Raw genomic sequence first — 576,716 nt, 5'->3', positions numbered from 1 at the left:
GGTGGAGGACTGGAAATACTTATTAAAAATGCTTATTTTTGGTGTTAAATCCATTTTCAGCTGTATTAATAAAACTGCACCGGATTACCACTCTTAAATACATCAAGGTATACTTCTTAATGGAAAGAAAAAAAGAAGCAATTACGTTCTATTACGCTGTCAGATTGCGCTGGTTCATGGAAGATTTTACGTTTGTGATTATGCAAATTAATTTTGGCAGAAACTTGAACTGTGACCTAACCAGTGCAATTTCAAGCGCCTTTTCTGAAATTCTAAGCCAATTTATCTGTTTGCACATTTTCTGTCAATAATTCATAAATAACAACTGATCTAGAAGAGCAATAGGAATAAAGTTACAGGGCCTCCCCCCCCCCCACCCCACCCCCGTAACTAGTCTTGTCAAGAAATGTCCTAGATTTTGTTATTCAGCCTACTACATCCCAAGCCAAAATATGGAACTGCTTTCTCTAAGCATTCAACATCTGCAGTGGTAATACCTGTTATATATTGGCGCTAAAATTGTAGTCTTCGTGACAACGTACTTTCAGAGAACACCGTCTTAATCCATTTGAAAGGCGCTGGAAGTTCCGAATATCCGCAAGTGCTTGCTCATGTGCAAAATGTGGAATTTGCAATCTGTCAAGGCCATCTGAACCACCTGAAAAGTGAGTATTGCTGGCTATTTGACCAACTGCCCAGCAATTGCCCGCGCAACTCTTACAGCTGGTAAAAGCAGGCATAGGGCATGCTTTCATCAGCGTAAGGGTATATGTAAGGCTTAAAGAAAATATTTAAAAATCCAAAATTTTGCACAAACACTTTAAAGGGGTTTAGGCAAATATTGGCTCAGATTAAGATGTTTAAAATTATCAAAAAATTTAATTTTTGTGGAGGTTGGTGTAATGAAGAGACTTATAAATTAAATTGCAATTCAGTACATTTATAATTATTAGAATTCTGTACATTGTATAATTATTGTGGATTCCATTGCATATTATTAGGGGATTCCTTTCATAAATAATTGCATTGGAACCCTCCTTTGTCATTGAAGGACTGGGCGCACATGATCCGAGGGACGCCTCCAAATCACATGTGTCCTTGGGTATCCGTGGACCTTTATGCTGCCGTCCGTCTAGAGGCCCAAGACTGCAACTCTTTGCAGACTGGACAACTTTTGGATTTGTTTCGTGGTCGGAGGCGTATTCCAGAGGTATGCCTCCGATGGCAATTTCTACCCCATTAAAAGTGGTGAGTGGTCTGAAGGTTCCAAAGTTAACTGCACCTATAGGTGACACTCTGAATGTAACTTTACGTGATGGGTTGAATATAACGAGATAGCTACTAACATTACGCGACAACTCCTTACTTATCCCCCAGAAATGTCATTGTATTCTGTTCAGGAAATAAAACGCGATTCCAGGCACGCACGATACATGCGAGCATAAACAACAGTTTAAAAATAGCGAAACAATCAGGAAGCATTTACAAACACATAATTCTAAAACCAAGCTTAGGAAAGCATATCTTGGAAGTTAAAAGAACAAAAGCTCATTAATCAGAATCTATTCACATGTTTTAAAACTGGTGGAAGTGGAAGAAAAACAACTGATGGCAACTTATATCGCTAGAAAAAGCCAAATTTAAGTAAAAGGGATATACTCAATGGCAGTCAATTAGTAAGGAAGGTAAGAGTTGAAAACAGTACAACTTTGCTCGTGTTAAAACCCCACACCAGTAGAAATGAAACATCAATGAAAGAGCATAAACATCAAAGCAAGGACTATTGAAAGTTCCACCTATTCCACAGCGAAACAAAAAACATTAAAAAAGACCACTAAGTTAGCACAAAAAGAGGTGGAGAATGATTGCATAGTCCTATGTAGTAACAAAACTGAGAAGCTGACCGGGCGGTGCTAGTGTCAAAGGGGACACCAGTTGGAGAATTGTGTTACAGCATTATAGCCCTCTGACCCACATTCCCTTTGAAAATGTTTCCTCACTGGGATTGACAAATTTACTCTTTTATTCCTCTGATGTAAAAGCAGTTCTTTTGAAAGAAATAAAGCAAGCAGAATATTAACAGATTTACCATTTTAGTAAACAATGGGATAATGCCTTGTCACATTCTCAGCCCCCACTTGCGTTTTTCACACATAGACGTGACAATAACCTGAAAATACATTTCAATCTGTCATTATACGTGGATGAATTCATATAAATTATTTCTTGCCTTATGGAATAACAATGAGAAGGTCGACATACATTAGGATAGATAATATAATTACTGCTGTTCTTGTATGAAGTCTTAACATGCTCATACCCAATTCATCTCAATGTTATTTTAACTCGAGCATTACAATAGCACAGATGAACTTGAAATAAGCACATTAAGTGCTTTAATGCGAACAATTCCAATCATAACGTTTACCACATTGATTGCAATCCAAGCACCACACACCGGCTGATAAACTTCTTGACCTAGTTCAAGGGTTAAAGCAGTACAATCCAAGACACACACAGAAAAAATTAGTTTTATGGTTGGAAGCCAGACATGGGCCCTGAAAATATTGGCCTTGATAATCTGTAGTCCTTCCAGTGCACTCCTGCCATAACTTGGGTGTGAGTGTAATGGAAGGCCTGCATGTTTGGGGTGGAACCCCTGTTGCTAGCTCCTTTGAATTGTTGAACATGAGTGGCTAGCCTCTGCTGCTCCTCCTGCACTCGCTGTACATATTTAAATATCCCAGATTGTAACGTCAATCGGCATGCATCGCCTGAACTGATGCACGATTTGTGATTTTGGACATCACCGCTCTTAGTAACGTGCTTTCCACACCATGCACGAAAGAACGTGCTGCGTGCAGCAGTACAACAGAGTCACTGCCAGCACTTCTTAAAGAGACACACACAACTTTCAGGTAATTTAGATTTTTGGTTTTCGACTGGTTTCTTTACATTTTATTAATGTAGTGGCTTGGTGCAATACATTTAAAAAGCTGTTAAGATGTGCAGGGAGTGCTGCTTGACATTTGCGAGTCTTGGGTAAAAAGATGGGCCTCTGCGAACACCAATTTCTCCCAGTCTTGGTGGCTCTAGTTACTGTCCCCCTTGAGCTGCAGCATCACATGGAGATGTAGCAGAGGCAGCAAAGGGGACAAGCTGCTTGCAGAGGGAGGAGGAAGAAGGCATAAGAGTGAAGGATGCAAAATTCATGCCCCCCCCCCCCGAGTGTTTGGACTCATTGGAAAGGAAATTTAATTTGGAACTATCTACCAGAAAGTTTGAAATCCTAAAGTACACATGGAAGAAATTACGAACTTTAATCGAATTTGGGATTTTACGAGACAAATTTAGTCTGTGTGGGCAGGGCTAGAGAACTAAAGGATGACTATCCTACAAAGAAACCAGTTTGAGTATTGAAGCTGTCTGGGGTATTGAAACTAAAGTAAATTGTCTGGAGAATTGTGGATATTTGAAAATTCTTCTCCACAGGAGATGTTAACATAGCAACAATTAACCCAGAGATAGCTAACCATCAACCTGAATCTGGAAAGCCATTTCAGCATATGCATAACAACAAAAGGCCCATCCAGCCCATATGAAAAAAACCAAGCACAGATAGACATGGCAAATACCAAGCTAATATTTCCATCAAGAAACAGATTTAGAAGATAGACACACCTGAGACAAGTTAACATTTTAATAAGCCCGCCAAAATATGACAAAGAATTATCAGGCCCACCAAAATTAAACAAAGAATTCTGGACTGATTTGGTGTGAAGATTAGGACAGCTCCAACAGTATAACTGGGCCCTGTTTTAACAAAGGGTATGCTATGCAGTTGCTACTGCCTCAGAAGACACTGCTAGGGATGCTTAGAATCAAGAAGTGAGAGAGACCACCGCAGCAGTTGTAACTAACTTCTCCAGCCTCGATGTCCTGAAATCGGAAAAGGAAGGAAGAACATCACCATCGCGGCAGCAACCGACCACAGCCAACATGGTACCACCAAAACCACCGCGATCGACCAACTTCGAAACAAAACCCCACAAGGAAGAAACCGAAGAATCGAAAGTTTGCACTCTACAATCTAAGTCCTGACTACCAACAGGTGAAAACATTACCTAAAGAGACTTTAAACCTATTTCTAACAAAAGAAAATGGGTACTTACCCCATAAGTCCAAAACACGCCCTACTGCATCAGTGGACACCACCCAACTGAAGATTGCGCAGTAAGAAGTCTTCTCCGACGTTTGGGGTACGGCAAGCAGAATCTACAGAACCCAGCGAACCCTGAAATCGTGAACTATCGCCAACTGACCATAAAGGATTGGTAAGCATAGTCCTTATTTGCCCTGGAGTCTAATCTAGTCAGTGTTAGGTATTGGGAGGTGGGAGGTGTATTATTCACTGTAATCCCTTTGACTGTGCGATGTACTGTTTTTTATTAGAGTAATTATAAGTTTGACATTGCATCTTCTTGTCTTTAATAAAATCAAAGTTCTTTTGCACCAAACCAGTTGTCTCTTGCACTTTATTACATTCCCCAAATAAATCCAGAGTCGAGAACCCAAGGGAATGGGAGCGATTCGAACCGCTCAGAAGGTCAGAGGTGAACCTGACCCACGAGACCACCCCCTTACAAGATGAAAAAATAGAAGGGGAAAAAGCAGAAGAGGACGAAGTAGAAGAGGAGGAAGTGGAAGAAAGGATGGAGCCCAGACAGCCCCTTTGTGGTCAAGATATCCAGGATGGAATCATCCGGCTGCGGTACAACTAACCTCAATCCTAATTCCCTTTTCAACATTTGTACCACGAGTTAGCTTCTCTCTGTTACTGACCAACACAGCATCCTCTTGGCCAATGCTGAAATAAAAGCCACCACAAAGCAAACTTTCCAATCATAATTTAAACAACTATCCATTCAATATGACATCAAGAAATCAACTAATCACCCATGTGCATTCCCTTAGTGACTGTACTGTATGTGCCTTTGCCTATCCGAGTGATGTCACGCAGTGCTACCCCTGTGGCTGCAGCGTGGCTGGCGGAAGGCTGCTGACTGTCAGTGGGGGACACTGCAAATGGCCTTGGGCCAAAACAACCTCAAGGAGCTGGTGGCTGGGAGTGTGAAATCGAGCGACTGTGTTGTTTCTTCTTCTTCTACTTCTTCTTCTTGCATTTTGTGGGTGCCTGAAATGAGGAAGGCACAAGGGTGGAGTTGAGGTGAGGGGAGGACGGGAAAGCAAGAGATGGATCCGAGAAGGAGGATAACGTATGAGGATACCAGCATCTTGTGTCCTTTCAGCCCCGCCGCTGGCCAAGGGCTCAGCCATGCCCCTGCTAAGAAAGGCCAGCACCATTGTCTACAAGGGAGAAAAATGAAGTTCGGAATTGAAGCTGTGCCTTGCGTTTGGTATAGATTGTTGATAGATGAGTGATAGGTGGGGGCATCAAGCAATAAGCAGTGTGCGAGGCTATTGGTGCAGTTGGTAGGAGATGGCTTTTAAAGATTCATTCACTGACTATGACCATTGCACTGAGGTCATGAAGCTTCTTTGGGCACTGGAGCCAGGTCATGGGGGTGACACTGCTGACAGTGATGGCCTCAGCGACGTGGTCCCACATTGTTCTTTCTGGAGGACCTTCTGTGGGTAGAGGACATCCCTTGCAGTGTTGACCTGCTGCACAAAGCTAGAGTGCATTTCCCTCGCATATTGAGTCATTTGTATTAGTGCTGAAGCACTTTAATCATTTTTTTAGGTGTGGAAGGTAATTAGCTTTAAGAGCTGAAGATTGCCATTTGGGAATCAGTTTTAATGTTTTTTTTCCACCAAGCAGTTGAGTTGTAAGGGCTTAAAACTGCCTATTTTTAAACAATTTTAGTGTTTTCATTTTACTGCTTTCTAAAATGACAGGCTAGCTTTAAGAGAACGCTGTTCTTGCTGCAGGGATACTATGGTCACGCTACACTGGGACTCCTGCTGTGAGTAAAACTAGCGTTACACCAAAATACCAGCGTTGCCTGCGTGATTAATTTGGGCGGTCGTTAACTGCGGCCTGCAGTGGCATCAGCAGCCGTTTATTTTAGAATTTTTTGTCCATGGACTTTCAATTTGATAAAGTGCCACTTAATAGATTTGTTAACAAAATTGAAGGCCATGCGATTAAAGGGGCAGTGGTAGTGTGGATACATAATTGGTTATAGGAGGCACAGTTTGCAGATGACACAAGACTTGGAAATGTAATAAAAATTGAGGAGGATAGTAGCAGACTTCAGGAGGACATAGACAGACTGATGGACATGGTAGATGAAATTTAATGCAGAGAAATGTGAAGTGATACATTTTGGAAGGAAGAATGAGGAGAGGCAATATAAATTAAATAGTATAATTTTAAAGATGGTGCAAAAACAGAGAGACCTGGGGGTTCACATGCAGATATTTATGAAGGTAGCAAGGAAATTATGCTAAACCTTTATAAATCATTGGTTAGGCCTCAGCTGGAGTATTGTGTCCAATTCTGGGCACCGCACTTTAGGAATGATATGAAGGCCTTGGAGAAATATCAAAGGAGATTTGCTATAATGGCACCAGGGATGAGGGACTTCAGTTATATGAAGTGACTCGAGAAACTGGGATTGTTCTCCTTAGAGCAAAGATGGTTAAAAGGAGATTTGATAGAGGTATACAAATGCTCCAGAGAAGATCAATTGAAATTAGCAGTAATGGGTTTCACCCAAATTTCCCCCTAATTTTTTGGGGACGCGCAACCACTTTAACAGGCTGTGCAGCCCATTCACAGTTTCGCACATGCGCGCAATTTAACATTAGAAAAACCAGTCCTGGGCTACGACTGGCTGAGAGCTGCGCGGTCTTATAGTCACGAGGGAATGTTGATTCCACCAACATCCATCAAACACAAGTACCCCCACTGGACGTCAACCCAGTTTTTAGAACCGGCGCTCCAGTCTCGGCTCACTGTCTGAAGTGGGGCCCGAACCAAAGGGTAGGTTCCTTGAGTCAGTGGTAACTCCACCCGATGCAACCCAGTATTCGGAGCCATATTCTAGTCCTCACTAGCTGGGGCTTGAACTTTTCACCCGACTCAGAAGTGGGAATGCTACCACTAAGTGAAAGGCTCAGTCCTGCTAATAGTGTAGGCACCATAAACATTGCAAAGTTAAATAATTAATAATAGTTTTATATATGTGACAAAAAATGACTGGTTTTAAATTTAATTTTATAGGGAACATGAGGACCTCCTGGAAATGGTGGCCCACAGGTAAACATTACCATATGTATTGTTTTGATCTCTTAATTTTTATATTGAGTAATAGAACGTATTATTTAACAAATATTTGTCCATCATGGGATTTAGGCAGTGGATGGAGAAGCTGGCACTCTTGGGAATTATGGATTCAAAGGAATACAAAGTCGCAGGGTAGGATTTTAATTTAAATTATTCTCAACTTGTTTGTTTCAATTCTTCAAAGGTATCGGACCATATCTTTGAAGAATTGAAACAAACAAGTTGAGAATAATTTGCTTTATATTTTTATTTGCTCTATTAGCATATGGTGGAAAAACATTTCAGTTTTTTTTTAAGCCTCTAGTTAGTCCAACCAACAGCTAGTATGTGTCAGCTGTGGCTCAGTGGGTAGCGCACTTGCCTCTGAGGTCGAAGATTGTGGGTTCAAGTCCCACTCCAGAAACTTGAGCACATAAATCTAAGCTGACACTCCAGTGGAGTGCTGTGCTGTCTTTTGGATGAAATGTTAAACCGAGACCCCGTCTTCCCTCTCGAGTAGATGTAAAAGATCCCATGGCATTGTTTTGAAGAAGAACAGGTGAGTTATCCCCAGTGTCCTGCCCAATATTTATTCCTCAATCAACATAACAGGAACATATTATCTGGTCATTATCACATTGCTGTTTGTGGAAGTTTGCTGTGTGCAAATTGGCTGCTGCTTTTCCCACATTACGACAGTGACTACATTTCAAAAATACTTCATTGATTGTAACATGCTTTAAGAAGTCTTTCTTTTTACTACTTCTCAATTTTGATAGATCTACTCTTAGTACAGCTTTATCTGTATCAGCTGTGGCTCATTTGGTAGCACTCTCATTTCTGTCAACCAAAGTTTGTGGGTACAAGTCCTTTCTGTAAAGAGCTCTGTTTTCTATTTGTCCCAATCACTTTGCTTCCTATAAAGACACTTAACTCTCTATAAAGCCCAAACAGTCCAGGGTTCGAATATTGTTCTCACATCTGGGAAGCTCATTTAGGACTTCTTTCATACTCCTGTACAACATACAAGAAGAATTGTTGTCCAATTGCTAATCCAGCTCTTATTTCTAGCCCCCAACCTGTCACCATTGCAATCTTCACATTTCTACTTTACTAATACCCCTATAGCCTTTAGTCCTCTGAACTTTACCCTTGTGTTCCTTCGAAGCTACAAATGTGCAATACATTATCCTCCTTAAAAGCTCAGTGTGTTGAAATGAAAATTCATCACATTGCTGCTCTATTTCATTGAGTCATAGGACTTCAAAATTCAATATTCCCTTCTTACAGTGTTCACGCTTTTAAAAACCAAGCTTTCCGTCACCTAATTACCATTACTTAATTTACCTCATCTTCTCCCTTATTCTTTTTAACATTGCTGGTATCTTGTATTATGGGCCTGGCCCATCAGCTAGGTTTCTGAATAATAAAAAAGAAAGCCACAGAGCTTGCCTTCGTTTAGCTATTCCTGTGCTATTGGGACTTACCATCCTCTGTCAAAATTGGCCACTAATCCAGGATCTTCCTACAGACCAAGGATAACCCTCAGCATCTTTTCTCCACCAACAACTGTCTCCTTAAACCCCCTCTCCCCTGTCCCACCTTCAACAAGGACTTCTTTGTCATTCAGATTGAGACAATCCATTCAACTGCCTCACTTCTCTTGCCTGCCAAGCCAAACCTTGCCCAGGCTCCTCACTGCCCTTGCGCTGAACTCATATCATTCTCTAGTTTCTCTCCTCTCTCACCTCATGACCTTTCCAAGCTCACCTTGTCCATGAGACCCACTTCCTGACCCCTTGATCCTACTCCGCGTAAACTGTTGAGCACCCAACTTCCCTTCATGGCTCCATGCTTGCTGACATTGTAAATGGTTCCATTTCCTCAGACACTTTCAAAACTGTTGTCATCACCCCTCCCTCCTCAAAAAACCCATCCTCAAACCTTCTGTTTTTGAAAACTACCTAATATCACTAACTTCTCTTTCCTCTCCCAAGTTTTTGAATGTGTTGCCACTTCCCTAATCTGTGGCCATTTTTCCTGTAGCTCCATGTTTGAATGCCTACAATCAGGTTTTCGTCCCCGCAACAGCTTCAAAAGTGCCCTAATCAAAGTCACAAAAGACCGTGACCGTAATGCATTATCCCTCCTCATCCTCCTCAGCCCTGCTGCAGCCTAGGGAATAGTTGACCACACCATTCTCCTCCAGCGCCTTTCCTCCATTGTCCAGCTCAGTGCAATTGCCCTTGCTTGGCTTCATTCTTAACTATCCGTGCATAGCCAGAGAATCTCCAGCAATATCTTCTCTTCCCACCCTTGCATCTTTATCTCAGAAGTCTTCTGACGATATGTCCTTGGCTCCTTTCTGTTCTTCAACTATATGCTGCCCCTTGATTACATCATCCGCAGTCATGGGGTCAGCTTCCACATGCATGCGGACGATACACAGTTCTACCACCTAATTGCCTATCTTGACACTTCCACTGCCTCGGTGTTGTCAGACTGCTTGTCCTATATCCAGGCTGATCCCAGTCTCAGCATCTTATTCAACCCTGAGCTGAGCTTCCAACCTCATCACAAAAATTGCCTAATTTCATCTACATACATCCCGCTTGTGCCCCTGTCTCACCTCAACTGCTTCTGAAACTCTCATCCTTGTCTTTGTCACATCCAGACTTAACTATTCTAATGCTGTCCTGGCCAGCCATCTATCCTCCACCCTCTGTAAACTTCAGCTCTCTCAAAACTCTTCTGCCTGTATCCTATCTTGCACCGTGTCCCATTCTCCTGTCCCACGAATCCCTGCTGACATACATTGGCTCCTGGTATTCCGATGCCTCTAATTTAAAATTCCCATCCTCATGTTTAAATTCCTTCAGAGCCTTGTCCCTCCCTATTTCTGTAACCTCCTCCAGCTGTACAATCCCCCACTAAGCTCATCAATCCTTTGACTCTGGACTTTTGCGCATCCCCTCCCATTGCCCTACCATTAGCAGCTGTGTCTTCAGCTATCTACGCCCCATGCCCTGGAATTCTTTCTCTAAATCCCTCCGCCTCTCCACCATTCCCAACAAGGGAAAATCATTCTTCCCTAATCGCCCCAATGAATTCCTTCATAATTTAGGTAACCTATATTATGTCTCCTCTTGCCTTCTCTGCTTCATTGGAAATAGTTTTAGTATCTCAATTCATAAGAACATAAGAAATAAGAGCAGGAGTAAGTCATTTGACCCCTCAAGCCTGCTCTGCCATTCAATAAGATCATGGCTGATTTGATCTTGGCCTCAATTCCACTTCCCTGCCCGTTCCCCTTAACCCTTGACACACTTATCATTCAAAAATCTGTCTATCTCCACCTTAAATATATTCAATGACCCAGCCTCCACAGCTCTCTAGGGTAGAAAATTCCACAAATTCCTAACTCTTTGAGAGAAGAAATTCCTCCTCATCTCCATTTTAAATGGGCCACCCCTTATCCTGAAACTATGTCCCCTAGTTCGAGATTCCCTCATGAGGGCAAACATCCTCTCTGCATCTACCCTGTCAAGCCCCCTCATAATCTTACATGTTTCAATTTGATCACCTCTCAATCTTCTAAACTCCAATGCGTATAGGCCCATCCTGCTCAACCTTACTTCTAATGACAACCCCTTCTCAGGAATCAACCTCGTGAACCTTCTCTGAACTGCCTCCAAAGCAAATATATTCCACCTTAAATAAGGAGACCAAAACTGTACGTAGTATTCCAGGTGTGATCTCACTAATGCCCTGTACAGTTGTAGCAGGACTTTCCTTTTATACTCCATCTCACTTGCAATAAAGGCCAACATTCCATTGCCTTCCTAATTACTTGCTGTACCTGCATGCTAACTTTTTGTGTTTCATGCGCAAGGACCCCCAGATCCCTCTGGATAACCTCACATTTTTCCATATTATACTCCATCTGCCAAATTTTTTCCCACTCACTTAGCTTATCTATATTCCTTTGCAGATTCTTTGTGTCCTCACAACTTGCTTTCCCACCTATCTTTGTATCATCAGCAACTTTGGCTACATTACACTCGGTCCCTTCATCTAAGTCATTAATATAGATTGTAAATAGTTGAGGCTCCAGCACTGATCCTTGTGGCACGCCAATAGTTACAATTTGCCAACCTGAAAATTACCCATTTATCCCGACTCTCTGTTTTCTGATAGTTAGCCAATCCTCTATCCATACTAATATATTACCCCCAATCCCGTGAGTTCTTATCTTCTGCAGTAACCTTTTATGTCGCACCTTATTGAATGGAAATCCAAATACATTACATCTACTGGTTCCACTTTATCTACCCTGCTCATTAGATCCTCAAAGAACTCCAGCAAATTTGTCAAACGTGATTCCCCTTTCATAAAATCTACTGACTCTGCTTTACTATATTAGGATTTTCTAAATGTCCTGCTACTACTTCCTTAATAATAGACTTAAGCATTTTCATAATGACAGATGTTAGGCTAACTGGTTTATAGTTTCCAGCTTTCTGTCTCCCTTCTTTCTTAAATAGGGGCATTACATTTGCGGTTTTCCAATCAGCTGGGACCTCTCCACAGTCCAGGGAATTTTGGTAGATTATAACCAATGCATCCACTATCTCTGCAGCCATTTTGTTTACGACCCGAGGATGGAGGCCATCAGGTCCAGGGGACTTGTCCACCTTTAGTTCCATTAGTTAGCCTCATACTTTTTCTCTAGTGATGGTGATTGTTTTAAGTTCTCCCCTCCCTGTAGCCCCTTGATTATCTAATATTGGGATGCTTTTAGTGTCTTTGACCGTGAAGACCAATATAAAATATTTGTTGAAAGTGCCATTTCCCTGTTTCCCATTATTCATTCTTCAATCTCATCTTCTATCGGACCAACATTTACTTTAGCTACTCACTTCCTTTTTATATACCTGTAGAAGCTCATACTGTCTGTTTTTATATTTCTTGCTAATTTACTCTCATAATCTACCTTCGCCTTCTTTATTATTTTTTTAGTCATCCTTTGCTGGTTTCTAAAAATCCTCTGACCTACTACTAAGCTTCACAACATTGTATGCCTTTATTTTCAATTTGATACAGTTGCAGTGTCCAGAATCCGTAACCCTCAGGACTGAGGCCATTCCGAATTCCGCGTTTTTCCAGACTTTGGATAATCTTTCTGACTTCACGAATCCGGAAACACACGAGCTCGGTTCAGATATTTCCGGATTTCAGAACTTCAGAAAGGGGGGTCACCGCCGAGGAGCTGTTCAGGCCACCGGCCCCGTTGAGGTGAAGCTATTTGGGCAGGGCCCCGCCAAGGAGGGGCTGTTTGGGCAGGCCCCACCATGGAGGAGCTGTTCAGGCTGGCCCCGCATGGAGGAGTTGGTCAGGCAACCCCGCCATGGAGGAGCTGTTTGGGCAGGCCCCACCATGAAGGAGCTGTTCGGGCGGGGCCCTGCTGACGTAGAGCTGTTCGGGCGGGGCCCCGCTGTGGTGGAGCTGTTCAGGCGGGCCCCGCCATGGAGGAGCTGTTTGGGAGGGGGCCCGGCCGAGGAGAAGGTGTTTGGGCGGGCCCTGCCATCGAGGAGCTGTTTGGGCAGGCCCCGCCATGGAGGAGGTGTTCGGCCAGGGCCCTGTCACAGAGGAGGTGTTCGGGCGGGCTGGCGAAGAGGCCTCAAGGTAAGGGCAGTGGCGGCGAGCGGGGCGAGGCGAGCAGTGGCGGGATAAGGGCAGTGATGGCAAGGCGAAGCCCGAGGTCGGGCAGCGGTGGGGCCCTGAGGTCGGCAGGGTCGGCGGGTCTGGATTCCAGAACATTTTCCGGATTCCGGACAACCTTGCCACCGATCAATCCGGATTCCGGAACTCCGGATTTTGGATGCTGCACCTGTACCATCATTTACTTCCTTAGTTAGCCACGATGGTTCATCCTTCTCTTATAGTCTTTCCTTCTCACTGGAATATATTTATGTTGAGAATTATGAAATATCTCCTTCAATGTCTACCACTGATTATCTACCGTCTTACTTTTTAATCCATTTTTCCAGTCCACTTTAGCCAACTCTGCCTTCATAGCTTTGTAATTGCCTTTATTTAAGTTGAGGACACAGTTTGGGACTCAACTTCCTAGCCCTCACACTGAATTTGAAATTCTAACATACTATGATCGCTCTTCCCTGGAGGATCCTTTACTGTGAGATCATTAATTAATCCTGTCTCATTACACGTTACCAGATTTAAAATAGCCTGCTCCCTGGTTGGTTCCACAATGTATTGCTCTAAGAAAACATCCCGAATACACGCTATGAATTCTTCCTCAAGGATACCTTTGCCGATTTGATTTGTCCAATCAGTGTGAAGAAGAATCAAGAGAGAAGCACAGGCACATTGGTGAGAGAAGCACAAACGCAAAATGAGAGGAAAAGGCAAAGAAAGGTATTGAGAGACTTTCAGCCATAGTGATTGTCACAAATCCACAGATACATACAGAGAGAGAGATTAAAAAAACACATGCAGCTTTAGAGCGAAGAGAACCACAAATACACACACTGGTGTATTACAGAGAGAAGAGCACCATAGCAACACAACTGGTCTAGTAACTTATGGCCACAGGTAAACTTGTCACATGAGTGTAACTGCTCATGATAAGGTACTTACAAAACAAAAAAAAACAATTTATTTTGCCCCAGAGTTTCAAGATTCTGCTCCTACAAAGCTAATGTGTGCCCAACCCTGACTTAAGTAGTGGATTGCATAAACCTGCTTGATTACAATAGCATTGTACATAAGTTTAAACATCAGCTATTTTTAAACCTTCAATGCTAACATCTTGTATCAAAGAATTAGTGAAGAATTTGGAAATATTAATATATTTTGATAATTATAAAATATTAATAAGGTACAGTCACGATTTGTATATAGTTAACAAACTGCTTATAATTATTCACTATACTTATGGCAGATTATAAAATGAAATAATGCAATATCAGCATTTTTAGGGTTCCTCAAGCCCCGCTGGTCATCCTGGTGAAGCAGGAGAGTTTGGATATCCCGGACAGAAGATAAGCAGTGTAGATATTGGACACTCCAGAATTCACTCCACAAAGTGAACAAGTTGGCCAAAATAATGATCATGATAGGTGCCACAAAACATCACATGGGATGTGCTTTACTCTGCAATACGAATGCTTGGTACTGGCACTATAATGATTCAAGATTGTGGTTCTACTCTGATTGGTTTCATGCTTCACCTCCATAAAGAAATAAAATATAATAGCAATGACACTGACACAATTACTTCTCCACCTGGAATTTCCGCAGCAGTCCTTCCAATCTAATGCTGTAGTTCCTTGAAGAAATGACATAACATGCTAAAAACAGCCGTTTCCATCAACGTTACAAAAGAAAATAAGGAGAAGACTGCAGAAATTATCCTTCCAGATGTTTATTGCAAAATTAAATAATATCAGTTGAATTGCTGATACTGGCCCTATTTTCTGCTTTGGTCAATTAGGTTCAGTACTGGCTATATTGGCTATAATGCTACTTTTTAAAACCCATGCTAGCACTTTGTGCGTTGTGCCCAGATTTGCAGTTGAACCTCATTTTAACATACAGTTCTTGTTCCATAAGTATTTTTCAATATCTACCAAGTGTCAGGTCACAGACTCTGTCAAGAATAATGTATGTATTAAGTTCAATAGCCCAGGATGAGGAATGGATGGGAGAAGAGAAAGGAATGTTGAAAAGAAAACGTGTTAAACGTGTTATGTTGGAGTAGGGTGCTCCAGGGATCAGTGTTGAGAGCACTATTGTTTCTAATTTACATCAATGTCTTGGATTTATAAATTCAATGCAAATTTGTCAAATTTTCAAATGCTTCCAAAATAGGAGGGTCATTGAAATCAGGGGTGGCAGATCAGAAGTTACAGGATAAGTTGACAAAATATGTAAGTGAGCAGAATAAAGACAGGCAAAATTTAAAGCAGCCAAATGTAAAGTACCGCACATAGGAAGGAAACATGGGCAACACGCGTACTCCATAAATAGTGTTGAAATAACTAAAGATGAAGTTGAAAGAGACCTAGGAATTTTAGTAAACTAACAGCTGAACATCTCAAAATGTCCACCCAATGCAGGGCATCAATCAAGAAAGTGAACTGAATGTTGAACTACATAACTAAAACAGTAATATACAAGTCTTAGGAAATTGTGATCAAACTGCAACATTAGACAACACTTGTGGATACTGTGTTCAGTTCTGGCTGCCAAGAAATAAGTGCAGTGCAGAGAAGAAGCACAAGGATGATCCCTAATTCCAAAAGTTTCAGTTATGAGGAACAACTGGAGACATTTTCAGCCTGGAAAGGCAGGGTCTGATAGATGATCTTATTGAGTGTTTCAAGATAATTACCAGAATGGAGAAGGTAAATTCATCCCAATAGTGAATAATCAAGGGGCTATAGGGAGGAAGAAACTTAATACAATCACTAAAGAAGTAGTACTTAATAAAATAATGGGACTAAAGGCAGACAAGTCCCCTGGACCTGATGGTTTACATGAAGTGGGCAGGTCAGAAGGAGTGCTCCTGGGCATGGCCAAGGTGGCCATCAAGATGGAGAGTGACAGTTAATTCAGAGACTAGGATCCTGAACTCAAAGAAAGGTACCTTTGATGGTATGAGACGTGAATTGGCTAGGATAGACTGGCGAATGATACTTAAAGGGTTGACGGTGGATAAGCAATGGCAGACATTTAAACATCAACAATTGTATATCCCTGTCTGGAGTAAAAATAAAACGGCTCAACCGTGGCTAACAAGGGAAATTGGGGAGAGTGTTAAATCCAAGGAAGAGGCATATAAATTGGCCAGAAAAAGCAACAAGCCTGAGGATTGGGAGAAATTTAGAAATCAGCAGAGGAGGACAAAGGGTTTAATTAGGAGGGGGGAAATAGAGTATGAGAGTAAGCTTGCAGGGAACATAAAAACTGACTGCAAAAGCTTCTATAGATATGTGAAGAGAAAAAGATTAGTGAAGACAAATGTAGGTCCCTTGCAATCAGAATCAGGTGAATTTATAATGGGGAACAAAGAAATGGCAGACCAATTGAACAAATACTTTGGTTCTATCTTCACTTTCGAAGACACAAATAATCTTTCGGAAATACTAGGGGATCGAGGGTCTAGCAAGAAGGAGGAACTGAAGGAAATCCTTATTAGTCAGGAAATTGTGTTAGGGAAATTGAAGGGATTAAAGGCCTATAACTCCCAAGGGCCTGATAGTCTGCATCCCAGAATACTTAAGGAAGTGGTCCGAGAAATAGTGCATGCATTGGTGGTCATTTTCCAACATTCTATAGATTGGAGGGTAGCTCATGTAACCCCACTTTTTAAAAAAGGAGGGAGAGAGAAAACAGGTAATTATAGACCGGTTAGCCTGACATCAGTAGTGGGTAAAATGTTGGAATCAATTATTAAAGATGTAATAGCAGCGCATTTGGAAAGCAGTGACAGGATCGGTCCAAGTCAGTATGGATTTATGAAAGGGAAATCATGCTTGACAAATCTTCTAGAATTTTTTGAGGATGTAACTAATAGAGTGGACAAGGGAGAACCAGTGGATGTGGTGTATTTGGACTTTCAAAAGGCTTTTGAAAGGTCCCCTACAAGAGATTAGTGTGTAAAATTAAAGCACATGGTATTGGGGGTAACGTATTGATGTGGATAGAGAACTGGTTGACAGACAGGAAGCAAAGAGTAGGAATAAATGGGTCCTTTTCAGAATGGCAAGCAGTGACTAGTGGGGTACTGCAAGGTTCAGTGCTGGGATCCCAGCTATTTACAATCTACATTAATGATTTGGACGAAGGAATTGAATGTAATATTTCCAAGTTTGCAGATGACACTTAGCTGGGTGGCAGTGTGAGCTGTGAGGAAGATACTAACTAAGAGGCTGCAGGGTGACTCGGACAAGTTAGATGAGTGAGCAAATGCATGGCAGATGCAGTATAATGTAGATAAATGTGAGGTTATCCACTTTGGTGGCAAAAACAGGAAGGCAGAATATTATCGGAATGGTGACAGATTAGGAAAAGGGGAGGTGCAACGAGACCTGGGTGTCATGGTTCATCAGTCATTGAAAGTTGGCATACAGGTGCAGCAGGCGGTGAAGAAGGCAAATGGCATGTTGGCCTTCATAGCGAGAGGATTTGAGTATAGGAGCAGGGAGGTCTTACTGCAGTTATACAGGCCCTTAGTGAGGCCACACCTTAAATATTGTGTACAGTTTTGGTCTCCTAATCTGAGGAAAAACATTCTTGCTATTGAGGGAGAGCAGCAAAGGTTCACCAGACTGATTGCAGGACTGACATATGAAGAAAGACTGGATCGACTAGGCTTATATTCATTGGAATTTAGAAGAATGAGAGGGGATCTCATAGAAACATATAAAATTCTGACGGGACTGGATAGGTTAGATGCAGGAAGAATGTTCCCGATGTTGGGGAAGTCCAGAACCAGTCTAAGGATAAGGGGTAAGCCATTTAGGACCGAGATGAGGAGAAACTTCTTCACTCAGAGAAATGTGAACCTGTGGAATTCTCTACCACAGAAAATTATCGAGGCCAGTTCATTAGATATATTCAAAAGGGAGTTAGATGTGGCCCTTACAGCTAAAGGGATCAAGGGGTATGGAGAGAAAGCAGGAATAGGGTACTGAAGTTGCATGATCAGCCATGATCATTTTGAATGGTGGTGCAGGCTCGAAGCGCCGAATGGCCTACTCCTGCACCTATTTTCTATGTTTCTATGTTTCTAACTGGTCCAGGAAGCGGGCAGTCAAGGGGGTCGTTCAGCTCGACTACGTGCCTCTCTTCCACGGTTACATCTGAGCCAGGGTGTCCCTGGAGATGGAGCACATGGGTGTTCACCGGTACGCTCGCAGCCTTCTGCGAGAGGTGGGCACCGGAGGGACTGGAGTGCATCATCATCCCCGCCAACTAAATTTTAATTTGATTTAAGATTACCGTCAAAAGTTTAATTTGTTCAATGTGTCGGTTTTAGTGCCCCCCTTTAATCAGGGGGCACTTGATTTGCAGGTGCAACTTAAAATAGTTGGAGAGCTATTGAATTGGGAGTGGCTTAGCCAGTCACATGATGTTCACAAGACTCAATAAAACCCCAGCCAGTTGCGTTCGGGGCATCCACGATGAGGCAAGTGGTTGTGAGCCTGGTGAATGAACTGGTAATGTGTAGTGTGATTGTTAAAACTTTTGCTAATAAACCAACTAGTTCTTAATGGCAATGTGTAGCTATGAATTCTTAAACAAAGAACCATGAAGCAAATACATTACAGCTGGACCTATCACAATCCCTCCAAATTTTGTCCTTGGGGTTAGTCTTGCTGACAACTCCCTACTGAAATTCCCAGAGTGCTCTATAAGAAAGTTTCATAAAGTATATAAGGGTTCTAGTAATGTAATAGAGGACTTCTGGCATGTTAAAGCATTCCCTTTATGTGTATAAACTAATCACCCTTTATGTATATAAACTAATCATCTGGATGGGAAGATTTCTTCTGCATGCTATTTGAAGTCAAAATGTAAATGCATTTATAAAGAATGAGTACAATTTCACAGTGAAAATCATCACTTCACAAAATCTACCCAACCTTTGCAGCATTTTGTGTTCCCCTTAATGTTACTGGTTACTAGAGGAGATACTAAACTTCTTCCATAGTATAGTGCTGAACTTAGCATTTTGGTTGATGCTGCTTTTGATAGAACACATCCTTTAAGCGGTGTTTTTATTCAGTAATATTTTGCACAGGGTGCTTTGACGACTTTAGAGGAGAAATTGGCTAAAATCGCCCTCCCCCCCCTCCCCCCAAAAATACAGATTATTTTTCTAAAGACTAGCCTTTTCATTCGTTACCTGCCAAGGGCAAGTTCAATTTTAGTGCACTTGGTTCAACAGCTACAAAACATAAGGGGAGAAATTGGTCCTTCTTGCACCTGTTTTCTAGGCAGAAAATGGGAGCAAAAAGGACCAATTTCATGGAGCAATGTCCCATGCCCCAAGGAGCATGAAGTACCTCTAACGGCATATTATTGAAATCGCCCAGGTTACTTACCTACCAGGTACTCACCATTCAGAATTTTAACCTGGTGTACTGAGCAAGCGACAAGGACACTCAGCCAAAACCGCCAAGGTTTCTTTATATATGCATGTCGGGTCCTGATGATGCCATCAGGATCCAACTGCAATTTTAACTAGATGGTCCGAGCTGCTGTGGCTGTCTCGCCAGGTAAAGAGAGCGGAAAGAGGAGTTGGACCCAGAAGAGGCCCAAATAGGTATGGTTTATTTCATCCCTTGTGGAGCTAGAAGGAGCACCTTCGGATTGCCACGGGCACTCTCACCCTTCCCGAACACAAGGTCTGTTCCAGGCGGGAAATCAACCAGCAAGATTTAAATGAGGCATGGGAGTTAAAATAGCCCAGGCCTCATTTTTGGAGCAGTGGTTAAGTTTCAAATTTACCTCACTACCTATTGATTGAAAACCCACCCGGAGTTAACGTCAAGGCCTAACTCTCATTCAATAGGGCTGGCAATGGCTCAGTAAGTTTACCCAGCGAGTAATCGAGTCATACATCCTGGGAAGGTCCAGAATCAATAATTGGTCTTTGCTGATTTAGTTAATCTCAATTGGGATAGCAGTCAGAGTGCTACAATTGATTTTTATTCTAGTGCCATAAGGAAGGAAAAATCACCCAGGTTTCTGCTCCTGTTCACTATCCAGTGACTCCTACTGAACTGTGGACATTGGGTAAAGATAGGACCAGGCTCAGCTCTAATGATCAATTAGCCTGCTAATAATTACTGTTAGGTTCACATATGAATAATAACTACTTGGAAGAGACAGTGGAGGGTATCCATGGAAATATACCCAACAGAAAGTCAATACCTTCGGGGAGAGGGGGAGAAAAAAATTAATGGAATGACAAAATAGATGCATTCATTAAACAAGCGTTATCTCTCTTTCATTTCAGGGTTCCAAAGGACCACCAGGCTAAACACTGGAGATGGTATGTAACTTACTGTAGATGTATAAAGTCCACTGATATAGTTGCTAATTGTACTTTTTATCTAAAGTTGGTATGTTAATTTTAATTTTCTCATTTTCATTACAGTCTTTTTGCCTTGTAGCATATATACACAGGATAACTGCCGTAACAGCCCTTTCACAGCTTTATTTCCAGTGATTTTCAAGTCTCTCAGTAAAGTTATAAAATTTTAGAAATATATCATAATTTGTTGGTTATCGTAGAAAAGTGAATCCATAGTTTGTTCCAATTTCTTTAGATAACGATGAATATACTGACATTTTTAAACTCAACAACCAAGTTTTCCAATTATTGTGTCTATTTCTGGAAAATTACTTTTAGGCAAAAACATAAGAATGACATTGGGGAATGGGTAGTGCAGTGATCCAATATTGTTCTTTCTCCTTAGATTGAATCTAGATTAAATTAATAGAATGATAGTTGCCTCAGGCTCCTGCTTTAAGGCATCTGTGTAATATGAATTTAGTCATCTCAATTCAGCTCCTGATGGGCATGGGTCCACAGCACACACAGACCTAATCCGCCACTAAATTGGCCTTGGCCAAATTGTCTGGCATGGGAAATGCAAAATATCACATTGTCGCTATAGTGGTTGCTTGATGCTGACACTGGGTATTCAAAACACAGATTGTTTTATTCCCTAGTGCTAACATCCATCACCATGTTTGATGAGTACAAAATCCACCAATAAAAGTAATTAAAAAAGAAATAGGCTCAGTTATTAAAGCTGATGTGTAACTGAGCTACATATACCAGAAGAGCTAAGCTTCAATTCCTGACTTGTGCTGAGCTATCGGATCTCAACTAGGATGTCAGTAGGGATGCTACAAATTAATGAAGTTTTGTTGATGCAGGGATTTCCATGCATCTCAATTAGAGAGATTAACATCTTATTGTATGGTGCATAATTTATAAGTAGAACCTCTATTATCCATCATACTGAAAGGGACTCCCTGATGGATAACGGAAATTGATAGATAATCAAGATTCCAGTGGTTCCAAAGGTATTTAGATGTCCTTGACTCAGTTTTGAGCTCCTTGTAACTTAATAATTGAGAATGCAGATAATGGGAGCATAGATCATTAAGAATCCCTTGTGCCATCAAAATGCAATATGATGCTATTGCCCTATGCAGAGTTTTGGATGAGTTGAAGTTTACAGAGGTGGTAAATGGGACCTGCCAGGCGAGCAATGAAATAGTGGAATCTGGAGGAAACAAAGGCATATTTGCAGGTTTCATCGGCAGATGGGCTGAGATGGGATGGAGACAGGTAACGTTATAGAAATCAAAATAGACAATTGTTGTGATGGAGAGGACTTGGGTTGAACAGGATTCCCAGATTTTGAACATTCTTAAAACAGTCAGAGATAACCACAACTTGCAACTTACTCCCCCAATCAGTGCTGGTTTCTATCTGAGTTTTGTGGACTGATTTATGCTTAATGGACAGATTAAGATGGTGAATAATACAAATCATTCAGTAAGTAGAAATATTCAGCTTTCTGTTTTGTACTTTTTATAGTTTTATGGTGTCAGCCTTGGCTCAGTGGTAGTACGCTCGTTTCTGAGCCATAAGGTTGATGGTTCATGTCCCACTTCAGGGACTTGAGCACATAATCTGAACTAGCACTTCAGTGCACTACTGAGTAAGTGCTGCATTATTGAAGGTGCCATCTTTTGGATGAGATGTTAAATTGAGGCTCCGTCTTCCCTCTCAGGTGAGCGTAAAAGATCACATGGCAGTATTCGAAGAACAGGGAAGTTCTCCGGGTGTTGTAAGGGGGTATAGTATTGTAAGGGGATAAAATACTGTCACCAAAAGTGGAAGTAAACATTTGCTTATATGCATGTAAAGCTCGCTTATAAAGCTCACTTAAAAATGGGTTTTAAAATGGAGAACAGCTAAAAAGCAAAGCTTGCTGGTAAATGAACCATCACAAGTAACCAACAATGCGTTGAACCCTAGCACAGACTGTTAGAAGATGGAAACAACACATTCACTACAGAACACTTACCAAGGACAGTAGAGAGTAAGCTCTTTGGGAACATAGATTACAGCAGCATGGAAACGGGATAGTATTGACTGGTAGTTTTGACTAGAGTTCTTGGGAGAGGGATAAGGAGGCGCTACCCTGGGAAACAAGGTTAATCAACACGTCATGAGGAACTGAGGCAAAGTTGACACCACTGAAAAACACATTCCATAAGACTGACAGGTGATGGAAGATGGAAAGGTTGGGAGAACCATTCAGAGCCAGTCTGATAAGGTTCAACAAATCAGTGTAACTTTGCTGATGAGCAGTAGACCAATCAATGGTTTTGTAGGATGGTCGCACACCTCAGAAAATGTATAACTGTCGATGTAGAAACCTCTGTTCTTAGAAGGTTCATCAGTAAAATCTTCCCCCGCATGCTTGAATAAAGACCGGTTGAACCGAGGTTTCGTAAAAGTATTCTTTTTACCCCAATACTGTCAACATTTATCCTTCAACCAATACCTAAACAGATGATCTGAACATTTAGGGTGAGAAATTAGTTTTCCCCATAAAATGTGTGGGGGATCAAGATGTGCGATCAAAACGCACCCGCTCAAAGAATTGCAGGCAGCATGCTAACTTCGTGCTGCCTGCTGATTAATATGATTGTGGCATTCAGTCCAATGCTGAACGCACTGCTGAGTGGCTGATTGCTCAACAGAGGGCCTAATTTCATATGAAGCTAGCACCAATTAAAGCTAGTCTGCACCTCTTAAAGGGGAGGTGCCTTCTGTCTGCTGCAGGTCAATCACCTGACTGGAAGAGAGTCATAGCAGCAAAAAACCCAATAATGTCATAACATGGGAGAAAGCATGATCTAAGATTCTCTGATGCAGCACTGGAGGCCCTGGTACAAGAGCTAATACGAGGAGAGAGGTCCTGTTTCCACAGAGGGTCAAGAGCCCCTCCAGGCAAATGCGTAAAATACAATGGTAACAGATAAACATCATGGTGAATTCCAGCAGTGTAGCCCCAAGGCCGTGGACGCAGTGCAGGAAGAAGTTCAATTACCTCACACGTTTAGTCAAGATCATTGAATTCATCTTCAAATGTCATATTCCACCATTTGCACCACTAGCCTCAGACACTGTTAAAATGCATCACACCTCTATCACTCACCTACCAACAATCTCGATAAAACATGACATATATCTCACATTCATAGCTTTTTCTCCCCCTCACACACTTACCATCACACCCAGCTTGCACGCACTGTCAGCCATTCAACCTTGACAGGCATGTCACCCAAACACATTGCACCACACTCACTGACACACATCTCTTTCTCTTGCAGGATAAGATGGCTCGCAACTGGTGTCAGTAGGACCTAACTAATGGAGGACAGGCGCGCCTGCACAACCTGACCGCAAAGGAGAAGACAGTGCTAGCCATTATTGGAAGGGCCATCACTGAGCAGGTGGCCAGTAGCGAGGCTGAAAGAATACAAGATGCCGGTATCCTCAATATGCAATTCACCTTCTCACATCCCACTTCAGCCACATCCCACAATGTCTTCTGATTTACAAGCTGCGCATGGTGTAAGGATGGGCCTCTTGCTTCTCCCTTATCCTTAAAACAACCTTACCCTTGTGCCTTTCTCCTTTCAGATAGCCAAGAACTGCCACCTGACCAGGCACCGGTGGAGGAGCACGAAACACAAGAGCACCAAGGCACTGATGCTGAAGACACAGCAACGTCACTCAATTTTACACTCATTGCCACCAGCTCAGATATTGACACTCCTCATAGTTTAAAGGATCGGTTAGAGGTGGAATCTGCATGGGTGAGGCACTGCCAGGGCAGGGGGAAAGGGTAGTGCAGGTACAAGTCCCCAGAGGGTGAGGTCGCACACGTGTTCTGCTGCACAAGTTTCAGATGAAGACCTCAATGGAGCGGCCAACAGAAGAATGCTGAAGGTAAGCACAATTAAATGCTTGGTGCATTGGCAGGTCTCCCAGAAAGCCTGAGTGCAATGTCAAGGAGCGTGGAGCAGTCTGGCAACAACATTGCACAGGACTTTATTTAGAGCTTGGAATCCATGATTTCCAGCTTGGAAGTGATGAGCAACTCCATCAGCGGACTTGTGGACCCAACCATGATTCAGCGTCCGATGGCCGATGTCTCAGCTTCCATTGCAGCACAAGCAGAACCACCCAACATCTGAGTGCTGCAGTGGAAGCTCAGACTTCTGCTCTCATGCAGGCTCAGCTTGCTACCACACAAGCTCAGATTGCTGCCATTGTGGCTGTGTTTACCAGTGTAGAAAGAGGCTTGCAGGGTGTTACAGCAGTCCAGCAATCTGCGCTCCAACAGATTATTAGGAATACTGAGGCACCGCCCCGGGGGAGTGACAGTGGCTCTGTGGAGCACAAACCTGCTCTCCTCTCTTAAGATAACAGCATTCGTGCTCCCACCACTGGCATTCCATAAGCGCCCTTGCTGTTGTCTGTCAGACAGCCAGCCCAGAATGCTGCCACCTATGATCCCACCTATGCCAATGTGGTGCAGCCTAAAGCTGAGCCTTCTAGGTCCAGAATCGCTAGGCCATCTGCAGTCTCCCCCACTGAAACTCAGCAGCCTTCTACAGCCATTCAGCGGTCACTGGGGGAGCACTTTGTAGGAGCACTATGACAAGTAAAGGCACATGGAAGACAGGCACAGGAGTGATTAGTTGACTTTGTTATGTAATATTGGATGGATTGATGTTTAAAGTCGGATTGGAATGTTTCCTTTGTGGTGGCTTTTATTTCAGTATTGTGGCCACAAGGACGCTGTGATGGTCAGTAACAGAAGGTATGGGACTATTGTTGAATGGGGAATTGGGGTTGCGTCCACTGGTACTGCAGTTGGATGAGTCGATCACAGACAGCCCGGCTAAAAATGGCCTGTCTGGGTTACCTCATCTTCCACTTCCTCCTCCTCCTCCTCCTCTTGCTCCTTCACAGCTGGTCTCCACATGCCTGGTGGCAAGGGCTGTGTCCTCATGATGGTGAGGTTGTGGAGCATGCAGCCGACCATGACAAGTCTTGAAATGTGTTCTGCTGAGTACTGCAGGGGTGCTCCAGTGCGGTCCAGGCATCGAAAGTGTTGTTTCAGGATGCCAATGGTCTTTATCAGATTCCGTACGGCAGCATGGCTTTCATTACATGCATGGTGCCCACGTGTGCGTCAGTTGGGCAGCGGTTTCATGAGCCATGTGGTCCGCAGATAGCCCTTGTCAACCAGCAGCCACCCTCTGGGTTGTCATGGTGGCTCAAAGAACGAGGGAACAGTGGACTGGCGCAGAATAAAAGCATCATGACTACGGCCAGGATGCTGGGCATTCATCATTATGATATGCTGAGCATGGTCGCGCAGCATCTGCACATTCAGCGAGTGGTAACCTTTGTGGATGGGGTACAATTCAGCATTTAGATGCAGTGCCCACGAAGCCACGTGCGTGCACTTGATGGCGTCCTGCATCACAGGGAAGCCCGCTATCTTGGCAAAGTCCCGTGCATGCTCTACCAGCTTCTCACTGCTCAGAGAGATGTCAATGAACTCCCCTCTCCTGGCATAAAGAGCATTTGTCATCTTTCTTATGCATCAGTGGACAGCGAACTGTGAGATGTTACAGATGTCGCCTGCTCCAACCTGGAAGGATCCCGACGCAAGGAAATTCAGAGCAAAGGTCACCTTCACAGCCACTGGCAGTGCTGTCCTTGCCCTAGTGTGAGGCTGCAGATTTGGTTGCACGAGGTGGCAGAGTTCTGTGAGCATCTCCTTCATAAAGTGCATCCACCTCACACACTGCTCCTGCCTCGCTCTTGGAAGACCCTAGGTGGTTAAGGCCCCCTGCTGTGAACCCTTCTCCCCTTCCTCATCCTCCCTTTGCGAGCAACTTGTCCTCTTCTTCGCTGACTTTGCTGCATCTCTCTGTCATGCTGCAGACCAACGGGATGACAACTAGAGCACCCATGACTGGGAGCAAGTGGTCTGACCAGAACCCCTTGAAGCCAGAAGCAAGGTCATCTCGACTTGCACCACTCCCTGTCACCTCATCAACATTAAACAATTTTAGAAAGCTTCAAACACTTCCAAATAACTAATAGCAATTAAATAGCAACTAACCTCATAGAATTTGCTGACCAGATTAAATATCACTGGTGGTGGTGTGGGGTGGGTCCTTGCTGCTGCTGAAAGCATGTTCAGCTATGCGAGGATAAGAGAGGGCATTGAGGACGAAAATGGCAGTGCTGGCACACAACAAGGGGATTTTGCCCCCAAAGTGTTAATGAGCTTTGTCATGGCTTCCCGGAGATCATGAGATATTGATTCAGCCGCCTCGTATTTTTTTCTAACCATTTTTTTCTTTTTGCCCTCTTTCCGGATGCAATGACATCTTTCAAGTGTATGATGCCACATGTGGAAATAGTCTGTGTCTGTCAGCAAGCTCCAGCCTCTCCTTATCTGAAGTTGACACCCACACACTTTCAGCAGGGCTTTCTGGATAGTGATCAGGAGTGAGAACCCTATCGGATATTTATCTTCCTAATCCCAGGATAGACATTGAGGCCAATTGTTGCATCTGTGCTTCTACAGCTGTAACCATCTAAATTAGCACAGACGGGATTCAATGAGTGACCTTCTTGTCTGCATGGCTCTGCTACTCAATGCTTTAACCAGCTGAGCTATCGAGGAAGCCAACAGGATGCTTGTATGCTGAGGAATCAGGGGAGAGAGAAACTCTTAAAATCCAAGCAAGCGAAAAACCAAGGCCAATCACTGCACTCCTAACTCCCCTGGTTGAAATTAACTAACTGAGCACAGATGGGAATTCAACCTGTGACCTCCTTATGAGGCTATTGAGGGAGCCTCCAGAATGCCTGTCTCAGCTATATACTTAGGAATCAGTGAAGAGAAGAACTCGCTAACTAAAATTACAAGGAAGTGAAAAAAGCTTCTGTACCCTGTCTTTTAACCAAACTCAGTGCTTGTTATCACATTCACCTTAAGTCAGCTAGGGTGTGTGGGCTACTATCATTCCTCTTCCATATTTGGCAGTGATATATTATTTACGACATCACTAAGCATACTACACGCAATATGGCTCTGCAGAAAATTATCATGTGACATTGTCACATGATCCTTTTATTATTTACATCATTACATCATTCGTTACCACAGTAGTCCACTAGGTGGCGCAGTAGTCCAATAGGGGGCACGCTATATTACACGTCTCCCTCCTTAATGAAGAAGTAATCATAACAAAATAATCATCATACATAACTTACATGGTATACACAACAAAAGATATGGACATTTGCCATATTTACAAATCAACCTTAACCACTGGTTTTCTGTTTCGAAGAGGATACCTTAGGGCTGAAATTTCCCCTTTCCTTAAGCCCTGTTACCACCGCAAATTGACAGCCATGCTGTGGAGTGGAGTTGCCTGCCGACCTTTGGTGGAATGGCCGCTGCTCACCCAATTGCCCTTCCGAGTTTTCCTGGTGGTGCTCCTCTGCTGCTGATCGGTGTTAAGCTGGTCATCACTGTGCGCACCGCTGGTCTAATCCCCAATGGTGACATTCCCCTCGGAAAATCTCCAGCCCACCCAGTGGTGCTAAAACAACCTTTCACCCGGTGATCCAGTGAGGCTGTGGCCTTTTGCAGCGGCTGTGCGGCTTCTCTTAAAAGGGAGGGCTCACTTCCGCTTCTGCCATTTATTTTTGTCAGCCCGACAATTATGTCCCCAGGTTTGGCCGGGCCGCCAACAGGCAGCATGGCACCCCCTCTTGGGTTCCAGGCCGCTGGCCTGGCTGAAACCCTCCCTGGGGTCCCAGTGGACCGAAGTTTAAAAAGTGCAGAGGCTCTCCCCTTTAATTGAAGGGAGGGCTGTGGTGACGCGGCGTTGCGATGATGTCATCGCGGCAGTGCATACGCACTGCCCACAACTTCCACCCCTCAGTTGTTGTCACCGCCGCATTTTAGCCCCTCAGGTGTAGTCACCACCCCCAACTATGGCCGACTTCCGGATGAAAACAAAAAAAATAAAGAGCGGAATTTCCCGAAAGAGTCAACCTGAACTGCAGCTACTGTTAAAAACATTGAAATGGGGTGCATGCGACCTGTTTCAGGCAGGAGGCAATTTGAACCCCCTTTGCTCTTGAACATAACTTTCTAAACTTGATTTTGAACTTAGACTCATTCTAGGCTGAGCCTGAGGAGAGTTTTTCTCCAAGGGCAACCCTTCATCTACATTTGAACTCACTACAACTTCAGACTGTTTGTCTGCCTGACTCGAACTCAGATTTAAATTCTGACTTTCTCTTGGACTTGTTTCTAGTACATCTGATGTAGGATTTGCTACTGGTACTCTACTTGTAACAAGACTCCCTGACTCATCAAAAATAATCAAATCATTCTAACTTCCAACTTCTTCCACAATGTAGGTAGTATATGATCAATGTGAATAAACCTAACCTGACCACAATCAAACATCTTGTCCAAATATGTGCAAGGACTACATATCTTCACTATTCTTCCTGGTAACCACTTTAACCATTTATGGTGATGGTTCTTCACTCTAACCTTCTGATTCAATTTCACACCTCTCTTTTACTCAACCTCTATAATAATTCTCTTGCTGTCTTAATTGTTTCTCTTCTACTGACTGTGCCAAGTTTGGCTTTAACACCGAGAACCTGGTTCATGGCTGTTGTTTGAGAAACAACTCTGCTGGTGTTCTACCAGCAGTTGTAAGAGGAGTATTACGACAAGTAATTAGAAAATGTGCTAATTTGTGGTCCAATGACAACTGCCGTTTCTTTGGATTTTGATCCAACATTTGCTTGATGAGAACACGATGGTATGATGGAACCTTGGTATCTTTCATCCCACTTCTGCTCATGAACTGTGCAAATTCTTCAGAACAAAATTGCGGCCCATTATCAGTCACAATTTCTTCTAGGAGGCCATATAAAGAAAACAATCTTCGCAAATTGTCTTGTGTTTTACTTGTTATTTTCCACATTGGAAACACTTCTACCCACTTAGACTGGCTATCCAGGTGTGGCCTCACCAGTACCCTGTATAGCTGTAGCAAGACTTCCCAGCTTTTATACTCCATCCCCTTTGCAATAAAGGCCAAGATTCCATTGGCCTTCCTGATCACTTGCTGTACCTGCATACTATCCTTTTGTGTTTCATGCACAAGTACCCCCAGGTCCCACTGTACTGCAGCACTTTGCAATCTTTCTCCATTTAAATAATAACTTGCTCTTTGATTTTTTTCTGCCAAAGTGCATGACCTCGCACTTTCCAACATTATACTCCATCTGCCAAATTTTTTCCCACTCCCTTAGCCTGTCTATGTCCTTTTGCAGATTTTTTGTGTCCTCCTCACACATTGCTTTTCCTCCCATCTTTGTATCATCAGCAAACTTGGCTACGTTACACTCGGTCCCTTCTTCCAAGTCGTTAATATAGATTGTAAATAGTGATGATGATAAGTTCCTATAGAGCTATCTTATGTATGTGTGTGTGATGTTGTGGACTTTGACAATATTATTTGCAGTGAAAAACATATCTAGCCGCTCCGCATACGCTCCGAAAGTCTATCAGACACGATGGAACTCACTCAAGCGTCCTATTATTCCCACAGGCGGGCCATCTGGACTCTTCAGTTCAGCCAAGGTACTTGAAATTTACCTTGGATTTTTAGCTGTCCTGCAAAATGAAGAACCTCTCAAAGTCTCTCTGTTGTTTGGCTGGATGATCCACCAGCAAAAATTTCAGCTAGGGAATCCGATTTTCCTATCTTCATCGCCAAAGTGATATATTATTTACGACATCACTAAGCATACTACAAGATGACTCTACAGAAACCTATCATGTGACCTTGTCACGTGACCCTTTTTATTATTTACTTCATTAGTTGTATTACCACAGTAATCCACTAGGGGAGCTCTCTATTACAGGGGCAAAATCAAAATTCAGGCACAACTGTTTGGTCCTTTTTTTATTTTTCAATCCTTAGGAGAATCATGCCTCAGCATCAGGCTTTCACAAGTATTTTGGCCACGTAGTTATGAAACACACCTAAATAATGCAAACAAAACAAAATGACAGACAGCCCTGAGATTACACTCAGCTGGTCTTCCTGCTTCTACCACTGACCCCACCAATCACCCTTCATCAGTTTAAATGCTATTGTTTTAAATTTGTATGTTCCCATCAACTTGTTTTTAAGTATTGACTAAAATACAGCATTCAACACTATGGACTGTAGGATTTTGTGAACTCCCTCATTCTAATGTAACTGCTAGTCCCTTGAGGCTCTGCAACCTCAGGTGTTCAAAGTACTTGAGGTTAAAATGTATTCATAGAATGTGCCTTGTAGAATTGCAACCGCTACATCATTGATTTTCTTCATGTTTCAAATGAATAGATATAAATAAGATATTATACAAATATTATAACTTCAATGAGTAATTTGTCTTTCTCTTTTTTTTTTAGCTTGTTCGCAAAGTAAGTAATCATTAAAGAGTTTTGCAAAATAAAACACTTGCTATTCCTTTTAAATTTTGTCTCTTCCTTACTTGAATAAATTATATCTTTAAATATTAAGCTTCTTTGGATTGATGCAAGAAGAGGAGAGTGCCCTGCATACCCCACGGAGCTGGCGTTCGCTCTGGATATGTCTGCAGATGTCACACTATCTATATTTGAAAGGATGAAGGGAATTGTAATTAATTTTCTGCAGGATATTAACATCGCTGAAAGCAACTGTCCCTCCGGTGCTCGTGTGGCGGTTCTGACATACAATACAGGCCTTTCATTTGATTTTCAGTCTTTAAGAAAAAACAGTTACTTCTGAAACATAGAAACATAGAAACATAGAAAATAGGTGCAGGAGTAGGCCATTCAGCCCTTCTAGCCTGCACCGCCATTCAATGAGTTCATGGCTGAACATTCAACTTCAGTACCCCATTCCTGCTTTCTCGCCATACCCCTTGATCCCCCTAGTAGTAAGGACCTCATCTAACTCCTTTTTGAATATATTTAGTGAATTGGCCTCAACAACTTTCTGTGGTAGAGAATTCCACAGGTTCACCACTCTCTGGGTGAAGAAGTTCCTCCGCATCTCGGTCCTAAATGGCTTACCCCTTATCCTTAGACTGTGACCTCTGGTTCTGGACTTCCCCAACATTGGGAACATTCTTCCTGCATCTAACCTGTCTAACCCCGTCAGAATTTTAAATGTTTCTATGAGGTCCCCTCTCATTCTTCTGAACTCCAGTGAATACAAGCCCAGTTGATCCAGTCTTTCTTGATAGGTCAGTCCCGCCATCCCGGGAATCAGTCTGGTGAACCTTCGCTGCACTCCCTCAATAGCAAGAATGTCCTTCCTCAGGTTAGGAGACCAAAACTGTACACAATACTCCAGGTGTGGCCTCACCAATGCCCTGTACAACTGTAGCAACACCTCCCTGCCCCTGTACTCAAATCCCCTTGCTATGAAGGCCAACATGCCATTTGCTTTCTTAACCGCCTGCTGCACCTGCATGCCAACCTTCAATGACTGATGTACCATGACACCCAGGTCTCTTTGCACCTCCCCTTTTCCTAATCTGTCACCATTCAGATAATAGTCTGTCTCTCTGTTTTCACCACCAAAGTGGAGAATCTCACATTTATCCACATTATACTTCATCTGCCATGCATTTGCCCACTCACCTAACCTATCCAAGTCACTCTGCAGCCTCACAGCATCCTCCTCGCAGCTCACACTGCCACCCAACTTAGTGTCATCCGCAAATTTGGAGATACTACATTTAATCCCCTCATCTAAATCATTAATGTACAGTGTAAACAGCTGGGGCCCCAGCACAGAACCTTGTGGTACCCCACTAGTCACTGCCTGCCATTCTGAAAAGTACCCATTTACTCCTACTCTTTGCTTCCTGTCTGACAACCAGTTCTCAATCCATGTCAGTACACTACCCCCAATCCCATGTGCTCTAACTTTGCACATCAATCTCTTGTGTGGGACCTTGTCGAACGCCTTCTGAAAGTCCAAATATACCACATCAACTGGTTCTCCCTTATCCACTCTACTGGAAACATCCTCAAAAAATTCCAGAAGATTTGTCAAGCATGATTTCCCTTTCACAAATCCATGCTGACTTGGACCTATCATGTCACCTCTTTCCAAATGCACTGCTATGACATCCTTAATAATTGATTCCATCATTTTACCCACTACCGATGTCAGGCTGACCGGTCTATAATTCCCTGTTTTCTCTCTCCCTCCTTTTTTAAAAAGTGGGGTTACATTGGCTACCCTCCACTCCATAGGAACTGATCCAGAGTCAATGGAATGTTGGAAAATGACTGTCAACGCATCCACTATTTCCAAGGCCACCTCCTTAAGTACTCTGGGATGCAGTCCATCAGGCCCTGGGGATTTATCGGCCTTCAATCCCATCAATTTCCCCAACACAATTTCCCGGCTAATAAGGATTTCCCTCAGTTCCTCCTCCTTACTAGACCCCCCGACCCCTTTTATAACCGGAAGGTTGTTCGTGTCCTCCTTCGTGAATACCGAACCAAAGTACTTGTTCAATTGGTCCGCCATTTCTTTGTTCCCCGTTATGACTTCCCCTGATTCTGACTGCAGGGGACCTACGTTTGTCTTTACTAACCTTTTTCTCTTTACATATCTAAAGAAATAGAGGCACTAGCAGACAGAATATCGGCATTGGTATGCAGTTGGTTACAAGAAAAACTTTAAAACGAATTCACAATGGTGTCCTTGGGAGGAAAATAGCGGTGTTTATCATTAATGGTGTATCCAAAGACAGGTCGGGAGGATAAAAGAGCGAGCGCGGGCCTTACAACATTGTGGGCATACCACTACAGCTTCCAGCGCGAGTCGTCCCAAGTGTGCGACGACTTCGAGCTGGCCAACTGGGTGACATCATCAAGGCCCAAGTCGCCAGTTAGAGTGTGGCCAGGAACTTCGGCGGGGCCCAGGCACAGCAGAGGAGCGGGAACGTCGGGGTAGATGAGCGGAAAGAGATCATGGCGGAGGTGCGGCGAATGATTGAGATGGAGGAGCGGTTAGAGATCGTGGCTGAGATGTGACAAGAGATGAGCGGTGAGAGATCGTGACGGAGGTGCGGCAAATGTTTGGTGCGGAGGTGTGGTGAGAGGTCATGGCAGAAGTGCTGCGAATGTTTTGTGGTGGAGGAGCGGCGAGAGATTAACGATGAGAGATTGTGGCGGAGGAACGGTGAGAGATCGTGGCGGAGGTGACTCGAATGTTTGTGACGGAGGAGCGGCAAGTGATCGTGGCAGACGTGCGGCAAACGAGGGTGCGGGGTCCTGAAGAGCCGAGGGCCCTGGGGCAGCACGGGCCAGCCCACGCGGCGATGTGTGTGCGCGCTAGGTCCATGCAGCAGAGCAGGTCTCTAGTTGTCCTGGTTTACCCTTGCCACTGGATAAAGGCATGGCTCTGTCAAGCCCGTGTGGTGGGTGATGTGCAACGGTCACCACACATTAAAAAAATCCACGCACAGGCGTCTTCCACCCCTGGAGTTCAGGACTGGAATATCGGATCCTCCATTGAAACATTTATGAACTCATCCTTTTTGGTGTAGAAGCAAGTCATCCTCATTTGAGGGACCGCTTATGATGATGATGATGATAATGATGATCCAAAGACACCAACGCTATAGCTACAGCTGCCGCGCAGTTAAAAGGGGGACTTCAATCTACATATAGACCGGGCAAACTAAATTTGCAGTAATAATATGGAGGATGAACTCATGGAATGTATACAAGATAGTTTTCTAGATCAATATGTTGAGGAACCAAGTTGGGAGCAAGCTATTTTAGATTTAGTATTGTGCAATTATTTTATAGTTAGGGGATTTGAATATAGAAGCAGGGAGGTCTTACTGCAGTTGTACAGGGCCTTAGTGAGGCCTCACCTGGAATATTGTGTTCAGTTTTGGTCTCCTAGTCTGAGGAAGGACGTTCTTGCTATTGAGGGAGTGCAGCGAAGGTTCACCAGACTGATTCCAGGGATGGCTGGGCTGTCATATGAGGAGAGACTGGATCAACTGGGCCTTTATTCACTGGAGTTTAGAAGGATGAGAGGGGATCTCATAGAAACATATAAGATTCTGACGGGACTGGACAGGTTAGATGCGGGAAGAATGTTCCCGATGTTAGGGAAGTCCAGAACCAGGGGACATAGTCTTAGGATAAGGGGTAGGCCATTTATGACTGAGATGAGGAGAAACTTCTTCACTCAGAGTTGTTAACCTGTGGAATTCCCTGCCGCAGAGAGTTGTTGATGCCAGTTCACTGGATATATTCAAGAGGGAGTTAGATATGGCTCTTACGGTTAAGGGGATCAAGGGGTATGGAGAGAAAGCAGGAAAGGGGTACTGAAGGAATGATCAGCCATGATCTTATTGAATGGCGGTGCAGGCTCGAAGGGCCAAATGGCCTACTCCTGCACCTATTTTTCTATGTTTCTATGTTTCTATGTTCAGTGCTTCAGGTATCACTCCAGTCATCATCTCCTTTAAAGATGTCCCAGAAGTAGAACAAGCTTTTAAGGTGAGGAAAATTCTACATTTCTATTTTAACATTCTTTATAGCTGCTTTTAAAATGTTGTTTATGGGAGTTAATTTTAACATAACCTGCCCAGTACCCCTTTCCTGCCTTCTCTCCATACCCCTTGATACCTTTAGTCGTAAGGGCCATATCTAACTCCCTCTTGAATATATCCAATGAACTGGCTTCAACAACTCTCTGCGGTAGGGAATTCCACAGGTTAGCAACTCTCTGAGTGAAGAAATTTCTCCTCATCCCAGTCCTAAATGGCCTACCCCTTATCCTAAGACTGTGTCCCCTGGTTCTGGACTTCCCCATCGGGAACATTCTTCCCGCATCTAACCTGTCCAGTCCCGTCAGAATCTTATACGTTTCGATGAGATCCCCTCTCATCCTTCTAAACTCCAGTGTATAAAGGCCCAGTTGATCCAGTCTCTCCTCATATGTCAGTCCCGTCATCCCGGGAATCAGTCTCGTGAAACTTTGCTGCACTCCCTCAATAGCAAGAATGTCCTTCCTCAGATTAGGAGACCAAAACTGAACACAATATTCCAGGTGAGGCCTCACCAATGCCCTGTACAACTGCAGTAAGACCTCCCTGCTCCTATACTTAAATCCCCTAGCTATGAAGGCCAACATACCATTTGCCTTTTTCACCGCCTGCTGTACCTGCATGCCAACTTTCAATGACTGATGAACCATGACACCCAGGTCTCGTTGCACCTCCCCCTTTCCTAATCTGCCAACATTCAGATAATATTCTGCCTTTGTATTTTTGCCCGCAAAGTGGATAACCTAACATTTATCCATATTATACTGCATTTGCCATGCATTTGACCAATCACCTAACCTGTCCAAGTCACCCTGCAGCCTTTTAGCATCCTCCTCACAGCTCACACCCTGCTCGACTAGGGATTTTATGGTGTCTCGGATGTAAGGGTGACTCTCCCTTGGGATGGGGTACTGTTTAGTGAATGAGTGGGAGGGTCCCTCACTAGATTCCTCGCCTGCCATTTTTCCACAGTCATGCTTGCACGTGGCAAACACCACTAGGTGTTCCTGAATTAGTTTTGCCACAGCTTCATTTTCGCTTACCGGAGCATCATACTCAGATGGCTTTTTAATAGCAAAAACCGAGTGAGCATCTGAAATTTCTATCACTCCTGCCTTACCTCCCAATCCCATCCAAACACAGTCCTGATTATAATCTATCACCGCGCCATACTGATCCAACACATCAGTCCCTAAAATTCCCCTTCCGTCGGGGGTGGTCATCAGCATAGGTGCTGGGACCTTACAGGTGAGGCCTCCCTACTGAAGTTCAGTAGCCTTCGTGTCATCTGCATACTTGGAGATATCACACTCAATTCCTTCATCTAAATCATTAATGTATATTGTAAAGAGCTGGAATCCCAGCACTGAGCCCCGTGGCACTCCACTAGTCACTATCTGCCATTCTGAAAAGGACGCGTTTATCCCGACTCTCTGCTTCCTGTCTGTCAAACAGTTTTCTATCCACATCAGTACATTACCCCCAATACTATGTGCTTTAATTTTGCACACCAATCTCTAGTGTGGAAGCTTGTCAAAAGTCTTTTGAAAGTCCAAATACACCACGTCCACTGGTTCTCCCTTGTCCACTCTACTAGTTACATCCTCAAAATATTCTAGAAGTTTGTCAAGCATGATTTCCCTTTCATAAATCCATGTGAACTTGGACCGATCCTGTCACTGCTTTCCAAATGCGCTGCTATTTCATCTTTAATAATTTATTCCAACATTTTCCCCACTACTGATGTCAAGCTAACCTGTCTATAATTACCTGTTTTCTCTCTCCCTCCCTTTTTTAAAAAGTGGTATTACATTAGCTCCCCTCCAGTCCATAGGAACTGACCCAGAGTCGATAGACTGTTGGAAAATGATCACCAAAGCATCGACTATTTGTATGGCCACTTCCTTAAGTACTTTGGGATGCAGAATATCAGGCCCTGGGGATTTATAGGCCTTCAATCCCATCAATTTCCCAAACACAATTTCCTGCTTTATAAGGATATTCTTCAGTTCCTCCTTCTCACTAGACCCTCGGTTCCCTAGTATTTCCAGAACGTTATTTGTGTCCTCCTTCGTGAAAACAGAACCAAAGTATTTGTTTAACTGGTCCGCCATTTCTTTGTTCCCCATTATAAATTCACCTGAATCTGACTGCAAGTGACCTACGTTTGTTTTCACTAATCTTTTTCTCTTCACATATCTATAGAAGCTTTTGCAGTCAGTTTTTATGCTCCCAGCAAGCTTCCTCTCAGACTATATTTTCCCCCTCCAAATTAAACCCTTTGACCTCCTCTGCTATATTGCAAAATTCTCCCAGTCCTCAGGTTTGCTGCTTTTTCTGGCCAATTTATATGTCTCTTCCTTGGATTTAACACTATCCTTAATTTCCCTTGTTAGCCACGGTTGAGCCACTTTCCCCGTTTTATTTTTACTCCAGACAGGAATGTACAATTGCTGAAGTTCATCCATGTGATCTTAAAATGTTTGCCATTGCCTATCCACCATCAACCCTTTAAATATCACTCGCCAGTCTATTCTAGCCAATTCATGTCTCATACCATCGAAGTTACCTTTCCCCAAGTTCAGGACCCTAGTCTCTGAATTAACTGTGTCGCTCTTCATCTTAATAAAGAATTTTACTATTTTATGGTCACTCTTCCCCAAGGGGCCTCGCACAACAAGATTGTTAATTAGTCTTTTCTCATTACACAACACTCAGTCTAGGATGGCCAGCCCTCTAGTTGGTTCCTCGACATATTGGTTAGAAAACCATCCCTAATACACTCCAGGAAATCCTCCTCCACCGCAGTTGGTTAGCCCAGTCAATATGTAGATTAAAGTCATCCATGATAACTGCTGTACCTTTATTGCACACATCCCTAATTTCTTGTTTGATGCTGTCACCATCCTTATTGCTACTGTTTGGTGGTCTGTACACAACTCCCACTGGCGTTTTGTGCCCTTTGGTATTCTGTAGCTCCACCCATACAGATTCCACATCATCCAAGCTAATGTCCTTCCTTACTATTGCATTAATTTTCTCTTTAACCAGCAACGCCACCCCACCTCCTTTTCCTTTTTGTCTATCCTTCCTAAATGTTGAATACCCCTGGATGTTGAGTTCCCAGCCTTAGTCACCCTGGAGCCATGTCTCCGTGATACCAATTACATCCATATCCGTTAACTGCTATCTGCGCAGTTAATTTGTCCACCTTATTCCGAATACTCCTCGCATTGAGGCATAGATCCTTCAGGCTTGTCTTTTTAACACCCTTTGCCGCTTTAGGATTTTGCTGTAATGTGGCCCTTTTTGCTTTTTGCAATGGGTTTCACTGCCCTCCACTTTTACTTTTCGTTTTTCTATCTTTTGCATCTGCCCCCATTCTACTTCCCTTTGTTTCCCTGCATAGGTTCCCACCCCCCTGCCATATTAGTTTAACCCTTCCCCAACAGCACCAGCAAACACTTCCCCTAGGACATTGGTTCCGGTCCTGCCCAGGTGCAGACCGCCCGGTTTGTACTGGTCCCACCTCCTCCAGAACCGGCTCCAATGTCCCAGGAATTCGAATCCCTCCCTTCTGCACCACTCCTGAAGCCACGTATTCATCTGAGCTATCCTGCGATTCCTACTCTGACTAGCATGTGGCACTGGTAGCAATCCTGAGATTACTACTTTTGAGGTCCTACTTTTTAATTTAACTCCTAGCTCCCTAAATTCATTTTGTAGGACCTCAGCCCGTTTTTTTACCTATATCGTTGGTACCTATATGCACCACGACAACTGGCTGTTTACCCTCCCCCCTTCAAAATATCCTGCACCCGCTCTGAGACATCTTTGATCCTTGCACCAGGGAGGCAACATACCATCCTGGAGTCTCGGTTGCAGCCGCAGAAACATCTATCTATTCCCCTTACAATAGAATCCCCTATCACTATAGCTCTCCCACTCTTTTTCCTGCCCTCCTGTGCAGCAGAGCCACCCACAGTGCCATGGACTTGGCTGCTGCTGCCCTCTCCTGATGAGTCATCCCCCTCAACAGTACCCAAAGTGGTGTATCTGTTTTGCAGGGGGATGACCGCAGGGGATTCCTGCACTACCTTCCTTCCACTGCTCTTCCTGTTGGTCACGCATCCCTTACCTGGCTGTGTAACCTTTACCTGCAGTAAGACCAACTCACTAAACGTGCTATTCACGTCATTCTCAGCATCGTGGATGCTCCAGAGTGAATCCATCCGCAGCTCCAGTGCTGCAATGCAGTTTGCCAGGAGCTGCAGCCGGATACACTTCCCGCATATGTAGTCGTCAGGGACATTGGAAGCGTCCCTAACTTCCCACATAGTACAGGAGGAGCATAACACGTGTCCGAGCTCTCCTGCCATGACTTAACCCCTAGATTAACTTAATTTGGCAACAATAATGCTAAAGGTTACTTACTGATAAAGAAAAGAAAAAGAAAAAACTACTCGCCAATCACTTACCCCCTTGGCTGTGTCGTCACCTTTCGATTTCTTTCTACTTCTTTTTTGCCTTCTCTCCCTGTTGCAGCTGCACCGGCTGGCCTTTATAGGCCGATCCGACGTCCCCGAACTTCCGCCTCTCCGACTGCCGCTGCCTCTCGACTGCTGCTAGGCCTTTATAGGCCGCTCCAACGTCCCTGAACCTCTTGCTGTGACATCACACTTCGTTTTCTTTTCCTCTCAGTTTCCCGCAGGGCGGGTTCAGTTAAAATGACCCCATAAAATTTTAAACTTGTACTGAGCACCTGGGTAATTTATACATGTTCCAAAACCTTTAAGTTTCTAAACTAAGCCTAAATCTGAATTTCCTCCTGTTTTAATTCCAGCAGTCATCCACTGCAGGCAGAGGAGAGTCTGTTAAAAAAAATTACAAAGATCATCATCAAATATTGCTGTGAAAAATTCCAAGTTTATTATCTGGCTGTTCAACAGTTTTTTTTTGACTTTTCAAGTTCATTGAAACAAGCTGCATATCTCCAATGATACTCGGTCAAATCTGAGTCAATTGGAGAAAATATTGTTAATATGTAGCAGGTGGAGGTGAGTTTCCAGCTCTTGATAATTTGGACACCAGTCAGTAGGCTAGGCATGAGCTCACAGCTGGCATGTGGATTCTGGTCACCATTTTCCATCAAGAGAGTCAAATGGCAAACAGGAAATACAAATATTGTTTGGTGGTTGTTCCAATTAACTGTACATATGCTGTATGTAAGCGTGAATGTTTTCTGGAAGAATCACTCATCACTCTGGGTCAGTTTCATACATCAAAACAGTTTTTATTACGCCGGCGGGGAGGAAGTCTCTGGTCCAACTCCAGGCACTCCACTCCACCGAACAAAGGATTTCATGGATATTTATGTGTTTTACAACAGTTTACTACAGCTACTTCAACCCATTTCGGCTGGACATATCCAATCACATTGATTATAGATTACATATAGGTTTACCTAGGCCAATCAAATTGCCCCCCTAGTGAGTATGTGTCTGCGTGATCACTTCGTGCTCAGCTCGGGGTTGCTCAGGGACTTGTGATGTTTTCCAGGCCCCTTTCTTACCTACTATCTTTGGATGCTATGGAGCGCGGCCTCCTTATCTTAATCCTGTTTATAGGAGTACCATGGTACAACCTTCCACCACTACATCTTGCCTGGGGCCTGGAGGTTGCTGATAGAAGACATCTGTTGAACAAGCTCTTTCTGTGTGTTCCTGTGTAAGGAGAAGCAACTATCAGTGAGCTAGGAATGTGGCCATGTCTGTTAGCTAAGTTCCCCTGATGCATTGCAGTTTTTTCTAGCAGCCATTATGTACATACATATTATACGTTTCGCAGGTGCCTTTGCCTTAGGAAATGCCCCCGTCAACAATCCCCCCTTTCGGTAAGAAGACTAGTCCTAGTCTTCCTTTAAACAACACCGCTTGTCATTGTCCATTTTTAAAATATATATATATATATATCTATATATCCGGTACTCCCTGCCTCAACGTGCTGGCCAGTCACGTGGTTTCGGGAGTCCTGGTTATTTAGATCAAATTGATGTAATTCAAATTACTCTGCCCTTCAGATAGGTTGATCTCTTTGTCAATTTGAGCCCTGGCCCTAATTCTCCTGTGTCGTGCATATTTTTTGCATGATCGGCAGGCCATAACACCCCATGTTACTGTCAGTATCAGCTGTATTCCTACCAGTACGTGTGATATTATTCAGATCCAGGGATGTATGTTACATTCATTCCCCAGTCCCAGATCCTCCTCCACCAGCTCTGATCCTGTAACTCTGTTTCGGTATCCTTTTTCAATATTTCGACCCTTGTCTGAAGTTGGTGGTAGAGTTTGACAGACTGGCCTACTCTGAGTCTTAGTTCCTTTAGCACTTCAGCTAAATGTGGGATAGGGGACTGCTCGGGCTTGTCATAGTCCTGCAGGTGATCATGGAGCTGATTGGTCATGTTAATAATCTCGGTACCTCGACGTCTAACCTGGTGATGTGGACTTGTCCTATGGCTACGGGTCGTAGAGGTGTAAAGCAAAAGTTTGGCTGTGGGATCTGGCATTGCAGGCCATTGTCCTGATAAGAGCGCTCCGTGGTAGAAACGCAGTTCTTCTCCTTTCCTCCGTATCCTGCCCTGGCAAAATGTGTGTGAGCAGGTACTATTTCTAATACGCACCCATCGGTCCGGTTGAACCCACACTCATCTAGTTCTCCTTGTCCCACCGGGTGCGGGCACACCGTAATGTCACCCTTCAGCTTGCATCCCGTTAGGGAGATTCCATAAAATGTATTGTCCCTGCGGATAGCAGAGACTGCGGTCAGATAGTAACGGAGGCAGGTGTCCTCCCGCACGATCCCGATATTCTCCAGCTGATAAAGGGGAAATGCTCCTGAGTCTGGTGTGGCTATCGGTATTATCAGGACTATTCCTAACCCGGTGGCCTTGCCCATCGGGCAACTTGGGATTACCGGGTATACTCTGGTCAATCCTTTCAGAGTGCAGTTATCCAGTGCCCCGCTTTGTCTGGCCAGCTGGGCTAGCTGTGAACTTTCAATCCAGTCCAGCACCTCCCCCCTTTGGATCTGGTGGAGGTTGTGCCAATATTGTCCCACCATCCACAAGCCATAAGCATGGCAGAGCTGTCCCTGCCTTAGTTTCCTGACATCTTCGTTTTCTCTGGCAATAAGGCGATTAATTGTTTTGGCATGTGTCTCGATTATCGAAATTCCATCTAGCTGTATTTCCATGCCTTCCCTTCTTAGGTCGGCTTGGTCTTTCTGATTCTGCTCTGCCCGCTCTAATAGTTCTTTCATCACCCCTTTAAGCTGTTCCACTTTTTCATTCAGCCCTTGTATATCCAGTGAGTTTACTATGGAGGTTCCGGTATTAAAACCAGTAGCAGCATCACTAACTATTCCCCTCTTATTCCTATGCACCTGCTCTTGTCCTCGGAACCTACTGGCGCCCATGGCATTGGCAACCTGCTGCATTACAACCTTACTTAATACACTACACATATTTCTTGCCTGCTCCGTACAGTATTCCGGCATTTGTATGCCTGAGATATTGATCAGAACCGGCACAATTTCATGCTTAACATTATGCGTTAAAATAAGTTCTGTCCTTGCTCCAGTCTTTGGCTGCTGGGATGCATATTCCATCAGTTAAATTAAACAAAGCCCCATAGTTCATGTAGTTGTGTTTTTCCTGCGTGTGCTGTATCTCACATAGTCCGTCTGTATTATCCAGTGCTTGCGTGGGCCTTAAGGTTCCCAGTATCATGAGTCCCCAGAGTGGAAGGAGCTACTGCTGTCCCATCTCGGTGAGTGTCTTATCTGCAAGTTTTAAACAGATAGCCTGGTCGTCACCAGGTGTTAGGTTCTACTTGTGTTGCGGTCACGCTGTGGAATCAGAGGTAAGGGTTAGGTTATCCATATTCTTTATAGTCGTACCATCTCTATCACCTCATATCCCTGCCTGGGTTGCCGTCGGTTTTGCATTTGAGCCTGCTGTGCTCGAGCCTGCACGATGACACATCTAAATATTATCCAAACTCCAATCAACACCAATGCCACCACTATTCCTCCAAACAACCCAGTCTGCTTTACTGTTAGGTTGGGTTTGTGGACTACACCTACCCACCGTGGGGTACATTGGCTCTATTGCCATAGGTGATGATGCTATGGCTGTGCACTGCACTATCCGTCTGGTCCCGTTTAAAAAAAATCTCTTCCAGCCTGTTTATCTTAGCTTTTAACGCTTGACCAGCTAGTTCTGTTTTATTTTTATTCTCACTATCCCATCATTTCCTCTGTCTGTCAGGTGAGTCTTCTTTATTTTATTAAGAAATTCAAATTAGTAAGGTCCAGTGTAAAACAGCTGTCAATGGAAAGGGTTAACTCCTTTACAGGTTTATAAGCAGGCCTGATGTCATTACGTGACTTTGCGTAATCATTCAAATCTTTGTGCCTTCAAAACTTGCTTAGAAATTAGGAATCCGTTAAAACAGCAGAAATCATTGGTAAAGTGGTCATAATAAAAATCTTCTCATCGGGAAAGACAGCATTTTAGATTAAACTCCAAATTTTCCAAACTTCTAATTCAAGTACTTGCCAAAGATTTTTTTTTAAATTGATTTAAAACGAGACCACACATTTTTAATAGCTATTTTGTTTACTGAAATCCAATTTTCACACAAGCTGTATACATGCCAACATTTTTTTTTTATGGTCCCGTTCACTGGGCAAATCTTGTGTTTTATTTCTCTCTCGGCAAAAAATCTATACTCCCATGCCAGTTCCATTTTCTATAAGAATTTTAAAATTCAGTAAGATTTTCTAATTCCCAGTTTTATCTTTCTGTGCTGAGTTCGCATAGCTTAGAACTTTTCTCCTTGTTATTTTCAAAACGCTCCTGCTCGTTTAGACTGTTCGGGACTTTTCTTGATAGGATTTACGAAATGGACATTGTTTTTCAAACTACAGTGAAAATTTCTCGTAATTTAAAATCATTATCAATGTAGAGTGTCTTTTACCTCCTCCAATGTTTTTTTTCCTTCCTTTTCTCAATTAAACCAATATCTTTTTCACCGCCAATATCAACTAGTATTTAGTAAGTTATGTATTTTTCCATCGCAAATACTCTTTTTTTTCAGCACTTATTTAGTACATTACGTCTTTTTTTCCAAACCTTTTAGTTTTATTTCTTTTTTTAAAAAAAAGATCAGATTTGGCTTTTTATTTTAAATATATTGCATTTTGTTGTGCCTTTTCTTAACCAGTGGTACTTGAAACCTTCACAACAAAATTAACTCTTCACTGTTCCCATCCTAATTTCTGCTCCCCTTTTGTAGAATTTGTATTTATTGTTGAATTACAAAATGTCAAATATGGTAATACTGTTTTTTTTTTTTTGCCTAACTTCTGTTTTAGAAGCTGATCAAAAACTTTAATCTTTTGCTCTGTAACTTCAATTTTGTGATACAGTATCTCATAAATTACATCTTTTTTAAGCTTCAGCTTCTGACGCAGTATGTGTACTTTTATTAAAAAGGCTTCCAAACCCAAGATTTTCCAATACAACCAAAATATTTATCAATGAGAATCACCTGAAATATCTCAAAATCCCAATTCAAATATTGTACTGCCAATATTTTATTTAAAAATCTCTTTACTGAGCTAGAAGCTTTCGTGTCAAGGTTTTACACAAAGGAAAATGGGAGTGTACTTCCCCAGCCTGCAGCCTCGAGAGACCCACACAGGCTTTTTAAAAAAAAAGGCATTACAGCTTCCCTTCTCTGTTCTTTATCTCATTTCTAGACTAAATTTATTGTCTTTCAACCCAATGTAATCAATGATTGCGTGTTTTCTTTTGACAAGAAAGTGAGCGTGTCGAATTTGTTTTTAAAGAAAAACCAACGGGACCATGCATTTTTTTATCTTTTGCTCAACAAACCTATCCTTTGTGCATTTCCTAGCTCCGTAACTTATCATTTGAATAAATCCACACCTGCGTTTCTAACTTAAAATGTAATTCAATTCTAGGTTCACACTTTCTTAAAACTTCTCTGTCTGAGAAAGTGGGTGGAGCAAAAACGAACAGACAGCTCCACCACTTTAGCAAACAGGCTTTCAGACACATGAAAAATTCATTAATTCCCACCTCAAATATTCCACAGTCAAAAATCACACAAGCATTCTTCAAGCATTCTTCATTCAAAGACAGACATTCACAAAAGTCTCTTTTCATTCAACAAAGTTTATTGTTTGGCCGGCTCTATTCTTGGATCCATACTTCACTTAAGATAGTCACTATCAGTTTTTTAAAAATTTCTTACATATTGATTTACTTCCTCTGTTAATTTTACGTGGGCTCGAAGAATCAGAACCCAGGCCTTTTCTATTACTTTCTTTTGTTTCTCTGCCAAGTGGTGGGTAAGGGACCCTTCGGGCACCCACTCGAGTTTTGTTGTTACATTGGCCATATTGGTATGATTAGCTCGTTAGGAATCTTACTCTCAGAGGTCCACTTTTGCCCAGCGCAACTTGTAGTAGACCGTCTCTAGCTACTGTCAGGTCACAAGTCTGTTATTACACAAACTTATACAATTCTTAAAGCACCTTTAAGCAATTTCCGCAGTGCCTTACGCCTCCTTAATGACTACCTACCACCGTTTTGCCTATTGGTCCGACCCTGCTCGCAGGTTGGATATTGTGTCGGCCTCTGGACACCACCTGGTCCCTTCCCCCCCGGGATCTGCTGCCAATTACCTTACTGGGTCCAGGAGGTGTCGCTCGGTCTCATGATCTTATGATCTCAGGGGGTTCTCTAAGCCTACTTGATCCTGGTCGTCATGTGGGACTAAGTCCTCTTAATTCAGGCTCAGGCTAGGTGTGTGAGATACTGGGCCATCCATCTGTGTCGATCAATCTGTGCGTTCACCTCCAGCACCCCGATATTTTACTCAGACTTATACTCACCCGGACTCTCCAGGGGTGTCCCCAACGGCCTCCGCAATATCCTGTTCGTGATATGCCACTGTAAGCGTGAATGTTTTCTGGAAGAATCACTCATCACTCTGGGTCATCAAAATGGTTTTTATTACGCCGGCGGGGAGGAAGTCTCTGGTCCAATTCCAGGCACTCCACTCCACCGAACAAAGGATTTCATGGATATTTATATGTTTTACAACAGTTCACTACAGCTACTTCAGCTCATTTCGGCTGGACATATCCAATAACATTGATTATAGATTACATATAGGTTTACCTAGGCCAATCAAATTGCCCCCCTAGTGAGTATGTGTCTGCGTGATCACTTCGTGCTCAGCTCGGGGTTGCTCAGGGTCTTGTGATGTTTTCCAGGCCCCTTTCTTATCTACTATCTTTGGATTCTATGGAGCGCGGCCTCTTTATCTTAAACTTGTTTATAGGAGTACCATGGTACACCCTTCCACCACGACATCTTGCCTGGGGCCTGGAGATTGCTGATAGAAGACATCTGTTGAACAAGCTCTTTCTGTGTGTTCCTGTGTAAGGCGAAGCAACTATCAGTGAGCTAGGAATGTAGCTAAGTTCCCCTGATGCATTGCAGTTTTCTCTAGCAGCCATTTTATACGTTTCGCAGGTGCCTTTGCCTTAGGAAATGCCCGTCAACACTGTACTTTGCTGATAATTATATCTGATGTACACACATAGAGGTTGAAAAAACACACTCAGCAAAATCCAAAAGAGCACAAAGTGATGCACAGAGGAAGGGTAAGGAAGAACACATGATGTGACAATCTCAGTAAGGGATATTATAATACAATTAGTACCTATCTTGATGACCATCATCCTTTTAGAGGAGGAACAGGAAGAATGAGAGAAATGGATCCTATTTTAACTATACCAGTGGTAATGTAGAAACAGACCGTTTCATCCCTGCTATAGGGTTTATCTCCTGTTGTTGTTTTTCGCCACTTTTCTGTCCTTAGGCACAGTTAGAGTATCGTTAATCATTGCTATAGAGGCCTTGGGATTCATTTTACAAGAGGCTCTCTTGTCTGCCTTCAACACTGTGAGTGATCAGATTGAGAGAATATTTAGGCAGGGAATGTAAGCATCAGCGCAGGCCCCAGGAAGATATTAAAGGATATTGGACAAAGTGCTTACACCAAAAGATTGTTATTAAAGAACATGCTGGACATTGTATTGTTTCCCAAAGATTGGGAGTGTTGGACATGTTGTGTTTCATTGTTTGCTGAAAATGTCTGGAGCAGACCGAGGTCTCTGGGCAACAATGGCCAGGAGAGAAAACTCATCCCAGACAATTGGCAGGATTGTTCAGTAATGGGAAACCACTTAGCCAAAGATCGGGTGTGAAGCAGAAACCCATCAACAATTTATGCCATTACCTGGCTGAGATAGCCCCGAAAGGCGGGAAACCAAACAAAGAACAGCCATTAAGTCCCAGACCCAGTGGAAGCAGAAGCCATCAGGAGCCATCACAGAATACACGAACATAAGATCTGGGATGATGGGCCATTCAGACACTCACCCCAGATAAAGGAAATACACTATTTTGACAGGACGAAGCATGGTCTGTAACGTATAAGAGAAGGCAGTTTGCTGCCATTTCTCTCTCTTCTCTTTTCGCTTCAAGAACTGTGCGCTCCATCCAGGAGGGAGAGGAAGCCCATCAACGAGGGACCAAGAGCCTCGCTACTCTACCTTCGGAAGGCCCCTCGAGACCAGGACCTGAATGCTGCAATGGCGGCACGGAATCGGAAGAGAAAGCTTTCCCCAAGGAGGAAGCATTGAGTAAGCCAACGGATAATCTGGGTCAGCATTATCCAAGCCCATGCACCATTAAGGCCACCAAGTCGAGAGTGAGAGGGTGTTGTGTGTCCCAAACCAAGCCTTAGGGGTTTAGTGGGGAGGTGCTGCATGTGATAATAGTGTGTGTAAGGTGGGATTTGTTGGTCGAATCCAGTTATACCCTGAACGGTACCGTAGTGTGTTGTTTTCTTAGTCGTCTTAATTTGCGACAGGGGCCTGTTGGGACGGACAGTTTTTTGTACTGTTGTACTGTTTTGTTTATGCCACCAGGTGTTACTTTTACTGGTGTGTGTGTGTGTGTGTGTGTGTGTGTGTGTGTGTGTGGAACCGAATAAAGTACTGTACGGTTGAGGCCGAAAGACCTGTCTCGGGTTCAGTTTTCTGTTCCCCAAATAATTCCCATGTCTAGAACCGTAGGCTGGGGTGATTCAAACCACCAAGGCAAACCACCTACAGGATTCACTGATGCCCTGATGAGGGAGTGCCCAGTAGTGGTATGGCTGGCTGGTCCTGCCTTTCTGTCACATTTATTGGCTGGAGTAGGCAACCTGCAGCACATTAATTGCAACTGGCATTCAATCATCAATTCTGCAATCACTTTTAAATTGAAATAGTTCTCTTTTAATTCCCAACATGTGAGAACCTGCCTCAACTCTATTGCCAAATTCACAAGGGGGAAATCAGCATGTCACATAAACAATGTTCAAGATTGGAATTTTGGGGATCTCTTCTTAGCCGATAATGATTTTTGGAATTAATGAGTCCATTGCAAGCTCAAAAGTGCCAAAGCCATTTCAGGACAGGAAGAATGGAAGAAAAATTCCAGAAACCCCATATTGTTGGCTAGTAACGCTGAATAGTTGCAGGTGTAAATTTTTACTCCAACAGCAATTTCTACACTATTATTTCTTAAATCGGTTGTAGCAAATCAAATATTTATAATTACATTACTTCTGCTTATCTGTGTATATTTCATATTTGCTTTATTCTGTGTGAACCCATCTTTATTTTAATTCCTCTATTAAAATAGCAGATAAATTAAAGACAAACATATTTGTCCACGCATATCACCTAAAATAATTTATCAGCTGTTTGGGCCCTAAGCTCTGGAATTCCCTCCCTAAACCTCTCCGTCTCGCTCTCCTCTTTTAAGATGCTCCTTTAAACCTAACTCTCCAACCAAGCTTTCAGTCATCTGCACCAATATCTCCTTATATGGCACGCTGTCAAAAATATGTTTTGATAACACTCCTGTGAAGTGCCTTGGGTCATTTAATTATGTTAAATTATGTTATGAATGCATGACCACCAATGGTGGAACATTTAAAATCGGGGATGTTCAAAAGGCGGAGCACATAGGTCTAGGGGGATTATAGGGCTGGGGGAGATTACAGGGATAGGGAGCGGTGAGGCCATGGAGGGATTTGAAAACCAAGGTGAGCCTTTTAAAATCGAAGCGTTGCTGAACTGGGAGCTAATGTGGGTCAGCAAGCACAGGGGTGCTGGGTGAGCTCCGCAAGTTGGACTATAAAAGAGTTGGAGCAGCGGGCCTGGGACATCGTGGCCCCCCGACCTGCGAGAGAATACCTCCGCAGGTCAGGCTGTAAAAGAGCTGGAGCGGCATACCACTTCAACCTCCAGCGAGAGCTGCTCCAAGTGTGCGACGTTTTTGAGATGGGCGACTGGGTGATGTCATCACAACCCTGATCGCCATTTTGGAGCGTGGGCAGGAACATCGGCAGGGCCCAGGGATAGAGGAATGGGAAGGTCGGGGCGGATGAGCGACGAGTGTTGCAAGATGCGGTGAATGTTTATGGTGGAGGAACGGCGAGAGATTGTGGCGGAGGTGCGACAGATGAGGGTACGGGGCCCAGAAGAGCCGAGGGCCCAGGGACAGCACTGAGATATGTGTGCGCGATAGGTCCATGCAGCAGAGCAGGTCTCCAGTCGTCCTGGTTAACCCTTGCCACTGGACCAAGACCTAGCTCTGTCAAGCCCGGAAGGTGGCTGGTGTGCAACGGTCACCACGCGTTAAAAAAATTCATGCACAGGCATCTTCTACCCCCTCAAGGAGTTCCGGACTGGAGCATCGGATCCTTCATTGAAACACCTGTGAACTCGTGGAAGTAAGTCATCCTCGTTCGAGTGCCTGCCTATCATGATGAATAATTTATATAGTAACATTTTAAAATGTTACTGGATTACATTTTCACATTTACAAATCTTGGACATTTTTTCTGTTGTTCATAAATTTACATTTTCTTTCTATTCTTTTGCACAAGGATACAGTGGTAGTGTTGCCAAGACAGCAGCAACGCTCTCAAGAACTGTTACGCCAAGTCCTGTTTATGCCCACTGTGCTTTGGTATGATTTCAGATTTATCACATCCATAATATAATAAAATTCTTACACTTCCTGTTGACTTTTTGCATTATAACTTCCCATGGTCCACATTCATAATGGAAACTGTTTATGTAGGCTTGTCACACAATTTCACCAGTGCAGGTGCTGCTCCGGCGAGGTCAAAGACTAGGAGCGGCAGGGTCGTGGCTCAGCAGTGACGAGGCTGGAGTCAAGGAGCGGCAAGGTTGGAGGCGAGGTCAGAGTCGAGGTGCGGCGGGGTCGTGGCCCAGGAGCAGTGAGGTCGGGATCAAGCAGCGGTGGGGTTGGAGTCGTGGAGCCCAGCAGCGAGGCAGAGGCCCAGGAGTGCACAGCGTATAACAACAGGCGGGTCGGGGCTCAGGGCCAGCCCACACTGCGACCTATGAATTCCAAGCATAGTAGGAGTATGTGTGCGTACTAGGGCCGTACAGTTTGGTTTCCAGGCATCTTGGTTAACCCTTGCCACTGGAAGAATTCACGCACAGGCATCTTCCAGCTTTCAAGATGTAGTTCGGGACCTGGAATGTCAGGTCCTTCTTGAAACACCTGTGAACTCAACCTTTTTTGGTATGGAAGTAGATCATCCTCGACACGAGGGATTGCCTAATACTAATACTATGGATATAGGGCCCGAATTTGATCTTGGCTATCGCCCGCCCATTACTCGGCAGCCCCCGGTCGGGAGGTCCGTTTTTGCCGCCTGCTGCCGCCAGGTCCCATCGGGAGCCATTTTCAGCTCCGTTGTGTGGGCGGCAGTGGGAGCGGCAGTCGGCAGCAGGCAGGAGCGGGGATCGGCGGCCGACGTCACTACTGTGCGTCAGTTGGAGGCCTCTCCACTCGAGAATCTTCGGAGGGCCTCTACTGCGCATGTGCGAGATTTCGGTTTTTTTTTGTAGTTTTCTTGACCTGACATGTAGTCCTTTCGTGGCCTTTGGAGGCTGATTGGGGAATGCACATGCACATAAAATGAGGGCACTTTATTCCACCTGTGAGTGTGAGAGGGGAGAGGAGAGAGTGGGAGGTTAGAGAACAGAGAGGTGGCATTACAGATTTGGAGGTTAGAGATCAGAGAGGTGGCATTGGAGAGGGGACAGTCTGAGTTGCAGAGGGGGCAATGTGAGAAATTTAAACCCACAAACTCTTCAGCAGCCATTCCTTTCATCATTGAGGATGAGTGGCCAGAAATCTTCAATGAAGACTGCCAAAACCAGGCCCAGAGCTCCGTGGTTCCAGGAACAAGAATTGGAGGAGCAAGTGATGGAGGTGGAGTGCAGGTACAACAAACTCACCCAGGATGGTCATGGCAAGCCTCCACCAGTCCAATACCGATGTCTTTGGATGGACATCGGTAAGATGTTGACTGCAATGGGCAACGTCGAGCGGGATGGGGACCAATGCCGCAAACATTGGAATAATTTGCTGGCGTCAGCTAGAGTGAGTACAAATTTATTCACCACCCCCTCCTCTCTGTAATATATTCACAGAACACAGCACACACAGCTTCTAACATGACAGACAGCTCTGTCGTAAGCCATTGAAACATGCCTGGTTCTGTTTATTATTAACTCTGTAGTTGCAATACACAATACGTCCACATCCACAGTGTGGAGCTACAAACATTACAAGCTTACAGACATTACACTTCTCCCTCCTTAATGAAGACGTTATTATAACAATATCATATATAACTTGCATGTTTATACATAACACAGAATATAGGCTTATTTTTTTCCATATTTACAAATTTAACTTAACCACTTGTTTTCTGTTTCGAAGAGGATACCTTCGCTCTCGAACAGAACCTTCCAAACATGGTGTCAAATCTAAACTCCTTCGAGGCTCATACTGAGGAACGTTTTCCTCCACGGAATTTCCTTGATTTTCATTTGAACTCACTTTAACTTCGGGCTCTTTGTTTTCCTGACTCAGACTCAGACTTACACTCTGATTTTCTCTTGGATTTGTTTCTAGTACACTAGATGTAGGATTTGCTACTGGTATATCAAAACTATCTGATGAGTCAGAAATAATTAAATCATTCCCACCTTCAACTCCTTCCATGTCTGTAGGTAAAATATGATCAATGTGAACAAACCTAACCTGTCCATTATCAAACATCTTGACCAAATATGTGCGAGGACCACATATCTTCACCACTCTTCCTGGTAACCACTTTAACCATTTATGGTGATGGTTCTTCACTCTCACCTTCTGGTTTAATTTCACACTTCTCTCTTCCTCTACCTTTATCATGATTCTCTTTCTGTCTCAATTGTGTCTCTTCTACGGACTGTACCAAATTTGGTTTTAACAACGACAATCTGGTTCATGGCTGTCATTTGAGAAACAACTCTGCTGGTGTTCTACCAGTAGTTGTGTGAGGAGTATTACGATATGTAATTAGAAAATTAGCCAATTTGTGATCCAATGACAACTGTTGTTTCTTTGGATTTGGATCTAACATTTGTTTTATGAGGGCACGTTTTACAATTTGTACAGTGCGCTCTGCTGCACCATTCGAAGCAGGGTAATATGGTGGAACCTTGGTATGTTTCACCCCATTTTTGCTCGTGAACTGTGCAATTTCTTTGGAACGAAATTGTGGTCCATTTTCCAAACCAATTTCTTCTGGGAGCCCAAATGAAGAAAATAGTCTTTGCAAAATGTCCAATGTTTTACTTGTTATTTTCCACATTGGGAACACCTCAACCCACTTCGAATGGCTATCAATCACAATGAACAATTGTTGTCCTTCTAACTCAGCAAAATTGATATGTAGCCTTTGCCACACCCTGGGAGGCCATTTCCAAGGCTGTAATGGTACTGGTGGTGGTTGCTTGCTTACCGATTGACATGTCGTACACTGACTCACGATGTACTCTATATCTTTATCAAGACCTGGCCACCATAAATAATTGCGTGCAAAATTCTTGGTCAAGCACATTCCCAGGTGCTGGTCATGGAGGTCTCCTAATAATTTGGACCTAAATTTATTTGGTATAACCACTCTTGCACACCACATGATACAATCTTTATCGACTGATAATTCATTCCTACGAATGAAGAATGGATGAATATCCTTGTCTGATACCTGGTTTGGCCATCCATTTGCAATATAATCATACACCTTTGACATTACTGGGTCACGTTTGGCAGTTTATCAATGTATGAAAAGTAGAACACTTCTTCCCTATCCAGTGTAACTTGTGATGGGAAAGGCAATCTAGACGTTGCATCAGCATTACTGTGATCAGCTGATCGTCCGTATTCAATATCATATGTATATGCTGACAAAATCAAAGCCCATCTCTGCATTCGGGCTGCAGCTAATGTTGGAACTGGGGTCTTTGGATTGAGGATTGCTGTTCGGGGCTTATGGTCTGTAACAATGGTAAACTTACAACCATACAAGTATTTGTGGAACTTCTTTACCCCAAAAATTAATGCCAAAGCTGCCCTTTCGATTTGCGCATAACTACGCTCACTGGCACTGAGAGTGCATGAAGCAAAAGCAATTGGTCTCTCCTCCCCACTATGTGATACATGAGAGATCACTGCCCCAACTCCATACGGAGAGGCATCATATGCTAGCTTAATCTCATTAGATACATGATAGTGAACTAACATGGTGCTCTCTACCAATTTGCTTTTACATTCCTTGAATGCTGTATCGCATTCTTTTGACCACTTCCAATGGACCTGTTTTTTCAAAAGTTCATTCAGTGGATGTAATACTGTAGCCAAATTTGGTAGGAACTTCCCATAATAGTTCAAAAGATCCAAGAATGAACGAAGTTCAGTGACATTCCTGGGAGTGGGTGCATTTCTGATTGTATCCAGTTTTCCCATGGTTGGATGTAAACCATCTTTGTTTACTCTGTACACTAAGTACTCCACTGAGTTTTTAAATAACTCACATTTACAAGCAGACACTCGTACTCTGTGCTTCTCTAGCCATTTGAGCTTTTAAATAACTCACACATACAAGAAGACACTCGTACTCTGTGCTTCTCTAGCCGTTTGAGGACTTCATTCAATATGTTATTATGAATTTTCCTATTTGGTGCTGAAATTAATATGTCATCCAAATAACATACTACCCCTTCAATACCTTGCAAAATCTGGTTCATTACCCCTTGGAATATGGCAGGGGTGGAAGACACTCCAAACTGTAGCCTATTAAATTGATATAGGCCCAGATGAGTATTTATAGTCAAGCATGACTTGGACTCCTCATCTAGTTGACGCTGTAAGACATTCGTAAGATCCAGTTTTGAGAAAATCTGACCACCTGTCAATTTTGTGAATAAATCTTCTATATTCGGCGACGTATTAGGAAGATTACACTCTAGAACCTGGTTTACGGTTACTTTATAATCGCCACACAATCTTACCTTACCATCGGACTTAGGTACAACAACAATGGGTGTAGCCCAATTACATTGATCTATCTTAGAAATAATGTTCCCAGTCTCTAGTCTATTGAGTTCTTGCTCAACTTTCTCCTTGAGTGCATATGGTACAGAGTGGCTTGTAGTAAACCGATCTAGCGTCCTTTTGTATTCTGACACTCGCCTTGCAGCCTTGGATTGGACTGCCCGTTTCACAGGACACCTTCAGATACTTCTTGATAACATCATCCGTTGATGAAAATCTCGCATCCACACGGAAAATCTCACTTCAATCCAGCTTCAGTGAGCTCAACCAATTTCTTCCTAGTAAGGCAGGCTTGTCGCCTTTTACTACTATTAGAGGCAAGTTCTGAAATGTATATTTCACCGGTACAGTGATACGACCTACCACAGGAATTTTCTCTCCCGAGTAGCCTCGCAGCTCCATCTTGGATTTCTCCAGTGGGAAATCATGCAATTGGTCGAGGTATAGTGACTCCGGTATTACACTCTCGGATGCAACCATGTCAATTTCCATTGGCATCTTGAATCCCGCGACATCTATGTGGATTTTGATACTTTCCGAATCGCTGTCCGTTAACCTCATGCTCCTGATGACATGTAACTCTAATATCTCCACTTCCTGTTGTTGTTCTTCCATGCTATGTAGAGTCTGGGGATTTCTACTCATAGCTTTGAAAACTGGACTCATAGCTTTAAAAGCTGGTTTACCCTTCAGTCGGCATGTCTTCACAAGATGAAACACTCTGCCTTCACATATGGACAACTTTGAGCAACGTTTTATCCCAGGCACCTATCTCACGACTTCAATGCTTTGTTAGAATTTCCAGTTTCTGATACTTTGGGCCCCGACTGCCTTTTACTTTGATTCTGCAGGCAGTTCACCTCGGTTAGCTGATAACCGTAAGTATTATGCAATTCTCGGGAATATTGATCGACCATACCCATCGACCTCGCTGTCTGATAAGCAATCTCAAAAGTCAAGTCATCCGTCGTCAATAACTTTCTTCTAATTGCATCATTTTTCACCCCACAAACAAAACGATCCCGCAATAGTCGGTTTTGAAAGTTTCCAAAATTACAGTGACTAGATAGCTTTTTAATGCTACAATGTAATCACTGATACTTACATCAGTCTTTTGATTTTGTATACCGAAACGATAGCTTTCAGCAATTTCTAACGGTTTGGGGTTATAGTGCTGCTCCAGCTTTGTTAAAATCTCTTTAAGCATTGTGTCCTTTGGCTCGTCAGGCACAAGCAGATTTACAAGGGTTTCGTACAAAGCCGGACCCGCCTCCGATAAGAAGATAGCTCGCTTCCGTTCCAATATTGCCTGATTCTGGACTGCATTGTCTGGAACTTCGATTATGTTATTTGCAGTGAAATACATTTCTAGCCAATCCACATACGGTCATGTATATATTCACCCAAATGTCCCATTACACCTGCGGATGCTGCCATTTTAATTTCTATCTGCTCACATAGTGTGCTGTATTTTACCTCGGATTTTGTAGTTTTTTCCAAAGACAGAAGCTTCTAAAGTCTCTCTGTCGGCTTGCTGAATCCTTCACCAACAAAATTTCAGCTTTAAATCATCCGAAAAATCCCATCTCGCCACCAAATGTAATATATTTACAGAGCACAGCACACACAGCATGTAACATGGCAGGCAGCTCTGTCGGAAGCCACCGGAACATGCCTGGCTCTGTTTCGTATTAACTCTGTAGTTGCAGTACACAACACGTCCACAGTGTGGAGCTACAAACATTACAAGCTTACAGACATTACACTCTCCAAGGCCAAAAACGTTGTGCGCCAGATATGTGTGTTTGCTGGAGTGTGTGTGAGGGGCATCAGCATAGGGGCTAAAGGCTGCAACATTTCTTTGTGCAAAAAAAGCAACCAACCAACCAAGCAAGCCTGAGTGTGACCGGAGGGGGCCCAGAAGAGGTGATCCAATTAACCAGGCTGGAGGAGTGTGCGTTGGCATTGGTGGGTGACTGCCGCCGTGCAACCACAGACGTTGATGCAGATCCAGTGCTACCGCATGGTAAGGTTATACTCATCTCTGGTGTCAGCGATGCTCATGGCATGAAAGTACATGCAACGTTAAGACACTCATGGTTGAACGCACACTTTATCGCCCATTATCGGTGTGGACATGTACAGATGGAACTCCTTGCTGGCATAACGTGAGATGGAACAGCTGACTTATGAAGAAAGACTGGATCGACTAGGCTTATATCCACTTGAATTTAGAATAATGAGAGGGGATCTCATAGAAACATATAAAATTATGACCAGTTTGGACAGGTTAGAGGCAGGAAGAATGTTCCCAAAGTTGGGGAAGTCCAGAACCAGGGATCACAGTCTAAGGATAAGGGGTAAGCCATTTAGGACCGAGATGAGGAGAAACTTCTTCACTCAGAGAATTGTGAATCTGTGGAATTCTCTACCACAGAAAGTTGTTGAGGCCAGTTTGTTAGATATATTTAAAAGGGAGTTAGATGTGTCCCTTGGGCTATAGGAATCAAGGGGTATGGAGAAAAAGTAGGAATAGGGTACTAAAGTTGCATGATCAGCCATGATCATATTGAATGGTGGTGCAGGCTTGAAGAGCCGAATGGCCTACTACTGCATCTATGTTTATTTATTTCTATGTTGACTACCACCCCTGCCCTCCCACCCCACCCCCTACAGACTGAAATGTTGTCCTCTACTTGCAGATAAGTCGGACAGCATGGATCTAGAGAGACCATCAAAAAAATGGGCTTTGTTCCAGCGATGTGGGATGCCTCAGCCTTGCTGATCGCTGGTACAAGGCCTATTTTTTTTTGCAATTTTCCACTCGGCCTTAGGCCGGTGATGTGGAATGGGCGATCTCATTTTTGGCAAAGTCGCATTTGCCCACCGAAAGAGAAAGTCAAACAGCTCCTCTAGCAACGCCCTTGTGCGCATGTGTGAGTTTTTTTTCCGCCCAACTGGTTTTACCGCGATTCGGGAGGTCAGGGGTCATCACACATGCTCAGAAGGTACAGAGTGGTATTAGAGAGAGAGAGAGAGGAGAGAATCTGGAAGGTTTGATTGGACATAATTTGGAGTGATTCTTATTGAAAACATAATTTGGAGTGATTCTTAGTGAAAACATAAAGTTAAATCTAATTAAAAATGAGTATGAAGAATGAAAATGAGAGGAAAAGGGTCAAACTCTTTAGTGGAAGGCAAACGAGGCCCTGGTCAATGAGGTTCAGGCAAGGTGGGCCGAATTGACATGAAGTGTGCATGGCAAACCGCCACACCGTGTCTACCATAAAATCTGGGCGCAGATTGCTGCTGTGGTGTCTTCTGCATCCTTTGAGGCGAGGGGGGGAGATGTAGGGGGTGGTGTGGGGGTCAGGTTCACTTCTGATCTTCTGAGTGGTTCAAATTGCTCCCACTCCCTCGATTCTATACTTTGGATTTATTTAGGGATGTGACAAAGTGCAGCAGACAACTGGTTTTGATGCAAGAAATTTTGATTTTATTCAAGAAAGAGAATTACAATATTAATGTATTGTCAAATCTTACAATCTCTAAAATAGGGAACACTTTAATATACACACAAGAATAAATACAGCAGAAGAACACCTCCCACCTCCCAATCACTATCTCTAGCTAAGCTAGACTCTAGGCAGCAGGGATAATGCTCACCAATCCTTCCTTTGACAGTTGACGGTAGTTCGCGATTTCGAGGTTCGCTGGGTTTTGTAGGTTCTGCTTGCTGTACCCCAAACATAGTAGAGGACTTCTTGCTGCGTTTCCTTCAGTTGGGGTGTGTCTGCTGATGCGGTAGGGCACGTTTTGGATGTATGGGGTAAGTACCCACTTTTCTCTTGCAGAGGTAGGGTTTTGGATTACTTTAGGTAAAGTTTTACCCAATTTGCAGGTCAGGAACAGATTGTAGTTTGGAAAACATTCGAATCTCCGTTTTTTCCCCCGAGTTGGTTCTTGTCGAAATCTGTCGGTCGCAGTGGCTCAATATTACCAAGTTGGTTGTTGGTAATGGTTCGTTGATAGTTTCGTGAGGCTCTTATTACCACGATGTGTCCGATGATGTCCGGGGTCATTGAAGACTGACTTTTCTGCCTTGGCTGTGATGATCTGTGATGACCTACTGACTGTAAAACAGGACCTGAATTATACTTTCAGAGGACTCCTAATCTACACGCCAAATCAAGCCTGATTCTTTGTTTAATTTTGGCAGGCTCGTTAATGGTAACTCGATTAAAAATATGTCAACTGTTGAAATTATCCTTTGGTTTCGAGTCGCAATTGTTAAAGTTAGTTTCTGGTTTCAAGTTGCCTGTCTGGGTTCGGGATTTCTATGCAGGCTGGAAAGGTGATTAGAATTATGCATGTGTTGGATGGGTCCTGTGCTTGGACTGAAACTGTACTTCCTTGGGTCGATTGTTGAATGTTAATATCTTCTAGGGGGTAGGTCTGAGGCTAAACAGTTCCCCAGACAATTTGATTAGCTCCAATATCCCCAGACAGTTTGATTAGCTCCAATATCCAAACTGGTTTTACAGAGGTTGATCCCACCCCTGGTCTTGCAGCCCTTTTCCTCACAGACCCAACACATGCCTTTTAAAATCCGACACTTGGTTAAAACTCGTAGATTTCTTCCATATGCATTTTAGGATTCCAAACTTTCTGTTTAATAGACACAAATCGAATTTCCTTTTCAGTGAGTCCAAACACTGGGGGGTTTCCACGAATTTTGGAATCTTACAGTCCCCCATTTGGCACTCTTCGCCGCAGAGTGTCATCCTAAGTGAACAAAATTCCTGATTCCCGAGAGCCAACCTTCCCCTGCAATTTACCTATCTAAAACCCGAAGCAAACAATCCTCTTTAAATGTAGTGTTCAGATAAATTAAGTCATTCCAATTACATTACAGCATAGAGGGGCTCCAACAGCCCTCCATTGCTACAGCTTCACAAAAAATACACAGCAAAACACATCGTACAAACTTTTTACAACACTTGACCTCTGCGTTTTTATAGCAGGTGGAATCTAAACTGGACCTCACCAGGTGACTGCAAGTTTTCCGCAGTGTTTTATCATATTTTATGTTTCCCTCCCTGATACAATCCTTAAGTTCAGCTCAGGCTCATCCAGCACCCTCTGGTGCCGGGATTGATGACCTCTGCCCCTCACCCTGCAGGTAGTACACCACAGACAACGAATAATCATGAGCTGGCAGATAACTAAAACGTGGGACGCTATTCTGACCCAGCCGGGACCTGCATATTCCTGAAAATATCCCACCAGGGTGGAACTGTGATCTTCAAAATTTCGCCCCCTATCTCAACTGTTTTTTGCTCCAGAGTATAGAAATGTTTCTGTGATTCTTCTACAGCTTTCAGTAGGGCGGTAAGATTTTGGGTAGAGGGGGAATTTCGTAACCAAAATGTGCGACATAGTCTTGCAGGTTTGTTATGTTGTCATTTACAGTGAGGTGAACAGTGGAGGGTTCAGGAATGGGGACAGTCAGTTCCTGGGCCACTTGAACTTCTGCCTTGGGTTTAAAACAGAAACTGCTGTGCTGTCCATGCTGGTAGTGGGGCGCACTGGTGGTGACACAATATGTCCCACCCCCTATGATTGCTACCTGTGGAGGAACATGGTCTTGTGCGATCACCTCTATGGTACAGTTGATAGGTTGTGTGACACCAGCTTTAAACCCGCACTGTGGTTTGGAATAGGCATTCAAGTGCTGGGGGCACAGTATTATGTGTGCACCCCGGCTCAGGTACCCGGAGATGTCAGTACCCGTCATAGCGTGCTCCCACTTTATGACATAAGGTGGGACCGCTGTGAAACGAACATGTGCACCGCCTTGAATGACCCCAATGTTCTCCACCCTGTATACCGGTGCAGGCCGGGCTGTCCCACCCATGTCTGGCATCCTCACTACTATTCCCATGATAGTGTGATTGGAACGCCCGCAATCCACAGGGACAGGGTAGGCTTCAGAAGCTAGACGGAGCTGACACGAGCTTAGTGAATTACTAAATGGGTGGAGGGCTGCGAGGTGCTTATTGCTGATCCAGGAGGGGACTAAACCTTGCTTTAAATCCTCCAGGATGTTACGGCCCTCGCCCAACAACCATGCCCCGTACAGCACACACACCTCATTCCTCGCAGCTTTATCCGAGGCATTCCTATCCTCCCGTATAAGTGCATTTCCTGTTTTTGCGCGTCTTTCCAGCTCAACAATAATCTCCTTTAAATGAACCATCATAGCCTGGTCCTCGTGCAGCTCTGAGCCTACCACTGTGTTCCCTTCCCTTAGGATCTTCCGTAGTTGGTTTTTCACACCATTTATTTGCGTTTGCAGTTCTATATCGTCCATGCTATTTATCACAGAGGATCCTGTATTATATGCAGTGAAAATGTCGTTCCAGGTTCCCCTCCTTTGTCTCCCCATGCCCATAGTGTTCCCAGCGTATAGTGTGTATAAATCTGCTTTGTCTACGTTGCCAAAATCGAAATTGTAAAATTTCTTGAACATTTCTCTGAGTAGGGCCTGGTATTGCTGTTCTGTCTCCTTCAGGCACCATACAGGTAAGTGTACTTCTGTAAAGTTTAAGATGACTGAAGCTACTGCATAGTGTACCTCCTGGTATAGTACCTTTTCGGTCGGTACTAACAGTAACCCATTCCCTGGTCCCTTGGTGGTGGTAGAACACCTCTCTAGCACTGTCCGTACTGTTGGGGTCGTGGGCAGGGGTTTTCTGGTACGTGCTACGAGTTTGATGGCGTTGACTGGAAGTGGGGAATGTGGGACCGAATATGCATGTAGGCTAGAATTCCACCCCATCCCCTTCCCGACATCTTGCCATTGCCTGGCGAAGGCAATCGATATGCCTGTGGGACAGACTCTCTCTGATCCCCACATGCATACGTAAATCCCCTGTTCAGACTTCCACCACTTATCCCAACACACACTCACTCCCCCTTGTATCCCCGTGGTGGTCCGGTAAGTATCGTTACTGAGTCGTTCCCAGTCGGCTCTCTGGTCCCCCGTCTCCTTGCTCAGCTTCCTGAGCCACCACCACCTATCCAGGGGAATCTGTCCTTTACATGTGAGACACACTCGTTTCCCCTCAGTGACACTGGCCCGTGCAGCAATGACCTGTAGCTTGGGGCATGGGATGGAGGCCTCCCCGCAGGTGAACCCGGCCTGGCTGGAGTACGGAGTGGAGTTAGACCCCAGCAACCCTGGCCACCTTCCTTTATGGAAATAAACAGCAAGCTCCTCCACACCCGGTGTGCCACCCCCAGCAGTAACGATCGGTGCTCTCTCTCCCGAGCAACCATAAATGAGGGATTCATCAACGTCACCTCGGTCACCGAGGCTCACCCCCATCAGGGCGAGCAAGAGCAGGACCCTTCTCATGTCAATCTCCTTTCTGTAGGGACACACAAAACAGTCAGCCCAGCCCTGAGAAGGTTCTCCGGCTTGACAAAAAGGGTGATCGAGTTCCAAACTTAAACTTACTTAAATCCTAAACTTAAACTCCCCCAAATTTTAAAACACCCTTAAAATCATACAGTAACGCCATGTACATCCGCCACCCGTCTCCGGGTAGCCAGGCTAATTCCTGTTCTGCTCCTTCCTTTTGTGGCCTCTGGACAGCTTGTATGCCTGGATGTAAGGTGGTCTGTACCGCAGGATCCGGAGAGTTCTTCTTAATGTAACTGGGAGTCACAGATGATCGGGGGAATGGCCCCTCCTGTACTGCAGCACACTACCCCCTTCTGTGTAGCTGTTGAGTCTATGTCCTGCTCTGTGGGTTCCGCACAGCTGGAAGCTGCCGGCTGGGGACCCCCATTTGGTGGTTGGTCCAACACTACCTCTCCTGTGAGCCCCTCACCGTTGAAGGATGCAGGCTGGGGATCCCCATCCCGAGAATGACCCTTGACCTTGGGCATTCTTTTACGGGTTGCAACCCTCCTGGGGCTGAACCACTGAAACTGGGGTGCTGGTGACCACGGTGTCTTTGGCCCTGGTGTACGGGGTGTCCTTCTTCGGGCTCCGGTTACTGGGGGTGCGTCCGAGTCCCAAACAATTGGTGGGATAGCCCCTCCAGTATTACAATTCACTGCGCCCGTCGTACGGTCTGTGAGTCTGCAATGTCCCCTGTGGGCCTTCCACAGTCGGAGGCTGCTGGCTGAGGATCCCTGTCCTGAGGACGGTTCACTGCCCCCAATGGTAGCGGGATGGAGAACGACCCAGTCTGTTCGTTTCCTGTGAAACCCACTAGACTGTACAGGACCCCATTAGATAGAGGTCAGGGTTATCTGTGTATACAATGGTGCTTGAAGCTCCAGTATCTTGCAGATAGGTCCCTGTCACCTATTCCACCCCCATCTTAATGCACGGTCTCTGGTGTGCATCGTATTCTAGGGGACACAGGTACACAGGTGGTGCCGGTTCTAGTCATGGGTTAGGATTTGGCGGGGTGGATGGAATCTCCCTGCCGGCTGCAGTAGCTACCTTCCCCTGCCCATTTAAAACAGTCCGGGGCACTGCCATGAACCCCTGAAAGGTGTTGGGGGAGCTCTGCGCTATGGGTTCAGGTCTTTGGACAGGCGCTGGGGGATCCCTTTTCCCACTGTCCTTCTTGGGGTTTCGGCAATCTTTCCTCCAGTGCCCATTCTTCCTGCACCCAAAGCAGCTGCGCTCTTTATCGGAAGGGTTACCCCTTTCCTGGTGCCACTCCTTATCCTGACTAGGCCTGATTTTGTGGACCTTTCCTTTAGGTGGGTGCTCTTCCGTCCCTCTGCCGTCCAGTAAGCCAGGATCAGCTGTCTGACCACTGTCTCCTCGGTGGCATGGGGATCCTTCGGGTCAAACCAGGCCTCAGCCCTTGCTTCGGAGCTAGTGGGTCCTCTCGTCCGGGGTCAGGTTATCCTGGTTGACAGCCTCACTACAGGCACACTGGTACACAGGCCACAGTCTGTCTGTGAGAGCCTGTGGGGTTTCCCTTGTGAGTTGCACTGTCTACTCCATCCGGGAGAAGGGACTTCCGTCATTCCAGCCCATGGCCTCCAAAATCTCCTCCCGGATAGCATCGTACATACCCTGCCCTTTCGTGCTCTCCGCAGAGAGGGATTGGTACAGTCTGCTATCCAGTGAGAGAAGGAGCATTTTTGCCATTTCGGAATCATCGCACCCGTTAATGCCCCCCTCCTGTTCCACCTCCGTGAAGTGGACCGAGGGATCACTCAGGTGGCTTATCATAGCCTAAGCTGTTGGGTGGTGTGGGGAACCACGAAGTGACTTTCGAGGGCCCCCTGACTCCCCACCACCGGTGGGTGGGCCAAACATTTATTGCCGGAGAGGGCATATCGGCCCCGGTTCTGACCCTTCTCATTTTGGCTCGCCCACCTCTCCCTGCTGCCAAACCGAGCTAAAACCCGGCACCACAGGTGGTGGTGGTCCGCAATCCCTGCCCGCCTCACAACTCGTTCATCCCTCCTGCTGCCAAACCGGGCCCAACCCTGGCGCCACAGGTAGTGGTTGAACAGTTTTTCTCTGCTCTTCCAAGTCCACCCGGGCCGCACCCGGGCTTATTAGGCATACCATGCCTTTGGCCTTGGACAGAGCAAGGTTCAAACTTTTGATTTGTTGCTGGCAGGGGCTGTGGTCTCCTGACTCAAACTGGCTACTTTGTAAGCTGCCTGGACATCTCTTAACCTCTCCTCCTGTTCTTTTACTTGCTCGGTAAGGCGGGCGTTCTCTTCCCGCAATACCAGTTCGTTATTCTTAGCTTCAGTGACCTGGCACTCAGTTCTGCTTGCAGTGCCTCGACACTTCTAACTAAAAGCTGGACCTGTCGCTGCAAGCAGACCAACCAGATTGCCTTCTCCACAGATTCCTTATGGTCTTTGTTCGCAGTCCACTGAGCTACATAGTCTCCCGGACGCTCAGCATGCAACAGACCGAGCACCCATTTCTTAGTGATGTTTATTTTCTTGTACACATAAGAGGAAATCCTCTCTTCCATCTTAGTTTTTTCCTCCAAAACAGTATCCTCTGCATCACATCCTTTATACCAAAGTCCTGCCGCGGTCGCCATTATGTGGGGGATGGTGTGGGGGACAGGTTCACTTCTGACTTTCTGAGCAGTTCAAATTGCTCCCACTCCTTTGATTCTAGACTTTGGATTTATTTAGGGATGTGACAAAGTGCAACAGACAATTGATTTTGGCACAAGAAACTTTGATTTTATTCAAGAAAGAGAATTACAATATTAATGTATTGTCAAATCTTACAATCTCTAAAATAGGGAACACTTTAATACACACACAAGAATAAATACAGCAGAAGAACACCTCCCACCTCCCAATCACTATCTCTAGCTAAGCTAGACTCTAGGCAGCAGGGATAATGCTCACCAATCCTTCCTTTGACAGTTGACGGTAGTTCGCGATTTCGGGGTTCGCTGGGTTTTGTAGGTTCTGCTTGCTGTACCCCAAACATAGTAGAGGACTTCTTGCTGCGTTTCCTTCAGTTGGGGTGTGTCTGCTGATGTGGTAGGGCGCGTTTTGGATGTATGGGGTAAGTATCCACTTTTCTCTTGCAGAGGTAGGGTTTTGGATTACTTTAGGTAAAGTTTTACCCATTTGCAGGTCAGGAACAGATTATAGATTGGAAAACATTCGAATCTCCATTTTTTCCCCCCGAGTTGATTTTTGTCGAAATCTGTCGGTTGCGGTGGCTCAATATTACCAAGTTGGTTGTTGGTAATGGTTCGTTTATAGTTTTGTGAGGCTCTTGTTGCTGCGATGTGTTCAATGATGTCCGGGGTCACTGAAGACTGACTTTTCTGCCTTGGCTGTGATGATCCGTGATAACCTGTGATGACCTACTGACTGTAAAACAGGGCCTGAATTATACTTTGAGAGGTCTCCTAATCTACACGCCAAAACAAGCCCGGTTCTTTGTTTAATATTGGCGGGCTCGTTAATGGTAACTCGATTAAAAATGTGTCAACTGTTGAAATTATCCTTTGGTTTCGAGTCGCAATTGTTAAAGTTAGTTTCTGGTTTCGAGTTGCCTGTCTGAGTTCGGGATTTCTATGCAGGCCGGAAAGGTGATTAGCACTATGCATGTGTTGGATGGGTCCTGTGCTTGGACTGAAACTGTACTTCCTTGGGTCGATTGTTGAAATGTTAATATCTTCAAGGGGGTTGGTCTGAGGGTAAACAGTTCCCCAGATAATTTGATTAGCTCCAATATCCCCAGACAGTTTGATTAGCTCCAATATCCAAACTGGTTTTACAGAGGTTGATCCCACCCCTGGTCTTGTAGCCCTTTTCCTCACAGACTCAACACATGCCTTTTAAAATCCGACACTTGGTTAAAACTCGTAGATTTCTTCCATGTGCATTTTAGGATCCCAAACTTTCTGTTTAATAGGCCCAAATCGAATTTCATTTTCAGTGCGTCCAAACACTGGGGGGGCTTTCCACAAATTTTGGAATCTTACAGAGACCAGTGCGGGAAACACTAATAGCTTGGTGGCTGCAGCAAGAGTAAGTCGCAAATTATATTTAATATTTTACTGATGCATGCAAATTTTTACTAGAGCAATGAATCTCTTGCATTGAATCAAATTCTTGAATGTCTTAGTTAAACCATGTTAACAGTAAGTTGCATTTTCTATTTCAAATTATACATGTAATCTGTTACTGATGCATGCATGCATGAAAATTCTTAATATTACAATGAATCTACTTCATTGAATTTAATAAGTTTGTCTTTTGTAAATGTGCTACGTGAACCAGCAATAACATTTTAAACATTTTAAACTGTTGTGAACTCAAGATACTGCCGAGTTCAGTATGCCATGCCATGCCATGCCATGCTTTTTTCTCATTTGCAGAAGAAGATATCAATCAACCACGCCGAGCAACGACGGACGGGGGGGCGGCATTGCTCAGCTCCAACCGTTAACCGCAATTGAGGCGCGTGCAGCCGCACTGGTTGGCCGTGAAAGCCGTTCGACCACCACCCGTGGTCTGGCTGAACCCAGCCAAGCATCTCGTGAGTAATTTGTAGTTTGTTGAACTATATTAAAAACAGTATTAAAAAACTTAAGTATGTAACTGATCTAATGTCCTGTAATTATAATGCAAAATGTAATGTACTTGTAATGTGCTTATGATGTACTAATAATGTAATGTCATTTCATGCATGCATAAGAAGCAGGGCATATGAAGCAGGGCTTGCAGCAGCTACAGCTTTCTGGGGCAGTGAAAACTATTGATTTGTAACGTCTCTTGGTAATGTACACCGTTATGTTCTAATAAATGTCATCATTTCTGTTTTTTAGGTAAACCTGATACACTGGTACAGGTGCAGTCAGCACCAGCACTGTCAACATCTCCATCGGTGGAGCAGGAGGAACCTGAGTAAATTGAGGAGCTGGAGGAACTATTTCCTCACCTAGAGGATGAAGAGGAACAGCAGGAGGATGAGGCGGGGCTGGAGCTCCTGCATGAGGTGCCTGTTGATGTGGGGTGGGAGGTGAACCTGCGGTCATCTCTATTGAGAGCGATGAGGCACCGGGACCAAGCGGTGTGCAGCTGGCACACTCCGACGCCAATGCGCAACATATTACACACACCGACCCCACGGAGGCCAAGTCAGCGAGGTGAGCAATCGCCTACCTCAGAAGGGTAGACGGAGTGCTGGATCTCCAAGTGCAGGGAGACGGTCGCGATAGGTCGCGAGCTAATCCAAGGGTTCCACCAGTTCTCCACGAAGTTCTCCAACTGGTCTGTCATGCAAACTGAGTTAGCACGACAGACCTTGGAGGGGATCAGAGAGCAGACCGTCGCAACCAGTGCCACTGGACATGGCGCTGCACCCCAAGGTGTCGTCTCGGGTCGAAGTGCCACCCTAAGCACACAAGCGAATACAAAGGATACAGTTCCTCCTGACTCGGAAGATGAACATCGTCAGGCTTCATCTTTCACTCCCACACCACCACCACGGCAGGAAGTCTTGTCATTGCCCACTGCACATCAGACTCGTCACGGTCTGCGGGGACCAAAATGGGCGGGAGGTGCTAAAACACGGGGTGGGAAAGGATCTGGAGGCAAACATGGCCGCAGGTAGGGAGGGGGTTGTTTTCTAATTGTTTTCTATATCAATGTTAAAGTTTTTAAAGTTCAATTGTTCATTGCTGTTTGGAGGATGTGGGGGGAGCTGAACAATGTAAGTTCAGGAAAAGCGTTCATAGATGAACTGCTAACGCAGCAGCTTAGCAGCCACGTAACTGCCACTGAGTACTGGTATTGGGCGGGGGGGTGGGGGACCATGGCCGGGTCACCAGGCTCATTGGCCTGCCCGAGGTCCGCACCAGCCTCCTCTTCTGCCACTTCCTCCTCTTCATCCTCGCCAGCTGGCTCTTCCATCTCCCCTCCTTCTGAAGGTGGGCCTGCAGCCCGATCTGGCATTACTTGTCCTCTCCTTGCAGCTAGGTTATGCAACATGCAACACACCACAATAAACTCAGTAACCTGGTCAGGGTGGTACGGTAGGCTGCCACCAGAATGATCCAGGCATCTGAAGCATGGCTTTAGGACTCCAATTGTCTTTTTGATGATGTTGCGTGTCGCTATGTGGCTTTCATTGTAAAGTTTCTCCACTTCAGTGACGGGATTACGCAGTGGGGTCATCAACCAACTGGCAAGTCCATATCCCTTATCCCCCAGCATCCAACCGTGACCTTCTGGCTGATTGACAAACAGGTCAGGGATAGCACTCTCACATAGGATGTACATATCATGGATGCTGCCAGGAAATGTAGCATTTACTGTCATGATTATTTGGTTGTGGTTGACAACAAGCTGCACATTTAGGGAGTGGAATCCCTTTCTGTTACGAAACACCTCCGCGTTCTTTAAGGGGGCTTTCAGGGCAACGTGCGTGCAGTCTATTGCTCCCTGCACCTTGGGGAAGTCTGCTATTCTGGAGAAACCCAAAGCTCTCCCGGTCTGTGCCTCCCTGGTCATAGAGAAGCTTATAAAGTCCATCCTACGAGCATAAAGGGCTTCAGTCACCTGCCGAATACAGCAGCATGTGGTGTGCTGAGAGATATGACAGATGTCGCCAGTTGAAGCCTGAAAAGATCCCGATGTGTAGAAGACTAGGGCTGCAGTAACCTTCACCTCAACGGACAGTGCGGTTCTGATGATGCTGGAAGGCTGAAGATCCCCCTTGATGAGCTGGCAAATCTCATCAATGACCTCCTTCCGGAAGCGCAGCCTCCTTCGACATGCATTTTCAGACAAGTTGAGGTAAGATTGCGTTTCTTTGTACCTCCGTTGGCTGTACGCTCGCCTCCCCTGTTTTCTCTGTCTCTGTCTACGCATTTCACTGCCACATCTTCGATTGATCCTTTCAGAAACCAGCGTGTGAGCAGTTACAAATAATGGCGCAGAAAGCATAGGCCCCATCACTATCAATAATTATTTTCAATTTCTATAAATGAACTTTTCACTAAAGAATGTGAATCTATTAAACTACTCTCTCTATACAAGCCCCAGTCTAACACTAGGCCCCCTTCAATATAAATAATTATTTTCAATAGATATAAATGAACTTTTCACTAAAAAATGCCAAATCCACTTGGCTACTATTAGTAAAATTAAATATAATTAAAAATCTGAGTAGATCTATCAATACAGGATCCATAAATCACTCACAACCATCTAAGCACGATTTTTGGGCTGTCTCCCCCCTTTCCTCCAATCTTCAAAATGGCGTCCATAGTGCCCATTCCCTTCTGTAAGGCCTGGGAAAAGCAACTATTTCTCAGTGATGTTGTCAGCCTTCCATCAGCCCGGCCTTGTGCCGGCGATGTGCTAAAAGTTGGGATGGGCCTTGTGTGGGCAATCAGTTTGCCGATCAGTTCGGCTAAGTGAGCCGAAACTTGGGGGCCTATTTTTCCGGTGATATTTCTAGCCTAATTTCCACTTTTTCCTCAAAATGGGTGATAGAGGTCCATTTTGGGTGATAGATGGGCCTTAGATGGGTGAAGTGGAAAGTCTAGCCCAATTGATCTTAATGCACAAAGATTTTATGCAGAACAAAGTTAATTAAAAACTTATTTAATCTTTTGTTACAGATGAGTGTAAACCAGATGACCAGTGTCCAAGAGCCATCTCCCCACTTCCTATTCGAATAAACTTGGACCTGGGGCTAGAACCTCCACTTTTTTTGCATGCTTAACGCCCACTTAATTGCCATTTTACCGCTAAATGGACGTATAACGCCCATATATCGGCCATTTTGGCACAAAATGGAAACTGACGGGCTTTTTTAGGAAACTTATCGGCGAGCGTTACTTTCCCCATGGGCTTAACGGCGGGAAAAAATATTACCGCTCGCCCACTTTTTTGGGTGGAATCAGCAGAATGGGCGAAATCAACGCCCATAATATCGCCCGGCGTTACTTTCCACATGGAATTAATGCCGAGATTCAATATTAATGCCCGCCCACTGTTTTTTGTCTTAAAGAGCATATTTACCCAAACTAACAGCCATGGAGATCACTCATTGTCAATTTCACCAGAATCGCACACAATATCGTTCGCTCAAAAAAACGCCCACAAAAAGTGGAACTAACTGGAACGAACGCCAGCGGTGTGGCTGGCATTTGTTAAATCCCACTCTTACATGAGGAGCTGATATCTGAAAGATTTGGCTGAAAGAGCGCTGATGTGAGTGACAACGCTGAAACACTGCTGTGAGTGTGCAGCTCAGACATCAATGGTGCCCATCATCTTGGTGCCAGTTAAAGTTTACATTGATTGATGTTAAGTTGCATTTAACCATTTAACCCTTTCATGGTAAGGAATCACCAGTGTGTAACGGTCCAGCTATCTGAGACAATGAGCAACAAGGTTATATTCAATAACAAAAATTTAATACCAACATTAGTCTGAAATCATAAGTATCACAGCCAATAACACCCAACCCCTGCCCACACCCCACTTTTTTTTACCATTGACATAAATCACATAAGGACATAAGAAATAGGAATAGGAGTAGGCCATGTGGCCCCTCGAGCCTGCTCCACCATTCAATAAAATCATGGCTGATCTGACCAGGGACTCAGCTCCACTTCCCCGCCCGCTCCTCATAACCCCTTATCCCCTTATCGTTTAAGAAATTGTCTATTTCTGTCTTAAGTTTATTCAATGTCTCAGCTTCCACAGTTCTCTGAGGCAGAGAATTCCACAAATTTACAACCCTCTGAGAGAAGAAATTCCTCCTTATCTCTATTTTAAACGGGCGGCCCCTTATTCTAAGATCATGCCCTCTAGTTCTCATCTCCCCCATCAGTGGAAACATCTTCTCTGCATCCACCTTGTCAAGCCCCCTCATAATCTTATACGTTACGATAAGATCACCTCTCAATCTTCTGAATTCCAATGAGTAGAGGCCCAACCTACTCAACCTTTCCTCATAAGTCAACCCCCTCATTTCCGGAATCAACCTAGTGAACCTTTTCTGAACTACCTCCAAAGCAAGTATATCCTTTCGTAAATATGGAAACCAAAACTGCACGCAGTATTCTAGGTGTGGCCTCACCAATACCTTGAATAGCTGTTGCAAGACTTCCCTACTTTTTTGTTATACTCCATCCCCTTTGCAATAAAGGCCAAGCTACCATTGGCCTTCCTGATCAATTGCTCTACCTGCAGACCATCCTGTTGTGTTTCATGCACAAGTACCCCCAGGTCCCGCTGTACTGCGGCACTTAGCAATCTTAATCCATTTAAATAATAACTCACTCTTAGATTTTTTTCTGCCAAAGTGTATGACCTCACACTTTCCAACATTATACTCCATCTGCAAAAGTTTTGCCCACTCACTTAGCCTGTCTATGCCTGGACATGTTCAACATGTCCAGCAACACAGAATATAAAGGCAAAGCAGGAGCGTGGTCCCCAGCCCCCATACATTGCAACAAATTGCATCCACCCAGATGGAGATATAACACAGCCATCACCTGCGGACATGCACCTCACTTTCCTTCCCCCCCTCTCTTTCTTCTCCCCACCTCTACCCCTTCCCCTCCTCGCTCCCTGGCGCCTGGCTGAGGAACTCCTCAGGTAGTGCCTCATTGGGGGGGATGAAGGCAGATGCGGTCGTTGTACGGTTACGGGAGTGGAGGGTGCCGAGGGAGTAACATTCTCTGATGCAGAAGCAGGATCTTTGCTCTCATCTGTCATTCGCAGTGGTGGTGCAGAACCTAGGGGTGGAGTGCCGCGCTCGGGGACCACTGGGAGGTCTGTGGCAGCAGTGTTCCTCGCTATCGCATCCAGGGACTCCGCCATGTGCGGAATGTACTCGGTCATGGTGGCCAGCTGTCAGGATATGCCCTCCATTGCTTCGATGAGCTGGTCACCAATGTCTACAGTCCTCCTGGACAACTGTACCATCTCTCCGCTGTCATGTCGCGCTAGCTGAACAGACCTGCTGCGTCCACGAGGCATCTGCGGGATCGGCGCCATCCTGGGGACAAATGGGGTGCCCTGTGGAGAGGTGCTTGGGGCCAGAGTGGAGGTGGGAATGCCTGGCGGACCACTAGATGGCCTTGGGGTGGAATGGCTTCTGGAGTGTGGCGATGCAGGTTCTTCGAAGTCCCTGCTCTCATCTGTGGAGAACAGACCCAGCGGATTGACGGGCGAGAATCGGAGCTCCTCAGCACCAGATGTAGGAGGATCATCTGCCGACTCCTGCCCCACGCCCCCACCTTCAGGCCTCTGTGGTCTTGCCTGGGGCCATGCTGCTTACTGAGCTGCAAAACACAAATTAGAGGAGAAGGGGGTGCTAGGGTCACAAGGTCAGTCCAGCGCTACACATAGCATATGCACGACAAAAGCACCACTGCTATCAAAACCACCGCAGACATCACATTTCATGACCATCAACACATTGTGCGTTGCAATGATTTTCATTGGGCCAGCATTATTTCTATGACACTTTTAGAAATCATCTATCATATATGATTGTTTGGATATGAGTGGGTGTGGCAATCTATAGACTTTACATGACGCAATGGTGTAAGCTTTACTCATGTGGCATCACTTCAGGATCTGCAGATGTGTCTGTGGCTGTCCGGGGGTGCTTCCCCATGAGTGCAAGCACACGCTCCTCCATCTCTGTGATGTCGCTGGGGACTGGTGGCCCCCCACCCGTTCGCCTCTGCACGGACCTCATCATCGATAGCTTCTTCTGTAAAAGGTGACAGGACGATATGGCATGAGATCATTGCGTGATATCATTGCTAGGTACTGTCACAGAGACTGTTACAACACATAACCGACAGATGTAATCATGATTATTATGATTATTATCATTCTTTCCCTAAAGACGTACACCGTGACCGCAGGCTTTGAGTACAACATTCTCGGTAAAAGTGCAAGACCTCACATCTATTGATAGTCACTCATGACTGTTACAAATCAAATTATATAAATACATAAGTACATGTAAATTAATGTAATACTTACTCTTGTGGATCCCACAAGGTCAATCCATCGTTTGCGGTATTGGTTGCCCTCACGTAACCTCGTTGGTCCCGACGAGACCACCTCTGCTGTCTCGGTCCATATCCTCTGGTAGGCCTTTGGGGTAGGCTTCCCACGCCCTCCCTATTTCAAATCACCCCAGCGTAACTCGACCTCCTGCAGGAGGGAGGCATTTGCCTCATCTGAGAACCTCCTGGCTCTTTTACGGCCTCCAATATGCTCCTCTCCCACCTCACTGCTCTCTCCAGCGTCAGTCTCCACAACATGCTGTGATGCCTCCTCCTATATCTCCATTATAGGCCAAATTCAGTCAAATATTTGGCTGGTAACAGCTAATTTTTGTTTGCCTACTTGCTGTGAAGCTCTAAAGTCTCCCTCCTTCCTCCCAAAGCAGCCACACCACACCCAGCCATGCCTTCAGTCCCTCTGAGCTCCCTTGCTCTCTGTCTCCTCTTCTGCGCATGTCATGGTGACCCTTGACCTCCAGAATCGCGGAAATCGAGCTTTGCCACGCCGTTGCTAAGGACGGCCACACTTTACGGTAGAAGGTCAAAAAAAGTTAACGCTACCGCCCATTTTATATCGCTCGCGGTAATGCCCATTTTTAAAAGTGGAGACTAGGTGGTTTGAGAATGGGCGAGAAGCTGCCGATCTGAAAACCCTTTTTTACTGCCAACGCTGCAAATATCGATAACTACAAAAGTGGAGGTTCTAGCCCATAGCTTTTGTTGTTGATGACTTACAGCAAATGGAAACTACGCAATCAGAAACAATTCAGCACTTCTTAAACTCAATGCTTAACCAGTTTGTAAGTTCCACAGAACCAAAAGCCTCTGGTCTTCATCCCAGGGTGGCTCTTGTACAACACACACCAAGTTACACACCAAGATATGGGAAAAATCCATTTAATTTGGAGCTTGGAATTTTGGATTACACTGCAAAAACACTGAAGAAGAGACACATACAAGATTCGTTCAGTCAGCCAGAGGGCTCCTCTGGCATTGGCAGTACCATTGAATGGAGTTTGAAGAATTTCTTCTTAAATGCTACGAAGCAGAAGACTTACAAGATTTCAGGAAAACAAGTATTGATGAGAAAAAATTACAGGAAATATCACAAGAAACCAAATGTAAAGGTTTCACAATTTTTGCATTGGTCCTTAGAGAGGTAACTAATGTCACAGTCCTGGAGGAGTTTGTCAATTTTCCTTTTGATCAACATTTAGTTCATCTGGACAGAGCTCTAGAGGCTGAAATGGAATATGCACAAAAGTTTGCAGTGGCTTTTCTGAAAAACCTGACGAGTTAAGTGCAGCAACAACTTAATGAAAAATTTACAGATAAAACTATGGGCTCAATTTTTCCCAAAGTTTTTTTTGGCATACTTGAAGAGTTACACCCATTTTTGGGGGCCAAAGTATGCCAAAAAAAAGTTTTAATTTTCGCCATTTGATTTCTTCATTTTGGCGCAGCCTAGCCTGCATTTTAGTTTTGGGGGGTGGAGCCTTGATCTGCGCCAAAAGGATTGGGTTGCCACGGTAATCAGGCACAAATTGCGGGCTGAGGATGGAAAGTTACACTTACAATTTTTGCATTGGTCCTTAGAGAGGTAACTAATGTCACAGTCCTGGAGGAGTTTGTCAATTTTCCTTTTGATCAACATTTAGTTCATCTGGACAGAGCTCTAGAGGCTGAAATGGAATATGCACAAAAGTTTGCAGTGGCTTTTCTGAAAAACCTGACGAGTTAAGTGCAGCAACAACTTAATGAAAAATTTACAGATAAAACTATGGGCTCAATTTTTCCCAAAGTTTTTTTTGGCATACTTGAAGAGTTACACCCAGCTCTGCAACCTGCACAAGCACCTTAAAATACACTGCAGCAATGTCCCAAACACATTAAAATACAGTGCATCAACTTAAAAACACCTTAAAATACATTGCAGCAACTTCACAAACACATTAAAATACATTGCAGCAACTTACCTCCATTAAATTATTAAAGTCCCCCCATCCACCACCTCTCTTCCAATGCCGGTCCGCTCTCCCACTCCTATCCCAGGCCGAAGGGCCTCCTGGTCTGCTCCCCTTCCCCTATCCCAGGCCGAGTAGTCTGCCGGTCTGTTCCCCCACTCCTATCCCAGGCCGAAGGGCCTCCCGGTCTGCTCCCCCGCCCCTAGTCCTGGCTGAGTGGCCTGCCGGTCCGCTCCCCTGCCCCTAGCCTTGACGAGTGGTTTGCCAGTCCACTCCCCACCCCAACCCTGGCCGAATGATCTCCCGGTCTGCTCCCCCGCACCTATCCCAGGCTGAACGACTTCCCGGTCCACTCCCCCACCTCTATCCCAGGCCAAATGGCCTCCTCCCCCCTGGTCCCTTCACCTAACTATACCCGAAAGGCTTTCCACCCTCTCTCCCCCTCTCTTTTACCTGTCCTGCTGCTGCACTTACCTGCACTGATTTTCTTACCTGCGCGATTTCCTGAACTCTCCAGAAAGTTTTTCTACAGAAGCCACATACACTGGCCTAAGAAGAACTGGAGTAACTCTCAGCTGGTCAAACTTGCCTAAATGGGCAGAATTGGCGCGGGTGGCAGGTTACGCCCCCTTTGGCTGAAAAAAAAACTTACCTAAAAAATCGTAATTAACTGAGTTAAGCGGGTGCAAATTGATCAGGGAAACTTTGTTTTTTAAATTTAGGCCAAAAAAAGCGGACTGCGCCAAAAAAATGGCGCAAATCACTGGAGAAAATTGAACCCTATAATTGGACACCGTGGAGTGTTTATACTTCATGAGAGACACAGAAATGCATTAGCTCATCTGTTTTCTTCTGACAAATGTGTATCTATTTATCCCTCTATTTATCTATCTGTCCAGCTATATCTATTGGACAAAAAATAGAGTTGGTATCAAGATTATAAAATATTAGCCCTTGTAGGTGGCATTGTAAATGTAATATCACATGATCATTGGAGCTGCACCTAATTAAACAAGACAGCCCCTCATGGAACACACAGGAATGTAAAACACCATACTTTCAGGTAAACATTGCACTACTGTTCCCTTCTGCTGAGCAAGATTTCAGTCCCCGACCCACCTCCACTTAGAAACAGATGCCTGATGGAAAAGTACAGAAGGATAAAAGCAGTGGATTTCTAATAGTGAATAGAACTGCTGAGGTCAAGCAAACAGCACCCATTGTTGAACGGTAAAGCTGCTCCCGGTCACATTGAGGAAGATTGCTGCCCTCCCATCAAATGAGCTAGATTTCAGAACAGGATTTTAGCCCCCTCCTTCACCCCATGATCAAGATTTAAATCCATTTTCTCCCCTCCTCACCTTCCTGCGAGTAAAGTTTCAGCTCCAGCCTGGAATAAGATTTTGGAACCCCTCCATTTGAGCAAGATTTTGGTTGCTTGCTCTTGAACATGATTTCAGACCCGTTTGCACAACAAGTAATGTTTTGGCCCCTTCCACTATATTTGTTGGCTACGTTTCATTATTGCCCATCCATTGGCTGCCATTTCCCTCCCTCCCAACCCTCACTGGCTGCAATTGCTCCTCATAGGCTACTCTTAGTATGCTTTGTATCCCCTTTTACAATGACACTTGATTGTATTTCCCATCCACAGCACCCACCCACCACCGGCTGTACGTCTCCTCCCCGATGGCTGCCTGTTCTATGCCTCAATATCTCTACCCTCGCTGATCTAAATTCCCCTTCCTTTCCCCTACCTTCCTTCCTTCTCTCTCCCTTTTTTTCCCCTTCACTTCCCTTGTTCCCATCTCTGACATTTTCTCATCCCCCCACTGTTTTCTTCCTCCATTACTCTCAGCTCCCTCCTCCCTCCACCTCATCAACTCTTCTTCCCTCCCCACTCCCTGCCCCTGCTTCCTCCTCTTTTTCTCGTTCCTATTTATCCCCTCTTCCTCCCATTACCCCTTGCCGATTATCCATATTGGTCCCATTATCCCCACTCTCTCGCCCTCCTCACGTAAATTGAGCAATACCATGAGAGATCTGCTAATAGTGTAATAAAAATGTGCCTTTCCTGTCTGCCATATCGCACTTCCTGTGCCACACTTTGAGCTACATAATTTACTATAGGCAAACGTATTCTTGGAAAACTTCTTCCTGATAGACTCAAATTAAAATTCCTTACTTTTCATGAAACTTTGTTCTACCCACATACATATTTTGTTGAAGTCATTCTGTAATTGCTGAGATGCCCCTCCAGTTACATTGGCCCCCTAGTTTGGTTTCAGGGAATTCTACACACCTCAGGTGATTAATATATGGAATGGACTTCCAGCTATGGTAATGGAGGTGAAAACCATAGATATTTAAGAAAAAAATGGGTGCTGCAGTATGGGCACTTTAGAATTTTTCTGAATAGATGATTTAAGATGGGCCAAATGGCCTTCCATATCCATTATTATCTTATGATCTGACTTATTGTGTAGATTCTCAGGAATTGTATTGTATACTTAAAAGCTTTGCACAGGCTCACATCTGTAGTGTGTTAAATCTTAATATTCACTCAAATGTCCCTGTTACAATTTTGGCTTTTCCCAAAAATACTTTCATATTTCTTGCCAGACCACTGTTTCTTATTAACAGAAGCCTGCCTTTTTATTTTATAGCAGGTCCTGATTCGCATAGCCAATGTTTAACAACTAACATTGAATCATGTTAATTTTTTTATTGGAGGCTATACGGGTGGCCATCACATTTTCCCTTCATCCCAAAGTGGAAAAGTAACACAGTACGAGACCAATATGTACAGGCTAAATCTATTCAGTCAGATTATTTACAGGTAAAAGAATATATCAAAGCAAAAAGCAAGATTCTAACATGATGATCAAGCTTACATGATATAAAAACTGGGTTTATTGCTTACACAATAAAATACAGTCTGAATTTCTTGCAGCTTATCTTGGTAAGTCTCTGATGGTAATATGCATGAGATGGTTGCTTATGTGGTTTCTATCTACAGTACTCATGAAAACTAGATGAATGGAAGATTATAAACTATGAGAGGGTCCCTGGATTAAAACATTTCCCTTGATGCAAAAACAGTCCGTTTGAAGGTGCAGGTTCCCATCCCACAATTATTAACAATGTGTTAATAATCAAGAAGACTTGTCTCTTCTCAGTGATGCTGAAACCTTAATTGAACCACACTGGTTCTTGACATCCAATACTCGAGGACATTGCAATTTTAAATAGCTACCACCAAGAGACACCTACAGTACGACAGATGAGGAATCCCATAGATGTAAACAATTGACTGTCTTTTTGGATAGCCCAACGTGGTTTGAAACACAAAGAAAAACCATTCAGGATAAACGACTTCTACTGAATATGATGAATACGTCTGATTCCATGTAGCCAGTTACATGTAGGGGTTGCCTACAGACTAACCTGGCTACAGAACAAAGCAATCATTACACAGATATACCAGAGATATAGCCATCCAAAACAATTTTTTTAATTTGGATTTACTCCTTTCTAAAACCACACAAGATAAAGATAGAATGGTGCATTCCCATCACTGTTTTATTGACAAATTAAAGACTCGAATTTAACCTAACTGCTCCATTCTCAGCAGCTCAGTCTTGTCATCTAAGCCCTTACATTAGCTTGGATATTCAGTTGAGCCTTGTTTCTCCATAATTTTAGGGTTTTTGTATATGTACAGCCTAACTTGGATTTGTTACCTGCCTTTGCCCCGAGTCAATCTGATCCTAATTATCTGGCCTCTTTCATTTGGAAGAAACAAAGCCTTCAATGGGGGATCACTCTTATCCTAAATACACTATCTGATCCCAGTCATATTGTCCCACTTGAGTCCCAACTCTGGTTTGGTTTGACTCATTCCCATTCCTTCATTTCTTCCTCTGGCGACAGCTCCATTTCTTCCACTAGTTCACATATGGTTGAAACCTCATGATCTCAGTCTTCAGCAAGTTTGGGAGAGCCCTTTTTTCTTAGATTCTGCAGTCTTATGCCATCCTGCTTGACTTCGCTGTCCTGTGGTGTCCAGATCTGTTTGGTTTATTCAGCCTTGCAGAATTTGCACAATCTGTGTTGTCTGGCTCCTCTGGTCTCTGAGTGCTATTTCCCTCTTTGGTTCAGTGTCACTGATCGCACTGTAACTGCAGCTTTGCAACACTTGACTCCTTTCTCGCTCTCCTGCCGAGTAGCGCTTCGCACATTGGGAGCTATGTCCTGCATGATCAGCCTCTCAGTTTCTGTGTAGCTGCACTTTCCCAGCTAGCAATTCCCTATGAAGAATGAAATGAGGCTGGACTGCCTGCCAACAATTCTCAATGCGTCTCAGATTGTGATCCTCTGCCTGGCACCAAACTCCACACTTTGCTGCTGTCAACTTTACAGTTGGCAACCTCACCGATTGCTTCTCTGTGTCCTGTCAGACAAGCACTACAAATTACCTCACTTCTGGCAAAGCATGTCAAACTCCACAAGTAACAACAGAGACACTCTTTTCCTGCTCCAACACTTCTATTCTTTTATCTCTCCTTCCTCAATTCAATCTGGCACTGTTCTTCTCCCCCCCAATTCAACCTGGCAATCTTTTTCCAAACCCCATTCTAGTTGACACTCTTCTCCCTCTCCCTTTCAATTCAACTTGGCACTCTTCTGCCACTGCAACATAGTTCAAACTGATACTCATTGTCCACTCCTCCATTCAAAATAATACTCTTTTCTTCTTGTGGAATGGACAAGAGTTCTCAAATAAAGTGATAGTGCTATTCATAAACATAGTCTGAAGATTGCCTTCAACATTAAGTGCTCATTTTATATTTCCAATATTTAGAGGTGCAAACAGTCGAGCCTCTTATTTTCTTTTTAACAGAAGAAATGGCCCCCAAGTATCAATAAGGACTACAACTAATCAAGGCATTGGAGTTAGATCTTTGCCATGGATAATTAAAGCCAAGGAAGTGGCATACAAATTGGCCAGAAATATCAGGGAACCCGGAGACTGGGAGAAATTTAGAACTCAGCAGAGGAGGACGAAGGGTTTGATTAGGGCAGGGAAAATAGAGTACGAGAGGAAGCTTGCAGGGAACATTAAGATGGATTGCAAAAGTTTCTATAGATATGTAAAGAGAAAAAGGTTAGTAAAGTCAAATGTAGGTCCCCTGCAGTAAGAATCAGGGGAAGTCATAACGGGGAACAAAGAAATGGCGGACCAATTGAACAAGTACTTTGGTTCGGTATTCACAAAGGAGGACACTAACAACATTCCGGATATAAGAACAGTCAGAGGGTCTAGTAAAAAGGAGGAACTGAGGGAAATCCTTATTAGTCGGGAAATTGTGTTGGGGAAATTGATGGGATTGAAGGCCGATAAATCTCCAGGGCCTGATGGACTGCATCCCAGAGTACTTAAGGAGGTGGCCTTGGAAATAGCAGATGCATTGACAGTCATTTTCCAAAATTCCATTGACTCTGGATCAGTTCCTATCGAGTGGAGGGTAGCCAATGTAACCCCACTTTAAAAAAAAGTAGGGAGAGAGAAAACAGGGAATTATAGACCGGTCAGCCTGACATCGGTAGTGGGTAAGATGATGGAATCAATTATTAAGGATGTCATAGCAGCGCATTTGGAAAGAGGTGACATGATAGGTCCAAATCAGCATGGATTTGTGAAAGGGAAATCATGCTTGACAAATCTTCTGGAATTTTTTGAGGATGTTTCCAGTAGAGTGGACAAGGGAGAACCATTTGATGTGGTATATTTGGACTTTCAGAAGGCTTTCGACAAGGTTCCACACAAGAGATTAATGTGCAAAGTTGAAGCACATGGGATTGGGGGTAGTGTGCTGACATGGATTGAGGAATGGTTGTCAGACAGGAAGCAAAGAGTAGGAGTAAATGGGTACTTTTCAGAATGGCAGGCAGTGACGAGTGGGGTACCGCAAGGTTCTCTGCTGGGGCCCCAGCTGCTTACACTGTATATTAATGATTTAGACGAGGGGATTAAATGTAGTATCTCCAAATTTGCGGATGACACTAAGTTAGGTGGCAGTGTGAGCTGCGAGGAGGATGCTATGAGGCTGTAGAGCGACTTGGATAGGTTAGGTGAGTGGGCAAATGCATGGCAGATGAAATATAATATGGATAAATGTGAGGTTGTCCACTTTGGTGGTAAAAACAGAGAGACAAACTATTATCTGAATGGTGACAGATTAAGAAAAGGGGAGGTGCAACGAGACCTGGATGTAATGGTACATCAGTCATTGAAGGTTGGCATGCAGGTACAGCAGGCGGTTAAGAAAGCAAATGGCATGTTGGCCTTCATAGCGAGAGGATTTGAGTACAGGGGCAGGGAGGTGTTGCTACAATTGTACAGGGCCTTGGTGAGGCCACACCTGGAGTATTGTGTACAGTTTTGGTCTCCTAACCTGAGGAAGGACATTCTTGTTATTGAGGGAGTGCAGCGAAGGTTCACCAGACTGATTCCCGGGATGGCGGAACTGACCTATCAAGAAAGACTGAATCAACTGGGCTTGTATTCACTGGAGTTCAGAAGAATGAGAGGGGACCTTATGGAAACGTTTAAAATTATGATGGGTTTAGACAGGTTCGATGCAGGAAGAATGTTCACAATGTTGGGGAAGTCCAGAACCAGGGGTCACAGTCTAAGGATAAGGGGTAAGCCATTTAAGACCGAGATGAGGAGAAACTTCTTCATCCAGAGAGTGGTGAACCTGTGGAATTCTCTACCACAAAAAGTTGTTGAGGCCAATTCACTAAATATATTCAAAAAGGAGTTAGATGTAGTCCTTACTACTAAGGGGATCAAGGGGTATGGCAAGAAAGCAGGAATGGGGTACTGAAGTTGCATGTTCAGCCATGAACTCATTGAATGGCGGTGCAGGCTAGAAGGGCCGAATGGCCTACTCCTGCACCTATTTTCTATGTTTCTATGTTTCTATCCACATCTTCACACAACATTGGGTAGATATTGTCATCGGAGGCTACGCAGGGGCGGATGCCTCCGACCTGCAAAAAATCTACACATTTACCTGGTGGTCCAGGATATTCATAGATTCGCGCTCCTGGGCCTCTACGCGTAGGCTTGCGTAGACCCCGATGTATCCCAGGGGCGCATGCAATTCGCAAGCGCCCCTGGGATCACTTGGACTTGCCCAATCAATAAAAGAAGAGAATGTCCGTTCATACTTATGGAGAATTCGGTTTGTACGGAAACCTCATGAGTAAATGGGAATCACTTACAAAATATACGAACAAATGAAATAAATTTAAAAAAAATTACATATTTAAAATGAATTAAAATGCCATTTAATTAAATATTTTGAACAAAAATTATTATTTAAAACTTCTTTTAATGTTTTAACGGGGCTAAAAATAAACTTACCTTATTGGACAGATTTTTTAATGTATAAATGAGTGATAACATTTTATTTTTCTAATTTTTATAACTCCTACACTGGTAAAAGCAAGCCTTATGCCTGCTTTTACCAGGCATTAGAATTTCAAGGGCTTTCGCTGGGCAGCAGTTAGGTAAATAGCCCAACTCTCCGCCCTTGAATGCCCTTTTCTTTTGGATTCATACGGTTTGTCAAGAGATTGCAAGTTCCGTGTCTCAGCGCATGCGCAGTGCATGGAAGATTAGGCACAGAGTTTTGCAGTCAGTGCTATACTATTCTTTACTACCTTCTAAAAATGATTACTTTGCTCTCTTTCCAATCTTTTAAAGTATCAATGAATTAGAGAAGAATGATTGAAATAAGACTTTGCGCATCTCTGTAAAATTGTTGTTTTCATGCCCCTCTCCACTAAAGTACTTTGTTTGCTTGAGTTTGCTATCTCTCTGTGCAGATGGAAGATTGTAGAGGTTGACCCAGGTAGCTCGGAAATAGCAGGTGAAATATATACTACTTTTATTAATTGAAAAACTCCTTTATAAAAATGACACGTAACTCTAATCGTATTACATTTTACATTTGGTGTGGGTGTCTTACTGTCACTCTGAAAAAGGCTAAAATATGTCATTTATTTTATAGCTGGGATCAACAACTATCCACCATTAGCTCTAAAGAGAGAATGTGGAGGAATAAGGTCTCAGAACACAAAAGAAACAGAAGCAACTCCTGATGTTTTGTATGTTTTGTAGATATCTTTTACCAAATTTTGAACACAAATTGTAGTTTGCTTTTATTGATTAATGTATTACTTCTTCATTACAGGGTGGATATTACGGAAGAACAGGGAGATGACACAAATAATTATGGTAGGTACAGACAAAAATTTGTCTTTTGTAAGTTTTTTAAATCATATGTGAAAATGATAAGGTGATGATTTTCTTGACTTTGTCCATGGGAAATCCTCATTAACCAGGTTCTAAGATCAGGAAAAAGGGGTGGAGACCCATTTTGCTCTGTCTGTGCTCCCTTTTTGTTGCCTGGGATTTCTGACACTTCTTTTGGAGGGTGGAGCTGCACCTGCATCTGCAACAGATGCATGGCCATCATAGAGAGGTAAATGGAGCAGATGGGAGCATTCCTGGTCTCCCACCTCACTTTCTTTCACATTGATCTGCTGTGCAAGCCCAGTCAGAGAGGTGCCCAAAGAACCCAGGCTTTAGGGACAGTGCAGGGAACCCTACTGATCAGAAGGTTGGCAGGAGTTATGGGCAGCCCACAAATGTACTCAGGCAAGTGTTTCTCTTCATTTCCCGCCCCCCCCCCCGCGTCCATCTCCCTCCCCCGTCCCTCTCCCCAGAAAATCTTCAGATCTCAGGACATTCTGTAGCTAAATGTAAATTTCTTCCCACTTTTGCTAGCCTTGGGGCGTGCCAGAGAGTTAGGCAATGTGGAGACATTCGTTTCTGTTATGTATGTAAACTTGTATATACCTTGTACAGCCACCAGAGGGCTCATCCCCTGGAGTCCCAAGGGATCCCACAAGCCCTTGGGAGCACAGGTACTTAAGGAGGCCTCACAGGCTGGAGAGGCACTCTGGAGCCCTGCAATAAAAGACTAAGGTCACACTTTACTTTGCGCTCACAGTATCCGGTCAGACTGATTATTCATATAGAACAACTGGCGATGAGATACAGATGACGAACCCAACGATGCAGAGAACAGTGGGCATCCTGGTGAAATTCTTGGAGGGAGATGATTGGGAAACCTTCATGGAGCAACTCGACCAATACTTGGTGACCAATGATCTGGAAGGAGAAGAGAAACGAATGCTGCCAAACGAAGGGCGATTCTCCTCACTGTCTGTGGGGCACCAACGTATGGCCTCATGAAAAATCTGCTTACTCCAGCGAAACCCACAGAGAAATCATATGATAATTTGTACACACTGCTCCGAGACCATCTGAACCCGAAGGAAAGCGTTCTGATGGCGAGGTTCTGGTTCTACACCTACAAAAGATCTGAAGGCCAGCAAGTGGCAAGTTATGTCGCCGAGCTAAGAGCCTTGCAGGACATTGCGAATTTGAAAGACATTTGGAGCACATGCTCGGAGACTGTTTTGTACTTGGCATTGGCCATGAAGTGATACTTCGCAAACTTTTGACAGTAGAGACCCCAATCTTGAGTAAAGCCATAGCGATAGCCCAGGCATTCATTGCCACCAGTGACAATACTAAGCAAATCTCTCAGCACACGAGTGCTGCTACAAGTACTGTGAACAAAGTGATGTTGTTTTCAAATTGCAACGTACAGAGCAGGCGCAATATGCCTGCAGCTGCAATATGCCTGCAGCTGCACGTCTGCAGATGTCTCAGAGTCCACCATCAAGGATGATGAATGCAAGGCCATTAACACCTTGTTGGCCGTGCGGGGCAGTCATCATTTCCATTCATGCTGCTTCAAAGGGTTCGTTTGCAAGGGCTGTGGAACAATGGGACACCTCCAATGTATGTGCACGCGAGCTGCAAACATTGTTAATCCTGCAAACCACTATGTTGCAGAGGAGGACAGATTCACGGAGGATCATGACGAACCAAAGCCTCAGACCGAGGAGACAGAGGTATATGGGGTGCACACATTTACCACAAAGTGTCCCCCAATAATGCTGAAGGTTGAGTTAAGGACTCCCGATGTCAAAGGAGCTGGACACAGGCGCGAGCCAGTCCATTATGAGCAAAAAGACTTTGGAAAATTGTGGTGCAGCATGGCCTTAAGGCCAGTCTTGACTCCCATTCACACAAAAGGATCAGATTCCCATAATCAGCAGTGCTACCACTCTGGGTGGTACCGGGCAATGGTCCCATGCTGCTCGGCAGGAGCTGGCTGGGAAAGATACGCTGGAACTGGGACGACGTCCGAACGCGCTCGTCCGCTAACGACACTTCGTGTGCCCAGGTCTTAAACAAGTTCCCTTCGCTGTTCGAACCATGCATCGAAAAGTTCGAAGGAGCAAAAGGGCAGTTCCACCTAATTCCAGGGGCACGATCCATCCATCATAAGGCAAGAGCAGTACATAGAAACATAGAAACATAGAAAATAGGTGCAGGAGTAGGCCATTCTGCCCTTCAAGCCTGCACCGCCATTCAATAAGATCATGGCTGATCATTGCTTCAGTACCCCTTTCCTGCTTTCTCTCCATACCCCTTTATCCCCTTAACCGTAAGGGCCATATCTAACTCCCTCTTGAATATATCCAATGAACTGGCATCAACAACTCTCTGTGGCAGGGACTTCCACAGGTCAACAACTCTCTGAGTGAAGAAGTTTCTCCTCATCTCAGTCCTAAATGGCCTACCCCTTATCCTAAGACTAATTCCCTGGTTCTGGACTTTCCCAACATCGAGAATATTCTTCCTGCATCTAACCTATCCAGTCCCGTCAGAATCTTATATGTTTCGATGAGATCCCCTCTCATCCTTCTAAACGCCAGTGAATAAAGACCCAATTGATCCAGTCTCTCCTCATATGACAGCCCAGCCATCCCTGGAATCAGTCTGGTGAACCTTCACTGCACTCCCTCAATAGCAAGAATGTCCTTCCTCTGACTAGGAGACCAAAACTGAACACAATATTCCAGGTGAGGCCTCACTAAGGCCCTGTACAACTGCAGCAAGACCTCCCTGCTCCTATATTCAAATCACCTAGCTATGAAGGCCAACATACCATTTGCCTTCTTTACCGCCTGCTGTACCTGCGTGCCCACTTTCAGTGACTGATGAACCATGACACCCAGGTCTCGTTGCACCTCCCCTTTTTCTAGTCTGCCGCCATTCAGATAATATTCTGCCTTCGTGTTTTTACCCCCAAAATGGATAACCTCACATTTATCTACATTATACTGCATCTGCCATGTATTTGCCCACTCACCTAATCTGTCCAAGTCACCCTGCAGCCTCTTAGCTTTCTCCTCACAGCTCACAACGCCACCCAGTTTAGTGTCATACGCAAACTCGGAGATATTACACTCTATTCCTTCATCCAAATTGTTAATGTATATTGTAAAGAGCTGGGGTCCCAGCATTGAGCCCTGCGACACCCCACTAGTAACTGCCTGCCATTCTGAAAAGGACGCATTTATCCCGACTCTCTGCTTCCTGTCTGCAAACCAGTTCTCTATCCATGTCAGTACATTAACCCCAATACCATGCACTTTGATTTTGTACACACCAATCTCTTTTGCGGGACCTCGTCAAAAGCCTTTTGAAAGTCCAACTACACCACATTCACTGGTTCTCCCTTGTCTACTCTACTAGTTACATCCTCAAAAAATTGCAGAAGATTCGTCAAGCATATGATTTCCCTTTCATCAATCCATGCTGACTCGGTCCGATCCTGTCACTGCTTTCCAAATGGGCTGCTATTTCATCCTTAATGATTGATTCCAACATTTTCCCCACTACTGATGTCAGGCTAACCGATCTATAATTACCCGCTTTCTCGCTCCCTCCTTTTTTAAAAAGTGGCATTACATTAGCTACCCTCCAATCCATAGGAACTGATCCAGAGTCGATAGATAGTTGCAAAATGATCACCAATGCATCCACTATTTCTAGGGCCACACCCTTAAGTACTCTGGGATGCAGACTATCAGGACCCGGGGATTTATTGGCCTTTAATCCCATCAATTTCCCTAGCACAATTTTCTGCTAATAAGGATTCCCTTCAGTTCCTCATTATCACTAGACCCACTGTCCCCTAATACATTCGGAAGGTTATTTGTATCTTCCTTTGTGAAGACAGAACCGAAGTATTGGTTCAATTGGTCTGCCATTTCTTTGTTCCCCATTACAAATTCACCTGAATCCGACTGAAAGGGACCTACGTTTGTCTTTACTAATCTTTTTCTTTTCACATATTTATAGAAGCTTTTGCAGTCAGTTTTTATGTTCCCTGCAAGCTTCCTCTCGTACTCTATTTTCCCCTTCTTAATTAAACCCTTAGTCCTCCTCTGTTGAATTCTAAATTTATATCAGTCCTCAGGTTTGTTGCTTTTTATAGCCAATTTATATGCCTCTTCCTTGATTTTAACACTATAGAAACATAGAAACATAGAAAATAGGTGCAGGAGTAGGCCATTCGGCCCTTCTAGCCTGCACCGCCATTCAATGAGTTCATGGCTGAACATGCAACTTCAGTACCCCATTCCTGCTTTCTTGCCATACCCCTTGATCCCCTTAGTAGTAAGGACTACATCTAACTCCTTTTTGAATATATTTAGTGAATTGGCCTCAACAACTTTTTGTGGTAGAGAATTCCACAGGTTCACCACTCTCTGGGTGAAGACGTTTCTCCTCATCTCAGTTCTAAATGGCTTACCCCTTATCCTTAGACTGTGACCCCTGGTTCTGGACTTCCCCAACATTGGGGACATTCTTCCTGCATCTAACCTGTCTAAACCCGTCAGAATTTTAAACGTTTCTATGAGGTCACCTCTCATTCTTCTGAAATCCAGTGAATACAAGCCCAGTTGATCCAGTCTTTCTTGATAAGTCAGTCCCGCCATCCCGGGAATCAGTCTGGTGAACCTTAGCTGCACTCCCTCAATAGCAAGAATGTCCTTCCTCAAGTTAGGAGACCAAGACTGTACACAATACTCCAGGTGTGGCCTCACCAAGGCCCTGTACAACTGTAGCAACACTTCCCTGCCCCTGGACTCAAATCCCCTCGCTATGAAGGCCAACATGCCATTTGCTTTCTTAACCGCCTGCTGTACCTGCATGCCAAACTTCAATGACTGATGTACCATGACACCCATGTCTTGTTGCACCTCCCCTTTTCCTAATCTGTCACCATTCAGATAATAGTCTGTCTCTCTGTTTTTACCACCAAAGTGGATATCCTCACATTTATCCACATTATACTTCATCTGCCATGCATTTGCCCACTCACCTAACCTATCCAAGTCACTCTGCAGCCTTATAGCATCATCCTCGCAGCTCACACTGCCACCCAACTTAGTGTCATCCGCAAATTTGGAGATACTACATTTAATCCCCTCGTCTAAATCATTAATTTACAGTGTAAACAGCTGGGGCCCCAGCACAGAACCTTGCGGTACCCCACTAGTCACTGCCTGCCATTCTGAAAAGTACCCATTTACTCCTACTCTTTGCTTCCTGTCTGACAACCATTCCTCAATCCATGTCAGCACACTACCCCCAATCCCATGTGCTTTAACTTTGCACATTAATCTCTTGTGTGGAACCTTGTCGAAAGCCTTCTGAAAGTCCAAATATACCACATCAACTGGTTCTCCATTGTCCACTCTACTGGAAGCATCCTCAAAAAATTCCAGAAGATTTGTCAAGCATGATTTCCCTTTCACAAATCCATGCTGACTTGGACCTATCATGTCACCTCTTTCCAAATGCGCTGCTATGACATCCTTAATAATTGATTCCATCATTTTACCCATTACTGAGGTCATGCTGACCGGTCTATAATTCCCTGTTTTTTCTCTCCCTACTTTTTTTAAAAAGTGGGGTTAAATTGGCTACCCTCCACTCGATAGGAACTGATCCAGAGTCAATGGAATGTTGGAAAATGACTGTCAATGCATCCGCTATTTCCAAGGCCACCTCCGTAAGTACTCTGGGATGCAGTCCATCAGGCCCTGGGGATTTATCGGCCTTCAATCCCATCAATTTCCCCAACACAATTTCCCGACTAATAAGGATTTCCCTCAGTTCCTCCTCCTTACTAGACCCTCTGACCCCTTTTATATGCGGAAGGTTGTTTGTGTCTTCCTTAGTGAATACCGAACCAAAGTACTTCACAGATGCAATCAACACAGAATCAGAGCTTTGACCTGAACTTTATCTTTTTGCGCACTATTCTCGCTGTAAAAACCATTGAAAATGTTAAGCCTTGTTAAATGAGGCATAACCGAGTTTTTAAATGTCATACTGAGTCATAATTATCACCGAATAACCTCTCTGGTCCTGAAAAATTAATTTTACAAATGTCAAGTGTCATTCCCTCAGATTAACATTTAAAAATTCCATGGGCTGTAAACTCAGTTCCGGACAATTTGCGACGTTATTCATGGTGAGACGGCAAGTATAGCGCCTTATAAAAGTTTGCACCTTCGACTGGAAAATTTGTTGCCATCGCAGCGAGACTGATAGGGGGCACTAAATCAGACGTTTCACACTTGTGCTCAGCCGCTCTAAGCGAAAACCTCAGCGCAAAAATTCAAGGTTTTATGCGCATGCGCAATTGCATCTGTGCACTTTGAGCAGAGCAGGAGAATGGAGGAGCAGGAAGGTCACCAGAGAGCACGCCGCTTCTCAGCCATGGCAAGTGAAGCATTGATAGAGGCTGGAGAGGGGACACCTGGAGGAAGGACACTCGTTCCAAGAGTTTTTCGGAGGCTTTTAAGGAATGAAGCACAAGACGTCTCAGCAAGAGACTAGATGTGGCAAGCTGTGACACAATGTCGCAAGAAGTTTAACAACCTCACAAAGATCATCAAGGTGAGTACCCTTTACATGAATGCACCAATGCCATGAGTTCAAAATCACTGTCTCACACAATATAAAGTCTTTGCCGAACATGCCCCTTCTCTGTGCTCTAGCCCAAGGTGTGGGTTGGTGAAGCCACATGAAAAGTGCAGGCTCAGTTCACCAGCCATGCCCTGCGCATGCAAGCGTCATGCACCCTCTTGTTCCCTAATTAGTCTCACCCCTCCTCGCACTACCATTTGACTCTTCATATGCATTTGCCAAACGTCACCCCGAACCGCAATCTTAGGTGGTTCTCACCTCATCCCACCCTTCCCACATGCTCAGTGCGCAGACATGCAGATTGTAATGGATATCTTTACACTTCCAGACAATAGCAGATACTCTACAATGGAAGGTATTGTGTTCCTAACACAGATGAGGCTGCACACACAGAGGTTAAAGTAACAGTGACCTCAGTCTTTAATAAGACACTCCAGCGTGAGGAACAGGCCTTGGGGCCGGCTTATATACAGTGCTCCCAAGGGATGCTGGGATCCCTTGGGACTTCAGGGGATGAGCTCCCTGGTGGCGGAACATGGGAGTGCATGCTTTTTGATACACAACATCACTCCCCCCGAAAGTCAAAGTGAAAACTACTTACAAGGTGAGGCAGTCGGGAGCCTTTCTTTTCCTGGTGAATCGCCTCGGTACAAATGTCTGTTCTGGTGTGTTGGCTGTGCCCTCGCTGGGCTGGCGTGTTGTTGGCCCTGCAGGGCTGCTAGGTGAGCCTGGCCTTGCTGGGCTGTTGGGCGTGATGGGTTCGATTTCCTGGTCCGGGGTGGTGTCGTTGATCCTTTGGGTGTGTGTTGTGGGCTCGAAAAAGGTGGTGTCTAGTTTGGGTTGTTCAGGGCAGTCTGTGAACTGCAGCCTCGTTTGGTCCAGGTGCTTTTTGCAAATTTGTCCATTGTCTTGTTTGACTACAAACAACCTATTCTCTTCTTTAGCTATCACCGTGCCTGCGATCCACTTGGGACCATGTCCATAGTTTAGTACATACACAGGGTCATTCAGATCAATTTCCCGTGACACAATGGCGCGACCATCGTTTACATTTTGTTGCTGCCGCCTGCTCTCTACCTGATCATGCAGGTTGGGTTGAACCAGCGAGAGTCTGGTTTTAAGTATCCTTTTCATGCTTAGCTCAGCCGGGGGCCCCCCTGTGAGTGAGTGGGGTCTCGTACGGTAGCTGAGCAGTACTCGGGACAGGCGGCTTTGGAGTGAGCCTTCTGTGACTCGTTTAAGGCTCTGTTTGATGGTTTGTACTGCCCGCTCTGCCTGCTCATTGGCGGCTGGTTTAAACGGGGCCAAGGTGAAATGTTTGATCCCATTGTGGGTCATGAATTCTTTAAATTCGGCACTGGTGAAACATGGTCTGTTGTCACTGACCAGTATGTCGGGCAGGCTGTGGGTGGAAAACATGACCCTCAGGCTTTCAATGGTGGCAGTGGCGGTGCTTCCCGACATTATTTTACATTCAATCCATTTTGAAAAAGCATCCACCACCACCAGGAACATTTTACCGAGAAACGGGCCCGCATAGTCGACATGGATCCTCAACTATGGTCTGGAGGGCCAGGACCACAAACTTAGTGGTGCCTCTCTGGGCGCGTTGCTCAACTGAGCACATATGCTGCATTGCCGTACACAGGACTCGAAGTCAGAGTCGATATCAGGCCACCACACGTGGGATCTGGTTATTGCTTTCATCATTACTATACCCAGATGTGTGCTGTGGACATCCGAGATGAACGTCTCCCTTCCCTTTTTTGGTAGCACTACGCAGTTATCCTACAGCAGGCAGTCTGCCTGAATGGACAGCTCGTCCTTTCGCCGCTGGAACGGCTTGATTGGCTCTTGCATTTCAACGGGGATGCTGGCCCAGCTCCCATGCAGTACACAGTTTTTTACTAGGGACAGCAGAGGATCTTGGCTAGTCCAAGTCTTAATCTGGCGGGCTGTGACAGGTGATTTATCATTTTCAAATGCCTCCATGACCATCAACAAGTCTGCGGGCTGCGCCACCGTCAACAAGTTTGCAGGCTGCTCTATTTCCACCCCCGTGGTGGGCAATGGTAGCCGACTGAGAGCATCCGCACAGTTCTCGGTGCCTACCCTGTGACGGATGGTATAGTTATACGCTGATAGCGCGAGTGCCCACCTTTGTATGCGGGCTGAGGCATTTATTCCCTTGCTTTCAGCGAACAGAGATGTGAGGGGCTTGTGATCGGTTTCCAGCTCAAATTTGAGGCCAAACAGGTACTGATGCAGTTTCTTTACCCCGAACACACACACTAATGCCTCTTTCTCAATCATGCTGTCGGCCCACTCGGCCTTAGACAAGCTCCTGGAAGCATAGGTGACAGGTTGCAACTTCCCTGCAACGTTAGCTTGTTGTAATACACACCGACTCCATACGACGTCGTTTTACATGCTACCACAAGTCGTTTACATGGGTTATACAATACAAGCAGCTTGTTGGAGCATAAAATGTTTCTGGCTTTCTCAAAAGCAATTACTTGGTTTTTTCCCCATTCCCAGTTCTTACCTTTGCGCAATAACACGTGGAGGGGCTCTAAAAGGGTGCTTAACCCCGGTAGGAAGTTACCAAAATAGTTGATGAGTCCCAGGAACGATGGCAGCACCGTGACGTTCTGTGGCCTGGGCACGTTCCTGATAGCCTCTGTCTTGGCATCTGTGGGCCGAATGCCATCCGCCGCGATCTTTCTCCCCAAAAACTCCACTTCTGTTGCCATGAAGATGCATTTTGACCTCTTCAGCCACAGCCCTACGCAATCCAGTCGCTGGAGGACCTCCTCCAGGTTTTGTCGGTGCTCGGCGGTGTCCCGACCCGTGACCAATATTTCGTCCTGAAAGACCACTATGTGTGGTACCGACTTGAAAAGGCTCTCCATGTTTCTCTGGAAGATCGCTGCAGCCGACCAAATTCCAAACGGTCATCTGTTGTAGATGAACAGTCCCTTGTGCGTGTTCATGCAGGTGAGGCCCTTCGAAGACTCCTCCAGCTCCTGCATCATGTAGGCCGAGGTCAGGTCAAGCTTGGTGAACGTCTTGCCTCCTGCCAGCGTCGCAAATAGGTTGTCTGCCTTAGGTAGCGGGTATTGGTCCTATAGCGAGAAACGATTAATAGTTACTTTATAATCGCTGCAAATCCTGATCGTGCTGTCACTTTTGAGTACTGGAACAATCGGGCTGGCCCACTCACTGAATTCCACTGGGGAGATGATGCCCTCGTGTTGCAGCCAGTCCAGCTCGATGGTTACTCCCCTGTCAGGTCAGTTACGCATGATCTTATCCAAAAGGCCGAGAAGCGATGCCTTGTTGCACCACAGTCTCTCAAACATCTTTTTACTCATGATGGATTGGCTAGCGCGAGTGTCTAGTTCCATGGCTACTGGTAAGCCATTCAATTTTACGTTTAGCATTATAGGTGGACATTTCGTCGAAAATGTGTGCACCCCGTGTACTTCAGCATCTGCCTCCTCTCTGAGACTCAAAATTGCTTTGATCCACCATGGACCAATCTTCCTCTGCCACGTGGTGGTTAGCAGGTTTTGCAGAGTTTGCAGCTTGTTTGCTCGTTGGAGGTGCTCCATTGTTCCACAGCTCTTGCAAACATACCCTTTGAAGCGGCATGAATAGGCTGAATGGAAGCCTCCACAACGCCAACAAGGTGTGAATTGCCTTGCATTCATCCTTTGTTGGGGACTCTGAGTCATTTGGGTCACCTGAGGCCTGCTGGCAGTTGCAGACTCGTGGGTTCTGCCCTGTACATTTCTGCTCGCAAACATAGTTCCAGTTAATTTATGAACATTGCTAGCACTTGTGTGCTGAGAGATTTGTTTGGTGTTATCACTGGTGGACATAAACGCCTGTGCTATTGCAATGGCCTTACTTAGGGTCGGTGTCTCTACAGTCAAAAGTTTTCGTAGGATGATCTCGTGGCCAATGCCCAGTACAAAAAAGTCTCTGAGCATTTGCTCCAGGTAGCCATCAAACTCACATTGTCCTGCAAGTCGCCTTAGCTCGGCGATGTAGCTCGCCACTTCCTGACCTTCAGATCGCTGGCATGTGTAGAACCAATACCTCGCCATCAGCACGCTCTCCCTCGGGTTAAGATGCTTCCGAACGAGTGTACACAGCTCCTCATACGACTTATCCGTGGGTTTCACCGGAGCCAGAAGATTCTTCATGAGGCTGTAGGTCGGTGCCCCGCAGACTGTGAGGAGGACCACTCTCCTTTTTGCAGCGCTTCCTTCTCCGTCCAGCTCATTGGCTACAAAGTACTAGCCGTTCGACATCGGCATCCCAGTCCTCACCCTCCGAGAACTTCTCCAGGATGCCCACAGTTTGCTGCATCTTTGCGTTGGATTCGTATTCTCATCACCAGTTATTGTGTTCCTAACACAGATGAGGCTGCACACAGAAAGGTTAAAGTGACAGTGACCTCAGTCTTTAATAAGACACTCCAGAGTGAGGAACAGGCCTTAGAAGCCGGCTTATATACAGTGCTCCCAAGGGATGTTGGGATCGCTTGGGACTTCAAGGGATGAGCTTCCTGATGGCGGAACATGGGTGTGCATGCTTTACAGATACACAACAGAAGGCACATGTGCTACATGATGAGCTGCAGACTCACTCACACCTTCTTCTTTTTCTTATTGTAATCGCCGGGAGCAGCAGCACACCGGAGGTGCGGAGCTGACTTTAGGACCTCACTGAGGTCGAGCAGCGAGTGTCGGCCCTCGTGGGCGCCCCAGTTGGTGTGGTGGTGGGCGGCGAGGAAGAGCCCCCTATGGATAGTGATGGTATGTGATTGGCCTTGGCGACTTATGTGAGTTCCCTGACCCATGATATCAAGTGGCCTACCCCCTTTACATATATATGTCCAATGCCATCTTCCTATTATCACCTTGCTCCCTCCTCTGCTGCTAACCTCATGTCTTTGCTTTGTGTTGACACTTGATCAGTCAGAAGCGTGCCATCCTGCCCCTGAACCATCAACATCAGGCGATGGGGGAGATGACAATGGAGGGGACAACATTGTGAAAACTGAATGGGACATTCCATTAGTCCCACCGAGTGGGGTCACCACATGTGGAGGAGCCTGAATTCGCGGGGTTTGAAGAGCCTGAGGCTCCGGGCCCCAGTGGCCTACAGCAACACCGAGTGGGAGGGGAAGCTCGGAGGCCAGCTCCCCGAAGTATGAGTCAGCCCAGGAGTCCCGCTGAAACACAGTCAGTGGTGGACCTGGATTTGGTGGCTATGGCCAGGGAGACAAGGCAAATGCACCGCGACCTCATGAGTGCATTGGAGAAGGTCCCACAGAGCATAGATGCACTTGCTGTGACTGTGGCTGAGGCCACCTCAAGCATTGCCCCTGACTTGCAAGAGTCCAATGAGCCCTTTCTTGCCCACTTACAGAGGGAGATGGGCCCAACGAATGACAGCGGAGTTGCAGAGGGGATGGAGCGTGCCATGGTTGAAGTGGCAGCAGCTATCACATCACTGGCCGAAGCCACGCAAGGAGTTGTGATGTGATGCTGTCAGTGATTGCTGGCATGAACTCACAGACTGCTGCGTTTCATGCTCAGTGTGCTGTAAGTCTGTCGCAGAGTGATGCCATGCACACATTGACTGTTGCCATCCTCTCTGTGTTCCCACAGTCCAATGGGGAACTGACGATGCCGAAGCAGACCAGCAATCTGTGCTCCCACAAATTTCTCTGGATGCTGAGGCTTTGTCCCAGGGGAGCGGCAGTGGGCTGCTGGAAATGGAAGGTGCTGTCCTTCCTCAAGATGACAGCATTCCGGCTCCCATCACTGATACTCCGCCTTGGCACCTGCCGTGGTCTACGCCCGAGCCATCCCAGACCGGTGCAGTCCTCAACCGGGCCTTCCAGGCTCAGAGCTGGTCCAGATTGTCCTGCTAGACCGTCTGTACTGTTTTCCCCACACAGATAGCAGCCCTCAAGCAGCCTTGCTGTAGACACTGAGGCCACATTGAGGAGGAGCGCTAGGCGTGAAAGTGGGGTAAAGGTGAAGGGTGGGATATGTCAGTCAAAGTCTGAGAGAGGATTTTGCACACCATGGACAAATGTACTCATCATGTAATTAATGGCTGTAAATTGAACACGTACTTTGGTTCTGTCTTCACAAAGGAAGACACAAATAGCCTTCCGGATGTACAAGGGGACCAAGGGTCTAGTGAGAAGGAGGAACTGAAGGATATCCTTATTAGGCGGGAAATTGACAGGATTGAAGGCCGATAAATCCCCAGGGTCTGATAGTCTATATCCCAGAGTACTTAAGGAAGTGGCCCTAGAAATAGTGGATGCATTGGTGATAATTTTCCAACAGTCTATCAACTCTGGATCAGTTCCTATGGACTGTAGGGTTGCTAATGTAACACCACTTTTTAAAAAAGGAGGGAGAGAGAAAATGGGTAATTATAGACCGGTTAGCCTGACATCGGTGGTGGGGAAAATGTTGGAATCAATCATTAAGGGTGAAATAGCAGTGCATTTGGAGAGCGGTGATAGGATTGGTCCAAGTCAGAATGGATTTATGAAAGGAAAATCATGCTTGACAAATTTTCTGGAATTTTTTGAGGATGTAGTTAATAGAGTGGACAAGGGAGAACCAGTGGATGTGGTGTATTTGAACTTTCAAAAGGCTTTTGACAAGGTCGCACACAGGAGATTGGTGTGCAAAATCAAAGCACATGGTTTTGGGAGTAATGTACTAACGTGGATAGAGAACTGGTTGGCAGACAGGAAGCATAGAGTCGGGATTAACGGGTCCTTTTCAGAATGGCAGGCAGTGACTAGTGGAGTGCTGCAGGGCTCAGTGCTGGGACCCCAGCTCTTTACAATATATATTAATGATTTAGATGATGGAATTGAGTGTAATATCTCCAAGTTTGCAGATGACATTAAACTTGGTGGCGGTGTGAGCTGTGAGGAGGACACTAAGAGGCTGCAGGGTGACTTGGACAGGTTCGGCGAGTGGGCAAATACATGGCAGATGCAGTATAATGTGGATAAATGTGAGGTTATCCACGTTGGGGGCAAAAACATGAAGGTAAAATATTATCTGAATGGCGGCAGATTAGGAAAAGGGGATGTGCAGGGAGACCTGGGTGTCATGGTTCATCAGTCATTGAAAGTTGGCATGCAGGTACAGCAGGTGGTGAAGAAGGCAAATGGTATGTTGGCCATAGCAAGGGGATTTGAGTATAGGAGCAGGGAAGTCTTGCTGCAGTTATACAGGGCCTTGGTGAGGCCCCACCTGGAATATTGTGTTCAGTTTTGGTCTCCTAATCTGAGGAAGGATGTTCTTGCTATTGAGGGAGTGCAGCGGAGGTTCACTAGACTGATTCCAGGGATGGCTGGACTGACATAAGAGGAGAGACTGGATCAACTGGGCCTTTATATACTGGAGTTTAGAAGGCTGAGCGGGGATCTCATAGAAACATATACGATTCTGACGGGACAGAACAGGCTAGATGTGGGAAGAATGTTCCCGATGTTCGGTAAGTCCAGAACCAGGGGACACAGTCTTAGGATAAGGGGAAGGCCGCTTAGGACTGAGATGAGGAGAAACTTCTCACTCAGAGAGTTGTTACCCTGTGGAATTCCCTGCCACAGAGAGTTGTTGATGCCAGTTCACTGGATATATTCAAGAGGGAGTTAGATATGGCATTTACGGCTAAAGGGATCAAGGGGTATGGAGAGAAAGCAGGAAAGGGGTACTGAAGGAATGATCAGCCATGATCTTATTGAATGGTGGTGCAGGCCCGAAGGGCCGAATGGCCTACTCCTGCACCTATTTTCTATGTTTCTATATTCATATGTTGATACATTGTTTAACTTCATTGTGCTTGATGGTTTCTCAATGGGATATTTTATTACTTGCTGGGGAGGACTTTGGTTGTGGACTTGAGGTGACCACGTTGGTGTCGTCAATAAAATGTTACTTTGACCATTTTGCATTGGCATCTTGAGTATGATTGTAGACTTTAACAGAGATGTGCCATTATGTCAGTATTAGTTACATCTCTCAGCTCCCTCCATTCAAGAGACCCATAAATTATAAGCTGCTGATGTGCGGCTCTTGCACTGGCAGCATTGCCACGCTGCCTCCACCGTGGATGTTGCTCATCCTGGTGAGGCTGGTCATTCGGGGCCTCGCCAGGTTCCTCATCCTCGTTCTCTTCCTCCCAATGTGAGGCTACAGGTCTGTCTGTGGGAGATGGCATCTCTCTCTCAGCACTTCCTCTTGGAAGCATATCCTTCGCACACCACTCCTCAGAGGTGGAGGTATGAGCGTTGCTTCCTGTAACCTCGTGGGGGTAAGGCCTCCTGTCCAAAAGTCTGCAGCCTCTCCTCATTTGTGACCTTGGATGGCCAACAGCCCATGAATCTTCACGCTGCCTAACCAGAGCATGGAGCAGGTGATGCTGGCGAACTAGTAATACATCCATTAAATTATTTCACTCAACCTGTAAGGGCCCTGTCATAGCAGATCATTCTTTAGATTTAAAATCAGGGGTTAACGCAGTGACCTGAGCGAAAACATTGCGATCAATGCGCCCTCCGCTTTAGAATCCTCCTCCCTCACTTTCAATATGCTGCAGATAGCGCCAACAGAATGTGGAATCGTTTGTGATTAGGGGCCGACGCTAAATGAGGCGTAGCCACCGAATGTTTCGACCGGGACGTTGCATGATGACTAACGTCATGATCTGAATGAAATTACAGAGCGAGGCGGTAGCATTTTGTGCTGCCGCACAACCGTCACCAAATTTCCCGGTGGGGCGCCTGGGCGGTAAGCAATTCGAGCCTCATTACTGCCCTCCAAGATTTTAAAGTAATAAAAATTAATTGATATTTCAGCTTCTACCTTAATCTCATGCCTATGTCCCAATCTTCTGACCATAATTTTACAATCCTCTCTGGTTACAGGCATGATGCTGGAGGACTGCTAAAATTGTACCATTGTTCAAGAGGGGAGAATGGAATAAACCACGTAAATACAAGACAGTCATCCTAACTTCGGTGGTGGAAAAATTCTGAGCAACCGTATTAATGGCCATTTAGAATGGCACGGGTTAATCAATGAAAGTCAGCATGGATTTGTTAAGGGAAGGTTGTTTCTGACTAACTTGATTGAATTTTTTGATTGAGGAGATAACAAGGAGGGTCGATGATGGTATTGCATTTGATGTAGTCTACATGGATTTTAGCGAGGTTTTTGACAAGGTCCCACATGGCTGACTGGTCAGAAATGTAAAAGTCCATGGGATCCAAGGGAAAATGGCAAGTTGGATCCAAAATTGGCTCAGTGGCAGGAAAAAAAGGGTAATGGTCGACGGGTGTTTTTGTGACTGGAAAGCTGTTACCAGTGGGCTTCTGCAGGGCTCAGTACTAAGTCGCTTGTTTTTTGTGGTTTATGATTTAGACATCAATGTAAAGGGCATGATTAAGAAGTTTGCAGATAATGCAAAAATTGGCCGTCTGGTTGATAATGAGAAAGAAAGCTGTAGATTGCAGGAAGATATCGATGGACTGGCTAGCTGGGCAGAAATGTGGCAAATGGAATTCAATCTGGAGAAGTATGAGGTGATGCATTTGGGGAGGTCTAACAAGGCAAGGGAATACACAATAGATGATAGGATACTGAGAAGTGTAAAAGAACAGAGGGATCTTAGAGTGCATGTCTACACTCTGAAGGTGGCATGACACGTAGATAACATGGTTAAGAAGGTATACGGGATGCATTCCTTTACTAGCCGAAGCATAGAATGTAAGAGCAGGGAGGATATATTAGAACCATATAAAACACTAATTAAGCCACAGCTGGAGTACTGCATACAGTTCTGGTCACCATACTATAGGAAATATGTGATTGCACTAGAGAGGGTACAGAAGAGATTTATGACGCTGTTCCCAGGACTGGAGAATTTTAGCTGTGAGGAAAGATTGGCTAGTTTGGGTTTATTTTCTTTGGAACAGAGGGGGCTGAGGGGAAATTTAATTGACGTGAATAAAATTATGAGGATCCTAGGTAGAGTACATAGAAAGGACCAACATCCTTAGCAGAGAGGTCAATAAGCAGGGGGAATACATTTAAACTAATTGGTGGAGCATTAGAGGGGAGTTGTGGAGAACTGTTTTCACCCAGAAGATGGTGGGGGTCTGGAACTCTCTGCCTGAAAGCATGGTAGAGGCAGAAACACTCATCACATTTAAAAAGTACTTGGATATGTACTTGAAGTGTTGTAATCTACAAGGTTACAGACCAAGAGCTAGAAAGTGGGATTAGGCTGGATTAATCTTTTTCAGTCAGCACAGAAATGATGTGCCAAATGGCCTCTTTTATGATTATATAATTCTTTATTTTGCTTTCTGTAAAATGAATAAAAAGGTAACTATAAATCGTGCTTTTTACTTCCTGGTTTGCTGACTGAGAATTCTTCAATTTGATTGGCTTATCTGCCTACCTGATGACCTCATTGTTACTGGATGCCACAGATCCCCTATAGATGGCACCAGATTTGAAGTCACATCGGAATAGATAAAATCGACACTCGAGAGCCCACTAGGCCGTGCTGAGCGGCTGTTTACAAGGTCAACAGTGAGTGCTGACTCTTCGCCGATGACTGCAAAATCCGAGCCAATAGAAAGTATTTGATTTTGACTGTACAGACCCCAACCTTAAGTAAAACCATAGCGATAGCGCAGGCATTCATTGCCACCAGTGACAATACTAAGCAAATCTCTCAGCACACAAGTACTGCTACAAGTATTGTGAACAAAGTGATGTTTTCAAATCGTAACGTACAGGGCAAGCCCCACATGCCTGCAGCTGCACGTCCGCAGATGTCTCAGAGTCCACCATCAAGGGTGATGAATGCAAAGCCATTAACCTTGTTGATACTGCGGGGGTGATCATCGTTTCCATTCATGCCGCTTCTAAGGGTAAGTTTGCAAGGGCTGTGGAACAATGGGATACCTCCAACATATGTGCAGGCGAGCTGTAAACCATGTTAATCCTGCAAACCAACATGTTGCAGAGGAGGACAGATCCACGGTGGATCACGACGATCCAGAGCCTCATACCGAGGAGGCAGACATATATAGGGTGCACACATTTGCCACAAAGTGTCCCCCGATAATGCTGAAGGTTGAATTAAATGGACTCCCGGTGTCCATGGAGCTGGACACGGGCACGAGCCAGTCCATTATGAGCAAAAAGACTTTCGCTAAATTGTGGTGCAGCAAGGCCTGAAGGCCAGTCTTGACTCCCATTCGCATGAAACTGAGAACTTACACAAAGGAACTGATTCCCGTAATCAGCAGTGCTGCTGTAAAGGTCTCCTACAATGGAGCGGTGCACAAGCTACCACTCAGGGTGGTACCGGGCGATGGTCCCACGCTGCTGGCAGGAACTGGCTGGGAAAGACACGCTGGAACTGGGACGATGTCCGAGTGTTCTCGTCCGCTGACGACACTTCATGTGCCCAGGTCTTAAACAAGTTCTCTTCGCTGTTCGAACCAGATATTGGGAAGTTCCAAGGAGCAAAAGTGCAGATCCACCTAATTCCAGGGGCACGACCCATCCATCACAAGGCAAGAGCAGTACCGTACATGATGCATGGCAGATGAAGTATAATGTGGATAAATGTGAGGTTATCCACTTTGGTGGTAAAAACAGAGAGACAGACTATTATCTGAATGGTGACAGATTAGGAAAAGGGGAGGTGCAAAGAGACCTGGGTGTCATGGTACATCAGTCATTGAAGGTTGGCATGCAGGTGCAGCAGGCGGTTAAGAAAGCAAATGGCATGTTGGCCTTCATAGCAAGGGGATTTGAGTACAGGGGCAGGGAGGTGTTGCTACAGTTGTACAGGGCATTGGTGAGGCCACACCTGGAGTATTGTGTACAGTTTTGGTCTCCTAACCTGAGGAAGGACATTCTTGCTATTGAGGGAGTGCAGCGAAGGTTCACCAGACTGATTCCCGGGACGGCGGGACTGACCTATCAAGAAAGACTGGATCAACTGGGCTTGTATTCACTGGAGTTCAGAAGAATGAGAGGGGACCTCATAGAAACATTTAAAATTCTGACGGGGTTAGACAGGTTAGATGCAGGAAGAATGTTCCCAATGTTGGGGAAGTCCAGAACCAGAGGTCACAGTCTAAGGATAAGGGGTAAGCCATTTAGGACCGAGATGCGGAGGAACGTCTTCACCCAGAGAGTGGTGAACCTGTGGAATTCTCTACCACAGAAAGTTGTTGAGGCCAATTCACTAAATATATTCAAAAAGGAGTTAGATGAGGTCCTTACTACTAGGGGGATCAAGGGGTATGGCGAGAAAGCAGGAATGGGGTACTGAAGTTGAATGTTCAGCCATGAACTCATTGAATGGCGGTGCAGGCTAGAAGGGCCGAATGGCCTACTCCTGCACCTATTTTCTATGTTTCTATGTTTCTATGAGAGAAAGGGTAGAGATTGAGCTAGACTGGCTGCAACGAGAGGGCATCATTTTGCTAATCGAATTCAACGAGTGGGCCAGTCCAATTGTTCCAGTCCTCAAGGGAGATGGCATCGTCAGAATCTGTGGTGATTACAAAGTAACTATCAATCGTTTCTCCCTGCAGGATCAATACCCACTACCAAAGGTTGATGACCTTTTTGCTACGCTGGCGAGAGGAAAGACGTTCACCAAGCTGAACTTGAGCTCGGCCTACATGACGCAGAAGCTGGAGGAATCATCTGAGGGCCTCACTTGCATCAACACGCGCACAAAGGTCTCTTCATCTACAACAGATGCCCGTTTAGAATTCGATCAGCCACAGCGATATTCCAGAGAAACATGGAAAGCTTACTGAAGTTGGTCCTGCGCACGGTGGTCTTCCAGGATGACATCTTGGTCACACGTCGGGACACAGTTGAGCATCTGCAGAACCTGGAGGATGTTCTGCGTCAACTCAACTGTGTGGGGTGAAAACGCTCAAAGTCTGTTTTCCTGGCGCCTGAAGTGTTGCTCCTGGGGAGAAGGATCACGGCTGACGGCATCAGGCCACTGATTCGAAGACGGAGGCAATCAAGAACGCACCGAGGCAACAGAATGTGACGGAGCTGCGGTCGTTTCTAGGACTCCTGAACTACTTTGGTAACTTCTTCCCGGGTCTCAGCACACTGTTAGAACCACTGCATGTCTTACTGCGTAAAGGAGACAAATGGGAATGGGGCAAAAGCCAAGAAAATGCCTTTGTAAAAGCTAGAAAATTGCTATGCTCAAACAAATTGCTTGAATTGTATAATCCATGTAAGCGTTTGGTACTAGCATGTGATGCGTCGCCATACAGTATCGGGTGTGTTTTGCAATGAGCTAATGAATCTGGGAAATTGCTACCAGTTGCTTATGCATCCAGAAGCCTGTCTGAGGCTGAGAGGGCCAACAGCATGATTGAAAAAGAAGCACTAGTGTGTGTTTATGAGGTAAAGAAAATGCATCAATATCTGTTTGGGCTCAAATTTGAATTGGAAACTGATCATAAGCCACTAATATCCCTTTTTTTTGAAAGTGTGGGGATAAATACGAATGCATCGGCCCACATCCAGAGATGGGCGTTCAAGTTTTCCGCATACAACTATGCCATCCGCCACAGGCCAGGCACAGAAAACTGCACCGATGCTCTCAGTAGGCTGCCATTGCCCACCATGGGGGTGGAAATGGCACAGCCCGCAGATTTAGTTATGGTTATGGAAGCATTCGAAAGTGAGCAATCACCCATCACAGCCCGACAGATTAGAACCTGGATGAGCCAGGACCCCTTACTATCCCTAGTAAAAAATTGTGTGCTTCACGGGAGCTGGTCTAGTGTGCCAGTGGAAATGCAGGAAGATATAAAACCGTACCTGCGGCGCAAAGATGAAATGTCTATACAGGCAGACTGCCTTCTGTGGGGCAATCGAGTAGTGGTCCCCAAGAAGGGTTGGGACACTTTCATCAGTGAACTTCACAGTGCTCACCCAGGCATCATAATGATGAAAGTGATAGCCAGATCATACGTGTGGTGGCCCGGTATCGATGCGGACTTAGAGTCCTGCATGCACAAATGTAACACATGCTCGCAGTTAATCAATGCGCCCAGGGAGGCGCCACTAAGTTTATGGTCGTGGCCCTCCAAACCATGGTCTGGGGTCCATGTCGACTATGCAGGCCCCTTTTGGGTAAAATGTTCCTTGTTGTTGTAGATGCGTACTCCAAATGGATTGAATGTGAGATAATATCGGCTAGCACATCCGCTGGCACCACTGAAAGCCTGCGGGCCATGTTTGCCAAGCACGGACTGCCTGATGTCCTTGTGAATGACAACGGGCCATGTTTCACCAGTGCCGAGTTCAAAGAGTTCATGACCCGTAATGGGATCAAACATGTTACATCTGTCCCGTTTAAGCCAGCGTCCAACGGTCAGGCAGAACGAGCAGTTCAAACAATCAAGCAGGGCTTGAAGAGGGTAACTGAGGGTTCACAGCAAACTCGTCTATCCCGAGTCCTGCTTAGCTACCGCATGAGACCCCACTCGCTCACTGGGATTCCACCTGCTGAAATGCTCATGAAAAGGGCATTTAAGACAAGGCTCTCATTAGTTCACCCTGATCTACATGAACAAGTAGAGAGTAGACGGCTTCAACAAAGTACATATCATGATAACGCAAATGTGTCACGCGAAATTGAAATCCATGATCCTGTATTTGTGTTGAACTATGGACAAGGTCCCAAGTGGCTTCCCGGCACTATTGTGGCCAAAGAGGGGAGCAGGGTGTTTCGGGTCAAACTTTCAAATGGACTCATTCACCGGAAACACTTGGACCAAATCAAACTCAGATTCACGGACTATCCTGAGCAACCCACTTTGGACCCTACCTTCTTTGACCCCCCAACATACACACCAGTGGCAACCGACAGCGCGGTTGGCCACAAAGCAGAACCCATCACCCGCAGCAGCCCAGCAAGACTCACCATACCAGGCAGCCCAGCAAGGCCAGCTGCACAGCAGCCCAGCGAGGGCCCAACAAACAACTCATCAAAACCAGCATTTGCACCGAGACGATCAAACAGGGAAAGAAATGCCCCAGATCGACTCACCTTGTAAATAGTTACACTATTGACTTTTAGTGGGGTGGGGGGGGAGGGGGGAGTGTTATATATGTAAACCTTTATATATCTTGTGTAGCCACCAGAGGGCTCATCCCCTGGAGTCCCAAGGGATCCCACAATCCCTTGGGAGCACCTGTACTTAAGGAGGCCTCACAGGCTGGAGAGGCACTCTGGAGACCTGCAATAAAAGACTAAGGTCACACTTTACTTTGAGCTCACAGTATCCAGTCAGACTCTTTATTCAGACAGGTAGATGCTCGGAAGGGGCAGAGAGCATGGTACCAAAGCTGGGCCAGCAGTGGTCTGCAGTATTTGTGAGGTAGGAGATGCACTCCTGCTTTTTCCAGTTCCACAAGGAATCAATGTTTTTAATTGTTCTGGCTGTTTCCTGATTGTAACGCCAGTATAAATGAAAAGAGAGTTTGCATCGCAAACTTTGCCCATATGTACATTAAAATTGCAATCGGCATTCTAATTACGTGATTAGGACCCTGATTTACATGGGAAAGCGGCTTACTGTTTGTTTCAGGCAGGCACTTCGTCTCCTCAGTGGTAGGCCTTTGTCAAAGATACAGGGGGACGATTATTGTGGTTAATAGGGTCGTAAGGCTACTGAACCATTTTCAGGCCCCAAGTGAAAATCAGCCCCAAAAGAGATTATTTATCCAACTGTACTGTGTCTAATTTGAAAGTGTTTGATGCTGACACTTGGGGGAATTTTAACCTGGGAGAGTGTGTGGATTTGCATACAGGTGGGGGGTTAAAATTTCAGCTGTCAGGAAGCTGGCTCCAATCCCCCAAATTCTGCATTTGAATGGAGTGCGTTAGGCTGCCAGCGTGCAACCCACTTGGGAGAGGAGGGTTGCCAATCAACATATGTAAATCACTCAATTAGAGCGATATTGACCTACATTTTTGTGCTTAACATTAGATTAAGCCTACTGGTCATAGACCTGCAGCACCACAGGAGAGAGGGGAGCAGCAGAGAGGAGAGCAGCAGAGAGAAGCGCACTTCACCTGGCATACATGGTGTACAGACAGAAGATAAGCTTCCTCGACACATCTGAAAAGCAGTGTGTCAGGAAGCTCAGGGTGTTGCATCAGGTCGTGACAGGCATTTGCACCCAGCTGGAACAAGTCCTGCTGCCAGTTGGACCTGGTGGCAATGGTTTACCAGCAGCTGTCAAAGTCAATGCTTTCATCCTGCCGCAGTCCAACCTTCCTGACGTCTTCGCACCTGGAAGCAAAGTTACCAGCCGGCTGCTAGGAGACAAGACATACCCACTTAAAACGTGGCTGATGACACCTCTCAGAAACTCGAGGAATAAAGCTCAAGAGCGCTATAATCACCACATCATCACCACATGTGTCATCGAACAAGCCATCGACATGCTGAAGATGCACTACAAGTGCCTAGGCAGATTTGGAGGCACCCTTCAGTATGCACCAGCCAGGGTCTTCAGAATGGTCGTGGTGTGCTGCACTCTGCACTACATTACACAGCAGCGAGGATTGAACCGGCAGGAGGCCCAAAGCACAGAGCGCATGATCATATTGAATGGTGGTGCAGGCTCGAAGGGCCGAATGGCCTACTCCTGCACCTATTTTCTATATTTCTATGTTTCTTCAGAGGAGTCCGAGGAGGAGGAACACTAGGAGGAGAAAGGTGACAAGGGCAATGCACCATCAGCTGCATACATTGCTGCCCAGGATGCCCAGGTTGATATGATTATTACAAGGTTCACTTAGGTTCCACCAGTGCATCCATCTACCAACCACATGCAAAAGCGACTTTTCACCCCTCTGCCCTTCCCAATGCCATTAACACAAAGCAGTCCTGCAAACAACCAAGCATCCCTTTCACATTCTCCCATTGGTCATCGTCAATTCATGTCTTCCCATTCATCAAATAATTGAAAAGGACACATGCCAGCCAGCAACCAAGAATGGGCAAGACGGGAAAGTGGTGCAAAAAATTATATTTATGTGCTTCAAGTAAAGAACAGAAACTTAACAATATAGCAATGTCAAAGACATCCATGTGCATATCCACGTGCAGCTAAAACTCTTTAGTCGTCCTTTTCTTAGTCCTTCAACATGGTGCAACCCCTGTGGTTTAAGCAGAGGTACAGACAGGCTGCTCAGATTCCTGATCTGACTGATGAGCTGCTCTTCTGGGTTTTGGAGCCTGTGAGGGCCCCGCCAAAGACTGCTCCACCTGCATCTGTGCAGGGGCAGACTTTGGCCATCGGGACATGAGGCAGCATGTTGGGTACTGACTGTGGAGGGGACAATGGGTGAGAAATGGGAACGCTTTGAGTGGAGTCCCCATTTCCATGTCCCTTTTCACCATCATCCCTCTCATGGCCCAGCCACACTTCACTGCTACCATTGTGCTGGATAACACTTTGTTGCAGATCAGTGGGGTGCTACAGGGCCAAGGCTAGGGTATCGGTCATCCTATTTAAGGTAGTATCCGGAGTCAGCAAGCTCTTGTTCAAAGCCTGCATTGACTCGTTTGATTGTTGTATTTGATGCTCCATGCAGTTGGCCACTTTCTCCATGGAAGAAGACAGAAACCCACTCATGATTGAGGCAGACTCCTCCAGTCTCTCTGCAATCGCAGGCAGTTTGCTTGGAATGTCTGTCAGTACTTTGCACATTCTTTGCTGTTATCCAATGATTATCTTCTTCATCGATAGCCCCTGAGATACAGCATCCATGTCCAGCTCAGCAGAGCTTGGAGAGGCCTGTGCCCTCTGACCTGTATACTCCACAGCTGTCCCTGACTCCATCATCTGCTCTTGCTCACTTGTGAAGTGTGAGTCACCAGATGAAAACCTAACTCTCTTAACTAGTGCGAGTAGCTGAGCTGATGCATGGTCTGCATAAGACCTGTGACAGTGCACCCTCAGAGATATTGAGCTCCTCTGAGGAATCATTGTTGTCAACCTTGTAAGGGGGTGGTCTCTATGAGGGGGTCAGGTTCCCTTCTGACCAACTTGAGCGGTTCAAATTGCTCCCTCTCCCTTGGGTTCTGTACTCTGGATTTATTTGGAGGGGGGGCGGGTGACAAAAGTGCAAAGGATACTGGTTTGATGCAAAAGAAACTTTGGTTTTATTACAGTCAAGGTAATACAAGCTTATTACTCTAGTAAAAAAATACAAGGCCAAACTTACAATCATTCTAATAAAGGACGATACAAGGAAAGTACAAGGTTAAACTCATAACCACTCTAATAAAGGACTGTACAAGGAAAGGTACAAGGTCAAACTTATAATTACTCTAATAAAGTACCATACACTACACATTCAAAAGGGGTTGCTGTAAAATTATACCTCCCACCTCCCAATACCTAATCCTAGCCAGGACAGGCAGGGACTATGCTTACCAATCCTTTTGACAATTAACGATAGATCGCGGTTTTTCCGTTGCTACCACATTGACTGTGGTCGGTCGCTGCCGCGATGGTGATGTTCTTCCTTCCTTCAGGACTTCAGGACTTCGAAGCTGAAGAAGTTAGTTTACAACTGTCGTGTTGGTTTCTCTCCTTGTCTTGATGACACAGCATAGTGTGATACTAGTCTGTTGGTCAAAGTGTCATCTGAGGTAGTAGCAGCCTTGCAGCTACCTAGAAACCACCTAACCTCTGTTGAAAACAGGGGCCAGTTATTCGATTTCAGTGGTTCTAATCTTAGCGCCAAATCAGTTCAAAATCCTTTGTATAATTTTGGCGGGCTTGGTTCTTCTTTGTAATATTTTGGTGGGCTCGTTAAAAGTTGATATGTTTTGGGTGAGTTGATGTTCGAAAACTGTTTCTTGTTGGAAATATTAGTTTGGTAATTGCAATGTCATTTTGTGCTTAGTCTTTCGCATACAGGCTGGATTGGGCCTCTTTGTGATGTATATGCTGAAATGGTTGTCCAGACCCATGTTGATGGGTAGCTACCTCTGGGTGATTTTGTGATGTTAATGTCTTTTGTGGGGGAAGGATTTTCGAATACTCATCCCTCCAGACAGGTTAACTTAGTCCTCATACCCAGGTAGCTTCACTTAATTAGACTGTCTCCTGCTAGTTCCGTAGGTCCGCCCACAGCCTTGAGTTTGTCTTTTAAAATCCGAAATTCTATTAAAGTTAGTAGTTTCTTCCATAAGCACTTTAGAGTTCCAAACTTTTCGGTAGATAGTCCCAAATTAAATTTCCTTTCGATTGAGCCCAAAAAGAGGGGAGGTTTCTTGTAAATTTTGCATTCCTTCATTCCCCCCTGTTGACACTCCACAGTCTTGAGTGTCAATCAAGGTAAGCAAAATTCCTGCTCCCGAGAGTCAACCTTCCCTACATTTATACTAGCTAAACATTACCCTGCATCCCCCGTTGAAATGCAATGCAATTTACAGGCGAATACAGTCGTTACAATTCAGTTATAGCATAGAGGGGGTATGATGTCCCTCTTTTACTCAATTTTCACAGTAAAATAATGGTATACGGTCAAACACAACTTTAAGTAAAGTAAAACAAAGCACATCGTCAAAATACATTCTCAAATAACATTAAAGGTCCATAGTCAAACACATTTTAAGTTCAGTACATAGTCAAAACATTTCAAGTAACACTCTCACAATACTCGAGATTTTGTGGTTTACAACTGGTAAAATCAAACACAAATTAAACATGGCAGTATGGTGTCACCCCTCCCTGCGCAATTCCCAAGTTCGGCCAAGGAGCGTACAGCACCCTTTGGTGCCTGACCTGACGTCCTTTGCGTTTCACTCGGCAAGTGAGATACCATAAGTAAAGTATAATCGCGAGTTGACAAATAACTAAAGTATGGGAAGCGATTCTGATTTAGACTGGGACTTCTATATTTCTGAAAAGGTCCCACCAAGGCAGAATGGTGATCTCGAGAATCTTTTTTCCTATCTCAATGGTTTTTTGTTCTAGAGTGTAGAACTGTTTTTGTGAGATAATTACAGATTTTAGCAGAGCGGTAAGATGTTCGGGTAGAGGGGGAATTGCATAACCAAAATGTACAACATAATCCTGCAGGTTTGTAATGTTTTCCTTCACAGTGAGGTGGACAGTGGAGGGTTCAGGAATGGGGACAATCCATTCCTGGGCCACTTGAAATGATGCCTCAGGTTTGAAGCAAAAACTGCTGTCACTTACTGGACACCAGAAGTGTCCATGTTGGTAGTGGGGCGCACTGGTGGTGACACAATATGTCCCACCCTCTATGTATGTTACCTGTGGAGGGATGTTGTCTTGTGCCATTACCTCCATGGTGCAGTTAATAGACTGTGCGCCAGCAGCTTTAAACCCACACTGTGACCTTGAATGGGCACTCAAGTACTTGGGACACAGTATTACGTGTGCACCCCCGCTCCAGCACCCGGAGAGGTCAGTACCCGTTACAGCGTGTTCCCACTTTATGACATAGGATGGAACTGCTGCGAAATGAATGTGTGCACCTCCCTGAATAACTGCAATGTTTTCCACCCGGTATACCGGTGCGGGTTGGGCTGTCCCACCCATGACCGGCATCCTTAATACTATTCCCATAATGGTGTAGTTAGATTGCCCACAATCTACTGGGACAGGGTAGGCTTCAGAGGCTAGGCAGAACTGGCAAGGGCTTAGTGAATTGCTATATGGGTGGAGGGCTGCGAGGTGCTTGTTCCTGATCCAAGAGGGGACTACACCTTGTTTTAAATCCTCTAGGTTGTTGCGGCCTTCGCCCAACAACCATGCCCCATACAGTACGCACACCTTGTTCTGTGCAGCCTGGTCAGAAGCGTTTCTATCCTCCTGTATGACTGCATTCACTGTCTGTGCATGTTTTTCCAGCTTGGCCACTATTTCTTTTGAATGGACAGTCATAGCCTGGTCCTCGTGTAGTTCTGAACCTACTATGGTGTTCTCCTGTTTTAGGATTTTCCTCAATTGTGTCTTTAAACTGTTTATCTGTGTTTGCAGTTCTATGACATCTAGGCTATCTGTTACAGAGGATGCTGTATTGTAGGTAGGTAGGTCGTTTATGGTGTCCCTAGCATTTAAGGTGTATAGGTCTGCTTTTACATTTCCAAAGTCTAACTCATAAAATTTCTTAAAATGTCTCTAAGTAGGGCCTGGTATAGCAGCTCTGTTTCCTTTGGGCACCATGCAGGTAGGTGTACCTCGGTAAGGTTTAATATTACTGAAGCTACTGCATAATGTACTCCCTGATATAACACCTTTTCGGTTGGTACCAATATTAATCCGTTCCCAGGTCTCTTGGTGGTGGTAGGACACTTTTCTATTACTGTGCGGATTGGCGGGGTTGTGGGCAGGGGTTTCTTAATGTGTGCTCTTAGTTCGGTGGTGTTAATTAGGAGTGGGGAGTGTGGGACCGCACACCTGTGTAGGCTAGAATCCCACCCCATCCCTTCCCCTTCATCTTGCCATTGCCTGGCGAAGGCGATCGATATGCCTGCGGGACCAATATTCTCTGATCCCCACATGCAAACATAAATTCCTTGTTCGGATTCCTACCATTTGTCTCAACACACTTTTACTCCTCCCCGTGTCCCCGTGATGGTCATTACCGAGTCGTTCCCAGTCCGATTCCAGATCCCATGCATCTTTGCTGAGTTTTCTGAGCCACCACCATCTTCCCAGGGGAATGTTCCCTTTGCAAGTCAAACACACACGCTTTCCCTCTGTGACACTGACTCGGGCAGCGATGATCCGCATCCGGGGGCGTGGAAGTGAGGCCTCCCCGTAGGTAAAACCTTCCTGGTTGGAGTAGCGGGTAGAATTAGATCCCAGCCACCCTGGCCATCTTCCCTCGTGGGCGTAAACGGCGAGTTCTTCCACGTCTCGGGGGCCACCCCCGGCTGTTACAACCGGTGCTCCTCCTCCTGAACACCCGTAGATGAGGGATTCTTCCACGTCTCCTTGGTCGCTGCTGCTCATCCCTATCAGGGCGAGCAGGAACAGGATCCTTCTCATGCTGTCCTCTTTCCTGTAGGGGCACATGAAACAGATTGTCTCGCCCTGAGAAAGCTCTCTGACTTGACAAAGGTGACCGAGTTCCAAGTTGAGTTCATAGTCTTTAATTGACTGGCTGTCTTATTCAGTTCCTTGTGGACTGATTGCTTTTAACTTTATCTCACAGTCGTTTTGCTTGTTATCTTACCGGTGCTTCCTTAATAGCTATACCGGTAGATTCTTCTTACTCCTGGGTATTACCAGGCCTGTGCCTCTTTTAACAGCTGCACAGGTAGATTCTTTTCCTTACCCCAGTTAACTAATACATTTCTACTTATCATTAAACAGATAATCTTACACTATTATAAATTACTACTAAACATTCTTAAATCCATATTACTATATATGTACATCTGCCACTTGTCTCCGGGTGGCCAGGTTAATTCCTGCCTTCTCTTTTTCTTCTTCTCCCGCTGGGTGTCCAGCGAGGTAAATGATAGGTCGGTCTGCACTGCCTAACCCTGAGTACCCTGACCGGACGTGGGTTCGAGTCCCACACTATCGGGGTAATATCCCCTTCGGTGCAGCACACCGCTCCTTTGGGGGGTGGCTGCCTGGTTCCTTTCTTCCCCTGGGGATTGTTCTGCCTGGTCGAGGGCTATGGGCTGGGCACTCCCACTTGATGGCTGGTCCACTGCTATATTTTCTGGGGGTCCCTTGCTTCCCGAGGCTACCGGCTGGGTGTCCCTGCTCGCGGGCTGGTCTCTGATCTTAGATGCCCTTTGGCCACTGGTCCCTTTCCCGGGGCTGAACCATTCCAATTGGATCGCTGGTGACCACGGTGTCTTTGGCCGTGGTGTGCGGGAAGTCCTTCTTAAGGCTCCGGCTGCTGGGGGTGAGTCCGAGTCCCAAATGATTGGGGGGACAGCTCCTCCAGTAACACAATCCACCGCTCCTCTTGGTGCAGTTTGTGCGTCTGCCACATCCCCTGTGGGAATTCCACAGTCGGGGGCTGTTGGCTGGGGGTCCCTGTCTTTAGCATGGTTTACAATTTTAGGCTGTCCCTTACCTTTAGCTGCTGCCCCTGGGTTGAAAAGTTTGCACTGATTTATGTGGAACCACTTTGTTCGGCGGGGCAATTTTATGGCATAGACCATGGGGCTTGCCTTGTCGACAATGTGGTACGGTCCCATGTACAGTGCCTCAAAGACCCCTACTCTAGCATAGTTCCTTACCATGACCTGGTCCCCTATCTCCCACTCATGGTGCTTGCGGGGTTCTGGCAGCAGTCGGTTGCTCCGATGCTGTTTTCCCATGTTATTAACAACCTACCAGTGAATTTATTTAAGGTCTTCAAACAGATTCCTGACAAAGCTATCCCGGTTCGCTTCCTTAAGCTGACCTTCCGTGAGAACCGGGGCTAACACATGGGTGGGGGTTCGCATGGCTCTGCCGGTCATGAGCTCGTACGGAGAGTACCTCGTGCTCTTTGGCTGGCTGGCCCAGATCCCCATGAGGACAAGTGGTAGGATCTCTATCCAACCTTTGGGTGAGTCCCCTGTCAATTTGCACAGCCTTTCTTTGATGGTATGATTTAAACGCTCCACGGGCCCGGATGACTGCGGGTTGTGGGCGACATGCCATTTTCCTTTGATGCCGAGTACCTTAAGGGTCTCCTGCATCACCTGCCCGGTGAAGTGACTCCCTTGGTCGGACTCCACGTATTGTGGTAGTCCCCATCAAGAGAACACTTCTCTGACCAGGGATCCTAGCTGTTCCCAAGGCAGTGGCTGTTCGGCATGGGAAGGCTTCCACCCATTTGGTGAATACATCCACTAATACTAGGCAGTACTTGTAGCCTCCCTGGGCAGTGGGTAGGGGCCCGATGTAATCGATTTGGATCGACTGCCAGGGTCCCTCTACCCTCCTGATATGTCCCATAGACACCTTTCTTTTCTGGGGTTTGGGGTTGTTGGCCGCGCACACTAGACAGCTAGCACAGAACTCGCGGACATCTTCCCTGAGTCCCGGCCACCACCCTGCCTGTTCCACTCGTTCCAAGTGGTCTCAGGTCTGGGGTGTCCTGCTCCTGGACCCACATGGGCCAGCTGGAGGAATTCTCTCCGGTGTTGTTGCGGTACCACCCATTGTTCTCCCCTGAACAGCATGCCTTCTTTAATGGCAATTGCTGTGGTGCCGTCTACCTTTTTCCCTTTAGCTAGCGTGTTCAGATCAGTTTTTAGGACGGGGTCTTGGGTCTGAACCGTCTTTAGGTCTGGGGGCAAAGCTATCCCTGCCTTCCCTGCCATCCCTATCCTGCCCCTGACTGCTGCGATGGGTCCTGGGTTGTACAGATCCCAACATGTCAGCCTGCTGGTTTCCCTCGCTGCGGGGTTCAGTTGTGGAATGGGACTTCAACTTATGTATGTAGATATTCCCTTCCTCCCCTACGGCTTTCATGATCTTTTCCAGTAGGGGCTTAATTGCCAGTGGTCTCCTGTCTGCGGATGTGTATGGCGGGACCAGATAGCCAGGTACTCCGTATATGAATTGCATGTGCACATACTGTCCGAGCAAATCGTGTATGGGGTAGGGAATTCTTCGGGGTGTGTGACTACATACATCACTGCAGACAGTTCAGTGTGCTGGATGCTCATAGTACTGAGGAGTTTAATCGCCAGGGCTATGCCTGCCTCGGGGTCATAAACTCCACAGCCTGTGAGTCGTTCACCCGCAGATACCATGCTTGAACCGTCCACATAGATCTCTCGGCCTGTGGAGTGTAACCCAGCCCGAAAGTCTATGTTAATTTCCCATAGCCCTTCTATGGAACACTGGTGGGCTGTCCTTGGATAAATCATGTTGGCTGCGAGTCTTGGCTCGCAGAGATCCTTTACCCGTAGGTCCATTTGGGAGAGGAGCAGGGTCCAGCGAGCAATGTGTCCCGTCCTTAATTCTCCCGTCCAGGAGCATTTGGGTGGGTGTATGGTGGGTTAGGAGTGTGATAGGGGACCCCCCTGTGAAAATCAGTGATCTTTTCACAGCCCAGTGAGTGGCTAGGAGGTGCCACTCACAGTTGGAGTATCCCTTCTCTACATCCGTGAGTATCCTGGAGAAGTAGACCACTGGCCTCAGCTGGCCGTGCCACTTTTGGAGCAGTACTTCACTCACGCTGTCCCCACTGGCTGCTACCTCCAGGAAAAACTCTTTACCCCCATCTATGGCCCCTAGAGCTGGCGCAGTCTGCAGGTCTTTCTTGAGTTGGATAAATGCTGCCTCGCAACCTTTGTCCCATTCCCACTCCACTCCCTTGTGTAGGAGTCGGAACAGAGGGGCTGCTGGGGCTGCATAATCCTCAATGACATCTGTGCAGTACCCGGTCAGTCCTAGAAATGATCTTACTCCTGTTACTGTGTTGGGGGCGGATAACTTCTGCACTGCTTCCCTTCTAGCTTTGTCAATGGCTCTTTCCCCAGCGCACACAGCCAGTCCCAGGAATTTTACTTCCTTCAGGCCAATCTGTGCCTCCTTGGGGTTTACTTTAAATCCCTCTTCTTTCAGCAGCTCCAGCAGTTCAGCCAACAATGGGCCATGCTCCTCCCCCTCATCGGTGAACAGGAGCAGGTCATCTACACACTGTACTAACTGCTGGGGTCTGCTGAAACTCTTTAAACAGTTGGCCATACACTGATGGAAAATACTGGGGCTGTTGTGGAAGCCCTGAGGGAGACAGTTCCAAGTATATTGCTGCCTTTAAAGGTAAAAGCAAACTTGTACTGGTCTTCCCTTCTTAAAGGTATGGACCAGAACCCGTTGGAAATATCCAGCACCGTGAAGGTGGTCGCGGAGGCTGGGATACTTCCAATGAGGTTGGCGACAGCAGCAACAGTGGGTGCACAGGCGGGGATGTTACGGTTGAGTACTCGATAGTCCACCATGGCTCTCCAGGAGTTGTCCGGTTTCTTAACCGGCCACAATGGAGAGTTCACATGGGTAGCTATTGGTCTCAATATCCCCTGTTTGACCAGCGAACCCAAGGCTGTTTCCATGTCTGCCTCCGCCTCCCTGGGGAAGTTGTACTGGTTCTGTGGTCGGGTCATGGGGTCCCCATCTATGCTAACTCGACCCCGTTTATTCTATCGCAGTCGTGTTTGTGAGTGGCAAAAGCTGCAAGGTTTTTCCTCACATATTCTTGGTACTCTACAGGGGTGTTACTGACCAGTGATTCAAGGTCGTAACTCTCCTTTGGCTTCATGGTGCACACCGTCCCTTTTCCCTGTTTTCTCGGGATAACCATCACCTCACTCTCCTGTCCCGTGCAGACTGACCCTCAAAGACAGTGGTTGCTTAAATCCACTAGGATCCTGTGGCCTAGGATGAAGTCAGCCCCCAGGGTTCCTCTCCCTTCCTGCTCCCACTTCATCAGGACACGGGTCCACTTAGTGTGGAGTGTACCTAAATGAATGGAGAGCGGAACGGAGAATGAGCCAGTCTGTTCGGTGCCTGTGAAACCCACCAAGCTGTAGGGAACCCCGTTAAATGGAGGTGAGGCAGCGGGGTTAGCTGCATAGACAAGGGTGTTTGAGGCACTGGTATCCAGCAGGTAAGTCCCTTTCACCTTTTCCACTTCCGGCTGTACGGTCAGTCTCCCCCACGCATCATACTTGAGGGTGGACAGGCTGTGTCTGTCCTAGTCACGGTCTTGTTTGGGAGAGGGCAGATGGGATCTCGGTACCGGTGGTGGTGGCTACCTTGCCAGGGCCATCTAACATGGCTCGGAGTGCAGTTAAAAAGGTATCAAACGAGTGGGGAGGGACTGGCTTCTCGGTCTCGGTCTTTTGGGCAGGAGCTGGAGTATTCTCTCCTGCGCTATGCTTCCAAGGATTTTTACAATCCTTTCTCCAGTACCCGAAGCAGGTACATTTTGTATCGGAGGGGTTGTCCCCCTCGTGATGCCATTCCCTCTTATCTCGGATTTCATGAAGCCTTCCCTTTTGTGGGTGCTCTTCTGTCCCTCTGCCGTTTCTGTAAGCTAGGGTCAGTTGCCTAAGCACTGTGGCTTGGGGATCTCTTGGGTCGAACCAGGCCTCAGCCTTGGTTCTTATTCTGGGTAAACTGTTAGCTACTAGGCTTCGGAGCCAGTGTGCTAATTCTTCCGGGCTTAAGTTATCTCTGTCTATGTCCCCACTACAGGCGCTTTTGTACACAGGCCACAGTCGGTTTGCAAAAGCATGTGGGGTTTCTCCTGTGAGCTGCACCATTTTCTCTACTCTAGAGAAGGGACTCCCATCATGTAGCCCATAGCTTCTAAAATGTCCTTTTGGATGTCAGTAACTGTTTTCTGTCCTCTTTTGCTTTCAGTAGCGAGGGACTGGTACAGTTTGCTGTCTAGGGATCGGAGAAGCATCTTTGCCATTTCTGCATCATTGCACGCATTAATATCACGTGCCTGTTCCACTTCCACAAAGTGAATCGAGGAGTCTCCCTTTGGAGTTAGCTTTCCCAGGTTGCTTATCATAGCCCTAAGCTGTTGGGGAATGTGGGCGACCGCAAACTGACTTTCCAGGGGCCCTGGACCCCAGGCAAGGGTGAGCGGGCCAAACTTCTGTGCCGGATGGGGCACATTGGCCCTGGTTCTGGCTCTCCCTGTTCTGACTTGCGGCCTTGCTGCACCACAATTTATCGAAAGTCGTTTTGCTCATTATGGACTGGCTCGCGCCCGTGTCCAGCTCCATTGACACCGGGAGTCCATTTAATTCAACCTTCAGCATTATCGGGGGCCACTTTGTGATGAATGTGTGCACCCCATATACCTCTGCCTCCTCAGTCTGAGGCTCTGGTTCGTCGTGATCCACCTGTCTTCCTCTGCAACATGGTGGTTTGCAGGGTCAGCAGGGTTTTCAGCTCGCCTGCACATATGTTAGAGGTGTCCCATTGTTCCACAGTCCTTGCAAACGTATTCTTTGAAGCGGCATGAATGGAAACGATGATCACTCCCACAACGCCAACAAGGTGTTAATGGCCTTGCATTCACCACCCTTGATGGTGGGCTCTGAGTCACCTGCGGACGTGCAGTTGCAGGCATGTAGGTACTGCCCTGTACATTACGATTCTAAAGAACATTACTTTGTTCACAGTACTTGCAGCAGCACACGTGGCTGAGAGATTTGTTTGGTATTGTCACTGGTGTTGATAAATGCCTGGGAAATTGCCATGGCTTTACTCAAGGTTGGGGTCTCTACAGTCAAAAGTTTGCGAAGTATTACTTCATGACCAATGCCAAGCACAAAGAAGTCCCTGAGTATGTGCTCCATGTGTCCTTCAAATTCGCAATGTCCTGCAAGGTGCCTTAGCTCGGCGATGTAGCTCGCCACTCCCTGGCCTTCAGACCTCTTGTACGTGTAGAACTGATATTTCGCCATCAGAATGCTTTCCTTCGGGTTTAGATGCTCCCGAACCAGTGTGCACAAATCATCGTATGACTTCTCTGTGGATTTCGCTGAAGCGAGCAGATTTTTCATCAGTCCATACGTTGGTGCCCCGCAAACGGTGAGGAGGATCGCCCTTCATTTGACAGCGTTCGCTTCTCCTTCCAACTCGTTGGACACGAAGTATTGGTCGAGTCGCTCCACGAAGGTTTACCAATCATCTCCCTCCGAAAATTTCTCCAGGATGCCCATGGTTCTCTGCATTGTTGCAGTGGGGTTAGTCATCTGTATCTCGTCGCCAGTTGTTAAGTCTTGAATAAAGAGTCAGACCAGATACTGCAAGCTCAAAGTAAGGTGTGACCATAGTCCTTTATTACAGGTCTCAGAGTATCTCTAGAGCCTGTGAGGCCTCCTTATGTACAGGTGCTCCCAAGGGATTGTGGGATCCCTTGGGACTCCAGGGGATGAGCCCTCTGGTGATTAAACATGGTATTTACAGGTTTACATATATAACAATATGGATCAGACAAAGCTGCGGCACACAGACGAACTGGAGCAGTCGGAGGAAGAGACAATCGACGACCAACCAACCTACACCAGTCATCAGAGGACTCAGTGGTCATCAGTGAATTGGGACTTTCAATCATTGCCATGTTCAATGAAAATGGACTTTCAATCCCTGACATGGCCATTGACACTCCCACCAGGTCAGCCACCCAGCCACCAGTCACAACAGACTCTGAACACTCACCCAAGTTGACCTGAGACGGTCAACCCGGGAGCGTAAAACACCACACCGTCTCAATTTGTAAAAGACTGTGTTAATATTTCAAAGGGGAGTTTTGTCATGTATGTACTTTTGGGATCACTAGCCACTAGATGGCGTCACTGTTGGAGGCCATTGGGCTGCATGCACGTGTGTGCAGCCCAAGTATAAAAGGCCAGTCATTTTTATATTAGTCATTTTGGGCCTTAATAATGAAGAGCCAAGGTCATACCTCTTGGAGTTAAACAGTACTCAGTCTAACAGTTATTGAATACACAACAGTAACTTTCATCTCAAGGTAGCTGCTGTTCTAGAGGGACCTATTTCCAGCAGCCTGATGCTCACAGCAGCAAGGGGTGCCAATTCCATGTCTGGTGCTCCCTCATATGAAGGCACTGGAGGGGGCCTTAAGGAAGCGGGCTCACTGCCACTCACCGGATAGACAAAACAAAAACATTCGTGCCACTCCCTGCAACCCGGGCACAGGTTCAGAGGTACTACTGGCCAGTGTCATCACAGATTTAATAGTCCCAATGAGGTCTTGGATGCCCTTTGAAAGTGTTGTGTTCGAAGCATCTATTGAAGCATTAGTAACTGCCATTATAGAAGTTACCAATGGCCTTAGAAGCCCTTCTTGACATCTTGATGCTGCAGCAATTTCCTGGGTTGTCAGGCTCCTGGATTTTCTGTAGGTCTTGTTGCAAATGCACTTATCCATTATCTCAACCATATATGTGAAAACTGTCTCCACTTGAGAACTATACTCCCAAATCATAGCTCTTTTAGAGGTTAAGTCGTGAGATCTGGATCACAAGGCTCCTCTGTGGCGGGAACACTCTCCCTCTCCTCCACTCCCAGGTTCTCATTCTCACTAGTTCTCAGTCACTCACCTGGTGACAACCATTTCTAACTGTCTAACTAATTGCTCACAAGTGGATGTGCCTGTGCTGGCACGATATCAGGAGAGAGTTGGTGACAAAATGTAACTCCACAGCGTGTGACTTTTGTCCCTGACAGGTTCTCCACCCCGAAGTCAGCCTGGTTGACAGTCTTGGCTTCCAGTTCACCAGAGAGGACTCCGGATGAGGTCACAGGACCAAGTAGGTTTAATCCCCGACCCCAGGGGGGGGGGGACGGGACCAATCCCTCATCCTGGGAAGAGGTCTGATCCGAAGTGGTGACGGATTCTTGACCGGTGAGCGGGAAGGTTGATCCCAAGGGGATTCCAATCCCTGACTCTGTGGGGGGGTCCAATCCCACGGGGGGTGGTCTGATCCCCGACCCCGGGGATCCGATCCCTAATGCTGAGGGAGGGGTTACGATCCTGGGGGGTGAGGTTTGTATGGGGGTTCTGATTGTGGGAGAACTTGGGGGCTGGGAGGAAGCAGACCTGCAAGAGGTACAAATTCCCATCTGAAGCTGGTTAGACCTTCAATAACATATTAAAAGGAGGGCATGGATGTTCCCCATTCTCTTTCTTGACCGGTGGACACCCTGGATGCTGTAATATAGAGCTCCCCCTAGTGGATGACTGCTCCACCTGGTGGACTACTGTGGTAATGCAATTCCTGATGTATATAATAAAAAGGATCATGTGACAAGTTCACATGAAAAGTTCCTGTAGTGCCATCTTGTGTGTATGTGTGTGTTTGGATGTCATTAAGAAAATATCACATTGGCGATGAAGTTGGATAATCGGATTCCCTAGCTGAAATTTTTGTTGATGCATCATCCAGCCAACAACAGAGAGACTTCAACAGGTTCTTTGTTTTGCAGCACAGCTAAAAATCCAAGGTAAATTTCAAGCACACTGCTGACATTGCCAGAGTTCAGATGGCTGCACCTGTGGGCATAATAGGGTGCTTGGGTGAGTTCCATCGCAACCGAGAGACTAGAAATTTTTTTCACCGTAAATAGTATCGTTGAAGTCCCCGATGATGAAAACCATAACCAGGTGATTTAAGAAAGAAAACAAGTTATGTTCCTGTATAAGCAAGCCCTGAGGTGTATGAAACCCTGAAAAATGTGCTGGTTCTCGTCAAGCTAAAGGATATGCCACCGACGGAGATTCTAACCACGTTAGAATAGCACTAGTCATGAGCCCCTGGAAATTGCTGAAAGTTATCGTTTTGGAATACGGGATCAATTCATTGACGAAAGTATCAGTGAGTACATTGTAGCATTAAAAAAGCTATCTATTCCCTGTCATTTCGGAAACTTTCAGGACCGAGCATTGCGTGACCGCTTTGTTTGCGCGATGCAAAAGCAAGCAATCAGAAGAAAGTTGTTGACAACTCCTTCCTTTGACTTTTGATTTAGTTTGTCAGACAGCTATGTCAATGGATATGGCCGATCAATACTCCCGAGAATTTCGCACCATTTCCAGTCATCGAACAACCAAGGTGAATTGCCTGCAGGTTAAAAGTAAAAGGCAGTTGGGCCCCAAAGCCTCAGCAACTGGCCAAGGTAACAGCACATTGAAGTTGTGCTATCAGTGCCTGGGACAACACATTGCTCAAAGCTGTCCATATGTGAACGCAGAGTATTTCTTCTGCAAGAAAACAGGGCATCTTGCAAAGGCATACTGACTGAAGAGTAAACCGATGTTCAATGCTAGAGGTAGAAATCGTCAGACACTACATAGCATTGAAGGGAAGCAACAGGACTAGGAGGTTCTGGAGATACAAGTCATCAGGAGCACAAGAGTATCTAACAATGATTCATGATGTATCGTCATCCAAGTAGACGTTGCAGGAACCAGGGTACCCATGGAAATTGACACTGATGCATCTGTGAGCGCAGTATCGGAATCGCTATATCTCGACAAGTTTAGTGATTTTCCACTGGACAAGTCGAAGATAGAGCTGCGAGGCTACTCAGCAGAACAATACCGGTGAAATACAAGGATCAGTTTCAGAGCTAGCGTCTCATAGTAATGGCAGGAAACAAGCCTGCCTTGATAGGTAGAAATTGGTTGGGATCACTGAAGCTGGATTGGAATGAGATTTTTCGTGTTAAAACGAGATTTGCATCGACGGATGATGTCATCAAGCAGTATCCAAAGGTGTTCCACGAAATGGGCAGTCCGATCCAAGGTTTCAAGGTGATTGTCAGGGTACAGAAGGACGCAAGACCATCATCATCATCATAGGCAGTCCCTCGAAATCGAGGAAGACTTGCTTCCACTCTAAAAGTGAGTTCTTAGGTGACTGAATAGTCCAATACGGGAATTACAATCTCTGTCACAGGTGGGACAGACACTCGGTGAAGGAAATGGTGGGTGGGGAGTCTGGTTTGCCATATGCTCCTTCCGCTGCCTGCACTTGCTTTCTGCATGCTCTCGGCGACGAGACTCGAGGTGCTCAGTGCCCTCCCGGATGCTCTTCCTCCACTTAGGGCGGTCTTTGGCCAGGGACTCCCAGATGTCGGTGGGGATGTTGCATTTTATCAAAGAGGCTTTGAGAGTGTCCTTGAAGCATTTCCTCTGCCCATCTGGGGCTCGCTTGCCATGTAGGAGTTCTGAGTAGAACGCAATGTGGCCCGCCCAATGGAGCTAGTTGAGTATGGTCAGTACTTCAGTGCTGTGGATATAGGCTTGATCGAGGACACTAACGTTGGTGTGTCTGTCCTCCCAGGGGATTTGCAAGATCTTGCGAGACCAGTTTACTGCAAGCCACGTCCCGTATCATACACACTCAAGAAGAAAGTTGAGCAAGAACTCAAAAGACTAGAAACTGAGAACATTATCTCTAAGATAGATCTAATTAATTGGGCTACACCCATTGTTGTTGTACCTAAGTCAGATGTTAAGGTAAGATTGTGTGGTGATTATAAAGTCATCATCATCATAGGCAGTCCTTCGAAGCGAGGATGACTTGCTTCCATGCCAAAAAGGAATGAGTTCACAGGTGTTTCAATGAAGGACCTAATATTCCAGATCCCGAACAACATCTTGGAGGGTGGAAGATGCCTATGCTTGGATTTTTTTTTAACGTGTGGTGGCCGTTGCACACCAGCCACCACACGGGCTTGACAGAGCTAGGTCTTGGTCCAGTGGCAAGGATTACCGAAGACAACTGGAGACCAGCTCTGCTGCACTGACCGAGCGCGCACAGATATAGCAGTGTGGGCTGGCCCATGCTGCCCCTGAGCCCTCGCCTCTTCTGGGCCCCAGACTCACGCCTCTCCTGGGCCCCAGTCACTTCCTCCTACAAACTCTTGCCGCTCCTTCGCCCCTCCTGCCCGCACTGAAATCAGTGACCTGACTTTGCAGCCGTCGCCCTCCTGCAGTGGTATGACGCCGCATGCTGCTCCCTCTGATGGCCCCGGCCTGCTGATGGTCTTGTATGTCGGGACCGTGCCGATTTCTGGACTGGGCCGGGCCGGGCCGCCGCACGCTGCTCCCTCTAATACAGCCTTTCAATCACAGTAAATCCTCTTCAATTCATTAACGTGGCCTTTCGAATTCTAGAAAGTAATCTGCTCAATACATTGCCAAATGTAGATTTATTCACAACACTGATGGGTGGCCAGATTTTCTCAAAGTTACATCTGACAAATGCTTACTTACAACTTGAGCTAGATGAGGAGTCCAAGTCATGCTTGACTATAAATACTCATCTAGGCCTATATCAATTAAATAGGCTACCATTTGGTGTGTCTTCCGCCCCACCATATTCCAAGGGGTGATGAGCCAGATTTTGAAAGGCATTGAAGGGGTAGTATGTTACTTAGATGACATACACACTTCAGCACCAAACAGGAAATCCATAATAATGTATTGAATGAAATGCTCAAATGGCTAGAGAAGCACAGAATATGAGTAACTGCTCATAAGTGTGAGTTATTTGAAAACTCAGTGGAGTACCTAGGGCACAGAGTCGACAAAGATGGTTTACATCCAAACAAGGGAAAGCTGGATGCAATTAGAAATGCATCCATTCCCAAGAATGTAACTGAACTTCGATCATTTTTGGGTCTTTTGAACTACTATGGAAGTTCCTACCAAATGTGGCTACAGTGTTACAACCACTGAATGCGCTGTTGAAAAAACAGGTCCAGTGGAAGTGGTCAGAAGAATGGGACACAACATTCAAAGAGTGTAAAAGCCGGTTGATAGAGAGTACCATGTTAGTTCACTATGATGTATCTAAGGAGATCAAGCTAGCATGGGACACCTCTCCATATGGAGTTGGGGCAGTGATCTCTCATGTACTATATAGTGGGGAGGAGAGACCAATTGCTTTTGCTACACGCACTCTCAGTGCTAGTGAGCGCAATTTTGCGCAGATCGAAAGGGAAGCTTTGTCATTGATTTTTGGGGTCAAAAAGTTGCACACATTCTTGTATGGTTGTAAGTTTACCATCGATGTATGAAATTGGATCAGAAAGTTAAAGTGAAGAACCTTCGCCAAAGCGGTTACCAGGAAGAGTAGTGAAGATATGTGGTCCTTGCACATATTTGGTCAAGATGTTTGATCATGGAAAGATTAGGTTTGTTCACATTGATCATATTTTACCTACAGATGTGGAAGGAGTTGAAAGTTGGAATGATTCAATTATTTCTGATGAGTCACATAGTCTTGTTACAAGTAGAGTACCAGTAGCAAATCGTACATCAAATGTACTAGAGAAAGTCCAAGAGAAAGTCAGAATTTAAGTCTACGTTCGAGTCAGGCTGATAAATCGTCTGAAGTTCTCGAGAGTCAAATGTAGATCAAGGGCTACCCTTTGAGAAAAATTCTCCTCAGGCTCAGCCTAGAATGAGTCTAAGTTTGACACCATGTTTGGAAAGTTCTGATCGAGAGCGAAGGTATCCTCTTCAAAACAGAAAACCAGCGGTTAAGTTTGATTTGTAAATATGGAAAAATAAATCCATATCTTTTGTTGTGGATAACCATGCAAGTTATGTACAATGATTATTTTGTTATGATAACTTTTTCATTAAGGAGGGGGAAGTGTAATATAGAGCTCCCACTAGTGGATTGCTGCGCCACCTAGTGGACAACTGTGGCAATGCAGCTCCTGATGTATATAATAAAAAGGATCATGTGACAAGGCCGCATGACAAATTGCTGTTGAGCCATCTGATGTGTATGTGTGTGTTTGTGATGTCGTAAAGAATACATCATAGATGCCAAGGCCCTGAAATTTCAATCAGAATCAAGACATAAATGGGGTAGATCTCCAGTTGGAGAATCAAAAAATGGGCAGAACTTAGTTCCACTGTATTCTGCTTTTTTGCACCCTCACAAAAAAATTCTGATAGGCAGACATGGGCAAAATTTTTGCCGGAGAGGAATCAATTACTTTGAAGAGGTGACGCAATAGCTTCTTTGGGAAATGAAATATTAAGAGCTTACATTTCTGTTGGGTACTTCCCGACATGCCTTGGAAATGCCATAATTTGGGAGGGGGTCTAAATATCTCCACTCTGCTCTTCTTCCACTGGTGGAACAATCTGAATTTTGGGGATCAAGTCTCCAGCATTGCTTGGAAGCCTAGTTTACTACATTGTAAGGGAGCCCTTCAAACCAGATGCCATTTAGAGGGCACTCAATTTTTACATTTAAGTGTTTATGGCATTCCTCACCAGTTTTGGATAATTCTTTTAGTCTTTATCTTGCTAACACTTAGACCTGAATTTTCCAGGGTGGTTACGGGAGCAATCAGTGGCGGGTCGAGTGAGAAAGTTGTTATCCTTTCCCCCAGGCACATCTGTCTTCGCGGAGCCGACCCGGCCAGTGGCAACGGGGGACCCAACTGAAATCATTATCAGGTCGTTTACAGGCACTTAAAAGTCTTTCTTCATTATGTTTTAAACTTTCCTGCATGGCCATGGGATTCACATCTGTCAACCTGAGGTGGGAGTTCCGTGGTCATTGCTCCAGCTGATTGCTTGACAGCATCAAATGTACAGTAAAAGCTGCCACCTGACAGATGATCACTTTCCTCAGGGAGAAGCTGTTGCTCAGATTCTGCAGGCTGCAAGAGTTTCCAGCAAAGTCTCCATCCAGTGTCACTTCATTGGAAGAACTCTCGCACCATTGACAGAAGGTTTCTGTCATCTGTACTTTACCTGCCATCTATTCCATCAACATGGGTGCTATTTATACTGTCCACCTTGGTCCTCAGAATTGGACCACGATGAGCCCAAACACCAGCAGCACCAGACACACCATTAGCACCAACAACACCACCAACCTCTGCCGAATAACCTAGAGGGCATCAGCACCCGAGCAAATTTCTGCTCAGGAGGTTTGGGATGGTATTATTGCCAGATTTAGTTAACTTTATGCTGTACACTCATATGGCTGCCACATGATGCACCAGGTTGGTACCACCCCACACCAACACAATAATGCATCCCTACAATGACCAAGCTATTCCTTTTACACACCATTCACTGCCATTCTCTAGCCACTTCCAAAGGTGCTCACAAATCTGTCCAAGACCAGAAAGTGTTGAAAATAAAGATTTTTATGTTTGACAACACATTAACAGGAACTTTACATAAACATTGGATAAAACACCCAAGTGGTTACCCTTGTATGTTGTTAGTTGGTATGATTGCACTAGGATGAGGGTGAATGTGAGGGGTGGCTAGTGAGATGGGGATATAATAAAGAGAGAGAGGGATGTGTGGAGTTGCAAGGTAAGTTGGTGTGTGTAAGAATGTGCAGGAGTAGGGTAGGGAAGGCAGAGTGATGGGGATGTGATGAGAGGCACAGCAGAATGCAGTTGAGTTTGGCTTTGTACTAACATTTTCTGATCTAATGAGATCATTGAAAAGTTTTGGCACTCCACCCAGATCCTCCTGACCACATCCCTGCTTGTGACCTCCTCTGCAATCTGCAACCTGGCTGTGTTGGTCTCCCGGGGAGGTCTCTTCCGCCAATTGGAAGGGAAGATGACCTCCCTTCGTGCTCTGACCCCCTGCATAAGCATATGGAGGGAGACATCAGAGAATCTGGGTGCAGCCTTTGCCTCTGTGCAGTCACTGGCAGTGTTTGCAGCATTCCAATGCTGTAGTGCACTGACTGCACTATGTTCGATTAAACTTCAAATATAATGTGGCCATGATCCCTTTAAAGATCCCAGCTGAAAACGCATCATGAATGATGTCACCAGACCCGCTCCATCTCATTGGGCTGGGTAATGTGCTGAGGCAGGCTGAAGAGGCCCGATAGCGGAATGGAGCCAGCAGCGGGGTTGTGATCTGCCACGGACACCGCCCGCACTGGGCCCGCCCAGGTAGGCAAAATTGCAGTCATAGTGTTAGTGGAAACTCCTCGTCTCAAAAGAAGCTGTGCCAGCACAACCCTGATAGCATAGAAATGTGATTGCCTGGTTAACTATTAGACTGGTTGGTTTGTCAAGAGCACCCCAATCACAGAATGTCATGTTTTACATGACATTGCAGAAAAGAAGGCATGCCAGGATGATCAAGAGCCAAGGATGCTGATTGACCACAGCCACCTAGATGTCACCAACTACAGACCCTGGTACCGGGCATTGAGCACAGGATCCCGTCTTCTCAGGTTTGGAGCTGTGTCATGTGCTGCACAAGACACCTGCAATTGCCATGTAGAATTAGGCTGAGACTTCCTGGGAGAGAAATGGTCAACTATGGCCTGTAACTTGCAGGCATACTGCAATACAAAAGCAAAATACTGCAGATGCTGGAATCTGAAATAAAAACAGAAAATGCTGGAAATCTCGGCAGGTCAGACAGCATCTGTGTGGAGAGAAACAGAGTTAACGTTACGGGTCTGTGAACCTTCGTCAGAACCCATGCTGCATGCTCCAATGTTGGCCTATGACGATGGTACTTTTGAGTGGCACAGAGGGTCATCTGCCTTGCAAGCACCCTTTGTAGTATCACCTCGATTTCAGTACTTATCAAATAGGGTCGTGCTGGCTGCTCTGTCATTTGTTTGCAGACTCATGCCTTTTTATTATTTTTGACTGGCTCTTCCTAATCCCCTGTCACTTCAGCTTTAAAAGAAGCTGTAATAGGATGAGTTGCCTATTGAGGCTCTCCAAGAGCTTTCTGAAGTTTTTGACCTCCTATTGAGGCACTCCCCTTCAATTGTTGCTTTTCTTTTAAATTTGACATACATGTAATTTTGCTCTAGACCATCCTTGGCTTGCTGTTGGCAATCTTGCCTCTGATCCAGAAAGTTGTGGGTTCAAGACCCACTCCAGAGACTTGAGCACATAATCTAGACTGACACTTCAGTGTAGTAGTAGAGTAGTGGTGCACTAGAATGCTGTCTTTTGGGTGTGTTGCTAAACTGAGGCTTCGGCTGTCCTCTTAGATGGGCGTAAGAGACCCCATGGTACTATTCAAAGAAGAGTACGGGAGTTCACCCTGGTTTCCTGGTGAAGATTCATCCCTCAACCACTATCAGAAAAAAATATATATATTATCTGATCATTATCTCATTGTTGGCTGGATGGATGCAGGAAGAATGTTCCCGATGTTGGGGAAGTCCAGAACCAGTGGTCACAGTCTAAGGGTAAGGGGTAAGCCATTTAGGACCGAAATGAGGAGAAACTTCTTCACTCAGATAATTGTGAACCTGTGGAATTCTCTACCACAGAAAGTTGTTGAGGCCAGTTCATTAGATATATTCAAAAGGGAGTTAGATGTGGCCCTTATGGCTCAAGGGACCAAGGGGTATGGAGAAAAAGCAGGAATGGGGAACTAAATTTGCAAAAATGATCAGCCATGATCATATTGAATGGTAATGCAGGATCGAAGGGCCAAATAGTCTACTCCTGCATCTATTTTCTATGTTCCTATGTTTCTATGTTGCTTGTGGGACCTTGCTGTATACAAATTAGTTCCTCTGGTTCCCAAATTTGCAACAGTGACTGCATTTCAAAAGTACTTATTTGGCTGTAAAAAGCTATGGATCGGTCCAAGCCAGCATGGATTTATAAAAGGAAAATCATGCTTGACAAATCTTCTAGAATTTTTTGAGGATGTAACTAGTACAGTGGACAAGGGAAAACCAGTGGATGTGATGTATTTGGATTTTCAAAAGGCTTTTGACAAGGTCCCACACAAGAGATTAGTGTGCAAAACTAAAGCACATGGTATTGGGGGTAATGTATTGACGTGGATAGAGAACTGATTGGCAGACAGGAAGCAAAGAGTAGGAATAAATGGGTCCTTTTCAGAATGGCAAGCAGAGACTAGTGGGGTATCGCAAGGTTCAGTGCTGGGACCCCAGCTAGTTACAATATACATTAATGATTTATACAAAGGAATTAAGGAATTGAGTGTAATATCTGCAAGTTTGCAGATGACACTAAGCTGGGTGGCAGTGTGAGCTGTGAGGAGGATGCTGTGAGGCTGCAGGGTGACTTGGACAGGTTAGGTGAGTGGGCAAATGCATGGCAGATGCAGTACAATGTAGATAAATGTGAGGTTATCCACTTTGGTAGCAAAAACAGGAAGGCAGAATATTATTTGAATGGTGACAGATTAGGAAAAGGGGAGGTGCAATGAGACATGGGTGTCATGGTACATCAGTCATTTGAAAGATGGCATACAGGTACAGCAGGCGATGAAGAAGGCAAATGGCATGTTGGCCTCCATTGCGAGAGGATTTGAGTATCGGAGCAGGGGAGTCTTACTACAGTTGTACAGGGCCTTGGTGAGGTCACACCTTGAATATTGTGTACAGTTTTGGTCTCCTAATCTGAGGAAGGACATTCTTGCTATTGAGGGAGTGCAACGAAGGTTCACCAGACTGATTCCTGAGATGGCAGGACTGACATATGAAGAAAGACTGGATCGACTCGGCTTATATTCACTGGAATTTAGAAGAATGAGAGGGGATCTCATAGAAACATATAAAATTCTGACAGTATTGGACAGGTTAGATGCAGGAAGAATGTTCCCAATGTTGGGGAAGTCCAGAACCAGGGGTCACAGTCTAAGGATAAGGGGTAAGCCATTTAGGACTGAGAAGAGGAGAAACTTCTTCACTCAGAGAGTTGTTAACCTCTGGAATTCTCTACCACAGAAAGTTGTTGAGGCCATTTTGTTTGATATATTCAAAAGGGAGTTAGATGTGGCCCTTACAGCTAAAGGGATCAAGGGGTATGGAGAGAAAGCAGGAATGGGGTACTGAAGTTGCATGATCAGCCATGATCATATTGAATGGTGGTGCAGGCTCAAAGGTTGGAATGGTGTACTCCTGCACCTATTTTCTATGTTTCTATGTTTCTATGGAACGATCTGAGATTGTGATAGGTGCTATATAAATGTAAATTCTTTAATTCTAGACCCTTTTCAATCTGCTTTGAATAATAATGCAAATGAGCATACACCAAGGAATTGAGTGCTATTTCCACCAGTTCTTAACCATTTACAACTAATTTAGACCTACAGACAAAATCACCCACAAAGTAATTACAATTTTATTTAAAATTGTTTTTAGATTCTTATTTTTTTGGTGTAGAATTTTAATATTACATTAGTATTACTCATTGCTTTGCAGTAGTTTTATAATCTGAAATAGGAACAGGAGTAGGCCATCTAACCCCTCTAGCTTGTTCCACCATTCAATTAGATCATGGCTGCTATGTACCTCAACTCCATTTACCCGGCTTTACTCCATATTCATTGATACCCTTACCTAATAAAAAGCTATTGATATCAGTCATGAACATTTCAATTGACCCAGCATCCACAGCCTTTTACGACACTGTGTAAAGAAGTGCTTTGTCATTTCGCTCCGGAATCACGTGGCTTTAATTTTAAGTTCTGGATTCCCCCACCCGAGGAAATTGTTTATCTGGATCTATCCTATAGAAATCTTTTATCATTTTAAACACCTCGATTCGCTCACCGCCCAATCTTCTATACTCAAGGGAATACAGTAAGTAAGGTTATGCAACCTACCCTCATAATTTAACCCTTTAAGCCTCAGTATAATTCTGGTGAATCTGTGCTATAACCCCTCCAAGGCCAAACACCAATATCTTATATTATATTGGTGTTTGCTTCAGTGTCAAGTATGTGAGCTAAAAACAATTTTTTTAAATGGTAGTCCCAGATAGCCTGAAATGACTCAGGCTTGCCTGTGTATAATGTTGTGTTTGGAATTGGATGAAAACTGAACCTAAAAGATTACTACACAACATCTGTGATTATGGGTTCAAAGGGGAGCATTCCAATGGTGCCGTGAGTTCAGAGTTATTCCAGAAATGTGGCATGGTTTATATCTTTAGTAGACAAAGTTTTGACATTCTAGGCAAACATTATCACTATAGACAGTCAGTCTAAAAACACAAAGCAAATGAATTTAAACACAATGGCGTAGAAATTCATCTCGGGCGGCGGCATAAAATGGACGGTATCGGACCAGCCGCCCGTTCTATGCAGCACCTGATATTCGGTTCCGCTGCAATCAATGGAACATGAATATCAGACACTATGTATAACAAGCGGCCGATCCGATAACACCCGTTTTGCGCAACCACCTGAGACGAATTTCAACTTGGCTCTAGTGAAAATATCAATCATGTAGACCATGATGAGTTGAGGCCCGTTTTTTGCTTTCTGATTTGTTTGTATAAGTAGAATTTTCCCTGGTCTTCTTTAAGTCTTCCCTACATCACAGACCTGTCCCAGTAAAGATGATAGGTAGATAGACTACTCCCTCGCCCTGGCGTATGCTGTTCATTTAACCAAACCAACATTTATACATTTTCAATGTTAATGCAGATATACCAAATTAAACTAGTTTTAGGAAACTAAAGTAAATAGTTCTGACAACTGATTGTAAGTGCTGAAATTTTAAAATGTGTAATTTTCCAACTTTTCTGCTGTCTACCATTTTCTGACCATTGAACATAATGGCTGAAAAACTACAACCTGTCCCACACTTTGATTTCTCCTATCCTTTTGGAATCCTATCTCCCCTTTAAACGCAACCTCAGACCACACCAAACACTCAATTGTATTTCAGAGAACTTAATATATATAAATCTTCCATTGCAACTTTTGCCAGCAATTCCAACATTTTGGGGTTAAATCCAATAAGACCCAAAAACGGGTGCAGGAATTGCGATGCATGATCTGTAACGCCCGTTGAAGGTAACACATGAAATTCGTGCTGGCTGCTAATTAACATTATTGAAGCGCTGAGCCCAGCGCTGAATGCACTGCAGGTTGACACTGCGCTCAGGAGGGGCCCATTTGCGGGGAAGTGTGATCTCTATTTAAATGTTGCCTGCTAAGTGATCGCTGTCTGCATTTCTCAAAGGGGTGGTGCTTTCTGAAAGAAGCACATAATGGTTAGTGCAGCATCTCATTCCAATCTTGCACAGGGCTTTGTGCAAAGCTTGGAGACTTTGATTACCAGAATGGAAGTGATGGGCAACTCCATTAGAGACCCAACCATGATGCGAGTGTGATGGGCGATGTCTCAGCTTCCATTGTAGCACAAGCGGAAATCATCCAACATTTGAGTGCTGCAGGTTCAGCTTGCTGCCACGCCAGTTCAGACTGCTGCCACCATGGCTGCATTTACAAGTGTGGATAAGGGCTTGCAGGATGTTTAGGATTGTTGAAGCGCCAACCCAGGGGAGTGGCAGTGGCTCCATGAAGTTCAAACCTGCTGTCTGCTCTCAGAATGACAGCATTCATACTTCCATACTGCCACCCTGCTAGTGCCTTTTGTTATGTATGTAACTCGATAGACTGTATACTGTAAACTAACTCAGGTACAAACCTGGCTCTGCTACATTAGGGCCCAAAGTGATTACATTACATGATGGCTTGCCTATTATACCTGAGTCGCAAACACGTGCGTACAGCCCAATGACCTCCGACAGTGGCGTCACCTGGTGGCTAGTAACCCCAAGCATACATACAGACATTATCCCCCTTTAAGATATTAGTAACAGTCTTTTTACAAATTGAGACGGTCTGGGGCTTTCCGCTCCCGAGTTGATCATCTCAGTTCAACTCCAGCCTTGGGTGAGCGTTCTGAGTCTGTTATGACTGGGGGCTGGGTAGCCGATCTGATGGGAGTGGCAATGACAATGTCATGGATTGAGTGTCCAGATTCATTGATGACAGTGGAATCCTCGAATGACTGAGGGTAGGTTGGTTGGTCACTGATTGTGTCTTCCTCAGACTCTTCCGGTTCATCCGTGTGCAGCAGTTTTATCTGACCAACATGTTTCCTGCATGTTTGCCCATGCTTGAGCTTGATGACAAACATTCTGTTACCTTCCTTGGTCATAACAGTACCGGCGATCCACTTGGGACCGTGACCATAATTTAATACATACACAGGATCCCTAACAGAAATGTTGCGTGACACAGCAGCGCGATCATGATACCACTGCTGACTTTGACGTCTGTATTCAACATGATCGTTCAAGTCAGGGTGGACAAGAGAGAGCTTGGTCTTGAGACCTCTGTGCATCAACAGTTCAGCAGGGGGGACCCCGGTAAGCGTGTGGGGTCTTGTCCTGTAACTAAGCAATATGCGTGACAAGCGAGTTTGCAGTGAACCTTGAGTTGCACATTTCATACTTGCTTGACGGTTTGGTCAGCTTGCTCTGCTTGACCATTAGATGCGGGTTTGAATGCTGCTGACCTCACATGTTTGATATCACTGAGTTTCATGAACGCTTGAAACTTCAGACTAGTAAAGCAAGGTCCATTGTCATTTATAACGATGTCGGGCAGGCCATGAGTGGCAAACATGACACAAAGGCACTCAATGGCAGCTGTGGATGTACTGGATGACATGATTATACACTCTATCCACTTGGAATAAGCATCCATCACAACTAATAACATCTTTCCCAGGAAGGGACCTGCAAAGTTGATGTGGATCCTGGACCATGGTTTAGATGGCCACGACCACAGACTCAGCGGCGATTCCGCTGTTGCTTTATTTAGCTGCATGCAAGTGTTGCACTGATGCACATATGATTCCAGATCAGAGTCAATTCCAGGCCACCATACATGAGACCTGGCAATGGCTTTCATCATGACAATACCGGGATGGGTGCTATGTGGATCATGCACAAATTACTCTCTGCCTTTCTTAGGCATAACAACACGATTACCCCACAGTAAACAATCTGACTGAATGGATAGTTCGTCTTTGCGATGGTTGTAAGGTTTGGTCTCATCACCCATTTGCTTGGGTATGGCAGACCAATCCCCACTATGGACACAACATTTCACAACCGATACTATCAGGTCCTGGCTGATCCAGGTCTTAACTTGTTGAGCCATGACAGGGGTTCCTTCACTTTCAAAAGCATCCATAACTAACAGTAGGTCTGCAGGTTGTGGTGTCTCCATCTCTGGTGTGGGCAACGGCAGAAGGCTCAGTGCATCGGCACAATTCTGGGTGCCAGGTCTATGGCGAATGACATAATCATAGGCAGATAATTTCAGCGCCCATCTCTGGATGCGGGACAAAGCATTGGTATTGATACCTTTGCTTTCCGAAAACAATGAAATGAGTGGCTTGTGATCTGTTTCCAGTTCAAAACGAAGACTAAACAGGTACTAATGCACCTTTTTAATCCCATACACACAAGCTAATGCTTTTTTTTCTAATATGCTGCAGGCTCTTTCCGCCTTTGACAAACATTTAGAAGCATACGCAGCAGGTTGTAGTTTACCCAACTCATTAGCTTGTTGGAGCACGCAACCAACTCCATATGACGAAGCACCACAGGCCAATACTAGACGCTTACATGGATCATAATGTACCAGCAGCTTGTTACAGCAAAGCACATTAGTAGCTTTAGAAACATAGAAACATAGACAATAGGTACAGGAGTAGGCCATTCGGCCCTTCAAGCCTGCACCACTATTCAATAAGATCATGGCTGATCATTCACCTCAGTACCACTTTCCTGCTTTCTCCCCATATCCCTTGATTCCTTTAGCCATAAGGGGCACATCTAACTCCCTCTTGAATATATCCAATGAACTGGCATCAACGACTCTCTGTGGTAGGAAATTCCACAGGTTAACAACTCTCTGAGTGAAGAAGTTTCTCCTCATCTCAGTCCTAAATGGCTTACCCCTTATCCTTAGACTGTGTCCCCTGGTTCTCGACTTCCCCAACTTCAGGAACATTCTTCCTGCATCTAACCTGTCCAGCCCCGTCAGAATTTTATATGTTTCTATGAGATCCCCTCTCATCCTTCTAAACTCCAGTGAATACAGGCCAAGTCGATCCAGTCTGTCCTCATATGTCAGTCCTGCCATCCCGGGAATCAGTCTAGTGAACCTTTGCTGCACTCCCTCAATAGCAAGAACGTCCTTCCTCAGGTTAGGAGACCAGATCTGAACACAATATTCCAGGTGAGGCCTCACTAAGGCCCTGTACAACTGCAGTAAGACCTCCCTGCTCCTATACTGAACTCCCCTAGCTATGAAGGCCAACATATCATTTGCCTTTTTCACCGCCTGCTGTACCTGCATGCCAACTTTCAATGACTGATGTACCATGACACCCAGGTCTCGTTGCACCTCCCCTTTTCCTAATCTGCCACTATTCAGATAATATTCTGCCTTTGTGTTTTTGCCACCAAAGTTGATAACCTTACATTTATCCACATTATACTGCATTTGCCATGCATTTGCCCACTCACCTAACCTGTCCAAGTCACCCTGCAGCCTCTTAGCATCCTTCTCACAGCTCACACCACCACCGAGCTTAGTGTCATCTGCAAACTTGGAGATATTACACTCAATTCCTTCATCTAAATCATTAATGTATATTGTAAATAGCTGGGGTCCCAGCAGTGAGCCCTGCGGCACCCCATTAGTCACTGCCTGCCATTTATCCTGACTCTCTGCTTCCTGTCTGCCAACCAGTTCTCTATCCACATCAGTACATTACCCCCAATACCATGTGCTTTAATTTTGCACACCAATCTCTTGTGTGGGACCTTGTTAAAAGCATTTTGAAAGTCCAAATATACCACATCCACGGGTTCTCCCTTGTCCACTGTACTAGTTACATCCCCAAAAAATTCTAGAAGATTTTTCAAGCATGATTTCCCTTTCATAAATCCATGCTGTCTTGGCCCAATCCTGTCACTGCTTTCCAAATGCGCTGCTATTTCATCTTTAATAATTGATTCCAACATTTTCCCCACTATTGATGTCAGGCTAACTGGTCTATAATTACCTTTTTTTCTCTCCCTCCTTTCTTAAAAAGTGATGTTACATTAGCTACCCTCCAGTCCATAGGAACTGATCCAGAGTCGATAGACTGTTGGAAAATGATCACCAATGCATCCACTATTTCTAGGGTCACTTCCTTAAGTACTCTAGGATGCAGACTATCAGGCACCGGGAAATTATCGGCCTTCAATCCCATCAATTTCCCTAACACAATTTCCCGCCTAATAAGGATTTCCTTCAGTTCCTCCTTCTCACTAGACCCACTGTCCCCTAGTATTTCCGGAAGGTTATTTGTGTCTTCCTTCATGAAGACAGAACCAAAGTATTTGTTCAACTGGTCTGTCATTTCTTTGTTCACCATTATAAATTCACCTGAATCTGACTGTAAGGGACCTACGTTTGTCTTCACTAATCTTTTTCTCTTCACATATCTATAGAAGCTTTTGCAGTCAGTTTTTATGTTCCCAGCAAGTTTCCTCTCATACTCTATTTTCCCACTCCTAATTAAACCCTGTGTCCTCCTCTGCTGAATTATAAAATTCTCCAAGTCCTCAGGTTTGCTGCTTTTTCTGGCCAATTTAAATGCCTCTTCCTTGGATTTAACACTATCCTTCATTTCCCTTGTTAGCCACGGTTGAGTCACCTTCCCTATTTTATTTTTACTTCAGACAGAGATGTACAATTGTTGAAGTTCATCCATGTGATCTTTAAATGTTTGCCATTGCCTATCCACCCGCAAACCTTTAAGTATCATTTGCCAGTCTATTCTAGCCAATTCACGTCTCATACCATCGAAGTTACCTTTCCTTAAGTTTAGGACCCTCGTCTCTGAATTAACTGTGTCACTCTCCATCTTCATAAAGAATTCTATCATATTATGGTCATTCTTTTCCAAGGGGCCTCGCACAACAAGATTGCTAATTAGTCCCTTCTCATTACACAACACCCAGTCTAGGATAGCCAGCCCTCTAGTTGGTTCCTCGACATATTGGTCTAGAAAACCATCCCTAATACCCTCCAGGAAATCCTCCTCCACCGCATTGTTACCAGTTTTGTTAGCTGAATCAATATGTACATTAAAGTCACCCATGATAACTGCTGTACCTTTATTGCACCTATCCCTAATTTCTTGTTTGATGCTGTCCCCAACCTCACTACTACTGTTTGGTGGTCTGTGCACAACACCCACTAGCTTTTTCTGCCCTTTGAAATTCCGTAGCTCCACCCATACCGGTTCCTCGTCATCCAAGCTAAGTTCCTTCCTTACTATTGAATTAATTTCTCTTTAACCAACAATGCCACCCCACCTCCTTTTCCTTTCTGTCTACCTTCCTGAATGTTGAATACCCCTGGATGTTGAGTTCCCAGCCTTGGTCACCCTGGAGCCTTGTCTCCGTGATGCCAATTACATCATATCTGTTAACAGCTATCTGCGCAGTTAATTCGTCCACCTTATTTCTCAAAAGCTCTATCTTGAGACGCACCTCAAACCCAGTTGTCATCTTTTCTTAGCAGCATGTGCAGTGGCTCTAATGAAGTGCTCAATCTAGGTCAGAAATTATTGAAGTAGTTGAGTAGACCAAGGAACAAATGCAGCTTCATCACATTCTGAGGCTTGGGTGCATTTTTGATGGCCTTGGTTTTTGAGTCTGTAGGCCTGATGCCGTCAGTAGCAATTTTCCTCCCCAAGAATTCAACTTCCAGTGCCATGAAGACATACTTTGAACGTTTCAGTCTGAGTCCCACTTTGTCCAGACGATGTAGAACCTCTTCCAGGTTGTTCAGATGTTCGGCGGAGTCAAGGATGTCATCTAGGAACACGACGGTTCTAGGGACGGACTTCAGTAGACTCTCCATGTTCCTCTGAAATATGGCTGCAGCCGAGCAAATTCCGAAAGGACACCTGTTGTAGATAAACAGTCCTTTATGAGTGTTGATGCACATAAGTTTCTTCGATGTGCTGACCAGCTCCTGTGTAATGTAGGCCAAAGTCAGATCCAGTTTTGTGAATAACTTTCCCCCCCGGCTAGCATTGCAAACAGGTCATCAGCCTTCGGTAATGGGTATTGATCCTGTTTCGAAACTCGGTTGATCGTAACCTTGTCGTCTCCACAAATCCTGACAGTGCCATCACTCTTCAACACAGGAACAATGGGGCTGGCCCATTCATTAAATTCGACTGGTGATATGATCCCTTTACGCTGGAGCCTGTCCAGTTTGATTTTGACCTTCTCCCTCAACATGTACGGAACCGTCTGAGCTTTATGATGGACGGGCTTTGTATCCGAGTCCATGTGGGTCTGCACCTTGGCTCCCGTGAAATTGCCGATGCCTGGTTCAAACAGCGAGAGAAACTTGCTCAGCACTTGAGCACATGGAGTATCATCATCCGACGACAATGCTTTGATATCGTTCCAATTCCATTTGATTTTTTCTAGCTAATTCCTGCCGAACAGCATTGGACCATTGCCTGGAACAATCCATAATGGTAAATCATGAACCGCACCATCATACGACACCTTGACTACTGCACTGCCGTTATGAGTTCTTTAGTGTACGTACGCAACTTAGCATTGACTAGACGCAGCCTAGGCCTCACAGCCTTAGTATCCGACAGCTTGTCGAATGTCCGCTGGCTCATTATTGATTGAATTGCACCCGTGTCCAATTCCATCAGTACCGGCACACCTTTAAGTCTCACATTAATCATTATCGGTTGGCTCTTTGTTAGAAATGAATACAGTCCATATACTTCCTCCTCTGATTTCTCAGATTGCATATCCGGATCCGCGCTATACTGGTCATCATCCTCCATGTGGTGTGTCGCAGCACGCTTGCTCAGTTGCGAACACATGCGCTGGAGATGCCCCAGTCTCAAACAGCCTTTACAGATGTACTGTTTAAACTGACACTGATGAGGCCGATGATTGCCCCCACAACACCGTGAAATAGGATTAATTCCCGTTGGCGGACTTTGGGCAGCCACAGGTTTCTCATACGCAGTCGAGTAGGCCCTGCCATATACAGCTTTGCCAAACAACGATTACAATCTTGTTTACAGTACTTGCTGAGTTCCGATTTTTCGATGATATCTGCTTTAAGTTTTTGTCCGTTGTCATGTATGCCGGGCAATCATGATGGCCTTGCTCAAATCAGCATCTCCGCAGCCAGTAGCTTACGCAGGATCACCTCATGGTTGATGCCGATTACAAAGCAGTCCCGCAGCATGTCTCCCAACACGTTTTCGAACTTACATGGTCCAGCTAGACGTCTTAGGTTGGCAACGAATTCCAACACATCTGGCCCTCAGAACGAACATGCGTGTAGAATCGATATTGTGAGATGATGATACCTTCTTCTGGTTTGAGATGGTCACGTACCAGAGCACACAATTCCTCATAGTCCTTATCTGTTGGACTTGCAGGCGAGAGAAGATTCTTTATGAGTCCATAGATTTTCGGACTGCAAACCGTGAGGAAAGCCGCCCTGCGCCTAACTGCTTCAGTGGGTCCCTCCATTTTGTTGGCCACGAAGTACTGATCCAGACGAGCTACAAAATCTGCACAGTCTTCTCCCTCCACGAATCTCTCCAGAATTCCAATTGTGCTCATTTTTGCATGTGAAGATTTTTAAGTTACCTCGTCGCCAAATGTTATGTATGTAATAACTCGATAGATTGAATACTGTAAACTAACAGAGGTCCAAACCTGGCTCTGCTTTATGAGGGCCCAAATTGATTACATTACTTGATGGCTTGCCTTTTATACCTGGGCCGCACACAATGACCTCCGACAGTGGCGCCACCTGGTGGCTAGTAACCCCAAGCATACATACATGACACCTTTGCTGTTGCCTGTCAGTCAGCCCAGGCTGCTGTCATCCATGCCAAGGTAGCGAAGTCACCCTGAGCTGCTCAAGGTCATCCTGCAGCGTCCCCCACGGAAAGTCAGCAGCTTTCCACTAGCTATGCTGCAGCCACTGGGGTAGCCCTTCGTAGGAGTACTAGAACAGGTAAAGGCACACGAAAGACAGACACTAAGTGATTAGTTGACTTTGTAATGCAGTTTTGGAATTAATTATTTATAAATTATGTTTGGAAAATTTGTTTTGTGCTGGCTTTCATTTCAGCATTATGGCCAAGAGGACGCTGTGATGCTCCATGACAGAGGGATGGTAAGGTGGGGAAGTGTTGAGCAACAGGATCTGGGGTTTCATTCAGGGGAATAGGAGTCTGATGATGCACTCGCAGACAGCCTGTCCAGAACGGGGATTTGCAGGCTGCCTCCTCCCTTCCTCCTCCTCCTGAGGTGGTCGCAGTACCCATGGTGGCAAGGGCTGTCATTTTATGATTTCTGGCCACAAGTCGTGGGGTTGCGGAGGGGAGTTATCAGCCAGATGTAGAGTGGATACCCCTGGTCGCCTAGCAGCAACCCTTGGGTATGACATGGTGGCTGGAAGATTGCTGGCACAGTGGACTGGCGCACGATGAAGGCATCATGACTACTGCCAGGATACCGGCCATTCACCTTCATGATGTGCTGGACGAGATCGAACACCAACTGCACATTAAGTGAGTGGTACACTTTGCAAATTAGATATGACCCTTTAAACAGTGCTAATGGGCGGACCCTCATGCAGTTGAACGCACGTTCGACTGTGCATGTTTAAGAGAGGCCAGTGATTGTGGCGATGTCCAAAATGGTGACTGAGACTGACATCACAATCTGCCTACTCTGCATGCCGCTGGCACATGCACATCCCGCCGGCACTATCGCCCTCACTAAAATACCCCGCTGGAAGTGGGCAGAAGCAAGGCGGCTGCTGTTTTTTTCTCCAAACCGACCTAACTTCTGGTGCCATTATGCCGAATTTTACAGCCTTTATTTCTAGTACTTCTGTCATTTACAAGGGGAATTTTAAAAATCTCCTCGCTTGCATCACAGTTCCCCTTATGTAAATTGATTTGTTTCCTGTAATTAGAACTAAATATATTTTTAATATTACCATCCACTGCACTTTTGTTTGCAATCCTGGAGAAACTACATACAGCATAAATTACATTGGCTCCAGTTAGTTTAAGCAGAGGGAGTTCTTGTCAGATGACGCACGTGAAGCATAGCTTTGCCTGGAATCCTGCACAGACTTCCCACAAGAAAGGTCGATTTAAATTTAAATTTAGATTGGCCACTCAGTTTTCTTTTCCCGACTTACTGCAACAATGTGAGAGAAAACATGCCGCTGGAAAATTTCCAGCACTTCTATTAAATTCAAAATTGAATTCAATTTTAGTTTCCATGGGGTAGTGGATCAACTGCCCGTTTTATACCCTGCCAGCCCGCCTAACTTTATTTTCAGATCTTACCGCTGCAATATGAGGGAGGGCAGCCCATGTGAAAGTTTCCAGGATGGATTTATTGGTAGCTTTGGACAACCCCAAGCAGCAAGATTTTGCAAAACAATCCGGTGATACTCCAGTTAGTTTTTTTTCCTACAAAGTTTGAATTGCTTTTTAAAAATCCAAATCCTGGATATAAAGGATTAAAATAAAAAAAACTGCTGAACAATGCAGATACAGCTTCCATTGTTAACCTGGACCTTGCCTGAATGAAGAAGCTCAATCAAGCATTAGACTTCTAGATGCACCAGGGTCACTCTCTGCATGTCGCAGTGGTAGATGGCAACTTCCAGAATACAGCTTAAGCATGTCATCTTCTATGGAGTCTGAAGACTTAAAACTCGATTGTGTAGTGCCCGTTATGGGTGCTTTTTTAGGTTGAAAATGGCATGCAAATTGCATTCGCACACTTCTGATGCAGGCCACGCCGAACGTCATCTTGGTGAGGACGTTAGCATTGGCGGTGGGAGCTTGTGCTAGTAGTATGTAAAGTAGGCAGATTGTTAGTGCGTCTGTCCTCCCAGGGGATTTGCAGGATCTTGCGGAGACATCATTGGTGGTATTTCTCCAACGATTTGAGGTGTCTACTGTATATGGTCCACGTCTCTGAGCCATACCGAAGGTGGGTATCACTGCAGCCCTGTAGACTATGAGCTTGGTGCCAGATTTAAGGGGCTGATCTTCGAACACTCTCTTCCCCAGGCGGCCGAAGGCTGCGCTGGCACACTGGAGGCAGTTTTGAACCTCGTTGTCGATGTCTGCCCTTGCTGATACTATGGAAAGTGGTCCACATTGTCCAGGGCTGTGCCGTGGATCTTGATGACTGCGGGGCTGTGCTGTGTGGCGGGGTCAGGTTGGTGGAGGACCTTTGTCTTATGAATGTTTAGTGTAAGGCCCATGCTTTCGTACACCTCAGTGAAGATGTTGATTATGCATTAGAGTTCAATCTCTGAATGTACGCAGACGCAAGCGTCGACCACGTACTGTAGCTCGATGACAGAGGATGCAATCAGGCCAACATCCCCAGCATCGAAGCACTGATCATACTCAACCAGCTCCGTTGAGGGGGCCACATTGTTCGCAATGCCTGACACAAGACTCCAAAAGCAAACGCTTTACTCGGAATTCCTACACAGCAAGCGAGCCCCAGGTGGGCAGATGAAACATTTCAAGGACACCCTCAAAGCCTTCTTGATAAAATGCAACATACCAACTGACACCTGGGAGTCCCTGGCCAAAGACAGCCCTAAGTGGAGGAAGAGCATCCGGGAGGGCGCTGAGCACCTCGAGTCTCGTCGCCGAGAGCATGCAGAAAGCAAGTACAAGCAGCGGAAGGAGCGTACCGCAAACCAAACTCCCCACCCACCCTTTCCTTCAACGACATTCTGTCCCACCTGTGACAGAGACTGTAATTTCCGTATTGGACTGTTCAGTCACCTAAGAACTCACTTTTAGAGTGGAAGCAAGTCTTCCTCGATTTTGAGGGACTGCTTATGATGATGAGACAGATTGTGATGTCAATCAGTGTGCAACGCTGATTTGATGGCAGTATTGCCATTTTTGTCCTCAACAATGTAACCAACCCCCTATATTAACTTCACACAACTGTGATATCTTCACAGAGCACAAGCACACACAACTTCCAACATGGCAGGCAGCTCTCTCGGAAGCCTCCAGAATCTGCCTGGTTCTGTTTATTATTAATCCTGCACTTGCAGTACACAATACGTCCACATCCACAATGTGGAGCTACAAACATTACAATCTTACAGACATTACACTTCTCCCTCCTTAATGAAGAAGTTATTATAACAAACAACATACACAACTTTCATGTTTATACATAACACAGGATATAAACTTATTTTTTTTTCATATTTACAAATTTAACTTTACCACTTGTTTTCTGTTTCGAACAGAATCTTCCAAACATGGTGTCGATTTCACACTCATTCGAGGCACATCCTGAGGAATGTTTTCCTCCACGGAATTTCCTTGATTTTCATTTGAGCTCACTCTAACTTCAGGCTCTTTGTTTTCCTGACGGACTCAGACTTTCATTCTGATTCTCTCCTGGATTTGTTTCCAGTACATTGGATTTAGGATTTGCTACTGGTGTATCAAAACTATCTGATGAGTCAGAAATAATTGAATCATTCCCACCTTCAACTCCTTCCATGCCTGTAGGTAAAATATGATCAATATGAACAAACCTAACCTGTCCATTATCAAACATCTTTACCAAATATGTGCGAGGACCACATATCTTCACCACTCTTCCTGGTAACCACTTTAACCATTTATGGTGATGGTTCTTCACTCTCACCTTCTGGTTTAATTTCATACTTCTCTCTTCCTCTACCTTTATCATGATTCGCTTTCTGTCTTAATTGTATCTCTTCTACGGACTGTGCCAAATTTGGCTTGAACAACGAGAATCTTGTTCGTGGCTGTCATTTGAGAAACAACTCTGCTGGTGTTCTACCAGTAGTTGTATGAGGAGTATTTCGATATGAAATCAAAAAATTAGCCAATTTGTGATCCAATGACAACTGTCGTTTCCTTGGATTTGGATCTAACATTTGTTTTATGAGAGCACGTTTTACAATGTGAACAGTGCGCTCTGCTGCACCATTCGAAGCAGGATGGTATGGTGGAACCTTGGTATGTTTCACACCATTTTTGCTTGTGAATTGTGCAAATTCTTCGGAACGAAATTGTGGTCCATTATCCGAAGCAATTTCTTCAGGGAGGCCAAATGAAGAAAATAATTTTCGTAAAATGTCCAATGATTTACTTGTAGTTATTTTCCACATTGGAAACACCTCAACCCACTTCGAATGGCTATCAATCACAAGAACAATTGTTGTCCTTCTAACTCAGCAAAATCAATATGTAGCCTTTGTCACACCCTGGGAGGCAATTTCCATGCTGTAATGGTACTGGTGGTGGTTGCTTGCTTACCGATTGACATGTCGTACACTGACTCACATGTCGTACTCTCTATCTTTATCAAGACCTGGCCACCATAAATAACTGTGTGCAAAACTCTTGGTCAAGCACATTCCCATGGAGGTCTCCTAATAATTTGAACCTGAATTTATTTGGTATAACCACTCTTGCACCCTACATGATACAATCTTTATCGACTGATAATTCATTCCTACGAATGAAGAATGGATTTGTATATTTGTCTGTTACCTGGTTTGGCCATCCATTTGCAATATACTCATACACCTTTGACATCACTGGGTCACGTTTGGTTGCTCTACCTATCTCTTCAGCTGTGACTGGCAGTTCATCAATGTATGAAAAATAAAACACTTCTTCCCTATCGGGTGTAACTTGTGATGGGGAAGGCAATCTAGACACTGTATCAGCATTACTGTGATCAGCTGATCGTCTGTATTCAATACCATATGTATATGCTGACAAAAACAAAGCCCATCTCTGCATTCGGGCTACAGCTAATGTTGGAACTGGGGACTTTGGATGGAGATTGCTGTTAGAGGCTTATGGTCTGTAACGATGGTAAACTTACGACCATACAAGTATTTGTGAAACTTCTTGACCCCAAAAATTAATGCCAAAGCTTCCCTTTCAATTTGCGCATAATTACTCTCACTGGCACTGAGAGTCCGTGAAGCAAAAGCAATTGGTCTCTCCTCCCCACTACTTAATACATGAGAGATTACTGCCCCAATTCCATACGGAGAGGCATCATATGTGAGCTTAATCTCCTTAGATATGTCATCGTGAACTAACATGGTGCTCTCTACCAATTTGCTTTTACATTCCTTGAATGCAGAATCGCATTCTTTTGACCACTTCCAATGGACCTGTTTTTTCAAAAGTTCATTCAGTGGATGTAATACTGTAGCCAAATTTGGTAGGAACTTCCCATAATAGTTCAAAAGACCCAAGAATGAACGAAGTTCAGTGACATTCCTGGGAGTGGGTGCATTTCTGATTGCATCCAATTTTTCCATGGTTGGATGTAAACCATCTTTGTTTAGTCTGTACTCTAAGTACTCCACCGAGTTTTTAAATGAGTCAGATTTACGAGCAGACACTCGAACTCTGTGCTTCTCTAGCCGTTTGAGGACTTCATTCAATATGTTATTATGAATTTGCCTATTTGGTGCTGAAATTAGTATGTTATCCAAATAACATACTAACCCTTCAATACCTTGCAAAATCTGGTTTATCACCCTTTGGAATATGGCAGGGGCGGAAGACACTCCAAACGGTAGCCTATTAAATTGATATAGGCCTAGATGAGTATTTATAGTCAAACATGACTTGGACTCCTCATCTAGTTCAAGCTGTAAGTAGGCATTTGTAAGATCCAGTTTTCAGAAGATCTGACCACCTGTCAGTGCTGTGAACAAATCTTCTATATTCGGCAATGTATTGGGGACATTACTCTGTAGAACCTGGTTTACGGTTACTTTATAATCACCACACAATCTTACCTTACCATCGGACTTAGGTACAACAATAATGGGTGTAACCCAATTACATCGATCTATCGTACAAATAATGTTCTCAGTCTCTAGTCTTTTGAGTTCTTGCTCAACTTTCTCCTTGAGTGCATATGGTACGGAATGTGGCTTGTAGTAAACCGATCTAGTGTCCTTCTGTACCCTGACACTCGCCTTGAAGCCTTGGATCGGACTGCCCGTTTCGCAGAACACCTTCTGATATTCCTTGATAACCTCATCCGTTGATGAAAATCTCGCTTCCACAGAGAAAATCTTACCCCAATCCAACTTTAGTGAGCTCAACCAATTTCTTTCCAGTAAGGCAGGCTTGTCTCCTTTCACTACTATTAGAGGCAAGTTCTGAAATTGATCTTTGTATTTCACCGGTACAATGATACGACCTACCACAGGAATTTTCTCTCCCAAGTAGCCTCGCAGCTCTATCTTGGATTCCTCCAGTTGGAAATCACGCAATTTGTCGAGGTACAGCGACTCCGGTACTACACTCTCGGAGGCACCCGTTTCAATTTTCATTGGTATCTTGAATCCCGCAACATATATGTGGATTTTGATGCTTTCCAAATCGCTGTCCGTTAACCTCATGCTCCTGATGACGTGTAACTCGAACATCTCCTCGTCCTGTTGTTGTTCTTCCATGCTATTTAGTCTCTTGGGATTTCTACTCATAGCTTTGAATGCTGGCCTCATAGCTTTAAAAGCTGGTTTCCCCTTCAGTCGACATGCCTTCGCAAGATGCCCAGTCTTTCTGCAGAAGAAACACTCTGACTTCACATATGGACAACTTTGAGCAATGTGTTGTCCCAGGCACCTATAGCACAACTTTGACACTCTGTTAGAATTTCCAGTTTCTGAGACTTTGAGCCCCCACCTTCTTTTACTTTGAACCTGCAGGTGATTTACCTTGGTTGACCGATGACCGTAATTATTATTTAATTCTTGGGAATATTGTTCGGCCATGCCCATCGACCTCGCTGTCTGACAAGCAATCTCAAAAGTCAAGTCATCCATCGTTAATAACTTCCTTCTAATCGCATCATTTTTCACCCCACAAACAAAATAATCCCGTAATGCTCGGTTTTGAAAGTTTCCAAAATTACAGTGCATCGATAGCTTTTTAAATGCTACGATGTAATCACTGATACTTGCATCAGCCTTTTGATTCCAAATCCCGAAACGATAGCTTTCAGCAATTTCTAACTGTTTGGGGTTATAGTGCTGCTCCAGCTTCATTAAAATCTCTTTAAGCGTTGTGTCCTTTGGCTCGTCAGGCACAAGCAGATTTATAAGGGTTTCGTATAATGCCGGACCTGCCTCCGATAAGAAGATCGCTTTCTTACGTTCCAACACAGCCGCTTCTGGACTGCATTGTCTGGAACTTCAATTTTGTTATTTGCAGTGAAATATATTTCTAGCCGATCCACATATGCTTTAAAACATTCCCGGTCGTGTCTATATTCCCCCAAATGTCCGATTACACCTGCCATTTTAATCTCTAGCTGTTCACACCGCGTGCTGTATTTTACCTCGGATTTTGTAGCTTTCTTCCAAAGACAGAAACTTCCAAAGTTTCTCTGTCGGTTGGCTGAATCCTTCCCCAACAAAATTTAAGTTTTAAATCATCCGAAAAAATCTCATCTCGCCGCCAAATGTGATATCTTCACACAGCACAAGCACACACAGCTTCCAACATGGCAGGCAGCTCTCTCGGAAACCTCCGGAAATCTGCCTGGTTCTGTTTATTATTAACCCTGCACTGCAGTACACATTATGTGCACATCCACAGTGTGAAGCTACAAACATAATAACTCTTTTGTTGCAAAACAAAAATAAACGTTAAATCAAGTGCCCACTTATTAAAGGGGGGACACTACAAACAGTTTACAAGTGCCTTTTTGGTTTTTTTGGGGTTTTTTTTCTTCCTTTTTTTGGCACTAAAACCACAGATATATATATATACAAGTGCCCCCTATAAAAGGGGGGAGGGGGCACTAAAACTGGCAATAAAACAAATGAAACTTTAAAACATATAAAATCAAATTAAAATTTGGTTGCCAGGGGTAATGATGCACTCCAGTCCCTCGGGCGCCCACCTCTCGCGGAAAGCTGGTGGACACCACGTGCTCCATCTCCAAGGACACCCTGGACCGGATATAGGTGCAGAAGAGAGGCAGGCAGTCAGGCTGAACGACCCCCTCGACCGCCCGCTGCCTGGACCGGCTGATGGCACCCTTGGCCATGCCAGGAGCACTCCTACGAGGAGGCCTTTGGACCTACACGCTCCCCTCCGCACAGGGTGCCCAAAGATCAGGAGTGTGGGACTGAAGTGCAGCCAGAATTTCAGGAGCAGCCCCTTTAAATAGTTGAACAGGGGCTGCAACCTCGTGCATTCAGTAAAAACATGGAACATGGACTTTTCCAGACCGCAGAAATTGCAGGCGGCCTGGGAGCCCGTGAACCGACTTACAAATTTGTTGCACGGGACTGCTCCGTGCACCACCCTCCAGGCCAAATCCCCGATAAATAGTGGGAGGACTCCCGCATAGAGTGCACTCCATCTCCTCCGGACGGCAAGATGGTGCACCATGGCGTGTCCGGACGGCAGACGAGGATGGCAAGGTTGAGAGTGTGCAGGAGCAGCCCGTACAGGAAACCCCTCCGCGCGGAACTGAAAGGCACGGAGGGGATTTCCTTGAGTCGGCTCAAGTTCTGAGGCGCCGACTCCCGAGGGAGGTTTCGGGGTTTGGCGCTGATGAGGAATTCCGTCCGGACGGGGGTGAGTTCGGACAGGATCTCCCCACATGCTTGAGTCTCCTCGACACAGCTAACGGAGTCGGGGCCCAGAGCTGTTTTTAGCGACTCAATGGCATCGGCCGCGCGGCGGACGTCGGCCCAGTTTAGGCGCCTTGCCAGCACGTCTGGCGCCATCCAGCCCGCTCCTCCGCCATCGAGCAGGTCCCTGACCCTGCTACAAACATTACAAGCTTACAGACATTACAACAGCTGAACATGCGTTTAACCACTACAATGACCCCTACTAGTGATATTTAAAGGGATCATCAACCACTGATTAATTTCTACTAGCTCTCTAAGTTTGGGGAAGGTTTGGAGCTTTCCAGGGTTGTTTAAAGTTGGTGAGTTGACAGGGAGTGATGCTGCAAGTGGAGAAGGCATTGCTTCTGACATCAAGTGTACTGGTCAGACCACTTGTTCCCAGCCATGGGTGCTCTAGTTGTCAACCCCTTGGCCTGCAGATTGACAGGGAGATGGAGCAGGGGCAGTGAAGAAGAGGACAAACTGCTCACAGAGGGAGGAGAAGGAGGAAGGGGGGGTGGGCCCTAAGCAGGAGGTCTAGGTCTTCCAACAGCAATTCTCTTATCTGAACCTGAGTCAGGAGCAGTGTGAGCGGCATCTGCGCTTTACGAAGGAGGTGCTCACAGAACTGTGCCATCTCTTGCAACCAGACCTGCAGCCTCACACCAGGGCAAGGACAGCGCTGTCAGTGGCTGTGAAGGTGACCATGACCCTGAATTTCTTCACGTAGGATCCTTCCAGGCTGGAGCAGGCAGCATCTGTAATATCTTCCAGTTCGTCGTCCACTGCTGCATATTAGAGGTGTGAGACGCTCTTTATGCCAGAAGAGAGAACCTCATTGGCTTCTCTCTGAGCAGAGAGAAGCAGGCAAAGCATGCACATGGCTTTGCCAGGATAGTGGGCTTCCCCATGGTGCAGGGCACCATTGACAGCATGCACGTGGCTTTGCCAGGATAGTGGGCTTCCCCATGATGCAGGGCACCATCGACTGCATGCACGTGGCTTTGCCAGGATACTGGGCTTACACATGGTGCAAGGCACCATCGACTGCACGCAAGTGGTTTTGCAGGTGCCGCATCTAAATTCTGAGATGTACCGCAACCGCAAAGCTTATCACTTGCTGAATGTGCAGCTGGTGTGCGACTATGCTCAGCACATCATAATGGTGAATCCCCGGTATCCTGGCAGCAGTCAGGATGCTTTTATTCTGTGATAGTCCACAGTTGCCTCAGTCTTTGAGCCACCAAGACAAAGCAGAGGGTGGCTGCTGGGCGACAAGGGCTATCCGCTGACCACCTGGCTCATAACTCTGCTCTGCAACCCAACCATACAATGAGAGTCATGCTGCCACATAAAATTTGGTGGAACAGATCATTGGCTTCCTTGAACGCTTCAGTACCCAGCCCTGCAGTACTCACGAGAACGTGTCTCAAGATTCGTTATGGTATGCTGAATGATCCACAACCTCGACATCATGAGGGAACAGCACTTGCCACCAGGCATACGGTGATCATCTGAGGAGCAGGAAGAGGAGGAGGAGGAGGAGGAAGTGGAAGAGGAGGAAGTAGGAGGAGGAAGCAGAAGAGATGAAGCATCCCAGACAGCGCCTTTTTGGTTGGGCTGACCATGATCGACTCATTCAACTGCGGTGCCAGTGAACACACCCCAATTCCCAAGTCAACAATAGTCCCACACCTTACCTTTCCTGTTACTGACCATCACAGCATCTCCTTGGCTGCTATGCTACAATAAATGCTACCACAAAATCAACATTCCAATCCAACTTCGTCCATCAATCCATCCAATATTACATAATATCAACTAATCACCCGTGTGTTATCTTAGGGCCTGAAATTGATGGCTTTACCACCCACTGCTGCCAGCTGCCGCTGAGATTTTTAGCCGCTTTCCCCTCGGTGACAGATTCCTCCAGGTCTGCATCCGGCGGGAGGGGAATACCGCCGGGAACCGCCTGCTGATGCCTGCTGACGGCCTCTGGTGGCCAAGTCTCATAAGTGACATCCCGCTCACCGAGCTGGCATATTGGTGTGGGCGGGAGTCGGCGGCAGCAGGGGGAAGGACCGCTGCGTGGAAGCAGGTCTAACCCTGACGGTAAGTTAGAGGTTAGTGAACATTTTTTAATTTTCTTTCTTTCAGAGCTTTACCTGTATGGGATCCCCTGAAGGTGTTATGCTGTTTTTTTTTAATTGTGAAGATTATTATTTTTCAGTGTTCCCCCCTCCCTGGGCCCGAGTCAATCCCTAGCGATGCTTTGGCGAGGAACGCATTTGCTGCCGAGATTGGGAGCTCCCGTCCGCTGCTGCCCAGATTGACGGCGTGAGCCGTTATTTGCCTGCTGGGCGGTACAGCCATCTCTTTTCGAGGGATCTTCCTGGTAAAATACCGCCCAGTTTCTTGGCAGCCATTGGGCGGCACTTGGGAGGGCCTTGGCTTCCACCCAGTTCGAGCCCTTAGTGCCTTTGCCTATCCTCGTGCTGCTCCAATGGCTGCAGCATGGCTGATGGAAGGCTACTGAATTTCAGTGGGAGAGACTGCAGATTGCCTTGCAGGATGACCTTAAGCACCTCTAGGCCTAGAAGGGCAACTGTGGATTGCACCACCTCAGCATGTTGCAGCAGTCTGGGCTGGCTGGCTGACAAACAACAGCAAGGGCACTGGCGGTGTAGCAGTGGTGGGAGAACAAATATTGCCATCCCGAGAGAGGATTCTTCCTCCACAAATCAACTGCCCCTCCCCCAGTGTGGTGCCTTAGAATTCCTAGCCATTTGTTGGAAAACGCAGTGACACCCTGCAAGCCCCTTTCCTCACTGGGGCCGGAATTTTCTGCACCCGGGCGGTTCATGTGTGGGCGGTCGCCATTGCAGATCACAACCCCACTCGTCATTTAATTCTGCTCCTGAGATTGACTTTCCCTTAATGGCATTTATTAAGGCAGCCCTGCATGTTACCCGGCCCTATTAAATGATGCGGATCTGATGATGTCATCAATGAAGCGTTTTCACCCAGGATATTTATAGGAGTCATGGCCATATTGCATTTGAAGGTTCACCTAGGATTGTGCAGGCACTGTAGTGGAGCATTGTAGTGTTGCAAAGACTTGCAAACCTGACTGCACAGAGGTAGAGGGATGCACCCAGGACCACAGATGACTCGATCCATATGCTTGTGGAGGGAGTGAGAACATGCAGGGTGGTCCTCTTCCCTTCGGATGGGCGGAAGAGACCTCTCCAGCAGACCAAATATGCTTGGTTGGAGATTGCAGAGGAGGTAAACAGCCGGGATGTTTTCAGGAGGATCAGGGTACAGTGATGGAAAGGTTTCAATGGTCTCCTTATATCAGGAAAGGTGAGTGCACAGCCACATTCAACTTCATCCTGCTGTGCTTCTCCTAACATCTTCATCACTCTGCCTTCCCAGCCCTACTCCTGCACATCATTGCTCACACCAACATACCTTGCAGATTCATCCATCCCTCTTTCTCTATCTACATTAGCACATTCCCATCTGAATAACCATGCCTAACACTCACCCTCATCCGAATGCAATCATACCAACTAACTACACACAACACAAGGAGGCCTTTTGACATTGGCACCCCACTGCATCAAAGTCACCCTCTAAAGTTACAATCCATTTATTCCGTACACTGATCCATCACTCTCATTCAACCTTATCTTATTTCCCTCTTTGTAGGAGAAGAGAGCCCACAATAAGATGGAGAAGCAGAGAACTAGAAGGGGCCCTCCATCATTGGCCATCTTAGCTTCAGCAGAGGAGGTCGCCCTGGAAGTATCAGGAATCACGGAGCAGCTGGAGGTGGGAGACGGAGAGACAGGGACATCTCATCAACCTAGTGACAGAATTACATCTCATACAGCTACATGGCATAGAGCAGTCCCTCATATGGGGACTGATGTCATCAGCCAGTGAATATTCATCATGTGTACAATGGTATCTGTACCCATTCTTGATATGACATATCTAACTCATCTCTTTACTGTCCCACAGTTCCATCAATAGGTCCTCCCCTCCACTGTTCAGCAGGAAGAGGAAGAGGAAGAGGAGCCTCCAGCCTCTGAGGGCACAGCATCAACAGACATGAGCACACCCAGCACCAGCGCAAAGGTGCATATTTCGGTTGGTCCCACACAAGATAGAGTAGGGTCTGTCACAAATCATGTGAGCAAGAGCCAGCAGAGGAGACTCCATGCCAGAGGGCGCAGGATGCTCCCAGCTCTGCTCCACTGCAGATGCTGAGCCTTGGGGGCCATCCAGAAAGAGGGCAATCCTGGAGGTGCAGCAAGAAGTGCAGGAGGCTTTGACAGGTTTTAATGGACGAGTCCATCTCCAACATGAGCACCACCATGTCACAGACGATGGCACGGTAGGTTCTTCCATAGAAAGGATGGCCATCTGCATGGAGCAGCTAATGTGCCACCCACAGGAGCACATGGTCTCTATGGAGAATAGATGGCAGATGCTCATAGCCCTCCTCTCTCAGAGGGATGTCAATATAGACTTGGATCCTCATGGCCCCACTGCTGTGCAGCAAGATGCTCTTCAGCTGGCTCCTGGGATCGCAATGGCCAAGTCTGCCCCTGCACAGTCGCAGGAAGAGCAGACTTTGGCGGGGCCATCACAGGCCCCAAGACCCAGAACTTGTCCGCCAAAAGTGTCGATGCAGTCGCAGCAGGGAAGTGAGCAGGCTGCCTCTACCTCTGCTGAAGCCACACACCTCGTAGAATCACGCAGAAGAGAAAGATGAAACACAAGTAGATGCAGAAGGGTACCCACTTGGATGTTTTAATAACTGTTTGTGTAAAGTTTGCATTACTGTGATGTCACAGATAAAAAGATTTATTTTCATCACTTTCCGATCATGGGCAATTTTGTCTGCAACTTTGGAAGTGGCTAAGTGAGTTGGACTAAATGGTGAGCCGTAACGTTACCTCCACCAATGGTGGTCATTGTGAAAGGTATAGTTTGTTCATTATAAGAATGCTTTATAGTGCTGCTGTGGGGTGGTGGGAAATTGTCGCAGCATGTGGCAACCATATGGGTGTAATGTCAGAAGTTAGGTAAATCTGGCCATGGTGAGGCCATCCCTGGCCTCCTGGGCAGCAATGTGCTCGGGTACTGATGGGATCCGGCCCGCGTGTTCCTCCAGTTCCTGTTCCTCCTCGGCTTCCAGCTGATGTTTCTCCTCCTCCTCCTGCTCCTCTTCCTCTGAAGACGCTGCGTGCTCAGAGCCTTGTTCCTCATGCAGCGCTAATCCTTGCTGCTGTGCTATGTTGTGCAGGGCACAGCAGACTATGACAATTGCTGGACTGAACGGCTCCTCCAGATCTGTCAAGGCATCTGAAGCACATTTTCAGCATGCATATTTTCTGCTCTTTGACACATCCGGTGGAAATGTGGCTGTCATTATATCTCTCCTCGGCCTCAGTACTTGGCCTCCTCAAGGGTGTCATGAGCCACGTCTTCAGTGGATAACCTTTTTCTCCAAGCAGCCAGCTGGAAAGTCTGTCTGGAGGAGTGAAGAGCTGAGGGAGCATGAACCGCCGCACAATGGAAGAGTCATGACAGCTGCCATGAAATTTGATACACATATGCACGATGATCTTCCTATGGTTGCAGACGCGCTGCACGTTGAATCCTTGTGATTGACAAAGACTCCTGGGCGATGGCTACATATGTGCAGTTGATGACTCCCTGCACCCATGGAAGCCAGTCAAAGCTGCAAAGCCAAGCGCCTGCTCAGTAACACTGGCTTTGTCAGTGGCAAAGTTGATATAATTGGCTGACTTGTCAAACAGGGTGTAGAGACCTGTGTGTTGCATCTGTGGACAGCCATCTGTGAGATGCCACAAATCTCTGCTGCAGATCCCTGGAAGGAGCCTGAGGCGAAGAAGTTGAGGGCACTGGTGACTTTGACAGCCACTGCTAAGGCATGTCCACCTGTTCCTCTGGGCTGCAGGTCTTTCTCCAGCAATGTGCAAATGTCTGCAATGACCTGGCGCGATAGCCTGAGCCTCCTTTGGCACTGCTGCTCAATCATGTTAAGGAATCTCATCATCTGCCTGTACACCCTGTGTTGGCGACATCTCCTCTGGCACGGGGCAACCTGGCGCTGATGCTCTCTGTCCAGTGCAGCATCAGGTGGTTGAGGAGAAGGTTGGTGGTGTTGTTGTTGGTGCTACTCGTATGCCTGCTGCTGCTGGTGCTGGGGCTCAATGTAATCCGATTCTCAGGACCAAGGTGAAGCAGTATAAACGGCACCCATGCTTATGAAATAGATGGCAGGTCAAGTAGAGATGACAGAAGCAATCCGTCAATGATGTGATAGGTTGTACCAATGAAGTGACAGTGGATTCCGACTTTGCTGAAAAGACGTGCAATGTCTAGAAAGCTAAATCTGTGCTGGCAATGCACTCAGTAACAGCATGAGGAAAGTTAACAGGTTTGAGGTGGGAGTATTTATTGTGCTTTCCATGCTCTGCATTAATGAGCTGGATCAATGACCACTGAACTTCCATCTCAGTTCACAAGACATGGTTCCCAAGCTGCATGGTTTCTGTGGTCATCCAGGGAAATTTGAAAGGTAGGGTTAAGGGTCTGACAAATACCTAATAATCATCTAAACTAGCTCGGCCGCCTCTGCCGTTCGGATCGCTGCTGCATTGGTAAACGCACCCGAGGGCAAAGCGTGTGGGAGCAGGATGACGGCGGGTTCACGACCCACTCCAATTTATTTCAAATTTCCCTCTCAACCTGCCTTCAATCCCACCTGCACGGACACCAGAAAATTCCGACCTGGTAAACACAGCCATGATGGTAGCAGTCTGAGCTTGTGTGCCAGCAAGCTGAGCTTGCTTGAGACCAATCTGAGCTTGCATGACAGAAGTCAAAGCTTCCACTGGAGCACTCAGACATTGGGTGGCTTGTGCTTGTGCTGCAATGGAAGCTGAGACATCAGCCATCAAATGCTGCATGATGATTGGGTTCATAAGTGAGCTAATAGATCTGCCCACATCTTCCATGCTGAAAATCACGTGCTCTAAGAACATAAACATAAGAACATAAGAATTAGGAACAGAAGTAGGCCATCTAGCCCCTCGAGCCTGCTCCGCCATTCAACAAGATCATGGCTGATCTGGCCGTGGACACAGCTCCACTTACCCGCCCGCTCCCCGTAACCCTTAATTCCCTTATTGGTTAAAAATCTATCTGTGACTTGAATACATTCAATGAGCTAGCCTCAACTGCTTCCTTGGGCAGAGAATTCCACAGATTCACAACCCTCTGGGAGAAGAAATTCCTTCTCAACTCGGTTTTAAATTGGCTCCCCCGTATTTTGAGGCTGTGCCCCCTAGTTCTAGTGTCCCCGACCAGTGGAAACAACCTCTCTGCCTCTATCTTGTCTATCCCTTTCATTATTTTAAATATTTCTATAAGATCACCCCTCATCCTTCTGAACTTTAAAGAGTAAAGACCCAGTCTACTCAATCTATCATCATAAGGTAACCCCCTCATCTCCGGAATCAGCCTAGTGAATCGTCTCTGTACCCCCTCCAAAGCTAGTATATCCTTCCTTAAGTAAGGTAACCAAAACTGCACGCAGTACTCCAGGTGCGGCCTCACCAATACCCTATACAGTTGCAGCAGGACCTCCCTGCTTTTGTACTCCATCCCTCTAGCAATGAAGGCCAACATTCCATTCGCCTTCCATTCTAAGCTCTGTGCAAAGCCCTGTGCAAGATTGGTGCTGGACTCCTCCATGTTCCTTGACATTGCATTCAGGCTTTCTGGCAGGTCTGCTAATGCACAAAGCATTTTGTTTTGCATACCCATTTGCATTCTTCTGTATGCCACCCCATCGAAGTCCTCATGTGAGTCCTCTGAGGCAGAACTCGTGTGCGATTTCGTCTTCCGGAGTGCTGGCATCAGCAGTACCCTTACCCCCTGCCCTGGCTGCAGCCCACTCATGCCCGGTGACTCACTACATGCAATTCCCATCTCTAAGATATTTTCTAATCTCCGCACCATGCGAGTATCTGAGCTGATGGCTGCGAGTGTCAGATCAAATAACAGTGCTTCCTCACTACTCTCCTCTCCCTCCTCTTCTTGAGCCATTGGCTGGGCAGGTTGGATTTCCTGTGCAATGAAAAAGGCACACAGATAGGGTTATGGTGAGGGACGGGGTGGAAAGCAAAAGGCGCATGCTTGTGCAGCTTGTAAATCAGGCGAGATTGTGGGATAAGGGGCAAGTGGCTTGTGAGAAGGAGGATAACATTTGAGGATACCAACTCCTTGTATTCTTTCAACCTCACCACTGTTCATTGGCTCAGCGATGCCCCTCCCAAGAATGGCCAGCCTCGTCTCATCCATGGGGATGAGGTTATGCAGGCTGTCCCCCACCGGTTAGGTTCTGCTGACGCTGGTTATGCACCACCTTTTCCTGCAAGGGAAAGAGAAGTGTGTCAGTGAGTGTGGTGCAATATGTTTGGTTGATGTGCCTGTCATGGTTAAATAGCTGGCAGTGTGTGCAAGCTGTGAGATGTGAGTGTGAGGCTTACAGCAGTGGTAAGTGTGTAAGGGTGAGGTAAAGGTATGAATGTGTGGTTTGAGGTATGCTTGGTAGAGATTGTTGATCGGTGAGTGATGGGAGTGTGGAGCATGGTGCATTGAGCAGTGCATGAGGCTAGTGGTGCAGATGGTGAGATAGGCATTAGAAGATGAATTCACTGACCTTGACCACTCATATAGGTCAATTAAATTTCTTCCTGCACTGCATCCACGTCCTCGGGGCTATATTGCTGGCATTCAGCTATCTGCTCCCATAGCACTTTTCCCGGCTGCCTGGAGGGCTTCTGGTCTCCTGTGGGAAGAGGGCTCTGTCCCCCTATTGATCTCCTACAACAAAGCCTTCAATGCTGCATTGGAGAACCTTGGTGCATACCCTATCCCCTGTTGTGCCATCATTAATTATTCTTTTCCACTGTCTTCCCCAGCCAGTTCAATGATCTGCTACAGGCAGAATGCACCACCCCTTTAAGATGTGCAGACTGCTTTTAAGTAGTGCAGGCTAGCTTTAATTTGTACTAGCCTCGCCCGAACTTGGGCTCCCTGCTGAGCATTCAGCCACTTAGCAGTGCGTTCAGTGCTGGATTGAATGCCACAATCAGGGAAATGTGCAGACAGCACAAAGTTTGCGTGCTGCCTGCAGTCCTCCGAACGAACATGGGTTGATCGCATATTGTGATCGCCACGCCCGATTTCGGGGTCTAAACCAATTTCAAGGGCTATTACTCCCCCACCCCCCAGCTCCAAATAAAACAGCACCTCACATGAGAAAAGCCTTCCAAATCCCAAATTTCCTGTGAGCAATGTAACAGGAGATAACTTTTGTAAGAACTTAACAAAATGCGGCCACTCTAATTGTTGGATTTAGGGGCCGATAACATTTTATTAATAACATGTCAGTTCAACTTTTTGCAAAACTCTGTACTACTATTGTGAGCTTTAAGGGTTTTACTCATGCTGATTCAGGAAACTGTTATGCACACCAATTAATCCAAGACATTCCTCTAGGGATTTTGCTAGGCACAAAGAATTTTCCTGTGCACTTATGAACCAGTCCATTAACACAGCAGTCCAATGTAAGTGTTTTCCTGACTGTCAGTGAACTGGAACTGCGTTCATTGACTCCCCTTGTTCAATCTGAAACTAGGGTCTTAAATCTAAACAAAGCAAACTACATAGGTATGAGGGGAGAGTTGGCTAAGGTAGATTGGGAAACTACATTAAAAAGTATGATGGTAGACAAGCAATGGCTAGCATTTAAAGAACGAATGCATAATTTACAACAAACATACATTCCTTTAAGGCACAAAGACCCCACAGGCAAAGTGATCCAACCAAGGCTAACAAGAGAAGTTAAAGTTAGTATTAGATCAAAGGAAGAGGCTTATAATGTTGCCAAAAAGAGCAGTAAGCCTGAGGAATGGGAGGATTTTAGAATTCAGCAAAGGAGGACCAAGAAATTAATAAAGAAAGGGAAAATAGAATGAGAGTAAACTAGCGAGAGACCTGAGGCTAGATTTTCCATTATTTTTGCATGCATACCGCCCACTTGACGTCCATTTTAACGCTGAAATGAGGTGTTACGCCCATATGTCGCCCATTTAGGCACAAAATGGAAACATGCCCATTTCTCGGACACTTATCGCCGAGCATTACTTTCGGCATGTAGGTAACAACGAGAAAAAATAATACCGCCCGCTCACTTTTTTGGGCGGAATCATTAGAATGGCCGAACCCAACGCCCATAATATTGCCCAGCATTACTTTCGGCACATAATTAACGCCAAGATTCAATAATACCGACCGCCCACTTTTTTTTATCGTAAAGGTCACATTTGCTGAAACTAATGCCCAGTATATCGCCCAGCGTCACTTTCACCACCTCGCACACATCTTGCCCACAATATCGCTCGCTGAAAAAACCGCTGTGAAAAAGTTGAACTGATCTGAACTAATCACAGCGGTGTGGGCGCCATTTTGTAAATCGCAGGTCACTTCATTGAAAAGGTTGCTTCAACTTCAGGGGAGTTTGGATGTACTCTGGAGTTCTTCTCAATTGATGTGACCATCTGAACAGACATCTTATCATACTGTGGACGATTGGATTTTACTGCAGGTGTCTTAGTCGGGAAATTTATTGCTTGTGAACAATCGGCATTATACTTTTATTGGAATGGGGCTAACCATTTCTCAGCCTGCATCGATCACAACGCAGATGCTGCAGAGTTCAAATGACACAATGTCTAATCCACAGAATTATGTACCCAATCTAAGACATGCCAAACTGATAAGGAGGACCAGACCATACACCTTCCACACTAACAGGGAGAAGCGGTCTTACCTCATCTTATCCGAGAACGCCTGCCTTCGGAGACTGCGCTTCCACAAAGTGGTTATCAGTGAGATATGCCAGCTCATTTGGACAGATCTGCAGCCTGCCGCGTCTTCAGGACTGCACTGTCCGTCGAGGTCAAGGTCACTGCGGTTCTACGCGTCCGGTTCCTTTCAGGCCTCTGTGGTCGACATTTGTGCTATATCGCAGCATGCCACATATTGCTGCATTAGACACTGAAGCCCTGTACACATGTAGGATGGATTTTATCAGTTCCCTATGACCACGGAGACTCAGATTGACAGAGCTCTAGGATTCTACCAAATTGCTAACTTCCCCAAGGTGCAGTGAGCAATACACTGTACGCACATCGCCATGCGGGCACTTTCTCAGGATGCAGAGGTTTTTCGCAACCGAAAAGGATTTCACTCCCTGAAGGTCCAACTAGTTGTCGAGCAAACCAGATAATTATGGCAGTGAATGCCAAATTTCCTGGCAGCTTTGATGAGGCTCACATCCTGCGTGAGAGCGCTATCTCTGACATGTTTACCAGTTCGCCACAAGGTCAATATTGGATGTTTGGTGACAAACGATATGGCCTAGCCACCTGGCTGATGCCCCCCTGCATGACACCCACACCGAGGCTGAGAAGGGATATAACGAGAGCCACAGAGCCACACACAATGTGGTCCAGGAAACAATTAGTGTGCTTAAGCAGTGCTTTAGATGCCTGGAGCACTCAGGAGAGGAGCTCCAATACAACCCTAATCAGGTAGCTCAATTTGTGGTCGTGTGCTCCATGCTGCACAACCTGGCTATCAGGAGGGGACAAGAATTGCCAGAAGGGACTGATGGTCCACCTCAGGAGAGAGAGGAAGAGGAGGATGAGGGGCTGGACACTGACCTCGGGCCAGACAATCAGGCTGACTATGCAACCATGGCCACGCCCCCCTCCAGAACGCAGGAAAGGGCCTGTGGTGACTACATAGCTGCAAGACTCTTATGTCAACAGCTCATAAATCAGCGATTTGCCTGAAAGAACATTGCTGTTATTGACAAAGCTGACACACTGCTGTGTGTGCAGCTCAGACATCAATGGTGGGCACCACCTTGGTGCCAGTTAAAATTTAAGTTCATTGAAGTTAAGTTTAATTATACTCTTTCATGTTAAGGAATCACTCGTGTGTAATGGTCCAGCTATCTGAGACAATGCACAACAAGGTTATGTTGAATAAAAAACATTTAATATGACCATGGGTCTGAAATCATAAGTATCATGGGCAAAAACACCTCACCCCTACCCCACTTTTTAGAACACTGACATCAATCAAATGGTCAACATGTCCAGCAACACAGAACACAAATGCAAACCAACAGGGTGGCCCCCTCCCCTCAAACCTTACAACAAATTGCATACACCGAGATGCTGATATAAAAAAGCCATCACCTGAGGACATGCACCTCACTTTCCTTCCCCTCTCCCCTTCTTCTCCCCACCTCTACCCCTTCTCCTCCTCGCTTCACGCCGCCTAGCCAAAGCGCTCCTCAGACTGTGCCTCATTGGGGGGGAAGAAGACAGAGCCGATGGTTGCACGGATACAGGAGCAGGGGGTACCGTGGTGGGAACATTCTCGGATCCAGAAGCAAGATCTTGCTCCTGCCTCTCATGTGTCGTTGGCACTGGGGGTGCAGAGCCTAGGGTGGAGTGCCACGCTCCGGGACCACTGGGAGGCCTGTGCCACCAGTGTTCCTGGCTATCGCCTCCTGGAACGTACTCCCCCCATGGTGCTGGAGATGCTAGCCAGCTATCGGGATATGCCCTCCAATGCCTGTAGGATCTGGTCACCTATGTCTACTGTCCTCCTGAACAACTCTACCATGTCGCCCCTCTCATCTGATGTTCGTGGAGCAGACCAGCCGCGTCCACGAAACCTCCATGGGGTCAGTGCCGTCCTGGGGACACCTGGGATGCCCTGTGGCGAGGTGCTTGGGCCCGGTACCTCCAGAGTGGAGGTGGGAATGGCTGGAGGAGCACTAGATGGCCTTGGGGTCGAATGCCTTCTGGAGCCTGATGATGCAGGCCTCAAGTCCGCAATCTCATCTGTTGAGAATGGACCCAGCAGATTGATGATCAAGAATCGGAGCTCCTCAGCACCAGATGTAGGATCGTCCGGCGAGGCCAACCCCGCGCCCCCACCTTCTGGCCTCTGTGGTCTTGCCTGGGGACGCGCTGCTGGCTGAGTTGTAAAACACAAATGAGTTTATTTGAGGAGAAGGGGGTGCTAGGGTCACAAGGTGAGCCCAGCGCTACACACAGCATATGCACGACAAAAGCACCACTGCTATCAAAATCATCGCAGACATAACATTTCATGCCCATCAACACACTCTGCATTGCAATGATTCTCATGAGCATTATTTATAGGACACTTTTAGAGATCATCTATCATATATTATTGTTCGGTTATGAGTGGGTGTGGCATCTATTGACTTTACATCACGCAATGGTGTATACTTTACTCACGTGGCATCACTTCAGGGTCTGCAGCTGCCTGCGTGGCCACCCGGGGGTGGGTCCCCACTCGTGCGAGCACCCACTCCTCCATGTCAGTGAGGTCGCTGATGACCGGTGGCCTTCCACCTGTTCGCCTCTGCTTGGCCCTATTTCTCGATAGCTTCTTCTGTAAAAGGTCACAGGATGACATGCCATGAGATCATTGCGTGAGACCATTGCTAGGTACTGTCACAGAGACTGATACAACACATAACCGACAGATGTAATCATGATTATTATGATAATGATCATTCTTTACCTAAAGACGTGCACCGTGACCACAAGCTTTGAGTAAAACATTCCGGTAAAAGTGAAAGACCTCACATCTGATTATAGTCACCCATGACTCTTACAAATCAAATTATTTAAATATATAAGTGCATCTAAATAAATGTAATACTTACTCTTGTGGATCCGACAAGGTCGTTCCATCACTTTTAGCATTGGTTACCCTCACGCTCCTCGTTGGTCACCGACGAGACCACCTCTGCTATCTCGGCCCATATATTCTGATAGTCCTTTGGGGTGGGCTTCCCACTCCCTCCCTGTGTCAAATCACCCCAGCGTGACTCGACCTCCTGCATGAGGGAGGCATTAGCCATGTCTGAGAACCTCCTCGCTGTCTTTCCTCCTCCCAATTGTTCCTCTCCCAGCTCACTGCTCTCGCCAGTGTCAGTCTCCACAGCGAGCTGTGTCACCTCCTCCACTCCCTCCATTATAGGCAGCAAAGTTGTGAAAATATCTGGCAGGTAACAGCTAACTATTTTCTCACAATTTGCTATAAATTTCAAAACTCTCCCTCTTACCACTCAAAACAGCCAAACAAGTACCCACACCACACCCACACACGCCTTCACTCCCTCTCTGCTCCCTCTCTCTCTGTCTCCTCTGATGTGCATGTAATGATGACCCTTGACCTCCTGAATCAAGGGAAACGAGCATTGCCATGCTAAGGATGGTGATACTTTACGGCAGAAGGTCAGAGAGATTTAATGCTAACGCTCATTTCAGATTGTTCACGGTAAAATGGAGACCAGGGACTTTGAAAATGGGTGACAATCTGGCGATATGAAAACCCATATTTACCACCCACGCCGGAAATAATGCCCATTTTTGGGCGATCTGCACAAAAGTGTAAAATCTAGCTCCTGAAAACAGACTGTAAAAGCTTCTACAGATATGTAAAAAGGAAAAGATTAACAAAAGTTAATGTGGGTCCTCTACAGGCTGAGGTTGGAGAAATTATAATGGGGAATAGAGAAATGGCAGAGAAATTAAACACATACTTTATGTCTGCCTTCATGGAAGAAGATGCAAAAAACCTCCCGGAAATAGTGGAGAAGCATGGGTCTAGCAAGAATGAGGAACTGAAAGAAATTAATATTAGTAAAAAGATAGCACTGGAGAAATTAATGGGGCAGAAAGCCAATAAATCCCCATGACCTGATGGCCTACATCCTAGGGTTTTGAAAGAGGTGGCTACAGAGGTAGTGGATGCATTGGTTGTCATCTTCCAAAATTCTATAGATTCTAGAATGGTTTCCACAAATTGGAAGGTAGCTAATGTAACCCCGCTATTTAAGAAAGGAGGGAGAGAGAAAATGGGTCATTACAAACCAGTTAGTCTGACAGTAGTAGGGAAAATGCTGGAATCTATTATTAAGGATGTGGCAACAGGGCACTTCAAAAATAATAATAGGGTTGGGCAGAGCCAGCACCGATTTTTGAAAGGGAAGTCATGTTTGACAAAACTGAAGAGTTTTTTGAGGTTGTAACTAGTAGAATAGATAAGGGGGAGCCAGTGGATGTGGTATATTTGGATTTTCAGAAGGCATCCTATAAGCTGCCACACAAGAGGTTATTAAACATAAAAACATAATTAGGACTCAATCGTAATATGCTAGCATGGATTGAGGATTGGTTAATGGACAGAAAACAGAGAGTAGGAATAAACGGGTCATTTTCGGGTTGACAGGTTGTAACTAGTGGGCTGCCGCAAGGATCGGTGCTTGGGCCCCAGCTCGTCACAAGCTATATCAATGATTTGGATGAGGGGACCAAATGTAATATATCCAAATTTGCTGATGATACAAAGCTAGGTAGGGATGTAAGTTGTGAGGTGGATGCAAAGGGGCTTCAAGAGGATATAGGCAGACTAAGTGAGTGGGCAACAACAAGGCAAATGGGATATAATGTGAAGAAATGTGAAGTTATCCATGTGAAGTTTGGTAGGAAAAATAGAAAAGCAGAGTATTTTTTAAATGGTGAGAGATTGGGAAATGTTGGTGTTCAGAGGGATCTGTGTGCCCTTGTACACAAATCACTGAAAGTTAACATGCAGGTACAGCAAGCAATTAGGAATCGAATGGTATGATGGCCTTTATTACAAGAGGATTTGAGTATAAGAGTAAAGAGGTCTTACTGCAATTATATCATTATCATCATAGGCAGTCCCTCGAAACGAGAATGACTTGCTTCCACACCAAAAAAAAGGATAAGTTCACAGGTGTTTCGAATGAAGAACCCGAACTACACCCTCAAGGGTGGAAGATGTCTGTGCATGGATTTTTTTAACGTGAGGTGGACATTGCATACCAGCCACCACATGGGCTTGACAGAACTAGGCCTTGGTCCAGTGGCAAGGATTACCCAATTATATAGGGTCCTGGTGAAACCGGGCCTGGAGTATTGTATACAGTTTTGGTCACCTTACCTAAGGAAGGATATATTTGCCATAGAGAGAGTGCTACGAAGGTTTACCAGACTGATTTCTGGGATGGAGGGATTGTCCTATGAGGTGAGATTGAGTAGACTAGGCCTATATTCTCTAGAGTTTAGAAGAATGAGAGGTGATCTCATTGAAACATACACAATTCTTACAGGGCTTGACAGGGTAGGATGCAGGGAGGATGTTTCCTCTGGCTGGGGAGTCTAGAACCAGGGGTCACAGTCTCAGAATAAGGGGTCAGCCATTAAGGACTGAGATGAGGAGAAATTTCTTCACTCAGAGGGTGGTGAATCTTTGGAATTCTCTACCCCAGAGGGCTGTGGAGGCTCAATCATTGAGTATATTCAAGACAGAAATCAATAGATTTTTGGATATTGAGATAATCAAGGAATATGGGGATAGTGCAGGAAAGTGGAGTGGAGGTAGAAGATCAGCCATGATCTCAGTGAATGGTGGAGTAGGCTTGAGGGGCCAAATGGCCTACTCCTGCTCCTATTTCTTATGTTCTTATGTTCTTGCCCTCTCTGCAACTTTTGACACCATCGACGACACCATCCATCTCCAACGCCGCCATTGTCTGTCTCAGTGAGAATGCCCTCACTTGGTTCCACTCTTACCCATCCAATGGTAGCCAGAGTGTCATCAGCAATGGCTTCTTTTCTTGCTCCTGCATCATTACTCCTGGAGTCCCCCAATGATCTACCCTTGGTTCCCTCCTCATTCTCATCTACATGTTGCTCCTCGACATCATCAGAAGACACGGCATCAGGTTCCACATGTATGCTGACGAAGCCCAGCTCCATCGCCCACCAGCTCTCTCGGCCCCTCCACTGTCTCAGTGCTGTCAGCCTACTTATCCAAAATCTGGTCATAGATGAGCCACAATTTCCTCCAGTTAAATATGGGGAAGACTAAACCCATCATCTTTGGCTTCACCGCAAACTCTGTATATTCACCACTGATTCCATCCCCATTCCCAACCATTGTCTGAGGTTCAAGCTGTCTGTTCACCACCTTAGCATCCTATTTGACCCTGAGCTGAGCTTCTGACCAGCTATCCTCTCCATCACAAAATCATCTTATTTTCAACTCAATAACATCACCCGTCTCCGCCTCGCCTCAGCCCACCTGCTACCAAAATGCTACAAAGATTCACCAGACTGATTCCTGGGATGGGGGGGTTGTCCTATGAGGAGAGATTGAGTAGACAAGGCCTATATTCTCTAGAGTTTAGAAGAATGAGAGGTGATCTCATTGAAACATACAAAATTCTTACAGAGTAGATGCAGGGAGGATGTTTCCTCTGGTTGGGTTGAGTCTAGAACCAGAGGGTCACAGTCTCAGAATAAGGGGGTGGCCATTTAGGACTGAGATGAAGAGAAACGTCTTCACCCAGAGGTTGGTGAATCTTTGGAATTCTCTACTGCAGAGGGCTGTGGAGACTCAGTTTTTGAGTATATTCAAGACAGAGAACTTTTGTCTGAGGCTGAACCAGATTGTTTGCAACTTTAGTGTTGATATTTGACCCTAAAATTAGCTTTCAACCACATATCTGCAGCATAATTAAGATCGCCTATTTCCACCTCTGTAACATCGCCCATCTCCGCCCTTGACTCAGCTCATCTGCTGCTGAAGCTCTCATCCATGCCTTTATTACCTCTAGGCTTGACTATTCCAACTCATTCCTGGCTGGTCTTCCACATTCTACCCTATGTAAACTAGAGGTGATCCAAAAATCGTCTGCTTGTGCCCTAACTCACATCAAATCCTGTTCACCCATCACACCTGTGCTTGCTGACCTACATTGGCCTCCGGTTGAGCAACACCTCAATTTCAAAATTCTCATCCTGATTTTCAGATCCCTCCATGGCCTCACCCCTCCCTATCTCTGTAAACTCCTCCAGCTCCACAACCCCCCGAAATGCCTGCGCTCCTCTAATTCTGCCCTCCTGAGTATCCCTGATTATAATCGTTCAACCATTGGTCACCATGCCTTCTGTTGCCTTGGCTCCAAGCTCTGGAACTCCCAGCCTAAACCTCTCTGCCTCTCTACCTCTCTTTCCTCCTCCAAGACGTTCCTTAAAACATACCTCTTTGATCAAGCTTTTGGTCACCTATGCTAATTTTTACTTATGCAGCTCGGTGTCAAATTTTTATCGCATAATATTCCTGTGAAGTGCCTTGGTTAGTTTCATTACGTTTAAAGGCACTATATAAATACAAGTTGTTGTTGATAGATTTTTGGCTATTAAGGGAATCAAGGGATATGGGAATCATGCAAGAAAGTGGAGTTGAGGTAGGAGATCAGCCATGATCTTATTGAATGGTGGAGTAAGCTCGCCAGGCCGAATGGCCTACTCCTACTTCTAATTCTTATGTTCTTATGTTCTTGGGGACAACAATAGTATATTCATTCCTAGTTCTTCTTCTCACATCCTACAACCCACAATTTATTCTCCCTTTCAAGCTACTCAGGCTATATGCATGCATTTCTCTCTTCCCCCTGCTCCAATCACCATAACCCGACTCTTGTGTCTTTCTGCTTTCACATAATCAGCAAACAGCCAAGCAGCCTATCCCCGAGGGCATTGCAGAGAGCGAGAAGGGAGATGAAGAGGAGGAAGAAGACACATCTTTCACTCGCAGACACCAGCTCGGATATTGGCAGTGCGGGTACTTTAGAGACTAATATAATAACGGGATCTGCACAGGGTAGGGCACCGGGCACGAGTGGGCTGCAGCAAGACCAGGGGGGAAAGTATAGCTCAGGGGCCAGCTCCTCCGAGAGTGAGTTTGCACGTGAGTTCTGCTGCACAGGACTCAGATGAGGACCTCGATGGGGAGGCCTTCAGAAGAAGGGTGATGGACATGCACACGGAAATGATAGGTGCAATGGGAAGCCTGCCAGAAAACTTCTTGGCAATATCAAGGAGCACGGAGGAGTCCACCTCCAACATTGGAAGCCCCGATGACCTTGACTGTCACTGGGAGAGCTGTGGTCACCCTGGTTTGAGTGGGAGGTCTGGTTGCAGGAGGTGGCAGAGTTTTGCGACCACCTCTTTGATGAAGTGAAGCCTCCTAATACTCTGCTCCTCGCTTAATTGGAGGTAGAAATGCTGTCAGAAGACCCTAAGTAGATAAATGCTCCAGTTGAGAGCCCAGATGGCCCTCCTCCTCCTTCTGCGCACATGTTTCCGACTTTCTCGCTGCCTCCGATCCTTCCACTGTAGATCCTGGCTGCTAGTGCAGCCCCCTTGACTTTTAGCAAGTGTTGTAGTTTGAAGCGTTTCAAAAATAATAAGGGAGTTTTGTACTTGCCAGAACATTCCCTGATACCAACTAATCTTGAAATAACTGAAGAAAACTCTTGTGTTTGCAGGAAGTAGCACACAGCCACTCAAATTGCAAAACCCTGTCAGGTGCGAGTGATTGGTGATTATTCCTTTAAATATCGTCACTGGAGCCGGCTTCCTGCTGCTGCACGCTAGCTCTATCTGTTGTCACTTTCTCTAGCCAGTAACAGCAATGGCCAGAACAAAATTGGGAGATCGGGCGTCAAGTGAATGTTGCACACTCACCGATGTCATGATCTCCGTGATTGTGATGTTCCCAGCGATCAAGTTTAGTGGCAATGCTACCGGAATCCCAGAAATGGTGTGCACCGCTGGAACCACCATCAGCTGATGCTGACTGGCGTATGGCGCTGAAGACACAATTTTTTAACCCATTGTGCTCTTTTTGGGTATTACTGTTGAGATCATAGTACATTTAGCCATGTTGCCTCTACACAGACATAACTGCCTGGAATTTCTGCAGGGGCTCTTCAGCAGAAGAATCCTCCAGAAATTCACGGTCATTATGTGGCTATAAAGACATGAATGTTTTCAAACTTTTCTTATGTTGATGAAGCATCATTACATCAGAAGATTTTGGTTCCAGTACCCTGAACTTTTCATCATCTGACATAAATTGTTTGGAAGCAGAATTTATTATTATGAACAGTTTTATTCACTTGATCTCTCAGCCAACATCAAATCATTTAATAGGTACTAGAAAGGCTGGTTAGAGGGATTACTAGATGAGGTTCCAGAAAGGCTGGCTGTACTTAAAGTAGATAAGTCATCAAGACCGGATGGGATGCATCTTTGAACACTGAGAGAAGTGAAGGAAGAAATTGCGGAGGTACTGGCCATAATCTTCCAAACCTCCTTAGAAACGGGGATGGTGCCAGAGGACTGGAGAATTGCAATGTTACACTCTTGTTCAAAAAAGGGTGTAAAGATAAACCCAGCAACTACAAGCCAATAGTTTAACCTCAATAGTGGGGAAGCTTTTAGAAACAGTTATCAAGGACAAAATTAACAGTCACTTGGACAATTATGGATTAATTAAGGAAAGCCAGCACAAATTTGTTATCGGCAAATCATGTTTAACCAACTTGATTGAGTTTTTTGATGAGGTAACAGAGAGGGTTGATAAGGGCAATGCAGTTGGCGTGGTGTACATCGATTTCCAAAAGACGTTCAACAAAGTGCCACATAATAGGCTTGCCAGCAAAATTTAAGCCCATGGAATAAAAGGGACAGTGGCAGCATGTATACGAAATTGGCCAAGTGACAGGAAACAGAGTTGTGGTGAATGGTTGTTTTTTGGACTGGTGGAAGGTATACAATGGTGTTCCCCAGGGGTCAGGTCGGCGCTAGGACCATTGCTTTTCTTGATATATATTAATGACTTGGATGTGGGTGTACAGGGCACAATTTCAAAATTTGCAGATGACACAAAACTTGAAAGTATAGTGAACAGGATGGAGGATAGTGATAGGCTTCAAGAGGACGTAGGCTGGTGGAATGGGCAGACACGTAGCAGATGAAATTTAATGCAGAAAAGTTTTGTAGAAATAATGAGGAGAGGAAATATAAACTAAAGGGTACAATCCTTAAGGAGGTGCATGAACAGAGAGACCTGGGGTATATGGGCACAATTCGTTGCAGGTAACAGGACACATTGAGAAAGCAGTTAAAAAAGCTTATGGGATCCTGGACTTCACGAATAGAGGTATAGAGAACAAAAGCATACAAATTATGACGAACCTGTAAAGAACACTGGTTTGGCCTCAACTGGAGTATTGTGCCTAATTTTGGGCACCACACTTTAAGAAGGATGTGAAGGCCTTAAAGAGGGTGCAGAAAAGATTTACAAGAATGATTTCAGGGATGAGTGATTTCTGTTCCATGGATAGACTGGAGAAGCTGGGGTTGTTCTCCTCATAGCAGAGAAGATTGGGAGTAGATTTGATAGAGGCATTCAAAATCATGAGGGGTCTAGACATAGTAGATAGCGAGAAACTGTTCCCATTGGCAGAACGGTCGAGAACCAGAGGACACAGTTTTAAGGTGATTGGCTAAAGAACCAAAGGCGACATAAGAAAAAAACATTTTAGACGCCGAGTGGTTAGGATCTAGAATGCACTGCTTGAAAGGATGGTGGAAGCAGACTCAATCACGGCTTTCAAAAGGGAGTTAAGTGCCTAAAAGAAAAATATTTGCAGGACTATGGGGAAAGGACGGGGGAATGGGACTAGCTGATGTGCTCTTGCCAAGAGCCAGCACAGGCTTGACGGGCCGAATGGCCTTCTTCTGTTCTGTAACCATTCTATGATTCTAACATTTATTCCCGGCCTAGTTCTCGGAATAAAGCCTCCTTTAGACTTTTGATTATAATCTTTTATGTTTTCACAATTTATTTGGTAGCTGCAATCCTTTTGCCTAAGTATTGCTGGACTTCCTTTTATCTTTCTTTAAATGCATCCTCACACACAATAACTACCAGGGGCTAGAAATTGCGGGAGCACAAAAGTATTGCCAGGCTCTACACAATTGAATCCGATGCAAACTTCCAGTTTAACAGTCCAGGAGGGAGGTGGGGTGGTAAATCAAGAGCTACTACTTCCCTTGCTGCGCTAAACGGAGCAAGAGCGGCAGTAGCAGCAGAGCGCTGCACAATGTCCCGTGCAGCATTGCCGGATTCATAGGCTCCTTCCCTCCTTCAAAGAGAAGGGCCAATGCTGAGGTCATTTCAAGGTAATGACTGTCCGCGATGGCACCTGCGCTCCGCAGAAAGCAGCCCTAAGCATTCTAAGAGAGTGCAGGGCTGATCAATTGCGGGACGGAAAATATTCAAAAAACAACACACTGGAGTGATAATAAATTTTTGGCCTACCTGACCACCACTGCCTTCAATTACCGCTGCCCAAGTGGCCGGCCGAAGTCACAATGCCTCTTGCAGCTGCCGTTGTTGAAGCCCGGTGATGTTGCAGGGGGTGGAACCGAATTTAAGATCCGGGGCAATAACAGGTTGCTGGATTTTGTTATGATCTCCGGGGTGCAGGAGATTGAAGCGGTAAGTTTTAGCGCCAGCGCTAACCTGCCATGCAAATTTGTGGACGTCGGTAATGGTATGTATTTAACCCCTTGTAAACTGCATTACACTACCACCAGAGGGCCTACCTGTTGGAGTCCCAAGGGATCCCAGCATCCCTTGGGAGCAAGGTATATTACCAGGCCACCCCCGAGACACCTGCACTCTGGAGTCTTATTAAAGGAGCTAAGATCATACTTGCTCATTGTACACAGTACTCAGATTCATCATTTATTATGAGCGTACCAATTGGCGACGAAGTAACAAACAGCCGTGTGAAAATGCAAAGAACAGTTGGTATCCTGGAGAAGTTCTCAGAGGGGGAACGATTGGGAGGCCTTCGTGGAGAGACTCGACCAATACTTTGTGGCCAACGAGCTGGAAGGGGATAAGAACGCTGCCAAATGAAGGGCGATCCTCCTATCTGTCTGTGGGGCAACAACCTATGGCCCCATGAAGAATCTCCTAACTCCGGTAAAACCAACAGAGAAATCCTATAAAGAACTGTGTATGCTGGTCCGGGAGCACCTAAATCCTAAGGAAAGCGTTTTGATGGCGAGATATCGGTTCTGCACGTGTCAATGGTCGGAGGGCCAGGAAGTGGCAAGCTATGTCTCCGAACTAAGGCGCCTCGCAGGACATTGCAAATTTGAGGGATTCCTAGAACAAATGCTTAGAGACTTTTTTATACTGGGCATTGGCCATGAGACAATCCTTCACAAACTGTTGACTGTTGAAATTTCAAATCCAAGTAAAGCCATAACGATAGCCCAGGCATTTATGTCCACCAGCGACAACACCAAACAGATTTTGCAGAGTAAAGAAGTTTCGGCCAGTACTGTGCATAAAATAACGTCGTTTTCGAGCAGAAATATACATGGCAGAATGTACACGCCACCTCAGATGACCCAGAATCCGCCATCAATCATTAATGCGAGGTAGTTAACACCTTGTTGGCACTGCGGAGGTGATCATCGGCCCCATCAATGCCGCTTCAAGCACTATGCATGCAATGATTACAGAACAATGGGACACCTCCAGCGAATGTGCAGGCGAGCTGCAAACCCTGCAAACCCTGTAAATCACCACATTGCAGAGGGAAGTCGATCCACTGTGGATCAGGTTGAATTGGAGACTCGTACCAAGGAGGCAGAAGTGTACGGGGTACACACATTCATTACGAAATGTCCATCAATAATGTTGAAAGTTGAACTGAACGGAATTCCAGTATCTGTGGAACTGGACATGGGTGCGAGTCAGTATTATGAGTAAAAAGGCCTTCGACAGGCTGTGGGGCAAAAAGGCACACAGGCTGTGGGGCAAAAAGGCACACAGGCCCAAGCTCAGCCCCATTCATACCAAACTAAGAACTTACACCAAGGAACTAATCGCTGTAATTGGCAGTGCAGAAGTCAAAGTCTTCTATGACGGAGCAGTACATGAACTCCCGCGGAGGATTGTGCCAGGGGATGGCCCAACATTGTTTGGCAGAAGTTGGCTGGGAAAAATCCGCTGGAACTGGAATGACATCCGAGCGCTTTCGTCCGTCGATGACGCCTCATGTGCCCAGGTTCTGAGCAAGTTCCCATCATTGTTTGAGCCAAGCATTGGAAGCTTCTCGGGGGCGAAAGTGCAGATCCATTTGGTTCCTGGTACGCGACCCATCCACCACAAGGCACAGGCGGTACCGTACATGATGCGTGAGAAAGTGGAAATTGAGCTGGACAGGCTGCAGCGAGAAGGCATCATCGCACCGGTGGAATTCAACGAGTGGGCTAGTCCAATTGTCCCGGTACTTAAAGAGGACGGCACGGTTAGAATTTGTGGGGACTATAAAGTAGCGATTAACCGTTTTTCACTACTGGACCAGTACCCACTACCGAAGGCAGACGACCTATTTGCGACCCTGGCTGGAGGGAAGACATTCACCAAGCTGGACCTGACCTCGGCCTACATGATGCAGGAGCTGGAGGAGTCTTTGAAAGACCTTACCTGCATCAACACACACAAAGGTCTGTTTATCTATGCCCGTTCGGGATTCGGTCGACCGCGGCAATCTTCCAACGGAACATGGGGAGCCTGCTAAAGTCAGTTCCTCGCACCGTGGTTTTCCAGGACGACATACTGGTTACAGGTCGGGACACCATTGAGCATTTGAAGAGTCTGGAAGAGGTTTTTAGTCAGTTGGATCGCATGGGGCTCAGGTTGAAACGCTCGAAGTGTGTTTTCCTGGCATGGGAGGTCAAGTTCTTGAGAAGAAGAATCACAGCAGACGGCATCAGACCCACCGACGCCAAGACGGAGGCCATCAGGAATGCGCCGAAACCACAGAGCATGACGGAGCTGCGGTCATTCCTGGGCCTCCTTGACTATTTTGGTAATTTTCTACCTGGGTTAAGCACCCTGCTAGAACCCCTACATGCACTACTGCACAAGGGAGACCCACTGGGTATGGGGGAATTGACAAGAGGCTGCCTTTAAGAAAGCCAGAAACCTTTTGAGTTCAATCAAACTGCTTGTCCTGTATAACCCTTGTAAAAGATTAGTGCTAGCTTGCGATGCGTCATCATACGGGGTCGGGTGTGTGTTACAACAGGCTAACGAATCGGGGATTTCGCAACCGGTCGCTTATGAATCCAGGAGTTTGCCCAAGGCCGAAAGGGCTTACAGCATGATTGAAAAAGAGGCTCTGGGGTAAAAAAAAAATGCACTAGTACTTATTTGGCCTCAAGATTGAGCTTAAAACTGACCACAAGCCGCTCATATTGCTGTTCTCTGAGAGCAAAGGGATTAACACCAATGCCTCTGCCCACATCCAAAGATGGGCGCTCACGCTGTCGGCATACAACTATGTAATCCGTCACAGACCGGGCACAGAGAACTGCACAGATGCTCTCAGTCAGCTACCATTGCCCACCACCGGGGTGGAAATGGCACAGCCAGCGGACTTGCTCTTGGTAATGGAGGCATTCGAAAACGGCCCGCCAGTTTAAGACCTGGACCAGCTAGGATCCTTTACTGTCCTTGGTAAAAAAACTGTGTCCTTCATGGGAGCTGGTCCAGCGTCCCAGCGGAGATGCAGGAGGCGATTAAGCCGTTCCACAGGCGCAAAGATGAAATGTCCCTGCAGGCGGACTGTCTGTTGTGGGCCAATTGCCTGGTCTTGCCCAAGAAAGGCAGAGATACATTCATTTGTGAACTGCCCAGCACCCACCCAGGCATAGTAATGATGAAAGCCATAGCCAGATCCCATGAGTGGTGGTTCGGCATCGATTCAAATTTAGAGTCATGCATGAACCAGTGCAACACTTGCTCTCAGCTGAGCAATGCATCCAGAGAGGCACCGCTAAGTTTGTCGTCATGGCCCTTCAAACTGTGGTCGAGGATCCACGTGGACTATGCGGGTCCATTGCTAGGCAAAATGTTTTTGATTGACGTGGACGCTTACTCAAAATGGATTGAATGTGCGAGAATGTCTGTGGTACGTCCACGGCCACTATTGAAAACCTACCAGCCATGTTTGCCATGCACGGCCTGCCTGATGTCCTAGTCAGCATCAATGGGCCGTGCTTCACCTGTCGTATATGTGGCACACAAATCACTGACTCCACACGGTCTGGTGTTGACCTAACTGCTGTGACCTTAGTCCTTTATTGAACAGCTCCAGAGTGCTCCACAGGTGTGGTGGGCAGCCTTTTATACTGCCGCGTGCAGGTACTTTCAGGTCTCCCACCACAGCGCCCTCTGTGGTGCACCATTGTACTTATCATACATTTAGTACACAACATCATTGCCCCCCCAGTTCAAAAAGCCATTGCTTGAATCCCCTAAATCGAAAAACGCATTAGCCTATTGGTAATGTTGGTCACGGATCCACATCCCTGAATTTAAACACAGTGACCATTCAGCACTGAAATATTAACTCTTGTGGTAATTCGCATTTCATGTCCATTATTTTAAACACAGTGACCACCCAGAATTAACATATTATTTCTTGTCATAAATCCATCATCCTACATTCACATAGCACACTTAGACTCACTCTAGCCTTACAAAAGTCCAAAAGTCTTTATGTGGGGACCGCAGTGGTATGAGGCCCTTTTAAGACTCCCGGGAGCATTTCCCTTTTAAGACGCCATCTTGTGGCTCCCACGAGGCTTCTGTTGGGTGCCGCCATCTTAAGTGTTCTGCTGGCCTAGAAAGAAAAAGAAGAAACAAGGAAGGAGGGAAAGGGAATTTTGCAGTGTTTTTAGGAAGGTTTCAGGCACCCGATGCCAGAATCAATTAGTTCCAGGTCACATGGCATAAAGTTTTCTCAATTTGTCCAAGATCATCTTCCTCTGGCGCTGCTGCTGCCACCAGACTAAACAGAAAGAGGAACAAAAACATCAGCAGCAGCGCCGGTTTGCTTGCTGCCGCGCCCGCCATAGCCGCCTCTCCTGCTGCCTCCGTGGCCGCCCCTCCTGCTGCCTCCGTGGCCGCTTCTCCTGCTGCCTCCATGGCCGCTTCTCCTGCTGCCTCCGTGGCCGCCTCTCCTGCTGCCTCCGTGGCCGCCCCTCCCGCTGCCTCCGTGGCCGCTTCTCCTGCTGCCTCCGTGGCCGCTTCTCCCTCTGCCTCCGTGGCCGCCCCTCCCGCTGCCTCCGTGGCCGCTTCTCCTGCTGCCTCCATGGCCGCTTCTCCTGCTGCCTCCATGGCCGCTTCTCCTGCTGCCTCCGTGGCCGCTTCTCCTGCTGCCTCCGTGGCCGCTTCTCCTGCTGCCTCCGTGGCCGCCCCTCCCGCTGCCTCCGTGGCCGCCTCTCCTGCTGCCTCCGTGGCCGCCCCTCCTGCTGCCTCCGTGGCCGCTTCTCCTGCTGCCTCCATGGCCGCTTCTCCTGCTGCCTCCGTGGCCGCTTCTCCTGCTGCCTCCGTGGCCGCTTCTCCCTCTGCCTCCGTGGCCGCTTCTCCCGCTGCCTCCGTGGCCGCTTCTCCCGCTGCCTCCGTGGCCGCTTCTCCCGCTGCCTCCGTGGCCGCTTCTCCCGCTGCCTCCGTGGCCGCTTCTCCTGCTGCCTCCATGGCCGCCTCTCCTGCTGCCTCCGTGGCCGCCCCTCCCGCTGCCTCCGTGGCCGCTTCTCCTGCTGCCTCCATGGCCGCCTCTCCTGCTGCCTCCGTGGCCGCCTCTCCTGCTGCCTCCATGGCCGCCTCTCCTGCTGCCTCCGTGGCCGCTTCTCCTGCTGCCTCCATGGCCGCCTCTCCTGCTGCCTCCGTGGCCGCTTCTCCTGCTGCCTCCGTGGCCGCCCCTCCCGCTGCCTCCGTGGCCGCTTCTCCTGCTGCCTCCATGGCCGCCTCTCCTGCTGCCTCCGTGGCCGCCCCTCCCGCTGCCTCCGTGGCCGCTTCTCCTGCTGCCTCCATGGCCGCCTCTCCTGCTGCCTCCGTGGCCGCTTCTCCTGCTGCCTCCATGGCCGCCTCTCCTGCTGCCTCCATGGCCGCCTCTCCTGCTGCCTCCATGGCCGCTTCTCCCTCTGCCTCCGTGGCCGCCCCTCCCGCTGCCTCCGTGGCCGCTTCTCCTGCTGCCTCCGTGGCCGCTTCTCCTGCTGCCTCCATGGCCGCTTCTCCTGCTGCTTCCGTGGCCGCCTCTCCTGCTGCCTCCGTGGCCGCCTCTCCTGCTGCCTCCGTGGCCACTACCATCGCGGCCGCTGCCGCCGCCCGACTGTTCCACTGCGTGGGTCCGCCGGCCATCGATGGGCCTCCCGCTTCTCGCCCGCAGCGCCCCACCGGCCCGCACCCCAGCAATGGGCCAGCACCTGTAACTTTGAGTGGAGGCTGAGGCTGCAGGATTGCTTGGGGCCAGGAGCTCTGAGCTGCTGCAGCTCCAGCTCAGTTGGCGCTGCTCTTTGGGAACCCGGGGAGCAGCAGTCTGTGGGGGAGTGAAGAAGTCTTCCCAGCTCCCACGAACCTTTCCCATCCATCTTCTGCCGAGGAGTGTCGGCCCATCACCTGCAATGACTCATGAAGGTAAACCGTGCGTCTCGCCCCCGTGAGATACCTGCACATCCGCTCTGCCGAGAACAGGTATCAGTTCCTTGGCGTAGGTACGCAGCTTTGCCGTAACCGGGACCAGCTTGGGTCGTGCAACCGGGTTACCCCACAGTTCTCAAAAGTTCTCTGACTCATCAACGACGGACCCGATCCCGTATCCACTGCCATACTCAATGGGACTCCAATTTTTACTTCCATTATCACTGGGGGCGAATCGTCAGTGCACGTATACAGTCCCAGCACCTCATCTTCTTCTGCCTGCTCCTCACTGAACAGTAGATCATCCCCCATCTCCTCAGCCACATGGTGAATCCGATTTCTTTTACACATATGCTGAAGGTGGCCTTTAACGTGGCAGGTATTGCACATATACTCCGCAAACCTGCACCGGTGAGCCCCATGGCTTCCTCCGCAGCACCAGCATGGCCCTGCTTGATTGGCTCCCTTCAGCGGACTCTGAGTTCCAGGACCCCGAGGTCCGTGCTCTCTGCCCCGGGCAGAGCCACATTCTGCAGTTTTGTCCATGGTGGCTGCTATCCTGTGGACAGTGCCTGCCGGGTTCGAGACTGTGTGGATCATCTGCTTGGTGCTGCACATCGAGGTCATATATGCCCGGCTGATGTTGATGGCCTTTGTCAGGGTGACTGTGGGTTCCATGGCTAGCAGCTTGTGAAGGAGGCCCTCCTGGCCAATCCCCATGACGAAAACATCCCGCAACGCCTCGTCAAGGTGTGCCCCAAAATCACACGGCGCCGCGAGTCTCTTGAGGTCCGCAGCATATTTGGTGACATCCTGGCCCTCGGGTCTGCAATGGTGGTAAAATTTGTATCTGGCCGTCAGGATGCTCTCCTTCGGTTTCAACTGGTCATGAATGAGTGCGACCAGCTCCTCATATGACTTGTCCCTGGTGCTTCCGGGTGCCAGCAAATCCCTGACGAGACAATAAACCTCATCGCCACAACTGGAAAGCAATATCGCCTTACGCTTCTCTCTCAGTGCGTTCATGTCCTCCGTCAGGTCGTTTGCTGTGAAGTAGGTCTCGAGCCTTTCTGTAAAGGCCTCCCAATCATTGCCCACCGTAAAATCCTTTAGCGAGGCCAGAGTAGCCGTGGTTGCGTGGAGTTCGTCCGCTTCCTCGTCGCCAATGTGGTGTATGTAGCACACAAATCACTGACTCCACACGGTCTGGTGTTGATCTAACTGCTGTGACCTTAGTCCTTTATTGAACAGCTCCAGAGTGCTCCACAGGTGTGGTGGGCAGTCTTTCATACTGCCTCGTGCAGGTACTTTCAGATCTCCCACCACAGCGCCCTCTGTGGTGCACCATTGTACTTATCATACATTTAATATACAACATCACTATTGCTGAATTCAAGAAATTCATGACCCGCAATGGGATCAAACATGTCACATCTGCCCCGTTCAAGCCCGCATCCAATGGCCAGGCAGAACGGGCAGTTCAGACCATCAAGCAAAGCTTGAAACGTATGTCGAAAGGCTCCCTGTAGACCCGGTTGTCCCGAGTGCTGCTCAGCTACTGCATCAGACCCCACTCACTCACCAGGATTCCCCCAGCCGAGCTGCTCATGAAAAGAGCGCTAAAAACAAGGCTCTCTCTTGTCCACCATTATCTCCATGATCACGTGGAGGGCAGGTGGCATCAACAAAGTGTGTACCATGACCGCGCAAATTTGTCACGCGAAATTGAAGTCAAAGGTCGTATGTTTGTACTCAATTATGGACATGGTCCCAAATGGCTCACTGGCACAGTCACAGCCAAGGAAAGGAGTAGGGTGTTTCAGGTTAAATTGGCCAATGGACAAATGTACAGAAAACATTTGGACCAAATCCAATTGCGGTTCACCAACAGCTACGAACTAACTGAAGAAGACACCATCAACTTTGACCCTCCAACACAGACAAGTGGCAACTGACATCATGGTTGACCACGAAGCCGAACTCACCATCCAAGGCCGGCTGCCCAGCAGCCCAGTGAAGAAGTAACCAACTCACCCACACTCGCATTTGTACCGAGACAATCGACAAGGGAGCAAAAAGCCCCAGATCATCTCACCTTGTAAATAAGTGTACTATTGACTTCACGGGGAAGTGATGTTATGTATTTAACCCCTTATAATCTGTATCATACTACCATCAGAGGGCCTACCTGTTGGAGTCCCAAGGGATCCCAACATCCCTTGGGAGCACGGTATATAAGCAGGCCACCCACGAGGTATCTGCACTCTGGAGTCCTATTAAAGGAGCTAAGGTCACACTTGCTCATTGTACACAGTACTCAGATTCATCCTTTATTATGAATGTACCAGGTAATTTCACCACACCCGGTCAGTAAGCTGTTAATGCCCCATTATTGTCCTACTGAGGTGCCAATGGGACGCGCATAGGAGGCCAATTTCTCCCCCCATATGTCTTACCCTTTTCCCCTCGAGGTGGTTTTCTCAATATCTCTACCAAAATATACATGCTGACAGATGCACTAATTTTGTTATATTTGCTAGAAAATTGGAATAGTGCCAGAAACTGGCACAAAATGAGCATCACACCATGCACACCAGAAGAAGTTGGCCGAAGGCTCGGTAAAAATTCAGTCTCAGGTCTCATCTGCATAAAACTGGCGAGTTGCAAATAGCAATTGGGCGTCCCAATACAGCTCATCTGTTGGAACCTTGGAAAATTCGGCTGGTTCTGATGCTAAGCTGGGCCACTGGTAAGTCGAGGGAGGCAAATCGGAGGGAGGGGGACTAGCCCAGGCAGCAGAAGCTTACAGTATTTTGGGATCCAGGAGGGGCACTTACCTTTAGTGACTGTTGGTTAGGCCTCTGTAGATACGGGAAGGTGGAGCTGAGCATACACAGTGCATGCTCTGCCCAGTTGATGACTAATTTTGAGCGAGTCCTAAAACAAGTGTTAGGCCCATGATTTGCATATTCAAGGTATTGAATGCCTGTTTAAGTTAGATGCCTGGAAATTTGGAAATCACCTGTTTCCAATTTGGCAGCGGCACATGTTCAGGGGAAATCAGGTGCAAGAATAGACCGACTGAAATTGATCCCCCGAACGTAAATTCCACCACCTCCCCACCAAAAAAAGGATGCAATGAGGACCAATTTATTTCCATTGTTTAGGTGCAAGAACAATAATCTCCTGGTCTGCATTTATGATGCTTATTTTGTTTCATTGATAAACCAATTGAATAAGTAAATAAATGGAGGTCACCACAATCATTGGTTCTCTCTTGGATTTTTTCTTTTTTTTTTTAGAGAACACATTTCCAGCATAATGTTTAAAAAGCTGGCGACAAATAAAGCTTTATATTTTTAAGTCTGTCAAAAGGTTCTTAAGCTAATAAACTCCAGATGTGCTATGGTAATCATTTGTACAAAAAGATGCATGGGTGATTTTTAGGTCAGTTGCATTCCTTATAAACACATAATTGGTTCATAGCATTTCACAAGTATGGGCGGAGATCAGCTGCGTTTAGCCCCACCCACATTGTGCACATTATATATTTCTCATGGGATGAATGCTTGGTTCAGGAAGCCAGAGCTTCATTTGAAAATCTTAATAAGGCAGAATGTAATAAATTGGATGTGTTCGGAATTCCTGACCTTTGCACTGGAATTGCATTAAATGTTATTTTGCCCCAATAAGTCTGGTTTCCTGGGATACTAGGTTGTGCCTTTTGAAAACAAACTGATTTAAAGGGTCACTCTATAATTTTATCATTTTAAAGATAAAGAAGAAGATTAAGGGCTAGCAATTCATTATAACCTCGGAATGGGCGGTATCTTTAGAACAGTTTGAGAATTAACACCAGGCGCAAATGCTTCAGACGGCACACAAAATTAATTCTTACTGCTCAAAGGAGTTGTTATATATGTAAACATGTATTTACTATGTACAGCCACAAGAGGGCTCATCCCCTGGAGTCCCAAGGGATCCCATAATTCCTTGGGAACACAGATATTTAAGGAGGCTTCACAGGTTGGAGAGGCACTCTGGAAACCTGCAATAAAAGACTAAGGTCACACTTTACTTTGAGCTCACAGTATTCAGTCTGACTCTTTCTCCATCCTCAACAACTGGCAACGAGATACAGATAGCAAACCAAAGATGCAGAGAACAGTGGGCATCCTGGAGAAATTCTCAGAGAGAGACGATTGGGAAACTTTTGTGGAGCAACTCGACCAATAATTGTGGCCAATGAGCTAGATGGGGAAAAGAACGCTGCCAAACGAAGGGCGATCCTCCTCACCGTCTGTGGGGCACCAATATATGGCCTCATGAAGAATCTGCTCACTCCAGCGAAACCCATGGAGAAATTGTACGACGATTTGTGCACACTGGTCCGAGAGCATTTGAACCCGAAGGAAAGCTGATGGTGAGGTGCCAGTTCTACACCGACAAAAGGTCTAAAGGCCAGCAAGTGGCGATTTATGTCGCTGAGCTAAGACGCCTTGCAGGACATTGCAAATTTGAAGGACATTTGGAGCACATGCTCAGAGACTTTTTCGTACTTGGCATTTGCCATGAAACCATACTTTGCAAACTTTTCACTGTAAAGATCCCAACCTTGAGTAAGACCATAGCAATAGCCCAGGCATTCATTGCCACCAGTGACAATAGGAAGCAAATCTCTCAGCACACAAGTGCTGCTACAAGAGCTGTGAACAAAGTGATGTTGTTTTCGAATTGGAATGTACAGTGCAGGTCGCACATACTTGCAGCTACACGTCCGCAGATGTCTCAGAGTCCACCATCAAGGGTGATGAATGCACAGCCATTAACACCTTGTTGGTGCTGCAGGGGTGATCATCGTTTCCATTCATGCCGATTCAAAGAGTACATTGGCAAGGGCTGTGGAACAATGGGATATCTCCAGCGAGTGTGCAGGTGAGCTGCAAAGCCTGTTAAACCTGCAAACCACCATGTTGCAGAGGAGGAGAGATCCATGGAGAATCACGACGAACCAGAGCCTCAGATCAAGAAAGCAGAGATACATGGGGTGCACACATTTACCACGAATTGTCCCCCGATAATGCTGAAGGTTGAACTAAATGGACTCCCGATGTCAATGGAGCTGGACACGGGCGCGAGCCAGTCCAGCATGGGCAAAAAGATTTTCGAAAGGTTGTGGTGCAACAAGGCCTCAAGGCTAGTCTTAACTCCAGTTTGCATGAAACTAAGAACTTACATGAAACAACTGATACCTGTAATCAGCAGTGCTACCGTAAAGGTCTCCTACGATGGAGCGGTGCACAAGCTACCACTCTGGGTGGTACAGGACAATGGTCGCACGCTGCTCGGTAGGAGCTGGCTGGGAAAGATACGCTGGAACTGGGTCGACGTCCGAGTGCTATTGCCCACTGACAACACTTCGTGTGCACAGGTCTTAAACAAATTTCCTTCGTTGTTCAAACCAGACATCGGGAAATTCCAAAGAGCAAAAGTGCAGATCCACCTAATTCCGGGGTGGGACCCATCCATCAAAAGGCGAGAGCAGTACCATACATGATGAGAGAAAGGGTAGAGATCGAGCTAGACTGGCTGCAATGAGAGGGTATCATTTCACCAATCGAGTTCAATGAGTGGGCCAGTCCTATCGTCCCAGTCCTCAAGGGAGATGGCACCATCAGAATCTGTGGCGATTACAAAGTAACTCAATCGTTTCTCCCTGCAGGACCAATACCCACTACCAAAGGCCAACAACCTCTTTGCAACGCTGGCGGGAGGAAAGGCGATCACGAAGCTGGATCTGACTTCGGCCTACATGACACAGGAACTGGAGGAATCATCGAAGGCCCTCACCTGCATCAACACGCACAAAGGTCTTTTGTTTATAACAAATGCCCGTTTGGAATCCGATCAGCGGCGGCGATATTCCAGAGAAACATGGAAAGTTTACTGAAGTCGGTCCCGCACACCGTGGTCTTCCAGGACGAAATCTTGGTCACAGGGCAGAACACAGTCGAGCATCTGCAAAACCTGGAAGAGGTTCTTAGTCGACTCAGCCTCGTGGGGCTCAGGTTTAAATGCTCGAAGTGCATTTCCTGGCGCCTGAAGTGGAGTTCCTGGGAACGAGGATTGCGGCGGACGGCATCAGGCCCACCAACGCGAAGACGGAGGCAATTGAGAATGCACCGAGGCCACAGCACGTGACAGAGCTGCGATTGTTTCTGGGACTCCTGAACTACTTTGGTAACTTCTTACCGGGTCTCAGCACACTGTTAGAACCATTGCATGTCTTACTACGAAAAGGGGATGAATGGGTTTGGGGCAAAAGCCAATAAAATGCCTTGGTAAAAGCGAGAAAATTGTTGTGCTCAAACAAGTTGCTTGTGTTGTATGACCTATGTAAGCATTTGGTACTAGCATGTGATGTGTCGTCATATGGCATCGGGTGTGTATTGTAACAAGCTAATGATTTCGTGAAACGGCAACTGGTTGCTTATGCATCCAGGCGTCGGTCTAAGGCTGAGAGAACCTACAGCATGATTGAGAAAGGAGCATTAGAGTGTGTTTATGGGGTAAAGAAAATGCATCAATACCTGTTTGGGCTAAAATTCGAATTGGAAACTGACCATAAGCCACTTATATCCCTGTTCTCCGAGACTAAAGGGATAATTACCACGCATCGGCCCGCATCCAGAGATGAGCACTCATGTTGTCTGCATACAACTATGCCATCCGCCACAGGCCAGGCACAGAAAACTGCGCCGATGCTCTCAGTAGGCTGCCATTGCCAAATGGCGCAGCCCCCAGATTTAGCCATGATTATGAAAGCATTTGAGAGTGATCAATCACCCGTCACTGCCCGGCAGATCAAAATCTGGACAAGCCAGGACCCCTTATTTTCTCCAGTCAAAAGCTGTGTGCTTCACAGGAGCTGGTCCAGTGTCCCAGTGGAAATGCAGGAAGAGATAAAGCCGTTCCAGCAGTGCAAGGATGAAATGTCTATACAGGCACATTGCCTTCTGTAGGGCAATCGAGTAGTGGTCCCCAAGAAGGGCAGAGACACCTTCATTAATGACCTCCACAGTACCCACCCAGGCATCGTAATGATGAAAGCGATAGCCAGATCCCACGTGTGGTGGCCCGGTATCAATGCGGACTTAGAGTCCTGCGTTCACAGATGTAATACATGCTCGCAGTTAAGCAATGTATCCAGGGAGGCGCTGCTAAGTTTATGGTCTTGGCCCTCCAAACCGTGGTCTAGGGTACACGTCGACTATGCAGGCCCAATCTTGGGTATAATGTTCCTTGTGGTTGTAGACGCATACTCCAAGTGGATTGAATGTGAGATAATATTGGCTTGCATGTCTGCTGCCACTGTCGAAAGCCTGCGGGCCATATTTGCCATACACCGCCTACCCAATGCTCTGGTGAGCGACAACAGGCCATGTTTTACCTGTGCTGAGTTCAAAGAATTCATGACCCGTAACAGGATCAAACATGTCACATCTGCCCCGTGTAAACCAGCGTCCAATGAAAAGAGCACTTAAGGCAAGGCTCTCGTTAGTTCACCCTGATCTACATGAACAGGTAGAGAGTAGGCATCTTCAACAAAGTGCATACCATGATAGCGCAAATGTGTCACACGAGATTGAAATCAATGATCCTGTATTTGTATTAAATTATGGACAAGGTCCCAAGTGGCTTCCCGGCACTGTCGTGGCCAAAGAGGGGAGCAGGGTGTTTCGGGTCAAACGGTGAAAAAATGGACTCATTCACTGGAAACACTTAGACCAAATCAAACTCAGATTCACGGATTATCCTGAGCAACCCACCTTGGACCCTACCTTTTTTGATCCCCCAACATACACACCAGTGGCAACCGGCACCATGGTTGACCACGAAGCAGAACCCATCATCCACAGCAGCCCAGCAGGGCCCAACACACCAGCGAGGCCCCAACAAATGATTCAACAACACCAGCTTTCACACTGAGATGATCAGCCAGGGCAAGAGGGGCCCCAGATCGACTCACATTGTAAATAGTTACACTATTGACCTTGGGGCGGGGGGAGTGTTGTTATATATGTAAACATGTCTTTACTCTCTACAGCCACCAGAGAGCTGGAATCCCATGGGATCCCATAATCCCTTGGGAGCACAGGTATTTAAGGAGGCTTCAAAGGTTGGAGAGGCACTCTGGAGACCTGCAATAAAAGACTAAGGTCACACTTTACTTTGAGCTCACAGTTCAATCTGACTCTTTCTCCATACAAACAGGAGTCACATTTGATCGCACCCTGTCATATAGACAACATCTCCAGAACTTTGGGAAGAAACTAAAGAGCAGGGTCAACTTGATCCAGAAACTCATCAGATCTACATGAGGAGCAGACACTCAAACTCTCCATATGGCAGCACTCGCCCTGGTGTACTCCACAACGGAGTGCTGCTCTCCGGCATGGCTATCAAGTCCGCATGTCAAATCCATTGATGTCTAGCTGAATTCTATTGTGAGAATTATCACTGGTACACTTTTATCAACCCCAACACCATGGCTGCCCGTGCTTGCAAACATCGCACAACACCTGTGCCTCGAATATGCAGTCTCTAGAGAATACAGCCGTTACACCAGCAAAGACATGCTGATCCAGGCCGACTTGAATAATCTACCACCAACCTGTTTCAAATCCACCTCAGTCGGGTGGTCAGGGTGATTGAATGCTTCAACAAATGCTACATACCACCATCTGTACCAGAAACTTCACAAATTGCCCAAAGCTCCACACCCCCAGCGCTCACCCACCAATAATCTCTACCCACTAACACTCACACCCAATAATCACACCTTGCTCACAATGCAGCTATTCAACTATGGCACACACAAGGGTCATTAGTTATTAGAATGAATGTGATATGTATGATATGTTTATACATAAATTTATTAATGGAGTTTGCAATATTTTGTGGTCTCTCTCATTTCACCTTTGCACCCAGGAGGACGCTGTGAGACGGCATGGCATAGGGATGGCATGGTGGGCATGTGGTGAACAAAAGGGATCTGGGGTTTAAGTCAACCTGGTATGAGGCTAGGAGTCTGTTTGGAGGAGGTGGCAGAGTTCTGTAACCACCACCTTGGTGATGCGGAGCTGTCTAATACACTACTCATTGCTTACTTGAAGGTAGGAGAGCCGCTATCAGAATACCCTCGGAGGGTAAGGCCTCATGGAGAGAGCCCTGACATCCCTCCTCATCCCTCTGTGCACATGTTCCTGTATTTCTGTCTGCCTACGCTTCCTCCTCCATAGATCCTGGAGGGTGAGGTGGCATATCTGTACAGCCACCATTAATGCTGCCAAGTGTAGCAGTTTGAATCTTTGAACAATAAATGTAGCCACATTGGACTTGCCAGAAGACTGCTGATATAAAAGCACATTGAAATTACTCATACAAACTGATCCACTGGCTGAAACTAACCTGCCCTGACAGCTGTGAGTGATTAATGCAAAAGCCTTTAAATAACGACGCTGGAGCCAGCTTCCTGTAGCCTGCTCCCCTGTCGCTGTCTGGTGGAGGGGCCAAGGTAAGTGGCCAGAATGAATTTTGTAGATCGGGCACTCACTGATATCACGGTCAGCCTGCTGTTGAAGTCCCCAGCGGTACCTCGTACTGGCGGCGCAACGGGGGAGACAGAAATGCTATGCGGCATTGGATTCGCCTCAATCAGGCACTACTGCATCAGCGCCCCATTACCAACCTCTGCAGGCTCTAATGGGAGGCGTTAACCGACCAAATTTTCCCCCCCAGGACTTACCGAAGTAACTGTTTGTACTGCACTTTTCTTTGACTGACAGGCATCCGTCTGGCCCCGCCCCCCACTGCTCGTACTGCACTTTTTTGACTGACTGGTGACAAGCCCCGCCCCCTTTGAAGCTCCGCCCCCCCCGGCCGGATCATTCCATGCACGTGGTGCCAAGAAGCAGGACCTGAGGCTCCGAGGGTGTGAGGGGCCTGAGTGTGAGAGGCCAGTGGGAGGGGTCGAGTGTGAGGTGCCAGTGTGAGGGCCTGAGTGCGGCCGGTGAGAGGTGCCAGTGTGAGGAGCCGTTGTGGGGGCCCGAGTGCGGCCGGTGAGAGGGGCCTGGTGTGAGGGGTCGGTGAGAAGGGCCTGGTGTGAGGGGCCGGTGTGAGGAGCCAAGTGTGAGGGGCCGGTGTGAGGAGCCGAGTGTGGCTGGCGTGAGGGCCCGAGTGTGAGGTGCCAGTGTGAGGGGTCGTTGTGGGGGCCCGAGTGCGGCAGGTGTGAGGGGCCGGTGAGAAGGGCCGGTGTGAGGGGCCGAGTGCGGCTGGCGTGAGGACCCGAGTGTGAGGGGTCGTTGTGGGGGCCCGAGTGTGGCCGGTGAGAGGGCCTGGTGTGAGTGGTCGGTGTGAGGAGCCGAGTGCGGCTGGCGTGAGGGCCTGAGTGTGAGGTGCCAGTGTGAGGGGTCGTTGTGGGGGCCTGAATGCGGCTGGTGAGAGGGGTCAGTGAGAGGGGTCAGTGAGAGGGCCCGGTGTGAGGTGCCGGTGTGAGGGGTCGGTTTGAAGGGTCGGTGTGAGGGCCGGGAGCGATGGCCCAAGTCTGATGGCCCAGTGTGAGGGGTCAATCTGAGGGCCCGGTGTGAGGGCCCAGTGTGAGGGGTTGGAGTGAGTGCCTGGTGTGAGCGGTTGGAGTGAAGGCCCGAGTGTGGGGGGCCCGGTGTGAGGGTCCGATAGCGGCCGGTGTGAGGAGGCCAATCACGGTACAGTAATGAGATCTCTGTATCTCCGAGTTCTTATTGCTATCAATGAGAAAAAAAATCTAAACACATTAAACACAACATAGAAAATAAAAACCCACTTCACATATTTAAAATTCATTGAAATAAAAGTTAATTAAATGTTTTAGAAAAAATATTTATTTTTTGGATTTTTTTAAAGTATTTTAATAGGGTTTAAAATAAACTTATCTTAGTGGACAGGGTTTTTAACATAGAAATGTGTAATTAAATTTTATTTTTATGTTTTAAAACTCTTACGGTAAAAGTAGGCTGTGCGCTTGCTTTTACCAGGCGCAAGAGTTTTAAGGACATTTGCAGGGCAAGAGTTGGACAAATAGTCCAATCTCGCCCGCGCGAATGTCCTGGTTGTGGGGATGTGTTCAATCTGTCAAGCCAAAACTTGACAGATCAGAAAAGCCAGTTTTCAGCACATGCGCATTGCGCACTGAAAACCGGCTTTTGCAGGGCCTCGTTGGATCCGTGCGTATTCTGTACGGATCCGTGAGGCCGGAATTTTAGCCCCATGGAATTAGGGAAAGGATGCAAAATTGAATTAAAAATTAGTTATATGTGAGAATAATGGGGTTTCCCACAGGTTTCTGTTCTGGGGTCAGTTCCTGTCGGTTTGCATCAATGATTTGGGTATTGGGCTAGAGGGAGTGGTGTCCAAATTTGCAAGAATAGGAAGCATAGTTAGAAGTTAATGTCAGTAAAACTGATGAGGTACACCTTAGTTAAAAAAATATATTATACTTTAATTGGGGAAGGTTAGCTGATGTGGCAGATCAGATGGATTTGGGGGTTCAGTCCATAAGATGCCTCCACAGGCATTGCTCCTCTGACAGTGGATTCTGGAGTAAAGGTACCAATGGGAAGATACAGACCTAGAAATCCATTAGCCCCCAAAACAGGTGCGATGATCATCATGTGCGATCATCCCACACTCTCTCAAAGGAATGTAGGCAGCAGGGGAACATTGTGCTGCTTGCTGATTAGTAGGATTGCAGTGTTCTGCCCAACACTGAACACACTGCTGAGTAGCTGAACTCTCAGAAGGGGACCTATATTTGTGCATTACTGCACCTCTTAAAAGGGAGGTACATTCTGTCTGCAGCATCTCATTGAACTGGCTGGGGAAGAGAGTGTGAGGAGGAGAAAAGAAAAATTATATCACAACAGGGCAGTGTGTCTGCCTAGGTTCTCCAATGCAGCCCTGCATTGAAGTTTAATGACCTCTCTCTCGAGTGGTTGAGGTCAGTGAATTCATCTTCAAATGCCATATCCCACCATCTGCACCATAGCCTCAGACACTGCCCCAAGCACCACATCTTCATCACTCACCTACCAACAATCTGGTGGGAATGGCCTAGACTAATGATCCAGAGACATGAGTTCAAATTCCACCCTGGCAGCTAGGGAATTTAAATTCAATTAATTAAATAAATCTGAAATAAAATTAAAAGCTAGTATCATGGTGACCATGAAACAACATAATAGGCAGTCCCTCGTAATCGAGGAAGACTTGCTTCCACTCCCTAAGTGAGTTCTTTGATGGCTGAACAGTCTGATATGAGAGCCACAGATCCTGTCACAGGTGGGACAGACATTTGTCAAGGGAAGGGATCGGTGGGGCTGGTTTGCCACGTGCTCCTTCTGCTGCCTGCGCTTGACCTCTTCATGCTTTTTGCGTTGAGACTCGAAGAGCTCAACGCCCTTCCGGATGCACTTTCTCCACCTCGGGCGGTCTTCGCCCAGGGTCTCCCAGGTGTCAGTGGTGATGTCGCACTTTACCAGGGAGACTTTGAGGGTGTCCTTATAACGTTTCTGCTGTCCTCCTTTGGCTCGTTTACCATGAAGGAGCTCTGCATAAAGCATTTGCTTAGGGAGTCTCGTATCTGGCATGCGAACTATGTGACCTGCCCAGTGAAGCTGATCGAGCGTGGTCAGTGCTTCAATACTGGGGATGTTAGCCTGGTCGAGGACACTGATGTTGGTATGCCTGTCCTCCCAGGGGATTTGCAGGATCTTGCGGCGACATCGTTGGTGATATGAGGTGCCTTCTATACATCGTCCATGCCTCAGATCCATACAGGAGGGCGGGTATTACTACAGGCCTATAGACCTTGAACTTGGTGGGAGATTTGAGGGCCTGGTCTTCAAACACTCTTTTCCTCAGATGGCCGAAGGCTGCACTGGCACACTGGAGGCGATGTTGAATCTCCGCATCAATGTCTGCCTTTGTCTTAAAAACCCAGTTGGTTCACTAATATCCTTTAGGGAAGAAAATCTGCTGTCCTTACCCGGTCTGGCCTATATGCGACTCCAGATCCACAGCAATGTGGTTGACTCTTAGCTGCCCTCTAAAATGGCCTAGCATGCCACTCAGTTACGCACAACCTCTACGAAAAACAATAATAAGAATAAAACTGGATAGATCACCCAGCATCGACCTCGGCACTGGCTAAGGACATGACAATAGCACACCCAGCCTAGTCGACCCTGCTTCTGGGGACTTGTGCCAAAATTGGGACAGCTGTCCCACAGACTAGTCAAGCAACAGCTTGACATAGTCATACTCACAGATCATACCTTTCAGCCGATGTCCCAGACTCCTCCATTAACATTCCTCCCAAACCTGCGACCTCTACCACCTAGAATGACACGGGCATCAGGTGCATGGGATCACCACCACCTCCACATTCCCATCCTGACTTGGAAGTTTATCGCCTTTCCTTCATCGTCGCTAGGTCAAACTTCTGGAACTCCATCTCTAACATCACAGTGGGAGTACCTTCACCACACAGACTGCAGCGGTTCAAGAATGCGTTTCATCACCATCTTCTCAAGGGCATTTAGGGATGGGCAATAAATGCTGACCTTGACAGTGATGCCCACTTCCCATGAAGGAATTAAAAAAAAAACTAACAAACATGACTCATACCCCACATTCATAGCTTCAGCTCACCCTCACACACTTACCACTGCTGCAAGCCTCACACCCGCATCGCACAGTTCTTGCACACACTGTCAGCTATTCAACCATATCACCCAGATACATTGCCCACACTCATCGACACACTTCCCTTTCTCTTGCAGGAAAAGGTGGCTCACCAATGGCGCCATCTGGCAGGGGACAGGCTCACATGCATAACCTGCCCCCATGGAGGAGACAGTACTGGCCATTCTTGGAAGAGGCTTTGCTGAGGCCGTGGCTAGCGGCAGGGCTGAAAGAATACAAAATGCTAGTACTGGGAAATATAATACTAAATATTGGGTAGACCGAAGCCATTGTCTTCAGTCCCTGCCACAAATTATGTTCTCAAGTCACTGACTCCATCCCTCTCCTTAACATCTATCTGAGGCTGAACCAAACTACCCACAACCTTAGTGCTGTATTTGACCCTGAAATGAGCTTCCAACCACACTTCAGTACCATAACTAAGACAGCCTATTTCTACCTCTGTCACATTGCCTGTCTCGGCCCCTGCCTGAGCTCATCTTCTGCTGAAACCCTCATCCATGCCTTTGTTACCTGTAGATTTGACTATTCCAACATACCCCACATTCTACCCTATGTAAACTTGAGGTCATCCAAAACTCGGCTGTCCTAACTCGCACCAAGTCCCCTTAACCCATCACCCCAGTGCTCACTGATCTACATTGGCTCCCGGTTAAGCAACGCCTCGATGTTAAAATTCTCATGCTTATTTTTAAATCCCTTCATAGCCTCGGCCCCTCCATATCTCTGTAATCTCCTCCAATCCCACAACCAGCACCCCCTCCCCACCCCCCGACCCCCCAAGTTATCTGCGCTCCTTTAATTATGGCCTCCTGAGTATCCCTGATTTTAATTGCTCAACCAGTGGAGGCCATGCATTCTGTTGCCTAGGTCCTAAGCTCTGGAATTCCTTGCCTAAACCTCTCTGCTTCTCTTTCCTCATTTAAGGTGCTCCTTAAAACCTATCTCTTTGACCAAGCTTTTGGTAATCTGCCTTAATTTCTCCTTATGTCGTTCATTGTTAAATTTTGTTTTGTATAACTTCTGTGAAGTGCCATGGGATGTTTTATTACGTTAAACACGCTATATAAATACAAGTTTTTGTTGTTATTCTCATGTTATCCTCCTTCTCACATCCCAATTCTCCTCATCCCACAGTCGCTTCTGATTTACAAGTTGCACATGGTGAAAGCATGCACCTCTTGCTTCCGCGCCCACCCCCCCGCCCCTCCTCACCACAACCCTACCCTTTTGCCTTCCTCATTTCACACACCCAATAAATCCAACCTGCACAGCCAAAAAGAGGGATAGGAGAGTGAAGAAGAAGAAACACCATCACTTGATTTCACACTTGCAGCCACCAACTCAGATACTGACACTGCGTACTTTAAAGGATAAGTTAGACATGGGATCTATATGTTGTGTGACACAAGGCACGAGTAGGATGCTGGCAACTCGCCAGAGGGTGAGGTCGCACATGAGTTCTACTGCACAGGACTCAAATGAAGACTTCAATGGGGTGGCCTATAGAAGAATGCTGATGGATATGCTGGGTGCATTGCCAGAAATCCTGTATGCAATGTCAATGAGCATGGAGGAGTCCAGCTCCAGCCTTGCACAGGACCTTGGGCAGAGTTTGGAGCCCATCCTTTCCAGCATGGAAAAGATGGGAAGATACATTAATGCACTTGCAGACCCAACCATCATGCCATGCCTGACATTCAAAGTCTCAGATTCCATTGCGTACCAAACAAAAGTCACCCAACATCTGAGTGCTGCAATGGAAATTCAGACTGAAACCACGTAAGCTCAACTTGTTGCCACGGAAGCACAGACTGCTGCCATCATGGCTGAGTTTACTAGTATTGAAAGGAACTTGCAGGGTGACACAGCAGTGCAACAGTCTATACTCCCAACAGATTACTAGGATTGCTGAGGCATTGCCAGAGTGAGTGGCAATGGATCCACAGAGGATGACCCTGCTGTCCTCTTTCAGGTTGACAGCATTCATCCTCCCATCACTGCCATTCTGCCAGTTACCTTGCTGTTGCCTCTCAGCCAGCCAGCCCAGACTGCTGGCACCCATGCTGAGGTGGTGCAGTCGGAAGCCAAGCCTATTAGGTCCAGAGCTCCTCAAAGTCGTCCTACAAGGCCATCTGCAGTCTCCCCCATTGAAAGTCAACAGCCTTCCAACAGCCATGCTGCAGCTACTGGGGTAGCACTGGGACATAAGGACAGACAAAGGCGCTTGCAAGACAGTCACTAAGCAAATGCACAAAGGTGATTAGTTGATTTTTTAATGTAATTTTGAATGGATAGATGTATAAGGTTGAATTAGAATGTTTGATATGTGGTGGCTTTCATTTCAGCATTGTGGCCAAGAGGACGCTGTGATGGTCAGTAACAGAGGGAAGGTAAGATATTGAACTAATGTTGAATGAGGATGATTTGATCCCGGATATCCCTGCCAGAAAGGGGCTGTCGGGGTTGTCTCGTACCTTCTGTTTGCTCCTCCTCCTCTTCTGCCTCTTCCTCTTTCTCCAACTTTTCCTCCTTGTCCTCCTACTCTTCCTCTTCCCTCTGTCCTCTTTCCTATCTCTGCTCCATCTCTATGTCATGCTGCAGTCCAAGCAGGACTGCAACTAGAGCTCCTAGAACTGGCAGCAAGTTCTCTGACGCCTTCTTTTGAGAGTCACCTATTGCAAACATCCAGCAGCACTCCCTGTACACTTTAACAACTTTTAAAATGTTTTTTTTTTGCTGTCAGCATCCAAACAAATTGTATGGAATTGCTGACTGCAAGGTACTGAGCTATTTTCCAGTGTATTGTGAAAATTTTATATGAATAAAGTGTATTTTAAAATGTTTTACACCAAACCACTAGTCAAATAAACTGCACCGAAACCAGTACAAAAGCAAAAAAGCAACTACCTCAAAGTTGCGTGTGTCCCTTTAAGTAGCGGTGGTGGGGAGGGGGGGATGCATCGTGCAGCTGAATGCATGTTCAGCTGTATATGCCGAGGAGAGGGCATACAATGGAGCCCCCACGTGCAAAATAGCAGGTCGTGCATCAAATCTGCATTGTGTCACGATCTGCCTCATTTGCATTCTTCCGTCACACACAGGCAACGGCCATGCTACCAATCTCCTCAAAATGGTCAGTTGCGGCCCATGCCGGGAGCCGGCAGAAGTGAGGCAGCTGCCATTTTCTTTGCTGAAACTGGCATTAAATGCCGGCGCCAAGATGTTGAATTTCATCTTGTTGAAATTTTAACCCCCCCTGATGTGTGACTACATATAAAATATTAGAGAAGTAAAAATGGTTCACATGTTTTGACCGGTTTAACAGGCAGCAAAATCATGTTTGCCTCAACCCATTTTCCGGTACATGCAGGTCCATAACACAAAACTGGTTTAGCTTGGCACAAAGTTGTAACTGCCATTCAGAGTACAGGAAATGGCAAAATCCACAGCAGTGCAGATGGGGATGCTCTTCTGCAGACAAGTCAGATTGTTGGGAGACATGCTTTTCTCTTCATCTGCCATGTTAAACCTGATCTGGTTATAAGTTGATACTGATGCTGGCAATGGATGCCAAAACTGCAAAAGGATGACCAGATTGTTTACTTTTATATTTTTCCCTCAGAAAATTCCATTTAAGAATAACCTGCTTTAATTTTTTTTTTAGTTTTCAATGAAAAACACTTCACTGCTCTTTGAAGGAAATGCACATCTGCAATGTTCATTGTCCAGCATTCTATCAATGTTTATGAGGAAACATATTCTGTTCAATGTCGATGAGAGAACCCTTCAGAAGAAAAAGTAAAAACTTTCAAATGAGGGTCATACATTTATAAATGATCGTACGTAGATGATTCAACTACACCCAAAACCATATCTGAAAATGTAAAACTCAGCACCATCCTCGCCAGAAATCACATTTTTATATGCAGCAGAACACAATTGTTGTTTTGTGACCAACCCATTCTCCAACAGCGGGGGAAGGAAGTGATGTATACAGTTCCAAAATGTGCATTAATCATATGGGCATTCAGCATTCAGAAACTGATGTAACACCATTGCTACATTAACTTATGTTGGTAATTCCATCCTTTAATTATTAGATTAGTTGGTGAAACTTTACTTTTATGTGTTTATTGTTAATACCAGCAAGTACTTGACATCATACAATTCAACTTAGCGTCGATAATATGAAAAATACTTATTGTTACATTTTTTTTGATTTTTTTTTAACTCAAATAATTTTTTGGTGCTCAGTGACAAAGCCCTTGCTCCCTACGAATTACAGTATACTTTGTAGGCCCAATGTCTGAACCTAGGGTCAAACCAAAATACTTACCACTTTATTTAGCTTACTGGATATTTCATAAGCTCTTTCGTAGTCTCCCAGATTTTGAAAGGCAGTAGAATAAATATTCCAGCAAACCGTGACTAAGTCAATATATTATGGAATAGGTTTCTCACAAATAACAGATAAGCAGTAGACAGGACAATTACCATAGTTTTCAGAATAGATCTATCCTTCCATGAACACAGAAAATAATAAACTAGCGTGACCCTTTGGTGATACTCTTAATAACACAGAACTGAGATTCCATTCCAATGACAACAATCAATGTACATAAGGTTCTTTGCTTTTTCCTTACGGACTCTATCTCCTTTCTCTTGATGATCTCAGAAGACCTGGGATATGTTCTCTGAGTTATACTCCTGGTACCTTTTGCAATTCTATGAGGAGCAAAGGAACTCAAAAATCTATCTTTCAAGATCAAATAAAGCAGCTAATAAAAAATATGCTGAAAGATATAGGGCCCTTGGTTCTCGATACAGCAGAGTATGAAGGGTGGGACTTATGCCCATCAAAATACTAGGATGCTGGCTCCATCACAAATCCAAGGGTTAGCTAATTTATATAATGCTGGTGGGACAGAGGCATATATGATACGTCCGGGTGAGGGGATTCAGGAAGGCGATGAATCTAAGCCACAATTTCCTCATTAAAGAACTGCATCAATTTAAAAGGGTAAGTAGGTTCTGTTAAGAGGAAATGCAATAAGAGCTGCAAGAGGAGAAGGTAGGCAGTTAACTTTTCAGAGACTGGAGTTGAAGCCTGCTGTCAAAAATCAGAGAAAGGAGGAAAAGAATTACTGGAATAGCTGGGAAGAAGCCATAAAAAGCAGCCACATGCCTCATGTGGAAAGATACGGCTGTGGCTATGAGGGGCACCTCTACAATCCCAAGAACTCCTTTACACTGTCGAAAGACGTTAAATGAGCTCAAAAATTCAGCAACGGTATTGTGTCGACAGCTGAATAACAGGGCAATTTACTAAAACATAGAAAAGCAAATCGGTAATCTTTACTCAAATATTCAAGTCTTGCCCGTTGGAGTATTCAAAGCACCTTATTACTCAGAAACAATGTAATTTGGCAGCACTCATGTCAATTGACTCAGATCGTGTGCTGCATGATATCACCTTAAAGTCTCTCATCCTAGGTCCTTGCATCCTTCCATCTACTATCCATTCCATGAATTCTGATAGATTGTGACTGCAGTATCTGGAGACTGTGGCCGCCAATTAACACAACACATTCCTCCTGCAGCACAGAGACAGCTCGAGATTGGCAAGCTACTAAAGGAGGATGTACATTAAGTCAGCTTGAAAAGGAAGAATTGGCAATCATTGGATTTAACACTGGCCTGACAATTGGGGGTGGAGATGTGGGAGTCATTGTTCCTTCCGTGGGTTCGTGAGCTTGCAAATCTTTTCTTATATATTTCTTTGTATTCTTCAATCACCCTAGCAGCTACCAGTTTTCTCATGAGACCCAGAAAGTAACTGTTTTGGCCTTGGACAAACCCCTGGACGCGTAGGCGACCGGTTGCAAAATCCCCGATTCGTTAGCCTGTTGTAACACACACCTGCCCCCGTATGACGACGCATCGCAAGCTAGCACTAATTTTTTACAAGGGTTATACAGGACAAGCAGTTTATTTGAACACAACAGATTTCTGGCTTTCTTAAAGGCAACTTCTTGTGAATTCCCCCATACCCAGTCATCTCCCTTGCGCAGTAACGCATGTAGGGGTTCTAGCAGGGTGCTTAACCCAGGTAGAAAATTACTGAAATAGTTAAGGAGGCCCAGGAATGACCGCAGCTCCATCACGTTCTGTGGTCTCGGTGCGTTATTGATAGCCTCCGTCTTGCCGTCTGCTGCGATTCTTCTTCCCAAGAACTCGACCTCCCGTGCCAGGAAAACACACTTCGAACGTTTCAACCTGAGCCCCACGCGATCCAACCGACTAAGAACCTCTTCCAGATTCTTCAAGTGCTCAATGGTGTCCCGACCTGTAACCAGCATGTCGTCCTCGAAAACCACGGTGCGAGGAACCGACTTTAGAAGGCTGTCCATGGTCCGTTGGAAGATTGCCGTGGCCGACCTCATCCCGAATGGACCTTTATGCATGCTGATGTCGGTGAGGCCTTTCGAAGACTCCTCCAGCTCCTGCGTCATGTAGGCCGAGGTCAGGTCCAGCTTGGTGAACATCTTCCCTCCAGCCAGGGTCGCAAATAGGTTGTCTGCCTTAGGTAGCGGGTACTGGTCCTGCAGCGAAAAACGGTTAATCGTTACTTTATAGTCCCCACAAATTCTAACCGTGCCGTCCTCTTTAAGTACAAGGACAATCAGACTAACCCACTCGTTTAATTCCACCGGCGCGATGATGCCTTCTCGCTGTAGCCTGTGCAGCTCAATTTCCACTTTCTCACGCATCATGTACGGTACCGCCCGAGCCTTGTGGTGGATGGGTCGCGTATCGGGAACCAAATGGATCTGCACTTTCACCCCCGAGAAGCTTCCAATGCCTGGCTCGAACAATGATGGAACTTGCTCAGAACCTGGGCACATGAAGCGTCATCGACGGACGAAAGCACTCGGATATCGTCCCAGTTCCAGCGGATTTTTCCCAGCCAACTTCTACCAAACAATGTGGGGCCATCCCCTGACACAATCCCCAGTGGGAGTTCATGTACTGCTCCATCATAGGAGACTTTGACTTCTGCACTGCCAATTACAGGGATTAGTTCCTTGATGTAAGTCCTTAGTTTGGTGTGAATGGGGCTGAGCTTGGGCCTATGTGCTTTTTTGCCCCACAGCCTGTCGAAGGCCTTTTTACTCATTAGGCACTGACTCGAACCCGTGTCCAGTTCCATCAATACTGGAATTCCGTTCAGTTCAAATTTCAACATTATTGGTGGACATTTCGTAGTGAATGTATGTACTCCGTACACTTCTGCCTCCTTGGTACGAGTCTCCAATTCAGCATGATCCACAGTGGATTGATTTTCCTCTGTAACGTGGTGGTTCGCAGGGTTTGCAGCTCGCCTGCACATTCGCTGGAGGTGTCCCATTGTTCAGCAACCATTGCACGCATAGTGCTTGAAGCGGCATTGATGGGGCCGATGATCACCTCCACAGCGCCAACAAGGTGTTAACTGCCTGGCATTAACGATTGATGGCGGACTCTGGGTCATCTGAGGTCGGGCAGCAGCAGCCGGCGTGCACGATCTGCCATGTATATTTCTGCTCGAAAACGATGTTACTTTATGCACAGTACTGGCCAAAACTTTTTTACTCTGCGAAATCTGATTGGTGTTGTCGCTGGTGGACATACATCCTGGGCTATCGTTATGGCTTTACTTAGATTCGGAGTTTCAACAGTATGCGAAGGATTGTCTCATGGCCAATGCCCAGTACAAAAAAGTCTCGAAGCATTTGTTCTAGGAATCCCTCAAATTTGCAGTGTCCTGCGAGGCGCCTTAGTTCAGCGACATAGCTCGCCACCTCCTGGTCCTTTCATCGTTGATACGTGTAGAACCGATATCTCGCCATCAAAACGCTTTCCTTAGGATTTTAGGTGCTCCCAGACCAGCGTATATAATTCTTCATAGGATTTCTCTGTTGGTTTTTCTGGAGTTAGGAGATTCTTCATGAGGCCATAGGTTGTTGCCCCACAGATAGTTAGGAGGATCGCTCTTCGTTTGGCAGTGTTCTCGTCCCCTTCCAGCTCGTTGGCCACAAAATATTGGTCGAGTCTCTCCACGAAGGCCTCCCAATCATCCCTCTCTGAGAACTTCTCCAGGATACCAGCTGTTCTTTGCATTTTTGCGTGGTTGTTCGTTACCTCATCGCCAATTGATAAGCTCACAATAAAGGATGAAACTGAGTACTATGTACAATGAGCAAGTGTGTCCTTAGCTCCTTTAATGAGACTCCAGAGTGCAGGTACCTCGTGGGTGGCCTGCTAATATACCGTGCTCCCAAGGGATGCTGGGATCCCTTGGGACGCCAACAGGTAGGCCCTCTGGTGGTAGTGTAATACAGGTTACACGGGGTTAAAGACATAACACAGAGGGACCTCGGGGCCCTTGTGCATGAAACACAAAAGGTTAGTATGCAGGTACAGCAAGTCATGAGGGAGGCAAATGGAATGTTGGCCTTTATTGCAAGGGAGATGGAGAATAAAATCAGAGTGCAAGGTATTGTTGAGGTCACACCTTGAATATTGATTACAGTTTTGGTCTCCATATTTAAGGAAGGATATACTTGAAGTGGGGACTGTTCAGAGAAAGTTCACTAGATTGATTCCGGAGATGAGGGGGTTGACTTATGAAGATAGATTGAGTAGATTGGGCTCTACTCATTGGAGTTCAGAAGAATGAGAGGTGATCTTATCGAAACATATAAGATAATGACGGAGCTCGACAAGGTGGATGCAGAGAGGATATTTCCACTCGGGGAAACTAAAACTAGGGGTCATGGTCTCAGAATAAGGGGCCGTCCATTTAAAACTGAGATAAGAAGGAATTTCTTCTCTCAGAGGGTTGTAAATCTATGGAATTCTCTGCCCCAGAGAGCTGTGGAGGCTGGGTCATTGAAGATATTTAAGGCGAAGATAGAAAGATTTTTGAGCGATAAGGGAATAAAGGGTTATGGGGAGCAGGCAGGAAAGTGGAGCTGAGTCCATGATCAGATCAGCCATGATTTTATTAAATGGCGGAGCAGGCTCGTGGGGCCAGATGGCCTACTCCTGCTCCTATTTCTTATGTTCTTATGACTGCTTGGTGTTTGGCTCTTGTAGGACAATGGAGAACAGGTAATGAGCTGATGTTTAGGATCAGGATTATACTGTGATCGCTAATTGTGGGGAGCAAGGATATAACTTAAACCATAGCAAGGTTATTGTGCTGAGATTTCGACGAAGGTGTCCTGAATAATTCTGCCTCTCAATTCTAGAAGCAGTTGTCACTGCACTTCTGTTCTTCATGCACCTCATTTACAGTATCAACAATATCATCATCCACCTCTCGTTCTCTGGCATGTTATGGGACATTACCATCAACCCTTTCCTGATTACAAAGTTATGACGCACACAGCATACTACCATAATTCGTAAGACAGTGCTTGATGCATACTAGAGGGCACTGCTTAATCTGAACCTTCCTTTGAGTATTCCAATGGCTTGTTCAGTTCTTATATTTGTCTTCATGTATGCTGCATGCTAGTGCTCATCTGCAGCACTGATAGTACTATAAAGTGGCATTATGAACCATGGGAGTAAAGAATGTCCCTTGTTACCTTGCAGTCATTTTGCCCTTTGAGACTGTTGTTGAAATAGATCTGGGGCACTGAACCAGATCACTGGGCAGCAATGAGGCTGGTGAAGCCCTGTCTCAAGATTCTCTCAATGAGGCTACTGGGGTCCTCAACATTGACAGCCAGACCATGTATTATATTTTGCACAGATTTAAGTAACTGGTGTACATGATCCTGTTCAGATAACAATCTGTTTTATAAGTAGGACCTGTGAGGTTGGAATCCGTTGGGTTTGCAGTTGAAGAAGAAAGCAATCTGAGCCTATAGCCAGCAGGTTACTGCAGGTTAGTGCGGGCAGGCACAGCAGGAGGGGCAAAGGAGTGGCACGAGTTTGTAAATGGAGGTGACCGGGGCCCAGGAGAGGCGTGAGTTTGGGGCTCAGAGGAGGCGAGGGCCCGGGGGCAGCACGGGCCAGCCCACACTGCGATATGTGTGCGCGTTTGGTCCGTGCAGCAGAGCTGGTCTCCAGTCATCTTGGTTAATCCTTGCCATTGGACCAAGACCTAGCTCTGTGAAGACCATGTGGTGGCTCGTGTGCAACGGCCACCACAAGTTTAAAAAAAATCCACGCACAGGTATCTTCCACCCTTCAAGATGTAGTTCGGGATCTGGAATATTAGTTCGGGATCTGGAACATTGAAACACCTGTGAACTCATCCCTTTTTGGCATGGAAGCAAGTCATCCTCACTTGGAGGGACTATGATGATGATGCTGCACCTCCACTGTCACCACTACTTACACCAGTCATGCATGCATTGTGACTTGACTCTTACCTCTGTCAAACGGTCAAGGGTACAAGCCCTATTGCACAGATTTGAGCACATTCTGGCAGGCAACCCAAGACAGAACTGAGGGACCACTGCATTTTTGAAGGTGCTTTCTTAATCCAAGGTCCTGTCTGCCTTCTCAAGTAGATGCTATCTCCTAAATGTACTTCCTAATTTCTTTAGGGTGAATGTAGCCATGCTGGTGCCTACAGCAGCTGAAGTAAATGATTCAGTGTGCGGTGTGGTGCTGATTTCTCAAGTACCATCAGAATTATTGGCTGACATAACAACAAGAACAGATAAGGAACATATTATAATACTGGCCCAAAGCTGTGTATTATTATGTTGAGCTTGAATGTAAACCTGTGTGAAAATAAGTGAGTGTAAAGTCCTGTCCCCGCAGTACAGGTTCACATGAGGCACATATTGAAGTCAAGGTCACTCAGGACCTGCACCTTTATTACACAGCTCTCGAATGCCACACTTGCCTGAGACCTATCCTTATATACCTGCCTGGGACAGGTATCCAGTGTCTCCTGCAAGTGCACCCCTGGTTGTAAGGCAAGCTTGTTGTTACAGGTCATCTCTAGTTACAGTCATGTAAAGCATGGTAAGATACAGTTAAGTACAGTAGTGTGAGATACATGACATCACCCTCCCCCAAGGTCTTATTGTCTTTATAGGTTCAGTCTCTCAGTTGGTCTACACTCTCGCGTGGAGCGTCTTAGTTGTGGTTCAGTTGTTTGCCTTGGTGCCTGTTTTTCTTTCGGTGTGATTGCTAGTATCTCGCTTGGGCTGTCTGTTTCGTTCAGTATGATGGTTGGTGTCTCGCCTGGGCTGTCTGTTTGGATTGCCCTTTCCTCAGGTTGTTCCCTCTGTCTGTCCACCAGGTGTGGTGTGAGTTCCACGTTGTAGTCTGCCTCTGGTTCAGCAGTGTTGTTGGTAAATCTACTTTTGACTTGGCCTCTGGCAGGTTTGGCCATTGTCCATTTGTATCACCAGTAGCCTGTTTCCTTCCTTGCCTGTTACTGTCCCTGCAAGCCATTTGGGATCCCTGCCATAGTTTAGCACAAACACTTTGTCCCCTATCTCATTCCACCTCCCCCTCGAATTTCGGTCATGGTACTCAGTTAGCTTATGGTGCTTTGCCTCAACGATTTCATGCATGTCTGGGAGGATTAATGAGAGAGAGCCTTGTCTTGAAGGTCTGTTTCATTAATAGTTGTGTGGGGGGAACTCCAGTCAATGAATGCGGACGAGATCTGTATGCCAGCAGCAGTCGCGACAGGCGGCCCTGCAGCGTGGGTCCTTGGATTTTGAGCATGCCTTGTTTAATGATCTGCACTGCTCGCTCTGCCTGGCCATTGGAGGCCAGCTTGAACGGTGCCATCATAATGTGATTTATGCCGTGGTCACTTGTAAAATCTTGAAATTCTGCGCTGGTGAAGCACGGACCATTATCACTGACCAATATGTCAGGAATGCCGTGCGTTGCGAACATGGTTCCAAGGCTCTCCACAGTGGTGGAGGTGATGCTCGAGTTTAAAATGGTGCATTCGATCCACTTAGAAAATGCATCTACAACTACGTGGATTATTTTGCCCATGAATGGGCCCACATAGACTACGTGCACCCGTGACCACGGTTTGGTGGGCCAGGGGCTCAGGGGGGCCACCCTGGGGGCATTATTGAGTTGGGCACAAATGGTGCACCGTCGGACTCCAAGTCCGCGTCAATGCCAGGCCACCAGATGTGGGATCTGGCTATGGCCTTCATGAGAATGATACCCGGGTGCTCGCGGTGGAGCTCCCGGACAAATGCCTCTCTGCCTCGCAGAGGCATAACAACTCGGCTGCCCCACATCAGGCAGTCTGCTTGTAGTGACAGCTCATGCAGACGCCTATGGAATGGTTTGATCTCCTCGGGGCAGGCATCGCAAGCCTCTGCCCAGTCATGAGTTAAGACACATCTTTTCACTAGGGATAACGTGGGGTCGCTGGTCATCCAGGCTCTGATTTGGCGAGCCGTCATGGGCGAACCTGTGGACTCAAAGGCATTGATTGCCATGACTATCTCACAGTCCTGTTCATCAGACTCTTCCGTGGTCGCCGGGGGTAGCCTGCTGAGCGCGTCGGCACAGTTGTCTATACCTGGTCTGTGCCTTATGGTGTAATCATAAGACGCCAGCATGAGTGCCCATTGTTGAATGCGCGCCGAGGCGTTGGCGTTTATTGCCTTACTCTCGGATAGTAGGGACGTGAGGGGCTTGTGGTCGGTTTCTAATGTGAACTTGGCCCCGAAAAGGTATTGGTGCATCTTTTTGACACTGTACACGCATGCGAGCGCCTCCTTCTCCACCATTCTGTACCCGCGCTCCGCCCGCGAAAGTGACCTGGAGGCATAAGCTATGGGTTGTAATTTACCCGCACTATTGACATGTTGTAAAATGCAACCGACCCTGTACACTGACGCATCACATGTAAGAACTAGATTTTTACCTGGATCAAAGAAAGCCAAAACACTGTTGGAACACAGAAGGTTGCGGTGCCTTATTGAAGGCGCATTCCTGGGCGTCCCCCCAAAACCAATCGTACCCCTTTCTGCGTAGCACATGGAGAGGCTCCAGCAGCGTGCTTAAGTTCTGCATAAAGTTCCCAAAGTAATTGAGTAGCCCGAGAAAGGCGCGCAGTTCTGAGACATTCCGGGGCCTGGGTGCCAGGCGAATTGCTTCTGTTTTGGACTCTGTTGGGCGGATTCCATCAGCGGCAATTCTTCTGCCCAAAAATTTAACCTCGGGCGCGAGAAACAGGCACTTGGATTTCCTAACTCTTAGGCCTACCCGATCCAACCGCTATAGTACTTCCTCCAAATTGCGGAGATGGGGGTCGGTGTCCCTGCCCGTGTATGTCGTCTTGAAATACAACCGTCCCCGGGATGGACTTGAGCAGACTCTCCATGTTGCGCTGGAATATAGCAATTGCCGACCTGATGCCGAATGGGCATCGATTGTACTTGAAAAGGCCTCGATGTGTGTTGATGGTGGTGAGTAGCTTGGACTCGTCGGTCAATTCTTGTGTCATATACGCAGATGTGAGATCTAGTTTTGAGAAAAGTTTTCCTCCAGCCAATGTGGCAAATAAGTCCTCCGCTCTGGGCAGTGGGCATTGGTCCTGTAGGGAGACTCTGTTTATGGTAGATTTGTAGTCCCCACAGATTCGTACGGATCCATCAGGCTTCATGACTGGGACGATGGGACTTGCTCAGTTGCTAAGTTCCACGTATGAGATAATGCCTTCCCGCAGAAGCCTGTCCAGTTCATGTTTAATCTTTTCCCTCATCACATAGGGCACAGCTCTAACCTTGTGATGGACCGGTCTAGCATCCTGTGTGATGTAGATTTTGACTTTAGCCCCTTTGAAGGTGCCCACACCTGGCTGAAAGAGATATTCAAATCAACTTAGAACTGTTGAGCAGGAGGTCCGTTCCTCTGACGACATGGCGTGAACATCATCCCATTTCCAGTTTAATTTTGCCAGCCAGCTTCTCCCCAGCAGTGCTAGGAGATCTCCGGGGACAATCCACAGGGGAACTCAGTTCACTGTCCCTTTGTGTGTGACTGAGAGCATGGCGCTGCCAAGGACTGGGACGATTTCTTTGGTATAGGTCCTTAGTTTGGTGTCGACCCTTGTGAGCTTTGGTCTGTCTCTTTTGTGCGGCCACAGCTGTTCAAATTGTTGAGCGCTCATGAGAGATTGACTCGCTCCCATATCCAGCTCCATTTTGACGGTATTCCGTTGATTAGGACCCTCATCATTATCGGAGGCGTCTTGTTGTAGGAGCAGTGGCCATTGATCATGTTTACCCGCTGTACATTGGTGTCCTGGGTACTGTCTTCTGGTCCGTTTTCCGACCCTTCCGATTCATATACCAGCCGAGCTGCCATTTTTCTGCACATGCGGACCAGATGCCCTGTATAGTCGCAGTTTCTGCAAACAACATGCTGAAATCGACATCCCCTTGATGAGTGCCTTCCCCCACATCTGCAGCACAGACCGCTTCCATTGTTTCCAAAGGATGAGCTGCGTCTGGCTGATCTCTCTTGAGCTTCTCTCAGTTTGGAGTTGATTGCTCGCATTGTGGGTTGATGAGGTGTGAATGGCCGTTCATGTGGCCCTTGATGGCTTCTGGCGCCACTGCCTGCTGTTGAGGGCCTGCTCTCCTGCCTTTGTCTGTGTGTGGGGGTAGTGGTTTGTTTCACGCTGTGAACTCCTTGTTCCAATGTTTCATTAGTTGTCGTACCCGCAGTGTAGATCAACCTCATCTCTTCTTCTCCTGCCAGGAATGTCTGTGCAACCAGTGCTGCTGCCTCTAGGGTCAAGTTCTTAGTCTCTATGAGCTTTCAGAATATGCCTGCATGGCCTATTCCTTCAATAAAAAAGTCTCTCAGTACTTCTCTCCTTAGTTCATCGGAGAACTCACATAAGCTAGCCAACCTCCGAAGTTCCGCCACGAAGTTGGGTATGCTCTGGCCCACACAGCGTCTGTAGTTGTAGAACCTGTGTCTGGCCATGTGTAGGCTGCTCGCTGGCTTCAGGTGGTCTCTTACCAGTGTGCTCAACTCTTCAAATGACTTGCTTGCTGGTTTCTCGGGTGCCAGCAGGTCCTTCATTGAGGCATATGTTTTCGAGCCACAGCTGGTCAAGAGATGGGCTCTTCTCTTGTCTGCCTTATCATTGCCTAACCAGTCTTTGGTTACAAAGCTTTGCTGGAGCCTTTCTATAAAGTCCTCCCAATTATCTCCAGCATTGTATTTTTCATCTGAGCCGTTGGTCGCCATTCTGTGGATTCTGTAATCCCGTAACTCGTCGCCACTGTAAAGTCCTGTCCCTGCAGTACAGATTCACGCGAGGCACACACTGAAGTCAAGGTCACTCAGGATCTGCACCTTTATTACACAGCTCTCGAATGCCACACTTGCCTGAGACCTGTCCTTATATACCTGTCTGGGACAGGTATCCAGTGTCTCCTGCAAGTGCACCCCTGGTGGTAAGGTAAGCTTGTGGTTACAGGTCATCTCTCATTACAGTCATGTATAGCATGGTAAGATACAGTTATGTACAGTAGTGTAAGATACATGGCAGTGAGTGTGTGAGTAGATAGCGAGAAAAGGCATAGTAATAGAGGACAAAATGAATACCAGGCTTGGAAAGCACCTCTAGCTCTTTCCTCCCAAATTCCCTCCATGTTTTGCAGGCCAGTTATGTTGAATGCGACATCCTGAAATTTCAGGGCCCTTTTCCTGTGTGCATTAGCTCATTGTTGGAATGAGCTACCTCGTTCTACAAGCTGAGAAGTAGTATGCAAAGTTCGAAATTTTAAGAGCAAATACTGTGACACCCAAATGCCCATTCCGCATCACACCACGTGTGAGTAAATGGACATGCACCATGCAGTTAGTTTGTGTTTGGGAGATTTTTGTATGAAACTCTTTTAAAGCGTCAGTCTGACAAGAGTTTTAGTTACAAGTTGCAGCTTGAATCTGTGCCCTATTGTAGTATAGCCATGCATGGTAAGAAAAGATTCAGCTGTAAGGTTGTCTGAGTGCTTTGCTTTGGTCGTAATAACAACAAAACAACAACAACCACATGTATTTATATAGCGCGTTTAACATAGTGAAACGTCCCAAGGCGCTTCTGTCATGTATCCTACATGGTTACTGCTTGTACTATTAGAAGGTGTGTCACCTGAGGGCACTGCAGTGGGAGACTTCTGGTTTACCTGTACAGGTGTGCCAGGCCTAGAATAAAAGGCAGGCCACCAGGTGTGATCCTCACTCTGGAGTTACATTAAATGGACTAAGGTCACTACAGTTCAAGCACAACACATTGTCTCGTGGAGTCATTATTAGAGCATCTGAAGACATAACAATTGGCGACGAGATTTCGGACCTTCACGAGAAAATGGCTAACTTTGGTACGTTGCAACAGTTCGCTGATGGTGATGATTGGGAAGCTTTTGTGGAGAGGCTCAACCATTTCTTCACAGCAAACGACCTGGCAGGCGATAATCCGGCCACGCTGGTTGATAAGCACAGAGCTATCCTGCGAACCAGTTGTGAGCAACCGTCTATGGCCTCGTCAGGGACTTGCTGGCACCAACGAAGACAACGACCAAGACATACGAGAAACTTGTAACGCTGATCCAAGAACAATTCAAGCCCAGTGAGAGCATCCTCACAGCCAGACACCGGTTTTATACACACTGACGGCCCGAAGGCCAGGAGATCGCAAAATATGCTGCAGACCTCAGGAAGCTGGCAGCACTGTGTGATTTCGGCGACCACCTCACCGAAGCGCTGTAGGATATCTTTGTCATTGGAATCGGCCATGAGGGCCTTCTTCATAAGCAACTATCTGCGGATACCACAGTCACACTGCAGAAGGCCATCTCCGTGAGCCAAGCATTCATGACCTTGACCTGTGGTCTAGGCGGATGACTCATCCTCAGGACTCAAACTCGGCAAGTACTGTGCACAGAGTGGCGCCGTTTAGAGGCTGGACTGTAGAATGTGAATCTTCTCAGGGGAGAGAGAACAGGGCCCCGAGTCCCTTAACTCAGAGTCCGCCGAAGGGGGCTAATCGAGTAGCACCATGCTGGCGTTGCGGAGGGTATCACAGGGCTCACCAGTGCCATTTTAAAGACTATGTATGTAAAGGCTGCAGCACAAAGGGCCACCTCCAGCGAATGTGTAAAAGAAATAAGACTCACTGTGTTGATGAATAGTCTGCAGATGTCCATGAATCCAGCGCGGATTATGAAGCAATAGTCAGAGAGGCAGCTCAGCCCCACGATGAGGTATATAGCATGTTTACCTGCACCACTGAATGTTCTCCGTTGAGGATGGAAGTCGAGATAAATGGCGTTCCAGTCTTCATGGAAGTGGACACGGGGGCGAGCCAGTCAGTAATGAATCAAGAAGCCTGAGAGAGGCTAAAGGACAATCAGGCTGAATGACCCAAGTTGGTCCCGGTTCAGGCAAAGCTGCGCACCTACACCAATGAACTTATCCCAGTCATTGGTATTGCGGATGTAATGGTACTCCATCACCGCGCGGTGCACAAGTTACCTCTGTGGGTTGTTGTAGGCGAAGGACCAACGCTACTCGGAAGAAGGTGGATGGAGAAGATCCATTGGAGCGGGGAAGAATTCATCCCTCCAGCGATCGACGTCCCCCACGCTCAGAGGCAAAGAAAACCCCGACCTGAGGTTGGATCCGGCACCAGAGAGCAGGCCAAGACAGCACCCGAGGCACAGACCACTCAGCACGACTGCGTGGAGATGATCCAGCTGAGATGACCTGAACGCACCTTCCAAGCTCCAGTGGCAGGACTCCGAAGGAAGAAAATCAGACCCAGAGGCGGAACCCAGGGAGAAGAGGATCACAGCAGTTGACATCGTAGATGGAAGAAAGATAGTGCCCAAACCACGAGGTGAGGCGCAGAAGAAAAAGATGGCGGTGGCCAGACCACGAGCTGATGGAGCAACACATGGCACCAAACGCAGAAGAGGATTGGGATAAAGATAGCAAGGCTCTCTTAAAGGAGACCTGCAACTCACCACACTTAAAGGGACAGTTCCACACTCTCAATCAATGTAATAGCAACTGTGAGTTAGATGTAAAATGTATAATTGATGATCAGAGTTGTGTACATACAATAGGCAAGGAAAAGTCACGCAATTGCGATCGGAGCAACAGATTATTCACAATAAGTAATGAAATGTTGTGCGATGTAGGATTTCAACTGCATACAGTCAATGCAGCGGGTAAACACCCATCGGGAGCACACAGGTCCAGCGAGCTACCCAATACTGTAGCCTGCGTCCCTGGGACCAAAGTGATGCGCCACGGAGTGTGGCCACAAGCAGCTAACATATACAAGCTGCAGAGCAAGCAATCTCAGGAGGGCAACAGTATCGATACCCTGCCCCCGTTTGGCTACACCTCTCAGGCACCCGATGGCATCAACCGCCATGAGCCTGAAAGAGCAAACTGTGCTAAGTCGCAGCCCCCACACCCTATCGCCACCAAGGCTACACCTGGGAATGAAGGGTCACCCGCAACAGTTCTCCTAAATGGGACTGGGTCCAGCCAGGATCCCAAATCAAATAATGCCCAGGCTAGCGAGTCAGTGGTTCCCTGTGCACTTCTAGACGACTGCACCTCAGGGAGCAGAAATGACCCGGGGCACAAGGAGAAGGCAGGGAGGTCACAGACATCTGTGAACCTGCCCGACGCTAGAATCAACGGCAAAAGCCCCGAAAGCAAGCAACTTCAGCCAACCGGGTTCCCACTGCCAGCACTGGGCACCGCGCTGCCACCAGACTACCTGGACACCATCCAGCAGTTCTGGCACTAGTTTGTTCTCATGCACTGGTGCTGAACCCAGCACTAACTCCAAGTATATTCCAAGTATGTACCTCACCATTCAAATATACTTACCTCACCATGGTACTACAAATGCAATACTGTAAACGCAAATTTTTTTTTGGACTTGAATGTATATGAAAGTAATGAGCCAATGGCACAATCTGTATGTGGCAGGGAGGAAGAGAATAAAGTGGTCATGGACGCACAAACAGAGACCACCAGCACTCTGCTGCCAACGAAACACCACCTACTTACCCAAGATGGAAACGACCCTCCAAGGGTCAACCAGATAGAGCTAAGCCCAGAGCACAGTCTGTGCAAAGGTGATTTGCACTAAAGACTTGGGGGAGAGTGCTGTCATGTATCCTACATGGTTACTGCTTGTACTATTACAAGATGTGCCACCTGAGGGCATTGCAGTGGGAGACTTGTAGTTTATCTGTACAGGTCTGCCAGGCTTAGTATAAAAGGCCAGCCATCATGTGTGATCCTCACTCTGGAGTTACATTAAATGGACTAAGGTCACAACAGTTCAAGCACAACACATTGTCTCGTGGAGTCATTATTAGAGCATCTGAAGACATAACAGCTTCGTAAGAGTATTATGAGATAAAACAATTTGACACCAAGCGCAGGTGACCAAAAGCTTGGTCAAAGAGGTAGGTTTTAAGCAGCATCTGAAAGGAGGAATGAGAGGCAGAGAGCTTTAGGCAGGGAGTTCCAGAGCTTGGGGTCTAGGCAACAGAAGACACAGCCACCAATGGTTGAGCGGTTCCAATCAGGGATGCTCAAGAGGGCAGAATTAGAGGAATGCAGACATCTCTGAGGGAGTTGTGGGGCTGGAGGAGAGAACAGAGCTAGGGAGGGGCAAGGCCATGGAGGGATTTGAAAATAAGGATGAGAATTTTGAAATTGAGGCTTAACCGGAAGCTAATGTAGGTCAGCAAGCAGAGGGGTGATGGATGAGCAGGACTTGGAGCGAGTTAGGACATGGGCAGCTGAATTTTGGATCACCTCGAGTTGACATAGGGTAGAATGTGGGAGGCCAGCCAGGAGTGCGTTGGAATAGTCTAGAGGTAACAAAGACAAGGATGAGGATTTCAGCAGTGGATGAGCTGAGGCAAGGGCAGAGACGGGTGATGTTACAGAGGTGGAAATAGGCGGTCTTAGTTATGCTGCGGATATGTGGTCGAAAGCTCATTTCAGGGTCAAATGTGAAACCAAGTTTGTGATCAGCCTGGTTTAGCCTCAGACAGAACTTTGGGAGCGGGATGGAGTCAGCGACTAGGGAACGGAGTTTGTGGCGGGGACCGAAAACAATGGTTGTGCTCTTCCCAATACTCAACTGGAGAAAATTTCTGCTCATCCAGAACTGGATGTCGGACAAGCAATCTGACAATTTAGAGACCGTGGAGGGGTCAAGACAAATATAGAAACATAGAAAATAGGTGCAGGAGTAGGCCATTTGGCCGTTGGAGCCTGCACCGCCATTCAATGAGTTCATGGCTGAACATGTAACTTCAGTACCCCATTCCTGCTTTCTCGCCATACCCCTTGATCCCCCTAGTAGTAAGGACTACATCGAACTCCTTTTTGAATATATTTAGTGAATTGGCCTCAACAACTTTCTGTGGTAGAGAATTCCACAGGTTCACCACTCTCTGGGTGAAGAAGTTTCTCCTCATCTCGGTCCTAAATGGCTTACCCCTTATCCTTAGACTGTGACCCCTGGTTCTGGACTTCCCCAACATTGGGAACATTCTTCCTGCATCTAACCTGTCTAAGTTAGGAGACCAAAACTGTACACAATACTCCAGGTGTGGCCTCACCAAGGCCCCGTACAACTGTAGTAACACCTCCCTGCCCCGTACTCAAATCCCCTCGCTATGAAGGCCAACATGCCATTTGCTTTCTTAACCGCCTGCTGTACCTGCATGCCAACTTTCAATGACTAATGTACCATGATACCCAGGTCTCGTTGCACCTTCCCTTTTCCTAATCTGTCACCATTCATTAATAGTCTGTCTCTCTGTTTTTACCACCAAAGTGGATAACCTCACATTTATCCACATTATACTTCATCTGCCATGCAGTTGCCCACTCACCTAACCTATCCAAGTCACTCTACAGCCTCATAGCATCCTCCTCGCAGCTCACACTGCCACCCAACTTAGTGTCATCTGCAAATTTGGTGATACTACATTTAATCCCCTCGTCTAAATCAATAATGTACAATGTAAACAGCTGGGGCCCCAGCACAGAACCTTGCGGTACCCCACTAGTCACTGCCTGCCATTCTGAAAAGTACCCATTTACTCCTACTCTTTGCTTTCTGTCTGCCAACCTGTTCTCAATCCACGTCAGCACACTACTCCCAATCCCATGTGCTTTAACTTTGCACATTAATCTCTCGTGTGGGACCTTGTCGAAAGCCTTCTGAAAGTCCAAATACACCACATTAACTGGTTCTCCCTTGTCCACTCTACTGGAAACACCCTCAAAAAATTCCAGAAGATTTGTCAAGCATGATTTCCCTTTCACAAATCCATGCTGACTTGGACCTATCATGTCACCTCTTTCCAAATGCACTGCTATGACATCCTTAATAATTGATTCCATCATTTTACCCACTACCGATGTCAGGCTGACCGGTCTATAATTCACTCTTTTCTCTCTCCCTCCTTTTTTAAAAAGTGGGGTTACATTGGCTACCCTCCACTCCATAGGAACTGATCCAGAGTCGATGGAATGTTGGAAAATGACTGTCAATGCATCCGCTATTTCCAAGGCCACCTCCTTAAGTACTCTGGGATGCAGACCATCAGGCCCTGGGGATTTATCAGCCTTCAATCCCATCAATTTCCCCAACACAATTTCCCAACTAATAAGGATTTCCCTCAGTTCCTCCTTCTTACTAGACCCTCTGACCCCTTTTATATCCGGAAGGTTGTTTGTGTCCTCCTTAGTGAATACCGAACCAAAGTACTTGTTCAATTGATCTGCCATTTCTTTGTTCCCCGTTATGACTTTCCCTGATTCTGACTGCAGGGGACCTACGTTTGTCTTTACTAACCTTTTTCTCTTTACATATCTATAGAAGCTTTTGCAGTCCGTCTTAATGTTCCCTGCAAGCTTCCTCTCGTACTCTATTTTCCCTGCCCTAATCAAACCCTTTGTCCTCCTCTGCTGAGTTCTAAATTTCACCCAGTCCCCGGGTTCGCTGCTATTTCTGGCCAATTTGTATGCCACTTCCTTGGCTTTAATACTATCCCTGATTTCCCTTGAAAGCCACGGTTGAGCCACCTTCCCTTTTTTATTTTTACGCCAGACAGGAATGTACAATTGTTGTAGTTCACCATGAGGTCTCTACATGTCTGCCATTGCCCATCCACTCTCAACCCCTTAAGTATCATTCGCCAATCTATCCTAGCCAATTCACGCCTCTTACCTTCAAAGTTACCCTTCTTTAAGTTCAGGACCATGGTCTCTGAATGTACTGTTTCATTCTCCATCCTAATGTAGAATTCCACTATATTATGGTCACTCTTCCCCAAGGGGCCTCTCACAACGAGATTGCTAATTAATCCTCTCTCATTACACAACACCCAGTCTAAGATGGCCTCCCCCCTAGTTGGTTCCTCGACATATTGATCTCGAAAACCATCCCTTATGCACTCCAGGAAATCCTCCTCCACCGTATTGCTTCCAGTTTGGTTAGCCCAATCTATATGCATATTCAAGTCACCCATGATAACTGCTGCACCTTTATTGCATGCACCCCTAATTTCCTGTTTGATGCCCTCCCCAACATCACTACTACTATTTGGAGGTCTGTACACAACTCCCACTAACGTTTTTTGCCCTTTGGTGTTCTGCAGCTCTACCCATTAGATTCCACATCATCCAAGCTAATGTCCTTAGTAAAAGGGAATATTATTTGAATGGGGAGAAATTACAACATGCTGCAGTGCAGAGGGACCTAGGGGTCCTTGTGCATGAATCCCAAAAAGTTAGTTTGCAGGTACAGCAGGTAATCAGGAAGGCGAATGGAATGTTGGCCTTCATTGCAAGAGGGATGGAGTACAAAAGCAGGGAGGTCCTGCTGCAACTGTGCAGGGTATTGGCGAGGCCGCACCTGGAGTACTGCGTGCAGTTTTGGTCACCTTACTTAAGGAAGGATATACTAGCTTTGGAGGGGGTACAGAGACGATTCACTAGGCTGATTCCGGAGATGAGAGGGTTACCTTATGATGATAGATTGCGTAGACTGGGTCTTTACTCATTGGAGTTCAGAAGGATGAGGGGTGATCTTAACGAAACATTTAAAATAATGAAAGGGATAGACAGGATAGAGGCAGAGAGGTTGTTTTCACTAGTCGGGGAGACTAGAACTAGGGGGCACAGCCTCAAAATATGGGGGAGCCAATTTAAAACCGAGTTGAGAAGGAATTTCTTCTCCCAGAGGGTTGTGAATCTGTGGAATTCTCTGCCCAGGGAAGCAGTTGAGGCTAGCTCATTGAATGTATTCAAATCACAGATAGATAAATTTTTAACCAATAAGGGAATTAAGGGTTATGGGGAGCAGGCGGGAAAGTGGAGCTGAGTCCACGGCCAGATCAGCCATGAGCGGCCTATAAAAGGCACAGCAGGGAGTCGGGGGCCCAGAGTCGGCGGCAGTCGGGAGCAGCGTCGAGGAGGTACGTGGAGAGGCCTATAAAAGGAACAGCAGGGAGTCCGGGACTAGCGTCGGCGGCAGTCGGGAGCAGCGTCGAGGAGGTGCGTGGAGAGGCCTATAAAAGGCACAGCAGGGAGTCCGGGGCTAGCGTCGGCGGCAGTCGGGAGCAGCGTCGAGGAGGTGCACAGAGAGGCCTATAAAAGGCACAGCAGGGAGTCCGGGGCCCAGCGTCGGCGGCAGTCGGGAGCAGCGTCGAGGAGGTGAGTGGAGAGGCCTATAAAAGGTGTGATTTGTGCAGCTACAGGGAGAAGGCAAAAAAGAAGTAGAAAGAAATCAAAAGGTGACGTCGCAGCCAAGAGGGTAAGTGATTGGCTGGTGATTGGTGAGTAGTTTTTCTTTTTTCTCTTCTATATCAGTGAGTAACTTTTAACACTGTTGTTGCCAATTTAAGTGTATATAAGGGTTAAGTCATGGCATGAGAGCTCGGTCGGGTGTTATGCTCCTCCTGTACCATGTGGGAACTCAGGGACACTTCCGGAGTCCCTGACGATTACGTGTGCGGGAAGTGTATCCGCCTCCAGCTCCTGACAGACCGCGTTGCGTAGTTGGAGCTGAGGGTGGATTCACTCTGGAGCATCCACGATGCTGAGAATGACGTGAGTAGCACGTGTAGCGAGTTGGTCGTACCACAGGGAAAGGGTCCACAGCCAGATAGGGAATGGAAGACCAACAGGAAGAGCAGTGCAAGGAAGGTAGTGCAGGAGTCCCCTGTGGTCATCCCCCTGCAAAACAGATACACTGCTTTGGGTACTATTGAGGGGGATGACTCATCAGGGGAGGGCAGCAGCAGCCAAGTTCATGGCACCGTGGCTGGCTCTGCTGCACAGGAGGGCAGGAAAAAGAGTGGGAGAGCAATAGTGATTGGGGATTCAATGGTGAGGGGAATAGATAGGCGTTTCTGCGGCCGCAACCGAGACTCCGGGATGGTATGTTGCCTCCCTGGTGCAAGGGTCAAGGATGTCTCGGAGCGGGTGCAGGACATTCTAAAAAGGGAGGGAGAACAGCCAGTTGTCGTGGTGCACATTGGTACCAACGACATAGGTAAAAAGAGGGATGAGGTCCTACGAAACGAATTTAAGGAGCTAGGAGCTAAATTAAAAAGTAGGACCTCAAAAGTAGTAATCTCGGGATTGCTACCAGTGCCACGTGATAGTCAGAGTAGGAATCGCAGGATAGCGCAGATGAATACGTGGCTTGAGCAGTGGTGCAACAGGGAGGGATTCAAATTCCTAGGGCATTGGAACCGGTTCTGGGGGAGGTGGGACCAGTACAAACCGGACGGTCTGCACCTGGGCAGGACCGGAACCAATGTCCTAGGGGGAGTGTTTGCTAGTGCTGTTGGGGAGGATTTAAACTGATATGGCAGGGGGATGGGAACCAATGCAGGGAGACAGAGGGAAACAAAAAGGAGGCAAAAGCAAAAGACAGAAAGGAGATGAGGAAAAGTGGAGGGCAGAGAAACCCAAGGCAAAGAACAAAAAGGGCCACATTACAGCAAAATTCTAAAAGGACAAAGGGTGTTAAAAGAACAAGCCTGAAGGCTTTGTGTCTTAATGCAAGGAGTATCCGCAATAAAGTGGATGAATTAACTGTGCAAATAGATGTTAACAAATATGATGTGATTGGGATTACGGAGACGTGGCTCCAGGATGATCAGGGCTGGGAACTCAACATCCAGGGGTATTCAACATTCAGGAAAGATAGAATAAAAGGAAAAGGAGGTGGGGTAGCATTGCTGGTTAAGGAGCAAATTAAGGCAATAGTTCGGAAGGACATTAGCTTGGATGATGTGGAATCTATATGGGTAGAGCTGCAGAATACCAAAGGACAAAAAACATTAGTGGGAGTTGTGTACAGACTTCCAAACAGTAGTAGTGATGTTGGGGAGGGCATCAAACATGAAATTAGGGGTGCGTGCAATAAAGGTGCAGCAGTTATAATGGGTGACTTTAATATGCACATAGATTGGGTTAACCAAACTGGAAGCAATACGGTAGAGGAGGATTTCCTGGAGTGCATAAGGGATGGTTTTTTAGACCAATATGTCGAGGAACCAACTAGGGGGGAGGCCATCTTAGACTGGGTGTTGTGTAATGAGAGAGGATTAAGTAGCAATCTCGTTGTGCGAGGCCCCTTGGGGAAGAGTGACCATAATATGGTGGAATTCTGCATTAGGATGGAGAATTAAACAGTTAATTCAGAGACCATGGTCCAGAACTTAAAGAAGGGTAACTTTGAAGGTATGAGGCGTGAATTGGCTAGGATAGATTGGTGACTGATACTGAAGGGGTTGACTGTGGATGGGCAATGGCAGACATTTAGAGACCGCATGGATGAACTACAACAATTGTACATTCCTGTCTGTCGTAAAAATAAAAAAGGGAAGGTGGCTCAACCGTGGCTATCAAGGGAAATCAGGGATAGCATTAAAGCCAAGGAAGTGGCATACAAATTGGCCAGAAATAGCAGCGAACCCGGGGACTGGGAGAAATTTAGAACTCAGCAGAGGAGGACAAAGGGTTTGATTAGGGCAGGGAAAATGGAGTACGAGAAGAAGCTTGCAGGGAACATTAAGACGGATTGCAAAAGTTTCTATAGATATGTAAAGAGAAAAAGGTTAGTAAAGACAAACATAGGTCCCCTGCAGTCAGAATCAGGGGAAGTCATAACGGGGAACAAAGAAATGGCGGACCAATTGAACAAGTACTTTGGTTCGGTATTCACTGAGGAGGACACAAACAACCTTCCGGATATAAAAGGGGTCGGAGGGTCTAGTAAGGAGGAGGAACTGAGGGAAATCCTTATTAGTCGGGAAATTGTGTTGGGGAAATTGATGGGATTGAAGGCCGATAAATCCCCAGGGCCTGATGGACTGCATCCCAGAGTACTTAAGGAGGTGGCCTTGGAAATAGTGGATGCATTGACAGTCATTTTCCAACATTCCATCGACTCTGGATCAGTTCCTATGGAGTGGAGGGTAGCCAATGTAACCCCACTTTTTAAAAAAGGAGGGAGAGAGAAAACAGGGAATTACAGACCGGTCAGCCTGACATCGGTAGTGGGTAAAATGATGGAATCAATTATTAAGGATGTCATCGCAGTGCATTTGGAAAGAGGTAATATGATAGGTCCAAGTCAGCATGGATTTGTGAAAGGGAAATCATGCTTGACAAATCTTCTGGAATTTTTTGAGGATGTTTCCAGTAGAGTGGACAAGGGAGAACCAGTTGATGTGGTATATTTGGACTTTCAGAAGGCTTTCGACAAGGTCCCACACAAGAGATTAATGTTCAAAGTTAAAGCACATGGGATTGGGGGTAGTGTGCTGACATGGATTGAGAACTGGTTGTCAGACAGGAAGCAAAGAGTAGGAGTAAATGGGGACTTTTCAGAATGGCAGGCAGTGACTAGTGGGGTACCGCAAGGTTCTGTGCTGGGGCCCCAGCTGTTTACACTGTACATTAATGATTTAGACGAGGGGATTAAATGTAGTATCTCCAAATTTGCGGATGACACTAAGTTGGGTGGCAGTGTGAGCTGCAAGGAGGATTCTATGAGGCTGCAGAGCGACATGGATAGGTTAGGTGAGTGGGCAAATGCATGGCAGATGAAGTATAATGTGGATAAATGTGAGGTTATCCACTTTGGTGGTAAAAACAGAGAGACAGACTATTATCTGAATGGTGACAGATTAGGAAAAGGGGAGGTGCAAAGAGACCTGGGTGTCATGGTACATCAGTCATTGAAAGTTGGCATGCAGGTACAGCAGGCGGTTAAGAAAGCAAATGGCATGTTGGCCTTCATAGCGAGGGGATTTGAGTACAGGGGCAGGGAGGTGTTGCTACAATTGTACAGGGCCTTGGTGAGGCCACACCTGGAGTATTGTGTACAGTTTTGGTCTCCTAACCTGAGGAAGGACATTCTTGCTATTGAGGGAGTGCAGCGAAGGTCCACCAGACTGATTCCCGGGATGGCGGGACTGACCTATCAAGAAAGACTGGATCAACTGGGCTTGTATTCACTGGAGTTCAGAAGAATGAGAGGGGACCTCATAGAAACGTTTAAAATTCTGACGGGGTTAGACAGGTTAGATGCAGGAAGAATGTTCCCAATGTTGGGGAAGTCCAGAACCAGGGGACACAGTCTAAGGATAAGGGGTAAGCCATTTAGGACCGAGATGAGGAGGAATTTCTTCACCCAGAGAGTGGTGAACCTGTGGAATTCTCTACCACAGAAAGTAGTTGAGGCCAATTCACTAAATATATTCAAAAAGGAGTTAGATGAAGTCCTTACTACTAGGGGAATCAAGGGGTATGGTGAGAAAGCAGGAATGGGGTACTGAAGTTGCATGTTCAGCCATGAACTCATTGAATGGCGGTGCAGGCTAGAAGGGCCGAATGGCCTACTCCTGCACCTATTTTCTATGTTTCTATGTTTCTATGAATGGTGGAGCAGGCTCGAGGGGCTAGATGGCCTACTCCTGTTCCTAATTCTTATGTTCTTATGTTCTTATGTCCTTCCTAACTATTGCATTAATCTCCTCTTTAATCAGCAACGCTACCCCACCTCCTTTTCCTTTTATTCTATCCTTCCTGAATGCTGAATACCCTTGGATGTTGAGTTCCCAACCCTGATCATCCTGGAGCCACGTCTCTGTAATCCCAATCACATCATATCTGTTAACATCTATTGGCACAGTTAATTCATCCACCTTATTACGGATACTCCTTGCATTAAGACACAAAGCCTTCAGGCTTGTTTTTTAACACCTTTTGTCCTTTTAGAATTATGATGTAGTATGGCCCTTTTTGTTTCTTGCCTTTGTTTACTCGGCCTTCCACTATTGCTTTTTACCTTTCTACCATCTGTTTCTGACTCCATATTACTTCGCCCTCTCTTGCTGCATAGCTTCCCATCCCCCTGCCATATTAGTTTAAACACTCCCGAACTGCATTAGCAAATGTCACCCCGAGGACATCAGTTCCAGTCCTGCCCAAGTGCAGACCGAAACCTTTTGTACAGGTCCCACTTCCCCCAGAACTGGTTCCAATATCCCAGGAATTTGAATCCCTCCCTCTTGCACCACTGCTCAAGCCACATATTTATTCTATCTATCCTGCTCCCTCTACTCTGATTCGCACGTGGCACTGGTAGCAATCCAGAGATTACTACCTTTTGAGGTCCTACTTTTTAATTTAAGTCCTAGCTCCCTAAATTCAGCTTGTAGGACCTCTTCCCGCCTCTTACCTATATCGTTGGTACCTACATGTACCACGACAACTGGCTGTTCACCCTCCCTCTCCAGAATGCTCTGCAGCCGCTCCGAGACATCCATGACCCTTGCACCAGGGAGGCAACATACCATCCTGGAGTCTCGGTTGCGGCCGCAGAAACTCCTATCTATTCCCCTTACAATAGAGTCCCCTATCACTATAGCTCTCCCACTCTTTTTCCTACCCTACTGCACAGCAGAGCCACCCATGGTGCCATGAACCTGGCTGCTGGTGCCTTCCCCTGGTAAGTCATCTCCCTCAACAGTATCCAAAACGGTATATCTGTGGTATTGAGGTAGAACTGGGTGTCATCAGCGTACATTTGGAAACTGATGCTGCGTTTTCGGATGATGTCGCCAAGGGGCAACATGTAGATGAAAAATAGGAAGGGACCAAAGATAGATCCTTGGGGGGACACCAGAGGTCATGATGCGGGGGCGGGAAGAGAAGCAATTGCAGGTGATTTGCTGGCTACGATTAGATAGGTAAGAATGGAACCAGGGAACTGCAGTCGCACTAAGCTGGACGACGGTGGAGAAGTGTTGGAGAAGGATAGAGTGGTCAACCATGTCCAAGGCTGCAGAAAAGTCAAGAAGGACAAGGAGGGATAGTTTGCCTTTGTCATAGTCACAAAGGATATCCTTTGTGACTTTGATGAGAGCCATTTAGGTGTTGCGGCAGGTGTGGAATCCGGATTGGAGGGATTCAAACATGGAGTTGCGGGAAAGGTGGGCACGGATTTGGGAGACGACGACACCTTCAAGGACTTTGAAGTGGAAAGGGAGGTTGGAGATGGGGCGGTAGTTTGCAAGGACAGAGGGGTTGAGGGTTGATTTTTTGAAGAGAGGGGCAATGACAGATTTGACAGAGAGGGCGACAGTACCTGAGGAGAGAGAACCGTTAACAATGTCAGCTAACATGGGAGCCAGAAAAGGAAGTTGGGTGGTCAGCAGTTTGGTGGGAATAGGGTGAATAGGTGGGAAAGGCCTTTGACACTGTCACCCGCGCGGATCTATGGAATGTCGTCCTCCGTTTCGGATGCCCCCAAAGGTTCGGCACCATCCTCCACCTGCCCCATGATGACATGCAGGCCATGATCTTTACTAACGGATACATCACAGATCCAATCCATGTCCGGACCAGGGTTAAACAGGACTGCGTCATTGCCCCAACCCTCTTCTCGATCTTGCTCACTGCCATGCTCCACCTCACAGTTGACAAGCTCCCCGCTGGAGTGGAACAAAATTACAGAACCAGTGGGAACCTGTTCAACCTCCGCCGTCTCCAGGCCAGGTCCAAGACCACCCCAACCTCTGTCGTCGAGCTACAGTAGGTGGACGACGCCTGCATCTGCGCACATACTGAGGCTGAACTCCAGGACATAGTCGACGTATTTACTGAGGTGTACGAAAGCATGGGCCTCACGCTGAACATCAGCAAGACAAAGGTCCTCCACCAGCCTGTCCTTACCGCACAGCACTGTCCCCTGGTCATCAAGATCCATGGCATGGCCCTGGACAACATGGACCACTTCCCATATTTCGGGAGCCTCCTATCAACAAGAGTAGGCATTGACGACGAGATCCAACACCGCCTCCAGTGCGTCAATGCAGCCTTCGGCTGCCTGAGGAAAAGAGTGTTTGAAGACCAGACCATCAAAACTGCCACCAAGCTCATGGTCTACAGGGCTGTAGTAATACTCGCCCTCCTGTATGGCTCAGAGACGTGGACCATGTACAGTAGACACCTCAAGTCGCTGGAGAAATACCACCAACGATGTCTCCGCAAGATCCTGCAAATCCCCTGGGAGGACAGACGCACCAACATTAGCGTCCTCGACCAAGCCAACATCCCCAGCATTGAAGCACTGACCACACTTGATCAGCACCGTTGGGCAGGCCACAAAGGTCAAGGGTTCAAGCCATACTCTACAGATTTGAGCACATTACCTAGGCAGGCACCCCAGGGCAGTGCTGAGGGAGTGCTGCATTTTTGAAGGTGCTGCCTTAATTCAAGGTCCTGTCTGCCTTCTCAGGAGGATGCAAAAGATCTCACAATATAATTCCAAGAAGAACAGTGGAGTTCTCCTGATGTCCTGGTCACATATATTCCGAAATCAATATCATCAAAACAGATCATCTGGCCATTTGTCTCATTGCTGTATGCAAATTGGCTACTGTATTTCCTACATTATTTCATTGGCTGTGTCACTTTTAGATGTCCTGAGGTTACAAAAGGCTCTTTTTCTGTGTGCAACACTTTTCATTTCCACATGGTGAACAACATCTAAAAAAGAGTTATCGATGCTTCTTTTTTATGTTTCAATCACAAAATAATGTCAAATTAATAATAATTAAAAGCTATTACCTTTGTTTTTTATTTAGGTTTTCTTACTTGCTACATATTGGTTGTAATTTTTGGTATATCTTAATCTGTTTAGGAATCTACTTTTTAACAATGAATTTTGATCACACTTTAGCCTTACTCTCCATTTGTGATTTTTTTCAACCACCTCCAAGCCTCTTTCGATTAAGTTCCTTTCTCTGCAAAAAATGTTTTGTTTTTCTCACACTGATTTAATTTTGTCTGCTCTGTCACATTAATGTTCTTGGTCCTTTGTTCCATATACCTTTGCTATTTATATACCCTTTGATTTGACCAGAAACTCAACTGGACCAACCACATGGCTAATAGAGCAGGTCAGAGGCTGGGTATTCTGTGGCAAGTGGCTTACCTCCTGACACCCAGAGCCTCTCCACTACCTACTGTGCACATCAGGAGTGTGAAGGAATACTCTTTACTTGCCAAGATGGGGTGGAAGGCAGCTGCAATAACTCTCAAGAAGCTTGATATCATTCAAGACAAAGCAGCCCACTTGATCTGCATCCCATCTACCAGCTTAAATATCCAATCCCTCCACCACCAGCGCAACATGGCTACAGTGTGTACTATCTATAAGATGCACAGCACCAACTTGCCAAGGCATCTTCAGCAGCACCTTCAAACCCACGACAAGGGCAGTTGCATGGGAACACTATTACCTCCAAATTCTCCTCCAAGATACACTCCATCACAACTTGGACATATATCACCATTGCTGGGTCAGAATCCTGGAATTCCCCACAGAACAGCATTACGGGAGCACCTTCATCACATGGACTGCAATGTTTCAAGAAGGCCCACCACCATCTTCTCAAGCATAACTAGGGATGGGCAATAAATGCTGGCCTTGTCAGTAATGCACATATCCTGAGAATGAATTTTTTTTAAACTCTTGATATGATGCACCCATAACCCTTGAATCTCTCATATTAATATGTTTCAAGTGAATATTCAAAGTGAATCTTTCTGAAGAGGTACCAATTTTAATCTCAACCATCATTTCATAAATTATTATAATTTTCTCCTTGCCTGTTATGATTTCAGGGTCTCTTTTTCAATGGTTCGACAACTGTTTTCTTAAATAGACCTCGCCTCATGATCCAAAAACTGTAGCTTTCTATACTCTGCCTAAAGGATTAACAATTACCCAAATTGCATGTAACCTACTTAATGCATTTAATTTTTAAAATATTATTCTCAGACTATGGATGATGCTGGCAAGATTGAATTTATGGCCTATTCCTAGTTTCCCTGAGAAGGCTGTGTTGGGTTTTCTTGAACTGCTGTAGTTTTTTTGGGGTAATGTGCTTTCCCCAACAGTGTTAGGTCGAGAATTCCAGGATTTTGAAAATGACTTTTCCAAATCAAGAGAGTTTGGACTTTGAGGAAACTTCGAGTCATGGTGTTCCCATGATATTGCAGTGCTTGTCTTTCTTTGTGGTAGAAGCTGCATGACTGGGGGGTGATGTTGAAGCAAGCTTGCTGAGTTGCTAGGGTGCATCCTATAGAATATACATTCTGTAGAATATACATGCATTAGTGGTAGAAAGTGAATATGGCATTCAGTGGTAGGCAGCAATCAAACCAACAGTTTTGTCCTGGATGCATTGAGCATCTTGAGTGCTGTTGTAGCTGCACCCATTTCAAGAGTGGTGAGTATTCCACTACTCAGCATTTACCGTATTCTTGTAGTCAGGTTATTGAAAAGGCTGGTTCAATTCAGCTTCCAAGATATTGATTGTGCAGAACTCAGCAATAATGGTGCCAATGAAGGTCAGAGGCTGATAGTTGGACTTTTTCTTGTCAGCGATGGCCATTATCTGGCTTATATGTTACTGGTGACTTGACTGCCCAAGCTTGACTGGTGTCCAGTTCATGTTGTAGACTGGCATGGGCACCTCCATTATCAGAGGAGTTCTGAATGGAGTTGAATTGTCAGCAAGTAGCCCCATTCCTGACTATATGATGGAAGGTCTGAGGAACTTCCACTTCCTCCTCCTCTTGCTCCTTCACAGCTAGTCGCGACATGCCTAGTGGCAAGGGCTGTGTCCTCATGATGGTGAGGTTGTGGAGCATGCAGCAGACCATGACAAATCTTGAAACGCTTTCTGCTGAGTACTGCAGGAGTCCTCCAGTGTGGTCCAGGCATCGGAAGTGTTGTTTCAAGATGCCAATGGTCTGCTCTATCAGATTCCGTACGGCAGCATGGCTTTCATGCTGCCCACGTGTGCGTCAGTTGGGCAGCGGTTTCATGAGCCAAGTGATCCGCAGATAGCCCTTGTCAACCAACAGCCACCCTCTGGGTTGTCATGGTGGCTCAAAGAACGAGGGAACAGCGGACTGGCGCAGAATAAAAGCATCATGACTACGGCCAGGATACTAGGCATTCATCATTATGATATGCTGAGCATGGTCACGCATCATCTGCACATTCAGCGAGTGATAACCTTTGTGGTTGAGGTACAATTCAGCATTTAGATGCAGTGCCCATGAAGCCACGTGCATGCACTTGATGGCGTCCTGTATCACAGGAAAGCCCGCTATCTTGGCAAAGTCCCATGAACTCCCCTCTCCTGTCATAAAGAGCATCTGTCATCTCTCTTATGCAGCAGTGGACAGTGAACTGCATGCTTAACGGCCACTTAATGCCCATTTTACCGCTGAAATGACGTATGACGCCCATTTTGGCACAAAATGGAAACTGGCAGGCATTTTTCGGAAACTTATCGCCGAGCGTTACTTTTCCTATGTGCTTAATGCCGGAAAAAATATTTAGGCCCGCCTACTTTTTTTAGGCGGAATCAGCAGAATGGGCGAATTTAACGCCCATAATATCGCTCAGCGTTACTTTTCGCACGGATTTAACGGCGAGATTCAATATTAACGCCCACCCACTTTTTTTTGTTGTAAAGAGCATATTTACCGAAACTAGTGGCCATGAGATCGCCCAGCGTCAATTTCACCACCTCGCACACATATCACCCACAACATTGCTCGCCCAAAAAAACATCCACAAAAAGTGGGACGAGCCGGAATGAATCGCAGCGTTATGGACGCCATGTTCTCGATCACATGTCATGTCCTTTAAAAGGCTGCTGTGCTTTAACCTCGGCGGAGTTCCGATGTACTTTGCAGGTCGTTGGAATTGATGTGAACATCTGTAAAAACATCTTGACCATAGTGTGACCAATTGGAATTGAAGAGGTGTCTTCGTCGGGACATTCATTCTTTGGAAAACAGAGAGTAACTGCAATGGGACCTGTCCTTTCTCACCCTCTCTTGCTGACCAAATACATGCAGCAGACTCGACATCACTGAAGGAACGCTCCACTGCATTATGTGCCCAATGTAAGAAGTGACAGGCAGATGAGGAGGACCAGACGTTACACCCCCCGCAAATACAAGGAGAAGCATTCTTACCTCGACTTGCCTGACACCACCTGCCTTCGGAGACTGTGCTTCCACAAAGAGGTTATCACTGAAGTATGTCAGTTGATAAGGGCAGATCTGCAGCCTGCCAGCACCATCAGTACTGCACTGTCCGTCGACGTTAAAGTCACCGTGGCATTGTCGTTCTATGCCTCGGGTTCTTTCTAGGCCACAGCTGGCAACATTTGCGGACTTTCTCAGCATGCCACACATCGCTGCATTAGACAGGTCACTGAAGCCCTGCACGCAGGAGGGACTTGATCAGCTTCCCTATGACCAGGGAGGCACAGAGTGAGAGGGCTCTAGGATTCTCCAGAATTGCAAACTTCCCCAAAGTGCAGAGAGCAATAGAATATACGCACATCACGATGCGGGCACCTTTTCAGGATGCAGAGGTTTTCAGGAACCACAAGGGATTCCACTCCCTGAATGTCCAACTGGTTATCGACCACCAGCAAATTATACTGGCAGTGAATGCTCAATTTCCAGGCAGCATCCATGATGCTCACATCCTGCGTGGGAGCACTGTATCTGACTTGTTTAACAATGAGTCACAAGGTCAATGCTGGATGCTTGGTGACAAAGGATATGGCCTCGCCAACTGGCTGATGACCCCACTGCGTGACATCCACACCGAGGCCGAGAGGCGATACGAGAGCCACAGAGCAACTCACAGTATCGTGAAGAAAACCATTGGAGTGCTGAAGCAGCACTTTAGATGCCTGGACCACTCAGGAGGCGAGCTCCAATACCACCCTGAGCAGGTAGCTCAATTAGTGGTGGTGTGCTCCATGCTACACAACTTGGCTATCAGGAGGGGACCAGAATTGCCTGATGAGTCTTGACAGTCCACCTCACCAGAGAGAGGAAGAGGAGGACGAGAAGGCCCCCGCCCCCCTGTAGATTGCATGAAAGGGCCCATGGTGGCATGATAGCTGCAAGAGCATTACGTCAGGAGCTCATCAATGATCGCTTTGCCTGAAAGAACATTGGTGGTATTTACAAGGTTGACACACTTCTGGATGTGCAGGTCATACATCAATGGAGGGCATCACCTTGGTGACAGTTAAAGTTTAAGTTGATTGAAGTTAAGTGTGATTCAAGGAATCACCAGCGTGTAATGGTGCAGCCAGCTGAGCCAATGTGCTACAAGGTTTTGTTAATAAAAAACATTTAAACTGAACATTAGTCTGAAATCATCAGTATTTCTGTACAAACCAACCCTTCCCCCTCCCCTCCCCAGCTTCTCCTCCCCACCTCTATCCCTTCCCATTCCCCTCCTGACTCCAAGCCGCCTGGCCGAGAAGCTCCTCAGGCAATGCTTCATTGGGGGGGGAGGGTGACGACTGAAGCGCTGCTTGGACGGATACGGGAGAGGACGGTCCCAAGGTTGGAATGTGCTCCAAGCCAGAAGCAAGATGTTGCTACTGGCTCTCATGTGTGGTTGGCAATGGGGGTGCGTCACCTTGGGGTCCAGTGCGGCGCTCCGGGACCACTGGGAGCCCTCTTCACCAGTGTTCCTGGCTACCTGCTCCAGGGCCTCCTCCACCCCTTCCATGTTATATCTTATTTGTTGCACAAAAACTCGGTGCCAACTATGTTCTTGGTGCTTAGTAGGCTTTTTGCTACTCCGTCGTGCCTCCTGCAACAGCCAGACAAGCACACACCACAGTCACACACGCTTTCAGTGCCTCTGAGCTCCCCCTCTCTCTGTCTCCTCTTCTGCGTATGTCATGATGACCCTTGACATCCTGAATCGCTGGAATCGAGCATTGCCATGCCATTACTAAGGACGGCCACACTTTACGGCAGAAGGTCAAGAAATACCCATTTGATATCGCTCGCGGTAACACCCATTTTCAAAAATGAAAACTAAGTATTCTGAGAATGGGCGAGAAGCTGACAATCAGAAAACTCTTTTTCAACGCCCATGCCGAAAATAACGGCCATTTTTGGGTGATAAGCATAAAGGTAAGGTTCTAGCCCTGTATCTTTATCTAAACCTGGTCATCATAAGTAACTACATGCAAAATTCAGGGTCAAGCACATTCCCAGCTGCTGGTCATGAAGATCTCCTAACAATTTGGACCTGAACTTATTTGGAATAACTACTCTTGCACCTCACATAAGAACATAAGAAATAGGAACAGGAGTAGGAACAGCCCCTCCAGCCTGCTCCACCATTCAATAAGATCATGGATGATCTGATCCTGGACTCAGCTCCACTTCCCCGCCCGCTCCCCATAACCCCTTATCCCCTTATCGTTTAAGAAACTGTCTATTTCTATCTTAATTTACTCAATGTCCCAGCTTCCACAGCTCTCTGAGGCAGTGAATTCCACAGATTTACAACCCTCTGAGAGAAGAAATTTCTCCTCATCTCTGTTTTAAATGGGCGGCCCCTTATTCTAAGATCATGCCCTCTAGTTCTAGTCTCCCCCATCAGTGGAAACATCCTCTCTGCATCCACCTTGTCAAGCCCCATCATAATCTTATACATTTTGATTAGATCACCTCTCATTCTTCTGAATTCCAATGAGTAGAGGCCCAACCTACTCAACCTTTCCTCATAAGTCAAACCCCTCATCTCCGGAATCAACCGAGTGAACCTTCTCTGAACTGCCTCCAAAGCAAGTATATCGTTTCGTAAATATGGAAACCAAAACTGCACGCAGTATTCTGGGTGTGGCCTCACCAATACCCTGTATAGCTGTAGCAAGACTTCCCTGCTTTGATACTCCATCCCCTTTGCAATAAAGGCCAAGATTCCATTGGCCTTCCTGATCACTTGCTGTACCTGCATACTATCCTTTTTGTGTTTCATGCACAAGTACCCCCAGGTCCCGCTGTACTGCCGCACTTTGCAATCTTTCTCCATTTAAGTAATAACTTGCTCTTTGATTTTTTTCTTCCAAAGTGCATAACCTCACACTTTCCAACATTATACTCCATCTGCCAAATTTTTGCCCACTCACTTAGCTTGTCTATGGCCTTTTGCAGATTTTTTGTGCCCTCCTCACATATTACTTTTCCTCCCATCTTTGTATCATCAGCAAACTTGGCTACGTTACACTCAGTCCCTTCTTCCAAATCGTTAATATAGATTGTAAATTGTTGGGGTCCCAGGACTGATCCCTGCGGCACCCCACTAGTTTCTGGTTGCCATCCAGAGAAGGAACCATTTATCCGACTCTCTGTTTTCTGGTTGTTAGCCAATCCTCTATCCATGCTAATATATTACCCCCTACCCCGTGAACTTTTATCTTGTGCAGTAATCTTGTGCAGGCACCTTGTCAAATCTGCCATTCAGCTCTAATGCCCATGGCTAAATCTAAGCTGTCAGGAGTTCAATAGTTCTGGCAGAACTCAAACTGAGCTTTAGAATATAAAAACATAAGATTGTAAGAAATAGAAGCAGGAGTAGGTCAATCGGCCCAACAAGTCTGCTCCGTCATTCAATAAGATCATGGATGATCTTTGACCTCAACTCCACTTTCCCGCACTCTCCCCATGGGCTAGACTTTCCATCATATTTGCATTGCTACCGCCCACTTAACATCCATTTTAACACTGAGATGAAGCATAACGCCCAGATATCGGCCATTTCGTTAAAAAAATGGAAACTAACGCCCATTTATCGCTCACTTATCGCCCAGCGTTACTTTCGGCATATAGTTAATGACAAGAATTAATAATACTGGCCGCCCATTTTTTTTGCCGTAAAGGTCAGAATAAACTAAACTAACGCCCAAAATATCGCCGAGCGTTACTTTCAGCATCTCGCCCAAATATCGCCGAAAATATCGCTCGCTGAAAAAAACACTGAAAAAAAGCTGCACTCACCTGACCTTAACCCAGTGGTATGGATGCCATTTTGTAAATCACAGGACTTTCCATATAAAAGGCTGCTTCAACTTCTGAGGAGTTTTGATGTAATCTGGAGTTATTTTAAAATGATTTGAAAATCTGAACAAACATCTTATACTGTGGACGAATTGAATTTATTTTATTTGTTTTAGTAAATTTATTGTTTGTGAACAATGGGTATAATACTGATTGTTATTGTCATTTCTCAGTCTGTGTTGCAGAGGTTTTTCGGAACCGAAAGGGATGCCACTCCCCAGATTAGAGATGGGAGAAGGTATATTGAAGAGCATTATGTGCCCAATCAAAGAGGTGGCAGACTGAGGAGGAGGAGGAGAACTTACACCTGACGCACTTACAGGGAGAAGCGGTCTTATCTGAACTTGACGATAACACGTGCCTTAGGAGACTGCACTTCTGGAAAGAGGTCATCAGTGAGATATGCCAGCTCATTAGGGGAGATCTGCAGCCTAACAGCACCATCAGGACTGCACTATCCGTTGAGGTCAAGGTAACTGCGGCACTTTCCTTCTATGCATCAGGTTGCTTTCAGGCCTCAGCTGGCGACATTTGCGCTATATCTCAGCATGCCACACATTGCAGCATTCGACAGGTCACTGAAGCCCTTTACGCACACAGGATGGACTTCATCAGCTTCCCTATGACCAGGGAAGCACAAACTGAGAGGGCTCTAGGATTCTCCAGAATAGCAAGCTTCCCCAAGGTGCAGGGAGCAATAGATTGTATGCACATCGGCATGTGGGCACCTTTTCAGGATGCAGAGGTTTTTCGGAACCGAAAGGGATTCCACTCCCTGAATGTGCAACTCATTGTCGACCACAAGCAAATTATAATGGCATTAAATGCCAAATTTCCGGGCAGCATCCATGATGCTCACATCCTGCGTGAGAGCGCTGTATCTGACATGTTTACCAGTCAGCCACAAGGTCAATGATGGATGCTTGGTGACAAAAGATAGGACCTCGCCACTTGGCTTATGAACACCCCTGCGTAAGACCCAGACAGAAGCCGAAAAGCGATACAACAAAAGCCACATAGCCACAGGCAATTTCATCGAAAAGACAATTGGAGTACTTAAGCAACGCTTTAGATGCCTGGACCATTCACGAGGTGAGTTACAATACCACCCTGAGCAGGTAGTTCAATTCGTTATGGTATGCTGCATGCTGCACAATTTGGCTATCAGGAGGGGTCAAGAATTGCCAGAATAGAAACATAGAAACATAGAAAATAGGTGCAGGAGTAGGCCATTCAGCCCTTCTAGCCTGCACCGCCATTCAATGGGTTCATGGCTGAACATGAAACTTCAGTACCCCCTTCCTGCTTTCTCGCCATAACCCTTGATCCCCCGAGTAGTAAGGACTTCATCTAACTCCCTTTTGAATATATTTAGTGAATTGGCCTCAACTACTTTCTGTGGTAGAGAATTCCACAGGTTCACCACTCTCTGGGTGAAGAAGTTTCTCCTCATCTCGGTCCTAAATGGCTTACCCCTTATCCTCAGACTGTGACCCCTGGTTCTGGACTTCCCCAACATTGGGAACATTCTTTCTGCATCTAACCTGTCTAAACCCGTCAGAATTTTAAACATTTCTATGAGATCCCCTCTCATTCTTCTGAACTCCAGTGAATACAAGCCCAGTTGATCCAATCTTTCTTGATAGGTCAGTCCCGCCATCCCGGGAATCAGTCTGGTGAACCTTCGCTGCACTCCCTCAATAGCAAGAATGTCCTTCCTCAAGTTAGGAGACCAAAACTGTACACAATACTCCAGGTGTGGCCTCACCAAGGCCCTGTACAACTGTAGCAACACCTCCCTGCCCCTGTATTCAAATCCCCTCGCTATGAAGGCCAACATGCCATTTGCTTTCTTAACCGCCTGCTGTACCTGCATGCCAACCTTCAATGACTGATGTACCATGACACCCAGGTCTCGTTGCACCTTCCCTTTTCCTAATCTGTCACCATTCAGATAATAGTCTGTCTCTCTGTTTTTACCACCAAAGTGGATAACCTCACATTTATCCACATTATACTTCATCTGCCATGCATTTGCCCACTCACCTAACCTATCCAAGTCACTCTGCAGCCTAATAGCATCCTCCTCGCAGCTCACACTGCCACCCAACTTAGTATCATCTGCAAATTTGGAGATACTGCATTTAATCCCCTCGTCTAAATCATTAATGTACAATGTAAACAGCTGGGGCCCCAGCACAGAACCTTGCGGCACTCCACTAGTCACTGCCTGCCATTCTGAAAAGTACCCGTTTACTCCTACTCTTTGCTTCCTGTCTGACAACCAGTTCTCAATCCACATCAGCACACTACCCCCAATCCCATGTGCTTTAACTTTGCACATTAATCTCTTGTGTGGGACCTTGTCGAAAGCCTTCTGAAAGTCCAAATATACCACATCAACTGGTTCTCCTTTGTCCACTTTACTGGAAACATCCTCAAAAAATTCCAGAAGATTTGTCAAGCATGATTTCCCTTTCACAAATCCATGCTGACTTGGACCTATCATGTCACCATTTTCCAGATGCACTGCTATGACATCCTTAATAATTGATTCCATCATTTTACCCACTACTGAGGTCAGGCTGACCGGTCTATAATTCCCTGTTTTCTCTCTCCCTCCTTTTTTAAAAAGTGGGGTTACATTGGCTACCCTCCACTCGATAGGAACTGATCCAGAGTCAATGGAATGTTGGAAAATGACTGTCAATGCATCCGCTATTTCCAAGGCCACCTCCTTAAGTACTCTGGGATGCAATCCATCAGGCCCTGGGGATTTATCGGCCTTCAATCCCATCAATTTCCCCAACACAATTTCCCGACTAATAAAGATTTCCCTCAGTTCCCCCTCCTTACTAGACCCTCTGACCCCTTTTATATCCGGAAGGTTGTTTGTATCCTCCTTAGTGAATACCGAACCAAAGTACTTGTTCAATTGGTCCGCCATTTCTTTGTTCCCCGTTATGACTTCCCCTGATTCTGACTGCAGTGGACCTACGTTTGTCTTCACCAACCTTTTTCTCTTTACATACCTATAGAAACTTTTGCAATCCGCCTTAATGTTCCCTGCAAGCTTCTTCTCGTACTCCATTTTCCCTGTCCTAATCAAACCCTTTGTCCTCCTCTGCTGAGTTCTAAATTTCTCCCAGTCCCCAGGTTCGCTGCTATTTCTGGCCAATTTGTATGCCACTTCCTTGGCTTTAATACTATCCCTGATTTCCCTAGATAGCCACGGTTGAGCCACCTTCCCCTTTTTATTTTTACGCCAGACAGGAATGTACAATTGTTGTACTTCATCCATGCGGTCTCTAAATGTCTGCCATTGCCCATCCACAGTCAACCCCCTAAGTATCATTCGCCAATCTATCCTAGCCAATTCACGCCTCATACCTTCAAAGTTACCCTTCTTTAAGTTCTGGACCATGGTCTCTGAAATTACTGTTTCATTCTCCATCCTAATGCAGAATTCCACCATATTATGGTCACTCTTCCCCAAGGGGCCTCGCACAATGAGATTGCTAATTAATCCTCTCTCATTACACAACACCCAGTCTAAGATGGCCTCCCCCCTAGTTGGTTCCTCAACATATTGGTCTAGAAAACCATCCCTTATGCACTCCAGGAAATCCTCCTCCACCGTATTGCTTCCAGTTTGGCTAGCCCAATCTATGTGCATATTAAAGTCACCCATTATAACTGCTACACCTTTATTGCATGCACCCCTAATTTCCTGTTTAATGCCCTCCCCAACATCCCTATTACTGTTTGGAGGTCTGTACACAACTCCTACTAACGTTTTTTGCCCTTTGGTGTTCTGCAGCTCTACCCATATAGATTCCACATCATCCAAGCTAATGTCTTTCCTAACTATTGCATTAATCTCCTCTTTAACCAGCAATGCTACCCCACCTCCTTTTCCTTTTATTCTATCCTTCCTGAATGTTGAATACCCCTGAATGTTGAGTTCCCAGCCCTGATCATCCTGGAGCCACGTCTCCGTAATCCCAATCACATCATATTTGTTAACATCTATGTACTGCCGGTCCACTTCAGGAGAGAGAGGAACAGGAGGACAACGAGGTGGACGATGACCTCGAGCCAGACAATCAGGCTGATGATGAAACCATGCCCCCACCCCCCCTGTAGACCGCAGGAAATGACCCGTAGTGGCTACATAGCTGCAAGACTCTTACGTCAGCAGCTCATAAATGAGCACTTTGCTTGAAATAACGTTGGTGGCATTTACAATGCTGCAAGACTGCTGTGTCTGCAGCTCATACATGAATGGTGTGCATTACTTTGGTGACAGTTAAAGTTAAAATTGATTCAAGTTATGTTTAATTATCCCCTTTCATGTTAAGGATTCACCAGTGTTTAACGTTACAGCTATCTGAAAAAATGCATGACAATGTTATGTTAAATAAAAACATTTTATTAATAACATTTGTAATTATTCATTATTACTCAAAAAAACACCCCACCCCACCCCACAACAAATGTATAAAATTGTTAACATTTCCAATAACACTAATAACAGAAATAACACAAAAGCAAACACAACAAGGTACCCCCTTCCCCCTCCCCCTTCCCCCAAACCTCCCAACATTCATTAACTAGCAACAACAACAACAATACTGTAAGAACTCCAACTCCTGCAGCCATGCACCCCATTTTCCTTTCCCTCCCCCGCATCTTCACCCCATCTCTACCCCTTCCCCTCCCGACTCCAAGCCGCTTTGCCGCAGTGCTCCTCGGGCACTACTTCATTGGGGGGGATGATGGCAGATCCGCTGTTTGGCTGGATGCTGGAGACGATGTTCCCGAGGAGGAAGCGTCCTCCGAGCCAGAAGCAAGGGCTTCCTCCTGGCTCTCATGTGTCATTGGCAATGGGGATATGGCACCTTGGGGTTCAGTGCCGCATTCTGGGAACACTGGTAACACCTCCAAGGCCACCGCCAGCTGCGTCATGTTTGCGGATAGTGTAACCATCTCTTGGGATATGCCCCCCATTGTCTGGAGAATCTGCTGACCTATATCAACACTCCTCCTGACAAATGTCCCCGTTGAGATCTACTGATCGTGGAGCAGTTCTGCTGCATGGAGCCAACCTCGGCGGGGTCGGCACCGGCATGGAGACACTTGAGGTGCCTTGCGGCAAAGTGCTTGGACCCACTACCTCTACGGTGGAGGAGGACATGACCACAGGAGCACTAAAATTAATAGGTGTGGTTGATCTTGAGGTTGTTGCTGCAGGCTCCTCCAACTCCTCACTGTCCTCAGTGGAGAGGACAACCTGCAGCTCAACGGGTGATATACGGGGCCCCTCAACACCAGCAGAAGCACGATCCACTGCAGACTTCGCCGCTGGATCATCACCTCGTACTCGGTGCTGTTGGCAGTGACTGTGCTCTTGGCTACAAAACATAAATGAGGTAATTAGAGGAGAAGGAGGTGCTCGGGTCACAGGGTAATTCAAACGCTACACACAGCATATGCATGAGAACAGCACTAACGCTATAAAAATAATCACAGGCATCACATTTAATGAATATAACCAAATTCTGCAATACAATGATTTTGATGAGCCCATCATTAATTACATAACACTTTCATCAATCATCTATCATATATTGTATAGCTATGAGTAAGTGTGGCATCTATTGACTTTACATCATGTAATGGTGTATATTTTACTCACGTCACACAACATCAGGTTCTGCTGCTGCACGGGTGGACAACTGGTGTGGATCCCCACTAGTGCCAGCGCCCGCTCCTCAATGTCCGTCAGCTCACTGATCACTAGTGGGCCACCACCCATGCACAGCCCTAGTCGTCGAAAGCTTCTTCTGCAAAAGGTAACAACAGCACGACATGACATAAGATCATTGCATAAGATCATTGCTAGGTACTGTCACAGATACTGATACATCATCATCATCATAGGCAGTCCCTTGGAATCGAGGAAGACTTGCTTCCACTCTTAGCATGAGTTCTTAGGTGGCTGTAGAGTGCACTATGAGAACCACAGTCTCTGTCACAGGTGGGAGAGACAGTGGTTGAAGGGAATGGTAGGTGGGGAGCCTGGTTTGCCGCACGTTCCTTCAGCTACCTGCGTTTGATTTCTGCATGCTCTCGGCGACGATACTCGAGGAGCTCAGCACCCTCCCGGATGCACTTCCTCCACTTAGAGCGATCTTTGTCCAGAGTCTCACAGGTGTCAGTGGGGATGTCGCACTCTATCAGGGAGGCTTTGAGGGTGTCCTTGTAACATTTCCTCTGCCCGCTTTTGGCTCGTTTGCAATGGACGAGTTCCGAGTAGAGTGCTTGCTTTAGGAGACTCATGTCTGGCATGCGAACTATGTGGCCTGCCCAGTGGAGCTGATCAAGTGTGGTCAGTGCTTCAATGTTGGGAACGTTGGTCTGGACGAGGATGCTAATGTTGGTGCGTCTGTCCTCCCAGGGGATTTGTAGGATCTTGCGGAAACATCGTTGGTGGTATTTCTCCAGTGACTTGGGGTGTCTACTTACATGGTCCACATCTCTGAGCCATACAGGAGGGCAGGTATTACTACGTCCCTGTAGACTATGAGCTGTAGATACTGATACAACACATAGCCGACAGATGTTATAATTGGTATTAATAACCTAAACACGTACACTGTAAATGTAGGATTTGAGTAAACCATTACCGTCTAACTGCAATACATCAGATCTGAATGTATTTACTCATTACACTTACAATTCCAATTTTATAAATATATAAGTAAATGTAAATAAATGTAATACTTACTCTACCGGAGTCGGCAAGGTTATTCCAGTGCTTGCGGCACTAGTTGCCCTCATGTACCTTGTGCGTCACCGACGAGACCACCTCAGCGATTTCGGACCAAATCTTCTGATAAACCTTCAGGGTAGGCTTCCCACGACCACCCGGGTCAATTGACCCCAACATAACTCCACCTCCTGCAGGAGGGCATCATTTGCCTCGTCTGAGAATCTCCTTGCTCTTTTTCTACCTCGCATCTCCACTTCCTCTCCAAACTCACTGCCCTCACCAGTCTCCTCCACTTCCACATCGTAATCTCTCGTCTCCTCCATGCCTTCCATTTTTTTTCTATTTTTCTGTTAGCTATTTCTCTCTCACAGAACTAATATTTGTAATGAGTACTCCTCAGAAAAATCCTTCAAAACTCCTACAATAGCCAAACAAACCACAAACACCGACACATCAAACTCACACAAGCTTTCTTTTCCTCTTTGCTCTCTCTCTCTCTCCTCTTCTGTGCATGTATTGATTACCCCTGTAGGGGGTGGTGCTGGGGGTCAGGTTCACCTCTGACCTATTTGAGCAGTTCGAATCGCTCCCACTTCCTTGGGTTCTAGACTCTGGGTTTATTTGGGGGGGTGGGGTGATAAAGTGCAAAGGACAACTGGTTTGATGCAAAAGAACTTTGACTTTATTACAGACAAGAAAATACAATGTCAACCTTATAATCACTCTAATAAAGAACAATACATTACACATTCAAAGGGGGTTACAGTAAAAATTGCACCTCCCACCTCCTAATACCTAATCCTCGCTAGGTTAGACTCCAGGCAGGCAGGGATTATGCTTACCAATCCTTTCTGGTCAGTTAGCAGTAGGTCACAATTTTGGGGTGCGTTGAATTCTGTAAGTTCTGCTTGCTGTACCCCGAACGTCGGAGAAGATTTCTTACTGCGCAGTCTTCAGTTGGGTTGAGTCCGCTGATGCGATAAGGTGCGTTAAGTACCCAGGTTTCTTCATTACAAATAGGTTCTCTTTAGGTAATGTTTTCACATGTTGATAGTCAGGACGTAGATTGTAGAGTGGAAACTTTCGATTCTTCGGTTTCTTCCTGTTGAAGTTTCGTTTCGAGTTTGGTTGATCGCGGTGGTTGCTCGTTGGTACCACGTTGGCTGTTGTTGGTTGCTGCCGCGATGGTGATGTTCTTCCTTCCTTCAGGACATCAGGACTTTGAGGCTGGAGAAGTTAGTTTTCAACTGTTGCGTTGGTCTCTCTCCCTTCTTGATGGCATACTCGCAGTATAGCACCTGGTGTAGTATGGCATACATATCTCCTGATGTAGTAGCCACCTTGTAGCTACCTAGCAACCTTGCCTCTATTAAAAATAAGAGGCCAGTTATACAGTTTGAGCTGTTCTAATCTTCGCGCCAAATCAGTTCAGAATTCTTTGTTTAAATTTGGCGGGCTTGACTTTTCTTTGTAATATTTTAGCGGGCTTGTTAAAAGTTAATATGCCTTGGGTGGGTTGCATTTCTAAATCTATTTCCTGATGGAAATATTAGCTTGGTAATCGCAATGTTCTTTTGTGCTTAGTTTTCGCATACATGCTGTAGTGCGCCCTTTGTTCTTATTGATGTCGAAGATGGCTTTTCTCAGTTTGGTTTGATGGCTGGCCATCTCTGAGTTATTGTTGTAATGTAAATGTCTCTTGTGGAGAAGGGTTTTCAAATGTCCAGTCCTCCAGACAAGTTGACTTAGTCTCAACACCCAGACAGTTCCAATAATCAAGTAGGCTTCTTTAGTTCTTTAGGCCCGCCCACAGACTTGAATTTGTCTTTTAAAAGTCCAAAATTCGATTAAAGTTCGTAGTTTCTTCCATAAGCACTTTAGGATTTAAAACTTTCCGGTAGATAGTCCCAAATTAAATTTCCTTTCGAATGAGCCCAAACACTGGGGGGGGGGGGGTTCTCGTGAATTTTGCACCCTTCAGTCCCCCTTGTTGACACTCCACACTCTTGAGTGTCAATCAAGGGAAGCAAAATTCCTGCTCCCGAGAGTCAACCTTCACTGCATTTATACTAGCTAAACATTAACGTACATCCCCCGTTGAAATCCAATGCAATTTACAGACGAATGCAATCACTATAATTCGGTTACAGCATAGAGGGGATACGATGCCCCTCTTTTACTCGGCTTTCACAGTAAAAATAAAGGTACATAGTCAAACATATTTTAAGTAACACTCTTACATCACTCGATATTTTGCGGTTTACAGCAGGTAAAACCAAACACAAATTAAACATGGTAGTATGGTGTCATCCCTCCCTGCGTGTTTCCCAAGTTCAACCAAGGAGCGTACAACACCCTTTGGTGCCTGACCTGACGGCCTCTGCATTTCACTCGGCAAGTGAGACACCATAGGTAAAGAATAATCACAAGTTGACACATAACTAAAGTGTGGGAAGCGATTCGGATCCAGACAGGGACTTCTTTATTTCTGAAAAGATCCCACCAAGGCGAAATTGTGATCTCGAGAATCTTTTTCCCTATCTCAATTGTTTTCTGTTCTAGAGTGTAGAAGTGTTTTTTGAGATAATTACAGCTTTTAGCAGAGCGGTAAGATGTTCGGGTAGAGGGGGATTTTCATAGTCAAAGTGTGTAACATAATCCTGCAGGTTTGTAATGTTTTCCTTCACAGTGGGTGGACAGTGGAGGGTCCAGGAATGGGGCAATCCATTCCTGGGTCACTTGAACTGATGCCTCAGGTTTGAAGCAAAAACTGCTGTCACTCACCAGACACCAGAAGTGTCCATGTTATTAGTGGGGTGCACTGGTGGTGACACAATATGTCCCACCCTCTATGTATGTTACCTGTGGAGGGACGTTGTCTTGTGCCATTACCTCCATGGTGCAGTTAATAGGCTGTGCGCCAGCAGCTTTAAACCCACACTGTGACTTTGAATGGGAACGCAAGTACTTGGGACACAGTATTATGTGTGCACCCCAGCTCCGGCACCCGGAGAGGTTAGTACCCGTTACAGCGTGCTCCCACTTTATGACATAGGGTGGGACCGCTGCAAAATGAATGTGTGCACCACCCTGAATGACTCCAATGTTCTCCACCCTGTATACTGGTGCAGGTCGGGCTGTCCTACCCATGACCGGCATCCTTCGTACTATCCCCTTGATGGTGTGATTAGATTTCCCACAAGCTACTCGGACAAGGTAGTCTTCAGAGGCTAGGCGGAGCTGACACGGGCTTGGTGACTTGCTGTATGGATGGAGGGCTGCGAGGTGCTTGTTCCTGATCCAGGAGGGGACTAAACCTCCAGGTTGTTGCAGCCCTCGCCCAATAACCATGCCCCATACAGTCCGCACATCTCATTCTGTGCAGTCTGGTCCGAAGCGTTTCTATCCTCCCATATGAGTGCATTCACTGTCTGTGCATGTTTTTCCAGCTCAGCCACTATTTCTTTTGAATGGACAGTCATAGCCTGGTCCTCGTGTAGTTCTGAACCTACTACTGTGTTCTCTTGTTTCAGGATTTTCCTCAATTAGTTCTTTAAACCGTTTATCTGTGTTTGCAGTGCTATGTCATCCAGGCTATTTATTACAGAGGATCCTTAATTGTAGGCAGTAAAAACGTTGTTTATGATTCCTCTTCTAGGTCTCCCCTAGCCCATGGTGTCCCGAGCATTTAGGGTGTACAGGTCTGCTTTGTCTACATTTCCAAAGTCTAACATAAAATTTCTTGAACATGTCTCTAAGTAGGGCTTGGTATAGCAGCTCTGTTTCCTTCGGGCACCATGCAGGTAGGTGTACCTCGGTAAGGTTTAAAATTACTGAAGCTACTGCATAATGTATCTCCTGGTATAACATCTTTTCGGTCGGTACCAATACTAATCCGTTCCCAGGTCCCTTGGTGGTGGTAGGACACCTTTCTATTACTGTGCGTATTGGCGGGGTTGTGGGCAAGGGTTTCTTAATGTGTGCTCTTAGTTTGGTGGCTTTAATTGGGAGTGGGGAGTGTTGGGCCGCGCACACGTGTAGGCTAGAATCCCTCCCCATCCCTTCCCCTTCATCTTGCCATTGCCTGGCGAAGGCGATCGATATGCCTGCGGGACAAATATTCGCTGATCCCCACATGCAAACGTAAATTCCTTGTTCGGATTCCCACCATTTGTCCCAACACACTTTTACTCCTCCCCGTGTCCCCGTGATGGTGCGGTACGTATCATTACCGAGTCTTTCCCAGTCCGATTCCTGATCCCATGTGTCCTTGTTGAGTTTTCTGAGCCACCACCATCTTCCCAGGGGAATGTTTCCTTTGCAAGTCAAACATACACGTTTTCTCTCTGTAACACTGACTAGGGCAGCGATGATCCATATCCGGGGGCGTGGAACTGAGGCCTCCCCGTAGGTGAAACCTTCCTGGCCGGAGTAGTGGGTAGAGTTAGATCCCAGTCACCCTGGCCATCTTTCCTTGTGGGCGAAAACGACGAGTTCCTCCACGCCTGATGCAACCGGTGCTCTTTCTCCTGAGCACCCGTAAATGAGGGATTCCTCCACGTCTCCTCAGTCGCTGCTGCTCATCCCTATCAGGGCGAGCAGGAACAGGACCCTTTCCATACTGTTCTCTTTCCTGTAGGGACACATAAAACAGATTGTCGAGCCCTGAGAAAGCTCTCTGGCTTGACAAAGGTGACCGAGTTCCAATTTGGGCTCTTTTCCTTTCAGACATTGTATAGTCTTTAATCGACTTGCTGTCTTATTCAGTTCCTTGTGGACTGATGTCTGCTTCTAACTTTCATCTCACAGCTGTTTCGCTTGTTATCTCACCGGTGCTTCCCTTAACAGTTATACCGATAGATTCTTCTTACTCCCGAGTGTTACTGCAAAGGTTGATTCTTTTCCTTACCCCAGGAACTAATACATATATACTTATCATTACACAGATGAATCTTACACTACTCTAAATTACTATTAAACATTCTTAAATTCATAACGTACTAGATATGTACATCTGCCAACCGTCTTCGGGTGGCCAGGTTAATTCCTGCCACCTTTCTTTCTTCTTTTGCCTCCGGGAGTCCAGCGGGGTCAGAAGTAAGTCGACTTGCACCGCCGGACCCGGAGTGTCCTGACCGAAGGTGGGTTTGAGTCCCACACTATTGGGGTAACGTCCCCTCCAGTGCTACAGCACACTGCTCCTTTGGGGGTGGCTGCCTGGTTCGTTTCTTCCCCTGGGGGTTCTGCCTGGTCGAGGGCTATGGGCTGGGGACTCCCACTTGGTGGCTGGTCCACCACTATCTCTTCTGGGGGTCCCTCATTAACCGAGGCTCCGGCTGGGTGTCCCGGCTCGCAGGCTGGTCTCCGACCTTAGGTACCCTTTTGCGGCTGATCCCTTTCCCGGGGCTGAGCCATTCAAAATGGAGCGCTGGTGACCACGGTGTCTTTGGCTGTGGTGTGCGGGGAGTCCTTCTTAAGGCTGTGGCTACTGGGGGGTGCGTCCGAGTCCCAAATGATTGGGGGGACAGCTCCTCCAGTAACACAGTCCACCGCCCCTCTAGGTGCAGTCTGTGTGTCTGCCACGTGCCCTGTGGGAATTCCACAGTCGGGGACTGCTGGCTGGGGGTCCCTGTCTTTAGTACGGTTTAGAGTTTTTGGCTCTCCCTTACGTTTAGCTGCTGCCCCTGGGTTGAAAAGTTTGCATTGATTTATGTGGAACCACTTTGTTCGGTGGGGCAATTTTATGGCATAGACTATGGGGCTTTCCTTGTCAACAATGTGGTATTGTCCCATGCACAGTGCCTCAAAGACTCCTACTCCAGGGTAGTTCCTCAAAATAACCTGGTCCCCTATCTCCCATTCATAGAAACATAGAAACATAGAAAATAGATGCAGGAGTAGGCCATTCGGCCGTTCGAGCCTGCACCGCCATTCAATAAGATCATGGCTGATCATTCCTTCGTTACCCCTTTCCTGCTTTCTCTCCATACTCCTTGATCCCTTTAGCCGTAAGGGCCATATCTAACTCCCTCTTGAATATATCCAATGAACTGGCCTCCACAACTCTCTGCGGTAGGGAATTCCACAGGTTAACAACTCTCTGAGTGAAGAAGTTTCTCCTCATCTCAGTCCTAAATGGCCTACCGCTTATCCTAAGACTATGTCCCCTGGTTCTGAACTTCCCCAACATCGGGAACATTCTTCCCGCATCTAACCTGTCCAGTCCCGTCAGAATCTTATATGTTTCTATGAGATCCCCTCTCATCCTTCTAAACTCCAGTGAATAAAGGCCCAATTGATCCAGTCTCTCCTCATATGACAGCCCAGCCATCCCTGGAATCAGTCTGGTGAACCTTCGCTGCACTCCCTCAATAGCAAGAAGGTCCTTCCTCCGACTAGGAGACCAAAACTGAACACAATATTCCAGGTGAGGCCTCACTAAGGCCCTGTACAACTGCATTAAGACCTCCCTGCTCCTTTACTCAAATCCCCTAGCTATGAAGGCCAACATACCATTTGCCTTCTTTACCGCCTGCTGTACCTGCGTGCCCACTTTCAGTAACTGATGAACCATGACACCCAGGTCTCGTTGCACCCCCCCTTTTCCTAATCTGCCGCCATTCAGATAATATTCTGTCTTCGTGTTTTTGCCCCCAAAATGGATAACCTCACATTTATCCACATTGTACTGCATCTGCCATGCATTTGTCCACTCACCTAACCTGTCCAAGTCACCCTGCAGCCTCTCAGCGTCCTCCTCACAACTCACACCGCCACCCAGTTTTGTGTCATCTGCAAACTTGGAGATATTACACTCTATTCCTTCATCTAAATCATTAATGTATATTGTAAAGAGCTGGGGTCCCAGCACTGAGCCCTGCGGCACTCCACTAGTCACTGCCTGCCATTCTGAAAAGGATCCGTTTATCCCGACCCTCTGCTTCCTGTCTGCCAACCAGTTCTCTATCTATGCCAGTACATTACCCCCGATACCATGCGCTTTGATTTTGCACAACAATCTCTTGTGCGGGACCTTGTCAAAAGCCGTTTGAAAGTCCAAATACACCACATCCACTGGTTTTCCTTTGTCCACTCTGCTCGTTACATCCTCAAAAAATTCCAGAAGACTCGTCAAGCATGATTTCCCTTTCATAAATCCATGCTGACTTGGTCCGATCCTGTCACTGCTTTCCAAATGCGCTGCTATTTCATTCTTAATAATTGATTCCAACATTTTCCCCACTACTGATGTCAGGCTAATCTTTCTATAATTACCCGTTTTCTATCTCCCTCCTTTTTTTAAAAGTGGTGTTACATTAGCTACCCTCCAGTCCATAGGAACTGATCCCGAGTCGATAGACTGTTGGAAAATGATCACCAATGCATCCACTATTTTTAGGGCCACTTCCTTGAGTACTCTGGGATGCAGAATATCAGGCCCCGGGAATTTATCTGCCTTCAATCCCATCAATTTTCCTAACACTATTTCCCGCCTAATAAGGCTATCCTTCAGTTCCTCCTTCTTACTGTCCCCTAGTACCTTCGGAAGATTATTTGTATCTTCCTTCGTGAAGACAGAACCGAAGTATTGGTCTGCCATCTCTTTGTTCCCCATTATAAATTCAGCTGATTCCGACTGCAAGGGACCTATGTTTGTCTTTACTAATCTTTTTCTCGTCACATATTTATCGAAGCTTTTGCAGTCAGTTTTTATGTTCCCTGCAAGCTTCCTCTCGTACTCTATTTCCCCCCTCCTAATTAAACCCTTGGTCCTCCTCTGTTGAATTCTAAATCTCTCCCAGTCCTCAGGTTTGTTGCTTTTTCTAGCCAATTTATGTGCCTCTTCCTTGGCTTTAACAATATCCTTAATTTCCTTTGTTAGCCATGGTTGATCCACCTTCCCAGTTTTATTTTTACTCCAGACAGGGATGTACAATTGCTGAAGTTCATCCATGTGATCTTTAAATGTTTGCCATTGCTTATCCAACGTCAACCCTTTAAGTATTCTTTGCCAATCTATTCTAGCCAATTCATGCTTCATACCGTCGAAGTTACCATTCCTTACGTTCAGGACCCTAGTTTCCGAATTAACTTTGTCACTCTCCATCTTAATAAGGAATTCTACCATATTATGGTCACTTTTCCCCAAGGGGCCTCGCACAACAAGATTGCTAATTAGTCCCTTCTCATTACACATCACCCAGTCTCGGGTGGCCAGCTCCCTGGTTGGTTCCTCGACATATTGGTCTAGAAAACCATCCCTAATACACTCCAGGAAATCCTCCTCCACCGCATTGCTACCAGTTAGGTTAGCCCAATCAATATGTAGATTAAAGTCGCCCATGATTACTGCTGTACCTTTATTGCACACATCCCTTATTTCCTGTTTGATGCTGTCCCCAACCTCACAACTACTATTTGGTGGTCTATATACAACTCCCACTCGCGCTTTCTGCCCTTTGGAATTCCGCAGCTCCACCCATACCAATTCCACATCCAGGCTAATGTCTCTCCTTACAATTGCATTGATTTCTTCTTTAACCAGCAATGCCACCCTGCCTCCTTTTCCTTTCTGTCTATCCTTCCTAAATGCTGAATACCCTTAGATGTTGAGTTCCCAGCCTTGGTCACCTAGGAGCCATGTCTCCGTGATGCCAATTACATCATACCCGTTAACTGCTATCTGCGCAGTTAATTCATCCACCTTATTCCGAATACTCCTCGCATTGAGGCACAGAGCCTTCAGGCTTGTCTTTTTAACACACTTTGCCCCTTTAGAATTTTGCTGTAATATGTCCCTTTTTGTTTTTTTCCTTAGGTTTCTCTGCCCTCCACTTTTACTATTATCCTTTCTATATGTTACTTCTGACTCCATTTTATTTCCCTCTGTCTCCCTGCATAGGTTCCCATCCCCCTGCCATATTAGTTTAACCCCTCCCCAACAGCATTAGCAAACAGTCCCCCTAGGACATTGGTTCTGGTCCTGCCCAGGTGCAGACCGTCTGGTTTGTACTGGTCCCACCTCCCCCAGAACCGGTTCCAATGTCCCAGGAATTTGAATCCCTCCCTTCTGCACCACTCCTCAAGCCACGTATTCATCTGAGCTATCCTGCGATTCCTACTCTAACTAGCGTGTGGCACTGGTAGCAATCCTGAGATTACTACTTTTAAGGTCCTACTTTTTAATTTAACTCCTCACTCCCTAAATTCATCTCGTAGGACATCATCCCGATTTTTACCTATGTCATTGGTACCTATGTGCACCACGGCAACTGGCTGTTCACCCTCCCTTTTCAGAATGTCCTGCACCCACTCCGAGATATCCTTGACTCTTGCACCAGGGAGGCAACATACCATCCTGGAGTCTCGGTTGCGGCCACAGAATCGCCTATCTATTCCCCTTACAATTGAATCCCCTATCACTATCGCTCTCCCACTCTTTTTCCTGCCCTCCTGTGCAGCAGAACCAGCCACGGTGCGATGAACTTGGCTGCTGCTACCCTTCCCTGATGAGTCATCCCCTTCAACAGTACTCAAAGCAATGTATCTGTTTTGCAGGGGGATGACGACAGGGGATCCCTGCACTACCTTCCTTGCACTGCTCTTCCTGTTGGTCTTCCATTCCCTATCTGGCTGTGGACCCTTTACCTGCGGAAAGACCAATTCGCTACATGTGCTATTCACGTCATTCTCAGCATCGTGGATGCTCCAGAGTGAATCAATCTTCAGCTCCAATTCTGCAACGCGGTCCATCAGGAGCTGGAGGCGGATACACTTCCCGCAGACGTAGTCGTCAGGGACACCGGAAGCGTTCCTGAGTTCCCACATAGTACAGGAGGAGCATAACACGTGTCCGAGCTCTCCTGCCATGACTTAACCCTTAGATACACTTAATTTGGCAATAACAATGTTAACAGGTTACTTACTGATATAAAAAAGAAAAAGAAAAACTACTTGCCAATCACCAGCCAATCACTTACCCCCTTGGCTGTGACGTCACCTTTTGATTTCTTTCTACTTCTTTTTTGCTTTTTCTCCCGTTTGGAGCTGCACAAGCTCGCCTCTCGCCGACTCCCGCCTCTCTCGACGATCCCCGGACTGCCCGACTGCTGAGCCTTTATAGGCCGCTGCCTCTTGCCGACTCCCACCTCTCTCGACGGTCCCCGGACTGCTATAGGCCGCTGCCTCTCGCCGACTCCCCACTCTCTCGACGGTCCCCGGACTGATCGACTGCTGAGCCTTTATAGGCCACTGCTTCTCACTGAGTCCCGTCTCTCTCGTGATGCTTGCGGGGTTCTAGCAGCAGTCGGTTTCCCCGAAGCTGTTTTCCCATGTTGTTAGCAGCCTGCCAGTGAATCTGTTTAAGGTGTTCAAACAAATTCCTGACAAAGCTGTCCCGGTTCTCTTCCCTAAGCTGACCTTACGTGAGTACCGGGGCTAACACATGGGTGGAGGTTCGCATGGCTCTGTCGGTCATGAGCTCGTACGGGGAGTATCCTGTGCTCTTTGACTGGCTGGCCTGGATCCCCATGAGGACCAGTGGTGGACCTCTACCCACCCCTTGGGTGAGTTCCCTGTCTCTTTGTGCAGCCTTTCTTTGATAGTGCAGTTTAAACGCTCCACAGGCCCGGATGACTGCGGGTTGTGGGCGACATGCCATTTTCCTTCGATTCCGAGTACCTTAAGTTCTCCTGCATCACCTGCTCGGTGAAGTGGCTCCCTTGGTCGGACTCCACGTATTGTGGTAGTCCCCATCGAGAGAACACTTCGCTGACCAGGATCCTGGCTGTTCCCAGGGCAGTGGCTGTTCGGCATGGGAAGGCTTCCACCCATTTGGTGAATACATCCACCAATAATAGGCAGTACTTGTAGCCTCCCTGGGCAGTGGGTAGGGGCCCGAAGTAATTGATTTGAATCGACTGCCAGGGTCCCTCTACCCTCCTGATATGTTCCACAGACACCTTTCTTTTCTGGGGGTCGGGGTTGTTGGCCGCGCACACCAGACAGCTAGCACAGAACTCGCGTACGTCTTCCTTGAATCCTGGCCACTACCCTGTCTGTTCCACTCGTTGCCAAGTGGTCTCAGGTCCGGGGTGTCCTGCTCCTGGACCCTCTTAGGCCAGCTGGAGGAATTCTCTCCGGTGTTGTTGCGGTACTACCCATTGTTCCCCCCTGAACAGCATGCCTTCTTTAATGGCAATTGCTGCGGTGCCATACGGGCCGTCTATCCTTTCCCCTTTAGCTAGCATGTTCAGGAGAGTTTTGAGGACGGGGTCTTGGGTCTGAACCGTTTTTAGGTCTGGGGGCAAAGCTATCCCTGCCTTCCCTGCCGTCCCAATCCTGCCCCTGACTGCTGCGATGGGTCCTTGGTTGTACGGATCCCAGAGCTTGCCGGTGTGGTCCCCTTGCTTGGCCAACATGTCAGCCTGCTGCTTTCCCTCGCTACGGGATTCGGTGGTGGAATGTGCCTTCACCTTATGTATGTAGATATTCCCTTCCTCCCCTGCAGCTTTCATGATCTTTTCCAGTAGGGCTTAATTGCCAGGAGTCTCACGTCTGTGGATGTGCAGCCGCGGCAGGACCAGATAGCCAGGTACTCCGTACACGAATTGCATGTGAACATACTGTCCGAGCAAATCGTGTATGGGGTAGGGAATTCTTCAGAGTGTGTGACTATATACATCACCGCAGACAGTTCAGTGGGCTGGGCACTCATAGTACTGGGGAGCTTAATCGTCAAGGCAATGCCTGCCTCGGGGTCATAAGCTCTGCAGCCTATGAGTCGTTCACCCGCAGATACTGTGCTTCAACCGTCTACATAAATCTCTCGGCCTGTGGGGGGTAATCCAGCTCGAAAGCCGATGTTAATTTCCCATAGCCCTTCAACAGAACGCCAGTGGGCTGTCCCTGGATAAATCATGTTGGCTGCGAGTCTTAGCTCAGAGAGATCCTTTACCCTTCAGTCCATTTGAGAGAGGAGCAAGGTCCAGCGAGCAATGTGTGCACTGCTCACTGTCCCGTCCTTGATTCTCCCGTCCAGGAGCATTTGGGTGGGCGTATAGTAAGGAATGTGATAGAGGACCCCCCCTGTGAAGATCAGTGAACTTTTCACAGCCCAGAGTGGCTAGGAGGTGCCGCTCACAGTTGGAGTATCCCTTCTCCACGTCCGTGAGTATCCTGGAGGAGTAGACCACTGGTCTCAGCCGGCCGTGCCACTCTTACATAGAAACATAGAAACATAGAAAATAGGTGCAGCAGTAGGCCATTCGGCCCTTCTAGCCTGCACCGCCATTCAATGAGTTCATGGCTGAACATTCAACTTCAGTACCCCATTCCTGCTTTCTCGCCATACCCCTTGATCCCCCTAGTAGTAAGGACCTCATCTAACTCCTTTTTGAATATATTTAGTGAATTGGCCTCAACAACTTTCTGTGGTAGAGAATTCCACAGGTTCACCACTCTCTGGGTGAAGAAGTTCCTCCGCATCTCGGTCCTAAATGGCTTACCCCTTATCCTTAGACTGTGACCTCTGGTTCTGGACTTCCCCAACATTGGGAACATTCTTCCTGCATCTAACCTGTCTAACCCCGTCAGAATTTTAAATGTTTCTATGAGGTCCCCTCTCATTCTTCTGAACTCCAGTGAATACAAGCCCAGTTGATCCAGTCTTTCTTGATAGGTCAGTCCCGCCATCCCGGGAATCAGTCTGGTGAACCTTCGCTGCACTCCCTCAATAGCAAGAATGTCCTTCCTCAGGTTAGGAGACCAAAACTGTACACAATACTCCAGGTGTGGCCTCACCAATGCCCTGTACAACTGTAGCAACACCTCCCTGCCCCTGTACTCAAATCCCCTTGCTATGAAGGCCAACATGCCATTTGCTTTCTTAACCGCCTGCTGCACCTGCATGCCAACCTTCAATGACTGATGTACCATGACACCCAGGTCTCTTTGCACCTCCCCTTTTCCTAATCTGTCACCATTCAGATAATAGTCTGTCTCTCTGTTTTTACCACCAAAGTGGATAACCTCACATTTATCCACATTATACTTCATCTGCCATGCATTTGCCCACTCACCTAACCTATCCAAGTCGCTCTGCAGCCTCACAGCATCCTCCTCGCAGCTCACACTGCCACCCAACTTAGTGTCATCCGCAAATTTGGAGATACTACATTTAATCCCCTCATCTAAATCATTAATGTACAGTGTAAACAGCTGGGGCCCCAGCACAGAACCTTGCGGTACCCCACTAGTCACTGCCTGCCATTCTGAAAAGTACCCATTTACTCCTACTCTTTGCTTCCTGTCTGACAACCAGTTCTCAATCCATGTCAGTACACTACCCCCAATCCCATGTGCTCTAACTTTGCACATCAATCTCTTGTGTGGGACCTTGTCGAACGCCTTCTGAAAGTCTTGGAACAGTACTGTGCTCAGGCTGTCCCCACTGGCTGCTACCTCCAGGAGAAACTCTTTACCCCCATCGATAGCCCCTAGAGCTGGCACGGTCTGCAGGTCTTTCTTGAGTTGGATAAATGCTGCCTCGCAATCTTTGTCCCATTCCCACTCCACTCCCTTGTGTAGGAGTCGGAGCAGAGGGGCTGCTGTGGCTGCATAATCCTCAATGAAATCTCTGCAGTACCTGGTTAGCCCTAGAAAAGATCTTACTCCTGTTACTGTGTTGGAGGCGGGTAACTTCTGCACTGCTTCCCTTCTAACTTTGTCAATGGCTCTTTCCCCAGCGCACACAGCCAGACCCAGGAATTTTACTTCCTTCAGGCCGATCTGTGCCTTCTTGGGGTTTACTTTAAATCCCTCTTCTTTCAGCAGCTCCAGCAGCTCAGCCAGCAGTGGGCCATGCTCCTCCCCTTCATCGGTGAACAGGAGCAGGTCATCCACATGCTGTACGAGCTGCTGGGGTCTGCTGAAACTCTTTAAACAGTTGCCCATACACTGATGGAAAATACTGGGGCTGTGTGGAAGCCCTGAGGGAGACAGTTCCAAGTGTATTGCTGTCCCTTAAAGGTAAAAGCAAACTTGTACTGATCTTCCCTTCTTAAAGGTATGGACCAGAACCCGTTGGAAATATCCAGCACCGTGAAGGTGGTCGCGGAGGCTGGGATACTTCCAATGAGGTCGGCTACAGCAGCAACGGTGGGTGCACAGGCGGGGATGTTACAGTTGAGTACTCGATAGTCCACCATGGCTCTCCAGGGGTTGTTCGGTTTCTTAACCAGCCTCAATGGAGAGTTCACATGGGTAACTATTGGTCTCAATGCCCCCTGTTTAACCAGAGAACCCGAGGCTGTTTCCATGTCTGCCTCCGCCTCCCTGGGGAAGTTGTACTGTTTCTGTGGTCGGGTCATGGGGTCTCATACGTCCTTACTATACAGTATAAATGCACACGAGGCCCATGCTTGAAAGAAGGTCAGTCTGTGAACTTTCCTTTATTCCTTAGCACTCAAGTGCAGGAAGTGGGTGGAGCTTCCCCTTTTATATCTGAAGGTCCAGGTTAGGAGTGTCTCTCACAAGTTCACCACCTAGTGGTCATTGTTCTCACAGTGTACAACTTAGGTCAGATTATACATGGGTTACAATGCTGGTTGAATACATGACATCACCTCCCCCCCAAAGTCTTATTGGGATCACAGGTTGAGTCTCTCTGGTGGTTTACGCTCTCTTGTAGAGCGCCTGAGTTGGGGCTCCGGTTGTTGGGCACTGGCCTGAGTGTCTGCTGTTTACGCTGCCTCAGGCCTATCCGGACTGCCGACAGTGACTGGGCTCTCCTCCCTTTGGTCCCTGTGTTCGGTCACCTGTGGAGGTGTTCTTCCTCTGCTTCTTCTATGGGGTTGCTGAACCCCCTTTTTCTTTGATCCGCATGTTTGCGGCAGATTTCTCCATTGGTAAGTTTAACTACCAGAATCCTATTTCCCTCTTTGGCAATCACAGTGCCTGCGAGCCATTTAGGCCCTGCAGCGTAGTTGAGGACAAAGACAGGGTAATTGACATCAATACATCGCGCCCTCGCATTCTTGTCATGATAGTCATATTGTGACTGGCACCTGCTCTCGACAATTTCTTTCATGGTGGGGTCTATAAGGGATAACCGGGTTTTGAACGTCCTTTTCATTAGCAGCTCTGCAGGTGGAACCCCTGTGAGCGAGTGTGGTCGGGATCTGTAGGCCAACAGGAAGCGTGATAATTGGCTTTGGAGGGAACCCCCTTGGATTCTGAGCATCCCCTGTTTGATTATCTGCACTGCTCGTTCTGCCTGGCCGTTTGAGGCCGGCTTGAACGGTGCTGTTCTGACATGGTTAATTCCATTGCCTGTCCTGGAATTCAGTGCTTGTGAAGCACGGGCCATTGTCGCTACCAAGATGTCCGGTAGACCGTGGGCGGCGAACATTGCCTGTAGACTTTCTACCGTGGCAGAGGATATGCTTGAATTTAAAATGTCACACTCGATCCATTTGGAGTAGGCGTCGACTACAACCAAAAGCATTTTTCCCATGAATGGACCTGCGTAGTCCACATGGATGCGTGACCAAGGCTTGGCGGGCCATTGCCAGGGGCTAAGGGGGGCTTCCCTGGGCGCATGTGTTGCACCTGCGAACACAAAGTTCCAGATCTGCGTCTATCCCTGGCCACCAAACATGTGATCTGGCAATTGCCTTCATTATGACAATGCCCGGGTGCTCATTGTGGAATTCTGTGATGAACACCTCTCTGCCCATCTGGGGCATGACGACGCGGTTTCCCCACAGAAGACAATCGGCCTGAATCGAGAGTTCATCCCTGCGTCTGTGAAATGGTTTAATTCCTCAGGGCATGCCCTATACATGGCTGCCCAGTCCCCATTCAGGACACATTTCTTGACTAGAGACAATAGCGGTTCTCTATTTGTCCAGACTTTAATCTGACGGGCTGTCACGGGTGAGCCTTCGCTTCCGAAAGCTTCAACAGCCATGACCATCTCAGCTGCATGCTCGGTAGCCCCCTCAGTGGTGGCTAGTGGGAGCCTGCTGAGTGCATCGGCGCAGTTTTCGGTGCCCGGTCTATGTCGAATTGTGTAGTCATCGGCGGCTAACATGAGTGCCCACCTCTGTATGCGGGCCGATGCGTTTGCATTTATGGCCTTGTTGTCAGCCAAAAGGGACGTTAGGGGTTTGTGATCTGTCTCCAGCTCAAATTTCTTGCCAAACAGGTACTGGTGCATTTTCTTTACCGCATATACACATGCGAGCGCCTCCTTTTCTACCATCCCGTAGCCCCTTTCTGCCTGGGACAGACTCCTGGAGGCATAAGCTACCGGCTGTAACTGACCCTTGGTATTGACATGCTGCAACACACACCCGACACTATAGGACGACGCATCGCACGTTAACACAAGTTTCTTACATGGGTCATATAGCGTTAACAGATTGTTGGAACATAACAAATTGTATGCTCTATTAAAAGCCCTTTCCTGGCTGTCTCCCCAGACCCATTCGCAACCTTTGCGTAGGAGCACGTGTAGCGGCTCTAGCAGCGTGCTCAATTTGGGAAGAAAGTTACCAAAATAGTTCAGGAGTCCCAGGAACGAATGCAGCTCCATCGTGTTACGGGGTCTGGGTGCTCTCTGGATCGCTTCCGTCTTGGATGCAGTAGGTCTGATCCCGTCTGTTGCTACCCTCATCCCCAGGAATTCTACCTCTGGAGCTAGGAAGAAGCACTTCGCCTTTTTCAGTCGCAGCCCTACCCAGTCCAGTCTGCGTAGCACCTCCTCCAGGTTGTGGAGGTGTTCTTCAGTATCGTAACCCGTGATGAGGATGTCGTCCTGAAAAACCACCGTCCCTGGAATTGACTTGAGGAGGCTTTCCATATTTCGTTGGAAGATCGCGGCAGCCGAGCGAATCCCGAACGGACATCTGTTGTACTCAAACAACCCCTTGTGTGTCGTGATGGTGGTCAGCTTCTTCGACTCACTCGCCAGCTCCTGGGTCATGTAAGCTGAGGTCAGGTCCAATTTTGAAAAATGTTTGCCACCGGATAGCGTCACAAAGAGGTCCTCCGCTCTCGGTAGCGGGTACTGGTCTTGGAGTGACACCCGATTGATGGTGGCCTTGTAATCACCACATCTCCTGACCGACCCATCTGCCTTGAGCTCCGGCACAATTGGGCTCGCCCAATCACTGAATTCGACTGGCGAGATGATGCCTTCCCTCAGCAGGTGGTCCAATTCGCCTTCTATCTTTTCCTGCATCACGTACGGCACCGCTCTGGCCTTGTGGTGTACTGGCCTAGCATCTGGGTTTATGTGAATCACTACCTTGGCCCCTATGAAAGTGCCAATGCCGGGCTGAAATAATGAGTCAAATTTGTCCAGGATCTGTGAGCATGATACTCGCTCCACAGAGGAAATTGCGTTGACATCGCCCTATTTCCAGTTCATGATAGCAAACCAACTCCTCCCCAGTAGTGCGGGACCATCCCCCGGGACAACCCAGAGTGGCAACCTGTTCTCCGAATCTTTGTGGGTCACGACTACTGTGGCGCTGCCTAGCACCGGAATGATCTCCTTTGTGTATGTTCGTAGCTGTGCGTCAATCAGCGATAATTTTGGCCTCCTGGCCTTGGACTCCCACAATGTATCGAACTGTTTGATACCCATCAGGGACTGGTTGGCCCCGTGTCTAGCTCCATTGATACTGGGATATCATTGAGGAGCACTTTCATCATTATCGGTGGCGTCCTGGTGTATGAACTGTATACGTGCTCCACATGAACTCGCTGAACTTCAGCTTCCAGCGATTTCCCACAGCGTTCATTTCTGCAATTTCTGCAGGTATTTTGCTCATCTCTGCAAACTCCGGCTGTGTGTGTGCCTCCACGCCTCCAACATGAGCTGCTGTTGGAAACAAAAGGTCCCTTGCCAGTCGATCGTCCCTGACTGCCCCTGTTATTGTCCTTGAGTGCACCATTAACAGGTGTTGATGGCCCCATTACTGGCCGCATTGTCCCTTGCAATGGCGTGAATCGCTGTTCAGCTTGCCATTGTCTCTGTCGAACTCCTCCTCTGGGTTCGACTACATGTTGGGGCATGCCTGATTGCCCTTGTCTGCCTGGAGAACTGTGTGCTGCTTTAACAATGTTGAATCTCTGTCCCAACCATTCCTTAACACAGTACCTCTCGGCTGTTCTGCTGGTGGCCATGCTCGCGTGTTTTAAATCCCAGTTTCTTGTCGCCATTGATACGTCCTTACTATACAGTATAAATGCACACGAGGCCCATGCTTGAGAGAAGGTCAGTCTGTGACCTGTCCTTTAGTCCTTAGCACTCAAGTGCAGGAAGTGGATGGAGCTTTCCCTTTTATATCTGAAGGTCCAGGTTAGGAGTGTCTCCCACAAGTTCACCACCTAGTGGTCATTGTTCTCACAGTGTACAACTTAGGTCAGATTATACATGGGTTACATTGCTGGTTGAATACATGACAGGGTCCCCATCTATGCTAACCTTGACCCCATTTATTCTCCCACAGTCATGTTTGTGAGTGGCAAAAGCTGCAAGATTTTTCCTCACATATTCTTGGTATTCTATCGGGGTGTTACTGACCAGTGATTCAAGGTCATAACCCTCCTTTGGCTTCATGGTGCACACCGTCCCTTTTCCCTGTTTTCCCGGGATAACCATCACCTCACTCTCCTGTCCCATACAGGCTGACCCCCAAAGACAGTGGTTTCTTAAATCCAATCGGAGCCCGTGGCCTAGGATGAAGTCAGCCCCCAGGATCCCTCTCCCTTTTCTGCTCACTTCATCAGGACACAAGTCCACTTAGTGTGGAGTGTACCTGAATGAATGGCGAGCGGAACAGAGAATGAGCCAGTCTGCTCAGTGTCTGTGAAACCCACCAAGCTGTCGGGGACCCCGTTAGACAGAGGTGAGGCGGCGGGGTTAGCTGCATAGACGAGGGTGCTTGAGGCACCGGTGTCCAGCAGGTAAGTCCCTCTCACCTTTTTCACTTCCATCTGAACAGTCGGTCTCCCTAACGCATCATACTCGAGGGAACACAGATGGGCAGGCTGCACCTCTCCTAGTCACGGTTTTGGTTGGGAGAGGGCAGATGGGATCTCGGTACCGGTGGCAGTGGCTACCTTCCCAGGGCCATCTAACATGGTTCGGAATGCGGTTAGGAAGGTATCGAATGAGTGGGGAGGGACTGGCTTATCTGTCTCGGCCCTTTTGGCCAGGGCTGGAGAACTCTTTCCTGAGCTACTCTTCCAAGGATTTCTACAATGCTTTCTCCAGTGCCCACTTTTTCCGCCTCCCGAAGCAGGTACGTTTTGTATCGGAGGGGTTGCCCCCCTCGTGGCGCCATTCCCTCTTATCTTGGTTCGGTCGGATTTCGTGAACCCTTCCCTTTTGTGGGAACTCTTCCCTCCCTCTGCTGTTTCTGTAAGCTAGGGTCAGCTGCCTAACCACTCCCTGTTCGGTGGCCTGGGGATCTCTTGGGTTGAACCAGGCCTCAGCATTGGCTCTTATTCAGGGTAAACTGTTAGCTACTAGGCTTCAGAGCCAGTGGGCTAACTCGCCCGGGCTTAAGTTTTCTCGGTTGATGTCCCCACGACAGGCGCTCCGGTACACAGGCCACAGTCGGTCTGCAAAAGCTTGTGGGGTTTCCCTTGTGAGCTGCACCGTTTTCTCCACTCTGGAGAAGGGACTCCCGTCATTGCAGCCCATGACTTCTAAAATGTCTTTTTGGATGGCAGCAAGTGTTCTCCGTTCCCTTTTGCTCTCAGTAGAGAGGGTCAGGTACAGATTGCTGTCCAGGGATAGAAGGAGCATCTTTCCCATTTCTGCATCATTGCACCCATTAATATCCCCTGCCTGTTCCACCTCCATCAAGTGAACCGAGGGATCTCCCTTTGGAGTTAGCTTTCCCAGGTGGCTTTTCATAGCCCTAAGCTGGTGGGGAGTGTGGGGACCACAAACTGACTTTCCAGGGACCCTGGACCCCCGGCAATGGTGGGCGGGCCAAACATCTGTTGCAGGACCAGGTACATTGGCCCTAGTTCTGGCTCTCCCTGTTCTGGCTTGCCTACCCGTCCTCCCTGCTGCCAGACCAAGTTGAAACTCGGTGCCACAGGGGGTGGTGGTTCACTGTCCCTGTCTGCCTCACAGCTTGTTCGCCCCTCCTGCTGCTGCACCAGTGTCGTCACCGGTGCCACAGGTGGTGGCTGAACAATTTCTTACCTCTCTTCCAGGCTTACCTGGGGTGTACCCGGGCTTATTAGGCATACCATGTCTTTTGCTTTGGACAGGGCAAGGTTTAGACTTTTAATTTGTTGCTGGTAGGGACCGTGGTCTCCCGATTCAAACCCAGTAGTGCGAGCTACATTATACACTGCCTGCACATCTTTAATTCTCTCTGGTGGTTTACGCTCCCTTGTAGAGCGCCTGAGTTGGGGCTCCGTTTGTTGGGCGCTGGCCTGAGTGCTGTTTGTGGTGCCTCAGTCCTGTCCGGACTGCCCACAGTGACTGGGCTCTCCTCCACTTGGTTCCAGTGTTCAGTCACCTGTGGTGGAGTGAACTCTACAACCTGTGCTTCCTCTGCTTCTTTTATGGGGTTGCTGAACCTCCTTTTTGTTTGATCCACGTGATTGCGGCAGATTTGTCCATTGGTAAATTTATCTACCAGAATCCTATTCCCCTCTTTGGCAATCACAGTGCCTGCGAGCCATTTGGGCCCTGCAGCGTAGTTGAGGACAAAGACAGGGTCATTGACATCAATACATCGCGCCCTCGCATACCCGTCATGGTAGTCACATTGTGACCGGCGTCTGCACTCAATAATTTCTTTCATAGTGGGGTGTATAAGGGATAACCTGGTTTTGAGCATCCTTTTCATTAGCAGCTCTGTGGGTGGAACCCCTGTGAGCAAGTGTGGTTGGGATCTGTTGGCCAACAGGAGGCGTGATAAGCGGCTTTGTAGGGAACTCCCTTGGATTCTGAGCATCCCCTGTTTGATTATCTGCACTGCTCATTCTGCCTGGCTGTTTGAGGCCGGCTTGAACAGTGCCGTTCTGACATGGTTGATGCCATTTCCTGCCATGAAGTCCAAGAATTCAATGCTTGTAAAGCATGGGCCATTGTTGCTGACCAAGACATCCGGTAGACCATGGGTGGCAAACATTGCCCATAGACTTTCTACCGTGGCAGAGGACGTGCTTGAATTTAAAATATTACACTCGATCCATTTGGAGTAGGCGTCTACGACAACCAAAAACATTTTTCCCATGAAAGGACCTGCGTAGTCCACATGGATGCGTGACCATGGCTTGGCGGGCCAGGACCAAGGGCTAAGGGGGACTTCCCTGGGGGCATTGCCCAGCTGGGCACACGTGTTGCACCTGCGAACACAAATCTCCAGGTCTGCATCTATCCCTGGTCACCAAACGTGTGACCTGGCAATTGCCTTCATCATGACAATGCCTGGGTGCTCATTGTGGAGTTCTCAGATGAACGCCTCTCTGCCCATCTGGGGTATGACTACTCGGTTTCCCCACAGTAGGCAATCGGCCTGAATCGAGAGTTCATCCGCCTGTGAAATAGATTAAATTCCTCAGGGCATGACCCGTACATGGCAGCTCAGTCCCCATTCAGGACACATTTCTTGACTAAAGGCAGTAGCGGGTCTCTATTTGTCCAGACTTTGATCTGACGGGCTGTCACGGGTGAGCCTTCACTTTCAAAAGCTTCAACAGCCATGACCATTTCAGCAGCATGCTCGGTTGCCCCCTTGGTGGTGGCTAGTGGGAGCCTGCTGAGTGCATCGGTGCAGTTTGCAGTGCCCGGTCTGTGCAGAATTGTATAGTCATAGGCGGCTAACGTGAGTGTCCACCTCTGTCTGCGGGCCGATGCATTTGCATTTATAGCCTTATTGGCCAAAAGGGACGGTAGGGGTTTGTGATCTGAATCCAGCTCAAATTTCCTGCCAAACAGGTACTGGTGCATTTTTTTTACTGCATATACACATGCGAGCGCCTCCTTTTCTACCAACCCATAGCCCCTTTCTGCCTGGGACAGACTTCTGGAGGCATAAGCTACCGACTGTAACTGACCCTTGGCATTAACATGCTGCAACACACACCCGACCCCATAGGACGACGCATCGCACATTAAAACAAGTTTCTTACATGGGTCATATAGAGTTAACAGATTGTTGGAGCATAATAAATTGCGTGCTCAATCAAAAGCCCTTTCCTGCCTGTCCCCCCAGACCCATTCGCGACCTTTGCATAGGAGTATGTGTAGCGGCTCTAACAGCGTGCTCAATTTGGGAAGAAATTTACCAAAATTGTTCAGGAGCCCCAGGAACAAACGCAGTTCCATCGTGTTACGGGGTCTGGGTGCTCTCTGAATCGCTTCCGTTTTGGATGCAGTAGGTCTGATCCCGTCTGCTGCTACCCTCATCCCCAGGCATTCTATCTTTGGAGCTAGGAAGATGCATTTCGCCATTTTCAGTCGCAGAGTTACCCGATCCAGTCTGTGTAGCACCTCCTCCAGGTTGTGGAGGTGTTCTTCAGTATCGCAACCCGTGATGAGGATGTCGTCTTGAAAAACCACCGTCCTTGTAATCGACTTGAGGAGACTTTCCATGTTTCATTGAAAGATCGCGGCAGCCGAGCGAATCCCGAACGGACATCTGTTGTACTAAAACAACCCCTTGTGTGTCGTGATGGTGGTCAGCTTCTTCAACTCACTCGCCAGCTCCTGGGTCATGTAAGCTGAGGTCTGTAAGGGGTTTTCACAGGGTTGTTGTTGTGCCTTGGGTGTCTCTCTCTGGGCTTCTGCCCTCACAGCTTATGCCTGGCCTGTGAGGTACCCTGAGTGCTGCAAGAGCACCCCTGGAGAGACTGTGTCCACAGCTTATGAAGGGGGTTTTGAGACTCGTGCGTCCCCACAGCTTATGCCTAGCCTGTGAGGCACCTGTGAGTGTCAAACACTCCTAACCCCTTCTTCCCTAGCCTGTGACACACAGTTGAGCGTTTTCAAGGCGCTCCTAGCTTCCCTTACACGGTTCTGACATAAAACTCACGATCAGGAGATGTAATACAATAGAACTGAGACAAGGTGATTCCAAGAGGAACTTTAGGCTTCCAATTTATTTGGCAAGGTGTAACTCAACAAACAGCAATACATCAACAAAACAATCCCCCTAAATCCCACTAAACGGACACAACGAATATCTTTACACCAGTTTAGCAGTACAATGCCCAACCTCCCACCTTTCCTGGCCTAACTGAGTTGGGAGTTCTGGGGACCAGAGGTTATACTCACTACTGTGCCTTCCACAGTCTGGTGGTTTGTTTCTTCTATCTTTGGTGTCTTCGGACGCTGGTTTTCCTTCAGTGTCGAGAGGCCTGTGGTTGTGGTTGTTGAATCACCAGGGCAGGGAAAATCATCACTCCTCTTTACCACTACGTCAGAAACCCCTTTTTTATAGCCAGATTATCCAGTCTGCCTCTCCTGCTGAAATCGATTCTTCTCATTGGTGGACTTTTGATTTTGAAAAATGCAGCAGTTTGAGGTTTTTAGGTTTTTTTCCCACTGATCTTAACCTACTCAAGGTTTGAGTGGGTGTTGATTGCATTGGCCTCCTGTAGCCATTGTGCTAGTCTGGCCTGAGCCAGATATTTCTATGCCTGATGAAAAAGGTGTTGGAATATGTATGTGGCGTTGTTTAAATGCTAATGTTTTCAAGGGGCAAGTTTCGAGGGTATACAGTTCCCAGACAATTTGATTAGTTCCAATGTCCAAACTGGACCTTTTGATATTGACTCCACCCCTTTTCTTGCAGACCTTTAAAAAAATCCCAAATTCGATTAAAATTCGTAGTTTCTTCCATGTGCACTTTAGGATTTCAAACTTTCTGGTAGATAGTTCCAAATTAAATTCCCTTTCCTATGAGTCCAAACACGGGGGGGGTCTCCATTTGTGTCCCAAAGTTTTCCTTCCATCGGTTTCAATTCACAGCACAGACTGATCCCACAGCCCCTTTCCTTCTGGGTAAAATGAGGGGGTTTTCGTCCTCCCCTACATAATCCCCCATCTGACACAGTCAGACACCACTCGAGTGTGTCAAAGTTCAGGGTGGTGAGAAAACCCTAGGTCTCCCAAATTGCCCAACTTTCCCCAGTTTAACTCTAAACTGATCCCGTCGATATATATCGTAATTCCTTTTAACGCGGTACTAAACACAGAAATCCAACAGGTTACAATACACGACAGCAACATACATATATGTACTTAAGGTTACAGCAGTAATTGTACATTGAGTCTCATTTCGGTCTCAAACGTAAAAAAAAAAAACTTGCCCTGCAAACTCCCCAGGAGCCATGTATGAAAACGCAGTCATCCCTGGAAATAACAAAACCGCCTAAGTGTCGCGGTCAAGCTTTGTTTACACACCTTGAGTGTTTAGCAACGGCTCTCCTGGCTGTGTAGTAGCCTGAGGAACTGCGTTCTTTTTCTTTTTCTCCTGAGCTTACAGCTTGTAACTAGCAGATATGCTACAATCAGGAGTTGGCCGATTACTAAGGCATGCGATCCCACCCGGATCCATGCAGGTATGTCTGCCCGTATTCCCAAATCCCACCATGCTGGGGATTTAATCTGGGCAATCTCCCCTGCTAGAATTTCAGTTTTCTGCTCCATGGTGTAAAAATGTTTTTGAGACAAATCCACTGCCTGGAGGAGGGCTGTAAGTTTTTCAGGTAGTGGGGCAATGGGATAGCCAAACTGGGCGACATATTGTTGTAGATGGCTGAGGTTGTTTTGTACCGTGAGGTGAATCGTGGAAGGTTCAGGGATGGGTGTGATTCTGGTGTGTGCCACTTGAACCTCTGCCCTGGGTTTAAAGCAAAAGCTGCTGTACGGAATTGGACACCACCTTCCCGGTCCGTGTTCATACCGTTGGGCACTTGTGGTGACACAATATGTCCCACCGCCTACATATGCTACCTGTGGAGGCATGTGGTTAGGGGCCATTACCTCCATTGTGCAATTGATAGGCTCTGCCCCAGCAGTGCTGAACCCGCATTGTGGCCTTGCAAAAGCGTTCCAAGTGCTGGGGGCACAGGATTACCTGTGCTCCCCTGCTCCGACAACCCGAGAGGTCTGTACCTGTCACAGTGTGCTCCCACATTGTGACATAAGGTGGGACCTCTTGGAATCGAACATGCACCCCTCCACGAATGACTCCCACATTCTCCACTCGGTACAGGGGTGCTGGTCGTGGGGACGCCCCCATCACGGGCATCCTGACCACCACACCCATGATGGTATGATTTGACTTTCCACAGTCCACCGGTACCGGGTAGGCTTCCGATGCTACACGAAGTTGGCAAGGACTCAAAACATTATCGTAAGGGTGCAGTGCTGCTAAGTGCTGGTTGCTGATCCAGGAGGGGACCTGTCCCTGTCTCAGATCCTCGAGGTTACTCCGGCCCTCTCCCAGCAACCAGGCCCCATAGAGCACGCACACTTCATTTTGGGCAGCTTGATCGGAGGTGTTTCTGTCCTCCTGAATCAAGGTGTTTACAGCCCTGGCCTGCGCCTCCAATTGAGAGATAATCTCCTTTAAGTGAACTGTCATTGCCACCTCTTCGTGGAGCGCGGATCCCACTACGGTATTCTCGTCCCCCAGGACTTTGCGCAGCTGATTCTTTAACCCATTTATCTGGAGGGCCAGCTGCATGTTATCCAAACTGTTTATGGCGGACGCCCCGGTGTTAAACCCCGTAAGAATGTCATTTAAAGTGCCACGCTTCTGCCTGCCCGGTTCAGCCCTATCCCACTGTTTATACAAGTCTGTCACTTTGACATCCCCGAAGTCCAGTTCATAGAACTTCCGGAACATCTCCCGCAGCAGAGCCTGGTATAACAGCTCAGTTTCCCGGGGACACCACGTAGGTAGGCGGACTTCTGTCAGATTTAGCACCACTGATGCCACCGTGTAGTGTACCCCCTGATAAAGTAGTTTCTCGGTAGGGACCAACACTAAACCATTCCCCGGCCCCCTGGTTGTCGGGCACTCGTGTGGGATGGTGGGCTTGGCCGTGGGTGGGGGCTTCCTTTCCCGAACTACAAGTTCAGTGGCATTTACTGGTACCCGGGGATTAGGGATCACACACGTCTCCCCGCTGCGATCCCATACCACCCCATCCCCGACATCCTGCCACCACCTATAAAAAGCAATGGAGACCCCCTCTGAACACACGCGAGTGGATCCCCACATACACAAATAAATTCCTTGGCCGTACGCCCACCATTTCTCCCAGCACACCGTGACCCCGCCAGATGACCCCATGATGGTTCGGTAGGTATCATTATCCAGACGTTCCCAGTCCGAGTGTCGGTCTCCCATGTCCTTCTTGAGCTTTCTGAGCCACCACCACCGTCCCAGAGGTATGTCCCCTTGGCAAGTTAGGCAGGCCTTCCTGCCTTCTGTCACTCTCACTCTGGAAGTGGCCACAGTGATCTCCGGGCAGGGGATGGAGGCCTCTCCGTAGGTAAAGTCCTTATAGTTGGAGTACTTGGTGGAGTTCGATCCCAACCACCCAGGCCATTTCCCCTCGTGGGAGTAGGTGACCCGGCCATCCGCCGCCGGAGTCCCTTCTCCTGTGGTCACTGTCGGCGCTCTGCCCCCGGAGCATCCGAAAACCAGGGAGTCCTCGGTGTCCCCTCGGTGCCCGGTGCAGATCCTTAGCGATACCAGCATCACTAATGTCCAGTCGGGAGGTGTTGACATCTGAAAGGCAAGAAGAACATGGCCTTGCCTTGAGGGACCTCTCCAGGCTCGGCCCACTTAACATGTTCCAAACACAAAAATGCTGTACCCAACCGTCACTGACTTACCTAAACACATATACACACAACACAAAGTAACAAAACAGGAAGTGAAAATATACACACCGCCACCCGTCCCCGGGTGGCCAGGCTATATCCTGTCACTGTACAGGCGTCGTCGACCACTTGGCTGACCGTACCCTGGGGACCAGGATGTCCTCCGCTGAGGGGCTCGTATGGTCCCCCTTAATGAGTCTTGTGCTGCCCTCCAAGGCCGTCCCGAGCCCCGGATAATCGGTGGGAGACCCTTGCTAGTACAACAGAGCACCCTCCCTGTTGTCTTTCGCCGTATCAGTCTGGGGCGGGAGGCTAAGTTAACAGGGGACCACGGCGCCCTGGGCTGTGGCACTCTGTTACTCCTCCTTACTGTCGGTGCAGAGTCCCACGTTATGGGCTGCAATGCTATCTCCTCCACCACTTGGGCTAGCCCCAGCTGATCCACCATGGGAGGTTCAGCTTCCCCTTGAACCTTGCTAATGGTAGAGCCTTTCTCCCTACTTCTGTTAGTGGGCTGGGAACCTCTACCCAGTGGTGGGATAGCCTTACAGGAGCAATGAACCAGCCGCGGCTGTAGAGCTTCGGGGCCCGCTGCCTCCTCCGGAGCCTCCAAATCCACCGGGGCCTGTTCTTCCCCCAGTGCCTGATTCCCTTCCCTTGCTCGTCCCCTCTGTTTTTTACCTCTTTTGGGGTCAAACAATTTACACTGATTAATGTGATACCACTTCACCCGGCGAGGCAATCGAACCGCATAGACCATAGGGCTAGCCTTGTCGACTATGCTGTATGGTCCCATATATAATGCTTCAAAAACCCCGACCCGAGCATAGTTCCTCACCATGACCTGGTCCCCTATCTCCCATTCGTGGTGTTTGCTGGGTTCTAGCAGCAATCGGTTACTCTGATGCTGTCTGCCCATGTTACTAGCAGCCTGCCAGTGAATCTGTTTGAGGTGTTCAAACAGGTTCCTGACAAACTGGTCCCGGTTCACCTCTCGGAGCTGCCCTTCGGTGAGAACCGGCGCCAACACATGCACTGGGGTTCTCATGATCCGGCCCGTCATCAGCTCATGGGGTGAGTACCCTGTGCTCTTTGACTGACTGGCCCGGATTCCCATGAGGACCAACGGTAAGACCTCCACCCACTTGTTCGGTGAGTCTCCCGTCTCCTTGCGCAGCCTTTCCTTTAGGGTCCGGTTCAGGCGTTCTACGGGGCCTGAGGACTGAGGGTTGTAGGCGACATGCCATTTGGCTCTTATCCCCAGCACCTTTAGGGTGGCCTGCATCACCTGGCCGGTGAAGTGGCTTCCTCGGTCGGACTCCACGATTTGAGGTAGACCCCACCGAGAGAACACCTCCCTCACCAGGATTTTTGCAGTCCCCACCGCGGTAGCTGTTCGGCAAGGGAAGGCTTCCACCTACTTGGAAAACACATCCACCAGGACAAGGCAGTATTTATAACCTCCCTGGGCGGCCGGTAGGGGTCCGATGTAGTCGATCTGGATCGACTGCCATGGTCCCTCTACCCGCCTGACGTGTCCCATAGACGCCTTCCTTTTCTGAGGGACTGGATTGTTTGCAGCGCAAACCAGACAGCCCGCACAGAAGTTGCGGACGTCTTCCCGGAGGTCTGGCCACCACCCTGCCTTTTCTACCCGTTGCCAGGTAGATTCCGGCCCAGGGTGTCCCGCACATGGACCCTCATGGGCCAGCTGAAGGAATTCCCTCCGGTGTTGTGGCGGCACTACCCATTTGTCCCCTTTAAACAACATGCCTTCCCGCACAGCAATATCTACAGCACTGTATGGGCCCTCCGCCTTTTCCCCCCTTTTGATAGCAGACAAGGCAGCCTTCAGGATCGGATCCTGCATCTGGACTACTTTAAGGTCCGGGGCCGCAGCCGCCCCGACGCTCCCTTGTGTCCCTGGCTTGCTTCTTGCTGCTGCTATCCTGTCTGCCTCATATGGGTCCCATGAGCGACCTGTGCGAGCACCTTCCCTTGCCAGCAGGTCTGCCTGCTGGTTACCTTCCCCCCGTGGCTCAGTTTTGGAGTGGGCCTTTACCTTATGGATATATACATCCCCGGTTTCTCCCACTGCAGCCACGATCTTTTCTAGCAGGGGTTTGGTCACAAGGGGCTTCCCATCCGCAGAGGTGTACCCCCGGCGTGACCAAATCGCCAGATACTCTGTACATGAATTGCAAGTGAACATGCTGTCCGAGCAAATCGTGTATGGGGTAGGGAATTCCTCGGGGTGTGTGACCACATACATCACCGGCGAGAGTTCCGCCTGCTGGGCGCTCAGGGTGCATGGGAGTTTAAGAGCCAAGGCAATTCCTGCCTTGGGATCCCAAACTCCGCAGCCCGTGAGTCTTGTACCCGCGGACACTGAACTGGAGCCATCAACATAGATCTCGCGGCCTGTGGGGTGTATCCCTGCCCGAAATCCAAAGTTAATGTCCCATACCCCCTCCACAGAGCATCGATGCGGCTGCCCTGGATAGATTAAATTTGCTGCGAGCCTGGGCTCGCAGAGGCCCTTGACCTTTAAAGTCATTTGGGAGAGGAGGAGGGTCCAGCGAGTGATTCTAGCACTGCTCACTGTCCCGTCCTTAATCCTCCCGTCCAACAGCATCTGCGTCGGGGTATGATGGGTGAGGAGTGTAATGGGGGATATTCTGGTAAAGATCTGAGCTCTCTTTACTGCCCAGTGGGTGGCAAGCAAGTGCCTCTCACAATTGGAGTATCCCTTTTCTACCTCCGTGAGGACCCTGGAGGAGTACACCACTGGTCTCAGCTGACCGTTTCGCCCCTGGAGCAACACTGCACTTAAGCTGTCACCACTGGCTGCCACCTCCAGGAAGAATTCCTCCCCCCCATCAATTGCCCCGAGGGCTGGTGCTACCTGCAGGTCTCTCTTAAGACGGACAAATGCTGCCTCACAGCCCTCGTCCCATTCCCACTCGACCCCCTTATGTAGGAGTCTGAGCAGAGGGGCGGCAGTGGCTGCATAGTCCTCGATGAAGTCCCTACAGTAGCCAGTGATTCCCAGGAAAGACCTTACCCCCGACACATCCCTAGGGACAGGGAGTTCCTGCACTGCCTTTCTTCTAGCCTCATCAATGGCCCTTTCTCCTGCCCTTATCGTCAGGCCCAGGAATTTTACCTCTCCTAGACCTATCTGGGCTTTCTTGGGGTTAACTTTAAAACCCCCTTCCTTCAGTAAGACCAGCAGTTCGGCCAGCAGTGGACCGTGTTCCTCACTGCTGTCTGTGAACAACAACAGGTCGTCCACATACTGGACCAGCTGGTGTGGCTGGCTGAAGCCTTTTAAGCAGTTCGCCATGCATTGGTGAAAGATGCTGGGACTATTATGAAAGCCCTGTGGGAGGCAGCTCCATGTATACTGCTGTTCCTGGAAGGTGAAGGCAAACTTGTACTGGTCTTCCCTCCGTACAGGGATAGACCAGAACCCGTTGGATATGTCCAACACTGTGAACGTGGTTGCGGATGCAGGGATTTCCCCTATCAGATCCGCAACCGCTGCTACTGTGGGGGCACAAGCTGGGATGTTTTTATTGAGCACCCTATAATCCACCGTAGCCCTCCAAGAATTGTCCGGTTTCCTAACCGGCCAAAGCGGGGAGTTGACATGGGTGGCTATGGGTCTCAAAACACCCTGCTCGACAAGCGAGCTTAAAGCTGTCTCCAAGTCTGCTTCTGCCTCTCGGGGAAAGCCATATTGCTTTTGCGGGCGCGACATGGGATCCCCATCTATTCGAACCTCCACTCCTGTGACTCTCCCACAGTCGTGTTTATGGGTGGCAAATGCTGCAAGATTTGCTTGCACATAGGCCCGGTACTCGGCCGGGGTGTTACAGACCAGAACCTCCAGGTCGTAACCCACTTTTGGCTTCATTGTACACAGAGTCCCTTTTCCCTGTTTCTTATCAATAACCATGACTTCTCCCTCTGCTCCCGTGCCCACTGTGCCCCATAGACAATGATTCCTCAAGTCTACTAGGATCTGGCGAGCGATGATAAAATCAGCCCCCAAAATCCCTTTTCCCACCTGCTCCCAGTTCATCAGGACGCACTTCCATTGTGTTTGGAGTGCTCCTAAACGAACTGCAAGCGGGACTGAGAAAAACCTAGCCTTCTCATTACCTGTGAACCCAACTAGTTGATACGGCACCCCGTTTGATAGAGGTGAGGTTGCGGGGTCCTCCGAATGGACTATCGTGCTGGAAGCACCAGTGTCCAAAAGGTAGGTACCCAATACACCCTCAACCTCCATCTTGACCCAGGGTCGTCCCCAGGGGTCATATTCTAGTGGGCACAGGTATGCAGGCTGGGTCTGGGCTAGTCACGGCCTCTGTACTGGCAGGGTTGCTGGTGCTTCCCTGCCTGTTGCCGTGGCTACCTTCCCAGTCCCCTCCAGCGCTGTCCTCACTGCAGCTACTATCTGGTCAAGGGATAGTGAGGAGCTCACTCCACTTCCCCCACTCTGGGCGGCTCCTGAAGGACATCTCCCCCCATATCTCTTTACTGGGCTCCTGCAATCCCTTTTAAAATGCCCAGCTTTCCCGCACCCATAGCACACACCCTCCTTATCAATCGAGCGGCCACCCTCCTGGTGCCATTCCCTTTTGGGAATCGAGTTGGGTTTTACTTCATTTACCCGACCTTTGGAGGTTTTCTCCTCCTCCCCTCCTCCATTCCGTTGGACCAGTGCCAGTTGCCTGACCACTGCTTCCTCGGTGAGGTTGGGGTCCCGGAAATCGAACCACAGTTCTGCCCTGGCCTTGAGCCGGGGCAAGCAGTTTGCCATCAGCACCCTCAGCCAGCGGCCAGTCTGTACCGCGGAAAGATTCGCCCGGTCGAGGAGCTCCCCACAGGCTGCGTGGTATACCACCCACAGCCTGTCCGCAAACACCTGCGGGGTTTCCCCTGCGAGCTGCCTTGTCCTTTCGACCCGTTCGAAAGGACTGCCGTCATCGAAGCCCATAGCCTCAAGGACGGCCCTCTGGACCTCAGTAAATGTGCACTGTCCCCTCCGGCATTCTGCCGGTAGGGCCTGGTACAATTTGCTGTCCAGAGAGAAGAGCAGCAGCTTGGCTGTCTCTTCCTCGTCGCACCCATTAATTTCCCCTGCCTGCATCACCTCCATGAAGTGGATAGATGGGTCCCCGCTGCGAGTGAGTTTGGCCAAATGGGCCACCATGGCCCTGAGTGATTGAACTCCATGGGGAATAATAAAGTCGCTCTCCAGCGCTCCCCGACCTTGGCCACCTCCCTGTGGAGGACCGTACTTGCGCTGCCTGACCGGGCACATCCACCCTGGTTCAGGATCTTTCTGCGCTGGTCCCTCTACCTCCGGCTGTCCCACCATTCCCGGTGCAGCAGACAGTGCCTGGTCGCCTGATCCAGCCTTTAACTGACCTTCGGCTGGAGCCTCACATCCCTGCTGCTGAGCGGGACACATTGGTCCTGCCCCCAGCCCTGGGAATGCTACTACCTGCGTGCCCCGCTCCTCCTGGTACCGCACCGGACAAACCACCGGTGCCTCAGGAGGTGGTCGGGCGTCTCTTGCCTTTGGATTCTCCTCTACCCCCCAATACTCTCCTTTGTCCCCTGTGGACCCTCCAGGTCCTAGCAGGGCGACCATCCCCTTTGCCTGGGATAGAGCGTGGGTGAGAGTTTTAATCCTCTCCTGGCAGGGACCGTGATCTGCAAACTCACTGCTACTGGCCACTTTATAGGCTGCCTGTACGTCTTTTAATTTATTCTCCAGTTCCCAAATTTTCTGGGTGTGCCGAGAATTCTGTTCCCGGAGGGACCCCTCACTACCCTTGGCCTCGGTGACCTGACACTGAAGATAGTCCCGGCTATTTCGGAAGGTCTCCTCCAACTGCCGGTTCCTTTGCTGCTCCCCAGCTAATTCGGCCCGCAGGTTGTCCCCAACCACAGCCCGGATAGCAGAGAGCTCCTCTGATTTCTGAAGACTCTGTTCCAAGTCCTTCACCCGCTGGTCGAGCTTTCGGACTTGGCGGGTGAGGCAGATAAGCCAGATGGCCTTTTCCACCCTGTGGTTGTGGTCCTTCCCTGCTGTCCACTGAGCAGCAGCATCCACTGGGCGCTCTGCCCGTGTGAGGGCTTGTACCCAAGGTTTGGTGAGGTTCACCTTGCCAAAAATGTATGAGGAAATTCTCTCCTCCATTTTAGTTTCCTCTCTTATCACCTCATCTGTTATATTAACATCTCCTGTTTGCTTATGTCCCATCTGGGTCGCCATGTTCTGTAAGGGGTTTTCACAGGGTTGTTGTTGTGCCTTGGGTGTCTCTCTCTGGGCTTATGCCCTCACAGCTTATGCCTAGCCTGTGAGGTACCCTGAGTGCTGCAAGAGCACCCCTGGAGAGACTGTGTCCACAGCTTATGAAGGGGGTTTTGAGACTCGTGCGTCCCCACAGCTTATGCCTAGCCTGTGAGGCACCTGTGAGTGTCAAACACTCCTAACCCCTTCTTCCCTAGCCTGTGACACACAGTTGAGCATTTTCGAGGCGCTCCTAGCTTCCCTTACACGGTTCTAACATAAGACTCACGATCAGGAGATGTAATACAATAGAACTGAGACAAGGTGATTCCAAGAGGAACTTTAGGCTTCCAATTTATTTGGCAAGGTGTAACTCAACAAACAGCAATACATCAACAAAACAATCCCCCTAAATCCCACTAAACGGACACAACGAATATCTTTACACCAGTTTAGCAGTACAATGCCCAACCTCCCACCTTTCCTGGCCTAACTGAGTTGGGAGTTCTGGGGACCAGAGGTTATACTCACTACTTTGCCTTCCGCAGTCTGGTGGTTTGTTTCTTCTATCTTTGGTGTCTTCGGACGCTGGTTTTCCTTCAGTGTCGAGAGGCCTGTGGTTATGGTTGTTGAATCACCAGGGCAGGGAAAATCATCACTCCTCTTTACCACTACGTCAGAAACCCCTTTTTTATAGCCAGATTATCCAGTCCGCCTCTCCTGCTGAAATCGATTCTTCTCATTGGTGGACTTTTGATTTTGAAAAATGCAGCAGTTTGAGGTTTTTAGGTTTTTTTCCCACTGATCTTAACCTACTCAAGGTTTGAGTGGGTGTTGATTGCATTGGCCTCCTGTAGCCATTGTGCTAGTCTGGCCTGAGCCAGATATTTCTATGCCTGATGAAAAAGGTGTTGGAATATGTATGTGGCGTTGTTTAAATGCTAATGTTTTCAAGGGGCAAGTTTCGAGGGTATACAGTTCCCAGACAATTTGATTAGTTCCAATGTCCAAACTGGCCCTTTTGATATTGACTCCACCCCTTTTCTTGCAGACCTTTAAAAAAATCCCAAATTCGATTAAAGTTCGTAGTTTCTTCCATGTGCACTTTAGGATTTCAAACTTTCTGGTAGATAGTTCCAAATTAAATTCCCTTTCCTATGAGTCCAAACACGGGGGGGTCTCCATTTGTGTCCCAAAGTTTTCCTTCCATCGGTTTCAATTCACAGCACAGACTGATCCCACAGCCCCTTTCCTTCTGGGTAAAATGAGGGTGTTTTCGTCCTCCCCTACAGGTCAGGTCCAATTTTGAAAAAAGTTTGCCACCGGATAGCATCGCAAAGAGTTCCTCCGCTCTCGGTAGCTAGTACTGGTCTTGGAGTGACACCCGATTGATGGTGGCCTTGTAATCACCACATATCCTGACCGACCGATCCGCCTTGAGCACCGGCATGATCGGGCTCGCCCAGTCACTGAATTCGACTGGCGAGATGATGCCTTCCATCAGCAGGCGGTCCAATTCACCTTCTTTCTTTTCCCGCATCACGTACAGCACCGCTCTCTCCTTGTGGCGTCCTGGCCTGGTATCCGGGTTTATGTGAATCACAACCTTAGTCCCCATGAAAGTTGAAATCGTGAGTCAAATTTGTCCAGGACCTGTGAGCATGATATTCATTCCACAAAATAAATTGCATTGACATCGCCCCATTTCCAGTTCATGACAGCAAGCCAACTCCTCCCCAGCAGTGCGGGACCTTCCCCCGGGACAATCCAGAGTGGCAACCTGTTCTCCGAATCTTTGTGGGTCACGTCTACCGTGGCGCTGGCTAGCACCGGAATTATCTCCTTTGTATATGACCGTAGCTGTGCGTCAATCGGCAATAATTTTGGCCTCCTGGCCTTGGACGCCCACAACTTGTCAAACGGTTTGATACTCATCAGGGACTGGCTGGCCCCCGTGTCTAGCTCCATTGATACTGGGATGCCATTGAGGAGCACTTTCATCATTATCGGTGGCGTCGTGGTGTATGAACTGTATATGTGCTCCACATGAACTTGCTGAACATCAGCTTCCAGCGATTTCCCCCGGTGTCCATTTGGCCTCATAGGGCTTACATCAGGCCCGTCCTCCTCGTACATCAACCTGGCTGCAGGCTTCCTACATATACGCGCCAAGTGACCACTGACGTTGCAGTTTCTGCAAGTATATTGCTGATACCTGCAAGCTCTGGCTGGATGTTTGCCTCCATACCTCCAACATGAGCCATTGTTGGAAACAAAAGGTCCATTACCAATCGATCATCTCTGACTGTCTCTGTAACTGTCCTTAAACGCACCATTGACAGGTGTTGATGTCCACATTACTGGCCGCATTGTCCCTTGCGATGGCATGAATCGCCGTTCAGCTAGCCATTGTCTCTGTTAAATTCCCCCTTTGGGTTCGACTACATGCTCGAGCATGTCCGATTGCCCCTGTCTGCCTGGAGAACTGTGTGCTGCATTAACAATGTTTACTTCCTGTCCATTTGCTGCATTTAAACCAAGATTTTTGTCAAACATCATTCTGGTCTCTTCCGTCCCTGAGATGAATGTCTGGGCCATCAAAGCCGCCATTTCCAGGGTCAAGTCTTTGGTCTCAATCAGTTTCCTGAAAACCCCAGCGTGCCCGATGCCCTCAATAAAAATGTCTCGCAGCATCTCCGCTCTGCATGCATCTGGGAACTTACATAGGCCCATCAGTCGCTGGAGGTCTGCCACGAAGTCTGGAACGCTTTGCCCTTCTCGCCGCCAGTGCGTGTAAAACTGGTGTCTCGCCATGTGCATGCTGCTCGCCGGTTTAAAATGTTCCCCAATCAATTGAGCTCTTCAAAAGTCAGTTTCTCTGGCGCTAGAAGGTCCTTCATCATGGAGTACGTCCTGGATCCACAAACCGTCAGGAGATGAGCCCTGCATTTGTCGGCCGAATCCTGTCCCAGCCATTCCTTAGTGACAAAACTTTGCTGTAGTCTCTCAATAAAATCATTCCAATCATCACCAACACAGTACCTCTCGTCTCTGCTGCTAGTGGCCATGCTCGCGTGGTTTAAATCCCAGTTTTTCATCGCCAATATGTCCTTACTATACAGTACAAATGCACACGAGGCCCATACTAGAGAGAAGGTCACTCTGTGACCAGTAACCTTTATTAGCCAGCACTGAAGTGGAGAAGATGGGTGGAGGTTCCCCTTTTATACCTGAAAGTCCAGGTTAGGAGTGTCTCCCACAAGTTCACCACCTAGTGGTCAGTGTTCTCACGGTGTACAACTTAGGTCAATTTATACATGGATTACAATGACAGTTGAATACATGACAAAAATAGTCCTGACGGTTTTTAAACCTTTCCATTATCTGGGTCCTTTCCTGTTTTAGTTTACGGAGTTCTCCCCATAACCTTTCTTCTGCCATAACCTTTTCCTGATAGTTCTCTGCGCATTCCCATAATTCTGCCTGTAGTTTCTCATTCGTTTTATCTAGGAGTTGGACCTGTCGTTCTAGATAAACCAACCATATAGCCTTCTCTACTGCTTCTTTGTGATCCTTGTTTGCTGTCCACTGGGCTGCAGTGTCAGCTGGACGCTCAGCGCACAATAGACTAGGCACCCATTCCTTAGTGACATTCACTTTCTTATACACATAGGAGAAAATCCTCTCTTCCATCTTGGTTCTTTGCCCCAAACCAGTACTTTCCGCATCACATCCTTGTACCAGAGTCCTGCCGCAGTTGCCATTTTGTAAGGGATGGTGCCGAGGGTCAGGTTCACCTCTGACCTACTTGAGCGATTCGAATCGCTCCCACTCCTTTGGGTTCTAGACTCTGGGTTTATTTGGGGGGTGTGATAAAGTGCAAAGGACAACTGGTTTGATGCAAAAGAACTTTGACTTTATTACAGACAAGTAAATACAATGTCAAACTTATAATCACTCTAATAAAGAACAATACATTACACATTCAAAGGGGGTTACAGTAAAAATTACACCTCCCATCTCCTAATACCTAACCCAAGCTAGGTTAGACTCCAGGGCAGGCAGGGACTATGCTTACCAATCCTTTCTGGTCAGTTAGTGGTAGGTTGCGATTTCGGGGTTTGTTGAATTCTGTCGGTTCTGCTTGCTGTACCCCGAATGACGGAGAAGACTTCTTACTGTGCAATCTTCAGTTGGATTGAGTTTGCTGATGCAGTAAGGTACATTTTGAATCTATGGGGTAAGTACCCGGTTTTTTTCATTACAAATAGGTTCAAAGTCTCTTTAGGTAATGTTTTCACCTGTTGGTAGTCAGGACTTAGATTGCAGAGTGGAAACTTTTGATTCTTTGGTTTCTTCCTGTTGAAGTTTTGTTTTGAGTTTGGTCGATCGCAGTGGTTGTTCGTTGGTACCACGTTGGCTCTGGTCGGTTGCTGCCCCGATGGTGATGTTCTTCCTTCCTTCAGGACTTCAGGATTTTGAGGCTGGAGAAGTTAGTTTTCAACTGTTGCATTGGTCTCTCTCCCTTCTTGATGGCATACTCGCAGTATAGCACCTGATGTAGTATGGTATCTCCTGAGGTAGTAGCAACCTAGCTTCTGTTAAAAACAGGGGCCAGTTATACGGTTTGAGCTGTTCTAATCTTCGCACCAAATCAGTTCATAATTCTTTGTTTAAATTTGGCGGGCTTGACCTTTCTTTGTAATATTTTAGTGGGCTTGTTAAAAGTTAATATGCCTTGGGTGGGTTGCATTTCTAAATCTATTTCCTGATGGAAATATTAGATTGGTAATCGCAATGTTCTTTTGTGCTTAGTTTTTGCATACAGGCTGTAGTGGGCCCTTTGTTCTTATTCATGTCGAAGATGGCTTTTCTCAGTTTGGTTTGATGGCTGGCCATCTCTGAGTTATTGTTGTAATGTAAATGTCTCTTGTGGAGAAGGGTTTTCGAATGTCCAGTCCTCCAGACAAGTTGACTTAGTCTCAACACCCAGACAGTTCCAATAATCAAGTGGGCTTCTTTAGTTCTTTAGGCCTGCCCACAGACTTGAATTTGTCTTTTAACAGTCCAAAATTCGATTAAAGTTTGTAGTTTCTTCCATAAGCACTTTAGGATGTCAAACTTTCCGGTATGTAAGGGGTGGTTTGCAGGGGGTCAGCTTTCCCTTCTGACCTTATATGAGCGGTTCCGAATCGCTCCCATACCATTGGTTCTTGACACTGGAATTATGAAGGGATTGTGACAGACTTGGACAGACAATCGGTTTCAAGGTAGGAAGCAGGCATGGCTTTATTGTGTTTAAAAAGAAGTAAAAGGCACATCTTTAATAACACACACACAGACCAATACACACTGAAGGGTACAACACATTGAATAAATTGTCAAATTACTGCCTGTGGGGAAAAGAATACAGTTTAAACTCTAAATGGGGTAAAAAGGAGAATGCAGCTACATTTACACAAGTTATCCCAGCCTTCCCCCTCCCAATTCCCCTAACTAACTAAGTTATAGCTCTGAGGATTCAGGGGCTATGCTCACCAATCCCTTTAGACAGTTGCCGGTGAATCACGGTTTCGGGGTTTGCTACACTTGGCCTTCTAGGCGAGCTGCACCCCGGACGGAGGAGAGGACTTCGGACTGCGTAGTCTTCGACTGGGGTGCGTCCGTTGATGTGGTAAGTTGCGTTTTGGATGTATGGGATAAGTACCCAGTTTCTTTGGTTTTAGTTAGTCCTTTTAGGTAATTTCTCACCCGTTGGCCGTTCAGAAGTAGATTGTAGAGTGGAAATAAATGTTGATTCTTCGGTTTTTGCTGAGTTGGTTTTGGTTGGTCGTTTCGCTGGTTGTGGTAACCCGGGTTTGTCAATTGTTGGCCCTTAAAGGTAAAGGCGAACTTGTACTGGTCTTCCCGTTTTAAAGGAATGGACCAGAACCCATTTGAAATGTCCAGCACCGTGAAAGTGGTCGCAGATACTGGAATACTTCCTATGAGATCCGCTACGGCTGCTACAGTGGGTGCACAGACAGGGATATTCTTATTTAGTACTCAATAGTCCACGGTGGCCCTCCATGAGTTGTCCGGTTCTTAACCGGCCACAGTGGAGAGTTCATATGGGTTGCTATCGGCCTTAACACCCCTTGCTCTACCAGTGATCCCAGCGCCGTTGCCAGGTCTGCCTCTGCCTCTGCCTCCCTGGGGAAGTTATATTGCTTTTGTGGTCGGGTCATGGGGTCTCCTACTATACTAACTTCCACCCCTGTTACTCTACCACAGTCATGTTTGTGGGTGGCAAATGCTGCAAGGTATGCCCGTACATATGCCTGGTACTCCACTGGGGTGTTACTGACCCGTAATTCCAAGTCATAACCCTCCTTGGCTTCACGGTACACAACGTTCCCTTGGCCCCTTTTTCTGGGATCACCGCCACCTCACCTTCCCTGTCAGTCCCTATGGCTCCCCATAGACAGTGGTTCCTGAGATCCACTAGAATCTGGTGGCCAATGATAAAATCAGCCCCCAGGATCCCTTTTCCCTTCTGCTCCCATTTCATCAGGACACATTTCCATTTGGTTTTGAGTGTCCCTAACTGAATGGTGAGCAGGATGGAAAATGAACCAGTTTGCTCATTGCCTGTGAACCCCACTAGATTGTACGGGACCCCGTTCGATAGAGGTGAGGTAGCTGGGTTATCTGCATATACAAGGGTGCTGGAAGCACCAGTATCTAGCAGGTAGGTCCCTTTCACTTTCTCCACCTCCATCGTAACGCATGGTCTCTTCCAGGCATCGTACTCTAGGGAACACAGGGACACAGGCTGCGCTGGCTCTAGTCATGCATTTGGGTGGGTTGGAGCAGAGGGTTTTACCGTACCGGCTACTGCACCAGTTGCGATAGCTACTGCTCCCTGTCCGTTCATGAGTGTCTGTAGGGCGGCTACGAGTGTCTCATATGAGTCGGGTGTTCCTGCCCCGGCCTTACAGGCTGGGGCTGAAGTGGCCTTTCCCTTAGTCTCTTTCCATGGGTTCCTACAGTCCTTCCTCCAGTGCCCACTTTTCCCACACCCAAAACACTCGCCCCCTTTGTGGGGAGGGTTCCCACCTTTCTGATGCCACTCTCTCTTGCCTTGGCTGGGTTTAATCTCATGGACCCTCCCTTTAGAGGAGGGCTCCTCTGTCCCTCTACCATTCCGGTAAGCCAGTGTCAACTGTCTGACCACTGTCTCTTCGGTGGTTCTGGGATCTCTTGGATCGAACCAGACCTCGGCTTTTGCCTTTACTCCAGGTAAGCTGTTTGCCACCAGGCTGCGGAGCCAGTGAGCCAGCTCGTTAGGGTTCAGGTGGGCCCGGTCAAGAACCCCACTACAGGCCCTTTCATAGACCAGCCACAACCTGTCAGTGAAAGCCTGTTGAGTCTCCCCATAGAGCTGCACTGTTTTCTCCACTCGGGAGAAAGGACTCCCGTCGTTCATACCAATGGCCTCTAGAACCTCCTCCTTAACCGCAGCGTACGTGTTTCACCCCTTTCTGCTGTCTGCAGAGAGGGAATGGCACAGCTTGGTGTCTAGCGAGAAGAGCAACAGCTTAGCCTGCTCTGAATCATCGCACCTGTTAATATCCCATGTGTGTTCCACTTCCAGGAAGTGTACCGAGGGATCCCCCTGTTGGGTGAGCTTACTTAGGTGGCCTATCATAGCCCTCAGTTTTTGGGTGTCGTGGGGGACTACGAAGTTGCTTTCTAGGGGTCCTGCTGCCCCATTGGCATCAGGCAGGCCAGACTTCTGCTGCCGGACCGGGTGCATTGGCCCTGGTTCCGGCCCTTCTTGTATTGGCTCGTCCTCTTCCCCCTGCTGCCAAGCCGATTTAAAACTCGGGGCTGCCGGTGTTGGTAGTTCGCAATCCTTGCCTGCCCCGCACTCTGGCTGACACCCCTGCTGCCCCGGGCCATTCCTGGGAGCTGCAGGCGGTGACTGAGGGGTTTCTCCTTGCCCAACCAGATGTTCCTGGGCTAAACCCGGGTTTATCAGGCACACCATGCCTTTAGCCTGGGATAGAGCAAGGTTCAAGCTTTGGATCTGCTGCTGGCAGGGGCCGTGGTCTCCTGCCTCAAATTCCCTGGTATTGGCTACCTTATAGGCTACCTGAATGTCTCTCACCCTCTCCCTGTACTCTTTAACTTGCTTGGCTAGGCGGGAATTCTCTTCCCGCAATGCCAGTTCGCTATTCTTGGCTTCAATAATCTGACACTGTAAAAGGTCCAGTTGGGTTTTGTACCTTTCTTTAGTGAGCTCTCTACTTTCCTTTAACTGTCCCACCTCTGTCCACAGCCTTTCCCCAACTGTGGCCCTTGCGCTGGACCTCTCTTCTGCCTGTCTCAATACTCCCTTTAATTCCTCATTCTCCTCATCTAGAAGCCGGATCTGTTGCTGAAGGCAAATTAGCCAAATGGCCTTCTCTATCGACTTTTTATGGTCCTTGCTCTCGGTCCGTTGAGCTGCAGCATCTTCTGGACGCTCAGCATACAATAGATCGAGTACCCACTCCTTAGCCACATATACCCTCTTAAACACATACGAGGAAATCCCCTCTTCCATTTTGTTTTGTTTCCTGAAACCAGTCTCTCTCTTATCACATCCCTTGTACCAGTGTCCCATCTGGGTCGCCATGTGTAAGGGGTGGTTTGCAGGGGGTCAGCTTTCCCTTCTGACCTTATATCAGTGGTTCCGAATCACTCCCACACCCTTGGTTCTAGACACTGGAATTATGAAGGGACTGTGACAGACTTGGACAGGCAATCGGTTTCAAGGTCGGAAGCAGGTATGGCTTTATTGTGTTTAAAAAGAAGTAAAAGGCACACCTTTAATAACACACACACAGACCAATACACACTGAAGGGTACAACACATTGAATAAAGTGTCAAATTACAGCCTGTGGGGAAAAGAATACAGCTTAAACTCTAAATGGGGTAAAGAGGAGAATGCAGATACATTTACACAAGTTATCCCAGCCTCCCCCCTCCCAATTCCCCTAACTAACTAAGTTATAGCTCTGAGGATTCAGGGGCTATGCTCACCAATCCCTTTAGACAGTTGCCGGTGAATCACGGTTTCAGGGTTTGCTGCACTTGGCCTTCTAGGCGAGCCGCACCCCGGACGGAGGAGAGGACTTCGGACTGCGTAGTCTTCGATTGGGGTGCGTCCGTTGATGTGGTAAGTTGCGTTTTGGATGTATGGGATAAGTACCCAGTTTCTTTGGTTTTAGTTAGTCCTTTTAGGTAATTTCTCACCCGTTGGCCGTTCAGAACTAGATTGTAGAGTGGAAATAAATGTCGATTCTTCGGTTTTTGCTGAGTTGGTTTTGGTTGGTCGTTTCGCTGGTTGTGGTAACCCGGGTTTGTCAATTTGGTTGCTGACAACCTTCCATTTCGTGGGCCTCGTGCTCAGTCGGTCCTTGACGATTTCTTGTAGGTTCCTTCACGACTCCATTTCTTCACTCTGGCTACTTGTGTCTGTCTGTGTTCCTTTCGAGTCTGTGTTCTGTTCGAGTCTGTGTTCTGCTTCGTTCTGTGTTCTGCTAGTCTGTGTTCTGCTTCTCTCCTGTGTTCTGCTAGTTTCTGTGTTCTGCTAGTCTGCATTCTACTACTTGCTGGTCTTTCCTTGTAAAACTGGGGGATAGATATATCCCCCAAAAAAGGCTCCGTTATCTCCCATCAAATCTCTTGGGCTCTGTTTAAACTGTTCTGTCCATTGATTTTCAAATGTCTCCTTTGTCAGCAGTAACTCGATTAGGTGTGAAAATGTGCTATCACTGGTTTTGCATTGTTTTAGGATTGTCCAGTTTCTTGACCATGATTTCCATTGTGCTTGATTGGGTAATTCAATTATCTCTTAGAGGGTGAATAGCCTTGGATCCTTAATACATGAATTTGCTTCAGACGTTGGCCCCACCTCCTGTATTTGGTAACTCTTTTTCGCAGCCAAAATGTTGTAGAATCTTAAAATTGATATGCTCCTTCCCATAGATGTTTAGGGGATCTCAAGCTTCTGTAATTTATGTCCATTTTGAATTCCCTTTCCTTTAAGTCCAAACACTGGGGGGGGGGGGGGTGGGGGGTCTCCATGAATGCGTCCCCTTTTATCCCCCGCAGGCTTCGTCTGCTCCTTTAAACTCATTTTAAAAGCCCAGAAAGGGATTCTTCTCCTCTGTAGGGGAAAGGTACCTGGAATCTTTGCGAGATATTGGTAAATTCTACAGGTAGATAGTCCCAGATTAAATTTCCTTTCGAATGAGCCCAAACACTGGGGGGGGGGGGGGGGGGGTTCTCGTGAATTTTGCACCCTTCACCCCTGACCTCCTAAAATACAGGAAAAGACCATTCTCGCCAACATTTTGCGACAGAAGAAAAAAAAACGCTAACGCCCATTTCACATCGCTCCTGTTAACGCCCATTTTATAAAGTGGAAACTAGCGGGAATGAAAATGGGCGCTAATCTGGTGATCTCAAAACCCATAATAAACGCTAACGCTGGAAATAATGCCCATTTTGGGGCAATCTGCACAATAATGGAAAGTATAGCCCACTATCCCTTGATTTCTTTAGAATCCAAAAATCTATCGATCCCTGTCTTGAATATACTCAATGACTGAGCATCCATAGCCCTCTGGAGTAGAGAATTCCAAAAGATTCACAACCTTTTTGAGTGAAGAAATTTCTCATCTCAGTCCTAAATGGCCAACCACTTATTCTGAGACTGTGCACCCTAGTTCTAGACTCTCAAGCCAAGGGAAACATCCTCCCAACATCTACCATGTCAAGCCCCTTAAGAATATTATATGTTTCAATGAGATCACCTCATTCTTCTAAACTCTAAGGAATATAGGATTTATCTGCTCAATCTCTCCACAGATTTGGCAAGCAGGTTATTGGTGAGTAGGTGCAATTTGATGATACTGTTGGTTACTTCCTCTATCACTTTGATCATGATTGTGAGAAGGCTGTTCGGGCAATTTTTGGTTAAGTTAGATTTGTCCAACTTTTTGTGGCTAGAATATATCTTCACAATTTTCAACATTGTCATTGATGCATGAGAAGAGTTTGATTCGGAGGATGATTAGTTCTGTGTGCCGGTCTTGAGCACTGCAGTCAGAATGTTATGAAGGCCCATAGACATTGCTGTGTCCAATATAATCAGCTGCTTCTCAATGTCATGTGGAGTGGACTGAATTGGTTGGATATTGGCATCTATGATGGTGCAGCCCTTGAAAGGAGGTTGAATAGGATCATCCACTTGGTACTTTTGGCTGCAGATGCTTATACATACTTCTGATATGCTTTGGCTATGTAGATCAATATCCGATTAGCTTTGTTGTTTGCTACTCTCTTTTGGTTGGACTGTGGAGCATCAAATCTACTAAGATTCCTAGATCTCTTTCAGCTTCATTCTCAGGTATTTCAACCAAATGTATATGTACCTCATTTTTTTCTTTCCTACGTGCACTGCTTTATAATTGTCTGCATTAAATATAATCTGTCCTTGCTTAGTCCACTGGCATTTTGTTTGAACTCATTCTATAATTTCTTGTCTCCCTTCTTTGATTCCATTGTCCCTCGGAGTCTGATATCATGTAATTTTCACAAAATTGCTTTGATTTTCTGAATCCAAGTCATTGATGTCCAGTACAAACAGGAGTGATCCCGATACTGGGCACTGTTGCCGCCCACTCAGAACGTTGTCTAGACTGACATTATTGTTCCAACACTTTCAGCTGTTTCTACCACTCGAACTGTTTCTTATCCGTATCTAAGTTTTGCCTTGAATCCCCGCAGCTTTGATCTTTTTGTAAGGAACTTTACCAAATGCCTTGTGAAAATATAAGTGCTCAGCGTATTTACCCACCGTCCACATGGGTTATTACCACGTCAAATCGAAGTGGTTGGTCAGGACAAGATTTTCCCTGTCAATTCTTCCTCCATGCTTCAAATGAAGCAAACTCTTCAAGTTCCTGATAACTCTTAAGGACAACTGACACCCAGCTGGAACGTTACATTTCGGAATCACTCGCAAAAGTCGGGAAAGCGCCGCCAGGATTTAGGCAATAGCGGGCGGATTTTATTTACTGTAAACCCGGTGTAATTAATTCACATTCCTTTGGGAGGTGCTGAGTGGTACTCGGAATGAGGAGGAGGAGCTTGTGAGCAGTTTATTAATGTGAAACAGTGCACTTACTTTGGAGTTTTACAACCTGTTGCATGCAGCGGGCGGCTTGAAATCCTATGGTGTGGTAGTAAGTAACTATTTCTTCTGAAATATTCGTGCACTGATTTTATGCAGAATAAAAATATGCAATGAGTGGGCTTTATACAATGCAGCCATTATGAATCTCCTGAATGCTGCGAATGTGATTCGATTTACCTTAGATTAAACTGATTTAAAACTGCTATTCTGAGTCGGTTTTACACTGATTTTTACTTCACTTGCCTAAATGTAAAAATGGGCAGAGATATTCCGATTTTTTTTTAGATTCTCTGCTCCGCAACAGTCCAAAATTCCTTGGATTTCGTGTACGTTGCTTCTCCCTGTGGAAGGTTAGAGTTGCTTTTCACTGGTGTGTTTATAACTTTATGCTGAGGGGAATATACCGTCTTGTGCTGTAAGCAATTTGAGTTTGTGCCTGAACAAAAACAATTGTATGAAATGAATCTTTGTCTTAATCCGTTTCGCACAGATACACTTTGCCGTATAAAACCATGTAGTTTTTTGGAGTATCACTTGCCAGGGTAGATAAAAGACGTTGCATGATTTTGCTTTAGCCCACGAAAAACGGTGCGTTTAATTGATCCCGTTTCTTTCGAGAGTCAGCAGGGATTACGAGTGACAATTTAAATGTAGACCATCGCGGCCATCAGTTTTTTTGCATTCTTCTCACTTTGGTATCAATGGTTCGTTCTATTAAGCTGGAAATAGTACATTGATTTAGAGAGTTGTCCTTTTTGTGTGCAGTATTACCCAGTTTCTGTCCGCAGCGATCAATCCACTGAGCGTTGAAAGGTTAGTATCTAATGATCTCTAAACATCATTGTATTTGACGTAAACTAGCCCAAAACCTAGGAAAACAGCGAGACCGTGAACTTCGACACATTCATCTAGTTTGAATTGTAAGGAGAGGCAGTGGTCGGCTTTGCTGATAGTTTGAAACTGGTTTACTAGAACGAAATCAGTGTGATTAATGACAACGTAGCTCAAACATATTTTACAACGGAAGCAGCCAACATTAAAACATCTTTCTGAATGTTAAAATAATATAGTAGATGCGTTTACAAAAGGTAGAGATAAAGACCCGCATTTTTTCACAAATTTGACATATTAAAAAAATATTAAAGAAATCCCACTGAAATTTGCCAATGAACTGACAAACATATGGGGACGTGACGTTACATTTTCTGAGAATAGCAGTTGTATAGTTAAAGTAAAAGCTGACAATTTATGTAGCACTTTTCACATCGAAATATCTCAATGCAGTTTGTGAAAATTAATTATTTTTTGCTGTACAATAATTATTGTTATATAGACCAATACGGCTTCATGACATTGGGGCGAAGGAAGGTCAGGGCAGAGGAGCGACGAGAGATCGTGGCACGACATGATCGGGGCCCAGGAGAGGCGTGAGTTTGGAGCCCAGAAAAGGCCAGAGACCAGAGGCAGCACGGACCAGCCCACACTGCAATATGTGTCTCACTAGGTCTGTGCAGCAGAGCTGGTTTCCAGTCGTCTTGGTAAATCCTTTCCACTGGACCAAGACCTAGCTCTGTCAAGCCCGCATGGTGGCTGGTGTGCAACGGCCACCACACGTTAAAAAAATCCACGCACAGGTATCTTCCACCCTTCAACATATAGTTCAGGACCGGGAATATTAGGTCCTTCATTGAAACACCTGCGAACTTATCCTTTTTGCCGTGGAAGCAAGTCATCCTCGATACGAGGGACCGCCTATGATGATGATGCTTGGAACCTTGATGACAGCCATTGGCACCAGCTGTTAGTGCCAGTAATATTCCATAAATAGCCATAAGATGAGTGACCAAGCGATAGTTTTTGGTGGTATTGGTTGCGGGGGGAATGTTGGCCGATCCCCTGTTCTTTCAATAGTGTTATGGGATTGTTAATTCCCAGCCAAAAGGGTGAACAATGCTTTGGTTTAATGTCTCACTGAAGGACAGAACTTCCTAATCACATTTTGACTGCATTTCAAAATCCATTAGCTGTTTGGGAGATGATAAGGCACTATATACATACATGTTCTTTCTTTACTGCTTTATCCCAATTTATGTACTTAAGTCCCAAGGCTTCAACCTATAATCTACTGATCAAGAGAGGAAATGTCTGTATCTGCACCAAGTTTACTCTGTTACAAGCTTTTTTGTAACAAGGCATCACAGCCAATTGAAACAAAATCATTACAGTCTTAAAAGAACTATAATTGCATATTTTTAAGATATTGTAGTAATATATAATATACAATATAAGAAGGGATCATTTAAAATGCTGCGTGACTAGGCTGATTGGTCACTTTAGCACACCTGATTTTGAGTGCCGAGAAGGTATTTAACTTTTTAAAGAAAACTCCCCCAAGTCAGCTCCAACCGCACTATCAAACTCGCAACTATTCTAGCCTTTGGCTCACTGTTTACCACAATACTTTTGCAGATATCGATTTGTTCAATCACATTTTTGCCTCCACCTTTGATACCCTTGTCCCTCGCAAAAGCCTTACTCTCTCCTACCTTAGTTGTTCCCCTCATTTGTTCCATTAAGTCCAAGTGGCTCAGACTTTAATGTATGTGGGGCAAAGCTGGTTTAGCCATTCGTCACAAGATCTGGTTGGATCAAGACACATCTCCTCTGCCAAAACTGCAAAGGTGACCTCTGCCTTTTTTTCTCCACTACCAATCATCTCCTTAAAGCCCTCTCCCCTGCCCCTTCCACCCTTGCCTCCAAAAACAAGTGCAACAAACACATGGGCCCGGGAATTCCTCTGGGGGTCTTCCCGTGGAAAATTGCCTTCTCATTGGATACTTTTTACCAATTTACCTGGTGGTCTAGGAGCCGCCCTGATTTCCGATGGGGAGGCCTTCTCCTCCCACACTGTGAAGCACGCTCCTGTGCAGAGGGTCCAACGCAGAAAATACAGTCATATGTGACTGCCCAGCCAATCAGGTAAGTATTTCACAGGTTCCCATTAATAGCACTGAGACTCGCTTAACTACGAGTTCTCAGTGCTATTAATGGGAACAAAAGCAATCACACAAAATAATACAAAATAAAAAACAGACAACATATATTTAAAATTAATTGGAATTAAAGTTATTATGTCTTATAAAAATAAAATATTTTCCCGATTTAAAAAAATGTTTTTTTAATTATGGTTAAAGATAAACTTACCATTGTGGGGATGGTTTTTTAACAATAAAAAGTATTTTTATAACTTTATTTTAAAATGTTTCTGTGCATTTTTAAACACTTGCGCCTGTAAAAGTAGGCTATATGCCTGCTTTTTCAGGTGTAAGATTTTTGAGGACATTTGCTGGGCAAGATATCCATAAATATCGGAAATCTTGCCCTGTAAATGTCCTCGCTCCCGATCTGCGGATGATCTGTCAAGCTAGAAACTTGACAGATTGGAAAAGCTGGTTTTCAGAGCTTGTGCATTGTGCGCTGAAAACCGGCTGTTCTGATACCTTCCCGGATCCGTAGAAACTTCGTACGGACCCGGGACATCGGAATTCCAGATTGACACAATCCGTTTAGCTGCCTCTGCCAAATCCCTTCCTTCCCCTTGCCCGTCAAGCCAAGATTTCCCTGCCCCCGCCCTGAATTTGCATATTTCTCTCCTATCTAACCTTATACATCTTTGAGCTCATCTCATCCATGGGATCCGCTTCCTGCTCTCTTGACCCTATTCCCACTAAACTGCTGGCCACCCAGCTATCCTTCCAGACTGATATTGTTACGTCGCCTCAGGTATTGTCCTTCCCTTTCAAATCTGCAGTCATCACCCCTCCTCAAAAATACCCTCCCTGTCCTTGCAAACTACCACCCCATCTCCAACCTCCCTTTCCTTTCCAAAGTTCTTGAATGTGTTGTTGCCTCCCAAATCCATGCCCATCTTTCCCGCAACTCCATGCTTAAACCTTTTAAATTAGGTTTCTGCCCTTGTCACAGCACTGAAACAGCCCTAATCAAAGTCACAAATGACATCCTCCAGTGGTGACCACTCCTACAACCATCTATGATCTACGCTCTGAAATTCCCTTCCTAAACCGCTCTGCCTTTCCTCCTCATTCTCCTCATTTAAGACCCTCATTAAAACCAACCTCTTTGATGAAGCTTTTCATCACCCCTCCCAATACTTCCTTCTTTGGTTCAGTGTTGATTTTTTTCTGATTAAGCGTCTATGAGTATGTTTTGGTATGTTTTTCTGTACTAAAGACACTGTATAAATATAAGTTGCTGTTGCTGTAATGTGTCATTTAATTACGCTCAATTAGGTATTTGCAAGTGCAAGAGCTCACTTTTAAGCTTGGAAAGATGGTGAAAGATTTATAAAACATGTCTATTTTTCAGGAAAACATCTTGGAGCTCTCTCAACATGGGGTTGTTAGAGGTAGCAGTGATATTCTTCCTTCTAACTGCGAATGTATATATTACCAACTCCCAGCAAAGTGGTATGTCAATAATTGTACATATATTTTATAAATATATGTTTTCTTTTAGCTATTTTCTATTTAATGAGCAATGCATGTTTCGGTTTGACATATGTCTTTATTTTAACTGTCTACATGTGGTTAACAATCCAGAAAAATGCAGACTGTTCATTGAATTAGGCATGTGACACTACTAAATAATGCTGGACAAACAAACATTTTCAAGGAATACAAGCTTCATGTTTTGTCTGTATATTTGAGTTGAGGAGAGGGGTGGTGGGTTAAAGAGTCAGTGGCTCACTCAAGTCCCATGGATTAAGTGGGTGCAGTAACTGTCAAGCAGCAAAGACATTGAGCAGTGAATGCTCACACCTGGAACACATTCCTCTATTTAGTAGACTATTTAAAGCACTTTCTTTGTTCTAGAAGTGTGGTATAAATATATTACTCATTATGTACATTCTTACTTTAGTCTAAGCATTTATAAACATTGGGACACCTTAATTTTCCTCGTGCCTTTATGTGAAGTGATTTTTAATTCCTTCTAGATGAGTTTGTCTACTATTTTGATAAGTTAATTGTGGGACAATACAATCTTTCATGTTAAGAACTTAAGCTTGTAGCTGGTATGAATTTGTAACACTTAACTGTCATGAAAGAAAATAAACAAATCATATCGTTGGCAGCATGTGGCCTTATTGTACATGAAAGTACTCCCAAACCCAGTACATGCAAAATAAGATATATCAATTAGAGCTACTCAAATGATGTAAAGGATTTGTTTCTTCAACAAATCAAACGAAAGAAAAGCTTCAGGAAATCTTGCATTGTCGTTGTAATGCAATTTTTAGATTTATTTTCATTTCCCTTCTCATTTTAGCTTTTTAAATTAAAATTATTTTCTCAATCTGTCTTTTTTTGTGAGAAACAAGGTTTGCAGTTATATAGCTCCTTTAAGATCCCCAGGATTTCTAAAACACTTCACAGTCATTGGTGACCCCCCAGTATGTTGATTGTGGGGGATTCGGTAATGCTAATGCCATTGAATGTCAATCGGCAGTGGTTAGTGTTGTGTATGAAGAAAGAGTCAGACTGAACATGTGAGCTCAAAGTAAAGTGTGACCGTAGTCTTGTATTGCAGGTGTCCAGAGTGCCTCTCCAACCTGCGAAGCCTCCTTAAATACCTGTGCTCCCAAGAGATTATGGGATCCCTTGGGACTCCTGGGATGAGCCCTCTGGTGGCTGTACAGAGTAAATACAAGTTTACATATAGAACAACACTCCCCCCCCCCACCTGCCCCCCCACCCAAAGTCAATAGGGTAACTATTTACAATGTGAGTCGATCTGGGGCCCTCTTGCCCTGGTTGATCGTCTCGGTGTGAAAGCTGGTGTTGTTGACTCATTTGTTGGGTCCTCGTGGGCTGCTGTGCAGCTGGCCTTGCTGAACTGCCTGGTGTGTTGGCCCTGCTGGGCTGCTGTGGATGATGGGTTCTGCTTCGTGGTCAACCGTGGTGCCGGTTGCCACTGGTGTGTATGTTGGGGGATCAAAAAAGGTGGGTTGCTCAGGATAGTCCGTGAATCTGAGTTTGCTTGGTCCAAGTGTTTCCGGTGAATGAGTCCATTTGAAAGTTTGATCCGAAACACACTGCTCCTCTCTTTGGCCACGACAGTGCCGGATAGCCACTTGGGACCTTGTCCATAATTTAATACAAATACAGGATCATTGATTTCAATCTCGCATGACACATTTGCGCTATCATGGTATGCACTTTGTTGAAGCTGCCTGCTCTCTACCTGTTCATGTAAATTAGGGTGAACTAACGAGAGCCTTGTCTTTAGTGCTCTTTTCATGAGCAGTTCAGCAGGTGGGATCCCAGTGAGTGAGTGGGGTCTCGTGCGGTAGCTAAGCAGGACTCGGGATAGGCGAGTCTGCAGTGAGCCTTCAGTTACTCTCATCTCTGCCTGACCATTGGACACTGGTTTAAACGGGGCAGATGTGACATGTTTGATCCTGTTACAGGTTATGAATTCTTTGAACTCAGCACTGATAAAACATAGCCCGTTGTCGCTCACCAGCACATCGGGTAAGCCGTGTGTGGCAAACATGACCCGCAGGCTTTCAGTAGTGGCAGCGGATGTGCTAGCCAACATTATCTCACGTCTTAAAGACTTAAATCCGCACCCTAACCCCAACACCGCGATTCCCGAAGATTGGGCCTACCTCAGGCCTTCCGCCACACCGCACATCGGCGTTTCCCGGCTGGATCTCCTGCTGACTTAACGCGACCTGGACCTCCCAGCTGGACCCCCTGCTGCAACTGGGCAGCTGGACCTGGCTATCGGGCCTCCACCTCCTCCCCCCCCCGCCATCTAGACCTCTCCTTCTCCACTGATGGCCTGGTCTCCTCTCCTCCTCCAGAACCTGGTGAGTACAATGGCTGTGACCACCCCCTGCTCCCCCATTCTGAACCCCAGTGCACCGCTGGCCCCCGCAATGCCTGCCCCCTAACAAACCTTGGACCACCTACCATCAAAGGCGCTACCCAGCACCGAGCCTGTGGCCAACACCTCACCGTAGGCAATTAAGCCCATATAGCAGTGCCTGGTCTCCAGTCGTCCTGGACCCCCTTGCCACTGGTCCAAGACCTCGCTCAGCCAAGCCTGTGTGGTAGCCAGCGTGCAACAATTACCCCATGTTAAAAGGAATCACGCACAGGCATCTTCCACTCCTCTAACATGACGTTCGGGACCTGGAACATCAGGACCCTCATGGACAACCCCAACAGCGACAGACCGAAATGCCGCCCCGCCATAATTGCCCGGAAACTTAGACCCTTTGATATCGACATCGCAGCCCTAAGCGAAACCCGGCGGGCAGGGGAAGGCCAGCTCAAGGAACAAGGTGAAGGTTACACCTTCTTCTGGAAAGGGAAACCAGAGGCAGAACGCCGCCTCCACGGAGTCGGCTTTGCCATCAAAAACGAGCTGGTCGACTGCCTCAAAGACTCCCCCTGCGGGGCTAATGAACGCCTCATAACGCTTCGACTCATCCTATCCCGGAACCAGTGTGCCACAGTCATCAGTGCTTATGCCCCAACACTCGATGCAACAGATGAAGCCAAAGAGGGTTTTTACTCCAACCTCGAAAAGTCCGTGACCTGTGTCCCCGCGGGCGACAAACTGATCCTCCTCGGCGACTTCAACGCCAGAGTTGGCAGGGACACAGACCTCTGGGGAGGCGTGATTGACAGAGTGGGGGTAGGGAAAGCCAACTCCAGTAGTACCCTACTACTGACAAAATATCTAGAGCATGAACTTGTCATCACCGACACCTTGTTCCGCCAGAGAGACAAATACAAGGCATCATGGCAACACCCTCGCTCCAAGCACTGGCACCTGCTTGACTATGTCATCGTCCTAGCCAGGGATTGCAAGGATGTGCGCATCACCCGTGCCATGACGGGAGCTGACGACTGCTGGACGGACCACCGCCTAATCCGATCCATCATTGATATCAACATAGCCCCAAAGCGAAGGGGGCAGCAGAAGCAATGTCGCAAAAAAGTCAATGCCGGGGCACTTAAGGATCCAGCTAAGAGAGCCCTTTACAGTCAGCGCCTCACAGCTAACCTGGCGTGCCTTGATGACCCCGAGATGCAGAATGCCCACAGCGCTTGGTCTGCCCTCCAGGCCTCCATAACCAGTGTCCGCAAGGAGATGCTCGGTCACTCAACTAGGAATCACCAGGACTGGTTTAATGAGAATGATCAGGAGATTCAAGAACTAATAGACTGCAAGTGCAGGACATTTTTGAGCCTTAAACAGCAAACCAACTCGGGAGCAGCAAAGCAGCATTACAGACGGCTAAAGGCTAAGGTCCAACAAAAAACCCGGGACCTAAAGAACAGGTGTTGGATGGAGAAAGCACAGGAGATACAGCAGCTGGCCGACAGCCATGATGTGCGAGGATTCTTCACCGCAGTCAAGGCCACATATGGACCAAACTCCCAAGGCCCCACCCCACTCCTGGCCAAGAACAGGGAAACACTCATCAAGGATACCGAGGCAGTCAGGGCCCGCTGGAAGGAACACTTCGAAGATCTCCTCAACCGAGACTTTGTATTTGACTTGAGTGTTCTCGACTCCATCCCGCAGCATGCTACCCGCCACCACCTCAGTGGGACCCCAACACTGCACGAGGTAGAAAAAGCCATAAGACAGCTAAAAAACAACAAGACTACGGGAGCGGATGGAATCCCTGCCGAGGCACTGAAATATGGCGGAGAGGCACTACTGGCATGAATACACGACATCATCTCTCTCATCTGGAGGGAGGAGAGCATGCCAGGAGATCTTAGAGATGCATGATCATGACCATCTTTAAAAAAGGGGACAAGTCCGACTGCGGCAACTACAGAGGAATCTCTCTGCTATCAATCACTGGGAAAGTCGTCGCTAGAGTCCTCCTCAACCGTCTTCTCCCTGTGGCCGAGGAGCTTCTCCCGGAGTCGCAGTGCAGATTTCATCCCCTCCAGGGCACAACGGACATGATCTTTGCAGCGCGATAGCCGCAGGAAAGATGCAGGGAACAGCGCAGCGCTTATACATGGCCTTCTTCGACCTTACAAAGGCCTTCAACACTGTCAATCGCGAGGATCTATGGAGCGTCCTCCTCCGTTTCTGATGCCCCCAAAAGTACGTCACCATCCTCTGCCTGCTCCACGGCGACATGCAAGCCGTGATCTTTACCGACGGATCCATCACAGACCCAATTCATGTCTGGACCGGGGTCAAGCAGTGCTGCGTCATCGTCCCAACTCTCTTCCCAATCTTCCTCGCTGCCATGCTCTACCTCACAGTTGATTATCTCCCCACTGGAATGGAGCTAAACTACAGAACCAGTGGGAAGCTGTTCAACCTTCGCCGTCTCCAGGCCAGGTTCAACACCACTGCAACCTCTGTAGATGAGCTACAGTAGGCTGATGACGCCTGCGTCTGTGCAAACACAAAGGCTGAACTCCGGGACATAGTCAATGTATTTACCGAGGCATAGGAAAGCATGGGCCTTACGCTAAACATTAGTAAGACAAAGGTCCATCACCAGCCTGTCCTCGCCGCACAGCACTGCCCCCAAACATCAAGATCACGGCGTGGCCCTTGACAATGTGGACCACTTCCCCTATCTCGGGAGCCTCCTATCAACAAGAGCAGGCATTGATGATGAGATCCAACACCACTTCCAGTGCGACAGTGCAGCCATCGGCCGCCTGAGGAAAAGAGTGTTTGAAGATCAGTCCCTCAAAACTGTTACCAATCTCTTGGTCTACAAGGCCGTAGTAATACCCGCCCTCCTGTATGGCTCAGAGGCGAGGACCATGTACAGTAGACACCTCAAGTTGCTGGAGAAATACCACCAGCGATGTCTCCGCAAGATCCTGCAAATCCCCTGGGAGGACAGACGCACAAACATTAGCGTCCTCATCCAGGCCAACATCCCCAGCATTGAAGCACTGACCACACTTGATCAGCTCCGCTGGGCAGGCCACAAAGTATGCATGCCAGACACGAGACTCCCAAAGCAAGCGTTCTACTCAAAACTCGTCCACAGCAAACGAGCCAAAGGCGGGCAGAGGAAACATTACAAGGACACCCACAAAGCCTCCCTGATAAAGTGCGACATCTCCACTGACAACTGGGAGTCCTTGGCCATAGACTGCCCTAAGTGGAGGAAGTGCATTTGGGAGGGCGCTGAGCTCTTCGAGTATCGTCGCCGAGAGCATGCAGAAATCAAGCGCAGGCAGCGGAAGGAGCGTGCGGCAAACCAGGCTCCCTGCCCACCATTTCCCTCAACGACTATCTATCTGACCTGTGACAGAGACTGTGGTTCTCGTGTTGGACTGTACAGCCACCGAGGAACTCATGCTAAGAGTGGAACCAAGTCTTCCGCGATTCTGAGGGACTGCCTTTGATGATGACATTCAATGCACTTAAGAGTACGCGTCTACAACCACAAGGAATATTTTACCCAAGAACGTGCCTGCATAGTCGACGTGTACCCTAGACCATGGTTTGGAGGGCCAAGACCATGAACTTAGCGGCGCCTCACTAGGTATATTGTTGAACTGCGAGCATGTATTACATCTGTGAACGCAGGACTCTAAGTCCACATCGATACAGGGCCAACACACGTGGGATCTGGCTATCACTTTCATCATTATGATGCCTGGGTGGGTACTGTGGAGGTCATTGATGAAGGTGTCTCTGCCCTTCTTGGGAACCACTACCCGATTGCCCCACAGAAGGCAGTCTGCCTATATAGACACTTGCACCACTGGAATGGCTTTATCTCTTCCTGCATTTCCACTGGGACACTGGACCAGCTCCCGTGAAGCACATAGCTTTTGACTAGAGATAATAAGGGGTCCTGGCTTGTCAAGGTTTTGATCTGCCAGGCAGGGACAGGTGATTGCTCACTCTCAAATGCTTCCATAACCATGGCTAGATCTGCGGGCTGCATATTTCCACCCCCGTGGTGGGCAATGGCAGCCTACTGAGAGCATCCGCGCTGTTTTCTGTGCCTGGCCTGTGGCGGATGGCGTAGTTGTATGCGGTCAACATGAGGGCCCATCTCTGCCCATCTCGGAAAACAGGGATATAAGTGGCTTATGGTCAGTTTCCAATTCGAATTTTAGCCCAAACAGGTTTGATGCATTTTCTTTACTCCATAGACACACGCTAACGCTTCTTTCTCAATCATGCTGTCGGCTCTCTCAGCATTAGACAGACTCCTGGATGCATAAGCAACCGGTTGCAGTTTCCCGAAATCATTAGCTTGTTGCAATACATACCCGACGCCATATGATGACGCATCACATGCTAGTACCAAATGCTTACATGGATCATACAATACAAGCAATTTGTTAGAGTATAACAATTTTCTCGCTTTTACAAAGGCATTTTCTTGGCTTTTGCCCCAAACCCATTTGCCCTCTTTTCGTAGTAAGACATGGTGTCTAGCAGGGTGCTGAGACCCGGTAAAAAGTCACCAAAGTAGTTCAAGAGTCCCAGAAACGACCGCAGCTCCGTCACGTTCTGTGGCCTCGGTGCATTCTCAATTGCCTCCGTCTTTGTGTTGGTCGGTCTGATGCCGTCCGCCGCAATCCACCTTCCCAAGAACTCCACTTCCGGCACCCGGAAAACACACTTCGAGCATTTTAACCTGAGCCCCACACGGTTGAGTCGATTAAGAACCGCCTCCAGCTTATGCAGATGCCCGAGTGTGTTCCGACCTGTGACCAAGATGTCGTGCTGGAAGACCACGGTGTGCGGGACTGACTTCAGTAAACTTTCCATGTTTTTCGGGAATATCGCCGCTGCTGATCAGATTCCAAATGGGCATCTGTTATAAACAAAAAGACCTCTGTGTGTGTTGATGCAGGTGAGGGCCTTCGATGATTTCTCCAGTTCCTGCGTCATTTAGACTGAAGTCAATCCAGCTTCGTGAACGTCTTTCCTCCCGCCAGCATTGCAAAAAAGGACGTCGGCCTTTGGTAGTGGGTATTGGTCCTGCAGGGAGAAACGATTAATAGTTACTTTGTAATCGCCACAGATTCTGATGGTGCCGTTTCCCTTGAGGATTGGGATGATAGGACTGGCTCACTCGTTGAACTCGATCGGTGAAATGATGCCCTCTCTTTGCAGCCGGTTTAGCTCGATCTCAACCCTTTTTCTCATCATGTACGGTACTGCTCTCGCCTTGTGATGGATGGGTCGCGCCCCCGGAATTAGGTGGCTCTGCACTTTTGCTCCTTGGAATTTCCTGATGCTTGGTTCAAACAGCGAAGGAAATTTGTTTAAGACCTGTGCACACGAAGTGTCGTCAGCGGGCGATAACACGAACGTCTTCCCAGTTCCAGTGTATCTTTCCCAGCCAGCTCCTGCCGAGCAGCATGGAACCATCACCTGGTACCACCCAGAGTGGTAGCTTGTGCACCGTTCCAGTGTAGGTGACCTTGACAGTAGCACTGCCGATTACAGGAATCAGTTCTTTTGTGTATGTTCTTAGTTTCATGCGAATTGGAGTTAAGACTGGCCTTGAGGCCTTGTTGCACCATAACCTTTCAAAAGTCTTTTTGCCCATGATGGACTGGCTCGCGCCCGTGTCTAGCTCCATTGACACCGGGAGTCCATTTAGTTCAACATTCAGCATTATCGGGGGACAATTCGTGGTGAATGTGTGCACCCCATGTGCCTTTGCCTCCTCGATCTGAGGCTCTGGTTCATCGTGATCCTCTGTGAATCTGTTCTCCTCTGCAACGTGGTGGTTTGCCGGTTTAACAGGCTTTGCAGCTCGCCTGCACACTCGTTGGAGGTGTCCCATTGTTCCACAGCCCTTGCAAATGTACCCTTTGAATCGGCATGAATGGAAATGATGATCACCCCCACAGCGCCAACAAGGTGTTAATGGCCTTGCATTCATCACCCTTGATGGTGGACTCTGAGACATTTGCACAAGTGCAGCTGCAGGCATGTGTGACCTGCCCTGTACATTACGATTCGAAAACAACATCACTTTGTTCACAGTACTTGTAGTAGCACTTGTGTGCTGAGAGATTTGCTTCATATTGTCACTGGTGGCAATGAACACCTGGGCTATTGCTATGGCCTTATTCAAGGTTGGGGTCTATACAGTCAAAAGTTTGCGAAGTATGGTTTCGTGGCCAATGCCAAGTATGAAAAAGTCTCTGAGCATGTGCTGCAAATGTCCTTCAAATTCGCAATGTCTTAGGTCGGCGACATAACTCGCCACTTCCTGGCCTTCAGACCTTTTGTAGGTGTAGAACCAGTACCTCGCCATCAGATTCGAACCTTCGGGTTCAAATGCTCTCGGACCAGTGTGCACAAATCATCGTACGATTTCTCCATGGGTTTCGTGGAGTGAGCAGATTCTTCATGAGGCCATACATTGGTGCCCCACAGATGGTGAGGAGGACCGCCCTTCGTTTGGCAGCGTTCTCTTCGCCATCTAGCTCGTTGGCTACGAAGTATTGGTCGAGTCGCTCCACAAAAGTTTCCCAATCATCTCCCTCCGAGAATTTCTCCAGGATGCCCACTGTTCTCTGCATCTTTTGGTTCGCTTTTTGTATCTTGTCGCCAGTTGTTGTGTATGGAGAAAGAGTTAGAATGAATACTGTGAGCTCAAAGTAAAGTGTGACCTTAGTCTTTTATTGCAGGTCTCCACAATGCCTCTCCAACCTGATTAGCCTCCTTAAATACCTGTGCTCCCAAGGGATTATGGAATCCCTTGGGACTCCCGGGGATGAGCCCTCTGATGGCTGTACAGAGTAAATACAAGTTTACATATATAACAGTTAGACTCTCGCTTGTTGGAGATAATCATTGCCTGGCACATGTTTGACGTAAATGTTACTTGCCACCTATAAGCCCAAGCATGGAATGCTTCGTTACCTGAGGAACTGCAAATGGGACTGAACTCTGTGCAGACATCCCCATTTCAGACCTTATGATGGAGGGAAGCTGAAGATGGTTGGGACTAGGACACTGCCCTGAGGAACTCCTGCAGCGATGACTTGGGGCTATGATGATTGACCTCCAACCACCACAACCATCTTCCTTTGTACTAGGTATGACTGATGCCACACTGAGTCAAATACTGCCTTGATGGCAAGAGCAATCACTCTCACCTCATCTCTGGAATTCAGCTCTTTTTTCCATGTTTGGATCAAGGCTGTAATGAGGTCTGCAGCCGAGTGGTCCTGGCACAATCCAAACTGGGCATCGGTGAGTAGATTATTGGTGAGTAAGTGATGCCTGATAGCACTGTTGACCAACACCTTCCATCACTTTGCTGGTGATTTAGACTGATGGGACATGACATTGTCCGAATTGGCTTCATCCTGCTTTTTGTGGCCAGGACATATTTGGACATTTTTCCACATTGTCGGATAGATGCCAGTGTTGTAGCTGTACTCCAACAGCTTGGATAGAGGCGCAGCTAGTTCTGCAGCACAAGTTTTCAGCACAGCAGCCAGGATGTTATCAGCGCCCATAGCCATTGCTGTATCCACTGCGCACAGCCATTTCTTGATATCAAATTGGCTGAAGCCTGGCTTCCGTGATAGTGGGGACCTCAGAAGGGGTCTGGTATGGATCATCCACTCGATACTACTGGCTGAAGATGGTTGCAAATGTTTCAGTCTTGTCTTTTGCACTCAAGTGCTGGACTCTGTCATCATTAAGGATGGGGATATTAATGGAGCTGCCTTCTCCCGTTATTTGGTTAATGGTTCAGCACCATTCACCACTGGGTGTGGCAGGACATCAGAGCTTTGACCTGATCCCTTGATTGTGGGATCACTTAGCCCTGTCAATAGCATGCTGTTTCCATTGTTTAGCATGCATGTAATCCTGTGTTACAGCATCCTCAGGTTGGCACTGTTCCTTCATAGTCGCTGGGTCAAAATCCTGGAACCACCTCCCTAACAGCACTGTGGAAGTACCCTCACCACACGGACTGCAGCAGTTCAAGAAGGCGGCTCATCACCACTTTCTCAAGGACAATTAGGGATGGGCAATAAATGCTGGCCTTATCAGTGATGCCCACATCCTATGAACGAATAAAAAAGAACTTTAAAGCTGCAATACATGATAAATATTTTCTATTTTTGTTAAGTTATGACCTCTCTATTTTTCCATGGGTCTCCCCAGGACACACAACACAGTAAAGAATGTGGCTATGCAGGGACCTCCAGCTAGGCCTCATAATACCATACTAAACTAGTCTTGCAACAGTGGCCTACTGAGGACTTTCCTTCCAGCTGTTGTTCTTCTCCAATGGTCGGGACAGCTGGCCTCCTCTGATGCTTTTTTACAGCAGTACAAGTGACATTGAGAACTCAGTAGAGCAAGTATTGAGCTCTACTTCACCACCATCTCTCTCGATCCCTCCACTCTCTCTAAATTGTCTGACTGTTTGTCCGATATCCAGTACTAAATGAGCAATAATTTCCTCCAACAAAATATTGGGAAGACCAAAGCCGTTGGTTTGAATTTTCTGGGGTCCGCGCGGGTGCAATTGGAGATGGATTGGGTGGGAAATTTGAAAAAAGTTGGCGCGGGTCGAGTTACTGCAGCATTGGTGATCGGGACACTGCTGGGAAACCTTGGGAGGGCAATTGGGCTAGTAGCGGCCATTGCACGAAAAGTTGGCGGCCAATCCACTGTGCAGTGTGGCCGCTGATTTGTAGTGGTAACAGGCCTTAATGAGAGGGACAATTTCAGCCCCCATACTGTCAGTTTTACATAGTAATGATGGTGAATGCTACGGTTTCAACGTCATTACAACCGCAAATTCTGGGCCAATATATTCCATCTGGCAACTGAGTATTTAAATGTGCAAAGTTCTGGTGACACACCAAATGCATTTGCTAAAATAATTTGCCCCAATTTTTGCACACAAGCTGTTCAGTGGTCACTAGTTAAACAGATAGCAAAGCACAAAACTGAGATCCGGTTGAGATTACATCAGTAGAAGAATATAAAGAGAACATTGTGCTTTTCATGCATTCTTGTGCTCATCAAGGTGAGGAATGTTAAGGCTGTGAACACATTCAAATTTCAGACACTTGGTTGGGACTTTTAACTTCTGGATGAAAAAGCGAGGACGGGGGTGAGATGGGGTACAGGGGTGGTCAGCAGTTTGTGGGTTGGGGTTCGGACAAGTGGAGGCCTACACTATCCATGTGGGGCCTGGAAGAGTACTCCTGCTTCTCCTGGCCCCACAAAGAAATGTTTGAAACTTGCCTGCAAAGGCCTCTTCGGTCTTCAGTCTAGGTTCTTGTTGTTCGGGTGGCCACTGCAGGGACCCCGCTGATATTCTGGTTAAGATGGCATCAGGATCCTATTGACTTAGTCGGACACTAATTTGCATAATTGTATAAGTTTCCCACCTGATTCAGCCGGGCCACTCGTACGCCTGCAAATCAGACTCGTTAAAATTAGGATGGAGTGGAAACAGTGGGTAGTCCTATTCCATTTTAACTGCCCCCCTGCTAGTTTCCGCCGAGCAGGGGGATGGGGGTTAAAATTCTCACCCGTGTCAGCACTACACACATTTTTGACAGGTACTGTATAACTAGCTGCTATATAAAGCTCCATCTACTTTGTGTTTGCTGTACAATCCTAAACTCAGAAGAGTACCCAGTACTGCACCATTGTGAGGTTTCCCATTTCCTACATCAGCCAACCTGTTGACCTTTTGAGTGAGATTCCTAATTTTGCCTCAACTTAAGGATGTTTTTTTTGTTATGGGCCTACTGGGTTGAATTTCCAAAATCATTTCATGTAGGGGCTTTGCATCAGCAGACAGAGGAGACTTTCATTTTATTTATCATTTTATTAGTATTCAAACTGAACTCCCATATGGGAAAGGACAATATCAGGTCTGGGCATAATATGTTAGTTTGGCAAACAAATTAAAAGTAGCTTTGCCTGTTTTTGGAATCTTTCAATATAACAATTTCATTAAATAAATTGGTAGTGCAATAGTGGTAAAGCCATTCATTCATTAATAATATTAATGGTTCTGTTAACAAGTGAAAGTTCTCTGCATATACTCATTCTTTGTTGTTTTAATTTAACAGCTGGTCTTCAATCTTATTCTGACATTGTGTTTCTGGTCGATGGATCTCAAAATATGGGACGGACAAGATTTCAGCGTATACAGAGTTTTATTTTAGAGATTGTTGATCGGCTAAATGTTGGAGCGAATATTTACAGAATTGGACTCTCTCAGTACAGTGGGGATTCTCGAACTGAATTCTTACTGAATAAATTTCAGACAAAAGAGGAGGTGATGAATTACTTACGGAGGAATTATGTCTTCAAGGGTGGAGCAGCGCTGAGAACAGGACATGCCATTGATTTTCTGCACAAAACATTCTTCACACAATCGGCTGGAAGCCGAAAGGATAACGGCGTTCCTCAGATTGCGATAATAATTACTTCTGCTGCATCACAAGATAATGTTGAAACGGCTGCCAAAGCTTTGAAAGATGATGGTGTGAGAGTTATTTCCATTGGTATAGGGAAGTCAGCCCAAAGAGATCAGGCAAAAATGGCCTATCTTCAAAGCTATCCATTTGTGGTGCAGGTCGATGCCATTGACGAACTTATGCAGTCTGCTAGTGGTATGTCTACAGCAATCAAAACAATAACGCATAAAGCGTTTGTGCTGAAAGAGATCAAAGCACCAGCAGGTAATGGTTAATCTCCTCTTTCCTTCAGTTCAGAATTTGTTCTGGAAGTGGGAGCTATCTGTCTTTATTTAGTTTCATTGTGAAGAACATTATAATCCACTGAGGTGGTGTTTTATTACAAAATGGTTCATTTGAAATATTTCTCTAATGAAAACATCGTAATTTAGTGAAAACCTGCCTCTATCACTTCCTGATTATTATTAATGTTCATTGTAAATTAAAGTGACAACCACACCAATCCATTATATTTGTGAAAATGTATAAAGCGCCAGGTAAATCTAAGCCATTTAATTGTGTTAGAATTCTAATAATGAGTCAGTTTTAACCATTTTTATTCTTCCACCACCTCCCGCTCTCCAAGTTGTGTATTGGCAGTCAACAAAACTGAGCAATAAGTTTGAAGACACTGGGAACAGTTTTTGGACAGAAGTAAAAGGTCAACTTTTAGAGTTTAGCAGCAGACTTATCCTGACCAAGTTGTTAATATGACACTGGGAGGAAGATGTAGATTTCATTGATACCGAGGATGGATTTGGGGAAAATAATCATTTATTCAAAAGGAGTGACTAATGTTGTTGGATTTGGAATTGGAAGTTGGACTTGAACATGAAGGGGCTGAATTTCCATGGCTGTTCTGTTCATTTACTTTAATTTCAACAGAAGATCTGCGGAATCCTGTGGAGAAATTGTTTATGTCACTTTTTCAGGGTTTCCGTGGATCTTCTGAAGTTATGATGGACAATCAGGAGAAACTCTGTGGAATTTCAATTTTGAAAACTTTAATACAGAGCCATTTAAACTAGAAGGAAATAAGGAGGAAATGGGTAAAATAACCAAGGGAAAAATATACATGGAACGCATGTGTGAGAGTTTTGGGTTTTTATTGGATCATTTTCTCCTTCAGTCATCTAACGGCCATTCCTATAAGTGGATGCTGCCCCTCACTGAATCTAACACTTTCCTGCTTTGCTACCAAGCTCTTTGCAAAATATTACCATACAACAACAACAATAACCTGTATTTATATAGCGCCTTTAACGTAGTGAAACATTCCAAGGCACTTCACAGGAGTATTATGAGACCAGTGGTTTACAAACTAAGACAACCCAGATCTTTATTTACAATTATATACTGATATAAAGCATAAAAAGTCAGCAGGTACTAAATATACAACGTAAACACACTTCTATGTTGTCATTGTCACCTTTGAGCCAGAAGGTTCAAGCCCTACTATCTGAATAGGGTTCATAATCATGCAGTACTGAAGGAGTGCTGTACTGTCACATATACCATTTCTCAAATATGACATTAAACTGTATTAAATTGTATTAAATTACAATTCCATAGACCTGCTCCACTGGTTAAAAACTCTCATGACATTATTTGAGGAAAAGACAGGAATTCTCCCTTTGTCCTGGCTAAAATAACTCCCTCAACCAATGCCAACAAAAAATAGATTAACTGGTTGTTTTTGACATTGCTAATTGTGGGATCGGCCAGAGATTGGGCTGGGACGGGCCGTTAAAAGGATATCTGGTCAGGGTCAGGCAGATGATCGGGGGCCAGGGGAGGGGAGGTTGGGGGGGCGGTGGCAGAAAGAGGATCAGGGCCGAATGATCAGGGTGGTGAAGGAAAGATCGTGACCGGCCACCAAAGGATCGTGGCCGGCCTCAGCATCATCGGTTGGGGTGGGTTAGGCAGGGACCCTGAATCCAGGAAGTAGGAATAAAGTCATTTACCTCCTGGATCCAGCACTTGCTGTGTTTTATGAATTATGTAAAACCCATCCACATGCAGTTAAAAGCAAAATGGAGGTTAAAAAAGAGGCTCCCAGCCTCATTATGATATTTAAATTGTCGTGCCCGCCCCCATCTTGCTCCGTCCCTCCTCCGTTAAAATCGGAAATGATTGGGTTGGAGGCAAGTTCAGGTTGGGAATCCGATTTTTAACAATGTAACTACCCCCCACACTCCAAACCCACCCTTTTTGTTTAGGTTAAAATGCTCCCCCCAAATGTTAAAGGAATGTGCATGGCATGGGCATTCTCCACTCTCCACCCTCTCCCCCTTCCCACCCCAAATGAGTGCATGATGAAGAGACCCATAGGTGTATAGTCCCTTGAAACCACCTGTTATTCCAAACAAACAGAATCCTTTAAAGTAGACAGTGCGAGTTCACAGGGTGGTTGTGAGATGACATTGTGTCACTATTTCCAAAGGTTTCCCTTTGCATAAGTCCGTTTCCCTCACATCCAGATGATAACATTTAGCATAGAAACATAGAAACATAGAAATTTACAATGCAGAAGGAGGCCATTTCGTCCCATCGTGTTCGCGCCGGCACGACCCTTGGTCAGCAGCCCTAAAGGTTACATATAAACCTATGAACAATGACGGAAAGGCAGAAAGCACCCAGCCCAACCAGTCTGCCTCACACAACTGCGATAGCCCTGATACTGAAACATTCTACACTCCACCCCAACCGGAGCCATGTGATCACCTGGGAGAGGCAAAAACCATATAAAAACCCAGACCAATTTAGGGAGAAAAAAATCTAGGAAAATTCCTCTCTGACCCATCCAGGTGATCGAAACTAGTCCAGGAGATCACTCTGGCCATATTCTATTCCCTGCAGTACTTACCATTATATCTGCACCATCCATCTAATCCCAATTACCAGCTCTAGGTCCGTAACCCTGCAGGTTACTGCACTTTAAGTGTCCATCCAACCATCTCTTAAAAGAGGTGAGGGTTTCTGCATCCACCACTCTTCCAGGCAGCGAGTTCCAGATCCCCACAACCCTCTGCGTAAAGAGGCCCCCCTTCAAATCCCCTCTAAACCTTCCACCACCCACCTTAAAACTATGCTCTCTCATAATAGACCCCTCCACCAATGGAAATAGACCCTTACTATCCACTATGTCCAGCCCTCTTAAAATTTTGTACACCTCGATGAGGTCTCCTCTCAACCTCCTCTGTTTCAATGAGAACAAACCCAGCCTATCCAATCTGTCCTCATAACTAAGATTCTCCATTCCAGACAGCATCCCCCTAGTAAATCTCCTCTGCACCCTCTGCAGTGCAATCACGTCCTTCCTATAATACGGCGACTAGAACTGCATGCAGTACTCCAGCTGTGGGCTAATCAAAGTATTATACAATTTAAAGAGCATGAGAGGTAAAGAAGTGGACAGGGGACAGAGGAGGGGATTGGTAAATGAGAGGTGGAGAGGGTAAGAGGAGGGAAGAGAAAACAGCAGAGAGGGAAAGAGAGGAGGGGTGAAAGGAGAGAAGAAGGAAGAGTGAATGAGTAGAAGGGAGAGGCAGGGATGGAGGAGGGAAAGAGGTTGGGGAAGTTAAGGGAAAGAAGGAAAGGGAAAGGAAAGAAGGTGGACGGCAGGAGAGAAAAGAGCCAGGGAAAAGGGGTCTGGGAGGATGAGGTAGCAAGGGAGAAAGTGGGAGGGGAAGTGAGAGGAGAGAATGGAAGATGAGGAGTGAGAGGTGGAGAAGATGATTGGGAGGGGAGAGGAAGGGAAGGTTAAGGGGAGAGAGGGGAGTGGAAGAGGGAAGGAAAAATGGAGAAAAGAGGGGCAGGGAGAAAAGGAGGGGAAGAGGTTGGGGGACGGGATTGAAACATAGAAAATAGGTGCAGGAGCAGGCTATTCGGTCCTTTGAGCCTGCACCACGATTCAATATGATCATGGCTGATTGTGCAACTTCAGTATCCCACTCCTGCCTTCTCTCCATACCCCCTGATCCCTTTAGCCATAAGTGCCACATCTAACTCCCTTTTTAATATATCCAATGAACTGGATTCAACAACTTTCTGTGGTAGAGAAGTCCATAGGTTCACAATTCTCTGGGTTTCTTGTCATCTCAGTCCTAAATGGCTTATCCCTTATCCTATGACCCCTGGTTATAGACTTCCCCAACATCGGGAACATTCTTCCTGCATCTAACCTGTCCAATCCCGTCAGAATTTTATATGCTTCTATGAGATCCCCTCTCATTCTTCTAAATTCCAGTGAATATAAGCCTAGTCGATCTATATGTCAGTCCTGCCATCCTGGGAATCAGTCTGGTGAACCTTCGCTGCACTCCCTCAATAGCAAGAATGTCCTTCCTCAGATTAGGAGACCAAAACTGCACACAATACTCAAGATGTGGCCTCACCAAGGCCCTGTACAACTGCAGCAAAACCTCTCTGCTCCTATACTCAAATCCTCTCGCTATGAAGGCCAACATGCCATTTGCTTTCTTAACTGCCTGCTGTACCTGCATGCCTACTTTCAATGACTGATGTACCATGACACCCAGGTCTCATTGCATCTCCCCTTTTACTAATCTGTCACCGTTCAGATAATAATCTGCCTTGCTGCTTTTGCCACCAAAGTGGATAACCTCACTCTTTTCCACATTATACTGCATTTGCCCACTCACCTAACCTGTCCAAGTCACCCTGCAGCCTCTTAGCATCTTCCTCACAGCTTACACTGCCATCTAGCTTCGTGTCATCTGCAAACTTGGAGATATTACATTCAATTTCTTCGTCTAAATCATTAATGTATATTGTAAATAGCTGGGGTCCTTCCCTGCAAGCTGACTCTCATATTCTATTTCCCCCCTCCTAATTAAACCCTTAGTCCTCCTCTGCTGAATTCTAAATTCCTCCCAGTCCTCAGGTTTGCTGCTTTTTCTGGCCAATTTATATGCCTCTTCCTTGGATTTAACACTATCCCTACTTTCCCTTGTTAACCACGGTTGAGCCACCTTCCCCGTTTTATTTTTATGCCAGACAGGGATGTACAATTGTTGTAGTTCATCCATGTGATCTTTAAATGTCTGCCATTGCCTATCTGCCATCAACCCTTTAAGTATCTTTCGCCAGTCTATCCTAGCCAATTCACGTCTCATACCATCGAAGTTACCTTTCTTTAAGTTCAGGACCCTAGTCTCTGAATTAACTTAATGAAGAATTCTACCATATTATGGTCACTCTTCCCCAAGGGGCCTTGCATGACAAGATTGCTAATTAATCCTCTGTCATTACCCAAGTAGCAGTCTAGGATGGCCTGCTCTCTAGTTGGTTCCTCCACATATTGGTCTAGAAAACCATCCCTTATACACTCCAGGAAATCCTCCTCCACAGTATTGCTACCAGTTTGGTTAGCCCAATCTATACGTAGATTAAAGTCGCCCATGATAACTGCTGTAACTTTATTGCACGCATTCCTAATTTCCTGTTTGATGCCATCCCCAACCTCACTACTACTATTTGGTGGTCTGTACACAACTCCCACCAACGTTTTCTGCTCTTTGGTGTTTCGCAGCTCTACCCATACAGATTCCGCATCATCCAAGCTAATGTCCTTCCTTATTATTGCGTTTATCTCCTCTTTAACCAGTAACGCTACCCCACCTCCTTTTCCTTTCTATTCTTCTGAATGTTGAATACCCCTGGATATTGAGTTCACAGCCTTGGTCACCCTGGAGCCATGTCTCCGTAATCCCAATTACATCATATCCGTTAACAGCTATCTGCGCAGTTAATTCTTCTGCCTTATTTCAAATGCTCCTCACATTGAGACTCAGAGCCTTCAGGCTTGTTTTTTTAGCACTCTTTGTTCTTTTAGAATTATGCTGTAATATGGCCCTTTTTGATTTTTGCCCTTGATTTCTCTGGCCTCTTAGTTTTCTCCTTCCTACCTTTTGCTTCTGTCCCTTTTTTTACTTCCCTCTGTCTCCCTGCATAGATTCCCATCCCCCTGCATATTAGTTTAAACCCTCCCCAACAGCACTAGCAAACACTCCACCTCGGACATCGGTTCCGGTCCTACCCAGGTGCAGACCGTCCGGTTTGTACTGGTCCCACCTCCCCCAGAACCGGTTCCAATGTCCCAGGAATTTGAATCCCTCCCCCTTGCATCATTCCTCAAGCCACGTAATCATCTGAACTATCCTGCTATTTCTACTCTGACTAGCACATGGCAGTGGTAGCAATCCTGAGATTACTACCTTTAAGGTCCTACTTTTTAATTTAACTCCTAGCTCCCTAAATTCAGCTTGTAGGACGTCATCCCATTTTTTACCTATATCATTGGGATCTATATGCACTACAACACCCTCCCCCTCCAGAATACCCGGCAGCTGTCCTTGACCCTTGCACCACGGAGGCAACATACCATCCTGGAGTCTCGTTTGCGGCCACCGAAATGCCTATTTATTCCCCTTACAATCGAATCCCACTCTTTTTCCTGCCCTCCTGTGCAGCAGAATCACCCCTGGTGCCATGAACTTGGCTGCTGCTGCCTTCCCCTGATGACCACCTCCCTCAACAGTATCCAAAACGGTATATTTGTTTTGGAGGGAAGTGACCGCAGGGGACCCCTGCACTACCTTCCTTCCCTTGCTCTTCCTGATGGTCACCCATTCCCTATCTGCCTGTGTAACCTTTACCTGCGGTGTGACCAGTTCACTAAACATGCTATCCACGACGTCCTCAGCATCGCGGATGCTCCAGAGTGAATCCATGCGCAGCTCCAGTGCCACAATGCGGTCTGACAGGAGCTGCAGCTGGACACACTTCCTGCACACATAGTAGCCAGGGACCCCCTGACTTCCCAAATAGCACACGAGGAGCATGACACGGCTCTGGGCTCGCCTGCCATGACTTAACCCTTAGATTAACTTAATTTGGCAACAATGCCAAAGGTTTCCTACTGATCAAAAAAGAAAAAGAAAAAGAAAAGATACTCACCAAACAACCAGCCAATCACTTAACCCCTTGGTTATGACATCACACTTCGATTTCTTTTTACTTCTATTTTGCCTTTTGTCCCTGCACCAGCTAGCTTCTCCTGACTGCTGCTCCTCCGATCTGCCACTGGTCTTTTATAGGCCGCGAGCCTCCCGCTCCCGCTGGCTGCTCCCGACTGCTGCTGGCCTTTTATAGGCCTCGAGCCTCCCGCTCCCGCTGGCTGCTCCTCCGACTGCCGCTGGCCTTTTGAGAGGAGTGAATGGAAGCTAAGAGGAGGTAGACAATAATGGGGGTTTTGGAGGTGGAGAGGGGACTGGCAAAAGAGAGGGTGGAGGAAAGGGGAACGTGGTAGTTAAGAATGGACGTAGATGGGGATAGCAAGGATGATGTCCGTGCTCAGCAGGGAAGGGGATCAGGTTAACAGCTGTTTAGTTTGGCAGGAGATGTTGAGCTGCTACATGGTAGGTGGGAAAGCAAAAATGTTGGTCCTGAGTGGGTCGACAAGGGCAGAAATGCTGTGTATGGAGGGCAGCGGTGAAAAGTTACTCAGAATTGTGGGTGTTGTGTGAGGCTGTTGCTGAGATGTTTCCCAGTGCAGGGAATGGGAGATATTGCTGAGTGTTACGGGAAATATCAAAACGCTTGTCAGTTTGGAGAGGATGGGTACAATGCTAGTATTGCTCTATAAAATTAGAATTTAAATTTCAAATTATGGGGGCGGGGGGGGGGGGGGCACGGGGAAATGGAGGTCAGCAATGTTGCACAGTGTGGGGGTGGCAAGTTTCAGTGGCGGCTTGACCGGGACTGGGTGAGAGTGGCTGAAATGCTGCTCAGTGGAGGGGTTGTTGAAGTGCTGCTGGGTGGAGGGAGGGAATTGAAAGCTTGTTGGAGGCTGGGTACAGGTGCGAATTACTAATGATTGAGGGGGGAAGTAATCTATGAGGGGTAGTGTGGGTTGTTCGTAGAGGAGTACTGATTTCCCACCCTCCCACTGTCTGTGAGCTGCAGCGGGACTCTCCTTTGGCAACTGAAGCTCGCTGGTGGAATTTAAGAGACCTGAAACAAAAGTCCTTCGGGTCTCCCTGATGACAGCATTAGGCAGGCAGCGTGGCCGGTCCACTGACTTTATTTAGGCAAAAATTGATGATTGCCCCCACCCCCTGTATATCCAGGTGCAGGAAAAGGACCCCCCCCCCCGTACATCCAGGTGCAGGAAAAGGAACCCACCCCGTACAACCACGTACAGGAAAATAACCCCCCCAACCCTTACATCCAGGTGAAGGAAAAGGAATACGGGCTCGACATTCTTTTAAAGATGTGTTTATTTGTAACACCTAAAAGCTCTGACATCACGCATGCACTTAAGGGGATCAGGTACGCTTGCACAAAAATGGGGCGGAGCCTAACGTGCACATGTGCAGAAGGACACAGAAAAGTTGTTGCAGATAATCACTCGGTTCTTTTAATTACTGAGTACATGTCTGACCTTTTGGAAAGTGCCACACAGTGCATTTACAATGTTTTCTTTATTTTCAGTGTGCCAGTCTGCTTCAGTTGCTGATATTGTTTTGCTTGTGGATGAATCAAGCAACATTGGAATAAGAAACTTTCAACTGATCCGTAATTTTCTGCAAAATCTTATCAAGGTGTTTGATATTGGTGCTGAAAAAGTGCGAGTTGGTTTGGTTCAGTACAGCACTGTCCCGCATGCAGAGTTTTACCTTATGACATTTCAGAACAAGGATGACATTCTCCAACACATTAAAAATACACCTTACAGGGGAGGAATATCACTTACGGGAGTTGCTCTTGACTTTATAAAAAGGAATTACTTTGTGCCAAGAGCTGGCAGTAGGAACAAACAAGGAATTCCTCAAATTGCAATTGTGATCACTGATGGAAACTCCATCGATGATGTCAAAAACTCAGCTGCTGCCCTTCGACGTATGGGTGTTACTGTGTACGCCGTGGGAACAAAAAATGCTACTTACAGTGAGCTTACGAATATTGCTTCGTATCCTCCAGAAACTTTTGTTTCAAGTATAGATGTTTTTGAAGATTTAAAAGCCATTGAAAGAATTACCCAAAAGAAAATTTGTGTTGAGATTGTGGAAGAGACTACAGTAAGAGCTGAACAAAATGATCAACTTCAACAAGGTGAGAAGTGCAAATTTCTGAATTCTGATTGTACAGAGATTTTAGGTAGAGAAACATCTTTTCAGTTGAACACCAAAAGAATTTAGAGACATTACTCAGGAAAGCCTAGGAGTTAAACTCAAATCTGTGAGGAATCAGGGTAAACCTTAGGCATGAGTAAGAAACTGGATTCAGAATAGAAAACAATGGGTTTAGTTACTGCAGGGATTGTACCTATTGTCGACTGTAACTGAGAGCGATACACCAGAAAAATGGCCTAAACAGTATTTATTTTTTTGGCGTTTCTGCAACTCTTCTGCCAAAGTTATGGTGAGCAATCGGGAGAAGGCCCTTGGAAATTCATCCCAATGACTACTTGTTAGAGGACTTACGTTGTTGGAGAGGGGTAGCCAAGGACTCACTGTTGGGACTGCTGCTATTCCTAAATTAAATAATTGAACTGTATTCAGAAACTCAATGCAGATTATTCAAATTTGTAGATGATAACAAACTAGCAGGGGCAGTGGGATTGAAGAAGCAGCTCAGTTAATATATAAGTGGGTAGCACAATGTCAGATGAAATTTAATGCAGACAAGTTTAAAGTAAAAGTACAATACTGCAGATGCTGGAAATCTGAAATAAAAACAGAAAATGCTGGAAATACTCAGCGGGTCAGGCAGCATCTGTGGAGAGAGAAACCTTCGGCACATCATCGCGCATTTAGCGCCCATATAAGAGCTGAGATGCAGGCTATTGCCCATATTTGCTGAAAATTGGAAACTAGCGCCCGATTATTGCCCATTTATCGCCGGCCCAACTTTCGGCACTGCTGAATGAGCTGCATCACCTGGCATACTCTTAAAAAAAAATATGTCATCCTCGTGCAAGGCTGAGAATAGTGCTTATAATGGAAACTTGTTCCCGCTTATGGCCCAGATTATCGCCGACACTACTTTCGGCATTTCGCCCACAATTTGCCCAAATGATCGCTGGCCCAAAAATACGCTGAAGAAAAGCCACAATAACTCAGCACCACAGGGAAGATCTATAGTAAAAGGCTGTCAGGAGAATCAATTTGTGAATGATCTGAAGGGCCTTTTTGATTCTTGCCAATCATCTAATCACATTTGTATTTGTTGAGGACAAATTAAGGGCATTTATAGCGATTTATAGTGATAGGGCCTGTAATTTCTCAACCAGTATTGATCACTAATCACATGCTGCAGAATAGAGATGGGAGAATAAAATGAGAAAAGTTCCATACAAGTACATTGCTGTAATGTCAGGGTTAATAAATCATGGATGTTTTCCCCCTCTGGTCTACAGTACAAGTAGAAGCAGAACGAGGGTATGTCATTCCATGAGGCAGGAAATGGAGTTCACCTCAGTTGGCTGATAGATTTTATGTTATAAAGCAACAGGGGCTAGAATAAAAGAAAGGTTCTATAATGTTATTGATGGGACCAGGTCCCGTGTTCTCTCTGTCAACTCCCGTCCAATACAAGCGCCACAGTCCCTGTCACAGGTGGGGCAGATGGTTGTTGAGGGAAAGGGTGGTTGGGACTGGTTTGCCGCATGCTCTTTCTGCTACCTGCGCTTGCTTTCTCCATGCTCTCGGCGATGAGACTCGAGGTGCTCAGCGCCCTCCCGGATGGACTTCCTCCACTTAGGGCGGTCTTTGGCTAGGGACTCCCAGGTGTCGGTGGAGATGTTGCACTTTGTCAAGGCGGCTTTGAAGATGTCCTTGTAACGTTTCCTCTGCCCACCTTTGGCTCGTTTGCCGTGAAGGAGTTCCGAGTAGAGAGCTTGTTTTGGGAGTCTCGTGTCTGGCATGCGGAGCTGATCAAGTGTGGTCAGTGCTTCAATGCTGTGGATGTTGGCCTGGTCGAGGATGCTAATGTTGGTGCGTCTGTCCTCCCAGGGGATTTGAAGGATCTTGCGGGGAAATCGTTGGTGGTATTTCTCCAGCGACTTGAGGTATCTACTGTACATGGTCCATGTCTCTGAGCCAGACAGGAGGGCGGGTATTACTACAGCCCTGTAGACCATGAGCTTGGTGGCAGTTTTGAGGGCCTGGTCTTCAAATTACATAGCTAAGACGGTAGAATATAAGCCAAAGATAGTTGCAATCAAAGCTGATAGTGTTTTCATCAGACCATAGCTTGAATAAGGTGTTCAATTCTGGTCACTGAGACACATGGGAGATTTTCATACACTAAAGGCATTGCAGAGAAGAGATAATCTCTGTGTTACGAGAAAATATTGGGCAAAATTAGGCTTTTGAGCCTCGAAAGGAGGTGTTAAAGTACTCATTTTATGTTTCAGTACCTGAAGTCAGTTTGTTTTGTCTTTTCAGGCTGCATTGATACTGAAGAAGCTGATATCTTCTTCCTGTTTGATGGATCAGGCGAAATACAACCTGAGGATCTCAAAGACATAAAAAATTTCATGCTCCATATCGTACGCATATTCCGTATTGGCAGAGACAAAGTTCGGATTGGTGTTGTCCAATATGGATATACTGCACAGACAGAATTTGACATCTCTCAATATACAACTAAAAAGGACATAGAAGCTGCAATTAACAAAATTAGATTGATTGGAGGAGGGCAGTCAGTGGCGGGTCAAGCATTGACATATATGAAGAATCTCTTTAGTGAAGCAGATAAAAGTCGTAAAGATCGGGTGCGCCGCTTCCTGATCACTATCACAGATGGAGCGTCACAGGATGATGTTTCGATACCTGCTGCAGAATTAAGGCAAAGGGGAATAGATGTTTATGCTGTTGGTGTAGGAAAGGCTGAACGCTCTGAACTTCTACATATTGGAGGAGCAATAGAAAGGATTTTTCACACTGAAAGCTATGACGCTTTGACAAAAATAAAACATAAAGTTATACGGGACATGTGTACAAAAGAAGGTAAGATATTCTCTGTTTTTGTTGAAGTGATCAAACATGGGAAGTTTTCTGTCTTAGTACTTTATATAGAGGGCACTGGGTGCCTAAAGATTGATTTTCCTGGTTCACTATACCCCAGGAAAAATGCATCTAAAGTGCACTGCTTCTGACTAAGACCAGGGGCAGGAGGATTTCCAGTCCTGGGCCATTAATATAGTTGTGGGGTAAGCCCTTGCACAGGCCCCACTTCCTGACAGGGCCTAGAGAGCAGAAGGGACAGAATGGAGATTAGCTGCCATAATGTACTGATTACACCTAAATGTCTGGGACGGGAGTGGGGGAGGGGGGAGGGGAAGTTTAAACAAAAAAGTCACCATCCTTTGAGCTGTAGCCTGCCCCAGGGATGCCACAGACCTTCCACGTGGTGGGAGGTTGGCTGGCGACAGCACCATATTTCTCTTGGTGCTCTTGCACAGTGACAGACGGGGAATGTTCATTTAGAAAATGAGGTGTAAATCTCCTGTCTCTTTTGCATCTCAGTGGCTACTGCAGATACAAGTCTACATCTATTCTCTTCCCTGCCCGTGCCCCACGGAAGCCTTGAAAATTCTCGGGGAACATAAAAGGGGCAGTAACCTAGCAAAACAGAACTTTACCCCTTTTTGTTAATGTTTGCACCCAGAGAAAGCAGGAAAGGGGTTCTGAGGTGAATGATCAGCCATGATCTTATTGAATGGTGGTGCAGGCATGAAGGGCAGAATGGCTTACTCCTGCACTTATTTTCTATGTTTCTATGTTTCCTTGGAGGCAATGGTCATGAAAATTGGTACTAGAGTTAAGACTGCTAGCTTCACCACCAACTCAAATTTTATTTGTAGCGTTATCCTCATGTAAACAAAATGTCTTAGACTGCTTAAGAAGGATAAAAATAGTGGATTGATCAAGAAAAGGGATGAAAGATATGATCAAAGAGAACAGTTATTAGACTACTTTTGAAGATGAGAAACAAGGCAAAGGGTTTTGGGAAAGATGTTCAGAGAGCAGGGTTGGATTCACTGAAGGATTGGCCTATACTTGAGACCCTACACAGGAGTACTTGCTAACCTTTTACTGGGGGCCATCTTCCTGTATAATAATACTGGCTGAGAAATCAAAAGAACTTTAGGAAGAAGTATTGCGACTTGACAGTAAGGTAAGGTAGAAAATCACAATTTTTTCATCTGTTACTTTACATAATGGGGTAGATTTTCCGAGATCTCGCCAGCTGGCAATTGGTAAATCATGGACATGACAATGGCAGTAGGTGAGGTATCTCGCCTTGTGAGAAGACTCGGAAAGTCCACCCAGTATGTATATATGTATATATGTCAGCCTAATTGTTGATGGTGTTGTATGCAATACCGGAAGCCATACTGAGCCCTGTATTAATACAGATATAACTGCATAAAGATGTCAGAATGAAAGTATTGACTTTAAAAATAAAAATTCTCTTAAAATTTGCATTGTGTATGTCAAGACAGTAGAGGAAAACTAACGCAGCATTACATGAATCTTCCACCACAGATTTGCTAAATGTCACTTTCAAAAGAAACATGGCATATAGTAGCAGGGTCTACAGTGGTATCAATGGGGGTACCAACACAGTGAAGCCTCTAACAGCCTTTGCTATTCTACATTGATATGGAGAGATTGAATAGATGTAACCAATTTAAAAATTTAGTATCAAATGGCAACATTGCAAACAAACATTTTTTGTTTTATTTTCCCACAGCTTGCAGTAAACTGGAAGTGGCAGACATCATTTTCCTAATTGATGGATCAAGAAGTATATATTTTCTCAATTTTGACAAAGTCCTGAAGTTTATAGAAACGTTAATCAATAAAACAGAGGTTGGTGTAAACAGAGTCCAAATTGGTGTGATACAGTTCAGCGAACAAACAAGATTGGAATTCCAGCTCGATCAATATACTGACAAAACAGAATTACTGAAAGCTATTCATAACATTAAGCAGCTGAACGAAGAGACACTTACAGGTCATGCACTGGATTTTACAACAAAATACTTTGATAGCTCAAGAGGGGGTCGTCCTGGTGAACGACAATACCTTATCGTGATTACAGATGGAGAGGCACAGGATGAGGTGTATAAACCTGCTAAAGCCATAAGGGATAAAGGGATTCATATTTTTGCCATTGGTATCTTCAATTGTAATAACAGTCAGCTTGTGGACATTGCAGGATCCCAAGATAAAGTTTATCATGTAGAGAACTTTGATGCACTGAAAGACTTAGATAAATTAATTTCATTTGAAGTGTGCAGTCCATTTGAAGGTGAGTTTAAAACGTTTCCAAATTACTTTAAAAACTAGCTGAATGATTCAACAGTGGGAGGAACTTTTCAAATATGTGTTGCCGCTGGGAGCCTTGCCCACTGGTAACGAATATTGGAAAATCATGGGTGCGCTGCCTGCAGTTTCATTCCATTACTCCAAACAATTTTCCAATATGTGCTGTCAGAGGGCAAGATTAATCACCACCAGGGAATAATCAGAAAATTAACCTCAACTGTGTATCTGGTTAGATTCATTGCTGATTTTCTCTTCTCTCCTGAAGATGTTGTGTTATGGTAACTTTGATGTCAGAAGCCTTCCAGTACTTCAGCCAAGTGGGCATTCTTCACATGTGAGCTTGGTAGGGTATTTGACTCTGAGCTAAGCCTCATCCTGTTCTCAGCCATAGTCCAACCATTCATACTTCCCAGGGGTCACTGGATAATAAGGAGCTGAAATCATGATTGTGTTTTTTTCCCCCCTTCTCTATCTGGAGGGCACTCCTATCTGATGCTAATTATAGCACCCTTCCTTTCATCCCAACTTTCCTGTTTTATAAGACTCAGTATAACATTACACAATGCATCTTCCCCACCATTTCAGATAATGAAGAATACGAACGCCCTTCAAGACTATTCAAAACAATATTGCAATCTGTCGAGTTATTGGAGGTAATACCCTTAACTAACAAAAATTGAATCTCAGTTTTGAAATTTTCAATTGACTGAGCATCAGTAAGCTTTTTTGGGGGGAGAGAGTTCTGGATTTCCACTGCCCTTTGTGTGAAAAAGTGCTTCCTGACATCAACCCTGAAAGACCTAGCTCTAATTTTAAGGATATGTTCCTTGTTCTGGACTCCTCCACCAGAGGAAATCATCATCATAGGCGGTCCCTCGAAGAGAATGACTTGCTTCCACGAGTTCACAGATGTTTCAATGAAGGACCCGATGTTCCAGTCCTGAACTCCAATTGAGGGTGTGGAAGATGCCAGTGCGTGAATTTTTTTAACGTGTGGTGATCGTTGCACACCAGCCACCACACGGGCTTGACAGAGCTAGACCTTTATCCAGTGGCAAGGGTTAACCAGGACAACTGTAGACCTGCTCTGCTGCATGGACCTAATTGCATCATTGGTACATTAAGTAACACAGAAATGAATAATCGTTTTGACTGGAAAAAGTTGGGTATAACAGGAATTTAGGTTAGTTCAAACAGGATAGTTTTAGTATAAGATTCAACCATCTTTGCACCACTAAATTGGTAAACAAGCACCAACTCAGGCAACAGCTTGCATTTATATAGCACTTTTATCGTAGTAAAACTTCCCAAGGCGCTTGACAGCAGTGTTATAAAACAAAATTTGACACCGAACCACATAAGGAGAAATTGGGGCGGACTTTCAAAGAGGTAGGTTTTAAGGAGCGTCTTAAAGGAAGAAAGAGATTTAGGTAGGGAGTTCCAGAGCTGGGGGCCAAAGCAACAGAAGGCACGGCCACCAATAGTTGAGCGATTATAATCAGGGATGCTCAAGAGGGCAGAATTAGAGGAGCGCAGACATCTCGGAGGGAGGGGGGGGGTGGTTTGTGGGACTGAAGGAGATTACAGAGATAGGGAGGAGTGAGGCCATGGAGGGATTTGAAAATAAGGAAGAGAATTTTGAAAACGAGACGTTGCTTGACCGGGAGCCAATGTAGGTCAGCGAGCACAGGGATGATGGGTGAGCGGGACTTGGTGCGAGTCAGGACATGGGCAGCCGAGTTTTGGATCACCTCAAGTTTACATAGGGTAGAATGTGGGAGGCCAGCCAGGAGTGCGTTGGAAATGTCAAGTCTAGAGGTAACAATGGCACAAGAGAAATGCAGCTCACATGGATTGGATTACATTGAATGTAGAGAAGAAATAAGGATTACAGTATTCCCTGAATTCAGATTTCCAGCATTCGGAGTATTAGGCTTTTGTGTTACAGTATTCCCTCCTGTACTTAAAGAACATACTCATGAATTATGAGTGCATTAGGGGAGAGACTGGAGGACTGCTACCAACCACGGAGCTATACCAGGCTGCGATGAAAGCACCTCTCATCCGATGTTAAATAGGAACGTAGTTTCTCTCCATCTACCTAATCAAATACTTTAATCATCTTAAGCATCTCAATTAGCTTACCACGTAATCTTCTTTTCCCAAGGGAATACAAGCCGAGTCAATGCAATCAGTTCTCTTAATTTAACCCTTTTAATCCCAGTATCATTCTGGTGAATCTGCACCGTGAGCCCTCCAACGCCAATATATCCTTCCTGAGGTGCAGTGCCCAGAATTGAACACCTTCTGAAAAGGTAAAAATTAAGTTAGTGCTTCAGGCTCTTTGTCAGACTGTGAATGAGCAATCCCTTTATAGGACTAGATAATAAAGTGGGAGGGAAGAACAATATGTAAATGTCAGGACTCCAGTAACTAATCACAAAGAACCAGTTAGTGGGTTTAAAAGCCTATTATTATTAAATCCATCAACTTCTTTGTAATCAGAATCAGCATGTTTAAACCTTGAGTTTTAGGTGTTGTTCTTTTCTCCTCTCTTTGCTTTGTTCTGACCTATGAAGGAGGCTCATTTATCTTCCAGTTTCCAGTCTACATGTGAAGCATTTACCTGTCTTTTCTGTTTTCAGATGCTGACAGATCGACTGTGCATTTTGTCATTGCTTTTATTTCAGATTTCCAGCATTTGCAGTTTACTTTTCTTTCTGTTTCTACTTGTCGTTGCCTGATTATTTATTGCTGACTTTTTTTTAAACAGAGTGCAAGAGAATAGAAGTTGCAGACATTGTATTTGTATTGGATGGGTCAGACAGCATAACCACACCTCAGTTTGACAGCATGAAGCATTTTCTAATGGCAGTGGTGAATCGTTCTGAAGTTGACAGGGATAATGTTCAATTTGGAGCCATTGTGTATGGAACCAACCCACGGACCATATTCCATCTTGATAAATTCACAAGCAAAGCTGAAATCAGAGGTGCAGTTTTAGGACTGCAGAAAATGACGCGTGGATCTAGAAACACAGTAAAGGCTCTGAAACACGCAAAACAACTTCTAGATGCAAAAAAGGGTGGTCAAAGCAAAACCAAGGTGCCGCAGCTCATTATTCTCATTACTGATGGAAAAGTCACAGATTCAAAAAACATTCCAGGCATAGCTCAAGCCTTCAGGAATGATGGTGTTGAAGTCTATGCCATTGGTGTAGCTGGTGCCAATAAACAAGAACTTGTGGCGATTACAGGATCAGAAGAGAAATACTACTATGCATTGGATTTTGGCACTTTGAAAGGTTTATCCAGAATAATTTCTCAGTTGCTGTGCACCCAAACTAAACCTGGTGAGTAATTATTTGTCAAAGCATATTGTATGGAAAGTATATATGCCGAAGAACCATGGGACATAAATCATATCATAAATGGCAATCAATGGGATATCTCTGTGCTCTACACAGAGTATTTATTTTATACTGTACATTTTCTAGATTAAAGTGCTAAAAGCTAGGTGTAAATTTAATTTTAAATGGGAATTAAATTGATGCACAGATTTTGTGAACTTCTATTTCTGAAAATATTGAAATCTGCATTAAATATCAAAAGTACAGAATTATGTAAGATATAAATCATTTTGATGAATGGAAAATCTGGTAAAGGGGCCTTTAAAAGTGCAATGATTTTGTGACAATTAAGCCAGATTATTACATGTGGATAGTGTAGAAGAGTTGAAACTGTTTGAGAATTTATTTATAGCTTACCTCACAAATAATTTCTTCATTGAAAATTAAATCATGTTTCTATTAACCATCCATTAAAATATCCAGATGATGACTCTTAACCAGCTAGAAGCCTCTAACCTGATCAAAGTGTTCAGGTGATGAAGTTCACTTCAGACAGTTTATGTCATTTATAACCTTTAACTGACTGTGTATAATATATGTATGATGTTAATTTCTGGCAGGATTCTCTCGATTTCCCGCACCGATTGATCCGACTACAATTTTAAATTGCAGGCAACAAGGACACCGGTTCAAGCCGGCGGGGTCCTCTTTAAATATGTAGGTCAGGCTCTGATGACATCATTAGAGTCTAGATCTGCGATTTCAAACCAAGGTCTGAGCAGGGGAGCAGTGGTGGCTTCCCCGCCAGATCAAACCTTCCGAATGCTAGATCAATGGCCAGATCAGACCCAGCATGGTAAGCTTAAAATTATTTTTTAACTTTCCTTGTTGGCCATGAGGAGCAGGCCCTTCTTGCCCTGTGCTTCCACTCCCACCACCCCGATCATGAGCACCTCTGAACCCCTGCCCCCCCCCCCCCACACACCCTCATCACTTACCTGATAGCTGGGGAGTATTCCCGTGGGTCTCCGGCAGCTTCCTGCTCCACAAATTCTCACTCCCGCCGGGAACTGGCACCTGAATATTTAAATGAGGTCCGGGGGTAAAATTCTCTAAGAGCCTCGTCATGCAAATGCTACATCGCTGCATGTGGGGAGAACGTATTGTTCTTCCTATATGCAATGATCCCACCCAGACTTAAAATTGAGGTCAATAGTTTATGGTGAGGGAATCGATAACAAGGGGGCACAATCTTAAAATTAGAACTGGGCCATTTAGGAGTGAAATCAGGAAGCAGTTCTTCACACAAAGGGTATGCAAATCGGCAACTCGCTCCACCAAAAAGCTGTGGATTCTGGGACAATTGAAATTTTCAAGACTGAGATCAATAGCTTTTTGTTGGGTATGGTGTCAAGGGATATGGAGCAAAGGTGGATAAATAGAGTTCAGGTACAGATCAGCTATGATCTGATAGAATGGTGGAACAGGCTTCAAGGGATTTAATGGCTTATTCCTGTTTTTATATAGATTCTAGGCTTTTTTGCATTTCTGATTCCACTACAGAATCCATTATTCATCTGGGTCAGACAACATGCCATAGGGAGTGATTTTGAAGCCTTCCACTTGGTAGAGATGGGTCAGTAGTGACCGAAAATGGTGAGAAATAACTTGACATTCCATTCCTGCTGTCATTGTGGCTGCTGCAATTTCCCCCAGGCCTGTTGCTGGGTGGCTAAAAACCCATTTGGGACAGTCAGCCAGCCCTTTTAACATCCAAATGGTGGTGATATGAAGTACATAGGACCCTGTTTGGCAGTTTAGGATAGCATTGGGCAAAGCAACAGTATCAGCTAATGATCCAGCCAAAGAGGAGCCCAAAGGAAGTTTTACTGTATTATTGTGGGGCCAGAAGGAGCAGGGGTGCTTCTCTCAGCTTCACAAAACCAGCTCAGGCCCCAGACCTACCTTTCTACGACAAGGAGCTGGCAGCTGGGGCATTCATATTCTATCAGCAGGCCGTTGGCCGAGTGTTAATGAGGCCTTGCTCTCAAAATAGACTGGCCTCCCACTGTGACTATCGAGCGGCAGTGGGCCACTCTGCCCACCGGCCACCCAATATCTATAGTAGGGGAAATCTGTACCCAGATCTTCCTATTCACTAACAATTCTAGGTTGCTTTACTACCTGTGAAACTAGAAAGAGAGCAAGAGAAAGAGGAAAAGAGCGAGACTAGCTTAAAATCCCATCAAAAAAAATCAAAATGACTGAAGAGCTGCCCCCTGGACTGCATCACAAGTTATACCAGAAGCTTTGCTGAGAACTGTCAATCAAAAGCTACCTGGATAGGCCACCTGAAGGTCTAGCCTTTTTCTTCCTATCGTGCTGATTCCCATAAAAATTACTTTATAATTGTCTCATTGAGAATTTCATGAGTTAGGATATGGTTGAGTTGTGATATTTTCATCCAGACCTATTTCTTTCGAATTCTTAAAGCGTTTTCATATTGTGCTCAGTTGGCTGCTGGGATCACCATTTTCACCAAGACCAGCCTCCAGACCCACTGACTTTCCTAATAGCAGCCTTAGTAAATCTGACAAGTTTATTCTGGGATTGCTAGCAGTTGCATGCGACCCACATGTCAGGAGCTAGTGGCCCTAGCACTCCACTAAATGCAACAGGAAAGCAACTCAGTTAGTAAATACCATTTCAAGGGTTAATTGATGCAGTCAAAACCTATTTCCAATAATTCCATTTGAAATACCCCTTGGATATTTTCAAAATCTTACAAATGTTCACATTTATTTCACATAGCATAGTGCAGTGTACAACATAAGCTGTAAGTTGAAACATTTAAAAGAATTGAAGAGTCAAGGAGAAATGCAGAGCTAAGTTATTCTCGCGCGCTTTGCAGCTCGATGTCAGCTTGGCGCGGCGCCCAGAGGGCGGAGCCTACCACTTGCGCCAATTTTGTAAGTAGGAGGGAGCGGGTACCATTTAAATGAGTTTTTTCGTGCCGGCAACCCTGCGCGTGCGCGTTGGAGCGTTCGCGCACGCACAGTGTGAAGGAAACATTGGCACTCGGCCATTTTTGTAGTTCTTTGTAGCTGTTCAATTTTTAACATTGTTTAATAAAAGCACATTGCCCTTCCATGATCAGCACTGAGGCTTCTTGCAGCAGTGAGAAGGCTGCAGGAAGCCTCAGAAGTTGAGGCAGCTGTTTCCCAACGGGCCCGACCGACGGCAGGGGGGCCTCCCCCCCCCCCCCCCCCCCGCCGTCGGGAATGGCTGCCTCAACTTCTGAGGCTTCCTGCAGCCTTCTCACTGCCTCCCCCCCCCTGCCATCAGGAACGGCTGCTGCCATCGGTCGGGCCCTCACTGCCTCTCCTCCCCTGCCGTCAGGAACGGCTGCTGCCATCGGTCGGGCCCTCACTGCCTCCCCCCCCCCCTGCCGTCGGGAACGGCTGCCTCAACTCGTGAGGCTTCCTGCAGCCTTCTCCCTGCCTGAAAGGCCTGCCTGAAGCACTTGCACACAGGTAGGAACATGGTTTATTTAATCCTTTCTTTGCCTTAAATTTTTATTCAGGTTGGAATTATTTGTATAATATTTGTATAAGTATAACTAAGGATTTATTGTAGAATGTAATGACTTCCCTTCCCCCCCCCCCCCCACCTCGTTCTGGACACCTAATTTGTAACCTGCGCCTGATTTTTTAATGTGTCGACAAGGTTTTTTCAGGCCGACAAAAATCTTCACTTGCTCCATTCTAAGTTAGTTTGGAGTACATTTTCACTGTAGAAACTTTCAAATCAGGCGTCAGTGGCCGGACACGCCCCCTTTTGAAAAAAAAATTCTGTTCAAAAGTGAAACTGTTCTTCATGACTAAAACTGCAGAAAACTTAAATGTGGAGAATTGCGATTTCTAAGATACTCCGTTCTCCACCAGTTGTTCCTAAAAATCAGGAGCAAATCATGTGGAAACTTGGGGCCTATGTTTCTATGCTTTCCACCGGTTTTGGGTGGGAAACTGACGAGGGGCTTGCAGCTGGGGATTGGATGTAACATCTCCCATGCTTCACTCTTCTGAGGTCAGCACGATTTGTTGTCTAACTCTGCTTCTGCCTACCTGATTTCTTCCCCAAGTTAAACTCTGGGCACTTTGTAATTTAATAACATATTTTCTTATGGCCAATAATAATTTTTATTCAAATCAATAACATTCTACATAAAAAGTGAAAGTGTATCAACTTTAAATGACACAGACAGCAAGATGGACAAATAAAACTCATTATTTTTCTCCCTTGTTCTGTTTCCAAGAATCAGTGATTATATTTTAAAATACCAATATCTATATAAAAATATTCTCAGTTCTCCTATAAACAATTTAGTGACGTAAATTACGATAAAATGCACCATCACTTGAGCATTCTGATATTCCACAGCATGTAGAATAACAAATAGATAAGATGATGTATGGATATACTGATATTTGATCCCAGGACAGTTGTTTCAATGTGTATTGTGTATCCCAGCCCAGTGATGCAATACTGTAGTCACGTTTGGAAAATTGCAAAGAAAACTCACTCGTTGCTCCTGAAAACTATTCATACAAGTTGACTTGATGAGGATGACTTACTTTGTGGCAGAGTCTACTCTCAATAACGATGAAGAAATGAAGCTGGATTGTTAGTCCTCTACAAGATTGTGACGAGACCACCACCGTATCATTAGTGCTGAAACCAGAACTCAGTTTTACTCACTTTCTTAAAATCCTTCATTAAATAATGTCTCTGATTCTTCAGCAATTTGCACAGGCTCATTACTATCTTTGTATCCTGTACCAAATAGAAATTTATGTGTGTTTACCACCTTAATATATCAGTTCCCATACTCACTCTTGTTCTCTATCTGTAATCAGTAACACCTCCAGTACTTTGTCCAAGGGTCCATTCTTACATCTGTGCCCAGAACACGAATATTAGCAGACAATTTTACCATGGGGACAACAGAGCCAAATCCTGTTCCTATCTTCATCCAACATAAGCTGACATACATATATCTTGCAAGAATTTCTAGTATAAGCCTGCCAATTTTCCCCTCTCTAATATAACAATGCTGAGGAAATTAATAGCTTTCTTACTGATGCCCAGATGAGATCAGCTAATATAGCCAAGACCTAGGGATCAAAACTGGGACTTTGTTGGTCTGCATTGCTAAACGTCTTAATGCCTTAACAAGCTGCATCATCAGGGAATTGCAACCGACAACATTCTTATGTATGAAAAGATTTTAAATGGAATATAAGGAACATGCAGAGATGTCCAGGAAGTGAAAATCAACATATTGTCAATTTCTTCAATTTCTTTTGTCTTCCTAAAGCTTTTTCATTCCTTAATTGAGGTGATCTTTGTAAAATCATCCAGCACATTCTCACCTCTTTATAACTTAAAAAAATAAATAATATATACTAACTATTTCTTTGTGATAGGAATCAGCAAACATGTTCTATCCTGGCTTTGTTTTGTTCAATCCTACAAAGAGCTTTCCTATCTCCCAGTTTCCAGTTTTTATGAAAACTATGGGTCTACATAACAAAATAGTAAAAGTCATAAAAATGTTACTGGGAAAATGGTAGAAGATTGCAGAAACCATTCAAAGCAGTTAAAATGTCATGAGAGAACATGGACATGGAAATGTCAGTGGAAACTCAATCCAGTTTTCCACAATCTACCGTTCTTTTTATGAAACATTAATCTGTATTTTTTCTCTACAGACTTTAATGATCTTGCTGTATATTTGCAGATTTTATTTTTGGTCACATCGTCATGCCTTGCTCTAACTGCTTGCTCTATGATTCTATTTATTTTGTGCAGGATGTGAAGTTGAAAAAGCAGACATTGTTATACTTATGGATGGATCAGCAATAATAAAAAACAGTGACTTCCAGTTGATGAAGCGTTACTTGAAAGAGTTTATCAACTTGTTTGATGTTGGTCCAAGTCAGTTCCAATTTGCTTTAGCCCAGTATGGCACCGAGCAAAAACCTGAAATCTACTTGAAGGAGTCGAATTCGCACAATACGCTAAGCGACAGAATTGATAAAATGACACAGGTGCATGGAGAAACCAGCACTGGAGCAGCATTAAAATTCGTGAGCAGCTTCTTTCATCCATCAATGGGAAGTCGAAAAAAAGAAAGGGTGCCCCAGTACCTTCTAGTGTTTACAGCTGGAAAATCTAGTGACAGTGTGGTTGCAGCAGCTGCTGATTTGAGGGAACAGCATATCAATGTATTTGCGCTCGGTATTCAACAAGCAAACACTAATGAGCTTTTGCAAATTACTGGAGCAGCAGACAGAAAACTTTTTATTAAAGATATTAAAGACTTAAGTAAAATTAAAAGAAAAGTAGTTCGTAAAATTTGTATCCCTCCTCGTCCTCCTCCAAAAGGTAAGTGAGGTTTTATCAACGGTGCACCATTCTAAAAGATTGTGCTTGGCTCTCTGTACCATAACCCCAGTCTCTGACAACTGTTGAAGTAAATCATGAATCTAGCAATATATTGGCCTAGATATTTTTTGTGTCTCTCCAGTTGTTTTTTTGGCAGATTAGGGCAGAAGGTGTCTCTTATGTACCTTCCCCGCAAACCCACCCCCCCCCCCCCCCCGCTATCCCCCACCCCCCAGCCCATTTCCTGGGGGCTGGCTCTGTCAGTGGTGAATGTTTTGTCCTATTGTGGGTGAGTGACTATTAGTGACATGCAAAAGAGGTAAATATGTCCGTTAACATATATCCAAGTATTTAAGTCATTAGAACATTGGTTTCAGGGCTTTAAAAAGGATCCGGCAGCCAGGATCTGTGCTAGCGCTGAGTTCTGCCATGAACAGGTCCAAGGAAAAATGTCCACATTTTTTTTTTTAAGTGTTTTGCCTTTCTACTGGCAACTTGGAGGTTGCCTGCATCAAGCTTCCAATTTTTGGGGCGTACTACCTGGCAGAGGCTGGTCAGCACACCTCTAATAAATAACTGGGACAAATCTCTTTTCCAGCCCCACAATCAGAAAATCTAAGCTATTATGTTTTAGATTAGAAAACCAAGTGACTCCTTACTAAATGTATATTCAAAAATTCAAAATCTGATATTCATGTTTTTAACTTTCACTGCTATTAATGTTGCTTCCTTTTTATATTAAGTTACTATCTGATCTATATATAAAGGTTGACTAAATTATGCGAAGTTTGGCTATAACTAAATGTTTGCCATAATCAATGGAACAGCCCATTATGGGGCATTGAAGCAATAAATGTTTCTTCCTTCCCCCATATTGCTCTTGCTGTGTCACCCACCATCCTCAACTGAAGAGGTGACCTGCTACCAGACCTCTACCAATAGTGTAAGTGCTCCATGTGAGAAGTGCTTAGCTCCTATATGGTTCCTACACAAATGGTATGGTACCGCTGTAATTGGGAATTTGCTGCTTGGCGATGTAACCCTGGGTCCGACCACAGTGCATTCCGATAACCCACTTAATCCTGTTAATTTTTAATGGTTACCTGTAATAATTTAATATGGGAACTTACTTTAATTATTTCCAATCCACACAAGTTCTATTTTTTTCATTAGAATTTTTCATGAATTTATTACAGCATTTTGAAACCAGTTCCATGCATTAAAAATAACAGCATGTTCCCAAAGGCTCAGTTCAAATCTGTACTGCCTAATGCAACACTGTGCTATACTTACTAACACTCCCTGATTCCATCCCTGGTGTGTGTTGAGATAGCTGGCCTCACCTGTTGTAATGATATAAACACTACAATTAGCATTAGCATCACTGGCCTAGGAAGGGGAAAATAAATCAGGCTTTCATGCTTTTCATTGCTATCTTGTTGGAAAGTGCATGTGTTGACATTGGGTGAGGATAGGATCAGGCTTGGCTGTGATTCCCTTAAGAATGAAAGAACGGCCTTAGATTTCCACTTGGGTCAGAGGTAGCGATGTTTACTGATGATTGCAGTGTTCAGTTCCATTCACAATTCCTCAGATAATGAAGCAGTCTGTGCCTGCATGCAGCAAGAGCTGGACAACATCTAGGCTTTGGCAGATAAGTGACAAGTAACATTCGTGTCACACAAGTGCCAGGCAATGACCATCTCTAACAAGAGAGAGTCTAACCGCCTCCTCGTGTCATACAATGGCACAACTATTGCTGAATCCTCCACCATCAATATCCTGGGGGTCACCATTGACCAGAAACTTAACTAGTCCAGCCACAAAAAGACTATAGCTACAAGAACAAGTCAAAGCTGGGTATTCTGTGGCGAATGACTCACCTCCTAACTCCCCATTTCCACCACCTATAAGGCACAAGACAGGAGTACGATAGAATACTCCCCAGTTGCCTGGATGACTACAGCTCCAACAATCAAGAAGCTCAACACCATCCAGGAGAAAGCTTGATTGGCACCACATCTAGCACCTTCAACATTCACTCCCTCCATCACAACACAATGTGACTGCAGTGTTTCCTATCTGTAAGATATACAGCAGCAACTCACCAAGATTTCTTCTTCGACAACACCTCCCAAACCCGTAACCCTTCCCATCTAGAAAGACAAAGGCAGCGGACATCATCTCCAAGTCACACACTGTCCTGACTTGGAAAAATATCGCCGTGCGTTCATCATCGCTGGGTTAAAATCCTGGAAGTCCCTAGCTAACAGCACTGTGGGAGTACCTGCACCACATTGACTGCATCGGTTCAAGAAGGCGGATCACCACCACTTTCTCAAGGACAACTAGAGATGGGCAGTAAATGTTTGCTAGCGCCACCCATATCTCAAGAATGTTTAAATAAAACAATTCTGGTTGGACGCAATCCGAAAGATTTCATCATATGGCCATCCCACCATTAGTCGCCCAACAATTGGAAAGTGAACAGACTCTTCATTATCTGATTGGGTGATTCTTGACTGTAATTCAAGCAGCCTTTTTTTCACAAACTGCAATATTTTTATAGCTAATAAAAGAAAATAATTTTTTTTAATTTAATGTCTCTATGATTTTACTCCTGAATTTGCTCAGAGGAATCCCCTGGAGGGGTGGCAAACCTACTCTACCTAGGGTCACATATAAGACGAGCCCTGCACTACACTAGATAAAATTGGCTGGCTAACAGAAAGCAGAGAGTCGGGATAAATGGGTCCTTTTCGGGTTGGAAATCGGTGGTTAGTGGTGTGCCACAGGGATTGGTGCTGGGACCACAACTGTTTACAATATACATAGATGACCTGGAAGAGGAGACAGAGTGTAGTGCAACAAAATTTGCATATGACACAAAGATTAGTGGGAAAGTGGGTTGTGTAGAGGACACAGAGAGGCTGCAAAGAGATTTAGATAGGTTACGCGAATGGGCTAAGGTTTGGCAGATGGAATACAATGTCGGAAAATGTGAGGTCATCCACCTTGGAAAAAAAAACAGTAAAAGGGAATATTATTTGAATGGGGAGAAATTTCAACATGCTGTGGTGCAGAGGGACCTGGGGGTCCTTGTGCATGAATCCAAAAAAGTTAGTTTGCAGGTGCAGCAGGTAATCAGGAAGGCGAATGGAATGTTGGCCTTCATTGCAAGAGGGATGGAGTACAAAAGCAGGGAGGTCCTGCTGCAACTGTGTAGGGTATTGGTGAGGCCGCACCTAGAGTACTGCGTGCAGTTTTGACCACCTTACTTAAGGAAGGATATACTAGCTTTGGAGGGGGTACAGAGACGAATCACTTGGTTGCTTCTGGAGATGAGAGGGTTACCTTATGATGATAGATTGAGTAGACTGGGTCATTACTCGCTGGAGTTCAGAAGGATGAGGGGTGATCTTATAGAAACATTTAAAATAATGAAAGGGATAGACAAGATAGAGGCAGAGAGGTTGTTTCCACTGGTCGGGGAGACTAGAACTAGGGGGCACAGCCTCAAAATACAGGGGAGCCAATTTTCTTCTCCCAGAGGGTTGTGAATCTGTGGAATTCTCTGCCCAAGGAAGCAGCTGAGGCTAGCTCATTGAATGTATTCAAATCACAGATAGATAGATTTTTAACCAATAAGGGAATTAAGGGTTATGGGGAGCGGGCGGGTAAGTGGAGCTGAGTCCACGGCCAGATCAGCCATGATCTTGTTGAATGGCGGAGCAGGCTCGAAGGGCTAGATGGCCTACTCCTGTTTCTAATTCTTATGTTCTTATGTTCTTATATTTTATTTTATTCTGTCCACTATATCAATCACGGTGGCTGTTTTTTAATCGCTCGGTCAATGGTCACATCTTAGAACACAATTCTCAAATTTTTAATAGCTGTTCAAACATTATTTCACTTTCTATTTGCTTTCCTTTTGCATCAGGGAGTCATTTTGAAAATGCATGATCTCTCAGTGCCAATTGATACACTTGAAGAGCACATGCGGAATCAATCAACACATTTAAAAAAACAGCTACCATGGTTGATATAGTGGACAGAATAAAATAAAACATACAATATATAATCTGGTGTATTGCAGGGCTCATTTTATGTGTTCTATATACTGTAAAGAGCATCATCTGTGCAATAGACAAGGCTGACTAATGTAGGTGGTAATCTTAGACTGTTACTCAGGAGTGTTTGATTGATTACCTTTGAGGATTAGGAAGAAAATTCTTAGAATTTGACCTATTCACCTCTTTTTATACTACATACGTCAGGGAGAGTCCAGAGGAATGCAGTTTTCAAATGGTTTGTTGGAAAGTACAAATATTGTGTACTAGATAGAATTCTTCCATTTCTTATTATTGTATGATTCTTTTACATTTCAAAACAAATTGTTTGAAAAGAAAGTTATTTACTTTGAAATTTACTGTACGAAATGTTTCAAAAATTTGACTTTGGATTGTTCACATTATAGAGGATCCAGCGTGTAAAGTAGACATTGCTGTGGGGTTTGATTTCGCAAGAAGGACTGGATCACAGAACATATTTGCAAACCAGCAAAAACTGCAAGCAAAGCTTGGTCAAATATTACAGAAAATCGCTTCCATACATAACATCAGCTGTGCAGATACTTCCAAGCTAAATATAGAAATGGGTTTTCAATTAAAAAGCAACACTGGCTATTCTATCTTTGAAACCGAATTTGAAGAATACAACCCAGCAATTTTAGATAAGCTGCTAGCAACTCAAACAGAGGCCAGCATTGATCTGAATGTAGAAAATTTAAAATCATTTCTTGGCAAATTCAGTGCATCTACTGCAACTACAAAGGTAAGGATCTTTTTAATCACACATGCAACACTTTTTTAAACCTATTAATCCTAAGTCTTTCAAAAATATTGATTGTTTTTAAAAGGGATGGATTTTGGTTGTTTGAAAACACTAATGGTTTGGGCTTTCATGTATTGGCTGTGACCTGGGAATTTTGTAATGAATGTAGCAATAAAGTTACGTTCCCTGACTGACTCAGTTTTCAAATGCATTGTATTCTGCTCAGTTGTACAGACTAGGGATCCGAGGTTCGATATAATGTCTGTGTTGACTTAACTGATCTCAACTGGGAGATGGTGGGGGCACTGTATTTAGCCTGAGCACTCATGGCCTAAGGTTACCACTGCTGAATGTTATTCATTGATTCCAGCAGGAAAGTCCATATATTGTGGGTGACAAATGAGAGAAGGATCAGATTTGACTGTGATGTCATCCATAGTTTTAAAGCTTGCCAAAACACGTACCCTCTCCTAGCCATAGATGCCTAAATTATGGCCCATGGGTTATAGCTATATTGCAAATCCTGGCTGTTGGTCTATGAATCCACATGAATTACTAGTGAGATAACTTCTCACATCTCCTGGAACACATGCTTTATTGTGCTTGCTCTTTGTGTTTCTCCCTTTGCCATGGAAAGATTGTCAACATTGTCCATATTTACAGCTGCAATTAAGTGTGTTGCAGTGACCATTGGGGATTTGGGGAGAATGTAAAGAGAAAGCGAGAGGAAAAGAATAGAGAGATAGATTACAGAATCACAATTTTAACCCTGAGATGTGATGCTTTGGGGGAAGAGGAGGACAGAAAGAACATGAACATCATAATAAATTGAGAGAAAATTAAATAATTTATTTTGCAGGGATGAAGTGAAAAAGAAAACTAAAATCTGAGCTTGAGCTTGTTCGAGTGCAGCAGCTTTTCTGCTTTTATGATCAACCCTGAAATGTCAATTATTTGCCGTTTTAGTGTGAATTAAATAATTACTTTGATCACTTCTCATTCTGAGCAAGTGAAGTCACTCAACAGATTAGGGATGGGCCATAAATACCGGCCTTGCTAGCGACATCCACATCCCATGAACACATTTTTTAAAAAGCTGATAGCTCGAACTTTTTTTGGAACAAAGACATGCTAGACATGTTGGGATGGGGAAATCTCTAGAACCACAGGACTAAATGGGTGACTGTTCCTGTACTACTACTTCCTTGTATAGTACAAAAACAAATCTCCACCATCTCATCCCCTCTTCCCACTGCATTCTAGGGATGCAAAAACTCCCAAACTGAAGTAAACTCTGAATGTTCCAGCATCATCTTGGATATACATGAGCATTTGTGCACACACAATTTGTGGTCTTGTACCAAGTAGAGAAATACCATTCCCAAACGCTAGGATATGTAACATTGGGTTCATGGTATGCAACTAAGTGGATCATCAATGCAAAACAGTTTGAGCACCCCTGATTGAGGCTCATACAGGAAGGATAGCCACTTGACCAAGTTATCAGAAGGTGCCATGGAACCATATCCCAGCCTGAGTGAGCATCTTTTGGGAGGAAATGTGGGGTAAATAATGACAAAAGAAAACATTTTTCGTATTTTCCAATCACAAAGTCATATGGCATGCAGCAAGAATTCTCTGTACACCTAAACATTCACCTTGTTTATTTAGGCACTTGATACGCAGCAAGCATACTCAAAAGGATCATGAGGTCAAGCTTCCTAACATTAAAGATACCAGTGTTGTCAAGTCAGATGGTATGCACTCACGCAAATTCAAGGAAACCAGGGAGGTGATAACAAAGGCACTAGTTTATTATATATAGTTACTCATATTGGAGGAAGTTAGAAAGTGGTGTTCCACAAGGATCAGTGTCTGGACCACCGTTATTCATAAATTACATTCATGATTTGGACTTTGGAACAAGTAACTCAATATCAAAATACATATGTGTGTGTATATATATATATATATATATATATTATGTATGATCCTTAGAAGAACGGATCATGCCAGACATGGGCAGACAGCTAATGTTGTTCCTATAAACCTGGGAACTATAGACCAGTCAGCTTAACGTCAGTGGTAGGAAGGATAATGGAATCTATACTAAAAGAAGTGATAGAAGAGCATCTAGAGACTGAAAATATAACAACAAATAGTCAGCATGAATTACAAAAGGCTAGTCATGCTTAACTAACCTGATAGAATTCAAGAGATAACAGAAAGAGTAGACAAGGGCAGTGCAGTAGATGTCATATGCTTGAATTTGCAAAAGGCCGTCAATAAGGTATCATGTTAAACGTTAGGGCATGTGGAGTTGGGACAAATAGCTGAAGGGATAGCAAATTGGCTAAAAAATAGAAAGCAGAAAGTAGGGGTAAAGAGTAGTTATTCAGATTGGAGGAAGTTAGAAAGCAGTGGATCCATGCTAGGACCACTATTGCTCATAATTTGGATTAATGATTTGGACTTAAGAACTTGTAATTCAATATCAAAATTTACAGATGATATCAAACTGAGGGGTATAGCTAACATTGAAGAAAAATGCAACATAATACAAGAAGTATTAGAAAACTTGCAGACTGGAAAGTTAAGTGGCAAATGAACTTTACCATAGATAAATGAAAGGTGATGCACTTCATTAGGAAAAATAGAAACATCGCTGCACTTTAGAAAATAAGAAACTGGGGTAGAAGAGCAAAAGGTTCTAAGGATACTGGTGAACAAATCATTAAATGCAGCTTTGTAGGTCAGCAAAGCAATTAAAATGCTACTAAAGCAATGGGATTCATTTCTAGGGGTATAGAATTCAAAAGTAGCAAAGTTATGTTAAACTTGTATAGCACCCTGGACAGGCCGCAGTTAAGAGTACTTTGCACAGTTCTGGTCTCCATACTATGGCCCCAAGTTTCCACATGATTTGCTCCTGATTTTTAGGAGCAACTGGTGGAGAACGGAGTATATTAGAAATCGCAATTCTCCACATTTAAGTTTTCTGCAGTTCTAGTCATGTAGAACAGTTTCACTTTTGAACAGAAGTTCTTTTTCAAAAGGGGCCTGTCCGGCCACTGACGCCTGATTTGAAAGTTTCTACAGTGAAAACGTACTCTAAACTAACTTAGAATGGAGCAAGTGAAGATTTTTGTCGGCCTGAAAAAACCTTGTCGACACATTAAAAAATCAGGCGCAGGTTACAAATTAGGCGTCCGGAACGAGGTGGGGGTGGGGAGGGAAGTCATTACATTCCACAATAAGTCCTTAGTTATACTTATACAAATATTATACAAATAAATCCAACCTGAATAAAAATTTATAAGCAAAGAAAAGATTAAATAAACCATGTTCCTACCTGTGTGAAAGTGCTTCAGGCAAGCCTTTCAGGCAGGGAGAAGGCTGCAGGAAGCCTCACAAGTTGAGGCAGCCGTTCCCGACGGCAGGAGGGGGGGAGGCAGTGAGGGCCCGACCGACGGCAGCAGCCGTTCCTGACGGCAGGGTAGGGGAGGCAGTGAGGGCCCGACTGACGGCAGCAGCCGTTCCCGACGGCAGCGGGGGGGAGGCAGTGAGGGCCCGACCGACGGCAGCGGAGAGGAGGCAGGGAGAAGGCTGCAGGAAGCCTCACAAGTTGAGGCAGCCATTCCCGACGGCGGGGGGGGGGGGGGGGGAGGCCCCCCTGCCGTCGGTCGGGCCCGTCGGGAAACGGCTGCCTCAACTTCTGAGGCTTCCTGCAGCCTTCTCACTGCTGCAAGAAGCCTCAGTGCTGATCATGGAAGGGCAATGTGGCTTTATTAAAAAATTTTAAAAATTGAACAGCTACAAAGAACTACAAAATTGGCTGAGTGCCAATGTTTCCTTCACACTGCACGTGCGCGAATGCTCCAACGCGCACGCGCAGGGTTGCCGGCACGAAAAAAACTCATATAAATGGTACCCGCCCCCTCCTACTTACAAAATCGGCGCGAGTGGTAGGCTCCGCCCCCTGGGCGCCGCGCCAAGCTGACATCGAGCTGCAAAGCGCGCGAGAATAGCGCGTTTTTTTTCAGGCGCCGTTTTCGGCGTGAAAAACGGGCGCCCAGCTCGGAGGGGCACCTGTTTTGCCGCGTGTGGAAACTTAGGGCCTATAAATGGGACATTGAAGCACTGGAGAAAGGCAAACAACGGATAGCACCAGAACTGAGAGACTACAGCTATCGGGAAAGATTGAACAGGTTGGGCTCTTTTCTTTAGAAAAGAGAAGACTTAGAGGTGACATGATAGAAGTCTTTAAAATTATAAATGGGTTCGACAAGTGAGATGTGGAGAGATGTTTCCACTTGTGAGAGAATCCAAAACTAGGGGCCATATATACAATGTATTTATTAATAAATCCAATGGGGAAATAAGGAGAAATATCTTTAAGCAGAGTGGTTAAAATGTGGCACTTGCTACCACAGGAAATGTTGAGGCAAATAGCTTAGATGCTTTCAAAGGAAACAAGACGAGTACATGAGAGAAAAAGAAATATAAAGATATACCGAAAGGCTAAGATGAGATAGATAGAATAGGAGGAGACTTGTTTGGAGTATAAACACCAGCACAGACTGGAGTGGCCGAATGGCCTGTCTCTGTGCTGTATATTCTATGTAAGTATCTCGAGTTACCAATAATACTATTACAGCCAATGGAGATAAAAACTTACTTTTTCTCTGTTCCTTTGGAAGTCTGGTTATTTTAAATGTAAATTAGCAACAATGACCATCTCTTTAATTACAATCTCTTTATAGGTGATACTATTATTCACAGACGGATTGGATGACACCCTAAAGAGACTTAAACAAAACTCAGAAGAAATCAACGATGCTGGTATGTGCATTTTCATTTAGATCTAGACCTCTCGTTGGTAAAATTAGACCTTTGAGAAGAACCTATGAAGGCTGAATTTTTAATTACATTGGTATTCTTTGGAACACACACATAATTCCAAAAATGGAAAGGCTCAGAGTTTTGCTCAACCATAATGCAGATGGGTGCATAGGTCAGAACGACTATTTGCAGTTCCTGCAACTTTTTCGCCATTGATTTTAATTGCTAGGAAATCAGGAGTGGTGTGAATTCAGCTCAATGATTTCTCCACCCATTTTTCCAATCTGCATTCCGAACAAGTGAGATCTAGTGCCAGGAGTGTAGTCTCATAGTTTCAAGGCCAGAGTCTGAGTTGCAATGGATTAATCTGTAGTCTGGAGAACTGAACTGTTCCTTGCCAAAAATATTATGGGAAAAATTGGTGTAAGTACAAAACAGTAAAATTATCAACAGGATAAATCTCAGTGCTCTGGAAGTAAAGTTGATATTACAGTTATAGGTCACCTAACAACATGCTTTTGACTCTAGCTTAGAAATTCCTCAGGAGTGTAATGGAGTAGATTTTGGACTCGGTGGAACTGCCTGCTTCACCTTGCCTGTATCCCTACCCTGCTTTTTAAATATTTTGGGCAGGTACCAATGGAGTATTTATGGCACCAATGGGTGCCCACTTCACATCAACAGAGGAATTCTACTATTGCCACAGCATAGATGAGCCATGGTCCCAGACTAACTTTCAAGAAAATCTTGTATGTTGGTTTCCCTACTGTGACTAATTGCTCTCTGATTGGTTGATAGCAATTGCTTCAGTTAAAGGGGAGAGCTGCTGCGAACTCTGCAGCCACTTCAGTGGCAAACACTGGGCCACCAGGGAAGGCTTCGGCCAGGCTAGCGGCTTGGCATCCAAGAGGGGGTGCCAGGCTGCCTGTTGGCAGCTCGGCCGAACCTGGGGACATAATTGTCGGCCCGACCTGGTAGTCGGCTGACAAAAAACAATAACATGGCGGCCGCGGCAGTACATCCTCCCCTTTAAGGGCAGCCATGCACTGACAGCAAAAACTGTTGGGGGCACCAGCCGGTGGCGGGACTGCTCCTGCGGGGCAATTTCGGGTAAGGGTCAATTTCGCAAGGGGTTTCCTGCCAGACGGTAGGAGGTTGGCGCGATTCTGTTCCAAAGTGAAACTGTTCTACCTGACTAGAACTGCAGAAAAAGAAATGTGGAGAATTGCGATTTCTAAGATAGTCCGTTCTCCACCAGTTGCTCCTAAAAATATGGTGCAAATCATGTGGAAGCTTGGGCCCAAAATTTCTTAATCTCATACCATTCTGTAACAACTGCTGGAAGGTACAGGTGAGCACCCAGTGTTAGTTGTCCGACATGTTCCTTCCCTCCTGCTGGGGAAGTGCTTGCACTTGGTTCAACTTTCGCAGATAACTAGGCCAAGTTTAAGAACTTTCCATGTTAGGAAGCATTATGACATTAATGTACTGAGCTACAGTGTACCTATCCCAGACTGATTTAACATTTTTCTCACAAACATCCAAAATGAATGATGTGTCACATTGTTTTGAAAGAATATTTGCAAAGCTATTTATAATTCACTGCAATGTGATGCATGGAGTAGGAGAAACACAAAACAGGAATTCAGATAACAGTTCACATCATACAAGCATCTGGCACAGTCAGAATCAAGTTGAACCTCCCACTATATCTGTCTTTCTCCATCTAACAACCATTAATCTGTCCTGCCAAACATGGGAGCTGTGTGACAAGGCAGCACATGTACAGAAAACCTGAGTCCCTGTGGCTCATGGAGTGACCTTGGAGCAGTACAGGCATTTTAAACTTGTGCTGATTTTTGTTTGTAAATGTGGTGAAGTGAACAGTAGTTCTAAGTATCTTTAGAATCATACAGCATAGAAGGGGGTCATTCAGCCCATTGTGACTGTGCTGGCTCTTTGTAAAAGCTTCAGGTTAGTCCCACTCCCCTGCTCTTCTCGCATAACCCTGTAAATTTTTCCTTTTCAAGGATATATCCAATTACATTTTGAAAGTTACTATTGAATCTGCTTCAACCATCCTTGCAGACAGAGCATTCCAGGTCATAGCAACTTGTGTAAAATAAAATTCTCATCTCCCCTAGCTCTTTTACCAATTATCTTAAATCTGTGTCCTCTGGTTACTGACCCTCCTGTCAATGGAAACCGTTTCTCCTGATCTACTCTATCAAAATTCCTCATCATTTTGAACACCTCAATTAAATCTCCCCATAACCTTCTCTGCTCTAAGGATAACCATCCCAACTTCTGTAGTCTCTCCATACAATTGAAGTCCCTCATCCCTGGTACCATTCTGATAAATCTCCTCTGCACCCTCTCCGAGGCCTTGACATCCTTAAGTGTGGTGCCCGGAATTGGACACAGCTGAGGCCTAGCCAGTGATTTATAAAGGTTTACCATTACACTGTTTTTGTACTCTATCGGGAGAATTTTGGGTTAGCTGCAACTTCTGTTAGTGCCTCCGGACTTCTCGCCTGGGGCGTGGCACCACTACCAACTCTCACAAAATTTAATGGGAGTTAGCGTCGGCACTAACCTGTAGTGCCTCGCTCCTGCTGGTAGCACCCTGGGCCCTGCGCCGGCGATGACAACATCATCACCGTGCGCAGCGACCAGTTTTCGGCTCAGAGTGAAAGTTCGGTAGTGCCCCGTGAGGCTGCCGCGGAACATGTCCGTGCCAGCTTCGCAGGTTGCGTATCGGGCTTCAGTCCGCTCGTGGGGCGAAAATTAAAGGGGCGGTGCAGTGCTGACATTTTTTTAAATGGTCGACTTGCCGGCCTGGCCCTCTTCAAATCGCGGAGTCTGTGCCGCGATGTTGCAGCCCGGACACCACTTCTGTGGCAGGCTGCTGCCACGGCACCCCACTCCCCAGTGGTGTGGTGGCGGCCCCTTCTCCCCAATGCAGAGCCCACAGCGTGCCCTGTGCTCCAGCCTCTCCACGTAGTGCTGGTGATTCACAATTCACAAGTGAACACAAGCAGACGCTGGTGGCAGGGACAGCTGTGGAGAGTCTGCATCGATGAGGGAACGGGGGGCACAATACTCTCCAAGTACTGCTCAGCTGGACAGAGAGGCTGAACCTGGGGAGCCATGGTTGAAAAGGAGAATGATAGAGATACAGCAGCAACTTTGCGAGCTACTGCCAGACGTGCCATACACATTCTCCACAATAGCAGAGAGAATGGAGAAGTCCAGCTCCAACAGTAGTGGATTGGTATCGCAGGTAATTGCAAGAATGTCTGCCATGGGGTGAGTGACTGCCTCCATGAAGCTTCAAGCACGGCTCTCAAATAAGTCTATGCAGGCCATGATCACGACCATGCAGAAGATATAGAAACATAGAAAATAGGTGCAGGAGTCGGCCATTCAGCCCTTCGAGCCTGCACCACCATTCAATAAGATCATGGCTGATCATTCCTTCAGTACCCCTTTCCTGCTTTCTCTCCATACCCCTTGATCCCTTTAGCTGTAAGGGCCATATCTAACTCCCTCTTGAATATATCCAATGAACTGGCATCAACAACTCTCTGCGGTAGGGAATTCCACAGGTTAACAACTCTCTGAGTGAAGAAGTTTCTCCTCATCTCAGTCCTAAACAGCCTGCCCCTTATCCTAAGACTGTGTCCCCTGGTTTTGGACTTCCCCAACATTGGGAACATTCTTCCTGCATCTAGCCTGTCCAGTTCAGTCAGAAACTTATATGTTTCTATGAGATCCCCTCTCATCCTTCTAAACTCCAGTGTAGAAAGGCCCAGTTGATCCAGTCTCTCCTCATATGTCAGTCCAGCCATCCCTGGATTCAGTCTGGTGAACCTTTGCTGCACTCCCTCAATAGTAAGAACGTCTTTCCTCAGATTAGGAGACGAAAACTGAACACAATATTCCAGGTGGGGCCTCATCAAGACCCTGTGCAACTGCAGCAAGACGTCCCTGCTCCTATATTCAAATCCCCTTGCTATGAAGGCCAACATACCATTTGCCTTCTTCACTGCCTGCTGTACCTGCATGCCAACTTTCAATGACACCTTAAACAGGATGGTCTATACCTTATCCGTGACCTTACAACACATCACAGATCTGCACCAAGCTGCTCTCCAGCAGAGCAGTAGAAGTGATGTGGCACCGGCCCAGGAGAGGGATGATGGTGAAAGGAGACATGGAAGTGGGAACTCCTCTCAAAGCGCTCCCACTTTTCACCCATTGCCCCCTCCTCAGCTAGTACCCAACATGCTGTCTTGTCTGCCGATGGCCGAGTCTGCCCCTGCATAAATGCAGGTGAAGCAGTCCTTGGCGGGGCCCTCTAGGCTCCAAAACCTAAACAGATCATAGGCCAACAGCATCTCAGCATTCAGAGCAGGGTTCTGAGCAGCCAGCCTCTACCTCTTCTGAAGCCACAGGGGATGCACCACACAAAAGTGGAAGGAAGTACAAGGGAATGCTATTGTAATTCACCAAGAGTATACACCTGGGTGTTTGACAAAATATTATGTTAAGTTTCCTTTTTTCATAATGGCACATAAAATTTAAGGATTTGCAGCACTTGCCCATTTTGCCCATCATTGCATCCTGAGTGCCAACTCTCCCTTTCAGTTGCTTCATAATGAATATCAATACATAATATCAAGACCCATTGGGGGATGCATGCTTGGTTGAAGGACTGTTTTGTGCAAAGGGTGGTGGTGGGAGTGAATTAGATGATTTCATTTTTTTTTTCTCGTGTGAGTCACTTGCTGGACTTTCAAGCTTTTAGGGCATCCCTGGTCTCCCAGCAACAATGTATGTGACTGGTCTGGTGATGGGTGCCCCGCCTTCATATTACTCATTGTCCTGTTCCTTTTTCTTCTCCTCCTCCTCTTCCTCAATGATCTCATCATCAGAAGATGATTGATGAGTGCCTTGGTCATCCTTTACCTCTAATCATCTCTGCTGCGCAATATTGTGCAGGACATAACACACCACTATCATTCTGGACACCCTCGCTGGCGAGTACTGAAAGGTGCTTCCAGACCCATCAAGGCACCTGAAGCGCATTTTCAACATGCCGATGGCTTGCTTGATGGCACACATGGTGGTCATGTTGCTCTCGTTGTAGCGCTCTTGCGCCTTATTTGTGAGGTTCCTTATAGGTGTCATGAGCCAAGTTTGAAGGGATTATCCCTTGCCTCCTACGAGCCAGCCCATAATTCTGTTTTCTGGTACGAAATGGTGTGGAATATTAGACTGTTGTAGTATGAAAGCATCATGATGGCTCCCAGGAAATCTGCTGCACACCTGAATGATCCTCTTCTTGTGTTTGCACACCAGTTGTAAATTGATGGAATGAAATCCCTTGCGGTTGATTAAAACTACTGGTTCATCTGGTGATCCTCAGATTGACATGCATGTGCAATCCATGGCACCTGTACCTGTGGGAAGCCAGTCGGAGAGGCAAATCTGACTGTCCTCTCATTCTGGCTATTACCATCTCAGGGGAAGTTGACCTGGCAAACAACCCATCCGTGACCTGCCATACACATTTATGTGCAGCTGACTGAGACCCTTGAGACACACAGGAATGAACCAGAGGCAAAAAATTGTGGGCAGTGGTTACTTTCACAGTAACGGGCAATGCGTGGCTACCAGGTCCAGCAGGGAGCAGCTATTCTTGAAGGAAGCTGCAGATGTGTGCAACCACTTGCCATGCCAATCTGAGCATGCGAAATACTGCTCTTCAATTAGGTCAAAGAAACTGAGCCTCTGTCTGTAGACCCTCTCACATAGGTAATGCCTTCTACAACCTCGGCCCCTCTGTTACTCTCGAGTCTGCTGTTCTTCATTCTGTTCTCCTCTCAGCTGTTCTCCACTCTGATCACCAGATCTGTGTTGTGCATCTCTATGCACCTGCAGATCCCACCACATCATGATGTTGCTGCCGTGGATGGTGATTGTCTCCATCATCCAATGTCCTATCGAAAACATCCATGGCGGACCAAATTCTGAAGTTGTTCATTTGAAAGCGTCCGAACTTCTGAAACACATCTGTGAACACAAGAACTCTCTGCAAAACATTTGCAAGAGGGAGCTGAGAAAGCAGGTGAGGGCAGTGAGCCTTTATTCATATCAGGCAATCAGAACTTTAAACATTCCCATGAAGTGCCATTCATCTCGCCTCCGTTTCACTGAAGGGTTTCCTGATCCCTAGGAAACCCATGCTGGAGGCATTAAATTCAACATTTATTTAAACAGGTCTCATTAGCATGTGATAATGATCAACTTGCATGTGATAACAATTGACCCGCCTCTGGCAAGCGAGTTACTTGCACACAGCCAAACGTGCCTCCATTAAAACTGAAAGTGGGCGAGTTGGAATCAGATTTGAGAATTTAAACATTTTTACCTTCCCAACCTTGTGGACTAAAATTCACCCGTGACCTAGAATTGCACCGGAATGAATAGGCACAAGGCCCACAAGATATTGGGCCATGGACTCATATGCCTCAGACTGGCAAGCTGCGCACACCTGCTGGGCGTCCCAAGACAACGCGCCATTGAAGAACATTGAATTTTGGGCAGCTGTGTTGCCAGCAGGTCAGGTAGACTTTGAGAGAAGGGGCAATCAAGAGATAGGACGACCGTGAAGGGGCGATAGAGAGAGTCAGATGACTGGGAGGGGGATGGCTGGGAAAAGGGGTGGGTGGAGGAGGCGATCAGGAGGGGTGCGAGCTGTGGTCAGCAACGACCCATCATTTTAATGTGGAGCTAGCAGGAACACTCTTCCATATCCTGACTCCACATTCAGGTAAGTTATTTTTACAACAAACCTTTCTGATGGTAGCCTACAGTGTCGCTTAAAGACTGCTGGTTAGGCTGCATGACAACTTGGATTTCCTGAATGTAGCACTTTCCTGAATGGTTCAGCGGTGGGAAGAGAACCAATTGGAATGTCAGCGAGTGGGGGGCCAGGAAAGGAAGTTTGTTGGTCAGCAGCTCAGTGAGAATGGGGCCAACTGAGCAAGAGGAAGATCTCATGGACAAGGTGAACTCAGAGAAAATGCTTCAAACTTTTTTGGCAGGGGTAGGGGTGGGGCAGAGGGTGAGGCTACAGAAGCTGAATTTTCACTAGCATATGTAGGCACATTGCCGGAAAAAAAATTACATGATCATGAGACAGTTTATACTGTGAAATGGCTAGTTGAATTCTATTTTTTACTTTTAGATTAGATTAGATCTAAAAGATTAGATTATTCCTTGTCACTCTGCAAGAAAGATTTCTAATTCTCATTCATCTGTCTCAGAAGATTTATATGTTATTATTCCTTAATTTCTATTCAGGGCAACTGCTACACTGTATTTCATAATGCCACTTGATATATCTGCCTCCCTCGCTGCCATCCAGTCAGAATCTTCAATATCACTCAGTTATCTATAGTAATGTGTAATAATAAATGGTAATTTTATAATTACAGGAGTCCATGCACTCATCACTGTGGCTCTGGAAGGTGCTGTGAATGTTGATGAGATTCCTCACATTGAGTTTGGAAGAGGATCTGGATATAAACAACAGCTGTCAATTGAAATGGAGGATATAGGAAGTGCTTTGCTTCAACAAATAGTAAGTGACCCTAAGAAAAGCAAGACAGGGTTGTTCAATATTCTGTTGGTTTCTTTAATGATATGGTATTTGAAACAGTTTGATTATTTTATTGGTAATTGATCCTCATATCGATTCATCAAATGGGTAATTTACTCTGATGAAAAATTTGCTGTTCAGTGACTTGAGTACATTTAGCAACACATGTAATGAATTTTGTCTGAATTAGCATCATATTAAACAATATTAAAATTGGAATGTTTTGTTTTCAGAGTGCCGTTATGGAAACCAAATGTTGTAATGTCCTTTGCACGTGCCTGGGAGAACCAGGTGTGATTGGTTTGCAAGGAAGCAAAGGGCAGAAGGTAAATGAATAATCTATTTGCACTTTTAATAGTTTCTTGATACAAATTACTCATTGGGGTTTGGAAAGAAAAGTACTATGCCTTTTATATTAATTACCTAATAGACATGTTGATGTTATTTCAGGGATCTCCGGGTGCAAAGGGATTTCAAGGCTACCCAGGAGAAGAAGGAGGACCAGTAAGTTGGTACTTTTAACAGATTCTTGTAGAAAATTGTCACCTGCCCTCTTTTACATGATATGAAGTGCAGCTGCTTCTCTTTGTTCCTCAGCTCAGTGGCATTTACCAGGCAGAAGATTAAAGAGAGCTTTGAGTCACACACAGGCACAGAAGAGAAGCCAATGCAAGGACCTCATATCACTGGATAGCTTAAATTCTTACTTTCTGAACTGTGGACTGCTTCTCAAATTTAGGTTAAATTTCACTTCGAGTCGATTTTAACTTCTGGGCAGCCGACCAATGGAGTGTGCCAACAGGTGAGCTGCAGGCACCAAATGGGCGACCGGATGCAGCTCGCTAGGTGCAGGCCTGTGAATATCTGCGGCCTTGTGGCTGCTGACCCAGCATCATAGTAAGTCCAGGGTAGGAAGGTGTCATGATAATGGAGGTGGGGGAAGCCCGGTGCGGCAGAGCCCCAGATTATTTTCGTAGTGTTTTTCCTGGATCAAAACAATAATTTAAAACTTACTTCCCAAGGTGTCTTTAGCGCTGTCGTCCGTGAAACTGGTCAGAGAGTGCATTGACCAGTTTGCTCCGACCAGTTTTTCCTAAAATAGCAATTGTGTTTCAATGTACATCATAGAACCCCGACTTATATATTACAAGGGACTGACCGCCTAAATAGGCGGGCACTTAGATTGCCCAGTGGTTGGCCCTTCTGAAAGTGGCAGCAGGCTGACTGTTGACAATAACAAGGAGGTAAGTCTATTTGAGGTCACCAATGCAGATTAAAATCGATTCCTGTTTCTCCAAACTCTAGTTCACACGGCACTGATTTATTTTCCTTTACAAAAGGGGACTTAAAAGGGTGAAATTGGTCTTGGATGGTAGTACAAAATGGGTGATAGCACATCAGACACTAGTTATACTCCCTGCCCTCATTTCCTTTAATTCAATGGAAAGGAAAGAGTATGGTTTTAGTGTGAGTAGCTGATCCATCAGTGCCCATTTTTTGTCCCCGAAGATAATAGACTCTAGGTTGAATTTGTAGATTAGTTTGGTGTCTCTGATGAAATTTACACAAGGTTCTTGAGAGTTGAAATTGCTGTTAAAGAGCGAGCCCATACCATCAATGTCCTATATAGTCAAATAGCTGTAAAGACCTAATCAAACATTCCTTCAAATTATTATGTCTGTTTTAAAAATGTATATATTTATATATAACAGTAAGTCCTGATGGTATTAAGCGGTCCAACATCGAGAAGTAAATTATCTTGATATTCCAGGGGTTGTACTGGGGCTGATTCATATCACCTACACACAACAAATTCCAGCTGTTGATATTTATATATGTAGACAATGCTAGGACACAGGGCGATTGTTACACTATTGCCTAAGTTTGCATTTCTCTCCCGCTAGGTACAAATAACAAACAGCAAGAGATAGTTGTTAATGTATTCTAGACAAGCCAGGAGACATAGGGCCGAGATATCTTATGTTGTAATGATATCTAATATGGAAACATAGAAATTTACAGCACAGAAGGAGGCCATTTCGGCCCATCGTGTCCGCCCAGGCCGACATATGCAAAGAAAATAAATTAGGAAAGTGAGATTATAAAAGATTTAGCTCTCTCCTTCTGTCTGTATTACAGTCTACTGCTGATCGTTGTCATTTTTTGTGCTAAAAGCAATTGAATCATTCATTAATTTGAATTAGACAATATACATAATGCAGCAAAGTCCAAAATTATTGTACAAAACAATTTGAATTAAAAGATAATTTGAATTAAGCAACCTTGCATTCAGAGAAGTAGACGATACGCAAAATCTATGACCCAGTTTGGAAGTTTCCATTATCACTGCTTGAATCAATACATCATAAAACGGTATAAATGATCTTATTAACATATACAAATATTTATGTCAGAACCATAATGTGACCACTGACTGAATTATTCTGAAATGAAAACAGGTTTTTGTATATAATACAATTGACTCTTTGACCCCACAAATGTAACCCAGCTGCTTTTTGTCTGGACTGACAATGAGTTATGAAATGCTGAAATCCAGTTGTTGCTGGTCAGTGGAGTGCTAGAAACAGACTTTCACAAAAACTCAATGATATGCTCTGTGTACTGTAGCATGTGGTTTTTATATTTTTTATCTTAGTTTATGTAAAGTCAAGTTTCAGGGACAAATGATGATTCAATGTCCTTCATGTTGTTAATTGTATCCTCTTGTCTGACTAATGCTTTACCATGATGAAAATATGCTTTTAACTGTTTCCTGTTTACTCAGCTTGCTCCAACCTCTACCATTTGGTTGAATGCAACTGCTTTTATTTTTCCTCTTTGATGCCAAACTACCTCCAAATGTCTGCTCTGCAATAGTCAAACGCAGCTGCAAATGTGGATTCCACAACTGAAGTCATTTTTTAAATTTTCGTTCCTGGGATGTAGGCGTTGCTGGCAAAGCCAGCATTTATTGCACATCCCTAATTGTCCTTGAGAAGGTGCTGGTGATCCACCTTGTTGAGCCGCTGCAGTCTGTATGGTGAAGGAACTCCAATAGTGCTGTTAGAGAGGGAGTACCAGGATTTTGACCCAGCGATATATTTCCAAGTCAGGATGGTGTGTGACTTGGAGGGAAACTTGGAGGTGATGGTGTTCCCATGCAGCTGCTGCCCTTGTCCTTCTCGGTGGTAGAGATCGTGGGTTTGGGAGGTGCTGTTGAAGAAGCCATGTGACTTGCTGCAGTGCATCTTGTAGATGGTACACATTGCACCCATGGTATGCTGGTGATGGAGGGAGTGAATGTTTAAGGTGTTAGATGGGGGCCAGTCAAACGGACTGCTTTGTCCTGGATGGTGTTGACCATCTTGAGTTTTGTTGGAGCTGCACTCATCCAGGCAAGTGGAGAGTATTCCATCACACTCCTGACTTGTGCCTTGTAGATGGAGGAAAGGCTTTAGGGAGTCAGTAGGTGAGATACTCACCACAGAATACCCAGCCTCTGACCTGCTCTTGTAGCCACAGTATTTATGTGGCTGGTCCAGTTAGGCTTCTGGTCAATGGTGACCCCCCAAGATGTTGATGTTCGGGGATTCGACAATGATAATGCCGTTGAATGTCAAGGGGTGATGCTTAGACGCACTCGTGTTGGAGATAGTCATTGCCTGGCACTAGTGTGGCGCGAATGTTACTTGTCACTTATCAGCCCAAGCTTGAATGTCATCCACGTCTGGCTGCATTCGGACATAGACTGCTTCATTATCCGAGGAGAACTGAACACTGTGCAATCATCAGCAAACCTCTGACCTTTTGATGGCGGGTCGGTCATTGATGAAGCAGCTGAAGATGGTTGTGCCTAGGACATTGCCCTAAGGAACTCCTGCAGTGAAGTCCTGGGGTTGAGTTGATTGGCCACCAACAACCATAACCATCTTCCTTCATGCTGGGTATGACTCCAGCCAGTGGAGAGTCTTTCCCCTGATTTCCATTGACTTCAATTTTACTAGGGCTCCTTGATGCCACACTCAGTCAAATTATCCATATCATAGGCAGTCCCTTGGAATTGAGGAAGACTTGCTTCCACTTCTAAAGTGAGTTCTTTGGTGGCTGAACAGTCCAGTACGAGAGCCACAGACTCTGTCACAGGTGGGACAGATAGTCGTTGAGGGAAGGGGTGGGTGGGACTGGTTTTTTGCACGCTCTTTTCGCTGCCTACCCTTGATTTCTGCACGCTCTCAGTGTTGAGACTCGAGGTGCTCAGCGTCCTCCCGGATGCACTTCCTCCACTTAGGGCGGTCTTGGGCTAGGGACTTCCAGGTGTCAGTGGGGATGTCGCACTTTATCAGGGAGGCTTTGAGGGTGTCCTTGTAACATTTCCACTGCCCATCTTTAGCTCATTTGCCATGAAGGGGCTCCGAGTAGAGCACTTGCTTTGGGAGTCTCGTGTCTGGCATGCGAACTATGTGCCCTGCCCAGTGGAGCTGATCGAGTGTGGTCAGTGCTTCAATGCTAGGGATGTTAGCCTGGGAGAAGACGCTGATGTTGGTGCACCTGTCCTCCCAGGGGATTTGTAGGATCTTGCAGAGACATAATTGGTGATATTTCTACAGTGACTTGAGGTGTCTACTGTACATGGTCCATGTCTCTGAGCCATACAGGAGGGCGGGTATTACTGCAGCCCTGTAGACCATGAGCTTGGTAGCAGTTTTGAGGGCCTGGTCTTCAAACACTCTTTTCCTCAGGCGGCCGAAGGCTGCACTGGCGCACTGGAGGCGGTGTTGGATCTCGTCGTCGATGCCTGTTCTTGTTGATAGGAAGCTCCCGAGACATGGGAAGTCAAATGCTGCCTTGATGTCAAGGACAGTCACTCTCACCTCACCTCTGGAATTCAGTTCTTTCGACCATGTTTGGACCAAGACTGTAATGAGGTCAGGAACACAAACTGAGCATCGGTGAGCAGGTCATCGCTGAGTAAGTGCCCCTAGATAGCACTGGCAACGACACCATCCATCATTTTGCTGATGATTGAGAGTAGACTGATGGGATGGTAATTGGCTGGATTGGATTTGTCCTGATTTTTGTGGACAGGACATACCTGGGCAGTTTTCCACAATGTTGGGTAGATGAAAGTGCTGTAGCTGTACTGGAACAGCTTGGCTAGAGGCAAGGCTAATTTTGGAGCACTAGACTTCAGCACGAAAGCTGGGGTATTGTCGAGGCTCATAGCCTTTGCTCTATCGAGTGTGTTCAGCCATTTCTTGATACCATGTGGAGTGAATCGAATTGGCTGAAGACTGGCTTTTCTGATGGTGGGAACCTCAGGAGGCAACCAAGATGGATCATCCGCTCGGTACTTCTGGCTGAAGATGGTTGCAAAAGCTTCAGCTTTGTCTTTTGCACTCGCGTGCTGGGCTCTCTCATCATGGATGGAAATGTTCATAGCGTATCATCGTCCCATCAGTTATTTAATGGTTCACCACCATTCGCGGCTGGATATGGCAGGCCGGACTGCAGAGCTTTGATCTGATCTGTTGGTGTGGGATCACTTAGCTCTGTCTATAGCATGCTGCTTCTGTTGTTTAGCATGCATGTAGTCCTGTGTTGCAGCTTCCCCAGGTTGGCATCTCATTTTTAAATATACCTGATGCTGCTCCTGGCATGCTCTTCTACACTCCTCATTGAACCAGGGTTGGGTTGCCTGGCTTGATGTTAATGGTAGAGTGAGGGATATGCCGAGCTATGAGGTTACAGATTGTGGTGGAATACAATTCTGCTGTTGCTGATGGCCCATAGCACCACATCGATGCCCAGTTTTGAGCTGCTAGATCTGTTCTGAATCTATCTCATTTAGCATAGTGATAATGCCACAGAACATGATGGAGTGAGTCCTCAGCATGAAGACAGGACTTCATCTCCACACGGACTGTGCAGTGGTCAGTACTACCAATACTGTCATGGACAGATGCATCTGTGACAGGTAGGTTGGTGAGAATGGGATCAAGTAGGTTTTTCCCACTGCGTTTCTCTCACCATATGCTGCAGGCCAAGTCTGACCTTCAGGACTTGGCTAGCTCGGCCAGTAGTGGTGCTACCGAGCCACTCTTGGTGATGGATTTTGAAGTCCCTCATCCAGAGTACATTCTTGGCCTTTGGTACTCTCAGTGCTTCTTCCAAGTGGTGTTCAACATGGAGGAGAAATGATTCATCAGCTGAGGGAGGGTTGTAGGTGGTAATCAGCAGGAGATTTCCTTGCCCATGTTTGATGTGGTGCCATGGGACTTCATGGGATCTGGAGTCATTGTTGAGGACTCCCAGTGTTACACTCATAATAAAGTGATATGACTGAGTACTGTATGCAATGAGTAAGTGTGACCTTAGCTCCTTTAATTAAACACCAGAGTGTTGGTACAGCATGGGAGGCTTGCTTATATACAGTGCTCCCAAGGGATGCTGGGATCCCTTGGGACTCCAACAGGTAGGCCCTCTGGTGGTGGTATGATACAGGTTGCCAAGGGTTACATACATAACATCACTCCCTCCCAAAGTCAATAGTACACTTATTTACACGGTGAGACGATCTGGAAACTTTCGCTCCCTTGTCGATCGTCTCGGTACAAATGCAGGTGTGGGTGAGTTGGTTGGTTCTTCACTGGGCTGCTGGGCAGCTGGCCTTGCCGGGCTGCTGGGGGATGGGGAGTTCAGCTTCATGGTCAACTGTGATGTCGGTTGCTACTTGTGTGTGTGTTGGAGGGTCGAAATTGGTGGTGTTCTCTTCGGGTTGCTCGTGGCTGTTTGTGAATCGCAATTTGGTTTGGTCCAAATGCTTTCTGCACGTTAGTACATTGGCCAGTTTGAGCTGAAACACACTACTCCCTTCTTTGGCTATAACAGTGCCAGCAAGCCATTTGGGACATATCCACAATTGAGTACAAATACAGGGTCATTGACTTCAATATCGCGTGACAAGTTTGCGCGATAATGGTACGTGCTTTGTTGATGCTGCCTGCCCTAGACATGATCATGGAGATCAGGGTGGACAAGAGAGAGCCTTGTTTTGAGCGCCCTTTTCATGAGCAGCTCGGCTGGGGGAACGCTGGTGAGCGAGTGGGGTCTGGTGCGGTAGCTGAGCAGGACTTGGGACAGGCAGGTCTACAGGGAGCCTTCCAACACACGTTTCAAGCTTTGCTTGATGGTTTGGACTACCCGTTCTGCCTGACCATTGGATGCAGGCTTGAACGGGGAAGATGTGATGTGCTTGATCCCATTGCGGGTCATGAATTCCTTGAATTCAGCACTGGTGAAACACAGCCCATTGTCTCTGACAAGGACATCCAGCAGGCCGTGTGTGACAAACATGGCTCGTAGGCTTTCACTGGTGGCAGTGGACGTGCTTACAAACATTATTACACCTTCAATCCATTTTGAATAAGCATCCACAACAATCAAGAACATTTTGTCGAGGAATGGACCCGCTAAGTCAACGTGGATCCTAGACCACGGTTTGGAGGACCATGACCACAAACTTAGCGGTGCCTCTCTGGGTGCATTGCTCAGTTGAGAGCAAGTGTTGCATTGATGCATGCATGACTCTAAGTCTGAGTCGATGCCGGGCCACCACACATGGGATCTGGCTATAGCTTTCATCATTACTATGCCCGGGTGGGTACTGTGTTGGTCACGTATGAACGTTTCCCTGCCTTTCTTAGGCAAAACCACACGATTACCCCACAAAAGACAGTCCGCCTGTATGGACATTTCGTCTTTGCGCTGCTGGGATGGCTTGATCTCTTCATGCATCTCCGCTGGGACGCTGGACCAGCTCCCGTGGAGGACACAGTTTTTTACCAGGAACAGTAAAGGATCCTGGCTGGTCCAGGTCCTAATCTGCCGGGCTGTAATGGGTGACTTTTCGTTTTCGAATGCATCCATTACCAAGAGCAAGTCTGCAGGCTGTGCCATTTCCACCCCGGTGGTGGGCAATGGTAGCCGACTGAGAGCATCAATGCAGTTCTCTGTGCCTGGTCTGTGGCGGATTACATAGTTGTATGCAGACAGCATGAGTGCCCATCTTTGGATGCGGGCAAAGACATTGGTGTTAATCCCTTTGCTCTCTGAGAATAGCGATATGGTCAGTTTCTAGCTCAAACTTGAGACCAAACAGATCCTGGTGCATTTTTCTCACCCCGTAAATGAATGCCAGAGCTTCTTTTTCAATCATGCTGTAAGCCCTTTCGGCTTTGGACAAACTCCTAAATGCATAGGCGACCTGTTGCAATGTTCCCAATTCGTTAGCCTGTTGTAACACACACCCAACCCCGTATGACGTCGCATCGCAAGCTAGCACTAATCATTTACATTAGTTATACAGAACAAGCAGTTTGTTGGAACACAACAGATTTCTAGCTTTCTCAAAAGCAGCCTCTTGTGATTTCCCCCATACCCAGTCGTCTCCCTTGCACAGTAGCACATGTAGGGGTTCTAGCAAGGTGCTTAACCCGGGTAGGAAATTACCTAAATATTTGAGGAGTTCCAGGAACGACCGCAGCTCCATCACGTTCTTTGGTCTCAGTGCATTCTTGATGGCCTCCGTCTTGGCGTCGGTGGGCCTGATGCCGTCTGCCGCAATTCTTCTTCCTAAGAACTCGACCTCTGGTGCCAGGAAAACACACTTCGAGCGTTTCAACCTGAGTCCCACGCGATCTAACCAACTTAGAACCTCTTCCAGGTTCTTCAAGTGTTCGATGCTGTCCCGACCTGTGACCAGTATGTCTTCCTGGCAGACCACGGTGTGCGGAACTGACTTTAGCAGGCTCTCCATGTTCCATTGGAAAATTGCCACGGCCGAACGAATCCCAAATGGGCATCTGTGCGTGTTGATGCAGGTGAGGCCTTTCGAAAATTCCTCCAGCTCCTGCGTCATGTAGGCCGAGGTCAGATCCAACTTGGTGAACATCTTTCCTCCAGCCAGGGTCACAAATAGGTCGTCTGCCTTGGGTAGCGGGTACTGGTCCTGCAGCGAAAAACGGTTAATTGTTACTTTATAGTCCCCACAAATTGTGACCGTGCCATCACCATTCAGAACCGGAACAACCAGACTGGCCCACTTGTTGAACTCCACCGGCGCAATGATGCCGTCTCCTTGCAGCCTATCCAGCTCAATTTCCACTTTCTCTCGCATCATATATGGCACTGCCAGTGTCTTGTGGTGGATGGGCCGTGTACCGGGAACCAAGTGGATCTGCACCTTCGCCCCCGAGAAACTTCCAATGCCTGGCTCAAACAACGACGGGAACCTGCTCAGAACCTGGGCATATGAGGCGTCGTCGATGGACGAAAGTGCTCGGATGTCGTCCCAGTTCCAGCGGATTTTTCCTAACCAGTTTCTGTCAAACAGTGTGTGGCCATCTCCTGGCACAATCCATAGTGGGAGTTCGTGCACTGCTCCATCATAGGAGACTTTTACTTTTGTGCTGCCAATGACAGGGATTAGCTCCTTGGTGTAAGTTCTAAGCTTGGTGTGAATGGGGCTAAGCTTGAGCCTGTGTGCCTTGTTGCACCACAGCCTGTCGAAGGCCTTTTTGCTCATGATAGACTGACTCACATCCGTGTCCAGTTCTATGGATACTGGAATTCCATTCAGTTCAACTTTTAACATGATCAGTGACATTTCATGGTGAAGGTGTGTACCCCGTACACTTCTGCCTCCTCGGTTCGAGTCTCTAGTTCAGCCTGATCCACCATGGTTCGATCTTCCTCTGCAACGTGGTGGTTTGCAGGGTTTGCAGCTCATCTGCACATTCACTGGAGGTGTCCCATTATTCCACAGCCTTTGCATGCATAGTGTTTGAAGTGGCATTGATGGACTCGATGATCACCTCCACAGTGCCAACAAAGTATTAACTGCCTCGCATTAACGATTGATGGCGGACTCGGGGTCATCTGAGGTCGTGCAGCTGCCGGAGTGTACATTTTGCCATATGCATTCCTGCCTGAAAACGACGTTACTTTGTGTACAGCACTAGCCAAATATGCTGCGAAATTTGTTTGGTGTTATCGCTGGTGGACATAAATGCCTGGGTTATCGTTATGGCTTTACTCAGATTCGGTGTTTCAACAGTCAATAGTTTGTGAAGGATAACCTCATGGCCAATGCCAAGCACAAAAAAGTCTCTTAGCATTTGCTCAAGGAATCCATTGAATTCGCAATGTCCTGCAAGGCGCCTTAGTTCGGTGACGTAGCTCGCCACTTCCTGGCCTTCAGACCGTTGATACGTGTAGAATCGATACCTTGCCATCAAAACGCTTTCCTTCGGATTTAGGTGCTCCCGGACCAGCGTACACATTTGTTCATAGGATTTGGTTGTTGGTTTTACCGGAGCTAGAAGATTCTTCATGAGGCCATGTGTTGTTGCCCCACAGACGGTAAGGAGGATCGCCCTTCGTTTAGCAGCATTCACGTCCCCTTCCAGCTCGTTGGCCACGAAGTATTGATCGAGTCTCTCCACGAAGGCCTCCCAATCGTCCCCCTCTGAGAATTTCTCCAGGATACCAACAGTTCTTTGCATTTTCGCGTGGTTGTTCGTTATCTCGTCGCCAATTGTTACAATCATAATAAAGTGATACGACTGAGTACTGTATGCAATGAGTAAGTGTGACCTTAGCTCCTTCAATTAAATTCCAGAGTGTTGGTACAGCATGGGAGGCTTGCTTATATGCTGGGATGCCTTGCGACTCCAACAGGTAAGCCCACTGGTGGTGGTATGATACAGGTTGCCAAGGGTTACATACATAACACCCACAGCCACTCCCTCCCAACAGTATTCCACTGTGCTACCACCTCTCGTGGATCTATTCTGCCGGTGGGACAGGATATACCCAAGGATGGTAATGGAGGTCCAGGAAATTGGCTGAAAGATATGATTCTTGAGTATGACTATGTCAGACTGTTGCTTGACTAGTCTGTGAGACAGCTCTCCTAATTTTGCTACAAGTCCCCAGATATTGGTGAGGAGGACTTTGCGAGGTCGACTGGGCTGGGTGTGCCATTGTCGTGTCCGAAGCTGGTGCCAAAGTCGATGCCGGGTGGTCTATCCAGTTTTATTGTTATTGTTTCTTGTAGCCGTTTGTTACAACTGAGTGGCTTGCTAGGCCATTCCAGAGGGCATTTAAGAATCAACCACATTGCTGTGGGTCTGTAGTCACATATAGGCCAGACTGGGTAAGGAAGGGCCCCCCATTATTAACTTGGAGAAATGTTGGGAGCACGGAGGGGCCAATATCACATGGGAAACCCGGAAATAAGTTCAGTGTGTCTGACAGTGGCATTTTAACACAGCAAGCTTGTTATCATTTTACTTCTTGGTTTTGCATCAATTGCACGGCAGTGGGCGTTAGGAGGACCTGCCTGGCACAATCTCAAATCCATTATTTAAAGGACCAATCCAAAATGGAATATGGAGGAGTTGGAGTCGGAAACAAGAAAAGATAAGGTGTGACAGTGAATTCCAGATGCTCAAAGCTGCATCCCACTTCAATGACCATTCCCTTGATATACTGATGGAGCTGTGAGGAGCAAGAGAGAGATGCTCATCCCCAGCAATGGGAGGAAGAAACCTGCCACAAAGAAGGCACAGCTGGCGGTGTCGAGGAGGTCAGTAACAGGAGCCATGCTCCTGGATTCAGTGCAGGAGCGCTTTAATGACCTAATCAGGCGAGGAAAGGTGAGCACAGTTGCATATTCACCTATATCCTGCATTGCGCATCATCCTACCCCCCTCACTGCCTTGTCAAGCCTACTCCATCACAGCAGTCCTCATATCCACTTACTTTACAAGTGCACCCATACATCTCTTTGTACTTCCTCATAACCCCAGTTATCTATCCACCACTGCCACTCACCCTGATCCTTATGCAATATCATACCTCTGATAGTCACCTTCACCAAATGCACTGCATCCATCAGTGAAGACATGCCATTACAATCACAAAAGTCCATTCTTTCTTCATTGCAGGAGAAGAGAGCACAGAAAACTAGGGAGAAAGAGAGAACTGGAGGTGGTGCCCCCCAGATTTCCCAGCTAACAACTGTAGAGGAGCCCTAGAGATCAGTGGCATTTCGGCATCACTTCCAATCGGAGATGGGGATTTCCCAACTACCTGGTGACACAATTAAATATCAACGACCCACATGTTATACAACACTTAGTCATGGTCACTTAATTTCAATAGTGAGTGAAATCATCTTCATAATGATAAGTTACAATATACTTACCTTTCTAGTACTAATTTATATCTTTTGTCTCCATCGAGGCCTTCATGCATGCATTTCAAGCACACTGATCACAATTACTGAGAAATGAAGAAGTCTGCCTCAAGCATGAGTGGGTTGTTGTTGCAGGGAATTACGATGATGTCTTCTTGCATGGATCGAGTGGTCAACTCCATGGAACATCAAATGGGTGCATGCATGCTTTGACAATAACCGTGCACATTCTGGATGCCAACACGTCTGCCGTCTTAACTAAGAGGACCGATACCTTTGCTGTGGCCTTACAATACTACACTGATCTGCACCAAAGTGCCCTCCAGCAGAGTGGTAACGCTGAAGTGTTGCTGGCCCATGAGCGGGATGATGGTGAAAGAGGACATGGAAGTGTAAACTCCACGCGAAGTGCTTCCACTTCTCACCCGTTGCCCTCCCCCACCCTCAGTCAGTACCCAACATGCTGCCTTGTACCCTGAAAGCCAAGTCTGCCTCTGCACAGGTGCAAGTAGAGCAGTCTTTGGAGGGGCCCTCACGGGTTCCAAATCCCTGGGGTCAGCGGCCAAGAACATCTCAACAGTCACAGCAGGGATCTGTGAAGCCTGCCTCCACCTCTGCTGAAGCCACAGGGGTTGCAGCACTTAGAGCGGTAGAAAAAGGAAGAGTAAGGCTTTGTAGTTGCACAAGAGTATGCACATGGGTGTAAGATAAAATGTTATGTTGTGAACTTTCTGTTCTTTAGTAGAATCACACAAATGTTCTTTTGCAGTACTTTCCCATCTTGTCCATTCTTGGTTGCTGGATGGCAAGTTGCTTTTTAACTTGCTTGATGGTGATTTGGAAGACATGAATTGATGAGGACCATTGCGGGGGCGGGGGGTGTTAGAGGTGGTTGGTTGTTGCAGGACTGCTGTGTATCAGTGGCATTGCAGGGGCAGGGGTATAGAGGGCAGGTGGGAAGAGTGGCCATTGCATGAGGTTTTGACATCGGTCTACAGGTGCAACCTAAGTGAATCTTACATTAATAAGGGCATCCCTGGCAGCAATGTGAGCAGCTGATGCTGCATTGCCTTCATCAACTTCCTCTTCCTCGGAATTGTCCAGACCATGTGCGCTTTGTGCCTTGTTCCTCCTGCAGGTCCAAACCTTGCTGCTGTGCAATGTTGTGCAGAGCGCAGCACACCACAACTATTCTGGACACCTTGGCTGGTGGTGTGGTTTGTTTGATCACACATTTGGTGTCATATGGTATTAATTGTAGCCTTGTTGAGCTTCATTGATCGGGTTTCTGATGGGCGTCATCAGCCAAGTTTTAAGTGGGTATCCTAATAACCACCTGTTAAGTCTGCTTGTTGGTCCAAAGATGTCAGAGATGTTAGACTGCTGCAGGACAAAACCATTATGGTAACTCCCTGGGAATCGTGCATACCTGCAGAAATATCTTTCTGTAGTTGCGCACCAGCTCCACATTGATGGAGTGGAAGCCCTTGCGACTAATGCTCCTGGTTAATCTGGGGATGCCTGGATTGCCATGTGTGTGCAGTCTATGATGCCCTGTGTCTGTGAGAAGCCAGCCAGAGATGCAAACCCGAGTCCCTGCACATTCTGATGAGCGTCATTGTGACCAAAGTTCACATAATTGCCAGCCGTGGCAAACAACCCATCGGTCATCTGTCTTATCCATACATAACATCACTCCCTCCCAAAGTCAATAGTACACTTGGAGATCCTGGATATGTCTCCGGTAGACCCCTGGAAGGATCCAGAGGCAAAAAAGTTAAGGACGATGGTCACTTTGACAGCCACTGGTAACGCATGGCCACCAGGTCCAGCAGGGAACAAATTGTCTTCTAGGAGGCTGCAGATCTCTGCCACTGCCTGACGCAGCAACTTGAGCCTTATGAAATACTGCTGTTCTGACGTGTCAAGGAAACTCAGCCTCTGCCTGTACATGCTGTCCCACGGGGTGTGACTCCTGCAATCTGCAACTCTCTGCTACTCCCCTCTCTGCTACCCCATCTTTGATGTCCAGTAGCAGGTCTCTCAGCAGCAGACTGTAGCTGGTCATATTGCTCCTCATCTGAGGTCTAATCTAAGGCAGCCAAGGCACCACCAATCCTGATATGATTCAGAAGATTCCAAAGTGTAGAAAGTAAACTCTCAGCAAATGTACTATGTGAACAAACCTTTTCCCACTAGTAGATAAGAAAGCAGCTGAGTATTGAGGATTTATTGCAGTATGTCTATGAGTTATAATTAGCCCCCTCAATTGCTATTGTGTTGTCATCTTACTTTCAATGGTGAGTTTCAGGAAGTCTAGGAAACCCGTGAATGCAATGTTAAGTTTAAAACGGTGTTGAAATATTGCTCCAATTGAGCGATAACCATATGTTAATAACCAATCTGTTCCGAACGGGTTACGTGCAATCAACATAACGTGCTTGAGTTAACAGCGGAATTCATACATTCGCATTTTTGCTGGTTTTAACCCCCACCCACACCCAAACCCATGCGCTGCTCCAGGTTAAAATTCCACCTCACAACATGAAAAGAATGCCCCCCAGAAGAGAAGCTGGGAGTGATCTTTGCTCTTCAGGATGATGCTGGAGTAGTGGATGGTTTTAGCAGAGGATAATGATGCCTGATCCAGCCAGAATTGGTGATGAATGGCTAAACCAGTTATGTGCCAGATATACTCAGGTCTGCACCCCTTGGACTTGTGGAAGTGAAGATGGGAGCGATAACAGGGGGATCAACTGGGATGGGAGAGAATAAAGGTATTTCTTGGGGTAAGAGCTTAAAAGATTGACATGAGAAAGTGCTTGAACAGACTGACAGCTACAGAAGTTATTAGCCCAAGTTTCTCCAGGAGTTGCTCCTATTTTTTTGGAGCAACTAATTTTTTTTGGAGTATCTTAAAAATCGCAATTCTCCCCATTTAGTTTGCTCCAGTTTAAGTGAGTAAGTTCAGTTTCTTTTTAGTTCAGTTTTTTTTTTCAAAAGGAGGCGTTACCTGCCACTTACACCTGTTTTGGTAAGCAAGTTTAGCCAGCGAAAAGTTACTCCAAACTAACTTAGGCCAGTGTATGTGTCTACTTTTGTACGCTCAGAAAAACCTTGCGGAGACTTAAGAAATCAGCGCAGGTAGCCAGAGATGTGTGGGGGTGAGGGGGGGAGGGCGGGTGAAAGGGAAGTGAGAGGATTTTCCAAAGCGCTAAACACCTTCACAACAACATTAAAGAAGCATAAGTAATTTAAAGCACTAAGCACTAAACAAATCAGTACATTTAAAGCAACAAGCACTAAACAAAGCACAAAAAGTAATAAGCAATTAATTAACAAATAAAAAAATAGAAGGAACCCTGCACCTAAAGCACCAAGACCATAAGCAATCAATCACTCAATAACAAATAAAAAATAGAAGTCTTATCTTTATGTGAAGGGAAGGCGGGGGCAGGGGGGGAGAGGAGGAGAGGAGGGGAGGGGGAGAAGAGGGGAGGGGGTGGGGAAATGGTACAAATCCTCTGGAAGGTCTGGAGCCAGCCCCTTGGACTTCAGTATCCTGAGGATCTTGTTCCCTGTAACAAAACACACCTGGACAACACCATGGGAATCCCTTTTTTTTTGATTCAGTGAGCTTGGATTTTATTGTTTCAAGTTCTGAGTCCTTTCAGTCTTTTCTGTTTGGAAGGCTGCGCCCATCTTCAGGATTCATTTCACGGAGACCGCCCCAATCCTGCCCCCAAACAGCGGGCAACATTAAACAGGCGAGCCTGCCCAGGTCCCATCCTACTCACGTCTTCCCCCAATCTCTTTGCTTTCCTGCTACCCACGCCTCCCCGAACATCTCCAAGCCAGTCCCAAGGAACACTCGATGGCCTCAGTCAGTGAGAGCAATCAAGGCTTTGACGACATTTCCCAGATGCTCCCAGAGACCACGCTCTGCTGCACTTTGAGAAATTTCCATCTTGTTCATAATGAGTTTGTCATCTTCCTTCTTGATGGTCACTTTTGCCAGCTCCTTCTCCCTTTCCTGTTTGGCTTTCTGTTCCCGGGATCTCCTGTTGCCGATGATGGGCATTGCCGTCTCCAGGTCCGAGCTCAGGATCTCCTTCTCCTCCGCATAGTCGATCACCCGCTCCAGGAGCCCATTCGGCCTAGGGGCGGCGTGCTTCGGGCCCCTCCCACATAGCCTGCAGAGATTCGGGGGCGAGGAGCTACTGCACATGCGCACACACTCTAGCGCACATGTGCAGAGGTCCCGGCACTGTTTTCAGCGGCGAGACCTGGCTCCGCCCCTTCACTGGATGTGGTGCACTACGCCGAGTCTGAAGAGGTCCCAAGGAGCGGGTAGAATTCCTCGGTAAGTTTTAGGCGCGCTTTTTGTTCCAGAAAGTTGCCGCACCTCACGGAGGTGCGCCATTCTAAGTGTCGTGGCAAACTTGTGTCCATTGTAACAAATGGAGGGTCAAAGGCTAGGCAGTGGGATTTAGAAAATGTTTTGTGACTTGGGGGAGAGATTTTTCTAGGTGTGGACATATAATGAAATGAGGGTGAAAGTGGGTGGGGGATATGGGTGGTGAGGAATTCAAATAATTGGTCAGTGATGGCCTTGTCTGTGATAGTGACCATGGGAGATGGCACGGTCGAAGGGGTGGCTGTGAGTATGGATAGGAGAGTTTATATAGAAAGAAAGATTTATATATATATAGTGCCTTTCATGACCACCGGATGTCTCAAAGTGCTTTACAGCTAATGAAGTACTTTTGGAGTGTGGTCACTGTTGTAATATAGATGTACTGGACAGGAGGTCAGTAAATTCAGAGAGAGTGCAAGGGGAACTAAGATGAAGATTGAAATCACAAAAGATGAGAAGTCACTCAGTGCAGACGTTGAGGCTGGAAATTGGTGGGGAGAATATATTGTGGAAATAGGTGCATTGTTTGGGGCACGGTAGCTAATGAAGATTTTAAGGGAGAGAGAAAAGTGGAACTAGGTGAGCTCCTCAAAGGATGTCAATGTAATTGTCCACAATAAGGCTGTGGATGGCAAGAGCCTTGGTTATTCTTTACAATACTTCTGCAGCGGTCACTCTGTTTAACCACACCCTCATATCCATGTTTGACTGGACATTCTGGAGAGAAATGCAGAGAGGGTCAGTGATTGTTGGTCCACTGGCAGAGTCCAAGGGAACAGTGCTATGAGAGATGAGGGGGACGGGAAGGTTGGCCACATTGGCATCCAGCAGGCATGCTGGGTAGGAAGGTTGGTGAGACCCGAGGATGGGGCAGTTTGGGTTGCTGCTTGTAAAGAGGCAGCAAAGCAGGCCTCAATGGGCCCTTCGAAGAATGCCAAGAGAGACACAGAGGGTAGCTGCCGGCTTATCCATGAGGGATGGTTCAAGCCTTGAATAGCCACAGGAGAGTTGGAAGACAGCAGAGTAGTAACCTTTGACTCCACTCACTTCCTCCAAATAAAAGTTGTTGCAATGGGAACCCATATGGGTCCTAGCTATGTTTGTTTTTTCATGGGATAGGTGGAACAGTCTTTGTTTCAGTCTTACTCGGATATACTCCCTCATTTCTTTTTCCGGTACATTGATGACTATGTTGGTGCTGCTTCTTGCTCTCGCCCCAAACTGGAAAATTTAATCAACCTTGCTTCCAATTTTCACCCTCCTTTGCCTTGCATCATCATACCTTTTGTTATTTAATCACTCCTGCCCTCTACGCAATCATAGACCTTCGCTTTTGTTCTTTCCACCCCTCTGCTCTACCCACTTGCCCCCCCTCCCCAAACGTTTTACCCAGGCTCCGTACTTGCTTATAAAGTGTTAAATCTCAAACTTCTTACAGTTCTGATGAATGGTCATCGACCTGAAACGTTAACTCTGTTTCTCTTTCCACAGATACTGCCTGTCTTGCTGAATGTTTCTTGCATTTTCTATTTTTAGTTCAGATTTCCACCATTTGCAGTATTTTGCTTTTGTAAATATTGCCCATTCACTAACATTTCCAGTCAATCTTAGGCTGGTACCAGCAAGATAATCAAGTACTGCACTTCAATTTGGGAACACTTGGATTATAAGTAATATGAAGACATTGTATCCAGATATTTTTGTATCATCCCTATGATCTTCCTCAAATTCTTATTTAACTTGTTCGGAGCATTCATTATGCAGTTAGAACATTTTTATTGGATTTTTTGAACAGGAAAAATATAGTAGTTTTGTTCAGCAAAAATAACTAATATTAGATTCTGATGTAGTTACAGAGATATTACAATCAAGGGATTGAATGGAACCTTCTAAAACAGAGAACACACTAGAACATTTTGGTAAAAGACTGTGAAATCTAAAATCTGGATTCCACTGGTAGTAATTATGATTTACCCAGAGTAAACTTGAAAGACCAGGCCTATCCATTAAAAGCAATAAATGTGTTGCTTTCTCTAGATGGGACTTATGTTTTGGCCAGATATACCAATGATAATAGGTGCACTACTTTTCTTCACAAATGGCAATTACCTTTACTGACTCATGGCTCCCTGGTCCATCAGAGATTCTGGCTTCAATATTAACCCCCACGAGTGGGAGAGGGTTGGCGGGGAGGGGGTTAAAAACGTAATTATGGGGAACGTGTCCCCAACATACGGCGTACCTGATCGCTGCCTTTTTTATGGCATTGGATATCGAGGTGTCCGAGTGTACTGTCATGAGGAGGCGGTTCACTTAATTAACATATAAAAATCAGGTTCCAACAGTGCATTGGGAGCCGATTAAAAAACATTAACTGCTGCTGTGCAGGTTTCCCAGGGGTCGGGTATCCCAGCTCTACAAGGTAAGCGCCTTTTTCAGCACTCCTTGTGGGCCAGGTGGAGCAGGAGTGCTTCCCTTAGCCCCTCAAAGAAGCCTTCAGCCTACCCCCTCTGAATGCAGCCTCCCTCCTCCCGCACCCCCCTCCCTCCCACCCAATCATCCATTGTCACATTTGATGCCCTTATCCCCATCAAGAACATTATTCTCCCTCACCCTGGTCTATCCCCCAGGTATGGCCCTCATCTTGACTCCCTTAAGTCCAAAGGACACAGATTTGAATGTCTATGGCAGACAACTGGCTTAACCATTCATTGCCAGATCTGGTAGGACCAAATAAAGCACTATCAGGTCCTTCTCTCCTCTATCAAAACTGCTCACTATTCCAGGATCATCTTGGAATGCAAAGATAAACCCCATATTCTCTTCTCTACTACAAACCATCTTCTTAAACCAACCTCCCCTGCCTCCTGCACCCTCACATCCAACAACAAGTGCAAGAAGTTCATGGACGTCTTTGTCATAAAGATTGAGACCATCTGTTCAGCTGCCTTTGCCGCTTCCCTTCCTTTCCTGGCCCACAAGACCAAATGTCCTCTTAAGATTCCCACCTGCCCTAGTCCTGAACTTGCATCTTTCTCTAGTTTATCTCCTATCTCTCATCATGCCTTATCCAAGTTCATCTTGTCCATAAGACCCACCTCCTGTTCCCTCGACCTTATTCTCACAAACTGCTGACCACCCAGCTCTCCTTCCTGGCCCTGATATTAGCCAATGTTGTTCATGATTCCTTCTCCTTGGGTACGATCCTGCTCGCCTTTAAATCTGCTGTCATCGCTCATCTCCTCAAACAACATAACCTTTACCCCTCTGTCCTTGCAAACTACCATCCCATCTTCAATATCCCTCTCCTCTCTAATATCCTTGAATGTGTTGTCACCTCCCAAATCCATGCCCATCTTTCCCGCAACTTCACATTTGATTCATTACATTCAGGTTTCCGACCCGCCACAGTACTAAAATGACACTCATCAAAGTCACAAGTTGCATCCTATGTGACTGTGACCATGGTAAACTATCCTTCTCCAACTTCTCGAAGTCTGCAGCCTTCAAATGGTTGACCACTCCATCTGCCTCCAATGCCTCTCCTCAGTCTTCCAGCTGGGTGGGGCAACCCTCATCTGGTTCCATTGTTAACTATTCAGTTGTAGCCAGAGACGCACCTGCAATGGTTTCTCTTCCCGATCCCACACAGTTACCTCTGGACTCCCCCAAGAATCTATCCTTGGGCCCCCTCCCATTTTTCATTCACTTGTGGCCACTCGACGACATAATCCGAAAACACAACGTCAGGTTCCACATTAACGCTGACGATACTCTGCTCTACCTCACCACTACCTCTCTTGATCCCTTCACTCTCTCGGATTTGTCACACTGCTTGTCCAACATGTAGCACCGGATGAGATGAAATTTCCTCCAACTAATTATTGGGAATTCGGTCCCTTCCACAAATTCTGTTCCCTAGCCACTGATTCCACTTCTCTCCCTGGAAACTGTCTGAGGCTGAACCAGACCATTCACAACCTTGGTGTCATATTTGACATCAAGATGAGCTACCAACCACATATCCGCTTCGTGACCAAGACTGCCTACTTTCTCCTCCTTAACATCGCCTGATTCCACAGCTGCCTCAGCTCATCTGCTGCTGAAACCCTCATCCATCTCTTTGTTACCACTAGACTTAACTATTCTAATGCTGTCCTGGCTGGTCTCCCATCTTCCACCCTACATAAACTTGAGCTCATTCAAAACTCTGCTGCCCATATCCTAACTTGGACCAGTTGCGATTATGAATCTTACTCCGCCATGAAAATGAAAAATTGAATTGTATCTGAATTGAATACTACATAAGAACATAAGAATTCGGAGCAGGAATAGGCCACACGCCCCTTCAAGCCTGCTCTGCCATTCAATATCATGCCTTTCAACTCCACTTTCCCACCCAATCCCCCATATCCCTTGATTCCCCTAGAGTCCAAAAATCTATCGATCTCAGCCTTGAATATACTCAATGACTAAGCATCCACAGCCCTTTGGGGTAGAGAATTCCAAAGATTTACATCCCTCTGAGTGAAGAAGTTCCTCCTCATCTCAGTCTTAACTGGCCGACCCCTTATCCTGAGACTGTGCCCCCTAGATCTAGACTCTTCAGCCAGGGGGAAAAACACCTCTCCGCATCTACTCTGTCAATCCCCCTCAGAATCTTATATTTCAATGAGACCACCTCTCTTCTAAACTCCAGAGAGTATAGGCCCAATCTATTCAATGCTGCCAGAAGTTTGAAAATGGAGCTGAGAGCATTATCCATGTATTTTTTTTCTTTTAAATTTTTTTCATGGCTAATATAGTCACTGAAACCTTATGCAACATTGGATTGATATCATGTTCTCGTAAAATAATGTTTCAATGTTTAATTGTTTATTTAGGGTGAGAGAGGCCCACCTGGATATAATGGTACACTTGGATACGATGGATGTCCAGGTAACAGAGGCTTCAATGTAAGAACACGTTCCTAATCTATTGTTCACATCAATAACATTTATCAAAAATACGCAACTTCTTAGTCTGACAGTTTTATAATCAACTACATATATATTTCAGGGAAGAAAAGGTTATCGAGGACAGAAGGTAAATATGGCATAATAAAATTATTTACTTTCAATTGCTTTGTCTTGTGAAATTTGGATATTTTCTAATTTCACCAGTGTCCTGAAACCCAACTTTCTATTGTAACAGGGTAGTAATGGGGACGATGGGATCGATGGAATAACTGGAGAGCAGGTGAGAATTTTCTGAACTAGATTTGCACAGAAAGAGTATTTACAAATACGTTACAAGTATTAATAGAATGTTGTGTTCTCACAGGGAGACAGTGGAGTTGTTGGAGTTTCTGGTGAAAAAGGCAATAGTGGAAAACCGGTAAAACCTTTCCCATTATCTTTAAATAGTTATTGTGACCAAAAAATGTGTATCTTCTGCTTTGTGCAGAATTGTCCTGTTTTGTTGGATAAAAAAGGAAAAAAAACTGCAAGTGTAGGAAATACACAGTGAATTTGTTAGCATCTGTAAATATAAAAGACAAGATAATGTTTGGTGACAGCCCCGAGCCTAAATTTTCCAAGTACGTCCCGGTGCCTACCAGCAGTGAAAATTGGAAATCGCACACCCACTGTTGGCACAGATTTGGAAAGTTACCTCCCTTCCCTGTTAACCTGTCTTTTCTTTCTTCAGATGCTGAAGGACCTGCTGCGTATTTGCAATATTTTCCATTTGGATTCAGATTTCTATAGGGACTGGTTATTTCTCAATGGATTACATGGCATTAAATCCCAGTTTATGTAACAAAAAAAAACATGAAAGCAAGTAAACTAGCTGATGGCAATGCATGTTAAAGCATGAAGAATAATGAAAGAAAATGTGTGAATAATTGTTCAAAATGAAGAGAATATTATAGAATATTAATGACTAATTTTACCTTGGGCTCGCTAGATGGAAATGGGGCAGCAGCTATGCACCCCATTCTTGCTCCACCGCCATACAGATGCTTGCCTGAATCAGGCAAGAGCCTTATTAGTGTATGTAAACTGGATCCTATGATGTACTTAGGACCACAATCCAATTTAGAGGCACAAATGTGCAGAATGTGCACTGTACACACATGCCCAGTTGAACTTGGTGGTAAAAAAGAAGAGACCCTGTTCCATGCCTGAAGTTGGAATCGACCCCATAGAAATGTTGATACAAAGGGAGGCCATTCAGTACTTTATCCTTGTGTCTATGCTAGCTCTTCATTGGAAACCTCAGTTCCCTGTTCTTTCCCTATATCCTTTAATATTTTCTCTCTTCATGTGTTTATGTAGTTTCTTCTTAAATGCCATGATTGACTGAACTTCAATAACCAATGTGATAATTCAGTTCATATTCTAATAATTCAATGCAAAAAAAAAAATTGCATTTATATAGTGCCTTTCATGACCTCAGGATGTCCCAAAGTACTTTTGAAGTGTAATCACTGTTGTAATGTAGGAAACGCGGCAGCAAGGTCCCACAGCAATGTGATAATAACCAGATAATTTTTTTTTTTGGTATGTTGATTGATAAATACTACTACTTATTTCCAACCACTCTAAGAAACTGCTGTTATCTCTTAAGGGCTGATCTTAACCCTGCCGGCCCTGCGAAGACAGGGTGGGCAAGCAGTTAAAATGGTTGCAGAAATTTACCCCCTTTGATCCTGCTGCCTGTAATTTTAACCTGCGCTTTTAAATAGGCGAGAGGGATGCCCGCCAGAATGCAGTGGGGTCCTTTTTTAAATATGCAGATCGTGCTCCGGTTACATCATTGGAATTTGACTGCAATTTTAACCCGAGGCCTGCACAAGACAGCTCCCTGCCTTCCCCACCAGTCCTACCAGGCGGCAAGATGAGCCAGGCCCAGTGCTCTTTGAGCCCCACAAGGAAACTTTGGGCCTCCCTTGCCTTGGGCTTCTCCTCCACCCCCCAAACCCCGACTACAATGCCCTCCTGAGCCATCCGCCCAACCAGTTAGCTGAGTGCCGTGGAACGTTTCTTTAGGATCCCGGCAGCACGCTCCTGCTGTCCAAAATTTGACTTTTGCCCGCCAGCCATATAGTGCTTCCCTCTGGGTTAGAGTGAGAGACTGACCTATGCATATGAGGCCCGGGAGTTAAAATTCTGTGGAGGGTCAGATGGTTTGCCATCTGCCTCGACCCCTGGCTGCACAACTCTGGCCAAGGATTTAAAATCAGGGCTCTACGCTCTGTATCCTCCCTTTTAACCAGTTTTTAATAGAATTTGCTATCTTTCCCCTAATTCCATACCCCTTAATCTTCTCTAGTTATCTCCTATATGGTATCTTGTCAAAGGCTTTCTGAAAGTTCATATACACCACATCCACTGCATTTCCCCAATCTACCATATCTGTCACCTCCTTAAAGAACTTGGATTTGTGAAGCAAGATCTTCCTGATTACGTACCCGATACTGATTTAGAGAATAGTGGAAATAATCACTTTATTCTCTCAAACCCTTAAAAAATTTATACTAGATCCATATCATCTCTGCTGCAGTGAATATAGCTCTAGTTTTTTTTAGCATGTGAATTATATTTTTCATCTGACTGGGGTGCATCATATTCCGAGACAGTGAAACTATTCTTCCCTATAGGATAAATTTAATTCAGTTGCTGAGTATTAAATTTATTTCTGATAACTAACATGGCTTGCCTTAATTCCTAGGGTAAAAAAGGCCTAAGAGGAATTCCAGGTGATCGTGGAGAGAGCAGTTCACGTGGAGATCCTGTAAGTAATCTTTAGAAAAGAGCTAGTATAAACATAGGTGATCAAAGATTGTATGGAACACAGTTCTTCTAGTCCTGTTTAGACCTGCTTGAGAATGTTGTCTGTGGAATGCAACTGGTTAGGACTGAATAATGTAGGCTGTAATATTAGACTGATGCCCTGGAGTTTTTGCTTGGTTAGAATTTTATATCTATTCAGTGAATTCAATAAATTGGTAAGAGTGTAAATTACACAGGATCCATTGCAAAGTGTGGGTTTGATGGCCAAGTCGCCTTTCTCATTTCAAACTCTTAAGTGGTGCTACACTAAGAAACTGAAGAGGACATTGCATTAGAGTTTCACAAATGACACAATTACACAGTTGCATTAAATGTGAATACAAGTGCTTTAAAAAAAAATTTGTTCATGCGATGTGCATGTCAATGGCAAGTCCAATATTTATTGCCTATCCCTAATTGCCCTTGAGAAGATAGTGGTGATCTGCCTTCTTGAACTGCTGCAGTCTGTATAGCGAAGGCACCCTCACAGTGCTGTTAGGGAGGGAGTTCCAGGATTTCGACCAAGCGATGATGAAGGAACGCTGATATACTTCCAAGTCAGGGTGGTGTGTGACTTGGAGGCGAATGTGAAGATGGAGGTGTTCCCATGCACCCGCTGACCCTGTCCTTCTAGATGGTAGAGGTCGCGGGTTTGGGAGGTGCTGCCGAAGAAGCCTTGGCGAGTTGCTGCAGTGCATTTTGTAGATGATACACACTGCAGCCACGATACGCCGGTGATGAAGGGAGTGAATGTTTAAGGTGGTGAATGGGGTGCCAATCAAGCGGGCTGCTTTGTCCTGGATGGTATCGAGCTTCTTGAGTGTTGTTGGAGCTGGAATATTTGGGCCTTTACGTAGGTCTTTGCGTAGAGGCCCAGGACCACAAGTCTCCGAACTTCCGGGACATTCAGAGAATTTTTTCAGGTCGGAGGCATCCGCCCGCGGGAAGCCTCTGACCCCAATTTCTGGGCCATGATTTCAAAGCTTAAGGTAGGGTGCACTTTCAGGAAACAACTCTCAGTAAATTATGGTGAAATATAAGATTTTTCATCCACTAATGCAAGGAGAATCAACCAACACAGCCCCTTTCTGGCCGGACTGTCCGTGATTGACTCATTCGACTGGGTATCAGTGAACACAATCCCAATTCCCCATTCACCAACAGTAACGCACCTTACCTTCCCTCTGTTACTGACTATCACAGCATCCTTTTGGCCACAATGCTACAATAAAAGCCTGCACAAAACAAACATTCCAAACCAAATTTATAAATCAAACCATCCATTATTACATACCAAAGTCAACTGATCACCCTTGTGCAATCCCTTAGTGCCTGTCTTCCGTGTGCTTTTACCTGACTTAGTGCTCCTACATAGTACTACCCCAATGGCTGCAGCTTGGTTGGTGGAAGGCTGCTGACTTTGCACGGGAGACTGCAGATGGCTTTGCAGGAAGACCTCTGTCATGTATTCAACTGTCATTGTAACCCGTGTATAAGCTGACCTAAGTTGTACACCTTGAGAACACTGACCACAGGGGGCGAACTTGTGGGAGACACTCCTAACCTGGACTTGCCAGTATAGAAGGGGAAGCTCCGCCCACCTTCAGTCTCTTGAGGTCTTGGTAATAAAGGTAACTGGTCACTGAGTGACCTTCTCTCAAGTATGGGCCTCGTGTGCATTTATACTGCAGAGTAAGGACATATTATTGGCGACGAGAAACTGGGATTTAAACCAAGCGAGCATGGCCACTAGCAGCACAGAAGAGAGGCACTGTGTTGGTGATGATTGGGACAACGTTATTGAGAAACTACAGCAAAGTTTAGTCACTAAGGAATGGTTGGGATAGAATTTGGCCAACAAACGCAGGGCTCATCTCCTGACAGTTTGTGGATCCAGAACGTACTCCCTGATGAAGGACCTTTTAGCGTCAGAGAAGCCGGCGGACAAGACGTTTGAAGAGCTCAGTAAGTAGTTCAGGGTACACCTTAAACCGGTGAGCAGCATCCACATGGCGAGACACCGGTTTTACACGCACCGGCGGAGAGAAGGGCAAAGCGTTCCAGACTTCGTGGCAGATCTCCGGCGACTGGCGAGCCTATGTAAGTTCCCAGATGCATGCAGAGCGAATATGCTGCAAGACTTTTTTATTGAGGGCATCGGGCACGCTGGGGTTTTCAGGAAACTGATTGAGACCAAAGATCTGACCTTGGAAGCGGCGGCTCTGATAGCCCAGACAATTATCTCAGGGGAGGAAGAGACCAGAATGATTTATGGCAAAAATCTTGGTTCAAATGTGGCAAACGACCAGCGAGTCAACATTATTAAGGCAGCACACAGTTCTCTAGGCAGACAAGGGCAATTGGACATGCCCCAGCATGTAGTCGAACCCAAAGGGGGAATTCAACAGAGACAATGGCTAGCTGAATGGCGATTTATGCCATCACAATGGACAATGCGGCCATTAATGGGGCCATCAAAACCTGTTAATGGTGTGCTTAAGGACAGTTACAGAGACAGTCAGAGACGATCGACTGGTATTGGACCTTTTGTTTCCAACAATGGGGCCTCTAGCTCATGTTGGAGGTGTGGAGGCAAACACCCAGCCAGAGCTTGCAGGTATCAGCAATAAACCTGCAGAAACTGCAACGTCAGCAGTCACTTGGCACATATGTGCAGGAAGCCTGTAGCCAGGTTGATGTACGAGGAGGACGGGCCCGATTTAAGCCCTACAAGACCAAATGAATACTGGAGGAAATCGCTGGAAGCTGAAGTTCAGCGAGTTCATGTGGAGCACATATACAGTTCATATACCAGGACGCCACCAATAATGATGGAAGTGCTCCTCAATGGCATCGCAGTATTAATGGAGCTAGACACGGGGGCCAGCCAGTCCCTGATGAGTAGCAAACAGTTCGAAAGGTTGTGGGTGTCCAAGGCCAGGAGGCCAAAATTATTGCCGATTGATGCACAGCTACGGACATATACAAAGGAGATCATGACGGTGCTAGGCAGCGCCACGGTAGTTGTGACCCACAAAGATTCGGAGAACAGGTTGCCACTCTGGATTGTCCCAGGGGATGGCCCCACACTACTGGGGAGGAGTTGGCTTGCTGTCATGAACTGGAAATGGGGCGATGTCAATGCAATTTCTTCTGTGGAGCGAGTATCATACTCACAGGTCCTGGACAAATTTGACTCATTATTTCAACCCAGCATCGGCACTTTCATGGGGACCAAGGTATTGATTCACATAAACCCAGACGCCAGGCCAGTACACCACAAGGCCAGAGCGGTACTGTACATGACGCGGGAAAAGATAGAATGCGAATTGGACTGCCTGCTGAGGGAAGGCATCATCTCATCAGTCGAATTCAGTGACTGGGCGAGCCCGATCGTGCAGGTGCTCAAGGCGGATGGGTCGGTCAGGATATGTGGCGATTTCAAGGCCACCATCAATCGGGTGTCACTCCAAGACCAGTACCCGCTGCCGAGAGCAGAGGACCTCTTTGCGACGCTATCCGGTGGCAAACTTTTTTCAAAATTGGACCTGACCTCAACTTACATGACCCAGGAGCTGGCGAGTGAGTCAAAGAAGCTGACCGCCATCACGACACATAAGGGGTTGTTTGAGTATAACAGATATCCGTTCGGGTTTCGTTCGGCCGCCGCGATCTTTCAGCGAAATATGGAAAGCCTCCTCAAGTCGATTCCAAGGACGGTGGTTTTTCAAGACGACATCCTCATCACGGGTTGCGATACTGAAGAACACCTCCACAACCTGGAGGAGGTACTACGCAGACTGGACCGGGTAGGGCTGTGACTGAAAAAGGCAAAGTGCGTCTTCTTAGCTCCAGAGGTAGAATTCCTGGGGAGAAGGATAGCAGCAGATGGGATCAGACTTACTGCGTCCAAAATGGAAGCAATCCAGAGAGCACCCAGACCCCATAACATGACGGAGCTGCGTTCGTTCCTTGGGCTCCTGAACTATTTTGGTAACTTTCTTCCCAAATTGAGCACGCTGTTAGAGCCGCTACACGTGCACCTACGCAAAGGTCGCGATTGGATATGGTGGGACAGCCAGGAAAGGGCTTTTGATAGAGCACGCAATTTGTTCTGCTCCAACAAACTGTTAACGTTATATGACCCATGTAAGAATGGTCAGTTATAGCCGATAGCTTATGCCTCCAGAAGTCTGTCCCGGGCAGAAAGGGGCTACGGGATGGTAGAAAAGGAAGCACTAGCATGTGTATATGCAGTAAAAAAAAATGCACCAGTACCTATTTGGCAGGAAATTTGAGCTGGAGACGGATCACAAACCCCTAACGTCCCTTTTGGCTGACAACAAGGCCATGAATGCGAACGCATCGGCCCGCATAGAGAGGTGGGCACTTATGTTAGCCGCCTATGACTACACAATTCGGCACAGACCGGGCACTGAAACCTGTGCCGATGCACTCAGCAGGCTCCCACTAGCCACCACTGAGGGGGCAACTGAGCATGATGCTGAGATGGTCATGGCTGTTGAAGCTTTTGAAAGTGAAGGCTCACCTGTGACAGCCCGTCAGATTAAAGTCTGGACAAATAAAGACCCGCTACTGTCTTTAGTTAAGAAATGTGTCCTGAATGGGGACTGGGCAGCCACTATGGGGCATGCCCTGAGGAGTTTAAACCGTTTCATAGGCGCAAGGATGAACTCTCGATTCAGGCCGATTGCCTACTGTGGGAAACTGAGTAGTCATGCCCCAGAAGGGCAGAGAGGTGTTTATCAGAGAACTTCACAATGAGCACCGGGGCATTGTCATGATGAAGGCAATTGATCACCCACCCACTTTTTTGGGGCGGAATCAGCGGAATGGGTGATTTCAACGCCCATATTATCCCCCAGCGTTACTTTCCTCACAGACTTAACGCCGAGATTCAATAATATTGCCCGGCGACTGTTTTTTGTCGCAAAGAGCATATTTACCCAAACTAGCGACAATGGAGATCGGCCACCGTCAATTTCGCCACCTCGCACACATAGCGCTCACAATATCGCCCGCTCAATAAACTGCCCACAAAAAGTGGAACTAACCGGGACGGATGCCAATGGTGTGGCTGGCATTTATTAAATCATAATCTTACGGGAGGAGCTGATATCGGAAGATTTGCTGAAAAGAATGCTGATGTGAGTGACAACGCTGACACACAGCTGTGTGTGTGCAGCTCAGACCTCAATGGTGCCCATCACGTTAGTGCCAATTAAAGTTTACGTTGATTGATGTTAAGTTGTATTTAACCCTTTCACAGTAAGGAATCATCAGTGTGTAATGGTCCAGCTATCTGAGATAATGCGCAACAAGGTTATGTTCAGTAACAAAGTTTAATACCAACATTGGTCTGAAATCATAAGTAACACAGCCAATAACACCCAACCCCCGCCCACATCCCACTTTTTCCACTATTGACATAAATCACATGGTCAACATGTCCAGCAACACAGAATACAAAGGCAAAGCAGGATCGTGGTCCCCAGCCCCCATACATTTCAACAAATTGCATACACCCAGATGGACATATAACACAGCCATCACCTGTGCACATGCACCTCACTTTCCTTCCCCCCTCTCTTTCTCTCCCCACCTCTATCTCTTCCCCTCCTCACTCCATGGCATCTGGCCGAGGAGCTCCTCAGGCGGTGCCTCATTGGGGGGCATGAAAGCAGATGCGTTGGTTGCATAGGTATAGGAGCGGGGGGTGCTGATGGGGCAACATTCTCTGATGCAGAAGCAGGATTTTGGTCCTTGCTCGCATCTGTCATTCACAGCTGGGGTGGAGTGCCATGCTCTGGGACCACTGGGAGGGCTGCGGCAGCTGTGTTCCTGGCTATCGCATCCAGGGACTCTGCCATGTGCGGAATATACTCGGGCATGGTGGCCAGGTGTCGGGATATGCCCCCCAAAGCTTCGATGAGCTGGTCACCAATGTTTCCAGTCCTCCTGGACAACTGAACCATCTCTCAGAATGTCATATCGCGCTTGTGGAACAGACCTGCCGAGTCCACGAGGCCTCCGCGGGGTCGGTGCCGTCCTGGAGACAAATGGGGTGCCCTGTGGAGAGGTGCTTGGGGCCAACACCTCCAGAGTGGAGGCAGGAATGACCGGAGGACCAATAGATGGCCTTGGGGTGGAATGGGTTCTGGAGCGTGGCGATGCAGGTTCTTCGAAGTCCGCGCTCTCATCCATCGAGAACAGACCCAATAGATTGACGGGCGACAATCAGAGCTCCTCAGCATCAGATGAAGTAGGATCGTCTGCCGACTCTGTAAAAGGTGACAGGACGACATGGCATGAGATCATTGCGTGATATCATTGCTAGGTACTGTCACAGAGACTGATACAACACATAACCGACAGATGTAATCATGATTATTAAGACGTACACCGTGACTGCAGGCTTTGAGTAAACCATTGCCGGTAAAAGTGCAAGACCTCACATCTGCTGATAGTCACTCATGACTGTTACAAATCAAATTATATAAATACATAAGTACAATGTCGATCAATGTAATACGTACTCTTGCGGATCCCACAAGGTCGTTCCATCGTTTGCGGCATTAGTTGCCCTCACGCACCTCGTTGGTCGCCGACAAGATCACCTCTTCTATCTCGGTCCATATCCTCTGGTAGGCCTTTCGGATGGGCTTCCCATGCCCTCCCTGTGTCAAGTCACCCCAGTGTGACTCGATCTCCTGCAGGAGGGTGGCATTTGCCTTGTCCAAGAACTCCTGGCTCTTTTGCGGCCTCTAATGTACTCCTCTCTCACCTCACTGCTCTCTCCAGCGTCAGTCTCCACAGCCTGTTGTGTTGCCACCTCCTCTCCCTCCTTTCTAGGGCAAATTTGGTCAAATATGTGGCTGTTCACAGCTACTTTTGGTTTGCCTACTTGCTGTGAAGCTCTAATGTCTCCCTCCTTTCTCCCAAAGTAGCCACACCACACCCAGCCACACCTTCAGTCCCTCTGAGCTCCCCCTCTCTCTGTCTCCTCTTCTGCGCATGTCATGGTGACCCTTGACCTCCAGAATCGCGGGAATCGAGCGATGCCATGCCGTTGCTAAGGATGGCCACACTCTACGGCAGAAGGTCAAAAAAATTTAACGCTGCTGCCCATTTGATATCATTCATGGTAACGCCCATTTTCAAAAATGTAAACTAGTTGTTTTGAGAATGGGTGAGAAGTCGGCGATCTGAAAACCCTTTTTTACCACCCACGCCGGAAATAATGTCCAGTTTTGGGCGATAAACTCAAAAGTGGAGGCTCAAGCCCATAGTCTTAGAATAAGGGCCGCCCATTTAAAACTGAGACAAGGAGAAATTTCTTCTCTCAGATGGTTGTAAATCTGTGGAAATCTCTGCCTCAGAGAGCTGTGGAGGCTGGGTCATTGAATATATTTAAGGTGGAGATAGGCAGATTGTTGAGCGATAAGGGAGTAAAGGGTTATGGGGACTGGGCAGGGAAGTGGAGCTGAGTCCATGACCAGATCAATCCATCGTCATCATAAGCAGTCCCTCGAATCGAGGATGACTTGCTTCCCCACGTCAAAAAGTTCACAGGTATTTCAATGAAGGACCTAAAATTCCAGGTCTGAACTAAATCTTAAAGGGTGGAAGATGCCTGTGTTTGGATTTTTTTTAATGTGTGGTGACCGTTGCACACCAGCCATCACACGGGCTTGACAGAGCTAGGTCTTGGTCCAGTACCAAGACGACTGAAGACCAGCTCTTCTGCACAGACCTAGTGCGCACACATATCACAGTGTGGGCTGGCCCGTGCTGCCCTTGGGCCCCAAACTCATGCCTCTCCTGGGCCTCGATCACATCCCTCTACAATCTTTCGCCGCTCCTTCGCCCCGACCTCGCCACTCCTGCTGTTCCTGCCCACGCTCCAATCACCGACCTGGACCTTGATGACGTCCCTTTTCACTGCCGTTGCTCTCCTGCTCCAGCATGTGCTGCTCCCTGGAGTGGTATGCTGCCACGCTGCTCCTTCCGCTCCCTGGCCTGCTCCGATGGTGCTCACAGGCCGGGGGCCGCGCAGATTGCTGGGCCAGGCTGCCATGCTGCTCCTTCTGCTCCCCGGCCTGCTCCGATCAACCATGATCTTATTGAATGGCGGAGCAGGCTGGACGGGCCAAATGCCTACTCCTGCTCCTATTTCTTATGTTCATTTCCAACACTTGCTGCAGTCAGAAGGCACCTCCCCTTTAAAAGAAGCAGGCTGCCATTAAGTAGTGCAGACTAGCTGTAACAGGTGCTAGCCTCACAGAACTTGAACCCCCTGGCTGAAGCGTGCAGCCACTCGGCGCATCCAATGGGGGATTGCATGTTGCTATTATTTAAATTAACAGGCATGAAATTTGCATGCTGCCTGCATCGGAAGGAATGGGAACAGTGTGATTGTGCATCGTGATCCCTGCATCCGTTTTCTGGCCTTGTCCAAATTCTCGGCCAGTACAATTTTTCCCTCGTAGTTAGAACTTCCATTTCTATAACATTTGATCACACCTCAATAGAAACACCTCAAAATGATTCATACATAATTAATTACTGCCAATGTTGTTAATTAGATGAACATATCAGAAATGTTGCACACCGCAAGGTCCTAGAAACAGCAAGGAGCTGTGTGACCAGTTAATGTATATTTTGTAATGTTGGTTGATGGAAGACTGCTTTTCTTCAGTTACTGACATGGGATCTTTAATATCCACCCAGTCAAGGCTGTAATTGTCTCATCTTACAATATAGTACAGCGCTTAGTCAGTACCATATTGAAGTATCAGACTAGATTATCCTGGAGTATAGCTTAAACCCACAACATTCTAACTCGGAGGCGTGAGTGGCATGAGTTTAAAATGTTTTTAATGGATTTATAAATGAAACATTCCCAATAAGAACATCGGCTGGATTTTTGTCCTGTTGGTGGTTTTGCATCAGGATAGTCCTAATACCCGCCAATGTGAAAACACCACTAACTCGTTGCTATTTCCTCCCAGAACCCACTTAGCCATGCAGGGTGGTTTGGAGTCAGAAAAGCACCCTTCAGTAGTAGAGTGGAGGTGACTGTGGGCATTACAGTTCTGGTGCCGCATCTAAAAGATTGCAGCCAGCTAAGGGGGGAACCTTCCATTTATAGCTCTGCAGACTGCAAAATAGCTGAGGCAGCAGCAGACTTGGGCACAGCAGCAACAACAAAAGGTTAGTATGCAGGTACAGCAAGTGATCAGGAAGGGCAATGGAATCTTGGCATTTATTGCAAAGGGGATGGAGTATAAAAGCACGGAAGTCTTGCTACAGTTATACAGGGTAATGGTGAGGCCACACCTGGAATACTGAGTGCAGTTTTGCTTTCCATATTTACGAAACGATATACTTGCTTTGGAGGCAGTTCACAGAAGATTCACAAGGTTGATTCCAGAGATGAGGGAGTTGACTTATAAGGAAAGGGTGAGTAGGTTGGGCCTCTACTCATTGGAATTTAGAAGAATGAGAGGTGATCTTATCGAAACGTATAAGATTATGAGAGGGCGTGACATGGTGGATGCGGAGAGGATGTTTCTGCTGATAGGGGAGTCTAGAACTAGAGGGCATAATCTTAGAATAAGGGGCTGCCCATTTAAAACTGAGATGAGGAGAAATTTCTTCTCTCAGAGGGTTGTGGATCTGTGAAATTCGCTGCCTCAGAAAGCATTGGAAGCTGGGACATTGAATAAATTTAAGACAGAAATATACAGTTTCTTAAACGATAAGGGAATAAGGGGTTATGGAGAGCGGGCAGGGAAGTGGACCTGAGTCCATGATCGGATCAGCCATGGTCGTATTAAATGGCGGAGCAGGCTTGAGGGGCCGTATGGCCTTCTCCTGTTCCTATTTCTTATGCCCTTATGTAACAAAAGTATCAAGGTTTTCAGTTGCATCTATGGTGGTCCTACTGTCCGAAGTCAAGTTAAGGAGAGACCATCTCATGGGCATTGAGAACAGAAAGCCCCCAAAGAGGGTAGTATAGCTGACTTGAGGGAGATGGCAGAGTCAGTTAGTGAAAACTCCATCACCTCAAGAAATGCCACATAGTTCTGAAAAGGTTCAATGGCATTCAAAGAGTGGTCAAGGTACTCATCCCAACACCCTTCCTCTACCACTAATAGTGCAATCTCGTGCGGTGGATTCCGATTCGCGAATTCCTTCAAGCGAGAACTGGATCTATTTCTGGTTGAACTATCTACTAAATGTATTTTTGTTAAGGGTTTATGACTTTTTTGTGTGTTTCTTTCTTAGGGTGAACCTGGCATCAACAACAATGCTCAAGTTCCCAAGGGTGAAAGAGGAAATCCAGGCCAAGTGGTACACTATCTTAATTTCTCTAATGTGTCTATTTAGTAATTTATAGTGAGCTGTCATTTTTCTTTATGGACTAGAAAATCGTAAATGGAATAACAGTGAAACATTCTTTTACAGGGTGATTCAGGAAATGGTGGTAATCCAGGAAAACGTGGTGGTGCAGGAAACCCTGTAAGAAAGTCTACGTTACCTTCATCGGATACACTGCAGTTCCACAATACTTATTTGTCCAATTTATTACAATTCTTAACCAAAGGCATTATTTCACATTTATTAAATTAGCCCCAACGTAAACAGAAGAGGTAGCTTGACTTAGTGAAGGCTAATTATCAGTGGAACCCAATCAAGAGAACAATTCAAACTGGAAACAATTTCTCAATTTGACTGATATTGATATATTTTCCTCTGTTTGTTGATTTTACTTAAAAACTAAATGTGACTATAAAGTAGTTTACTGTTTCAATTAAATTAGCAAACAGAGAAAAAGTATAGCCCTTAATGTCTATCCTTGTTGATAAATTAAAATGTAAGTAATTTAGATAGTTTAGTACAGTACACTAAGTGTATATATTAACACTGATTCAACACTGCATGGGGGCCCAGTACTGAGATAGGCAATGTTGTGGAGGTAGAAGTAGACAATCTTTACGATGGCGACAATATGCGGTGGAAAGCTCAGCTCAACTCAGGTTTCACACATTTGTTTTGATTTAGCCTGAGACAATGGCTAGGAAGAGGGATGCAGTATGTGGTGAGAACACAGCGGCCAAAGATGATGGCTTCAGTTTTCCCAGTATTTAGCTGGAAGAAATTATCGCTAATCAAGAAGATGTTTGAAAAGCAATCTGATAACTGAGTTAGTGACCAGGTCAAGAGAGGTGATAGAGAGTGTGGGGATCAAGAGAGGTGGATGTCATTAATGCACATGTGAAAACTGATCCAATGTGTGCAGATAATGTCACCAAGGAACAGCATGAAAATGAGCAAGAGTAGCAGGTCAGGAATGAATCCTTGGGGGACTCCTGAGGTGCTGGTCTGGGGGTGTGAAGGGAACCCTAATAGTTCTACAAGTTATATAATTTTTTTACCTCTTACGTATATTTTATAGACAAAAATGGAAATGCCTTTCTTTTTATCAAAAATGTTATCTGATCTGAAAAAATTGCATTAGAGTTATTATTAAAATAACTGATTAAAAAGAACATAATATTTTCCACATTGTTTAGGGACCAGATGGTGAGAGGGGACTACTTGGTGCACAGGTGAGATTTTTTTTTGTCTGCATCATAGTGTTTCAGTGGCTTTTACACAACATGTAATGGCAGGCAAATGCTTGTAATGTGCACCAGAAGAGTGAAATATGTAGTTTTAGCCTGTTAATCTCAAAATTAACAAAGCTGTCTTGTTTCAAATGTTCTGACATTTTATTAGAGTAGAAGGCATTTGTTGTCATATAAATCCACACACCTGTATTGGTAAAGAAAATGTATGATAAATAGCTGCTCCTTTAAAAAATAAATTAAGGCAATGTTCTACTAAAACTTTCATAGTCTCTTGTGCCCCATTAACAATATGAGCAAAATTCTACAATCTGATTTTAAATGTTGAGAAATAATGAACCATTCATGTTTATTCCTGAGCAAACACGTTTTGCCTTTAAAGGAGAGGTGGCATGCTGAAAGTGCTCTGCTCTGCCAAAGTTCATCATATTTTTATTAGAGTTGATTAAGTTGGGCTCACTGCTGGATTGGTGGGAAGATGTGTCCAGTGCATGTTGTGGGCTGCTGCACCAATCAATGTACCAGATCATCTCTCCTCTATTTGGGTGGGTAGGAAGTCTGGTTCAGCTGTCAGTGGCAGCCACTAGGGAAAGAAAACCATTCACATCCTACATATCAATCACACTAGGACTGCCATTCAACAACAAGTTGTATTTATATTATGCCTTTAACATCCCAAGGCACTTCACAGGAGTATTATGCAATAAAAAACGCAGGAAACGATCAGTGGAGCTATTTGAAACTAACACTAATCATTGGAAGAAATTAGAATTATTATTTCAATTTGGGCAATTTCAGCTTCAATAATATTGAAGCAGGCTTCTGTTGCTTTAGCAATGTCCATGAGTAGGAAATGATACCCAATGAGGGTGCAGGGGGACTAGAAAGAAAGCAAAGACTAATAACAATCACTGCCGGAACTGTGACAGATTAGAGCTGATTTTGGCGAGACTTGGGGAATTAGGGGCCGAAATTGATGGCCTTATCGCCCTCTGCCGCCAACATTCCTCCTCGAGTTGCACCCAGTGCTAGTTTCGATTTGGTCTGAAGAAGGCGGGAGGGGAGAATCGCCAGGAACCGCCCACTGATGTCAGCAGACGGCCGAGTGTTGGAAGTGGACTCCCGCCTGCCGAGATGTCAGATTGGTGTGGGCGGGAGTCGGCACCAGAACGAGGGCGGACCGCTGGCTGGAGGCTGGTCTGTCCCCGATGGTGAGTATGAAGAGCTTAAAAAAAAGGTTAGTAAACAATTTTTAAAATGTTTCTTTACAGCGACTTACCTTGATGGGGTTCCCTGAAGGTCTTTCGATGTTTTTTTTTAATGCTTTTTATTTGCAGCTCTTTGACTCTCTGTGGGCCGACTCCATCCTCGGCTCCCACCCACTGCCGCCCAGGTTGACGGCGTAAGTCCCTCTTTTTCTGCCGGCCGCCCTTTCAAGGACCTTCTTGCCGAAAACGCTGCCCACAGTACCGTCAGGTATCTCGGCGGCCATCAGCGGTCCTTTGGGTGGCACTTGGGCGGCCCTTGCCCTTCACCAATTTCAGCCCCTTCGTCTTCCTGAAACAAAAGCAGATCTTGGTTTGGGGTAGCTTGAAATTATTACGAACTTATCGACCTGAAAAGTTCTGACGAAAGGTCATCGACCTGAAATGTTAACTCTATTTCTCTCTCCACAGATGCTGCCTGAATTGCTGAGTATTTCCAGCATTTTCTGTTTATATTTCAGATTTTTAGCATCCGCAGTATTTTGCTTTTGAATCAGCAATGTAATATGGGGTTATTGATTATGCACCAATTTCCCTTATTTGCCAAGGTGTCCTCTCTGATAAGATGGTAATTGCAGTATTACTGTATTCATCTCATTAAATAAAACGTTTCTCTTTGTGTGTAGGGCACTAAAGGAGCAGATGGTAAGCAAGGTCGTGAAGGAGATACAGGAATCCGAGGCCCACAGGTTGTTAACAGTAGCGATTAACATTTAATGAGTATATTAGTACTGTATAAGCTTAATGTTCATCTCATTTTATTGCTGCAGTTTTATTAACATTTCAATGACTTACTCAACTGAACTTTATCTACAGGTGAAAATAATTCTGACGTTTGTGGACATTCATTACTTTTCTAACCTTTAAGCTTTCATTATTTTATCTACTGATACATATGTGCAATACAGGTTGAACCTCTCTTATCCGGGACTCCCATATCCGGCACCATTCCCGGCCTCCGGGTGGTGCATGCGCAGAATGTGGCTGGTCAAAATCCTTTCTCCTCGATTGGCTGCATCCTCAGTGCCCTGCTGGAATTACTGCAGCCACAGTCCCCGGGGCCGCTGCTCCTCCCCAAAGCGTCCCTTCCGGGGGATCGGGCCAACTCTTCGGGGCTCACCAGCCCGCCGACTCTTTGGGGCCCACCGGCCCACCGACTGTTTGGGCCCACCGGCTCTTCAGGGCCCGCCGACCCACCAACTCTTTGGGCCCGCCGAATCTTCTGGACCCTCCAACCCACCGACTCTTCTGGGCCCGCCGACTCTTCTGGACCCTCCAACCCACCGACTCTTCTGGGCCCGCTGACTCTTCTGGACCCTCCAACCCACCGACTCTTCTGGGCCCGCCAACTCTTCTGGGCCCTCCAACCCACCGACTCTTCTGGGCCCGCCAACTCTTCTGGACCCTCCAACCCACCGACTCTTCTGGGCCCGCCAACTCTTCTGGGCCCTCCAACCCACCGACTCTTCTGGGCCCGCTGACTCTTCTGAACCCTCCAACCCACCGACTCTTCTGGGCCCGCCAACTCTTCTGGGCCCTCCAACCCACCGACTCTTCTGGGCCCGCTGACTCTTCTGAACCCTCCAACCCACCGACTCTTCTGGGCCCGCCAACTCTTCTGGGCCCTCCAACTCTTCTGGGCCCTCCAACCCACCGACTCTTCTGGGCCCGCCAACTCTTCTGAACCCTCCAACCCACCGACTCTTCTGGGCCCGCTGACTCTTCTGGGACTGCTGACACACCGACTCTTCTGGGCCCGCCGACTCCTCAGGTCCCGCTGACTCCTCAGGGCCCGCCGGCTCTGCTGGGTCCGCCGGCACTTCAGAGCCCGCCAACACTGGGGCCCGCCGACTCTTCAGGGCCCGCCGGCCCGCTGACTTCTGGGCCAGCTGACTCTTGGGGGCCGGCTCGAGCCGCCGACCTCCTCCCCCTCCTGACCTCGGGAGACTTCCTCCCCTCACCCACTACACCCCCCCTCCCCCCCCTGACCTCGGACTACCTCTCCCCCCACCAATGACCTCCCCTCATCCGGCAAAATCCCTCATCCGGCACAGGCCAGGTCCCGAGGTTGCCGGATAAGGGAAGTTCAACCTGTACTGCCAAACTCAGGATACATAAGAACATAAGAAATAGGAGCAGGAGTCGGCCATTTGGCCCCTTGAGTCTGCTCCTCCATTTAATAAGATCATTGCTGATCTAATCTTGGGCTCAGCTCCACTTCCAGGGTAGGCTGGATGATTCACAGACTTTGAGTCAGCATCCACCATGCTTGGATTTGTGTGATAGAACATTATGGCCAGAGTTTTCTGGGGTCCATGCAGGCTTGATTGGAGACAGGTCAAGAGGGAAATTTGAAAAACCTTAGAGCGGGTCAGGGACCCACCGTCATCCTGCCCCCATGCACCTTTCCCTTGGGCATGTTTGCCAACATGGCAGCGACCCGAATGGCAGCGGTGGCCGAGGTAATTTAAATCATTATGAGATACTGGTCAGACCTTTAAACCTCTTTTTAACCCTACCTTTCAAATTTCTCTGGATGAGCACAGGAACCACGCAGCTCAGAAACCATGTCTGCGAACCTGAGGTGGAAGTTGTGTGGCCATTGATCCACCTCATTAGTGCATAGCAAGAAAAGTACAGTAAAGACTCCCACCTGACAGCTGGTTACTTTCTTAAGGCATTGTCAGCACAGATTTAGCTTTCTAGAGGTTGCAAGTCTTTTCAGCAAAATCAGGATCCACTGTCACCTCATTGGTACCACCTATCACACCATTGACATTGCTTCTGTCATCTGTACCTGACCTGCCATCTATTACATCAGCATGGGTGGCATTGATACTGCCTCACCTTGGCCTTCGGAATCGGACCATGATAAGCTCCAACACCAGCAGCACCAACTTTCTCCTCAACGACCTGGTGCTGCACAGGACTGAGGGCATTTGCACAGGGATGCATCGCGCCAGAGGCGATACCCCCTACACAGGCAGCGGATGAGCTTCCTCAATGTGACTGAGCAGCAGTGCCAAAGGAGGCTCAGGCTATCGCGCCAGGTTGTCGTAGACATTTTCAGAGTCATGAAAGCTGTCAGAGAATTTAGTGCACACAGGCATGATGATCTTCCTATGTTTATAGACAAGCTGCACATTGAGGGAGTGGAAGCCCTTGTGGTTGACAAAGACTCCTGAGTGATGATGGGGTACCCTGATGGCCACATGTGTGAAGTCGATGGCGCCCTGCACCCGTGGAAAGTCAGCCAGAGCAGCAAAGGCTAACGCTTGCTCAGTAATAATGGCTTCATCATCGGCAAAGTTGATATAATTGGCTGGCTGCTTGGAGACAATGGCTATGTGGCTCATGATACGATTGAGGAGGCCAAGTACTGAGGCCCAGGAGACATATAATAAAAGCCACATTTCCACCAGTTGTGTCATAGAGCAGGCAATAGGTATGCTGAAAATGCGCTTCAGATGCCTTGACAGATCTGGAGGAGCCCTTCAGTACGCACCTGCCTGGGTCTCTAGAATCGTCGTGGTCTGTAAGGATTAGCGCTACATGAGGAGCAAGCTCTGAGTGCACAGCCTCTTCAGAGGAGGAGGAGGAGCAGGTGGAAACTGCAGTCTAGATCCCAGCAGCAATCAAGCACATTGCTGTCCGGGAAGCCAGGGATGGCCTCATCATGGCCAGATTTACTTAACTTCAGGTATTACACTCATATGGCTGCCATATGCTGCGTCACCACAGCAACACCATAAAGCATCCCCACAATGACCAAGCCATTCCTTTCACACTGACCCCCATTGCTGGAGGTAACATTATGCCTCACCATTCACTACAATTCACGAAGCCACTTCCAAAGTTGCACACAAATTTAACCCTAGCATAAAAAAGAAAAACAGAAGAGTTTCTACAGGTATATAAAAAGGAAAAGAGTGGCTAAAGTAAATGTTGGTCCCTTAGAGGATGAGACCAGGGAATTAGTGATGGGGAACATGGAGATGGCAGAAACTGTGAACAAATATTTTGTATCAGTCTTTATGATAGAGGACACTAAAAATATCCCAACAGTGGATAGTCAAGGGTCTATAGGGGGGGAACTTAACTCAATCACAATCACTAAGGAGGTGGTACTCAATAAGATAATGGGACTAAAATAAATCCCCTGGACCTGATGGCTTGCATCATAGGGTCTTAAGAGAAGTAATGGCAGGGATAGTGGATGTATTGGTTGTAATTTACCAAAATTCCTGGGATTCTGGGGAGATCCCAGCAGATTGGAAAATGCAAATGTAACGCCCCTATTTAAAAAAGGAGGCAGACAAAAAGCAGGGAACTATAGACCAGTTAGCCTAATATCTATGCTTGGGAAAATGTTGGAGTCCATTATTAAAGAAGCAGTAGCAGGACATTTGTAAAAACATAATTCAGTCAGGCAGAGTCAGCATGGGTCATGTTTGACAAATTTGCTGGAATTCTTTGAGGAGGTAACGAACAGGGTGGATAAAGGGGAACCAGTGAATGTTGTGTATTTGGACTTCCAGAAGGCATTTGACAAAGTGCCACATAAAAGGTTACTACACAAGATAAAAGTTCACGGGGTCAGGGGTAATATATTAGCATGGAAAAAGGATTGGCTAGCTATCCTAACAGAAAACAGAGAGTCGGGATATCATTCTCGGGTTGGCAATCAGTAACTAGTGGGGTGCCACAGGTATCAGTGCTGGGACCCCAACTATTTACAATCTATATTAACGACTTGTATGAAGGGACCGAGTGTAATGTAGCCAAGTTTGCTGATGATACAAAGACAGGACGGAAAGCAATGTGTGAGGAGGACACAAAAAACCTGCAAAAGGACATAGTCAGGCTAAGTGAGTCGGCAAAAATTTGGCAGATGGAGTATAATGTTGGAAAGTGTGAGGTTATGCACTTTGACAGAAAGAAATCGAAGAGCAAGTTATTATTTAAATGGAGAAAAATTGCAAAGTGCTGTAGTACAACGGGATCTGGGAGTTCTGGTGCATGAAACACAAAAGGATAGTATGCAGGTACAGCAAGTGATCAGGAAGTCCAATGGAATCTTGGCCTTTATTGCAAAGGGGATGGAGTATAAAAGCAGGGAAGTCTTGCTACAGTTACACAGGGTATTGGTGAGGCCACACCTGGAATATTGCGTACAACTTTGGTTTCCATATTTAAGAAAGGATATACTTGTTTGGAGGCAGTTCAGAGAAGGTTCAATAGGTTGATTCCAGAGATGAGGGTGTTGACCTATGAGTAAAGGTTGAGTAGGTTGGACCTCTACTCATTGAAATTCAGAAGAATGATAGGTGATTTTATTGAAACGTATAAGATTATGAGGGGGCTTGACAAGGTGGATGCAGAGAGGATGTTTCCACTGATTGGGGAAACTAGAACTAGGGGGCATAATCTTAGAATAAGGGACTGCCCATTTAAAACTGAGATGAGGAGGAATTTCTTCTCTCAGAGGGTTGTAAATCTGTGGAATTCGCTGCCTCAGAGAGCTGTGGAAGCTGGGTCATTGAATAAATTTAAGACAGAGCTAGACAGTTTCTTAACCGATAAGGTAATAAGAGGTTATGGAGAGCGGGCAGGGAAGTGGATCTGAGTCCAGGATCGGATCAGCCATGATCGTATTTAATGGCAGAGCAGGCTTGAGGGACCATATCATCTACTCCTGCTCCTATTTCTTATATTCTTAGGTAAAATAAATATTTTTATCTGTGATATCACAGTAACAGAAACTTTACACAAACATTTCTGAAAACACGCAAGTGGTTACTCTTGTGCATCTACTTGTGTTTCATCTTTCTCTTGCATGTGCTTGTAAGAGGTGCTACTCCTGCTACCCAGTGCCGAACCTGCGGCCAACATCTCGCTGTAGGCAACTAGGCCCATATAGCAGTGCCTGGTCTCCAGTCATGTTGGACCCCCTTGCCACTGGATCAAGACCTTGCTCAGGTAAGCTCGTTTAGTAGCCAGTGTGCAACGGCCACCCCACGTTAAAAGAACTCACGCACAGGCATCTTCCACTCCGTTAACATGAAGTTCGGGACCTGGAACATCAGGACCCTCATGGACAACCCCAACAGCGACAGGCCAGAACACCGCACCACCATAGTTGCCCGGGAACTTCTGTCCCACCTGTGACAGAGTCTGTGGATCCCGAATTGGACTGTTCAGCCACCAAAGAACTCACTTCAGGAGTGGAAGCATGTCTTCCTTGATTCCGAGGGCCTGGCTATGATGACGATGACCCCTGTGGCTTCAGCAGGGGTAGAAGCAGCATGCTCATTTCCCTGCTGCGACTGCATAGACACTTTTGGCAAAAGTCCTCTGAATTTTGGAGTCTATGATGGCCCCGCCAAAGTTTGCTCCTCCTACGACTGTGCAGGAGCAGACTCAGCCATCGTGATCTGAGCAGCCATCTGAGGCTCTGACTGAGGTGGGGTGGGGGGGCAACGGAGGAGAAGGGTGACCGCTCTGAGAGGAGCCCACATTTACATGACCCCCTCACTGTTATTCCTCTCTCAAGCCATCTGCACTTCCCTGCTAGCAAGGAGCTGGAGATCACCTTGCTGCACAGCAGTGGAGTCATGAGAACCCACGTCTATGTTGACATCCCTCCTAGAGAGGAGGTTTTTGAGCATCTGCCATCCATTTTCCATAGAAAGCATGTGCTCCTGTGTGTGGCACATTAGCTGCTCCATGCAGGTGGCCATCCTATCCTATGAAGAGCCGACAGTCACTATCACCTGTGGCTCAGTGATACTCATGTTGGCAATGGACTCTTCCATTCTCTTCACATTTTCAGAGATCGAAAAATGTGTCAAAGCCTCCTGCACTTTTTGCTGCACCTCCAAGATCGCCCTCTATCTGGATGGCCCCCGAGGCTCAGCGTCTGCATGTAGTTAAGTAGAGCTGGGCGATCCTATGCCCTGTGGGGAGGAGTCTCCTGGCCCTGTCTCCGTTATTGCTCACATTTCAAGGACACCCTCAAAGCCTCCTTGATAAAATGCAACAGCCCCACCAACACCTGGAAGTCCCTGGCCAAAGACCGGCCTAAGTGGAGGAAGTGCATCCAGGAGGGCGCTGAGCACCTCTAGTCTCCTCGCCGAGAGCAAGCAGAAACCAAGCGTAGGCACGCGGAAGGAGCATGCGGCAAACCAGTCCCACCCACCCTTTCCTTCAACGACTGTCTGTCCCACCTGTGACAGAGATTGTAATTCCCGTATTGGGCTGTTCAGTCACCTCAGAACTCACTTTTAGAGTGGAAGCAAGTCTTCCTCGATATCGAGGAACTGCCTATGATGATTGCTCACTTGTGATTTATGAGACACCAGGTGACAACACTACTCTATCTCGTGTTGGAGCCACCATGGTGTGCGTATTTGCGCTTGTGCTGGGTGCATTTATGTCTGGTGACGATGCACCCTCAGATGCTGGTGGCTCCTCTGAGGAGCCGTCTTTCTCTTCCTCCTGGGCAGTTGGAAGGGCTCTTGATGGACCTGTGGGAGAGTAAAGAGATGAGTTAGATATGTCATATCAAGAATGGGTACAGATATCATTATGCACATGATGAACACTCACTGGCTGCTGTCATCAGTCCACATATGAGTGACTGCGGTATGCCATATGGCTGTATGAGATGTAATTCTGTCATCGGGTTGCTTAGATGTCCCCCTCTCTCTGTCTCCCACCTCCAGCTGCTCTATGACTCCTGACACTTCCAAGGCAACCTAATCTGCTGCTGTTAAGGTGGCCAATGGTAGAAGGCAAGGCCACCTCCAATTCTCTCCCATTCTATCTTATTGTGGGCTCTCTTTTCCTGCAAGGAGGGAAAGAAGACAAGGTTGAGTGAGAGTGATGGAATGAGTCTAAGAAATGGATGGGTTACATCTATAGAGGGTGGCAGTGATGGTGGGGTGGCAATGCCAAGTGGCCTCCTTGTGTGCAGTTAGTTGGTATAATTGCATTAGAATGAGGGAGAGTGTGGGGAGTGGTTAGTCAGATGGAGATGTGATAATGCAGATAGAGAGAGAGAGAGGGATGGGTGGATGTGCAAGGTATGTTGGTGTGAGTAATAATGTGCAGGAATAGGGTTGGGAAGGCAGAGTGATGGGGATGAAGTTGAATGTAGCTTTGCACTCACCTTTCCTGATCTAATGAGGTCATTGAAACGTTTGCAGCACTGCACCCAGGTCCTCCCGACAACATCCCTGTTGTTGACCTCCTCTGCTCCTTTGATCTACTGGGGAAGTTTCTTCCGCCCATCGGAAGGGAAGAGGACCTCCCTGCGTGCTCCCACTCCCTCCACAAGCATATGCAGGGAGTCAACTAAGAACCTCGGTGCAGCCCTCTGTCTCCGTGCAGTCATGTTTGCCACTCTTTGCAACAATCCAATGATGCAGTGCCTGACTATACTACATGAATCTTCAACTGCAATGTGGTCATGGCTCCATTAAATATCCTGGCTGAAAACGCATCATTGATGACGTCTTCAGACCCCCCAACATTTAATAGGCCCAAGTAACGCGCAGGGCTGCCATAATAAGTGCCATTAACAAAAAGTCGATCTCAAGAGTGGGATGGAATGAGGAACGGGGTCACGAATTGCCATGGCGACCGCCCACACCTGTCCTGCCCAGGTACAGAAAATTCCAGCCTATGTGTAGATTCCATTATTATTAGTCAGACAGACCTTAAAGGTCTTCATATTTCAATTTGCAAGTTAAGTATTCTCAAATTTTTGTTAACACAAATGGATTTCCCATGTTGTTGCACACAGTATATCAGTGTGTATGGTCTCTCTCTTAATTTGTCTGTTGTCTTTGTGTTATTGGCTTAGGAACTGGATTGCACTGCAATCATTTTACAAATATAAAATGGGCGCCTAAAAATCCAATATGGCAGACAGCATGCGCACATTCTTCCACACCAGATGCATGCTGCCTGCCACAATGGTAAAGGCTCCTCCATAGGCACCCAGGTGGGAGATGGTGGAGGCATGGCATGGTGTGGCAGCAAAAAAAGGCACCAACAGATCCCTGGGGAATTATCACTGGGGAAAGTGTAGCACTCAGTGGTTCCATTCCGATACCCACCTTCGTCACTCATGCTTCTCCGCACCGCCTTGCTCCCAATGCGTTCCCTACTCCTTCGCCTTCTCACTACTTCCTCCCCTTCATACCACCCCCTCAAACCCATCACTACCCTTAACTCTTCCCCCTTGAACTACCGCACCATTTTTTATTCCTCCTCTTACTGTCACTCACTTCACTCTTAATCCTCCATTATTCCTAAATATTTCCCCTGACAAGTGGCCAGAGGCCAAAAGCCCCTGCCCCCATTTTTAACCTGTTTTATTCGTCCCCCTCCCTTCCATCTCCCCTGCCTTGTTGCTGGTCCTTTTGAGCCTGCCCCCTGAATGGCCTCCCTTGCCACCTGCCCCCGGCTCTTGATGTTGGCCAGCTCAGCATTGGTGCCAGCTAATTTCCCACCCTCCCAGAATGGTAAAGCTGTAGCAGGGTGGCGATTTAGTGCCTACAACTTTCTGCTGGGAATGTAAATGAGTCCTGGACTTCAATTGTCTCATACAGGCAAGAATGGGGACAAGAATGAGGGACACTCAACTTACCAACACCCAGAGCTGTCAGAACCACCGCTCCGGCGTCACTTTTCCACCTCCCCAGCAAGTGACAACAACCGTTATCTCTACCTAAAGTGCAAATCATCTCTGCCTCTTTCCCTGTACCTCTCTATCTCTGTCTGTGTTTTTGTGACTTACAGCTGTTAGTATTAGAACATTTATATTTTTCAACATTCAAGAAAACACTGGTGATAGCATTTGAGGCATTTTGTTGGCCTTGAAATGCAGCTTGTATCTTTTTTGAAAAATGTATCAAATTACCATGACAAAAGACACAGGGGTCTATTTTCTCCAGATACTTTAGGCGCTAAAAAGTCTCAGTGATAGTCAAAATGGGGTGTTGAGCTTTAACGCCTGGTTAGCCTGCCTTTAGTGCAAGACGACATCTTGAAGTGTGCGCAAGAAACGGCTGCCCCGAGGATCATTAAGGCTGTGATGACCAATTAAAATGGCTCCTAAAGCTTGTTAAAAAGGCTGCATGTCATTTTTCTAGCTAGTGCTGCAATTAACGACCTCTTCTAACAGCGATCAGTTGAACAGGAGTAAACAAGTTATTGGTGAGGATTGCAGCCCTAATTAAAGCTATGCTCAGCTTTCATTGTTTACTTGTTGCTGATTGACTGACTACACTGCATTTGAAGAGGACTTTTGATACACATCGGGAGACGTTCTGGGCACTTTGTCAAGACTTCACCAACACTCTATCAGCATTTATTTTGCAAATTCTCTGAGGACTTTGCCTAAAGAGAGTGAGTGCTGTGCTACTGTACCTTAATGAAGACCTTACAGGAGTCCTCAGGAGAAAGGGATTGGTTGGCCATGAGGATCTGCTAGGGGTCTGAAGGAGGAATAGGAGGAGACGTTGAGGCCAGACAGAGCAGCACCAGTTGCTTGAAGAGAGAGGGACAGGAGGGCGAGGAGAGCTCCAGATTTGTGGTAATTTGCTGCATGCTCCACAATCTGGCAATCATGAAAGAACAGTCATTACCACCAACAACTGTGTCACAGGGTCAAGCTCAGGAACCACAAGAGGAGGAGGAGGGGGTTGAGGAGGAGGACTGGGGGAACACCAGAGGGTTACAGGTAGGCGGCCCGCTCCTGGGAGTGATGCTATGATTGTTTTTGAGAGACGTGTTCTAACTTCAGACTTTAGACCACTGTTGCCCCATTCCTTATTTTCCATGACTGAAGATCCATCGAGGTCCACCATCCGCACTCAATCCTTTCAACCTCTTCTCCATGAAGAACACAATAAAAAAGATCAACAATTCCTGCTCTAAACAATTACCGTAACACACTTTATCTAGAACAAAAACAATGAAAACATGACATAACCAACAGTTATCGCATAAGTGCTCTTGCCTACTCTAGTGCTTCTACAAAGTGCAACCTGAGTGGGCAGCAACATGCTAAGATTCTGAAGACAGCAGTTCACCTGTCCACCTGGGACACCCTCAAGAGGCTGTGTCCTGCCTCAGACTACGCCATCTAGGCATGTCTTTAGCAGTCTGGGCCACTTGGCTGATGGATAACTGCAAGGGCAATGGTGGAGTGCCAGGGGAGGGAGCAGGAATGCTGCCATCCAGAGAAGCCAGTAGGTTCCTGGTTTATGATTCCCACAGCACTACCTCAAGGCATCTGTTTAGCCAGCCCGCTGATCTGCTGGAGGATAGACCTATGGGCAGCTGAGACACTCTGCAAGCCCCTTTCAACCGAGGAGCCCAGAGCCACCATGGCAAGTGCCTGAGTTTCTACTGCAGCACTTTGCCATTCCATGGAAGATGCTAGTAGTTAATGGAAGCTGTTTGGGCTTCCATTGCTGCACTTTGTCATTCCACAGAAGATGCTATGACTGCCGTGGGAGTTGTGATCTCAGTCATGAGACACTGTATGATGTCGGGCTGCACAGGTTGCTGGATGGAATTGGCCAGCCTCTCAACACTGGAGAGGATGGGTTCCAGGTTCTGCGTCAAGCCACAGGCCAAGCTGGAGGCAGACTCCTCCATCCCCCTAGCCAAGACCCATAAGCTTTAAGGTCGGCTATCCATTGCACCGTGTTTGGTTTGTTAATCCCATCAGCCTTCTACTGAAGCTTGGCCCTGTGCGGTCCTCATCTGACTCCACTACAATAGAATTAGTATGCGACCTTGCCCCCAGCAAGGTGGCAGCTGTGCTGTCCCTTCCACCCGGCGTGGCTGCTGCCCACTCGTGCCCAGTGTATTGCACTGTGAGGATCCGTGTTCTATACTAGTCTCTAAGTTGCACGTAGTGTCGGTCTCTGAGCTGGTACCTGTGGCAGAGGTGGCGATTGATGCTGTGCCTTCTTCATCATCTCTTCCTCCGGGCTGGGGGGCAAGGTGGATTTTTCTCCTGGGAGCCTGCAATGATAACGCTGGAAGGGTTAGGGTGCAGTGCGTGTGACCACTATAGGATGATTTGTGTGTGATGAGACCATATGGAGCTTGTGAGTGAGGATAGGTTTGGGAGATTAGGGATCAGGAATAGTGTGGACATGTAAGGAAGCTAGAATGGCCACATATCTCTATGCGAGATGTCCCCTGCTCTCCCTGTGGTCATGATGTCTGCCGCTCCTCTCTCGATTATCGCTAACACTGCCTTCTCAAGGGGAGTGATATCATACAGTCATGCTTCCCCTCCCTCTGTCTGGTCCTGCTGCTGCCTGCTATCTTGTTTGGAAGAGAAAGAGTGGTGATTGTGAATAAGTGTATTGGCAGGTGTGTTTTTGTATGTATGGTGCCTCACATAGTTGAAGAGCTATGAGATGTGTCTGAGGTGTGAGTAGTGCCTGTGAAGGGTGCAGTAGTGTGGGATGTATGAATGTTAGTGTCTGTTTAGATGGTGGATGAAGTGTGTTGAGGTTATGATGCTGGTGGTGGTGCAGTTATTGAGAAGTCTGTTGGTGAGATCTTGTCAAATCGTTCCATTTTTTCTGGTACTGAAGCTATTTCCTGGGGGCTGGGCTCGGCGATCTCCTCCCACATCCGCTGCATTATTTGCCTCCGTGGCCTTGTACCTCTTCCAGCAGGACCTATAGTGCTGTGTCCGAGAACTTTTGAGCGCTCTCCCTCAGTCCCTGAGCCATCCTGATACATACCATTATATGTCAGCCAATGCACTACACACCTTCAGTTTGGAAGTGAAGGCTCATGTACCACCGCTTCACAAAAATTGCTCCTAATCAGTGTTTGAGTACTAAACGTGTAGGTCTCTGGTTTAGCACCTCCAGGCACGATTAAATCATGGTAATCAGCAATTATTCCCAAAATACTGGCTAAAATCACATTTTTAAACAGGTGTGTCTTAATAGCACAGCACCCACTTAGCACCTATTTTCAACCTTTCCCCAAAATAACCCCCATTCTCTCTCTGTTTAATATATTTTCTTAAGTTTATACAACACAGAATGCTGTCACTACTTCATCACTCTCTCTATATACACATACACAGTCTGTTCTTTTTTTTAAAATCACTCAAATAAACTTTAACTGAATAAAGCTTTTGATATTATCTCATAATATCATATTATCCCTCTTGCTTGTCTCCAAAGTTTTGCAAAAGAACTGAACAGAAACTGTTAGAAGCTAAAAAAAAAATCCATCAGTAACATTGACTGTGATACATCCTGGGAAATTAGATACACAGCACAAGCTCAGACTGCACAATTTGAAATCAGCTCACAGCAACATAGCTCTAGGCAAAAATATCCAAGGCCAGGCTTTGGTGAGAGTCTGAATTCTTCAGTTTCAATTTTAATGAAGTAATTAAAAACAAGATAATGAATAAATGAATCAATTTACTGTGAAATATGTATTTTTTTGATTTGTTATTACAACAACGTGTATTTATATAGTGTATTTAACAATAACAACTTGTATTTATATCGCATCTTTAACGTAGTGAAATGCGCTTCACAGGAGTATTATGAGACAAAGAATTTGACACCGAGCCACATAAAGAGAAATTAGGGCAGGCGACCAAAAGCTTGGTCAAAGAGGAGCATCTTGAACAAGGAGAGAGAGGTAGAGAGGCGGAGAGGCTTAGACAGGGAATTCCAGTGCTTAGAGCCTAGGCAGCTGAAGGCACAGCCGACAATGGTGAAGTGACTAAAATCGGATGTGCAAGAAGCCAGAATTGGAGAAGCTCAGAGATTGGAGACCTTATCCAATTTAATTAAAGGCTCCTTTTTTCAAGTTAGCTCTAATGGGGAAATCAATGGAGGCATGTGTACACAATAATCCACACTGGCCTAAGACAGATAGAAAGGAGCTGGTGAAAGAGTAGAGGTTGATGGGCATATGGCAAGTGGACAGGACCTGGTGGGCAGAGGGTTGTGGGGCTGGAGGAGGTTTCAGAGATAGGGAGGAGCGAAGCCATGGAGGGATTTGAAAACAAGGATGAGAATTTCAAAATCGTAGCATTACTCCACCGGGAGCCAATGTAGGTTAGCAAGCACACGGGCAATGTTATGGAGGTGGATGTAAGCGGTCTTTGTGATGGAGTGGATATTAGTTTGCTTAAACTCTTATTTAATCATTAGAAGTTTCAATGACAGGGAAAAAATGGCACTGAAAAAATAATGCTATATCTGGAGCAGTAATAGTTAATGGAAGTTTCATCCACAGTAATGCTGCTTGCTGGACTAGCAAAAACATGATGTATCTTTCCGTTATTTACTGTTACTATGCACCTGGGAGAAATTATTTAACAGTGCTTAATGGATGAATCAATTTGAGTTGAGACATGCCTATACTGAATCTCGTGCCTTCCTCTAATTCAATGTCTAGTCTTGGTTAAACAGGCGAAGAACAGATATTTTCAAATTCATGGCTGAGTTCCAGGCTATCCTTACAATCTAGTAACAGGAATGATCATGTTCTATTATTAGTGATGACTGAAATGTTGTATAGGTAACACTTGTAACAGAAAAATGGCTATGTAACTCTAGAAATGTGTAAAATATGATAAACAAGTCCAGTCAGGTCGATTATATGTTTTCTATAAACCAACACTTTTCATGCATATTGTAGGAGGAGATAAGCACTGTAAATATAGTACTTTGTTGCACTGCTTGCACTTAGTAGTGTGAAGCCAAAATAAAGGATTTTTACTGTGTCTTCAACAAGACCATAGAATTGATCAAATTCAATGACCCTGAAACCCCTTTGGAAAAATATTACACTCTTGCTTGTGTGGCCCATTTTCAACTTGGACATAGCTCCGTAATGTGCCATGACCTTCAACTACATGACAAATAGCGACAACTTTGGTGATGTTTACACGAAAGCCACAGTATTGTACTATTGCATTTACATCAAGTGCCTGGCAACAAATCACCATATACTAAACTAAAAATTCTTACAGCTTATAGTTGTATATACATCGCCAACATAATGTTGGCACACAGTATAATATTAAATTGGTTCCAGTGTCTCTTTAATGGAAAGTTAAGTGACAATAGTGTAGAGGAAATAATTTAAAGTCTATAATACCCTCTACTAAAGATTGGGCAAATCTATCTAAAAATTCCAACTACAAGTCACACAGCACTTTACTGGTGATCTACCTCACTGGGTTTCCTAACTGGATAAGAGCTTCTGATCCGAGATGTGAGATAGGGCCATCTGTGGCTGTTTTTCATCATGTTGAGTGAGAGCAGGAAAACCTTTTGGCTACGGCTACTGATGCTGGAACTCGCATCTATTAAATAAGTTGTGGCTCGAATGTATCATCACTACATTAAATACACTTATTACAGTTTACAAACATTCATTGACATGCCTTTTCTTGTTACAGGGGATACCTGGTGCCTCTGGTACTCCAGGTCGAAAAGGAGAACTGGGAGCTCGAGGTCAGCAGGTTTGTAGTACAGCTGAATCTTGGTATGTCTGTGATGAAGAGGCTTTGTGTAGTTTTAGGTCAGGTTTGTAAAAATACAATTATTCTGCTCAGCCATTGTAATGGCAATTACAGGGTAATTTAGAACCAAGATGGATATGAATGCCTGTTTATGATCACAGTATGGGTGGAATTTTAACCCTCAAATAGGTAGGTTAGGGTTGGGTGGGAGGTTAAAGTATTCAAAACGTGAATCCTAACATAAGAACATAAGAAATAGGAACAGGAGTAGTCCCTCGAGCCTGCTCTGCCATTTAATAAGATCATGGCTGATCTGATCATGGACTCAGCTCCACTTCCCTGTCCGCTTCCCATAACCCCTTATCCTCTTATCGTTTAAGAAACTGTCTATTTCTGTCTTAAATCCTGACCCCAACCTGCCTCCAACCTGCCTATTTTGGGGTTTAACGGAGACAGGACTGGGGGCGGAGGCACCTTAACTATTATAATGAGGCTGGAAGCCTCTGATTTAAACTGCTGTGAAGGTTTAACTGTGTCCGGGTTTTCTGGGCCTCGGGATTACCAGCAGCTGCAGCGAGGTGAGGACAGCCTCGAAGATAAATCCTTGTGGGCCGGGAGAAGCAGGAGTGCTTCCCCCCCCCCACGGCCCCCAGCTCCCCCACCATCAGTCCCCTTCATGCAAGCGCCCTTCCTTCCCATCCCACCCCCTGCCCCCCTTCTCAGTGTTGGGGATCAGACATCCCCATGATTGGAGCCCATCCCCGTAGTCAGTGATCAAATCCCCCAGGGTCAGGGCTCGCACCTACCTGTGGTTGTGGCCTCCTGTCTACCGTTCCCCAGCCGACTGGAAGCCAGTATGTCAATCAGGTTGACTTCCAGGCAGGGAACCTGTCCATGAAGTCACATACATGCCGTAGAGTTAAAACTCAGCAGCGTGCGGGAAAACCCGCAGTCTTTTCCATGCTCCACCTCCCCGCCACTGCTCCAGACGGGTTAAAAACTTAAAATTCCAGCCTATGTATCAGTCATATCAGCATGACTCAGGGCACAGTATTATTCTGTTCACTCACTGAGTGCTGATTGCATTGATTCTAAAATGAGTGGAAATTATAAAATACTAGAGGATTTTAATCCAGAATTTCCATACGATGCATAACATATACACAAAATAGTTAAGTGCTTCAAGCTGACCTAGAGATATGAGAGTAGGTGCACAGCATGGGGACTGGGTTGTGGGTGCCTTGAGGGTGAACAGGAAGCAGGGGCTCTGAAAGGGGAGAAACAGACTGAAGGAAATGAAGGAGCTAAGGACCACTGTGAAGGAGATAGTAAATTGAAGCACAAAGGATTAGATCTGGAAGCAGTCCACAACATAGACAAGATCCAGCATAGGCTCAGGTCATTGAGTACTCACACAGGTCTGGGAATTGAGCACAGCATGAGCGGACAAGAGGTGCTCTGGCAAAATACAGCAGAAGTAGATGTTGGCAAGAAGCAGAAGTTTCAGATAGCTAGCAAGAGGCTCTGTAGCGATGACACAGCTGAAGAGGCAGAAATGTTTTTCGATGGGGAGTAGACCATAGGTGCCAGAGGGGAGTGAGCTTTTCTATCCTTTTAATGGTTTAAAAAGTCATGCAGTCGGGTGCCCTGATATCCATGCCTGAATTTGCAATGTGTTAAGCTTTGCGCTGAGTGTACTAACATAAAATGTGACCCCATTTCCCAGTGAAGAATACTGCTGCAGACTGTTGTTCTAAATATTTTCACTACAACCCCTACAAGGAGGAACAGTGGCATCTGCTGACTAAACATGGTACTGAATGAACTGTAATTCTGTGCCAGATATTTCATTACTGACCTTTATTCACAAGTACATGTACAAGCTATCAGCCTATTTAATCTTTAAATGGAACTGACTCTGATACCAAAGGTGAAACAAACAGTCCAGGAATTCGTTTTTAATATTTTAATTTACTTTTTTGACGAAAGAGATTTCTCTTCATTTATGAAGCTCTTTTCACTATAGCTTGCAATTTTTTAATCTTGCCTTGTCAATTTTCTTCCTACTCTATCTCTGCCAGGAGCATTGATCACTTGATTGATTACCCAACTGCTTATTATTATTGCTTTAGTCTTAACAGTGAACATCAGCAGGCTATTTGATTGTCGGAGATATCATAGCTGAGCCCATCCAGTCCTCATCTAACATGCATATGTACTTTCCAGCCGGGATAATTGGATCGTAAACAGAAACAGGAACACTGGCTGTTTTCCCCCTCTCTAGCCCAGAAGTGGCGAGCCCCATTATAGCTCCTCTTCTGTCACTCTAACTGACATCAGCTAACTCAGCACAGATCAGGAATTAAACTGGAGACCTTCCCATTCTTCATGGCACAGCGATTCACTGGATAACTTTGCTGAATCATCAGGGAAGCCTGTAGGTCAGATAGTTATTAGATAATATAAAACTAGGATGGGTAGTGAAATAGGAGGTGCCTCAAAAATGAGAGGATGAGTTGGAAAAAATATGTGCGTGTACAGAACAGTAGAAGCTGAAATTTTATGCAGACAATTGTGAAGTACAGCCACACAGTAAGGAAAGTGGGTGACCCACATACTTTGTGAAGAGTTGTTGAAATTGCTGAGTATGAAGTTGAAAGAGACCTAGGACTCTTCTTAGACTGAATGGTCAACATGCTTAACAATTGCATAGCAACAATCAGCAAAACTAATGGAATGTCAAACTACATAATCTAAACAATAGAATATATGTCCAAGGCAGTTATGATCAAACTGTACAGTGCTCTGTTCAGACCACACCTTGAGTACCGCATCCAGTTCTAGTCGTCAAAAAGCAGTGGAGACATTCAGGCTGCTGGAGGCATTTCAGAGAAGAGTGAGGAGGATGATTCCTATTACTTAAGACTGTAGAAAATGTGGCTTTATAGATTCTAATCAGGGTTGCCAACCATCCCTGATTTCCCAGGAGTTCCCTGGAATGGGGCACAGGTCTCCCAAGCGCTGCTGCTAATAGTTCGGTAAAACTTTACACTTTCAATTTTCCACTACAGAAGCGTCATGACCTCACCAACTGACACCGCAGAAAAACCACCAGGATCAGAGAGAGCTGGAAATGGCTGGTGTGCTGGAAACAATTGAGAGTCGTGGGGGGCGCAGGAGTCAGAGGGGGTGGGCTTAGCAGTCGGGGGAGGGAGAAGAGGGGGAATCAGAAGAGGTAGGGGATCAGGGGAGAAAGGGAGAATGGAGAATCAGGGAGGGAGGGAGACTGGACTTTGTGGGTTGGTAATGAGGTCTCAGGGAAGAGTGGGAGACTGAGGGATGGGTGATTGGGGGTCAGAGAGAGAGAGAGAGAGAGAATAAGGGATTGGGACTTTGGGAGAGAGAAAGACTGGGGAATGGCCTAGCATTTCTTGTAGAGCCAGTAGCAGCAGGCGTGGTGAGTGGGAACAGTGCTGAGAGAAAAGCAGCTCATGAAAGAGTGAGTGAAACCTGGGGACTTTACTGTGGGTAAATAGTCACAGATTGTTCCCACTGTTTGGTGAATGGTGACCAATGGGACAGAGACGGAGGATTCCCGCTGCATGAACCAAAAAGAAAGAAAAACTTGCATTTATATAGTGCCTTTCTCGACCACCAGACGTCTCAATGCGCTTTTTAGCCAATGGAGTGTAGTCACTGTTGTAAGGGAAAGGGAGAAGGAAGTTCTTGAACTGGGGGCTACTGGATCATGGGATGCTTTACTCCGTGGCTACCCCGACCTGCGTGAGAACACCAGCAGCAGATCGGGACCATAAAAGACGAGCGACGAGTGGCACTGGAATCGGCATGGTGGCCCCAACCTGCGAGGAAACACCAGCGACAGATCGGGGCCATTAAAGGCGAGCGGCCCTAGAATTAGCGTGGCGGCCCCAACCTGCGAGGAAACACCAGTGGCAGGTCGTGGCCATAAAAGGCGAGCGGCGAGTGGCCCTGGAACCAACGTGGCGGCATATCACTTCAGGGAGCAGCACGAGCTGCTGCAGGAGAGCGACGTCTTGGGGGAGGGCGACTGGATTGGATGTCATCAAGGTCCAGGTCAGTGATTGGAGTATGGGAAGGTACAACAGGAGCGGCGAGGTCGGGGCAAAGGAGCAGTAAATGATTGCAGAGCGAAGTTATCGGGGCCCAGGAGAGACGTGAGTTCGGAGCCCAGCTGAGACAAGGGCCCTGGGGTAGCATGGACCAGCCCATACTGTGATATGTGTGCGCACTAGGTCCATGAAGCAGAGCTGGTCTCCAGTCTTCTTGGTTAATCCTTGCCACTGGATCAAGACCTAGCTCTGTCAAGCCCGTTTGGTGGCTGGTGTGCAACGGCCACCACACATTAAAAAAATCCATGCACAGGAATCTTCCACCCTTCAACATATAGTTCTGGACCTGGAATATCATGTCCTTCATTGAAACACCTGTAAACTCATCCCTTTTTGGTGTGGAAGCAAGTCATCCTCGAAACGAGGGATCGCCTAAGAAGAAGATTGAGACAGAAATTAGAACATCATTTAAAAGGGAATGGGAAACATATTAGACTAGAAGGAACATAAAAGGATCTGGGGACAACAGGGTTGCAGGAGATAGTGCCAGCTCCAGCACAGGCACCGGGGCTAAATGGCCTCTTCCTGTGCTGGAATTTCTTTAATTATATGAAAATGTTCAAACATTGAGTTTGAGGCCAGATGAGTGATTTAGAAATGTTAGTGCTGAGCTGAGTTTAGGACGATTTTCCCTCAACACTGAACCCTTTGTGCTATCTCTCATTCTGTTCAGATTGATCAGCATCAGATGGTTTTGATGTATGAAGTCTAAGTACAGATCGCTCTAACTGAGTCTTCCAGTTCAGCTTGTCACCTTCACATAAAACCTGAGTCCAGGGAGATAGGGAAAGGGATTGGGCCTATTGAAAGTGGCATCGACTGGGAAGCCTGACCACACCTTGTGCAGTGCAGGGATATTCTGGCTCTAGTTTTAGGATGACTATCAGCAGGTGAAAGGATTGTAACTAATTATAGATAGGATATCGGAATGCTATACCTTTTACAACCAGTTATTTTAAAACTATCAGTGAGTCATTGTATTATTGTTGGTTATGAGGGGATTTGGAGAATTACCTGTATGACGACTTGTTATTTGTGCACTTTCAGTGAGTTACTATTAGTTACTGGTGGAATCAAAGTTCCAACCACCTCATGCTAAGCGATTTCACAACCAATGGATCAGATCAAAGCCTTGCAGTCTTGCCACATTCAGTCATAAGTGGTAGTGGACAATTAAACAACTACCGGGAGGAGGGGGCTCCATGAACATCTCCATCCTCAATGATGGTGGAGCCCAGCAAATGAGTGCAAAAAACAAGGCTGAAATGTTTGCAACGATCTTCAGCCAGAAATGCCGAGTGGATGATCCATCTCGGCCTCCTCCTGAAGTCTCCATCATCACAGAAGCTAGTCTTAAGCCAATTCAATTCACACCATGTGATATCATGAAACGACTGAGCGCACTGGATACAGCAAAGGCTATGGGCCTGACAACATCCAGGCTGTAGTGCTGAAGATTTGTGCTCCAGAACTAGCTGCACCTCCAGCTACAACATTGGCATCTACCTGACAAAGTGGAAAATTGCCCAGGTATGTCCTGTCCACAAAAAGCAGGACAAATCCGACCAATTACTGATCCATCAGTCTACTCTGAATCTACCAAAATTCCCTGGAGTCTGGAGAGGTCCCAGCGGATTGGAAAACTGCAAATGTAATGCCCCTATTTGAAAATGGAGGGAGACAGAAAGCAGGAAATTATAGACCAGTTAGACTAACATTTGTCATTGGGAAAATTGGAGTCCATTATTAAGGAAGTGGTAGCAGGACATTTGGAAAATCATAATGCAGTCAAGCATTGGTTTTCTGAAAGGGAAATCATGTTTGACAAATTTGCTGGAGTTCTTTGAGGATCTAACGAGCAGGATGGATAAGGGGGAACCAATGGATGTGGTGTATTTGGATTTCCAGAAGGCATTCGATAAGGTGCCACATAAAAGGTTACTGCACAAGATAAGAGTTCACGGGATTGGAGGTAATATATTAGCATGGATAGAAGATTGGCTAACTAACAGAAAACAAAGAATGTGGATAAGTGGGTCATTTTCCGGTTGGCAAACGGTAACTAGTGGGGTGCCACAGGGATCAGTACTGGGGCCTCAACTATTTACAATCAATATTAATGACTTGGATGAAGGGAGCGAGTGTAATGTAGCCAAGTTTGCTCATGATACAAAGATGGATGGGAAAGTAAGTTGTGAGGAGGACACAAAGAATTTGAAAAGGGATATAGACAGGCTAAGTGAGTGGGCAAACATGTGGCAGATGGAGTATAATGTGGGAAAGTGTGAGGTTAGCCACTTTGGCAGGAAAGTTTAAAAAAAAGCAAATTATTATTTAAATGCAGAGAGATTACAAAATGCTGCAGTACAGAGGGACCTGGGATCCTTGTACATGAAACACAAAAAGTTAGTATGCAGTTACAGCAAGTAATCAGGAAGGCAAATGGAATGTTGGCCTTTATTGCAAGGGGGATTGAGTATAAAAGCAGGGAAGTCCTGCTACAACTGTACGGGGTATTGGTGAGTCCACACCTAGAATACTGTGTATAGTTTGGTCTCCTTATTTAAGGAGAGATATACTTGCATTGGAGGCAGTTCAGAGAAAGTTCACTAGGTTGATTCCTGAAATAAAGGGGTTGACTTATGAAGAAAGGTTGAGCAGGTTGGGCCTATACTCATTGGAGTTTAGAAGAATGAGAGGTGATCTTATTGAAACATATAAGATACTGAGCGGGCTTGACAAGGTCGATGCAGAGAGGATGTTTCCACTCGTGGGGGAATCTAAACTAGGAGGCATAGTTTAACAATAAGGGGGTCGCCCGTTTAGAACTGAGAAGAGGAGGAATTTCTTCTCTCTGAAGGTTGTAAATCTGTGGAATTCTCTACCCCAGAGAGCTATGGAGGCTGGGACATTGAATATATTTAAGGTGGAGGTAGTCAGATTTTTGAACGATAAGGGAGTGAAGAGTTATGGGGAGCGGGCAGGGAAGTGGAGCTGAGCCCAAGATCAGATCAGCCATGATCTTATTAAATGGTGGAGCAGGCTCGAGGGGCCAAATGGCCTAATCCTGCTCCTATTTCTTATGTTATATTATGTAATCATCAGCAAAGCAATGGAAGGTGTGTCGACAGTGCTATTAAGCGCCACTTACTTAGCAATAACCTGCTAACTGATGCTCAGTTTGGGTTCATATAGGACCATTTGGCTGCAGACCTCATTACAGCCTTGGTCCAAACATGGACTAAACAACTGAATTCTAGAGGTGAGATGACATCAAGGCCACATTTGACCGAGTGTGGCATCAAGGAGTACGAGTAAAATTGAAGTCAATGGGAATCTGGGTTAAAACGCTGCTTGGCTGGAGTCATACCGAGCACAAAGGAAGATGGTTGTGGTTGTTGGAGGCCTACCATCTGAGCCTCAGGACATTGTTGCAGGAGTTCCTCAGGGCAGCATCCTCAGCCCAATCATCTTCAGCTGCTTCATCAATGACCTTCCCTCCATCATAAGGACAGAAGTGGGGATGTTCGTTGATGATTGCACAGTGTTCAGTTCCATTCGCTACTCCTCAGATAATGAAGCAGTCTGTGCCTGCATGTAGCAAGACCTAGACAACATTCAGGCTTGGGCTGATAAGTGGCAAGTAACATTCGCAAGTACTAGGCAACAGCCATCTCCAAAAAGTGAGAGTCTAGCCGCCTACCATTGACATTCAACGGAATTACCATTGCCAAATCCATTACCATCAATATCCTGGGACTCACCATTGACCACAAGCGCAACTGGACCAGCTACATAAATACTGTGGCTACAAGAGCAGGTCAGTAGCTGGATATTTTGCAGTGAGTGTCACACTTCCTGACTTCCCAAAGCTTTTCCACCATCTACAAGGCACAAGGAGTCTGATGGAATACTCTCCACTTGCCTGGATGAGTGCAGCTCCAACAACACTCAAGAAGCTTGATACCATCCAGGACAAAGCAGCCTGTGTGATTGGCACACCATCCATCATCTTAAACATTCACTCCCTTCACACAGGCGCAGTGTATACCATCGACAAGATGCTGCAGCAACTTGCCAAGGCTTCTTCGACAGCACCTCCAAAACCTGTGAACTTTTCCACCTAGAAGGACAAGGATAGTACGTGCAAGTTCTCCTCCAAATCACACACCATCCTGACTTGGTAATATATCACCGTTCCTTCATCATCACTGGGTCAAAACTCTGGAACTCCCTCCCTAACAGCATTGTGGGAGTACCTTCACCTCAAGGACTGCAGCGGTTCAAGGCGACGGCTCACCACCACTTTCTCGAGATCAATTAGGGATGGGAAATAAACACGTGATGGCCACATCCCATGAAAGGTTTTTTTTTTAAGTTGCTAGAGGTTAAGAAGATAGTTAAGGGAATGGGAAAGGTAAATCTGGAATACTACTTTAAATTAAATTACAAGTAAGGAGTGGGTCAAGGGGACACAGGTTCAAACAAGCATAAGATAAATTTAAAACTGATGTCAGGTAGTGCTTCTTCACATAAAGAGTAATCCACAACAGCAACTTGCATTTATATAGCACCTTAAACATAGTAAAATGTCCCAAGGCACTTGGAATGGATTTCTAAATACAGTCATGGAGGTGATAACCCTGGAGTCATTTCAAAAACAATTTGATGCAGCAATGGGAAGGACTATAGGGTCTTTCTAGAAAGATTAATTAAGTTCGGCCAAATGGTCTTCCTGATACATAATTAGATTCTGGTCTTCTGATCCTCCTCATCACAGCTATACTCTATATTTCATCAAATGACAGATGCCGAGTTTGAGGTGCAGAACTTCAGCAGCAGCAGGTTGACTGCCTATAATCTAATTATGGTAGACACCAAGCTCATCATCATCATTATAGGCAGTCCCTCGGAATCGAGGAGGACTTGCTTCCACTCAAAAAGTGAGTTCTTTGATGGCTGAACAGTCTGATATGAGAGCCATGGACCCTGTTATAGGTGGGACAGACATTTGTCGAGGGAAGGGATCGGTGGGGCTGGTTTGCCACGTGCTCCTTCCACTGCCTGCGCCTGGTCTCTTCATGCTCCTTGCGTCAAGACTCAAAGAGCTCAACGCCCTCCCGGATCGACTTTCTCCACCTCGGGCGGTCTGCGGCCAGTGTTTCCCAGGTGTCAGTGGTGATGTCGCACTTTACCAGGGAGGCTTTGAGGGTGTCCTTATAACGTTTCCGCTGTCCTCCTTTGGCTCGTTTACCATGAAGGAGCTCCGCATAAAGCATTTGCTTAGGGAGTCTCGTATCTGGCATGCGAACTATGTGGCCTGCCCAGCGAAGCTGATCGAGCGTGGTCAGTGCTTCAATACTGGGGATGTTAGCCTGGTCTAGGACACTGATGTTGGTGCGCCTGTCCTCCCAGGAGATTTGCAGGATCTTGCGGAGACATCATTGGTGATATATCTCCAGCGACTTGAGGTGCCTTCTGTACATCATCCATGCCTCAGACCCATACAGGAGGACAGGTATTACTACAGCCCTGTAGACCATGAGTTTGGTGGTAGATTTGAGGGCCTTGTCGTCAAACACTCTTTTCCGCAGGCGACTGAAGGCTGCGCTGGTGCACTGGAGGTGATGCTGAATCTCTGCATCAATGTCTGCCTTTATTGATAAGAGACTCCCGAGATATGGGAAATGGTCCACGTTGTCCAGGGCCGCGCCGTGGATCTTGATGATTGGAGGGCAGTGCTGTGCGGCGATGACAGGCTGGTGAAGGACCTTTATCTTACGGATGTTAAGTGTGAGGCCCATGCTTTCATATGCCTCAGTGAATACATTGACTATATCCTGGAGTTCAGCCTCTGAATGTGCACAGACGCAGGCATTTTCCGCATACTGCAGCTCAATTACAGAGGTTGGGGTGATCTTGGACCTGGCCTGGAGGCGGCATAGGTTAAACAGCTTCCCACTGATTCTGTAGTTTAATTCCACTCCAGCAGGGAGCTTGTTGATTGTGAGGTAGAGCATGGCAGCGAGGAAGATTTGAGAAGAGGGTTGGAGCGATAACGCAGCCCTGTTTGACCCCGGTCTGGACGTGGATTGGGTCTGTAATGGATCCGTTGGTAAGGATCACGGCCTGCATATCATCATGAAGCAGGCGAAGGATGTTGACAAACTTTTGGGGGCATCCGAAACGGAGAACGCTCCGTAGACCCTCACGGTTGACAGTGTCAAAGGCCTTTGTAAAATCGAAAAAGGCCATGTATAAGGGCTGACGCTGCTCCCTGTATTTTTCCTGCAACTGGCGCGCTGCAAAGATCATGTCTGTTGTGCCCCGTAGAGGACGAAATCCGCATTGTGATTCCGGGAGGAGCTTCTCGGCCACAGGGAGAAGACAATTGAGGAGAACTCGAGCGACAACTTTCCCAGTGGCTGAAAGCAGCGAGATTCCCCTGTAATTGCCGCTGTCGGACTTGTCCCCGTTTTAAAAATTGGTCACAATCACTGCATCTCTGAAATCTCCCGGCATGCTCTCCTCCCTCCAGAAGAGAGAGATGAGGTCATGTATCCGCGCCACCAGCGCCTCTCCGCCATATTTTAGCACCTCAGCAGGGATTCCATCCACTCCTGTAGCCTTGTTATTCTTAAGCTGTTTTATGGTTTTGCCAACCGTGTGCAACGTTGGAGTTTCACTGAGTTGGTGGCGGGTGGCATGCTGCGGGATGGAATCGAGAGCCCTTGAGTCAAAGGTAGAATCTTGATTGAGGAGATCTTCAAAGTGTTCCTCCCATCGGGCCCTGACAGCCTTGATGAGTGTTTCCCTGTTCTTGGCCAGGAGTGGGGTGGGGCCTTGTGAGTTTGGACCGTAGGTGGCCTTGACTGCAGTGAAGAATCCTCGCATACAGTGGCTGTCGGCCAGTTGTTGTATTTCCTGTGCTTTCTCCATCCACCATCTGTTCTTTAGATCCCGAGTTTTTTGTTGGACCTGAGTCTTGAGCCTTCTGTAATGTTGTTTTGCAGCTTCCAAGTTGGGCTGTTGCTTGAGGTTCAGAAATGCTTTGCGCTTGCGATCTATTAGTTCTTCGATATCCTGATCATTTTCATCAAACCAGTCCTGATGTTTTCTGGTTGAGTGACCAAGTATCTCTTCACAGACACTGGTCACAGAGGCCTGGAGGGCAGACCAAGGGCTATGAGGATTCAGCATCTCAGGGTCATCAAGGCACGCCAGATTGGCTGTGAGGCGCTGGCTGTATAGGGCTCTCTGAGCTGGGTCTCTAAGTGCCCCGGCATTAACTTTTTTGCGGAACTGCTTCTACTGTCCCCTCTGCTTTGGGGCAATGTTAATGTTGATGATGGATCGGATTAGGCGGTGGTCCGTCAGCTCCTGTCATAGCGCGGGTGATGCGCACATCCTTGCGATCCCTGGCTCGGACGATGACATAGTCAAGCAGGTGCCAGTGTATGGAGCGAGGGTGTTGCCACGATGCTTTGTATTTGTCCCTCTGGTGGAACAGGGTGTTGGTAATGAGGAGTTCATGTCCTAGGCATTTTGTCAGGAGTAGGGTACCGCTGGAATTGGCTTTCCCTACCCCATCTCTGCCAATCACGCCTCCCCAGAGGGCTGTGTCTTTGCCAACCCTGGCATTAAAATCACCCAGAAGGATCAATTTGTCGCCCGTGGGAACATGGGACAAGGATGCCTCGAGGTTAAAATAAAAACCCTCTTTAGCCTCATCCGTTGCATTGAGTGTGGGAGCGTATGCACTGATGACTATGGCACATTGGTTCTGAGATAGGGTGATACAGAGAGTCATGAGGCATTTGTTGACCCCACATGGGAGTCTTTGAGGCGGTCGACCAGCTCATTCTTGACGGCAAAGCCACGAAGGCGCCGTTCTGCCTCTGCTTTCCCTTTCCAGAAGAAAGTGTAACCTCCACCATGTTCCTTCAACTGGCCTTCCCCTGCCCACTGGGTTTCATTTAGGGCGGCGATGTCAATGTCAAAACGTCTGAGTTCCCGGGCAACTGTGGTGGTGCGCCGTTCCGGCCTGTTGCTGTTGGGATTGTCCATGATGGTCCTGACATTCCAGGTCCCGAATTTCATACTGATGAAGTGGAAGATGCCTGTGAGTGAGTTCTTTTAATGTGGGGTGGCCGCTGCACACCGGCAACCATACAGGCTTAGCTGAACAAGGTCTTGGTCCAGTGGCAAGGGGATCCAAGACAACTGGAGATCAGGCACAGCTCGATAAGCCTAATTGCCTACGGCAAAGTGTTGGCCACAAGCTCGGCGCCGGGTAGCTCCATTGATGGTAGATGGCCCGAGGCTTGGTTGGGTGGCAGGCATTAGGAAGGTGACTTCCAAAGTTATTTTAAAAGATTAAAAGTTGATAAAGGTTCCCAATTTATTTCAAAACTTTCTGAGAGTTGTTAAAAATCTAAGATATAAATCATACAATAAGCTATGGAGATATGAGTGCACATTCTCATACACTGCCTCTGGGTAATACATTCCAGCAGCTGTCTTTCTGAGTTTCAAAATTCCTACCCGACTAGTTGATAGCTATCTGTCTTCTGTGTACTGGATGACCTATACTGGACAGCTTGCAATGTACAATATACAGAAGGCAAATGGTATGTTGGCCTTCATAGCTAGGGGATTTGAGTATATGAGCAGTGAGTGCTTACTGCAGTTGTACAGGGCCTTGGCGAGGCCTCACCTGGAATGTTGTGTTCAGTTTTGGTCTCCTAATCTGAGGAAGGACATTCTTGCTATTGAGGGGGTGCAGCGAAGGTTCACCAGACTGATTCCTGGGATGACAGGACTGACATATGAGGAGAGATTGGATCGACTCGGCCTGTATTCACTGGAGTTCAGAAGAATGAGAGGGGATCTCATAGAAATATATAAAAATCCTGACGGGACTGGACAGGTTAGATGCAGGAAGAATGTTCCCGATGTTGTGGAAGTCCAGAATCAGGGGACATAGTCTAAGGATAAGGGGTAAGCCATTTAGGACTGAGATGAGGAGAAACTTCTTCACTCAGAGAGTTGTTTACCTGTGGAATTCCCTACCACAAAGAGTTGTTGATGCCAGTTCATTGGATATATTCAAGAGGGAGTTAGATATGGCCCTTACGGAAAAAGGGATCAAGGGGTATGGAGAGAAAGCAGGAAAATGGTACTGAGGTGAATGATCAGCCATGATCTTATTGAATGGTGGTGCAGGCTCGAAGGGCTGAATGACCTGCTCCTGCAACTATTTTCTATGTTTCTATGTTTCAAAGAGATCTAACATGTGTTTGTGGTTTAGAATAAATGCATCATGTAATGTGCATTGATATGCATAATTTTCGAGTGTGGAGAACATACTATTTGCACATCCATGAATCATATCCCGTTCTATTTTGGTATACCACAACATTGTTGTTGGGTGCAAGAACACGGTTACTATCAATGATGTCTTGCACTCTGGTGGAAGTAGAAAATGTAATAAAAATAGTCCTGCCTCTTTTGGTACTACTGAAATGTAGGTAAGTAGGTGTATAGGGAAATGAGACTCAATAACCTACATAATGCAGCAGTGGCAACTAATTCATGTGATGTCCTTGTAGGTGTCTTGAAGGACCCTGAGCATAAAAGTTGACCTTCACTCTTATTGATAGTGCGGTGTAGATAGTCGATTGTCCTTGGCTTGACTCCTGAAATGAAATTAAAAACAAAATTCTCCCAATGGTTGTTGGCAATGTACACTGCCAAGTATGTTACTAAACTATGAAGGTTTTGAGTTCAGTTGCTGTTCTGTGCTGAGTTAGCTGATCTCAGAAGTGCTACAATTTATCCTAATGCCACTAGGCTATTGAGTGAAAAAATCAGTTAAGGTTCCTGTTACCAATCACCATCCAGTAAAAATGCTGGAATGTATTTCTGTGTTGAAGTTGAGTGGCAGCTGATGTGTTTGAATTCTTAGCAACCACCCCCCAACCCTTACCCTATTCCAGCTGCTGATGTGCATCGAGAGTACAATGCTTCTCCATCCTGCTCCAACCCTTGCTTTGAGACAAACTCAGGACCACTATTGAGAAATGGGGTTATCCCAACCTCCATCATACCCTAAAAACAACTATCATGTTGACAATTATTGGTTCATAATATACCCAGAAATTCAGACGTCCCGGGCCCGTACGAAGTCTCTACGGACCCGGGAAGGCATCGGAAAAGCCGGTTTTCAGCGTGCAATGTGCATGTGCTGAAAACCGGCTTTTCCGATCTGTCAAGCTGGATCTTGACAGATCCTAGACAGATTGGGAGCAAGGACATTTGCATTGGCAAGATAGTGGAATTTACACATATCTTGCCCGGCAAATGTCCTCAAAACTCTTGTGCCTGATAACAGCAGGCGCATAGCCTACTTTTACGGGCGTAAGAGTTTTAAAACACACTTAAAATATAAAAAATAAAATTTAAAAAAATTATTTTTAAAAGCCCTACCCAATACATTACATTCATTTTTACTCAGAATTAAAACTTTTTTTAAAAATTGGCAGATTTTTTTTCTTTAAAAAACATTTATAACAACTTTAATTTCTATTAGTGTATTTATGTGAGTTTTTAAAAAAAATGTTTCATGTAGTATTTGTGTGTTTTGGGGTGTTTCTCATGCATCGTAACAGGAAATTCGGACTTACGAATTTCCTGTTACTATGAATGAGAAAATACTTACCTGTGATTGGGTGTCCAAGCCCATGTGACTCCTGCGGATGTCCAAACGTGAACACGCTGCGACGCGCAGTCACGAGAGGCCTCCGGACCGGGATCTCGAGCGGGCCTAGTAGCTTCAGGTGCTTTGCCCGCGGGAAAACCTCGAGAGGAATTTCTGGGCCGATATGTGGGAAATCTCATCCTACTTTAGATCTAAAACACAGGCTGATTAACTTGCTAACTTTAATAATCAAGATTATTTCTAAATTCGTTTTCTTTAGTAATTGTGAAATATGAAGCCATCATTGTTGTGTATCTGTAAAGCATGCACTCCCATGTTCCGCCACCAGGGAGCGCATCCCCTGAAGTCCCAAGGGATCCCAGCATCCCTCGGGAGCACTGTATATAAGCTGGCCCCTAAGACCTGTTCCTCACTCTGGAGTGTCTTAATAAAGGCTGAGGTCACTGTTACTTTAACCTCCCTGTGTGCAGTCTCATCTGTGTTAGGAACACAATAACTGGTGACGAGTATACGAATCCAACGCAAAGATGCAGCAAACTGTGTGGACTGGGAAGCCTATGTCGAACGGCTAGACCAGTACTTTGTAGCCAACGAGCTGGACGGAGAAAGAAGCGCTGCAAAAAAGAGAACGGTTCTCCTCACGGTCTGCGGGGCACCGACCTACAGCCTCATGAAGAATCTTCTGGCTCCGGTGAAACTCACAGATAAGTCATATGAGGAGCTGTGTACACTGGTTCGGGAGCATCTTAACCTGAGGGAGAGCGTGCTGATGGCGAGGTATTGGTTCTACACATGCCAGCAATCTGAAGGTCAGGAAAAGGCGAGCTACATCGCCGAACTAAGGCGACTTGCAGGACAATGTGAGTTTGATGGCTACCTGGAGCAAATGCTCAGAGACTTTTTTGTACTGGGCATTGGCCACGAGACCATCCTACGAAAACGTTTGACTGTAGAGACACCAACCCTCAGTAAGGCCATTGCGATAGCACAGGCGTTTATGTCCACCAGTGATAACACCAAACAAATCTCTCAGCACACAAATGCTAACAATGTTCATAAATTAACAGGAACTGTGTTTGCGAGCAGAAATGTACATGGCAGAAACCACGAGTCTGCAACTGCCAGCAGGCCTCAGGTGACCCAGATGACTCAGAGTCCACAACAAAGGATGAATGCAAGGCAATTCACACCTTGTTGGCATTGTGGAGGCTTCCATTCAGCCTATTCATGCTGCTTCAAAGGGTATGTTTGCAAGAGCTGTGGAACCTCCAACGAATGGGGTACCTCCAAGCTCTGCAAAACCTGCTAACCACTACGTGGAAGAGGAAGATCGGTCCATCGCGGATCAAAGCAACTTCGAGCCTGAGAGAGGAGACAGATGCTGAAGTACACAGGGTGCACACATTTTCAACGAAATATCCACCTATAATGCTAAATGTAAAATTGAATGGCTTACCCATAGCCATGGAACTAGACACTGGCGCTAGCCAATTCATCGTGAGTATAAAGATGTTTGAGAGACTGTGGTGCAATAAGGCACTCAGACCAGCCCTGAGCCCCATCCACATGAAACTGAGAACGTACACCAAAGAACTTATTACTGTCCTGGGCAGCGCCATGGTCAAGGTCACCTATGAGGGCACGGTGCACGAACTGCCACTCTGGATTGTCCCGGGCGATGGCCCCACACTGCTTGGAAGGAGCTGGCTGGGCAAAATCCGCTGGAACTGGAATGACATCCGAGCGCTATCACCTGTCGATGAGGCCTCATGAACCCAGGTTCATAACAAATTTCCTTCCCTTTTTGAGCCAGGCATTGGAAACTTTTCCGGGGTGAAGGTGCGGATCCACTTGGTCCCAGAGGCACGACCCATTCACCACAAGGCGCGAGCGGTACCTCACATGATATGAGAGAGAATGGAAATCGAGCTGGACAGGCTGCAACGCGAGGGCATCATCTCCCCAGTGGAATTCAGCGAGTGGGCCAACCCGATTGTCCCAGTACTCAAAAGTGATGGCACGGTCAGAATTTGCGGCGATTATAAAGTAACTATCAATCGTTTCTCCTATAGGGCCAATACCCGCTACTTAAGGCAGACGACTTATTTGCGACGCTGGCAGGAGGCAAGACGTTCGCCAAGCTCAATCTGACTTCGGCCTACATGACGCAGGAGCAGGAGGAGTCTTCGAAGGGCCTCACCTGCATGAACACGCACAAGGGACTGTTCATCTACAACAGATGCCCGTTTGGAATTCGGTCGGCTGCAGTGATCTTCCAGAGGAACATGGAGAGCCTACTCAAGCCGGTACAATGCACGGTAGTTTTTCAGGACGACATATTGGTCACGGGTCGAGACACCGTCGAGCACCTACAAAACCTGGAGGAGGTCCTCCAGCGACTGGATCGCGTAGGGCTGCGGCTGAAGAGGTCGAAATGCGTCTTCATGGCAACAGAGGTGGAGTTTTTGGGGAGAAAGATTGCGGCGGATGGCATTCGGCCCACCAACGCCAAGACAGAGGCTATCAGGAATGTGCCCAGGCCACAGAACGTCACGGAGCTGCGGTGTTCCTGGGACTCTTCAACTATTTTGGTAAGTTCCTACCGGGGTTGAGCACCCTCTTAGAGCCCCTACATGTGTTATTGCGTAAAGGTGAGAACTGGGTATGGGGAAAAAGCCAAGTAATTGTTTTTGAGAAAGCCAGAAACATTTTATGCTCCAACAAGCTTCTTGTATTGTATAACCCATGTAAAAGACTTGTGTTAGCATGTGATACGTCGTCATACGGAGTCGGGTGTGTATTACAAGAAGCTAATGTTGCGGGAAAGTTGCAACCTGTCCCCTGTGCCTCCAGGAACTTGTCTAAGGCCGAGAGGGCCTATAGCATGATTGAGAAAGAGGCATTAGCGTCTGTGTTCGGGTAAAAAATGCATCAGTACCAGTTTGACCTCAAATTTGAGCTGGAAACCGATCACAAGCCCCTCATATCCCTGTTTGCTGAAAACAAGGGGATAAATACTACTGCCTCAGCCTGCATACAAAGGTGGGCACTCGCGCTATCAGCGTATAACTATACCATCCGCCACAGGCCAGCCACCAAGAACTGTGCGGATGCTCTCAGTTGGCTACCATTGCCCACCACAAGGGCGGAAATGGCGCAGCCTGCAAACTTGTTGATGGTGGCGCAGCCCGCAGACTTGTTGATGGTCATGGAAGCATTTGAAAATGATAAATCACCTGTCACGCCCGCCAGATTAGGACTTCGACCAGCCAAGATCCTCTGCTGTCCCTAATAAAAAAATGTGTACTGCATGGGAGCTGGGCCAGCATCCCCGTTGAAATGCAAGAGCTAATCAAGCCGTTCCAGCAGCGAAAGGATGAGCTGTCCATTCAGTGCTACCCAAAAAAGGCCAGGAGACGTTCATCTCGGATCTCTACAGCACACACCCGGGTATAGTAATGATGAAAGCGATAGCCAGATCCCACATGTGGTGGCCCGGTATCGACTCTGACTTAGAGTCTTGTGTACGGCAATGCAGCATGTGTGCTCAGTTGAGCAACGCACCCAGAGAGGCACCACTAAGTTTGTGGTCCTGGCCCTCCAGACCATGGTCGAGGATCCATGTCGACTATGTGGGACCATTTCTTGGTAAAATGTTCCTGGTGGTGGTTGTAATGTCTGTAAGCTTGTAATGTTTGTAGCTCCACACTGTGGATGTGGACGTATTGTGCACTGCAATTGCAAAGTTAATCATTAAACAGAACCAGGCAATTCCGGAGGCTTCCGAGAGAGCTGCCTGCCATGTTTGGAAGCTGTGTGTGCTGTGCTCTGTGAATATATCACATTTGGCGATGGAAGATGGAATTTTTCGGATGATTTAAAGCTAAATTTTTGTAGTGAAGAATTCAGCCAGCCGACAGAGAGACTTTGGAAGTTTCTGTCTTTAAAAAAAGCTACAAAAATCCGAAGTAAAATACAGCACACGGTGTGAACAGCTAGAGATTAAAATGGCAGGTGTATTGGGATATTTGGGTGAATATAGACACGACAGGGAACATTTTAAAGCGTCTGTGGATCGGCTAGAATTGTATTTCATTGCAAATAACAAAATCGGAGTTCTAGACAATGCAGTCCAGAACTGGGCTGTGTTGGAACGTAAGAAAGCGACCTTCTTATTGGAGGCAGGTCTGGCATTATATGACACTCTTGTAAATCTGCTTGTGCCTGACGAGCCAAAGAGATTTTACACAACGCTTAAAGAGATTTTAATGAAGCTGGAGCAGCACTATAACCCCAAACCGTTAGAAATTGCTGAAAGCTATCGTTTCGGGATTCTGAATCAAAAGACCGATTGAATTATCAGTGATTACATCGTTGCATTAAAAAAGCTATCGATGCACTGTAATTTTGGAAACTTTCAAAACTGAGCACTACGGGATCGTTTTGTTTGTGGGGTGAAAAATGATGCGATTAGAAGGAAGTTATTGACTTGACTTTTGAGATTGCTTGTCAGACAGCGAGGTCGATGGGCATGGCCGAACAATATTCCCGAGAATAAAATAATAATTACGGTCATCAGTCAACTGAGGTAAATCACCTGCAGGTTCAAAGTAAAAGACGGCCAGGGCCGAAAATCTTAGAAACTGGAAATTCTACCAGAGCGTCGAAGTCATGCTATAGGTGCCTGGGACAACACATTGCTCAAAGTTGTCCATACGTGAAGGCAGAGTGTTTCTTCTGCAGAAAGACTGGGCATCTTGCGAAGGCATGCCGACTGAAGGGTAAACCAGCTTCCAAATCTATGAGTCCAGCGTTCAAAGCTATGAGTAGAAATCCAAAGAGACTACATAGCATGGAAGAACAACAACAGGACGAGGAGATGTGAGAGTTACACATCATCAGGAGCACGAGGTAAACGGACAGCGTTTCGGAAAGCATCAAAATCCACATAGATGTTGCGGGATTCAAGATACCAATGGAAATTGACACGGGTACATCCGTGAGTGTAGTACCAGAATCACTATACCGCGACAAATTGCGTGATTTTCAACTGGAGAGATCCAAGATAGAGCTGCAAGGCTACTCGGGAGAGAAAATTCCTGTAGTAGGCCGTAACACTGTACCGGTGACATATAAAGATCAATTTCAGAACTTGCCTCTCATAGTAGTGAAAGCAGACAAGCCTGCCTTACTAGGAAGAAATTGGTTGAGCTCACTGAAGCTGGATTGGAGTAAGATTTTCTGTGTGGAAGCGAGATTTTCATCAACGGATGATGTTATCAAGAATTGTCCGAAGGTGTCCTGTGAAACGGGCAGTCCGATCCAAGGCTTCAAGGCGAGTGTCAGGGTACAGAAGGACACTAGATCGGTTTACTACAAGCCACGTTCCATACCATATGCACTCAAGGAGAAAGTTGAGCAAGAACTCAAAAGACTAGAGACTGAGAACTTTATATGTAAGATAGATTGATGTAATTGGGCTACACCCATTGTTGTTGTACCTAAGTCCGATGGTAAGGTAAGATTGTGTGGTGATTATAAGGTAACCGTAAACCAGGTTCTAGAGGGTAATGTCCCCAATATATTGCCGAATATAGAAGATTTGTTCACAACACTGACAGGTGGTCAGATCTTCTGAAAACTGGATCTTACGAATGCCTACTTACAGCGTGAACTAGATGAGGAATCCAAGTCATGTTTAACTATAAATACTCATCTAGGCCTATATCAATTTAATAGGCTACCGTTTGGAGTGTCTTCCGCCCCTGCCATATTCCAAGGGGTGATGAACCAGATTTTGCAAGGTATTGAAGGGGTAGTATGTTATTTGGATGACATACTAATTTCAGCACCAAATAGGCAAATTCATAATAACATGTTGAATGAAGTCCTCAAACGGCTAGAGAAGCACAGAGTACGAGTGTCTGCTCGTAAGTGTGAGTTATTTAAAAACTCAGTGGAATAATTAGGGTACAGAGTAGACAAAGATGGTTAACATCCACCTATGGAAAAATGGGATGCAATCAGAAATGCACCCACTCCCAAGAATGTCACTGAACTTCGTTCATTCTTGGGTCTTTTGAACCATTATGGGAAGTTCCTACCAAATTTGGCTACAGTATTACACCCACTGAATGAACTTTTGAAAAAACAGGTCCATTGGAAGTGGTCAAAAGAATGCGATATAGCATTCAAGGAGTGTAAAAGCAAATTGGTAGAGAGCACCATATTAGTTCACGATGATATATCTAAGAAGATTAAGCTAGCATGTGATGCCTTTCCGTATGGAGTTGGGGCAGTAATCTCTCATATATTAAGTAGTGGGAAGGAGAGACCAATTACTTTTGCTTCACGCACTCTCAGTGCCAGTGAGAATAATTATACGCAAATTGAAAGGGAAGCTTTGGCATTAATGTTAGGGGTCAAGAAGTTTCACAAATACTTGTATGGTTGTAAGTTTACCATCGTTACGGACCATAAGCCCCGATCGGCAATCCTCCATCCAAAGTCCCCAGTTCCAACATTAGCTGCAGCCTGAATGCAGAGATGGGCTTTGATTTTGTCAGCATATACATATGATATTGAATACAGACGATCAGCTGATCACAGTAATGCTGATGCAATGTCTAGATTGCCTTCCCCATCACAAGTTACACCCAATAGGGAAAAAGTGTTTTATTTTTCATACATTGATGAACTGCCAGTCACAGCTGAAGAGATAGGTAGAGCAACCAAACATGACCCAGTGATGTCAAAAGTGTATGAGTATATTGCAAATGGATGGCCACCCAGGTAACAGACAAAGATACACATCCATTCTTCATTCGTAGGAATTAATTATCAGTCAATAAAGATTGGGGTGCAAGAGTGGTTATACCAAATAAATTCAGGTCCAAATTATTAGGAGACCTCCATGACCAGCACCTGGGAATGTGCTTGACCAAGAGTTTTGCACGCAGTTATTTATGGTGGCTAGGTCTTGATAAAGCTATAGAGTACATCTTGAGTCAGTGTACGACATGTCAATCGGTAAGCAAGCAACCACCACACCAGTACCATTACAGCCATGGAAATGGCCTCCCAGGGTGTGGCAAAGGCTGCATATTGATTTTGCTGAGTTAGAAGGACAACAATTGTTCATTGTGATTGATAGCCATTCGAAGTGGGTTGAGGTGTTTCCAATGTGGAAAATAACAACAAGTAAAACATTGGACATTTTACGAAAATAATTTTCTTCATTTGGCCTCCCTTAAGAAATTGTTTCGGATAATGGACCACAATTTCGTTCAGAAGAATTTGCACAAATCATGAGCAAAAATGATGTGAAACATACCAAGGTTAACCATACCATCCTTCTTCGAATGATGCAGCAGAGCGCACTGTGCAAATTTTGAAACGTGCCCTCATAAAACAAATATTAGTTCCAAATCCAAGGAACCGACAGTTGTCACTGGATCGCAAATTGGCTAATTTTTTGATTACATATCGAAATACTCCTCATACAACTACTGGTAGAACACCAGCAGAGTTGTTTCTCAAACGACAGCCATGAACTAGATTCTCGTTGTTAAAGCCAAATTTGGCACAGTCCGTAGAAGAGACACAATTAAGATAGAAAGAAAATCATGATAAAGGTAGAGTAAAAGAAAGAAGTGTGAAATTAAACAGAAGGTGAGAGTGAAGAACCATCACCATAAATGGTTAAAGTGGTTACCAGGAAGAGTGGTGAAGATATGTGGTCCTCGCACATATTTGGTAAAGATGTTTAATAATGGACAAGTTAGGTTTGTTCATATTGATCATATTTTACCTACAGACATGGAAGGTGTTGAAGGTGGGAATGATTCAATTATTTCTGACTCATCAGATAGTTTTGATCTACCAGTAACAAATCCTAAATCCAATGTACTGGAAACAAATCCAGGAGAGAATCTGAATGAAAGTCTGAGTCCGAGTCAGGAAAACAAAGAGCCTGAAGTTAGTGAATTCAAATGAAAATCAAGGAAATTCTGTGGAGGAAAACGTTCCTCAGGATGAGCCTCGAATGAGTGTGAAATCGACACCATGTTTGGAAGGTTCTGTTCGAGAGCGAAGCTATCCTCTTCAAAACAGAAAACAAGTGGTAAAGTTAAATTTGTAAATATGAAAAAAAAAGTTTATATCCTGTGTTATGTATAAACATGAAAGTTATGTATGATGTTTGTTATAATAACTTCTTCATTAAGGAGGGAGAAGTGTAATGTTTGTAAGCTTGTAATGTTTGTAGCTCCACACTGTGGATGTGGACGTATTGTGTACTGCAATTGCAGAGTTAATCATTAAACAGAACCAGGCAATTCGGGGGACTTCCGAGAGAGCTGCCTGCCATGTTTAGAAGCTGTGTGTGCTGTGCTCTGTGAATATATCACAGTGGTGGATGCTTTTTCAAAATGGATTGAATGTGAAATAATGCCGGGAAGCACCGCCACTGCCACCATTGAAAGCCTGAGGACCATGTTTGCCACCCATGGTCTCCCTGACATACTGGTCAGTGACAACGGGCCATGTTTCACCAGTGCCGAATTTAAAGAATTCATGACCCGCAATTGGATCAAACATGTCACCTTGGCCCCGTTTAAACCAGCCTCCAATGGGCAGGCAGTACAAACAATCAAACAGAGCCTCAAACGAGTCACAGAAGGCTCACTCCAAACCCGCCTGTCCCAAGTACTGCTCAGCTACCGCACGAGACCCCATTCGCTCAGAGGGGTGCCCCCGGCTGAGCTACTTATGAAAAGGACACTTAAAACCAGACTCTCGCTGGTTCACCCCAACCTGCATGATCAGGTAGAGAGCAGGCGGCAGCAACAAAATGTAAACGATGGTCACGCCACTGTGTCACGGGAAATTGATCTGAATGACCCTGTGTATGTGCTAAACTATGGACATGGTCCCAAGTGGATCGCGGGCACGGTGATAGGTAAAGAAGGGAGTAGGGTGTTTGTAGTCAAACTAGACAATGGAAAAATTTGCAGAAAGCACCTGGACCAAACGAGGCTGCAGTTCACAGACTGCCCTGAACAACCCACAGCAGACACCACCTTTTTCGAGCCCACAACACACACCCAAAGGATCAGTGACACCACCCCGGACCAGGACATCGAACCCATCATGCCCAACAGCCCAGCAAGGCCAGGCTCACGTAGCAACCCTACAGGGCCAACAACACGCCAGCCCAGCAACGGCACAGCCAACACACCAGAACAGACATTTGTACCGAGGCGGTCCACCAGGGAAAGAAAGGATCCCGACCGCCTCACCTTGTAAATAGTTTTCACTTTGACTTTGAGGGAAGTGATGTTGTGTATCTGTAAAGCATGCACTCCCATGTTCTGCCACCAGGGAGCGCATCCCCTGAAGTTCCAAGGGACAAGGGATTCCAGCATCCCTTGGGAGCACTGTATATAAGCCGACCCCTAAGGCCTGTTCCTCATTCTGGAGTGTCTTAATAAAGACTGAGGTCACTGTTACTTTAACCTCCCTGTGTGCAGTCTCATCTGTGTTAGGAACACAATAATTATAATCAATTGTATCATTTGTATGGCAGGGTCCATCTGGAGATCCAGGTCTTCTGGGAATAATCGGTGACCTTGGACAAAAAGGGAAAACTGTAAGTCTCATTATTTATTATTTATTTATCTAGTGTAGACAACATGATCGTGAGTGGAATGTACATACTGGAGATTATGGATTTGGCCTTTCTTGGGGATAGAATGAATATTGGCAAATTTCTAAGGAGAAGGAAAGGTGGGAGTTTCATGGGACTAAAACATTTGGTATGAAGCAGGGACAGGTTTACGAAGAAAAACTTGCATATATATAACGTCTTTCATGACCTCCGGATGTCGCAGATGTGCTTTACAGCCAATTAAGAATTTTGAAGTGTAGTCACTGTTGTAATGTAGGAAACGTTACATTTAGTTAAGTGGCATACATGGGAAGAATACCATCAGGGTCAGAGATCTTATTACAGTTCAGAGAGCAGAAGATTCAACTGTTCTGTCAGGATAAAATGTGTTGCCAGTCATAATAGCAGGACAGAATGAAGCCAGGGAGCAACATTGTCAAGATTAAATTTGGAGCCAAAAAGTTGACATTCTCATTAGAAGAGCGTGAATTCTATACTAAGATGGAAGAGGATTAGAAAAGAGAATTCATACAAGTTATGAGAGACAATTTTGGCAAGGGATGAGAAAGCTGCAACTGCATTTGATCTTTTTTAGTAAAATTCAGCCGCTCTAAAAGTGTGTTTGCCACCAGAGATGGCTTTGAATGCTTCAGACTGATCAGGAGACATTGTGAAAGTTTGAATTTTTACAAGAGACAGCAAAACAGCAGACATGATTGCACCAAAAAACACCATCAGATCAAATAGACGTGAAATGTCAGGCATGAAAACTTGCATCTCTTTATAATAACATCAGTTACTTAATTGACACAGAAGAGGTGCTGGAGAGGGTGCAGAGAAGGTTTACAAGTATACCAGAAATGCGAGGGTATACATATCAGCAAATGATGAACAGGCAGTTAACAGGACGCAAAAGTGTTTTCACTTTGGCGGGCGGGGGAGGGGGGCGGTGGGGGGTAGTAGTTGGGGCCATGGGCTCCTGCGAAATTGCGCATGAGTTAGCGGAGACGCGAAACCAATAGCAATGCGCCTCTGCTGGTGGCGTCCCGGGCCGACAGGCCTCTGGCAATGACATCATCAGCGTGCACGGCAACTCCTTTTCGTCCTGCAGCAGCCCATTTCCGCCCCATGGCGCCAGCTTCGCAGGTCGCGAACCAGGCCGCACAGGCATCTTTTTTTTCTCTGACTCACCAGTTGAGCCGTTGTCCACCGATGTTCCCCAAGAGGAAGTGGAGCACGTGACATTGCTCTCCACCCGGGGCAGGAATTCTGCGCCGAGTGCAGAATGTCTGGCCTCGGAAAGGTTACCGCCTCCAACTGGGGCGATATGCAATTTCGGCCCCTGGGTCTCTTTTCTCTTGAAAAGATGAAGCTGAGGGATGACCTATTAGAGATCTTTAAAATTATGCAAGGTTCTGGTAGATTACATACAGAGAGACTGTTTCCATTTGTGGTGAAGAGCAAAACTAGAGGTCATCAATGTAAGATAGTCACCAAGAAATCAAATAAGTAATTCAGAAGAAGCTTCTTTAGCCAGAAAGTGGTGAGAATGTGGAACTCACTACCACAGGGAGTGGTTGAGGCCAATAGAATAGATGCATTTTAACGGGCGGTCAGATAAGAATATGAGGGAGAAGGAAAGAGGATTATGCTCATAGAGTTAGATGAGGAAAGACGGGAGGAGGCTCGACTAGAGTATAAACTGGTATGGACTGGTTGGGCCAAATGGACCATTTCTGGGCTGTATATCCTATATAATCCTATGTAATATATAGGTTAAGGAGTAGCAACCAGAAAAAAATATGGTTACCAAATACTTCCATTTGCACTTCGCATCAAGTCTGCAATGTCCTACGCTGAGAGTTGCCAGACTCATAATCATAGGAATATTTGATTTTTGCTAGTGGCCATTTTCAAAGTGGTCATGATATTATTCTCTTCACTTTCATAAAAAATAAACAGATCATTGAGCTGCAATCCTGTCAGGAACCCGCTGTCAGCCCACCACCAGGTGCCTTTCCCAATGTTGGATCTGTCAGCACTGAGCAGACCCGAAAGGCAGCAGCAGGGGACCCAATTAATCTCATTAGCAAATGTTGGACAATTGCTTAACAGGCTTTTTAACCTTACCTTTCACTTTAACTTTATGGCCACGGGAATCACGCTGTACGGGGAACCACGGCTGTCAACGTGAGGCGAGGGTTCAGTGGCCGTTGCTTCAGCTGATTACTTAATAGTGTCAAATGTACAATAAAAACTCTCACCAAACAGACCATCATTTTTCTCAGCCACAAGCTGTATCTAAGTCAATTTCCAGCACAGAATCTGCAGGCTTTCCACTCTCCATCCAGTATCACCTCATTGGAAGAACTCTCTCACTATTGACAGAATCCTATGTCAACTCTACTTCACCTGCCATCTATTCCATCAATATGGGTGCCCTTTATACTATCTCACCTTGGTCCTCAGAATCTGACCACATTGAGCCCTAACACCAGCAGCACTAACAACACCAACCTTCTCCGCAATCACCTGATGCTGCACGGGTCAGAAGGCATCAGCACCCAAGCATATTACTGCCCGGTAGGCTAGGGATGGCCTCAACATGGCCAGATTTACTTCACTTGACACTGTACACCCTGGCTGCCGCATGATGCGCTAGTTTTCTACCACCCCACACCAACACCATAAAGCATCCCTACAATGTCCAAGTTATTCCTTTCGTAGAAACATAGAAAATAGATACAGGAGTAGGCCATTCGGCCCTTTGAGCCTGCACCACCATTCAATAGGATCATGGCTGATCATTCACCTCAGTACCCCTTTCCTGCTTTCTCTCCATACCCCTTGATCCCTTTAGCCATAAGGGCCATATCCAACTCCCTCTTGAATATATCTAATGAACTGGCATCAACAACTCTCTGCGGTAGAGAATTCCACTGATCAACAACTCTCTGAGTGAAGAAGTTTCTCCTCATCTCAGTCCTAAATGGCTTACCCCTTATCCTTAGACTGTGATCCCTGGTTCTGGACTTCCCCAACATTGGGAACATTCTTCCTGCATCTAACCTGTCCAGTCCCGTCAGAATTTTATATGTTTCTGTGAGATCCCCTCTCATTCTTCTAAACTCCAGTGAATACAGGCCCAGTCGATCCAGTCTCTCCTCATATGTCAGTCCTACCATCCCGGGAATCAGTCTGGTGAACTTTCGCTGCACTCCCTCAATAGCAAGAACGTCCTTCCTCAGATTAGGAGACCAAAACTGAACACAATATTCCAGGTGAGGCCTCACCAAGGCCCTGTACAGCTGCAGCATGACCTCCCTGCTCCTATACTCAAATCCCCTAGCTATGAAGGCCAACATGCCATTTGCCTTCTTCACCGGCTGCTGTACCTGCATGCCAACCTTCAATGACTGATGTACCATGACACCTAGGTCTCGTTGCACCGTTCTTTTTCCTAATCTGCTGCCATTCAAATAATATTCTGCCTTCATGTTTTTGCCACCAAAGTGGATAACCTCACATTTATCCACATTATACTGTATCTGCCATGCATTTTCCCACTCATCTAATCTGCCCAAGTCACCCTGCAGCCTCTTAACATCCTCCTCACAGCTCACACCACCACCCAGCTTAGTGTCATCTGCAAACTTGGAAATATTACTCGCAATTCCTTCATCTAATCACCATTACGGGGGTACCATTATGTCTCACCATTCACTGCAACTCTCTAAGCTACTCTCAAAGGTCCACACAAATCTGTCCAAGAATGGAAAGTGTTGAAAATAAAGGTTTCAATGTTTGACAGCACATTAACAGAAACTTTACTTGAACATTGCATAAAGCAGCCAAGTAGCTATCCTTGTGTGTTATTAGTTGGTATGATTGCACTAGATGAGGATGAGTGTGAGGGGTGGCTAGTGAGATGGGGATGTGAAAATGTAGATGGAGACACAGGGGTGGGTGGAGGTGCAAGTTAAGTTGGTCTGAGTAAGGATGTGCAGGAGTAGGGTAGGGAAGGCAGAGTGATAGGGATGTGATGAGAGACACTGCAGGATGAAGGTGAGTGTGGCTTTGTACTAATATTTCATGATGATTGACATAAGAACATAAGAAATAGGAGCAGGAGTAGGCCCTACTGCCCCTCGAGCCTGCTCCGCCATTCAATAAGATCATAGCTGATCATCGACCTCAACTCCACTTTCCCGCCCGATCTCCATATCCCTTTATTCCCCTGGACTCCGAAAATCTATCTATCTCAGCCTTGAATATATTTAGAGACTCAGCATCCACAGCCCTCTGGGGCAGAGAATTCTAAAGATTCACAAGCCTCTGACTGAAGAAATTCCTCCACATCTCTGTCTTAAATCCTGAGACTGTGCACCCTACTTCTCGACACTCCAGTCAGGGGAAACAACCTCGCAGCATCTACCCTGTCAATCCCCTTCAGAATCTTGTATGTTTCAATGAGATCACCTCTCATTCTTCTAAAATCGAGAGTATAGGCCCATTCTACACAATCTCTCATCACAAGACAGCCCTCTGATCCCAGGAATCAATCTTGTGAACCTTTGTTGCACCGCCTCCAAGGCAAGTATATCCTTCCTTAGATAAGGAGACCAAAACTGTGCACAGTACTCCATGTGTGGTCTCACCAAGGCCCTGTACAATTGTAGCAAGACTTCCTTATTCTTATACTTCAATCCCCTTGCAATAAAGGACAACATGCCATTTGTTTTGCTTATTGCTTGCTGTACCTGCAAGATAGCTTGCTATGTTTCTTGCACAAGGACATCCAAACCTCTCTGAACACCAACATTTAAAAGTTTCTCACCATTTAAAAAATATTCTGTTTTTCTATTCTTCCTACCAAAGTTAATAACCTCACATTGCCCCACATTATACTCCATCTGCCACCTTACTGCCCACTCATTTAGTCTATAACCCTTTGCAGATGCTTTGTGTTCTCCTCACAGCTTACTGTCCCACCTTGCTTTGTATCGTCAGCAAACTTGGATTTATTACACTCGGTCCCTTCAGCTAGGTCATTAATATAGGTTGTAAATAGTTGAGGCCCTCGCACTGATCCTTGCAGCACCGCACTAGTTACAGCCTGCCAACCTGAAAAAGACTCATTTATCCCTACTCTCTGTTTTCTGTCCGTCAACCAATCCTCTATCCAAGCTAATACATTACCTCCAATCCCATATGAGCCGTATCTTGTGTAATAACCTTTTATGTGGCATCTTATTGAATGCCTTTTGGAAATCCAAGTATACTACATCCACTGCTTTACCCTGCTAGTTACATCCTCAAAAAACTCTCATAAATTTGTCAAACACGATTTCCCTTTTTTAAAACCATATTGACTGTGTCTAATCATGTTATGATTATCTAAGTGCCCTGGTACCATTTCCTTAACAATGGATTCCAGCATTTTCCCAATGACTGCTGTCAGGCTAACTGGCCTGTAGTTCCCCGTTTTCTCTCTCCCTGCTTTCTTGAACAGCGATGTTACATTTGCTACCTTCCAATTCACTGGGACTATTCCAGAATCTAAGGAATTTTGAAAGATCAAAACCAATGCATCCACTATCTCTGCAGCCACCTCTTTCAGAACCCTAGGATGTAAGCTGTCAGGTCTAGGGGATTTGTCAGCTTTCAATCCTATTAATTTCTCCAGTACTGTAAGAATAAAAGTGTTTATTAATGATTAAAATTGATTCTGTGTATGTATAAATGTTAAAAGTGTAGATTATACGGAAAGGCCTGTTTCTTTTAAAACAAAATGAAAGCCCACAGGCTGCCAGTATGGGTTGAGTTTTGAAAGAAACAAAATGGAAGCCTACAGATCTGCCACATGGGTTTTGTGTATTGGAAAGCTATTTAAACTAATTAATGACTGAGCCAGGCCAGACAACCACATGTGTGAGGAGAGCCAATAAGGAACTGCCCTGGAACTACGGTCCAATCTGGTGGCTTTTTGAGGGACAATGGCATTGAGAAGTATAAAGAACTCAGGCAAAGACTTTTCTCTCTTCTTCTCTCCTGAACCAGCCAGCCAAAGGGAAGTAATGTATATCACTCTTTATTATAACCTCATTGTATCTGTTGTAATTAAGGTGGATGTGCATGTGTGTGTGTTTTTTTTAATAAACAGTTCCAATTGTTTAGAAAGAATCATCTCACTGTCGAACTTAAATGCCAGAGATTTAGAAATCTTACAATTGGTGGAGAATGCGGGCACCTGGCAAGATAGCTTTTTGATGATTCTTTTGAACAATTGGAAATCTCAGGAGTTGCGATTCTAATCTGTGTTGTGAACTATAAGCTAGAAACGATTAAACAGATCGGGAGAAATTGCGTCTTAAGGAGCGGTCATCTCGATAGTTGTAACTGTTTAAGTGGGGTGGGTTGTAACTGTTTAAGTGGGGTGGGTTGTAACTGTTTAAGTGGGGACCCATCAGTAGCTATATTCAAAAGAGACAGGATGAAGGGATCGGTCATGGACAGAAAGCCAACAATAAAAAGAAATGTTGAGCTAGTTTATCAGGAGAAGTTGTTCAAAAAGTTCACGATACAAGACATAGAAGAGTTAAAGACACAGGCACGGCATATCCATAAGGGTCAACCTGTGACATTTGGGGAGATGGTGAAACTTATCCAAGAGAGGGTAGATAAGGGAGAGCTAAGGCCAAAACGGGCAAACAGTCTCATGGCATGCATTTTATTGTGCCCGGAGAGATGAGAAATTAATGAGACAGGATGCCAAAATGATACAAGATTTGAAAGAATTGCAAGTAAAAGAGATTCAACTAAAAGAGAGATTGAAGGTATAAAACAACAAAAGGGAGAAGACTTCCAACTTGTGAAACAGTTAAAAGAGGGAGAAATACAGCATTTAAGACAAGAAATTGGCCAATTAAACCACAGTATGAAGCAATTAGAAAGAGGGGCCGAATAGGCAGTTTCATTGCTACAACAACAAAGTCTCAAACTTAAATGCCACAGCAGCCATTGTTGAAGCAAATTAAAACAAATTCGAGTTAAAAAAATATAAATTGGAAAACTTGAGGCTCCAGCAAGAGATAGAAGATGCTAGGGGAGCATTAAGCAAAGTAGTTAAGAAGCCACGTAGGGAGGCAGATCACTCCCAGTGCCAACTAGAAATAGCGAGGCTAAAAAGTAAGTTAGGGAAGCAGCGGGCCCTGGTAAACGCAGTAACACACATAACAGAGACAGCAGAAGGGGATGAGGGGGAGACAGATTGGGAAGAGGAAGGCAGTCAATATAATCCCCAGGAGAGTGGTGTAGAATGGAATACTTGAAGACACAAGAGCCAATCATAGCCATAGTAACAACTTCTTCACGACGTATGCGCATGGCCACATCACCAGTAACCATACCGAATCACGGCCCATATCTGGTGGTGACGCTACGGCATGTAGCCATGAGTTGGGGCCCATTAATGATGGGGATGACCCACTGGAAGTTAATAGGAGGTGGGCAAATTTCAGGAGGGGTCACCCCGAGTTGGATGAGAGAGACAACACGAGTCCTCCTCTTAGCCTGTTCCACTTCCCTAAAAGATAATCTGCCAGAAGCAGTCCTCCAGCCTGGCGCAGCGGCTGATGCACTCATGACCGGGTACCTAAACCATTTAGGGATCTGAAACTTGAACTTAGTGGCTCTGCTTAATCAGACCAAGCAGCTCCCAGAAGAGACCCCTAGAGCCTTCAGTAATCGCCTGTACGATATCTATCAACGTACGCAGAACCAGGCATCCGCAAATGTTACAGTAGGAAAGAATCGGGAACAATTTAAATCGATGTTCCTGACCCAACTCCATCCTTTAGTTAAAACTATCCTGGGAATAGCCATGAGGCCCACCAATCAGTGGACAGATATAGAGACCAGCGCTCAAAGAGCCTGGGAGATGGTAAAAGACCAGTTAAAGGTGAAGTCACCACCTCCTGCAAATAAACCAGTGTCATTGGTGGAGGGATCTCGAAACTACCCCTATAAGGGACAGTGCTATAATTGTAAGAAGGTAGGCCACCTAGCAAAAGACTGCAGCAGACCCAGACCAGCACCGAATCATGTTGCAACGCATAGATACCTCCCGAGGGACGAATCCAAGCCCTCTGGGACAGATCAACGATTGGATCAATTGATAACCCTCATACAAACCCAAATTGCTATGGGGAGGATGCAAAAGCGCATGCAATTGCCGATGCACACTCATTAGAGAGACCCATTCTAGGATCGACCCTATGACAGGGTTCGGCCCCCAAAGATTAGTCGGAAGTGGGATTCCGACTTGATGTTAGCAGGAGACTAGTAGTCCTTGTTGTCTTAAAAGGGGGCAGACAGCAGATTATGCTTATCGATAGTGGCTCAGCCATTACCATCATCCACACCCCATACCCTGAATGCCATGCGGTGGTGGACAAGGGTTATATGACTCTTAAAGGGTTTAATGGTGATACAACCACCGCATATACAGGGAAGGCCACTGAACTTCAGTTGGGAGGCCTCACCTGTAAGGTCCCAGCACCTATGCTGATGACCGCCCCCGATGGAAGGGGAATTTTAGGGACTGATGTTTTGGATCAGTATGGCGCGGTGATAGATTATAATCAGGATTGTGTTTGGATGGGATTGAGATATAAGGCAGGAATTATAGAAATTTCAGATGCTCACTCAGTTTATGCTTTTAAAAAGTCATCTGAGTATGACGCTCCAGGGAGCGAAAATGAAACTGTGGCAAAAAGAATTCAGAAACACCTAGCGGTGTTTGCCACATGCAAGCATAATTGGAAAAATGGCGAGGAATCTATTGAGGGATCCCCCCACTCATGCACTAAACAGAATGCCATCTCAAGGGAGAGTCACCCTTACAGCCGAGACACCATAAAATCCCTAGTCGAGCAGGGTGTTCTTAGGACAGGCACTTTCACGATCAATTCACCCACATGGCCGGTTAAAAAGCCTGATAGCAGCTGGCGGCTGACTATTGATTACAGAAAGTTAAATTCTGTAACACCAGGCAGCTCACCGGTCGTAAGAGAAACTCCAACCATATTATCTCAAATTTCTGCTGGTTCCAAGTACTTCTTGAATCTCGACATCGCCAATGGATTCTGGAGTATCCCTGTTAAAGGGGAAGACCAGTACAAATTTGCATTCACATTTGAGGACCAGAGCTACACCTGGACATGCCTGCCTCAGGGGTTCCACAATGCCCCCACGATATTCCACAAAAGAATGACTGCAATTTTATAAGACTTTTCCCACCCTACCTGCTTGCTACAGTAAGTAAACGACCTACTGTTGGCATGAACTTTTGACATTGTTGGCTCAGGCGGAACTAAAGGTAAATCCCCGTAAGGCTCAATTAGTAAAAGAACAGGTCACCTTTCTAGGAGTGTCCTTTTCTCCAGAGGGATCATGCCCCGAAGGTGGAAATAATACAGCAACTGCCATTACCCTCTTCCAAAATAGCCCTACAATCAATCTTGGGTTTGGTGGGGTACCAAAGGAACTTTATCCCAGGCTTTACAGAGTGTGCAAAGCCCCTGTATGATTTAATAAAACTGCAGGGTGATGATATATGGCAGCATGGATTGATACCCACACCCAGTCTGTGGCTAAATTAAAAACTGCAGTGATACACGCCGCATGTCTGATCCCTCGTGATCCCACACAGCCCTTCCATTTGGAGGTCGGGGCCACTGGGCAAAGCCTCACTGCAGTTCTGTGCCAAATGCGAGCTGATCAACGACAGCCCATTGCGTATGCATCTCGAATCCTGCAGGGGGCAGAAAAGACGTATACCGCATGCGAGCACCACCTACTGGCTGTCTTCTGGTCGGTACTGTTAAGTATGGAAGAACTCCACAAGACTGAGTACTGTGAGCTAAAATTAATGTGACCTTAGTCTCTTTAATACAACTCCAGAGAGCATAAGCAGCATGGCAGACAATCTTTTATATTCCCTTGCACAAGGTGTGCAGGTGACCCTTGGGCCTCCAACAGTTGCATCCTCTGGTGGCAAGTCTTGCACAGTTACAATGTTTACAAACATAACATCATTCCCCCCAAAGTCTTTGATACAAATTATTTACAAGTTGAAATGATCCTATACTCCCTGGTTGAGAGTTCAAACTGTGTCACGGTGAGTTGGTCGGACCATTGCTGCACTGCGATGCGGCTGGTCTGACAGGACTGTTGGGAATGGTGGGTTCATCCTCTTGATTGACAGCTAGGTCGATTGCTGGTTAGGTGTGTGTTGGTGGATTGATGATGGTAATGTCCTTTTCAGGTTGTTCCTGGTTGTCGGTGAACCGCAGTTGGTCTGATCCAAATGCTTTCTGAATGTTTGTCCATTCAATAGTTTGACTATAAACACTCTATTCCCCTCCTTGGCCAAGACAGTGCCAGCAACCCATTTAGGATCATGACTGTAATTCAGGACAAGCACAGGGTAGTTAACATCAATGTCACGTGATACAGCCGCGCAATCGTGGTACATGTTTTGCCGGTGATGCCGGGTTTTCACATGATCATTTAGATCCAGGTGGATGAGGGAGAGCTTGGTTTTGAGTGCTCTCTTCATTAACAATTCTGCAGGGGGGACCCCAGTGAGTGAGTCGGGTCGTGTCCGGTAGTTGAGCAGAACCCAAGATAAGCGGGTCTGCAAGGAGCCTTCCGTCACATGTTTCAAGCTCTGCTTGATAGTTTGGATACGGGCTTAACGGGGCAGATCTGACATGTTTGATGCCATTGTGGGTCATAAACTTGTTGAATTCTGAGCTGGTGAAACATGGTCCATTGTCACTGACAAGGATGTCGGGCAAGCCATGGGTGGCGAACATAGCACGGAGGATTTCAATGGTGGCAGTGGATGTGCTGGATGACATGATTACGCATTCAATCCATTTAGAGTAAGCATCCACTACAACTAAAAACATCTTTCTGAGAAAGGAGCCAGCAAAATCTACGGTTTGGAGGGCCCTGACCACAGACTCAATGGAGCTCCCTTGGTGCATTGCTCTGTTGTGAGCATGTGTTGCACTGGTGTACGCATGACTCTAAGTCCTAGTCAATGCCAGGCCACCAAACATGCGACCTGGCAATAGCCTTCAGCATGACTATGTCTGGGTGGGTACTGTGTAGGTCGCGTATAAATGTTTCCCTGCCTTTTTTTGGCAAAACCACGCGATTACCCCATAAGAGACAATCCGACTGGATGGACATTTCATCTTTGCGTCGGTGAAATGGCTTAATTTCATCATGCATCTCCTTGGGAACGGCCGACCAGCTCCTATTGAGAACGCAACTTTTTACAAGTGATAGCACAGAATCCTGGCTAGTCCAGGTCCTGATCTGGCGAGCAGTGACGGGTGACCCCTCGCTCTCAAAAGCATCCATGACAAGAAGCAAGTCTGCGGGCTGCACCATTTCCACCCCGGTAGTGGGCAATGGTAGCCGACTGAGTGAATCAGCACAGTTCTACGTGCCTGGTCTGTGGCGGATAACATAGTCATAGGCGGACAATGTTAGTGCCCATCTTTGGATGCGGGACGAAGCATTGGTGTTTATACCTTTGCTTTCTGAAAAAAGCAAAATGAGTGGTTTGTGGTCGGCTTCAAGCTCAAACCGAAGTCCAAATAGGTATTGGTGCATTTTCTTAACCCCATATACACATGCTAACACCTCTTTCTCGACCATACTGTAGGCTCTTTCAGCCGACTTCTAGACGAGTAAGCAACCGGTTGAAGTTTGCCCGATACATTGGTTTGTTGTAACACACAGCCGACCCCGCACGAAGATGCATCACAAGCTAGCACTAATCGCTTACACGTGTCATATAGTACAGTAACTTATTAGAACAAAGTAGGTTTCTGGCCTGCTCAAAGACTGTCTCTTGAGATTTACCCCAAACCCAGTCGTCACCCTTACATAGCAACATGTGCAATGGTTCCAGCAAAGTGCTTAACCCGGGTAGAAAGTTACCAAAATAGTTGTGGAGTCCCAGGAATGAATACAGCTCCATCACATTCTGTGATCTGGGTGCATTCTTGATGGCCTCTGTCTTTGAGTCCGTGGGTCTGATGCCGTCTGCCACAATCTTTCTCTCCAAAAATTCGACCTCTGGCACCAGGAAAACATACTTGGAGCATTTCAGCCTGAGTCCCACTCTGTCTAGTCAACTTAGAACCTCTTCCAGGTTGTGTAGGTGTTCGGTGGTGTCACGACCGGTGATCAGGATGTCGTCTTGAAACACAATGGTGCGCGGAACCGATTTCAGCAGACTCTCCATGTTCCTCTGGAAGATGGCAGCAGCCGAGTGAATCCCAAAAGGGCACCTGTGGTATATAAACAATCCTTTGTGCTTGTTGATGCGTGTCAATCTTTTCGAAGATTCAGCCAGCTCCTGTGTCATGAAGGCGGAGGATAGGTCCAACTTGGTGAATTACTTCCCCCAGCTAACGTTGCGAACAGGTCATCCGCCTTGGGTAGCGGTTACTGGTCCTGTAACGAGACTCTCTTGATCGTTAACTTGTAGTCTCCGCAGATTCTGACCGTGCCATTGCTTTTCAACACCGGAACAATTGAATTGGCCCAATCATTGAACCTGACTGGCAATATGATTCCCTCTCATTAAAGTCTGTCCAGTTCGATCTCGACTTTCTCCCTCATCATATATGGAACTGCTCGAGCCTTGTGATGAAAGGGCCTTGCATTGGGGACGAGATGGATCTGCACCTTGGTGCCTGTGAAGTTGCCGATGCCTGGTTTAAATAGCGATGGAAACTTGCTCAGTACTTGGGTGCACGAGGCATCATCCACTGAAGATAGTGCTTTGATGTCATCCCAGTTCCATTGAATCTTTCCGAGCCAGCTTCTGTCGAATAGCGTTGGGCCATCGCCTCGTACAATCCACAGTGATAAATTATATAGGGCCCTAGTGAGACCGCACCTGGAGTATTGTGTACAGTTTTGGTCTCCTTACCTAAGGAAGGATATACTTGCCATAGTGGGAGTGCAACGATGGTTTACCAGATTAGGATAGGGAGATTGTCCTATGAGGAGAGATTGAGTAGACTAGGCCTATATTCTCTAGTTGGAAGAATGAGAGGTGATCTCATTGAAACATACAAAGCTCTTACAGGGCTTGAAATGGTAGCTGCAGGGAGAATGTTTCCTCTGGCTGGGGAGTCTCGAACCAGGGGACACAGTCTCAGAATAAGGGGTCGGCCATTTAGGACTGAGATGATGAGAAACTTTTTCACTCAAAGGGTGAATCTTTGGAATTCTCTACCCCAGAGGGCTATTGAGGCTCAGTCTTTGAGTATTTTCAAGACAGAGATTGTTAGAATTTTAAGGGAATGAAGGGATATGGGTACAGTGCAGGAAAGTGGTGTTGAGGTAGAAGATCAGCCATGATCTTATTGAGCGGCAGAGCAGGCTAGAGGGGCCAAATGGCCTACACCTGCTCTTAATTCTTGTGTTCTTATGTCAAAATAAAGTTGGCCATGGTCCTTTTAAAGAAACCGGCTGATGATGGGTCATGAAATGACGTCACCAGACCCGCTTCCTCTAATTAGCCCGGAAATGGTGCTGGGCGGGCTTAACAGGCCCTGTAGAAATTCATTTTTGACAATAGTATGGAGCCAGCATCGGGGTCGGAACTCGCTATCGGCTGCACTGGATCCGCCGAGGTGAGTAAAATCATGGCCCTAGTCTTTTTGGGCTTTGCCCGATAACATAATAGTTGATTGTAGCTTTTATTGTTGGTAACATGTGAAGATTTAAATTCGTGCATATATGAGAAATCGTGTTGCAAAATGAAAAAAGATTATAGGGTACATTTGGTGCGCTAGAACTCCTGGTACAGAGTTTCATGCAACAGGAACACTCTAATTTTAATGAAGGGAAAATCATGCAGGCTGTTAACTCTTTTAGAGTCTACCTGCAAAAACATAAAACATTAAATCGTGCCACCCGACCTGGGTGACACACCAGACATTTACAAGGCCCTGCAGGCTGTTAACTCTTTTGAGTTTACCTGAAAATAAACATAAACATTAAAACCATGCCACCCGCCTGGGTGACACAGCAGACATTTTCAAGGCCCCTTTTTTTTTTCCTTTTTCCTTTTTTTTTCTTTTTTTGGTTTTCCTGCAGGCTGTTAACTCTTTTAAGTTTACCTGAAAATAAACATAAACATTAAAACCAGACACAGCAGACATTTTCAAGGCCCCTTTTTTTCCTTTTTTCTTTTTTTGGTTTTTTTTGGGGCGCTAAAATCAAATTTTTCCAGTTCCCCCTATAAAAGGGGAGGGGGACACTAAAAGCACCGACAATGAAAACAAATTAAACTTTAAAACGTAAAATCAAATTAAAATTTGGTTTCCTGCAGGCTGTTAACTCTTTTAGAGTCTACCTGCAAAACATAAAACATGTATCCGTGCCACCCGACCTGGGTGACACACCAGACATTTACAAGGCCCTTTTTTTTTTCCCCCCCCTTTTTTTTTGTGTTTTTCTTTTTTTGGTTTTTTTTTGCACTAAAATCACAATTTTCCCCAGTGCCCCCTATAAAAGGGAAGGGGGACACTAAAAGCACCGACAATGAAAACAAATTAAACTTTAAAACGTAAAATCAAATTAAAATTTGGTTTCCTGCAGGCTGTTAACTCTTTTGAGTTTACCTGCGAAAACATAAAACATTAAACGGTGCCACCCGACCTGGGTGACACTCCAGACATTTACAAGGCCCTTTTTTTTTTTCCCCCCTTTTTTTGTTTTTTTTTGTGTTTTCCTTTTTTTGGTTTTTTTTTTGGGCACTAAAATCACAATTTTCCCCAGTGCCCCCTATAAAAGGGAAGAGGGACACTAAAAGCACCGACAATGAAAACAAATTAAACTTTAAAACGTAAAATCAAATTAAAATTTGGTTTCCTGCAGGCTGTTAATCAGGTGCACTGGCCCCCACACCTGAATTCCTGATTATGCACTTCTGCCACTTGAAGCCCTGAGCAGGGACTGCTAAATTGGAAAATGTATGCCTTATAGACTCTGGAATATACTTGTATCGTTAACCGATTGCTAACCAGCCCCTTGGGATATTTAACAGGGTCAACCTGGAAATCCTGGGGACAAAGGCATAAGAGGAACAGAGGGACTCCGGGGGATGATGGTGAGCTGATAGTTTTTTCAATTTATTCTTTCTTTTAACACATTTTCTGGCAAAATAACAAATGATCTAGAAAAGCATGAGAAATAAAGTTGCGGAGCTCCCACCCAGTTACTAATCTTGTGGAGAAATATAATTGATTCTGTTATTCAGTACATTATATTCAAATCCAGAATATAGTACTCAGTAGTAATACCCTGTATATGATTTAAAATTGGAATTTGCATATCTGATTTTCTAGTTTTAATAGTTCCAGGAGAACACATCTATGAAAAACTGTAGAAAGGATACAATAATAAAAAGTTGTTCCATGAAAAAATGTCAGTTTATAGTTATAATAGGATAGTTTCAGACTGATTTTAGAATATAATATTTCCACAGGTTGTATTTTAGTATCTTGGTTAAAAATTAAGCTGTTTCATTTAGTCCTATGAAAGAGTAGTTATGGTTCAGGCTCTTAAAACGTGTTTCATTCTAATGATTGTACCAGACTATCCATGACTGAGCCGCATCTATGTAACCAGCTAATGTATGCCTTAGAGTGAGCTGCCCAATGATAATAATTATCCTACTTATCAGTAATATTATATAATTCATGCAATATTCTGCCGACAACATTCTCTTGTCAACTTAGAAACTTTAAAATATCATGTGTTAGGCTAGCTTCATACAGGCTAAAATAACTGGTCAAATTTATCAGTGTTTAAATAATTTGCAGTAGCAAGGATAATAAGGCAAATTCTACAGAGTGCAAAGAAGGTTTAAAAGTACTTGGAATATTCACTAAATGAGCCAGAAACTTCAGTGATTTTTTAAAAACATTTTTGGAATGGAACAATTGCTTAGGATGAAACAGATGACTTAGTAAACAGAATTTAGTATGATGGTGTATCCCTTTGGTAGAGCATTGACACATAGAATACATAAGCCAAAGTACTTAACTGGAAAACTAGCAGCCAGGCCTGGGTCATTTATGCATTTAGAGTAAATTCACTGATTCTGTGCTCTCTCTGAGGAACTGTGCATAAGGGGAGCGCAGGATTCTGCAACAGTGCTTTAGCCCTGACATTATCTAATGTTCCTTTTGAGCATTGCTCCCCATTGGTATTGCAGAATCAGTGTATTTATCCTTTAATTCTTTTGGTGTAAAGCAACTCTTTTGAAATAAATAGTGTTAAGAATCTTATCTTAGTAAACAATGGAATAAAATATTGTGAAAGTCTTGACTCCAACTGAGACTTTCACACATAGTACCCAGTCTGTATTAACATGTGACAATAACCGGAAATTAAATTTTTATCAGTCATTATACCAAGGTGAATGTGCACCAACCATTTATTTCTACATGGAATTATAATGAGAAAGTAAACCTACATTAAGGTAGAAAATACTGTTGGTACAGTTTTCATATGAAAGCTGAACACACATACCAAATTCTTATTTGAGCTATTTTAACTATGACATTAAAATAAGAGAGAGAGCCATGTGGGATAATCACATTTAAGTGTTTGTAGAAGAACAATTGTAACGTCTACCCCATTGGAACCCAAGCACCACACAATGATTAACACTACACAGTCTATTGGGGCGGGGTTTCGGAGTGGGAGGGTGGGGAGGGGATAAGGAGTTATGGTTGGGAAACCCAGAAGTGTGAGTTTCCTCTAACGCTGTAGAGTTTTAACTCCACAGCATGTATGATTTTTTTTTCCCCAAATTCCCCGCCCGAAAGCCAGCCTGGTTGACAATCTTGGCTGCCTGTCAGGCGAGGATGGCTCCAGATAAGGCCACAACTGAGGAGCAGGTACGATTAGTGGTGGTGGGGGAGGGAAGACATAGGTGTTGGGGGGCTAGTGGGTAGAGGGTGGTTGGGGGAGTCGGGGTGATTGTGGAATGGTAGGGGAAGGTGCATAGCGTTGGGGAGGTTGCGGGTCGGAGGCGGTGATCGTGGGGTTGGTGACCACGGGGGTGGGGTGTCAGGAGCAGTTCGGGGAGGGGGAGGGGAGGGGGGGCGGGGGCGGTGACTAGTCGCAATAGCAATGAACTGCAATTTTTTTTTAAAACACCCAAACCAAGAGTTTTTCCACAGGGCACACATCACTGAAATGAAACAGCACACATTAAAATTATTTTTCTTTTGCGGGGTTCAGGGGGTTAGTGATGGGGAGGGTGGGCGGGTTCATGGGGAGATTGTGCAGATGGGGCGGGGCACGGTTTAGAGAGTAAGTTTGTTGGGCCTGGAAGAAACATTCCTGCTCCTACTGACCCACAAGCAGTGCTATAAAGGCACTTACCTTATGGATCCAGGCCCTCTTGCCTCCTTTTACCTGCCGGCTTTCCTAAAGCCCGGGAAAGCTGGCTGACATAAATTAAAAATAGTAACCTTGTTAAAATGGAGGCACGCAGCCTCTTTAAAAGGTCTCAACGACTGACCTGCCTCCTGAGAGCGAGTTGGTTGCCTGCTCCTCGCCTCACCTCCGTTAAAACTGGAAGTGCTGGTTCGAGGCGGATTAGGTTCCTGTTTGGGCTTTTTAACATTTTTACTTCCCACCCAACCTAAACCCATCTGTTTTTGGTAGTTAAAGTTACCCGTAATGTGTTTTGTGGTTGTAAGACAGGCATAGGATTTGGGAAAGGAGGTGTCATGGCTCAGCAGAAATACAGGACAATTTTAGCTGATTTCCATTGGGAAAAAAAACTCAGTGGTCTGAGGTAGTCTGTTGGCTAATTTTTAAATACATGAATTTAAGGATATATTACAACTATATTTTGTTTTTGATAACATCTACGTTTTGAAATATACCAAGTCAAATGAAAAACTGCTGAGCAAATTGTACAACTGTATTGCTAAATAAGTCGTTTATCATTTAGGGGACAGATGGCAAAAATGGATTTGGTTCCAAAGGACCAAAAGGCAGAAAGGTAAGAACCATATTGTTGTTGTATGTAAATTCAGTGATCCCACACTCCCAGTGGAAGCATGGGTCAGAGGATCAGAACTGAAGTATTACAGCCGTATCTCTAACTCGTAATTCTTTCAAGCGAGGCTCCCGACTGGAAGCACTGAATTTACCCTGTAATCTGTTTCTTGATTGGAAAAACACTTTTTACTGCTTTTTATTTATTTTTGCAAAACATGGTTTTGATTACAGAGTATTATTGAGAGATGTAGGACCAGATATTTGCCTTCATTTGCCAATATTAATAATCTGATTAATACTAAGGTTTCTCCCTTTATCCCATTATAGCAGCAACATTGAAAGAAACATTGCAAAGGCAGAGCTTTCTTAAATTACAAGGCCATCAACTTATCATTTCAATAACTGTTGGAAATTAGATGAAATGACCAAATGGAGTAGAGGCGAAATTCAGATATGCATGCTTATACATTTCTTTGGATGTTATTTTTAGGCAGTTGTTAATCTATTTAAAATAAATGGTTTAAGATTTACCTAAAAGCAATGTACAGGAGAATGTAGTTCGAAGTTTGTCCCTGAACTTCACTGATGCGATTTCCAAACACAGTGCATCTTACACTAAAAAATAATGCCAGTGACGCGGAGGGCAACATCACGGCTCTCCTTTTTATTAAAGGCTGTATACTATTCTATCACTGGAACAAGATGAATGTTATTTTCAAATGCATTATTTGGATGACTAAAAGAATGAGGGCACACTTGCAGCATAAATCAGAGGGGGAGAAAAATTGGACAGGACCTCAAAACACTGACTATCCATCTGGAAGAGAAGCCAGTGCTAGTTTGCAATGGGGCCTGCGGTGGCAGTTACATCCACCTCCTATAAAGCTCCTGAAATTATAAGATGGTGGAGCTAGCACAATAGCTTCCTCCACTTGAATTCCTGCAGTGGTCATCTGCTTTCCACCAGCAGTCTAGATGCCAGGAAGAATTCAATATCCAAATCATTCGTAGGGCCGAAGTAAAGCTCACTAGGGTCTCGAGTCCAGGCTCACATCCTGCAACTTCCCAGAACTGACTGGCAAATTTTTTGAACGGTTCTCCTTACAAAGGATCTTCTGACAATACCATCCTGCACACACCCCCCCCACCCCCCTTCCAAGAACACCACATAAGTTTCCAAGGTGCATCTGCCAAGGATATTTAGATTCAAGGACCCCCACCCTGACTTCAGATACACCAGTGGTTTCCTGCAACACTAACAACAGCTCAGCAGGCCTAAGGAATTTTGGAACCAAAAGGGTTTTAAGTGTATAATTTTTAGCTGAGTTTATGTGATGCTGTTTGATTGCACTTCCTACAGAGGACGCTGTTGTATTGATCTTAAACAAAGGATTCCAGAAACTACTTAAACTAAAACTTTTTACGGCTCTGTTTCTCGTGTAGTGCCTTGCTTGATTGGCATTTGGATTGGAGAATAGGGGTGGAGATCAATGTGCGTGATTCACGTACTTCCAATTTTTTGGTACATGAAAATTAAGAGTGCCATAAATTATGTGATCTGACCTCTCTCCCAATTCTCTGACCCATGCTACAATAGAGCTAATGTCTTGTGCTAGGAGTGGGCTTTCACAAGTTTGCTCTTGTATGCTAACATTATGCAGAAGTTTAATAACTGGCCACTTAATAAACCCATGTAGAAATGTACTACATCAAAGAATTGCTAAACATTCAAAATATTTATACATTTTGGCAAATGCAACTTATCAAAAATATTGAGTTTACCATCTACAATAATGTATAATTCCTCTGTGCACTATATTAGCAAAGACATAAGCTCACTTAAAATAAACAGGTTAATAACTTGGTTAAAATAGTGTACAGGAATTTGTTGCAAACATGATAACAGATATGCTAAAATAATACACCAAGGAACTTCAATATCAAGATTCTTTAGCCAGTTTAATGGCGCAAAGAGGTTTTCCTTATCCAAACTTTCTAACTCTAATTTAATAGAGGGAGGTGAGATCACATAATATAAAGAAATGATAAATACTTAAGCAATCCACCCTCAATGTTTATGAAAGTAAAGTTCATATTCTCCACTTGCACAATTAAGGATGAGCCATAGCTGAACCCCCTGGTACACTACAGTTTATCCTACAGGGGTGTTTCTGTGCTTCCATTGGGTAATCATGCTCAATGAGAGATTGGGTCAGACTACTATGCTGGAGCACTATCTCTGACCTGTGCTCTTTTTGTGCATGGCTTCCCTGTTGAAAGCGCAAGAATTGCAGAATCACTTTCAATTTAAAATACCTTTTGCTTGGAAACAGGTTAACTTAGAGGCGTTAGAATTGTTGTAATAAATATCATGATGTAGTATATAATGTAGATAGCCGAGTAGGCAGGCATGTGCATATAATGTATTGTAAATAGCATGTTAACATAAACATAATGAGGATGATGTTACAAGAGAACCCAGAGATTTTGATAAACTCCACCCTTAATAGAAGAGATAAACAGATTTGGTTAACTTTTTTCTGATATATAATAACCAGTTTGCTGATCAACTCAATCTCTCCTTGCAGTTCCTAATTTGCCTCATATTTTCAAGCATGATGTCAAATAATTGAGGCAGCGTTTAATTACACTGTTGTTGGGAATTTACTCCCAAAGTTTTCCCGATCTGCCACTGTAACTTCAGCGCAAATCCTGGATAAGCTATGCAATTGGTGTTTCCACTGAACTTATGGCAGCCAATCAGAACCCCCAAGGCAATTCCTGACACACATGGTGTGGCTGTTGCTGAGTGTTATTCTGTCTACATTTGCCTACATTCTACTGTGCAAATCCAGAACCATGTTAAAATTATTCAGTCTTCAAACAAAACTATTGTAAAATTCGCACAGGTAGAGTTTCAGTTTGCCAATATGGGTGCACATGCTCTCCAAGCAGAGAGATACCTCACTTACCCACCTCCATAGAGCTTAGGCACAAATTGGTAAGAGCCAAGTCTTATAGACCGATGAGTGTACAAAGGTAATATTAGAGTTTAATCCTCTGAAATCACACAGCCTGTTCGGAACACAGCACTGATAAGCTTTGCACTACTTATCCAGCCAGCAGTATCTAATCTGACATGACATTGACTTGCATGGTTATTTCAAACTGAACAGGAAGAATCCCAGTGACAGGTCTACCCCTCAAGGTCTAATTAATGAAACAGACTGCCTGGACAATCATTAGCAGTGCCCTGCAATCCTCTGCACCTGCCAGTCTCAAGTATCAGTTGACCAAGTCTGCCATAGAAAGTCAAATCAGTTCCAATATTGTATCATCAGACAGAAAGAAAAAAGAAAAGACTTCCATTTATACAGCACCATTATAGAACAAAACTAAGGGCCATCAATATAAGATAGGAACCACAAAATCAAATAGAGAATTAAGAAAAAAACTTCTTTACCCAGAGAATGATGAGAATGTGGAACTCACTACCACAGACGAATAGTATAGATGCATTTAAAAGATGGGTTAGATAAGCATATGAGGGAGAAGGGAATAGAGGGTTAAGCTGAGAGTTGGATGAGGAAAAACGCGTGGAGGCTCGAGTGAAGCATAAATGCCGGTATGGACTGGTTGAGCCGAATGACCTGTTTCTGTGCTGTATATCCTATGTAATTCACACCCTTAGGATATGTAAAGCTCTGAACAGCCAATTAATTATTTTTGAATTGTAGTCACTGTTAAACTAATATGGCAGGAGGATGGGAACTTATGCAGGGAGACAGAGGGAAGTAAAATAGGGGCAGAAGCAGAAGATAGAAAGAAGAAAAGTAAAAGTGGGGGGCAGAGAAACCCAAGGCAAAAATCAAAAAGGGCCACATTGCAGCAAAATTCTAAAAGGGCAAAGTGTGTTAAAAAGACAAGCCTGAAGGCTCTGTGCCTCAATGCGAGGAGTATTCATAATAAGGTGGACAAATTAACTTCACAGGCAGCAATTAATGAATATGATATCATTGGCATCATGGAGACGTGGCTCCAGGGTGACCAAGGCTGGGAACTCAACATCCAGGCATATTCAACATTCAGGAAGGATAGACAGAAAGGAAAAGAAGGTGGGGTAGCATTACTGGTTAAAGAGGAAATTAATGCAATAGTAAGGAACGACATTAGCTTGGATAATGTGGAATCTGTATGGGTGGAGCTGCGGAATACCAAAGGACAGAAAATGCTAGTGGGAGTTGTGTACAGAGCACCAAACAGTAGTAGTGAGGTTGGGAACAGCATCAAACAAGAAATTAGCGATGCGTGCAATAAAGGTACAGCAGTTATCATAGGCGACTTTAATCTACACATAGATTGGGCCAACAAAACTGGTAGCAATAAGATGGAGGAGGATTTACTAGAGTGTATTAGGGATGGTTTTCTGGACCAATATGTTGAGGAACCAACTAGAGGGCTGGTCATCCTAGACTGGGTAATGTGTAATGAGAAAGGACTAATTAGCACCCTTGGGGAAGAGTGACCATAATATGGTAGAATTCCTTATTAAGATGGAGAGTGACACAGTTAATTCAGAGACTCGGGTCCTGAACTTAAAGAAAGGTAACTTCGATGGTATGAGATGTGAATTGGCTAGACTAGACTGGCAAATGATACTTAGAGGGTTGATGGTGGATAGGCAATGGCAAACATTTAAAGATCACATGGATGAACTTCAACAATTGTACATTCCTGTCTGGAGTAAAAATAAAATGGGAAAGGTGGCTCAACCGTGGCTAACAAGGGAAATTAAGGATAGTGTTAAATCCAAGGAAGAGGCATATAAATTGGCCTGGGACTGGGAGACATTTAGAATTCAGCAGAGGAGGACAAAGGGTTTAATTAAGAGGGGGAAAATAGAGAATGAGAGTAAACTTGCCGGGAACATAAAAACTGACTGCAAAAGCTTCTATAGATATGTGATAAGAAAAAGATTAGTGAAGACAAACGTAGGTCCCTTGCAGTCAGATTCAGGCGCATTTATAATGGGGAGCAAAGAAATGGCAGACTAGTTGAACAAATACTTTGGTTCTGTCTTCACAAAGGAAGACACAAATAACCTGCCGGAAGTACTCGGGGACCGAGGATCTAGTGAGAAGGAGGAACTGAAGAATATCCTTAATAGGCAGGAAATTGTGTTAGGGAAATTGATGGGATAAATCCCCGGGGCCTGATAGTCTGCATCTCAGAGTACTTAAGGAAGTGGCCCTAAAAATAGTGGATGCATTCGTGATCATTTTCCAACAGTCTATCGACTCTGGATCAGTTCCTATGGACTGGAGGGTAACTAATGTAACACCACTTTTTAAAAAAGGAGGGAGAGAGAAAACGGGTAATTGTAGACCGGTTAGCCTGACATCAGTAGTGGGGAAAAAGTTGGAATCAATTATTAAAGATGAAATAACAGCGCATTTGGAAAGCAGTGACATGATTGGTCCAAGTCAGCATGAATATTTGAAAGGGAAGTCATGCTTGACAAATCTTCAAGAATTTTTTGAGGATGTAACTAGTAGAGTGGACAAGGGAGAACCAGTGGATGTGTTGTATTTGGACTTTCAAAAGGCTTTTGACAAGGTCCCACACAAAGGATTGGTGTGCAAAATTAAAGCACATGGTATTGGGGGTAATGTACTGACGTGGATAGAGAACTAGTTGGCAGACAGGAAGCAGAGAGTCGGGATAAATGCGTCCTTTTCAGAATGGCAGGCAGTGACTAGTGGGGTGCCACAGGGCTCAGTGCTGGGACCCCAGCTATTTACAGTATACATTAATGATTCAGATGAAAGAGTTGAGTGTAATATCTCCAAGTTTGCAGATGATACTAAACTGGGTGGCGTTGTGAGCTGCAAGGAGGAAGCTAAGAGGTTGCAGGGTGACTTGGACAGGTTAGGTGTGTGGGCAAATGAATGGCAGATGCAGTATAATGTGGATAAATGTGAGATTATCCATTTTGGGGGAAAAAATACGAAGGCAAAACAAAATATTATCTGAATGGTGGCTGATTAGGAAAAGGGGAGGTGCAACGAGACCTGGGTGTCATGGTACATCAGTCATTGAAAGTTGGCATGCAGGTACAGCAGGCGGTGAAGAAGGCAAATGATATGTTGGCCTTCAGAGCTAGGGATTTTGAGTATAGGAGCAGGGAGGTCTTACTGCAGTTGTACAGGGCCTTGGTGAGGCCTCACCTAGAATATTGTGTTCAGTTTTGGTCTCCTAATCTGAGGAAGGACGTTCTTGCTATTGAAGGAGTGCAGCGAAGGTTCACCAGACTGATTCCTGGGATGGCTGGTCTGACATATGAGGAGAGACTGGATTGACTGGGCCTTTATTCACTGAAGTTTAGAAGGATGGGAGGTGATCTCATAGAAACATATAAAATTCTGACAGGACTCGACAGGTTAGATGCAGGAAGAATGTTCCTGATGTTGGGGAAGTCCAGAACCAGGGGACACAGTCTAAGGATAAGGGTTAAGCCATTTAGGACAGAGAGTTGTTAACTTGTGGAATTCCCTACTGCAGAGAGTTGTTGATGCCAGTTCGTTGGATATATTCAAGAGGGAGTTAGGCCCTTATGGCTAAAGGGATTAAGGGATATGGAGAGAAAGCAGGAAAGGGGTACTGAGGTGAAAGATCAGCCATGATCTTATTGAATGGTGGTGCAGGCTCAAAGGGCCGAATGGCCTACTCCTGCACCTATTTTCTATGTTTCGATGTATATGTATATGTGGCATCCAATATATGCACAGCCATGTCCTACAAACAATAAATGAGATAAATGAGTAGTTAATCTGTTTTTGGTTGTGTAGATTCATGGATAAATTGGCCAGGGCACTGGGAGAACATCTTTGCTCTTCTTCAAATAGTGCCATGGGATTTTTTATATTAAAAAATTTGAAAAACTATGATACTAATGCATAAATTGAAAAAAAACTAGCTTGATCAGTGCGTTTTGTAAATCATTTTTAAATAGGACTGATGTAATATTCGTTGGATGATCTCATATAAATACTATACAAACCAAGGTCTAAATTTTTGAAATGTAAACAATATTAATGATTCTAAATGATTAAAGATCACACAGCCAGTATTTCTAGCTTCCATCTTCGCTAGTGCAGGATAGGAGCAGTGCTAATATTGACCTTACTGCCTGGCCCCCTCAGACCCCAACACTTTCTTCAGGCAGCGCTGAAAATGGCTGCCCAACTGACAAGAGAAGAGGAGATGAATGTGTGAATACAAGGAAAGTCCTCCCCCACCCCCCCCCCCCCCCCACCTTATTTACGTGATATTGTTGGAGCTACTACTGTTGCAGCTGCATGCCCAACTCCACTCCTCCCTTATGGGGAAGCCCTGAAAATCCCAAGGAAGTGTAAAGGTTGTGGAGACCCAGCGTAATGAATCTCTGGTCCATTTTTCCTGAGCTTTATCCCTGGGGACTGGGTATTCTTTGTAAAATCAGCCCCTAAAATTCATAGGATGAATTGAATAGTTCATACCTAATATTGTTCTATATTAAAGGCACTGATAATATAAGTATTACTAAACATTGCAGAAGAATTAAAGAATTTGTGACAGTAGTATATATGTGGATTAAAAACAACTGTTCCTAAATTACATTTTATAGGGAACACAAGGAACCCCTGGAAATCCTGGTCCACAGGTAACTATCACAATTTTTGGTGTCTTACATTTTATTGTCTTACATTTTATATTGAAGGATATAACATACTGGTTAACATGTATGTGTCTATCATGGCATTTAGGGAGTGGATGGAAAACCTGGAGCTCATGGCAATGAAGGACTTAAAGGAATAAGAGGTCGCAGGGTAGGATTTTCATTTCAATTATTCCCAACTTGTTTGTTTCAATTCCTCAAAGAAACAGAAGCATATTTTCTGCTGAATTTTATTTTCCTCCTTTATACTTGTATCGACCTTTTACTAAAATTAGCAAATGGCTGAAAAAGCTTGTCAAATTATTTTTGTCTCTTGCTGGTCCAATGAACAACTAGTACCTCATAACTTTGATGGCTCCACGCTTACTCCAGCTTTATCTATTGACGTTCTTGGCTTCACTGTTTTCTCAACTTAATTGAAGCTCCCACATCTTCATTGAGGAAAAACTGCTGTAAAAATCTCTGAGCTAGAAATTTGTGGCCTTCATGCCACTCCGTAGTGCCACTAAATGGCACTTAAACGGCAGCTGCCATTTTTGTCCCGACCTTTGTGCTGCCGGTAACTGGCAGTGCCATCTCTAACAAAATGACGGCACTATGACATAAATCGGCATGCAACGCCAACTTTACGTTGCAAGTGTGAACTTCGACCCTAGTGCTGAACGTTAAATTGGCATGAAAGCACGTTGACAGTGGCAATGTCTGGACCGCTTAAATGGACACACATATCATTCAGGTAAGTTTGAATTTAAGGTTTTGGGCTGTTTTTATTTATTTTATTGAAGTGGTGGCTTGCTGCAATCATTGTGAAAGTTTTTAAGTGTGTAGGGAGTGCTGTTGGATGCTTGCAAGGGCTCAGATGGTAAATGAGGATCTTTTGAGAAGACAGAACATGCTGCGAATATTCAGCAGGTCACGCAGCATCCATGGAGAGAAAAACACAGTTCACGTCTCAGGTCGAGATGCTGCCTGACCAGCTGTGTATTTCCAGCATTTTACACTGTCTTTTCAGATTTACAGTATCCACGTGCAAAGAGAAGAGGAAGACACAGAAGAGGAGGAATCAGAAGAAAGGATGCATCCCAGACAGCCCTTTTGTGGCTGAGATATCCAGGATGGAATCATTCACCTGTGATTCTAGTGACTACAACCCAATTTCCCTTTCAACATTAGTCCCATACCTTACCTTACCTTCCAGTTGTTACTAACCATCAAAATCTCCTCTTGGCCACGATGCTGAAATAAAAGCCACCACAAAGCAAACTTTCCAATCCATCTATATACATCTAGCCATCCAATGTGACATTAAGAAATCAGCTTATCACCCATATGCATTCTCTTAATGACTGTCTTATGTGTGCCTTTGTCTATCCTACTGATGTCACGCAGTACTACCACAGTGGCTACAGCATGGCTGGTGGAAGACTGCTGACTTTCAGTGGGGGTCACTGCCAATGTCCTTGCTGGTTGACCTTGAGGAGCTAGTGGCTGGAAGTGTCATATCAATCATCTTCTTGTTTTTCTTCATTCTCCTCTCCCTCTTCATGATCACCCACTGGTTGGGCAGGTTGCATTTCTTGGGTGTGTGAAATAAGGAAGACACAAGGGTGGAGGTGTGGTGACAGGAGAGCAGGAAAGCATGAGGTGCAAGCCAGAAGGAGGATAACATATGAGAATACCAACATTGTTTATCCTTTCAGCTCCATTGCTGGCCAAAAGCTCAGCCATGCCCCTGCCAAGAATGGCCTACACCATCTCCTCCAAGGGACTGAGGTGAGGATAGGAATAGGAGATGTGCTTGTGATTGGTGCAGATTGTTGGTAGGTGAGTGATTGGGGGTGGGGGTCGTGCATTGAGTAGTGTGTGAGGCTAGTGGTGCAGTTGTTCGGAGATTACTTTTGAAGATGCATTCACTGACATTGACCAGTGATCTGATGTCATGAAGCTTTTATGGGTACTGGAGCCAGGTTGTGAGGGGGGCGACACTCGAAGATGTACTCCCACATCGTTATTTCTAGAGGGCCTCCTGGTCCCTGTGGGTGGAGGGCCTGTTTTGCAATGTTGACCCCCTACACAAAGCTGGAGCTGGCTTGCTGAACCATTTGTGTTGTTGCTGAGGCATTTTTCCAAAATTTTGAAGTTCGGAAGGAAATTCAGCTTTAAGAGCTGGGACTTCTTTTTGATGTTAAATATGTTTTTAAACAGCAGAAAGGGCTGAAAACTGCATAGACTCACTTCATTTTACTTTGTATTGCTTCAGTGGGCATTGCCCCTTTAAATCTCAGACCTCTTCATCACCCACAATTCCTTGCATGCTCCACCGCCTCGATTCCAGAGGCTGTGGGAAGCTCCAACACCGTATCTGTACAGGAACTTCATCTCGGGTACCTCCAGCAACGTCACCAGGACGGCGTTGCACAGAAGGTAAGCGCTGTGCCAATAATCGCCTGCCCCCAAACAAATTTTACCCCATTAGTGCTGTGGCCATTTTCAGCGGCCGCTAACTCCAGTTGCTGGTGACACCGGCAACTTTACTGGCAAACACAAATTTCTCCCCCTCTGTTTTTTACTTATCTCTATCATTTTCTTCCCCTCAATGGCTTTTTACTCTCAATAAAACCTAAACCGATCCAAGGCTTGAATATTGATTCCATATCTAAGAAGTGCATCTGGTAACTCTATCATATGCCGGGTCAAGATACATGGAAAGGCTTGTTGTCCAACAGATGATCCTTCTCTTATTTATAGCCTCTATTCTTTGTATTTCTATTTCACTGACACTACTGTGGCTATTAGTCCTCTGAGCGTTATCCTTATGTTCCTCCAAAGCTCCAAATATGCCACTATATATGCTTTTTCTCCTCCCTATGTGTTCATTGTTTTGAAATGAGGGCTCATCAAACGGTCAGCTGCTCTAATTCAATGGCCTGGATTTTAGTCTGGAGGCAAATTCTGTGCGGGGGAGGGGGCACTTGTGAGGTCGGGAAACAGGGTTTCTTGAATGTCCTGCAGAATTTAACTACAGGGCTGCTTTAACATATTTTCTGTGTTGTTCCCACCCACTGGCAGCCTGATTGGACAGGTTGGAGGCCTTTTGAGCGGAAAGCCTGCTTCACAAGGTCAAAGCCTACGAGTGCAGGTAGATGTATTGGAGGAGTGAGAGTGATCATAGGGGAGTCCGGATCATGTGGGGGGGGGGATTTAGATCATGGGGGGGATTCCGATTGCGGGGAAGTCCAATGATGGTCTGGAAGGTCCAATGGTGGTGTGGGGACTGATGGGGTGGTGGGGGGGAGCAGACAGGACATGGGGGGAGCGTTTACTGGGTAGCTTGTTGGGCCTGGAAGAAGCACTTCCCTCATGGATTTAGCACTTCTCGTCTCCTTTAAGCTGCCGTGTTTCCCGAGGCCTGGGAAACCAGGCTGCCTGTGGTTAAAAATAGAATGACTAATAAAATTAAGGCAGGCAGCCTCATATTTAAATGACTAACCTGCTTCCTGTGTGTGGATTGATCGTCCGCCCCATCCCTCCTCCGTTAAAACCGGAAATGGGCGTGTTCAAGATGGGTTCAGTTCCTGTTCCAGATTTTTTGCATTTTAACCTCTGACATGACCCCAACACACTTGTTTTTGAGAGTTAAGATTCAGTCCATTGTATCCGAGAACCTTAAAACTGCTGAACTTGCTTCCCTCAATATTCCTTTCTTGCAATGTTCATAATTTTTAAATTCCATATATGATGTCACCAAATTACTACTACTATATTTACCTCATTTTCTTAATCGTTTCAACATTGGTGTCTTGCACTGTGGACCTTGGCTCTTCAGCTAAGTTTCTCAGTAATAAACTAAATCATAATAGTTTGCCTTCTGTCAGCTCCTGTTTCAAACATTTCAAGTCACTTTCTGGACTCCTAAGAACATAAGAATGTAAGAATATTGAAGCAGGAGTAGGAAATATGGCCCCTCGAGTCTGATCCGCCATCCATGGCGGGACTATTGTATGAGGAAAGATTGGGTCGACTAGGCCTGTATTCACTAGAGTTTAGAAGAATGAGAGGGGATCTCATTGAAACGTATAAAATTCTGACTGGGTTGGATAGACTGGATGTGGGGAGGATGTTTCCCCTGGCTGGGAAGTCTAGAACAAGGGGTCATAGTCTCAGGATACGGGGTAGGAAATTTAGGACCGAGATGAGAAGTTTTTCACTCAGAGGGTGGTGAACCTGTGGAATTCTCTACCACAGAAGGCCATGGAGGCTAAGTTACTGAATATATTTAAGAGGGAGATAGATAGATTTCTAGAAACAAAAGGTATCAAAGGGTATGGGGAAAAAGCGGGAATATGGTGTTCAGATAGAGGATCAGCCATGATCATATTGAATGGCAGTGCAGACTCGAAGAGCCGAATGGCCTACTACTACTCCTATTTTCTATGTTTCTAATAAGATCATGGCTGATCATCGGCCTCCACGCCACATTCCCGCCTGATCGCCATATCCCTTGATTCCCCTAGACTCCAAAAATCTAACTATCTCAGCCTTGAATATAAGACTCAGCATCCACAGCCCTCTGGGGCAGAGAATTCCAAAGATTCCCAACCCTCTGAGTGAAGAAATTCCTCTTCTGTCTTAAATGGCCTACCCCTTATCCTGAGACTATGCACCCTAGTTCTAGACTACCGCATGGCTGTTTCTTCCGATGTATGTTATTAAATTAAATGACAGCGGCGTGCAGCCCAGCACTAGATGTGCTGTTGAGAAGCTGCACATCCCAGCAGTCACCCAGATTCGTGCGAGGCTAGTACCTATTAAAGGCAGCCTGCACCTCTTAAAGGGAAAGTACATTATGGCTGCAGCAGGTACTGGAAGTCATTGTAGCGGAATGTGTGATCTACAGGAAGAGTGACTAAAGGTGCAACATGACAGAGAGAGGGCTCCCAGATTTTCGGATAAGAACATAAGAAATTAAAAAGGAATGCTAGCCTTTATCTGAACATAAGAACATAAAAATTAGGAGCAGAAGTAGGCCATTTGGCCTCTCAAGCCTACTCCACCATTCAATAAGATCTTCTGATCTTGGCCTCAACTCTACTTTCCTACCCGCTACCCATAACCCTTGACTCCCTTATCGTTCAAAAATCTGTCCATCTCTACCTTAAATATATTCAATGACTCAGTCTCAACAGCTCTCTGGGATACAGAATTCCAAAGATTCACAACCCTCTGACAGAAGAAATTCCTCCTCATCTCAGTTTTAAATGTGCGAACCCTTATTCTGAAATTATGTCCCCTTGTTCTAGCTTCCCCCACAAGGGGAAACATCCTCTATGCATCTACCCTGTCAAGCTCCCTCAGAATCTTTTGTGTTTCAATAAGACCAGCTCTCATTCTTCTAAACTCCAATGAGTATAGGCCCAACCTGCTCAAACTTTCTTTATAAGACAACCCCTTCATCTCAGGGATCAACCTCGTGAACCTTCTCTGAACTGCCTCCAATGCAAGTATATTCCTCCTTAAATAAGGAGACCAAAACTATACGCAGTACTCCAGGTTTGGTCTCACCAATGCCCTGTACAGTTGTAGCAAGATTTTCATACTCTTTTTTTTTTACCCTACTTTTATATTCCATCCTCCTTGCAATAAAGGCAAACATTCTATTTGCCTTCCTAGTTACTTGCTGTATCTGCATGCTAACTTTTTGTGTTTCATGTACAAGGACTCCCAGATCCCTCTATACCACAGCATTTTGTAGTCTCTCTTCATTTAAATAATTAGCTTTTTTATTCTTCCTACCAAAGTAGATAACCTCACATATTCCCACATTATACGCCATCTGTCAAATTTTTGATCACTCGCTTAATCTATCTATATCCCTTTGCAGATTTTTTGTGTCTTCTTCACACTTGCTTTTCCACGTATCTTTGTATCATCAGCAAATGTGGTTACATTACACTCGGCCCCTTCATCCAAGTCATTAATATAGATTGTAAATAGTTGAGACTCCAGCACTGATCCCTGTGGCTAGTTACAGTTTGCTAACCTGAAAATGATCCATTTATCCTGACTCACTATTTTCTGTTAGCCAGCCAATTCTCTATCCATGCCGATATATTACTCCCAACCCCATGAGCTCCAATCTTGTCCAGTAACCTTTTATGTGGCACCTTATCGAATGCCTTCTGAAAATCCAAATACATTACATCATCTGGTTCCCCTTTATCCACCCTGCTCATTACATCCTCAAAGAACTCCAGCAAATTTGTCAAACATGATTTCCCTTTCATAAAACCATGCTGACTCTGCTTGATTGTAATGTGATTTTCTCAATGTCCTGCCACTAGTTCCTTAATAATGGACACAGGTTGGGGTGGCCCACGATCTTCCAGGGCCCAGCGCTCCGATAGCCACTCCATAAATACGCAGTTTTCTACTGTAACCATGAGCTCATGTAAACACAGAAAAATGATGTTCCTCGCTAGCCCCTGCATCAGGCTTGAGAGGCCAAATGGCCTACTCCTGCTCCTATTTCTTATAGTACTGACTGTTGCTGGGGCTCGGGTCCAGTGCCTGCATCAGCCTGATCTGGTCAGGGCCAGCTCAGGTCCATGAATGCTAACTCCCTTCCAGTGCCGATGTCAACCTGGTCTAGTCTGTTCCAGCTCAAGCCCATTCCAGAGCATTGGGGATTGGGGGATGGGGTTGGGTAAAAAGATAGTACCCAATCCAAGTGGCTTTACTTCGTGAGCGACCTGTGTGAGAATACCACCGCAGGTCGGGCTATAAATAGAGCTAGAGTGTCGGGTCCTGGAACATCGTGGGCGAAGGTGCAGTGAATGAGGGTACAGGGCCCAGAAAAGCCGACGGTCCAGGGGCAGCATGGGCCAGCCCACACTGCAATATGTATGCGCATAGGTCCATGCAGCAGAGCAGGTCTCCAGTCGTCCTGGTTCAACCTTTGCCACTAGATAAAGGCCTAGCTCTGTCGAGCGCGTGTGGTAGCTGATGAGCAACACGTTAAAAAAAATCCACGCACAGGCATCTTCCATCCCCTCAATTGGAATTCAAGACTGGAACATTGAATCCTTCATTGAAACATCTGTGAACTCTTGTGAAAGCAAGTCATCCTCGTTCGAGGGACTGCCTATGATGATGATGATGATGATGATGAATAATGGACTCCAGCATTTTCCCAATGACAGATGTTAGGCTAACTGGACTATAATTTCCTGCTTTCTGTCATGAATAGGGGCATTATATTTGCGGTTTTCCAATCCGATGGAACCTCTCCAGAATTCAGGGAATTTTGGTAGATTACAACCAATACATTCCCTATCTCTCCAGCCACTTCTTTTAAGATCCTAGGATGCAGGCCATCAGGTCCAGGGGACTTGTCCACCTTTAGCCCCATTAGTTTGCCTAGTACTTTTTCTCCAGTGATAATGATTATTTTAAGTTTCCCCTCTCCTATAGCCCCTTGATTATTATTATTGGAAAGCTTTTAGTATCTTTTACCATGAAGACCAATACAGAATATTTGTTCAAAGTTTCTGCCATTTCACTGTTTCCCATTATTAATTCCCCAGTCTCATCCTCTAAGGGATCAACATTTACTTCAGCTACTCTCTATCTTTACTCTATCTTCATATCTTTATAATTGCCTTTATTTAAGTTCAGGACACAAGTTTAGACCAAAGTTTCTCGCATTCAAACTGAATTTGAAATTCTAACATGCTATGATCACTCTTCCCTAGAGAATCCTTCACTATGAGATCATTAATTAATCCTATCCCATTACACATTACCAGATCTAAAATAGCTTGCTCTCTGGTTGGTTCCACAACGCATTGTTCTAAGAAACCATCCTGAATACACTCTATGAACTCGTTCTCAAGGCTACCTTTGTCAATTTGATTTGTCCAATCTTATATGAAGATTAAAATCGCCCATGATTATTGCTGTTATTTTTTTACAAGTCTCCATTATTTATTGATTTATACTCTGTCCTACAGTGTAGCTACTGTTAGGTGGCCTATAGACTACTCTCACCAGTGACTTCTTTCACTTATTATTTATTTTCTCCACTTAAACTGATTCTACGGGCTAGAATTTCCCTAACCTGTTTTTCTGGCGCCCTCACACAATATGCGCCGGTTTTGTCCACCTCCAAGCACGCCGAAAAAAGACGTCAGTATTCTGGCCATTCCCCAGCCTCTCCTCGGTCGTGGCGCAGCGTGGTCCAATGGATTGGGGGCGGAGCCAGGTCTCGGCGCTGAAAATAGTGCCAGGACCTCTGCACATGTGCGCTAGAGTCTGCGCGCATGTGCAGTAGCTCCTAGCAGGCCGTTTCTGCAAATGCGTGCTGCAGGCTGTGTGGGAGGGGCCCGAAGCACACTGTCCCTAGCCCTGGCCTAATGGGCTCCCTCATCAACGGCCTGCTGCGTTCCCTAAGGTAGGACTTCTATTTTTTATTATTTACTGATTGATTTTGGTGCTTTAGGTGCAGGGTTCCTTCTATTTCTTTTATTTGTTATTTATTGATTGCTTATTACTTTGGTCTTGGTGCTTTAGGGGCAAGGTTCCTTCTATTTTATTTGTTAATTAATTGCTTTTTACTTTTTGTGCTTTGGTGCTTGGTGGTGCTTTAAATGTAGTTACTTACACTGATTCCTTAACTGTGGACAAAAGTGGACACATACGCTGCCCTAAGTTAGTTTAGTACAACTTTTTTCTGGCCAAATTGGCATAAATGGTATAAGTGGCTGGGAACGCCCCCTTTTGAAAAAAAAAACTGACCTAACAAAAAACCTAACTAACTCACACTGGCACAAATTAAATGGCCATATTTGCAACTAAAATGATACACCAGAAAAATCAAGTTACACCAAAAAAACTGGTGCAACTCATGGGGAAATTTAGGCCCTTAATCTTGATCTTCTGAGCCAATATCATTTCTCACTACTGCACTGATCTCATCCTTTATTAACAAAGCTACCCTACCTCCGTTTTATTTCTGCCTATCCTTCTGAAATGTCAAATACCCCATAATATTTATTTCCCAGCCTTGGTCACCTGGCAACCAAGTCTCTGTAATGTCTATCAGATCATACCCATTCATTTCTATTAGTGCCGTCAACTCATCTATGTTGTTATGAATGCTGCATGTGTTCAGATAAATTTTGTCTTTTTACCATTTTCCCTACTCTGACCCTACTTTCTGGTGTAGCACTTGTGCCCTAGTGTAGGAGGTAGATAGGAGGAGAGGTGTCCTCTATCCATAGGTGGCCCTCCAAACACACGCTGAGAATGGGAGCAGATAGCCATCACTGTCAATGCACGCAGTGTAGCCCCGAGGACCTGGATGCAGTGCAGGAAGAAGTTTAATGACCTCACAGGAGTGGTCAAGGTGAATTCATGTTTAAATGCCATATCCTACCATCTGCACCACTAGCCTCACACACTGTTCAATGCACCACACCCCCATCACTCACCTACCAACAATCTCTATCAAACATGACTCAGACCTCATATCATAGCATCACCTCGCCATTACACACTTAGCACTGCTGCAAATCTCACAGCTTGCACACATTGCCAGCTGTTCAACCATGACAGGCACATCACCTAAACAGATTACACCACACTCACGGACGCACTTCCCTTTCTCTTGCAGGACAAAGTGGCTCACAACCGGCAGCAGCAGGACCTAACTGACATGGGACAGGCATGCCTGCATGAACTGACCCCCATGGAGGAGACGGTGCAGGAGATAAATGGAGCAGCCATTGCTGAGCACGTGGCCAGCAGCGGGCTGAAAATATACAAAATGACAGTATCCTCGTACTTATTCCTCCTTCTCGCATCCCGCTTCCCCCTCATCCAACAATCTCTTCTGATTTACAAGCTGCAGATAGTGTAAGCATACACCTCCTGCTTTCCCCCTCCTCCAATCACTGCAACCCTACTCATGTGCCTTTCTCCTTGCAGGTAGCCAAGAACTGCAACCTGGCCAGGCAGTAGTGTAGGAACAGGAACTCCAAAAGGAAGAAAGAAGCGATGCAGAAGACACACCATCACTTGATTTCACACTCTCAGCCACCAACTCAGATGCTGACACTTTTGAGTACTTTAAAGGATAGGTTAGACACTGGAGATGCATGTGGTGAGACACCGGGCAAAAGTGGCCTATAGCCAGGGCAGGGGAAAGGATAGCGTGGGTGCCAGCTCCCTGGAGGACAATGTCATACACGAGTTCTGATGCACTGGACTCGGATGAGGACTTCGATAGGGTGGCCTAGGGGAAGGCTGATGGCTATGCACAATGAAATGCTTGGTGCATTGGCAGGGCTGCTAGAAAGCCTAAGTGCAATGTCAAGGAGCATGGAGGAGTCCACTACCAACCTTGCACAAGGCTTTGGGAAGACCTGGGAGTCCATCCTTTCTAACATAGCAGTGATGGGAAGCTCCATTAACGCATTTGTGGACCCAACAACGATGCAGCGCCTGATGACTGATGTCTCAAGTTCCATTGCAGCACAAGCAGAAGCCACCAAAAATCTGAACGCTGCAGTTGAAGCTCAGACTGAAGTCATGCAAGCTCAGCTTGCTGCCATCATGGCTGCGGTTACCAATGTTGAACGGGGCTTGCAGGGTTTCACAGAAGTCCAGCGATCTGTCCTCCAAGATATTACTAGGATTGCTGAGGCACTGCCCCAGGGGAGTGGCAGTGGCTCCGTGGAGTACAAACCTGTTGTCCTCTCTCAGGATAGACAGCATTCGTCTTCCCACCACTGCCACACCACCAGTGTCCTTGCTGTTGTCTGTCACTCAGCTAACCCAGACTGCTGCCGTCCATGCCGAGGTTCTGCAGTGTAAAGCCAGGCTTTCTAGGCCCAGAGCTGTTCGAGGTCGTCCTGCAAGGCCATCTGCAGTCTCCCCCAGACATTCTGCAGCCACTGAGGTAGCACTGCGTAGGAGTACGCGGACAGGCAAATGCACATGGAAGACAGTCACTAAGGAAATGCACAAGGATGATTAGTTGACTTTGATATGTAATATTAGATGGATTGATGTATAATGTTTGTTTAGAATGTTTATTTTGTGGTGGCTTTAATTTTAGCATTATGGCCAAGAGGATGCTGTGATGGTCCATAACAGAGGTAAGGCAAGGTAAGGTGTAGGACTGTAGGTAAATGGGGAATTGGGGTTCAGTTCCCTGGTACCACAATCAGATCAGTTAATCACAGGCAGATCAGCCATAAAGGGGCTTTCTTGGTTGCCTCCTCACTTCTTCCGACTCCTCCTCAGCTCTTTGCCATATACCTGGTGGCAAGGGCTGTGCCCTCATGATGGAGAAGTTGTGCAGCATGCAGCAGACCACGATGAAACTCGAGACGTGCTCTGGCTCCTCCACAGCTGTCCAGGCAGCAGTAGTGTTGTTTAAGGACTCCAATGGTTTGCAGGATCAAAATCCGTTTGGCACTATGTATTTTGTTATATGCATGGTGCCCACATGTGGTTGGGTTACGCATCAGAGTCACGTGCAAAGTAATGAGTGGATATCCCTTGTCGCCCAGTAGCCAACCTCTGGTTTGTCGTGGAGGCTGAAAAGCAGATAGTACATCGGACTGAATGAAGACATCATGGCTGCATGCTGACTTGCATGATGCACTGAGTATGGTTGCACACCAGCTGAACTTTGAGGGATTAGAATTCCTTCAGGTTGCGGTACATCTTCGTGTTCACATGCAGCGCCCGCAAAGCAATGTGTATGCAGTCATTGGCTCCCTGCACCATGGAGAAGCTTGCTATCCTGGCGAAGTGTGTTCTCGTTCCGCCTGCTTCTCTCTGACAAGGGAGAATGAAACGTATCACCTCTCTTTGCATATAGAACCTCAGTTATCTCCCTTACACAATGGTGAACGGCGAACCGTGTTATTGCAACTCCAACCTAGAAGGAGCCCGACGCATAAAAATTCATAGCCACATTTATTTTCATAGCCACTGGCAATGCCTTCCTCGCCCTGCTCTGAAGCTGCAGGTCTGCCTGCAACAGGTGGTAGATTTCAGTGAGCACCTCCTTAGTGAAGCGGAGGTGTCGCATACACTGTTCCTCGCTGAGGTAGACCCTGGGTGGGTTATGGCCTCCTCCTGAGCGTCCTTCTCCTCCACACTCTTTAAGCAGCTTGTCTTCCTCTGTGTCGCCTTTGCTCATTCTCCGTATCATGCCGCAGGCCAAGGGAAGGCTAGTAAAGTGGTTATGTTACTGGATTTGTAATCCAGAGGCCTGGACTCATAATCCAGAGGCATGAGTTCAAATCCCACTATAGCAGCTGAGGAATTTAAATTCAATTATATAAATCTGGAATCCCAAAGCTAGTATTAGTAATGGTTATGACCATTACTAATCTAGTTAACTAATGTCCTTTTAAGGAAGGAAATCTGCTGTTCTTACCTGGTCTGGCCTATATGTGAGTCCAGCCCCACAGCAATGTGGTTGACTCTTAACTGCCCTCTGAAATGGCTAAGCAAGCCACTCAGTTGTATTCAAGAAGGCAGTTCACCACCATCTTCTCGAAGGAAATTAGGGATGGGCAATGAATGCTGGCCTTACTGGCGACACCACATCTCATGAACGATTAAAAGAAAAAAGGGGATGCAAACTACTGCACTCATATCTGGAAGGAACTGGTCTAAGCAGAAGCCTTGAAGTAACCTGCCACACCACTCGTTGGACACTTCAGCAACTTTAAATAAGATAAAACACCAAACAGTTCTACAAATTCTTCAAGAGCCAATTGAAATCAATCAAAATTAACCTGAAAGTGGTAATGATCTTTTTAAGTCGCACTGGTATGAGTGGGGGGGCGGCGGTCCTTCCTGCTATTGAACGTATGTTCAGCTGTGCGTGCTTAAGAGAGGGCATTTGCTGTATCGCTGAGGTTGAAAATGGTAACGCTGGTGTCAAATCAGCGTTAAACGCTGACTGACATCACAATCTGCCTATTCTGCAAACTTCTGGTGCACATTCCTAGCGCCTGTAGTAGTGACCTCACCAAAATGACATCTGGCGTGGCCTGCATCAGAAGTGTGCGTGCTCTGAGCGGAAACCATTTTGGGCACAAAACGACACCCGTAGCGGCGAAAAACTGGGCACTATTCAGCCGAATTTCATGACCCTGGTCTTTATTTGTTCTATTATCTTAGACCTTGGGAATTATTATCAATGTTTTTTTCTAAAAACTATTAATAATAAAAAGAGAGAAAAATTGGACATACGATTCACCAATACTTTGCTAACCACATTGACATAAAGGACATTTCATTTGGGCAAAATTGATCTCAGATGGCAACTCCGAAAGAGGGTGCTGTAATTTTTATTGAACTTAAGTAAATGATTCTATAAATCTACTGCACTAGCGAGAAGCTTAATCATCAGCTATTCTTGGACCCTCATTAAAGCATCCTGTAGCAAAGATTTCGGAAACATTTTAGAAATATTGATAATTTTGATAATTAGAGTATATTAAGTTACAGCCACAACTGCTATCTCATTGTAGAACTGCTTATAACTATCACTGATATTTGTGGTTGATAAGTTTCAAGTAACGTGAAATTCTTATAATATTAGGGCATTTCTGGCTTTCCTGGTAATCCTGGTGATGCAGGTGTGATTGGATATCCTGGACAAAGGGTAAGATGAGCAAGTCAGTCAGAAAAGTAATCAATGTGCTGATTGTTAACAGGGTATGTGCCACAGAACATCATATGAGATGTGCTTTACCTGCAATAGGAGTGCTTGGTACTACCATTATAATGATGATTATTCTTACTCAATGGTTTCATACTTCACCTCCATGAACACAAGCAAATATAAACAAAGTACTTTTAAAAGACCAATGGCAATAACAATGATATAATTAATTCTAGTATTTATCCCTAATCAATGCTTATTGCAAAATTAAATAACATAATTTGAAGTTTTGATGGTGGTCCTAACTTCCCCTTTGGTTGATTAGATGAAACAGTGGCTGCATTGGCAAATGTCACTTTCTCAACAGTTGCACATTTTGTTTTGTGCCCAGATTTTCACTTGAACCTCATTTTTAGACCGTTATTATTCATAAGTACCCTTCAGTACTCAGCAAGGACTTTGCAAGGACATGAGGTTGAAGGAACCAGATAGATCTGATCCCCTACCCAGGAGGTGGGGGTCAAATCACTGACCCTGGGGGGGCTTTGTATGGCAGGGGAGGCTGATGGTGAGGGAACTTGAGGATCCGGCGGGAAGCACTTCTGCTCCTCCTGGGCCACAAGGGGTACTCCCCGAGATTGTCCTTGCCTCGCTGCAGCTGCTGGATTCCTGAGACCCGGAAATCCTGATTGGTCACAGTTAAAGCTGCAAAGCAGGTTAAATTCGAGGCTTCCAGTATCATCATCATATTTAAAGTGCCAATCCGCCTCCTGGGAGCGGGTTGGCTGCCCGCCTCTGTTAAAACCAGAAGTGGGTGAGTTAGAGGCACGTCGGGTTTCATATTTTGAACACTTTAACCTCCCTCCTGACACAAATCCACCCGTTTTTTGGGGTTAAAATTCCCCCCAATAAGTTTACTTACCGAGTAATTGAGTCATATGTCCTGGGAAGGTCCTAGAATTAATAATCTGTCATTGCTGATTTAGCTAATCTCAACTGGGGCAGCACTAGGAGTGCTATAATTAACTACTATGCTGTTGCCTTAAGGAGGCGACGATTACCCAGGTTCTGCTTGTTATGCAGTGGCGCCTACTGAACTGTGGACATTGGGTGAAGATAGGACCAGGCTCAACTATAATGCCACTTATGATCAATGAGCTTGCTAAAAAAACTACTATTAGTTCACACATGCATAATAGCTACTTGGGAGAGTTAATGGAGGGTGTCCATGGAAACATACCCAGCAGAAAGTCAATACCTTCAAAGGAAGGAGAAAGAAAGGATTAATAAGAATAGAAACAATGGATGCATTCTTTAAACAAGGTTTATCTTTCCTTTATTTCAGGGTCCCAAAGGACCACCAGGTTACACATTGGAAACAGTATGTAACTTACTGTATATATATATAAAGTCTACTAATGAGGTTTATCATTAATTTTATCTAAAGTTTGCTTGCAAACCTAAATGTTTTCATTTTCATTGCAGCCTTGTGGCCTTGTAGCACATATACGAGATAACTGCCGTAAGTAACAGCCATTTCACAGCTTTGTTTCAGTGATTTTTAAACTGCACTCTCTCAGTAAAAATGGAAAACTTTAGAAATATTATAACTTGATGGTTTTCATGGAAAAGTGAAAACACATTTTGTTCAAATTTCTTTTGATATTGAACTTTTAAACTCTACAACTGGATTTTCAAATAATTGCTTTTAAATAAGGATGGCATTGGAGATTGGGTGATGCAGTGATCAGATACTGTTCTCTCTCCTCAGTTTGAAGCTACACTAAATTGATGAAATGATAATGGACTCTGGCTGCTGGCTTTAAGGCGTCTGTGCAAAATGAACAGTCATTTCAATTCAGTTCCTGATGGGTATGGGCCCACAGCACACACTGACCTAATCTCCCCTCATCATCATAGGCAGTCCCTCGGAATTGAGGAAGACTTGCTTCCACTCTTAACATGAGTTCTTAGGTGGCTGTGCAGTCCAATACGAGAACCACAGTCTCTGTCACAGGTGGGACAGAAAGTCGTTGAGGGAAGGGGTGGATGCGACTGGTATGCCGCACGCTCTTTCCGCTGTCTGCGCTTGATTTCTGCATGCTCTCAGCAACGAGACTCGAGGAGCTTAAAGCCCTCCCGGATGCACTTCCTCCACTTAGGGCAGTCTTTGGCCAGGGACTCCTGGGTGTCTTGGGCATGTTGCACTTTATCAGGGAGACTTTGAAGGTGTCCTTGTAATGTTTCCACTACCCACCTTTGGCTGGTTTGTCATGAAGGAGTTCCAAGTAGAGCACTTGTTTTGGGAGTCTCGTGTCTGGCACGCAGACTATGTAGCCTGCCCAGCGGAGCTGATCAAGTGTGGTTAGTGCTTCAATACTGGGGATGTTGGCCTGGTCGAGGACGCTATCGTTGGTGCACCAGTCCTCCCAGGGGATTTGTAGGATCTTGCGGCGACATCGTTGGTGGTATTTCTCCAGCGACTAAATTGGCCAAAGAGGTGCCTGGTGTGCGAAATGCAAACTATCACCTTATTGCAGTAGTGGGTGCTTGATGCTGACACTGGTGGCTGGATTTTCCTCCATAATCCTTTCTGAAAAAGTGGGGGATAGTGGCAGAACATGGGGCCCTTCGTTACATTCTCACTATGAACACAACTTCCCTCCCCCAACCCCACTAAGACAGCCACTCCTTCGCTGCCTGCTGGTGGTAGTCCCAGGAACAGCCGTGGTAAGCCTTCACCCTGGGTATTCAAGTATTCTATTCACCAGAGCTAGCATCCCTCACGTCAATGAGTACAAAATTCACCAAAAAGTAATTTTAAAAAATAGACTTGTTCAATAAAGCTGGTGAATAACTAAGCTATGTAGACCAGAAGGTTCAAGGTTTAATTCCTGGCCTGTTATGAGTTAGCCCCTCTCGGCTGGCATGGTAGTAGGGTTGCTGCGACAAAGTAAAGGAGCTTTGGCTTTGTATGTGGTTGATTTATTTTAACGTTAGAAGGATTAACATCTTATTGTATGGTGCATTGTTTAAGTGGAATCTCCATTATCCACCATAATGGAGGGAACCTCATGGCAGGTAATATAAATTGGTAGATAATCAAGGTTTCACAGGACTCTATTTAGATTGCCTTCACCCACTATTTTGTTTGCACTTTATGTAGGTGTCAGTTCATTGCAATTTTATTGTGTGAAATAAGTCTCTTTCAGATCTGAAAGAGAATTTTATGGGCTAGAACATCCACTTTTTTTGCATGCTTAACGCCCACTTATATGTCATTTCAGCGGAAAAATGGGCGTTAATGCCCAGATATCTCCCATTTTGGCATAAAATGGAAACTGACGTGCATCTTTAGGAAACTTATTGCCGAGCGTTACTTTCCCCATGTGCTTAACGCTGGGAAAAAATATTACCGCCTGCCCACTTTTTTAGGCGGAATCATCAGAATGGACGAAATCAACACCCATAATATCGCCCAGCGTTACGTTCCGCACGGAATTAACGCTGAGATTCAGTAATATCGCCCACCCACTTTTTTTTGTCGTAAAGACCACATTTGGCGAAACTAACGCCCAGGAGATCGGCCACCGTCACTTTCACCACCTCGCACACACATCGCCCACAATATCGCTCGCCCAAAAAAACGTCCGTAAAAAGTGGAACTGTTCTGAACGAACGCCAGTGGTGTGGCTGCCATTTTTTAAATCGCAGATCGCTTCATTCAAAAGGCTGCTTCAACTTTGGGGGAGTCTGCATTGACTCCAGAGTTCCTCTCAGGTCATCATCATCATAGGCAGTCCCTCGAAACGAGGATAACTTGCTTCCACGCCAAAAAGGGATGAGTTCACAGGTGTTTCAATGAAGGATCTAATATTCCAGATCCTGAACTACATCGTGAAGGGTGGAAGATGCCTGTGCTTGGATTTATTTTTTGCACACCAGCCACCGCATGGGCTTGGCACAGCTAAGTCTTGGTCCAGTGGCAAGGATTACCCTAGACTGACTGGAGACCAGCTCTGCTGCACGGACCTAGTGTGCAAACATATCGCAGTGTGAGCTGGCCCGTGCTGCCCCTGGACCCTGGCCTCTTCTGGGCCCCAGATTCACGCCTCTCCTGGGCCCCGATCACTTCCCTCTATGGACTCTTGCCACTCCTTCGCCCTTCCTGCTGTGGCTGCCCGCACTGCAATCAGTGACCTGGCTTCGTAGCCGTTGTCCTCCTGCAGCAGCATGCGCTGCTCTCTGCAGTGGTATGCCGCCGCACGCTGATGGTCTTGCAGGCCGGGCCTCAGGTGAAATAAACATTTCCACAGACATTTTTTCAGACTCTGGACTATTGGGGGTTTACTCTAGGTATATGTTAGTGAGGAAATCATTGCTTCTGATCAATCGTGATAATACTTTCAATGCAATGGGGCCAGCCATTTCTCAGGCTGCATCGATTAACACGCAGATGCTGCAGAATGCAGATGGCTCAATGTGTGATGCACATCATTATGTCCCCAATTTAAGACGTACAAGAATGAGGACAAGGGCCAGACCATACACACCCCGCATGTACAAGAAAATGAGGTCTTACCTCGACATCTCTGACCACACCTGCCTTCGGAGACTGCGCTTCCCACAAGGTGTAGATCAATGAAATATGTGAGCTCATCAGGCCACATATCCAGCCTGCCATCAGGACATCAGTGTCGGTCGATGTCAAAGTCACCGTGGCACTGTTTTTCTACGCGTCTGGTTCCTTTCGGGCCTCCGCGGTCGAGATTTGCCCTCTGTCTCACCATGCAACCCATCACTGCATTAGACAGGTCACGGAGGCCCTGTATGCGAGAAGGATGGACTTTATCAGCTTCCCCATGACCACTGAGACTCAGTCTGACAGGGCTGGAGCATTCTACCCCATTGCTCAGTTCCCCAGGGTGCAGGGAGCTATACAGTGCACTCACATTGCCATGCTGCCACCTTCTCAGGACCCAGAGTTTTTTCGTAACACAAAAGGATTTCACTCCCTGAAGGTCCAACTAGTTGTCGACCACAACTAGATCATACTGGCAGTGAATGCCAAATGTCCGAGCACGTTCAATGAGCCTCACATCCTGCTTGAAAGCGCTGTCTCTGACATCTTTAAGAGTCAGCCACAAGGACAATGCTGAATGCTTGGTGATAACCAATATGGCCTAGCCACCTGGTTGATGATCCCCCTGCGTGACACCCACACCGAGGCCGAGAAAGGATACAACCAGAGCACAGAGACACATGCAATGTGGTCCAGAAAACAATAACTGTGCTTAAGCAGCGCTTCAGATGTCTTGATCACTCAGGAGGGGAGCTACAATACAACCCTGAGCAAGTAGGTAAATTTGTGGTCGTGTGCTCGATGCTGCAGAACCTGGCTATCAGGAGTGGCCAAGAATTGCCAGAAGACACTGATGCTCCAACTCAGGAGAGAGAGAAAGAGGACGATGAGGGGCTGGACGCTGACCTAGGGCCAGACAATCAGGCTGGCTATGCAATCATGCCCACGCCCCCCTCCAGACCGCAGGAAAGGGCCCATGGTGGCTACATAGCTGCAAGAATCTTACGTGAGAAGCTGATATCTGAACGATTTGCCTGAAAGAACGTTGATGTGAGTGACTACACTGACACACTGTTGTATGTGTGCAGTTCAGAAATCAATGGTGCCCATCACCTTGGTGCCAGTTAAAGTTTACATTGATTGAAGTTAAGTTGCATTCATCAGTGTGTAACTGTCCAGCTATCTGAGACAATGCGCAACAAGGTTATGTTCAATAAAAAAAAATTTATACCAACATTGGTCTGAAATCATAAGTATCACAGGCAATAACACCCAACCCCCGCCCACACCTCACTTTTTCCACCATTGACAACAATCAAATGTTCAACATGTCCACCAACACAGAATACAAAGGCAAAGCAGGAGTGTGGTCACCAGCCTCCATACATTACAACAAATTGCATACACCCAGATGGAGATAATACACAGCCATCACCTGCGGCCATGCACCTCACTTTCCTTCCCCCCTCCTCCTCTTCTCCCCATCTCTACTTCTTTCCCTCCTTGCCCCACAGCACTTGGCTGAGGAGCTCCTCAGGAGGTGCCTCATTGGGCGGGGGGGCAGGGGGGGGGATGAAGGCAGATGCAGTGGTTGCACGGGTACAGGAGCAGGAGGTGTCAAGGGGGCCACATACTCTGATGCAGAAGCAGGATCTTGGTCCTTGCTCTCATCTGTCGTTCGAAGTGGTGGTGCGGAACCTAGGTGTGGAGTGTTGCGCTCGGAGACCACTGGGAGGCCTGTGCCAGCAGTGTTCCTGGCTATCGCATCCAGGGCCTCCGCCATCCGTGGAATGCACTCGGTCATGGTGGCCAGCTGTCGGGATATGCCCCCCAATGCTTTGATGAGCTGGTCACCAATGTCTGCAATCCTCCTGGACAACAGTACCATCTCTCCACTGGACCTGCTGCATCCACTAGGCCACCGTCGTCCCGGGGACAAATGGGGTGCCCTGTGGCGAGGTGCTTGAGGCCGGTACCTCCAGAGTGGAGGGGGAATGACCGGAGGACCACTAGATGGCCTTGAAGTAGAATGGCTTCTGGAGCATGGCGAAGCAGGTTCCTCGAAATCCGCGCTCTCGTCCGTGGAGAACAGGCCCAGTGGATTGACGGGTGAGAATCGGAGTTCCTCAGCACCAGATGTAGGATTGTCCAGAGAGTCGGGCCCTGCACCCCCACCTTCTGGCCTCTGTGGTCTTGCCTTGGGACGCACTGCTGGCTGAGCTGCAAAACACAAATGAGGTTATTAGAGGAGAAGGGGGTGCTAGGGTCACAAGATGAGTCCAGCGCTACACACAGCATATGCACGACAAAAGCACCACCACTCTCAAAATCATCGCAGACATCACATTTCATGACCATCAACACATTTGCATTGCAATGATTTTCATTAGGCCATCATTATTTCTATGGCAATTTTAGAAATCATATATGATTGTTCGGATATGAGTGGGTGTGGCATCTATTGACTTTACATTATGCAATGGTGTAAGTTTTACTCATGTGGCATCACTTCAGGGTCTGCAGATGCGTCTGTGGCTGTCCGGGTGTGCTTCCCCACGAGTGCCAGCACCCGCTCCTCCATCGCAGTGATGTCGCTGGGGACTACTGGCCCCCCACCCCCCCCCCACCCGTTCGCCTCTGCACGGACCTCATCATCGACAGCTTCTTCTGTAAAAGGTGACAGGATGACATGGCATGAGATCATTGCATGATATCATTGCTAGGTACTGTCACAGACACTGATACAACACATAACCGACAGATGTACTCATGATTATTGTGAAAATGATCATTCTTTACCTAAAGACATGCACCGTGACCAGCATGCTTTGCGTAAAACATTCCCGGTAAAAGTGAAAGACCTCACATCTGCTGATAGTCACTCATCATTCTTTCAAATCGAATGATATAAATACATAACACATGTAAATAAATGTAATACTTACTCTTGCGGATCACACAAGGTCGTTCCATCGTTTGCAGCATTGGTTGCCCTCCGAACCTCGATGGTCGCCGACGAGACCACCTCTGCTATCTCGGTCCATATCCTCTGGTATGCCTTTGGGGTGGGCTTCCCACGCCCCCCCCTGTGTCAAATCACCCCAGCGTAACGAGACCTCCTGCAGGAGGGAGGCATTTTCCTCGTCCGAGAACCTCCTGGCTCTTTTGCGCCCTCCAATGTGCTCCTCTCCCACCTCACTGCTCTCTCCAGCGTCAGTCTCCACAGCGTGCTGTGATGCCTCCTCCTCTCCCTCCATTAAACGCCAAATTTGGGCAAATATGTGGCTGGTAATAGCTAATTTTTGTTTCCCTACTTTCTGTCAAGCTCTAAAGTCTCCCTCCTTCCTCCCAAAGCAGCCACACCACACCCAGCATGCCTTCAGTCCCCCTGAACTCCCCCTCTATCTCCTCTTCTGCGCATGTCATGATAACCCTTGATCTCCTGAATCACGGGAATCGAGCGTTGCCATGCCGTTGCTAAGGACGGCGACATTTTACGGCAGAAGGTCAGCGAGATTTAACACTACCGCCCATTTCTTATCGCTCGCGGTAACGGCCATTTTCAAAAATGGAGACTGGGTGCTTTGAGAATGGATGAGAAGCCGGCGATCTGGAAACCCTTTTTTAACCACCCACGCCGGAAATAACGCCCATTTTTGGGCGATAAGCTCAAAAGTGGAAAATCTAGCCCATAGGATTTTTTCCCCTCTAATGCTCTTTTTCACACCATCCCCCATTTGTTTCCTGATCCAGCCTCAACTTCCATGAAAACTTGCAAGGATAATTGGGAACATGGATAATGGGAACACAAATAATCGGGAATCCCCTGTACCATCAAAATACAATATGGTGTTAATGCCTCTGATTGAGAACTGTGATAACATAAACAATTAAATCTTGTTTTTTCTCTTAACTACAACAAAAGTCTAAGAACCAACCTTTTTAGACTGGAGGACATTATTATTTGAAAGTTTAAGGGGTGATCTAATTGAGGTGTTTATGATGATCAAAGAAGTTGATAGGGTAGATAGAAATAAACAATTTCTACTGGTGGGGGAATCCAGAACAAGGGGGCATAGCCTTAACATTGTTCAGGGGAGGTCAGAAAGCACTTCTTCACCAAAGAGTCGTGGAAATCTGGAACTCTCTCTCCCAAAAAGCTGTTGAGGCGAGGCTAGGTCAACTAAGATTGATAATACCCTTGCCTAACAAAAATCTAAGAGTTACAGAATGTGGATAGATGGAGTTAAGATACAGATCAACCATGACCTAATTGAATGACATACTTCTGTTCCTATGTTCCTAAATGCTACACTAAAGATGTGACAGTTGGGACAAGATTAAAATTCATTCATAAAATTGGGACATCCTGATTAAATTGGAACAGTTGAGAGGTATGGCGGACACAGATTCAAACTTAACGACAGCAAAAGAAAATCGGAAATGCACAAGGAACTTTGTAACTAAAAGGATGGTTGTAAGTAACAGATTACCAGCACAGGTGATGCAACAAGAAGCCTTAATGTCTTTCAAGAAGGAACAAGGCAAATTGTTTGCAACAAATGGAATTCAGGATTGTTAGAAATTCACTAAAAAAAGAAAGATTTGCATTTATTTAGCACCTTTTACAACCACCAGACATCCCAAAGTGCTTTACAGCCAATGTAGTATTTTTTGAAGTGTAGTCACTGTTGTAATGTAGGAATAACTAAGGCAATACTAAGAGAATAATAAGGTGGGCAAGATGAACTAAAAGTCATCTTCTGACTGAAACTGTTAATGTGAAACTATATTTAAATAGCTTCAAAAGAGAGTTGAAACTAAAAGAGCTCTTCCCACCCAGAGTTGTGAATATGTGGAACTGATTTCCAGCAAAAGCAGTTAAGTAATCCAAAAGTACTTCATTGGCTATAAAGCGTTTTGAGACGTCTGGTGAAAGGCAATATATACATCCAAATCTGTCTGTCTGTGTTAATCCTGTGTCAATTCACGCATTCAAAATAGAGCTTGATAAATATTTGATTGAAAATTATAAGGATAAGTAAAAACAAATCTGATCAGAAACTCCATGGAATACAATGTATTGTGTACCGCTGACATCAAGAAACATATAGTAAGTAATCAGTCAAAGTTGTGTAGTTACCCTGTAGGATTAGGTGGATATTCTTGAGTTTTGCTTGATTACTTTTAGGGATCAAAGGTGACGTCTAGAGTTACATAGCACCCTTCTCAGCAGAACAGCAGACCGGGGGTTTCATTCAAAGTGTGCCTCAGTCTTAATTTGACCCTCAGAGGTACAACAGATATATGGATACTACAACCTATTGCAAGAACTCCTCTGTTCAGCAGACAGTGATCAAAGATATTTGAGCATTGGAGCATTTATAAGCCTGTAAGTTTCAGGATTTTCAAATTGGAGGCCAAGTCAAAAATCAGTCTACCAGAGGCTGTATTCTAGAACAAAGAAAAGTTTGATTATCTAATATAAGCTGGGAAGTGATATATGTAGCAATATTTTTCAAATAATTCTGTTTAGTTATGAGAGTTTAACATATTCTCTCTGTGGTATTTTTAACACAGGTGTTAGTCCAGGTTTAAATGGGTAATAAATACAGAAAATGCTGGAAATCTCAGCAGGTCAGGCAGCATCTGTGGAGAGAGAAACAGCGTTAACATTCAGGTCTATGACCCTTCGTCAGAACTGGCAAGAGTTCAAAATATAACAGATTCTTAAGGATGTGCTGGGGCCCTGAAATGGGGAGGAAGGGGGTCAGGAGTGGAATGAACAAAAGTGTCGGTCTGTGATAGAAGAGATTTGAGAGACAAAGGGGATGATGGGCTGAATTGAGATGGTAATAGCACAAGTTAGTCTAGATAGGGTGTGAATGGTGGGATAATTGCCAGCTGCCATGGAAAACAGAGAGAAACAAAATTTTTTTTAAAAAGGAGGGCGAGTTTTTGTAAAAAAAAAGCGATAAAGGGAACAAAATGTGGGCAGAGGTTATGGTCTGAAATTGTTGAACTCGATGTTGAGTCCGGAAGGCTGTAAAGGGCCTAAACGAAAGATGAGGTACTGTTCCTCAAACTTGCGTTGAGCTTCATTGGAACAGTGTTGGAGGCCAAGGACGGAGCGGTCGGAGTGGAGCAGAGAATGAAAGTGACAGGCAACTGGAAGCTCGGGGTCACCCTTGCGGACTGAATGGAGGTATTCCGCAAAGCGGTCACCCAATCTGTGTTTGGTCTCCCCAATGTAGAGGAGACCACATCGTGAGCAGCGAATACAGTATACGAAATTAAAAGTAGTACAAGTAAATCGCTGTTTCACCTGGAAGAAGTGCTTAGGGCCCTGGATAGTGGGAAGGGAGGAAGTAAAAGGGCAGATGTTGCATCTCCTGCGCTTGCACAGGAAGGTGCCGTGGGAAGTGGAAGGGGGTGCTGGGGGGTGACTGCAGAATGGACCAGGGTGTCGCGGAGGGAGCGATCCCTTCGGAATGCTGAGAGGGGAGGGGAAGGGAAGATGTGATTGGTGGTGGGATCACGCTGGAGGTGGCGGAAATGGCGGAGGATGATCCGTTGAACGTGGAGGTTGGTGGGGTGAAAGGTGAGGAAAAGGGGAACCCTGTCGTGGTTCTGAGAGGGAGGGGAAGTGGTGAGAGCAGAGGTGTGGGAAATAGAACAGACACGATCGAGGGCCATGTTAACCAAGGCGGAGGGGAATCCTCGGTTGAGGAAAAAGAAAGACACATTTTGTTCCCTTTCTAGCTTTTTTTAAACAAAAACTTCCTCCCGCCTTTTTAATTTTTATTTTGTTTCTCTCTGTTTCCCATGGCAGCTGGCAATTATTCCACCATTCACACCCTATCTAGACTCATGCTTTGTTTCCTAACTTGTGCTATTACCATCTCAATTCAGCCCATCATCTCCTTTATCTCTCAAATCTCTTCTTCCTTCCACCCTATGCAGACCTTCCCTTTTGTTCTTACCACCCCCCCCCCCCACCCACCCCCTTTCAGGGCCCCAGCACTTCCTTAAGAATCTGTTACATTTTGAACTACTGCCAGTTCTATCGAAGGGTCATCGACCTGAAACATGAACTCTGTTCTCTCTCCACAGATGTTGCCTGACCCGCTGAGATTTCCAGCATTTTATGTTTTTCTTTCAGATTCCAGCATCCGCAGTATTTTGCTTTTGTTTAAATGGGTAATGTCTGCATTACAAAATTGTATTGGGGAATTTAATACGAACATGTTAAGCACTCGTACAGGAACAGTGGCAGTTGGAAAATATATCTGCATGGTCTTCACTCCATATTTTCACAAAGCATTATAAATTGCAATTGCAATCTTATTAGAAATTGGAGATAATCACCTCATCTGCAACCTGTTGTCCATTCATTTAATTGGGATGATGAACAGTGCAGATTATTCAGTGAGTAGAAATATTCAGCTTCCAGATTGATTTGTATTTTTTGCTTTGTTTTCTTTGAACACTCTCGTCACCTAATCCGAAGGTATACACCAATGCGAATCATTGCACACCTAACTCCCCCAGCTGAAATCAACTAACTGAGCACAGATGAGGATTCAACCTGTGACCTTCCGGGTCTGCATGACTCAGCTATTCATTGTTTTAAACAGCTCAGCTTTTGAGGGCGCCTCCAGAATGCCTATCTCAACTACATGCTGAGGAATCAGTGAATCAGGAAAGAGAACAACTCGTTAAAAAAAAATACAAGCAAGTGAAAAAAGCTAGTGTATCCTGTCTTCTCTCCCAATAGGGTGCTTTCTATCAGATCTCCTTCAGTCAAGGTGCAATGCTAGGTTATGTGGTCCACTGTCACTCTTCTTTCATAATTGGTTAATGAATAAAATCAAATTTCAAAGGCAAGTTGGTCCTTGATTTTTTTCCAATCTCTGAATATTGAGAACCTTGCCACTGCATCATGTTCTCTCAAGCTGCTTGTTCAAGAACAGAGGAAACTCACCAAAACAAACAAAACTGAATGGCAGGCAGTCCCAAGACTAAACTCAAGTTGTCTTCCAGCTTGTGCCACTGAGTGCACCAACCATCCTTCAGTTTAAATACTATTGATTTAAATGTCCATGCTCACAGCAATTTAAAATAATATTGACTAAAATATAGTACACAAGATTATGGACTGTATAGCCACAGTAACATTTTTCCTCAATGTAACCTAACTAAACGTTTCCTGAGGGTCTGCAATCTCAGTTATTCAAATTACTTGATTATCTTTGTGTTTCAAATGAACAGGTAATAATAAAAATAAGTGTTATATTGTAACGTCAATCATTAATTTTATTTTCTCTTTTTTTGTTTAGCTTGTTGTTCGCAAAGTAAGTAATCTTTAAAGAGTTTTGTAAAATAAAACACTTGCCCTTCCTTTGAATTTTGTCTCTTCCTTGAATAAATTACATCTTTAAATATTGAGCTTCTTTGGATTGTTGCAGGAAGAGGAGAGTGCCCTGCATACCCCACGGAGCTGGCATTCGCTCTGGACATGTCTGCAGATATCACACGATCTATATTTGAAAGGATGAAGAAAATTGTAATTAATTTTCTGCAGGATATTAACATCGCTGAAAGCAACTGTCCCACCGGTGCTCGTGTGGCGGTTCTGACATACAATAATGAAGCAAGGCCTTTCATTCGATTTTCAGACTTTAGGAAAAAACACTTACTTCTGAAAGAATTAGAGGCACTAGGACATGAACGATCAGCTAGCAGACGGAATATCGGCATTGGTATGCAGTTTGTTGCAAGAAATACTTTTAAACGAGTTCGTAATGGTGTCCTTGTGAGGAAAATAGCTGTGTTTATCACTAATGGTGTATCCAAAGACACTGAGGCTATAGCTACAGCTGCCTTGCAGTTCAGTGCTTTAGGTATCATTCCAGTCATCATCTCCTTTAAAGACATCCCAGAAGTAGAAAGAGTTTTTAAGGTAAGAAAAATTATACATTGCTATTTTAACATTCTTTACAGCTGCTTTTAAAATGTTGATTTGTTCTGCAGAGTGCTGGAATTATAAACAGCAAGATGTGCATAAATTTAATTTTCAAGGTTTATTTCACAAAATTCCTGACATTTTTCAGACTGTTTGAAACCTGGGAAAAGTTTTAATTTTGCGCATGACTCTGATGCATTGCATATTGCTATTTCTTTTTCCATATTAGAGGTTACATTTATGGAACAGTAGATTTTAATTTTTTTCTAAATTGGTTTGCAAGTCATTGGGATGTAAGGTTTAGAACTTGTATAGCTGCTTAGCACCTGAATAATTTATACTACATGTTCTAAAAGCATACCCGAAGGCTGATAAATCCCCGGGGCCTGATTGTCTGCATCCCAGAGTACTTAAGGAAGTGGCCCTAGAAATAGTCGATGCATTGGTGATCATTTTCCAACAGTCTATCAACTCTGGATCAGTTCCTACGAACTGGAGGGTAGCTAATGTAACACCACTTTTTAAAAAAGGAGGGAGAGAGAAAACGGGTAATTATAGATCGGTTAGCCTGACATCAGTAGTGGGGAAAATGTTGGAATCAATTATTAAAGATGAAATAGCAGCGCATTTGGAAAGCAGTGACAGGATCGGTCCAAGTCAGCATGGATTTATGAAAGGGAAATCATGCTTGACAAATCTTCTGGAATTTTTTGAGGATGTAACTAGTAGAGTGGACAAGGGAAAACCAGTGGATGTGGTGTATTTGGACTTTCAAAAGGCTTTTGACAAGGTCCCACACGAGATTGGTGTGCAAAAATAAAGCACATGGTATTGGGGGTAATGTACTGATGTAGATAGAGAACTGGTTGGCAGACAGGAAGCAGAGAGTCGGGATAAATGGGTCCTTTTCAGAATGGCAGGCAGTGACTAGTGGGGTGCCACAGGGTTCAGTGCTGGGACCCCAGCTATTTACAATATACATTAATGATTTAGATGAAGGAATTGAGTGTAATATCTCCAAGTTTGCAGATGACACTAAACTGGGTGGTGGTGTGAGCTGTGAGGAGGACACGAAGAGGCTGCAGGGTGACTTGGACAGGTTAGGTGAGTGGGCAAATGCATGACAGATACAGTATAATGTGGATAAATGTGAGGTTATCCACCTTTGGGCAAAAACACGAAGGCAGAATATTATCTGGATGGCGGCAGATTAGGAAAAGGGGAGTTGCAACGAGACCTGGGTGTCATGGTACATCAGTCACTGAAAGTTGGCATGCAGGTACAGCAGATGGTGAAGAAGGCAAATGGTATGTTGGCCTTCATAGCTAGGGGATTTGAGTCTAGGAGCAGTGAGGTCTTACTGCAGTTGTACAGGGCCTTGGTGAGGCCTCACCTGGAATATTGTGTTCCGTTTTGGTCGCCTAATCTGAGGAAGGATGTTTTTGCTATTGGAGTGCAGCGAAAGTTCACCAGAATGATTCCCGGGATGGCTGGACTGACATATGAGGAGAGACTGGATCGACTGGGACTTTAGTCACTGGAGTTTAGAAGGATGAGAGGGGATCTCATAGAAACATATAAAATTCTGACGGGACTGGACAGGTTAGATGCAGGAAGAATGTTCCCGATGTTGGGGAAGTCCAGAACCAGGGGACACAGTCTAAGGATAAAGGGTAAGCCATTTAGGACTGAGATGAGGAGAAACTTCTTCACTCAGAGAGTTGTTAACCTGTAGAATTTCCTACCGCAGAGAGTTGTTGATGCCAGTTCATTGGATTATTCAAGAGGGAGTTCGATATGGCCCTTACAGCTAAAGGGATCAAGGGGTATGGAGAGAAAGCAGGAAAGGGGTACTGAGGTGAATGATCAGCCATGATCTTATTGAATGGTGGTGCAGACTCGAAGGGCCGAATGGCCTACTCCTGCACCTATTTTCTATGTTTCTAAGTTTCTATTAAGCTTTTCAAACTAAACTCAAGTCGAGATTTCCTCCTATTTTAATTCCAGCTGTTCACTTACTGCAGCCAAAGGAGGCTTTATTTAAAAAATTGCAAATATCATCAAGTAAGCCTGTGAATATTTGCAAGGCGGGTGGTCTCAACGGGATCACATTTGTACTTGTATGGTAATTATAGACAATTCTTAGGGTTGCAAGGGTAAAAAAAAGAATGACGTCGATTATACAGCACCTTTCATGCGGCATGACCGGACGTGTCAAATCACCTTACAGCCAATGAAGTTTTTTTGAGTGTAGTCACTGTTGTAATGTGGGAAACACGGCAGCCAATTTGCGTGCAGGCAAGCTCCCACAAACAGCAATGTGATAATGACCAGATAATCTGTTTTCTGTTATGTTGATTGAGGGTAGTTGGAAGTAAGAGTAGATAAACATTTGAAGCAGATGATGATACAGGAAACGATTGGGGTAATGAATCAGATTTGGAGTACTCTTGTAGAGGGCCAGCGATCATAGGTGGTCCCTCGAAACGAGGATGACTTGCTTCCACGCTAAAAAAAAGAATGAGCTCACAGAGTTTCAAGGGTGGAAGGTGCCTGTGCGTGGATTTTTTAAATGTGTGGTGGCCGTTACACACCAGCCACCACACGGGCTTGATAGAGCGAGGTCTTGGTCCAGTGGCAAGGATTACCCAAGACAACTGGAGACCTGCTCTGCTGCACAGACCCAGTGCGTACACATATCAGTGTGGGCTAGCCCATGCTGTCCCTGGGCCCCTGGCCCTGAACCCACACCTCCCCTGGGCCTCGATCACATCCCTCCATCGTCTCTCACAGCTCCTTCGCCCCGATCTCGTTGCTCTTGCTGCACCTGCCCATGCGCCAATCACCGACCTAGACCTTGCTGACGTCACTCTTCGCTGCCGTTGCCCTCCTGCACCAGCTCGCGCTGAACCTTCTAGTGGCATGCCTCCACGCTGCTCATGGCCGCCACTTGGCGCTCCTTTTATGGCCCCGACCTGCCGCTGATGGTCTCTCACAGGTCGGGGCCTCCATGCTGCAGGGCCAGCACAGGCATGATGGCCCTATACCCAATAGCTTTCTTCTGTGTTGGAAACTTCTATGGTCTCTTAAACTCACTAGAATTGGGTAGAAACTCCTTGTGAACTGAGAAATGAAATTCGATATTAACATTAATAGCAGTGATTCTTAGCACTGGGAGAAACAAAAACATTCCCTTTCTTCCTTTAAGAAAATTAGCTACACTGCCATTTTATTTGATCAAGTACAGTAAAGAGCAGCATGCAACATCCTTAAAAGCATAATTGGTCATTTTAATTCACCATTTCTATGACTAGAGGGGTTGTTAAATTTTTTAATTCACACGATGTCTTTGCACCATTCCCAATATTTTTCAGCCACGTTTATAAAAAAGATGCCAGTCTGTGTTGAACCGAGTGTTCTGAACACAGTAGGAGAAAGGCACAGTCAGTCTCAGAAGGGAGGAGAAAACACAGCCTGACTGACTTCCCTGGCTGGAAGTTTATGTCTGGGTGAGGGCGAAGATTAAACCTTAAAACACCCGAACACTTCACTTTCTAGACTCACGGAGTAAGGCCAGTCAACTTGGACACAACACCAGAGGGCAGCAATTGCCTATTGAACTGCAGCCCAGTAAAAGCTTTTGCTTCCATAAGGCAGCCAATTTTTTTTTTGAAAGTCCATCTGGTAATATTCTTTGTTCACTCAGTGCAACAGTATCACTTGCCCTCCCTCCCTCAAATTTTCATAATCTGATTTTGGGCGCCAGTTGCATCTCATTCTCATGAAAGGTGTTTAGTTTTATCTTTGAAGCGTTTCTGGATACAAATATACCTCAAAGTAGGTATCTGACATTCTGGCTAAACAGATGACCTGCTCCTCAACCATCTAACTCAAAACAAAACATCCGTGCAAAAGGGGCTAGACTTTCCACTTTTTTTGCATCGATACCACCCACTTAACGTCCATTTTAACGCTGAGATGAGGTATAACGCCCAGATATCGCCCATTTAGGCACAAAATGGAAAATAACACCCACTTATCACCCAGCGTTACTTTCGACATGTACTTAACGGCGAGAAATAATAATACCGCTCGCCCACTTTTTTTTTGGTGTAAGGATCAGAATGGGCGAAACTAACGGCCAAAATATCGGCGAGCGTTACTTTCGGCACCTCGCACACATCACCGAAAATATTCAGCGCCGAAAAAATCTGTGAAAAAGTTGTTCTCACCTGAACTAATCGGTATGGACGCCATTTTGTAAATCGCAGGTCGCTTCATTTAAAAGGCTGCTTCAATTTCTAGGGAGTTTTGATGTACTGTGGAGTTATTTTAAGGTGATTTGACCATCTGATCAAACATCTTATCATATGTGGACGATTGGAATTTAGTTTAGATGTCTTAGTGGGAAAATTTATTGTTTGTGAATAATAGATATAATACTGATAGTTATTGGAATGGGGCCTGTCATTTCTCAGCCTGTCTTGATGACCACGCTCATGCTGCAGACTAGAGATGGCAGAAGGTATATGCAACAGCATTATGTGCTCAATCTAAGAGGAGGACGAGGCCTAACACCCCACGCACATACAGGGAGAAGCAGTCTTACATGAACTTGTCTGATAACATATGCTTTAGGGGACTGCTTCCACAAAGAGGTTTGAATGTAATATCTCCAAGTTTGTAGATGACACTAAGCTGGTTGGCAGTGCAAGCTGCGAGAAGGATGCCAGGAGGCTGCAGGGGGACTTGGACAGGTTAGGTGAGTGGGCAAATGCATGGCAGATGCAGTATAATGTGGATAAGTGTGAGGTTATCCACTTTGGTGGCAAAAACAGGAAGGCAGATGATTATCTGAATGGTGACAGATTAATAAAAGGCGAGATGCAACGAGACCTGGGTGTCATGGTACATCAGTCGTTGAAGGTAGGCATGCAGGTACAGCAGGCAGTAAAGAAAGCAAATGGCATACTGGCCTTCATAGCGAGGGGATTTGAGGATAGGAGCAGGGAGGTCTTACTGCAGTTGTACAGGGCTTTGGTGAGACCTCACCTTGAGTATTGTGTGCAGTTTTGGTCTCCTAATCTGAGGAAGGACATTCTTGCTATTGAGGGAGTGCAGCGAAGGTTCACCAAACTGATTCCCGGGATGGCAGGACTGACATATGAAGAAAGACTGGATCGACTGGGCTTATATTCACTGGACTTTAGAAGAATGAGAGGGGATCTCATAGAAACATATAAAATTCTGACGGGATTGGACAGGTTAGATGCAGGAAGAATGTTCCCGATGTTGGGGAAGTCCAGAACCAGGGGTCACAGTCTAAGGATAAGGGGTAAGCCATTTAGGGCCGAGATGAGGAGAAACGTCTTCACTCAGAGAATTGTGAACCTGTGGAATTCTCTACCACAGAAAGTTGTTGAGGCCAGTTTATTAGATATGTTCAAAAGGGAGTTAGATTTGGCCCTTACGGCTAAAGGGATCAAGGGGTATGGAGAGAAAGCAGGAATGGGGTACTGAAGTTGCATGATCAGCCATGATCATATTGAATGGGGGTGCATGCTCACTCAAAGTGCTGAATGACCTACTCCTGCATCTATTTTCTATGTTATCAGTGAGATATGCTAGCTCATCAGGGGAGATATGCAGCCTGCCAGCACCATCAGGACCGCACTGTCCATCGAGGTCAAGCTCACCGCGGCACTTTCCTTCTATGCATCGGGTTCCTTTCAAGCCTCAGTTGGCGACATTTGCGCTATATCTCAGCATGCCACACATTTCTGCATTCGACAGGTCACTGAAGTCCTTTACGCACGCATGATGGACTTTATCAGCTTCCCTATGACCAGGGAGGCTCAGACTGAAAGGGCTCTAGGATTCTACCGAATTGCTAACTTCCCCAAGGTGCAGGGAGCAATAGACTGTCAACACATCGCCATGTGGAGAGGTTTTTCGGAACTGAAAGGGAGTCCATTCCCTGAATGTGCAACTCGTTGTCGACCACCAGCAAATTATTATGGCAGTGAATGCAAAATTTCCAGGCAGTATTCATGATGCTCACATCCTGTGTAAGAGCACTTTTAACATTGTTGTTGCCAATTTAAGTGTACCTAAGGGTTAAGTCATGGCAGGAGAGCTCGGTCGGGCGTTATGCTCCTTCTGTACCATGTGGGAACTCGGGGACACTTCCGGTGTCCCTGGCGACTACGTGTGCGGGAAGTGTATCCGCCTCGAGCTCCTGACGGTCCGCGTTGCGGAATTGGAGCTGAGGGTGGATTCACTCTGGAGCATCCACGATGCTGAGAATGACGTGAGTATCACGTGTAGTGAGTTGGTCTTACCGCAGGAGAAGGGTCCACAGCCAGATAGGGAATGGAAGACCAGCAGGAAGAGTAGTGCAAGGAAGGTAGTGCAGGGGTCCCCTGTGGTCATCCCCCTGCAAAACAGATACACCGCTTTGAGTACTGTTGGGGGGGATGACTCATCAGGGGAGGGCAGCAGCAGCCAAGTTCATGGCACCGTGGCTGGCTCTGCTGCACAGGAGGGCAGGAAAAAGAGTGGGAGCGCGATAGTGATAGGGGATTCAATGGTGAGGGGAATAGATAGGCGTTTCTGCGGCCGCAACCGAGACTCCAGGATGGTATGTTGCCTCCCTGGTGCAAGGGTCAAGGATGTCTCGGAGCGGGTGCAGGACATTCTGAAATGGGAGGGAGAACAGCCAGTTGTCGTGGTGCACATTGGTACCAACGACATAGGTAAAAAAAGGGATGAGGTCCGACGAAACAAATTTAAGGAGCTAGGAGCTAAATTAAAAAGTAGGACCTCAAAAGTAGTAATCTCGGGATTGTTACCAGTGCCACGTGCTAGTCAGAGTAGGAATCGCAGGATAGCGCAGATGAATATGTGGCTTGAGCAATGGTGCAGCAGGGAGGGATTCAAATTCCTGGGGCATTGGAACCGGTTCTGGGGGAGGTGGGACCAGTACAAACCGGATGGTATGCACCTGGGCAGGACCGGAACCAATGTCCTAGGGGGAGTGTTTGCTAGTGCTGTTGGGGAGGAGTTAAACTAATATGGCAGGGGGATGGGAACCAATGCACGAAGACAGAGGGAGACAAAAAGGAGGCAAAAGCAAAAGACAGAAAGGAGATGAGGAAAAGTGGAGGGCAGAGAAACCTAAGGCAAAGAACAAAAAGGGCCACTGTACAGCAAAATTCTAAAAGGACAAAGGGTGTTAAAAAAACAAGCCTGAAGGCTTTGTGTCTTAATGCAAGGAGTATCCGCAATAAGGTGGATGAATTAACTGTGCAAATAGACGCTAACAAATATGATGTGATTGGGATTACGGAGACGTGGCTCCAGGATGATCAGGGCTGGGAACTCAACATCCAGGGGTATTCAACATTCAGGAAGGATAGAATAAAAGGAAAAGAAGGTGGGGTAGCATTGCTGGTTAAAGAGGAGATTAATGCAATAGTTAGGAAAGACATTAGCTTGGATGATGTGGAATCTATATGGGTAGAGCTGCGGAACACCAAAGGGCAAAAACAGTTAGTGGGAGTTGTGTACAGACCTCCAAACAGTAGTAGTGATGTTGGGGAGGGCATCAAACAGGAAATTAGGGGTGGATGCAATAAAGGTGTAGCAGTTATAATGGGTGACTTTAACATGCACATAGATTGGGCTAGCCAAACTGGAAGCAATACGGTGGAGGAGGATTTCCTGGAGTGCATAAGGGATGGTTTTCTAGACCAATATGTCGAGGAACCAACTAGGGGGGAGGCCATCTTAGACTGGGTGTTGTGTAATGAGAGAGGATTAATTAGCAATCTCATTGTGCGAGGCCCCTTGGGGAAGAGTGACCATAATATGGTGGAGTTCTGCATTAGGATGGAGAATGAAACAGTTGATTCAGAGACCATGGTCCAGAACTTAAAGAAGGGTAACTTTGAAGGTATGAGGCGTGAATTGGCTAGGATAGATTGGCGAATGATACTTAGGGGGTTGACTGTGGATGGGCAATGGCAGACATTTAGAGACCGCATGGATGAATTACAACAATTGTACATTCCTGTCTGGCGTAAAAATTGAAAAGGGAAGGTGGCTCAACCGTGGCTATCTAGTGAAATCATGGATAGTATTAAAGCCAAGGAAGTGGCATACAAATTGGCCAGAAATAGCAGCGAACCCGGGGACTGGGAGAAATTTAGAAGTCAGCAGAGGAGGACAAAGGGTTTGATTAGGGCAGGGAAAATGGAGTATGAGAAGAAGCTTGCAGGGAACATTAAGGCGGATTGCAAAAGTTTCTATAGGTATGTAAAGAGAAAAAGGTTAGTAAAGACAAACATAGGTCCCCTGCAGTCAGAATCAGGGGAAGTCATAACGGGAAACAAAGAAATGGCAGACCAATTGAACAAGTACTTTGGTTCGGTATTCACTAAGGAGGACACAAACAACCTTCCGGATATAAAAGGGGTCAGAGGGTCTAGTAAGGAGGAGGAACTGAGGGAAATCTTTATTAGTCGGGAAATTGTGTTGGGGAAATTGATGGGATTGAAGGCCGATAAATCCCCAGGGCCTGATGGACTGCATCCCAGAGTACTTAAGGAGGTGGCCTTGGAAATAGCGGATGCATTGACAGTCATTTTCCAACATTCCATTGACTCTGGATCAGTTCCTATGGAGTGGAGGGTAGCCAATGTAACCCCACTTTTTAAAAAAGGAGGGAGAGAGAAAACAGGGAATTATAGATCGGTCAGCCTGACCTCAATAGTGGGTAAAATGATGGAATCAATTATTAAGGATGTCATAGCAGCGCATTTGGAAAATGGTGACATGATAGGTCCAAGTCAGCATGGATTTGTGAAAGGGAAATCATGCTTGACAAATCTTCTGGAATTTTTTGAGGATGTTTCCAGTAAAGTGGACAAAGGAGAACCAGTTGATGTGGTATATTTGGACTTTCAGAAGGCTTTTGACAAGGTCCCACACAAGAGATTAATGTGCAAAGTTAAAGCACATGGGATTGGGGGTAGTGTGCTGACGTGGATTGAGAACTGGTTGTCAGACAGGAAGCAAAGAGTAGGAGTAAATGGGTACTTTTCAGAATGGCAAGCAGTGACTAGTGGGGTACCTCAAGGTTCTGTGCTGGTGCCCCAGCTGTTTACATTGTACATTAATGATTTAGACGAGGGGATTAAATGCAGTATCTCCAAATTTGCGGATGACACTAAGTTGGGTGGCAGTGTGAGCTGCGAGGAGGATGCTATTAGGCTGCAGAGTGACTTGGATACGTTAGGTGAGTGGGCAAATGCATGGCAGATGAAGTATAATGTGGATAAATGTGAGGTTATCCACTTTGGTGGTAAAAACAGAGAGACAGACTATTATCTGAATGGTGACAGATTAGGAAAAGGGAAGATGCAACGAGACCTGGGTGTCATGGTACATCAGTCATTGAAGGTTGGCATGCAGGTACAGCAGGCGGTTAAGAAAGCAAATGGCATGTTGGCCTTCATAGCGAGGGGATTTGAGTACAGGGGCAGGGAGGTGTTGCTACAGTTGTACAGGGCCTTGGTGAGGCCACACCTGGAGTATTGTGTACAGTTTTGGTCTCCTAACTTGAGGAAGGACATTCTTGCTATTGAGGGAGTGCAGCGAAGATTCACCAGACTGATTCCCGGGATGGTGGGACTGACCTATCAAGAAAGACTGGATCAACTGGGCTTGTATTCACTGGAGTTCAGAAGAATGAGAGGGGACCTCATAGAAACGTTTAAAATTCTGACGGGTTTAGACAGGTTAGATGCAGGAAGAATGTTCCCAATGTTGGGGAAGTCCAGAACCAGGGGTCACAGTTTGAGGATAAGGGGTAAGCCATTTAGGACCGAGATGAGGAGAAACTTCTTCAACCTGTGGAATTCTCTACCACAGAAAGTAGTTGAGGCCAATTCACTAAATATATTCAAAAGGGAGTTAGATGAAGTCCTTACTACTCGGGGGATCAAGGGGTATGGCGAGAAAGCAGGAATGGGGTGCTGAAGTTTCATGTTCAGCCATGAACTCATTGAATGGCGGTGCAGGCTAGAAGGGCTGAATGGCCTGCTCCTGCACCTATTTTCTATGTTTCTATGTTTCTATGTATCTGTACCAGTCAGCCACAAGGTCAATGCTGGATGCTTGATGACAAAGGATATGGCCTCGCCACCTGGCTGATGACCGCCCTGCATAACACCCAGACAGAAGCCGAGAAGTGATACAATCAGAGCTGCAGAGCCACATGCAGTATTGTCGAGAAAACCATTGGCGTGCTTAAGCAGCAATTTAGGTGCCTGTACCACTCAGGAGGCGAGGTACAATACCACCCTGAGCAGGTAGCTTAATTTGTGATGGTGTGCTCCATGCTGCACAACTTGGCTATCAGGAGGGAACAAGAATTGCCAAAAGGGATTGCCGGTCCACCTCAGGAGAGAGAGGAAGAGGAGGACAAGGAGGTGGACGCTGACCTCGGCCAGACAATCAGGCTGATGCTGAAACCATGCCCCCAGCCCCCTCTAGACCGCAGGAAAGGGCCCGTAGTAGCTACACAACTGCAAGACTCTTGCATCAGTGTTATGTCTTGAATAAAGAATCTGACCAGATACTGTAAGCTCAAAGTAATATGTGACCGTAGTCCTTTATTACAGGTCTCCAGAGTGCCTCTCCAGCCTGTGAGGCCTTCTTATGTATAGGTGCTCCCAAGGGATTGTGGGATCCCTTGGGACTCCAGGGGATGAGCCCTCTGGTGGTTAAACAAGATATTTACAGGTTTACATATATAACAGTCAACAGCTCATCAATGAGTGCTTTGCTTGAAGTAACGTTGCTGGTATTTACAAAGCTGCAACACTGCTGTGTCTGCAGCTCATACATCAATGGTGTGCATCAGCTTGGTGACAGTTAAAGTTTAAGTTGATTTCATGTTAAGTTTAATTATCCCCTTTCATGTTAAGGAATCACCAGTGTGTAATGGTGCAGCTATCTGAGACAAAACACAACAAGGTTATGTTAAATAAAAAACATTTAATGAGAACATTTGTATGAAATCATAATTATAACTGTAAAAAACACCCCACCTGCAACAAATTTATAACATTTAGATCAATCAAATGGTCAACATTTCCAACAACACAACACAAATGCAAAACAAGGTAGCCCCCTCCCCCCTTCCCCAAACCTCCCAACAAAATAGCACCAACAAGATAAAAATATGACCAAGACAACACCTGTGGCCATGCACATCACTCTCCTTCTCTCCTCCCCCGCACCCCCCCCCCACAGCTTCTCTTCCCCGCCTCTACCCCTTCCCCTTCCTCTCCTGACTCCAAGCTGCCTGGCCGAGGAGCTCCTCAGGCGCTGCTTTATTGGGGATGGGATGGCGGCAGAACCGCTGGTTGGATGGATACGGGAGAGGACAGTCCCGAGGTGGGAACGTGCTCCGAGCCAGAAGCAAGATCTTCCTCCTGGCTCTCATGTGTCGTTGGCAATGGGGGTGTAGCACCTTGGGGTGCAGTGCTGCACTCCGGGACCTCTGAGAGGCCTCTGCCACCAGTGTTCCTGGCTATCACCTGCAGGGCCTCCGCCATTTGCGGCACGCACTCCTCATGGTGGCGGACATACTGGCCAGCTGTTGGGATATGCCCCTCATTGTAGGATCTGCTGACCTATGTCAACACTCCTCCTGGACAAGTCTACCATGTCCCGCTCAGATCTGCCACTCGTGGAGCAGATCTGCCACGTCGAACCAACCTCCGCTTGGTCGGCGCCGTCCTGGAGACATCTCGGGTGCCCTGTGGCAAGGTGCTTGGCACCGGTACCTCCACGATGGAGGTGGGAATGGCCACAGGAGCATTAGATGTCTTTGGTGTGGATTGCATTACGGAGCTTGGCGATGCAGGCTCCTCAAAGTCGGCACTGTCATCCTTGGAGAAAGGACCCAGCAGATCCACGGGCAAGAATTGGGGCTCCTCAGCACCAGATGGAGGATCGTCCGGCGAGTCCGGCCCTGCGCCCCCTACCTTTTGGCCTCGGTGGTCTTGCATGGGGTCGCGCTGCTGGCTGAGCTGCAAAATATAAATAAGGTTATTAGAGGAGAAGGGGTGCTAGGGTCACAAGGTGATTCCAGCGCTACACACAGCATATGTACGACAAAAGCACCACCACGATCAAAATCATCACAGACATCACATTTCATGACCACCACCAAATTCTGCATTGCAATGATTCTCATGAGGCCATCATTATATAGAGAATACTTTTATCATTCATCTATCATATATTATTGGTCGGATATGAGTGGGTGTGGCATCTATTGATTTTACATCACACAATGGTATATACTTTACTCACATGGCATCACATCAGGTACGGCTGCTGCATGCGTGGCCGACCAGGGGTGGCTCCCCACTAGTGCCAGCACCCGCTCCTCAATGTCGGTAAGGTCACTGATGACTGGTGACCCATCACCCGTTCGCCTCTGCTCAGCCCTATTCCTTGAAAGCTTCTTTTGTAAAAGGTAACACCAGCATGACATGGCATGAAATCATTGCGTGAGATCATTGCTAGGTATTGTCACAGAGACAACACATAGCCAACAGATGAATCATGATTATGATGAAAATTATCATTCTTTATCTAAAGACGTACACCGTGAACGCAGGCTTTGAGTAAAACATTCCCGGTATAAGTACAAGACATCATATCTGATTTTAATCATTCATTACATTTACAATTCAAATTATCTAAATATATAAGTACATGTAAATAAATGTAATACTTACTCTGGCGGATCCGACATGGTTAATCCAGCGCTTGCAGCACTGGTTGCCCTCATGCACCTGGTTGGTCGCCGACGAGACTATGTCGGCCCATATCCTCTGGTAGACCTTTGGGATGGGTTTCCCACACCTACCCTTGGTCAGTTGACCCCAGCATGACGTGACCTCCTGCAGGAGGGAGGCATTTGCCTTGTCTGAGAATCTCCTCACTCTTTTTCGTCCTCCCAATTGTTCCTCTCCCACCTTGCTGCTTTTGCCAGCATCAGTCTGCACAGCGTGCTGTGTCGCCTCCTCTAACCCTTCCATTGTAAAAAAAATTAAAATTTCCGCCAAAAACTTGGTGGGAACATTATTTGTGCTCTGAATTCTTTTTGCTGCTGGAAAATCTCCCTCCTACCTCCCAAATCAGCCAAACAAGCACACACCACACCCACACACGCTTTTAGTTCCTCTCTGCTCCCCCTCTCTCTCTCTCTCTCCTCTTCTGCGCATCTAATGACCCCTGACCTCCTGAAACGCAAGAAACGACCGTTGCCATGCCGTTGCTAAGGACGCTGACATTTTACGGCAGAAGGTAAAAAAATCTTAATGCTAATGCCGATTTCAAATCGCTCGCAGTAACGGCCATTTTATAAAATGGAAAGTTGTGGTTTTGAAAATGGGCGATAATCCGGCGATCTCAAAAAACATATTTACCACCAACGCTGGAAATAACGCCCATTTTTGGGCGATCTGCACATAAGTGGAAAGTCTAGCCCCTGACCTTTCTTCAGGTAAAAGATAAGGAACCATCGATACTTTTGACACGATGTGTTAAGAGGGTTGTATTTTCTATTATTATTGAGGAGACTTCTGCAGCGTTGACTGTTTACTACAGATTGCGCGCGCGTTAAAAAAAACATTGGAGTCTCCGTTTAACCTCGCCGCATGCCCTTCACTCGCAACCAATGTATTCACTGGTTTCACTCAAATGTGACATGGAAGTAGTGAATTTATGTTAACTTTTCCATTTACGTAGGGTATGCTTAATTCTGAGGGAGAAGCCACTATGGACAGTGATGCTAAATATATGGCCCATCCAGCTGTCCCGTGCATGTGACAGATGTGCCAGTCACATCAGTGGCATGGCTGAATCAGTTACAGGATGATCATATGAACCAGCAGAAGGAATTACTGGACTGCCTAAACTCCAACCAGCTGCCACTGCTACCTTACCACCAGCCAGCATACATATCCCTTCTATAGGAAGTTCACTTAGAAGTCACACATTAGAAGTTAGATAGTATACAGATAATATACCAGTATGAAGGGGAACATAAGAACATAAGAATTAGGAACAGGAATAGGCCATCTAGCCTGCTCCGCCATTCAACAAGATCATGGCTGATCTGGCTGTGGACTCAGCTCCACTTACCCACCCGTTCCCCATAACCCTTAATTCTCTTATTAGTTGAAAATCTATCTATCTGTGATTTGAATACATTCAATGAGCTAGCCTCAACAGCTTCCTCGAGCAGAGAATTCCACAGATTCACAACCCTCTGCGAGAAGAAATTCCTTCTCAACTCGGTTTTAAATTGGCTCCCCCGTATTTTGAGGCTGTGCCCCCTAGTTCTCGTCTCCCCGACCAGTAGAAACAACCTCTCTGCCTCTATCTTGTCTATCCCTTTCATTATTTTAAATGTTTCTATAAGATCACCCCTCATTCTTCTGAACTCCAACGAGTAAAGACCCAGTCTACTCAATCGATCATCATAAGGTAACCCCCTCAACTCCGGAATCAGCCGAGTGAATCGTCTCTGTACCCCCTCCAAAGCTAGTATATCCTTCCTTAAGTAAGGTGACCAAAACTGCATGCAGTATTCCAGGTGCGGCCTCACCAATACCCTGTACAGTTGCAGCAGGACCTCCCTGCTTTTGTACTCCATCCCTCTCGCAATGAAGGCCAACATTCCATTCACCTTCCTGATTACCTGCTGCACCTGCAAATTAACTTTTTGGGATTCATGCACAAGGAGAGCTGACCGGTGCCCTCGACCGGCTCTCGAGGGGAAAATCCCCGGGGCTGGACGGGCTGACCGTGGAGTTCCACAGGGCGTTCTGGGACGTCCTGGGGAGCGACTACGCGCGGGTCCTGGGGGAAAGTCTGGCGACCGGGGAGATGCCCCTCTCTTGGCGCAGGGCAGTCATCATCCTGCTGCCTAAGAAGGGCGATCTCCGCCTCCTTAAGAACTGGCGCCCGGTCTCCCTCCTCAGCACGGACTACAAAATCTTCGCCAGGGCGATGTCTGCTCGCCTTGGTGCCGTGCTGGACCACATGATCCACCCCGACCAGTCCTACACGGTCCCGGGCCGGACAATCCACGATAACATCCATCTGGTCCGGGACCTCATCCATTGTTCCCAGGAGGCTGGTCTGTCGGTCGCCTTCCTATCCCTCGACCAAGAGAAGGCGTTCGACAGGGTGGATCACGACTATCTGCTCGGAACTCTGCGCGCTTTCGGGTTCGGGACGCATTTCGTCGCCCGGATCCGACTTTTGTACGCCGCCGCGGAGTGTCTGATTAAGGTTAACGGGTCCTTGACGGCGCCCCTTCGCTTTAGGAGAGGGGTGCGCCAGGGATGCCCCATGTCCGGCCAGTTATACGCCGTTTGCGTGGAGCCTTTCCTGCGCCTCTTGCGGACGAGGTTGACGGGACTGGCTCTGCAAGGGCCGGGCGTGGAGGTCGTCCTCTCGGCTTACGCCGATGACTTGCTCCTCGCGGTAGAGGATCCCGCTGACCTGCGGAGGATGCGTGAGTGCCAGGAGATTTACTCGGCCGCGTCCTCCGCCAGGATCAACTGGGAGAAATGTTCCGGACTCCTGGTGGGTCAGTGGCGGGTGGACTCCCTGCCGGAGGAGCTCAGGCCTTTTGCCTGGAGCACGACCCATCTCCTCTATCTGGGAGTCTACCTTAGCCCCGACGAGGGAGCCTGGCCGGCGAACTGGCAGGAGCTGGAGGCCAAGGTCGCCGCTCGCCTAGGGCGCTGGACAGGACTGCTCCGAGTGCTGTCCTACAGGGGTCGAGCGCTAGTCATAAACCAGCTGGTGGCCGCAATGCTGTGGTACCGGCTGGTCACTTTGACCCCTCCCCCTGCGTTTGTCGCCAAGATACAGAAGAAGCTGGTGGACTTCTTCTGGAACAACAGGAAGCACTGGGTCTCTGCCGCGGTCTTGAGTCTCCCGCTTGAGGAGGGCGGTCAGTCGTTGGTGTGCGTCAGCGCCCAGCTCGCGACTTTCCGTCTTCAGACCCTGCAGAGATACCTTTACGTCGAGCCCCCTCCTAGGTGGTGCGCTCTGGCGAGGTATTTCTTCCGCCAGCAGCTCGACCTCAATTATGACACGCAGCTCCTGTTTGTGAACTTGGGGGGTGCCAGGACCGCCCTCCGGGAGCTGCCTGTCTTTTACAGGGAACTCATCAGGGTCTGGAACAAAGTCTCCACCAAGCGCAGCTCTCCGCCGGCTGGAGTGGCGGCCGTCCCGCAGGAATCGCTGCTCGGGAATCCGTACCTCCACGGCCGAGGCTTTATGTGGCGGTCGGAAGAGAGTGCTGTGGCTGGTGAGGTGACCAGGGTCAGGGACCTGCTCGATGGCGGAGGAGCAGGCTGGATGGCGCCAGACACGCTGGCGCGGCGCCTAAATTCTGCCAACGTCCGCCACGCGGCCGATGCCATCGAGTCGCTAAAAACAGCTCTGGGCCCTGACTCCGTTAGGTGCATCGAGGAGGCTCAAGCACGTGGGGAGATCCCGTCCGAACTGACCCCCGTCCGGACGGAATTCCTCATCGGCGCCAAACCCCGGAACCTCCCTCGGGGGCCGGCGCCTCACAACTTGAGCCGCCTCGGGGAAGTCCCCTCCGTGCCTTTCAGTTCCGCGCGGAGGGGTTTCCTGTACGGGCTGCTCCTGCACACCCTCAACTTTGCCATCCTCGCCGGCCGTCCGGACACGCCATGGCGTACCATCTTGCCGTCCGGAGGAGGTGGGGGTCCCCGATGGAGGGCACTCTATGCAGGGGTCCTCCCACTATTCATCGGGGACTTGGCCTGGAGGGTGGTGCACGGAGCAGTGCCGTGCAATAAATTTTTAAGCCGGTTCACGGACTCCCAGGCCGCCTGCAATTTCTGCGGTCTGGAGGAGTCCGTGTTCCATGTTTTTATTGAATGCACAAGGTTGCAGCCCCTGTTCCACTATTTGAAGGGGCTGCTCCTGAAATTCTGGCTGCACTTCAGTCCCACTCTCCTGATCTTTGGGCACCCTGTGCGGAGGGGAGCGGGTAGGTCCGAAGGCCTCCTCGTAGGACTGCTCCTGGGCACGGCCAAGGGTGCCATCAGCCGGTCCAGGCAGCGGGCGGTCGAGGGGGTCGTTCAACCTGACTGCCTGCCTCTCTTCCGCTCTTACATCCGGTCCAGGGTGTCCTTGGAGATGGAGCACGCGGTGTCCACCGGTACGCTCGCGGCCTTCCGCGAGAGGTGGGCACCGGAGGGACTGGAGTGCATCATCACGCCCGGCAACCAAATTTTAATTTGATTTTACGTTTTTTAAGTTTAATTTGTTTTAATTGCCGGTGCTTTTAGTGTCCCCCTTCCCTTTTATAGGGGGCACTGGGGAAAATTGTGAATTTAGTGCCCAAAAAAAAAAACCAAAAAAGAAAAACACAAAAAAAAACAAAAAAAAGGGGGGAAAAAAGGGCCTTGTAAATGTCTGGAGTGTCACCCAGGTCGGGTGGCACCGTTTAATGTTTTATGTTTTGCAGGTGAACTCCAAAAAGAGTTTCATGCACAAGGAGAGCTGACCGGTGCCCTCGACCGGCTCTCGAGGGGAAAATCCCCGGGGCTGGACGGGCTGACCATGGAGTTCCACAGGGCGTTCTGGGACGTCCTGGGGGGCGACTACGCGCGGGTCCTGGGGGAAAGTCTGGCGACCGGGGAGATGCCCCTCTCTTGGCGCAGGGCAGTCATCGTCCTGCTGCCTAAGAAGGGCGATCTCCGCCTCCTTAAGAACTGGCGCCCGGTCTCCCTCCTCAGCACGGACTACAAAATCTTCGCCAGGGCGATGTCTGCTCGCCTTGGTGCCGTGCTGGACCACATGATCCACCCCGACCAGTCCTACACGGTCCCGGGCCAGACAATCCACGACAACATCCATCTGGTCCGGGACCTCATCCATTGTTCCCAGGAGGCTGGTCTGTCGCCTTCCTATCCCTCGACCAAGAGAAGGCGTTCGACAGGGTGGATCACGACTATCTGCTCGGAACTCTGCGCGCTTTCGGGTTCGGGACGCATTTCGTCGCCCGGATCCGACTTTTGTACGCCGCCGCGGAGTGTCTGATTAAGGTTAGCGGGTCCTTGACGGCGCCCCTTCGCTTTAGGAGAGGGGTGCGCCAGGGATGCCCCATGTCCGGCCAGTTATACGCCGTTTGCGTGGAGCCTTTCCTGCGCCTCTTGCGGACGAGGTTGACGGGACTGGCTCTGCAAGGGCCGGGCGTGGAGGTCGTCCTCTCGGCTTACGCCGATGACGTGCTCCTCGCAGTAGAGGATCCCGCTGACCTGCGGAGGATGCGTGAGTGCCAAGAGATTTACTCGGCTGCATCCTCCATCAGAATCAACTGGGAGAAATGTTCCGGACTCCTGGTGGGTCAGTGGCGGGTGGACTCCCTGCCGGAGGAGCTCAGGCCTTTTGCCTGGAGCACGACCCATCTCCTCTATCTGGGAGTCTACCTTAGCCGAGACGAGGGAGCCTGGCCGGCGAACTGGCAGGAGCTGGAGGCCAAGGTCGCCGCTCGCCTAGGGCGCTGGACAGGACTGCTCCGAGTGCTATCCTACAGGGGTCGAGCGCAAGTCATAAACCAGCTGGTGGCCGCAATGTTGTGGTACCGGCTGGTCACTTTGACCCCTCCCCCTGCGTTTGTCGCCAAAATACAGAAGAAGCTGGTGGACTTCTTCTGGAACAACAGGAAGCACTGGGTCTCTGCCGCGGTCTTGAGTCTCCCGCTTGAGGAGGGCGGTCAGTCGTTGGTGTGCGTCAGCGCCCAGCTCGCGACTTTCCGTCTTCAGACCCTGCAGAGATACCTTTACGTCGAGCCCCCTCCTAGGTGGTGCGCTCTGGCGAGGTATTTCTTCCGCCAGCAGCGCGACCTCAATTATGACACGCAGCTCCTGTTTGTGAACCTGGGGGGTGCCAGGACCGCCCTCCGGGAGCTGCCTGTCTTTTACAGGGAACTCATCAGGGTCTGGAACAAAGTCTCCACCAAGCGCAGCTCTCCGCCGGCTGGAGTGGCGGCTGTCCTGCAGGAACCGCTGCTCGGGAATCCGTACCTCCACGGCCGAGGTTTTATGTGGCGGTCGGAAGAGAGGGCTGTGGCTGGTGAGGTGACCAGGGTCAGGGACCTGCTCGATGGCGGAGGAGCGGGCTGGATGGCGCCAGACACGCTGGCACGGCGCCTAAACTCTGCCAACGTCCGCCACGCGGCCGATGCCATCGAGTTGCTAAAAACAGCTCTGGGCCCTGACTCCGTTAGGTGCATCGAGGAGGCTCAAGCACGTGGGGAGATCCCGTCTGAACTGACCCCCGTCCGGACGGAATTCCTCATCGGCGCCAAACCCCGGAACCTCCCTCGGGGGCCGGCGCCTCACAACTTGAGCCGCCTCGGGGAAATCCTGTCCGTGCCTTTCAGTTCCGCGCGGAGGGGTTTCCTGTACGGGCTGCTCCTGCACACTCTCAACTTTGCCATCCTCGCCGGCCGTCCGGACACGCCGTGGCGTACCATCTTGCCGTCCGGAGGAGGCGGGGGTCCCCGATGGAGGGCACTCTACGCAGGGGTCCTCCCACTATTCATCGGGGACTTGGCCTGGAGGGTGGTGCACGGAGCAGTGCCGTGCAACAAATTTTTAAGCCGGTTCACGGACTCCCAGGCCGCCTGCAATTTCTGCGGTCTGGAAGAGTCCGTGTTCCATGTTTTTATGGAATGCACAAGGTTGCAGCCCCTGTTTTATTATTTGAAGGGGCTGCTCCTGAAATTCTGGCTGCACTTCAGTCCCACTCTCCTGATCTTTGGGCACCCTGTACGGAGGGGAGCGGGTAGGTCCGAAGGCCTCCTCGTAGGACTGCTCCTGGGCACGGCCAAGGATGCCATCAGCTGGTCCAGGCAGCGGGCGGTCGAGGGGGTCGTACAACCTGACTGCCTGCCTCTCTTCCGCTCTTACATCCGGTCCAGGGTGTCCTTGGAGATGGAGCACGCGGTGTCCACCGGTACGCTCGCGGCCTTCCGCGAGAGGTGGGCACCGGAGGGACTGGAGTGCATCATCACGCCCGGCAACCAAATTTTAATTTGATTTTACGTTTTAAAGTTTAATTTGTTTTAATTGCCGGTGCTTTTAGTGTCCCCCTCCCCTTTTATAGGGGGCACTGGAAAAAATGTGATTTTAGCGCCCAAAAAAAACCCACAAAAAAAAAGAAAAACACAAAATAAAACACAAAAAAGGAAAAAAAAAAAAGGGCCTTGTAAATGTCTGCTGTGTCATCCAGGGCGGGTGGCACAGTTTAATGTTTTTTGTTTTACAGGTAGAATCTAAAAGAGTTTCATGCACAAGGAGCCGCCTGCAATTTCTGCGGTCTGGAAGAGTCCGTGTTCCATGTTTTTATTGAGTGCACGAGGTTGCAGCCCCTGTTTTGTTATTTAAAGGGGCTGCTCCTGAAATTCTGGCTGCACTTCAGTCCCACACTCCTGATCTTCGGGCACCCTGTGCGGAGGGGAGCGGGTAGGTCCGAGGGCCTCCTCGTAGGACTGCTCCTGGGCACGGCCAAGGGGGCCATCAGCCGGTCCAGGCAGCGGGCGGTCGAGGGGGTCGTTCAGCCAGACTGCCTGCCTCTCTTCCGCGCATACATCTGGTCCAGGGTGTCTCTGGAGATGGAGCACGCGGTGTCCACCGGTACGCTCGCAGCCTTCCGCGAGAGGTGGGCACCGGAGGGACTGGAGTGCATCATCACGCCCGGCAACCAAATTTTAATTTGATTTTATGTTTTTAAGTTAATTTGTTTTAATTGCCAGTGCTTTTAGTGTCCCCCTCCCCTTTTATAGGGGGCACTTGGAGAAAAAATATGTTTTTTGTGCCCAAAAAAAAACCCAAAAAAATACCACAAAAAATAAAAGGGCCTGTAAATGTTTGGTGTTTCCCCCAGATCGGGGGGGGCACGGTTTAATGTTTTTTTGTTTACTCCCAAAAAGAGTTTCATGCACAAGGACCCCCAGGTCCCTCTGCATCGCAGCATGTTGTAATTTCTCCCCATTCAAATAATATTCCCTTTTACTGTTTTGTTTTCCAAGATGGATGAACTCACATTTTCCAACATTGTATTCCATCTGCCAAACCTTAGCCCATTCGCTTAACCTATCTAAATCTCTTTGCAGCCTCTCTGTGTCCTCTGCACAACCCGCTTTCCCACTAATCTTAGTGTCATCTGCAAATTTTGTTACACTACACTCTGTCTCCTCTTCCAGGTCATCTATATATATTGTAAACAGTTGTGGTCCCAGCACCGATCCCTGTGGCACACCACTAACCACCGATTTCCAACCCGAAAAGGATCCATTTATTCCGACTCTCTGCTTTCTGTTAGCCAGCCAGTTCTCGATCCATGCTAATACATTTCCTCTGACTCCGCGTACCTTTATCTTCTGCAGTAACCTTTTGTGTGGCACCTTATCGAGTGCCTTTTGGAAATCTAAATACATCACATCCATCGGTACACCTCTATCCACCATGCTCGTTATATCCTCAAAGAATTCCAGTAAATTAGTTAAACATGATTTCCCCTTCATGAATCCATGTTGCGTCTGCTTGATTGCACTATTCCTATCTAGATGTCCCGCTATTTCTTCCTTAATGATAGTTTCAAGCATTCTCCCCATGTTAAACTAACCGGCCTATAGTTACCTGCCTTTTGTCTGCTCCCTTTTTTAAACAGAGGCGTTACATTAGATGCTTTCCAATCCGCTGGTACCTCCCCAGAGTCCAGAGAATTTTGGTAGATTTTAACGAATGCATCTGCTGTAACTTCCGCCATCTCTTTTAATACCCTGGGATGCATTTCATCAGGACCAGGGGACTTGTCTACCTTGAGATCCATTAGCCTGTCCAGCACTACCCCCCTAATGATAGTGATTGTCACCATGGGAAACTCAGACATCACTAACGCATGACAAGTATGGTAATATATTGGTTCCAATGTATTTATATTTTTATTATTATTATTATATAGCAGCAAATAAAATATGGAGATTACAGAAGATGCTTGGGGTTATTTTATTTTCGGAGTGACTATCCCGACGCATGCGCAGAAGTGAGAGTTAGGACAAATGGTCTCCAACTCCGCCCACCCCCAACACAATTTACACTAACCCTTTTCTGTACATGCATTGGAACTGGCCCCGAACACTACGTTGCCTGCTGAGCCACCGGTCACCGAGCCCCAAGCTCCCCGCTGGGCCTACTCTACATTTTATTTTGTAAATGCGCACAGGATGGAACAGCTCAGGCGCATGGCTAAATATATTTTAGATAAGCGCCTGATGCATTGGTCTTATTTGCTGCACTGGTGTTTGTCTATATAAATGTAAGTTGCTGTTGTGGAACTGCATCTTCATGGTCAGAATCTGCTTCTTTCTCTGGAATTGATTTAGAATTGGTCTCTTCCCATAGTTAAGTTATTTATATAGCAAAATGGAACATGCATCTGACAACTATGATCTTTGAGACCTTGGGGGATCTGCACTAGCAGTGGTCCCTGATCTATCCAAACCAAACATCTGGAGGGCTGTTTCAGGATGACACTGGTGCACTCAAAATAATGATGGTAATTGCATAGGCCACCCTGTATTTGACAATGACTACCACAAAAATGTCATTATTCAAGACTGGAGAAGGTAGCTTTTATCTCCAAAAAGCCATTCTTCCAGTTCTTCACCTTATATTAAACCTGGCACAAAAGTTAGTGAAAAATGAAAGCCTTGTGGCTGATGCCTAATAAGCAGCATAGATTTGCATAATTCAGTGCTGGTGTTTGTAGAATAACTGCACATTAATGGAGTAGAATTCCTCTTTGTTCCACATGGACCTTTCTACTGGTTAATCCTTGCCACTGGATAAAGACCTAGCTCTGTCAAGCCTGTGTGGTGGCTGATGTGCAACGGTCACACACGTTAAAAAAATTAATGCACAGGCATCTTCCACCCCCTCAACTGGAGTTCAGGACTGGAACATATGTGAACTCTCGTGGAAGCAAGTCATCCTCGTTCAAGGGACCGCCTGTGATGATGATGACTTGTGCCCGATAATCCATATCATTAGCTCTCCTTGTGTGTCTTGCAATACAGACTTGGAGATACTGCTAAATATTTAAATTAGTTGATCTCTTATCAGAGGGCTAGGTTAGCTTTAGCCCTGCAGCTATAGCCAATGTCCAATGCATAACCATGCCAGGCCTGCATTACTAATCCCTCTGCATAAATTCTGTGAAACTACAACAATTCTCTTCTAATGTGTTAGCTGTGGCTCAGTGATAGCACTCTCGCCTCTGTCAGAAGGTTATAGATTCAAGTCCCACTCCAGAGACTTAAGCACAAAATCTAAGCTGACACTCCAGTGCAGTAATGAGAGAGAGCTGCATTGCCGAAGTGCCATCTTTTGGATGCGATATTAAACCAAGGCCCTGTCTGACTTCCCTGGTGGATGTAAAAGATCCCATGGCACTATTTTGAAGAAGAGCAGGGGAGCCTTCCTCAATGTCCTGGTCAACATTTATCCCTCGACCAACATCACTAGAAACAGATTATTTGGTCATTTATCACATTGCTGTTTGTGTGAACTTGCCGTGTGCAAATTGGCTGCCGCATTTCCTACATTAAACAGTGATAAATGACCAAATAATCTGTTTCTAGTGATGTTGGTCGAGGGATAAATGTTGACTAGGACATTGAGGAAGGCTCCCCTGCTCTTCTTCAAAATAGTGTCATGGGATCTTTTACATCCACCAGGGAAGACAGACAGGACCTTAGTTTAATATCGCATCCAAAAGATAGCACTTCGGCAATGCAGCTCTCCCTCTGTACTGCACTGGAGTGTCAGCTTAGATTTTGTGCTTAAGTCTCTGGAGTGGGACTTGAATTGGCTGTAAAGCACTTTGGAATATCCTGAGGTCATGAAAGGTGCTATATAAATGCAAGTTGTTTCTTCTTTAATGGTTGGGAACCTGCCTCAGCTCTAACACCAGATTCGTATGGTGGAATCAGTACATCATACATACGATGATTAAGATTAGAATTTTGTGGAGACCTTCTTAACAAGCAGTGATATGGGAATTAGTGAGCATAACAGGGCTAATGCAGAGTAGAAGGCCAAAAAGCATCGCAAACTCAGAAGTGCTGCATTAATTTCAGTACAGGTGGAAATGGGTCCAATTCCAGCATCCCCATAATACTGGCCAGCAGTGCTTACTGGCTGCTAGCATATCTCTTTACTCTAACAGGTTGTTATCCGTGCAGCATGGGTTTATGCTTTGGGGGGTGGGAAATGCACCCACGATTAGGACCAGGGGGGAACTTAAGCTTAAACTTAAACTTAAATGGTGGTGGGGAAAGAGATTGGGAGAGACAAGGTGTAGGATGGCATTGGACGGCCACGAGTAAAGATGTTCAGTGGAACGCCCTAGGGAACTTCCATCTTGGGCGCCATCTTGGTAACTTGAGAGGGTTATCAACCTGGGCCCACCTAACGGACCTCTCTGCAGCACTAAGAACCTCCTGGACCTCTCTACTGTCCCTGGAACTCGCTTCTTCTCCAGATTCCGAAGATTTGGAAAAAATTCACCCAGGTCTGAATCTGTTCTCCCTCTCCCGATCCGGCGGTATCCTTCCCCGGAGTCCTTTTGGCCAGCTCAGAGCCAGCCTCGGTGGCGTCCTTACAGTCCTTTTGGCCAGCTCGGAGCCGGCCTCGGCAGCGACCCCGGAGTCCTCTTGGCTGGCGGCCCAACTTGCGGAGGCAGAGCTACTATCAGGCACATGGCGCGGGTAATGGCGGCGGCCACTCTGACTTCTCTCACGAACCTTTGAGAAGCTAAAATGAAGCAGGGCCCCAGCATCCCTCATCACACCTCAGATCTCCCACCACCTCTCCTGAAGGTGTTGCTCAGTGCTGAGCTTACGGCTCACATCCCAATATAAGCAAATAGGCCCATACAGTAGAGCCTGGTCTCCAGTTGTCTCGGATCCCTTTGCCACTGGACCAAGATCTTGCTCTGCTAAGCCCGTGTGGTAGCCCGTGAGCAACAGCCACCTCATGTTAAAAGAACTCATCTTTCACCATCCAAAATGAAGTTCAGAACCTGGAACGTCAGGACCCTCCTGGACAACCCCAACAACGACAGACTGGAACGTCGCACTGCTATTGTTGCCCGGGAGCTCAGATGCTTCGACGTTGACATCGCTGCCCTGAGTGAGACCTGGCGGGCAGCGGAAAGCCAGCTCAAAGAATAAGATGGTGGTTACACCTTCTTCTGAAAAGGCAAACCAGAAAAAGAACGCCATCTCCAGGGGGTTGGCTTCGCCATCAAGAATGAGCTGTGGGCCATCTCAGAGACTCCCCTGCATGATAAGCGAATGTCTCATGACTGTCCGGCTCACCCTGGCCCAGAGCCAGTGCGCCACAGTCATCAGCGCGTATGCCCCAACATTCGACGCAACAGATGAGACCAAAAAGGAATTTTACTCCAGCCTCGAACAATCCATGTCGTGAGTCCCTATGGACGACAAGCTAATCCTCCTTGGCAATTTCAACACCAGAGTTGATGAGGACAGATCTCTGGGGAGGCGTGATCAGCAGAGAGTGGGTAGGGAAAACCAACTCCAGCAGTACCCTGCTCCTGACAAAATGCCTAAAAACATGACCTTGTCATCACTAACACCTTGTTCCGTCAGAGGGACAAATACAAGGCATCATGGCAACACCTTCGTTCCAAACACTGGCATCTGCTTGACTACATTATCGTCCGAGTGAGGGACCACAATGACGTGCACATCACCCATGCCATGACAGGAGCCGACGACTGCTGGACGAACCACTGTCTAATCCATTCCGTTATTATCAATATAACCCCAAAACAGCGATGGCAACAGAAACAATGCCGCAGGAAAATCAACGCTGGGGCACTCAAAGAGCCAGTTAAGAAAGCTCTATACAGCCAGCACCTCACTGCCAACCTGGTGACCCTCGATGATCCCGAGATGCAGAGTGCCTACAGCGTCTGGTTTGCCCTCAAGGCCTCTATAACCAGCGCCTGTGAAGAGGCGCTCGGTCACTCAACCAGGAAACACCAAGGCTGGTTTGACGAGAATGACTAGGAGATCCAGGAACTAATAAGTCGCAAGCGCAAGGCATTTCTGAACCTAAAGCAGCAACCTAATTCAAGAGCAGCAAAGCAGCTTTACAGGCGGCTGAAGACCTCGATCCAACTAAAAAAACCCCGATTGGAGAAAGCACAGGAAATCCAGTAGCTGGCCGACAACCATGACATGCAAGGTTTCTTCCACGCAGTCAAGTCCACCTACAGCCCAAGCACCCAAGGTCCCACCCCAATGCTGGCCAAGAATGGAGAGGCACTCATTAAGGACACCGAGGCAGTCAGGGCCCGCTGGAAGGAGCACTTCGAAGATATTCTTAACCGAAACTCTGCTTTCGACATGAGTGTTCTCGAATCCATCCCGCAGCATGCTACCCGCCATAATCTCAGCAAAGCTCCAGCCCTGCGTGAGGTAGAAAAGGCCATCCATCAGCTCAAGAAGAACAAGGCACCAGGAGCAGATGGAATCCCCACCGAGGCACTATAGTATGACAGAGAAGCACTATTGGCACGAATACATGACCTCATCTCTCATCTGAAAGGAGGAGAGAATGCCAGGAGATCTCAGAGATGCCGTAATCGTGACCATCTTCAAAAAAGGGGACAAATCTGACTGCGGTAACTACAGAGCAATTTCCCTGCTGTTGGCCACTCGGAAAGTCAGTGCAAGAATCCTCCTCAATCGTCTTCTCCCCATGGCTGAGGAGCTCCTCCCAGAGTAGCAATGCGGATTCCGCCCACTAAGGGGTACAACGGACATGATCTTCACCGCGCAACAACTACAAGAGAAATGCAGGGAACAGCATCAACCCTTGTACATGGCCACGTTTGACCTCACAAAGGCCTTTGACACTGTCAACTGTGAGGGACTATGGAGCATCCTCCTCCGTTTCGGCTTCCCCCAAAAGTTTGTCACCATCCTCCACGTGCTCCATGATGACATGCAAGCCATGATCCTGACCAACGGATCCATCACAGACCCAATCCGCATCCAGACCGGGGTCACGCAGGGCTGCGTCATCGCTCCAACGCCCTTCTCGATCTTCCTTGCTGCAATGCTTCATCTCACTCGCAACAAGCTCCCCACTGGACTGGAACTAAACTATAGAACCAATGGAACCTGTTCAAGCTCCGCCGTCTCCAGGCTAGAACCAAGGTTGTCCCATCCTCTGTCATCGAACTACAGTACACGGACGACGCTTGCGTCTGCGCCCATTCAGCGGCCGAACTCCAAGCCATTGTCAACACCTTCACTGAGGCGTACAAAAGCATGGGCCTTACACTAAACATCCGTAAGACAAAGGTCCACCACTAATCTGACCCCACCACACAGCACTGCCCCCCAGTCATCAAAATCCACGGCGTGGCCTTGGACAACATGGACCATTTTCCTTACCTCGGGAGCCTATCAGAAAGGGCAGACATCGATGACGAGGTCCAACACTGCCTCCAGTGTACCAGAGCGGCCTTCGGTCTCCTGAGAAAGAGAGTGTTTCAAGACCAGGACCTCAAATCTGGCACCAATCTTATGGTCTACAGGGCCGTAGTGATACCCGCCTTCCTATATGGCTCAGAGATGTGAACCATATACAACAGACATCTCAAAGTGCTGGAGAAGTACCACCAACGCTGCCTCCGCAAGATCCTGCAAATCCACTGGGAAGATAGATGCACCAACGTCCGTGTTCTCGCTCAGGCCAACATCCCCAGCATCAAAGCACTGACCATGCTCGACCAGCTCCGTTGGGCGGGCCACCTTGTTTACATACCCGACATGAGACTCCCTAAGCAAGCGCTCCACTCAGAACTCCTACACAGCAAGCGAACCCCAGGTGAGCAGAGGAAACGTTTCAAGTACACCCTCAAAGCCTCATTGATAAAGTGCAACATCCCCTCCAGCACCTGGGAATTCCTGGCCCAAGACTGCCAAAAATGGAGAAAGAGCATCCGGGAGGGCGCTGAGCACCTCGAGTCTCATCGCTGAGAGCATACAGAAATCAAGCGCAGGCAGCGGAAGGAACGTGCGGAAAATCAGACTCCCCACCAACCCTTTCCTTCAACCACTGTCTTCCCCACCTGTGACAGAGACTGTAATTTCCGCATTGGATTGTACTGCCACCTGAGAACTCACTTTTAGATTGGAAGCAAGTCTTCCTTGATTTTGAGGGACTGCCTATGATGATTACTCTGATATTTTTTTTTCTATGCATTAATGATGTGTGGGCATCGCTGGCAAAGCCAGTGTTTATTGCTCATCCCTAAGTGCCCTCGAGAAGGTGGTGGTGAGCCGTCTTCTAGATCTGCTGCAGTCCGTGTGGTGAAGGTACTCTCATACCTCTCATACTCATGAAGGTAAAATGATGGAATCAATTATTAAGGATGTCATAGCAGCGCATTTGGAAAGAGGTGACATGATAGGTCCAAGTCAGCATGGATTGGTGAAAGGGAAATCATGCTTGATAAATCTTCTGGAATTTTTTGAGGATGTTTCCAGTAGAGTAGACAAGGGAGAACCAGTTGATGTGGTGTATTTGGACTTTCAGAAGGCTTTCGACAAGGTCCCACACAAGAGATTAATGTGCAAAGTTAAAGCACATGGGATTGGGGGTAGTGTGCTGACGTCGATTGAGAACTGGTTGGCAGACAGGAAGCAAAGAGTAGGAGTAAATGGATACTTTTCAGAATGGCAGGCAGTGACTAGTGGGGTACTGCAGGGTTCTGTGCTGGGGCCCCAGCTGTTTACATTGTACATTAATGATTTAGACGAGGGGATTAAATGTAGTATCCCCAAATTTGCGGATGACACTAAGTTGGGTGGCAGTGTGAGCTGCGAGGAGGATGCTATGAGGCTGCAGAGTGACTTGGATAGGTTAGGTGAGTGGGCAAATGCATGGCAAATGAAGTATAATGTGGATAAATGTGAGGTTATCCACTTTGGTGGTAAAAACAGAGAGACAGACTATTATCTGAATGGTGACAGATTAGGAAAAGGGGAGGTGCAACGAGACCCGGGTATCATGGTACATCAGTCATTGAAGGTTGGCATGCAGGTACAGCAGGCGGTTAAGAAAGCAATGGTATATTGGCCTTCATAGCGAGGGGATTTGAGTACAGGGGCAGGGAGGTGTTACTACAGTTGTACAGGGCCTTGGTGAGGCCACACCTAGAGTATTGTGTACAGTTTTGGTCTCCTAACTTGAGGAAGGACATTCTTGCTATTGAGGGAGTGCAGCGAAGGTTCACCAGACTGATTCCTGGGATGGCAGGTCTGACATATCAAGAAAGACTGGATCAACTGGGCTTGTATTCACTGGAGTTCAGAAGAATGAGAGGGGATCTCATAGAAACGTTTAAAATTCTGACGGGTTTAGACAGGTTAGATGCAGGAAGAATGTTCCCAATGTTGTGGAAGTCCAGAACCAGGGGTCACAGTCTAAGAATAAGGGGTAAGCCATTTAGGATCGAGATGAGGTGAACCTGTGGAATTCTCTACCACAAAGTGGTTGAGGCCAATTCACTAAATGTATTCAAAAAGGAGTTAGATGTAATCCTTACTACTAGGGGGATCAAGGGGTATGGCGAGAAAGTAGGAATGGGGTACTGAAGTTGCATGTTCAGCCATGAACTCATTGAATGGCGGTGCAGGCTCAAAGGGCCGAATCGCCGACTCCTGCACCTATTTTCCATGTTTCTATAGTGCTATTAGGGAGGGAGTCCCAGGATTTTAACTCAGTGACGATGAAGGAACAGCAATATATTTCCAAGTCAGGATGGTGTGTAACTTAGAGGGGAACTTTCAGGTGGTGATGTTCCCATCCACCTGCTGACCTAGTCCTTCTAGGTGGTAGAGGTCTTGGGTTTGGGAGGTGCTGCCAAAGATGCCTTAGCAAGTTGCTGCAGTGCATCTTGTAAATGGTACACACTGCAGCCATGGTGCACCGGTGGTGCAGGGAGTGAATGTTTAAGATGTCCATCAAGCAGGCTGCTTTGTCCTGGATGGTGTTGAACATCTTGCGTGTTGTTGGAGCTGCACTCATCCAGGCAAGTGGAGAGTATTCCATCACACTCCTAACTTGTGTCTTGTCGGTGGTGGAAAGGCTTTGGGGAGTCATGAGGTGAGACACTCGCTGCAGAATCCCCATCTGCTCTTGTTGCCACAGTATTTATGTGGCTGGTCCAGTTATGTTTCTGGTCAATGGTAACCCCCAGGATGTTGATGGTGGGGGATTTGGCGATGGTAATACTGTTGAATGTCAAGGGGCGGCAGTTAGATGCTCTCTTGTTGGAGATACTCATTGCCTGGCACTTGTGTGGTACGAATGTTACTTGCCACTTATCAGCCCAAGCCTGAATGTTGTCCCGGTCTTGCTGCATGTGGGCATGGACTTCGTTATTATCTGAGGAGTTGCAAATGGAACTGAACATTGTGCAATCATCAGCTAACATCCCCACTTCTGACCTTATGATGGAAAGAAGGTCATTGATGAAGCAGCTGAAAATGGTTGGGCCTAGGACACTGCCCTGAAGAACTCCTGCAGCGATATCCTGGGGCTGAGATGATTGACTTCTAACAACCACAACCATCTTCCTTTGTGCTAGGTATGCCTCCCGCCAGTGGAGAGTTAACCCGATTGACATTGACTTCAATTTTGCTATGGATCCTTGATCCCACACTCGGTCAAATGCTGCCTTGATGTCACGGGCAGTCACTCTCACCTCACCTCCTAGAATTCAGTTCTTTTGTCCATGTTTGGACCAAGGCTATAATGAGGTCTGGAGCCGAGTAGTCCTGGCAGAACACAAACTGAGCAATCAGTTATTGGTGAATAAGTGCTGCTTGATAGCACTGTCGATGACACCTTCCACAACTTTGCTGATGATTGAGAGTAGGCTGATGGAGCAGTAATTGGCCGGATTGGATTTGTCCTGCTTTTTGTGGATAGGACATACCTGAGCAGTTTTCCACATTGTCAGCTAGATGCCAGTATTGTAGCTGTATCCAAGTTGTTATTTCTTAAATTGTTTGTAGTAATTTGAATTTTTATATTAACAATACTTCACCTGTTTTATCTTTGTGTACTTCACTCTTACTTTGGTGTCAAATAATTTTCCTCTGTGAACTCATCTTTGATAACATTAATGCCTTGGTTACAATTGAAAAGGAATCTAACACTGACATGTTGCTCCACTAATATTACCTATAGTTATTTCTAAGCAAATATATCAGAGATTTTTATGTAAAAAATCAAAATTAAATCTCTGGTATTTCATCAGTTTGTCTCTGCCTTTCTCAAAAAAGGTTTCCCATATTAAAATGTTGTAATTTCAGTAGCTTTCAGTAATATTTCTTTTGGGATCATTATGGTTTGATACTTCATGGCCTCGATATTCACGGGGTAGGGGTGACAGGAAGGATGCGCGGAAGCCTGCTGAAGGGCGACAAACCCGGAAAGGCCGTGGACGTGGAGGAGAGGAAGGCTATCGTCGGGGATCGGGAGGGAGACTATCGGCAGTGTTAAGTCCTGACTCTAATGTACTGACTTACACGAGACACATACTGAAGTCAAGGTCACTCGGGATCTGCACCTTTAATTCCAGCTCTCCAGTGCTGCACTTGCCTGAGACCTCCCTTTATATACCTGTCTGGGACAGGTATGGAGTGTCTCCTGCAAGTGCACCCCTGGTGGTAAGGTATGCTTATTGTTACAGGTCATATCCAGTTACAGTCATGTATAGCATGGTAAGATGCAGTTGCATACAGTAATGTGAGATACATAACATCACCCTCCCCCAAGGTCTTATTGCCTTTATAGATTCAGTCTTTCAGGTGGTCTGTGCTCTCGTGTGGAGCGTCCTGGTTGTGGTTCAGTTGTTTGCCTTGGTGCCTGTTTTTCGTTCAGTGTGATTGCTGGTATCTCGCCTGGGCTGTCTGTTGAGACTGCCCTTTCCTCAGGTTGTTCCACCTGTCTGTCCACCAGGTGTGATGCGAGTTCCACATTGTAGTCTGCCTCTGGTTCTTCAGTGTTATCAGTGAATCTACTTTTCACTTGGTCTACATGCCTCTGGCAGGTTTGGTCATTTTCCATTTGTACAACCAGTAGCCTGTTTCCCTCTTTGTCTGTTACTGTCCTTGCAAGCCATTTGGGACCCCGGCCATAGTTTAGCACAAACACTTTGTCCCCTATCTCATTCCACCTCCCCCTCAAATTTCGGTCATGGTACTCAGTTAGCTTTTGACGCTTAGCCTCAACAATTTCATGCATGTCTGGGAGGATTAATGAGAGCCTGGTCTTTAAGGTTTGTTTCATCAATAGTTGCGCGGGGGGAACCCCTGTCAATGAATGCGGACGAGATCTGTATGCCAGTAGCAGTCGCGACAGGCGGCTCTGCAGCGTGGGACCTTGGATTCTGAGCATGCCTTGTTTAATGATCTGCACTGCTCGCTCCGCCTGGCCATTGAAGGCCGGCTTGAAAGGTGCCGTCTTAACGTGATTTATACCGTGGTCAACTATAAAATCGTGAAATTCTGCGCTGGTGAAGCACGGACTATTATCACTGACCAATATGTCAGGAATGCCATGTGTTGCAAACATGGTTCTAAGGCTCTCCACAGTGGTGGAGGTGGTGCTCGAGTTTAAAATGGTGCAATCGATCTATTTTGAAAATGCATCAACGACTACGAGGAACATTTTGCCAATGAATGGGCCCGCATAGACTACATGCACCCGCGACCACGGTTTGGTGGCCCAGGGCCAGGGGCTTAAGGGGGCCTCCCTGGGGGCATTACTGAGTTGGGCACAAATGGTGCACAGACGGACGCAGAGCTCCAAATCCGCATCAATGCCAGGCCACCAGACATGAGATCTGGCTATGGCCTTCATAAGAACGATCCCCGGGTGCTCGCGATGGAGCTCCCGGACAAACGCCTTCCTGCCTCGTAAGGGCATAACTCGGCTGCCCCACATCAGGCAGTCTGCCTGCAGTGAGAGTTCATGCATGTGCCTATGGAAGGGTTTGACCTCCTCGGGGCAGGCATCGCGAGCCTCTGCCCAGTCACCGGTTAAAAGGCATCTTTTAACTAGAGATAACGTGGGGTCGATGGTCGTCCAGGCTCTGATTTGGCGAGCCGTCATGGGCGAACCTGTGGATTCAAAGGCATTGATTGCCATGGCCATCTCACAGTCCTGTTCATCGGACCCTTCTGTGGTCGCGAGGGGTAGCCTGCTAAGCGCGTCGGCACAGTTGTCTGTGCCTGGTCTGTGCCTTATCGTGTAAGCCGCCAGCATGAATGCCCACCACTGAATGCGCGCCGAGGCGTTGGCGTTGATTGCCTTGCACTCGGATAGTAGGGACGTGAGGGGTTTGTGGTCAGTTTCTAACGCAAACTTGGCCCCGAAAAGGTATTGGTGCATCTTTTTGACACCGTACACACACGCGAGCGCCTCCTTCTCAACCATACCGTACCCGCGCTCCACCCGCGAAAGTGACCTGGAGGCATAAGCAATGGGCTGCAATTTACCTGCATCATTCATGTGCTGTAAAATGCACCCGACCCCGTACGCTGAAGCATCACACGTAAGGACTAACTTTTTAAACTGGGTCAAAAAATGCTAAAACACTCTTGGAACATAGAAGGTTGCGTGCCTTAATGAAGGCACGTTCTTGGGCATCCCCCCAAAACCAATCGCACCCCTTTCTGAGTAGCACGTGGAGAGGCTCCAGCAGCGTGCTCAAGTTCTGCATAAAGCTCCCAAAGTAATTGAGTAGCCCGAGAAAGGCGCGCAGTTCCGAGACATTCCGGGGCCTGGGTGCCAGGCGAATCGCTTCGGTTTTGGATTCGGTTGGGCGGATTCCATCAGCGGCAATCCTTCTGCCCAAAAATTCAACCTCAGGCGTGAGAAACAGATACTTGGATTTCTTAACTCTTTGGCCTACCCGATCCAATCGACTTAGTATTTCCTCAAGATTGCGGAGATGAGAGTCGGTGTCCCTGCCTGTGATGAGTATGTCATCTTGAAACACAACCGTCCCCAGAATGGACTTGAGCAGATTTTCCATGTTGCGCTGAAATATAGCAGCTTCCAACCTGATGCCGAATGGGCATCGATTGTACACAAAAAGGCCTCAATGTGTGTTGATGGTGGTGAGTAGCTTAGACTCTTCAGTCAGTTCTTGCATCATATACGCAGATGTGAGGTCAAGTTTCGAGAAAAGTTTTACTCCAGCCAACGTGGCAAATAGGTCCTCCGCTCTGGGCAGCGGGTATTGGTCCTGTAGGGAGACTCTGTTTATGGTAGACTTGTAATCCCCACAGATTCGCACGGATCCATCAGGCTTCATGACGGGGACGATGGGGCTTGCCCAGTCGCTGAATTCCACGGGAGAAATTATGCCTTCCCGCAGAAGCCGGTCCAGTTCATTTTCAATCTTTTCCCTCATCACATAAGGCACAGCTCTAGCCTTGTGATGGACCGGTCTGGCATTCTGTGTGATGTAGATTCTAACTTTAGCCCCTTTGAAGGTGCCCACACCTGGCTGAGAGAGATGTTCAAAACGGCTTCGAACTGTTGAGCAGGAGGTCTGTTCCTCTGATGACATGGCCTGACCATCATCCCATTTCCAATTAAGTTCTGCTAGCCAGCTTCTCCCCAAAAGGGCAATCCACAGGGAAAGTCGGCTCACCATCCCTTTGTATGTGACTGAGAGCATGGCGCTGCCAAGGACTGGGATGATTTCTTTAGTATAGGTTCTTAGATGGAGTCGATCTTTGTGAGTTTTGGTCTGTTGCTTTTGTGCTGCCACAGCTGTTCAAATTGTTGAACGCTCATGAGGGATTGACTGGCCCCCGTGTCCAGTTCCATGTTGACGGGTATCCCGTTGAGTAGAACCCACCCTCATCATAATTGGAGGCGTCTTGGTGTAAGAACAGTGGACATTGATTGTGTTAACCCGCTGTACCTCGGTGTCCCGTGCACTGTTCCAACTGTTTTCTGGTCTGCTTTCCGACCCTTCCAATTTGTATACCAGCCGAGCTGCTGTTTTTCTGCACATGCGAGCCAGATGCCCTGTGTAGTTGCAGTTTCTGCAAACGGCATGCTGAAATCGACACACCCTGGTTGAGTGCCTTCCCCCACATCTCCAACACAGACCGGATCCATTGTTTCCGAAGGATGAGCTGCGTCTGGCTGATCACCCTTGAGCTTCTCTCAATCTATTGTTGATTGCTCGCATTGTGGGTTGATGAGGTGTGATCGGCCGTTCATGTGGCCCTTGATTTTGATGGTTTCTGGCGCCATTGTCTGCTGTTGAAGGCCTGCTCTCCTGCCTTTGTCTGTGTGTGGGGGCAGCGGTTTGTTTCACAATGTGAACCCCTTGTTCCGATGCCTCGTTGGTTGTCGTACCCGAAGTATAGATCAGCCTCTCTTCTTCGCCTACCAAGAACGTTTGTGCGACCAGTGCTGCTGCCTCTAGAGTCAAGTTCTTAGTCTCTATAAGCTTTCGGAATATGCCTACGTGGCCTATTCCTTCAATAAAAAAGTCTCTCAGTACTACTCTCCTTAGTTCATCGGGGAACTCACATGAACTAGCCAGCCTGCGAAGTTCCGCCACAAAGTCGGGTATGCTTTGGCCCACACAGCGTCTGTTGTTGTAGAACCTGTGTCTGGCCATGTGTAGGCTGCTCGCTGGCTTCAGGTGGTCTCTCACCAGTGTGCTCAACTCCTCAAACGACTTGCTTGCTGGTTTCTCAGGTGCCAGCAGGTCTTTCATTAAAGCGTATGTTTTCGAGCCACAACTGGTCAAGAGATGGGCTCTTCTCTTGTCTGCCTTATCGTCGCCCAGCCAGTCTTTGGTCACAAAGTTTTGCTGGAGCCTTTCTATAAAGTCATCCCAATTGTCTCCAGCATTGTATTTCACATCTGAGCTGTTGGTAGCCATTCTGTGGATTCTGTGATCCCGTAACTCATCACCACTGTTCAGTCCTGACTCTAATGTACTGACTTACACGAGACACATGCTGAAGTCAAGGTCACTCAGGACCTGCACCTTTAATTTCAGCTCTCCAGTGCTGCACTTGCCTGAGACCTCCCTTTATATACCACAGTGGGACAAGTATGGAGTGTCTCCTGCAAGTGCACCCCTGGTGGTAAGGTATGCTTATTGTTACAGGTCATATCCAGTTACAGTCATGTATAGCATGGTAAGATACAGTTGTATACAGTAATGTGAGATACATGACGGGCAGGGATTGGGAAAGGGAAGAAGCGCTGCTGACAATCGAGAGGCGGGTAGCCTAGAGGTTGGGAGGCCCAAGGGTTCCTTGTGAGGCCCAGAGATGTACTCCTGCTCTTCCGGGTCCACAAGAAAACCTAAGATAAAACTTTTCAACTTAATGTCTGGGCTTCTTCTGGCCAAGCATCCGGCTACTGACAGGTTTACGGATGCTGTTCCCCTGCTCAGGCCTCAGGTTGAAATTGCAGATTGAGTCCTGATTACATCATCGGACATGATCTGCATATTTAAAGTCGGACCCCTTTCTGCGGGTGTCCTGTTCGCCTGCTCAAAAGAGTAGGTTAATATTGGGACACGATGGGACAACAGTGGTATTAAAAGGGGTAAATGACTCACCTTACTTTAACCTCTCTCCTCCCCGCACACAGCTTCTGCCAGGCGAGGGCAGTAAAATCAGGGCCCATGTTTCTGTTATGAATTATATTATTACATTTACAAATCTTGGAGCTTTTTTAATTGTTTCTAAATTTGTTTTTTTTTTACATTCTTTTTCACAAGGATGCAGTGGCTGTGTTGCCAAGACAGCAGCAAAAGTCCCAAGAACTGTTACGCCAAGTCTATTTATGTACACTGTGCTTTGGTATGATTTTAAATTATCAAACCCAAGTCTATAACAGATTCAGAAATCTTGCGTCTGCGTACAGTTCCTGCCCACAAAACCTTAATTCCTGTTGTCACTGTTTTGTCACATTTTTTGTCACCTTTTTCCATTATGAAGTCATATGTCTACATTTATAATGCTAACTACAGGCAACTCTCGATTATCCATACACAGATCTGATGGAGAACCCGCTGCACACGTGAATACCAGCTGACGTAATGAGGGTTGTCACTTCGTCCCCAGTCAGGAACAGATGAGAAACAAAACATATACTGCAATCGGTTCTGCTTTCTTGCAGGGAGGTTAAATCATTGGGTGGGATCCTTGGGATAGATGAAGTTCCGATACACATGATAGTGTCTCGTGTACAACTGCACCTGATGAACATTTCACTGTTTTTCTAATCTCAGCACCGGGTAACAAGCTGATCCCAACTGCAACAGAAAGCAACGCAAAGCTCCTGTCCAAACTACTCATTTTTGGTCTTTAATGTGCTCTTACACACGACCATTAAACTCACCCCACACACAATCCTGCACTGACCACTTTCTGCGCCGTCCGCTGTTTGCACAAAAGCGCTGACATCAGTGAGTAACTGCAGCCCTGGGTGTAATGAATTATTTATTGAATGTTCCCACTCCAAAGAGTTTAAAAATATCCGCTTCCAACACAATAGGGTTCACAGTGTCCTTGCCCACGGTTTTACCTTTCTCTCCACGTGAAAGACCGCTGATCAAATTTGGGACCCAAACATTCTCGCCAAGTACGTGCACTCGCCCTAGCGGCAAAATCATTTCCCCGAGGGACCCGGATAATCGAGAGTTGCCTGTATCTATATAAACGTGTTATGCTATATTTATACCCTCTAACCAATGCTGGCACTATAGCACCTCAGTTTTGTGTCTCCCAGCAACTCCGCCTGTAATTAAGAGAAATTCTTATGCTGCAACCAACTTCTGTGCTTCCTAAATTGCAATATAATTTGCTATTTAATTATAGTACAAAATCAAAGTATATAGCATTCAGGACAGAATGTATGACTATATAATAGGGACTGCATTATGTCTGTGCATCATCATCCAATTACCCTAGCCTCTAACCCTGTTTCACCTGCAGACTACATTTGGTCCTGACTCTATGTGCCATGAGAAATCAACTAGTATATTGTTAAAAATCCTGTGTATGTGCATGCTTCCTGTCCACCTACCTGCTGTCGTCATTTTTGGTCATGCTTTTCTGTCAATGTTATACTACAAAACTGCCTATTAAAATATTTAGAATGGAAATCGTATGTGTTAACAATTGCCTTTAACAATGTAGGTACAGCTCTGGCCAGTATGTTGTTTTGTGGAATTAATTTCTTTAGTCTTTCTCCCAACTCTGGAAACATATTTTTTAGCAAAAAATTCTATTTTTCAATTGACTGCTATATGTTGTGTCATATATAAAATTGTTTTGTTTAAACTTTGATTTTTGTGCATAACAACCCTAAATTAACTGCAAAATAAAACACACACACATCTAAGAACATTGATCTAACATGCAAACATTTTGTTCAGCAAAAAATAAACTAAGAACTTCTCATCTTTTACAGATAAATGTAAACCAGATGACCAGTGTCGAAGAGCCACCTCCCCGCTTCTTCTTCCAGTAAACCTGGACCTAGCTTTTGTTGTTGATGACTTACAGCAAATGGAAACTACGCAATCCGAAACAATTCAGCACTTCTTAAACTCAATGCTTAACCAGTTTTTAAGTTCCACAGAACCAAAGGCCTCTGATCTTCATCCCAGGGTGGCTCTTGTACAACACACATCAAGTTACACACCGAGATATGGGAAAGATCCATTTAACATGGAGTTTGGAATTTTAGATTACACTGCAAAAACACTGAAGAAGAGACACATACAAGACTCGTTCAGTCAGCCGGAGAGCTCCTCTGGCATTGGCAGTACCATTGAATGGAGCTTGAAGAATTTCTTCTTAAATGCTACGAAGCAGAAGAATTACAAGGTTATCTTTACAATATTTTCAGGGGAAACAAGTATTGATGAGAAGAAATTACTGGAAATATCACAAGCAGCCAAATGTAAAGGTTTCACAATATTTGCATTGGTCCTTGGAGAGGTAGCTAATGTCACCGTCCTGGAAGAGTTTGTCAGTGTTCCTATTGATCAACATTTAGTTCATCTGGACAGAGCCCTGGAGGTTGAAATGGAATATGCACAAAAGTTTGCAATAGCTTTTCTGAAAAACTTGGCAAGTAAGTGCAGTAACAACCTAATGAAAAGTTTACAGATAAAACTCTAACTGGATATTGTAGGAAGAGTTGATCATTCATATGATGAACACCAATACAATAGCTTATCCAGTACTGTTTCTTTCTAATTTAAATGAATTGGTACCTATCTATCTGTATTGGTATTTATTATATATTGAATTTGATATGTGGAGCATATATTTCATTGACATCTCATCTTAATTACTTGCAGTACCGGTTATTCCTTTAGCCGATGCTGTGATCGGCAGTTTTCATACTGAGTGACACATAGGGCTAGAAATTGCATAGCGCGACACAATTCAATCAGATGCAAACTTCCAGTTTAGTGCTCTAAGAAAGAAGTGGAATGCTAAGTCAAGCGCTACCACTTCTCTTGGAGCACTAAACAGAGCAAGAGAGGTGATAGCGGCAGAGCACTGCACAATGTCCCGTGTAATGCTGCCGGAATCACAGGCTCCTTCCCTCCCTTAAAGGGAAGGGCCAATGCTGAGGTTGTTTCAAGCTAAGGCTTCAACTGGTCAGTGAGGGCACCTGTAATCAGCCCTAAGCACTCCAACAGAGTGGCATGGGAAAAATTCAAAATGCAGCACAGTGGGGTGCAAATAAAATTTTGGCCTACTTGGCCACCAATGCCTTTAATTATCGCTCCCCAAGCGGCCAACCGAGCTCACAAGGCCTCCTGCAGCTGCCATTGTTGATGCCCGGTGATGCTGCAGGAGGTGGAAGCGAATCTAAGATCCGGAGCGATAATTGGGTGCTGCACAACGGATGACGTCACGATGTTCGGGATGAAGGAGATCGAGGTGGTAAGGTTTACCGCCAGCGCCAACTCGTCAGGGATGTTCGCTGCGCCCAGTTGGTATGCCGTTAACATCCTGTTATCGCCCCCCCGGAGGCGCTAACAGAAGGCGCAAAAGGAAGCCAATTTCTCCCCGATAATATCTGCTCTGGTATACTATATTACCCTGGGATTGCGCAATCTGGCCACTGGGTTCCTATAAACTCAAAGTACTTTTTCAGATGCCATAAATTTCTAGTATTCAGTGTGCTGAATGAAACAAAAAATATATAATAACATTATTAAATTTATCCATTAGATTGTCCTTTGTGTCTTTTAAAGATTTTATTGAAGGCCTAAGCCTTTCCCAAAAGCTTGGACTTAATATTTTTGGCCAGAGCTCTGTGAGCTAAATTTAGATTGTGTGTTCTGAACAGCTGCAGTGATGCATCAGTTTAAGTCAGCTGCACTAGAGGGATATTTTTCCTTGACTATTAGCATGTCCCAGTAGCTTTCCAGAAGAGAAATTTCAAAAGCTTTTCTGAGGTAAAACTTACATTGAGTTTTTTTTTGGAAAAGAGAGAATGTGTGTGCTTGAGAAAATAAGAAAAATTGACAGTGTTCTGATAACATACCGGTTTTGACTTTAAACTTTAAAAACTATGTTAAACTGAGTGAGTAGGAGATTCAAGAGAAGCAGAGATTGGGGTCAGTGAGAAAGAAGAGATGTAAGAGAGCCTTCTTCATAGAATGTGAATTCAATTTTCAAATAAAAAAACTCCAGTTGAATATTAAAACCAACTAATTATCTGCAGCTGACCGTTAGAAAAGGTAAATGCTAACAACTGTATGCATGTGAGGCAGATTTTCCATTGATGGAAAGAAAAATTGAGCTGGGTATATAATGAGCATCTGATCTGCTACCTCCAGTTTTACACCACTGGCAAATGTGAAAATCTACCCCAGAGATTCATATGTCTAATAGCTATGCGACAGAGAGAACAGATGATGTAGAAAGTGATGTGTATGCAATAACTCAATAGACTTAATACTGTAAACTCCAAACAGGTACAAACCTGGCACTACTATATTCGAGCCCAAAGTGATTACATTACAAGATGGCTGGCCTTTTAAACCTGGGCCGCACACATGTGCGCATAACTCAATGACCTCCGACAGTAAACCCAAGCATACATACATGACAATATCCCTCTTTAAGATATTAATAATGGTCTATTTACAAATTGAGACGGTCCTGGGCTTTCTGCTCTCGAGTTGAACGTCTCAGTTCAACTCCAGCCTTGGGCGAGCGTTCTGAGTCTGTTATGACTGGGGGCTGGGTAGCCGATCTGATGGGAGTGGCAATGACCACGTCAGGCATTGAAAGTCCAGATTCATTGACCATGTCAGTGATTGAAAGTCCAGATTCATTGATGACAGCAGAGTCCTCTGATGACTGAGGGTAGGTTGGTTGGTCACTAATTGTGTCTTCCTCAGACTGATCCGGTTCATCCGTGTGCCGCAGCTTTATCTAATCGACATGATTCCTGCATGTCTGCCCATTCTTGAGCTTAACGATAAACACTCTGTTACCCTCCTTGGCCGTAACAGTACCGGCAATCCATTTGGGACCTTGACCATAATTCAGTACATACACAGGATCATTGACATATATACAGGATCATTGATAGAAATGCCGCGTGACACAGTAGCGCGATTAGGATACCCTTGCTGACTTTGATGTCTGTATTCGACACGATTATTCAAGTCAGGGTGGACAAGAGAGAGCCTGGTCTCGAGACCTCTCTTCACCAATAGTTTAGCAGGGGAGACCCCAGTAAACGTATGGGGTCTTGTCCTGTAACTAAGCAATATGCGTGACAAGCGAGTTTGCAGTGAACCTTGAGTTACACGTTTCATACTTTGCTTGATGGTTTGGACCGCACATTCTCCTTGTCCATTGGATGTGGATTTGAATGGTGCTGACCTCACATGTTTGATACCATTGAGTTTCATGAGCTCTTGAAACTCCATACTGTGAAGCAAGATCCATTGTCGCTTACAACGATGTCAGGCAGACCATGCGTAGCAAACATGACACGAAGGCTCTCAATGGTAGCTGTGGATGTGATGGATGACATGATTGTACACTCTATCCACCACAACTAAGAACATCTTTCCCAGGAAAGTCAATGTGGATCCTTGACCATGGTTTAGATGGCCATGACCACAGACTCAGCAGCGATTCCGCTGGTGCTTTACTAAGCTGAATGCAAGTGTTGCACTGATGCACACATGATTCCAGATCAGAATCTGTTCCAGGCCACCATACATGAGACCTGGCAATGGCTTTCATCATGACAATATCGGGATGAGTGCTATGTAGATCATGCACAAATTTCTCTCTGCCTTTCTTGGGCATAACAACACGATTACCCCACAGTATACAATCTGATTGAATGGATAGTTTGTCTTTGCGATGGATGTAAGGTTTGGTTTCCTCACACATTTGCTTGGGTATGGCAAACCAATCACCACTAAGGATACAACGTTTCACAACTGATAATATCGGTTCCTGGCTGATCCAGTTCTTAACTTGTTGGGTCGTGACAGGGGTTCCTTCACTTTCAAAAGCATCCATGACTAACAGTAGGTCTGCCGGTTGTGGGTGGCGTTTCCACCTCTGGTGTGGACAACGGCAGACGGCTCAATGAATCAGTACAATTCTCAGTGCCAGGTCTATGGCGAATTACATAATCATAGGCAGATAATGTCAGCGCCCACCTCTGGATGTGGGACGATGCATTGGTATTGATACCTTTGTTTTCCGAAAACAATGAAATGAGTGGCTTGTGATCTGTTTCCAGTTCAAACCGAAGATCAAACAGGTACTGATGCATTGTTTTAAAACCACACAGACAGGCTATCATGCTGTAGGCTCTTTCCGCCTTTGACAAACTTTTTGAAGCATATGCAACAGGTTGCAATTTGCCCAACTCATTAGCTTGTTGGAGTACGCAACCAACTCCATATGACAAAGAATCACAGGCCAATACTAGACGCTTACATGGATCATAATGTACCAGCAGCTTGTTAGAGCAAAGCAGATTAGTAGCTTTCTCGGAAGCTCTATCTTGAGACGCACCCCAAGCCCAGTTGTTGCCTTTTCTTAGCAGCATGTGCAGTGGCTCTAATAAGGTGCTCCAATCTAGGTAAGAAATTATCGAAGTAGTTGAATAGACCCTGAAACGAACGCAGCTCCGTCATATTCTGAGGCTTGGGTGCATTTTTGATGGCCTTGGTTTTCGAGTCCATAGGCCTGATACCGTCAGCAGCAATTTTCCTACCCAGGAATTCGACTTCCGGTGCCATGAAGACGCACTTCGAATGTTTCAGTCCGAGTCCCACTTTGTCCAGACGAGATAGAATCTCTTGCAGGTTGTTCAGATGTTTGTCGGAGTCACGACCTGTGCCCAGTATGTCATCTTGAAACACGACGGTTCTGGGGATAGACTTCAATAGACTCCATGTTCCTCTGAAATATGGCTGCAGCCGAGCGAATTCCAAAAGGGCACTTGTTGTAGATAAACAGTCCTTTGAGTGTTAATGCACGTAAGTTTCTTTGACGTAGCGGCCAGTTCCTGTGTCACGTAGTCCAACGTCAGATCCAGTTTTGTGAACGACTTCCCCCCCCCGGCTAGCGTTGCAAACAGGTCATCAGCATTCGGTAACGAGTATTGATCCGGTTTCAAAACTTGGTTGATCATAACCTTGTAGTCTCCACAAATCCTGACAGTGCCATCACTTTTCAACACAGGAACAATGGGGCTGGCCCATTCATTAAATTTGACCGGTGATATGATCCCTTCACGATGGAGTCTGTCCAGTTCAATTTCGGCCTTCTCCCTCGTCATGTACAGAATTGCCCGAGCTTTATGATGGGCGGGTCTTGCATCCGAGTCCACGTGGATCTGCACCTTGGCTCCCGTGAAATTGCCGATGCCTGGTTCAAACAGCGAGGGGAACTTGCTCAGCACTTGAGCACATGGAGTATCCTCCGACGACGACAACGCTTTGATCTCGTTCCAGTTCCATTTGATTTTTTCTAACCAGTTCCTGCCGAACAGCATTGGACCATTTGCCTGGAACAATTCATAATGGTAAATCGTGAACCGCACCATCATACGACACCTTGATTACTGCACTGCCAATCACCGTTATGAGTTCTTTAGTGTACGTACGCAACTTGGCATTGACTGGACTCAGCTTAGGCCTCACAGCCTTAGTATCGCACAGCCTGTCGAATGTCCTCTGGCTCATTGTTAATTGACTCGCACCCGTGTCTAATTCCATCGATACCGGCAAACCATTAAGTTTTACATTAATCATTATCGGTTGGCTCTTTGTTAGGAACGAATACAGTCCATACACTTCCTCCTCTGGTATCTTGGATCACATATCCGGATCCGTGCTAGACTGGTCATCATCCTCCATGTGGTGTGTCGCAGCACGCTTGCTCAGTTGCGGACACATGTGCTGGAGATGCCCCACTCTCGAACAGCCTTTACAAATATACTGTTTGAACCAACACTGATGATGCCGATGATTTCCCCACAACGCCAACACGGTGATATCAGATTCATTTCCGTTGGCGGACTTAGAGCAGCCACAGGTTTTGTGTATGCAGTTGGGTAGGCCCTGCCATATGCAGCTCTGCCAAACGACGATACTAGCTTGTTTACAGTACTTGCGGAGTTCTGATTTTTCAGTTATATCTGCTTTAAGCTTTTGTCCGTCATCATATATGATTGGGCAATCGTGATGGCCTTGATCAAATCCAGCATCTCTGCTGCCAGTAGCTTATGCAGGATCACCTCGTGGTTGAAGCCGATTACAAAGAAGTTCCGCAGCATGTCTGCCAATGCAGTTTCGAACTTACATGGTCCAGCTAGACGTTTTAGGTTGGCAATGAATTCTGTTACATCCTGGCCCTCAGAATAAACGTACGTTGAGATGATGATGTCTTCCTCTGGTTTGAGATGGTCACATACCAGAGCACACAATGTTTCATAGTCCTTGTCCATTGGACTTAAGGGCGAGAGAAGATTTGAGTCCATAGATTTTCGGACCGCAAACCGTGAGAAGGACTTCCCGGCGCCGAACTGCGTCTGCCTCTTTCTCCATTTTGTTGGCCACGAAGTACTGGTTCAAGCGCGCTACAAAGTCTGCCCAATCTTCTCCCTCCACGAATCGTTCCAGAATTCTAATTGTGCTCATTTTTACATGCGACGGTTCTTGTTACCTCATTGCCAAATGTTGTGTATGCAATAACTCAATAGACTGAATACTGTCAACTCCGAACAGGTACAAACATGGCTCTACTTTATTAGGGCCCAAAGTGATTCCATTACAAGATAGCTGGCCTTTTATACCTGGGCCGCACACATGTGCACACAGCCCAATGACCTCCACCAATGGCGCCACCTGGTGGCTAGTAAACCCAAGCACACATACATGACAGAAAGAAAGACATACAAGCATTTTTTTTACTCAGTCTAATTTGATTTCATTTTTAAACAAGTTGGGTGCAAAATTGGACTTAGTAGAGCCTACGGGTGTTGTTTGGGGACCAAAATGGCGTCCAATGCATACACACAAACTTCTGCAGTGAATCGTGCCAGATGGCATATTGGTGAAGGCATTAGCGCGTGCACTGTTAATGTCCATCGGAAGTATGCAGAACAGGCAGATCGTGACGTCAATTTGATGCAAGTGCTGCCATTTTGGAGCTCAACTATAAATGTTTGGTGCTTTCCATAGTTGTTTAAAGTTGCAAAAGTCTACAGGGAGTGGTGTGACTTCAAGGCTTCTGTACAAACTAGTTGCTGCCAGACGTGGGTGCACTAATTGGCCTTTCCCTTGGAATTGAGCATGAACACAAGCCATGCAGAGCAGGAAAAACTGCTAGAAGACGGAGGAGTTGAAGGAGGAGGCAAAGGGAGAGGAGGAAGAGGAAGAGAGGTACCCAGACTGCCCGTGAAGAACTACTTCAAGCGAGATACCAGTAACCACAACCCAAATTCCCCATTCACCAACAGTCCCACACTCTTTACCTTCCCTCTGTCATTGACCATCACATCATTACCTTAGCCACAATGTAAAAAATAAAAGCCATCATAAAATAAACATTCCAAACCAAATTTATAAAAGGAATCATGCCATATTACATACGAACGGAAACTTATCACGCTTGTGCATTGCATTAGTGCCTGTCTTCCATATGCCTTTACCTGTCCTAGTGCTCCTACACAGTGCTATCGCAGTGGCTGCAGCATGGGTGGTGGAAGGCTGCTAAATTTCAGTGGAAGAGACAGCATGTAGCCTTGGAGGATGACCTCGCGAAGCTCTGGACCTAGAAGGCCTGGCGTCAGAGTGCGGCGTCTCGCCATGAATGGCAGCAGTCTGGGTTGGCTGGCTGGTTGATAGTATGGGAACTGGTGGAGTGGCAGAGGTGACACCACGAATGCTGTCATCCTGAGTGAGGACAGCAGGTTTGTAATCCACGGAGCCAGTGATAATGTCCTGGGGCGACGCTTCAGCAATCCTAGTAATCTACTGGACTGCTGTGACACTCTGCAAGCCCTTTTGAACACTGGTATTTGCAGCTATGATGGCAGCTGTCTGAGCTTGCATGACAGCAGTCAGAACATGCATGGCAGAAAGCTGACCCTGCCTGGTGGAAGCTGCTAGTGCAACAATAGAAGCCGAGATCCCAAGGCCGATTCAGGGAACTAAGACGTTCGGGCCCCCGGCAGCGTTCAGGCCTCTCCAGCGGTGGCGACTAAGCATTCGGGCCCCCGGCGGCGTCCAGGCATTCTGGCCCCCGGCAGTGTCCAGATCTCTCCCCAGCGGCGTCCAGATCTCTCCCCAGCGGCGTCCAGACCGCTCCCCGTCGGCATCCAGGCATTTGGGCCCCTTCGGGCCTCTACTTCCCTGCAGTGCTCCAGGTGTGTTCTAGCCAGGGCTTTGTGCAGCTGCAAAGGGTTGGCAGCGCGCATGGAACAGTACCAAGGGAGATAGCTTACTACTGACTTTCATTTTAAACTTTTAATCAACTTGGGAGACTTTTAAACAACTTGAGAGAACTTTTAAAACTTCGGGAGAAACTTTTAAACAACTTGGAGAAACTTTCAAAACCTCTGGAGAAACTTTTAAATAACTTGGGAAAATTTTCTTTAAAACTTCGGGAGAAACTTTTAAAACTTCTGGAGAAACTTTTAAACAATATGGAGGAACTTTCAAGAATTATTTTCTTTAAAAAATTTTTATTAAGGAATTGGATACTGTACCCCAATCTAGCTAGAAAATAGTTTGGTGTGTTTTATTAGCATCATTTTCAGTCATTTGAAACCGGATTACTCACGATGACGCCCGGCGAGCAGGTGTGCCTCCGACCAGGAGACCAGGACATCACCCCCCTCCCCCCTGTGGCGGGCCTACAGCTCTCCAGCGGCGGGCTCTCATCCCTTCAGTGGCGGGCCTACATCCCTCTCCTCGTCGACGGCTGGACCTCTCCTTCCCCACTGGTGACCGGGCCTCTTCTACTGGTGAGCATCACGGCTATGACTCTTCCACCCTCCCACTCCTTCTGACCTCCCACTTGGAACTCCAGTGGACAGTTGACCTTCCTAATGCCTGCGCCCAACCAAGCCTTGGGCTACCTACCTTCAAGGGCACTACTCGGGGCCGAGCTTGCGGTCAACATCTCGCCGTAGCAATTAGGCTCATACAGCAGTGCCTGGTCTCCAGTCATCTTGGACCCCCTTGCCACTGGACCAAGACCTTGCTCAACTAAGCCCGTGTGGTGGTCGGTGTGCAACGGCCACCCCACTTTAAAAGAACTCACGCACAGGCATCATCCATTCCGTTAACATGAAGTTTGGGACCTGGAATATCAGGACCCTCATGGATAACTCCAACAATGACAGGCCGGCACGTCACACCACCATAGTTGCCCAGGAACTTGGGTGCTTGGACATCGACTTCGCCGCCCTAAGCGAGACCCGACGGGTAGGGGAAGGCCAGCTCAAGGAACAAGGTGGAGGTTACATCTTTTTCTGGAAAGGAAAACCAGAGGAAGAACGGCGCCTTCATGGAGTCGGCTTTTCCATCAAAAATGAGCTGGTCGACCGCCTCAAAAGACTCCCCCTGCGGAGTTAACCTCATGACTCTTCAACTCACCCTATCCCAGAACCAATGAGCCACAGTCATTAGTGCGTGCGACCCAACACGCTTGGCAACAGATGAGACCAAAGAGGGTTTTTATTCCAATCTCAACATCCCTGTCCCGCATCCCCGCGGGTGACAAACTGATCCTCCAAGGTGACTTCAACGCCAGGGTCGGCAAAGACACAGCCCTCTGGGGAGGCGTGATTGGCAGAGAGGGGGTAGGGAAAGCCAACTCCAGCGGTACCCTACTCCTGACAAAATGTCTAGAACAAGAACTTCTCATCACCAACACCCTGTTCCGCCAGAGGGACAAATACAAAGCATCATGGCAACCCCCTCCCTCCAAACACTGGCGCCTGCTCGACTATGCCATTGTCCGAGCTAGGGATCGCAAGGATGTGCGCATCACCCGCGCCATGACAGGAGCTGACGACTGCTGGATGGATCACTGCCGAATTCAATCCATCATCGACATTAACATTGCCCCAAAGTAGAGGGGACAGCAGAAGCAGTGTCGCAAAAAAGTCAATGCTGGGGCACTTAAAGACCCAGCTAAGAGAGCCCTATATAGCCAGTGCCTCACAGCTAACCTGGCATGCCTTGATGACCCTGAGATGTTGAATGCCCACAGCGCTTGGTCTGCCCTCCAGGCCTCCATAACCAGTGCCTGCGAAGAGACATTTGGTCACTCAACTAGAAAACACCAGGATTGATTTGATGAGAATGATCAGGAGATCCAAGAACTAATAGATCGCAAGCGCAGAGCATTTCTGAGCCTCAAACAACAACCCAATGCGGGAGCAGCAAAGCAACATTACAGGCGGCTCAAGGCTGAGGTCCAACAAAAAGCCCGGGACCTAAAGAACAGGTGGTGGATGGAGAAAGCACAGGAGATACAACTGGCCGACAGCAATGATGTGCGAGGATTCTTCATCGCAGTCAAGGCCACCTACGGTCCAAACTCGCAAGGCCCCACCCCACTGCTGGCCAAGAATGAGGAAGCACTCATCAAGGACACCAAAGCAGTCAGGGCCTGCTGGAAGGAGCACTTCGAAGATCTCCTCAATCGAGACTCCGCCTTTGACTCGAGTGTTCTCAACTCCATCCCGCAGCACGCGACCCGCCACCACCTCAGTGAAACCCCAATGTTGCACGAGGTAGGAAAAGCCATAAGACAGCTCAAGAATAACAAGGCTACGAGAGCGGATGGAATCCCTGCTGAGGCGCTCAAGTATGGCGGAGAGGCGCTGTTGGCACGGATACATGACCTCATCTCTCTCATCTGGAGGGAGAAGAGCAGGCCGGGAGATCTCAAAGATGCAGTGATCATGACCATCTTTAAAAAAAAAGGGGAAAAGTCTGACTGCGGCAATTACAGGGGAATCTCCCTGCTATCAGCCATTGGGAAAGTTGTTGCTTGAGTCCTCCTCTACCGTGGCCAAGGAGCCCCTCCCGGAGTCACAGTGCAGATTTCGTCCCCTACTGGGCACAACAGATATGATCTTTGCAGCGCAACAGCTGCAGGAAAAATGCAGGGAGCAGCGCCAGCCCTTATACATGGCCTTTTTCAGCATTACAAAGGCCTTTGACACTGTCAACTGCGAGGGTCTGTAGAGCGTCCTCCTCCATTTCGGATGCTCCCAAAAGTTTGTCAACATCCTTTGCCTGCTCCACGACGACATGCAGGCCGTGATCCTTGCCAATGGATCCATTACAGACCCAAAACACATCTGGATCGGGGTCAAACAGTGCTGCGTCATCGCTCCAGCCCTCTTCTCAATCTTCCTCGCTGCCATACTCCAGCTCATAGTCAACAAGCTCTCCGCTGGAGTGGAACTAAACTACAAAACCAGTGGGAAGTTGTTTAACCTTCGCCGCCTCCAGGCCAGGTCCAAGATCACCCCACCCTCTGTCGTTGACCTACAGTACGCGGACGACACCTGCATCTGCGCACATTCTGAGGTTGAACTCCAGGACATAGTCGACGTATTTACTGAGGAATACAAAAGCATGGGCCTTACACTAAACATCCGGAAGACAAAGGTCCTCCACCAGTGTGTCCTCGCCGCACAGCACTGCCCCCCAGTCATCAAGATCCACGGCAACGTGGACCATTTTCCATACCTCAAGAGCCTCTTATCAACAAAAGCAGACATTGATGAGGAGATTCAACACCGCCTCCAGTGCACCAGTGCAGCCTTCGGCTGCCTGAGGAAAAGAATGTTTGAAGACTAGGCCCTCAAATCTACCACCAAGCTTATGATCTACAGGGCTGCAGTAATACCCGCCCTCCTGTATGGCTCAGAGGCATGGACCATGTACACTAGACACCTCAAGTCACTGGAGATATATCACTAACGATGTCTCCGCAAGATCCTACAAATCCCCTGGGAGGACAGGTGCACCAACATCAGCGTCCTTGTCCAGGCTAACATCCCCAGCATTGAAACACTGACCACACTCGATCAGCTCCGTTGGGCTGGCCATATAGTTCGCATGCCAGACACGAGACTCCCTAAGCAAGTGCTCTATGCGGAGCTCCTTCACAGCAAACGAGCCAAAAGTGGGCAGCGGAAACATTACAAGGACACCCTCAAAGCCTCCCTGATAAAGTGCGACATCCCCACTCTCACCTGGGAGTCCCTGGCCAAAGACCACCCTAAGTGGAGAAAGTGCATCCTGGAGGGCGCTGAGTACTTCGAGTCCCAACGCCGAGAGCGTGCAGAAATCAAGCTCAGGCAGCGGAAAGAGCATGCGGCAAACCAGTCCCACCCACCCCTTTCTTCAACGACTATCTGTCCCACCTGTGACAGAGTCTGTGGCTCTCATATTGGACTGTTCAGCCACCAAAGAACTCACTTCAGGAGTGGAAGCAAGTCTTCCTTGATTCCGAGGGACTGCCTATGATGATGATGGAAGCTGAGACATCTGCCATCAGACGCTGCATCATGGTTGGGTCCACAAGGGTGCGAATGGAGTTGGCCACCACTTCCATGCTGGAAGAGGGGCTCCAAGCTGTGTGCAAATTCCTATGCCAAGTTGGTGCCGGTCTCCTCCATTTTCCATGACATTAAACCCAGGCTTTCTGGTAGGCTTCCCAAGGCACCAAGCATTTCATTGTGCATACCTATCAGCCTTCTTCCGTAGCCTGCCATATCGAAGTGCTCATCAGAGTTCTCTGCAGCAACCCTCTGGCGAGCTGACACTGGTGCTATCCCTGCCACCTGCTTTGGCTGCAGGCCACTCGTGACTGGTTTCTCACCACGTGCAGATCCCATCTCTATGCTAGCCTCTAACTTATGCACTAAGATTTGAGCTTGTGGCTGCAAGTGTGAAATCAAATGACAGTGTTTCTTCATCATGACTGTCTTCTTGCCGTTCCTCCACTGCCTGGGCAGGTTGCATTTCTTAGGTGTCTGGAAGGAGAAAGGCACAAAGGTTGGGGTGTGGTGTGAGGAGGGAGGGGGAAGCAAGAGGTGCATGCTTCTACCATCTGCAACATGTAAATCAGTAGAGATTGTGGTATGAGGGGGAAGTGAGATGTGAGAAGGATGATTAGGTATGAGGATACCAGATTTTCGATTGTTTCAGCCCTGCCACTGACCACGAGTTCAGCAGTGGCTGCTCCAATGATGGTGACCACTGTCTCCTCCATCGGGATAAGGTCATTCAGCTGTACCTGTCCAGTTATCGCCCTCTGCCGCCAGTTATACGTCAACTTGTCCTGTGAGAGGGAAGTCTGTCAGTGAATGTGGTGCAATGTGTTTTGAGTGATATGCCTGTTGTGGTTGAATAGCTAACAGTGTGTGCAAGTGGGTGTGAGGCTTGCAGCAGTGGTAAGTGTGTGAGGGTGAGGTGAAGGTATAAAATTATGTATGATTCCTGTTTGATAGAGATTGTTGCTGGCAAGTGATGGAGGTTGGCGCATTGAACAGGAATATATGGTAGTTGAAGACGAATTCACTGACCTTAACTACTTGTGTGAAGAAATTGAACTTTTTGAGGCACTACATCCAATTCCTGAGGGCTTGACTTCTGGCATTGACTGCCCCGGCTATCTATTCCTACTACCTTCGCAGAATTTGTCTGTGGGGTGTCCTGGCCTACAAGGACAACTAAATCTCCATGAACACCAACATTTAATAGTTTCTCTCCATTTAAAAAATATTGGGGTTGAAATTGCCCTCAGCGGGAAATTGGGGAGGGCACTTCGATTTAATCGGAAATTTACCGCCTGGCGGGAGTCAGAGGGAAAAGCCAGAAAATTCGGCTCTTTAACTCTGACACCACCTCCCAGCACATTGAGGCACTGTTTGAAGCGGTGAAGGGGCGGGTTCGGGTCGGGGGTGGGGCGACTTAAAGGGGAGGGATGCTGTGAGGTCTACATGGAGTCTACTGGGCCACCAGGGAGGGGTTCGGCTGGGCCAATGGCCTCGTACCCAAGAAGGGATGCCGGGCTGCTTGTTGGTGGTCCGGCCGACCAGCGACCACCATTGTTGAGCCGACTCAGGAGTCAGCTGGCAATTAAAACAAAATGGCAGCTGCACTGCCCAGCTACTGGTAGCTTCCTGCCACGCGAATGTGTCTGGGGCACTGACCGGCGGTGGCCGTGCCTCCCGCTGGGTCATTTTCCCTGCGCGGCAGAAAATGGGTCCCACAGAGCGGTAAGGGGTCAGCACACCAGCGGGGCGGAAACCCAGGTCATGGCAGAAACCCATTCCCGCCGCCCCCAGCCCGGGGGCAATTGCGGATGGGTCAGCCCCGCAGAAAGGCCTTATCGTTCCATTGGCGGTAACTGACCTTGAAGAGGGCAATTTCTCCCCCATTATTTTTTTAATTCTTCCAACCAAAGTGAATAACCTCACATTTCCCCACATTATACTCCATTTGCCACCTTATTGCCCATTCACATAACCTTTGCAGGCTCTTTGAGTCATCCTCACAGTTTACTTTTCCACCTAGTTTTGTATTATCAGCAAACTTGGATACATTACACTCGATCCCTTCATCTAATTCATTAATATAGATTGTAAATAGTTGATCCTTGTGGCACTTCATTAGTTACAGCCTGCCAACCTGAAAAAGACCCATTTATCCCTACTCTCTATTTTCCATCTGTTAACCAATCCTCTATTCATGCTAATACATTTCATCCAATCCCATGAGCCCTTATCTTGTGTAATAACCTTTTATGTGGCACCTTATCGAATGCCTTTTGGAAATTCAAATATATTGCATCCACTTGTTCCCTTTTATCTACCTTGCTAGTTACATCCTCAAAAACCTCTAATAAATTTGTCAAACACTCCCTTTCACAAAACTATGCCTGCTCTGCTGAATCAGATTATGATTTTCTAAGTGCCCTGTTACCACGTTCTTAATAATGGATTCAGGATTTTCGCGACGAGTGATGTCAGGCTAACTGGCCTGTAGTTCTCTCTTTTCTCTCTGCGCTCCTCTAATTCTGACCTCCTGTATATCTCCAATTTTCACTACTCCCCCATTGGGAGCCATGCCTTCAGTTGCCTAGGTCATAAACTCTGGAATTCCCTCTGTCTATTCCTTTAAAACAATCCATAAAACCTACCTCTTTGACCAAGCTTTTGGTCCCCTGTCCTAATATCTCCTTATGTGGCTTGGTGTTAAATTTGTTTTGATAACACTCCTGTCAAGCACATTGGGACGTTTTACTACATTAAAGGTGCTATATAAATGAAATTGTTGCTGTTGTTGTATACTAACACTATGTGGCCCCATGTCTTCATGACTCATATTGATGACGTATATCACCAGGATTTTGCTACATGCCAATATATTGCAAATTAATCTTGTAAGCAGGTCAATTTTCTGAAGTTTAGAAAGTTTAAAAATATCTATCAAAGTCATTTAATTTACAGACCAAATAATACTCCCAGTAATTAGCAAGGAACCAAAGAATATTGAATGAAATTGGAAAAAGAATATATAAGCACATATATTTTTGTGCATGATTAAACTAACACCAAACTTAAATATTTTACTGAATGTTTTTAAACTGCTACAATTTCAGAACAGTTTCCACCTATAGTCTCAGTGGGTATGCTGGAGGTAAAATGGTAGAATTATGACTTCAATCTCGGATTACAAGTTTCAAGGGGCTGGATTTTTGGGTTCTGTTCGCCTCTGTTTTTGCCCCGGAGAGGCGGCAATGGCAGCAAGCTCTTCTGGGTGGGCGGTCAGCTTCCAGCACCTCGCCAGGGTTTTCAAGGCCTGTTTTGTGGAGGCGAGGAATAGCACCGCCCAGAAGAGGCGAGCCGGTGTGCACTGCCCCTGGTTGCGACATCGGCTCGCTTTTTGACTTCCGCCCTGTAAAGTCCTGACCCCGCAGTACAGATTTACATGAGGCACATACTGAAGTCAAGGTCACTCAGGACCTGCACCTTTATTACACAGCTCTCGAATGCCTCACTTGCCTGAGACCTGTCCTTATATACCTGTCTGGGACAGGTATCCAGTGTCTCCTGAAAGTGCACCCCTGGTGGTAAGGTAAGCTTGTGGTTACAGGTCATCTCTGGTTACAGTCATGTATAGCATGGTAAGATACAGTTATGTATAGTAGTGTGAGATACATGACATCAGCCTCCCCCAAGGTCTTATTGTCTTTATAGGTTCAGTCTCTCAGGTGGTCTACGCTCTCACGTGTGGTTCAGTTGTTTGCCTTGGTGTCTGTTTTTCTTTGGGTGTGCTTGCTGGTATCTCGCCTGGGCTGTCTGTTCGATTGGTGTGATTGTTGTTGACTCGCCTGGGCTGTCTGTTGGGATTGCCCTTTCCTCAGGTTGTTCCCTCTGTCTGTACACCAGGTGTGGTGCGATTTCCACATTGTAGTCTGCCTCTGGTACCACAGTGTTGTTGGTAAATCTGCTTTTGACTTGGTCTGCATGCCTCCGGCAGGTTTTGCCATTGTCCATTTGTACTACCAGTAGCCTGTTTCCTTCCTTGCCCATTACTGTCCCTGCAAGTCATTTGGGACCCCTGCTATAGTTTAGTGCAAACACTTTGTCCCCTAACTCATTCCATCTCCCTCCTCAAATTTCTGTCATGGTACTCCAGTCAGCTTACGGTGCATTGCCTCAACGATTTCATGCATGTCTGGGAGGATTAATGAGAGCCTTGTTTTTAAAGTCCTTTTCATCAACAGTTGCGCGGGGGGGGATCCCAGTCAATGAGTGCGGACGAGATCTATATGCCAGCAGCAGTCGCGACAGGCAACCCTGCAGCGTGGGACCTTGGATTTTAAGCATGCCTTGTTTAATGATTTGCACTGCTCTCGCCACCTGGCCATTGGGGGCCGGCTTGAACGGTTCTGTCTTGACGTGACTTATGCCGTGGTCAATTATAAAGTCTTGGAATTCTGCGCTGGTGAAGCACGGACCATTGTCACTGACCAATATGTCAGGGATTCCGTGCATTGCAAACATGGTTGCGAGGCTCTCCACAGTGGTGGAGGTTGTGCTCGAGTTTAAAATGGTGCATTCGATCCACTTTGAAAATGCATCTACAACTACGAGGAACATTTTGCCCATGAATGGGCCCGCATAGTCTACATGCACCCGCGACCACGGTTTGGTAGGCTAGGGGCTCAGTGGAGCCTCCCTGGGGGCATTGCTGAGTTGGGCACAAATGGTGCACCTTCGGACGCAGAGCTCCAAGTCCGCATCAATACCAGGCCACCAGACGTGGGATCTGGCTATGGCCTTCATGAGAACGATCCCCGGGTGCTCGCGGTGGAGCTCCCGGACAAATGCCTCTCTGCCTCGCAGAGGCATGACTACTCAGCTGCCCCACATCAGGCAGTCTGCTTGTAGTGATAGCTCATGCATGCGCCTGTGAAAGGGTTTTAATTCCTCGGGGCAGGCATTGCGAACCTCTGCCCAGTCACCGGTTAGGACACATCTTTTTACTAAGGATAACGTGGGGTCGCTGGCCGTCCAGGCTCTGATTTGGCGAGCCGTCATGGGCGAATCTGTGGACTCAAAGGCATTGATTGCCATGACTATCTCACAGTCCTGTTCATGCCTTATGGTAGAATCGTAGGACGCCAGCATGAGTGCCCACCGTTGAATTCTCTCCGAGGATTTGGCGTTTATTGCCTTGCTCTTGGATAGGAGGGACGTGAGGGGCTTGTGGTCAGTTTCTAACGCGAACTTGGCCCCGAAAAGGTATTGGTGCATCTTTTTGACACCATACACGCACGCGAGCACCTCCTTCTCTACCATTCTGTACCCGCGCTCCGCCCGCGAAAGTGACCTGGAGGCATAAGCTATGGGTTGTAATTTGCCCGCACTATTGACATGTTGCAAAAAGCCCTCGACCCCATAAGCTGACGCATCGCATGTGAGAACTAGCTTTTTACCTGGATCAAAGAAAGTCAAAACACTGTTGGAACACAGAAGGTTGCGTGCCTTATTGAAGGCACGGTCCTGGGTGTCCCCCCAAAACCAATCGCACCCCTTCCTGAGTAGCACATGGAGAGGCTCCAGCAGCGTGCTTAAGTTCTGCATAAAGTTCCCAAACTAATTGAGTAGCCCGAGAAAGGCGCGCAGTTCTGAGACATACCGGGGCCTGGGTGCCAGGCGAATTGCTTCTGTTTTGGACTCTGTTGGGCGGATTCCATCAGCGGCAATCCTTCTGCCCAAAAATTCAACCTCGGGTGCGAGAAACAGGCACTTGGATTTCTTGACTCATAGGCCTACCCGATCTAGCCGCTTTAGTACTTCCTCCAAATTACGGAAATGGGAGTCGGTGTCCCTGCCCGTGATAAGTATGTCGTCCTGAAATACAACCATCCCCGGGATGGACTTGAGCAGACTCTCCATGTGGCGCTGGAATATGGCAGCTGCTGACCTGATGCCAAATGGGCATTGATTGTACATGAAAAGGCCTCGATGTGTCTTGATGGTGGTGAGTAGCTTGGATTCCTCGGTCAATTCTTGCGTCATATACGCAGATGTGATGTCTAATTTTGAGAAAAGTTTACCTCCAGCCAATGTGGCAAATAAATCCTCCACTCTGGGCAGCGGGTACTGGTCCTGTAGGGAGACTCTGTTTATGGTAGATTTGCAGTTCCCACAGATTCGTACGCATCCATCAGGCTTCATGACTGGGCGATAGCCCAGTCGCTAAATTTCACAGGTGATATAATGCCTTCCCGCAGATGCCTGTCTAGTTCGTGTTCAATCTTTTCCCTCATCACACAGGGTACAGCTCTGGCCTTGCGATGGACCGGTCTAGCATCCTGTGTGATGTAGATTTTGACTTTGGCACCTTTGAAAGTGCCCACACCTGGCTGAAAGAGATGTTCAAATCGCTTTATAACTGTTGAGCAGGAGGTCTGTTCCTCTAATGACATGGCATGGACATCATCCCATTTCCAGTTTAGTTTTGCCAGCCCGCTTCTCCCCAGCAGTGCTGGAGGGTCTCCGTGGACAATCCACAGGGGAAGTCGGTTCACTGTGCCTTTGTGTGTGACAGAGAACATGGCGCTGCCAAGGACAGGTATGATTTCTTTGGTATAGGTCCTTAGTTTGGTGTCGACTCTTGTGAGTTTTGGTCTGTCACTTTTATGCGGCCACAGTTGTTCAAATTGTTGAGCGCCCATGAGAGATTGACTCGCTCCCGTATCCTGCTCCATGTTGACAGATATCCCGTTGAGTAGGACCTTCATCATTATAAGAGGCGTCCTGTTGTAGGAGCAGCGGCCATTGATCGTGTTGACCCGCTGTACATCGATGTCCCGGGTACTGTCCCCACCACCTTCTGGTCCACTTTCCGACCCATCTGATTCGTATACCAGCTGAGCTGCCGTTTTTTTGCACATGCGGGCCAAATGCCCTGTATTTTCACAATTTCTGCAAACAGCCTGCTGAAATCGACATCCCCTTGACGAGTGGCCACCCCCAGACCTCCAGCATTGACCTGTTCCATTGTTCAAAGCGTTCCCAAAGAATGAGCTGCGTCTAGCTGGCTGATCTCTCTTAAGCTTCTCTCAGTTTGTAGTTGATTGCTCGCATTGTGGGTTGATGAGGTGTGAACGGCCGTTCCTGTGGCCCTTGATGGCTTCTGCCTGCTGTCGAGAGCCTGTTCTCCCAGTTTTATCTGTGTGTGGGGGTAGCAGCTTGTTTAGTGCTGTGAACTTCTTGTTCCAATATTTCGTCAGTTGTCGTACCTGCATTGTAAATCAACCTCGTTTCTTCTTCTCCTACCAAGGATGTCTGTGCAACCAGTGCTGCTGCCTTTAAGGTCAGGTTCTTGGTCTCTATGAGCTTTTGGAATATGTCTGCGTGGCCTATTCCTTCAATGAAAAAGTCTCTCAGCATTTCTCTCCTCAGTTCATCGGAGAACTCACATAAACTAGCCAACCTCCGAAGTTCCGCCACGAAGTCGGGTATGCTCTGGCCCACACAGCGTCTGTAGTTGTAGAACCTGTGTCTGGCCATGTGTAGGCTGCTCGCTGGCTTCAGGTGGTCTCTTACCAGTGTGCTCAATTCTTCAAACGACTTGCTTGCTGGTTTCTCGGGTGCCAACAGATCCTTCATTAAAGCGTATATTTTCGAGCCACAGCTGGTCAAGAGATGGGCTCTTCTCTTGTCTGCCTTATCGTCGCCTAACCAGTCTTTGGTTACAAAGCTTTGCTGGAGCCTTTTTATAAAGTCCTCCCAATTGTCTCTCGCATTGTACTTTTCATCTGATCCGTTGTTCGCCATTCTGTGGATTCTGTAATCCCATTACTCGTCGCCACTGTAAAGTCCTGTCCCCTCAGTACAGATTCACACGAGGCATGTAGTGAAGTCAAGGTCATTCTGGACCTGCACCTTTAAATTTCAAAGTTCTGGAATGCTGCACTTGCCTGAGACATGTCCTTATATACCTGTCTCTTGCAAGTGCACCCCTGGTGGTAAGGTATGCTGGTGGTTACAGGTCATATCTTATTACAGTCATGTATAGCATGTTAGGATACAGTTATATATAATAATGTAAGATACATGACACCCGCGACCACGGTTTGGTGGACCAGGGCCAGGGGCTCGGGGGCCTCCCTGGGGGCATTACTGAGTTGGGCACAAATGGTGCACCGTCGGACGCAGAGCTCCAAGTCCGCGTCAGTGCCAGGCCACCAGACGTGGGATCTGGCTATGGCTTTCATGAGAACGATCTCCGGGTGCTCGTGGTGGACCTCCCGGACAACTGCCTCTCTGCCTCGCAGAGGCATGACTACTCGGCTGCCCCACATTAGGCAGTCTGCTTGAAGTGACAGCTCATGCATGCACTGATGGAAAGGTTTGATCCGCTCGGGGCAGGCATCGCGAGCCTCTGCCCAGTCACCGGTTAGGACACATCTTTTTACTAGGGATAACATGAGGTCGCTGGTCGTCCAGGCTCTGATTTGGCGAGCCATCATGGGCGAACCTGTGGACTCAAAGGCATTGATTGCCATGACTATCTCACAGTCCTGTTCATCAGACCCTTCCGTGGTCACAAGGGGTAGCCTGCTAAGCGCGTCGGCACAGTTGTCTGTGCCTGGTCTGTGCCTTATGGTGTAATCGTAAGACGCCAGCATGAGTGCCCACCATTGAATGTGCGCCGAGGCGTTGGCTTTTATTGCCTTGCTTTCAGATAGTAGGGACGTGAGGGGCTTGTGGTCGGTTTCTAACGCGAACTTGGCCCCGAAAAGATATTGGTGCATCTTTTTGACACCGTCCACGCACGCGAGCGCCTCCTTCTCCACCATTCCGTACCCGCGCTCCGCCCGCGAAAGTGACCTGGAGGCATAAGCTATGGGTAGTAATTTACCCGCACTATTGACCTGTTGTAAAACGCACCCGACCCCGTACGCTGACGCATCACATGTAAGAACTAGCTTTTTACCTGGATCAAAGAAAGCCAAAACACTGTTGGAACACAGAAGGTTGCGTGCCTTATTGAAGGCGCGTTCCTGGGCGTCCCCCCAAAAACAATCGCACCTCTTTCTGAGTAGCACGCGGAGAAGCTCCAGCAGCGTGCTTAAGTTCTGTATAAAGTTCCCAAAGTAATTGAGTAGCCCGATAAAATCGCGCAGTTCTGAGACATTCCGGGGCCTGGGTGCCAGGCGAATTGCTTCGGTTTTGGACTCTGTTGGGCGGATTCCATCAGCGGCAATCCTTCTGCCCAAAAATTCAACCTCGGGCGCGAGAAACAGGCACTTGGATTTCTTAACTCTTAGGCCTACCCGATCCACCCGCTTTCGTACTTCCTCCAAATTGTGGAGATAGGAGTCGGTGTCCCTGCCCGTGATAAGTATGTCGTCTTGAAATACAAACGTCCCCAGGATGGACTTGAGCAGACTCTCCATGTTGTGCTGGAATATAGCAGCTGCCGATCTGATGCCGAAAGGGCATCGATTGTAAATGAAAAGGCCTCGATGTGTGTTGATGGTGGTGAGTAGCTTGGACTGATCAGTCAATTCTTGCGTCATATATGCAGATGTGAGATCTAGTTTTGAGAAAAGTTTTCCTCCAGCCAATGTGGCAAATAAGGCCTCCGCTCTGGGCAGCGGGTATTGGTCCTGCAGGGAGACACTGTTTATGGTAGATTTGTAGTCCCCACAGATTCGTACGGATCCATCAGGCTTCATGACTGGGACGATGGGACTTGCCCAGTCACAAAATTCCACGGGTGAGATAATGTCTTCCCGCAGAAGCCTATCCAGTTCATGTTCAATCTTTTCCCTCATCACATAAGGCACAGCTCTAGCCTTGTGATGGACCAGTCTCGCATCCTGTGTGATGTAAATTTTGACTTTAGCTCCTTTGAAGGTGCCCACACCTGGCTGAAAGAGATGTTCAAATCGACTTAGAACTGTTGAGCAGGAGGTCCGTTCCTCTGACGACATGGCGTGAACATCATCCCATTTCCAGTTTAGTTTTGCCAGCCAGCTTCTCCCCAGCAGTGCTGGGAGATCTCCGGGGACAATCCACAGGGGAAGTCAGTTCACTGTCCCTTTGTGTGTGACTGAGAGCATGGCGCTGCCGAGGACTGGGACGATTTTTTTGGTATAGGTCCTTAGTTTGGTGTCGACCCTTGTGAGTTTTGGTCTGTCTCTTTTGTGCGGCCACAGCTGTTCAAATTATTGAGCGCTCATGAGAGATTGACTCGCTCCCGTATCCAGCTCCATGTTGACGGGTATCCCATTGAGTAGGACCCTCATCATTATTGGAGGCATCTTGTTGTAGGTGCAGTGGCCATTGATCATGTTGACCCGCTGTACATCGGTGTCCCGGGTACTGTCCCCACCATCTTCTGGTCCACTTTCCGACCCTTCCGATTCATATACCAGCCGAGCTGCTGTTTTTCTGCACATGCGGGCTAGATGCCCTGTATAGTCGCAGTTTCTGCAAACAGCATGCTGAAATCAACACCCCCTTGATGAGTGCCTTCCCCGACATCTCCAGCACAGACCGCTTCCATTGTTTCCAAAGAATGAGCTGCGTCTGGCTGATCTCTCTTGAGCTTCTCTCAGTTTGTAGTTGATTGCTCACATTGTGGGTTGATGAGGTGTGAACGGCCGTTCATGTGGCCCTTGATGGCTTCTGGCGCCACTGCCTGCTGTTGAGGGCCTGCTCTCCTGCCTTTGTCTGTGTGTAGGGGTAGCAGCTTGTTTCACGCTGTGTACTCCTTGTTCCGATGTTTCGTTAGTTGTCGTACCCGCAGTGTAGATCAACCTCGTTTCTTCTTCTCCTGCCAAGAATGTCTGTGCAACCAGTGCTGCTGCCTCTAGGGTCAAGTTCTTGGTTTCTATGAGCTTTCAAAATATGCCTGCATAGCCTATTCCTTCAATAAAAAAGTCTCTCAGTACTTCTCTCCTTCGTTCATCGGAGAACTCTCATAAGCTAGCCAACCTCCGAAGTTCCGCCACGAAGTCGGGTATGCTCTAGCCCACACAGCGTCTGTAGTTGTAGAACCTGTGTCTGGCCATGTGTAGGCTGCTCGCTGGCTTCAGGTGGTCTCTCACCAGTGTGCTCAACTCTTCAAACGACTTGCTTGCTGGTTTCTCGGGTGCCAGCAGGTCCTTCATTAAAGCGTATGTTTGAGCCACAGCTGGTCAAGAGATGGGCTCTTCTCTTGTCTGCCTTGTCATCGCCTAACCAGTCTTTGGTTACAAAGCTTTGCTGGAGCCTTTCTATAAAGTCCTCCCAATTATCTCCAGCATTGTATTTTTCATCTGAGCCGTTGTTCGCCATTCTGTGGATTCTGTAATCCCGTAACTCGTCGCCACTGTAAAGTCCTGTCCCTGCAGTACAGACTCACACGAGGCACATACTGAAGTCAAGGTCACTCAGGACCTACACCTTTATTACACAGCTCTCGAATGCCTCACTTGCCTGAGACCTGTCCTTATATACCTCTCTGGGACAGGTATCCAGTGTCTCCTGCAAGTGCACCCCTGGTGGTAAGGTAAGCTTGTGGTTACAGGTCATCTCTGGTTCCAGTCATGTATAGCACGGTAAGATACAGTTATGTACAGTAATGCGAGATACATGACATGCCCGACCTGTATGCCCCACAGCATACCATGCTGTGACCGGCTGTGAAAACAGGCGGTCTGACCTATACCGACTCCAGTGAGGTAAGTAATGTCCATCTCAGGCAAGTGTGATTGTTTTTCCTTTTTTTTTGCGATTTATTTTGTGGTGGAGTGAGCTATGTATTGGAAATATTTCTGGTGGGTATTTTTCCAATTTTTTGTTTCTCCCAAGGCACTGTCAGAGCACTCCCAGGCCGGCTGTTTAGCTTGGGATTTTCGCATGCTCAGCCAGCTTTGCGCCCTAAGAGAGGTGTACAATGCCTCCCTTAATGTTCCGCCCCACACTCAGGGCCCAGCTGCCCAATTTTGCTGACTGAGGCGCAAACTGTTCCCCGGCACAAACTTTAACGCCCCGCCGCCATTACTGCCCCAAAATCAGCAAAGCCAAAAACATTTATGGTAAATGTTTCATCAGTTAGTCTTCTGATTGCTTTTTATCCTCTCAGCAACAGGAAGCAGTATATTTTTTAATCTCACAATGTTTTATTGTTATTCTGCCCTCGGGAAAGTCTTAAATCAATTCTTTATTTTGTTTTTTTTCCCTTGTCTAATCCCATACATGGGAACCTTTTGATTCATGGATTCATCTTGTTCCCAGTGCTCCTATACTCCCCTATACCAAGTGGTGGAGCTTAGTCTGTGTAAGTCTTTACAATTAATAAACCTTTTACTCACTCAAGATGGAAAGTAAATGATCTCTCTGTACCACAAATTAAATAGTCCAACAAGGAAGGGTTCCAGCAGAAATCCTGCAAAGAACCCTAAAGGCTACTCTCACATTAAAGTCAACACTGCCTCTATTAGCCTGTCTTAATCTGTTTTTTTCCCAGACCCTGCAGTCAATCTTAATTATAGTATTGGACCATCAATGTAGATGATTTGGTATAGTATGCCAAAAAAGTACAAAGCTCTTTATTTCATCCAAGAATTGGAAAAAGTGGAAGTTTGTTCTATTTGGTATGGACAAATATTCTTACGGTCACTTTTGTGATGAAAAAAATCACATTGTACTGAAGTATTCAAGGAACACTGGTTTGGGTTATGGGAGACCCCATAAATTATTAATAAAGAAATAATTTAATGGTAAAATTGTGTTTCTTTTATTTTATTAAACTCCGGCCATATGAACATGCATGACCAGAAACAATGGAAGTTGGAGATTTTAGTAGAGCTCTACCTAGTTCCTTTTGTTAGATACACACTAACCTAGAAAACTAGCAAAAGCTGACCAGCAACTGAATGAAAGCTAACACAGCCTCAAAAAGCTGGCAACTCAATAACGTGCCTGATTCCCTATTTCAACCTCCTCAGTTCAAGTTGCTATTCCTCACTCCAGTTCTTGCTGATATTTTTTCCTTCCCTCAATTTAAGCCAATACTCCTTCCCCACTCCCTCATATTAATGCTGACACTCTCCTTGCTGTTCACCCCAATGCACTCATCATAGGCAGTCCCTCGGGGTCGAGGATGACTTGCTTTCACACTAAAAATGAGTTCTCAGGTGACTGAAGACTCCAATGCGGGACCTACAGTCTCTCACAGGTGGGGCAGGCAGTGGTTGAAGGAATGGGTGGGTGGGGTACCTGGGTTGCTGCATGCTCCTTCCGCTGTCGATGCTTGGCTTCAGCTTGTTCTCGGCGAAGAGACTCGAGATGTTCAGCGCCTTCCCGAATGCTTTTCCTCCACTTTGGGCAGTCTTGGGTCAAGAATTCCCAGGTGTCGGTGGGGATATTACATTTTTTCAAGGAGACTTTGAGGTTGTCCTTGAAGCATTTCCTCTGCCCAGCTGGGGCTCGCTTGCCATGTCAGATCGCCGAGTTGAGCGCTTGTTTTGGGAGTCTTGTGTCAGGCATAGGGACAATGTGGCTCGTCCAGCAGAGCTGATCGAGCGTGGTCAGTGCTTCGATGCTGGGGATGTTGGCCTGAGCAAGAACACTGACATTGGTGTGCCTATCCTGCCAATGGATTTGCAGGATCTTGCAGAGGCAGCATTGGTGGTACTTCTCCAGTGTTTTGAGGTGACTGCTGTACATAGTCCATGCCTCTGAGCCATATAGGAAGTCTGGTATCATCACTGCTCTGTAGACCATGAGCTTGGTGCCAGGTTTGAAATCCTGGTCTTCAAACACTCTCTTCCTCAGACAACCGAAGGCTGCACTGGCACACTGAAGGCAGTGTTGGATCTCATCGTCGATGTCTGCCCTGGTTGACAGTAGCCTCCCGAGATATGGAAAATGGTCCACGTTGTCCAAGGCCCCATCGTGGAGTTTTGATAACCGGAGGACAGTGCTATATGGTGGGGACTGGTTGGTAGAGGACCTTTGTCTTATGGATGTTTAGTGCAAGGCCTGTGCTCTTGTATGCCTTGGTGAAGGTGTTGACGATAGCTTGGAGTTCGGTCTCCAAGTGTGCGTAGACGCAAGCATCATCTGCGTACTGTAACTCAAAGACGGAGGATGGGATGACCTTGGAGTCCTGGCCCAAGACCGCCTGAAGGCGGCAGAGGTTGAACAGATTCCCGTTTGCCCTGTAATTTAGCTCCACTCCAGCAGGGAGCTTGCTGAGGGTGAGATGAAGCATTGCGGCAAAGAAGATCGAGAAGAGCGTTGGTGCAATGACACAGCTTTGCTTGACCCCGGTCCGAATGTGGAATGGGTCTGTGATGGATCCAATGGTCAGGATCACGGCTCGCAAGTCATCATGGAGTAGGCGGAGGATGGTGACAAATTTTTGAGGGCACCCAAATCTGACTTTTTCTCTCCCTCAATTCAAGCCGATACTCTCCCTTCCCACTCTCTCATATTAATGCTGACACTCTCCTTGCTATTCACCCCAATACACTACTCCCAACTTCTCCCCAGTTTCCTCCAAAGCACCACTACCTCCTTCTGCCTTTATCCCTTACCTCTTCATTGCCATCCATTCCCTTGAATTCCTCTCCATTTCATTGTCATGCTTTTCCTCCTTCATTGCAGTTCTTTTCTCTCCCTTCCTGTTCACAATTATTGCCATCTATTTCCCCCTTTCCTATCTCCTGTATTGCTATCCATTTCCCTCTTCTCTTTCATTGTCACCCTTTTTGCCCTTTTATCTCTCCTCTAAAGCCATTCTTTTACACCGTTTGCTCTCCCCTCATTGTCATCCATTTTCCCCTTTAGTATCCCCTTAATCGCATCTGTAATATAGAGCTCCACCTAGTGGACTACTGCTCCACCTAGTGGACTACTGTGCTAATGCAACTGCTGATGTAAATACAATAAAAGTCACATGATGTATTGGAGCCATCTTGTAGAATGTAGTGATGTCAGAAAGAATATATCACATTGGCAAATGAGGATGCGATAATTGGAATCCCTAGTTGAAATTTGTGTTGGTGGATGATTCCTGCCAAACAACAGAGAGACTTTGAGAGGTTCTTTGCTTTGCAGCACAGCTCCCAATCCAAGGTAAATTTCAAGCACACTATTGGCATTGCCAGATTCCAGATGGCCATGCCTATGGGAATAATAGGGCGCTTGGGTGAGTTCCATCATGACTGAGACACTTTCGGAGCGTATGTGGAGCAGCTAGAAATGTTTTTCACCACGAATAGTATTGTCGAAGTTCCATAAGAACATAAGAAATTGGAGCAGGAGTAGGCAATTTGGCCCCTCGAGCCTGCCCCGCCATTCAATAAGTTCATGGCTGATCTGATCATGGACTCAGCTCCACTTCCCTGCCCGCTTCCCATAACCCTTTACTCACTTAATCATAATCGGGTGCTTTTAGAAAGAAAACGGGCTATTTTCTTGAGGTGTATGAAACTCTGAAAAATGTGTTTGTTCCTGTCAAGCCAAAGGACATGCCACTGACAGAGTTTCTAACCAAGTTACAACAGCACTACAGTCCTGAGCCCCTGGAAATTGATGAAAGTTATCGTTTTGGACTACGAAATCAGTTGAAAAATGAGAGTATCAGTGAGTACATCGTAACATTAAAAAAGCTATCCATTCACTGTCATTTTGGAAATTTCAGGACCGAGCATTGTGTGACCAACATTGTTTGTGGGATGAAGAATGAAGCAATCAGAAGAAAATTGTTGACAATCCCTAACTTGACTTTTGATTTAGCTTGTTTAGACTGCTATGTTGATGGATATGGCCGACCAATACTCCCGAGAATTTCGTGCCATTTCCAGTCACCAGACAACTGAGGTGAATTGCCTGCAGGTTAAAAGTAAAAGGCAGTTGGGCCCCAAGGCCTCAGCAACTGGCCAAGGTAATATCACGTTGAAGTTGTGCTATCGGTGCCTGGGACAACACATTGGTCAAAACTGGCAATATGCGAAGGCAGAGTGTTTCTTCTGCAAGAAAACTGGGTATCTTGCAAAGGCATGCCAACTGAAGAGTAAACCGACATTCAATGCTATAAAAAGAAATCGCCAGACACTGCATAGCATTGAAGAGAAGCAACAGAATAAGGAGGTTCTGGAGATATATGTCATCAGGAGCACGAGGGTATTTAACAGCGATTCGCAAAGTATCGTCATCCAAGTAGACATTTTAGGAACCAGGATACCCATAGAAATCGACACTGGTGCATCCGTGAGTGTAGTGCTGGAATCGCTATATCTCGACAAGTTGAGTGATTTTCCACTGGAGAAGTTGAAGATAGAGTTGCCAGGCTACTCAGGAGAGCAATCCCTGTAGTAGGACGTATCTCTGTACCGGTGAAATACAAGGATCAGTTTCAGAGCTTGCCTTTCTTAGTAGTGTCAAGAGACAAGCCTGCCTTAATAGGTAGAAATTGGTTGGGATCACTGAAGCTGGATTGAAATGGGATTTTTCACGTTGAAACGAGATTTGCATCGAAGGATGATGTCATCAAACAGTATCCGAAGTTGTTCTATGAAACATGCAATCTGATCTAAGGCTTCAACGCAAGTGTCAGAGTACAGAAGGATGCTAGCCCAGTTTACTGCAAGCCACATCATGTACCATACACACTCCAGGAGAAAGTTAAGCTGGAACTCAGAACATTATCTCAAAGGTAGAGCAAAGTAATTGGGCTACTCCCATTGTCGTTGTACCTAAGTCAGATGGTAAGGTAAGATTGTGTGGTGATTATAAAGTAACCGTAAACCAGGTTCTAGAGGGTAATCTACCCAATACATTGCCAAATGTAGAAGATTTGTTCACAATGCTGACAGGTAGTCAGATCTTCTCAAAGTTAGATCTCTCAAATGCCTACTTACAACTTGAACTAGATGAGCAGTCCAAGTCATGCTTGACTACAAATACTCATCTAGGCCTATATCAATTTAATCAGCTACCATTTGGAGTACCATCCCCTGCTATATTCGATGGATGATGAACCAGATTCTGCAAGGCATTGAAGGGACAGTATGTAATTTAGATGACATACTCATTTCAGCACCAAACAGGAAAATCCATAAAAATGCATTGAATTAAGTGCTCAAACGGCTAGAGAAGCACAAAGTATGAGTGACTGCTCCCAAGTATGAATTATTTCAAAACTCAGTGGAGTACTTAGGGCACATAATAGACAAAGATGGTTTACATCCAACCAAGGGAAAGCTGCATGAAATCAGAAATGCACCCACTCCCAAGATTGTCACTGAACTTTGATCATTTTTAGGTCTTTTGAACTATTATGGGAAGTTCTTAGCAAATTTGGCTACAGTGTTACATCCACTGAATGAGCTGCTGAAAAAAAATAGGTCCATTGGAAGTGGTCAGAAGAATGCAACACAGCATTCCAAGAGTGTAAAAGTCAGTTGGTAGAGAATACCATGTTAGTTTGTTATGACATATCTAAGGAGATCAAGCTAGCATGTCACGCCTCTCCGTATGGAGTTGGGACAGTGATCTCTCGTGCTACATAGTGGGGAGGAGAGACCAATTGATTTTGCTTCACGCACTCTCAGTGATTATGCGCAGATCGAAAGAGAAGCTTTGTCATTAATTTTTGGGGTGAAGAAGTTCCACAAATATTTGTATGGTTGTAAATTTACCATTGTTAATGAGCATAAGCCACTGACAGCAATCCACTATCCAAAGTCCCCAGTTCCAACCTTAGCTGCAGCCCGAATGCAGAGATGGGCTTTGGTTTTGTCAGCATATATGTATGAGATTGAGTACAGATGATCAGCTGATCACAGTAATGCGGATGCTATGTCCAGGTTACCATCCCCATCACAAGTTACACTGAATAGGGAATAAGTGCTCTAATTTTCATACATTGTTAAACTGCCAGTTACAGCTGACGAGATTGGTAGAGCAACCAAACGTGACCCAGTTATGTCAAAGGTGTATGATTACATAGCAAATGCAGGCCAAACCAGGTATCAGAGAAATATATTCATCCATACTTTGTTTGTAGGAATTAATTATCAGTGGATAAAGATTGTATCATGTGGGGTGCAAGAGTGGTTATTCCAAATAAATTCAGGTCCAAATTGTTAGGAGATCTTCATGACCAGCACCTGGGAATGTGCTTAGCACACAGTTACTTATGGTGGCCAGGTCTAGATAAAGATATAGAGTGCATCATTAGTCAGTGTACAACATGTCAATCGGTATGCAAGAAACCACCATCAGTATCATTACAGCCGTGGGAATGGCCTCCCAGGGTGTGGCAAAGGTTTACATATAGATTTTGCTGAGCTAGAAGGATAACAATTGTTCATTGTGATTGATAGCCATTCGAAGTGGGTAGAGGTGTTTCCGATGTGGAAAATAACAAGTAAAACACTAGACAATTTGCGAAGATTGTTTTCCTCATGTAGCCTCCCAGAAGAAATTGTTTCTGCTAATGGGCCGTAATTTTGTTCAGAAGAATTTGCATACTTCATGAGAAGAAATGGTGTGCAATATACCAAGGTTCCACCATACCACCCCTGCTTCACAGTACAAATTGTAAAACGGCTCCCATCAAGCAAATGTTGGAGCGGATGGCTCAGAGACATGGTCCTTGTACAGGAGACACCTCAAGTCGCTGGAGAAATACCACCGATGTCTCCACAAGATCCTCCAAATCTTCTGGGAGGACAGACTCACCAACATTAGCATCCTTGACCAAGCCAACATCCCCAGCATTGAAGCACTGACCACACTTGATCAGCTCTGCTAGGCAGGCCACGTTTCTGCATGCTAGACATGAGACTCCCAAAGCAAGCGCTCTCCTTGGAACTCCTTCATGGCAAACGAGCCAAAGGTGGGCAGAGGAAACGTTAGAAGGACACCCTCAAAGCCTCCCTTATAAAGTGCAACATCCCCACCGTCACCTGGGAGTCCCTGGCCAAAGACCGCCCTAAGTGGAGGAAGTGCATCCGGGAGGGCGCTGAGCACCTCGAATTTCATCGCCGAGAGCATGCAGAAATCAAGCGCAGGCAGCAGAAAGAGCGTGCAGCAAATCTGTCCCACCCTCCCTTACCCTCAATGACTATCCCACCTGTGACAGGGACTGTGGCTCTCGTATTGGACTGTTCAGCCACCTAAGGACTTATTTTAAGAGTGGAAGCAAGTCTTCCTTGATTCCGAGGGACTGCTTATGATGATAATGATGATGGTTGGAGCAGAGGTCGGAAGCGGCGAGGAGCGGAGGTCGGAAGCAGCGAGGAATGGAAGTCAGGGCCGACGAGGTCCGGAGGTCGGGACCGGCGAGGATGAAGTTCGGGACCGGAGAGGTCTGGAATTCAGAAGTGGAGAGGAGAGGGTGGAGAGGTCAGAGCCCAGAGATGGAGCATCATGGACAAGACCAAGGGAAAGCGCAGAACGGGCCAATAGCGAGTCTGTGAGGTTGTGAGGTTGTGAGGCTCACATTGCGTACTATGAATTCCATGTAGAGAGAGGTCCTGTAGGAAGGAGAAAGGAAGGAGGACAGTAGGAGTATGTTTGAGTTTGTGTGTATGTATTGGCACATGCGGCGGAGTCTGGTCTCCAATCGTCTTGGATCCCCTTGCCATTAGACCAAGACCTTGCTCCATCAAGTCCGTGTGGTGGCTGGTGTGCAACGGCTACCCCACACTAAAATAATTCATGTACAGGCATCTTCCACCGTTTAAAATGAGTTCATCAGTCACCTGAGTACTCATTTTTTGTGTGGAAGCAAGTCATCCTCGACCCCAAGGGACTGCCGATGATGACAATGTTGGATCCAAATCCAAAGAAATGGCAGTTGTCATTGGATAACAAACTAGCAAATTTTCTTATTACTTATCGTAATACTGCTCATACCATTACTGGTAGAACACCAGTAGAGTTGTTTCTCAAATGACAGCCACGAACCAGGTTCTCATTGTTGAAGTCAAACTTGACACAATCAGTAGAAGAGAAACAATTAAGACCGAAAGAGAATCTTGATATAGAGGTAGAGTAAAGAGAAAAGTGTGAAAGTGAATCAGAAGGTTAGAGTGAAGAACCATCACCATAAATGGTTAAAGTGGTTACCAGGACGAGTAGTGAAGATATGTGGTCCTCGCACATATTTGGTCAAGATGTTTGACCACGGACGGGTTAGGTGTGTTTACATTGAACATATTTTACCTACAGATGTGGAAGGAGTTGAAAGCTGGAATGATTCGATTATTTCTGATGAGTCAGATAGTCTTGTTACAAGGAGAGTACCAGTAACATCGAAACATAAAAAGTAGGTGCAGGAGTAGGCCATTCAGCCCTTCGAGCCTGCACCACCATTCAATATGATCATGGCTGATCATGCAACTTCAGCACCCCATTCCTGCTTTTTCACCATACCCCTTGATCCCTTTAGCCATAAGGGCCATATCTAACTCCCTTTTGAATATATCTAACGAACTGGCCTCAACAACTTTCTGTGGTAGAGAATTCCACAGGTTCACAATTCTGAGTGAAGAAGTTTCTCCTCATCTCGGTCATAAATGGCTTACCCCTTATCCCCTGGTCCTGGACTTCCCCAACATTCGGAACATCCTTCCTGCATCTAACCTGTTCAATCCCATCGGAATTTTATATGTTTCTATGAGATCCCCTCTCATTCTTCTAAATTCCAGTGAATATAAGCCTAGTCGATCCAGTCGTTCTTCATATGTCAGTCCTGCCATCCCGGGAATCAGTCTGGTGAACCTTCACTGCACTCCCTCAATAGCAAGAATGTCCTTCCTCAGATTAGGAGACCAAAACTGCACACAATACTCAAGGTGTGGTCTTACCAAGGCCCTGTACAACTGCAGTAAGACCTCCCTGCTCCTATATTAAGGCCAGCATGCCATTTGCTTTCTTTACTGCCTGCTGTACCTGCATGCCTACCTTCAATGACTGATGTACCATTCCACCTAGGTCTCGTTGCACCTCCCCTTTTGCTAATCTGTCATCATTCAGATAATAATCTGCCTTCCTGTTTTTGCCACCAAAGTGGATAACCTCACATTTATCCACATTATACTGCATCTGCCATGCATGCCCCATTCACCTAACCTGTTCAAGTCCCCCTGCAGCCTCCTAGTATCCTCCTCGCAGCTCGCACTGCCACCTAGCTTAGTGTTATCTGCAAACTTGGAGATATTAAATTGAATTCCTTCGTCTAAATCATTAATGTATATTGTAAATAGCTGGGGTCCAAGCACTGAACCCTGTGGCACCCCACTGGTCACTGCCTGCCATTCTGAAATGGACCCGTCTATTCCCACTCTTTGCTTCCTGTCTGCCAACCAGTTCTCTATCCACGTCAATACATTACCCCCAATACCATGTGCATTAATTTTGCACACTAATCTCTTGTGTGGGACCTTGTCAAAAGCCTTTTGAAAGTCTAAATACACCATCTACCAGTTCTTCCCTATCCACTCTACTAGTCACATCTTCAAAAAACTCCAGAAGATTTGTCAAGCATGATTTCCCTTTCATAAATCCATGCTGACTTGGACCGATTCTGTCACTGCTTTCCAAATGCGCTGCTATTACATCTTTAATAATTGATTCTAACATTTTCCCCACCACCGATGTCAGGCTAACCGGTCTATAATTCCCTGTTTTCTCTCTCCCTCCTTTTTTAAACAGTGGGGTTACATTAGTTACCCTCCAATCCATAGGAACTGAACCAGAACCCATGGAATGTTGGAAAATGACCACCAATGCATCCACTATTTCCAGGGTCACTTCCTTAAGTAATCTGGGATGCAGACTATCAGGCCCTGGGGATTTATCGACCTTCAGTCCCTTCAATGTCCCTAACACCATTTCCTGACTAATAAGGATTTCCCTCAGTTCCTCCTTCTCGTTAGACCCTCGATCCCCTAGTATTTTCGGGAGGTTATTCGTGTCTTCCTCAGTGAAGACAGAACCAAAGTATTTGTTCAGTTGGTTTGCCATTTCCCTGTTCCCCATTATGAATTCCCCTGATTTTGACTGCAAGGAACCTGCATTAGTCTTCACTAATCTTTTTCTCTTCACATATCTATAGAAGCTTTTGCAGTCAGTTTTTATGTTCTCTGCAAGTTTACTCTCATACTCTATTTTCCCCCTCCTAATTAAACCCTTAGTCCTCCTTTGCTGATTTCTAAATTTCTCCCAGTCCTCAGGTTTACTGCTTTTTCTGGACAATTTATATGCCTCTTCCTTGGATTTAACACTTTCCCTAATTTCCCTTGTTAGCCACGGTTGAGCCACCTTCCCTTTTTTATTCTTGCACCACACAGGGATGTACAATTGTTGTAGTTTATCCATGTGATATTTAAATGTCTGCCATTGCCTATCCACCGTCAACCCTTTAAGTATCATTCGCCAGTCTATCCTAGCCAATTCACCTCTTATACCGTCGAAGTTTCCTTTAAATTCAGGACCCTAGTCTCTGAATTAACTGTGTCACTCTCCATCTTGATGAAAAATTCTTCCATATTATGGTCACTCTTTCCCAAAAGGCCCCGCACGACCAGATTGCTAATTAATCGTCTCTCATTACACATACCCAGTCTAAGATGGCCTACTCTCTAGTTGGTTCCTCGACATATTGGTCTAGAAAACCATCCCTTATACACTCCTGGAAATCCTCCTCCACAGTATTGCTTCCAGTTTGGTTAGCCCAATCAGTTATGCAGATTAAAGTCACCCATGATAACTGCTGTACCTAACAAATCCTGCATCAAATGTACTAGAAACAAGTCCAAGAGAAAGTCCGAATTTAAGTCTGAGTCAGGCAGACAAACAGTCTGAAGTTGTAGAGAGTTCAAATGTAGATCCCTTGGAGAAAAACTCTCCTGAGGCTCAGCCTAGAATGAGTCTAAGTTCAACACCATATTTGGAAGGTTCTGTTCGAGAGCGAAGGTATCCTCTTCAAAACAGAATACCAATGGTTAACTTTGATTTATAAATCTGGCACAATAAGTCCATATCTTTTATTGTGTACAGCCATGCAAATTATGTCTGATGATTATTTTGTTATGATTACTTTTTCATTAAGGAAGAAGTGTAATATAGAGCTCCACCTAGTGGACTACTATGCCATCTCGTGGGCAACTGTGGTAATGCTGCCGCTGATGTAAATATAATAAAAGTCACATCATGTATTGGAGTCATTTTGTCGAACGTAGTGTGTTTGTGATGTGGTAAATACATTGAAACACCTGTGAACTCATCCCTTTGTGGCGTGGAAGCAAGTCATCCTCGCTTCAAGGGACTGCCTATGATGATGATGATGAAATATATCACAGCATCAATTTTTCCTTTCCCAGCCCATTCATTGCCATCCATTTCTGCCTTTCTTCCTAATTCATTGCCATTCTTTCCTCCCCTCATTGCCACTACTACCTGAGTGCTGATAATGGAAATGATTGTGTTATATACTGTAAGTAGGAATTCCTTTTCTTGTGAGAATTCTGGTTCACTGTATGTTTTCCTTTGTGTTAACATTCTTTTAGGAGTGGTGTTGAGGGAAAAGGGGACTGGTTCATACTGATTTTTGTCAGCAAATGCTCGCTCATATAATAGGACCCCAAAACACTGGTTGTCAATATGAAACACGGATGATTGGCATGTATGATGTTGCAAGATCTGGACATTATTTAAGTGAAAGCAGGGACACCTGAATCTAACTGAAATCCACGTGGAAACAAATTGAATTTCTGCATGACGGCTTTAAGAAAGTTGTCTTCCTGAGCACAGTAAGTCCCAGTATCACCGTTGGGAGTTGCCAGATGCAAAGTCCAACATTACTCTTTAGGCCTTGTTCCAACATCTTTAGAACAATTTTCTTGAGATCTCTAAGGCATGCCGGATTCCTCAATGAAGACTAATGTTCATCTCTGCTTTCCTGTGTGTACTCTCTTTCAAACCCTTCAGGTTATTCCTGTGATATGGCCAAGAATTCTTATAAAGTGGCAGTACCACTCAAAAACATAGTCTGAAAAATGCCTTCAAAATTAAGTACTCACATTTTATATTTCCAATATAGAGTTACAGGCAGCTTAGGTACACATTTGCTTTTTAAAGGAGGAAATTGCACAATTATCAATAAGGACTACAACGAAACAAGGCATCAAAGTTAGATTTTTGCCTTGGCTCATCAATCCACAACTTCACACATTCTAAGTTTGTCCTAACCATTTCAATAGATTGAAGATTTGGCTGCAGAGTATTGCACTCTTCTTTAGCAGCCTTTTAACCCATTATTACAGTCTTCTTTTCCCAATGTTAAAAAGACCAATGAATCAGGAAAGGTAAAAATGACTTCACGCATCCCTGGAATATTATTCTTTTTATGCCACTAAAGCACTTGTTTTTGTTTGCTTGAGTGCTAGTTTGCTTTTGATTTGATGTCTCCTCTGTCTCATGAAGGATTGTAGGGAGTCACTGGAGGTAGCTAAGATATAGCAGATGAAATAAGAACATAAGAATTAGGAACAGGAGTAGGCCATTAAGCCCTTCGAGCCAGCTCCGCCATTCAGTAAGATCATGGCTGATCTTCGACCTCAACTCCCCATATCCTTTGATTCCCTTAGAGTCCAAAAATCTATCTATCTCAACCTTGATTATACTCAACAACTCAGCATCCACAGCCCTTTGGGGTAAAGAATCCCAAAGATTCACAACACTGAGTGAAAAAATTCCTCCTCATTTCAGTCTGAAATGGTCGACCCCTTATCCTGAGATGTATCCTGACCGTATGAAAATTACACATTACTGTAATCTTGTTACATTTTAGATTTGGTGTGGTGTCTTGCTGTCATTCTGAAAAAAAACAAATATTCTATTTATTTTATAGCTGGAATCAACAACTATCCACCACCAGCTCTAAAGAGGGAATGCGGAGGAATAAATTCTCACAACACAAAAGAACCAGAAACATTTCCTGATGCTCCGTATGTTTTGCAGACACCTGTTACCAAATTTTGAACATAGAGTGTAAGTTTCCTTCATGATTAATGTATTTCTTCCTCATTACAGAGTGAATATTATGGAAGATTTTCAAGAACAAAAAGATGACACCAATATTTATGGTAGGTACAGACAAAAACATTTCTTTGTTGTGAATTTTATCTGGTAATAGAAGGGTGTAGGGTGACGACATCAATTTGAGGCCAAGGCTATTTGAACTCCCAGGTCTCATTTACATTCCACTGGCCAGCTGCCCACCTGAAATGTGCACAAAGATGTAGATGGCCGGCTGCCAGCAAGTGAAGATTGAGCTGCCTGGAGGGCGCCCACCACTATGTAGGTAAGTGCCGGGAGGTGGGGAGGGGTTTGTCCAGATCTTGCGGATGTGATGGGAGGAGGGAGCCCATGACAGCAGAGGGCCAGACTTTACTTGAGGGGCCTGGAGGTGCAAAACTTACTTTTTAGGGCCTCTGCTTCTTGTCCGACACATCTTACTGAATGGGGCAGGTGCTCCAGTCAGTCCCAGTTAAACATAGAAACATAGAAAATAGGTTCAGGAGTAGGCCATTCGGCCCTTTGAGCCTGCACCACCATTCAATATGATCATGGCTGATCATGCAACTTCAGTACGCCATTCCTGCTTTCTCTCCATACCCCTTGATCCCTTTAGCCGTAAGGGCCACATCTAACTCCCCTTTGAATATATCTAACGAACTGGCTTCAACAACTTTCTGTGGTAGAGAATTCCACAGGTTCACAATTCTCTGAGTGAAGAAGTTTCGCCTCATTTTGGTCCAAAATGGCTTAGCCCTTATCCTTAGACTGTGACCCCTAGTTCTGGACTTCCCCAACATCGGAAACATTCTTCCGGCATCTAACCTGTCCAATCCCGTCAGAATTTTATATGTTTCTATGAGATCCCCTCTGATTCTTCTAAATTCCAGTGACTATAAGCCTAGTCGATCCAGTTTTTCTTGATATGTCAGTCTGCCATCCCGAGAATCAGTCTGGTGAACCTTCGCTGCACTCCCTCAATAGCAAGAATGTCCTTCCTCAGATTAGGAGACCAAAACTGAACTCAATATTCAAGGTGTGGCCTCACCAAGGACCTGTACAACTGCAGTAAGACCTCCCTGCTCCGAAACTCAAATCCTCTCGCTATGAAGGCCAACATGCCATTTGCCTTCTTCACCGTCTGCTGTACTTGCATGCCAACTTTCAATGACTGATGTAACATGCCACCCAGGTCTCGTTGCACATCCCCTTTTCCTAATCTGTCACCATTCAGATAATATTCTGCCTTCCTGTTTTTTGCCAGCAAAGTGGATAACATCACATTTATCTACATTAGACTGCATCTAAAATGATATCAGGGTCCTAATAACTTCCAAGAACCTCAATTTTTCACATATTAATGAGACTCCTGACAGAGTCAGGTGAGTGCCTTATCGCCTTAAAAAAAGCTCAGTTAAAGCAGTGGCTGGTGGGAATGGAGCTGGAATGGGGCAGTACCTTTTTTTTAGGCAATTTCAACTGCATGGTCATCCAATTCCCACGAAGTGGATGGAGTGAGTTAAAATAGCTCCCTACGTGTTTTGTGTGTTAATATATGAAAATTATACAAAATAAACGGATGTTACCATTTTCTCTATTGTGTAAAAGTAGAGGTCCAATGGCCTCCCCATCTTACGCTTCTCGCGATTGCCTTGGATCTTGTTCCTTAGCATTCACCTAGCCTGGGCCGCATGATTTCCTGCTCCCAACTGCTGGCCACTGCATCGTTCCTACCAGCTTCAGCTGGGAGTTTGATCTGAAAAATTAAAATGAGGTGAGGGAATTAAAATGGCCCAAGCCTCACGCCAGCAAAGCCATCCTTGCTTCCCACTTGCGCTGACCCCCCCAAGCACACTTGCGCCCTGAATTAAAATCAGGGCTTTATTGCTTGTGCTATTCCTGACTTGTATTCGTATTTGCAGCCATATTGGGAAAAATGCTAATGATCAGGAAAATAAAGGGGAAAATGCAGTAAAAAAAATGTTCACAATATGGTAATTTACGTGAACTTTTGATTGCTCATTTGGCAAGTGGGAGATTGCCAGTACCAAAGACAGAATGAGGAGCTACTGCAGCAGGACTGCTGCTACAGCACCCGAAGAGGAGGCGAGCATCGCCCTGGAAAAGGGAAAAACCCTTGGCTTGGGCAAGACGGAGACCTATAAAGGTCTATATGGGAGCTGTATTGGAGGGAGAAGAGGTCTCTACTAAGCCCTCTCCCTCTATTTACAGAATTCGGTGCCTGACCGTCGCTGCCCCGAACCATCTGCCAACTTCATCAGGCAGCCTTGGGAGTGGCAGAAAGAGAAGCTGCTATCAGGAAAATTCACTGGAAACTGAATCTTGCTCCTGCTGACATTTACATGCAGTGGGCAGGAAAGAAGCAGCCAACAGTGGCCAGGAAATGAAACTTAAGGTGGGGATGTGGTGGTAGGCTGTGCCAACTGATTTTTGCTCCTTTTTTCTGCTGCTATATCCTACCCGATATTGGGCAGGATCACAGATGAAAATCCAGTTCATAAGTTCTTTCAATCCTTACCAAAGAGGATAATATGTAAAGTTTGCTAAATTAAATCTTTTACGTGAAATTCAAAAGCATTTCAGTAGATTTTGCTCCATTGCTTATACTTTCAATTAAAAGATTCTGCTCATTTAATCTAATTCAATGAAAAAGATCTACTTGATTAATATATATTTTTAATACGCCTGTTTCCTTCTTTTCCATTCCAGATGTATGTGCACTGAGTCTCGATGAAGGGGACTGTTACAACTACAGCTTAAAATGGTTCTTCAACAAAACATTACGAGTCTGCAAAAGGTTCTGGTATGGTGGCTGTGGAGGAAACGAGAATAGATTTGACACCCAAGAGGATTGTGAAGCCTTCTGTCTAAAATTTGCCTTCTAATATCTGTGGTGTAGTTGATTTCAAATAAACACATACTTGACGCAATCATAAAATTCCAATATACCACAGCATTTCCTATTTGCATATAGAAGACCACCTTTTTACTGGCACATCATGTTTATACTACTTACCACTCTTTTTTGAATAATAATTAGGAAATAGAACTATCCATTTACACTGTTCCTCAAAACAGGACAGCTCAACAATGGATAAGTGTATTTTTCTTCTGTGGATTTTTTGCAAAAAGGAAATGGAGCAGAAAGATGGCAGAAGGATCAGCCAGAAATAATGGCAGAACATCAAATGGCTTCCAAGATTTTTTTTTAGTTACAAATTTGCAATCAAATAAAATCAAATTAAAACATGAGAGCATTGAGGAGGCAGCTTCCCCAGTTTTTCCTCCCATGGGCTATTTTGTGGCCTTGGCGAGTTCCAGGTGCATGCGTGGCTGTGCGCTCAAAAGTGCTGTAGGAAATGTGAGCACAGCAGCAGGGCTGCTGAGATTAGACCTTTCTGGCTGTTGCTGGAGAACATCAGTTTGAAGATCCTGAATGCTTTAAATTTTCCGGGAGAGGGGAGGGGTCAATAGAAAAAAAATTCTCCACTAGCATGTGAATTATTCAGCCTGGCCCGAGAACCCTGTGGGCTCTCTGGTCTTAGTTACAGTTTTTGACAGGTGACTGTCGCTGGGGCGTTGACCAAGCAAACATAGCGGAAGAATAAGGCAGGACATCAGGGAAAGTCCACTCTTATCTCATTAATATTGATGCTAGGCCTGTAGATATAACAACAGATGCAGTCCGAATGACACTGCAGGGGGAAGTCCCAGAAAAGTTCAAGGCAGTTCAGTGGTAGCAGAGACCCAAGAGGCCTTCACCCCATTGTCCTCGGCCCCGCACCTAGGGAGTGCTGATTCCCCATGAGCAGGATAAAGGAAAATTGACCCTATTCTCTATTCATCAGAGAGTACAATACATGCAAAAAACATTAGAATATATGAAACTGAAAAATGGATGGGCTGCTTTATTTCTTGATTTTATTGAAAGATAATTGGCTTTACACGCTGGCTACTTTACATTATGAAAGCTCCAGACTGACATCTGCATGATGTCTATATCAGAAGGATATTGCGACTGGTTACAAGCAAAGAGGCAGAAATTTGGTATGGTTCATACTGACAAGTTCATATTCGAGTGGTGCAATTAATGTATTGCACTTTAAATGCAAATTACATGCAAAATCTTGGACAAATTAAAATGCTCTAAGAGGCAGTAATATGGCGGTGAAGCATTTCCGACCAGAGGCCAACCCATCCGAAATTGCCCCCAGGCCAGGGGTGACAGAAATAGGTTTCTGCCCTGCCCATGTTCCCGTTCCATAGGGCACGTGATGATCAATGAGCAGGATAAAGGAAACTCCTTTAAAGATGACCCCTTTCCGCCCTGCGAGGGAAATTGCCCCTTCGGGAGAGGCTTGGTGCCCCGGCAGGTTTTTCTAGCGGGAAGCTGCCAATGGCTGGGCATGCGACCGCCCTTAAAAGGGAGGGCGCACTGCCGCAGCCGACATTTTATTTTCATTGTCTGCCAACTCTGAAGTTGGCCCTATTGGCGGCCACGAGTTCGGCCCACGCTGCCAATCATCAGGCCGGTGCCCTCTCTTGGATGCTGGACTGCTGGCCTGGCCGAAACCCTCCCTGGTGACCCAGTGGATGCGACTAAAGTGGCTGCAGAGCTCACAGTGGCCCTCCCCTTTCACTGAAGGAGAGGGATGTTGCTACATGTCAGTGTCACATATCGCGCTGAGTTCACCAGCGTTGCGCTGACGTGCTCAGCATGGTGCTGATGACACCGCCCGTCTTACGCCCCGTTCCCAAAGCACTTCCGCCCCTCAGCCTTGCAAACACCGCCCGGAAAAAATGTTTAAAGTTAAAGAAGCCATTTCCCTCTATTCTCCGCCCCATGGATTCGGGCGGAGATTAGTCATTTAATTAGAATTTTCTATCCCATTTGGGGCGGAGGGCAATTTCTCGCCCCCTATGTTTTTGATGATCATTGTAATCCATTGCCATTTCAATGTGTTCCCACATTTAAGTTTGAGACCAGAATCTTCCAGAAGTTTAATCTCTTTTGTGTAAATGTTGTTTCTATTATCTACTTATTGATTTTAATGTACTGAAATGCTTAATTTAATAAATGGGTAGTGGTGTAAACATTTCCAAAGTGGCTTTTCATATATTTTGAACAGAATCTTTGTAAATTACATAAAAACATAAGAAATAGGAGCAGGAGTAGGGCATTTGCATTTAATAAGGTCATGACTGATCTGATCATGGACTCGGCTCTACTTCCCTACCCGCTCCCCATAACTCTATAGTCCTGTATCAATGTATTCATGAACTAGTTATCATTTGCCAGGATTCAACCATATATGGATATAAAAAATACTTGCACATGGGAATTTTGAAAAGGCATTTACAAGTGGAATCAGTATTCAGGGTAATTAAAGGGCAGGTTAGAGGATTTAATTCAACCAAACAGGATTTACTAATTATGTTGAGTGTGGCAAGATTCCCCATTAACATTTATTTCTCTATTTCCCACAAGACCATTAATTTATATTGTTTGCAAAGTTCAACAACATTTTTGAATGATACACCAGTATCTTGTAATTGTTTCCTTACTAATCAATACCATCCACTTAACTTTTTATATTGCTTTTCAGTTGTAGTCAAACCAACTACACATTTAAAAACATATTGTTAACATAAGAATTGAAGATAATTTCTGTTATTTTATATTCAAGTATATTTGTTCTAAGGGAAACATTATTGTTCTTTGCTCATGGTAGGGAATATAGTTATTTGTACATTACCTTTTATCTCTAAAGACCCAGTCAATGATACATGTGGTGCTGCTGAACTCAAAGAATAACCTGTTGATTTCAGTGAAATACCAATTTAATGATGTGAAAACTAAAGTTGTGTAATATAATAACATTTACTAGTCTTTTGATATAAAGTACATTTAGAACTCAATTCTGGTTTTATTTGTATGAAACATGACGTAGCTCACATTTGTCGGTCCATACATTTTGCATTTGAACTCTCCATTAATGACCATACTCGAGTTTGCATGGTCAGTGGGAGGGCACCTAATTTACAAGGTCAGGTGGGTGCAAGTGCCACTTCGGGCTGATAACTCTGGCAACCATTGGGAGAGTTTTTTTTAAAGTAAGCTCTTTTGAGAGGTGGGGGAGCCCCGTGCCTAGCCTAGACCTCAATGGTGAGGACCACATGTACCCTTAGAGTTCAATACACCTCTAATGACTTGGTCTACTGGCTACCACTACTACACTGGGTTCCCTTCCAGGCACGGGAGCAGAAACTCCCTGCTTAGCGAGTCCCTGCTCCTGGCTCTACCCCAACTGTCTTTCACCTTGTAAGGGCTGGAACGAGGGTTCTGCTTCTTCCAAGGCAAAGATAAAACTCCCAGAAATGCTGGAGATCCTGGTCACCACTGTTTTCTTGGAAGTTCTGCCACTTTACCGCCAGAACCATGTGGATTTGGCCAGTTTGATGACACAGACTTCAGAGTTCATTTCTATGGACGTTTGCAACTTATAGATTCGGATGAACATTGTGGGTTAATCACCCACTATGAAGACTTGAGCACATAAATCAGCATGACACTTCAATGCAGTACGATGGAGTGCTGCACTGTCGGAGGTACCGTCTTTCAGATGAGATGTTAGACTGAGGTCTTCTCTCTCAGGTGAACATAAAATTGCACTATTTGAAGAACAGGAGAGTTCTACCTGGTGTCCTAGACAAAATTTATTCCTTATCAAAACCACCAAAAACAGATTATCCTGTTATATATCTCATTGCTGTTTGCTTTACACAAATTGGCTGCTTCATTTTCTACATTACAAGAGTGACTACACTTCAAAAGAACTTCTTTGGCTACATACTGCTTTTTAGGGTGTCCCGAGGTCATGAAAAAATCAGGTGACTTTAAACCCCTAAAAATGGGTAGTTTGGGGTCGGGCGAGATGTAAAAAATGTTTTAATTTCAAACACCGACCCCAATCCGCCTACAACCCTCCCACTTCCAGGTTTAATGGAGGTAGGACAGGGACACGCAGCCAACCAGCTTTCAGGAGGTTGGTTGTCCATTTAAATATTATAATCAGGCTGGGAGTTTCACATTTATCTTCCATTACTGCTTTAACCCTGACTAGCTGTGTTTACCATGCCTCGGGAAACCCAACAGCTGAAGGGAAATGAGGACAGCTGCGATGAGAAGGTAAGTGCCTTTACAGCACTGCTTGTGGGTCAGGAAGAGCAGGAGTGCTTCCTATGCCCCTTCTCCCAATCTTACCTGCTTCCCTGGGATCAGTTCTACCTGACCCCCCGCCCCCAAACCCCAACCCCGTGAGATCGGGGATCAGATCATCACCCCCACCCCCCTCGCTCCCAGTTCAGAGATCAGACCTCTCCCAAGAGCAGACCCCACGTCCTAGCCTGTGGTTGCGGCCTACTCCAGACTACACCTCGCCTAACTGGAAGGCAAGCCTACAAATGAGATTGGCTTCCATGTTGGGAGCAATGTTCATTCCAGGGATCCCACACAGCTTGCTTGCCAGCTTTTCAATGCAAAAACTGCGCCTGCATGGTATTTTGAATCTCCTACCCAAGAAAAATTACAGGGAACATCAGTGGGGAATCTGTCAAACACAAAGTGCACACTGTGGAGTTAAAACTGCATAGCATGCGGGAAACCTGACCAAAAATCCACTGCTCACCCCGCTCGGAAAACCCGCCCGTTAATATCGGGGCCTCAGTGTCAAATAGGACACCTATGTTGCGAACCGGCTGGTTCAGTCTCAAACTGTAGCCAGGGAAAGAGATGGAATCTGTGCTGGGGACTGAAGTCAATGGCATTGGTCTTCATAATATTTAATTGGAGGAAATTTCTGCTGATCCAATACTGGATGTCGGGCAAGCAGGGGGACAAATTAGAGGCAGCAGAGGGGTTGAGGGAGGGGTGGTGCGGTAGTGTTGGGTGTCGCCAACGTACAAGTTGAACCTGGCGTTGTGTTTCCAGATGATGCCTCCATGAGGCAGCATGTAGATGCCAACTAGGAGGGAGCCAAGGACAGATCCTTGGGGGACACCAGAGGTAATGGTGCGAAGATTGGATAGATAGGAATGGAATTAGGAGAAGGCAGTCCCAACCAGCTGGATAATAGAGGAGAGCCATTGGAGGAGGATAAGAACATAAGAATTAGGAGCAGGATTAGACCATTTGGCCCCTCGAGACTGCCCCGCCATTTAATAAGATTATGGCTGATCTGATCATGGACTCGGTTCCACTTCCCTGCCCACTCCCCATAACCCTTTATTCCCTTATCGCTCAAAAATCTGTCTATCTCCGTCTTAAGTATATTCAATGACCCAGCCTCCACAGGTCTCTGGGGCAGAGAATTCCACAGATTTACAACCCTGAGAACACAAATTTCTCCTCATCTCAGTTTTGAATGGGCGACCCCTTATTCTGAAACTATTCTCCCTAGTTCTAGATTCCCCTGTGAAAATATCCTCTCTGCATCTCCTTGTCGAGCCCCCTCATTATCTTATATGTTTCAATAAAATTACCTCTCATTCTTCTGAACTCCAATGAGTATAGGTCCAAACTACTCAACCTATCTTCATAAGTGAACCCCCTCATCTCCGGAACCAACCTAGAGGACCTTCTCTGAACTGCCTCTAATGCAAGTATATCCTTCCTTACATAAGGAGTCTAAAACTGCATGCATTACTCTAGGTGTTTCCTCACCAATACCCTGTACCATTGTAGCAGGACTTCTCTGCTTTTATACTCTATCCCCCTTGCAATAAAGACCAACATTCCATTTACCTTCCTGATTAATTGCTGTACCTGCATACTTTTTGTGTTTCATGCACAAGGGCCCCCAGGTCCCTCTGCACTGTAGCATTTTGTAATTTTTCTCCATTTAAATTATAATTTCCTTTTTTATTTTTTCTGCCAAAGTGGATAACCTCACACTTTCCCACATTATACTCCATCTGTCAAAATTTGTGCCCACTCACTTGGCCTGTCTATATCCCTTTGCAGATTTGTTGTGTCCTCCTCACAACTTGCTTTCCCACCCACCTTTGTATCATCAGCAAACTTGGCAACATTACACTCGGTCCCTTCATCCAAGTCATCAATATAGATTGTAAATAGTTGAGGCCCCAGTACTGATCCCTGTGGCACCCCAGGTGTTACTGTTTGCCAACCGGAAAATGACCCATTTATTCTCGACTCTCTTTTCTGTTAGTTCGCCATCCATGCTAATATATTACCACCAACCCTGTGAACTTTTATCTTGTGCAGTAACCTTTTATGTGGCAGCTTATTGAATGCCTTCTGGAAATCATGTGAAACGTTTCAGACAGGTTGATAAGGATGATGACAGATAGATTACCATGGTCACGGTAACATAGGATGTCATTTTTGACTTTGATAAGGGGCGTTTCAGTGCTGTGATAGGGTAGGAAACTGATTGGAGGGGCTCAAACATGGAGTTGCGGATAAGATGGGCACAGATTTGGGAGTCAACAACATGTTTAGCAACAGATTAAGTGAGTGGACAAAATTGTGGCACATGGGAGTGGAAATTCGTTACTGCCCATTTTGAGGCATTAATCCAGGCGGAGCGGTTAGTATCGCGCCTTGAAAAAGTTTGCACCTCCCGAAATTTGTTGGAATCCCGGCCAAGAGCTGACAGGTGCTAAATCAGCCGTTACACACTTGACCTGGGAAGGGGGGGAGCTAATGAAAATGCTCACGTTTAATTCTGAAATCCATTGCGCATGCTCCAAAGTCAGATTTGAAATCCCGAGAAAAGCTGAGTCTTAAAGACATGGCATAGTAATGCACCCATTAAAGTTTTCAAAATTACTTGTTTTCAAGCTGTACTGTTATGTCTGTCTGCCACTGCAAACTTGGAAGCTCCCGCACCGTGCCCTGTGCAAACGTTGCACTGACTGACCTCTGAGCACTTCCTCATCCCTTTAAGTAGCCACCAGTTAGAAACTGTGGAAGGCTGTACCGACTGTTTCTTCAGACATGATTAGTGGCAGTCGCTAAGTGACACGGCCAGACCGAAATTAGCGAGCGGGGCGCTAGTGCAGTCGTTGCATCCGATTGACGTCATGAGCGGACTGATAGTCAGCAGCCAGGTGCTAGCATTTCGTGTCTCAGTTAGCCCACAACTGAATTTTCCAGTGGGGCGCTAAAATTTGCCCGCCTGGTCGCTAAGTAATTATGCACACTTTAATGTCCCTTCTGGTCACTAACTGAGGCTCGAGACAACTGAATTTCCACTAGATAACCAAATTTCCACCCATGGAATTCAATGGGGAGAAGTGTAAGGTTATTAACTTTGGATCCAAGAAAGATAAATTTGAGTATTTTCTAAATGATGAGAACTAGAAACTGCTACAGAGCAAAAGGATTTGGGAGTCCAGGTACACAAATTGCTAAAGGTTAGTGCACAGGTACAAAAAGTAATCAAAAGGGCTAATGGAATGTTAGCCTTTACCTGAACATAAGAATTAGGAGCAGGATTAGGCCATAACGGCTCCTCGAGCATGCTCCGCCATTCAATAAGATCATGGTTGATCTTAGATCTCAACTTCACTTTCACACATGATCTCCATATCCTTTGATACCCCCAGAGTCCAAAAATGTATCTATCTCAGCTTTGAATATACTCAAAGACTGACTTTCCACAGCCCTCTGAGGTAGAGAATTCCAAAGATTCACAACCCTCTGAGTGAAGAAATTCCTCCTCATCTCAGTCTTAAATGGCCAACACCTTATCCTGAGATTATCTATCGATAGAGTCACCAGCCAAGTAAAACAACCTCTCAGCATCTACCCTGTCAATACCCCTCAGAATCTTGTATGTTTCGATGAGATCGCATTTCATTCTTCTAAACTCCAGAAGATATAGGCCAAATCTATTCAATTTCTCCTCAAAGGACAACTCTGTCATCTCAAAAATCAAAAGTGAACCCATGTTGCACTGCCTCTAAGGCATGTACATCCATCCTCAGATAAGGAGATCAAAACTGTGCACAGTACTCCAAGTGTGGTTTCACCAAAGCCCTGTACAATTGTAGCAAATCCTCCTTACTCTTGTACTGCAACCCCCATGCAATAAAGGCCAACATGCCATTTGCCTTCCTAATTGCTTGCTGTACTTGCCTGCGAACTCTTAGGTTGGATTTTTCTTAACTTGGTGGATGCGGTGCAGGCTGTGGCCATGTCGGGTCCCGAGCCCGTTGCTACCTCTATCCTGCTGTTGAAAATGAACTTATCTTAATGGGGCCTATTAAGTCCACCAAGCACGTTACCCAGCCCAATGAGATAGAGGAGGTCTGGTGACGTCATTAAGAACACGTTTTCAGCCGGGATATTTAAAGGGACCATGGCTACATTGAATTTGATGTTTCAGCCAACATAGTGCTGTCAGTGCACTGTAGCATTGGAGTGCTGCAAACACTGACAATGACTGCTCAGAGTCAGAGGGTTGCACCCAGGTTCTCCGAGGATTCCCTTCATATGCTTACGGAGGGAGTCAGAGCACGCAGGGAGGTCCTCTTCCCTTCCAATGGGTGGAAGACACCTCCCCATAACACCAAGGCAGCCTGGATGCAGATTGCAGAGGAAGGCACAAGCAGGGATTTGGTGGGCATCCATCCCTCTCCTCTCTCTATCTACATTATTACATTCCCATCTTACAAGGCACCCCTTGCATTCACCCTCATCCAAGTGCAATCATACCTACTAACATCCTTAAAGGGTAGCCAATGTTTATGTAAAGTTTCTGTTAATGTAGTGTCAAATATAAAAATCTTTATTTTCAAAACTTTCCGGTCTTGGACAGATTTGTATGCATCTTTAGAAACATAGAAAATAGGTGCAGGAGTAGGCCATTCGGCCCTTCGAGCCTGCACCGCCATTCAATGAGTTCATGGCTGAACATGAAACTTCAATACCCCATTCCTGCTTTCTCGCCATACCCCTTGATCCCCCTAGTAAGTAAGGACCACATCCAACTCCTTTTTGAATATATTTAGTGAATTGGCCTCAACAACTTTCTGTGGTAGAGAATTCCACAGGTTCACCACTCTCTGGGTGAAGAAGTTTCTCCTCATCTCGGTCCTAAATGGCTTACCCCTTATCCTTAGACTGTGACCCCTGGTTCTGGACTTCCCCAACATTGGGAACATTCTTCCTGCATCTAACCTGTCTAAACCCGTCAGAATTTTAAACGTTTCTATGAGATCCCCTCTCATTCTTCTGAACTCCAGTGAATACAAGCCCAGTTGATCCAGTCTTTCTTGATAGGTCAGTCCCGCCATCCCGGGAATCAGTCTGGTGAACCTTCGCTGCACTCCCTCAATAGCAAGAATGTCCTTCCTCAAGTTAGGAGACCAAAACTGTACACAATACTCCAGGTGTGGCCTCACCAAGGCCCTGTACAACTGTCATAACACCTCCCTGCCCCTGTACTTAAATCCCCTCGCTATGAAGGCCAACATGCCATTTGCTTTCTTAACCGCCTGCTGTTCATGCATGCCAACCTTCAATGACTGATGTACCATGACACCCAGGTCTTGTTGCGCCTCCTCTTTTCCTAATCTGTCCTAATCTTTGGAAGTGGCTTAGTGAGTTGCAGTGAATGGTAAGACATAATGGTAACCCTCGCAATGGTGATCAGTGTGAAAGGAATGGCTTGGTCATTGTAGCTTTATGGCTTTATGGTGTCGCTGTGGGTGATGCCAACCTGCTACAGCCATGTGGATGTACAAGTAAAGTTAACTAAGTCTGGCCATAATGAGGCCATCCCTGGCCTCCCGGGCAGCAAAGTGCTTGGTTGCTGATGCCCTGTGTCCTGTGCAGCATCAAATGATTGCGGAGAAGGTTGGTGTTGTTGTTGTTGTTGGTGCTGCAGGTGTTAGGGCTCAGCGTGGTTTGATTCTGAGAATCAAGGTGAGATAGTATAAACAGCACCCATGTTGATGGAATTGATGGCAAAGCATTCTGTCAATGGTGAGAGTGTTCTTCCAATGAAGTGACAATGGATGGAGGCTTTGCTGGAAACACTTGTAGTCTGCAGATTCTGTGCTGGAAATGAACTGAACAACAGCTTCTTCCTGAGGAAAGTGATCATCTGTTAGGTGGGAGCTTTTACTGTACATTTCATGCCATCAAGTAATCAGCTGGAGCAATAACCATGGAACTCCTGCCTCAGGTTGACAGACGTGGTTCCCGAGCTACGTGAATCCTGTGACCATGCAGGGGAATTTTAAAAGTGTCTGTAAACTACCTGATAAGCATCTCAACGCCATTGCCAGTCGGGTCGGTTCCGCGATGACAGACCGCCTGGGGGAAAGGCTTCTGGGAACGAGATGACAATGTTCTTGACCCGCTGTCAAAAATAGTAACTTTCCCACCTGACCTGCCACAGATCGCGCCCTCTACCACCTCGGAAAATTCCAGTCTTTGTGTTTCCTGTACCAGGACACCTAAATCTCTCTGGGCATCAACATTTAATAGTTTCTCACCATTTAAAACATTTTCTGTTTTTGTATTTTTCCTACCAAATTGAATAACCTCACATTTCCCCCCGATTCTCCATCTGCCACCTTATTTATCCTGTCTATATCCCTTTTCAGGCTCTTTGTGTCCTCCTCACAGCTTACTTTCCCATTTAGCTTTGTATCATCAGATAACTTGGAGACATTACATTCGGTCCTTTCATCTAAGTCATCAATATAGATTGTAAATAGCTGAGGCCCAAGCACTAATCCTTGCGTCACCCCACTAGTTACAGCCTGCCAACCTGAAACTGACCCAGTTACCCCTACATTCTGTTTTCTGCATGTTAACCAACTCTTATAGAAACATAGAATATAGGTGCAGGAGTAGGCCATTCGGCCCTTCGAGCTTGCACCATCACTCAATAAGATCATGGCTAAGCATTCACCTCAGTACTCCTTTCCTGCTTTCTCTCCAACCCCTTGATCGCTTTAGCCATAAGAGCCCCCTCAAGAACTCCCGCTTGAATATATCTAACGAACTGGCATCAATAACTCTCTGTGGTAGAGAATTCCACAGGTTAACAACTCTGAGTGAAGAAGTTTCTCCTCATCTCAGTCCTAAATGGCTTACCCCTTATATTTAGACTGTGACCCCTGGTTCTGGACTCCCCCAACATTGAGAACATTCTTCGTGCATCTAACCTGTCCAGTCCCATCAGAATTTTTATATATTTCTTTGAGATCCCCTCTCATTCTTCTAAACTCCAGTGAATACAGGCCCAGTCGATCCAGTCTCACCTCATATATCAGACCTGCCATCCCGGGAATCAATCTGGTGAACCTTCGCTGCACTCCCTCAATAGCAAGAACGTCCTTCCTCAGATTAGGAGACCAAAACTGAACACAATATTCCAGGTGAGGCCTCACCAAGGCCCTGTACAACTGCAGTAACATCTCCCTGCTCCTATACTCAAATCCCCTAGCTATGAAGGCAAAATGTAATTTGCGTTCTTCACCACCTGCTGCACCTGCATGCCAACCTTCATTGACTGATGTACCATGACACCCAGGTCTTGTTGAACATTCCCTTTTCTTAATCTGCCGCCATTCAGATAATATTCTGCCTTCATGTTTTTGCCACCAAAGTGGATAACCTCACATTTATCTACATTATACTGCATCTGCCATGCATTTGCCGATTCACCTAACCTGTCTAAGTCACCCTGCAGCCTCTTAGCATCCTCCTCACAGCTCACACTGCCACGCAGCTTAGTGTCATCTGCAAGCTTGGAGATATTACACTCAATTCCTTCATCTAAATCATTGACGTATATTGTAAATAGCCAGGGTTCCAGCACTAGGCCCTGCGGCACCCCACTAGGCACTGCCTGCCATTCTGAAAAGGATGCATTTATCCCGACTCCCTGCTTCCTGCCTGCCAACCAGTTCTCTATCCACGTCAATACATTACCCCCAATACCATGTGCTTTAATTTTGCACTCTAATCTCTTGTGTGGGACCTTGTCAAAAGCCTTTTGAAAGTCCAAATACACCACATCCACTGGTTCTCTCTTGTCCACTCTACTAGTTACATCCTCAAAAAATTCTAGAAGATTTGTCAAGCATGATTTCCGTTTCATATATCCATGCTGACTTGGACCGATTCTGTCACTGCTTTCCAAATGCGCTGCTATTTCATCTTTAATAATTGATTTCAGCATTATCCCCACTACTGATGTCAGGCTAACCGGTCTATAATTCCCGTTTTCTCTCTCCCTCCTTTTTTAAAAAGTGGTGTGACATTAGCTACCCTCCAGTCCATAGGAACTGATCCAGAGTCGATAGAATTTTGGAAAATGATCACGAATGCATCCACTATTTCTAGGGCCACTTCCTTAAGTACACTGGGTTGCAGACTATCAGGCCCTGAGGATTTATCAGCCTTCAATCCCATCAATTTCCCTAACACAATTTCCTGACTAATAAGGATTTCCTTCAGATCCTCCTTCTCACTAGACCCTCGGTCCCCTAGTATTTCCGGAAGGTTATTTGCGTCTTCCTTCGTGAAGACAGAACCAAAGTATTTGTTCAATTGGTCTGCCATTTCTTTGCTCCCCATTATAAATTCACCTGATTCTGATTGCAAGGGACCTACGTTTGTCTTCACTAATCTTTTTCTCTTCACATATCTATAGAAGTTTTTGCAGTCAGTTTTTATATTCCCAGCAAGCTTCCTCTCATACTCTATTTTCCCCCTCTTAATTAAACCCTTCGTCCTTCTCTGCTGAGTTCTAAATTTCTCCCAGTCCTCAGGTTTGCTGCAGTTTCTGGCCAATTTATATGCCTCTTCCTTGGATTTAACACTATCTCTAATTTCCCTTGTTAGCCACAGTTGAGCCACCTTCCCAGTTTTATTTTTACTCCAGACAAGGATGTACAATTGTTGAAGTTCATCTATGGGATCTTTAAATGTTTGCCATTGCCTATCCACTGTCAACCCTTTAAGTATCATTCGCCAGTCTATTTTAGCCAATTCACGACTCATACCATTCCTTAAGTTCAGGACCCTAGCCTCTGAATTAACTGTGTCAGTCTCCATCTTAATAAAGAATTCTACCATATTATGGTCACTCTTCCCCAAGGGGCCTCGCACAACAGGATTGCTAATTAGTCCTTTCTCGTTACACATCACCCAGTCTAGGATGGCCAGCCCTCTAGTTGGTTCCTCGACATATTGGTCTGTAAAACCATCCCTAATACACTCCAGGAAATCCTCCTCCACCGTATTACTACCAGTTTGGTTAGCCCAATCTATATGTAGATTAAAGTTGCCCATGATAAATGCTGTACCTTTATTGCACGCATCCCTAATTTCTTGTTTGATGCTGTCCCCAACCTCACTACTACTGTTTGGTGGTCTGTACACAACTCCCACTAGCGTTTTTTGCCCTTTGGTATTCCGCAGCTCTACCTATACAGATTCCACATCATCCAAGCTAATGTCCTTCCTGACTATTGTGTTAATTTCCTCTTTAACCAGCAACGCTACCCCACCTCCTTTTCCTTTCTGTCTATCCTTCCTGAATGTTGAATACCGCTGGATGTTGAGTTAGAAACATAGAAACATAGAAAATAGATGCAGGAGTAGGCCATTCGGCCCTTCTAGCCTGCACCGCCATTCAATGAGTTCATGGCTGAACATGCAACTTCAGTACCCCATTCCTGCTTTCTCACCATACCCCTTGATCCCCCGAGTAGTAAGGACTTCATCTAACTCCTTTTTGAATATATTTAGTGAATTGGCCTCAACAACTTTCTGTGGTAGAGAATTCCACAGGTTCACCACTCTCTGGGTGAAGAAATTCCTCCTCATCTCGGTCCTAAATGGCTTCCCCCTTATCCTTAGACTGTGTCCCCTGGTTCTGGACTTCCCCAACATTGGGAACATTCTTCCTGCATCTAACCTGTCTAACCCCGTCAGAATTTTAAACGTTTCTATGAGGTCCCCTCTCATTCTTCTGAACTCCAGTGAATACAAGCCCAGTTGATCCAGTCTTTCTTGATAGGTCAGTCCCGCCATCCCGGGAATCAGTCTGGTGAACCTTCGCTGCACTCCCTCAATAGCAAGAATGTCCTTCCTCAGTTTAGGAGACCAAAACTGTACACAATACACCAGGTGTGGCCTCACCAAGGCCCTGTACAATTGTAGCAACACCTCCCTGCCCCTGTACTCAAATCCGCTCGCTATGAAGGCCAACATGCCATTTGCTTTCTTAACCGCCTGCTGTACCTGCATGCCAACTTTCAATGACTGATGTACCATGACACCCAGGTCTCGTTGCACCTCCCCTTTTCCTAATCTGTCACCATTCAGATAATAGTCTGTCTCTCTGTTTTTACCACCAAAGTGGATAACCTCACATTTATCCACATTATACTTCATCTGCCATGCATTTGCCCACTCACCTAACCTATCCAAGTCGCTCTGCAGCCTCATAGCATCCTCCTCGCAGCTCACACTGCCACCCAACTTAGTGTCATCCGCAAATTTGGAGATACTACATTTAATCCCCTCGTCTAAATCATTAATGTACAGTGTAAACAGCTGGGGCCCCAGCACAGAACCTTGCGGTACCCCACTAGTCACTGCCTGCCATTCTGAAAAGTCCCCACTTACTCCTACTCTTTGCTTCCTGTCTGACAACCAGTTCTCAATCCATGTCAGCACACTACCCCCAATCCCATGTGCTTTAACTTTGCACATTAATCTCTTGTGTGGGACCTTGTCGAAAGCCTTCTGAAAGTCCAAATATACCACATCAACTGGTTCTCCCTTGTCCACTCTACTGGAAACATCCTCAAAAAATCCAGAAGATTTGTCAAGCATGATTTCCCTTTCACAAATCCATGCTGACTTGGACCTATCATATTACCTCTTTCCAAATGCACTGCTATGACATCCTTAATAATTGATTCCATCATTTTACCCACTACCGATGTCAGGCTGACCGGTCTATAATTCCCTGTTTTCTCTCTCCCTCCTTTTTTAAAAAGTGGGGTTACATTGGCTACCCTCCACTCCATAGGAACTGATCCAGAGTCAATGGAATGTTGGAAAATGACTGTCAATGCATCCACTATTTCCAAGGCCACCTCCTTAAGTACTCTGGGATGCAGTCCATCAGGCCCTGGGGATTTATCGGCCTTCAATCCCATCAATTTCCCCAACACAATTTCCCGACTAATAAGGATTTCCCTCAGTTCCTCTTCCTTACTAGACCCTCCGACCCCTTTTATATCCGGAAGGTTGTTTGTGTCCTCCTCAGTGAATACCGAACCAAAGTACTTGTTCAATTGGTCCGCCATTTCTTTGTTCCCCGTTATGACTTCCCCTGATTCTGACTGCAGGGGACCTACGTTTGTCTTTACTAACCTTTTTCTCTTTACATATCTATAGAAACTTTTGCAATCCGTCTAAATGTTCCCTGCAAGCTTCTTCTCGTACTCCATTTTCCCTGCCCTAATCAAACCCTTTGTCCTCCTCTGCTGAGTTCTAAATTTCTCCCAGTCCCCGGGTTCGCTGCTATTTCTGGCCAATTTGTATGCCACTTCCTTGGCTTTAATGCTATCCCTGATTTCCCTTGATAGCCATGGTTGAGCCACCTTCCCTTTTTTATTTTTACGCCAGACAGGAATGTACAATTGTTGTAGTTCATCCATGCGGTCTCTAAATGTCTGCCATTGCCCATCCACAGTCAACCCCTTCAGTATCATTCGCCAATCTATCCTAGCCAATTCACGCCTCATACCTTCAAAGTTACCCTTCTTTAAGTTCTGGACCATGGTCTCTGAATTAACTGTTTCATTCTCCATCCTAATGCAGAATTCCACCATATTATGGTCACTCTTCCCCAAGGGGCCTTGCACAACGAGATTGCTAATTAATCCTCTCTCATTACACAACACCCTGTCTAAGATGGCCTCCCCCCTAGTTGGTTCCTCGACATATTGGTCTAAAAAACCATCCCTTATGCACTCCAGGAAATCCTCCTCCACCGTATTGCTTCCAGTTTGGTTAACCCAATCTATGTGCATATTAAAGTCACCCATTATAACTGCTGCACCTTTATTGCACGCACCCCTAATTTCATGTTTGATGCCCTCCCCAACATCACTACTACTGTTTGGAGGTCTGTACACAACTCCCACTAACGTTTTTTGCCCTTTGGTATTCTGCAGCTCTACCCATATAGATTCCACATCATCCAAGCTAATGTCCTTCCGAACTATTGCCTTAATTTGCTCCTTAACCAGCAATGCTACCCCACCTCCTTTTCCTTTTATTCTATCTTTCCTGAATGTTGAATACCCCTGGATGTTGAGTTCCCAGCCCTGATCATCCTGGAGCCACGTCTCCGTAATCCCAATCACATCATATTTGTTAACATCTATTTGCACAGTTAATTCATCCACCTTATTGCGGATACTCCTTGCATTAAGACACAAAGCCTTCAGGCTTGTTTTTTTAACACCCTTTGTCCTTTTAGAATTTTGCTGCACAGTGGCCCTTTTTGTTCTTTGCCTTGGGTTTCTCTGCCCTCCACTTTTCCTCATCTCCTTTCTGTCTTTTGCTTTTGCCTCCTTTTTGTTTCCCTCTGTCTCCCTGCATTGGTTCCCATCCCCCTTGGTCACCCTGGAGCCATGTCCCTCTATCCATGCTAATGTATTATTCCCAGTCCCATGCACCCTTATCTTACATAACAACCTTTTGTGAGGCACCTTGTCAAAAGCTTTCTGGGAATCCAAATATACTACATCTATTGGTTCCCCTTTTTCTACCCTACTACAGATAGTTACATCCTCAAAAAACTAATAAGTTTGTAAACCACGATTTCCCTTTCACAAAACTCTGTTGATTCTGCCTAATCATAGTGTCCTGTTATCACTTCTTTAATAATGAATCCCAACGGTGTCACAATGACCGATTTAGGCTAACTGGCCTTTAGTTCCCTGTTTTCTCTCTTTCTCCTTTCTTGAATGGCAAGATTATGCACAAATTTCACGCTGCACAAATTTAAAATTAATTTTACAGGCCCTTAGCCTTTGTTTAACAGTCAATACGTTGTTAAAACCCCAGTTACACCAATCCTTTTTGGTCTAACTTTCAGTGGATAATTTAACAGTATACTTTACTGCGGAAGAGCCTAGAGGGGCCGAAAATGGCCCTTCCGATAAGGCCTCTGGCCACCGGAAAGTGGCGGCCATGGGGCAGCACAGACTAGCTGCCGACTCTCCCTGGAAGGACTGCCATTTTATAAATTGCCCTATCTCAAGAGTGGAGCGGTATCAGGGACCGCTCCACCCATTTTCCCACCGCGGCGTGCACGCGCCAACCCTTACTGACTGGCAGGGACCCCTTCGCGGAATCGCCTCTTACCTGAAATTGCCCCACTGCTGGCCGGTGCCCCCGACAGATTGTGCTGTTGGTGCACTCTCTGGGAAATGGCTGCATGGCTGCCCTTAAAGGGGAGGGCGCACTACCGCGGCCGCTATGTTAGTTTTTTTTTGTCGGCTGACTGCCAAGTCGGCCTGACCATTATGGCCCTGGGTTTGGCCGGGCCATCAACACGCAGCCTGACACCCCCTCTTGGGTGCCAGGCTGCTGACCCAGCCAAAACCCTCCCTGGTGGCCCAATGGACCTAACTAAAATATCTGCAGAGGTTGCAGCAGCTCTCCCCTTTAACTGAAAGGGAGAGACGTTGTGATGCGCCAGCGCGATGAGGTCATCAGCGCGGCATTGATGACTGACAGCTGTGGACACTCTGTCCCGCCTTCACTTCCACCTCACTAGTGACGGCCACTGTTCTCCTCTCCCGCTTCTGGCCCCATGATGATCCACTTCTGCCCCGTTGTAAAAAAAACCCCAAGGAGCTGAATTTCTCTGGATAGACCGCCGCATCCATTGCAACAATTCAAAAGTAACACTTTAAAAATGGTAGGTGCGTCTCGTCACTGGCGGAGAGCAATTTCTACCCCTAAGTTTTCGTCAGTTTCAATGATTTATGAGATTTAACTGATTGCCGGCTCTGTAGCAGGTGGGGACGAGCACAGCACAGCCAGTTTCTGAGTGGTCATTGACAGACCGCTTGCACATGCACCAAATCCCAAAGTTGCTGTCAATTTCAAAGGTGATATGACGGCGTACTCTTGACAGTTTGCTGTCATCCCGACTGCAAATTCAGAGCCATTATAGTTTTTCAGGACACTAATAAAGGAAATATTGTTTTATTAATATAATTATGTAGCTCCATTTTGTCACAGTGAGGCAGGACCATGTAAGGGAAAGGGAGACTGAGTTATTCCTGGCCTCTCGTTAGAATAATCAAATTAGATATCAGGGAAGAAGGTGCAGGAGGTCCTGTACCACAGTTGCTTTGTGCTGAACAAATTCAAATGTCCAAAAAATTAGTTTTCTGACACTCATACATGAAGACCCTTGGATGAGCAGGACAGTAAGGAAAAACTGGATAGCAGGGAACTCACTGCACGTCTTTGCTTTTGTCTCCACAGAAATTGGAAGCAAGAAGAAAAAAGCAGAAAGAAAAATATAACCAATGCCATAACTTCAACAGCAGGGACTGCCAGCTGGAATTTGCCCACACCAGTATTCATCCTTTCACTAGCACTCACGCCCTAGATTGACTTACTCAGGATGATGTACAGAGTTTAGATTTGGAGTGGACATTGGATGCTGTACAACACACAAGGAAGCCAGAAGAAGTGGAAAAGAATGTTCCTTTGCAGATGAGGCTAAGGAAAGGTCAACCCTTGGCTGAAGAAAAATTGGACAATGCCAGGGGTTCTACCATGAATAAAGGATGCTAACAGAATATCAAATTCATACAAAGGCATTGCAAATCCTGTCCAAAAATATGCATCAGATGGCAGGGCTGGCAGTAATTAGAGTTCAATCCCTTGCAGCAACATCAGAGAAGGCTACTCAGCAGTGCAAGATCGTCTGCTTACACCTACACGTTAAAGAAATCCATGCACAAACATCTTCCACCCTTCAACATGTAGTTCGGGACCTGCAATATCAGGTCCCTCATTGAAACACCTGTGAACTCCTTTTTGGCATGGAAGCAAGTCAGCCTCGATACGAGTGACCGCCTATAATGATGACACCTACAGAACAGAGCGACTTTGAGGTAAATCATGACTTCCAAAGTTTTACGACCCTCAGAGAAGAAATTCCTTCCCATTTCCATTTTAAATGGGCGACGCTTTATTCTGCAACTATGCCCCCTAGTTCTAGATTCCCCCATGAGGGGAAACATCCTCTCTGCAACTACTCTGTCAAGCGCCCTCAGAATCTTATACGTTTCAATAAGATCACCTCTCAGTCTTCTAAATACCAATGAGTATAGATGTGCTCAAACTTTCTTCATAATACAACCTCTTCATCTCAGCAATCAACCTAGTGAACCTTCTCTGAACTGTCTCAAATGCAAGTATATCCCTCCTTAAATAAAGAGACCAAAACTGTATGCTGTACTCCAGGTGTGGTCTCACCAAGCCCTGTACAGTTGTAGCAGGATTTTTCTGCCTTTATATACTCCAGCCCTCTTGCAATAAAGGCCAACATTCCATTTACCTTCCTAATTACTTGCTGTACCTGCATGATAACTTTTTGTGTTTCATATACAAGGATCCCCAGATCCTCCTGTACCATTTTGTAATCTCCATTTAAAAAGTAATTTGCTTTTTTATTATTCCTACCAAAGTGGATAACCTCACATTTTGCAACATTATACTCCATCTGCCAAATTTTTGCCCACTCATTTAGCCTATCTATATCTCTTTGCAGATTCTTTGCGTCCACCTCACAACTTGCTTTCCCACCTATCTTTGTATCATCAGCAAATTTGGCTACATTACACTCGGTCCCTTCATCCAAGTAATGAATATAAATTGCAAATAATTGAGGGCACAGCACTAATCCCGGTGGCATCCCACTAGTTACCTGAAATGACCCATTTATCCAGACTCTCTGTTTTCTGTTAGTTAGCCAATCCTCTATCCGTGCTAATCTATTCCCTCTGTGAGCTGTGAACTCTTATCCTGTGCAGTAACCTTTTATGTGGCACCTTATCAAATGCCTTTTGGAAATCCAAATACACTACATCTACTGGTTCTCCATTATCCACCCTGCTCATTACATCCTCAAAGAACTCCAGCAAATTTGTCAAACATGATTTTCCCTTTCATAAAACCATGCTGACTCTGCTTGACTGTATTATGATAGTATTATGATTAGCTGGTTTCCAGTCGTCTTGGTTAGTCCTTGCCACTGGACCAAGACCTAGCTCTGTCAAGCCCATGTGGTGGCTGTTGTGCAATGGCCACCACACGTTAAAAAAATCTACACACAGGCATCTTCCACCCTTCAGGATGTAGTTGAAACATCTGTGAACTCATCTGTTTTCGGCGTGAAAGCAAGTCATCCTCGTTTCGAGGGACTGCCTATGATGATGGTATTATGATTTCTAAATGTCTTGCTACTACTTCCTTAATAATGGACACCAGCATTTTCCAAATGTCTTTCAGTTACTGACAGCGCAAAGGGGCACCGAATATGGCGGCCACTGCAGGATCCGCCACCACCGGTGAAACAGCGGCCGCTGCCATTTTAGCGCTACAGAGTAGCGCTCAACAGATGAATTTCTAGCCCAATATGTTTTTTGTTGTTTGAGCACTATGATGGTGCTGATTTTTTTTTTATACAATCGGAAACATAAAATTGGTTTGGAATAGATATAGACCTTTGTGAACTTGGGACCCTTTCACCTCCTCCTTTCCCACCCATCGGGGTCCCAAACACTCCTTCTAGGTGAAACAGCGATTTACTTGTACTTCTTTCAATTTAGTATACTATATTTTCTACTTACGATGCGGTCTTCTCTACACTGTGGAGACCAAACATAGATTGAGTTTTGCTAAACACTTCCATTCAGTCCGCAAGGGAGACTCTGAGCTTCTGGTCGCTTGCCATTTTAATTCTTTGCCCCACTCCCATTCCGATCTCTCTGTCCTCGACCTCATATAATGCTCCAATGCAGCTCAACGCAAGCTGGAGGAACAGAACCTCATCTTTCATTTAGGTACTTTACAACCATCCGGACTCAATATTAAGTTCAACAATTTCAGATCACAACCACTGCTCCCATTTACTCGGACATCAGGTGCTCGGTAATGATTCTGCTAATCGCATTTACAGCTTCAATAGACCCATCTTTTGTTTCCCTACTTGTACAATTACCATCCCTTTTTGCCTTGAACTTTTATCATTTAATCACTTCAGCTTTCCTTCCCCCCGCCCCCACCTCTGCACTTTCTTAAAACCTGTTACATTTGTAACATTTTCCAGTTCTGACAAAAGGTCATCAACCTGAAACTATGGGGCTAAAATTCTGGTCGGAGGCTCCTTTTGGATGAATACCTCCGTCCAAAATTTTTTTGCGAAAGTACCTGCTGGTCCCAGAGGTGCCTTGGATTCCAGTCAGAGGCCTTCTCTTCCCGTGCTTCGCAGCGCGTCCATGCCTTGGAGATACGAACGGAGAAGCTGGAGTCACATGGGAACTGGAAAACCACGGTACAATATTCTCATTGATAGTAATGTGAACTCCATTATCTCTCAGTTCCTATTACTATCAATGAGAAAAAAAAACTAAAACACCCAAACACAACATAAAAAGTAAAAACAACACATCACATATTTAACATTATTTGAAATTAGAGTTAATTAAATGTTTTAGAATTTTTTTTTTTAAGTGTTTTAACAGGGTTTAAAATAAACTTACCTTAGTGGACAGTTTTTAACATAAAAATCTGTTTTAAAATTTTATTTTTATATGTTTTAAAACTCTTACGCTGGTAAATGTAGGCTACGCGCCTGCTTTTACCAGACGCAAGAGTTTGAAGGACATTCGCTGCGCAAGAGATAGGCAAATAGCCCAATCTCGCTCCGCGAATGTACTTCCTGCGGGGATGCAGAAAATCTATCAAGAGATATCTTGACAGATTGGAAAAGCCAGTTTTCGGCACATGCGCATTGCGCGCCGGAAACAGGCTTTTGCAAGGCTTTGCCAGGTCCGTACGTATTCCGTACAGACCCGACGAGGCCGAGATTTCAGAGCCATTAACACTGTTTTTCTCTCCACAGATGCTGCCTGACCTGCTGATTATTTCCAGCATTTTCTGCTTATACTTTTAAAGTCCAGGTGGTCTTTCACGCAGGTGTCACACTGCCCAGTGGAATCTCTGGCAAATGACACAGGAGGCATTATAGCACTCCCATGTCATCTACATACCATGTGAATGTTTCTGCCTGTCTCAGGCAGAGACTGATGTCTCAAAAATGCACATCAAATGCAAAGACATTTAGGTCTCCATTCCTTTTTCCTGGAATGCCTGGGGGAACTAGTATTAGGCACAGAAAAACTAGTCGCTTTAGGTCACTGAAAGAAAGTACAAATTTCTGTAATGCAATTCATAATAAAAAATGTTCTACTTGTTTTAACTATATATAGAATATTCTGATCACTGAAATTTCTGACAATACATTTGGCTCATTCTCATTATCTTAGGATTACTACATGCTGTTTACATCTGCTTTTTGTTTGGCCATTCTGATTTAGATTAAATTCAGTCTCGATAGCAGCTGTTAGTTGACATACAACAATAACGAATATAGTAAATCTGCAGTAAATGATCTAATTTTGTGGAACATAGCCTCAGAATAAATTCTTACGAATCTAGAAACCAAAATCATTATTTATAATAGTACTTTCCATAGTTTCAAAAGGTAGTTAATATGTTTTTTTTTAAAGAACTGTACTACAATTCAATGTTACTGTGCTTATTCACATTAGTTCAATGGGTAGTCAACTTACAACACTTTTATAAATATAGGTTTAAACAGGATACATAGTGAAACAACAATGACATATAATTAAACATAGAAAAATAAGGAAGTATGGATCAAAAAAAGTCAGTTAAATGTGATCTCTTAACAGGCCAAATAAAATCTGAATCCTGCCCAACTCATTTAATCCCTGAAGAAAGGTCAGGCAAAGATTCTCTCTGTCCTCGTAAATATATATATAATTTTTTTTATTCATTCCTGGATGTGGGCGTCACTGGCAAGACCATCATTTATTGGCCATCCCTAATTGCCCTTGAGAAGGTGGTGGTGAGTCGCCTTCTTGAATCGCTGCAGTCCTTCTAGGTGAAGGAACTCCCACAGTGCTGTTAGGGAGGGAGTTCAAGGATTTTGACCCAGCGACGATGAAAGATTGGTGATATGTTTCCAAGTCAGGATGGTGTGTAACTTGGAGGGGAAATTGCACGTGATGGTGCTCCCATGCGCTTGCTGCCATTGTCCTTCTAGGTGGTAGATGATGGATGGGATGCCAATTAAGCGGGTTGTTTTGTCCAGGATGGTGTCGAGCTTCTTGAGTGTTGTTGGAGTTGCACTCATCCAGGCAAGTGGAGAGTGTTCCATCACACTCCTGACGTGCCTTGTAAGTGGTGGAAAGGATGTGGGGAGTCAGGTGGTGAGACACTCACTGCAGAATCCCCAGTCTCTGACCTGCTCTTGTTGCCACAGTATTTATGTGGATTACTAGTCCAGTAGCATACCCACAACACTATTATACCTAAGTTTCTGGTCAATGGTGACCCCCAGAATGTTGATGATGGGGGATCCGGCGATGGTAATGCTGTTGAACATCAAGGGGATGTGGTTAGACGCTCACTTGTTGGAGATGGTCAATACCTGGCACTTGTGTGGCACGAATGTTACTTTCCACATATCAGCACAAGCCTGAATGTCGTCCAGGTCTTGCTACATGCGGGCATGGACTGCTTCATTTTCTGAGGAGTTGCAAATGGAACTGAACACGGTGCAATCATCAGCGAACATCCCCACTACTGACTTTATGATGGAGAAAAGGTCATTCATGAAGCAGCTGAAAATGGTTGGGCCTAGGACACTGTCCTGAAGAACTCCTGCAGCAATGTCCTGGGCTGAGATGATTGAACTCCAACAACCATAACCATCTTCCTTTGTGCTAGGTATGACTACGCCAGTGTAGAGTGTTCCTCCTGATTCCCATTGATTTCAGTTTTACTAGGGCTCCTTGATGCCACATTCGGTCAAATGCTGCCTTGATGTCAATCAATATAAATCTAGCCAAACTCAAGAATATCTACCTAATGTTATAATTTGCATTATATGACCGTGACTAGTTCTTTGGCCTGTGCGGAGAAATTTTCCAGTTTTGTGCTCTTTGTGCATTTTCCCCACTCCCTTGATACAATGATTTTCAGGATTGCTCTCTCAAATGGAATCGCGGGCTTTTAGTTTCTGGAATTTCCTCCAGCTGAGGGCTGTTATCTTTGATTATGTGTTAGAATGTCCTGAAATTAGAGAAATAGTCTTGCAATGTAACAAGTTTATGGAGTACTTTTCTCCCCACAACATAGTGTGTAGATGTATAAGCTCCCAGAGACTGTAGTTGATCCAAGTCTATTGCCATCTTTAAAATGTAGCTATATTGACAGCAGATAGCAGGTATAGTAGTGTTGTGGGTATGCTTCTGGACTAATAATCCAGCAGGCCCAAGAAACCAGAGAACATGAGTTAAAATCCCACCAATACAGTTTGAAAAACTTAATTCCATTTTTTTAAAATCTGGAAATAAAGATCTGGTAAAGTAACCGTGAAGCTGTCGGATAGTCGTAAAAACCCAACGGAAAAGGAAATCTGCAGTCTTTACCCAGTCTGGCCTATGTGTGACTCC

At 46.1% G+C, this 576,716-nt stretch overlaps 1 protein-coding gene across 1 annotated transcript; it reads left to right on the top strand.

The window, feature by feature from the left end:
• Positions 1-287,214: 287,214 nt before the first annotated feature.
• LOC139264304 (collagen alpha-6(VI) chain-like) lies at positions 287,215-553,908 on the top strand. Its single transcript, XM_070880548.1, has 37 exons — positions 287,215-287,289; positions 299,932-300,546; positions 308,839-309,459; positions 311,796-312,359; positions 314,110-314,670; positions 317,461-318,039; positions 323,908-324,483; positions 328,961-329,316; positions 334,080-334,158; positions 341,664-341,809; positions 342,061-342,153; positions 342,278-342,331; positions 363,387-363,458; positions 363,562-363,588; positions 363,697-363,741; positions 363,826-363,879; positions 366,217-366,279; positions 376,629-376,694; positions 376,809-376,862; positions 377,918-377,953; positions 379,863-379,925; positions 394,718-394,780; positions 419,238-419,300; positions 434,467-434,529; positions 437,395-437,445; positions 445,111-445,146; positions 445,250-445,312; positions 458,789-458,851; positions 460,197-460,232; positions 460,337-460,373; positions 471,773-471,787; positions 471,902-472,395; positions 509,434-509,515; positions 511,131-511,799; positions 548,659-548,755; positions 548,841-548,893; positions 551,556-553,908. Exons 2-37 carry the CDS (start codon positions 299,985-299,987, stop codon positions 551,729-551,731), a joined length of 6,732 nt encoding a protein of 2,243 aa, XP_070736649.1. The 5' UTR covers positions 287,215-287,289; positions 299,932-299,984; the 3' UTR covers positions 551,732-553,908.
• The last annotated feature ends 22,808 nt before the right edge of the window (positions 553,909-576,716 follow it).

Source organism: Pristiophorus japonicus, chromosome 5 (assembly GCF_044704955.1).
Source record: "Pristiophorus japonicus isolate sPriJap1 chromosome 5, sPriJap1.hap1, whole genome shotgun sequence".
Classification (NCBI taxonomy): Eukaryota; Metazoa; Chordata; class Chondrichthyes; family Pristiophoridae; genus Pristiophorus; species Pristiophorus japonicus.
The sequence above is the reverse complement of the archived record's forward strand: the minus strand, read 5'-3'. Positions and strand labels throughout refer to the sequence as shown.

Excerpts from the sequence above, each read along its gene's own strand:
- LOC139264304 (XM_070880548.1), top strand. The coding sequence starts at position 299,985 with ATGGGACGGACAAGATTTCAGCGTATACAGAGTTTTATTTTAGAGATT. Across the intron at positions 309,460-311,795 it reads AAATGATCAACTTCAACAAG|GCTGCATTGATACTGAAGAA; the intron begins GTGAGAAGTGCA and ends TTGTCTTTTCAG. Across the intron at positions 363,880-366,216 it reads AAGGCAATAGTGGAAAACCG|GGTAAAAAAGGCCTAAGAGG; the intron begins GTAAAACCTTTC and ends CTTAATTCCTAG.